General features: G+C 43.6%; 1 protein-coding gene across 5 annotated transcripts; it reads right to left on the bottom strand.

Moving 5' to 3' along the window:
• Positions 1-52051: 52051 nt before the first annotated feature.
• On the bottom strand, positions 52052-527390 carry MAPK10 (mitogen-activated protein kinase 10). 5 transcript variants are annotated; one of them, XM_029599243.1, is made up of 13 exons: positions 527010-527390; positions 281276-281374; positions 252915-253084; positions 217862-217991; positions 207459-207517; positions 182903-183041; positions 182411-182576; positions 180285-180356; positions 107228-107410; positions 85938-86062; positions 68322-68385; positions 59929-60006; positions 52052-52880 (listed from the first exon to the last, which is right to left on the bottom strand). In XM_029599243.1, the coding sequence occupies exons 3-13, from the start codon at positions 253034-253036 to the stop codon at positions 52738-52740; spliced, it is 1281 nt and encodes a 426-aa protein (XP_029455103.1). In that variant the 5' UTR covers positions 253037-253084; positions 281276-281374; positions 527010-527390; the 3' UTR covers positions 52052-52737. The 5 variants fall into 5 exon arrangements, with proteins under 5 accessions (XP_029455103.1, XP_029455085.1, XP_029455119.1 ...); XM_029599225.1 differs by having other exon boundaries at positions 281303-281374; XM_029599259.1 differs by lacking the exon at positions 180285-180356 and adding an exon at positions 145246-145317 and having other exon boundaries at positions 281303-281374.
• Positions 527391-538686: the final 11296 nt, after the last annotated feature.

Genomic DNA, 538686 nt, shown 5'->3' with positions numbered 1-538686 from the left:
AGGGGCTGTGGGAAATTTCACAGGCATATAGCCTTACGGTGAACTCTTTCCTGTGTATGTGTGACTAAGGCCATTACTCTTCTAAAAGTTTGATCAAAAATAGTAGGTGGACTACTGATATCATGGCTAGGACAGGCAAGGCTAAGACAGAACATAGTTTGCAAAATATCTTCATCTCTGGAATCATAATTGTAGTCTGTGATTTCTGCTTTGTCCTGGTCCCCAGACAGTTCAACAGTTTGAGAGTCTTTATAGTCTATAACAGTGGTTCTCAATAGGTGTGTCGGGACACACTGATGTGTTGCGAGGTCCTAGGTGATATGTCACAGGGCCAGCTGGAGGCTGCTTTTTCCTCATCAACCCGGGTGAATTGACTTCTCCTTTATCGGGCCTGACAGGAGGCTTCTTTCACTGCCTTTTCCTCTTTCTGGCCCAATGGGAGGCTGTTTCCTCCTTCACCCAGATCAGAGAGAGACGTTGCCAACTCCTGCTCTTTTGGGCCTGATAGAACAACAACTTTATTTTCCCCTTCTGGGCCTGGAAGTGATGCTTTCTTCACCTGGTAGGGGGTGGGGAAAAGGAGGTTGGAGATGCAGGGCAGGTAGAGACAGAGTGTAGGAGCTGCTGGGTGGGAAAGAGGGGGTCAGATGAGGTTGAGCAAGGAGGGGAAGAAGGGAGGAAGGGGCAAAGTCGAGCAGAGAAGAAATGGAGCACAGGGAAGAAGATGCAGGTGGGAGTTAGGAATGCTGGGCAGGGATATGAGTGTGAGAAGATGATTCAAAAGGAGTAATTGGGAAAAGTGAGGAATGATAGGGGTATGGAGGGAGGAGTTACAGGGTGTAAGATCCATATGTCAGTTTTGGGAATGTGCATTTCTTCTATCGTTCTACTTTGGTTAGTGTAGGAGAAACGTATTTATGTTTCTAGTTCTTCACTTTTGCATTGCATGCTGTATGGCTTTTTGTGGTTTCCATTCTAGTTTTGTCTCCACATTTGTAATTTGTAATTTAGTTTGTATTTCTCTGTATGACTTAGGTGAGGCATTTTACTAGCATGTAGACACTTGTATCAGTCTTATTTGAGGGGTGTGCATTCGTTTTCACCGTATTGGCGATCCGCAACGTATATTACACTATTCGTAGTATTCGTGGGGAAGCGAAACGTATCGCGATTCCCCACGAATACATGAATCTTCCCCGAATTATATGGCCACCTAATTAAAAATTTAAACAAACCACCCCACCCTCCTGAACCCCCCCAAGACTTACCAAATTTCCCTGGTGGTCCAGCGGGGAGTCCGGGAGCCATCCCCTGCACTCACACTCTCAGTGCCGGTTTCATCATGGCACCGATAGCCTTTGTCACAGGGGCTACCGGTGCCATTGGTCAGCCTCTGTCACATGGCCATCGGCGCCATCTTGTGCTCCTACCATGTGACAGGGGCTGACCAATGGCACCGGTAGCCCCTGTGACATAACATGGGCAAAGGCTATCGGCGCCATTTTGAATACTGGCAGCAGATCACCTTTGCCCTCACCATGTCACAGGGGCCAACCATCAGTACCTGTGACATAGTGAGGGCAAAGGCAATCGGCGCCATTTTGAGTACTGGCATCGGACGACCGGCATGCAGGAGGTCGCTTCCGGACCCCCGTTGGAGTTTTGGCAAGTCTTCTGGGGGTCAGGAGGCCCCCCCAAGCTGGCCAAAAGTCCCTGGGAGTCCAACGGGGGACCCGGAGCGACCTCCTGCACTCCGGCCGTCCGATGCCAATACTCAAAATGGCGCCGATAGCCTTTGCCCATACTATGTCACAGGGGCTACCGGTGCCATTGGTCAGCCCCTGTCACATCGTAGGAGCACAAGATGGCGCCGATGACCATGTGACAGGGGCTGACCAATGGTACCGGTAGCCCCTGTGACAAAGGCTATCGGCGCCATGATGAAACAGGTACTGAGGGTGTGAGAGTGCAGGGGATGGCTCCCCGCTGGACCACTAGGGCGTTTTGGTAAGTCTTGGGGGGGTCAGGAGGGTGGGAGGTTGTAGTTAATTTTAATTTTAGCTGGGACACGAATAGAAATCGCCGTATTAACGCATCGGGGTGCCATACGGCCAAATGCAACGTATCTGCTCCCCGACGAATCTGAATCACGAATGCAACGCGTATGGCGTCCCTCTGCACATCTCTATTATTTGTTGTGTTTTCTCAATAGGACATGCATTGGTGGTGCACTGCTGCCTTTTTCAGCTGTAGAATTATTATTGTTTGAGTCCTTGGAGTTAGTGCCTTTATGGTATGGCAGGTTTGCTACACATGTGCTGAGTATATTTTGCAATGCAGCTGGTAGCAGAGAGAGTTTGTGTACCTGTTGTTGAGATGACACCAGAATCAGAATGTTTTTTTTTTTGTATGGTGAGTTGTACGGAGAAATGTCCTAGTTCTGCCCTACACCTATTGCTGGGGATCAGGGGGTTCCTGAGGATGCAGAATATGTTTACATTTAGTTCTGTGATGGTCATGTGTTTAGTGTGTCGCACATGTAAACATCCTCTGCCAGGTGTGTCCCAATAGAAAAAAGATTGAGAACCACTGGTCTAAAAGATATGTCAGGTTTCATGAAAGTTGATTCATGGCCCTGAAACACATCTAGGATCTCTACTTCTGTGAGAATCAGGTCTGGTTCAAGGTAGTATAAGGACACCCCCCCCCCCCCCCCCCACACACACACACACACACACACAGTAACATCACTTTATGCATTAGGTATGGTGACTCAAGAAACATTACTGGGTAAGGAACCTTACTAGTAACATCATGCTTGTTAGAAATAGTGATTGCTTTCAATGGGATGCTAACTAACCAAACATTATTTACAACATCAACCTTGGTTTCAGACAATTCATCATACTTTGTAATGGTAATCTTACATTTTTCTCAGATGTTGTCCAAGGACAAACCACACAGAGTTTGTGTCCCGGTAAGCCTTTAGGAAAGGCTTACCGGGACACAATCAACGTATGTTCTTTGTTTGTTGGCATAGGCCTAAATTAGGAACTAAATATTACTGTGGGTTGTCACTTTGATACACCAGAAGGGCAGGTGTATCTACATGCAGGTCTAAATTGTTTTTCCAAGTGCCTACATTAATTACTTGCTTCAATTGGTAAAGATTCTCAGGTAAAATGAAAGGCAAAATTAAAACATAAGCAACCTCCATATTCTCAACATGCACATACAGAGGTATTGCATTACCCATATGATAAGCAATCTGCATCTGGATAGAACTTCACTATACTTTGGGTAATTTTAGCAAAAGCATCTGTAATGACATCTGGGAGACTAAATAAGTTGGAATCTGTCCTTTCATTAGGTTACTAATGCTGTTATCCAGCTCTCCAAAGAAATCATTAGTGAGCACCTGAATAGACTGGATAAAGGTACAGACTTCGTTTGGCACAGTATTAATGGTGGTAATGTCCTCTTGGTTATATGAGAATGTAAGTTAACCAAGGTGACAGTATTACTTAGCATTTTACCTTGAGAAGTTAACTGTTCTTGTTGGTATCATATCTGTTTAGAGATACTTTTCATATCATTCTGCAGTTCTTTAACAGTGTTCTGCAAGTTTTTCACAGAAACTCCATTCGAAATGGCATGAATGCACCAAAGAAGGAACCCAGGGCATAAAAGATAATGGATCCAGCAATAAGTCTAATAAACCTCTTGGGTCAGTCTAAGTCTTTTCTAATGGGCTGGATCATAATTTTGTCCAATTGGCTCAGAATGTTCTGGGCAGCATACTTCATGTAATCCTTGAACCAAGCTCTAGTTGCAGCAAATGCATGTTAGTGAGATTAAAATGTTTCTGGAACACAAGTTGGGGGTCCAGCAACACGAAGACTTTCTGGGTGACAATCTGGGACTGCGTGATGAGGAAGCCAGGGGTGTCTTGAATCTCGACGCTGGAGGAAGGACCAAGCTCGACCAGCTTGGCAGCTTCTGCCCCTATCACCAGCAGCACTAGGACGATCACCCTCAGGGACTGGCTCTTCATCTGAAAAAGAGTAGAGACCTACTCCTCTGTTTTATTGTTAATGTCAGTGTCACCGAGCACAGCATTTTGATCCACAAATTTATGAAGGTGACAAGGTCTGAGCTGATTTATTTGGACCCATTTAAGGACATCTTCACCAACAGGGGTTGTCTTAATTTGGATAAGATAAGTGACTGGTGAGATATTATCCACAATTACAAAAGGTCCTTTCCAGCTCGGCAAAATTTGTTTCCTTTGGCTTTGTTTTTACTATAATTATAGTACTTGTCTCCAAATGTATACTCTTTAGAAGTAGCTTTTAAATCATAATAGGCCTTTCTACCTCTGATAATGGTCTCCAAATTCTTTTGGGCAAAGGCAAAAGTGTTTTGCAAATGTTCCCACAGATGGGTAACACATTCATGTGCAGTCATAGCATTAGCAAAATTAGCATCCTGCATCGTCTAAAGCAAATGCATAGGAAAGGTCATTACTCTCCCTGTCATCAGCTCAAATGGGGAGAACCCTGTACGGTGTGGCATAGCCCTGATAGCCATTAACACCAGGGGTAATTTGATATCCCAGTCCTTACCTGATGTGGACACATATTTCTTTAGAATGTTGATTATGGTTTTCTGTCTCCTATCTACCTGTCCTGATGATTGTGGGGGATGTGTTATGTGTGTAACCCTTTACTGGGGTGTTTGTGGCTCCACTAGGGCCATAATATCATGTTGGGGCTGCTCTTGCCATCCTTCTCATCCTTCCCGAACTTCCTAGGCAGTGAGTTCTTTCTGTGGGGGGGAGAGGAAAACCTCTGTGCCCAGGTGATGGAGAGTCCCTTCTATGGTGTGGGTGTCTCTAGTGTGGTGTTCTCCTCAAGGACAGACAGGCTAGATCCAGACTGGGTGTTCAAATCGTATTTACTGATTAATTCCAATCACTGTCCCACAAACATTCAACAACTGAAACTGTACAGTTGAACTATTTACACAGGGGCTCTGCTGCTGGTGTCCATCTCCCCAGCTCCTGGGAGGGAACATTCCACTGCCTTATCATCCATGCAACAGCCCAGTAGAGGGAGAATCCTATGGGGAAGCCCCATGCCATGAAAAAATCCTACCTGAGTCTAAAGTTCAGTCTGACTTACACAGTCTGTGTCCTGATCCCTTTGGGGTGGAGATCCGATAGGGAGCCTCCCAAGGGTTGATGGTACAACCTTGATGGACCTCTCAGGGAGAGAGGCCAGATGTTCCAGTTCAGCTCACAGCTCTCTGTCTCCTTCACCAGGTTGTGCAGAGCGGTGGGAAAAAAACCTTCACACAAACAAAAAGGGGGGAAAATCCAAAAGTCTCACGCTGGGTAGTGCTGTCACTGGTCTTGCCTCCTCTATGGGGTAGAGGGGCTGGCTCTCAGATCTCCAGCCCCTGTTCTCAGGATTTGAGGAGGTTGCTCCTTTCCCAAGGCAAAGGGTGTCCCCCAGAATAAGAAACTTATTAAAAGCTACAAAAACGTTCACTCTCTATATAAGAGAGGCAAACCCTCTCAGACAGGGAGTGTACTGAGAAGGGATCTCCTCTAAAGTCAAGAAATATACCAAGCTGGGTTAGTGGTCCCAGCTCAGCAGGGAGTAAGCAAAAAACAGCTCCTTACTCCTCAAACTCCAACTCAGAATGACCACACTCTATAGTTCTCTAACTCTGCCTCATGCCCCTGGGAGAGCCAATCCAGTCAGCTCAGTGGAGAGACTGAAAGAGAATGGAAAATCCCAAGCTGTTACTAGTCCAGATGGTAAGGGACCTAGGGCCCTAGTGACAAAACAAAGGATTACTTTTCACACCCAACAGTTTTCACATATGTTTAATTACCTGTTCAGTAAAATGTGGGCCCTGGCCGAGTCTAATTTCATGGTCAGGCCCCGACTGAACATGTGATTCACGAGTAGGGTGACTGTGGACTCAGCAGTGTTGTTAGGGGCAGGAATACATTCTACAAACTTGGTAAACATGCGTGTCATCATGAGCATGTGTTTGTTACCCTTAGAATCAGAAAACAGGCCCAACCCAGTCTATTTGAATATCAGACCAGGGCATGGTAATGCCTTGCTTCTGTAGTGGTGTTCTATGTGCAGGGGAAGTGGGCTGGAGCCTGCAGCAGGTGAGACAGCCTTTTGTGTATAATTTCACCCTGGCATACGTGAGGTCAATATGCTATTTGTTTCAGTACGTCATAAGTGATCTGGTCACCTCTGTGCCCTGCGCATGGTTCATCATGTACATGCTGTAGCATGATCCCCCTATAGGACTGTGGAACTACCCACTAGGGGAATCCATTCTTACTCGTCCATATCAGTAAATCTTACTGATATGGACGATTTCAGATAGCAAAATTTCAGATAGCAAAAATCTTTTGCTATCTGAAATTGATTTCTGGAAGTATAGAGGAATCACAACTCCTCATATGCTTGACAATCTGCTTCAGTAATGGGATTCACATCAGGAGCTTAAATAAAGGCATAGAACTTTCCCAGCTCAGTGTGCTGTGGCAGTCAAAAAAGTAAACAGAATGTTAGGCATTATTAGGAAGGGAATGGTGTATTAAAAAATGCAATGTACATGTCTTATTTTATGATCTACAATCCCCCCCCCCCCCACCCCCCAGAATGTTTCCCCTTTGTGTGGCTAAACATATATGCGTTGTTCCACAACCTAAAACTCTCTGCAAATTTATAGGGTCATTCATTAAAATGTGTTATGGCATTAACGCATGCAATAAGTACTATGGCACAGAAGAAATGCAAATTTTTGGAAGGGTGGGATTAATTAAAATGAGGGGCAATATCACATTGTTTTAACTACACCTTTTTTCCTGGTGTCAAGCTGTGCGATATGCCTGAAATGGAATTCATGATAAATTTTGCAAATCACATTTTGGCCAATTCTGAGAGAGGGAAAGAGAGAGAGTGAGTGAGAGAGATGTATGAACAGCACAGTACATCTCGGTGAACATTTGAAGCCATTTGGAGTGAGGACAGTCTCACAAAGATGAGATTTCTACTATTTTATCTCAGCCTAGCTTGATGCAAGGTAGGCCGAGATAACATAGGGTGAGACTTTCCTCACTCCAAATAACTTCAAATGTTCGCTGAAATGTACTGTGCTGTTCATATGTGTCAATCTGCCTGTAAAACTGGCCCCTAAACCCTAAACCACCATCAACCCCTCACCTCAAGCTATTAGCTGGCCCTCCTAAAGAGATATAAATAGTTGACTACTATGAGGGCCTTACAAATAGTCTCTCTCTCTCTTTCTCTATCTCTCTCTCCCACCCCCCCTGTGTGAGCTACAAAATAGAAGTGGTGTGGTTGTGAAGTGCTATGTTACTGCGTAGTGTATTAACTCTAAAAATAACCCTAAATATGCCTCTTTCTCTTACTATGAGCATTATGCAGACATGCAATATTATAGCATTTTGATGAATCTAGGGATTAGGGTGAAAAGGTACAGCCACCAATTCTTTTGTTATTTCAAAGTTTAGCAGACCAAAAGGAGGTCCTCTTGATCAGTAGTTTCCAAACCTCTTGTGGGAACCCCCAAGCCAGTCAGTTTTTCAGTATGTCTACAATGAATATGCATGAGATAAATTTGCATGCATGGTTTCCATTGCATGCAAATTTAAGTTATGTGTATTTCTAACAAGCTACCGTAAACCAGGTTCATTCCCCCTCAATCTTATCATATGTTGGAGCCTTAAAATGTGAACCAAGTTGTGTCTAGTTTTGAGTGATGTGTTTTGGGCTGTCAAAAAGTGGGTCTCAAACCTGCAGAGACTGCAAACTGCCACAGCCAAGGTGAAGAATATAAAAATGCATTAAAAGCCAAGTGTGCTCTCCTGTGAATGACAAATGTTCTGCAAGAGCAACATCCAGCACTCACAGTGTTAACAAATTGTGGAAAGGGTTGTACTGTTTAGCCTGCCCAGAGAACAGCACTACATAGCCAGCAGAGGAGGGAGCCAAAGAAATGTTGGGAGATCATTTAAAGAATAAAAGGTGCAATTTGGCTGGCTCTGTCTGTGTGTGTGGGGGGTGGGGATGGGCAGGAGTTGGAGCCAGGAGCCAGGAAGAGAGGAGTGCATCTGGTAGCCTTGCAATCAGTTGTTCTCCTGAAGAGCTAATTATCAAGAGGGAGAGACAGAAGTCTGCGCTGTGAGGAAATAGAGACAGACAGCTGTTTTTGCTTCATACCTGAGCTACAAGTAAAATCACAACAAGGGACAGAGAAGCCAGGAGCTGAGAGACTGAAAGTCTTCCTTTCCAGAGATATCCAGGCCCAGGAGCACATGGCTGGATCACCCTTCTAAGAAACTGAGTTATGTAATCCAAACTTTGCACAGAGCAAAGAAGGAAGAAGGTTTATTTCCTTGCCTTTTGTCATGAATTCAGTATCTCATCTTAACAGCTTCAGCCTGTCAGCCATCAAGCATAAACACTTGCTGGCAAGAACTGGGAAAGAAAAATTGGTGTACCGTGCTATTTCTGTAGGAGACTAAAACCAGGCCTGCTTTCTGTTTATTACTAAATAACCATTTAAGGAAGCTCCCCAGGAGAGAGAGAGACTTTTCATACACTGCAGGGCTCATCTATTTGGTTTGTCAACTAACCAGCTCCACCATCAAGAGGGACTTCTTCATTTTCTTGATTGTTTTTTATTTCCACACAATTTTGTGTTTGGGACAGGTGCACCCTTTACAAACTGGTGACATTGGGGTGGATCTGTTCTAAGAACATAAGAACATAAGAAAATGCCATACTGGGTCAGACCAAGGGTCCATCAAGCCCAGTATCCTGTTTCCAACAGTGGCCAATCCAGGCCATAAGAACCTGGCAAGTACCCAAAAACTAAGTCTATTCCATGTTACCATTGCTAATGGCAGTGGCTATTCTCTAAGTGAACTTAATAGCAGGTAATGGACTTCTCCTCCAAGAACTTATCAAATCCTTTTTTAAACAGCTATACTAACTGCACTAACCACATCCTCTGGCAACAAATTCCAGAGTTTAATTGTGCGTTGAGTAAAAAAGAACTTTCTCCGATTAGTTTTAAATGTGCCCCATGCTAATTTCATGGAGTGCCTCCTAGTCTTTCTATTATCCGAAAGAGTAAATAACCGATTCACATCTACCCGTTCTAGACCTCTCATAATTTTAAACATCTCTATCATATCCCCCCTCAGTCGTCTCTTCTCCAAACTGAAAAGTCCTAACCTCTTTAGTCTTTCCTCATAGGGGAGCAGTTCCATTCCCCTTATCATTTTGGTAGCCCTTCTCTGTACCTTCTCCATCGCAATTATATCTTTTTTGAGACGCAGCGACCAGAATTGTACACAGTATTCAAGGTGCGGTCTCACCATGGAGCGATACAGAGGCATTATGATATTTTCCGGTTTATTCACCATTCTCTTTCTAATAATTCCCAACATTCTGTTTCCTTTTTTGACTGCCGCAGCACACTGAACCGACGATTTCAATTTGTATCCACTATGACGCCTAGATCTCTTTCTTGGGTTGTAGCACCTAATATGGAACCCAACATTGTGTAATTATAGCATGCGTTATTTTTCCCTATATGCATCACCTTGCACTTATCCACATTAAATTTCATCTGCCATTTGGATGCCCAATTTTTCAAATGGCATCCAAATGGCATTCCAAATGTTTCTCCCCCCTTATTGAGTACTCATGGGTAAAGACAATTTTTGAAAGTGGCGTATGTCACTGCTTTTCCCCCCAACCTTTGGGGCGGATTTTCAGAGCCCTGCTCGCCTAAATCCGCCCAAAACCGGGGACGTGTCGGCAGCGGTTTGGGGGCGGGTACGGGGGCGTGGCTACAGCCCGGGGTTGTCTGGGGGCGTGGCCGCGCCCTCCGTGCCCACCCCCAGGTCACGTCCCAGCGCGCAACAGGCCCGCTGGCACGCGGGGATTTACTTCTCCCTCCGGGAGGCGTAAATCCCCGGAGAAAGGTAAGGGGGGGGTGTAGAGAGGGCCGGGCGGGTGGGTTAGGTAGAGGAAGGGAGGGGAAGGTGAGGGGAGGGCGTTAGAGGATTCCCTCCAAGGCCGCTCCGATTTTGGAGCGGCCTTGGAGGGAACGGGGGTAGGCTGCGCGGCTCGGCGCGCGCCGGCTATACAGAATTCATAGCCTTGCGCGTGCCGATCCAGGATTTTAGTGGATACGCGCGGCTCCGCGCGTATCTATTAAATCCAGCGTACTTTTGCTTGCGCCTGATGCGCCAGCAAAAGTACGCCTATTTGCGTTTTTTGAAAATCTACCCCTTTCTGTATTAGTGTTCCTTATCTTTTTTTTTTTTTTTTTAACTCTCCATATGAGTATATTGATTGCCCTGGCTAACCGGCCAATCCCAATGTTATTTCTGTATTGCTTGATTTAAAATAAGAAAACTGCAGGTTTATATTATACTTCACTACTGTACTTTCCCCATTTAATGTTCTGGTTGGATTTACTGTCTACTTATACAATATTAGTAAAAGGGTTGTTTATTGTTTTTATTCTGGTTTGATGATTTTATCTGGTCTGTGGAGCCACAAGTGAGAGGTTGTTTTGGATGGGCACAGAATCATGGTATTGAGGTGATTGGGACTCTGTATCATCCCTCACTCAGGCTATAAATCCAAAGATAAATCATATTAGTGAATATAATTTCTCATGTGGGTATCGATAGTCCAGTTCAAGGGAGGGGTCACATATTCATTGTGGATATCCTGAAAACCCGACTGGCTGGGGTTCATCCAGCACAGGTTTGGGAACCACTAGCCTAGATAATCCTGTGGTTTCCAACCCAAGAGGAAAGGTCTTAGCCATATTTTGGACAAATGTGTAAAACAGATAATCTCTGGAAGAGAAAGTCTTCTTTGGAGTTTTGGTGAGAGCTTGGAAGGGACACTGAACTCTGATTTCCTTCAAAATTCTGAGGTTGCAATTACTCAGAGGCAGACCTCTCTTTCACTTTTTGGGAAGAATAGGAGTAAAAGAAATGTATAATCTAGAAGCAGACAGATTTCCAGAGGGACCTGGAACAAGCCTTTATTAAAACCTACCTGGAATCAAGTCTTCTGAAAGAAGCTGATTGGAGCCTTGTCACAAAATGCATTGGTACCAGAGAGGACAACTGTGATTGACACAGAATATCAAGAGCTTGGGGGAAAACTAGATGGGTGTCTTGGGAGGGTTATTTAATGCACTTTGCAAGTGATGCCCTCCAAGCTGGAAGCCAAAAGACCTAAAAATGCCTGATTGCTTTGTCAAGCACCATTAAGATCTGTTCCCATGTGAAAGTCAAAGATGCTTTCAAGAATGGGATTCTTGGAGTTGATTAAGTCATCACTGGAAATGTATGTGTTTCAAGTCCACCACAGCAAGCCAGGTGGACTTAAAAAATAGCGGAATACCTCAACCCCATCGAACCATTCAGAATTGTACACTGACAGGGAGCACCGAGACACTGAAACTTCCATCTGTAGCTCAATACTTTAATTTGTATTCCAGGTTTTGATAAATTTAAGCAATGGGGACAGTAGGATTCCTCATTCTGGCCATAGGCTCATGCCAAAGGATTGAAACAACAGTGGATTACTTCAGTAGGGCCTACACCACCAAACAGATACTCTTAACTGTTCTTGGGGGTCTTCGAGCAGTGCTTCGGGGTGAGCCCAGAACTAGACCACGTTACTGCAGAACCTTTTCTTCCCCTCCTAGACAGCTTGAGGCAACATCCTGAAACAAATGTAACATCTAATAACATCATAACCTTTTCCAAGGCAGCAATAGTAGTAGATGTCATGGTAGTGCTGCGTGACATTTTCCTATAACAGTAGGAGGTTACTTGCCTACTTTGATGACAGCATTCTGAAAAATCAAATAAGTGAAGTTAAAGGAAGACTTTTAAAGAAAACAATAACTTATTTCAAGAAAGAAAATTATGCAGCCAATTCCATGAAGTCAGCTTGATCTGAGAAAGTAGTGGAAGGGTCAACATGAAGTAGCATCCAAAAAATTAAAACTTACAGAATGACAGAAAAGGACTAGCTAGGGAAGTTATGAAGAAAATTTCAAATCAAATAAAGACAATCTTAACTATAAGACATTGAGAAATAATCAGTTAAGTCAAAGATTTGAGAGGATGATCCTTTATTAACATGAGAAATTTTGAACAGATTACTCTTATATGAAAGTTCTCTCAGATTAGATGGAAATCCTCTGGTGATGCATGTGGCAGTGTTGCATGGCCTTTATGTATGATTCCATTCAGCATACTTATCACCACAGAACAGTCTTTCACCTCCAAGTCACCTGTCCAAATATTGATCAGATTGGTAAGGATGACCAGTTTTTAATTTCTGAAAGCTTTTTAAGTCTGTATAAATGAACTGATGTTCTTCTTCCAGCTGCCACCTCAGTTTCAGTAGCGATTCACAAAAATGAGCATGGAGACTAAAATGTGTGTCATCTGAGAGGTGATTATTGAAGAATAGAGTTGAAGTACATTTGTAGGGCTGTTCAGGGAAGCTGCAGAACTTCTTTCACCATGCATGTTCTACCTACCCTGTGGACAATTTCACTTCCTTTCATGTCAGTTTGGAATCTTCCACAAGCTCTAAAATTGACAGCATAAGGTTAATAATAAGTTTGAATAGCCATATTGGTCCTGGAGAAAACTGGATTCTTTGTAGGTTATAACTTTTATTGAACTAACAAACAATAGTCCAAAGATGCTGGACGTAGAGCATGAGGTTTTGAGGACACATAGGTCTCTTCTTCAGATCTAAGTGGCCTTGAAAGCTCAAGGGATTCTGTTTTGCTGATCTAATAAAAGGTATTATAACCCACAAAGAATCCATTTTAAGTTACACAGGGTCTGTGCAGCACAGCAAAACCATCTGTTCATCTACTTGAGTTTTACTAATAGGTGTTTCAAAACTTCTCATGAAATTTGCCAATAAATCATGCTCAAAGTGTAGAATTTTAATGCATAGGCCTGGTTACAGAATATTGTAAATGTAAAGCACTGTGACACATTACCCGACCTATCTGAACAAAAGAAATCTTAACTTTGTAGTGCATGCCCTAATCACTGTCATATCAATGTCAAGGCAACTTTTTTTCAATTACTATTTTAGGCTATTTATATATTCTGTTACGAATTTCCATGGGTTTCACTGCAAGTGACAGCTAAGTCATGGCCATCTTGAGAAATTATAAACATGTCATCTCCATGACATCTGTGAGGCATAATCATAAACTTTGCATTTATTTTTAGTTTTACTAAATTGTACTCTCATAATGCCCAATTATGAGGATCCTAATTATATAATTACTGCAACACTAGATTCTAAATCCACAGATATAAACGGATGGGTTTCCATAGCATATGCCGGGGCGGGGGGGGGGGGGGGGGGGGAACCCGGTCCTCAAGAGCCACAGACAGGTCTGGTTTTCAGGATATCCACAGAATGAATATGCATGAGATAGATTTGAATGCATTGTCTCCATTGTATATCTCCTGCATATTAGAGAGGTGGGACCCCCAACAATTTTTGGCTCATTTTTGTTTTTGGTCTAGGGGTGGGCCATTTTGGGTCCTCACCCGGATCATTTTTTATTTCATTCTTACATTTCTTTTTTGTTTAAACAAAACCCCAAACCCACCCCAACCCTTCCCATTTACTAAAATAAGGAGCTCACCCACTAGCAGAGTCCCCTCCCGATCCCCCAGGACTTAACAAAAATCCTTGGTAGTCTAGCAGGGGGCCTGGGAGCAACATCCCACTCCGGTGGCTGCCATTAGTCAAAATGGCACTGGCAGCCATTTGCCCCTACTATGTGACAGGGACGACCAAATTTCCACTCCTAATGCATGTTCATTGTGGATATCTTGAAAATCAGACCTGTCTGTGGTTCAGAGGATTGGAGTTGGCCATCCCTGGCATATGCTTTCATTGCAACAAGTAAACCATTGGTCTGTAAACAAGACGTGTTACAAAGAAGTTGCCCCTTAATCCTTCACTGGGAGAAATAGGCATTAGACTTTGACTTTCTTTCTGGAAAGCAATTGAACCACACGTAGGCTTCTTATCTGCTTAACTCCCTTTCTGAGCGACCCAGGATTTTTAGATTAACTGCAGTTCACTAGTAAAGAGGAGTTTGTGACTTCAGAAAAGGGACAGTTGTCTTACTAGGCTCAAACTGGTAAAGATAAATACGGGCTGAGTATGTGCCAGAGATGAAGTTATGCTGCCCATCCAGGCCTCCAAAATTACCAAGATGGCTGTCTATGCATATACAGTCAGGGGATAAAGCTGCTTCGAGAACCTAAGAATGATGCATTCAGGTAAAGTGGCACAGAATACAGGCCGTGTAAGAACCTCTCTTATAATGAACAAAATGCAAGGTCTTAACAAAGCACACAACATTTTACTTCTGATTTCAAAGATTTCCTTTTTATTTTCAACCACATACATATAGTTTTTATTCATACACAGTACTTTTAAAATCTTGAGTGTCTTTTTTTGTTTGTTTTTTAAACATAAATCAGTTCAGAGATTGAAATGCAGTTCTGTACTAATTATATTTCTTTTTTTTTTTTTTTTAAGTCTGGTGCTGTCTGGAGATAGAAATGGAAAAAGAATGCTCATCCTTACAAAGTACTGCCGTAGAGGAATCCGACATGTATCTCATTCTTACACCAGAACAAAATGATTCACAAACAGTACAAAAAAAAAAAAGACCATTCGATCTTATAGAACTCTTATTTTGTACACAAAGATAATTGTATCTAATCTCAGCAGCTGAACCTTTTCCTCCTCTTCTGACACCTCAACAGTCCAATTTTTGAAAGATTACTACGATGGAGGGGGTAAAAGAGGGTGTGGGGTGACAGATCCCCTGTAAACTGGGGATCAGGACCTTGCTTCCATTCAGCCGCAATGACTGCCCAAGGGACATTCACAAATAAGGAAACAGACGTAAAGAGATGTCTTTATTGTAGATGCATAAGCTCCAGTTTAATAGCTGGGTTTTTTTCATGTGTGGAAGTAGGAGGCGGTAAACGTTTTAATGAGGAGGTGGGAGGGGCACCCTTATCGCATGCTGTGTCACCATTTCAAATATTGCTATTCATGGATTGGCTAAGCCCTGTAGTCTAGAAACATGGAGTCTCCTTGCCACCCTGGGAATTGTTTGTCTCCGGCATCCTTATTTGACCCGCATTGTATAGCTGAGACAAAAACGCTAGTAGTCTGTAACAGAAACCTATTTGTGTTATAACAGAATTTGCTGTAGATATTAAAGTGTGCCTCAAGTTATAAAATACATGAGGTCTCGTTTACTAAGACTTTTATTGCCCATTCTGTGCCTATTGGGGAAAAAGGCTTAGTAAATAAGGCCCATTTGGTTGAACTTGTGTTGCTGCTCTACTTTCAAAATACAGATCTTCAATTCACGGGTCAAAATCACATTTTAGCTGCCTCATTAGCATGCAGAGAAATTATAATCGGAAGCCTGGAATATATTCTTTGCTCAGTTACTAACATCATTCCTTCATATCTGTCTTATTAGCTGATAAGATGAGGTCCAGAATGTGCTGTCTGATAATGCAAAAATGATGCATTCTGGTTTTGTTGACTACTGTAGGTGTCTAATCTTAATGCATTCAGTTGGTATACTTAAGAGCAGTGGTTATAGTGTTGTGATTTGGAAGACTCACATGGGTTTCATGTGTTATCTTCATTGTGACTTCAGACAGTTAAATTGATGTCTCTTACACTAATCCTTGAGGCCACCAAATAGGTCTGTTTTTCAGAGAATATGCATGCCATGAATCCATAGACATTTGCTTTGAGTCAGCTTAATTTGGAGGTTTTTGGTTACCCTGAATGTTATGTCCTTATGCACATGCCTGTGCTTTAGTGTGATAGCCCAAAAATCAACTGGGATGCATCATTTCTGGATTATCAGCATTCATACCTCCTTATCTGCTTTGCAAAGTGACATTTATTTTGTATTAATGTGTGGCTGCATTGTGAAAAAATATCCCCTTTCAGGGTTATGACTTTGGTAACACTTTAATTGTCTCATCTTAATACGTTCATTCAGTATACACAAGAGTGGTGATTGTAATGTTGTGATTTGGAAGGATTCACATGGGTGTCATGTGGTCCTTCCAGTGGCATGATTTAATAAATTAGCACCGTTTGCAAGCAAGTATAGCGCACAATGAGTTGTGATCCAATTTTCAGATGAACTTTCTAACTAGGGAAACCAAATGTATGTAAATCATGCATGTGGTGAAATGAATCTTAAGTGCAATAAAATCCTTGACATAGGAAAATCATATTTGCATTCCTCTTAAAGAATTAAAGGGGCATTGTGAAGTTCATGCTAGTAGACAATTTTAAAAATTGTCCATAACTTGGTTATTGGGAGAAAGCAATACTTTTATTGGCAGTTTTAACTATTTTTTCCCCTGCAGTCCTTCTCCAGGAATATCCTAAAAATGCATACTGTGGTGAAGCACACTGTAATTGAGGCTTTGCTTACATTTTTTCTGATTTTTGGCATTGAGTACTGTAAAGCAGGGCATCCCAAACCTGTCCTGAGCACCCCACAGTCGGTCGGGTTTTCAGGATATCCACAATGAATATGCATGCATTGGAGACTCAGCACATGCAAATTTCTCTCATATATATTCATTGTGACTATCCTTGAAAACCTGACTGGCTGTAGTGTCCTCAGGGCAGGTTAGGGAAGCTATGCTAAAAAGGGTTATAATTCTTGTATGCATCCTGTAACATTTTAGTACAAAATAAAGGCCAAGGGGTAAGTTTATGCCTGACACATCAAAAGAGTATTTCAAGCTTTAAAATAAAGTATAAACAAAGTAACTGAGGAAAGCAATGGCAAATTATTTTCCTGCAGGAAAAACACAAGGAAAGTTGGGAAAAGCCTGGCAACAAAGATTCTAGAAAGTTGACAGCAATCAAAAGGATTCAATATTATGTTTGCTAAAGTGGTTCTGATGATGACCCCTGTTATGAAACGGTTATACTTGTGGAAGGACTGAATGCATGGAACTGTGTTTCATGCACAACAATTTATACTGGAGAAGGGTTACTACTTGGAATAAATTATTATACTTCCATATTCTGTCTTGTTTATGATTCCAAAGGGAGATAATGCATTACACAAATCCAGTCTCCTAGCATTTCAGAAGCCACGATGCCCTGGGACGAAAGCCAAGTTTGTGGCCCCTCAATGCCACATGATATACTGTATTGAAAGAGAAGGAGGACAGCACTGAAAACCCTTCAGCCGAGAAAGCACATTTTCAGCTCCCTACATTCAGAACGCTATTTTGTGCTTTTTCACTCTTACATTAAAAATGTTATAGCCACACCTGTTTGTTCTAGATTACATTTCAATCGTAAAATATGTATAGCAAATAAATAGCAGGCTTACAAAAATAATGCTTGGGGGAAGGGGCGAGCCAAAGCAAAAGGGTCCTTAACTCAGACTAGGATGCTACCATGCAGCATATGCCTGATTGTCATTTCGGTGTTTACGCTCATGTCTCTAGCGATAAACAAACTCTGAACATTTGCTGTACCTAATATCATGTATTTGTATAAGTGATGTAAGGCACATTTCACTACCTGGTTCTTATTGCTGGATGGGACCCCCATGATTTGCATTGGAGCTAATAAACACATAAGGGGCCAATTCACTAAAGCCTGCTGTCAGTTTGCATACACAGTGATGCCTTTTAGCTTCACGTTAAACAGTGGGCTAATGATTTAATGTGAATGAAATCGGGCATACACGCTAACGGTTAGCATGCACTCACATGCACATTGTGCAAATAGAGTGATAATGAATTTATGAATGCTTATCAGCCTGGTTACAAGGGGGCATTTAATTTGCAGAGGCCAGCGGGCACCGGTCATTTTAACACTACTTTGGAGATAGTGTTAAATGTTAGCATGCTGGCACTAACCTTTAACATGGTTGCCATGTCCTCGGGTCCACTTCCTCAACCTAAGGATCTTTCACTCTCCCTGAGGTACAACAAAGACTTCCTCTAGGGGGGGGGGGGGGAGGGGGACCCCCACACTTGAATTCCAGTGAAGCCACTCCATGCTTACCCAACCAGGAGTCTGACACCAATGTTAGCCTCTTTGGGTATTACTTGAACACCCCTTACCCCCTTTCAAATTGGTATTTAGCCTTCTGGTTAGTCCCCCTGTCTTTGCCAGTAGAGACCTCCTGCTGCATGGCTGCTGCACATGAAAACCATGATGCCTGGTGAAGAGCTGCCGGGCTGTGCCTTTTGGAATACAGTGATCGTGCCAGCAAGAGAGCAATCCAGTCTCTCCTGTCAGCAGACGCTGGGGAATTTCCAGAATGGCAAGTATTCAAGGCCTCCATTTTGGAGGGATGGGAGTCGTTTAGGTGGCCCCAGAGAGACACCTTTGTGTTGGGATGGAGTAGGAGGGGAGTATTCATTGAGTATTCAGGTTGCATCTAATTACAAATGATTCTGAATGCAATTGCAAATATGGATGTACAACTGTGGTCCAGAGAAGAAATAAAGATTTCTTTAAAAAAAAACAGCAAATTTTAGTACAATTTATCTAACATAGTCTTTTTTCCTGTACCATTAATCCTTTTGCATTTTCATATACTAGAAGAATTAAACAATTTAGCAATACAATATGATCCTCAAAAGAAAGGTCTTGACTTTCCTGAATAATTCTGGCTAAAAGCTCCCAGTGGGATTTTCTACTTTGTCTTTTTTGCTAGCATTGCCTGTCGGTCACAGGTCTAAAGGCTGCCAGCCTAGCCTGCTGACGCAGTGCTTCTGCTCTGCAGGAAATCAGACTTCATTTTTCTATCAACAGCTAGTTGAAAGCACAAAACAGTGAAGACATGCAGTGCTCGAGAGCAGTTTAAATGGCAAGGAAAAGCATTGGCATCTCTCAGTCTTACACTTTATTTCACTGCATAATTTACTAAAGCAGGGGTAATCTGTTGCCTCTGTAATCCACCCAAATTTTGCATTGTGAAGCGGAAAGGGGAAGAAGGCGGTCTACGCATTCATCTACTAATCCTGCTCAATAAAAGGGGAATTTTAAAAGACCAATGTATGCCAAAACCGGAAGATATGCAAATATGTTGGGCCAGCGCACGCAGAGCAGATTTCAAAAAGCTCCCGCGAGCACGCGTATCCCCCACTGCACGCACAAATAAAAAGTCCTGAAAAAAGGGCAGGGTATGGGCGTGGCCTGAGTGGGACATGGGCACTCGTGGAGCTCAACTTCAAATGTGCGCGTCAATGCTAACGCGCACAGGCTCGCGTCGGGGGTCTCCTGCCGCGTAACTTTACTGCTGCCATGGAGGACGTGTAAATAGTAAAATAAAGAAAAATAGATCGGCGGGGTTTTAAAGGGAAACGGGAAGCTAAGAACGGGGGGGGGGGGGGGCGTTGGAAATCCTATCCCTTACCTGGATGAACTGGGATAACTGGAAATGGCTTCAGCGCATGAGTCAACTAATATCCCCCCCCCCCCTCACGCGGTAGAAATGGCATTTGCGTGAATAGGCTCGCGCCCACTTAAAATCGTGAACACAGGTGCACACGGCCAATTTCATAGCACGCACTCATATACGCGCGTATGTTATAAAATGGCCGCGTCCCTGGATGCAGGCCGACGAAAATGTGTGCCCACGCGCCCGCTTAAAAGTTACTGTCTAACGGTGCAGAATTAAGACAGGATCCCCTAATCCCTTGTTCAATTTGATTTTAGCATATGGCACCAGAGAAATGGGTATCCACCTCTAGTCATTTAGAGACACTTTGGTTATATTGTTGTTGTTTTTTTAATTTCCATCTCAAACATTTCTCAGATTTTTAATTCAGAACTTTTCCTAAAAGTAATCTGATTACATAAACCATAGTACTCTGAAAGAGAAATTTTAATTAAACTTTAAAACCGAGAAAAATGTTCCTGTATTTATATGCTCATCTGTTCACTGTTCTGAGTTGAACTTTGTATAGTCTTGTCCTTAATCAGAGTTCCCAGCTCAATTTCGTGCCGTATTAGTACAGGCCTTTTTTTTTTATAGCAGCTGATGCAGTCTGGTGTTTGTTACCAAATCTCACAATGGCATGAACTAAGGAGAGCAAAACTGTCCTGAAGGACTATGAAATCTGGCTAAGACGCAGTGAAGCATCTCCTTCAGTTGATGTGTGTACTATAATAACAGTACCAATCTCATTCAACGGCAGCATTTATCAGTGGCAAAAGTGACTCCAGTTTTCAAAGCTCAGTATCACTCTTATTGCCACAGGGGCTGCTTTGCTGCTCTTCTGTCAGCTTGTACATCTAAATCTAAACACACTGGGACTTGCATGCAAAAACTGTTTTGTTGTGCTCTCTCTCTACATTCTAAGCCAGCAGAATTAAAGAGGTTTCTCCCATATTGTCCTGAGGAGGAACACATGATTAGCACAGCTTGCCCTGAACCCCTGGCATGTCTCTTCATAAGGCGAATTCCAATGTTAAAAATTCTTTCTTTTAGCAAGAAAAATAATTCCCCCTTTTTGCAGTACAAAAACCTGTTGTGAGCAGCATTGTGTCAACTTAACAATGGCAAAATACATGATGGACAGATTTAAGGCTGCAGTGCTCCATATGTATTAGCAACAACGAATAAGGGGCAGAAGAGAGAGAGAAAGAAATGCCATTTAAATGCTTTCTGTTCCTTATCACTTGCCTCCATTTTCATTTATCCTCACTATCTCTGTTTCTTGAAAAGAGCCTTTGCAATGAAAGTGGCCATTTTTCTTCTAGTCTTTTCTCATAGACTATTTTATCAACACTGATACATTACAGTCCTTGTCATCATTAATATACTTTTGAAGTCTGATCATGAAGAACTACAGACAGGTGCAATGTAGGTTTTACTGAAGGCCTGACATGGTGAACAGCTGGCTCCTTATTAAAATCTTTAAGAGTTTGTGTTGAAATTGTCGCTTAACTTGTTCTGACCCTAAGTCCCACCTGCTCAATGGTTTGAAACACAGGATTCTGCAAACATATGGATGGCTCACAATAGAGCCTTTTTAAGTACCTGACTTATTAAAGAACTGAAAATGAGTTAACCTTATCTACCTACTCTTCCGATAAGAGGGGTAATTTATTATGCATTACAAAAAATCTGTAGAACCTTTAGATGGTAGAGCTATTGATAAAAGAACAGTACATCTGTTTACCCAGTGAAAAGCATAGATGATGCTGACACATTATGGGATTCTCTAGTTATTTAATGGTAGGACATGCATCTTTCGCAAATATCAAAATATAAGGTTGCTTTCAGTAGGCGAGGTTACATGAACACCATTTGTTCTCCCAATTACAAGAGCAGCAAAAGCTCGCATGTGACTTGTAAAGAGTTGATAATGTTCTCCTACCAACTTAGCTTATAAGATGAATGTAAAATCAATTTTTAATTGGAAAGCAGGATTAAATTTCACCACAAAATTCCCATTCCCCCTTCCCCCATATGGAACAAATTCTCACAAACCAAGGACAATCATTTTGTTTGACTATATAAAAGCCAGTAAAACAAAATTAAACCATGATGTCACCATCTAAGTCATTGCTTGATCCATTATTTCAGTACAAATAATCAGCTCTAAAGCATCAAACCTCTAAAACTGTATTTATGCAAAAACATCTCCTTTTCCATCAATATTTTTTTTTCTCATCTTAAATCAATTGGATATGAAAAAGCTACAAAAAATTGACTACAAATTCCAATTCCACCAAAAAAGAAATGAAAATACAATGAGATGGTATAACACATCATTCACTATAAAACTGTAAAACCATGTAACTTTCCTTTAACAAAATAACTTTTATTAATTAAATAAAATATTTTGTTTCTAGTTTTTTATATTGTTTTATATTTTTTTTAGCATATTTTTTGTAATTTTTAAAAAAAATCTAATTGTTAAAAGTTTTTTTGTTAAAGTGAGTAATATTTATTTATTTATTTACCTGATTTTTATATTACACATTTTAGCACTTCAAAGGAGATTACACTGAGGTACTGTAGGTATTTCTCTATCCCCAGAGAGCGTACAATCAGGAATGGTAACTTTCAAACTGGGGCACGTGCATATATTTGCATGCATACATCGACCCGCACCCAGGTACATGGTCATTTTATAACAAGGGCGTGCGTGTGGTAGAATAGCCTGGACGCACGCACATATGCGTCAAATTTAAGTGAGCACGTACGTGTGCGCAAGTCCCATGTCTATCACGTACATTGGGGAATTTTAAAAGGGGTGCACACCAATGCCATTCCCAGTTTTACCACTTCATCCCCAGTTCACCCAGTTAAGAGATAGGTCCTTCAAGCTCTCCTGGTTTGATAGCCTCCACTCCCCCCCCAGTTATACCCGACACTTAAAGCCCTATAGATCTGCCTAGTTATCTTTAAATTTTAACTTACACGGCATCCAAAGCAGAAGTAAAGTGATGTGGCAGGGGCCTCAGTGTGCACCAGGTGACATCAGTATTTATGTGCACATCTTTGGTTCACACCCTGAAATGACCACACCCCGCCCAGACCCTTTTTGAAAACGTTTGAGATGTGCATGCTGCAGGAGATATGCGTGCATCTTGGTGGCTTGTGAAATCCACTTAGCGCACATGAGCCCGACTTCTTCACACATCGGGCGTTTAAAAACCACGTCACATTTTGTACCTGAGGCAATGATTTATAGTTTTATATTGATCAATGTATTTATACAATCTCATTGTATTTTGATATAAAATGCTAGTAATACTGAAATTATTTTAGACCACAATATTTTTCAGCACATCAATAAAGATGATACATCTATACTTAAAGTTATATTTAAAAATAAAGACATGGGTGACTTAATAGCCAACAAAAAAATCCCTCAAAACTACATTTATGTAAACTTCCAAGAAGCATTAAATATATTGCTAAATACCAGAAGGTGATGTGATAATAGGAGCCAATAGAAACAAACTGATTGGAAAAATGACAAAAATTCACAATTTGTTGGAGCCTACATATTTTACATTTACATAAGGATGCAAATTCCCAAAATAGCAACAGTAAAAAAGCCCATAAGTGTTTTTTGAACTTTTCTCCTACAAGCAGAAAAAATGAGAGGAGATTGCAGAAGAAGCCTGAAGGTCACAATGAAATGAAAAGATGAGGGATGGGCTAGCAGTGTCTTCCTGAAGCAGTCTCACAAGCTGCTGTGCCCTAGCAATGTTTAATCTATGTTTGTTCAACTATAGACTCAGAGGGTTTCTGATTGGTTTAGCTTAAACTACTAAATCTCTGAATTTTACCATAGATTTTGCATTTAGCAACCAGCAGTTCTTATGGTTTTTTTTAATCACAGTTTTCTATGAACCTAGTTATAATAGCCATGAGAAAGCTGGATTCTTTTCTAATTTCAGATGTTTTTTTATTGAACCAACATGACAATCATCCAAAGGGCGTCTGTCAAGTGGGCTCAACAGACCATGTACATCTTAACAAGTGATTTGCAAGCTTCTGTATTTAAAAAAGTTCACAAACCACAAACTGACAAACCCATGGAAAATCTGCACATTCATCAGATCGATTTGATAAACCTCACGAATGGCAGAGACATTCTGTCAGCGAAATCTGTTATCGATTCATGGTAATTTGAGAGAAAATTAAGCAAAATTTGCCATAGAATTCATCACAATGGGAGATTTGCCTCAGATTTCAGCAAACCTGCTGGAGACGTATTTACTAAAGGTTTTCTCCTATTCTGATCTATGGGAAAAATGTTTATCAAATGAAGCCCTGTATTGGGTCTCCCGGAGATTACTGGTAAAACTCAGATTTTACCAAGAAAACACAGAAAGATCTATGGAGTTTGCTGAGCAGAAACCAGGGTGAAATCCTTCAGTTTCAAGTTCAACTTCAGCATTAGATGTTATGGTTGTGGACCCTTGAGCCGGGACGGGGAATAGCGCTACCACACAGGGATAGCCCGACGTGATTCCCATCGCCGGTAGGTGGAGAAAGTTAGGTCAACCCAGCTGGAGCGTCACATATACCAGCCCTCGTTCCCTGCAGGTTGAGCCCTTGGGTACCGGGGCTGGCAGGACTTAGGTACAGGTTGCCTTGGTGAAGCAGGAGAGATGAGGCGAAGACGTGGTCAGGAGTCCAGGTCAGGGCTGGCAGTGGAGATGCACTACAAGAGTTTGGTTAGAGCAGGGGTCGGGAACCCATGGCTCGCGAGCCAGATATGGCTCTTTTGAGGGCTGCATCTGGCTCGCAGACACGTGTCGCCATACTTCGCGGTTCCCGGCTGACCCAGCTGCTCCCCGGTCTTCCGCCGCCCGGGCTTAAAATGCTGTCAGCCCGGGCGGAACGCGGCAGGACAGCTGGAGTCAGCGGCACCGGCGTGCTCTCTTCTCCTCACCCCCCCCCCCCCCCCGCGGCCCGGAAGAGGAAGTGGAGAGCATCGGGTGCCTGCGCGGGAAGAAGAGACCACACTAGCGTGGTCTCTTCTTCCGCGCAGGCACCCGATGCTCACCACTTCCTCTTCCGGGCCGCGGGGGGGAGGAGAAGAGAGCACGCCGACTGGAGTCATCCGGGTGCCTGCGCGGGAGTCATCGGGTGTCAGCCGGGTGCCAGCGCTGGAGTCATCGGGTGCCTGCGCGGGTCTTCCCGCGCAGGCACCCGATGCGCTCCACTTCCTCTTCCGGGCCGCGGGAAGAAGAGAGCACGCCGGTGCTCTCTTCTTCCCGCGGCCCGGAAGAGGAAGTGGAGAGCATCGGGTGCCTGCGCGGGAAGAAGACTGCAGCGCGGCTCGGAGGAAAATGAAAATCTTCAACCGCGGCCGATGGGACTCCGCCTTCGCCTCCGCGAGGGCTGAAAATGAAGGAGGTTAGCGTTGGGAGGTGGCTGCTGCTGCCGCGAGTTCCCGGGGGGAGAGAGAGAGTGAATGAGCGAGCAAGCATGTGTGTTTGAGATCCTGTGTGTGTGAGTGAGAGATTGCATGTATGTGAATGATTGAGAGCCTGTATATGTGAAAGAGAGTATGTCTGTGATTGAGATCCTGCCTGTGAGAGAGAGAGCATGAATGTAAGTTTACCATTGGGACCCTGTATGTGTAAGTTTGTAATTGAAAACCTGTTTGTTTGAAAGAGTATGTGTGTATGATTGAGATCCTTTGTGTGTGAGAGAGATCATGTGTATGTATGATTAAGAGCCTGTGTGTATAAGTAAGAGAGAGATCATGTGTGTCTGTGTCTGATTGACAGCTGGTTTAGGTGATGGAGCATGTGAGTATGTGATTGAGAGCCTGTGTTTAAATGAGAGAGAGAGACCATGTGTGTCTGTGTGATTGAGAGCTGATTTAGGTGAGGGAGCATGTGAGTATGTGATTGAGAGCCTGTGTTTAAATGAGAGAGAGAGACCATGTGTGTCTGTGTGTGATTGAGAGCTGATTTAGGTGAGGGAGCATGTGAGTATGTGATTGAGAGCCTGTGTGTAAATGAGAGAAAGAGAGGACATGTTTGTAAGCATGTGAATGAGAGTCTGTGTGTGAGAGAAAAAGACAGCATGTATTTATGTGATTGAAAGCCTGTGTGTGTGTAAGCGTGAAAAGATAGACAGCATGTGTGTAAATGTGTAATTAAGAGCCTATATAAGTGAGAGAGAAAAAACATTTGTATATGTGAGTGACTGAGAGCATGTGTGTATAGGTGTGTCATTGAGAGCCAGTGTGAGAGAGAGCGCTGGTATGTGACTGAGAGAGGAGAAAGTTCCAAGCAAACCACCCCACCTCCTGCTAATTCAGAACAATCTCAGGACACCTGGATATCAAACGTTCCCAGGTATGCAGAGCAAAAAAATTTTTGTATCCTTATTATTTTTCATTACTGGATCTTTGTGTCTGCTATTTTGAAATATTTTGTTGGTATCTGGAAATGTTTTATATGAGTTTTTAATTATTGGATATTCCACTCATCAGCTGTTTCGACATGTGTTCTTTTTGTTAGTACAGTTTTACTGCTGATGATTTTATATTTCTTGATTTGTTTTATAAGGATGTATGATGTTTCTTTTTTCCTTTGTTACACTGCATACAGAGACTCTGGCTTGTTGCAGTTTCCAATTCAGTTTTTGTCTGCATGCTTCTTGTTATGCGTTTTGGTCTCTTTATTCTATGTTAGGTGAGGGACAGCACGTGATTCAGGTGAGGTTTTCTGCTGGCGTGTAGTTTCTGTGTAGGACTCTATAGCAGCCTGACTTGGTCCGTTTTCCTAATAGGAGATGTATTGGTGTCTTAAGGCCTGGTGTAATATTTTCAGAGACTTATTGTACTTTAAAAGTGTGATCTTACATAAAATGCACACATTTACTTGTATTTAGTTTTAAACATATTGTATGGCTCTCATGGAATTACATTTTAAAATATGTGGCGTTTATGGCTCTCTCAGCCAAAAAGGTTCCTGACCCCTGGGTTAGAGGATGCGGGGCAGGCAGCAGGCAAGTAGAGATGAAGAAACCAGGCCAGGGGTCGAGACGGGCAGCAGACAACAAAGACAAGAGACAAGCCAAGAGATGGAACCAGGAGATCAAGCCGAGGAGGGATGCAGGAACTGGAGTACGAAGGAAGGAGCGAGGACCGGAGCTGGATCAGGAGCAGGATCAGGAGCTGGATCAGGAACAGGACTTCAGGCAGGAATCAACGCAGCAACTAGCACTCCTAAGAGACAACCTGTTGCTAAGGCAAGCAACAGAGGACTGAGGCTTGGTTTAAATAGCCCTTCCTCTTGACATCATTGGAGAGGGTTGGACCGGAGTTTACCACCCTGGGCCCTTTAAGAGGCAGAGCCTCCCGCATGTGCACGCGTAGGGAAAGCTCCACAGGAAGCAGGGTGGCAGCGTTCAAAGCCGCGTGGCAGGCCACGGTTGGCTGGCCCCAAAGCGGAGGATGCCATGCCAACCGGGAGAAGCGGCAGCTTGTGGCGGAAAAGGTGGGGTTTGCCCGTGGTCCTCCACGGCCAAGACCCACAACATAAGGATTTGTATGATGTATTTTCTTGGGGGTTAATGAGGGTTAGGACCTTGACAACATTTAGGGTTGATTTTAAAATGGTTACGCGCGTAAATCCGGAGGATTGATCAACTTACTGTTTCCTTTTCCAGACCATTAATAAGTTACACAACATTGGTCCCAATACAGATCCCCAAGGCACTCCATTACTTTTATCATTTTCCATTGGGAAAACTGATCATTTAGTAATATTATTTCCTATCTTTTAACTAGTTATCAAACCACAATCATCTCCTATGCCATGACTTTTGAATTTTCTGAGGAGTCTGTCATGAGGAACTATCAAATGTCTTCTGAAAATTCAGGTGCAGTATGTCAACCAGTTTGCCCTTATCCACATGCTTATGTATTCTAACACTAATAGCCACCTGACAAAATAATATTCAGGATGGAGCACATACTGAATATCTAATAACTATAGTTTAGATTTTATTTTTAATTTTCACTTGAAAAAAGAGTTTTTTTCATCATTAAATTGTGACACCATTTTTCATACATTACAGAAGCTCCTCTTTTCTCTTTCATGATTAGTAAGCTAATAACTTTTATCTAATTGATAATTATAATTTATTGGATTCTCATTTTCTCTATCTCATACTAAAAGTGAATAAGTTTCATCTGAAATTTGTTGACAGAAATCAAACTCTTTTGGGGGTAAATTTTCAGTTAACAGGCAATGTATACACATACTTTTTGGCCAACAAAAAGCAACCTAATATGAAAACACCAAGTATTTGTGTGGTTTGTATTTGATGATCAGGTTGTTAGATAGATAAAAAGTGAGAATGCATGTCTTGTCATTTTAAAAGCTATTTTCTAAAGTAAAGTGCACTTACACATGAATCTCCTATGGACAATTCAATGGCCTATATCGTATCAATTTTGAAAAGCCCACTTTCTCGAATAAAATCCAGTTTTACACGTGCAAATGCTTTTTAAAATCAAGCCATTAAAGCACTACAGCTCTTGCAAAATGCAGCTACTCAAGTGTCATCTGATCAGAGCTTGAGCTCACATATTACACCAATATTATATGCTCTACATAGGCTTCCAGTTGAATGGTGGATGAAATATAAAGTGATAGAGGACCAGCAGCCAGGACTGGTCTCGGGGGGGGGGGGGGGGGGGGCGGGTAACCCTCTGGTAACTCCAAAGGCCCTTTCAGATCGCAGGTATGCATGAGCCCCTGTGCCACGATGTGACTGACACAACCCTGGGGCTGGCCATGGTCCATGTAGCTGGCAGGTAAGCGCATCCAGGCACGGGCTAGGCGATGACAAGGATCCACTGAAGACTAGTACCAAGACTGCAGCAGCACCAAGCTGGAACTGAAGACTGAAGTGGAACCAAGCAGGAGATGCAGGACTAGGATCAAGGCTGAAGACCATAGCAGATTGAAAACAAAGGTCCAGGCGAAGACTAGGAACCAGGCAAAGACAGAAGGCAAGGAGTCCAGACAAGACAATGGACCAAGTGAAGACTGAGAACACAGCAAAACAGACCAAGGCTGGACTAAGGCTCCAGAAGAGAAGGCACGGGAACTTCAGAACTCAGAACCAGAACTTGGGAATTCAGAAGACTAAGGAACAGGACTAGGAACTCAGGAGCAGGACTCTGAAGGCTTGGAACAGGACACTGGTCTGAAGGCTGAAAACACTGGAACCTTGGAACAAGGTGAAGACCAAGACACTGAACAGGATGAAGACACAAGGTGCTCTAATAAGACAAAGACTATAGAATGCTGAATGAGATAGAGACCACAGGCGACCTTGCAAAGACAATCCTGGAGAGACAGAAGAGCCTTTTTATAGGGCATCCACTGATGACATCATTGGAGGGCGCAGTGGACTTTCCCACCGTGGGTCTTTTAACTGAAGAAGAGACATGCGTGCAAGCCTAGCAGGTCGACATAGGAGCAACAGCATGGCTGGAGTTGGCAGTGCTCCAGGCAGCAAGCAAGACAGTGGCGGCATCCGTGTAAGAGAGGCTGTGTAGGGACAGAGGCAGCATTGGTGGCGAATCTCTTACCATGGGTTGCGGCAGCAAGACTGAGGTGGTATTGGGTGAATGAGGCCACTTGCAGGCCTTCCTGCAGGAGGTAATGCAACATAAAGTGCTATGATGATACACAAACTTCTTGGGGAATATCTGTTTCCTTGGATGAATGCAATGTTGCATGTTTATAACCCCACCCAGTCCCTTAGAGAGACTTGCTTGATGTAACATCTCCACAGCATGCTCATCTTGTTGAGATGCGGGAGGTTTTTTTCATTGTGGGCCCAGTCCTATGGAATTCCTTCCCTGCGATTCTCCAGTTGTCAGCATGTAGAAAGATGTTTGACAGCTTACTTAAAACTTACATGTTTCAACAAGCTTTTTATCTAAACGTCCTGCTAATTATCTAGGAAAGTCTCCCTTTAGGTATTGTGTCTCCACAGTGTATTTGTATGTTTCTTTAGTATACTGCCACACTGTGTCACCTTGAGTGATTGCTTGGCTTAGATTTTCTACAGGGTACAAGTTTTCTCTATATTGATTGGTTAATGTTTTGAGTGTTTCTGATCTAGCCCTGTTTGCTCTCTCTCTCTCTCTCAATGTGGGGTGGATTTTCAGAGCCCTGCTCGCCTAAATCCGCCCAAAACCGGGCGCATTTAGGCGAGCAGGGCCCTGCGCGCCGGTGAGCCTATTTTACATAGGCCTACCGGCGCGCGCAGAGCCCCGGGACTCGCATAAGTCCCGGGGTTCTCCGAGGGGGGCGTGTCGGGGGCGGGCCCGGTCGTCGCGGCGTTTCGGGGGCGTGTCGGCAGCGTTTTGGGGGCGGGTATGGGGGCGTGACTACGGCCCGGGGCGGTCCGGGGGCGTGGCCGCGCCCTCCGTACCCGCCCCCAGGTCGCGGCCCGGCGCGCAGGAGGCCCGCTCGCGCGCGGGGATTTACTTCTCCCTCCGGGAGGCGTAAATCCCCGGAGAAAGGTAAGGGGGGGGGGTGTAGACAGGGCCGGGCGGGTGGGTTAGGTAGAGGAAGGGAGGGGAAGGTGAGGGGAGGGCGTTAGAGGATTCCCTCCAAGGCCGCTCTGATTTCGGAGCGGCCTTGGAGGGAATGGGGGTAGGCTGCGCGGCTCGGAACGCGCCGGCTATACAAAATCGATAGCCTTGCGCGCGCCGATCCAGGTTTTTAGCAGATACGCGCGGCTCCGCGCGTATCTACTAAAATCCAGCGTACTTTTGTTTGCGCCTGGAGCGCAAACAAAAGTAGGCCTATTCGCGGAGTCTGAAAATCCGCCCCTGTGTCTCTCTCCTCTTCCTCTTCATCCCTTGACCAAAAACAGCCTGGAGCTGCCTTACTTCCTGTGGTGTTTTCAGTTGGAAAAAGGCTCTTGGCAAGCTAACATCTCTTCCTGAATCCTTCTCTTTAAGCTTCTTGAAGCATCACTTTTTTAACCTCTTCCAATAATATCCATAGCTTTATCTATTGAGCTTTCAGAGATTCTCATCACAGCTGTACTCAGTTCTGCTATCTGTGCAGCTATCCTCGACATTCCCAGTGAGTGTTAAAGTGTTCATCATTGAATAAATTTTTGGTATTAAGAACTGAGTTTTCTCTGATATCTGAAGCTGGGAAAAAAGATGTAGCTGACTGTTTAGCAATTCAAGCAAAGACAGATGATTCATGAGAACAGTACAAGGTAGTTATTCAGCAGGGGAGAATATATGGGTTGAGCATTGGTTCAATGTTTTATATGGTCTTGTATTTTTTGTGTATAAATTTTAGGAATGTTTTTATGTAAGCTGCATCAAGCTGCGAATACTTGTGGTAGAGAAATGTTTTAAATAAATAGTGGTAAAGGAGAAAAACAAGAACCACATTGCTAATAGAAGTGTCAGTGTCATGCAATTACTCTGTATAGCTTGTGGAGAAAGAAAAGATCCTCAAGTATTAAATAATGCAATAAGAGATCAATGTGGCAGAAAGATACAGAAATCATTCCAATTGTATTGGGTGCCACAAGTCTGATTAAAAAGAACTTCCAAGCATACCCAGATATATTTCCTACACATATTACATCCTTTGAACTCCAGGAGGGGGCTCAATATGGTAAAATGTAAGTATTAAGAAGAGCATCAACAGTGAATTTGAGAGAGATCATATCCTACATACCCTTAGCTTATGAGTAAGGTTCACTTCTGCCATGGTATGCACAAAGCTAAATGTCCAGCACTGCATTGAGTACATGGGACTAGTAATAATTGGGCACACTGCACCCAACCTGGGAAAAGGAGGAGAAGGGGTCACGCCTGCCTGTGAATGGCTAGAGTGGGGTAAAGCCAGTCATCATTCCAATCCTGGGGCTTCCAGAGCAGCGCAGCTTGCTTCTGGGTTCACCGGCTGCCCAGCATGCCTCGTCATGGTGCTCCTTCTCAGGAGGACCTGGGTCATAGAATATGTGTGCATGCTTATGGGTCCAGCTACATGGTGTGCTGTGCCTGGCGTGCCCCAGCTCCCTGATTCACTAACAAATGGAAGATGGAAGCCAGGCATGACTAACCCTCTTACTAAGACTGTGGCTTGATTGGGCCATTTGAGTGGCTGAGACAGGAGTTGGGGAATGCTGCATAACATGGAACAAAAGATGATGATTGGCCAGACATCTGCCTCTTCCTCTTGCCTACCATACCACTGTACTGCGTTTTCCCATATGTGCTCCCACCTCTTCTAATTGCCATCATTTCTCTGACTGCAAGAAAGGGAGAAAAAAAGGGAAGGGCTTTATTTAAGGGACAAAAATAAAAGCTGCTTCCTGAAGCCTTCTCCCATACAGGCATATTAAAAATAGTCACCTGGAAAACAAGGCAACCATGTCCTTGTGCCCCCCTGGTAAGGCAAGCATGCTAAGCACAGTTTGAGGCTCCCGACAAAGAGGTAGGGCTGTTTTCTGGGTTTCCATACCGTAGCAGGAAATGCAGATAGCTGAAATTCTGGCAGGGGATGGGCAGACGGCTTTCACCTTCCCAGGAAGTGACAATGTGAACAGTAATGTAGAGGCTGGCTATACAGGAATGGAGCAAAGGGTTGCCTGTCCTGCTGTCAATTTATTAACAGACTCCCTCTTCTCATGTGAGGTACAGTGAGCAGCAATCAAATGTGTGCCACCCTCAGGAGGGAGAAATGGGTCATTAGCCCCTCCAGCCCCCACAGGCTTTGGCTTGAAGTCCTTATGTGGCCTGATAGCCTTTATGGCCCCCATGGGTTCTTGTGGCTGCCTTATCAAGCATAGCACCCCAGCGGGGATTAAAACCCCAGAGTTGGCACATAGGGAGTGCCCAGGCTATGGGAGTTTGGAGAAAGAATGGGCAGTGATGTTGAACCCTAGACCCAAATGCCCACACTATGCCAGGCCAAAGATAATTATCACTCCTTGTGGGTCACTCAGGGGCAGGTCCTTATATATTTACTCATCAGCAATCAATTTTCCTCACAGGTCCAATAAGTATCCTGGCAGCATGAACCCCAGGAGAACGAACCAAGAAAAGAGCAGAATCACTCAGACAACTGGACAGCACGGATCGGCCTTGCCTGGTAGCAATTACAGACAGTGATTGGAATAGTATACTTGAGGCAAAGCCTGTAGCAGGGGGTTGACATGAAGAGTCAAGCTGAGAAAGACAAGTGAGGTCATTGTTATAGGAAGTGTTCCCACAGATCAAGGTCCTCAAGCAGAAGGAGCACATCTTCCAATTCCACTGCCTCTAGAGGATCTTCTGTAGTGGGAACAAAGACATTTACTTTGCCAGTAATTTCTGGCCTCCCATTAACAGAGCAGTACTATACGGCTTTGGCAGTGAGTTCCTAGATCCCTGACACAATAAATCAGGCTCAGGAAATATGTAGACATATTCAAGCTACTAGAAAGTCACAAAAAGGAGGGTAGTCAAAACAGGCAAAGTAAACAGCATGAACCACCCAGCACAGTTGGGAAGGTCCCAAGAAATATTAATTCATGAGTCAGGTCATTTCCAATGTTGGCATCTATCCTTGGCAGGGTGGAACCTTCCCAACACTTGGCCATGTGATCCTAGTTAGATACCATTATGAGTGTCCATTCCACTTACAAAGGATTTGCATGGCACAACTATGATGAGCGGTTTAGGGAAAACATGGCAGACACCCCTGGGCACACACGGTGTCAAATAGTGGCTGACACGTGACAGCCAGTCCTACAGAGTCCCAGACTCATGGTCATCCCTTTCAAGATACCACCGACACACTGGCCCAGTGAAAAGCAACTCTGCCATGTCAGACATGCTTCAAATATAGGGATATTTGTACTATATTTCCCTCACACTATGCAGTTTCTCAATGACCCAATAAAGGGGCATGTGGAACAGGTAAAAAGCTTTGCTCGGGTTCCTTTTCCAGTGAGATGGAGCAGTATAGCACCACATTTTGCAGCATATCCTAATAATGAAGGGGAAGATGCACTACTGAAGGGTTTCATTTATGGTTTCAGGATACCATACATGGGGGTCATGGAGCCTACCTCTTGTCTCTAATGCGCTATCTGCCACACAACTAAATAAATAAATAAATAAATAAATAGATAGGTAAATAAATAAATAAATAAATAAAATTTAGCAAATGACATTTGTTGGAAGCTGACCACTGAGCTGAGACTGGAGCTGCATTGTTGGACAGTTCCAATGAAGGCCTTTTGCACAGATGATCCGGCTCTTCCTTTGGCAGTCATCAATAAAGAATAAGCCAAGTATCTGCAGGTTGATTCATGACCTCTCTTACCCAACTAGGGAGTAGTTCAATGGCTTTATCCCTTCTAGGGGACTTTACCCCTTGTGTACAAAACCCCTGTTTTGACAAAGTCATGGTCATTCTCAGATATTGTTGCACAAGTGAACAAATGACAAAAGTGGATATTGAATCAGAATTTTGGTTGTTCCATATGCACCCTGACAGTTTCCCATTCTTGGGCTTTTAATTCAAGAGTGTGTACTACTTTGATGAGTGATTGCTATGCCCATGGGTTGCTCCATCTCATGTGCTTATTTTGAAATGTTCAGTACCTTCCTACATTGGGATTTAGCATGGTACATGAGAAATCCAAGTGCCAGTCATTATCTGGATGATTTCTTGAGTGTAGTTCCAGATAACTCTACAGCTTGTCAAATGCTCTTTCAAGAATTCCAAGCTTTGGCTGGCTATTTTGACATGTAATAGGCAGCTGATAAGTGGAAGGCCCTATTACCAGCTTAACATTTCTGGGTATAGAACTAGACTCATCACTGATAGTCTTGAGGCTTCCCCAAGACAAACTGGACAAGCTGTCCTCCTTAGTTTTGGAGACACACCAGGCTAATATAGTGTCCTTATGACACATACGGTTATCCCCATGGGGAAAGCTTTCATACGCAGTCTGCCTCTGGCAACAGTGGGCGGGAGGCTAAACCTTCAAAAGATTAGGGTAACCACTGACGAATACCTGGCCATGTGTGTGGTTTTTCTAACTTCAATGGGGTAACTATATGGTTTTCACCTCCAGTCACCAATGAGGGCCTCGAGCTATACTTGGATATTTTGAGTGATATTATTATTATTATTTTTCAATATATCACCAGTTACCAGGGCATCCTATTGGTTAACAGATGGAAAACATACATAAACTATACAGTAAGAACATATGAACAAAAGATTTGCCATACTGGGTCACACCAAAGATCCATCAAGCCCAGCATCCTGTTTCAAACAGTGGCCAATCCAGGTCACAAGTACCTGGCCAGATCCCAAAAGGTTGATAGATTCCATGCTGCTTATCACAACAAGAAGCAGTGGATTTTCCCCAAATCCACCTTAATGAAGAAAAATACTGAATTCTAAAAAACATCCTTAGATATGCAGAGTACCACTATGCCAAAGTTGAAGAATTAATTGCATTTGGTGGAAAATAGATATAATGATGTATGATCCTTTCTTGTGGTAACAAAATGCGCTGTGCTTGTAGGTAATTGCAGTCAGGACCTGGGTCATGCTGACCTGCCAACTGGTCCTAATCTAGGACATCTAAAGATGTTTTAGAAACAAATTGATAAATTAAACTGTGATTGGCCAAACAAATATTTTTGCTGAATCATGATTTTGTGGAAATAAATAGTATATAAGTCTGATTGTATGTATTGGATTTTAGAAACATCCACTGAGAATTTGCTTGATGTGAGTTCTTTCTCATATAATATTACATTAATAAATGTGGTTACCTTGCACTGCAAAAGATTTGTATATTTTTATTGTGGAGCAAGTTAGAGGGAATAACTTTATCTCCACAGGAGTATTGAGTTCAGTTCTGGAGACTGTCTCTCAAAAAGGATAGTGACAGGATGGAAGCCATGCCATAGAAAGGCAACCAAAATGGATGACTTATGGGAAAAGACTGGAGGACCTAAATATGTATATTCTCTGGAAGAGAGAATGGTCAGGGGAAATATGATACAAACTTTGAAATACCTAATAGGTATTAATAATGCACAAAAATCAAACCTTTAGGGATGGAAAAAAAAAAGCTGTAGAATTAGGGTTCTTGATATGAAACTCCAAGGGGAACACCTCAGGACCAATGTCAGAAAACATTTCTTCATGAAAAGGGTGGTAAATGCATGGACAAACAAAAACAAAAAATGTTTTCAAATCCCTAATGCCCATCACCCACATGAGCAAACTGAAATTTCCACTAAACCCCTTCCCCCCATAACGTCCCAAATCTTGTCACTCTGGTAAGAATACATTTTGCTTATATGAAAAACAGCTGTGGGTTCTCACACATTATTGATGTCTTTCATATATGATCGAAGATTGAGTAATAATAGAGGATGTATTGTTTTCTGTCACCTTAACTTGTCTACCAGACAGCTATAATACGTTTCTCGTTTTGTGTCTTTCAGACTGATAAGGGAAAGGTCTCCATACTGCCCATGGACCATCAATCACTGCAGGCACTCCCTCTACATTAAAGGGATCTTGTTGACTCCAGAGGGTGACCAGAAAGATACAAACTATTGTGGGTTGGGCTTATTCATTTTCTTTTCTTTTATGGTACAGACATTTTATCCTGCTCCTTTGGGCTTCCAACTCAATCAGAACCTTTGCTACCACCTGGGGACCCTGCCCCCATTTTATATCCACTCCCAACACATCCTGTCCACCCAGAGCAGCAACAGCCCTTAAGCTGGGAAAACCTGCAATAAATTATGAGTCCCAAATCTAGCCATTAGATATCAGACTTTCCCAATGAATATGATCTTTCCCCTTTCCCCTGCCTATCGCCCACCACCCACCGCCCACAGGCTGAGAATCCTGCTTCTGCAACCTCATCAGCAGAAGCGGCAAGCCAGAAACGGAACCCAAGTCCCTCTTTATGGAAGTGGATATCACTGCTACCACGCCACAAGGCCAGGCAGTCTATGTTTACTCATTTTACTTTTTTTTATTCAGGTTTCTTTTATTCAAGCAAGATGGCTTCTGTCAATGGCTACATGTCTTCAGTTTCTGTCTGCATGCTGGTGTACCAAAATCAAACTCCACCATACAACAGGAAGGTCTTAAAAATATAACCAAAAAAAAATCACACCTTCCAAAAACCCACCCAATTATTATCTTTTCTTTATATGTATTTCCTGGTAGAAGTGTATTAAGTTTCAATATATGTTTTATATATATCTTAAAAAATTGCTATGGAAAGGGTTGTGGTTTCATATATAGTCAATTACCTCCCGGTAATGAGACTTCGCAATGTCTTTATAATCATTAACTGCCAAGTTCCTTCCAATGTGCTAATATGAAATATTGCTCAAACCGGTGAATTCTTTTACTAAAAATAGTTCTGTGAAATACTGGAAGAGTTTTAACTGTGCCTTTCAGTATTGAAAATCTTTAATCGTTTCGGTTAGATGGATCAGCGAGACAGTCTGCATCTTTCAGTGAACAGTTCCTACTAAACGACACACCCAAGATTATACCAAAAAAGCACTGAGCGGCCCTTGAAGAGAAGTTCATAAGCGGCTGTTGTAGACAGAACACAAGAAGCGACACTGAAGATCTAACAGCTTAAGAAGAGTAACATCCCTTGAGGAAAGATTAGTTGTCTGAAATGTGGCCTCGTTAGGAGGGCAGCAATGTTTTTTTGGTATAATCTTGGGTGTGTCATTTAGTAGGAATCGTTCACTGAAAGGTGCGGACTGTCTTGCTGATCCGTCTAATCAAACTTAAACGGTTAAATTTTTTTTTTTTTTTTATTTATAAATTTTCAAAAATTACAAACAATAATATTTGAACTTTACATTATTCAAAAGAAGTCTTTTGAATATTTTCCAGGTATTCAGGACATTTTTATATTGAAATTACATAACCTTCATTTTTTCTAAATAAAAAATTACATCCTGATACCAGTTACAATACCAGTGTTTGGGGAACCTAAAGCAACAAAATTAAACATAAATAAAATCTATCCTTCTGGATTCATTATAACAGGAATTTAGGTAGATAATTACTCTTATCTTTCCAACTTGGAACAGGTTTAGACAGTGTTTCCTTCTCTTTGGTTTCTCCGCTCTACCAAATATTTCTCTAAATGAGACGGGTCATAATAAACATATCTTACCCCCTCCACCCGCATGACACATTTACATGGAAATCTTATCATTATTTGTATATCAAAAGTTCTAGCTATTTTAGCCAGAGCAATGAACCTTTTCCTTCTTTCTTGTGTCTCTTTAGAGACATCTGGATATATCCAGATTTTTTCACCCAGGTATAGGGAGGATCTTTTTATCATAAAGGCTTTTAAGACCTTATCTCTGTCCGAAGACATCATAAATTTAACTATAAGGGTTCCCCTCATCTCCACCTGGGTGGTATATGAAGTTTCAATCAGATCTGTTATGTTTAAGGAAACTTCCACTTGCTCTGTGTTAATTTTCTTCTCATTAATAAAATAAGCATTCATGATTTGTGGAAAGTTTTCAGGCGACCATGTAAAGATTTCTGAAAAATAGTTTTTTAATTGTTCTTTAGGCGAAACCATACGACATTTAGGGAAATTGACTATTCTTAAATTTGTATATTTTAAATGATTTTCTATTACTTCTACCTTTTTATTTAAAGCCAATTCCCCCTTAATAATCGAGGATTGTACCTTTTCTATAGAGGAAATATCCTGCTGTACCTTAATCAAAGTTGTCCCATAGTTTTGCACCATGGGACCTAGGTTTACTAATACATTTTGCATTTCATTAATAGTGGTATTTAACTTCATAATATTATTTTGTAACATATTCATGGAGCGCCATAACATTTCCACCGTCACTAATTTTGGAGTACCAGGTAATGCATCAGGGGTTAGAGGTAAGGGAACATCAACACCTTGTACTTGGTTCACGTTATTCCCCAAGGGGGAACTACTTGTCCAACCTTTTGTTGTTATTGAGGCCTTAGGTCTAACCATAGCCTCTCCACAGTCCTGCACCTTTTTAAGAGAAAAACTCTGAGAGTCTTTACCCTGTTCTTGAAGCATTAATGAACCATGGTCCTCCTCGAACAGGCTCAGCTGCTCCATCGGATTCCTTATGGCAGCTGTGCTGGAAACCTCAGTCAAAATGCTAAATCTTGGAGGTGGAGGCATAGTTGGAGCCCTGGGACTTAGACTCACTTCTCCCAGTAGGGGTGGGGTTTGCTCTTCCCCCACTCTTACAACGGGACACTCCGGGGTTGAAAATTCTACCGGAGGAAAAAAGGTTGTCATTGTTGTTTGCAATGGGGAAGGTGCCGTGGGGGTCGAGGCTTCCATTTGCACCTTTCCCTTCCGCTTCGAGTGCGGCATTATAACTTAAATTGTCACTAAATAGTGTCAAAACAAGAAGACAATTTTTTTACTCACTCTTCCTGTTAATAAACATCAATTGAGATGGTAGGTTGTCACGGGCACCGATTCTACTTCCGCTTCAGTGGGGGTTGGCGCCTTCTCGCCTTCGCCGGCCTAAGCCGGTCCAAGCCGCGCACCCCTTTGGAGCGTGCGGCTTAGGCAGCGCGCGCCGACGGCGGCGATGCGCCGTCTGCCCCGGAATTTATGGGCAGACTTCCTCCTCCGAAGTCCTCCAGCTCCGCCCACTCGCAACTGGAGGGGGGGTCAGGGCTCTCTCCGACGGACGCCTCGTGAGTCCTGGCTGTTCCGGGTAGGTCACAAATGGATACAAGAAGGAGCGGGGCCCGTTCCTCACCACACTCTCTCTGGGCTCCCCGGTTGTTATCTCCGTCTGCCCAGGAATTTATGGGCAGACTTCCTCCTCCGAAGTCCTCCAGCTCCGCCCACTCGCAACCGGAGGGGGGGGTCAGGGCTCTCTCCGACGGACGCCTCGTGAGTCCTGGCTGTTCCGGGTAGGTCACAAACGGATACAAGAAGGAGCGGGGCCCGTTCCTCACCACACTCTCTCTGGGCTCCCCGGTTGTTATCTCCGTCTGCCCCGGAATTTATGGGCAGACTTCCTCCTCCGAAGTCCTCCAGTTCCGCCCACTTGCAACCGGAGGGGGGGTCAGGGCTCTCTCCGACGGACACCTCGTGAGTCCTGGCTGTTCCGGGTAGGTCACAAACGGATACAAGAAGGAGCGGGGCCCGTTCCTCACCACACTCTCTCTGGGCTCCCCCCGGTTAAAATTTTTAATAGTGAAAGGCACAGTTAAAACTCTTCCAGCATTTCACAAAACTATTTTTAGTAAAATAATTCACCTGTTTGAGCAATACTTTGCATCAGCACATTGGAAGGAGGTTGGCGGTTAATGATTATAAAGACATTATAAAGTCTCATTACTGGGAGGTTATTGACTATATATGAAACTACAACTCTTTCCATAACAATTTATTAAGATACATACAAAACATATATTAAAACTTAATACATTTCTACCAGGAAATACATATAAAGAAAAAATAATAAGTGGGTGGATTTGTGGAAGGTTTGATTTTTTTTGGCATGCTGGTGTGGCATCTGCTGTTTTTAGCTAATTTTTTTTTGTTGTTGTTGTTGGAGATAACAAAATTTGACCACATATGCACTACATGCCTGTTGCTTCCCTCTGTGCCTGTGTGTATGTGCACAAATACTTGCCCAGATTGTGTATAATGCTAGAGAATATCTATCTATCTATATATAGTTAAACAATTTCAAACTCACACTAGTTGCAAAGTTCAAGGAGGGATACACCAAAGACAGCCATAAAAATGTAAAACATAAAACACTACATATACATACACAAACTGCTCCTTCTATATAAATCTTGGATAATAAAACAGCTGATGGCACAAAAGTGCTAGCCCAATGAATAATCAGTGTAAATTACAGTATGCAAATAGATGGAAAAGCCTGCTTGAACAGCCATGGATTTTGGCTGCTTTCTAAAAGTCTGTGTACATGTTGATGTGCATAACTTTCCAGAAAACTGACCCTGCAACAGAATACTATTTCCCAGGTCTTAGCAAGGAAAGGATGGGAAAGGGATATGATAGAAAAGTGTTAGGTTGTTTAGGCAGGACATAAGGTCTGGTCACACCCTATTATAAAGGTGCGTGCCGCCTTACACTGCTGCTGAGAAAGTGATACCACTTCTTTAAAAATGTTATTTTTTTTTCCCGTAAGAAAATAGAGCCATTCATTTGTGCCGAGCCTAATGTTTTTTTCATATTTCCCTTTCATGGCAGTTGATAGAGTTAAATGGCACAACTGATTTCAGCAGGGTTTGCCATGAGTAACGTTAAGTGACCAAATCTCTTCCATGTGCTAAAATGGGAGCTATGTGTTGCAGCAAGGAATGTTATATAATAGCTCTAGGCAGGAGAGAATACATTCTGGTGTAAAGGGTCCGGAAGGTGAATAAAAACTGCATAAGGTGCATGGGATCAGTAATGTTTGGCGTGCAGGGCATTAATAAAATACTTATGATGTTTCACCCCTTTGCACCCCGATATCTTGTTTGTTACCATGTCAAATATATTTTTGTTCATCTCTTATTCCTCCTGAAGATCCTCTTATAACAGTTGCTATACGGTAAAACCCAAAAAGCCTGAGGTATTTGCCTTCTGAAGGCCAAAAACCATGGGGGTGAATGGAATATAGTCAGAAGCATACCGTGCAGTAATTTATCCGGCTACAGTTAGCTGGATAATTTATTCAAAATAAATTATCCAGCGCGCGCCGGTAGGCCTATGTTCCATAGGCCTACCGGCGCGCGCAGAGCCCCGGGACTCGCGTAAGTCCCGGGGTTTTTTGAGGGGGGCGTGTTGGATCGGCGCGGCGTTTTGGGGGCAGAACGTGGCGTTTTGGGGGCGGGCCCGGGGGCGTGGTTTCGGCCCGGGGCGGTCCAGGGGCGTGGCCGCGCCCTCCGGAACCGCCCCAAGGTCGCGTCTCAGCGCGCTAGCTGCCCGCTGGCGCGCGGGGATTTACTTCTCCCTCCGGGAGGCGTAAATCCCCCGACAAAGGTGGGGGGGGTCTAGATAGGGCCGGGGGGGTGGGTTAGATAGAGGAAGGGAGGGGAAGGTGAGGGGAGGGCGAAAGCGAGTTCCCTCTGAGGCCGCTCCGATTTCAGAGCGGCCTTGGAGGGAATGGCGGCAGGCTGCGCGGCTCGGCGCGCACCAGCTACACGACATCAGCAGCCTTGCGCGCGCTGATCCTGGATTTTAGCTGATATGCGCGGCTATGCGCGTATCTACTAAAATCAAGCGTACTTTTGTTTGCGCCTGGTGCGCCAACAAAAGTATGCGAAGGCGCACTTTCTTAAAATCTACCCCTCGGTCTTTAGTTACTTCAGAGTGTAAATACGCTCAGTGACCTTACTCTGTTCAGTTTCAGATGCTGGTGAAATTATGCGAGCAACACCACATATTAGGATAGAGATAATGAGAGTTATGCAAATTATAATAAAACTGAGAAGGTATTATATGATTTTGAGTGTATGTGGGGAAGGGAAGAGAAAGCAGAGTACAGCTTTAAACCCACATAAGGAGGGTTTATTTAATTCTCCCAGGAAATACTGAGCCTCTAAGCCCCATTTTTAACATAGGGTATTATTTATTTTATTTGCCAAAGTCAACAAATTATTTTCTGCTGGAAATTTTTCTGCCACAAGTGACTGAAGCCCATAAGCATTGGACAGATAGAGGAATGCTAAAAATTACCCATGATTAAAGTGAAATACTGTATATTCTGCATATTAATTGCTAATTTTCACAATCTACTGGCTCAGGTTAGCTCATTAGACTGATTCTCTATTATAATCACCAATCTGATGTAAGTTGAATCACACCAAATGGTTTATTCAATGCAAAAAAAAAAATCACATCCACATAGTTATTCTTCAAGTTTGCTTTTTGACATCTGCCACCCCTAACGATGGCAGATGTTAAACCACAGTCTAGAGGCTCATTATGAATGCGAAAGTAAATTTTATTTGCATTCTAGAATCCATTTAGATGTGATTTATCTCACATTGTATTAATCCTACATTAAATAAACAGCGATAAGCCAGAGGCAAATCTGAGTTTTTACTTCACATTGGGGTAGATTTTAAAACATACGTGTCACGCATATGGACGTGCTGATTTTATAACATGTGCACGCCGGCACATGCATGTTATAAAATCCGTTGGCCGTGCGTATGTGCAGGCGGTGCGCACAAGAGGGGGTTAGGGAACTGGGGAAGGCCCAATTGCGGCGACGCAATTGGGCCTTCCCCAGTTCCCTAACCCCCTGCCTAACTTTCCTTCCCCTCTCCTCCCCACCCCCTAAACCTAACCTACCTTGCCTGAATTTTTTATTTTATCACTTACTGCGCAGAAGTAATTTATGCATTCCAGCCGGCCTCCGTCCCGCCCCATCCTGCCCCCCCCCCCCAGTCCGCCCCTTTCTCAGGGCTCAGCACTTGTGCGCGTATCACCACTTATGCGCGTAGCCGGGGCCCTTTTGAAAATGCGCGCAGCACGCCCAGGTCCCGGCCACGCACGTAAGTGGCGATTTTTACGTGCGTGTCCAATACAAAATTCGGCTGTTTATGGGTAAATTTCCAAAAGCTAGAGATTTAAAACCTGTCCTTAGACAGCTATCGACATTAGTTAAATATCTAATAAATTTTCAAACCCTTCACCCCTCCCCATTCTGTTTCTATAAATCCAACTTTTAATGGCCACCTATGTGGGCAATTTGGAGAAGTGTTTTTCCCTTAATGTCTAGGTGTAATTTTCAGCACATTTCACATCTCAGCAAATTGCTATTTATAGGTCTGTTTTTCAAAGTCATCTATGGGCATAAAATTTGGTTTAATGCCACATACATGACTTATAAAATAGCCCGATGTTCGGTGCACATAAAAGGGGCAGATTTTAAAAGCCCTACGCGCGCCGAGCCTATTTTGCATAGGCCCGGCGATGCGTGCAAGCCCCGGGACGCGCGTATGTCCCGGGGCTTTGTAAAAGGGGTGGCACGGGGCAGGGCGGGGGCAGGACCGAGGCCTCTGGCACAGCGGCTGTGCCAGGGGATCGTGCACCGGCACTTGGCCGGCGCATGCAACCTACAACTGCCCTGAGGCAGGCGCAACTTATGGACTAAAGGTTGGGGGGCCTCGGAGGGAACAGGGAAAGCCATCGGGGCTCCCCTAGGGCTCGGCGTGCACAAGGTGCACATGTGTGCAACCCCTTGCTCGTGCCAACCCCGGATTTTATAACATGCGCACGGCTGCGCGCGTATGTTATAAAATCGGGCATACATTTGTGTGCGCCGGGTTGCGCGCACAAATGTACGTCCGCACGTACCTTTTAAAATCCGGCCCTAAGTGTGCAGCCCCATTTTGCGATTACTTTTATGCACGCCGGGGAAAGGCATCTGGGGAAGCCAAGTTGGGACTTGCGCGCATACGCATTTATTTTGAAAAGTACACAAATAAATTAACCTGCACAACCTGTCTGCTTGATTAACCGAGCAAGGGTGTGCAAGCGCTTCGTGGGCAATACCAGGGCAAACTTATTTATGTAATTCATGTATTTAAAACCATTTATAGACACACACACCACACCCCCACACCCCCCGATGTTCATAAGCATTAACCTCAAAAACATAAAACAAATAACAATAAAATGTAACATGAATAAAACAAAACAAGCAAAATAAGATTGATTCATCGTACTTGATAAATGACATCAAAATCCTTAGACATTAAAATAAAAATAGCAATGATCCTCATGACAGGAAGCTATCAGCTTATAACCAACCCCAGCAAAAGCTTGAGAAAAATACTGAATCTTACATTCTTTCTAAAAGTTACTTTTCTTCAGGAAAAGTACATTTGACAGTATTGGGCCAGCAGTCAAAAACATTCTAGATCTTGACTATCAATTGGCAGCTTTTCAAAGATAGAATAGATAATAGCTGTCAACCACATGAACGACCGAGAACATGATCAGATAACATTGATCTCAAATACACAGGTGTCTCTCCATTTTGAGCTTGAAAATTAACTTGACATTTAAAAATTTTATACACCGAGCAGCAGGCAGCCAGTGCAGCTATTTCAAGTATGGAGTCTCATGATCAGGAAATAAGACAGACAGTGGTGTTTTGAATTAGCTGGAAAACACTTATCAAATAAGTACAAGGAATTGCGATAATCAATAAATACAAGGAATTGCAATAAACAATATGCAATAATCAATGGTGGTGCATTGCTTGCACTACCATTCTAAAATCATTATGAGACAGTGTTGGCTTAATTCTGCACACCACATTCAGTTTGGAAAAAAAAAAAAAGCATCTCTTGCCACTGCTTTAATCTAATCTTTCAATGTTAACCAGGAGTGAAACCTGACCCTCAGATTCCATGCTTGGTCTACCATTTAAAGAGATGCGGTGCCCACCCGGCACTTCAATCACTGGAGCAGAAAGAGTACGACTCACCGATAAAATCTCTGCTTTCTTCAAATTAATTACTAATTTATCTGACAACATCCAGCAGTTTATACTTGAATACATTCCACCATATGCGAAGCAGCTGAAATATACTCAGACTGTACAGGGAAAGACATCTGGTGTTCACATTCAGCCACAATGCAGCTCTGTTAATTAGCCTGTATATTCAGCAGTATACCATTAACTAGCTAATTCTCTGGCTAACTTTAGGACAGGTCTACGGCTCGACCAGAGTTAGCCGGTTAACTTATCCAGCTAAATCAGTTCCTCCCGGAATGCCCTCACCCCGCCTGCCTCTTAGCTGGATAAAAACTTATCCTGATAAATAGTTGTCCAGCTAAGTGGCAGTCGCTGATCCTGGGCAGATAGTCAGTCATCGCCACTTAGCCAGACAAATCAAAATGTATCCAGCTGAGTGGTGCTGAATATCTGCCTCCTGGATATCGTCAGCATAAATTTCATGAGAAATGCCATGGCTTGGTAATAATTTACAAATAGATAACAGATAAATATTAAAAAGCAAGTTGATACTGCTGAGCCCTATAGAACACAACAAACTTCTTATTTCAACAAGTTAAAATCCCTTTTTTTACCTGAAATGAACATCCAGTTAAAAATAACTCAAACCACTGAACAATACAATCACTCAATCCAAAATCCCTTAAACGAATGAGCAACGTCAGATGATGAACCATATCAAAGGTGGAAGATACATCTAAATTACCTGGGAATTTTCAAAGGAAAATTATGCTCATTAAGGGGGTAATTTTCAAAAGGAGTTACGCATATAAATGTAACTACTATTGTAGCAATTTTCAAATGCTATTTACTCACGTAAAGTGCATTTATGTGAGTAAATCCTATGGACAATTCAATGGCATATATTGTAGCAATTTTCAAAAACCCACTTACTCGAGTAAAGTGCATTTACTCGAATAAAGCCCAGTTTTACTCGAGTAAATCCTTTTAAAAATCAGGCCCTTAGTTTTCTTTAAATATTTGGGATATACCTGGTCTGCATCTGTAAGCTGTGTGGAACTGGGTAGAGTATGCATTTACCTTTTACTTAAAGAATTTACTCTAAATGTTCAAAGCGAACTTAAGAGCACAAATTCACTTTGAAAATGTACAGGTAATCGGCCAGGAACACGCATAAACTCACCTGCAGAAAGTTACACCAGGTCTTCAGAGGGTGTAATTTATTATCCGTGTAAGTCCCAAACCTGTCCCAGCTCCACCCCACCTCCCAACACAATGCCTCTTCTCAGCCTACATAAAAATACCAAGTTACACACATACTCTTATGGGCACACGGTCCTGTGCTTTTCTAGAACAGTCATTTATGTGTATAAAATACACAGATGAATTTCATGTGCTAAGATTTTCTTCTTCACCTGCATCAAGGTTTTTCCAGCCAATTTTGACGTATTGCTACACATAAGCACAATTGAGTAGCAATAATTACAAAACAAAGGAGAACTGAGCCCCTGATGCGGCCGATTAGGTGAAGCTCGGCCGGAGTTGGGCATTTCATTTAGTTAATAAAAACTTCTTTCCACGGTACACGGTCTTGCTTTTGTTTTGTTTGCCTTGGCTACGTTGGACCATCTTCCGATTTGTTTTATTGGACCTTAAAATACAGTTTTATGCATGCAAGTGGCTTTGAAGAATCAGGCCCTGTATGTCTAGTCCTGCATCAAGTAATTAAAGCATCTAAGCAGGAAAGTATATTGATTGGAAATGTTCCTAAAGCTTTTTACATTTCTAGCAGTCCCCACTTTAATGTTTGCATTGTTTGATTACATAGGTGTTTAAAGATGCTTGAATTCTTCAAGTGCCTTATTAATTCCCACATAGACTTCACTACTTTCTTTCCATTTCTTAATAATCATGTTTCTTGATTCCAAGTCCTAGGTAGTTTTTACTATTTTTGGTTCTACATCACTACTTCAAACTTTGGCTATGTGGATACAAAGAATCTATAGAAAATCGTTTTACTCTGTTTCAATGAGAAAATAATTGCTTTTAAAACTGCATCATTTCAAAACTGTTAGTTTTTCATGACTAATAATTATTACTTATGTGCAGATTGTCAGTTATTTTGTGATGTTGGTGCGTTAAGTGTTGCTGTCCAATTTCCCAGCACTGTTAAACCAATGGAGATGCAGGTGCCAGTCGCTTCTTAGGACAGGCATTACAGATTTATGCATTCCAACGTGGCTATAGGTACTTTTTTTTTTTAATTTTGGTCTTTCTGCATAGTCCATACTTTAAAAGAATACTTTTGATAACTATGGGTTGAATTATTTTATGTGTTAATACGGACTAGTTGTTCATTTTTTTTAACACAATATATATCCATTTCTTTTGATTGGTCTAATAATTATGCTGTGAGTTGCCTTAAAAAAGAAAGCATCTAAACGAAAGGCCAGGTATGCACAAGTACATTCCAGCAGATGCTGAACACATAAGCTTAACACTTTGATTATTAATATCTTCCAAATGAGGGGAAAGGTGGGATGTTCAGCACCAAGATTAGACATTCAGTGACCTTTGAAAACATTTAGGGCCGGATTTTAAATGCCCTGCGCGCGCCGGCGGCCTATTTTGCATAGGCCGCCGGCGCGCACAGAGCCCCGGGACGCGCATAAGTCCCGGGGCTTTGTAAAAGGGGCATGTCGGGGGCGGGGGTGGAAGGAAAGTTCCCTCCGAGGCCGCTCCGAAATCGGAGCAGCCTCGGAGGGAACAGGCAGCGCGCGTATCTTATAAAATCCAGCATACTTTTGTTCGCGCCTGGTGCGCGAACAAAAGTACGCGCTCGCGTATGTTTTTAAGATCTACCCCTTACCGTGCAGCTTTGGACTCAGATTCTCGGTGGCACAGCTTTGTCTGAGATGAGCCTGGCATTGACGTTATGATTCAAGCCTTCCTGATGGGCACATTATCCCCCGCGTTAAAGAAATCGGAATGGCAACAACAACAACAAACTGGCCATACTGAATGGATGTCAAGAAAGGATGGATCGGTCAGTGTCCTCTCTGGGTGGGTTTCAATTGTCCATCAAATATTGCTGCTGAGTACAGGCCTGAAACAATCTCTTGGCATTTATTTACTGTCACTTTCCAGTGCCCTGAAGTAAAGGCAATCGTTTATTGCTGATGTTGTGTCTAACTGTAAGGAACTAGGATGGCTAAACTGTTTGCTACTTCCCAAGTCTCAACTGGGATTCATCTTTTTCTGGCCAGCCTGTTTTTTTTTGTTTTTTTTTAATTGTCTGCTTAAATGCCTTGTGGCGCGTGAAAAGGGAATTCCTGCCAACAATCAAGAAGTTAGCAAGAAGCCTTTCATAGCTTTTTCCTTTTGCAAAAGGTTTACCTATTCTTCTTCTTGTCAAAAGCAGGGGGAAGAGGGGTGGATCCTGGTGGCTCTGCGGCAGTGCTGCCAGGCCAAGCCCCGGGCTCAATTCCCAGGTCAAGACTCTGCTCCCTGGAGGCCACATTACCAGGGGTTCATGTTACCAGATTCCAAAGAGAGCGGCGGTCTGTGGCCTCTGGCTGAGGATTGTCCCTGCCATGGCTGGGCTATGTATTGGTAGGGAATATGAAAACAGTGGAAAATTAGCCTGTTTAGCTGCAAATGCAGGCTCGTGGCATCAAGCCTTAACAGAGGTGGCATCCAATTGAGCCAGCCAATGTATTAATCTTTATTTCTATGCATTTACGTGGACTAACATGGTAACCTCACTACTTTATCCACTTTGAACTAGAAATTGCCAGACCAAAATTTAAAAAAAGCAGAAGAATAGAGATGGCATTTAAAAATAGCCAATTAAAGAGTGAAAGAACAGCAACAAACAAGGCACTGGAACGTGGCAGCAGACAGTACACATATTGCAACCTAATATTTGTATTTCTATTGACGCTTCTTGCATTACTAAAAATAAATATTTTTTATAAATATCGAATTCTTCCGCTGGTACTGCACTGCATTTGGGTGAGGTTTTTTTGCCTTGAGCCTTGGGCATTTTTTGACATCTGTGTCATAAGGGTAGCTTGCAAACATCCCTCAGAGCAATAAAGACTGAGTGTGCATTGTCCATTCAGACGTTACTAACTACTTTCAAAGTTAGCTTTGAAAATCCTCAGGTAACTTGGCTGAGTGCGTGTACACATCACACAAAAATTGTATCTGCTCTTTGGAGTGCATAACTTGCTTTAAAAAATCAAAAAATATGCACAGAAGTTCCAATTCTGTTCCAGTTCCACTCCCGCAATGCCTCTGCAGACCATCTAAAAGCGTTCACATAACAGAGTCCTGGGCTATTTCAGTTTAGCCAATTATGCAGGTTTTATGCACATATAAAATAGCTCTGAAAATTACTTCCTATATGGCACTTTGCTACTAAACGTATGAAAAATAAGCCTGTCCCCTACCACTGTAGTACTACATTCAAATTTCAAAGGGAAAACTCAGACACTCCCTCACCACGCTAAAGACCATAAGCCACAAAATGACGTACAATACTTATGGTAAAATATTATTTTCCAACAGCTATGCTAATCTTTCTACAATATTATACAAGAGCAAAATCCCAGCCTAATGAAGAGCCCCAAGAAAGCTCAGTGCGATACTGTAATATTTTATCTTATTACACCACATGTGAAAGGTATTAGCTCGTCCTTTCTAAAATAGTGAGGAAATCCCCATCTCTAGCGGGATTCTCTGTGAAATCTGTTATGCCCTGCACTTTTATTTTAAATCACTTCGTGTGCATGTGCCCTTAATTTAGGCCGGAATAAGCCCATATTGCTGAGTATTGCTTTCCATGTGTCATGACCTTAATAGGGAATATTGCTAAATTTGTTGAGCAATAACATAACGTTTAAGCTGTCTTGGCCCTTGCAGTAAATTATATTTCCCATTTCGTGGCCATGGAAAATCATGTGACTGAGAAGGGCCCTATAAATTATTGCTGTCACATTTACTGCTGCACCTGAGCTTTAGAAAACTAGCTCAAATTTCTTTTAAAATATGAAAATACATTCTAATTGAATGCAAATATAAAGCAAAGAAAATTTGAATTTTTGATTGTACATTTCTGTCTGGAAACAGTGACTGCTGTGTAAGGGCAACTATTTGGTTTTTTCGTGCTGAATTATGCAAATACAATAAAATTCATTGTGCAAAAACAATTTGCAGGTATTGATGAACCATACCTCAGTTAGATTTTGTGTTCATGATGCTCGGTATCAGCTTGTGTAGATAAATCACAGATTCTCGAGAGGTGTGTATACATTCTTTTCTAAGAATTTTATTCAGGAAACTTAAAATCAACAAGACAAGTCAAGCCTGTGAAGTACTTGTATGGAACTTGCCCACTTATTCCTGTCTACAAATTTCCATGAGCCAATTACAGATTTGCCTGATTTTTTTTAAATTTGGGTTTGCAAACATTTTTTTTAAGTTCATCCATGTTCAGTGTTGTGCTCATTTTGAGATAATATTGTATTGAATAAAAGTGTTTATTTCCAGTACTCAGCATTTGTTTTTTTATTTAATTTTTTTTCACGTGCTGGACATGGTGCTCCTGCTTGTTAAGGGGAACAAATCATGAGTACAGACAAGATGAAAGTAGTTATGGAGGACCACTACTTCTACAAAGCTGGTGTGGCCTAGTGCCTGAAGGACTGAATTATGAGTCAGGGGTTCCAGAACCTTCTGCAATGAACTCTGTGTGACCCTGAACTCTGCTGCCAAGTCATCCACCCTGGAAGTTCCAAAGTGTATGTCTGAAGTGCTAAAATAGAAAACATTCAGGGATCCACGTTGGCTAAGATCCAGTGTAAGTTCTGAATCATGAGCTCAGGACGGTCCCTTTTTGGTTAAAACTGAGAATCTCTGTAAGGCTGGGGGTGGGGGAGGAAGGTAATTGCCTGCCACTTGACTCCACTGGGGCCACAAAACTGTTTACGGATCTTGGCCAATAGGGAAAATTTAACCTCCCATTAAAAACAATAAAAGTCATTATTATTATGATGTTTTTTTTTTTACAATAAATCTCTGTAACTGAATTAAAAGGAACTCATCTTTTTAGGAACACAAAATACTCATAAACTTATTCATGCTGCCATAAACAGCAAATGCTATGATCCTGGCACCTTTAAGGAAATGTGTTTATCAAACAAACATCTTGCAAACATCGGAAGTGCTGAAAACCTGAAAGATAGCTGGAGTTGGCCCACATTAACCATGCATCATGGATCTCCACTGGAAATGCAGATTCATGGTGAGCCCCGCATTACAAGCACCGTGTTATCTGTAAAGGTGCAAAAAACACTTCAACCTCTAACGCATCTGCTTTCCTTGTCACGATTGGTCCCCCTCGCACATATACTGTAATTAAATCTGAAATCCAAGTACTCATTAGTGGGAAACAACTGATTTGTCTGCAGATGGAAACCTGTCACTCCTCCCTTACTGCAACTGAGACATGAGAAATAGCAGTTCCCGAAATACAACCATGTTGGTTTTTTTTTCTCACTCCTGTCCCTGCCTGGGAAACAATTAATGAAAGAAATTAAAATGACAAACAGGTGTGCTTCATTTTAATTTGATTTTAAATCAGCAAGCCTGCTCTAAAATAGAAATATGCAAAATAAAAAAAAGCTAACATAAAGATCTGAGGTACATTTTTCCTCTGGGGATTTAGTTCAGTTTTTTTTTATGCAAATGACTTTCTAATGATCAGCATAATCCAGGTACTACATTTTCCAGGGTCTGTTAGAGCTGTTGGTTTTGTTTGTTTGGGGGGGGGGTTTTGTTGTTGTTTTTTTTTAGAAAGTTTCCTATAGATATTGACACCTTGATAAATTAATGAACTCAACCATTTATACACTGATATTATATTACAGCTGTATTCATGTCATTCACATAAAATCGGTCCTTTATGTCCGGTATATACAGTATATACTGTACAGTTGTGTATACTGTAAAATACATGTGTCTGTATGTATGCATATATAATGTACATGTGTGTGTATCTCTATCCATCCAACTAAAGAAAAATTGGACAGACAGATATATGTGTGTAAAGAGATGGGATACTATAGATAATAGATAGTTACACACACACTTCGGTGGTTTCTGCACACCTTATCAAGTCATAATGGAAAGAATGGTCGCTGGTTTTTAACAGCCATTAGTTTAAACTCTATGAAAAGAGACTTCTATAATTAATCTTTTGCTTTTTTGTCTTTTTTTTGTTTCCAGCAAGCATCATTGGAAGAAGACCAAAGCAGAGCAAATATTAAGTTAAATATATATTTCAGCCCAGCTGCATTACATAACTCTGTAGGAGAAGCAGGCTGAAAGAGGTTTTAATCTTTTCTTTTTCATTTTCTTTGAAAATTATTATTATTATTATTTTTTAAATCCTATCATCTTCTGAAGAACGATGGGTTTCGCAGGCAGGCGGCTAGTCACCTGCAACAACCGAGGGGTCCTGCAGAAGCTTCCAGGCTGCTGTCGGTGTCAGATGCCAGGGTCTGATCGGTGGACATGGAGGAGATGTCATTGACTGATGAGGATGGAGGGAGACTCTCGCTGCTGTTCACTGCTGCACCTGCGCTAAGAAAATGAACATCAGCGTGATTAAACCCAAGGACCCCTTCATACAGGAAACCAAAACCACAGACGTTTGACTTAAAATGACAGTGGTCATCTAATAGTCTGACTGTAAACAACTGAACAGAATTGTTCTAACTTTCCAGAGCTATCAGCATTTCATTCTGAGGTGATTTGAAGGCATATGGGAGCACAATATGTAATTTATACTGTGGCATTACTGACATAAATAAATATAGGGGCTGCCAGTTGTATCCCTGTCATAAAAGGTATTCTGAATTTCAGATCTATTCTGATCTCTGCCCTATTCAATACAATAAAAATGCAAATCACTGGCATATATGCTAACAAAAACTCAACTAACTCAAATAACTAAATTATTTACTGCTTCAGAATGAGTAGATGCAGACAATAGTCACAACAGAATTGGCAAATAGTCAGAAACTCCCTTAGGTTTACTGCCAGTCCAAATAAGGTACAGAATAACATAGCGCAAAATGAAGTGCATCAATGGACAATACATTATGCATAGGGGAGGGGACACACAACATCAGTATTTACTCGCTTTAACTCACATATTCTGAAAAAAAATTGGAGAAATATTTTTCTTTACTTTTTCAGAGACATAGATATTAAATTACTTTTAAAATAACTCAAATAAAGGAAAAGGTAAAATCTTTGGTGAAAATAAAAGTGGCGACAGCAGGGGTCAGGATGTCTGGCTAACATATCAGAGGATGGTCATGAAACAGTATAAGGAAGGATGAAAGGAAGGAAGAAGTAAAGAAAAATAGGAATTATCTCTGTCTTATGACAGCAGGCTAATATTTAATATAATTGCAAGTCTATTTACATAAAAACATAAGAACATGCCATACTGGGTCAGACCAAGGGTCCATCAAGCCCAGCACCCTGTTTCCAACAGTGGCCAATCCAGGCCATAAGAACCTGGCAAGTACCCAAAAACTAAGTCTATTCCAAGTTACCATAGCTAGTAATAGCAGTGGCTATTTTCTAAGTCAACTTAATAGCAGGTTTGTCAGTTATTAATTTCAAGTGGATTTCCTTTATAAAATGGTTGGGAATGACTAAATATAATGAGGGCATGATACCATTTCTTTGGGTTAAGTTAATGGATGTGAGGTGCCGCCTTGGGTCAGCCATTAGATGGCCCTAGGTCCCTGTTTAGAAACATCTCTGTGAGCCTTCCAATGCTTTCAACCCCTCCCAACCTGTATGGCTGGAATTGGTTGCCTGTGCCTATTTAGTGAAGCCTTTTTAATATTCGGGATGGTCTTTTGAGTTAACTTCAGAGCAGTGAGGATGCAGTTTTTTTCACTCTCTGTGGGTCTTCCCTGCCTCATCAGGAAATCTAGCTTAGAGGAGATTTTTCATTGTGCACTCCCTGCCAGGGGCTCTCCTCATATTTTTTGCAGTGAGATAGATGCTTGCCAGATTCCCTTTGGGAACTTCCGTGAAGGGGCTAAAGACCTGTGAGCCTCATTCTACTCCTTAGGTGAGACAAGTGTGAATGACAGATGCCAGCAATGTGAGATTTTTGAGGGCCAAGATGTATCCTGATTTTTCCAAAAGGGACGGCGGCTTAAACCTTGCACCCTTTGGAGAAGGCTTCCCCAGACACAAAGGACAAGAGGCAGGGGTGGATTGGCCTATTGAGGCTTCGGGCATGCCACTGCAATCAGCACCAAATCACATTTGGTGTTGGTTGCAGCGGCCCATGCCTGCGGAGCCACTGGGTCCAACATCAGCCTCTATCCGCTCTTCTCTGCTTTTAATTTTCAGTGTAGCGGCTACATGGGGACTGCTCCCCTTCTCCTTAACTGAAGACTGAAGCCGCTGGCGGCCGCTAGAGACCAGGCTGGCGGTGCCAAAGACTGAAGCTGCTCAGCTGGGGGACGGTGTGTGTGTGTATGTATTTGAGATCAGGAAGGTGCTTCTGTGTGTGTGTGTGTGTGTGTGTGTATATACATGTATGTGAGAGGGGAAGGGTGTATGTGTGTGTGGTGTGTATGTGAGGGGGAGGGTGCTTCTGTGTTTGTTTGTGAGCATGCTTCTGTCTGTGTGTGTGAGAGAGAGATGGAGCATGTTTCTGGCTGTCTTCGGCTGAGAGAGATAGAGAGAAAGAGAGTGCTTCTGTCTTTGTGTGTGTGTGAGAAAAGGAGATTGCTTCTATCAGGGTGTATGTGGGAGGGTGGGAGGGAGGGAGTAGAAAGTTTGTGCATCCACTCTCTCTTGCTAATGTATGACAATCTTAGGATGACTGAAAATTGAACATTCCCAGGAATGGAGAACATAAGACATTTTTATCTTTATTTTTTGAATTATTCAATGTTAATTGATGTGTCTTCCAAACACCAAAAACATTTCAAAACAGTAAATTAAAAAAAAAAAGTTTTAATTATTGGGTCTTCTATTTGTCAACCATTTTGAAATATTTGTTCATTATTTTAGTATGGTTTTACTATTGTAGTTTATATTTCTTAGTTTTATTTTTTGATGTTTTATGAGGAATGATAATGTTTTTGCTTTTTATATACAGTGTCTGGCTTGTTGTGGTTTCCAGCTCAGTTTTTGTCTGCACATTAATATATATTTTTGGTGACTAGAATACAAAATTCTCAGGTATGGAGAGCGGTGAATTATTTTTATTAGTTGTTTAATGCGTCTGCTGTTTTGAAATATTTTATTGGTGTTTGGCAAATATTTTAAACATTTCCCAATGAGTTTTTATTTATTGGATGTTCTATTTATCAGCTGTTTTGAAATATTTGTTCATTTGTTTAGTATGGTTTTCTAATATATTTTATATTTCTTGATTTTATTGTTTGATGTTTTATGTGGAATGGTTACTGTTTATCCATTGTCACACTGCATACAGAATCTAGCTTGTTGCAGTTTCCAGTTCAGTTTTTCTTTATGGTGTCTTTATTCTGTATTTGATGAGAGCCTTTATCAGACCTAGGTGAGGTAAGCATGAGTCAGATACCCTGTAGGCTGGTTTTGAAAAAATTCCCCAGGGCTGAAATGTTCCTGCAATCCGCCTTTGACAAGGGCTGAAGACCTGTGAGCCCTAAGAGATTTTTGTAGCAAGCAAGTATTCGGATATTGTTTTTGAGGAGGTTTTTTGACCCACCCCTCCCATAAGGGTTCCAGGGCTGGGATAGCCTGTTTCCTGTTTCCTAAGACTTTCCCTGCAGAAGAAGTCACCGACACTAAGACTAAAAAGAAGGATGAAGATATTTGGAGACCTCTCCTGGGATCTCCACCCCATGGGACCAGGACAGGTTGGAAGACTGTGAATAAACTGGAGCCAGGTAGGACTTTTTCGTGTTTGAGGGGTCCCCCTCCAACAGGATTCCCATTTAAAACCTTTGCAATGAAACACATGAAAACGCCTGGGAAAGTCTGTTCTTAATGCATCAGCCTCTAAAGATGAACATAAGGAGAAATTATATGGAACATTCCATACTTTAATTTGAGAGTTCAAGTTTTCAAACGCATTTCTTAAATTTTGCATGTGTGAGAGACTGACTTGCTTTGCTTAGATTTCTCATTCTTTTCCCTGTTTTTATTTTGTTGGGTTTTTTTTTTTTACTTTTAATCGTTTTCATCTGAGTGGAAAAAGTAAAATATCTCACTGAGTAGAAAAACTTCAGCAAGCCATACTTACTAATGGGCCGATACAGTAAAATGTGCGGGAGAGCCGGTGCTCTGAGGCGAGCACCCGCTCTCCCAACACACGCCCAGGCCACTCTCCTGTGTGCGTGATTCTGTATTCGCTAGCGCATCCCTAGCACCTCCTTATTGGCAGAAGCGGCAGCTGTCAGCGGGTTTGACAGCCGACGTTTAATGTTACCGGCGTCGGTTGTCGAACCTGCAGATAGCCACGTTTTTTTCTGCTTTTCTGTACACTTTCCCGGTGCCGGCAGAAGTTAATTTCTGACAGTAAAATGTGCGGCTTAGCTGCACATTTTAATTTCTGGATCGTGTGGGACTAACTAATAGGCTCATCAACATGCATTTGCATGTTGCGGGCGCTATTCGTTTCAGAAGGGGGGAGTGGCCGCGCATTTTCCACGCGCTATTACCCCTTACTGTATAAGGGGTATAAATAGCGCGTGGAAAACGCGTGGCCAAACGGGGGCTAATGGTGCACTCGGCCGAGCGTACCATACTGCATCGGCCTGTAAGTCTTCCCCCACCCCTCCACCTTTTTTGTTGAAGTATCCAATGCTTAATCACCTCGCAGTAGCCGGCAAAATGGGTTTTCTTCTCAGTCCTTATTCTAGAAACTGCTACAGATTCAAAGTACTCGCTAGCAGAATTCCTCAGCTTGGTCATACTTGCAGAACATAGACAGACCATCAAATACAGAATATCTGAATACAAATTACAAATGTGCAGAAAAAAACTGAAATGGAAACCCCCAAGAAGCCAGACTGTACGCATTACAAAACTGAAAAGATAAAAACAAAAATATATTTCCCCCCTACGATTAAGGCAAGCTCCTATTGTCAATGTTGTGGGGAGTGGGTTGTGCTAAGTTGGAGATGCAGAGCTCCTGCCAGTTTTCTTGTGGAGAATAGGAGAGGGGTGTTTTGTTACATAACACTCACCCCCACTACCCACTAAGTTGATGGCCCCAACGTAACACCCCCCCCCCCCACCCACACACACACACACACACACACACACCCTCCCCTTCCCTCTCCCTTTGGTACTTTACTTTCCCAAGTGCAACACCAGTGCCCACAGTCATCACTTTGCCCAGCATTGGTATCCTCCATCGCCTTCTTTCCCCTGTGCACAGCAGTCAGCCTGCCAGCCTCCATAACCCCTCCTTCCCCAGCAAGCCAGCCTCAGCCCACCCTTCAGCCTCAGATGACTCTCCTACCCTCAGCTACCTTCAGCCTCAGGCTCCCCCTCACCAAGCAAGCCAGCCTCCCTTCTCAGAACCCCTCCCCTCCTGCGGGCTGGTCTTTAACTGACCTGCAGGGCAGTTACTCTTGATCTGGTCAGAAAGTGCTCGTGCTGTGATGTGGGTCTCACACTGGTTTTCTGTGAGGGCGCCTGTGTTATGCTGATCTGCTTGTCTCGTGAGACCTGCATGTGGCAGTAGCACTTCCGGGATGGCAGCTCAAAATTTGGTGGCCCGCTCTATACCAACACCTATGATTCACATTATTATATAACAGTGCTGCATACTTCGAATAGCACTATAGAAATGTTAGGTAGTAATAGTATATTCCAAAGGCAGGGCCATTCATGAAATATTGGGGGTGGGGAGTGGGAATTGAGCCACAGGCCCAAACTGCACTGTTTTTTTGTGTCCACCGGTCTGGCTACAGGTAATTTTAGGTGAGTAAATTCAGCAGGACATTTATCCCATTGAATATCCAGGACAAGTAATCTGGCTATCTTTGGCTGGATAGCTTGCCAGCTCACCGGCTTACTGAATATTACCCCTTCTATGTCTTAAAAAGAAGGATACATTGTTTACTACAATTATCATGCTTTTGAAATACAATGTGAATTGATGTGAAATTTTATTTAATGCTTTTTTTTATTTAATGCTTTTATATACCGGTATTAGTATGCAAACATCATACCGGTTTACATTGTAACTGAAAGGTGGAAAATACAATTAACAGGGAGGGGAAAAGGGAGGGAGTAAATACATAGTGCAGTAAGAGAGGAAAGGGAACATCAGCTTTGAGAGGTAAATAAAAGGGGAGGTATTTACAAAGGAGAGAGGTATGAGAAAGGAGAGAGGTATGAGAAATGTGATTCCTGGAAGTGAGCAGCTGCCTTGTTTGATGACTACTGTGAAGCAGAACATAAAAGGCACAATTCACAAACGCTTTTTTCCCCCAAAGACCCAAAATGGGAGAAAAGCCTTCGTGTAGGGGTGGCCAACTCCGGTCCTCGAGAGGCACAAACAGGCCTGGTTTTCACAATATCCACAATGAACATTCATGAGATAGATTTGCATTCATTGCCTCACTTGTAATAATGCACTACACTTCCAGGCCTCCAGGCCTATTAATGACTAAGGGATAAAGGTCAAAAATCCAGAAGTGAAAGCAAACTTTACCAACAGTTCATCCACCCAGGTCACTAACAAATGGAAAGCTCTTTTAGAAACAATGGGGTAGATTTTAAAAGGGTTACGCGCATACGTTATGCATGTAACCCTTTCAAAACCCCCCCTGCGTGCGCCGAGCCTATTTTGCATAGGCTCAGCGGCACGCTCAAGCCCCAGAATGCGCGTAAATCCCGGGGCTTTCCTGGGGGGCGTATCGGGGCATGTTGCGGCGGCACGTCATTCGGGGGCGTTCCGGGGGCATGGCCGAGGCCTCCGAAATTGCTCCCGGACCGGGGAATCGTGCAGCGGTGGCCGGCCAGCGCTGCACGAGTTACGCCTGCCTGGGGCAGGCATAACTTTCGCGATAATGGTAGGGGGGTGTAGACAGGGCTGGGGTGGTGGGTTAGGGAGGGGAAGGGAGGGAAAGGTGGGGGTGGCCGAAGGAAAGTTCCCTCTGAGGTCGCTCCAATTTCGGAGCGGCTTCGGAGGGAACAGGCAGCGTGTGCAGGGCTCGGTGCATGCAAGGTGCACAAATGTGCACCCCCTTGCGTGCGCCGACCCCGTATTTTATAAGATACGTGCGGCTACGCGCGTATCTTATAAAATCCGGCGTACTTTTGTTTGCCCCTGGTGTGCGAACAAAAGTACACGCGGGCGTAGTTTTATAAAATCTACCCCAATATGTATACTATAATATATATATTATATATATTTATATATATCTTTCAAGGTTATCTAAACTGTCCAATGTGTGTGCATGCTCCATCCAGTCTCACCTTGAAGATATATGACTTGCCTTTATAGCTCAGAAGCAAGGGATCAGCAAGTTACTTGCGATTTTACAATAAACTGCTAATCACTTTTCAAAATCATTCAGTTTTACATTTCATTTTTACTTGATGACCACCTGCAAGAGTTGAAGGCTACTTATTAGAAGTACCTGAAGGCGACGGCTGTCCTTTTACTACACCATTTTTAGTTTTTTCTTCAAAATTCATAACTTCCTTGTAGATCAGTTCTGTGAGGGGAAAAAAGAGTAATTAGGAGACCTGCAATGGCCAGCTGGTGCATTGATGAATTAGTGCTTATATTCTCAAAATTGGAAGGAAACTGTCTATGCTCAATTACACAGGGCAATTATACCGTAAACCCAGGCTGTACCTTACCAAGGACTTTAACATCCCTTCTAGCATTAAATGCAATCCTACACCATAGCAGAGAGTGCACCACAGGAGAGGCTACCGGCGGGCAAGAAAGGCCTCTGAGCTGGGGATGCTGATTGTCATGATTGCCACTATGGCCTAGGCATTGCCTGGCATATCAAAACTGGATTATTTTTTTGGTTCACTCTTATTTAGGTAAAAACATCCCCCCCCCCTCATTAAAATCCCCTTTCTCATGTCAAGAAATGGGATGAAGCACTTAAGGAATACATAGGAAATCTCAATCTACTTCAATTTATAGTGGGAATTCTATTATGTTTTCAACTATTTTTTTTTTCTCATTTAGAGTATCCTAACATTTTTAGAGCCAGCCATATTCAATTTAAACTTCAAAATATATAGAATATCAAATCTGTAGTGTCTGCTATTGTAGTTACATTTAACTAATATTCTAAGTTCACCTTTTGTCTATACTGGTATCCTAAGGTAAGACTATAGTACTCTTTAAATTTCCTAAAAATTCATCAGTGAATAGCAATATTGAAACTAATAGAAGACAATGGGCACATCTAGGCAGCCCATTTTCCTTTCCCACTCAGGGGTGGTTCTATAATGAGGCAGGGCGAGGCTGCCGTTTCAGGAGTCAGAATTTTGAAGCGGCAAAAAGTGCCCCTTCAAAATTCTGCCCAGCCCCCACCTCACCCTGCCTCCTCCCCATTGTGCTACCCTCCCGACTCCCCAAGACTCATAAAAACCCCTGGTGGTCCAGCGGGGGGGCCAGACAGACCCTTTCCAAGGGCAAAATAAGAGACTAACAAAATAAAGAAATATAAACATCAATCATAAAAGTAAAACCATACTAATAAAAAGAATAATTATTAAAAAACTAATGAGAACAACATTCAATAATTAAAACCTCATGAAAAATGTTTATAAAATTTCCCAGAATACTAATATAAGATTTCAAAACAGCAGACACGTCAATTAATATCAAATAATAAAACTAATAAGGATTTTAAAAATCTCCCACCGGGGATGTTTCGATTTCCAGCTGCTCTGAGATTACTGTGGATTGGGGGAGCTGTACAAACGTTTTCCTCTCTCACGCATACACACACACTCACAATCTCTCTCACACACACCCAGCTTTCCCCCACCCACACCCACACTCTCACCCACTCATCCACCCATCCACACAGGTAGTCATCCATCCAGATCCACACACTGTCAGTCACACATACACACACTAATCCCCACACAAAGGCTCTCAGATAGCCACACTCAGTCTCTCAAAACCCCACCCCCACACTCACAGCCTTTCTCTCTCACACTCACACACACCCTCTCATCGGCACATATACAGGATCTCACCCATCCACAAACATACACCCAGGCTCTCACCCATTCACAGGCTTTTACCCTTCCCCCATACACAGTCATCCACCCACACCCACACATAGGCAGTCACACATACACCCCCTCCCTCACACACAGCATCTCACCTAGCCACCCAGCCACACACCCACATACTCTTAACTTCCATGTATGCACAGCCTCTCACCCACATATACACAGGAGATCACCCAGGGAGTCATACACACACACACACACACACACACACTCAGGGAGTCACCAATCCACATTTTGTTTCTCAAATGCTCACACCAACCCCAAACACAGATTCTCATCCACACACATTGGGGCAGATTTTCAAAGGGTTACGCACATACGATTTGTGCGTAACCCCCGAAAAGCTGCCCCAAGCTGCCCCTGCGCGTGCCAAGCCTATCTTGCATAGGCTTGGTGGTGTGCGCAAGCCCTGGGACGCACGTATGTCCCGGGGTTTACAAAAAGGGGCGGGCGTGGGCAGTCTGGGGCGGGGGCGTGGCCTGAGCCTCCAGGCACAGCAGCCATTTGCCACTGTGCCCAGGATCGCGAGCCGGCCATCGGCCAGCGTGCGTAAGTTATGCCTGCCCGGAGGCAGGCATAACTTCTTCAACAAAGGTGCGGGGGGGGGGGGGTTCTAGGTAGGGCTGGGGGGTGGGTTAGGTAGGGGAAGGTGCAGGGGGAGGGGGCAGAGGGAACGGAGGCAGGCTGCGTGGCTTGGCGCGTGCAAGTTGCACAATTGTGCACCCTCTTGCGCGTGCCGACCCTGGATTTTATAACATGCGCACGGCTGCACGAACAAATCTGCGCCCGCACGCAGGTTTTAAAGTCTGCCCCATAGGCTCTACCCCAGCCACACATACACACAGGGCCTGGGCCTCTTCTTTAGCTGCAAGAAGGATTGGATCTGCTAGTGGCACTAGGTCCTTCTTCTCCCTTCTGCTGCCTTATAAATATTAGGGATGAGCATTTGTTTAAAATGAAACTGCAAAATGTGTCGAATAAGGTTAATTTGTTTCATTCGAGGGCCCTGAAATGAATTGGAGGCCCGCCAAATAAAACAAATCTTATTAGCTTGTTTCATTTTAAACTGTTTCATGCCTAGTTCTAATCCCGAAACTGGGGCCTCACCTAGGGCATAGGCCCTGGCTGGGGTCTCGGCCCAGACCCAGACCCAATGCTGTGACCTGACACGGAGGCCAAGGCCCAAGCAGGGGCAATGTCCTATGCCCGAGCATGATGCTGGCGTCACGGCCTAGGCCTGAATCCGGGGCCTCGCCAAGGCTCAAAGCAGGGGCTGTGGCCTGGGCCTGAGAGTGACATCTGGGTCTCAGCAGAGGCATTGGCCAATGCCAGGGTCTCAGCAGAGACTCCCAAAATTTAAAAAACAAAAAAAACTTACCTTATCCATCAGGAATCCGATGAAGGCCGAGTCCTGATGCCGGGGCCTATGTCAAGTCCCGACATGAAAGCCAAGTCCTGACACTGGGGTTTCAGCCCAGATCCAGGCTAGACTCCGCGACCTGGCTCAGAGGCCGGGTCCTGACCTTGGGGCCTCAGCCTGAACCCAGACCCGATGCAGTGATCAACCTGGAAGCCCGGCCCTGACACTGGGGCCTTGACCTAGGCTGGGGCCCGGACCCAGGACTGATGCTGTGACCCAGTCCAGAGGCCATGTCCTGATGCTGGGGCCTCGGTCTAGACCAAGGCCCAATGCCACAACCAAACCTGGAGGCTGACTCGTGATGTCCAGACCCAGGCCCAACACCAGGTTCTCAGCCAGGAGGCCGCAACCCGATGCATGGGCCTCAGCCCAGGGTCAGGCCAAGGCCTCGGAGCATCTTCTTTCTTCAGTACTTGCAAGCCAAATGACACCGTCCGCTGGGGTCACACCAGAGTTAATTAACTCCGGTGCATTCACCCCACAGACAGTGCCATTTTGATGTACAATAATGCCATCCTGCGCAACCCTACTGGACAGCATCATTTGGCTTGCATGTGCCAAATAAAGAAGAAGATGACGAAGAGGCTCTGAAGCCTGGGCCTGACCTTGGGTCAAGGCCCAGGAATGAGGATCCAGCCTCCTGGCTGAGGCCCTGGCATCAGGTGGGGATCGAGGCCTATGTTCCTTTGTCGGGACCCGTCTTCCAGGTTGGGTTATGGCATTGGGGCTGGATCTGGGCCCCAGCCTCCGGGTCAGGTCGAGGCATCAGGCCTGTGTCCGGGCCTAGGCCCTGGCATCTCAACCCGGCCTTCCGGTCAGGCCGAAGCCTTGGTCTTCAGTAGGCTTAGGTTGCGGCGACCTACTGCCACCTCAGCCTACGCAAGGCCTAGTCTTCAGCCGGCAGATCCCCACCGGACGGTAAGTGGGGGCGGGGGATCCTGGTCCTGGCATTTTTTCAGGCAGGTGGTTGGGAGGCCTTGTTTTTGTTTTTGGAAGTTTTTTCTTTGTTTGATTCGTTTTTTCTCACAAATGAAAATTAATCAAACAATCCATGAAATGAAATTTGAGAAAAAGAAGCCTCAAGAATACAAACAGAAAATGTAAATAATTTTTTTTCTCCTGCACATCCCTAATAAATATCAAACAATAAAATCAAGAAATATAAAACCACACTCATAAAAAATTTCAAAATAGTTGACAAATACAATAACATTAAATACTTAAAATCTCATAAAATTTAAAAAAAATGTACCAAACAACAAAAAAATGTTGCAAATAAGCAGGTACAAACAATATCACCCAATGATTAAAACTAACAAGAATAAAAAAAAATCACCAATTCTGCATAACTGGGAATTTTTATTTCAAGATGCCCTTAGATTGTTGTGAATTTGCTGGTAGGGTGGAATGGGGGAAGGAGAAAGAATTGTTATGCACAAATTTTCTTCTCTCTCTTTCAAATACACACACTCACACACATACATACTCTTTCTCACACACACACACTCTTAATCATACACACAGGCTCTCCCAATTACATACGCATACATACACTCTCCCACATTCATTTCCTCACTCCCACACAGCCTCTCATTCACTTACACAGAATCACTCTCTCTCTTTCACACACCCTCACTCTCTCACACATGCTCCCTCTCTCTCTCACACATGCTCCCTCTCTCTTTCTCATTCATGTACATGTATCCTCATTCACACACCCTCACTCATACAATCTTGCTCTCTCTCTCACTAACACACGCACTTCCTCTCTCTCACACACAAGCATACTCACATACTAACACATGGGCTCTCTTTCTCTCTCATTCCAGAACTCTTCCTGACTTCTTCTGCTGGGGGAGGATGAGCTCTGCACGCAGCCTTCCCAAACCTTTCTTCTGTCTTGGGCTGCAGGCAAGTTAGGCTCCACCCACAGCCCTGCCTGATATATCTCCTTGAACTGTTGCCCTCCCGGGTCTCCTCATCTTCAGCTGTAGGCAGGATGAGCTCTGCCTGTAGCCCCCTAGGCTGCTTTCTTCATCTTCAGCTGCAGGTGGGATAAGTTCCACCCACAGAATTTTTTGGCCTTGTCATCTTCCTATTTTCTTCATTTGAGTCTGTTTTCTGTTTTTGAACAATGCCCATTTGGCTTTAACCAATTCTCTCCTCACCATTAAACCATGTTGGCAGTTGGTCTTCCTTTGACCTCATTTTATTTGGGCTTTCAAGATAGCATTTTTAAGCAATGTCTGTGTTGTGGAGCGCTAGGAGAACGATCCCACTTCCAGGGAGATGTGTGTCCTTGGGCCACGGCTCGACCCCAGGGGAACCCTGAGGAGGTGCCGCGGTAGGCGTGGCATGCCCGAGCATGGGTTGGACAGGAACGAGGCTGGAGTGAAGACTGGGAAGACTGACCCTCCTCCAGACCTGCACGCTTCGGAAGACCCAAAAACGCAATGTTGGTCTTATGAACAGTCCTCCAACCGTTCCCAGCCCTTTTGGACCTGCCGCAGGGTACGGCACGAAGCGGCAGGCCGGATGGAGGCCAGGGCAGCAAAGACTGGAACATTGAGGTACTGACGAGACTACAGGAACGCGTAGACTCAGGCATAGACGTGGACTCAGGAATGAGGTGCTGGATGCATAGACATGGACTCAGGCACAGACGTGGACTCAGGACGAGGTACTGGATGCACAGAGGTGGACTCAGGCACAGACGTGGACTCAGGACGAGGTACTAGATGTACAGAGGTGGACTCAGGAACGAGGGCTGAAGGAAGACATGGGCACTGTCCCTCAGGGCGCCCTACTCAGGTCACCTGCGGGACTGAGTCGCAGACCACCCTGTCCCATGCGCGCCCTACACAGCCCTGGAAGGCTGGTCGCGGACCACGCTGAGAACGGGAGAGCACAGGGAAGAGGAAGCGGTGGTTTACTGCACTCCTGGCAGTCAAGGCAAGTTGCTGCACTCCTGGCAGCCGAAAGCTGGTGCTGCACTCCTGGCAGCCGAAGGCAAGTTTGCTGCACACTGGCAGCCGAAGGCAAGTTAAAGCATCAGGGTCAGGAACAAACACTAAGACAGACCTCGGGACTGGAACATGGACATCTGGAACAGCAGATAACATCAGGACTGGAACACGGATACTGGATCAAGAGACAGACCTTGGGACTGGAACAGCAAGCGAACATCAGGACTGGAACAGAAGGTGGACATCTGGACAAGACGAGGAGCTCCAACAAGTAACAGGAAACACAGGACCTTGCAGAAGTGTTGGGACACGGACGACTCCTGGAGCGAAGGATCTCAGGAGTGACCAACTCCTTGCGAAGACAAAGTTAGACTGGACGCTGAGCCCTTTTGTAGGGCTGATGAGGACAACGCCCAGGGAGGGGTCAGCAGGGGACCACACCTGGCTGGCCCTAGAAGAGGAGGAGAGAGGCACGCGCCCGCGCCCTAGGAAGCTGGAGAGAAGAGCTGGAAGCTGGTGGCGTCCTCAGCCACGTGGAGGGCCCAAGGAGGCAGCGGAGCAGCCCTGGACTGAAGCTTGGCGAAGGCAGGTCGCTGGAGCGGCTCCCAGCCACGAAGACAGAAGCAGGAAGGCAGGAAGAGACGAAGGGCTGGCTGCAAGAATGGCTCCAAGCCGTGAAGACAGCCCCAGGAAGAGAGGTAAGGCTGCAGGCAGTGTAGAGAGCTGCAGGCACCGGCAGGGACGGCCTCCCTGCCGGGCGAGGACCCGGACTGCAGCACGGGCACCGGCAGGGACACCTTCCCTGCCGGTTGAGGACCCCGGGAAGGCAGAGACACGTCGGGGAGACCAGGAGAGACAGCGGGGGTCCCGACCGCGAGGGAGAGCTCGCGGCAGGTCGGCCCTGCTGCACGGAGCAGAAGGCGGCCGGGGAGGAGCCCTGAGTCTGCGGCAGGGCCGCCGCAACAGCAGCAGCGTCAGCGGCCCGACTGGCCGAACGAGGTAAGAGCCTGCCCGCGCTCCTCGTGGGCAGGATCGCAACAGTCTGCGCCTCATGCAAACTTTTAACTTTTGCAACTGCTCCTTTTAGATTTTTCCTAACTAATTTCCTCATTCTACCATAGTCTCTCTTTTTAAACTTATATGCTAATGCAGTAGTTCTACTTAATGTCCTCCCTCCAGTAATTATGCATATTTTTGGTTAGTTCCAAAAAACAATAAAAAAAGGCTTTAAAAAAAAAGGAGGGACCCCCCCCCCCCCCCCAACCACCACCAGCACTGCCTCTGATTCCACTGCTTTATTCACTATGACAGGGGTGGACAAGTCTGGTCCTCGAGGGCTGCAAACCAGTCGGGTTTTCAGGATACACCTAATGAATATGCATGAAATCGATTTGCATACAACTGAGGCAGTGTGTATGCAGGTCTCTCTCATGCATATTCATTAAGGATATCCTGATAACCCGACTGGTTTGCGGCCCTCGAGGACCGGAATTGCCCACCCCTGCACTATGAGGTAAATAGTAAAACCTTCGCGCGGGTGCACATGTGCATGAGTTTGCCAGCTCATGCAAATGTTGCCTCGCTTGCATAAGTGGGGGGAATTTTATTAGACACGCACACCGACGCAATTATCCCTTTTCTCAGTCATTCTCAGATCACCCCAGTAAAGAAGAGGACTTCCTAAGCCCTCTAGCTAACTTGCACCCCATTAGCCTCGACCCTTAAAACCATGCTGATTACCCTATTTTTGTGTTTCACAACCTACATGCTGTCCATAGCAGAAGTAAAGTTACACAGAGGAGGACCCCAGTGCACGCTTGTGCTCATAAAGACTTACGTGCAGACTTCTTGGTACAGACCTGGCCTGCCCATGTCCCGCCCATTCCCCACCCAGACCACACCCATGCCCCACCCCTTTCTGTGAAAAAAATGTTTGGTGCATGTGCCGGGCAACATGCGTGTGCTTGCACAGTCTTTAAAATCCGCATGGTGTATCTCCCGGCTTTGGCACGCCTGGGGCTTTAAAATTGACCAGATTAGGTTTTGTTATTGCCACTCGGACTGTATCTTCCATAACTGAACTAACGTCCATTTTATTTCTTTGTGCTCCTATTGAACATGTACACTTCCTTATCATCCCCCTTCCTTCAGTGAACAGCACAAAAGCATTCAATTAAGTATCTCTTTGTATATAAATGGGCACGCCCTTCCCAATCCATCTACCTGTTTCAATTACCCCCAAAGATAGTAGGAAAACCATCTTGTTGTCAGTCTCTTATAAAGCTATGCACTGTTGACAAATTTTGACACTTAACCCTTTGCTAACATAATTCTGCCCCAGCCTATCAAAAAAAATGTTCTCATTAAGTATTACCCTTCCATTCTTCAATGGTGTGTTCTCTTTCATCCAGCTGTTTATCATAGATCTGTGGAGGAGGCTGTAAAGCACAAAGCAAAAAGAGGTATCTAGATCAATAATTTTCTATAGTTTCTATAGTTTTCTTTACTCGTATTATAACACAGTTAGTGGAAAGATACATTTTTTTATTCATGTTATTGAAAATGTACTGATTTGTGTGGTAAGCTGAAATGAAACCATTTGGAATCATGACTAGATGTCTACAAATCATAAGTTACAAAAGGATATAACATCTTTATACAGCTGACCCATATACAGTCAGGGTCTGTATATGGGTCAGCTGTCACCAGCACAGTGCAATACAAGTTAGAAAAATCCTAAGACTTCTAAAGTTAATTTCTGTTCCTGCCACAAATTCTTTGCATCATCCTGGCTTAGACACTTTGTGCTTGATTCATGTGAACAGATGAAAAATGTACGAATTAATTTTACTTGGGCGATGGATGCCGGATGCCCCTTGCAATAGTGTTCAGGCTGGTGTTAGGTGCAGTGGTAGTGCTACCATTCGGCTTTGACTGCAAAGGAGACAGCCAGCCAGCAGAAGAGAGAGGCCCCAGCAACATGAGTAGCATTCAGAAGACATGGCCACAAATAAAAAAAGTGAGGTACAGGTCTGAAAGGTTGATGAGAGCTGTCAGAAGAATCAGAGAAAGCAGCAGAGAGAGCACAGAGGATGGTCCAAGGGGACACTGAAAGTCCAGGGTGAACCCAGAAGCACGGTTCAGCCTTGGGAGAGGGGCAACATTAAAATTAGTCCTGCAGAGGACAAAGAAAGCTCAGGTGGTTCCAGGCTAAAGGGGAACTATTTCAAATGGAGCACTAAGTCAGTATTCCAAAGCACTGAGGAGGGCTGAAGATTGCGCAGACAAATTGACTGTTGATGTGTTCAAGAGAAAGATGCAGCATAAAGGAACTGTTCTGAGAGAGTTGTGCAGTAGGAGGAATTAACATTTTCTAAAGTTTTTCTGAAAGAATCATTTTTCAGGAAAAATGTTTTAATCAAGGGAAAACTTATTTAAACCTCGTGATTAGCTACAGGGAACTGTAACAGTTTTGTATGTGTGATGTCAATGAGACTTTGTTTTTGTTCTGGAAATGGAGGTAGCTTTTCAGCTACTGCTCTATCGGGGCATTGTTAGAATTGTGGACCCTTGTGTTGGGGTGAGGTTGATGCAACCCTCAGGGAAGGCCTGTAGGCCTTCACTGCCAACTGGAAGAACAGACGCTTCGCCTGTAGCAACTCTCCCCTCAGTAAGAGCCTTTGGGTTCCGGGAGCTTGTAGATTTTAGGTGTCAGTTTCTGGGACGCAAGCTGAAGAGGAGATCCAGGGATAGGCTGTGGTCGGAAGGAGGCGGCAGGCAGGGATAATGGGAGTCCAGACTGTGGTCAGTGGCAGGCAACAGGCAGGGATAACGAGAGTTCAGACTAAGATCAAGACTGGTAAACTGTCCAAGGAAAGGAAGGTGGGGTGAGATGACGCCAAAGGGATGAAGACAAGTCTGGGCAAGCTGGAGAGATAAAGGCAAGGCTGGACAAGCTGAAGAGATGAAAACAAGGCTGGCTGGAAGGAACAGGAACCAATGCTGGAGCAGCAACTCACACTACCACAAAGGTAGTTGAAATGTTGCTGAGGCAGCATCTGGCAGGGAGAAGGGCCCTTACAAAGGCTGAAGCAGCTGACGTCATCCGAGGGTGCTGCGACAATGTTCCTGCCATGGGCCCTTTACAGGAAGCTATCTGGCGTGCTTGCATCTAAGGACCCAGACCCAGTATGCGACAGCAGAGTCCCTGCCATGCAGAGGAGGCTGGAGTCAGCGGCATTCCAAGCCACGTGAGGAGGCGACATTCCTGGCTCGGCTGTATCGGGTGAGTGAGCCGGCTTGCAGGGGCAGCTCGCGAACCAGAAAACGTAACAGGTATAACCAGTTCCTGTAAAAAAAAAAAAAAAAAAAGAAACCATAAGAAAAAAGGATGTTCAAAGGCCATGGAACTGGGAGCTAAGAAGTTACCTGCATGACTGAATTTAGTTTTTATTTTCTTTGTGAGATTATGAATACATAAGGATGAGAGATTTGAAAATATTGGGGGACAATATTTATTTTAAAGTGAGGGGAAATATGAATAGGTGAAACATTTTAAAATTAATTTTACCCAGGAAGTGGAAGCTAGATGTTCCTTGCAGTGGTATCCAGGCTGACTGCCAAGTTGAATGCCATGTGGTCAGGCTATAGGGGAGATCTGGCAGATCTGGCCACCACAGGGACAGAAAACATGAAGAGAGCAGCTAAGAAGAGAACTGGCAGAGGGGTTGCAGCAAAGGAATTAGCCAACAGCAGTGAAGAGCAGACTCAGAAGTGTTAGGTGAGTTAGGAGCACTACCATTTGGCTATCACTGCTAGGGGCTCAAGTGCAGGTAGGCAGAGGATGGAGATGCGGTAGGAACTCTGCCATTAGGCTCCCACTGCAAAGGAAACAGTTGACTGGCAGAGGGGAAAAATCCCAGAGATGCAAGTGGTGTTCAGGAGGTATGCATGCCACTGACAGGAGAGTGTGGATCAGGCTCCCAGCCCCAAGGGCAGAGTCCATATTCACTAAGGCTTTTCTTCCATCCTATGTTTGTGGAGGTAGACCTTGATGAATCATGACCTTTATCTCCCTCAAGATACATATTGACAGAATTGTCTCCATGTTAATTAGAGCCCTCTCTTTGTGAATCACTGGGTAGGCTCTCAAAAAAGCAAAACAAATTTCAGAAATATAGTTGAGAAATGCATGATGCATGACCCATAAATCACAGATTTCAGCTCATGTTTCTTGAATATCCAAAATATTACTCCAAATGTGAATCATAAGTTCTGACACTTTTGCTAGGATAAACAAAACAAAAGCTATAGTAGTATGTTGGGGATCTCCAAATTTGCCCGCCATCTAAAGAGGGTCAGTGGTCTCAACTATCCTGCCTCTGTGAAGAGTAGATGTGTTTAGAGAGGTGACAGTTTTAATAAAATTCCTGTGCCTATATGAGCACAAGGGGAGTTGAGTGCCTCTTCCACCAGGGAGGTGCTGGCAAGGGTCCTTCCCTCTCTCAGCAGATGGGTGTTTGAGATGAAGTGTTCCTGTCCTATGAAGATGACTGGGGCCCATGGTCATGGTTCCCTGGTCTTCAGGGAAGAAAGAATTTCTGGCGTTCCAGAGAGTGAATTCCCGAGAGGTTGTTTGAAGATATGAAGTAGTCTCAAGAAAAGAGGTTTAAGCTCATATTCCTCATCTGTCCAGAGAAAGAAACAGTACTTGGAGAATTTTGGAAGAATAGAGAGGATTGTCCTTGGTGGGAGTTCAGAGAGAAATTGCCCAGCTGAGGGTAGTCCTGAAGTGTTGCTGATTGACAAAAGGAGTCAGCCAGAGGCTCATCAGTTTTTGAGAAGTGAGAGAAGTTACAAAGAGAGAGAGAGAGAGGAGAGCTGCATCTATATGCATGTACCTGGTTGAAGCCAAGAGAGGAGAATTTCAGTCCCAGATAGCATATCTGCTAAGGATGTAAAAGACGTAGATATTTTTTTCTTTTGTTTTGGACTTTATTTGCTAAACTGATATACTGGACAATAGTGTGCTGCTTGGACTTTGTTTGCCTACCATGAGATACCAATAAAGACATAGGGGCAGATTTTAAATGTTACGCGCGCGGGGTACATTTGTGCGCGCTACCTGGCGTGCACAAATGTACACCTGATTTTATAACATGTGCATGCCAGTGGCTTTCCCTGTTCCATCCAAGGCCGCTCCAAAATCGGAGCGGCCTTGGAGGGAACTTTTTTTTTCAATCCCCCCACCTTTCCCTCCCTTCCCCTATCTAACCCACCCCCTAGCCCTAACTAAATCCCCCCCTACCTTTTTTTCAGGAGCTACGCCTGCCTGAGGCAGACATAACTTGCGCGTGCCGGCCAGCTGCCGGCGCGCCATGCCCCGGCACAGCCCACTGTGCCGGAGCACTCGGGACCGCCCCCGGCCCTGCCCCCGGATTGCTGCCACGCCCCTGGCCCCACCCATTTTTGAAAGCCCCGGACATACGCGCGTCCCGGGGCTTGCGCACACCGCCGAGCCTATGCAAAATAGTCTTGGCGCACGCAGGGGTAGGTTTTCAGGGGTTACGCACATATATTATGCACGTTACCATTTGAAAATCTACCCCACAGTCTGAAAACAGCCTCTGTGTGCAGTGTGGATTTGGGCTGAATGGTGATTGGACTGATGTGCAGAAAAGACCCAGAGAAGAGAGACACACCTGAGGGCCTTGATAAAGAGATCCTTCCATCCCTGCTGTGTGGGAAGGAACCGGGAGGCCTGGGTGCTGCCATGGCCCATGACCCTTCTAATGAGCCTCTACACCTATGTCCAGATCAAGGCAGAGGCTACAAGGGCATGCGTTTCCAAGATCACAACAGTCCCAGAACCAACCTGAACTTCTTACCCTGAATCTGATTGAGTAGTATATCAATCCACCTACCTCGTGCCCTCCATATCTCTACTTTGAGTTCAAATATTTACATTTGACACACAAAAAAATGAATCCTAAAATCACATACCATTATTTATAAAATGCAAACTGTGATTTGTAGATCAATAAATGGAACTGAAAAACACAAATGAATCACAAACTACTCGTTAAGAAATTTGTGGTTCATAAACCAAGGTTGACAGTTTTTCCATCAGTTTATCTCTGGTTTACCCAACTGTAATTGTAAATATCCAGCAAAAAAACAAGTTTACAGAATATTATGAGAAAAGACACTCTATTTTAGGAAATTCCAAATCCGGTTTGAGCTGCCATTATATTTCGGTTTCAAACTTTTAATTTGCATTCCAAAACCAAAACTTGCAGTGCAACCATTAAATCACCCTAAGGCACGTTGGTTCTGCACCCCTCTACGCATTATTCAACAGTTCTTAAAACACAATTTTCCATATTTCCAACCTTATATAACATCTTCTCCCACCCAAAAGATCTTCCTCTCCCAACCCATTCTTAGACAAATATGACAATACATCATAATATGATATAATGTTATACCCACAGCAGTAATAGTTACTTATCACATGGCTTTACTAAATTGGCATAACATACAAAATTAAACTTCGAGCTTTAGGAGATAAAGATTGCAAATATGCATCCCATCTCTTCAAAAAGTCATGCTTCTTCAGAGACCAATCCATTTTTTCTGCACATTTTTACATCACACACATTTGATGCACCAAATTTTTCAACTGAGTCAATGTAAGTGCTTCTGATGTCAACCACCTTCTGCAGAATACATTTTTCCCCAAAAGTAAAACTTTTCTATACCATAGCCTAGTGTTAAAAGCATATCCAGATAGATCATCCCACAAAAATATTGGGATGTCTAATGGGAGACATACTCCAGTGAGGACTAGGATATATCTCTGCATTTGTTTCTAGAATTCTTGTATAGGTATACAAGCCCAAAACTGATGTCCTAGGGTACCCACTCCTTCTCCACACTTTTGACATTTGGCAGAATCCACTATACTTAAGTGACTAGCTTATTTAGGAGATATATAAAAGCGATGTAGGAATTTAAACTGAGTTTCTTTCAAACTAACATTAGCAGTAACAACTCGCATACTCAAAAAGCATTTACTATAGTAAGATGAAAGTAAGCTTTGACCCAAGCTCTTCATTCCAATCCTGCAAGATTTTGTCAAAACCAAGAGCTCTCATTTGCTCCCAAAACATTTTATACCAAAAGGAAATAGTATGACAACTATGCCTCGGAAAACAGTTCCCAAGAGGCGTTGTGTATCCACAAAAGATCAAGTGTTGAAATATAGGGCCTAATTTGTAAGTAGGCATAAAATTGAACATGAGGGTGTTGAAGACTGACTGGCAGTACAGAATATACGAACAATGAACATATTTTATGTAGTATATATCGTAATTCTAAAGGTTTAACCCTGGCCTTTTCTATTCTTGTACGGGTAAAAAAATGTGTGTGTGTGTGTGTAAAAGCAGAATCTCTTAATCTGAGTATTTCGTCTCTAATTTATGCTCTTTGGGCAGTATATTAGAAAAATCACCTTATATTGCCTTCAATGTGATTCTGGCATGCCCATACTCTGTGATGAAACTAGTAGCTGGAACAAGATAAGAAGCATCCCTCCACCATTTCTGTAGGTGTGAATATCTCCAAAGCGATGCACATCCTACACAGGATAAAGGAGGTGGAGAGACTTAAAGGGGGGGGGGGGAGCAACAATGTATTCTGTGGAACAGACCACATGTAAGTTGTCAAAGTGGGATAAAGCTGGGCTTTCCTTGGTGGTGGTGGTAGTTGGGGGTGCTCTATCCCCCCAATCATTTCCACATGCCTTCTCCAATTTCCATCTTCCCCCTCCGTCTCTTCCTCAGCCCCTCATTGGCCTACATGACAGAATAAGAAGAATGCCAGCAGCAGGATAAGAGGATGAGGAGCGAGAATTATGCTTGCTGAAAGTACAAAGGCACAGTGAGTAATCAGGTGACAGGAGAGGTAACATGAGAGAGAGGGGGAGATGGATAGTGATTCCTTGGGAAGTAGAAGGGTGGAGGAGAGAGGAGGGAAATAGCAAGGTTTTGAGAAAATGGGTGAGGGAGGAAGGTGAAAGGGACATGGAGAGATGAGTGACAGAGGAGTTGGGAAGAATGAAAGATGGAGATGGAAGAAATGGAGCAGGAGGTTTTTCTCTACAGCTAAACTGAAAAATGAAGACTCCAGGAGGCAGAAGAGAATACACACACACACACACACACACACTGAAACCAGTATTTAAATCTTGGTGGCTCAACATGAAAAGTGTATCCCTTGTTTAGTGAGCTAGCAGGCTGGAAGATCTGCAAATGAAATTGATGCAAAATATAGGCTTTATGTTTTGGTGCAAATCAGCCATTCATGTTTTCCTATTATAAAATGGAAGAGGGGTGAGTGGGATAGAAAAGGGCAATGAAGGAAGGAAATCATAAAAAGGGGAGGAGAATAGAAGAAATAAGATGAGGGAAAGTGGCGATGGAGGGTGAAGGAGAAGGCAGCATGCTAGAGAGGGGCTGAAAGGATTGCTAGAATTTTAGGGAGAGAAAGTAGAATGATTTTGTGAAAAACCAGTAAAGGAAGAGTGAAGTCATGGGGGAGATCCTCAGGACTCTCACTAAAACTATGGGCGTCCAGGGGATCCAGTTTCTCAAACACAAAATCCAAGCTCAAAGCCCTGTTACCCTCTGCTGCACAAAAGCTGTGCAAAGCATAGTTTCGTTCTTGTATTCTGAAAGTGATTTGAAGGACCTCCCAAATATCAGTGTATGTCACATTTTTGCACTCTTCTGAATCTAGTGAAGTGAAGCCTTTTAGTGCTAGGGTTTTTTTTTTCTTTAGCTAATAGATAAGTTGCTGTTAGGTAATACTAAAAAAGATTTTTGAAGCAACAGTGACATCCAGTGGCCAATTAGGCCAACATGTATTGCCCCTGGGCTCACCAAGATGTTCATGGCTATAGGGCTCAGCAGCTGCAGATTTACCCTTGCAGGAGATTTCTCAGCTTATTGTCTGGGCAAAAGAAAGTTTCCAAAAACGTACAATGTTTCATTATTTAACAAAAGCAATATGAATTACCTATGCTCTTGTGAACTAACAGAAAAACAGGACAGTAAATAGCAGTGTGTGTGTGTGTCAAATTCTATTTTTGGCACACACACTAAAAACAGATTTCACGACATGGTGAAACATTTCCCTGTCATCCCTTTCTCCTTCTCCCGGGCTTTTAGTTTCCTATTACTGTCCTCTCCTCACATATAAATCCCCTCCTCCTCCAACCTTCATCTCCAGGGACCCTCCAGCTCTCCTGACCTCTCTCCTAACCTCTTCCTATAGGCCCCCACTTTCTCTTATCTTGACTTCTGCCTCCTTTCCCACAATTCTCCCGCTACAACCCCTGCCCTTCCTGACCCCCTTCTTTTAACTTTTTTTTCTGCCTCTTTTGTCTCCTCACCCCATTTCCCCATGCCCTCACCCAATCCAATGAGGATCGCGCCTTCCATGATGCAAACTTCGCTGCTATCCCTTTCCCTCCCTCCCTGCCCGTTGTTTAAATCTCAGCCACCAGTGCAGTGAGGAGAGGGCTGTCCTACTGCATCACTGCAAGGCGGCTGCCTGTCTAGAAGCTAATGTCAAACTCATAAAGCAGGGGTAGCTATGTTCTGTCCAGTTTTTAGCAAAATCTGTGGGAATTTCATTGCAACAAACCCGGGGAAAACTGAAACATAGGAACTTGAGGCAAGCTAAAATCGACCCACTTCGTGTTTAATCTTGGATTATTCAGACATCTCTTCAAGTGATGGGAAAGAACGGGAGGAATTTTTAATGTTTGGGTAAGCAGGGGGTTTTTTTTCAAGGTAAAAAAAATATTAATAACTACATGTTGAGGTTTTTTTTCAGTATTACCAGCAAGGAAAAAAACTTTTCAACACAGAAACAAAGGAGGACAATTTTCACATAAGCCTCAATAATTGCAAAGTCCATGGGCTCTTTTGCTGCACAAGAATACTTACAGCTCGTTTTGAAACAGAAATTGTCTACATGCTTAATAGGGATATGAATCGTGTGATCGATCTGATCGTCATGGTTTTTTTTGTTAAAAAATCGTCAAATCGTAAATCGGCGGGAAAACCGGCACACCAAAACAATCCTAAAACCCACCCCGACCCTTTAAAACAAATCCCCCACCCTCCCGAACCCCCCCAAAATGTTTTAAATTACCTGGGGTCCAGTGGGAGGGGGGGTCCCGGCGCGATCTCCCGCTCTCGGGCCATGGCTGCGTTAATAGAAATGGCGCCGGTGGCCCTTTGCCCTTACAGGGCAAAGGTAGTGCTGGCGCCATTTTGGTTCCTGTCACCCGACGTCACGAGTGCAGGAGATCGCTCCCGGACCCCCGCTGGACCCACAGGGACTTTTGGCCAGCTTGGGGGGGGCCTCCTGACCCCCACAAGACTTGCCAAAAGTCCAGCAGGGGTCCGGGAGCGACCTCCTGCACTCGGGCCGTATTGCCAATATTCAAAATGGCAAAGGTAGTGCAGGCCAAAAGTCCCTGGGGGTCCAGCGGGGGTCCGGGAGCGATCTCCTGCACCCGTGACGTCGGGTGACAGGAACCAAAATGGCTCCGGCGCTACCTTTGCCCTGTCATATGGTAAGGGCAAAGGGCCACCGGCGCCATTTCTATTAACGCAGCCGTGGCCCGAGAGCGGGAGATCGCGCCGCCCCCCCCCCCCCCCACTGGACCCCAGGTAATTTAAAACATTTTGGGGGGTTCGGGAGGGTGGGGGATTTGTTTTAAAGGGTCGGGGTGGGTTTTAGGGTTGTTTTGGTGTGCCGGTTTTCCCGCCCTCCCCCCTCCCCTGATTTACGATTTTTTGACGATAAATCGGGGGAATTGCTATTGTATCGCGGCTCTAACGATTTTTGACAATTTAAAATATATCTGACGATTGTTTTAAATCGTCAAAAAACGATTCACATCCCTAATGCTTAGCGCCTACAACTTGTACATGTGCTTGGGGTGGGGGAGAGGGGATAGGGCTGTAAAGCTGCATGCATACTTTTGAAAATCCTATGCATGTGAGCTGTTTTCCCCCTCCGACTGAAACCCCTCCACCCTGGGAATGCCTTTTTAAAAAACTAACTAAAAGTGTACTTACTGTGGGAAGCCATGCAGACTTTTACAAGAACAGAGGAAGGCAATCTTAAGACAGGTCGTTTTGCCCTGGTGAATTGATATTTATGTAGCAACCCCACCCCCAAGGCCAAGAATAGGTGTATGGTGTAAAGACATGATGAAATTCTGTGTTAAACATTTGATTATTCCATCTAGAAGAAGTTCCTGTCAGGGTAATGGTATATTTCTAAGGGGATGGTTCCAGATAAGGAAGTTCAACCAGGGGAAAAAGGGTGTTATAGTTGAAAAGTGATTGACAATTGGTGCTGCCCCTTTTGGGCATGTGTTTAAAGAGGAGTATACAACCCTTTGTTCAGAGTGGGTCTAGATTTCCCTAAGGTAACAGTGTGGAATGGAAAAGTAGCTGGTATCCCCTTCCCAGGGTACACAGCAGGGGAAGAGAGGTTTTCAGGTGGAATGCTTCTCCAAAGCCCTTAGGAAGCCTGAGAGAAGTAAGGAGAGAACTTACGAATGTACTTTGGATTGTCACAAAGTACAGAGAAACTGTAAGAAGGGCCAGCAGGAACTAAAGGAGACCAGTATCTGTTTGGAGTCTCTGAGCAGGGCTGGAAAAATGCAACTATCTATAGAACTTGGAGTAAGTTGTCTGGCAGCCATGCAAGAAGATTTTGTGAATAGGGAACTTTGAAACCAAAAGTAACTATGGGAAGATACTGTTTTGGGCCTGGATAGCGCACTGATTTGAAGAAGATCGGTGGGGAGAAGTGGACTGTAAAAATATTTTCTTGATTGAGAACTGTGGCTATTTTGCTTGCTGCTACGAGTAGTGTTTTGAATCTTCTTGTTTAATCTGCTGAGCCTGGCGCCTAATTAAATTATTTTATTTTTGAAGCACAATCTTTGGTGTGGACTGGGTTTTTTTCTTATGGGGTGTGACCTCAGCCCAGTTTAACATAAAAACATAAGAACATGCCATATTGGGTCAGACCAAGGGTCCATCAAGCCCAGCATCCTGTTTCCATCAGTGGCCAATCCAAGCCATAAGAACCTGGCAAGTACCCAAAAACTAAGTCTATTCCATGTTACCGTTGCTAGTAATAGCAGTGGCTATTTTCTAAGTCAACTTAATTAATAGCAGGTAATGGACTTCTCCAAGAACTTATCCAATCCTTTTTTTAAACACAGTTACACTAACTGCACTAACCACATCCTCTGGCAACAAATACCAGAGTATTTCTCTGTTTAGTTTTAAATGTGCCACATGCTAACTTCATGGAGTGCCCCCTAGTCTTTCTATTATCCGAAAGAGTAAATAACCGATTCTCATCTACCCGTTCTAGACCACTCATGATTTTAAATACCTCTATCATACCCCCTCAGCCGTCTCTTCTCCAAGCTGAAAAGTCCAAACCTCTTTAGTCTTTCCTCATAGGGGAGCTGTTCTATCCCCTTTATCATTTTGGTCACCCTTCTCTGTACCTTCTCCATCGCAACTATATCTTTCTTGAGATGCGGTGACCAGAATTGTACACAGTATTCAAGGTGTGGTCTCACCATGGAGCGATTCAGAGGCATTATGACATTTTCCGTTTTCTTCACCATTCCCTTTCTAATAATTCCCAACATTCTGTTTGCTTTTTTGACTGCCGCAGCACACTGAACCATCAATTTCAATGTGTTATCCAATATAACGCCTAGATCTCTTTCTTGGGCGGTAGCTCCTAATATGGAACCTAACATTGTGTAACTATAGCATGGGTTATTTTTCCCCAATATGCATCACCTTGCACTTAACCACATTAAATTTCATCTGCCATTTGGATGCCCAATTTTCCAGTCTCACAAGTTCTTCCTGCAATTTATCACAATCTGCTTGTGATTTAACTACTCTGAATAATTTTGTATCATCTGCAAATTTGATTACCTCACTCGTCATATTTCTTTCCAGATCATTTATAAATATATTGAAAAGTACGGGTCCCAATACAGATCCCTGAGGCACTCCACTGCCCACTCCATTTAATCCTACTCTCTGTTTCCTGTCTTTTAGCCAGTTTGTAATCCACGAAAGGACATCGCCACCTATCCCATGCCTTTTTACTTCTCTTAGAAGCCTCTCATGAGGAACTTTGTCAAATGCCTTCTGAAAATCCAAATACACTACATCTACCAGTTCACCTTTATCTACATGTTTATTAACTCCTTCAAAAAAGTGAAGTAGATTTGTGAGGCAAGACTTGCCTTGGGTAAAGCCATGCTGACTTTGTTCCATTAAACCATATCTTTCTATATGTTCTGTGATTTTGATATTTAGAACACTTTCCACTATTTTTCCAGGCACTGAAGTCAGGCTAACTGGTCTGTATTTTCCCGGATTGCCCCTGGAACCCTTTTTAAATATTGGTGTTACATTAGCCACCCTCCAGTCTTCAGGAACAATGGATGATTTTAATGATAGGTTACAAATTTTTACTAATAGGTCTGAAATTTCATTTTTGAGTTCCTTCAGAAACCTGGGGTGTATACCATCTGGTCCATGTGATTTACTACTCTTCAGTTTGTCAATCAGGCCTACCACATCTTCTAGGTTCACCGTGATTTGATTCAGTCCATCTGAATCATTACCCATGAAAACCTTCTCTGGTACAGGTATCTCCCCAACATCCTCTTCAGTAAACACCGAAGCAAAGAAATCATTTAATCTTTCCGCGATGGCCTTATCATCTCTAAGTGCCCCTTTAACCCCTCGATCATCTGACGGTCCAACTGACTCTCTCACAGGATTTCTGCTTCAGATATATTTTTAAAAGTTTTTACTGTGAGTTTTTGCCTCTTCGGCCAACTTCTTTTCAAATTCTTTCTTATCCTGTCTTATCAATGTCTTACATTTAACTTTCCAACACTTATGCATTATCCTATTTTCTTCTGTTGGATCCTTCTTCCAATTTTTGAATGAAGATCTTTTGGCTAAAATAGCTTCTTTCACCTCCCCTTTTAACCATGCCGGTAATCGTTTTGCCTTCTTTCCACCTTTCTTAATGTGTGGAATACATCTGGACTGTGATTCTAGGATGGTATTTTTTAACAATGAACACACCTCTTGTCCACTTTTTACGTTTGTAGCTGCTCCTTTCAGCTTTTTTCTCATTTTCTCAAAGTTTCCCTTTTGAAAGTTTAGCACGAGAGCTGTGCTTTTGCATACTGTTCCCCTTCCAGTCATTAATTCAAATGTGTTCATATTATGATCACTATTGCCAAGTAGAGATGTGAATCGGAACCGGAATCAGTTCCGGATTCGTGGACCATTGGGAAATTATTTTTCCCGCGGTCCAATCATTGTTTTTTTTTTTTATTGGCTGCGCCGAGCCGATAACCCAAAAACAAAGCCCGACCCTTTAAAATTAGTTCTTTAGTATCCCCCCCACCCTCTGGATCCCTCCAACCCCCCCGCCCCAAAATTTTTAAGTACCTGCTGGTCCAATGGGGGCCCGGGAGCATTCTCCCGCTCTCGGGCCGTCGGCTGCCAGTAAACAAAATGCCGCCGATGGCCCTTTGCCCTTAGCATGGGCCATCGGCACCAGCCGTCCATTGGTAGGAGCAATGGATGGCTGGCGCCATTTAATGGCGCAGGCCATCCAGTGCTCCTACCATGTGACAGGGGCTGGCCAATGGCACGGATACCCTGTCACATGCTAAGGGCAAAGGGCCATCGGCGCCATTTTGTTTACTGGCAGCCGATGGCCCAAGAGCGAGAGAATGCTCCCGGGACCCCCACTGGACCACCAGGTGCTTAAAAATTTTGGGGGGTTAGGAGGGTGGGGGGATACTAAAGAACAAATTTTAAAGGGTCGAGCTGTGTTTTTGTGTTACTTTTAAGTGCCCTTTCTTCCCACCTCCCCCCCCCCCCCGCATAACGAAAGGAGGACCCACAAAATTAATTGTGGGGTTTCCTATCGCTATTGGGACCCCCCGATATCTGACGAGATTGAAAATATCGTCCGATATTTTCAGTCAGATAAATGATTTACATCCCTATTGCCAAGCAGCCCATAGCCCGGGATAGATTCATTCCCCCATGCTGGTAGCAGTGACGTACCTAAAGTATGTTGCACCTGGAGTGGATACTTCCTTTGGCACTCCCTTCCCCCACAGCAACCCCTGGTTTACTCTCTCTCTGGCTCCTCTGGATCCTCTTACTTGAAACTAGTAAAATCATACTAATAAGAACATTTCCAACGAGCTGATGAATAGAAGCTCATACAAAATTTTAAATTTTTTCTATACAGCAGTAAAATATTCCAAAATGGCAGACAAATCAGACGCTCAATAATTAAAACTAATACGGATGGAAAAATTCCCCACTCTCCATACCTGAAATCTTTTGATTTCCAGCCATCTTGAACTTGTCTTGGATTAGTGGTCAACACAAAATTTCTTCACACACACGCAATGCAGGCGGAATCCCATTCGCGCACACACACATGCACACACACAACCCAGGAGGAGAGAGATGGATGTTTGTGGGGGAAGTAGAGAAGCCCTATATATAGAAGCCCTCCCTTATCAAAACAGCACCAATTGCTAGCACTAAATCCTATCATTGAAAAGGCAACACAACAAATATTACACCAGGCCGTAAAACACCAATGTACCTCCTATCAGGAAAACAGAATAAGCCAGACTGCTATAGATCCCTACACAGAAACTACATGATAGCAGAATACCTCACTTCTGTCACATATGTGGAACACACACAGACCCTCACCAGATACACAATAAAGAGACCACAAAGTATAAACAAAAAATATACAAACAAAAATTGAACCGGAGACCACCACATGCCAGACCCCGTTATGCAGTGCTATAACAGAAAAACTGAATCACCATTCCTCATAAAACAAAAAGTCATGCTCATACATGCTGTCTCACACACACACACACACACACTCAAATCATACAGGCTCTGTCTCTCCCTCTCTCTCACACACACACACATGCTCTCTCATACACATACACTCTCACTCTTTTAAATATGCTCTCTCACGCACAACTCACATGCTTTATTTTATACACAGTCTCATTGTCTCACACCACCTACACTTTCACGTTCTCTCATATGCCCTCTCTCTTATTTGCTTTATTACTCACATACAGTCTCTGACTCACATCAGGCTCTCCCTCTCTTCTTTTATTGTTGACAGAAGCCGTGAGGTTCTGTTTCACTTTTCGGCTGCTAGTGGGATAGGTTATACTAGGGATGACCTTAGAGGGGTGGGGGGCCCAGGGTGAATCAGCCAGAAAGGGGCTCCCTACCCATGACTGAAATACAAGAGAGGTTCCCTTTCTTAAGATTGAGATTATATTCTGCACTCTCCCTAAATGCTCCTTAATGCCTTTTCCCCTTCTCCCAAGTCAACTCATGCAGGATCCCCCATGACCCCCCCCCTCAAATAATCTCTCAGGAGTCTATGCCCCCCCACCAAAATGTGCCACAAAGTCCTTTCCCTTCCAACCAAGATTCTATCAACAAGCACTCTCCCCTCCTCCCAGGCATCAAGACCCCAGGAAACACTTCCTCCTCACTCTAACCCTTCCAGGCACCTTGTGGATGGTGACAGTCCTCTCTTCCCATCTACCACTGATTCCTCTGCACCGTGCGAGAAGATGCAAATAAATAGTACTGCCCCCTTCCTCTGTGCCAGCAGATGCATGCTGATGACGCATCCTGCTGGCGTATAGTAGATGCTGCTTGAGGCTGTTGGAGTCCTTCCTGCAGCGCAAGGAGATGTCTGCTAGGGGATCGCTAAAGCGTGGATTCCAGCCCAATTGCCCCAGTTTACCATTCCTTCACAATGTTCCCTGTAAAGATTAGGTTGCTTATGAGCAAAAACCTTTGCTCATAAGCAAACATTTTAGGTGTCATTACCCTGTGAACACTACTTTTTTTGATGCAAAAAGCCTATCAATTTGATGCTCACAGCAACCTAGTCCTTAGAGGAAACATTGGTAGCAGCATGCACATAAACTTTCTCACTTACACACACACACACACACACACACACACACACACCAACATACTTACATATTCACTCTCATATTCTTTCTCATGCATACATGCTCATTCTCACAAGCACACAGACACACACACTCTCATGCCTCTCATCATTTCCTAGACTCTCTTGCACATGCACACTCACTCAGTTCTCCTCCTCTTCCGCACACTCACTCATCTCAGTAACTGCAAATCCTTCACTGCCAAATGCTTTGAGAACACAAACCCTTGCAAAACAAAAAATAAATAAGATACCTAGCGCATTGCCATACCATACCATAACATACGAGCACTATCTCAGGATTCAAACAGCAGCAGCCTTATCTCTGACAAGGCAGCAATGCAAATATTATAGTTGCCCTAGACCACTAATACACCACCTTCTGGGGTTACCAGAACAAGCCATACTGCTACAAAGCCCTACAGAAAAACTACAAGCCAGCAGAAATACTGCATCTCAGTTACACATGCAGAACACAGACAGACCCTTACCTAATACAGAATAAGGGACTACAAATTAGAAACAGAAACATGCAGACAAAAATAAAATGGAAAACCCAAAAGAACAAAATACAGATATGTAATGCACATTCCCTAAGATAACACATGCCAATCACTAAAAATTCAAAACGTTTTTTTTGTTATCTTCACTGTCTGATCTTATTTTTCTAATTGGTTAGTCTCAGGCATTTTTTTTCCCCATGTTCTCTTTCTTGGTCTTTTCCCAATTCCTTTTACAGGGTTTCTTTTTTTTCTTTCTGTTTCTTCTCTCTCCACCTGTCTTCTTCCCTTCCTCCCTCAAACACACACTGAGGCTCTCATTCTCACACGGTGTCTCTCTCTCACACACACACTAAGGATCTTATTCTCCATGCTGTCTGTCCCACATACACACTCAGGCCCTCATTCTCACACTCTGTCTTTCTCCCACATGCTGTCTCACACATACAACTCTCACTTTCATATGCTGTCTCTCTCTCTCTTTCATAAATGCACACTGGCTCTCACTTTCACATGCTGTCTCTCTCACAATCTCTCTCACACAAACACACATGCTGTCACACATACAAACAGAGGCTCTCACATGCTGTCATAGTACAAAAAGCAGAAGACAGAGCTCTATATAGAGTGACATTCTTCTGTCAGCTGTTTATCAGCTTAGTATTTGATCTAGAACCCAGAAATTCAGAATCAAATCCATCCCTTAGGAAAGCACATAGAGCCCAGGAAAGAATGCAGATGGCTGGAATAGTTAAAAATGTTAAGTAAAAGCAACAATGACTTCCTGTTTGTTGCAAGCCAACATGAGATGTCACAGGATTTTATCTTTAAATAAGCTTTTGCTACAAAAATGTTTGTTCAGAACTTCAGTTCTTTAGGTATGTGAAAACAATTTATTTGAACTGATGCGTTCCCTGTTTACTTGTCTCATGTTTTCCCTTTCTCTTGCCTATTGTTAAAACTTAAATAAGATGCACATCATTGAGCTGGTGCTAGATTGAATTGGTGATGGGGTAAGCTTACTTTCTCCAAGCTCATCTTGGAAGTATGACCTCCCTTTTTCATTTCTAGGTCAGCGTGAACAGTGAGCACACACAGCATACCGCATTGATCAATTTCGATTTAACTTCTTTATAAGCAGCAAAGTCATCATATTCCTAATATCATCGCAATTTTTATGCCATATAAATATTGCAAGTCTTCATTCATCCAAAGTGGCAGCAAATCTGGCTTTATCCTACGGATCACCGGTGTTTAAAAGTTTACATTGAAATAAGAAAAGGAATAAAATGGCGATGCCTTACCGCCTCTACCTCTGAAGGGTCATACCAGACATTAATGTATGAATGCTGTAAGGCTTCGTCCACCGATATCCGCTTTGCTGGGTCAATCACTAACATCTTTGACAAAAGATCCCTGGCTTGACTGGCTAGAACAAGGAAAGCAGAAAAAATATTGGTAGGCAGCTTTTTAAATTAATATCATTAAAGGGGTAGAGAAGTCACCATGACCCGTTTTCAAAGAGGACTTTCCCCCTTTCTGTTCCTATGGAAGAAAATCTTTATAGAATACAGACCCTATTCAAGTTAACCAGTTAGTAAGGTCCAAGACAAACGAATCAACCAGTAAGACTTTATTCTTACGCATGCAGTTTAAATCTAGAAGAAATCCATTTCTACTGATATCTATATCAAATAGGTTTAAAAATGTGACATGCACAATTTTTATGCATACCAAAGCACTTCTTTTTTTTTTTAAACTGAAAATTAAAACTGAATACTGTATTCTATACAAGAGTACAATACATAATCACTTAATAAATTATCCGATTGAACCAGTACTGCCAATCAGATGGGGCTCAATTCATTCCAGCTTGAGACTTAGAAAGTTTTATAGTTAAAATGCATTCACTGTATTGAGCAAATAAAAATAGTCATATCCTATGCATATACATGTAAACATTTCAGAAAAGGGTGATAAAAGTAGTTCTTTATTGGAAATATACATAGGATGATGGTAGTAGGATGTGCTTCCATTTTGTGAATGTTGCCATAATAGATGCTGCCCTTTTTAAGTTGGCTTGCCAGGACACTGTTGTGCCTACGCCGCACGCTATACAAATGCTGGAGTCACGTGCTGCTGTGTTTATTCTACTGCTGATACGGATGATGGCAGCACCACTATTCAGGCATAACAGTTTACTAAAAATATAATCATTGGCCCTGAAATTTCTACAATGCCATTTTTGTAAGTTGCGTATAAAACATTTGTTGCATGATGAAGTTGCAGATACGAAAAGCTGAAAAGATCATACAACAAATGTTTTATAAGCAACTTACAAAAACGGCATTATAGAAATTTCAGAACCAATGATTATATTTTTCTTAAACTGTTATGATTAAATAATCTGAATAAAGTTGGAAATCATCTATGTATATGAAGGTCCTTAAGGATTCTTAATACTGGTACATGGTAGGCATCATAGTGAGAATTCAAGGAGACATCTCATTGTAAGTGTTATGTTTATTGCAACATAGGAACATAGTAAATGATAGCAGATAAAGACCAAAACGGTCCAACCAGCCTGCTCAGCACAGGGGTAACCAGCACCAAACTGCAGTAGTAACTGCAGTTTGGTGCTGGTTACCCCTGTGCCTTTTGTTAAGGGTATAGGACTATATAGGAGAATTTGTTATAAAATTACCCAGGAATTGATTACATGTAAGCCAATTTTGCACACACTTTTATTTGCACAAGAAAGAGGCATTCTAGGGGGCAGAGTTGGGATTTTAAAAAGTTGGCTCATAATTTCACACACTTAAGTTATGCCCTGCAAATAGCAGGTGTAACTTTCCATGGGTGCGTTTGTGCATGAACTCTTGCCTAATTATCAGAGCTAACTTAACGGATAAGTTTGCTTTGAAAACTGGTGTAACTTATATGCATAGTTACCGTATACTTTACCCGCTATGTTATAATGTTATCCCCCTTATATTAAATTAACAATTCTCGGAAATTCAAGGCTATATAGGCAGAAAACGTCTCAGGTGTATAAATCTGCAAAAACTGTGGCAGCAAACAGTGAAAATTAGATGTATCTATATTCGTGAAAACATCTGTGAAAAAATGCCTCGGGGGAAATAATCTTCTCATAATATTTTTTTGGGGCCCTACACTTTTCTTCTTTTCCTTTGGCCTTCCAACTGTATTGGAACCAGGGCTGGGAAATGGTGAGAGAAGCCTTTATTTGATAACCACCCAGGGATTCCCCCCCCCCCTAATTTAAATGCCCTCCTAGCTCACGTAGCCCATTCTTTGTAACGACACTTCTCAGCTGGAGGCCTTGAACCAGGGAGCTCTCCAGATTCCTGCAATCGTGGGCCCTGATTCTGGCCACTAGGTGTAGCTGTATTTGTATTAACTGGGTTTCTCTTCCCACAAGGCCTCTGAATGCTGCCCCCAGTCCTCAGCATCCCCAGCCCTGACTGATTAAGGGAACAGAAGACTTGAATCTGGATATGAGCCGAGGGCCTCCGTAGGGCAGCGCACAACAGCACCAACAATGAGCCACCGGTCTGGCCCCCTTTTTTGCCATAATTGTATAAGACTTTTTGTTTTACAAAACATGTAAAAAAGACAATTTCTCTCCAGGGGAACATATATATGAAGAATTTAATGAAGGAGAGGAAAACAAGACTGGGAAAGAGGAAAGAAAGACAGAAGGGAAAAGAAAGAGAAATGTGGCAAAAGGGACTCTTCATTGAAGTAGCGACTAGTGGATATCCAGTGAAATTACCCCAAGGCTCCTATTCATTTCCCCTCCTCCCCAGAAGATTCCATCACCATGTCCTGTGCATATCCACACCCTGCCCCTCTCCCCAGGTCTGGCTCTAGCTCAAACCCAGCATCTTTATTCTTCCCACCTCTTCTCACTCAAACCAAACACTGATAGCCATCTCCCCACTCCCGAAACCCAAACCCAGCATTCTCATCCCTCCAACCCCCTCTACCCCAAATTCAGCACTCTTACCTCTCTTCTCCCTTTCCTACCCCTCTAGATGTCAGCAGTCACATTCCTCCTTCCTCTGCCCCTCACCCAACTGGAGCCCATTACCATGGTCATCCTGGGGGGAGAGGAGAGCGAATAGGGACAATCACCCCAGGTCCTGCGCCACCAAAATAGTTTTACTCAATACTATAATTTACTTTCACCTTAGGGACATAGTCAACCACAGCAGCATTCTGGGGGCCTATTGTGGTTTGTCCCAGGCCCCATGTCCCTTTGCGATCAGCCCTGCACAGCATTCTCATTCCTCCTCCTGCTTCCCCATTCCAGCACTCTCATCCCTCATCCCTCATCCCTCCCCCCCACCCCCGTTCAACCCCATCAGTTTCATCCCACCTCCCTCCCCAATTTCTGAAGTCTCATCCTCTCCCCCACTTGGTTCACACCAGTTGTCTCATCCATTCCATCCAATCTGAACCCAGCCCTCTCATCCCTCCTCCTCCCCTCCCTGTTCAACCCCAACAGTCTGATCCAGCAGTCATTCCTTCTCCCCCATCCCCCACTTGATCAGAACCCTGAAATCTCAGCTCTCTTCCCTCTCTCCCTCCCCACTCAACCCCAGAAGCCTCATCCTTCCTTCCCCTCCCCCTGATCCACTCTAGCAGTCTCATCCTTCTTTCCCCTTCTCCCACGAGACCTGAACCTAGCACTATCATCCTTTCTGCTCCTTCCTTTCACATGCTGGACCCAGACCACGTGTGCCATGGAATGACAGCCCCCTCAACCCAGACGCTGGCAGTGGAACTAGGTGCCAAACTTGTAAAGTATTCCCAGGAATCTACGTCTAGAGAAATAACTTTCAAGCTAGACACTTACACTCCTCATAGGCCTGCGAGGTGTGAATGCACACTGGCACGTGCATGTACACCCCACCTGTCCCGAACAGACAAACACCATTTACTCACTAACGGCTGGATTTTAAATCCCGGCGCACGTAAATCCCAGGGTTTACGGGCGTGGCTGGGCCTTATGTGCGCCGGGCCAATTTTCAAACAGGCCCGGCCACGAGCGTAAAACCCAGTACGCAAGTAAATGCCGGGGCCTGAAAAGGGGGCGGAGAGGGGGGCAGAGAGGGGTAGTCGGGAGTGTGGGTGTGGGGTTGGAGGCACCGGTACAGTGGCCATTTGTCACTGTGCTGGGGGAGCATACGCCAGCAGTCAGCTGGCGCGAGTAAGTTGCTTCTGCTCCGGAGGAGCAGCAACTTCAAAAACAAAAAAACACCTGAAGGTAGGAAACATTTAGGGGGTGGGGAGGAGAGGGGAAGGGGAAGGGAGGTAGGGTAGGTGGTAGGGAAGTTCCCTCCCAGTCCACTCCTTAATTGGAGAAGACAGGGAGGGAACTAGGGAAGGATGACGATGTGTCGCTGCTAAACTGTGCCCCCACTTACGGGCGCCACCACCGATTTTATAACATGCGTGCACTGGCGTGCGCATATTATAAAATTGTGCGTCCATGTGTGTGCGCTGGGTATGCGCACGTATTTTTTTTAAAAGCTACCCCTAAGCGCATTAAACATATATTTTTAACATGTTTGAACTTCTTAAAACCTTCTGAAATGCTGCAGAACCAATGCATTTGAAACTTTCCACATTTGGTGTGGAAATTATCCAGTTAACGTCTAAGATGAACATCTGTACACATTTTGAGTATTTGCAAAAAACCTGGAAAATGAACATTTTTCCATTTGCATATTCATAGGTGGAAAAATCAACATCAGGATCTAGTCTGCAGGTTCAGTGGAATATACTTGCATTTTTAAATGTAAGCTGATATTTTACTGGAACAAACACAAAATTCATCACACAATCAGCTCTTACCAAAGTCCTACAAAAATAGAATTATTTGAACAACATCAGGTACATCAACCCAGTCTCCAATATGGTCCTTGAGTTTATCTCTTCCTGATTAAAATTCAAGACTTCTGATCCAAAGTGGTTTTTGCTGTTCATTTCAGCCACAGCAAGTATTTTATTTTCTCTATTATTAATTTGTTCCATAAAATCGATTTTTATCCTTGAAAAAGCAATAGAGATTTTTGTTTTATGCCGCTATTTGTATAGATGTGTTTTTCTTTGTTGATTTTTTTTCTTTTCTTTGGAATGTAATAGGAATGCCATGATAGTACATTTAGATACATAGAATAAAGCAGAAAATTGTTATAGTTGATACCTTTTATTTGGACTAACAGTACATTTGTGTATAGTTTTCAAGAATTATACTGTCTTCATCAGGTCAGCAAAAAATGATGATGCTTAGATAGATAATTCAAGATAAAATTTCATAGCCATGGACGTGCATAATCTGGTTATGCATGCATTTTTATGTAAATTAGGGGGATGTGTTCCGGGGATAAGGGGTGCCAGCATTAGAACTTATATGCATATATTTTGATTGTAAAAAGTATGCACATAAATTAACCTACACAAATTATAGCCTCTGAAGAGCAGGTGTAACTTTGTGTAAATTAATCTGTGCATGTACCCGATCAATCTGCAAATTTTCAAAGTAACTTATGTGCATAAGTTCACTTTTAAAATGTAGGTTTAAGAGTGTGCATAACAGTAACAGGTAGGAATGTGCAGAAGGAAAAAATTTGTTTCATTTCGTTTTTCATTTCGCCAGGACCCAAATACATTTCATTAGTTTCATAGGGGGAAAAACCTAGTTTCATTAGTTTTTGGATTCCCATTAAAGTCAATGGGAGAAGTATTTGCAACCTATTTTTAGCTGCAGAATTGGGGTTTTCTTATCAATTCTGATGAAATTTCTGGGGAGCAGTCATCAGAATGAGAAACGAGCTCCAAGGTACCTAGACTGTGGCAAAGTGGCACCAAAGTGGCATGAATAGCCTAAGGCACTGTAAAGGGGCAAAGGGGTACCAGAAGTGGCAAGAGTGCTTTAACAGAGGCACAAAGCAGCAGCGAGAGTGTCAAAAACACAACACAGCTTCAAAAGAGAGCACTGATAACTGAGCGTGTGGTAATTAGGCATGCTGTTTGTGGCAGATTGTCTCAAGTCAGTGTGTGTCCAAGGAAATTGTCTCACAGACAATGCAGGCATCTCACGGTTTAAACCGCAGGACACCGTGGTGCCAGCAGGTTCAAAGCATGACACCCCCAGCCCCAAGCAGCAGAACAGGAGGATTGGCCTGAGGCAATGTACAATCACTGGCCTCCTCCTTTTTTTTTTTTTTTTCACTCAGGCGTTTCCCCCTGCAGACTAAGGATAGGAACTGGCAGCGTGAGCCTTTATTCACAACTACCCAGGGATTTTTCTCCATGTTTATATCCTCTCCAGATTTATGTTAAGTCCATCCATTGTAGTTTCAGTTCTAAGATGGTTCCTTCAGAAACCTGTACTCACAGGCCCTAAATCCAAGCACTAGGTGTTGCAATTGCACAATGAGTATGATTTCCTCTCTTCCCCTCCACCAGGGGCTTTGAACCCTGCCTCTGCAGCATCCCTAGTCCATGGGGATTTGAACTCAGGTCTCTTCACATGACAGTGTGCGGCTACCACTGGCAGTGAGTTGGCTCCCACTCTCTTCCTTAACATTCCAAGTTTGGATTGGCCTTGGATGGGGAAGGGGAGAGATGTGTGGGCTACTGTCACCATTTCTGCTCTGACCAAGCCCCCATGCTTTCCTGTAATTCCACAGCAAGATCCAGATTCTGGGACCCTTGCCTTGGATGCAAAATTGCAAGAGATCGGGGGTCCTGAGTACTGTGTTACAACATCAAAATAGAAGTTTATATTATAAAACCAGAAGTTTGAAAAACACAGAATTAAATACACCCCCCCCCCCCCCGCCACAAGAAAAACAATGTGCACAGTCACCTATGTATTACAGAAGAATTACTTTTTTTTAGCTTCCCATACGAAATAATATGACAAATAACAAGATGTCCATGGAGCCCTGAAGATGTCAACTCGCTTTCAATTATCGATATGCAAGCTTACAAAAACTATCAAATTGTATTTTTTGATGAAATATAGCATAACTTGAAGGACTGATTCCAAGCATTAACCCTTCATATCCTCCACATTTTAAAACCGAATGTGAAAGAAATCAATATTGGAACTAATAACACTGTAGAGGTTGATTTATGACCAACAACACTGAAATGGAAGTTAATTTGTATTCCTATAGACCAGGCACCTCATCATAAAACCAATAGCAATACCATTACAGAAATCAATTTCTCCATAACATTAAATAATAGTTGACATGCAAATCATGCTAAAAAAAATTGTTTTTGCAGTTATACCACTCTTGAAGCCAATTTGTGTAATAATGCTGAAAGAGAAACTGCCTTTTGCTATTAAGATGCAGTGGTAGAGATATGTGGTTAGCTGGGCAGTGTGAGGTACATGAAAATTATATGCTAACTTAAGTTCAAATGACTTGAAAGATAGAATCAAATGCTAATACCTTCAACTTTTTCACCATAAGGGGAAAAAATGCAATGTTGTCTTTCTCTTCCTGCCTTAGCTATAAAAATGAAAATGAAAACCTGGCACGTTGGCTCAGGTTGCTGCACAGTGCACTGTGGTGTGGATGATCTGGGTTTGGTGCTTCCATCCATCTGGGGCAGTGAGGCCTGGGCCTAACACATGGGTCTTTGCTCAGGCAAGAAGAATGAGGGAGAGTAGAAGCCCCTGTTGACCAACAAGTGGCTCTGAGTGAGGGTCTCAGATGAGGTAGACCTCTGAACAGCGAGGATTCCTGGATCTGTCTGGGCATATTGGGAAGCTGAGTTCAAAGGAGAGGGCCATTCAGAGAAAATGACATACTGAATATCTTCTTGCAAGAGAGAGAATATTACCTCATATTAGGACCTTCCATGGTTTCCACAGCAAATTCTCTCCAATTCATTGCAAAATCTACAATTTTTTAGAATTTATTTGGAAATAGTTTAAAAAATATTTTAGAAAATGTTGAGTTATGGCTGTTGTGGCAACCATGGTAAATTGTTGGACTGAGAAGAGCTGCTGAAGAAAGAGCTAAAACACCAAAACCAGAGTTATAAGAGGCAGCTCAGTAAAGATGTTAGCATTAGATTTCTTGTTGGAGCAGAGATAAATAATAGACATGATGGGAGTGTTGCTGTGCAATAGGGATGTGCACAGCCAAAAAATTCATTTATGTTTTTGTTTTTAATTTTTTTAAGGTTTTATGTTTTGGGGTTTTTTTTGTTTTTTTGTTCAGATTCATTTTTGGCAAATAGTGTACACAGTTTGCAAACTATATACACTATTTGCTAGGGGTGTGCATTCGTTTGCAACGTATGGTAATCCGCAACGTTTAATACAACGAATCTTCACCGAATTATTTGGCTGTCTAAAGGAGCGAATTTAAACAAAACCCCCACCCTCCTGATCCCCCCCCCCCCCCCAAGACTTGTCAAAACACCCTGGTGGTCCAGCGGGGGTCCGGGAGCCATCTACTGCACTCACACCGTCGGCTGCCAGTATTCAAAATGGTGCTGATATCCTTTGACCTTACTATGTCACAGGGGCTACTGGTGCCATTGGTCAGCCCCTGTCACATGGTAGAAGCAATGGACGGCTGGCGCCATCTTTTATGAAGAATGGATGTGTTTCTGTTTTCCCATTGTTGCGCTGCATCCAGAGTCTAGTGTCATGGTTTCCAGTTCAGATTTTGTCTGCACATTTTTAATTTTAACCTTATGTACTCTTTATTCTGTTTTTAGTGAGGTGTTGTCTGTGTTCTGTGATCAAACTTGAGGTATTCTGTTAGCAAGTAGTTTCTGTGTGGGGTTCTATAGCAGCTGGACTTGTTCTGTTTTCTAATAGGAGGTGTATTATTGGTGTTTTAGAGCCTGGTATAATATTTATAGTGTTGCCTATTCATAGGAAGGGTAGCTACTACTTAAGTGCTGGTACTTAGTGCTGTTTTGGTATGGGAGGTTTACTATATTCTAATTGTAATTCACTTTACTCCTGGCTTTGGGTACCAAGCCTACACATAATACGCATTATAATAGGTCTAATACCATATAGATTCCAAGTGAATTTTTGCCTTTCAGCAGGGTTTTCTAGTTGACATACAATATGTATATTATCTTTAAATGCGCTGTGTGATACTTTTATCTCAGAAAACTATACTTTGAATATTCTTTTTCATGTAAAATCTATTATTATAAATGCATAGTTTTTACTTGTGTGTTTGGGCTGGGAGGGGAGGTCGGGGTCGGGGTCGGTGCCATGGCTGGGGCTGGCAGGGGGGGGAGGGGGTGCAAGGCAAATGGTTCACCTAAGGGCACCTAATACTCTTGCTCTGGCCCTGTATATTCTTTGCTGAATTAACATAAAAGAGAGAGGTTTCTGCGGATCCAGAGGAATATGCAGAGGAGGGGCGACTTACAGCCATCCAGAGGAGAAGGAGAGAAGGGAGAAAGGAGTTGGGATGGACCCCTACAGGGCCCATGAATATCTACTGGAGATTTGGAACAGAGAAGTAACAATAGTAATGCTCTGATACTAAAAAGGGACAAGATGAGGACACCTGTGAGGAAACTTAAGGAGAAAAAGTACATGAAGAGGTAGGAGATAAATGATTTTGCATTTAAACATACATCTATAAATGGATTTCACTTTTAATACTTCACCAACATTGGGAAGGAAGTATAAAGCTTGCCCTATGTCAATAGGATGGGAGGAACATCAGATGAAAGACTGAGAAATTGCAAATTTATTTAAAGCATTTGTAACATCGAAAAGTGAACTGAACCACCGTAAAGAACATTTTCATCATTTCACACTATGTCAGTAAAAATATTGTTGGAAACCAAAGTCAGCATCCAGTGTGCTTTTTGCTGCGAAGTGATGTTGGCACTTATCGGTGCTGTATACAAAACATTGAACTGGGACTTAATTGAATGCAATGCAAGGGCCTTGAAATTTATCTCCCCCCAAATCAGGGAACCCTGCAGTTTGAGATATTTTCACATTATGAGAAGTTTGCCACCTGAAGCTGTGATCTGAGATATGGCCTCTGGTACCACTATCCGGGTACAACCAGCCCAGAAGTTACACAGATAAGAAGTTTGAACTTACTCTTAGCTTTTGGGGTATAATAGCCTGTGATTGCTCTGAATTATATCCATGCAAACCTTTCGTCAATAATTTCTGTTGTGCTACTTTAGAAATTGTGAAAGTACATCTAACCATCTAAATCACTATCATAATTATATTAATCAATTATATTTTAATGGATAAAACTGTATAAAATCTCTAATTTTAGATAAACTTAGTGAATCCTTTTCTGGTTAAAACAAACTCTGATCAACAAGTTAGAGTAATTAATACATTTATAAATACTGCAATGTGTACTGTTGGAGGTTCTAATAATTACTCTATATTTGTACTGCAGTCATTCCAGACCTCACCGGCCATATTCAAATCCCATCTTTTTGTGGTTGATTTTTAAATCCTGGCACTCCCTAATCATAGCATTTTCATTTTAACCATGCTTACCATAACAAATACATTTCTAGAAGCCTCTTATTTGTCATGTTTATGTGCCTTACCTAAACTGTAAGCTCCAACAAGCAGGGACTACATCTTTATGTGTAGCTGTGCAGTGCTGTTTATGTCTAATAGTACTATAGACATCTAACAGTGGACCCTTGGACCGAGCTGGGGATGAAGAAACCCTGCAAGCCCCAACGTCAGCAGGCAGATCCGCATGAGGCAAAGGCCCAACTGGAGCTTTGCCTTTACCAGCTCACATTTCCCATGGGTTGAGCCTTTGTGGCTTCTGCTGATGGTAGTGAGATCCATCAGGGGGTCGCTGGATCAGAGTGGAGTCAGGCAAATCCAGAAGCAGGCAGAGGACAGTGGCAGGCAGCGTTCAAGAATATCCAGGAGGCATGCTCCTTTGTGCACCCCTTCGTGCACACTGAAGAACCAGATTCTATATGACTGATGCACTCATTGATGTTTAAGGTATCAGAGTTTTTCTTCAACCTAATTAGTCATCATACGTTCTATCATCTACTATTCATACCTGAATCTGACTCAATTCTAGCAGCTTTTTATGGAGCAGAACACATTCGAGATAATGATTCCCATAATATCTGGTCAAGGGAGATTCAGCCCCTTGTAAACAAACAGGATCCAATACTAGACAATGTTGCCGCCGCTTAATTGAAAATAAGCTGAAAACATTGTTACTAGCTGTATCAACACTCTCATTGATATCCTTGAACACTCAAGCCATAAAGAAAAAAATACCAGTTGTTTATGATTTAATTGAATCTAATCAGCTGGACTGCTTTGCTGCCACAGAAATTTGGCTTCTAGAAACAGATATAGTGCTTCTCAAGCAATTATGTCCACCTGGTTATAGTGCCTTCTCTCAACCAATACCAAACAGGAGAGGTGGGGAGGAGCTCCTTGTGATCATTAAAGATGAATTTACACCGAAACAGTTAAAAATTGATCTGATCACACCTTAAGAATAACTAGTTGTATTTTCCACTATTGCCAATTTTTGTGCTGTCTACTGTGTTACGCATCCCGTCTGTGGTAGGCCCGCGTCCAGGCCTACTCACCCCGGGAACCCAGCTGCCAGTCTCAGATCACCCTCTTCTGCCGCTTCCGATACCTCTGCGGGTCCTCCCTGCGCCTGGCGGGCCTCCCCGCATGGGCAGCAGAGAGACACTGCCGTCCTGCCTCCTCTGGGCCCTGGCTTAAGCGCACTCAACTCCTGTCCTTTTAAAGGGGCCATGGCGGGAAAATAGCCCGCGGCCCTGGATGATGACATCACTGGGCCTTAGTATTTAAGGCAGGGCCCAGCCACTTGTTCCCTGCCTCGGCAACAGGTCTCCACGATTGCTCGTGTTCTCGTTGCCCATCGTTCCTGGTTCCTGCTCCTGACTCCGATCCTGGTTCCTGTTCGCTCCTTGGTTTCCTCCTTGTTCGCTTGGACTGATCCTCTGGCTTAGACCCCTGCTTCGTTGACTACGCTTGGACTGATCCTCTGGCTTTGACCCTTGCTCTGCTTCCTGGTACCTCGCTTGCTCAGCCGCCTGCCCCAACTCCAGCTTGCCTTGATCTTGTCTACGGTATCCCTCGGACTTGGCCTTTCAGGCTTCGGCCTACCTCTACCTGGACGCCTCCTGTCTTCCCCTGTTACTGTTAGCATCCGGGTCTCTAGATCCCTGCCTCATCTGGACCGACCCCAGTCCTCTGATACCTCCACTGGTCCCTGGCGAACCCTTGCTTGTCATATACTGGGAGTCATTACACGGAGGCCCACCTAAGACCAGCCAGCCTTGGTACCCAAGGGCTCAACCTGCGGGGAACGAGGGCTGGCATTGGTGAAGCTCCAGTTGGCCTCCGTCTCCTAGTCTACTCCGCCTCCGGACAGTGGGGACATGTAGGGCTTGCCCTAAGGGTAACGTCAACCCCACCTTGGGCCAAGGGTTCACCACCAGCACAACATACTGCTCGGGCCTGCTTAATCAGAATATCTTCCGATTGATTGAAACGCTAAACCCTCTAAAAATGGACATAAAATCCACAATTGTTCTAGATGATTATAGCCAACACATTGATGCATACCTGCATCCAGCCTCTGCAGAAGTTCTCTAAGAAACAATGAGTGAGCTAGGATGGGAACAATTCATTAATAAGCGAACACACAATCATGGCCATGCACAATCTTCTTTTTAGTAACCCTGGATTTCTTTCTCAAACTCCACCATCACTGAAAATCACAAAAATCCCGTGGTCTGATCATAGACTCATTTCAAGCCAATGTTATGTAAAGCCTACCAATCCAGTGGAGTGCATATCACCACAATCCCTTATGGGGAGAGGACACTGTGATTCAGACAAACTTCAGGCACAACTGTTACTCAAATTAGTTCATTTTTTACCATCTGACAGAGAAGAAGCAGTTAACTCATGGAATGAGATTATAATAACAACTATAGATGAGCTAGCCACCACCAAAAAATTTTTTATTAATCGCACCAAAATAGCCCCTGGTTCAAACCAGAATTAAAAGAGATGAAACAAAGGCTACGTTACCTAGAGCAGTGTTGGCAGAAAAATCAAATCCCCGAAAGAAGAGCGGCTTACCACACTTATCTTTAAAATACTCCCATCCACCTGGACAAAATGGTCAGACAGATGATGAAATGCTAAGAGAAATCAGGAAAGCTAACCAATTTGGCAGTGCAGTAATAATGGGAGATTTCAATTACCCCAATATTGATTGGGTAAATGTAACATCAGGACTTGCTAGAGACAAAGTTCCTGGATGAAATAAACGACTGTTTCATGGAGCAATTGGTTCAGAAACCAATGAGAGAGGGAGCTATTTTAGATTTAATTCTTAGTGGAACGCAGGATTTGGTGAGAAAGGTAACGGTGGTGGGACCACTTGGCAATAGTGATCATATCATGATCAAATTTAAACTAATAACTGGAAGGGGACAATAAGTAAATCCACAGCTCTAACACTAAGTTTTCAAAAGGGAAACTTTGATAAAATGAGGAAAATAGAAAAAAACTGAAAGGTGCAGCTGCAAAGGTTAAAAGTGTACAACAGGCGTGGACATTGTTTAAAAATACAATCCTAGAGGCACAGTCCAGAGTATTCCACTCATTAAGATAGGTGGAAGGAAGGCAAATCAATTATCGTCATGGTTAAAAGGTGAGGTGAAAGAGGCTATTTTAGCCAAAAAAAATCCTTCAAAAATTGGAAGAAGGATCCACCTGAAGAAAACAGGAAAAGGCTTAAGCATTGTCAAGTTAAGTGCCTCGATTGAAATGCTATGTTCTTCTGTAATGCACAATTAAAGAAACAGTAGAATTCATTATACCATGAACATTGCTTATTGCAGCAGTTACTACCCCTACTACCCCTAACTAATCAAGCTAGGTATTTCACTTGGATGCAGCTCCATCACTGCTCTCTACATTAATGGTGGGGGTGGAAGGGAAATAGAACCAAGAGTTAAGAGAAAATGATAAGTATGAGAGAAAAAAATGTGTGAAGCTTGCTGGGCAGACTGGATGGGCCATTTGGTCTTCTTCTGCCGTCATTTCTATGTTTCTATGTTTCTATGGTCTGTCCATTAAGGGCCTGATTCATCCAGTTTTTACCCATAGAAACAGAATGGGAGAAAAGCTGCAGTCAGCCAGGCCCTATTGTTGTTCCAGACAGAAATCCTGTTCTTCCTCTTTAATAACTTAGGTGCCAGGAACTTGAAGCACTCGCCATTTTCTTTCACAAACTATAATCATGAGTGCTGGGGATCAGAAGCTCTTATGACTAAAGAAAGGAGGGGGGAAAAAACAGATTTATCTGGAATGCCTTAATTAGACGCATGCTGAGACAGAGAATAAACTCCTTGCTGGACAGAAATAAGGCAGTGATTATTTTTTAGCTGAGAAATTATATCGCAGTATGGATGGAGAATAAAAAAAAAGAGTCAAAGAAAGGGAAGAGGAGAGAGAAAGTGCTACAAGGTTAAAATATTTGCTCTTGGTCTCACAACAATGAGTAACTTAAGAAAATGAGTCATGTGTGATCCTTCCTCCATTTACTAGTTTTACACTGCCAGCCCTTTGCTTCTGGTTGTAACTACACCACTTGCACAATAGGTGCCATCCAAGCGCTTGAATGAATCTGTGTTATGATTCTAATACTCAAACACATTTCTTCAGAATTACAAAAAAAAAAATTATGTTATGTTATACCTGGCTATATTTTGTACCTTTATTCTCCTTGTTTTCCAACTGTTATGTATTCCTTCCCCTTTAAAAAAGCAGCACTCAGCATGCACTAATTGAATCTACTAGGAAATTTGAAGAGCTCCTCCATATCTGCTGCTCCTCCAGTGACTTATAAGTTGGTCAGCAGCAGCACTAACAGATCTTATTTACATGGCACTTATATATCATTCTGAGTCTACTTAAAAAGCAAAACATTACTTATACATACCGAATGCCCATAGCCTCATGCCGCTGGAGAAACCACATAATTAGCTTGTTGCAGCAGCATTGCCAATCTGCTTTCCCATCTCCTAATTCAATGAAAAAGCTCCAGGATGCCTTCCTTCAGTAGCAGCTCTCTCTCTCTCTCTCTCTCTCTCTGCTCCTGCTCCAGCCCCTTCACTCCCTTCCTTAACAGACTGAATGGAATAGGAAGGGGGGAGGTTGAGACTGTAGCAGATGACAGAAGAGGCACTGTGCTCCTATATCTAGAAACTTATCTTTTGTTTCTCCCTCTGTCCCACCTGCTTTTCCTGTCCTGAAGGGAACAGGAAGTAGGGATGTGCATAAGAAAAAAATTAATTTCTTTTCATCCATTTGTTTCATGAGGATCCCAATTAGTTTCTTTAGTTTCAAATTGAAATATATATATATATATATATATATTTTTTTTTTTTTTTTTGTTTATTCGTTTGACTTTTTTTTTTTTTGTTTGCCATTAAAGTAAATGGGGGAATAATTGTGGCCTATTTTGGGCTCCAGAACTGGGGTTTTCTCATCAGTTCTTATGGAACTTGTGGGAAGAAAACATCAGAAGGAGGAAAGAATTCCAGGATGCCTAGACTATGGCAATGGCATCAAAAGTGACATGAATAGCCTAAGGCTCCATAAAGGGTCAAAGGGTTACCAGCATTGGCAGGAGTTCTCCAAGGCATCATCACAGAAGTAAAGAATAAAGCTAGTGTGGGAAAAACACCCCAAGATTCAAAAAGAGGACCTCAGCAACAGTGGCATGAACCCTGGGTAGCAGCATGAGGAAGCAAACTGGCGCTCAAAGTGGTATCAGAATCCTAAGGCACCAAGAAAAGAAAGCAAAGCAGAAAAGGTGGCAGAAAAAACACCGAGGCACCAATAAAGGGTCAAAGCAGCATAAAGAGTGGCATCAAATGACAAAGCACCATGAGAGGTGCAAAGCAGGTCCCCAGAGTGGTAGGAGCTCCTCAAGGTGTAAGGTCTGAGGTCTGGCATCAAGGCAGAGTGGCAGAAAGAAGTCCAAGGTATAAGGTCTGGGCATGGCAGCAAGACTGAATGGCACAAAGGCCCCAAAGTGTAGCATGAGGGGTATGGCAACAAGGCAGAGTGGCATGGAAGATGCCATTTGTTCTGCTGACGTACATCTTCCAATTGGCAGATTCAGCATAAGAAAATGGACATAAGTTTTTTTTTTTATATTCCCTACTTGAACTTGATCTAGTTGCTAGAGGATGGTATTTAGATGTTCTTGTGAAATGGGATTGCCAAATGATACTTTTACTACACTCTGAACATGTAAATTGTTTCTCTAAAATGTGTGTTTTGGTTTTCTGGTAAGTTGTGAAGGTTGCTTCATTTAGAAATTTTTTACCATATTCTGCAGCTAAACTCTGGCCCACTTCCAATTTTGCATGAGTTTTCTCTGCCCTGCTGATATGCTTACCATAGTCAAAACATGTAAATGGTTTCTGTATTGAGTGTGGTTCGGTTTTCTGGTAAGTAATGAAGGTTGCTTCATTTAGAAGGCTTTTCCCATATTCTGTAAGTGAACTCTAGCTGGTTCCATTTCCTGATTTTCTAGTTTTGCATGAGTTCTATCTACCTAATACTTTTATCACACTCAAAACAAGGACATTGTTTCTCTCCTGCATATTTTCTGTTCTGCCTGTATTTCTTCCTTCAGACTGAAGGCTTTTGTTGACAAACCACCACAGTGTAATCAACCAATAAACAAGGTGGGAGAACCAGATTGGGACTGTGGAGAGGTTGAAGAAAAAGAACCTTAGAAGAGGTGTGGTGATACTAGAAACCTATAGTATTTTTTCACATTTTTGTTCTAGGGACAAAACTACCCAGTATAACAAACCAAGAAGAAAGCTAGTGTGGGAAGAACACCCCATGGCTCCAAAAGAGGGTACCAACAATGGTTTCCTACTATGGTAGCTAGCCATGAGACAGCAAGTTTCCTATGTTGGAATTAGGGGCATAACAGGCAGGCAGAGAGTTAACAGTCAGACTCCTGTGATGGTATATTTGGGGCATGGCAGGCACTGGCAGGCAGAGTGGCTGCAAGGCCTCTAAGATATTTCCATTCATCTTGCCACTCACATGGAAAATCTATAAACCAAGCAGAGGGAGACCGCATTTTAAAAATACCAGTTTTTCCATTAACTGAGGCACCAATCTTGAGCAATAAGAGCTCACAAAGACACATTCACTGGGAACACAAGTGGATAGGCAAGAAAGATGGCATTGTGCCAATTTGGCTAGTACTGGCCATATGGTGGACTTGTGTGATAAGCTCTCCTTTGCCTAGGTGGGTCAAGAGTCTTTCTTCTTGCCAGCTGCTTTTGCTCTGGCCTATTCCAGGAAAGATATGTTTTTTGTGGGCAATGGGGCTCTGGCATTTTGTGGTGAGGGAAGAACTGTTAGCTGTCTGGATGCTGCTCCTGCCTGCACTACTCTCTGAAGTGCCACTGTTTCTTTCTGTGCTACTTCCCTCTTCTGCCCATGCCTCTGGCGCTCCTCCTGACAGACAATGGAGACAATGGGACAATGGAGACAATGGGACTCCAGAGCAAGATTCTCTTTCACCACAGCGATCAAATAGTGCAGCAAGCATATACACATTGGGGTAGATTTTAAGACCTGCACGTGGGTGTGCATGTTATAAAATTGGGGGTTGGCAAGTGCAATGGGTGCACGATTGCGCACCTTCCGTGCGCCGAGCCCGTGCTGAGCCGTGCTGCCTTCCCCATTCCCTACCCCCCACCCCACCTTCCCTTCCCTTCCTTCCCCCGCCCTTTCCCCCCTACCTTTTTCTTCTTTTTTTTTTTATTTCAAAACTTACTTCAGCCCTGGGGCTGAAGTAAGTTGCGCGCACCAGCCCCAACTGCCAGCGCGCAATCCACGGCACAGCGGCAAATGGCCGCTGTGCCAGGAGCCTCTAACACTGCCCCCTCCCTGCCCCTTTTTGCAAGCCCCGGGACTTACACATGTCCTGGGGCTTTACATGCGTCGCCGGGCCTTTTGAAAATAGGCCCGAAGCGCATAACCTTTTGAAAATCTGCCCCATTGTTTTCAGTCACAGGTTTCGGCCTCCCTTGCACCTGCTGCTGCAAGGATTCCACAAACTGCAACACCTCTGCTTTCATTCTCAAGTCCTGAAGGAAGCCCACCAACTTTTCCTCCAGACAATTTACCATAGGGATAATATTACCCAAAGTGGTGCTTCTAGATCTCATGCCTTCCACGGCCTCCTTCAAGGGCTTCAGGGTTTCCACCACCTGCTTCATGACTGCCCAATCAAGATACCCCAGGAGGCAATTTACACCTATCCCTGTTTCCTGAAACAGAATCTGAAGGGTTGTCTGCTGATCCACTAAACTCTCCAGAATCAAGTATGTGGAATTCCAGTGTGTGCCAGTATCCAAAAACTAACATTGTTTAGACATCCCCTATTCATCCTATTATCAGAGAGAAGCTGCCCTGCCTTTGCACTTCTATGGAATTGCCCTGCTATTTTTCTGCACTTCTCTAAAAGCTTCTGCCAAGAATTCATTCTCATGGTCCTTGGATTCCAGCCCCAGGACATCCTTCACTACCAGGTGCAGAGTGTATGCAAAACAGTTGATCTCTGAAAGCTCTCATTGTATATTGCCTTTACTATATATGTAATCACACAAAAAAAGCCCAATATAGAGCAAAAAGGAAAAATTCTAAATATAATAGAACACGTATTGCCAAATAATAAAGATTTTTAGAAAATGTATATTATAAACTTATGCAGGACCATCATAGCAACCTTTTTCATCTCTTAGAACATGAACTAGGCTCCATGAATAAACTAACAGGGTTTCATTTAATCATCGGTCCCTACTTTTTTAAAAATGCTTTTCCAAATTTTTAAATAACACCATAAAGTGAAAAAATGAAGAAATCAATTACTTACCATTTTTTTTGAACATTGTAGTCTTGTCAAGCCCTTCTAAGTGACAAAAAAGGGTGGTATGATGGTCCCATATAAGTTTAGAATATACTTTTTCTAAAAATCTTTATTATTTGGCATTATGTGTTCTTTTATATTTACTATATATGTGCCATTATCTTTGACAAAAAAACTTGCATTTAAATTCCTCACTCTCCTGTCCAGCTACCAACCCTCCAGCATACCTCTTATTGTTGATAGAATATTGACTGAGATATGGGGCTCATCCATTGACTGGGTGAGCAGCAAAGCCTACCTGCACCCTGATGTTCTGTCCGCACTAGCAGCCCGATGCATACCAAGCGCGAAAAAACGTGCGTCCAAACTGGGCGCATGTTTTTTCAATGCATGCACATCCCCTTTTCCTGGGCACCCTATGCATACGCAAACGAGTTGCTGGGCTAAAAAGGACATGCTAGGAATAAATCGTGCATCCCTAGTGCATCCATGGCATCGTGCGTCTAGGAGATGTGGCAAATGGACACTCAATTAACAAGAGTCCATTTTCCTAACCCGCACAGAGCCCCAGGTTAGGAAAAAGGACACTCATAAATTGAGCGTCTGTTTCCTAACCTGACCACCGTCAAGATTTTTTTGCTGTATTTTTTTTTTTCATGCAATATTTTTGGCTTTTTTGGGGTGGCTTGGAGCCCTTGAAAACTTAACACCAGCTCCGGGCTGGTGTTAAGTTTTGAATGTTAAAATGTGTGCATCAGGCACATGGTGATTTTTTTGCATTAGGGGTAATAGCTAATAGCCTCATCTACATGGCATTTACATGTGATGAGCGCTATTAGCTATGTGCTGGTTGGGACACACCATTTGGACATGCTAATCCCATTATTGCATGTGGAGTTATTGTAGCACATCCAAAACGCACATTCAACCTCCGTGGCAATCTGTGCACTAGGTTCAGCGCACTATATCACAACGGTCTATACAGCGGCTGCCTGCCCTTGCTTCTGCTAGGTCCTACCAGTATGCCATCAGGGAGAGATAACAGCATGTAGCATTCATGGAGGTCCAGATGTTGCTGGTGAAATGCACGCTACTCCCCTCAGCTTTAGTCAGCAGCACTTGGATGCAAATGTTGCACTGGTTGTATATGTTGGGGAAGACCTTCCTACTAAAGGTGGTCCTGGAGGGGACATGTAATTTGGCACAACCACCTGCAACAGACACTTAAAGCCCACATTCTCCACAATCTAAAACACAGAGCTACTGCCTGCCTTTCTCTTCTGACTGGCACAGACAGACTAAAATGGGAAGCAGCCAAAAGTTGTTTGGGAAAAGTTGAAAACTAAGAACTCTGAGACAGCTCAAAACAGCATCCTCCCAAAACAATGTCCACACTTTGTACAGTATATCTCAGACATGCTCGGTCTTCAAGATCAGCGTCACTGGATCCAGAGAGCAGCAATAGAAATTAGATTAGAAAAATGTTTCACTTCAATATATTGCATCTGTTGTCTCCTTGATAATATGTTCTACCCAGGTCTGACAAGGCAGTGAGTTCATGCATGACTCACTAGGAAGGATTGCCTGTGGCTGGCTACTATACATTACTAACAATTCCTAACTTTATTATATCTGTTGTTCTCCCATTGAATTCTATGGGTCAAAGACTTTAATGGCCCATAAAAATGAATGGGGGATAAAACAAATGGAATGAATAGGATTTATTTAATTTGGGGACTCCTCCATTCATTTCGGGGAAACCTCAAAAGAAACAAATGGGGTCCCATTCATTTCAGGATGCCCATTCATTTTTAATGAATACACATGCCTAACAGAAGGGGAGAGGTGAAATACAGGGAGAAAGCAGTCAGAAGGGTTTGATCAGTCAAAGATCTCTTAAATCACACCAAAGATGATTTTGATGTAATTCTTGGATGGAGTGATGTCCCTTTAGAAGAATTTCATCTTTATAGAAAGGTTCTTGCACCTGCATATGTGGTCAATCATACAGCATCTATAAAGACCTGGGTTTGACTTTGGAAGTCTGCAGCTACTGGTGGAGATGGCATTCATTTAAATTCTTAAAAGCCTTGATGACTGGCTTTTCTGCTGACAAATTTCAAACTTGTGTCAATTCAACCTCCTTTTATATCTATACTGAGTCCAATACATGTGCTCGTATATCTTTCTATGTAATTAACAGCATGACAAACTGTTGATACTGAGACATGTTTAGCATACTGAAGCTAATATACTTGGAAAGACAAAGACGTTCTCAACAAAAATATATAAAGGATGGTTGCACTATTTCAATTCAAGACAACAGTGACATTTCACAGTTAAAAGTTTGCAACATATGTCTTAACTTGATATATTGTTGATTTTTGTACGTTACATTTTTTATTTGCATCTAGTTTAAATATTGTTTAATAACAAACATGAATAGTTTTCAATAAAAATGTACTTTTTTGCATAGAGGCGTGAATCTTTATGCAAAATTATGAAAATTTGCCACACAGTTGCTGCAGAATCTTAAAAAAAATCTACTCCAGGAAACCGGGGGGCGCTGCACATACCTTTGAGTTTGTTATGTTCTGAGTCAGCTGGAAAGAGGGAATCTGGGAAGAGCTTAGGGAAAGTGAGACCAGCATATTTGGGTCGATTTTCAACATAGTTCCGTACTGTGGGTTGTAGTTTCTTCATGAACTCAGGGCAGGGAGTTCCCAGTTGCTCGATCACCTTGTTCCACTGGTCAATATCTGAACAGAGAGTCAGTTAAGGAAAGACTACACACCATCTCTTCATTTTTTTTTTCTATGTTCTTACTTGGTTTTTTTTCTCTTTGAGTAAGTCTAGCATTCAATTTCAGAGGTTATTCTATACATGGAGACATTTTATAGATAAGAAAAAATATATATTTAAGGCAGATCTAAACTGTTTTATAAATGTAGCATAAATCTTCCCATTCACTTATTACAGGGTTTTTTTTCTTGCCTTTTCATTCACTTTATCATTTCTTCAAAATTATGGTAAGAGAATTTTCTTCATTGCGTATCAGCTCATATAGCATTTTCCCACATGAGTAAGACATTTTGAGATTTCACAGGATATCGTATTCTATAGAATGATGAAGTAAAATTGAATATGATTTGTTAGCAGCATCCAATTATGTGTCAAACTCTTTTACTGCACAGTCAATGCATCATAAGTCATAGTGGAAAAGCAAGCAACACTCAGCAGTGAGATTTTGCAAATCATATACATATTTCACTGTCCTACATAGCTGTACTTAAGTTTTAGCTAAGACAATTGTTTACTCTGTAAAAAAAAAATACAATATTTTCTTTCAGTTGTAAAATCTATCTAGTTATCTTTTCTCATGGAGCATTTTACACATTAAAGAATTCTTATGTTATGTTATATTTATATTCCACTTCCTTTAACAGTCCATCCCAAATTGGTTCACAAAAGTGATACATCAAGAAATACCTCATAAAAGTCATGTATCATATAAATAATACATCAAGGATTTTGATACAATTCTCAACTTTCAACCTCAAACTGCACTTGGGGCAACAGTTGTTGTTATTGAATTAATGCCTAGCCCATCATATGGTACTTGCCTATTATATTGTATATCTCACTGAGTCCCACTGCATTCAGACAGAAAAACAAAGCAATTTATGCTCTACCAGTGTGACTGTGAAAACAGAAAATATTGATGTTGCATCTATACCAGGTAGCTCTGGCAAATTTCAGTGTATGTGTGGCTGAGCAGCACAAATCTGAATATTTTACTGAACTCAAAACATGAAGTCACTGTACTTACAATGCTAGCTAGCATGTTACGACATGGGATGCTAATAGGCATCTTACTGAAGTATTCTCTTTCCAAATGAATAAGGGTGAAGGCAGACAATTACAAATGTCCGATAACTACACTGAAATTAAATTTTTCAAGTGAAGAAAAAGTCAGATCAACAAGGGTCTTTGGCATTGCAACAAGAAGTAAATTGTGCAATTGTTTTAATGCCCTTATCTGCCTTCATATTCTGTTTCCATGTTTGATAATTAAATTCATTCTTGCCTTCATACTAAGAAACTACAGATGAGCCAAATGATCAAGATCAGTGATTGTAATCCTCATCCCCACCTCCAGTCTGGATACTTAACTTGAGTAGAATTTGTTGCATCATGACCACTGTTTGTGGTAATACAATAACAAGAAATTCAAGAAAACTGAAAAACTTTTGAAAAGATGGTGCAGTTTGACATTGTCATGAAAACACTGTAGGGAGTGTAGTTCTGACAAATGTTCTCTAGTACTTTGTTTTCTTTAGAAATACAAATATTACATCCAGATTATAATATATTATTATAGGCTGGACTGACAATGCAGTAGAAACTTGCCAAATATGAAAATATTTATATATCCCTTTTTTTTTTTCTTTTTAAGGATTTCTACTCCTTATTTCCTCTGGTGGTCTCTGCCATCCTTACTTCTCCCCAGATAGCCATACACAGCTGATCAGGAACCCTTTTCCCAGCCTGGGGACTGGAGGGATATCCACTCTGAGGGTCACCATCATAGCCTTTCCTAGGGCAATAGCCAATGTAGTGGCAATTGCCTTCCCTCCCTCACCAGGCCTGAGCAGATCATTTCTATAGTGTCCTCCTTTTGAATGTGAGAAAATCAAATCAGAAAAAGTACATTTATATTTGTGGTCATTTTCAATGAAAAATTAATGATTGGTTTTTTTCCATTATTACTGTTCAAAACTTCTTAAACATTTAATAAATAACATATTAGCTGTGGACATAATGCACTTCGACATAAATGCACTTCGACAAAGCATTAACCATAATCAAACAGTACTGTAGCAGAATGTATGTTCAATACTCTAAGTGAAAGCAAAAATCATGAAAAAGTGATACTTCCCAAAGTCTTGCAATTGTATTGCAAAACACTGGTGTGCTTTAATATTTATATCGTAAATCTGTCGCGATGGAAAAAATTGTTTTTATAATTGCTCACAATTTTGTGCTTTGTTATTTTTTTTTTTTTATAGTTCTTAAATGTGTCTCTTTATTGTTTTCTGAGTCAGCTTGGTCACACGTACAACCTCAGCTTAATAACTCACGTTATTTTACATGCAGTAAAAGAGACCAGTATTCTGTGTGTTATAAAACCAACAAAAATGCAATTGGTTTAGTAAACAAGAAAACAGAACAGGACATGCATTCCTTTCAGATTTTCCTTTTGGTACTCAGGATATGTGGCGGATTAATTTTAGGAAGACAGACAGGATAAAACAAACTTAAGAATATGTGAATTACAGTAGCAAAGTCATATACAAACACCACCTGGCTCTTTCAATATACAATACACGATAGGATTATCATACATATTAGCTTACTTGGTCTAGCCATGGTGTCAATAAAAGTAATCATTTCCCAATCCCCACATACATAAACACATTTTTTTTTCAAAATAATTTTTTTACTATTTAAGTCATAACGTAAACCATAAATGAAGTGTTTTTATACATAGTCTCTGAGATGGAAGACATATATACATTTGGTTGGTTTTTTTTACAAAATAATGCCTACTTAATTCCAATTAACATTATAGTGTACATGGAATGTCCATAGGAAGGTAATTTTCATAAGAACTTCTGTGGGCAAAACAGTGCTTTACCCGCAGAAATGGCCCTTTTACAAAACTGCTCATCCACTATGCAGGCAAACTTATGTATATACTGCCTGTTCATGCATACGTTTATCTGGCCAGAGCATAGGCATTCTCGGGGGAGGGGGGAGGCAGAACTAAGGAGGGTATTGGATGGAAGTACAAACCTTTGCATTTTTAAAAGCCTCCAAGCCTGGGCCTTGCATAGAGCCTTGTACAGGGCCTTGACTGAGGTTGCAGCGACCTATGCAAGGCTGAAGCTTTGGCCTGGGTTTAGGCCTCGCCTTCAGAACCCCCCCCCCCCCCCCCCAAACTGTGTGAATGGGGGTCGGGAAGGATTCTGGCCTTATCATTTTTCTGGGTGGGAGGGATAGTGGTGGGCACGGTAGGCCTCGGGAGGTCCTGTTCTTTTTTTTATGTTTTTGTATTGGGGGAGTTTGTTTTTGTTTATTTTGCTTTTTTAAAACAAAATACACATTAAATGAAACAAAATTTGTGTGTGTGTGTGGGGGGGGGGGGGGCAAAGACCCCAAAATGAAACAAAAAGCAAAATATTTACTTCTGCACACCCCTAGCTAGAATGCAATTTATGAGGATGCAAGGCCCAGAGAGAGTGCACCGTAGTAGGGCCTTTGAAAACAAATTATAGTACTGGAGATGAGGATATCATGGTCGAGCGGGACCTCCCAAGTACAGGGCACAAGGCAATTGCACCTCTTCGCAACCCCTAAGGATGGCCTTGAGAATGAATCTTTGAACAGCTAAAATGTCAGTTTTACACTCTGCATCCCATGGAGAATTCCTTCCCCTTGCTTCTGTCAAAATCAGCAAACTCTTTCTTGTGTGCTATATGCTGCACAACATTTGTGTCCAGCACCATCTTCTAGGACTGGAGAAGGCAAATATAAAAGAGGGAGCCAGAGGAACCATGTGATGATGGGGAAGGATAGCTGTAAGTGCAGTTTGCCAGAGAGCTGAGTAGTACAACAATATTTTAACTGAGAGTTTTCTGCTAGGAATGAAGATATGTAGTGTATAAGTGTGTCCTTGGAACACAAGAACTTAAGGCTTGCCATACTGGGTCAGACCAAAGTCCATCAAGACCTCCTGTTTCCAACAGTGGCCAAGCCAGGTCACAAGTACCTGACAGGATCCCAAGGGATAGAGAGATTCCAAGCTGCTTATCCCAAGAATAAACAGTGGCTTTCTGCAATTTTACCTTAATAATGGTTAATGGACTTTTCTTCCAGGAACTTGTCCAAACCTTTTTTAAATGCAGCTACACAAACCACTTTCACCACATCCTCTGGCAACGAATTCTAGAGCTTAATTTTGCGTTGAGTAAAAAATGTTTTCTCTTATTAGTTTTAAATGTATTACCTAGTAATTTCATTGTGTTCCCTGGTCTTTGTACTTTTCGAAAGAGTAAATAATTGATTAACGTTTACTCGTTCAGTTCCACTCGTTATTTTATAGACCTCTATCATATCTCCCCTCAGCCATCTGTTCTCCAAACTGAAGAATCCTAACCTCTTTAGCCTTTCTTCACAGGGGAACTGTTCTATCCCCTTTATCATTTTGGTTGCCCTTCGCTATACCCTTTCTAATTCTGCTATATCTTTTTTGAGGTCGCACCATGGAGCTATACAGAGGCATTATGATATTCTCTGTTTATTCTCCACTCCTTTCCTAATAATCCCTAGCATTCTATTTCTTTTCTTGGCTGCAGCACGCTGAGCAGAAGATTTCAATGTATTTTCAATGATAACACCTAGATCCTTCTACTGAGTGGTGACTCCTAATGTGGAACCTTGCATTGTGAGCTATAATTTGGATTACTCTTCCCTAAGTGCATCACTTTGCACTTGTCCACATTAAATTTAATTACCTTGCCAAATCTCCTAGTTTTGAAATGTCCTCTTGAGTTTCACACAATCCTCATTTGATTTAACAACTTTTGAATAATTTTGTGTCATCAGCAAATTTAATCACCTCACTTGTTGCTTCCAGTTCCAGGTAGTTTATAAATATATTAAACAGGAGGAGTCCCAGAACAGATCCCTGGGCACTCCAGCCGGAAAAGAGACGGCTGATGGGAGATATGATAGAGTCGATAAAATATGAGTGGAATGGAATAAGTAATGTTAATCAGTTGTTTACTCTTTCGAAAAGTACAAAGACCAGGTACACGCAATGAAGTTACTATGTAATAACATTTAAAAATATTAAGAAAAAACATTTTTTTTTACTCAATGCATAATTAAGCTCTGGAATTTGTTGCCAGAGGATGTGGTGAAAGCTATTAGTGTAGCTGCATTTAAAGAAGTTTTGGACAAGTACCTGGAGGAAAAATCCATTAACAATTATTAACGGTAAAGTTACAGAAATTCACTACTTATTCTTGGGATAAGCAACCTGGAATCTATTTACCCCTTGGGATCCTGCCAGGTACTTCTGACTTGGCATGGCCAGTGTTGGAAAACAGGATACTGGGCTTGATGGACCTTTGGCCTGACCCACGATGGCAAGCCTTCGTTCTGTATGTTCCAAGGACAACTTACACACCACACATTTTCATTCCTAGCAGATAACTCTCAGTTAAAATCTTGTGTAACTCAGCTCTCTGGTATAGAGCACTTATAGCGGATCATTTCTCATCCTCACCTGGCTCCTTGGATCCCTCTCTTATTCCTCCACATTTGCCTTCTCCTTACATAAGTGATGGAGGATGATGATGTTGAGAATATCTATTGTTCCTGGCCTAATGGGATAGGGCTTTCTTTTCCTCTGTTGCAGCAAAGGCATCTTACTGCACTGCAGGTTTGAGAGAAAAGAGTACTTTTGCACAGTGTCATTACTTTTAAGGTACCCCTTTGGCCTTGGAGCAAGTAACTGAAAAGTATGATTTGCCATTAGACTTAAGAGTATTTCATCTTCATGGACAGGAGAGCTGTTCATACATTAAGGAGAAAGTAGAGTACTGACATGGGGAAAGGGATTTGGGGGTTTGGATGTGTTTACTTTTCATGTTTGTACCTTCCCAAGCCATTAACAGTTTCATTTTATAGTAATCAGAGGCTTTTCTATGCACGTCTTGCCGCTGCCGTTGCCAGGCCTGGCACAACTGGGTATGCATTGAATGAAAAAGGGAACAGCTAGTATCCAATTATGGTAAACACAAATAACTAACTGTGGAAGCCAGTCATAAGTTACCTCAATATCGATAATTCACTCTTAAAAATTATTCTTTATTAAATCACGTCAACAATTCTATTTCATAACCGAGACAAAGACCTCAGAGCTGGCAAAGGGTCTGAATGACCGCAATGTTTATAAGCCAGTAAGTTCAATCACTGGTCTTTATTGTCTCATTTTCTATTTTTATAAAAACATGGTTATTTCCCATTTCAATTGAAAATAAATTTTATATGTTTTTTTTTTGATTCTGCAGAAAAATTCTGTCTGAAGAGAAGCATTTGCTGTTATGTTGGTATCGCAGCAATATTAATTTTCACATTAACGCTACAATTCAGCCAAGTCTTGATAGCGTTATATTGCAGCATAGATATCACAACAACTTATGTTCTTTTTATATTCTTTTTAACAGCCTATTTATTTCGTAGCTCATTGCTTCGAGATAGAGTATGTTAACAATGTTCAAGTTTCAGGCAATATGTTTGTATATTATATCTGAAACCTTCCCGACATCATGAAAGAAAGAGAGTATTAATCCACCCTGATGAAGCGTCATGAGAAACGTTAACGTTGGCGGGGACAACCACAAACCAACATGGTTACAACAGACAAGACTTGTTGTGAAAAAAAGAAAAATCTGCAACAAGTTTAAGATAAGTACTTTCTTTCATGATGTCAGGAAGGTTTCAGATATAATATACAAACATATTACCTGAAACTCCTCCCATTCGAGAAAAACTTTAAAATTTACATACACATCTCGCGATACATTATTTATCATGGGCGTTAGGGCCCTAATGCCTGCGATAAGGCCCTAATGCAATTTGATGAATGACCTACACAGATTGCTGGAGAGAGCTGTGCTTTTTTTTGATGGACCTGGAACTGAATGAATAGGGGGCGGGGGGGGGAGGGCGGGAATGACTGCAGTAATTGTTCACACAGAGCAGCAAAAAAGCTAGCACCGGCCCTGGCCATTGCTCCCTCTGAAACAGACTGTGCTGTGTTTCACAGCATATGAAAATGAGGCAGTAAGGGTGGCTAAACAGTGGGTAAGCTATTTGGTGTTTGTTCATATTTCAACCAGTCATGCCCTGAGCATGCTCAGTGTCCTTCCTCTACCCTATTCCAAATGTCACTGCCATCAGTAAAGTGACTGCATGTTCCAAAAGGGTTAATAAGGCTTGTGCATATTGTAATGTAGCCAATAAAGCCAGAAAGCGGGGGAAGGCCTAAAACCCTGACTAAAGAAAGTTTATAGTATTTGGAGTTGCTGACAAGTATAGGACTTTCACACTCAGGACACAACTGGCTTTGTTTGTGAAGGCAACAAATAACTTTAATGTGCTGGAAACTGTTTTAAAGTCCCAATCAAGGTTATAATGAGCCCTATCTAGTATTTTTCATATTCGGGGCGGGGGGGGGGGGGGGAAGGTTATTACTTGTACTGTTACTACATTTGGGCCAGGTAAGTTTATACATATGATGATTGGGGTAATCTGTACAGGGCAGGAAGTACTAGCCTTAACAAAGATATGTGAGTAACCCGCACAATGGTGCAGTTACTACCATGAGGAACTTGCAGGGTAGACTGGATGGATCATTTGGTCTTTTTCCACCATTATTCCTATGTTACAGAAATGGAAAGGAAAGGCATTCTTTGTATCTTTTTCCTGTGATTCAGATGATTTTGTTATTGTTTGTATGGTTTTGGGAGGACTCTGGACACTGTGGCTGCTGACCACGCCCACGGGGGAAGTCCCCATGAGAGGGCCACAGGTCAGGCTCAGCTTTAGGACAAACAACACAGATAGATCTTTTATATTAACAGCATTGAGGAGCCACCAGAGGGTGGCAGTAGTGAGCAGAGATGAATTCCGGATGGGCTAGTAGACCCTCAGGCTCTAGAACAGCGATCTCTCAATGGCTGTGCTGTAGTGAAGAGAAAATGAGATAGTGAGTACAATGAAGTATATGCAGGGTTCTGGAATAGAGCCTCGTTGGTTGAGTACTCACACAGTGGTTTCTCTCGGTAGGAAATACAGGAGCTGGAGTTGAGGCAGGCCCTCGAGGAGCGAGTACCTGGTTCCAGGGAACGGCTCTGAGAAAAGTAGATGGTAGCTCACTGATGATGTAGGCAGTGGTATCTTCCAGGCAGAAGTATTGTTCAGGCAGTGAGTCCGGGAACATGGGCCCTCAAGGAGAGCGAGTACCGGTTCCAGACAGCGACCTGAAAGAGAAGAGAGAGGCTCCCAGAGAGCTGGTACCTCAAATAGAGTAAGTCCAATAATGGAGAGGCAGAGTAGCTAGGTACGGAGAACGAATCCCATCCGTAATGAATCCCTTTATCAAGACCTTTATCAAGGCCTTTACCTTGCTATTTCGATTAGCTAGCAGTAGTGTAGGCTATTTGTATCCGGGATGTGTGACGTCATCACAGGGGGACGCCCTGAGGTTCGCGCCAAAGAAAGTATTTGAATTAGGGCCGCGCGGTGTGCGCGCCCTAAAGCAGCTGGACAGCATGGCAGGAGGCAGCCCCCAAGCAGGACCTGGGACGCCGGAGAGGATGGCAGACAGACGCCGCGGCAGCCAAACGTCCATCAACCGCGGGAGGAGTTGCCATAGAGGTAAGGAGGGCAGAGTGGAGACGTCGGGTGGTAACGACCAGTCATAACAGTACCCACCTTTCAAAGGGCGGGCTCCTCTGGCGGGTACCAGGTTTAGGTTTTGAAGGATGCGCGAGATGAAATTGATGGAGCATCTCTTTATCAAGGATGTTAGCCTGAGGCTCCCAAGGGGTTTCTTCGGGGCTGAACCCTCCCAAGAAAGGAGGTATTCAAGTGTTTTTCCTTGTCTTTGGACATCAAGAATCTCTTCGACCTTGAATTCTAGGTCATCTTCTGCAATGATGGCAGGTGGTTCCTGAGTCTTGGAAGAGAATTCACAGAGTATGAGAGATTTCAAGAGTGAAACGTGAAAAGCGTTGTGGATGTTTAGTCCAGGTGGTAACTTCAGACTGTAGGTGATGTTGCCAAGATGTCGGAGGATTGGAAATGGTCCAACGTAGTGAGGAGCAAACTGAGTGGAAGGTAATTTCAGTCTGAAGATGTTTGGTAGATAACCAGACTTTGTCACCGGGTTTGAAGACAGGCGCTTGAGAATGGTGAGTGTCATAGAACTTCTTAGCGCAGTCACTCGCTTTAACTAGCATGTCTTTCGTCTGAGTCCACAGGTTATTGATTTTTAATCAGCAGTAGATTGAGGCTGCTGGGGATGTCACTGAGAGCTTCAGTGGAAGTGGCGGTGTTGGAGAGCGTCTATATACCACTTCAAAAGGTATTGATCCAGTTGATGTTGCTGGAGTGAGAGTTGATGGTGAATTCAACCCAACCCGGTAACAGTTCAGCCCAGTTATTCTGACTGAAACTCACGTAGGCTCGAAATGAACTGTTTTAAGGTTCGATTCATCCATTCTGTTTGGCCATTGATTTGGATGATAGGCTGAAGTGTAGTCTAGAGAGATGTTGAATAACTTGCACAAGACCCTCCAGAATCTTGCCGTGAATTGAGATCCTCGGTCTGAGACAATGTGTCTTGCTAGGCCGTGAAGATGAAAAATGTGCGATATGAGAGCTTCGCAAGCTCCAAGGCTGAAGGTAAGCCAGGCAGCACCACGAAGTGGGCCATCTTGCTGAAGCGTATCAACTGTTACCCAGATGGAATTCATTCCTCCAGAAGGGGGGTAAATAGACTACAAAATCAGTAGCGATATGTGACCAGGGCTGTTTCGGAACTGGCAATGGTTTGCAAGCAATCCCACGGTTGGCCAGAAGCAGGTTTGTGTTTGGCACAGTTGGTACAAGATGCCACGTAGGATAGGGTATCCTTCTTGATAGTAGGCCACCAGTAAAACTTCTGGATCTTGAGCAGGGTACGCTGTTGACCAGGATGGCCAGCCAGCTTGGAATTGTGCACCCAAAAGAGCACTTTCTTCCTGAGGTGTTTAGGCATGATGGTCTTACCAGCAGGCACAGAATGTGTAGTCGCCAAGATGACTTTCTTCGGGTCAATTATGTGCTGAGGTTCTTCAGGCACATCCCCCAAGAGAAAGGAGCATGACAAGGCATCAGCTCTGGTATTTCTGTCTCCGGGGCGATATTTAAGCTCAAAGTCGAACGATTGAAGAATAAGGAACATCTAGTTTGTCTGTGGTTAAGACGTTGCGCATGTTGGAGATACTCTAGATTTTTGTGGTCCATGAATACAGTTATTTGATGTTAAGCGCCTTCGAGCCAAGGCCGCCATTCCTCGAATGCAAGCTTTATTGCCAAGAGCTCTTTATCGCCATTCCTATAGTTCTTCTCTGCCGGGGAGAATGTCGTGAGAAGAAAGAGCAGGGACATAAGGCTTTTAGAGTCTCTAGTCTGGCTCAATACAGCCCCACGCCGACATCTGAAGCGTGGAACTTCTACGATAAAGGGCTTCTGGGGTCAGGAATGCCGCAAGCATGGTTCCATGGAAAAGGATGTCTTTAATTTCTCAAAGATGGAAATAGCCTCCGCAGACCATTTTGAAGCGTTGGCACCCTTGCGGGTCATTGTGGTCAAGGGTACTGTTAAAGGAAGAGTAGTTCTTATAAAGCTTCTATAATAGTTGGTAAACCCCAGGAATCGTCTCAGGGCCTTCAGGCTGGTAGGTTAGGACCACTGTTGATAGCTCTCGAGCTTTTGAGGGTCCATCTGGAAGCCATCTTTAGACACAATATAGCCAAGAAAAGGCACTGAGTCTTTATGAAATTCGCACTTGGAGTGTTTGGCGTAGAGCCGGAGTTCACGGAGTCGGCATAGTACTTGTTTGACATCCTCTAGATGAGTGGGAAAATCCTGGGAAAATATCAGGATATCATCCAGGAATACCATGACACTCTTGTACAGCAGGTCCCGCAGGATGTTGTTCATCATGTTCTGAAATATAGCGGGCCATCTCGAGTGTTGAAGGCTGTTTTCCATTTGTTGCCACTACGAAGGCGAACTAAGTTGTAGGCCCCCTTCAGGTCAAGTTTTGAGAATATTTTGGCCCCCTGAAGCCGGTCAAACAGCTCTGAGATTAAAGGCAGGGGGTAGCAATCTTTAATCGTGATCTTGTTCAGACCTCGGTAATCGATACAAGGATGTAGGGTACCGTCCTTCTTCCCCACAAAGAGGAAGCCTGCGCTGGCTGGAGACTTCGAAGGTCTAATAAACCCCTTCTGTAAATTCTCCTTGATGTATTTGGACATCGCCTTGTTCTCAATTGCTGAGAGTGGATAGACACATCCTTTAGGAGGTTCAGTATTGGGTTTCAGTCTTATGGCACAGTCATAGGACCTATGCGGAGGAAGAATGTCAGCATCTTCTTTGGAAAACACATCACTAAAGGATGCGTATTGGGGCGGCAGTCCCGGCATCACTGGAGTAGTAGGCATGCAGATGACAGGAGCAATTTCCTTAAGGCACTTCCCATGACTACCTGGGCCCCAACGGGAGAGTTCCAAGGATGCCCAGTCAAATTGGGGTTGGTGCGACTGCAACCAGGGTAACCCCAGGATGAAAGGGCGCATGGCCTTCTCTAACACAAAGAAGGGAATTGATTCAATATGGAGAGCTCCGGTACCGAGAGTTACCGGTACAGTTTGGCAAGTCACATCACCCGGTAAGGGCTCTCCATGGATGGAGGATAGGAGTAGTGGAATCTTCAAGGTGACGAGGGGAATCCTCAGATGTTCCACTAGGCGTCGAAGAATAAAGTTGCCTCCTGCCCCTGAATCCACCAGGGCAAGAGTTTGAAACTCAGGCGGTCCGCAGATCAAGGAGACTGGGAGAGAGAGCGAAGGAGAGGGCATAGTAAGGCCTAAGAACAGTCCTCCTGCAGGACTTAAGCCCGTCCATTTCCCGGACGAATTGGGCATGTTGGGACATCGTGACCAGCCTGCCCACAGTACATGCATAGACTATGCCTCTTCCGAAGTCTTCTCTCTTTGGAAGTCAAATGTCTACAACCAAGTTGCATTGGTTCATCTCCACTGGCAGCAGGAATTACTGGAACCAACCGAGGTGCAGGTTTAGCACTAGCCTCTTTCTGACCAGGTCCTCTATTAGGCCGGAGCTCTTTCACCTTATCATGAAGCCGGTGATCGATCCTAGTAGCCAAAGCCACTAGTTCCTCCAGCGAGTCAGGTGTTTCACGAGAGGCCAGCTCATCTTTCAAGTGAGTATCCAGGCCTCTGAAGAAAAGGGTTTTCAGGCATTTGGGGTCCCAGCAGAGTTCTGTAGCAAGAGTCTTAAACTCTATCGCAAAATCAGCCAGTGGTCGGTTGCCTTGCTTCAGGTCCACCAGAGCAAAACCAGCAACGGTCACTCGAGCAGGATCATCAAAAACGGATTTAAATAAGTCCAAACATCCATCTATGTCCTGCAAAATAGGATCCTTGCATTCTCACAGTGTAGAGGCCCAAGACAAGGCCCTTCCATCAAGATAAGATAGAATGTAAGTAGTCTTGGCAAAAGCTGTGGGGAAGTGAGAAGGCTGTAATGCAAAATGCATGCAGCACTGATTTAAAAAGTCCCTGGTCTTCTGAATCTCTCCCGAGAAACGAACTGGAGCAGCCAGCGGTACAGCAGTCTTTAAAGTTACTTCATGTAACTGACCTTCATTGCTGGAATTAGTGCCTTGGGTCTTCTGTGTGTGCAGCTGATGAAACGCTGAAGTGAGTTTCTCCAATGCGTCTTGTTGTTCAGAAATGCGCAGGGTCAGGCCCGGAATGGCCTGCAGGGCATTGAGCTGTGCCGGATCCATGGAGTTAGCAATCTGTTATTGTTTGTATGGTTTTGGGTGGACCCTTGGACACTGTGGCTGCTGACCACGCCCACGGAGGGAAGTCCCGTGAGGGGCCACAGGTCAGGCTCAGCTTTAGGACACACAACACAGATAGATCTTTTATTAACAGTATTGAGGAGCCACCAAAGGTGGCAGCAGTGAGCAGAGATGAAGCCTGGCTGGGCTAGTAGTCTCTCAGGGCTCTGGAACAGTGATCCCTCAATGGCTGTGCTTAGTGATGAGAAACTGAGATACTGAGTACAATGAAGTATATGCAGGGTTCTGGAATAGAGCCTCGTTGGTTGAGTACTCACACAGCGGTTTCTCTCGGTAGGAAACACAGGAGCTGGAGTTGAGTCAGGCCCTCAAGGAGTGAGTACTTGGTTCCAGGAACAGCTCTGAGAGAAGTAGATGGTAACTCACTGATGATGTAGGCAGTGATATCTTCCAGGCAGAAGTAGTGTTCAGGCAGCGAGTCCGGGAACATGGGGCCTCGAGGAGCGAGTACCAGTTCCAGACAGCGACCTGAAAGAGAAGAGAGAGGCCCCCGAGGAGCGGGTACCCCAAATAGAGTAAGTCCAATAATGGAGAGGCAGAGTAGCTAGGTACAGAGAACAAATCCCATCCGTAATGAATCCCTTTACCAAGATCTTTACCAAGGTCTTTACCTTGCTAACTCGATTAGCTAGCAGTAGTGTAGGCTATTTATATCTGGGATGTGTGACGTCATCAAAGGGGGACGCTCCTGAGGTTTGCGCCAAAGAAAGTATTTGAAGCAGGGCCGCGCGGTGCATGTGCCATAAGACAGCTGGACAGCATGGTGGGAGGAAGCGCCCAAGCCGGACCGGGGACGCCGGAGAGGATGGCAGGCAGACGCTGCGGCAGCCAAACGTCCATCAACCGCGGGAGGAGTCACCAGAGGTAAGGAGGGCGGAGTGAAGACGTCGGGCAGCGACAGTCATAACAGATTGAGAGACTTTTTTTGTTTTTGAGGGGAGTTTTCTTGTTGAAAGAATGGTTGATATTCCTTTCTTTGAGTGACATGGATTATCCTTACATACATCTCGAAGTATGTTTTTATATTTGCTGCATAGAACATTCTGTGTATTCTTTTGCAGACCATTAGCAAGGTAAGAGAGACGAAAGAAATGCAAATGGGATTTTACCAAGTAGAAACCATATACTATCAAGAGATCACCTGCAGATAACATTATCACTTTATAATGTGATTTCTTGTTGATTTTAAGAGCCAGTATACATCAGTTCTCTATCCAAGATCTTAAAGGGCAATGTGGGAAAAAAAAAAAAAGAGAGAACAGGTAAAACTATGAAGTGCCCAGTAATCAGGTCAAATCATGTTCACTTTGGAGAAAAACAATCAGCAAGTGTCAACACCATTTTCAGTCAGCAGGGGACAAGGAACCCATTGAACAGCAATGGATCAAAAGACTTTTCCAATTGATTTCTCTGCAGAGTGGTATGTAAAGTCAAATCAGCCACTGCAACTGATACACATATTTGAAAACATAGTTTTCCAGGATCAGCATCAGACAGGGAGACGTCATGGCTTTGTTGAAAAGAAAGCTTTCAAACTTTGGAGATTTTTTGTGGGAAGAATAGCAATATTAAATAAGCAAAAATAGTTAACTAGTACAGTATATTCCCAATAATGATCACTGTTTTCTTCAGAAAATGCCATGCTATTAATGTTTATACTTAAATGAATGATGAAACTTTCAGGCACAATCCAAAATTGTTATTCTTATAGTTCCAAAATACCCTCCTCAGTGACTTCTAATTTAGATTTCGGGCCACCCATAATACAGAGACCCTTCATATTTCTAGCTTTGTTGCAGCTTTGATTCTGGCATCAATTTTCTCATTTTCTTAGACATTTGCTCCACTTTTGTTATGCTAGATCATTCCATTCTGCTTGTTTGCCCTTCTTTCATGTGCATTGTGTCTCTTGTCCATAATTAGTTTCATCTTATCAACATGATCGTTATCAAAGAGTTTCTCTGGGGGTCTTTAAATCTGTTCCCATGTATTACGGATGGGAATACCCAATGGATTTGCACTCTCTCTCTGCTATTCTCTTTAATATCTATTTGTTTTTTATGTCAGGTTTTGTCTCACCTAGACATTGGTTACTAAATATATACAATTAATATTCAGTTTTATTTACCTATTCTACCTTCCAGAACACACTGACCAGAATCACACACTGTCTTGCCAGAATCAACAACTGCCTTTTCCTAGACAAACTGGCTCTTAATCTGAGCAAGACAAATAATTTTTCTAGCTTGATTTCCTACTGCAGACATGCCTCTTACATTAATCTTTGACAGATTCCAATCACTTGTCAGGCCCGAAATTTGGGATAATGTCATATGCTGCACCCTAAATAGTTTGGCTTTCTAAGTAGATTACAACAGCCATTATGCATCATGCATGAAACTTTTAAATATTTTACCTCAATTATTTCAAGTATTTACCAACATTAAAAATTCCTTATCTGTATTAATTTATTTTATATTGATTGCAGTTTATAAATGCACAAGTATAGCATGTAAAAAGCAAACAAACAAGCAGATACAACCAATCATGTAATAATACAAAAATCAATGTATTATTTCATGAATCTTCTTCGCAGAAAGCCAGAAATCATCATAACTGCAAAAAATTTCATTAGTCATCAAAACAGGTACAGAGCAGAGCTAGGACAATTCATATTACAACCAAAAAAAAAAAAATTCAAATTCTGGTGTCACCTCAGCAAAAAAATATCTCTCCATTGCTAAACATTTTGTGAAGTAACACAAACTTCTGCAAAAAAAAGAGCAATCTAGAACCTTGCCATAGCATACAGTCACAGCCCCTACTCTCAGGACTCAAATAATAGTAACCTTCTGAAAAAGCAGCAATGCAAATACTACACCAGGCCCTAGAACAGTGATGGTGAAATACAGTCCTCGACTGCCACAAACAGGCCAGGATATCTACAATGAATATGCATTAGAAAGATTTGCATGCCATCACTGCCCTACAACATTGATGCATCACTTACTGAAAAAACAGATCAAGCTCGACTACTACAGAGAAACTAGATGCTAGCAGAAATACTGCACTTCGGTCACACACAAACAGGCAAAACAGAGACTGACCCTTACCTAATATACTACAAATTAGAAATAGAAAAATGCAGACAAACCATAATAGAAAGCCTGAGAATCTAGACTCTGGAGTACTAAAGAATAGGGGTGTGCATTTGTTTTCGCCGTATTGGCGATCCGCAACGTATATTGCACTATTCGTAGTATTCGTGGGGAAGCGAAACGTATCGTGATTCCCCACGAATACACGAATCTTCGCCGAATTATACGACCACCTAAATAAAAATTTAAACAAACCCCCCACCCTCCTGAACCCCCCCCCCAAGACTTACCAAAACTCCCTGGTGGTCCAGCGGGGGGGGTCCGGGAGCCATCCCCTGCACTCACACCCTCGGTGCCGGTTTCATCATGGCGCCGATAGCCTTTGTCACAGGGGCTACCGGTGCCATTGGTCAGCCCCTGTCACATGGCCATCAGCGCCATCTTGTGCTCCTACCATGTGACAGGGGCTGACCAATGGCACCGGTAGCCCCTGTGACATAATATGGGCAAAGGCTATCGGCGCCATTTTGAGTACTGGCATCGGACGGCCGGAGTGCAGGAGGTCACTCCGGGACCCCTGTTGGACCCCCAGGGACTTTTCGCCAGCTTGGGGGGGCCTCCTGACACCCACAAGACTTGCCAGAAGTCCAGCGGGGGTCCGGGAGCAACCTCCTGCACGCCAGCCGTCCAATGCCAGTACTCAAAATGGTACCGATCGCCTTTGCCCTCACTATGTCACAGGGGCCGACCGTGAGGTCAGGAGTGAGGTCAGGAGGCCCCCCTCCCAAGCTGGCCAAAAGTCCCTGGGGGTCCAACGGGGGTCCCGGAGTGACCTTCTGCACTCCGGCCGTCCGATGCCAGTACTCAAAATGGCACCAATAGCCTTTGTCACAGGGGCTACCGGTGCCATTGGTCAGCCCCTGTCACATGGTAGGAGCACAAGATGGCGCTGATGACCATGTAACAGGGGCTGACCAATGGCACCGGTAGCCCCTGTGACAAAGGCTATCGGCGCCATGATGAAACCAGCACCAAGGGTGTGAGAGTGCAGGGGATGGCTCCCGTACCCCCCGCTGGACCACCAGGGAGTTTTGGTAAGTCTTGGGGGCTCAGGAGGGTGGGGGTTTGTAGTTAATTTTAATTTTAGCTGGGACACGAATAGAAATCGCCATATTAACGCATCGGGGCACCATACAGCTGAATGCAACGTATCTGCTCCCCCCGACGAATCCAAATCACGAATGCAACGTATGGCGTCCCTCTGCACATCCCTACTAAAGAAAGAGCAAAATACAAAAATATAAGAAATGCACAGTCCCAAAGATGACATATTCCAATTACTAAAATCTCAAAATATTTTTTATTACCTTTGTTGCCTGATCTTTGTATTTTTCTAATCAGTTGGTCCCAGTCTCTTTTTTCCCACTTTTTCCTTGTTGGTCATTTTCTAATTCCTTTTTAGGATCTCTCTTCTCATCTGTTTCTTCTCCTACTGTCTTCTTCCCTTCCTCCTCACACACACACACACACACATAACCAAACACATACAATCTCTCACTCTAACATGCTCTACCATACACACATACACACAAGCTTTCACTCTTACATGCTCTACCATAAACGCAAGCTCTCACACTCATATACTCTTCCCCCCACAAACAAGCTCTCTCTCTCTCTTTCTCACACATTCTCTACATACACACAAGCTCTCACTCTAATATACTCTACCCTACACACACACACAAACTCTCACAGGCTCTACCACAAACACAAGATCTCACTCTCACTACATGACTCCCATCCTCACAAACACAGATGCACCCCCAGTTTCACATTTTTATATACACACAGACGCACACCCAGACTCCCATTCTCACCCACAGACAGATACACATTCAGGTTCCTAGTCTCACTCACATACATACATGCCCAGATTCCTATTCTCAATCCCCCACACACACACATCCCCAGGCTCCCATTCTAATCCACACACATCCCCAGGCTCGCATTCTTAACCACACATCCCCCCCACACACACACACTCCTATTCTCACCCCCCCACACACACACACACATACACCCAAGCTCCCATTCTCACCCATACACATGGGTCATTTTCATTAGGCATAGCTAAAGTCCTACTTCCACAGTCGGGGGGATGAGATCCCGCGAAAGCCTTGCTCCTTTGGCCTTTTTCTTCGCTGTCGCGGGGATGGGATCCCGCAATGGCATTACAGTTCCAGTTCTGTTCTTCGCCATCGCAGGGATGGGATCCTGTGATGGCCTTGCTGCTCCGGTGTCAGACAGCCCTGGCTGGGTGGGCCTGAACTCAAAGTGGGTGGGTCATGGTCCAGCCAGGCCCACCTGTGACTTCGCCACTGATTTGCTGGTTCTTCCTCTTTCTATCGAGGCTTTACCATACTGGCCTAAGTCATGAGATCTCACTGTATAATTTTATATTCAGTTGTGTTTTGAAATATGTCAATGTGTTTTTAAAACTTTGATATTGATCTTATGTATTTATTTTTATAACAGCAGAGAATTGTTGATTGAGCGGGATACAAATTTAAAAAATAATAATAAAATCACACTTTTTGTTTAGTCAATATGTTTTATTTAGATTATTATATTTACTGCTCTGCACCATACACATGAGAACAACCCTTTTGTAAGTCTGTCCCTAATATTTGTTTTTCTGGAATTATTTTGCCTTTCCACTCCCAAACTATGATAGCAGTAAATGCTGAAATAAAAGCAAGAGGGGGAAGAAACTTTAAAAGTTTAGCTTAGGACATGCAAGAGGTACTTAAATGGTGAGTGGGTGTACAGATTAGATACTTGCTACTACTAATTTAAAGTCTGGAAACAGCTACATACCAATAGCACTGGTGCTCTCAGTGAAAATGTCGAGATAACACAGTATCCCAAAGCTTACACTTGCACAGCTGAAACAGAATACTAGTACACGGTAATGAAACACTACAGGCAAGCAGAGCAGCAGGATGAGTACTGTCTATAATGAGTGTAATCCCCTCTTCATTTTGTAGACTGAATAAATGGGCCACACAGTTCCCAGGTCTATGTCACCAATGTGCTGGAACTCTTTGCTTCTCTGCCATTCCTGATAATTCGCAGCCACTGGGATGCCGGGGCTCCACTGACAGGGAGGAGGTATAACTTCTGGGGGTCCTTGGTGCTATGTAAAGAATCAAAACACAGTCACTCTCAATCACGCTTCAAAAGTTCAACATCAGAGGGTACTCACATGAGAGTATCCCAGCCAGCGATTTACTGAGTCAACTCACTTTGAGTTTCACAGCCAGCAGTCCAGTAGTAGTGTTCAACAAAAAACAGTTTAATTCAACTTAAAGAAAAGAATCCATGCCAAAATGGAAAAGATCATCCACATAAAAGTAAAATAACCACTCCCAAAGCTGCAGTCTCTTTGTCAAAGTGGCCTTCTATTAATTCTCCTCTTGTCTGAATCAAATGTCCAAGATGCCCTCCCTTGAAAAGTGCAAACATTCTCTTCCCTCGCAATCGTAAGCCAAAGGGGAAAAATTTAAATAGGAAATACCTCCTTGGCTTCAACTCTGGAATCCAAAAAAACTTCTTCCAAGCGAGCAAGCAATGTCCCCGCAGTTAACTGATCAAAGGGGCAAGCACTGAAAAAATCCAGCTCTTCCAGCAAGGGTATATGTGATCCCACTGTTAGGACACTGGTCAACATTCACTCAGATTTGATTGGCGAGCCGTCAGGGCCTACCAGGAGCTCCATTTCAACTCCAAACTCCTCCAAAGGATAGTTTTCCTTTTCTTAAGCTTTTCCCCCCAAGCTCTCTGCAAGAGCTTGCTTTGAGCATGCTCACCCTTTATATATATAGGGCAAGACCTAACCCACAAAAAGGAAGGGTTAGCCATGGGGAGGATACCAAAGATGCAAAATCCCAAAAAATTCAGTGAGGTTTGCGAAGCAACTGTCCCATGAGTTTATAAGCTCAGATGACAGGCCATTTTCTCTTGGCGGACAGAGTGCTGTTGCTGGGTTGAGGATTCTTCTCCACCAACATGAGCAAAACAAAGATGAAAATCCTAAAATGGGAGAAGTTACCATGCTGAAAATAAGAGTGGTGCTATCTTTAAGCCTATACCATTTCTAGAAAGTAGAAATGTGTAAGTACACAGAGATCATGAAGCATATTTCCATAAAAACACAAAATTAAAAAAAAACAAAATTTATACATTTTAACTTGTTTATACACAGTGTTTGTATTATAAGTGTGGGTTCTGAGATTTTTGTTCTTTTGTTGTTGGGTTGATTTTTTTTTTTTGTTGTTAGCAAATCAGAATGTCTATGAATAGCAGTAATTACTTCAAAATACAGACTTTTATGCAAAATCTTCCCAAGCGTAAAACAGGGATCATTTTTATTAAAATATAAAATCAAGTTTCCTCCAATTCTGTCCAAGTGAAGAAATTGCTCCAGTTCTGCACCAGTACTTTTCACATTTAAAATATTCAGATGATTTCATGGATAAATGTGGAACAATTTTTTAACTGAAGGAAACCTTTGATAAATCCCCAACCTTAAAGTACGATATTTTAAGAAAGGGAGAAAAGTGATTGACTAAATTTTCTTTCACCTATTAAGGGCTTCATTGAGAGTTCAGCAAGAAATATTACACAAAACACATTTGGGGTTACTATAACTTATATATTATGAGTTATCCCTGAAGTCTCATCTCCTAATGAATAGTGTATATTTCTAGTAATAGAATAGTTATATTAGAGTCACGTTGAATGCTGTATAGGCAGCATGATTAAACCTTTATTAATCATCTCCATTGCAGCCATCTTAAAGGTTGCTTCTGATAAACATGTAACATTTAAATGTAAATATATGGTGCAGTCAATGAGTGTTGCTGTTTGACGAGAGCTATTCATTTAGATCCAATCCCAGTCTGTTCTTATGGTCAGAGGATACTAGACACCTATTACCATAATATTTTATTCTGCGAGTGAAAAGTTAAAATAAGGAAATCTCAAGGAAATGAGTTTGTGGCAAATCCAAGTTACAGCTGTGGCACACAAAACCAATTTCTAATCTTTTCATTTTTATTCAGAACATTTAAGTGTACATTCCATTTTATTCTTTTAATTACACAAAAAACCATTCAGCTGTGAGCGGGAATCACATATTAAGCCCTAAAGAATCACATGTGACTGCCAACCTCAGGTTTAGCATCACAGATCCGACAATACGCTCTTCCCAGAATCACATGTGGTGAAAGCATAGGTGGGTTACCATGAAAACACAGCACAAAAGAGCATGCCCTTCAGATGGTTAATGGTGTTCCATTCCTCAAAAACAATCTGCACAAACAAGCAGAATATCAATTCAAATCTCTGTAGCAGAACAAAATGGGCAGCACAAACAAAAAGAGGGGAGGGGGGGGGGTGGGAACAATGAAGATGAGATTCTGTGCAAATTCAGAAAACAGCTTTTGGATTTGAAGAACAAGAAATCAATTAAACCGTAACACAAAACAATCAAACAGCCGCTAATGTACTCATTCCCTTGCAGCTCACTCTTATCATACATCACATTTACATGGCAAAGCTATAGGGCATTAGGGCATCAGCTGCACTAAGGGAACAAGCTTTTTACACAGCATTCAGGAATATGATTCAATTAAGTTTACTTCTTGGGGGATTTTGTGTCTATTTATTTATTGATATATCTATTTGTCTATTTAATGTTTATTTATTTATTTTTGCTGCTTGAATACTTGCATCAGATTTCTTGAAACAAAAAATACCAGCCTGATGAAAAGAAAAGTGAAGTTGCTGAGCTAAGCATAAAACAAACAAAAACAAAAAAAAAGCTACAATCTTGTGGCACAGCTCTGGAGCATACAGAAATGCATTATGTATGCATAGCTCCCAGGGAAAAAAAAATACCCATGTAAAATAAGGCAAACACCTGCACAGAATACAGAATGAAATGGATATGATGCCCTACAACAGTCACAAAGCTCTGTTCATTCTCCTGCAGCATGCAATAATTTCATTAGATGAGATCATTAATAACCATATTTAGGAAGATGCATGTTGCAGAATGATATTTGTTCATTCTTAAGGGAATTCTGGCACTTTTGTAGAAATGTGGAAACATTCATTAGGGAAAGATCAAAATATTTCATCAATATATACTCTAATAAAAAAAGGATGCAATAATGCGCAAGCATACAATTGTATTGCTTATTTAATAGGAAACATATTCACACTATTTTTATATGTGTATATACAGTACATATTTCTATATATGTGCAGGATTGTGATTTAATGTCAGTTTCCTTTAACCATTACACTAAACTGTTTTTTTTCTATTGACCTTAAATAATAGAAATGCAGGTGAAATAACTCATTACATCAACAGTGGATTTTGTAGTTTGTGTTATTGACTAGATTGACAGTAAAACTGAAGATCAGATCTGGTTTGAGAGAAAATGTAAAAACTTTGAAATTTGAATAACTGCACATGAAAGTATTGCAGATTATTCTTTATTAATATTTTAACACTAGAGCAGTGTTTCCCAACCAGTGTGCAATGGCACACTGGTGTGCCTTCAGATCTCATCAGGTGTGCCACTGAAAAGTTACCACTGCCTGATGCTCAGATCCAAGCCAGCACCTGGGCTCTGCTCTGTTGTGCTTGGAGGTGGACCCATGCTCTGGAGCAGTGTTAGTGGGCTCTCTGGTCAGACCCAGGAAGCACCTGCCACCAGGAGGCGGAGCACAGTAGGAGACATAGGCTAACTGGAGCTTCACCACTGGAAGCCCGCAGTCCCCCTGGGTGGAGCCCTTGGGGACCCGGACCGCTTGGACTTAGGTGGACCTCGCAGGGTCTCCCAGAAAGGAAGTTCAATGGTGCGCCCACCAGGATCAAGGTTGAGCAGTCGACGTCAAGGCTAGAGGTCTCAGGGACCAGAGAAGGCCAGAACAGTGTCTGTGATGACAAGGCTAGGAGCAAGGCCAGAATCAAGGAAGCAAGGTCAGTAGTAGCAGAGGTCAAGTTCCAAAGGTCAGTCCGAGTGTAGTCAGCCAAAGCAGAGGTCAAGATCCAATGGTCAGTCCAAGAGTAGTCAGCCAAAGTAGAGATCAGGTTCCAGAGGTCAGACATGGTCGAGTAGACAGGCAGGGGTCAGTAGGCAGGCAGTGATCAACGAGACAGGCAGGGGTCAGTAGACAGGCAGCGATCAACGTAGTCAAGAACAGGCAGAGGTCAGTACCAGAGAGTCAGTCCAAGAGGTACTACCTGGGGGAACGTAGGAACAGATGGACGCTGGAACAGAAGGACGCTGGAACAAGACTGGAACAAGACTGGAACAGGCGATGAGACACGGAGGCAAACTAGTACACACATAGTGTCGACCCAATTGCCAAGGCAAGGAAGTGCAGGCAGGCACTTCCTTTAGTAGTACATTCAATCAGGGTGCGCCGTGGAGCTAGGACCCGCCCATGGCCCTTTAAGGGACCGGGTGGTCTGTGCGTGCGCGCCTAGGGGCGGGGCCGACACCACGGAAGACGCCAAGCCCCGCTGTGAGGCCTGGTGCGCTGAGGAAGGCCCAGCGACTGCTGCCGCGGGACACCGAGGCCTGGAGGAGCTTGCAGCTGCTGCCGGGGAGGCCGACCCCAGGACCTGCAGAGGAGTTGGAGAGGTGAGCAGGCCCATGCGAGATGCTATGAGCATGTTGCGTGGATGGGCCGTGCAACATGCTCATAGCATCTCGCACAACAAGAGACACAGGGGTGGCTCTTAAATTTGTTGGAGCTTTCTGAGAATGCGTAATCATGCATGCCTCTTCTTCCTAGTAGCAGCATGAGCTCACAGAGTGTGGTCTTTCATGGGATGCATGCAAGGCATGGATAGCTGGGACCAATTTTGTGCAGCACACAGAACCTCCTCATCTTTCCCATCTTGAGCCTCCTCTGTTGAGTCCTTTCAGTCTCTGTCCTATCCCCAGGTTGAGTGAGATGAGGTGTGTGCGCATGGAGCACTGGATGTGACTTTCTCCAACCCTTGGGAGCAGCAGCAATGAAGGAGTTCCAGCAGCCATATATGGCAGCAAGCGAACGAACTTAACCGGCTGCCAGCACCATACTGACGTCTCTCTTTTCCTGCACTTCTATACAGAGGGAGCTGGCTCGTTATGGTGGGTTCATATGTGTTTCCACCCTTCTTCCCCTTTGTTTTAAATTTTGGGAAGAGAGACTGGTGAGGTTTTCAGTACTTCCCTAGCTCTTATTTTGGCCTTACAAGTCCTCTTTCTATCCTTACTGCTTGCTCCATGGAAGTTGGGGTGCCACTCAACATTTTTGTTAATGTAGGCATGCCTTGGGCTTGAAAAGGTTGAGTACTAATTCAACATAAGCACAGAGCAACCAAAAAAGAACACTAAACTGGTTCCTTGCTGTGGATATTCTGATCCACTGTGAGGAACCAGTTTGGAGTAAAACTTGCCTGCAGGTTGACTCATTCAGGAAACTGTTGGCAGGACCTAGAGAGTAGATGGTGAGACTTGCAAGTATCCGTAACAACAAGGACAACATTAAAGAAATAGGGATGTGAATCGGGCTTCGGACTATTGAAAATATCATCGATATTTTCAAAATCGTCAGTAATCGGGGGCTCCCCCGAAACGATAGGAAAACCCCACGATATTGATTGTGGGGGTTCTCTTATCATTTTGGGGGAGGGCAGGAAAAACGGCACACAAAAATAACCCCTAAACCCACCCTGACCCTTTAAAACTAATCCCTTTGCTTCCCCCACCCTCCCGACCCCCCCCAAAAACATTTTACAGGGACCTGGTGATCCAGTGGGGGTCCTGGGAGCGATCTCCCGCTCTCGGGCCGTCGGCTGCCACTAATCAAAATGGCGCCAATGGCCTTTGCCCTTACCATGTGACAGGGTATCCGTGCCATTGGCTGGCCCCTGTCACATGGAGGGAGCACTGGATGGCCGGTGCCAATGGCACGGATACCCTGTCACATGGTAAGGGCAAAGGCCATCAGCGCCATTTTGATTAGTGGCAGCCGACGGCCCGAGAGTGGGAGATCGCTCCCGGGACCCCCACTGGATCACCAGTTACCTGTAAAATGTTTTTTGGGGGGGGGGGTCGGGAGGGTGGGGGAAGCAAAGGGATTAGTTTTAAAGTGTCAGGGTGGGTTTTTTGTTTATCGGCTCGGGCGCAGCCGATAAACAAAACCGCGATCGGGCCCAATGAAAAAAAACCCACATGTGAATCGGAACCGGAATCCGAACCGATTCTGGTTCCGATTCACATCTCTATAAAGAAATGCTTCTTGAGGTATTTAAGATAGAAGACTCCAGTGGAAGGGAGAATGAAACTAGACAGCAAGATGATAGCAGGACACAGATTACCAATCCTCACTTTGACCCCTCCTTCACTTGAGTTGAAGAAGTGATATACAGCCCTGGAAGTGGAAGTGCAGAAACCATCCAAGAGTGAGAATGAACCAAGACTCAGCAACCTCTGTGTCTAAGAAGTGAAGAGTAGTGATGGTGGCTGACTCTCTTCTGAGAGGCACAGAGGCAATCATCTGCCGACCAGACATGCAATCCCAAGAGGTGTGCTGTCTGCCGGGTATAAGATCTGAGAAATCATGAAGAGATTGTCAAGAATTATCAAGTTCACTGATTATTATCCAGTCAAACTCATCCATGTTGGTATGAATGATACTGCTAAGAATCCCCTGGAACACAGTAAAAGTGACATCATGGTTCTGGGAGAGAGGATGAAGCAGAAAGAACAAAGGTGGTTTGCTCCTCAGTTCTCCCACTCAAGTATAAAGGCAGGGCAGACAAGCTCATATTCTGGGGGTGAATGAATGGTTGTGTACTCGGTATCAATGAGTGTGTTTCAGCTTCCTGGACCATGGGATGTCATTCCAAGGACTGCTGAGCAGAGATGATGTCCACCTATTGAAGCAGTGGTGAAGTACCTTTCTGAACGGACTGACAAGACCACTGAGGAGGTTTAAACTAGGATCATGAAGGAGAGTGAAAAAAGCCCTCAGATAAAAACATTAAACATTTGAACACAAATGGGGAAAAAAGGGTAACATATTGAAAGCTATTTATACTAATATATATATATAATTTAAATAATATTAAAGCACTGCAGGTAGGAAGCACCATGGGTTAATCTGGAAAGAGGAAATGGGGTAAGGAGTAGAGATGTGCATTCATTTATGACGAATTAGGCAATTTCAACAAAATTGCCTAACTCGTCATGGTTCGGCCCCCCGAAACAGATTTCCCCGAACTCCGAGAAAATTTTGTTTTTTGGGTTTGTATGGGGGGAGGGGCACATTTTATTTTTTTAAATAAAAAACTGCCCCAAGCATTAAAATTTAGTATAATTCAAACCCCCCCCCCTACCTATCCGATCCCTCCCCAAGAATTACTAACATCCCTGGTGGTCCAGCGGGGTCCTGCGAGGGATTTCTCCCTCCCTGCAGTCGGGCTGGGGGGGCCTCACCCCCCAAGCTGGCCAAAAGTCCCTGGGGGTCCAGCGGGGGTCCCGGAGCGATCTCCTGCCCTCGGGCCGTCGGCTGCCAGTAATAAAAATGGCACCGATAGCCTTTGCCCACACTATGTCACAGGGGTTACTGGTGCCATTGGTCAGCCCCTGTCACATGGTAGGAGCACAAGATGGCACCGATGGCCATGTGACAGGGGCTGACCAATGGCACCAGTAGCCTCTGTGACATAGTAGATCAGAGGCTATCGGCACCATTTTGAGCGAGGCAGGCCAGACAGCAGGAAGAGAGAAATCCTTTGCGGTACCCTGCTGGACCACCAGGGATGTTAGTAAGTCTTGGGAAGGGATCGGGATGGTGGGGAGGGGTTGTATTTAATGTATTAAGATGAATTTTAATGCTTGGGGTGGTATTTTTTTAACTTCGTTTTCCCGCGCAGTTTTTTCGGCCAGTTTCGTTTTTCCCCATTTAGTTTTTGTTCGTTTTTCCAAAAAACTAACTGAGAAAAAACGAGCTTTACCCTGAAGCGTCCGACTCAAAAAATGACCCGGTAGTAAAAAACGAAGCTCATCTCTAGTAAGGAGGAGGCACTGAGGTAAGGAGGAGGCACTGTGGGTTAAACTGGAAAGAGGGAATAAAATATCCATTAATACTGGTGTGATACAGACTTTCTTCTCAGATTTCAGAAGTGGACAGATTTAATGGAGAATTGCTAAACAAATATTTCTATTCAGTTTTCAATGAGGAAAGGCCAGGAGTAGGACCACAGAAATAGACACAAATAGTGAGGTAAGGTGAATTACTTATCTGATAATTTTCTTTTATTGAAAACTGCTAGACAAGTCCATTACAACAGAGATCCCCCCCCCCCACACACACCTCCACAGCTTGACAGAGCAGAGGACACGCTTCTTTCATGACCTCATTCTGGGCTATAAAGGGGGTATTGTCCCAGTCCAATACCAGTAGCCTGTTGACAAAGCCAGGTGACCACCAGAAATTCCCCCTAAAGCCACTCTCTCATTTTTTTTAAAACAATATCTGCTACCGGGTACTAGGGATGTGCAGAGGGATGCCATACGTTGCATTCGTGATTCGTATTTGTTGGGGGGCAGATACGTTGCATTCGGCAAGGGGCCCCCCCGATACATTCATGCGTTAATTCTTATTCGTTTCCTGGCTAAAATTGAATTAACTACAACCCCCCACCCTCCTGACCCCCCCAGACTTACCAAAAGTCCCTGGTGGTCCAGCGGGGGTCCGGGAGCGACCTCTTGCACTCGGGCCATCGGCTGCCAGTATTCAAAATGGCGCCGATAGCCTTTGCCCTCACTATGTCACAGATGCTGACGTAGCACAAGATGGCACCGGCCATCCATTGCTCCTACCATGTGACAGGGGCTGACCAATGGCACCAGTAGCCCCTGTGACATAGTAAGGTCAAAGGTTACTGTTTGGCATTTGTACTTAGCTTTTTCTATATGAAACAGTAGGGGTGGTTAAGGGGTCTTTTTGATAGTTATTATGCTGAATACCAATTAAGACATGTACATGCCTATTGTCCACAGTTCAGAAACCACACTTGAGCAATGTCTGCAGTTGTCCTTATTGGCCTTGCCCCACCTGAACTTGGTATCTCTCATAAAGGTATCATATTATACTCGTATATATAGCAAAGTTATAAGAACCTTACAGACATGCCACAGAGACAACCAGGCCAACAGCCCAATCGCAGGTGGTTAAACTTTCCTTCTCCTGTGGTAAATAAGCCTGCTCAGCTCCTGTGTTTTTCTTTTCTCTTTCTCTTTATCCCAGCCACATGCATATTTCCAGCTCAAAAATGGCACAGCGGCTACTCACTACCTCCAGAGAGCCACCACCTGCTGATAGCAGGCCCAGCTTCTACTTACTTCTGCTGCTCCTTCACCTGTGAAAGAGAGGGAGAGCGAGGAGCAGGGGTGGAGAGAGAATCTTGCAGGCCCTCTCAATTCATTCTTTTTTTTATGGAGGAGCTGCCAGGCTCATGAGCATTCAGGTACCACTCTCTGGAGGTTCTGCATACCCTAAAAGGTACCTTGACTACCATAGAACTGTGTAGGCTGCAAAGACCCTAAGGGTGCTGATCCCAGCACCTCTCTCTGGAGGTTCCACTGGCCCCTAACAGTACTGGAAAAGGCTTCCCAAAGCTCAGCCAGGGCAGGGCCTGGGGGACTGCTCCCACTGGGAAAATCAATCCCTCAAGGCTGTTGTCCTAGGAGCAATACGGTTTCAACCAGGCCAGGGCTGCACCCTGGGAGCTACGTCCTCTTCATGTGTCCTCTGCTACACGGAGACAGAGACTACTGGTATTGGACTGGGATCACACTCCCTTTATAGTCCAGTGCGCGGTCATGAGGCATGGCCCCTGTCTCCATAAACTGTGGAGGGAGGGAAATCCCTACTGTAATGGACTGTTCTAGCAGACGAAAAGGAAACCTCAAATGATTTTCAGAAGATTGTGTTCATGAGGAGCTAGTTAAACTGTGTCCTGTCAGGTCCATGCAACACCATCAGAAAGAAAACATAGTAACACACAGGAGAAAGGAGGGGATCAATCCTTAGACTGGTTCTTTTCAACATTTTCGTAACTGATATTATGAAAGGGCTACCTTTTTGCGGATAATAGCAAAATCTGTAACAGGGTAGACATCCAGGATGGAAAGCATGAGGAGGGATCTAGCAAAGCAGCTAAGATTTAATACTAAAAAATGCAGTCATGCATTCGGGCTGCAAAACCCCAAATTAGTGTACAGTCTAAGAGGTAAAATTCTTCTAGGCATGAAACAAGCGTGGGATCTGGGGGTGATTGTATTTGATGGTGGGCAAACAGGTGGATAAGCAATGGCAAAAGCCAGAAACATGTTTGGATGCACAGGGAGAGGAATTTTCAGGAGAAAGTTAAAAAGAGGTGATACTGCCCCTGTATAGGCCTCTAGTGAGACTTCATTTGGAATACTGTATAAAGGTCTGGAGACCATACCTTCAAAAGGATATAAACAAGATAGAATCTGTCCAGAGGGTGGCTCCTAAAATGGTCAGTGGTCTACATTATAAAGCATATGGGGACAGACTTAAAGAAGTAAACATGTGCACCATAAGGGGGTTTGGAGGTCCTAACTCTAAACTGAACGGATTGGTGAATGAGTTGGTGAAACTGATCAAGGCATGGATGCGCACCGGATATAAAATTCCCCCACTTGTGTGGCTCATATATGCATGTGCGCAGCTGTACACACCCAGTTGCATATCTAGTTGCATTTAAAATTCACCTCTTACGTAGAACATAAGAACATAAGATATGCCATACTGGGTCAAACCAAGGGTCCATCAAGCCCAGTATCCTGTTTCCAACAGTGGCCAATCCAGGTCACAAGTACCTGGCAAGTACCCAAACATAAGATAGATCACAAGCTATTATTGCTTATTAATTACCATCACGGCAGTTTATGGATTTATCCTCTAGGAACTTATCCAAACCTTTTCGAAACCCAATTACACTAACTGCTGTAACCACATCCTCTGGCAATGAATTCCAGAGCTTAACTATGCACGGAGTGAAAAAGAATTTTCTTAATTCTTAATCAATATATTCTTTTTATCTAATTTCAACAGGGATCTGCTAGTTGTATATTGATCGCTGTATTTTCCTACAGATATGTACAGCTCCAGAAATCAGGTTAATCATAATTTTATAATTTCAGATCTCAACCTGAAAAATAAGTAGAGCCCATGTTGCTGGCTCAGTAGCAGCACTGCCATGTCGAAGATCCCTGGCTCTATTCCTGGGTCAGATCTTGTGTGCCACAGATCAGCTGGGTCTGGGAATGCTGCAAGGGCAATGTTTGAGAAGGAGATTTGGAAACCAACAAAGATGACAGCTGGTAGCCAGATATAAAGTCCGTGACACAGGGTTCCTCAAGCAATAACCAGATGAGGAACAATTGGGTTATTTTGGGAGGGGGGGGGAATAGTGAGGTGTGATGAGGGGATGTCTATTAAAATAGGGGGAAAAAATCCCCAGGTACTTGTGAATAAAAGCTCATGATACCAGGATCCCAGCATTGATTCTAATTGAGCTGGAGGAAGTAGGTAAAAGGAGAAACTATCAGGCCAAAAATAAAGAGTAAAAATCAGAAAAGGAGATAAATAGTCATAAAATATAGCGTGTATAAAAATTGATTAATTTAATATAAAAAGTTCAATCTTTTGTCAAAAAGGAGGAGTGTGACCCTGGTCTGTTTTATCCAAAAAAGGGTCTCAAAATACATATTATTCTGGTGTAACGGGCCCTATGGTCATGTGTTACCACTAAGCCCTGGGCATTTCACAGCTAGTGCAGTACAGGTTAGTGAATGAGGGGAGGAACCAATCTGCACAGCCCCTCCCTTTGAGGGTGTAGGAATGGCCATCCCCTTTGAGAGTTTTTTTTAAGCAGCTGTCTCCTGGGAGCTCTGGGGGCAGTTAAAGGGGGTTCGGAATAGTTTTACTTTAGTTGGGCCTGTTCGAAGATCTACAGCAAACCCTGCCGGAAGTCTGTGAGCTGGGTTAGAGATCTGCCTTACCCTATCCACTCTCTGCTAGGTAAGGGTTGTATCCCAGGATATTTTGGGCTTTTGAAAGACTAAGTTGTAGGAAACCTGGTTAAACCCTGTGCACCTCCTGAGCTCAGGACACCAGGAACCCTGTGCCTGGGGCTGCCCGAGTAAGGGAAGACCTGCTCCTCTATGCCCTCAACGAAGAAGGAGGGAGGCGGTGACCCGATACCAGGACCCTTTATGTGTTTATCTCAATTTTGGGAAGAAGATTTTTGTAAGAAGCTCCGAAAGGACATTTTTAGCTGCCCCTCTGCCTACCCATCGGAAGGACGTCTGGAGCTGTTTGTTCCGACTCCGATCCCTCCCATCAGAGATTCATATAAGGATTTAATAGAGAACTGGAAGATCAACTAACTGTAGGAAATTTGAGAACATGAAGGGTCCCTCGTTGAGGAGTCTTCACCCCCTGCGGAGAGAGAGTTTTGGACTCTCTCTGTGCAGAGGCAGTAATCTTACCTTGTTACCAGTTTGGAAAGGGGTTTTCCTGCCTAAGGATATCCTGGCACACCTGGGGACACCACTTATCCCGGACCTGTAGGGTGGGATTTTCCCTTGCTCTGGTAAACACTTGACTGTGACAAAAAGACATTTTTGGTGCTGAGGATTAAGTTATTGTGCCAATACTTCCTCAGAGTTTTCAACAGTAAAGACTTTGGCTCCAATGTTTTATTTGGGACCGCTTTCCTAATGTGCGCACAGCCGCATCTTTCTATGCCCTGCTGCAATATGTAAATGAGAGGTAGCGTAAAAAAATAGTGCGCTGCGGAAGAATGTGTGTTTTTGATGCTCAAAAGAGGTTATTCGATTGGGCGCACGAGCATCCGTTTTGACCACGCTGGCTTTGGTTATTTTGCTGAGGTGCCGATTTCGCATGCTGCAGTTTATTATTTCAGGCATCTAAATTGTGCAATCATAAGAAATGTGCGCTTCTTTTTGAACCAATCAATATATATTTATTTTTCACCACCGCAAGCAGTAAATTCAAGAGCCGGGAAAATACTAAGGAAGAAGTTGTACTTATCACAACCCAGAGGACCATATTTTGTAATGTTTCTCATGATCCCTTGATTGCGAGTTCACTTTACTCCATCTCCAGGGCTGGAGTTAAATTCCCTGCATTAAAGTGTGCATTGGGTGCCCAGCACTTTCCTGCATCGGGCGGTAATAACTAATGTCCTCATCTACATGGAATTTGTATGCGTTGGGTGATATCAGATTCTCATTTGTTAGGGCACGTGTTTTTGACACACTAATCTCCTTTCTGCATCGGGTGCTAGTCTTGCCCACCCAAAATGCACACCTACACGCATGTAAACTTGTGCGCTAGGCTGGGTGCACTTTATTGCATCAGCCCCATAATGAAAGAAAAGTACCCCTCTTCCAGGGGCAAGAACAAAGGTACAAAGGGTCACATCGAGCACTCTGGGCCTCGGAAGTAACCCCCCCCCCAACTCCCCAACCAGCAAAGGATCCAGGCCTTGGGGAAAAGAGAAACCATGGTATAGCTAGTCGGGGGGGGGGGGGGGGAGGGGAGGCAGCCCCAAAGAGACAAACAATTCTTTTAATGCCCCATCGGGTTGCAGTCCACATCCAGGGATAGGGTTACACCAGCATGGGCAGTGGGAAGACATTTTGGCATATTTATTTATTTATTTATTTATTTATTTATTTATTTAAAACCTTTTATATACCGACATCCGTTTGCACATCGCATCGGTTTACAAGTAACTTAATAACTTTAGGCGAAGCCTTTACATTGAACGGTAACTGTGATATTAAGGAAACAAAAACAACTAAATAAATATGGCTATAATTTACAAGGAGTAGGAAGATGGCTATAATTTACAAGGAGCGAGCACCTCTGGAGGGGGTGCTGCTTAGGTGAATGGGAGGCAAAAGGATATTTACACAAAGTTTAATAAAGATTGAGGATGGCATTATATAATACTATTTGACAAACAATAGGTGGAAAATACATTAGGAGCGGAGGGAAAGGAGGGGGAAAGTAGAGATGAGTAAGAACGATAGGAAGAAAGGTGAGAGGTGAACGGGGGGGGGAGGGACTGAGGATGGATCAGATAACATTCGGAGCGAGGTTCATGTTGGATGGGTAGGCTTGTAGGAACAACCACGTTTTTAGTTTTTTTTTTAATTTAGGGGTAGAGGATTCAGTGCGTAGGTCTGGTGGCATGGAGTTCCAAAGGGTGGGACCGGCTAGAGAAAAGGCTCTGTTCATTGTGGAGGTGAGTTTTGTTGATTTGATAGAGGGGGTACGGAGTGTTCCCTGGTGTACGGAATGAGATGGTCGAGTGGATGTGCGTAGAAGTAAGGGAGGGTTGAGCCAGTCAGAGTTTTCATTATTGATGCTTTTGTGGATGAGTGAGAGTGTCTTGAAAAGGATACGGGATTGTATAGGCAGCCAGTGGAGTTCGATCAGGGTGGGTCGAACTCCACTGGCTGCCCCCCCATAGCTTTAACTCCAACTTTTTGTCGGAGGTTTCAGTGAGTTATAAATCCCCCTTGTGCATGCTCAGAATTCAGAGAGGATGATGGAAAGGGTTGGAGTGGGTGCTGTGAAGAGATGTTTCTGATGGAGGTCTCTGTCTAGGCCCCTCTGGCCTGGAGAAGAAAGAGAAGGAGAGATATGAAGAGGGAAAGCTGGACAGACAGAAGTTGGAATGAGATTTTTGCTGATGGTCTTAGCCTCGTCCTTGTTGTTTTTGTTTTTTTTTTTTATCAGAAGGAAGAGAAGGAGTTTGCTGTGGATTATTACAGAGTGTTTGTGGACTGTTGACAAGTCTGGAAGGAAGGGCTGCCCTCAGTTTCCAGAAGATCTGGGTCACTGATCTTTTTGCCCAAGCTGCAAGTCAGAGGCAAGGGTAAAGAGAAATTTGAGAGTTTTGGACTTAATCTGGGATTTTTCTTAGACCAGTTTGGATACTGAAGTCTATTTTTTAACCTGGGGAGTTTTCTATCTCCTGCCCAGTTTATTCTGGAGTTCCATCCCAGTTACTCTACCCTCCAACAGGAAGTGTTGTTATGCATTGATGGTGGTGCAGCAGGAAGGAGACCAACCATGAGGAACTAAATGGGCAAGGAGACTGTGATTTTCTTAATAATGATATTTTTTATGTTATTTCTCATCATCACTATCATTGCTTTGATCCATATTTTTCAACTACAGTAAACGTTTAATTTTATTTTTCCTCCTTGCTACTAGTAGTTAATGGATCATGAGAGGCGTGACTACTGCTTGCTGGCAATTGGCTTTTTGTGCTTCATTTTACTGTGGTTTTTGTGGTCTCCCCTGCACTTAATTGGCACCTCAGAGTTCCATGCTTTAGAGAAGTGGAGTCTTCCTCAAATATTCCTAGGACCCTGGAAGTGTATCTCCCCCCCCCCCCCAGCCGGACAAACTCCAGTAAACATAGCTCCTGGGATGCAGATAACAACCCTAATGGGGGTATTGCTACAGGAGGAAAATGGATTATTTATTTGAATTTAGCTCATGTCTTTTCATTGGTAACTCAAGGCAATTTTATTCAGGTACTGTAGATGGTTAAGCAAAGCCAAAGTAACCCAAAATGTTACAGAAACATAATTATGGGGAGGATATAGTCAACTTGACTACGTTTTATTAGGATGTTGAGGCGTTTTGCCTTCTGAAAATTAATTATACTGTATAAGGTCAAAGGAAATGCTTGCTTCACAACACTTGAAAAGAAATTCAATAGTATTAAGTACACTATAAAAAATTAAAATAGAAAGTCCAGGAAATGTCAAGAGCAAAATGAACTTTGTGGGCAGAGGCGCCAGATCCTGTTTGCCTACTCAAAATATGAGATGTTAGTACATGCATTTTAAGCTGGCATTTTTTTGGCATGTATAGCGAAGCATGCATTTCAATGACTATAAAACAGAGCCCTTGAATTGTTCTATGAAAGTGAGAATGGGAAGAGGGGAGGTAGCGATAGAAAAAACCCAAATTCAAACATTTAATACTAATAATACAAGTATAGTAATTTTTCTTCATGAGCTAATATAGAAAACTATTGTCCAGAGCAATGAGGGTGCTCCAAGACAGTAGTGCACAGATCAATACAATCTCTGAACTCAAGGGCAAGTCACTCCCCCAGCATGGATACTGCAAAGTGCTGTCTATTTTACATTATTGGTTGAATAAAAGGCTCCGAGAAGATATACTATTTCTTTTAATTCCAGTGCTAACTACATTCTTGCTCAATTAAGGGAAAGAATCTTAGAGTGCTGTAGCATATCACCTAGGATCTCATTTTAAACACTGCACACTCAGAATATGATAATTCAGCTGCATCAGAAAAAAACAGGTTACCATCATCTTAGCTAAATGGTAGGATGCTGCTACTGCACCTACTAAACACAATCCACTTATGGGAAAAGTTGCCTCTTTTAAGTTTTACACAGTACATTCACTGTGCTTGCCATCTACTAGCAGATAACTATTTTTATTTATTTATAAAATGTATACACCATATAATCAGTACAAATGCAATATAAGCGGCTCACAACTTTACGTGCATAGAAAAACATAAAACAAAACATCAACAAAACAAGACAACAAAATCTGCTTGTTACCACCTTCCCCTATCAAGCTGCAGCTGCAATTGATCATTCTCATATCCCGACCCATAATAAGATGGTAAAATAAACTTTTTAGTCATCATCCTAAACCAGGAATAATTAACCTCACTCCTAATAAAATTCAGGAGGGAGTTCCAGACTTGAGGTGCTATTGATGAAAAGGCCCGCTTCCTTCCCTTATCAGATTTGAATTTATGCCCAAGTGAAAACTCTAGTCGAGCCCCTTGAGAAGCTCTAAGGGCACCAATCAGGCTTACGCCATGCCAAATTTGCTGACAAATACCTTGGCCCATCTGCCCTCATACATCAAAAAGTAAGGGACAACAATTTGAATTTAGCCCATTTTGCAACTGGAAGCCAATGCAGCAGATACGCTAACAATGGAAACACCTTTTCCCACCTAGATTTTACACACCATTCTAGCAGCACTATTTTGAACAAGCTGTAGTTTCTTTATCAAAGTATTAGGCAACCCTACTAAAAGGGAGTTACAGTAATACAACACCTCAATGACAAGTGCAAGAACCAGAATTTTAACTGCAGAATCATCCAAGACATATCCTCTTTAATTGAAAACACGACTTATAAAAATATTCAATAAGAAAACTGATTCAAAAGCAACCCCCATGGCTTTTGGCGTTAAATAGGAATTTTAGCATCACACAAAGATTGGTCCAAGAAAACAAACCGGTAGCCGATCCAAGATGGCACTAATTTTGCGAGCTTTTTCCTCTGTTTGCCTTCAATAATCGGTATGTGATACTGATATTCTTAAAGCTCTGCTTTGAAACCTAAAGAACCTCCTCTTGATTGCACCTTGCGTTATTTTAAGCCAATTCATGTGGCTTGTAAGCCCCTGAGGCAGCTCTTTGAGCGAAACTCGGCCAGAATCGGGCAAGCTGCAATAAAATACTTGTTTACACCGATCCATCTACGTGTTTCCTTGCTGTCACACAAAGATTGGCCAACCACATCTTTTTTAAAGATATTCCCAGTGCTCAAAATCTCATTTTTGATTCATTTAACACTAGTTGACTAGATTTTAGCCAACTTGAGATCCTATTCAGATAGATATTTAATTAACAAACCAGTTTCTCCAGGCCTTGATCCACCGGAATCAGTAACTGGATACCATTGGCATATAGATAGCCTCTGACATCCAGTGCCTGAAACAGACTCATCAGTGGTCGCATAAAAGTATTGACCAGTGGTGAAAGACATAAACCCTTGGCACTCCCATCATCACCATAAATATGTTAGAAAGATGTTGAGAACGGACATAAATTATGTACATGGAACATATTAGAAGTTGTCTACCATTGCAAGTGAAAGAAGATACAGCAATAAAACTCAAAAACTTGTCCATCCCACTGTCTACAGCAAAAAAATATGATAAATTTAGTTGGCTTACAAAAGTCAGTATCAGAAAAGGTTTGAGAAAAAACGGTAAAATCATTACTGAATTACATACAGTAGTTCACTTTTCTCAGAGGCTGCAGAACAAAACATGGTTGAAAGTGACTGCAGACATGTTAACACCATTTCAGATACCAGAATGTCATTCTGTTTGTGAGCACTACATGAGAATAGTACGCAATTCAATGAAGCTTTATCTTTTGCTTTTAATCTTTTCATGATTTTGGCTTTGGTAATTTCACTGAGGCTCCCTTATCTTGTGATGGGGTGCACAAACCCAATCACACATGGTAAAGGGTTTTTTTTTGTAATCACATAGCGATGTGCTTGATTTCATACAAATCAAGCCATAAAAATTGAGTGCACTTCTCTGTGAGATTATCTGTGCAGAAGAAAGTCTGAAAGTAGCTGAGACAAAGGAACAGATACTACCAGGTCAATGACTGAAAAGGGAAGGATACAATCAGTGCCAGGAAACAACACAACACCTTTAATCATTTCTCCCATGATGCATCCCACTGACCACATGTCAACTGGAAACAAAAACGAAATGAAAATAAACAAGAACACGACAACAGAAACCAAAAAGAAAACACTTCCCAACCATACCACAGAAAGATACATAAGCTACATTGTAATCACTGCTTTGCCACATTTAGAAGATAAATAAGTTCAAGTTAGATTGCTGGAAGCATGTTTCCAGCGAACACAAAGAAATGAGTCTTGCCAAATATGACGTCTTGTACACGAGCTGTTTATATAACTTAGAAATTCACCGGCACTCATGAGTAAGCAGGAGTATATAAATGTGATTGTACAATTATTAATAAATGATCAAGTTAATCTCCAGTTTTAAAAAGTCTCATTTCCATTCACTCCCCAGGATCATGTAGACTAGCACCTTAAATGTGTACTGGCCTTCATGCTGATTAGGAATGTGCAAGTCTTGTCCCTATTTACCTGTCAAATATAGAAGATTCATGCACATCTTTACCAGCAGAACCGACATCCAGCAAAACAATGACACAAAGCTCAGCCTGCGTGAAAGATATTTACCTCTAATTTATTTTTCCCTGTAGTCTGTGAAATTTGTAGGCATGCAAAAATTGATCAGTAAAGTAGACTGGAATAGTCAGCATCAGATATCACCTGAGCCAGCCCAAATAACATTTCAGCACATTGATGAAATAAAACATAGGCCCAATATTCACAGATACCTGACCACTGGGGCATCTCAGGGAATGTATAGAATTGAGGCTTGTGGGTTCTGTTGTACCAAATTCAGGAGGCAATGTATAAGGAGAGGTTCAGGGTTTGTAGTTCTTGATTTTTCTTTTAAATTTTACCTGGAATTTTGGGCAATGGTGCCTATAGAAAGGAATAGGCGTTCCTGTCCCCCACTTGTCTTAGGGCCACTTATTGGATAAGTGTAAATAACCCATAAGCTTCCCTTGGCAAGATTGCAGCAAGATCTTCATATTACATTGGTTTCTGTTTAATTTATTTAACTGTGTTACTTTTCATTCAATTTCCATTGATTCATTCACGTTTTTTTGTCATATTGTATATGTGTTACTGTTATTATTATTATTTCTAGCCATGATTTCCCATTACTTGGCAAAATGATTGAGCTGCTCATATGAGTGATTTCCACAATCATGCTATATATACACCCACAAACATTTTCCCTGACTGGCAGCACTGGAGCTCTACCAAATTTCTCCTGTGCTATGTGGCTGCCTCCCCAAATGATATATTTATTTCTGCCTCACGCAGGAGAAAATCCACTTCACTGCTGGTGGTAGCTGAGCAGCTCTAGTCAAAGTGTATGGGAACTGTTTTTACTACCTACTTATTTTTTTCCCCTCCCCTTTCCTTTCTCCCCTATATCTGTTCTCGTCCCCATCTCATTTTACTCTGCTGTGCTTTAACTTTCCTTTTTCTCTGTTCTCCTGCCTATTTTCATGAAGCCGCTAACTAAAATGTTCCTCCTACCTTGTGATATCCCTTAAGTTTCCCTCCTTTTTTTCCCCTTTTTTCATCCTCTCTACACCATTTAATTCCCATTACGGTCCCACCAATCCCATCCCTTATCTTTTATATTTCCTTTCACTCCCCTTACAAGTATCATAATCCAGACTGGCATGCACGCCTCCTTCTCTGAACACACACACACACCGAATCCTCTAATCCATTTTCTACTTCTTCCTCATCCTTCTACCTTCCTGCCTTCTCTATTTACCTAACATCCCTCATACACCTTGAGTCCCCTCCTCACTTATTTATTTGAACATACTTGTTGACCACATGCCCAGCAGATCCAGCTGTCTAATGCAGTGCTCAATAATTCAAGTAAAACTATCATAATAAAAGTAAAACAATCATACATTAAAATAACTTGTCCCTCACACACCATTTTACTTCCATATCCCTTTCACCACTTAGTTTCCCCTGCTCATTTCCATCCTTATCTACCCTTTCTTCACTAACATCATATCACTCACTGTTTCTAGTTCTTGCTAATACAATCCCCTCCTTTGCCCCCACTTCACTGCTTTTCTTTTCCTTCTCTCTAGGTGACTCCCTTACTGTCCCTCCCTTCTTCCAATACAGTTCATTACACTCCAGCCTTTCTCCCCATCACAGTTTCCCTCTTGAAGAGTACTCCTCATGCGCACATACAGTCCTCCTAAAGTCCCTATCTTACAATTTATCTCTCATCTCTAACATGCCCTCACTAGCACCCTTGAACAGCCAGTATATTTACTCTGCACAAAAAAATACAATTAAACATATGTTTTCTTTAAAAAATTCCAATATTTTAATTTTATTTTTTTTTTTTTGTGGGTTGGTAAGTGGAATAAGTTGGGTCACCCTGGATGCCAAAGCAGCTGTAAAGGACGAGGGGGGACTTAGTAATATAGTAGATAATAGCAGAAGACCAACTGGTTCATCCAATCTGCTCAATTATTCCTGTTCACACTGCCAAAAATACATCCTAGTTGCCAAACTTAGAGCGTGACTGCAGGATATCACTCTGTATCCAAGACAGCTTGTGTCATATTCTTTCATTGTACTCCAATGGGTTACTGAGCTTGTAAGATTCCTTTTTTAGACTGCATCAAAAAAAATCCTCTCATCCTATTTCCAACCACAAGGACCCACAATAATCCAAATAGCCGCCAACACCAGCCTGGCTTTTACCAGAACATCTAGCCTCTCAGGTCCTTGTGGCCTTTACATACTCCCTAGTAATCCCCACAGGGAGTTTGGGGCATCCTATGTGGATTCTTCTCTTCTGGCTGCTGGAAGAAGAAATGATGGTATTCAACCTGTAAGGAAGAAATATATATTACTATACTACAGCTGTGTTCACTTAGTTTTCTCACTCCCGTGCTTTGAGTTGATTATCTGTACCTATAGTAAAGTCACTCTATTCACATTAACACTAAGAGCCACAGACATGGATTCTGGAAATGGAAAAGAATATGCATACACTCATAAGAGGGGCACAGGCAATATCATATAGTCAAAGTCATGTGCAAGCACAAGGACAAGCATGAGCTGAAATATCAATTGACTCAGATATATGCACAAGCAAGATCTACAAAATATAACTAAGTCAAAATGAGAATGATGTAGCAGAGCTTACCTTATATCCCAGAATGTCTCTAAGCCTGGTCATGGCCATGGATGCCACAAATGTAGATATTTCATGTGCATAAGAGGATTTTTGAACTGGTGCCGATACACACGATGGACAACATATACACACACAAGAGGAGTTCATTACACAGGTAGCATAATCCAATTCATTTCCAAGTGCACACACAGAGATGAATTTTCAAAACATTTCTGAGTGTAAAATTAGCATATATGCGTGTAAGTAGTATGTGCTCTCACATACATGCTGTTCTATAACCAAACATATGCGTGCATTTTTGCTTTTGCGTGCACAAATGCATAAAAAAGGAGTGGTCTGGGGCGGTCTTGGGCAAGGGCAATATTTACATGCCTAAGCTGCTATTTTATAAGAAACGTATGTGAGTACATGCGGTAACTTAGCGCATAGATGGTTCAGTTGTCAATTACTGGTTAGGTGGGAGGTCTAGAAGAACTGACAGGGGGTGAGGCTGAAGAACTGGAAGAGTCTCGATGACCTAGAGAAGGACTGGGGGAGCTGGTGGAGGGAATCATAAATTTCAGTTATGTGCATAAGTTTTAAAATATATCAACCTACACATGTAAATCAGGGTTTGTTTTTTTTAATTTTTTATTTATTGAATTATACATAACTTTAGACAGGAATTAAGCCAAACAAGAATGGGTCATAAACAGATTATAAACAAAAATATATAGGCTAGGATAAACAAAATATCCACCTAATTACTAGGGAATTATTTAACCCGGTACAAAGAAATTTGGGAGATCCAAGGGTTACAAATAACACACTTTTTTAACCATTAGGAAAAAGAGAAAAAGAAATAAAGGGAGACAAAGAATATTATATATATTATATCACCATGACAGAATTAGGAAGCACTGTGCAAATCAAGAAAAAAATGCAGTTGAGATGGCTCAAAGAAAACATATCGAACATTATTCAACTTCAATAGTAAATCAGAGTTTTACACATGCAAAATCGTATGTTTTTCACATGTAAAATATACATGTATTTATCTATAAAACTGGTAAGAAAAGTACACGCTTTCAATATATTGAAATATGCTCTTTCAATGCACTGCAGATATTCAAGTGTAAGCATATATATGTGTATATGTAGGTATTCACATATTTCATAATCTGCACATACTTTATAGGTGCAATTTATAAAATATTGTCATAGATCTCTGCGCAGCCCTATAAGCACATATATGGAATCTCATGGATTTGTTGGAAAGTTACCCTCCCAGTCATGTAAACACTCTAGTCTCAGCTTCTACAGCCCCCACTATCAACATAGGCCATGCCAGAACCAGAATGCATCCCTTCCACTTTCAAAGCAGGAACAAGATCCCCATTGGTCCTTGCTCCATCAGCAAAACAGAAGGCAAACAAAATTCTGTAAATTATTTTACATTTCGTCACTGTAAAATACATTCACTTTCAAATTTCTTCACCTCTTTCTTCTGGCCGAAGTGAACTAACCCCTATTGCATTACCTGATACCTACAGTTAAATATAGTTACAAGAACAAAATTGGTCATACTAAGAGAATGTTAGGAAAATGATCCTCCAAGGAAAGACATGGAACTTTAAAACTGACCCAAAAGCATCAATTGTAAGAAGGATGTAGGATCCAAATGACACTACTGCTTCCTCAGTCATTGCCAGAAAAACTATGGGGGTTATATGTTATAGGTTGAAGAATATCATACATGCCCAAAGGGTGGGCTGATATCAGATGACCCTACACAACCCTTGTCAAATGAAGAATCTTTATAGGTTCTAATACATTTTAAAAAAAACTAAGGAAACTATGTCAAAGTACATGAACTTTCAGGATCATGCAGGATCCTTCTTCAGAAGACAAGTTGTCAAATTAAGCCAATCCAATACACTTCATTTTTTGGCTATGGTTTCTAAGCCCACTGTGTACAATACATAGGAGAGGATAAATAGCATTGGTGCCCTATGACTATAGTGCTCCGTACTATTCTGCAATCCTTGCTTTTTTAAAGAAATATATGCCTTTAAGCCCTTGCTGTTAAGCCTAGAGACCCCTAACATGTAAGAATGTGAAGAGACCGCTATGGGTTGTAACTTTTTTCTATTGTGAGAATTCCACAGGGGGAAGCCAAAATATCAGCATCTGATTTGCTGTGCTCCTGATTTTTTATCATGATGGACAGTCTTCAGCTACTTTCCAGTTCTGAGGTTTCAACCTACTATAAAAGCCACTAGGAATATCCAGCAGAACACCATCTGAGATATTTTCCTGGTCTTCTGGGAGGTTGCATCTGAGTCTCTACATGGAAGACAGAGAGTTGAAAACTCTTATAAGTGTTGTGTAGTAAGTGAGAGGAGAAATAGAGGAGAGAGAAGAGACTGTTCCTTGTGCTCAGGATAGTACGGACTTCAGCCCTTGGAATGTAGAGTCCTTTCACCAAACTGAGATTTGGTGTCCTTGATGGTAGATTCTCTTTTAGTGAATAGACTGGCAAAGGATATATTGCTGTTAGCTTTTAGTATAAGTGAAAGCCTGTGGATTTTGACTTTGTAAATATTACTGCTTCTGTGAATAACACAGGCACGCCTGGGTCTGGGCTGAAGCCCAACATCACGACCAAGCCCAGGCCCAACACTGCAGCCCAGAGGCTTGGTCGTGATGTTGGGCTTCAGCCCAGACCCAGGCCCAGGCCCAATGCTGGGGCCCAACCCAGAGGCTGGATTCCAATGCCTGAGCCTAGTCCAGAGTTCTGGGCCTGAAAGCAGGCCTTGGAGGTCATCTTTCTTTGATATTCTTTCTTCAAATGGTAATGTCACTAGGGTATGTGCCAGAGTTAATTAACTTTGGTGCATTCTTCCCAGCAGAGGGTGCCATTTTGATGTACAGCACATCCTCTCTGAATAGATTATGCCATATGAAGAAGGAAGAAAGAAGACCCTCAAAGAGGACCTCTGAGGCCTAGGTTCCAGACCTGGGCTTGATCCTGGGCCAAGGCCCAGCTATTGTGACCCAGCCTCTAGGCAGGGGCCACAGTGTTGATCGTGGGTCCAGGTTGATGCCCCAGTGTCGGGACCCAACCTCTGGGCCGGGCTGTGGCATTGGGCCTGGGCCAGGACATGGCATTGGATTTGGTGAGTGTGAGAAGCGGTCGGGAAATTTTCCAGGCCTGCCCCTTTGCTTGGGTCTTGACTGAGGTACTGGCATTGAGCCAGGCCTAGGACGAGACCCTGGCATTGCATTCGAGCAAGGCCTGAATTCATGCTTTGGTCTCGGCCTATTCCCTAGGCGAAGCTCTGGCTTCAGGCCTAGGCATGATCGGCAACTTTTTTCTTTTAATCAGTTTTCAAAATGAAATGAAATTCCAATAAACTTTCATCAGAATATAACTCATTCCATTTTGAAAATGACCCAAAACAAAATAGCTAATTTCATTTTATTTCCAATTGTGTTTCTCCCGAATGCCCATCCCAACCACTCAAGAGGATCTACCGTAATTAGCCTGTCTTCCAGAACACTCTCTTTGCCTGACAGAAAATTTGCCCAGAGGCCAAAGTCTACAATCTAACCACTTTCAGTCACAGAAGGACAAATCTTTTTCCTTCCTGCTTGTAAAGGTAGAATATGGCTACCTGACTGTCTGAACTAGAAAAATTTCTGAAAATGTTTTAAGTATGAAGTACTGCCACTGCTGCACAGGAAAGTATATGTTTACCAAGAGGGCATTCCAGGGGATGGGGTTTAGAAATGTGTGCTCATTTACATATTTCATAAACAGAGTATGTGTCTACATCATCAAATGTGTGTATGTTTTTAAACCTACTAATCAAGTTGAGGATGTGAAATTTGACTTCTGTTTTGTCTGCAGTTTTTTTGGGGGGGAAGGCAGCTGAGGAGTAAATGGTGGAGTATGTGAGTGAACTGAAGGAAGGTGCGGGTCAACTAGTGGAGATCTCAGTGAACTGATGCTTGAAAGTATATGTATAAGTATTTTCATAAGCGAGGTACACACATATCTCAGCCAACTTTATAAAATGCCTGTCTTCACACATAATCTGAGGGTTATAATGTGCAAGTTACAATTATTGGCCATGTAAAATATATGCATGTGCTTTTATAAAATAGATATATAAACTATGCAGATTCATGAATTTTAAAAATGTAGTGTACTGAAAGATGCATTTTACTATGTGCACTTTTAGGGCAGGGATATGCAATATACACGGGGCAGTGATATGCGGCAACTCCTGCTTAATAATATATAAGCATAACTTTGAGTGAGTTTTGCACACTCTTGAAAATTACCCTCCAAAAGTCGAAAAGTACATAAAAGTAAAATATAAGTTTTATAAATTAGAATCTGCTGTTGCCAATTTATGTGGTATTAGACCAAGCTTGCAAAATACTTACTGAAGTCCTTGAAGCAGCACCACCCTGGTGAAAAGAACATCATAGCCTAATTTAAATATTGATTGACCTACAATGCAGTAGCATCTGAGGATTGAAAAATGTGCTCTTGAGAGAGTGTAAATCCTGTAGCTGGCACACATTTTGCTGCCCAGTGAGCGTAATTAATTGCTGCCCAATTTAGAGCCATAAATATTAGACCAGATCCTGTATATTTTTGCTGGGTAAACTGTCTACGAATGCCATTACCGTTTGTTTAAATTCAGTAAAGGTTTCTGGATTGTTACCTGCACTGTTGAAAGGAAAATAAATCACTATTTTTCAAGTTGTTAATATCTATTAGCTCAAAAGTTCATGCACTGCCACAGAATAATAGGTCTACTTATAGGATTTTATTCAGTAGTAGATGGTATTTTTAAACAAGATGGCAGTAGCTATTTCTTATCGCTGCCTATGTGCTTTAAAAAAAATTCAGAATACTGTGGTATCTAATTTCTTTTGATGTTTTTTTTTCCTCGAAGATAGGAGCCTTTCCACATATAGATGCTTAAAACAAAGGCCTAAAGGCCAAGAACTGACAGATAATCTGTAATTCATTTATCTCCCTCCCAAAGGGGTACCTGTCCACTATAGTCTCTGAAAATACAGAAATACAGCTCAATACAAAAAATAAAAATAAAAAAATGCAATGAGTCTATGAAAAACTACACAGATGGTGCCTTTTCTCAAGAAAAGCAATCATTTCTTGATTTAAGGCTTGATTTTCAAAAAGATTTCAGAGCGTAAAACTCAGCTTTATGTATGTAAATGGCTTTTGAAAATTCCTGGGGGATTGTGCATGTAAAAAATAAGTACAGAAATGGTTTCATGTGTACTTTTACTTGCACTACAAAAAAGCATTCCGGGGATAGAGTTGAGGGGAAACCATTTAGGTGTGTAGCCCTATGACCACCAGATAGTACAGTAATAATGGGAAAGAGTGAGACTTAGCCTTAATAACTATGGGTACTATGTTTAACATGGGGATTTTTCCAGCAACTTAAGGTCAAATGAAGTGCAAAAGGATGTCCAACGGATGGCCATTTTTATTTTTCATATTTCAATTTTTCAGACACTTTAAAGTGGATTACATTCAACGGTAATATAGGTATTTCCCTATCCCCAGAGGGGTTACAATCTCATGGGCTTATTTGCAGAGGGTCCATATTCAGCTGCGACTAGATAAGTTAGCCGGATACACCTATCCTGCTAACAACCGGGATATTCAGTGGCACAGCAGTGCCTTTCAATGTACCCGGCTATCTTAAAAGTTAGCCGGATTGAATATATCCAGCTAACTTTAGACCTGCCTGCAGCACAGCCAGAGTTAGCTGGTTAGGTTCACCAGCTAACTCCAAACATCGGAGCTAACCGGCTAACTCCGCTCCTCCCTGGAACAACCTACAGCCTGCCCCTGACATATCCAGCTAAATTCTAACCAGATAAAGAGTTATCCGGCCAAGAAAATATCATGGCTAAGCCATTTTACTCCTAAAGGTTTTCTCCCATTCTATGTCTACGGGAAAAGTGTTTAATAAACAGGGCCCCAAGTTTGGAGCTGAGGCAATTGGAGAGTGAACTGACTTCTACAAGCTCACAAGGAATTGCAGTGGGATTTGAACCCTGGTTTGCAACCCCACTGCTCTAACCACTAAGCTATTCCTCCACTCCACTGACAGTGTGGCCCAACCTAGAAATAGGAACAGCTAAAGAGGAGCTATAAAGCATACACTCCCCATGAGGAATTTCAAACTAGAGATGGGAAAAGAGTAAGAGAAATGGAGAATTAGTAGTTGGCTTCTCTCCCAGTGGGACCTGAACTGGAGTCTTGAGATGTTTAGCGAGCCCTTGAAGAATGGAGAAGAAGTAGTTTGCATTAGTACTGGAGTTGGAAAAAGGAAAAAAATGAAGTTGGAGGCCATAGAACCAGAAAGTGAGTTGGAGGGAAGAATTGCCTGTTGGAGCTTCAGCACAGGTTGAAGGAATTACATCTGCCCAAGGGATGGGGTGTTTTGTCTACAGCCAATCCTGGTGGCTGTAAGTAGCTAAAATTTGTCTTCTAAAAGAGACTAAGCTAAATTCTGGATCTGCAGAGGGTCTGGGAATAAAGAAGACGGACTTGGGAGTAGAGACAGGTCACCGGTAGTGTGCGACCTGTATTTTGAATGGAGACTGGTTTTCTGGGGTACTGTGAAAATTCCAAGTATGGACTGTATGCACTGTTTTTTCCCCCCCTGCATTACCATTTTAAGAACTGTGGTTTTGGTGAGTGGGAAAGATTATTTGCTTGTTTTGTTATCGAACTGAACTGAGAACTGTGACTTGCTTTTGCATTTCTGCTACCTGATTATTTTACAGTGGAGCACAAGTATCGATGTGAACAATGTGGTGGGGGCTTTTTTGCAGGTGAACCTGGCCCCAGTCCACAACCTGAGACAATGTGTTCCCCTCCATGATGACCCACAAAGAAGAAGGGGTTAAACATAGATACTTTTTATTTTCAAAAGTGTGTGCATAAATATATGGATATGTGTAAACTGCACAGAGTTCTGCACACGCCTGGATTTTCATGTGTAACTCCATTTGGAAAATTTGGGCTGTATTAAAACTTTGCCCTCCCGTTAGGATTCTGAGATCATCCAGTCTTGGTTTTTTTAGATGCTCCCTCTCCAAGGATAGCCCACCTTGATGAGAAAAGGGAACATGCATTCTTCTCTGCCAGACTCAAATCTCCCACAGGAATTAAGAACCCTCCATGAAAGGAATTTTTTTTAAAAACACTAAAAACACATCTCTTCCAGAAAGCCTTTTTGGAAATAGCCTTAAGGCACAACTTCCTAGCCCTAAGACATTCCATCCTCCCAGCCTCCACTGTAACTTGATCATGGTGATCATTTTATCACGTATTGTCACTTTTGTTTTATGTAATTTTGTTCCTGTTGTTTTCATATATTATTCATGTTTTGTTGTGCCCCACCCTGAACGTATGAAGGGCAGATAACACGTCTTAAAATAAATAACAAATATTTTAAATAAATAAATGTACTTTCTACAGGTGGACTTCAGTAAATTTATCCTCTTATAAAGCCAATTGCACTCAAGATTAGCCAGTTCTCATAAAAATAAACATACTGCTACGCCATGTAAAAATATTAACTAAAATCTTTGAGAACTCCTTGGATGCAATGCATGAAGCTATTGGCACTCTTTGGCCCAACTTACTCAACTCCGGATAAGGGGCTGTGTTATATGCAACAAGGATGAAACTATTCACAAATGGGTTTTCCTATGCTGGATCCCAATGCTTCATTACTTGCAAATTTTGATTTGACTAAATTGTTCTAATGCCTCTCTTCATTTACATGTATTGTAAACTGCCTTGTAACCAGCTTTGGGAAAAGGCACAATACCCAATGTTTACAAATAAATAAAAATATTATTCCTGTTTTTGTTGGTGTTCATTAGAGAGGTCCAACAGAAAAAGAAATGAGATTCCTCTCCCCCTCCCCCCATGTTCCCCATTCAAATGTTGGTGCATCAAGACAAATTAAGGGATTGTGACTGATAAGCCATTGCAATCAATGGATTTCATAGTGTTGATGTGAGCCTAGCATAAAGCCCAGAACACATCATGGACATTCCAGATGCTGACATTGAGAAGTTGAGGGCCTATAGGTTAAAATCTATCAGGCCGACACAGAAAAATGCACGGGAGAGCCGGCGCTCGCCGACTCTCCCGGTGCGCGCACAGGCCAGTCTCCTGGGCGCATGATTCAGGAGGGTGGCCTATGCAAATTAGGGCCCGTGGTAAAAAGAGGCGCTAGGGACACTAGTGCGTCCCTAGACCCTCCTTTTGGACAGGAGCGGCTGTCAGCGGGTTTGACAGCCGACTCTCAATTTTGCCGTGTTCGGTTCTCGAGCCCGCTGACAGCTATGGGTTCGGAAAATGGACGCTGGCATAATTTTTGGGGTCTCCGACTTCCCCGGCTCCGGCTTCACTGCACATTTTGCTTTCTGGATCACGCGGGAATAACTAATAGGGCCGTCAACATGCATTTGCATGTTGTGGGAGCTATTAGTTTCGGGGGGTTGGCCGCGCATTTTCGACGCGCTATTACCCCTTACTAAATAAGGGGTAAAGCTAGCGCATCGAAAACGCGTGGCCAAACCCGGGCTAACAGTGCGCTCCACCGGAGCACACTGTACTATATCGGCCCGTATGTTGGATGAGATTTTACTAATTTTTTAATAACCCCTAGTGTCCAAGTGCAGGCTGATGATAATTTAAGATACCAAACTACAACTATGTCCCTTTGTGCCATCATAGATTTCTTAGGACACAGGTCTTTTGGTTTGATCTGTGCTACCATACTTAGGGTTTGATTCATTAAGGATTTTCTCCCATTCTTTGTTGCTGTGAATAATGTGTAGCAAATCAAGCCCATAGGGAACCAACTACTTGCTGCCCATAACTGGCACACAGAATGCCAATCAGAACTACCAAGGATCCAATCCCAGATCTACCCCTGACAAAGAGTCATTTAGAGTCATTTTACCACCTTATGCATCAGTCTACTATGGTATTTATGGATAATTAATAGTAATATGAATTTAAGATTGCAATTTCATAACTTGGAACTATTTTGAAATGTCTTATCTTGCAAGATAAACTATATGAAGTGACTGCTCACCTTTCTCATTCTACATATACTATTTTGCTACCCTCCTTGAGAGGAAAGCTTGATATTGTTTACTTCTTCTACAAAAGGAAATACTCCTTCCAGTTTTGTAATGAATCCCATGCTATTTTTGCCAGCTCTTTTTTCGCATTGCTCTGAAAGTTAAGGACATAAAAGAAGCCCCAAGGACCATAAAGACATTCAGAATGCCCAAGAAGAGGAACCCAAAATACTATTACTGGGATCTGCTCCTGCTCCCTGATATTCATTGCGCCTTCCTGAGGCCTCTTCCTCATACATATTCACTCCAGTTCATAGCTGGAGGAAGTCTAGTTGGCTGTGTACCTCCCACTGTGTCATAGAGAAAATCATGGGAGTTGGCCTGTGCCACACTGTTTTCTATCTAATTCTATTGGAATGAAATCAGAAACAAGAACATGTTGAAAAAAGTGTCATTTTGAGTTGTTTCTTGCTGCTTCTAAAGAGATATGACCTTTAATTTGACAGTTAAATGTTCCTGAACGTTTTTCTGATTTCTTTAGCTTGTGCTGGTGGAATCCAGTGTAGTTTGTCCATCTTTTTCTATAAGAGACTGATGTCACTCAAGTAACTTTCCATGTCCAAAAAGATTTAATGTGGATCATACATAGGGAAATGAGGTAATTAATTCCACAACTTGGAGTGTTGCAGGCCTCATAATGTGTCTTCTGAGCAATCTCTGCTCCATCTTTGAATTGCAAGTATTTTTATTTGCAATTTGCCATTTGCCTTAGTCTCTTGCCCACAAAATTAATGAATCAACCCCTATATAGACAGCAATTTATATGAATTTATAATGTGTGCTACTTTTGAATATGGTTCTCGCAAATCAAAATAACATATTCTGCATCATTTAAATCATAGGACAGAATACTATAATTAAGATGCAATAAGCCTGATTTTAAAAAAATGTTAACGAATAGCACACAGTGGGCATAAATCCTTTAATAGGTCTAATGAAAATACACTTAAATCAGTTTCAGTTTTATTAAATTGAGTGTATTCTAAAAGCCTGCCATTAATTGCCACATAAAAGCAGAGCTACTACATTGTTATTTCAATGTGTATGTAAATTAGAATTTGCAAATTAGTCTACACTATATTAAGAATGTATGGTGAATATCATTACAGGATTCACTCCCGTTTTCTCTGGAAGAAAAGTAAGTGAAGATAGATTAGCAAACAAACACATGATCTTTCAAATTAAGAATGTTTAATATTGTTTACACTGAACTTGCAGATCATTTCAGAAGAAAAACAGGGAAGAAAGAACTACTGTAAAATATATAATAATAGCATATGGTGACTATCTCAGCAGATTAGAGGGAGAAATATACTATTTAACATGAAGTATCAGGAGTATTTATTTATTTAAAATCTTTTCTATACCGTCGTTTAGTATGGTGACCAATAAAGAGCTTCTGCATGTCCCTTTTAGGGACACATTTCAAGGATGGGCACACTGGTTGGGACTGAGTTCAAATCCTATCTAAAATAGGGAAGAAAAGAAGGGAAAGGATGGAATACGATCCTAATCAAAAGTTGAACTAGGAGAGGTCACAAAATGACTCAAATCTGAGTGTAACCCCAACTCTGGGTGTGGGTTGCTACCTGATGAGGCCATGAAAATATTTGCTGTTCTCATGGGGACAGGAATCTTCCCGGGCTTAGCTTGATCTCTAACTCTTCCTCCTTCCAGGGCCTGGGTTCTTGGTTGAATGGGCGAGGAAGGTGACTCCCAAGGCCCCTGAATGCTAAGGGTGACTCCTGTGTATCCTTTTATTCCTCCCCTGGGCAACCAATGTACGTCTGCCCCACAGTGTGCTGGGTATACCAAAGAAAGACTGGAGTCACTTAGTGTCCAAAGGGAACTTTTACAGATGAAAATGATAAAGCTGGCACAATCTTAATTCACAGCAGCATAATGATTTCTCTTGTTACAATTTCTTCCTCAATCTGTGCGGGAGGTCAAATGCCAGCCAGGGGAAATCCTACCTTCCAGGGCTTGGAAAAATAGGGTCCCTGGGTGGGCATGGTGTCCTTTTGATGGGGAGAACCATCCCTTCCAACTGGCAAGGATATTTTGTTACAGTCTCTGCACAGAGAGATAAACTTCTCTCTCTCCCCAGGGTTTGGAAGCACCAGTTGAGTGACCTCTTGAATAGAAGGCTTTGCCTTTACTCACAGTTACATTCGTCTTGGTTACTCTTTCAGTCTTTTTTCTTTCTTCCAGCAGGATGCTAAATGCTCCTGATAGGAAAGAAGAGCAATCAGAACTTCCAACCTGGATTTTGAAATTAGGTTTATCAAACTCAGGAAATCTCTGGGGTGGCTCACAGTGGGTTACTGACACCCACTTCCTCACTGAGGCTCATGGATGGCAGGTCTTCCATAACCTGCCCAGGCCCAGACCCAGGGTTCCCCATTCCCTGAGCCAGGAGTTGAACAGGATAAAGACAGGCCCCAATACTTAAAGGGTAAAAGTTACAAAAAATGACCCAGAGGGGAATAGCCTAAACCAGCCAAAGAGTGGACTAGACAGGAATCCCCTCCCGAACCTTGCTAGGACCACCAATCAGAACTTGCCTGACTGAGCCCGGCTAGTTCTGTAAAATAACAAAAATCTAAATCCTCCCTACCTTCTGACTCATTACTAAACCCAAAGGACTGGGGAGCTATTACATAGCATTATTAGTGGGATGGTCATGGCAAACCTTGCAGAAGGAGGGGCTACATCTGCATGGACCTCTCAACATCTACCCTATTCTGACTAGCTGACACGGTCACTAAATACCCATGACTTACTGGTAACCTAAGAATTGCCCAGGATACATGAGTCTATCATAGTTCAGTCCCCATCACCATATTTGTCCAGTTCAGACCATTTTGACACAGTTCCTAGTCAAGGATGCACAGATTTTTACAATCTTCAATACACACTTAATACATTTTTAAAAACCCACATTTTATAAACTAAAAGGGAGTTTTGGAAAATTGTGTATAACTATATCTATTAGTGACCTTATATAAATAAGCACAAAAGTAACTAACCAAAATTAATAGAAATAGAGGACTATTAGAGGTCCATATTCAAAAGCCATTTGGTTGGATAATGTAATAGTTATCCATCTAAATGGCTTACCGGCTATATTCAGCCTTTATCCAGCTATATTCAAGCCAGCTAATAAGTTAGGAGGCTAGAATTTAAATTATGTTGTGTCCGTTGGTGCCCGACGCCCTCTCTCCACTCTCATTAACTCTCTGGCGCCTCCCTCTCCGTCCGCGGGAAGACTGCTGCCGTGGCGTCCATTTGCCCAGGACCCTCAGGCGCTCCTGGACTGGCTCGACTCTGCAATCGCCAATTTTCCTGGAGGCCTAGGGGCGCACGCGCAGCCACGATTGAAGTACCGGCATTGGCGCTAACCTCGGGGGCGTCCCCCGAAGATGACTTCACCCACGACGGATATTTAAGGTCTTGGAATTTGCTAACACATTGAGTTAGCAAAGACATGTATTGACAATGGACTTGCTTTGTCTGTCTAAGCTACTCTGCCTCCTCGGACTTACCAGAGGTACTCGCTCCTCGGGGACCTCACTCTCTCGTTTTTTTCAGGTGATAGTCTGGAACCGGTACTCGCTGCTCGAGGGCCCTCATCCCAGACTTACTTCATATGCTCTTCTGCCTGGAAGTCTTCACTACCAACTATCTCAGCTACATCAGTGAGTTACCATCGTTCTCTCTGAGCTTTCCCTGGAACCAGGTACTCGCCCCTCAAGGCCAATACTTTCCATCTCCTGGGCTTCATTGGGACATTGTGTGAGTGTTACATCTGCATACCCAGCCTACTCACTATATCTCAGTCTCTCTTCAGCTCAGCATCCAGGGATCACTGTTCCAGTATCTGAGGGACTACAGCCCAGCCGGGCTTGCCAGCTCACTACTGCCATCTCTGGTGGTTCAGTATACTGCCTATAAGGAACTAGTGTGCGTTTGTCGCCTAACTGAGCCTGACCAGTGGTCCGTCTCGGGATCATTCCCCGGGGGCGTGGTCATCTGCCACTGGTCCAAGGATCCACCCTCAATTCTCATATATAACTACAAATCCCATACAGATTGCTAACTACTATCTGATTTCTCCTCCCATCAGGCATCAGATTCAGAACAGATTGTTAACTCCCTAGCAAATTCCGAAAAGATTGCTAACTCCCTAGCAAATCCAGACAAATTAGGGGCAGTCCAGGGGCACAACTGTGAAGAGATGAATTAGCCAACTATAAAAGGTGGATTTTTAAAGATGTGCAAATTTTATAATGTGCATTATAAAAATCCGTGCTATAAAATCCGCTGCATGCGTCCCACTCAGGTGTGCAGGGGGACATTTTTGTAAAAACTGTGCAGCGACACGAGTAGGCCTATCCCAGTTCCCTCCCAGTCCACTCCAATAAAAGAGCAGATTGGAAGTAACTCCTTTCCCTTAAACCTATCCTTACTCCCTCATCCCCTCTCCTAAACCCCACCTACCTACCCTAATTTCTTTTGTCCCTGAACTTACCTGCTCCACGGAGCAGAAGTAATTTCCATGTGCCCGCCGGCTGCCAGCATGCACTTCCCTGGGACAGCACCTAATGTGATTGTCCTGGCCGACCCCCACCCCACCCCCTACTCCACACAGACCCTGCCCTCAGCCCACCCCTTTTTTTTGTGCAACCTGCGCGTGCTGAGCCCGGTGCGCGCTGCCTGTTCCCTCCGAGGCTGAGGATTGGAAGTAACTCCTTTCCCTTAACCCTATCCTTACTCCCTCATCCCCTCTCCTAAACCCCACCTACCTACCCTAATTTTTTTTGTCCCTGAACGGAGCGGCCTCGGAGGGAACTTTTCTTCCGCCTCCCCTCACCTTCCCCTACCTAACCCACCCACCCCCCGGCCCTATCTAAACCCCCCCTCCACCTTTGTTGCCAAATTTACACCTGCCGAAAGCAGGTGTAAATCTGCGCGTGCCAGCGGGCTGCTGGCGTGCCATCACCCGACCTGGGGGCTGGTCCGGAGGCCTCGACCACGCCCCCGTCCGGCGTCACGCCCCCGACATGCCTCCCGCCCGAAATTTGCGTCTCCCACCCGACAAGCCCCAACATGCCCCCTTTGCAAAGCCCCGGGATTTACGCACATCCCAGGGCTTGCGCGCACCGCCGAGCCTATGCAAAATAGGCTCGGCGCGCGCAGGGGCCTTTTAAGAGGGTTACGAGCATAACTTATGCGCGTAACACTTTTAAAATCTGGCCCACATACTTTATCCACCTATTTTAAAAATATATGCGTACATATATTTTACACATGAAAATAAAGTAGGACTCACCCACATAAGTCCTAATTTACACATATAAGTTGGTGCATTTTATAACATGCACGTGTCAATGATATTACCAGTTTTACCAATTAGTCTACCAGTTCATCCAGTCCATCTGCAGCTTTTTGAGATCCTTCTGGTTCTTCAGCCTGAACTCCCCTCAGGTCATCCAGACCTCCCATCCAGTCAGTACTGCACGATAAACATTTTAATATTACTTATGCCAGAGTATTAGCAGGTGTAAAAATACGTAAGATAAAAAATGTTCACACGTAACTGTCTTAAAAAAAAATTCTTTATTCTGCTTTTACAAAATAAAAATACCCAAAACTAAAGGTCCAGAAACAAATGGATGATTACTTGGTAACTAAAGAAAGAAAAAAGAAAAATCATGCAAATTACAATCAAAAGTAAGTATCCATAATTTGACCACCAATGGGGAGAAAAAAGAGGCAAAAAACAATAGGTAAATGGAGAAATTTACAATATTATTAAGTTAGGATTATTATTTTGTGGTACAGCTTCCCTAAGAGGGATTCTATTTTGCTAGGAGCCCTCTAGTTGTGCAGGCACGAAGAAAACATAATTGACTCCTTTAAATTTAATAGAACATTTACAGAGAAATTGTAAGAGAAAAATGGCTCTCAGAGCTAGGACTCTGTCTAAACTGAAGGAACAACTTTCTCTTTGTTGCGTTTCCTTAGCAACTTCAGAAAAAATTGCAGTTCTTTGCCCCAGAAACATCTCATCTTTTAATCGAAAGAATAACTTGAGTCTCCATTGCCTGTCTGGTTCCATGGCAAAACTAACTAATAATGTGGCCCTCTCCTTAGAGTCCTCTGATTTCTGTTATAAAATACCAGTGAGGTCTAAATATCATGCCTCAGGTTTTCCAGATTTGAAATAGACTGCCCAACTCCTCGCATTGGCAAATAAAATGCCTTAGCCACCAGAGGAACAGACTTTTTTGACACTTTGAATAATTCAATATGGAGTTTTTTTTAGCATCTCAAGAGGTGATATTAAGGGGCTTTTAGGGAAAGTAAGAAAGCAAAGATTTAATCTTCTAGAGTAATTATCTAACTGTTCAAACTTGCGATGGATCTCCTGATTATGTTTAATCAGAGCCAAACTAGACTCATACAAACTCTTAGTTGACTTTTCCACTTGATCTAGTTTCCTATCACTGTCCTAAATATATTAAGAAGGCTCATTAGTTGTATTCATCAATATGTAAACTGAGATCAACATTATATCCATCTTAGAAGTCAAATTCTTCTCTAGTCCTGTAATAGCTGACCAAAATCTTGTTAGGATTTGTAGATATGTGGGCCCCTGGGCTGAGGTGAGAGTTGGAACTGCCCAGAGGGAGGAGCCCTGTGAGCCTCACCATCGGGAGGTGAGGTCTCAGTGACAGACACAGTTATAGAGTCTTTATTGAGAGATAGAGAGACACTACCCAAGGAGCAGGGAGTGCAGGAGAAAGTCTCAGAGTCTGTGCAGTGGGGTATAGCCGGAGGGAATACCTCTGTAGTGAAGAGATGGCAATGGTCTGCAGAGCAGGATACACCGATGAGGTTCCTTGGTAGAGATGATACTGAGGTGGTCCATGGAACAGGATACTCCAGTGAGGGTTCCTTAGTAGAGGTGACACGGTAGTGGCCAGCAGTGCGGGATACACTGATGAGGGTTCCTCACTAGCGATGACATGGTAGTGGCCCGCAGTGCAGGGTACACCAATGAGGGTTCCACACTAGAGATGATACGGTAGTGGTCCACAGTACGGGGCATACCAATGAAAGTTCTTCACTAGAGATGGTTACAGTAAAGGTCCACAGGATGCAGGTTCCAAGAGAAACCCCGGGGAACAGGGTAGATAGCAGTCCAAGGCATTAGGCCCTCCGAGGAGTGGATAGCCAGAGACGAGGAAAGGGCCCTCGAGGAGTGGGTACCCAGAGCGTCTTACGCCAAAGAGTCAGCAACAGGAACGGGAAGTCAATAGTGAGAGAAGTGGATTCAGCAATGAGGGAACTTGTTGCCAAGTCGTCAGTAGGCAGGGTCAGCCGGCTTAAGTATCCTGGTGGAATGACGTCATCCGGAGGGGATGCCCCCAAGGTTCCCGCCATGACGTGTGAGCACACCTAGGAGATTCCAAGGGCAAGATGGCGATTGTCAACATCCGTGCCGTCCAGAGAGGCTGGGAGTGGTAGGCAGGCCGGCAATAGCTGGCGGAGACCACAAGTCTTCCCAACGGAGTCAATGCTGTGTTAAAAGAGATGAGCAAGAGCGGTCACAGCCGTCTGCGACCCTGACTCAAAAGCACAGATGCACTTGGCTTATTTACTATTATTTACTATCAGATTTTCATTTGTTAAGACCTCCCCACTGGGGGCTGAGGGACTTGCAGGATCAACATCCAAAGAGGTCCCAGACCCTGGTCTTAAACTAGCCTCAGCTCCAGCAGGTGTAAAAATCTTAGACTTGGGAGTCAAGGAGACCGAAGTCTCTGCTTGCACAGTAAAAAAATTGCCTAGCTCAAAGGCTCCTTTCCCCGGTACCTTGTTGTTGAACAAGGTTGAAGTCCTCCAAGATGGGTTGTGAAAAGGTAGCAGATACAATTTGGGGGAAAGCAGTTTGATCCCTTCCTCTTCTTACCCATTAATTCAGAGGGTCCAACAAATCTCGAGTGACATTCAATCAGCCAAACTGCTCCCAGAGGCACGGCCCTTTGGCATGTAGTAGTGTACCACCAGAACGCTACTTTTATTGTTGAAGTTGGTACGCAGAAGTGACTTTGGGGGAGGAGCACTGCACACACCACCAAGACAGCCCAGCTGATGGAGCAGGGCTCACCACTTCTCCCCAAATTGCTCTCTCCTATGTAAGTAACTTTTAAAACTGCAACTTACACGTGTAATGGTTGGCCTCATCCGTGAATGCCCTTAGTCTACCCTTTTTCACATGTGTAAATGTGCATATAAAAGTGAACATACGTGCATATTTTGGACTCATAAAATATGGAAAATGTGAGTAGAGGCTATCATATATGTGTATGTGTTAGTTTTTATGCACATACGGGCTAATTTAAAAAACCCAGTGCGTGCAAATTCCGGCAGAAACACACATGGCCGGGCTGAGCGCATGTGCTGAGTGCATTTTCTAAACGGCCTGGCCATGCATATATCTGTCAATAAGCGCAGAAGAGCCAAGGTTTAGAAAAGGGGCAGGCCGGCAGCTGGCCAGGATAGCGTCATTTTGCGCTATCCCAGGGAAGCACACGCTGGTACCTGACCGGCTCGCACAACTTACTTCTGCTCCTTACAGCGCATGTTATAAAATCGCCATGTGCATGTGTGAGCCCTGGGAACCGCGTGCACATGGACGCATACATGCTTCTTTGAAAATCTACCTCATAATGTTTTGAAAATTCATCTTCAAATGATTACAATATGCAAAAAGAGTCAAATATAGAGTAAATATATAGAAAAATATATTTAAAAAATTATAATAATTCTTCAAAGAGTAAAAGATTCCAGCCTGGTAACACAGACTATGCAGCCCTTACTGATCCAATTTAAAAACAGTCTATCTAGGCCCTTTGTCACTATCTTGAAGATGGTCAATATGCAAAAAGAGTCAAATATAGAGTAAATATATAGAAAAATATTTAAAAAAATTATAATAATTCTTCAAAGAGTAAAAGATTCCAGCCTGGTAACACAGACTATGCAGCCCTTACTGATCCAATTTAAAAACAGTCTATCTAGTAGGGATGTGAATCGTTTTTTGACGATTTAAAATATCGTCCGATATATTTTAAATCATCAAAAAATCGTTAGGGCCACGATACAATACCAATTCCCCCGATTTATCGTTAAAAAATCGTAAATCGGGGGAAGGGGGAGGGCAGGAAAACTGGCACACTAAAACCCCCTAAAACCCACCCCCGACCCTTTAAATTAAATCCCCCCACCCTCCCGAACCCCCCCCCCCCAATGCTTTAAATTACCTGGGGATCCGGCGGTGGTCCAGAACGGCGGCGGTCCGGAACGGCCCCCTCAATAGAATCGTGTTGTCTTCAGCCGGCGCCATTTTTCAAAATGGCCACCGCAAAATGGCGGCGGCCACAGACAAAAATGATTCGACGGAGGAGGTCGTTCCGGACCCCCGCTGGACTTTTGGCAAGTCTTGTGGGGGTCAGGAGGCCCCCCCAAGCTGGCCAAAAGTTTCCTGGGAGTCCAGCGGGGTTCCGGGAGCGATTTCTCGCCGCAAATCGTTTTCGTACGGAAAATGGCGCCGGCAGGAGATCGACTGCAGGAGGTCATTCAGCGGGGGTTCCGGACCGCCGCTGAACGACCTCCTGCACTCGATCTCCTGCCGGCGCCATTTTCCGTACGAAAACGATTTGCGGCGAGAAATCTCTCCCGGAACCCCGCTGGACTCCCAGGAAACTTTTAGCCAGCTTGGGGGGGCCTCCTGACACCCACAAGACTTGCCAAAAGTCCAGCGGGGGTCCGGAACGACCTCCTCCGTCGAATCATTTTTGTCTATGGCCGCCATTTTGCGGCGGCCATTTTGAAAAATGGCGCCGGCTGAAGACAACACGATTCTATTGAGGGGGCCGTTCCGGACCGCCGCCGTTCTGGACCACCGCCGGATCCCCAGGTAATTTAAAGCATTGGGGGGGGGGGGTTCGGGAGGGTGGGGGATTTAATTTAAAGGGTCGGGGTGGGTTTTAGGGGGGTTTAGTGTGCCGGCTCACGATTTTAACGATTTTTCACGATAGTTTACACACCCAAACGGCAACAATACGATTCCCTCCCCCTCCCAGCCGAAATCGATCGTTAAGACGATCGAGGACACGATTCACATCTCTACTATCTAGGCCCTTTGTCACTATCTTGAAGATGGTAAAAAAAATGTAACTGAAGTTAATGATCATTTATTATAATGTTTCTCAATTCTTTAAGTAGCAAGAATCCCTGAACTTCAGAAAATTTGGAGAAGTGTCCCCAGTGGGAGGGATGAACCCAATGTCGTGCTTTGCATGCTAGCCAAATTTTTAAATCACAAAAAAAATAGCACTTAAATAATTTAACTTCTGGGTCAAAAGATAAACAACAAAGTAAGGAAAGCAATGTCCCTGGTCATTTATTTCAAAATTCTAGCAAGTAAATTTATGTAGAAAAGTTTTTTATGTTCATAGGACCACTGCTACATCAGCTAATATACCGTATGTATGCTGAATATTAACTGGTTCCACTTTTATATTCTTTTTTACGTTTTTAGAGTATGCAAATAAAATTTATCACGTAAATTTAGCACTCTTGTGGAAACAGCCCTGACTCGGGGCAAGGAAAGCGAGTAAGATACCCAATGCAATAAACAATATCATTACTTAGCTTTGTATATCAAGAATAGAAGCAACTCCAACATGGATCCATTTTTGGAAAAGTGTTTGCTTAAGAGGGATTTAAGTCTTTTAGGGGGTCATTTATCAAAGTGTTTTATGGCATTTTCGCATGCGTTAAGGCATTTCCACATACGAAAAACGCCTTTAACGCATGTGAAAATGACTTATCACATGTGAAAACCACCATAACACATGGTGCGATGCAAATTAGGAAAGGGGAGGAGATTGGGGTGAGATTTCTGGTCAAGTGTGCTGGCTTGCAATTTGCAAAGCCATATCACACAGTTTTAACTCAGGAATTAACTACACCTTTTTCATTTGTGTTAAGCTGTGTGATATGGCTTTATTGCACTTTGCAATGTTTTTGCAAATAGCATTTTTACTATTTTAAGCTGCTGAGGGGTGGAGAGAGTACAAGAGAGGTAGCCTAGCTATAACACCCTTATAGTACGTAGGTATTTATACCTCTATATGAGGCCCACCTACTACCTCGCGGTGAGGTTTAGGTAGTAGTGTAGGGGTTAGGGGCCACTTTGACATTCAGAGTGAGACATACGAACAGAACAGTACACTCTGGTGAAAATATGATGCCCTTTGGAGTGAGGAAACTCACCCAAAGATGAGATTTGTACAATGTTCTCTCAACCTATGTTGATGGACTCTCTACCTGGGTAACATCAAGCTAGGTTGACAGAACAATGTACAAATCTCATCTTTGGGGACATCAAATCTTCTCCAGAGTGTACCGTTGTGTTCATATGTCTCATTCTGCATGTCAAAAGGGCCCCTAACCCATACACTACTACCTAAACCTCACCTCAATGTACTATAAGGGCCCTATAACTAGAGTCTCTCTCTCTCTCTCTCTCCCAGTGGTTGTTGGTAGGAATTGCAACAATTGTGGTACTTACTACAAAGTGTGAAAAAGGTATCACACTCTGCAGTAATACTTATGTGAAGTGCTAAGATAGCCTATTTATCACAAAGTGCACTATTACCATAAAACACACCCCTTTTTTCTATCACACATGATATTTAGTGCATTTTGATAAATCCAGGCCTTAAAGCATTCACACATAGTGGCAGTAGTGAAACAAACGTCATGATTTGACTTTGCTGAGTCTATAGAATTGTCTACCTCCTGGGCAGATTTGACTGTGGCTTCTAAGAAGTTGGTATATGCAGAAATGCATCAAGCTACCATGATTTAGTACATTAAACAGCAAATTATTCCATGAGGTTTGCCTATGCAAAAGGAACCTCTGGTATTTCAAGAAGACCAGGATTTTATTTCCAAATGGATTGCAATCCTAAATAAGTGTACTTTAGACTTGATGCTACTGGTCCTTTAGCTCAGTTCAAGAACCAATTGAAGAAATTTAAAATACTAAAGTTTTGTAGAGATGAGCAAGACTATAAGATTAATCAAGTCTATTTTTGAAGACATAAGAGGGACACCCATCAACGCCCATGAGTTACTTTCGAAGTAAATCAGAAGATTCTCATAGTAGCAGTGATGAAGACAAACAACTCCCAAGTAGTCAACATTTTTTAGCCCACAACTGGGGAAGGGGGGGGGGGGGGAGGGGGACACAACTCCCTTCCCAGACAGCCAGGGAGAGGATATAATTTTCCCTGTTTTCCGGATTGGGGAGGTCCTACTATGTGGACCCAGCACAGTCATCAACAACGGTAATTATTCTAACAGATATTTCTTTATCTATAGATACAATGAATGCTCTGCACAAAGGCCTTTCATTTGTACTGGCTAGCCATGATAATCGTTTTCAGTGTCGTATGGATGTGTATAGATTTTTTAGATCTTTACAGATCCGGCTATATTCTGATCACCAAATGGAAAGTCCCTTAGATACATCAGTTTTATCTCCTAAGTCACACTGAATTCCACCAGGTCCTGTCAACCTGCATATTGTCAAATATATGAATTAGTACTTTGAGATTTAGAATCTCTGGAACAATCTACAAGCAAATATAGAAAGGGGATGGCAAGAGACTGGTCAGTTTCTCAGCATCAGATGCTAGCTGCCTTATCTTCCAATTCAGACATTGTCATAAAGCCTGCTGACAAAGGGGGTGCTATAATGTTGCAAAGTCAAGCTGAATATTTAAGTGAAATTGAGCACCAATTGAATGATTCTATTTATTACAAATCACTCAGTAAAGATCCAACTGTTACATTACAGACATGAATAGTTCAGTTAGTTGAACATGGCGCTCAAATTGGTATTCTCACATTAAGGGAATCTCATGCCTTGAAGGTAGCTAAACCCATTGCCCCTGTATTTTATACAGTCCCTAAAATTCATAAGAATTTAGAACAACCACCAGGTCGCCCGATAGTGTCTGGATGGGGTTCAGTTTTAGAACCTCTTTCCATTTCTTTTGGACCATTTTTTAATGGTTCAGGCAAGATTGTTCCTCCAAGATACATCTCACATATTTTCGCTCTTAGAAGACATTTCTATGTAGCCTGAAGATTGACTGCTAGTTACTCTGGACATCAAGGCCCTTTATACTAATATTCCATAAACAGAGGCATTGGCTTTGATTACTGACATTTTGGATTCCCGTCCCAGACCTCATCGTGTCCCTACCTGCTTTTTGGAACATATGGCCGAATTGGTATTAAATAACAATTAATTTTTGTTTGCCTCACCTTATACCTTCAAATTCAAGGTGTAGCGATAGGGGCCACTGTAGCCCCTGATATTGCTAATTGGTATGTGACACATTTTGAGGAGAAGTTTTTATATGATTTGGCATGGTTTCAATCTATTCTGTTATGGCGGCAATACACAGATGATATTTTTTTCATTGAACATCTAATGCAGCACAGTTGGAAGTATTGCATTTTCCATGAATTATCTTTGTTCAAAGATTTCATTTTTGGATATTACTATCATTAAGGACATCTAATGCAGCACAGTTGGAAGTGTTAAATGTTCCATGAATTATCATTGTTCAAAGATTTCATTTTTGGATATTACTATCATTAAGGACAATGGCAGAATCACAACTACTTTATTTAGGAAGAGTACAGATCATATTCAGTTATCTTATTCAAGCTATCATCCAAAGAGACTAAAGGATAGCCTACCAGTTAGTCAGTTCCTCTGATTAAAACAGACCTGCTCCTCAACCAGGGAATTTAAATTACAGTCTGAAGACATGTTCCAACAGTTCTTACAACATGGTTATCCTAGGTCTCATTAAGGTGTATAAAAGTGCCCTATTTGCCAACCATTCTCTTTTATTATCTTATAAAGCTAAAAACCTTGATTCTCAACTAACTTGTGTGTTACGCTTCACAGACTGTGCCAAAGATGTAGTGAATATTTTGTGATCGCACTGGCAGTTCTTTTATTACATTCAATTTTTACAAATTTTCTGAAAATATCATGTTCTCAAGGCTGCAACATCAGGGCATGGTGTTGCATTCAGATTTTAACGTTTCAAGCTGTGTTCAACCCATGTTATCGCACCAAGGGCATTCTCCCTGTGGCTCTTGCAATATGTGCTCTCTTTCTTTTTCTGGCACTGTATGGGAACACACTAAGGGGGTCATTTTCTATAGCTTTCACACACGATAGCTAGATCAGGACGGAGTTGTCACTGGAAGGGGAGGAGTCGGGGTGGCACCGGGGCGGACGCGGCTAAGACAGCGCTGACAGCGAAAAGTTAAGGACCCTTATCGCCGTCGGTAAGGCGCCCAATAGCACCACCTTTCACGGTGGCGCTATTGGTTTGCGAAAGCCGGCATTGATTGCACCGCGGTGGTGTGATCGCTGCCGGCTTTCGCAGGCCCGCCCCCTGCTCCCCGGTACCGCGCGATTCACTAAGGCCAGTGATTTTAGAAAATCCAGGCCTAAGTCACATCGTAAGATTAAACTTCATTCAAATACCAACTGTTTGTCACAAATAGTAGTTTACCTTATACAGTGCCCTTGCAATCTCATTTATGTGGGTCATACAAAACGGAGCATTAAGGTTAGACTTATTGAACAAAGGAGCTACATTACTACTTCTAAAACCTTAGCTCCCTTGGTTTCTCACTATATTCAATGTTCATATCAGTTTCATGACTTAAAATGGATTGTTTTGTAGCAATTACAACTTCCTCATCGTGGGGGAGATTTACAAGTGTTACTTAATAAAAAAAAGAACAGTTCTGGATTTTTCTTTTGGGTTCTGTAGCCTCACAGGGTCTCAACGAGATCATAAATTGGTATTCTTTAATCTAGCCCATGGCGGCATGAACTGACTTCATGTCCTGTTTCCTTTTTATGCTCACTGGTTTCCTCCATGTTTTACAGAGACTGCTGATACACTGAGCAATTTGAGGACTTAAGACAAGTGAGCACTTTAAAGGACTTAAATCCCCTGAAGCAGACATTTTTCGAAACATGGATCCATGTCGGGAATGCTTCTATTTTTTATATACTAACCTAAGTAATGCTATTTTTTGTAATTGTTCGTTGCATTGGGTATCTTGCTCACTTTCCATGCCTCGAGTCAGGGCTGGTTCCATATGAGCTCTAAACTGAAAGATACATTTTATTTGTATTCTCTGAAAAATGTCAAAAAAATATATAAAAGTGGACCCAGTTAATATTCAGCATACATATAGTATGCTGATGTTGTGGCAATCCTACAAACATAAAAAATGTTTCTACTTAAATATGCTCGCCAGTGTTTTGAAATAAATGATGAGAGACATTACTTTCCTTACTTTATAGCCAAATTTTTAACTATAGTTTTTTGTTGTGTGGAGAAGGGGAGGCCCCAACACAACACCTTCTGCTCTGCCGTCCACAAAAATGGGATTTGCAGCCACAACATAACAACTCCTACTCCCTACATAATCACTCCACTACTCCCTCTTTTGCCCCACCCCAAAACCCTCTCTTCCCACTGCCCAGCATCAGTATTCTCCCAATCCTCGCTTTCCCTCTGCACACTACACCCAGCAGCTTCACCTCTCTATTTTTCAGTCCCTCCACTCCCATACCCCTTGGCTAAGAGGCGGCCACTGAACATTGCTGTATATTCAGCAGCCACCACTTAGCTGGATAAGTCTGATTTATCCAGCTAAGTAGCATTTCAATATCGGGCTCCCCATTAATTGGTTGTACTATCTTTTATTGGTCCAATTTAAGAACCCAAAGATGTTGTGCCACACGAGTTTTGAAGCCACACAGGTCCCTTCATCCAATGTAACTCTACACATCACCTTCTAAAGACTTCTTTTGTTGGCATTCCCACCCTGCTGCGATCTCAAGATGGAAATGCTTCCTTCCTTTTGCCCTGCAATTGCTGAGGCTGACTAGCATGCCACAAAGATCTCTGTGGCAACTAAGGAGTCTTGGGGAACTGAGGCCAAGTGATGCTGCTTTGGGCAGAATAAAAGAAAAATGCTTTAAGTGTTAAATAATCCAAATCAGGGATATATGAGGCAACCAATGAAGTTCTTTTTCATTCTTGTAATTTGTTACTTCCCATGAGTGCTCTGCCAGATCTGATTACCACTTCTATGAGTCTAGGACTTATTGTGACTGATGTTTGCAGGTAGCCTTAATTAAAAGTCTCCCTAAATCTCATACTTTTGCCACTCTCTATCAGATAAAATCCTGTTCTGGAAGAACCATGTCTGTGATGTAACTGGGAGGAGACTGAAGCCCATTGATAAGAGCTTTCCAAATTGTTTAACCAGGGCCTGTTATATAGAACCAGTTAATTAAACACTATAAATGGACAGCATTGTGCACCCTGAATGTGCAGTTTGCTGCACAGTGCCACCAGTGTCTCAGATTCAAGGATGAGCTTATTTGTGGTTAGTGCCACAAAATTCCTGTTTCAGGATTCTTGGTGTACAGAGCAGCTCTCTTCTCTGTAAAGACAATTTGTATTTGATATATATTGTGCTTTTTCAGGCACTTTAAAGCAGAATATATTCAGGTACTGCAGAGGTATTCCCCTGTCTGCAGAGGGCCAGTGTACTAAAGTGTGCTAATGCTTTAATAAGTGTTAATGCTCATTAAATGCACTGCTAGTGTGGTGAGCAGCACTTTTAATGTGAATACATCAGCTTGCAATAGGTTTAAGGTGATATGTATGCTAATGGGATAATGAGATGCAAAACCATGCAAAAAAGCGCATTGTCTATTTGCTCAATGAAGGAGTATGCGTGCAAACTGTCTCACAGGCACATTAACCCAAAACTACACCTCAGAGGAGAATAATTACACTTTTTGCAATACCTCCACTGGCTTCCAATACACTTTAGAATCCTCCACAAGAGTCTCACCATCATCCACAAAACCCTTCATAACCAAAACATCCAGTAGCTGGAGAACTCCCTACACTATCCTCTCATCTAACAGACCCAAGAGAACGGCTTACAAAGGAACCCTCTACACTCCTCCCCTCCAAACTTACCCAGCACATAGCCACTAAAGAACGGGCTCCCCTCCAAACTTACCCGGCACATAGCCACTAAAGAACGGGCCCCCCTCCAAACTTACCCGGCACATAGCCACTAAAGAACGGGCTCCCCTCCAAACTTACCCAGCACATAGCCACTAAAGAACGGGCCCCCCTCCAAACTTACCCAGCACATAGCCACTAAAGAACGGGCCCCCCTCCAAACTTACCCAGCACATAGCCACTAAAGAACGGGCCCCCCTCCAAACTTACCCAGCACATAGCCACTAAAGAACGGGCTCCCCTCCAAACTTACCCAGCACATAGCCACTAAAGAACGGGCTCCCCTCCAAACTTACCCAGCACATAGCCACTAAAGAACGGGCCCCCCTCCAAACTTACCCAGCACATAGCCACTAAAGAACGGGCTCCCCTCCAAACTTACCCAGCACATAGCCACTAAAGAACGGACCCCCCTCCAAACTTACCCAGCACATAGCCACTAAAGAACGGGCCCCCCTCCAAACTTACCCAGCACATAGCCACTAAAGAACGGGCTCCCCTCCAAACTTACCCAGCACATAGCCACTAAAGAACGGGCCCCCCTCCAAACTTACCCAGCACATAGCCACTAAAGAACGGGCCCCCCTCCAAACTTACCCAGCACATAGCCACTAAAGAACGGGCTCCCCTCCAAACTTACCCAGCACATAGCCACTAAAGAACGGGCTCCCCTCCAAACTTACCCAGCACATAGCCACTAAAGAACGGGCTCCCCTCCAAACTTACCCAGCACATAGCCACTAAAGAACGGGCTCCCCTCCAAACTTACCCAGCACATAGCCACTAAAGAACGGGCTCCCCTCCAAACTTACCCAGCACATAGCCACTAAAGAACGGGCTCCCCTCCAAACTTACCCAGCACATAGCCACTAAAGAACGGGCTCCCCTCCAAACTTACCCAGCACATAGCCACTAAAGAACGGGCTCCCCTCCAAACTTACCCAGCACATAGCCACTAAAGAACGGGCTCCCCTCCAAACTTACCCAGCACATAGCCACTAAAGAACGGGCCCCCCTCCAAACTTACCCAGCACATAGCCACTAAAGAACGGGCCCCCCTCCAAACTTACCCAGCACATAGCCACTAAAGAACGGGCTCCCCTCCAAACTTACCCAGCACATAGCCACTAAAGAACGGGCTCCCCTCCAAACTTACCCAGCACATAGCCACTAAAGAACGGGCTCCCCTCCAAACTTACCCGGCACATAGCCACTAAAGAACGGGCTCCCCTCCAAACTTACCCAGCACATAGCCACTAAAGAACGGGCTCCCCTCCAAACTTACCCAGCACATAGCCACTAAAGAACGGGCCCCCCTCCAAACTTACCCAGCACATAGCCACTAAAGAACGGGCTCCCCTCCAAACTTACCCAGCACATAGCCACTAAAGAACGGGCCCCCCTCCAAACTTACCCAGCACATAGCCACTAAAGAACGGGCCCCCCTCCAAACTTACCCAGCACATAGCCACTAAAGAACGGGCTCCCCTCCAAACTTACCCAGCACATAGCCACTAAAGAACGGGCCCTGTCCATTGCTGGACCAACCCTTTGGAATTCTATGCCCCCCTACCTATGCCAAGAACACTGTACCCAAACCTTTAAAAAAAAAACCCCTTAAAACCTGGCTCTTCTCTCAGGCCTTCATTTAATCTCGGCTACATCTTAGCCACCTCCTCCCCTGCAGACTGTATATACTGTAAATAATGGTTATTTTAACGTAAACAAGTGTTAACATTCAATTTTGTTACCATACTTCGCATGCATCTGACTTTGCTACTTCAGCCCTTTCTCCCCTCAGTTCCAGCTCCCTTTCCTTAGCTCCCTCTCTTAACATGCAATTTCTTATTTCCTAAAGTTATTGTAAACTGATGTGATATTCTCTTGAAGGTCGGTATAGAAAAGTCCTAAATAAATAATAGCTGAGCGCAAAATGTGCGTCTGAGATGCACACTTTTTTTTTTTTGCATGCAGACTGACTGAGTAATTTGCATGTGATGAGCGCTACTGCATTCACTCCGCGTCCGACGCGGGTTAAATAGGCGCTAATCCCCTTATTACATTAGGGGTAGATTAGCGCCTATTTAACCTGCGGAGTGCAGGTTGTACAGTGCGCTCGGCTGAGTGCACTGCATTGCATCAGCCCCAATAGTAGCTGTGATATGCATTCAGTACAGCTATATTGCAACACACTGAAAGCAGTAACTATAGGTATGCTGCTCCCACACTGTATGCTTGCATTGCACAAGAGAAGCTAGGGCTCTTTGGCTTTGGATGAATGGCACTGGGAGAAAGTAGTGGTTCACTTTGGCAGCACAGCTGTAAGGCCACTGATAATCTCCCATATCAATACATTTCCCACTTAGCTGCCACACTGCCTCATAAGTATGTATGTCTCTGCCTGTGTGGCACAGTGGCTAAGCTACATAAGAACATTGAGAACATAAGAACATAAGATATGCCATACTGGGTCAGACCAAGGGTCCATCAAGTCCAGTATCCTGTTTCCAGCAGTGGCCAATCCAAGTCACAACAACCTGGCAAGTTCCCAAACATTAGATAAATCACAAACTACCAATGCTTATTAATTACCGTAATAGCAGTTTATGGATTTTTTCTCTAGGAACTTGTTCAAACCTTTTTTAAACCCAGTTACACTAACTGCTGTAACCACATCCTCTGGCAATGAATTCCAGAGCTTAACTACGCACTGAGTAAAAAATAATTTTCTTTGGTTTGTTTTAAATGAGCTACTTGCTAACTTCATGGAGTACCCCCTATTCCTTCTATTATCTGAGAGAGTAAATAACCAATTTACATTAACTTGTTCAACTCCTTTCATGATTTTGTAGACTTCTATCATATCGTCCCTCAGTTGTCTCTTCTCCAAACTGAACAGCCCTAACTTCTTTAGCCTTTCCTCATAGGGCAGCTGTTCCATACCCCTTATCATTTTGGTCATCCTTCTTTTCAGAATTGCATACAGAATTCACCATGGAGCGATACAGAGGCATTATGACATTTTCCATTTTAGTCACCATTCCCTTCCTAATATTTCCCAACATTCTGTTTGCTTTTTTGATCGACACAGCACACTGAGCCGACAATTTCAATGTATTATCCACTATGACACCTAGATCTCTTTCCTGGGTGGTAACAACCAAGATAGAACCTAACATTGAGTAACTACAGCAAAGGCTATTTTTCCTTCTATGCATCACTTTGCACTTGTCCACGTTAAATTTCATCTGCTATTTGGAAGCCCAATCTTCCAGTCTCGCAATGTCCTCCTGCAATTCATCACAATCCGTTTGAGATTTAACTACTCTGAATACTTTTGCGTCATCCACAAATTTGATCACCTCATTCAGTAGAGAAAGTACATGCAGATCTCTCTCATGATTATTCATTGTGGATAGCCTGAAAATGAGGTCTGTTTGTGACTCTTCAGGGTCTGAGTTGGCCATCCATGCACTATTCTATTCCTCTATACCTCTATGCCTCGGGCAGGCGTAACTTGTAAAATAAAGGTGGGGGGGAATTGGTTAGGGCTGGGGGTGAGTTAGATAGGGAAATAAAGGGGAAGGTAGGGAGTCCAGAAGGAAAGTTCCCTCCGAGTCCGGAAGGAAAGTTCCCTCCGAGGCTGCTCTGATTTCAGAGTGGCCTAGGAGGGAACAGAGAATGGCTGCACGCCGACCCTGTATTTTACAACATGCGCGTGGCAGCGCACGCATGTTATAAAATTGGGAGTAGATTTGTTCGTGCCAGGTTGCGCAAACAAATCTGCTCCCGCGTGCACCTTTTAAAATCTACCCCTCTATGTATCAATATTCAAAAGTTGCCTGTTTATCTAAGTTAGCCAGATAGACATATCTGACTAACTTAGATGGGTTATTCAAGAGCATGGCTATGCTACTGAACATCCACAAACAAATCGCTATGTAAATGGATAAATATTATCCATCTAAGTTTAAACCTGCTATTGAGCAGGTCTAACTTAGGTGGATAAGTTATCTGTCTAAGGCTGAAGATCACTACTTAGACAGATAACTTATCAGGCTAAGTAGCGCCACCCCGATCCGTCCATTTCCCACCCCCAAATTGAATGGCTAAAAGATAGCCAGATAAGTCATTTATCCGGCTATTTACCAGCTGAATATCGGGCCCTATGGGGTTTTAGTCATCCGCATGACTTCCTGCTCTGCCATTGCACATGTGCTTTTCCAAGATCTAAAGGAAGCAATTTACAAAATTACTCACAAAAATGTAAAGCCCATGAGTACTTTTACCCATTAATTTTGTATCTCTTTAGAAAAAGAAAGTACGCACATACTTGAAAACTGCCCCAGGAAAAAATAGCTGCAGAGATCTGCACCTGCTTTTTCTGTGGGTAATTTTTCCTTTCAAACAATGTGCATAGATTTGAAAATCTCCCCTGGCCTACCCAAACCCCCAAGTATGCCAACATTTTGCATGCACGTTATTGATCTCCACGTGTAGTTTTAGCCAGATAAGGACTGGGCAATTTTCAGATCGCCATTTTGCCTGGGAAAAATCTGTATTTACCCTGCTAAGTAGTGGGTAAATGGCTTCTGAAAATTGTTCTTCTCAACTATATTGATCAGTTCTATCTTGATGAACACTAAAATAAAAACAAAGAAGTTACTGCCCTTTTAAAAGCCAACTTTGGAATCTGGCATTACAGAGATATCATGTTAAGTTAAATTTACATTTAAAGAAACATGGTTATAAAGAAAGAGGTCATAATAGCTTTTGAAAAAGCATGGTATCAAATCACTAAACCTTAAAAAAATCAAATTATGTAAAATGGCACACAATTAAAAGCAGCGCATTCTGTAACAAAATAGTTGCTTACATGGCTTGCTGATGTCTCGCGACTCCAAATTATAGATGTCAAAGAAACTTCCATTCTCAAAACATTATGGAGGTAATTTTCAAAAGGATTTATGCTCGTAAAACTGGGCTTCATGCGCGTAAATGGGCTTTTGAAAATTGCTACGATATATGCTATTTTATGCGCGTTACTTCTTTGAACATTCACTCCTAAATATAATAAAACAAAATTATTAGGTAGATTTAGGAATTGTACATGTTTGTTTCATGTATTACCTCCATTAAGTCTTCAAAAGATGGGTAAATTTGCAAAACAGAAAGTAATATACCATACAGCTTAATTTAAGCAACAAAATAAAAGAGAACTAGAAGATATAATCCTGGTCAGTTTTCTGTTCAAATTGTTCAATTATTATTTATGAGCTGGTCAGTTCATTTTTACTCATATCCTTGTCCAACTGCTATATTGTTTTTAAAGAAAGCCTGTAATATCTATATATACTATATGAAGAAAAATACCCCAATGAAGCTGTAACAAATGGCACAAGGATACAGTCCCTTCCTGGAAAAAGGATTTTGTGGCGAACCATTTCTCCCATAATGCATCCCACAGACCATATATCCACTAGAGTGGCAAAGATGGGAAAATAAAAATGTAGAGTGAGAAAAAGCAAAGTTAATTATACAATTCATTCTGAAAAGATGGAACAAAGCAAGCCGATCAGAAAAACGCAATACGCTAAATCTCTTCAACAAAATAAAAAAAAACAAAAATAGTGAGCATCAGACATTATAATAAGTACTAAATCTAAAATACATGTAGACTGTTTCATTTATGTAATTTTTCTTTTCAGAATAGATTTATACAATACCTACATGGTATTTGAAAATGTATGTGTCTTAGAGATTCGTCAAATGATTTGAAATTACACCCATACCCAGGTATTCACCTGCAGGTTAATGTTATTGAATTAGGATTACAGATCATGACAACAACAACTTAGGGAATTGGGGGAATAAGGGATAGTCACCTATTCCATCCATGACTTTATGATTTATTTCTTGGAATCTTATTCATATGATACAAACAACCCTACTTTTAAGGTCACTTCCAGATCATCATTTCTGTCCTATCTCTAGAATGTATTACTAGAAAAGGAAGTAAACTGTATCACTGAGCCCAATTCAGGCTCCAAGGACTATCCTGTCCCCTGATAGAAGGGACATTGGCAGATTCAAATTTTTCCTGGATTTGCATCAGCCCACTAGTTTCAATCAGGCCCACAGTGTTGGGTAATAATGTTTTTTAAGGGTTCTAGCATGCTGCAATGATTGCTGACCACTGAGAAAGTCTCAATTTGCTACTGGACTGCATCCATCAGGAAACATATTATTTACGGTTTCCGTTCAACATGGTCATAAGAACTCCCTTCAGCTCACTTATGTAGATATGTAATCAAGCGATCTTCTTAAACATACATAAATCATGAAGACTAGACTACAACATGTGTATGATTATCACTATCCTAAAGACTTGCAGACATCTCATATATGCTTGCTAGACAACTCCATTCTGTGAGTGCCAGATGTGAGGCAGGATTTCAGTACATCAAAGTCAGATAATACCTTAACTTCGTACCTTAAAGGGTGTTCTTAGGACTTCCATGAATACAGCTCATAAAGGGGCAAAAATAACATTTATTTTTTTTTTTTGTTTGCTGCCTTTCTTACTGTGATTTTACAGTCCTCCTCACTAACTAGAAGGCTGATGTACTAACAGGAGAAACAATGTGAGGCCTATTTACTTTTTTGCATGTACTATTTATCTACCGACACTCTTGTGCAAACAAGCCCAGTAGAAAAATAACATGCTCATGGTGGAAATACAACAAACATATATGAAATATCTGAATCCTCATAGCCTCAGATACATAATCAGATTTCTGATTGCTCCAGACAAGAACATGCACTACGGCTTTTCTCCCATCTTATGTCTATGAGAAACATTTTTAGTATACTGCACAGCACCCCATGTGACTGAAAATGGAAAGGATGAATTATTATCCTCTTGAAAGTGCTATGAGACTATGAGCGCTGTCAACCGACATGAAGCCTTTAAGGGAACTTTGAGCCAGTTATCAATCACTGTTGCTAAGCATTTTACAATATGAACTCGTAAATTGTGTACTGACAGAATTAAGTTCATAAGTTCTATAGCATTTATTCAAGGGAGTTTGACTCACAGCATCCCTGCTGGTGTGGGATTAGTTTAGTTTCTTTATACAGAAGATAAGTTAGCAGATAAGGAAATGCTGAGGATAGGATACACACTGGTCTCCTGTTGCTGCTTCAGCCACCTCATGCTGAGGGTACATATTACAGAGTTATTGCTGAACTACATTACCAGCTACACGTGTCAACAGTGCACATTTATACCGCATTTTACAGCTGCCTTGTGTACCACAGCAATTTCTGTTAGTGCAGTAGCAGATGTGCACCTGGATGGTGCATGGTATAAATCCAAGTTACCTTTTCAGTTCAAGTCTTTAGAGTACCCTTCACTATATATATTGTGTGTGAGAGAGAGAAAGAGAAAGAATGTCCTTATTCCATACATCTTTTGATGAAAAACACTCCTGGCTGTTCAAATTCATACTTGCTAAGGAGTCACAGTCCTACCGTTTTCCTTGTATCCCATTCCCAGGATGACTTCTGGTGCTCTGTAATAACGCGTCACTACATAAGGAGTCATCATAAAACTAGTGCCTGCCGTCCTGGCCAGTCCAAAGTCCAAGATCTTCAATGTGCAGTCCGACTTTACCACAATATTACTGGGTTTTAAATCCTGCAGAAAAAAAAAATTAAGTTTAAAAAATGCCCTAACTATGTAGCACATAAAAAAATACTGACATTAATATTCAGAAAAAGCTGCAAGTCTTAGCAAATTCTTTGTCATTGAGTTCTTTTCAAACATGTCCTTGAAAATCCCTGAGGAAACAAGAATTTGAACATTGTAGAAAGCTATGTCTTGGTAAAAATGTTAAAAAAACCAAAACGTAGAGCCTATTATATCAGACCACAGAGTTATAGGTCAAGAGAAATATAAGCCTGTAAACCTTTCCTTCAGGAAAAGTAAATAATGAACAATCCTCAAACCTGGAGTCCCCTTACCCTGTGAATGATTCCAGCAGAATGAAGGTGCTTGATGCCACAAAGCATTTGGTACAGCAAGTAAGACATTCGCTCATGGTCCAGCTCCATTTGAATAACCTGGCACAAGTTGGCATCCATTAACTCCATCACCAGGTAGCTGGAGAAGAAAGAAACAACGCACAGTTATCACCGGCTCCAGAGGAAGCCAGCTAAGTTTGTGTTTATTTTTGTCACCCCTGATGCAGGATTGCCAGAACAACATCTACTGTCGGGGATTTTTTACTTGCACACAAGAAAATGTAACAAACAGCAGTTGATTTGTAACCTTCAGTCACTGGTGGGCGTTCCCCTAAGTTTGACCGGGGTGCATGACTGAGAAGGCCAGGCTGTTTGTGCAAGCCTAATATGTTCTCTCGTTAAGACTTAACATTTTTCTGGCATGCTGGCACCTCTTGATGTTCATAGGGATGGTAATTTTAAAACCGGTGCGCAGGCGCACACTGGCGTGCAGATGTTGGCCCGCGCCCAGACATGCGGCACTTTTATGACTTGTGCACGTGTATGCACGCATGTTATAAAACAGCCTGGCCACGTGCAGATATGTGCCAAATTTTTAGCGGGCATGCAAAGCCCGCTTCTACCGCGCAGGTCGGGGGATTTTAAAAGGAGTGCACCCCACGCCATTGCCAGTTTACAAGTTCGTCCACGGTTCACCCAGTTGATAGCTAAGTCCTCCAACCCCCCCCCCCCCCCCCCGATTTGATAGCCCACACTCCCCCCAGTTACCCCAGACCTTTTAAACCCCTCAGAAATGGCTCGATCCTTTTAAGACTTACACATCATCCCCAACAGCTTTTAAACTAGAACAAAGGGGAAAGCCGACAGTCGCTCAGCAGCGCATGGTTCGGAGAGATGTATCTTTAAAGGATACTAATGATGCATTAGAATTAGGGCATCCCGACAGTGAGGTTCCAATAATTAGAAAAGTAGTCCAAGTGCCTGTAACTAAAAACTCACCTGAGCTAAAAAATTCTAACTTATCCCTATCAATTAAAAAGCAGAATAAAAATACAAACAAAAAACAAACTTTGAAATGTTTGTATGCTAATGCCAGAAGTCTAAGAAGTAAGATGGGAGAATTAGAATGTATAGCAGTAAATGATGACATAGACTTAATTGGCATCTCAGAGACATGGTGGAAAGAGGATAACCAATGGGACAGTGCTATACCGGGGTACAAATTATATCGCAATGACAGAGAGGAGCAGTCGGGAGGAGGTGTGGCGCTTTATGTCCGGGATGGCATAGAGTCCAACAGGATAAACATCCTGCATGAGACTAAATACAAAATTGAATCTTTATGGGTAGAAATCCCTTGTGTATCAGGGAAGACTACAGTGATAGGGGTATACTACCGTCCACCTGGTCAAGATGGTGAGATGGACAGTGAAATGCTAAGAGAAATTAGGGAAGCTAACCAAATTGGTAGTGCAGTAATAATGGGAGACTTCAATTACCCCAATATAGACTGGGTAAATGTATCATCGGGTCACGCTAGAGAGATAACGTTCCTGGATGGAATAAATGATAGCTTTATGGAGCAATTGGTTCAGGAACCGACGAGAGAGGGAGCAATTTTAGATCTAATTCTCAGTGGAGCACAGGACTTGGTGAGAGAGGTAACGGTGGTGGGGCCGCTTGGCAATAGTGATCATAATATGATCAAATTTGATTTAATGACTGGAAAAGGAACAGTGTGCAAATCCAAGGCTCTCATGCTAAACTTTCAAAAGGGAAACTTTGATAAAATGAGAAAAATTGTTAGAAAAAAACTGAAAGGAGCAGCTACAAAAGTAAAAAATGTCCAAGAGGCGTGGTCATTGTTAAAAAATACCATTCTAGAAGCACAGTCCAGATGTATTCCACACATTAAGAAAGGTGGAAAGAAGGCAAAACGATTACCGGCATGGTTAAAAGGGGAGGTGAAAGAAGCTATTTTAGCCAAAAGATCTTCATTCAAAAATTGGAAGAAGGATCCAACAGAAGAAAATAGGATAAAGCATAAACATTGGCAAGTTAAATGTAAGACATTGATAAGACAGGCTAAGAGAGAATTTGAAAAGAAGTTGGCTGTAGAGGCAAAAACTCACAGTAAAAACTTTTTTAAATATATCCAAAGCAGAAAGCCTGTGAGGGAGTCAGTTGGACCGTTAGATGATCGAGGGGTTAAAGGGGCACTTAGAGAAGATAAGGCCATCGCGGAAAGATTAAATGATTTCTTTGCTTCGGTGTTTACTGAAGAGGATGTTGCGGAGGTACCCATAATGGAGAAGGTTTTCATGGGTAATGATTCAGATGGACTGAATCAAATCACGGTGAACCTAGAAGATGTGGTAGGCCTGATTGACAAACTGAAGAGTAGTAAATCACCTGGACCGGATGGTATACACCCCAGAGTTCTGAAGGAACTAAAAAATGAAATTTCAGACCTATTAGTAAAAATTTGTAACTTATCATTAAAATCATCCATTGTACCTGAAGACTGGAGGATAGCAAATGTAACCCCAATATTTAAAAAGGGCTCCAGGGGCGATCCGAGAAACTACAGACCGGTTAGCCTGACTTCAGTGCCAGGAAAAATAGTGGAAAGTGTTCTAAACATCAAAATCACAGAACATATAGAAAGACATGGTTTAATGGAACAAAGTCAGCATGGCTTTACCCAGGGCAAGTCTTGCCTCACAAATCTGCTTCACTTTTTTGAAGGAGTTAATAAACATGTGGATAAAGGTGAACCGGTAGATATAGTATACTTGGATTTTCAGAAGGCGTTTGACAAAGTTCCTCATGAGAGGCTTCTAGGAAAAGTAAAAAGTCATGGGATAGGTGGCGATGTCCTTTCATGGATTGCAAACTGGCTAAAAGACAGGAAACAGAGAGTAGGATTAAATGGGCAATTTTCTCAGTGGAAGGGAGTGGACAGTGGAGTGCCTCAGGGATCTGTATTGGGACCCTTACTGTTCAATATATTTATAAATGATCTGGAAAGAAATACGACGAGTGAGATAATCAAATTTGCAGATGACACAAAATTGTTCAGAGTAGTTAAATCACAAGCAGATTGTGATAAATTGCAGGAAGACCTTGTGAGACTGGAAAATTGGGCATCCAAATGGCAGATGAAATTTAATGTGGATAAGTGCAAGGTGATGCATATAGGGAAAAATAACCCATGCTATAATTACACGATGTTGGGTTCCAGATTACGTGCTACAACCGAAGAAAGAGATCTAGGTGTCATAGTGGATAACACATTGAAATCATCAGTTCAGTGTGCTGCGGCAGTCAAAAAAGCAAACAGAATGTTGGGAATTATTAGAAAAGGAATGATGAATAAAACGGAAAATGTCATAATGCCTCTGTATCGCTCCATGGTGAGACCGCACCTTGAATACTGTGTACAATTCTGGTCGACGCATCTCAAAAAAGATATAATTGCGATGGAGAAGGTACAGAGAAGGGCTACCAAAATGATAAGGGGAATGGAACAACTCCCCTATGAGGAAAGACTAAAGAGGTTAGGACTTTTCAGCTTGGAGAAGAGACGACTGAGGGGGGATATGATAGAGGTGTTTAAAATCATGAGAGGTCTAGAACGGGTAGATGTGAATCGGTTATTTACTCTTTCGGATAGTAGAAAGACTAGGGGACACTCCATGAAGTTAGCATGGGGCACATTTAAAACTAATCGGAGAAAGTTCTTTTTTACTCAACGCACAATTAAACTCTGGAATTTGTTGCCAGAGAATGTGGTTCGTGCAGTTAGTATAGCTGTGTTTAAAAAAAGATTGGATAAGTTCTTGGAGGAGAAGTCCATTACCTGCTATTAAGTTCACTTAGAGAATAGCCACTGCCATTAGCAATGGTTACATGGAATAGACTTAGTTTTTGGGTACTTGCCAGGTTCTTATGGCCTGGATTGGCCACTGTTGGAAACAGGATGCTGGGCTTGATGGACCCTTGGTCTGACCCAGTATGGCATTTTCTTATGTTCTTATGTTCTTAACAGAGGTAAAGTTACGCAGCAGGGAGACCTTGTCGCACGCCGGGGCGCGCGCTTACAATGCGCATCTCTTGGGCAGGACCAAAAAAAAAAAAAAATGCCCTGACCGGACCACGTCCCACCCCTTTTGGAAACTTCTAAGATGTGCGCACTGCACTGTGGCATTTAGGCGAATATCTGGGTGCTTTTTAAAATACGGTCGGCACACGCGAGCCCGACTTCTTCGCGCATCCCCTAACTGATGCACTTGCCGGGCTTTTAAAATTCACCTTTATATGTGGTTGGTACCTTAGGAAACATTTTTGTTACACTATTTCTTATTGTTATCCAAAAGAGGAATGGCGTGTTTAATATGCCTGAATTTTGACTTTCAAAGATTACAAAAACTACAAGTCAAAATATTCCAACAGAGCTTTGACTTTTTAGTTCTAAGGGTACCGCAGAAAACAGGAAAACATCTAATACTAAAAGACTGTGAGCAGTACGGCTTCCAGGAACCTGGGTTCATTGATTAGGACATGTAATCAGGCTAAATGATAGATATAGCGTGACTTTCCTACAGGCTGTGATTGTTAAGTGGAAGAGAAGCCTTGCGGTTAGACCAGCAGGCTCCGAACCAGAAAAGGAAAGGTTCAAATCCTGCTGACACTCCCTGTGACCTGGGGACAGGAAAATGTATACTGTGCCTGCAAGAACCCATCTCAAGCTACAAATGAAATACAAATTCTAGCACTTTTATGATGGAATAGATCATAATCAAAATACTGATGTGACAAAGTCCATTACTCTTTTGTTAGATATATACAGCAAACATGGCTTATTCCATTCTAAACTTGTCTTAAAGTATAAGGTGGTTTATTTTTTATACTTAATTCTCTACTTTTACAGTTAGATAGCTGCATAGTTTTTAGGTTAGAGAAAGACCAAAGGTCTACCAAGCCCATACATTTTATTTATTTTATTTATTTTATTTAGCGTTTTTTATATACCGAGGTATAGCAGAGTTGCCTTCACTCCGGTTTACATTATAACAAACTGTTACATTGAAATTTTGAGATTACAATAAACAGACTGAGAACTGACATATAAAATTAGTCTAAACAAAAACAGGATATACCAAACTTTAGGTATACTGAAAAACAGGGTTCATAGATAATAAGAGATATCTATAGTTAGGAAGTAGGATAAATTGTCCAATCAGCAGACTGATAGTTATGAGATCAAGAGTTTGAGCTGTCAGTAAGAGATTGGCTTAGAAGCCAGGATTTTAGGTCTTTTTTAAAAGATTTAGGGTTTTCTTGATCAGCGAGGTACTGAGGTAGTGAGTTCCATAACTTTGGGCCGATGATGGAGATGGCTCTATTTCTGGTGGAAGAGAGTTTGGCGTGAGAAAGAGATGGAATCACTAGTTGTAGTTTACTAGTTGTTATTATAGTTTAATAGCTTTCCCTATACGGTAATTCAGGGAAATAAGTTAAATTTATCACACTGAAAACAAAAAGATCTGAAAGTGATTTCAGATATGGGGTGAAATAAACACATCAGTTAAGATTAGTCTGACCCATTCTCTATTACTGTTTAGTATCTTAGGTCAGACTTAACTGTTTTAGTCCTGGCCCAGAATATATGAGTTGGCTTCTATTTTCATAGGGGTTGATTTTAAAAAGCCTGCGCTTGCATCCATGTGCGCACGGTTCCCGGCGCACGCACGTTATAAAATACAATTCCCACGTGCACATGCGTGCCAGATTTTAAAATTCATGCACGCATATGGGGGCCGGTTTCCTCTAATGAACACAACGGGGGGGGGGGGGGGGGAATATTAGAAAGAAATGTACTCCAATGCAACAGGGCCTTCCCCAGTTCCCTTCCAGTCGCTCCAGTTCTCTACCCTATCCTTCCTCCCTCTTCCCCTCTCCTCCCCAACCCTACACTAATGCTACCTATTCCCAATTTTTTATTTTTATACTTACTGCTCCTCAGGGGGTCGATTTTAAGAGCTGCGCACACATGGACACGCCGATTTTATAACATGTGTGCACCAGCGCGTAAGGTTATAAAATGCGATAGCCTCGCGCACATGCGCACCGGACTTAAAAATCTGCGTGCGCATGTGTGCGCAGCCACAACTTGAATGCATGGTGGGGGGGGGGGGATTTTAGAATGGAACACTCGGCAACGCGAGTAGGGCTTCCCCAGTTCCCTCCCAGTCCGCTCCAATTAAGGTGCGGACTGGGAGGGAACTTCCCTATCCCCCTATCTAACCTTCCTACCTTTTCCTCTCTCATCCCTGACCCCCTACCTAACTCTTAGATTTTTTTTTATTTTTTGCCCTGCTGCTCCTTTGGAGCAGCAATATATTCCACACGCTAATAGTGTTGTCCTGGCCCGACCCGCTCTTTTGGAGAGGCCCGGCACTTCGACATGTAACGGGGGATTTACGTGCGAGGCCGGGCCCTTCAGAAAATGAGCGCGGCATGCGCAAGGCCTGGTCACGCGTGTAGCCCTTTTAAAATCGGGTCGCGGGAGCAGATATAAACCCCAGCATGTGCTTCCCCGGGACAGCGGCTAATGGCACTGACCCAGTTCACCCCACCCCCCACTCCGCCTCTCCCCACCCAGACCCCGCCCTGGCCCACCCCTTTCTTTAGGCCTGGCACTTCTGAGCTTATCGGTGGTTACGCACATGACCGGGCCCTTTAGAAAATGCACACGGCGAGCGCAGGGCCCGGCCACACGCATAACTGCCAGTATTTGCGCTCGGGCCTCTTAAAATTCGGCAGTCAGATTTTCTTGGTTCTGATTTTGAAACTAGTCAGCTTGGATTTTCAGTGCAAACTGACTCTGATTTCCCCAACTAATCACAAGGATAAGCAAGCAAATTTTTGTGAGGTAAGCAGTCCTGCCATCCTACCTTATACTATTCTGATTTAAAGTGAATGTTCAACCTTATCCCAGTTTAATGAAAAAGCTAAACTGGAAAATCAAAGCTAACTTAAGGATTATGCCTATCTGGTTTGGATTTGATCATTTGCACTGGGAGAGACTTTACTGTGGTGCTTGAAAAATCTTTACCAAGCAGTATCAAAATGATGCAAAATCTTCACTAAAAGGTCTATGATATGAGACTTAAGGTCCTAGATATGTATACCCTAGAAGAAATTTAAATAGAGATAGAGAAATCTCAAGTGACTGTGGGGTCCTCAGGACAGGTTTGGGAAACCCTGACATAGATTTAGGAGTCATGCCAGAAAACATTAATGGATTGCATGGAACAAGAGCCTTTCAAGAGAAGAGGTGAAAGCAAAAGTAAGAACAATATTCAAGGAAGTCTGGAATAAGCATGTGAGGGGTTGCGAAAATCTGCCCCTTAATAGCAGTGTCAGCCTTTACCCTTATATGGCAGCAGTGGCCTCGACAGGTCTGCTGGCCAGAAGAGTGAGTCAGAGGTCTCTTAGACCCTGTCCCTTTGTGTGTCCATAGGTAGGTTGGTGCAGTGCACCATTCCCCACTGCAAGGGGTTATGAGGATGTATTAAAACTCCTGCAGCCCTGAGGCAGGCGGAGTGCAAAGGAATGATATAAGGGCATCCGGTTTTGAGGTCTGGAAAGAGGTGGGCATCTCTTCACAGAGTGGCACCTTTGGGCCTGTGTCCCTCCACAGAAAAAGCCTGGGAAAGGAGATTCTGCCAGAAGAGGATTTCTGGAGAAGAGTGGCAGGTCTGGACCAGGAGAAGCTTCTGAGACCAAAGAAAGAGGATCGCTCAGACCTTACCCTTACTGGATAGTGGGGGGGGGGGGGGGGGGGAGGTTAGGAAAAATACCTCTGTTGTCCCAGAAGAGAGAGTGGTTTTTCAATGGGGAGTTTCTGAAGGGAAAGAAGCTGCCCTGCTTCTGGGAAAATAAATCTTTGTCGGTGCCAAACAAGCAGTTTTCTAAGGGTTGAGTGAAGAGAAAGATATCTGCCATCTTAATAGGTACTGGAGGACTCCTGGGGAAGGAGGGTCTCTACGCGTGAGTGGACTGTCTGGAAGTGTGCTGAGTTTTCTGTAAAGAGGAACTCAAATTATTTTTGTGCTGTAATCCTGGATGATTTCTTTTTTAATTCTCCAGTAAAGATTTTCTGCCAAGTTTTAAATCCCCAGCGCAAGTAAAAAAAAAACAGGAATTGCGGGCATCTTCAAAGGAGCCCAGCCATGCGCGTTGCCCCCATTACATGCCGAAGTGCCGGTCCCAGATAAAGGGACAGGGAGGGGTGGTTGGGGGGGAGGGGTGGGGCTGGAGGCACCGGGTACAGTGGCCATTTGCCGCCGTGCCTGGGAAGCATGCGCCAGCAGGGTGCCGGCACGTGCTACTTGCTACTGCTCCTGTTGAGGAGCAAAAAGTAAATTAAAAAAAAACCAGGGTTAGCTAGGATAGGGATAGGGGGCGGGGAGGAGAGGAGAGGAAAGGGGAAAGGGAAGGGAGGTTAGGGTAGTGGGGTAGGGAAGTTCCCTCCCAGTCCGCTCCTTAAATGCGCATGTGGATTGCAAAATCCAGCGCGCATGTGTGTGTGTGGCCCGCCGATTTTATAACATGCACGCATCGGCGTGTTCGTGTGTACACGCCGGGAAGCCGAAAACATGGACGCACGCACACACCTATGAAAATCTACCCCATTTGTGGGTAGTATTCAATCACTGCTCGGATAACCTTTGGAGGGATATTCAGCGGTGCAGTCGCACTATTGAATATAGTTGGCATTTAAAGATAGCCAGATAACTTTATCCAGCTAACTTTAGGACTGCTGTACGGCACAAGCAGATATCTGGTTAACTTAACTCCTCCCAGAAACACTGGTGGAATGCCCCTATGTTATCCAACTAAATTTTAGCCACATGTGTGTGTGTGAGAGGTACAGAGAAAGTGTATGTATGTGTGTGTCTCTCTCACACAAACACATGCTCCCTCTGTCTTTCACCAAGCATGTATGTGTGTACATGAGAGAGAGGGAGCATATTGTGTGTCTGTCTGCGTGTGTGTGTTTGTGTATCTGCGTGCATGCATGCCCCCAGTCTATAGCAATCTTAGGATGACAGATATGGAGAGCGGGAGAATTTTAAAATTCTTATTAGTTTTAATTATTTTGTTTTATTTGTTGTGTCTGCTGTTTTGAAATATTTTATTGATGCTTAGGAAATTTTAAAATTATATAGGGGGGGGGGGTGCCAAAGTAGTATCCACCCCAGGTGCCAAATACTCTAGGTACGCCTCTGTGGGCAACCACAGTTCGCTTATTTATGCTTCTCTCTCCCAAACCCTGGATGCACCTTTGTGCTCCTCGGGCTGACCAACAGCAGCCCAGTTTGCCCGAAGACAGGGGCAGCCACGTCAGCAACACAAACAGCCAGGAAGGTTATGGGTAGGGAAGACTGCCGACAGCAACCCTTGCCCTTGGTATCATTTTCACAGCAGTGGCCCTTGTGTCCTGCTTGTGAAGGGAAGAGACTTCTTGTTACACACAGTGTGGGGGTGTGTGTGAGATAGCGAGAGATAGTTGGGGCTGGATGTGCTTGAAGTCTGCTTACTGAGCCCTCTGCTTACTGAGAAAAGTTCAAAGAGTTTTCCAGAGAGTATTCTGATATGAAATCACAACCCTGCTGAGCGTAAATCATACCAGAAGAATCAGATGGAGTCTGCAGCAATTACATGCTTTAGTTTTGCTGGCAGTGCTTACAGCAACCATTCTGATTCTAGGGTAGCTGAAAGGAAGCCTGACTAATCCTGAAAGAAAATGGGTTGGAGGTGAATTAATGGAACTAGTGTTCAAACTATCTATCTCAGATTCTGAGTTTGCTTTTAAATGTACTGTTAAATAAATAGAAAAGTCACTGGAAGAATCTAACAGCATGGAAGAGCATTCTGTGATTGAGAAGTACACAGAGTCCTATCCCAGAGGTTAAATAATTAAAATAAATAGATATATTCTGTAACCCTTAGGGTTCACCTAATGATGTTCCCCTGCCAATGTGGGCAATGCAGTCCCTTTTTCTGACCCTCACCTGCCTCATTTCAAGACCTAGCCCTGACCTTCTCAGAACCTCCAGGCCTTCCTGGTCCCCTTTCACAGTACTCACGCCTTGGCAGAAGGCAAGAGTTTTACTTCCTTATGGTTCATGTTCACTTCAATATTAGCGCCACTCAGTATCACTTCGAGCTTTGATCTGCACATGGATCAGAATGTGAAATGGCACTGGGAGGGGAGTGCAGGACCTAAAGGAAAGGACTGGGGAGGGTGGATTTCTTGATATGGGATTAGTGTGCCAGGTGGGGCTTACTAGCCACCCTACCCCCAGAGAACAAACTTTTCCTACGTGTTTCGCAGGTTAGGGGAAAATACGCAGCTGCTTTCAATGCTACTGTGTCCTCAGTGAAACGATCCGCGTCGGGTTTCCAGCTGCAATAAATCATTTGCGAACGGTGCGGTCCTTCATTAGTGTGCACTCTACCACAATAGTCTGCGAGCCAATAATAGTGCAATTCAGTGAATCAGCCCCTAAATCTTCTGAAAACCTGGTGCCATTCAGCATGCTAGTTACAATTGATATGCTTCATTTCTGCAAGCAAAGCAGTTCTTCCGGGCTCATGGAAGGGAAAAATCTCTTAGTAAACTCGGCAAATGAATTACCAAAGCGAATTTCATCAGATTGTCAGTGAATTGGCACTGACTGCAGAATCGGCATCTATCTCTCTTCACTGGTTCCAAAAGTAATCAGAATGGAAGGGATAGAATCTGCAGCCATTATTATGTGCTTCAGATTTCTTGGCAGTATTGGAGTATATCACATGGGATGATGATCTGCTACAGAAATGGATAAGTTAATGATTTTATATGCATTGGAAAAGGTTCAAAAAATGACGTGAGTGGACTATACACTTAGACCATATGATTAAATAGAAGACAATTGAAAACATTATTACCTGGAGTGCCTATGATGATGGCCTGAAGTTGTTTGGCTTCACTAAGGCTATGTTCATTCATTCCCTAAATATCTTTTGATTTAGAAGAGGCTAGCTTTATTTGTCATATCTTTCCTCCTGTGCTGACACTTTCTTCAATTCTGGAACTATGAATATTTGGTAACAGGCAAAACTGGAAGAATGGTCACTACTTACTTTACATGATAAACGATTTCCAGAGCTCTGTTCTAGAGAGAACAGCAGCTTGAGAGTAGAGTAACAGGCAGAGGATCACTGGAGCATGGGAGGCATCTATTAGTCTATGGAAGAAACTGTGGAGCAGTCAGAGGGGCCAAAGAGGAGAAAAAAAAAATGTTTTGTGGTGTTTTTCCTGTCCAGATTGAGAAGTGCAGCTCTCGCCTCTCTGCGACATCTGCCCGACCACTGTTTTGCTTTGTTCCCACAGAGAGACTACTCTCAGGTCATAAACAGACAGCAGAGACCTCTCTCGTTTTATGTACCTCAAAAAGAGGCTATATTATGAGAAGGGAAAATTCATAGTATAAGCTTTTAGAGGACTCTGATTATATGGCAAGAATCAGATGATTGGTGATAAGGCCATGCTACAAAGAACCAAAGAGGTTACTCAAATCTATAAAGAATGGATTGGGATGCTGTCTTGTTTTGAATTCTCTGTCTCTCCTTTTCATTGTTTTCCTCCCTAACTGAAATTTAAAACAATAAACTATTCATACCTGTAGTTATTTACTGGCTCTTGTCAAAACATATCCATCAACAATTCATATCATAGATGGGGGTGTTCACATTGGATTGATAGATAAATGGTAGTCATATACTGTGGAAATTGTGTAATTATTATAAAATGAGTGTGATGTTTCTACGCATCAACTATATGACTGCTAGGGAACAAAAAGCCCTTCAGTTATCTGTTGGGGATACCACCCTCTGCAAGCTTATCTTCTGGAGACTAAAACACTAATTTCTGTCAAGCAATCATCTTTTCCACATTTCCACATTAATTTTTGCATCATTCATGCAAATTTATGATGCAGAATCAGAGCACTGTGTAAGAAGATCATATGGAGGAAAAGAAGGACACTGTCAGAACAAATCGATGCAGGGTTTGCCATATATGAGCTTGAATGAACCCACCTGATGATAAGCTGCAGTGTTTTCTAATGCCTGAAATGTGAGATTTATTTTTATTTTATTTGTTTCAGCATTTATCTGGCACCTACCCAGGGCAACACATAAGACATTTGGTTACAAATAACCACGGGCAGCGGTACAAAGAATGCTGAGTAGGGAAAGGTTTAAATGAAAAAGAATTTTTCTTAAGAAAGTCTTTTCCTTAAGAGAAAAAGCATTAAAATGAGAGCAGGGGCAATAAGATGGGCATGCAGAGAGAGGCAGTGAACATGCGAGAGATTAAAGAAGTACAGTATGAAATTAGAGAAGATAGATAGGCAAGTGTAAGATCATCACTAAATTTATATGCAAAGACAAGAATTTTAATGCAGCAGTGGTATTTTACAGGGAGATGGTGCATAGAGGGTAGGAAGGGAAGCATGAGGACCCTGGAGAAGGACCGTCGCTAGTTAACAAGAAACTGGAGGGGACTGGAGTAGATGTAACTCCATTTACAGTAGAGAATTTATGAGAAGAGCTGGGGAAACTGAAAGTGGACAAAGCCATGGGGCCTGATGAGGTTCATCCCAGGATACTGAGGGAGCTCAGAGATGTGCTGGCGGGTCTGCTGTGTGACCTGTTCAATAGATCCCTAGAAATGGGAGTTGTGCCAAGTGATTGGAGAAGAGTGGTGGTAGTCCCGCTTCACAAGAGTGGGAACAGAGAAGAGGCTGGTAACTACAGACCAGTTAGCCTCACTTCGGTGGTGGGAAAAGTAATGGAGTCATTGTTGAAAGAGAGAATAGTGAACTATCTACAGTCGGGAGAATTGCTGGACCAGAGGCAGCATGGATTCACCAGGGGAAGATCCTGTCAGACAAATATTATTGACTTTTTTGACTGGGTAACCAAGGAATTGGATCAAGGAAGAGCACTCTATGTCATCTACCTGGATTTCAGCAAAGCTTTTGATACAGTCCCGCATAGGAGACTGGTGAATAAAATGAGAAGCTTAGGAGTGAGTGCCGAGGTGGTGGCCTGGATTGCAAACTGGTTGACGGACAGAAGACAATGTGTGATGGTAAATGGAACTCTCTCTGAAGAGAGAGCGGTTTTAAGTGGTGTACCGCAAGGATCGGTGTTGGGACCGGTCCTGTTCATTATCTTTGTGAGTGACATTGCGGACGGGATAGAAGGTAAGGTTTGTCTTTTTGCGGATGGCACTAAGATCTGCAACAGAGTGGACACGCCGGAAGGAGTGGAGAGAATGAGACGGGATTTAAGGAAGCTGGAAGAGTGGTCGAAGATATGGCAGCTGAGATTCAATGCCAGGAAGTGCAGAGTCATACATATGGAGAGTGGAAATCTGAATGAACTGTATTCAATGGGGGGAGAAAGGCTGATGTGCACGGAGCAGGAGAGAGACCTTGGGGTGATAGTGTCTAATGATCTGAAGTCGGCGAAACAATGTGACAAGGCGATAGCTAAAGCCAGAAGAATGCTGGGCTGCATAGAAAGAGGAATATTGAGTAAGAAAAGGGAAGTGATTATACCCTTGTACAGGTCCTTGGTGAGGCCTCACCTGGAGTACTGTGTTCAGTTCTGGAGACCGTATCTCCAAAGAGACAGAGACAAGATGGAGGCGGTCCAGAGAAGGGCGACCAAAAAGGTATAGGGTCTTCATCAAATGACTTATGAGGAGAGATTGAAGAATCTAAATATGTACACCCTGGAGGAAAGGAGAAGCAGAGGTGATATGATACAGACGTTCAGATACTTGAAAGGTTTTAATGATCCAAAGACAATGACAAACCTTTTCCGTTGGAAAAAAATCAACAGAACCAGAGGTCACAATTTGAAGCTCCAGGGAGGAAGACTCAGAACCAATGTCAGGAAGTATTTCTTCATGGAGAGGGTGGTGGATGCCTGGAATGCCCTTCCGGAGGAAGTGGTGAAGACCAGAACTGTGAAGGACTTCAAAGGGGCGTGGGATAAACACTGTGGATCCATAAAGACTAGAGGACGTGAATGAAGAGTGGGTGGCTCGCGGGAATGATGGCTTCTACCTGGAGATAATACCCTTATTCAATAAACATACATACGGTAAATGCAACTCCAACATTGGTCTAAGCTTCAACGGCAAGAGGAAATGTGGAAAAAAGGATTTGCATTCACAAAAAAGCGGGGAGTAGCTTGCTTGTTATGGCGGTTACTACCCCAAACGAAATAAGCCTGATACTTCACTTTCAATGCATATCCAGCAAAGCTCTCTGCTTCAATGGCAGGGGAGGAAGACCGATACTTCACGCATATCCAGCATAGCTCTCTGCTTCAACGGCAGGGGGAATGAAGAAACGTGGATCTATATACAGACAACAACCAACAAGGACTGAATTACATAGTCTGGGTAAACAAATAAGCATGGGTGTAACTTGCTTATTGCGGCGGTTACTACCCCTAACTAATTAAGCTAGATATTTCACTTAGAAGCAGTTCCAACACTGCTCTCTACATTAATGGTGGGGGTGGAAGGGAAATAGAACCAAAAGGTTACTAAGAGCCAAGAGAAACAGATAAGTATGAGAAGAAAAAAAGTGCGAAGCTTGCTGGGCAGACTGGATGGGCCGATTGGGCTTCTTCTGCCATCATTTCTATGTTTCTGTTTCTATGAGAATACTATGAGAATACTATGAGAATACTATGAGAATACTGGGGAAGTTGGAAAGGAAGGCAAGCTGCAGAGATTTGGAGAATCTAGAAGGGATAACATGAAGTATCAAGGAAGACCAGGGAGTAAACATAGAAACATAGAAACATAGAAATGACGGCAGAAGAAGACCAAATGGCCCATCTAGTCTGCCCAGCAAGCTTCACACATATTTTCTCTCATACTTATCTGTTTCTCTTAGCTCTTAGGTCTCTCTCTATTTCCCTTCCACCCCCACCTTTAATGTAGAGAGCAGTGATGGAGCTGCATCCAAGTGAAATATCAAGCTTGATTCGTTAGGGGTAGTAGCCGCTGCAATAAGCAAGCTGCACCCATGCTTATTTGTTTTACCCAGACTATGTTATTAGCCCTTATTGGTTGTTTTTCTTCTCCCCTGCCGTTGAAGCAGGGAGCTATGCTGGATATGCGTGACGTATAAGTCTTCTCCCATGCCGTTGAAGCAGAGAGCCATGCTGGATGTGCATCGAAAGTGAAGTATCAGGCACATTTGGTTTGGGGTAGTAACCGCCGTAACAAGCCAGCTACTCCCCGCTTTGTGAGTGCGAACCCTCTTTTCTTCTCCCCTGCCGTTGAAGCAGAGAGCTCTGCTGGATGTGTGAAGTATCAGTTTTTCTTCTCCCCTGCCATTGAATCAGAGAACTTTGCTGTATATGCTTTGAAAGTGAAGTATCAGGCTTATTTGATTTGGGGTAGTAACCGCCGTAACAAGCCAGCTACTCCCCTCTTTGTGAGTGTGAATCCTTTTTTCCACATTTCCTCTTGCTGTTGAAGCTTAGAGCGATGTTGGAGTCACCGTAAGCCTGTGTATGTTTATTTAATAAGGGTATTGACTCCAGGCAGTAGCCATCATTCTGGCGAGTCACCCACTCTTCATTGGCAGCCTCTTGACTTTATGGATCCACAGTGTTTATCCCACGCCCCTTTGAAGTCCTTCACAGTTCTGGTCTTCACCACATCCTCCGGAAGGGCATTCCAGGCATCCACCACCCTCTCCGTGAAGAAATACTTCCTGACATTGGTTCTGAATCTTCCTCCCTGGAGCTTCAAATCGTGACCCCTGGTTCTGCTGATTTTTTTTCCTTCGGAAAAGGTTTGTCGTTGTCTTTTGATCATTAACACCTTTCAAGTATCTGAAAGTCTGTATCATATCACCTCTGCTCCTCCTTTCCTCCAGGGTGTACATATTTAGATTCTTCAATCTCTCCTCGTACGTCATCCGATGAAGATCCTCCACCTTCCTGGTCGCCCTTCTCTGTACCGCCTCCATCTTGTCTTTGTCTTTTTGAAGGTACGGTCTCCAGAACTGAACACAGTACTCCAGGTGAGGCCTCACCAAGGACCTGTACAAGGGAATAATCACTTCCCTTTTCTTACTCGATATTCCTCTCTCTATGCAGCCCAGCATTCTTCTGGCTTTAGCTATTGCCTTGTCGCATTGTTTCGCTGACTTCAGATCATTAGACACCATCACCCAAGGTCCCTCTCCTGCTCCGTGCACATCAGCCTTTCCCCCCCCATCGAATACAGTTCATTCGGATTTCCACTCCCCATATGCATGACTTTGCACTTCTTGGCATTGAATCTCAGCTGCCATATCTTCGACCACTCTTCCAGTTTCCTTAGATCCCGTCTCATTCTCTCCACTCCTTCCGGCGTGTCCACTCTGTTGCAGATCTTAGTGTCATCCGCAAAAAGACAAACCTTACCTTCTATCCCGTCCGCAATGTCGCTCACAAAGATATTGAACAGGACCGGTCCCAACACCGATCCTTGCGGTACACCACTTAAAACCGCTCTCTCTTCAGAGAAGGTTCCATTTACCATCACCACATTGTCTTCTGTCCGTCAACCAATTTGCAATCCAGGTCACCACCTCGGCACTCACTCCCAAGCTTCTCGTTTTATTCACCAGTCTCCTGTGCGGAACCGTATCAAAAGCTTTGCTGAAATCCAAGTATATGATATCGAGTGCTCTTCCTCTATCCAATTCCTTGGTTACCCAGTCAAAAAAGTCAATCAGATTTGTCTGACAGGATCTTCCTCTGGTGAATCCATGCTGCCTCTGATCCATCAATTCTCCGGACTGTAGATAGTTCACTATTCTCTCTTTCAACAGTGACTCCATTACTTTTCCCACCACTGAAGTGAGGCTAACTGGTCTGTAGTTACCAGCCTCCTCTCTGTTCCCACTCTTGTGAAGAGGGACCACCACCGCTCTTCTCCAAAATAAATAGTGCCAATAGTACAAAGGAGAAGTAGAGTGCATGAAAGATTGGGTGATGGCACCAGAAGAGAGGGAGAAATGAATTTTCAGAATATTGCATAATTGATCGCTGGCTGGAAATTTGGGAGAAAATGAAAGATACCACCCAAAATTCCAAGCTGACACAAAGAGGGGGAGAGGTGAGAGATTAATAGAAAAAAAAGCCTAGCGGAGGATAAATGATGCTGGTATGAATAAGAAGAAAGAGAACTTCAGTTTTGTATACATTTAATATGAAAAAATATTTAAAATTATCCATGAGGCAAAAGAAGAGAAACAAGTAAAAGGACAAACAGACACAGCGGAGAATGGTAAAGAAAAGGAGAGATAGAGCTGGGCATCATCTTCACATCTGTAATAAGTGTAACCACCAGGGAAAATGACAAGAACCAAGACCATGAAGATATCTAGAGGAAAGGAAGGGAGCAAGGAATGAACCCTGAGGAATTACAACAGAAAATGGAGAGGAGAAAACGTTATTGACTGGGAACTAAAAGGGCTGTAAGCATCTAGGAATAAAGCTAATCTACAGCCAATTCAGACACAGCTAGTGATGAATGCATGTTGGCCAATGGTATCAAATAAAAGCAGAGAAGTCCAAGAGAAGATGAATAATGAAGAGCCAGTTAGTGGAGATGTTAGGAGGTGATTAAGTAAATGTAGCAGAATGGATACAAAATAGGCTAACAACTCATATTTTTAAGCCTATGATGAAAAGCAGAACTGCATAAATATGCTTGTAATGATTTCTTCAGATAAATCAATCAGGCATATACAAAAACACAGTATAGATTAAGAGGAAGAAAATAATGATCGACAGTGGGTTGGGTTTTTTTTCCAAGAAGTTATGTCTAAAAATCACTTAGCAGCATGCAGGGATATATTTTTTGTTTCATTTTTGTTTTTATTCAGTGGTTGGGGGTTTTCATTTAATTTAGTTTCTTTCTCTTTTTTTTTTTTTTGCTTTGTTTTACCATTTCAGCACACATGAAATGGTTTTAGCATGCACTAAAAAATGGAAAAACTAAATGAAAGAAATTGTGTTTTTCTTTAGGTTTATTTTCGAAAGAATACAACACGAAATAGCAAATGTTTCTGTGTCATTTTTTCAAATGAAAGTACATCCCTACAAATGACATCATTTCACAATACCCAGAACCTTCAGAGATTATTGCATAGCAATCCTTTTATTTTCAGCAGCCTATCTTTCTATCCTCCAGCACTCTCCCCCACTCTCTTTGACAAAAATCTACTCTGGTTTTATCAGGGTTCATTTTCAAACAGCCCATCATGGGCTACAGTCTGCAGGTAGAAAGTACTTGCAGACATCAGCCTGACTTTTCAAAGCGGATATATGCACATAATATTCACCAGCTGTCCTGGTACGCACAGACACATATGCACAGGATGTTACACCTGCTCCAAAGCTGGTGTGGTTTTCTGCCTCCACATATATGTGCATTGTACTACCAGAAATAAAAAGCATGTGTGCACATGCTTTCCTTGCCTCCTGGAACACCTTCCATGAGGGTGAGGAGAAGGTAGACGCATCATCGAGGTACTTGCATATTTTCCCCCGCCCAACCTTCTGTGTAATTTCTATCGTCGATTTCCACTCATAAACCACGGAGTATGCAAGTGCATCCTTCTGAGAATTACCCCCTAATGCCTTCATGCACAGCCAGCCAAATTGGTATAAGCAAATACAAAAAACTACCACCAAAATACATTCCAAGCATATAAACTATGTGTAAAAAAAATCACTGTGAATGATGTGCTCCTTCAAGGCTAAAATAGTATAATTATATGCAATGAAATACTTGGAAAATAGACCAAATATAATTATATATAATTTACACATACATCCAAAAGATGTTGTTTTTTTTACTTTTCACTGTATTCAATCTCTACTCATAAGAAGAAAATTACATTCTTATTCATCAGCATAAACTTATAGGCTATATACGTTTAATAAATGGAGTATAATACATCAATCCTATTAATTTTACAATACAAAGAACACATCCACTCAAAACATTATTAAGACATTTCATTATAGTGAGAAGATTCAATGAAGCCTGCTAAAACATTTTTAAATCATTATAATATGATACTATAGGGTAATCATGTTTTAAATCTAGAGAAGTTAGGAGATGGTTTTTAGATAGTCACAAATTCGCAATCATGCAATGAATTCCCATAATCTTAGTTTCAAAGGTGGATAAGTGTGAGGAACAAACATATTCAAAGGAAAATTACCCAAGTTAATTGTAGTTTATTCAAACACAATGTGATGCTCTAGTGCAGTGATGGCCAACCTTTTGAGCTCAGTGTGTCAAAATTCATAAAAAAACCGAGCATAACTCGGGTGGTGTGTCACTTCTAGAAAAATCCATAATTGTGATATTTGTAGCTCTAATTAATAACAAGTTATAATTTTAATATATGTACTGTATTTATTAATAAAGCAAAAACAAATAATTCTTTACCTTGCCTGCTTAGTGACTTTTTTGTTGCTGAATTTCGTCGGCTAAATCTTCAATTAAAACACTCTCTCCCCCTCCACCCCCCCTCCCACACAAACTCTTACTCCCCTGGATTTTCTCATACACACTCATGCTCTCACACTCACTGGCTCCCTCACAAACACACACACCCAGGAAGGCTCACACCACTCCCGCTCCATCCTCCAGGCAGGCACCAATTCATTCTCACACACACAGACCCCCAGGCAGGCACCTATGCATTCACACACATACACCCCCAGGCAGAGACCCATTCATTCACATGCACATACTAAAGGCAGACCCCCCTCTCTTTTGCCAGCAACCTCAGAACCTCTCTCATTCCTCTGCTGCCACTGTCACTGCTGCCACATGACTATTGGGGATGTTACTATTCTTGCACATTCCCAAAGATTACATGTGCCAATCACTAAAAATATATATATTTTTTTTAACCTTTGCTGTCTGATCTTAGTTTTCTAATTGATTGGTCACAGGCTTTTTTTTTTTTTCCACCTTCCCTTTCTTATTTTTTCCACCTTCCCTTTTTTTTTTTTTTGCCAATTCCTTTTATATTGTCTTTTTTTCTGTTTCTTTTCTCTCCATCTTCTTCCCTCAAACACACAGTCAGGTTCTCATTCTCACATGCATTTCTCTCTCTCTCACACACACACACAGGCTCTCACTGGCACATGCTCTCTCTCATACAATCATTCATACACACAATCTCTCACTGGCACATGCTGTCTCTCACACACACAGGCTCTCTCTCACTCCCACATGCTGTCTTGCTCAGGCACATGCAGTCTCTGCAAACATTCAGGTCCTCACTCTCACACACAATCTCTCAACTCATCTCATACACGCGCGCGCGCACACAGACCCTCAGCCTGTCTCTCACCTCTGGGCCTCCTCTTCGCGGGTCGCGCAGGATGGGCTCTGCAGCGGCCCTGCTACTGGGCTTCTTCCTCTTCTCGGGCCGCTGCGATTTGAGATTCGCGGCGGCCCGTAAGTGCAAGCGATGCTCCTCTTCTGCACGCACTGATGCTTCACCTCCTTCCTGCCCACGCGGCTCCGGCAACCTTTACTTCCGGGGCCACACAGGCAGGAAGGAGGAGGAGCATCAGCGCGTTCAACACTATCTTTTTCTTTGGGCTGTGGTGAAGTGAGCCTCACCACGGCCCTGCCTGTCGCTGCGCCGCATGCGCCTCCCTGCGCCCTGGGGCATTGGGGGGGGGGGGGCTGGAGGGATACTAAAAAACTAATTTTAAAGGGTTGGCGCAGCCGAAAAAAAAAAAAGGCTCGGCACAGCTGATTAAAAAAAAAATAAAAAATCGATAGTTCCGAAACGCTACGCGTGTCAGCAAAAACGGCTCGGCGTGTCACCTCTGACACGCGTGTCATAGGTTAGCCATCACTGCTCTAGTGCAAACATTTAAAGAAATAATTCCACTTTCATATACCAAGTTCGATAGGATTCTGAACATACACAATAAGGTGTTTTAAATAAAATCCCCCAACATGACCATGTTTTGCCAGACAGCTTCCTCGGCAGGGTGGGGGAATACAGCTGGAACAGGAGACATTTCAAATATACACCGTACAGCAGCTTTCAAAATAGTGTCCCCATAATCTTACCCAAAATGAAAGCTTTTTCAAATGTTCCCAAACTCACAATATTACAATGAATCCCCACAGGGGTCAGAGAAATTAGACATTCATACAATGAATCCCCACGGGCATTTCCAATTGTGCAATTACAGATGTTTCAGAACAAAATAATATGTAATTGTAGAACTCCCTTGTATCCCTACTAGGAACAAGTATAGGTGAAAACCACTTTATGTTCTGGGAGGAAACACAATAACAATGGTTTGGTTGTATAATTCTCCCATGTGGATGAGAGTAAATGGTGTATTCCTCTGCTATATAAGCTTTGACCACCATCTTAGGGTGTGGATTTTTCTGTTTCCTTACTAGGGACAGCATGTTCAGGGCTGTCCCTTGTTTTTCTAATTGATTTAAGTTGTTGATCCTCCATGGAGATTTTCAGTTACTTTTACATATGGGAGTTTTATTCCACCCTCCCTATCTATTCAACTTTCAAGTCTTTGAACCTTAAAAAAGAGAGGTCTCTTCATTGAGAAGGAACCCGTGAATCATCAGTATGCAAAGGAAGGACGGCTTACAACATCCAAAGGATAGAAAGGAGAAAAGAGAGAATGGAGTTGGGATGGACCCCTACCAAGGTCCATGAATATCTACTGGAGATTTGGAGAAGAGGAGTAACTGGAGTATCATTCTGACACTGAAAGTGAGAAGAGGAGTATACTTAGTTACATTCAGCTACTGTGAGGGAACTAAGGAGATCAGAGGAGAAAACTACAAGAGAGGTAGGAGATAAATAACTATGTAAAATAGATAATACTTCAATAACATTGGGATGGAAGCACTAACTTGCCCTATCCCAATGGGATGTGAGAAACATCAGCGTAAGACTGAATCAATTGGCTTTACCATCTAAACCTTAAACAAGACTGTAAAAGTCACAAGTTTATTTAAAGCACGTGTAACATCACAAGTGAACTAAACTGCTGTAAAGAATATTTTTATCATTTCATAACATCTCAGTAAAAATAATGTTGGAAACTAAAGTCAAGTTTCTAGTGTGCTTTGTACTTTAAAGTGACTTGAGCACTCATCTATGCCATATACAAGAACTGTAAACTGGGACTTATGTGTGGCAATGCGAAGAGCCTTGAAAGTTATCTCCCCCCTGCCCTCTGTGCTCAGGGAACCCATGAAGATTATGACACTTTAACAATAAGGGAAGTTAACCACCTGAAAATGGGATTTGAACTATGGCCTCTGGTACCACATTCCTGGATACAACCACCACAGGGATTATATATGTAACCTGACTCTCCTGTCATGCTAACAGTAAGCCCTGAGAAATAGTACTAATGCAGTTAGTGAAAGAAATAATAAGGGGAGGATCCATTCATGTGCAGCCCCTCTCCTTGAGGATGCTGGTTTTTATAGCAGAGCTCCGCCATGGGCTCTGGAAACAATCAAAGGCCTAGCTTAATCATTTTTCTATAAATTTTGCATGAGAGAGAGAGAGAGAGAGAGAGAGAGACACTCTTTATAAGGATTGCTTATTAGTCAATTATTTATACCACTGTAGGAAGGTCAACTAGTAACTCCAGGTGAGGTTTTGGTAGTGGTCTAGGTTTTGGGAGGCAGTTTTACATGCACGGTCAGAAGTATGAACAGCACAGTACACATCAGTGAAGATTTCATGTGATTTGGAATGAGGAAAGGTACGCAAAGATGAGATTTGTACATTGTACTCTCGCCCTAGTTTGATGCACTCTCTACCTAGTTGCTATCAAACTAGGGTGAGAGTACAATGTACAAATCTCATCTTTGCGTACCTTTCCTCATTCCAAATCACATCACATGTTCACTGATGTGTACTGTGCTGTTCGTACTTCTGACTGTGCATGTAAAACTGCCCCCCAAACCCCACACCATCACCAAAACCTCACCTCCAGTTACAAGTTGAACCTCCTACAGTGGTATAAATAGATGACTAATAGGTATGCCACCCCAGAAATGCTCTCTCTCTCCCTCTCCTGTTCTCCTCTGCCCAAAACAGCATTTGTGATATTTCTCACAAATCCTGGTTTAGGCATAACACCAGGAAAAAAGGTGTAGCTATTTCTAACATTTTCCCTCATTTTCAGAAACTCCTTCCCTTTGACTAAATTTTGAAAATTTGCATATGCATCTTGCGATGCGAAAAATAACACCCTAACACGATTTGAAAAATGACCCTGTAAGTTTGCACTTCACGAGGAAGGTTGTAGATTTTGCATCAGTTGTAGTTTTGGCCTCCCTGGGGACTTGGGCTCCATCCTAACTGGGTTCTTTTGGGATGGGTCAAGGTCTCCACTGCTGTACTAAGATCTGGGAGGAAATGTTTTCTGCCCCTTTTCCTACCCACCTGCGGATCTGTTCCAGCTTGTATCCCTCCCCAAAGGGATCTCCACTAAACTAAAAGAAGGAAAAGAACCGTTAACTGTGAGTAGGAACCTATTTACAATTTGGAGGACCCTCATCCAGAGACATCTCGCCCTGGGGAGAGAGGATTTGCTCTCTAGGCAGAGACACGATTTTTGGCCATCTTGGAAGGTGTTTTTTCCCCGACCATCTAAAGGTTGGCCTGCCCACTGGGACCACCGCTTTCCGAATCTACGATGGTGGATGGATCCCTCACCTACTTAAAAGACTCCTGCACAGATAAAGGATTGCAAAAGAGCCAGGAAGACTGTGGTGCTGGAAGCTTATTTACTGTGCCATTATTCAATCCAGGGTTTACAGTAAAGATTTTAATTTCGGACACTCAGCCAGTGGCTCCAGCGAGTTCTATTTGGCATTCGGCACACAGGAAGAAAACTGACCCCTCTCCCAGGGAAAACCAAAAAGGATGTTAGCCACTCCTGCACTGGGACGTGAAAGGAGCCCATCCCCCCCCCCAAGCCAAAGGATCAGCGCCCTGGTGGAAGGGGCACAGAAAAGAGCTAGTCAAGGTACCTACCCCCTTGAATTTACAGATACTTTTTTTGGCCCCACCCACGCAGGACAGGCACACTGGGATGGGGTTGCACATAAATCAAAGTTCAGATTTAGGTTTGTTTCGCTTTTCTTTTAATGCATCACCTCCTGCAGTGATGATTTTTTGCCAGGTCATGCCAGGTCACCAAGCCCAGAACCTTTCTGAGCTTGTCTCCTTTTCCCCACTGGGTAAAAAGGGGTAAGACAGAGGCTTCTGCTGGCCCAGTTCCATGGTATTTTTATTTACAAAATTACCACTGGTCTCCTGCTTTCTCTGATAAATGCTTTAGTTTCCTGTCTGTTACTTACACATCCTGGAACTCCTCCAGAGATTTCTGTGGGGTGAAGACATTTAATAAACTGATAATCTGAAACCAAAAAGAGAAAGTGTATTAACAAAGTGACATTTCAATTTACAGCTCTGCTGTGCGAAACTGAAATTCACGTTTATATTATTCCAAGGCATATGTAAAATCTAGTCTTTTCCTCTGAATTTTAGAGGTACAGAGGAAGTAATATAGTAACTGTGAATCTAGTCTTTTCCTCTGAATTTTAGAGGTACAGAGGACATGATACGAACTTCCGTGAATGCCGGTATAGAAAAACACAAATAAAATAAATAAATAAATAAATAAAGTAATATAGTACATCTGAATAAAAATGGAATATATGATAAACGGCGCATAATTCACCCAAATTCTATTTGGCCTCTGGAAAGAGAATAAAAGAAACCCAAAACCATTGTTGTAAAAGCAGATACTCTGAAGGTATTTGCAAAATACATATATATGCATCACGACCTACAAAACATTACAAAGAACATGAGGAAGCAGCAGCCACCACACATTTTTGTGCCCTTCACTCTGCCCTCAGACATCCCATAAAGACTTATTAAACACAAATGCATACGTGCCTTTTATTTGCTGCTATCAGCACTGAGACACAGATTTATTTACCCCCTGCTTGAGGCTGAAATAGCTGCACAAGGTGTGTAGTCACACCAGGTGCAGCTCCCTTCTGTTCCTACCTACCTATCTATCCTAAGCATGTGTAAAATGCAGTACAGTGCTGGTCTCCATCATCTCTGCCGGGAAGCTATTTCAGGCATCGTCTCATCTTTCTCTTTGAGGCCAATGCAATACAGTGCGCTCAGCCGCACATTAATCGCTCAGATATTAATGCCAGCCTGGAGCAGGCATTAATAGCTGAGTGCATTGAAAAGAAGTACAGAAAAGCAGAAAAAACTGCTTTTCTGTACTTATTTTTTAAAGTAAAAAAAATTAAATTAAATAGCTCGGTAGATCGCTGAGTTATGAAGACCGACGCCGGTAAACTCGGCCTCGGTTTTCATAACCGACCGTCTGCCAGTAATGAAAATGGCCGCCTATAATTGAGCAACCTTACTATTCTGGACTGTGTTTCCTTTCATCTTGTGGGTATTACCCAGGTTCCAGTCTAATAAAGTCTCTTACTCCGGTGTCCGTCTCAGCTGAGGCCACGCCTATCATAGTGAGTCCCCACAGGGCCCCTCCCTGTGGGTGGAGTCAGCTCTCACTTCGATCCAGGGGTCCACAAACCATACCAGATTGTAACAGATTGCTAACTCCATGGACCCGGCTCAGATCTCAGCCCTACTTGGCCCAACATATTGCTGAACAACAGAGGATCTTAGAGACATTGTCTAATGCCTTCAATCAGCTGAATGCCCGACTGGACATTTCTTCCATGTCGGATAAAGATGCTTCATCGCAAGTGGTTCCCATTCGAACTGCAGTGCCTTTACCAGCTCCCACTCACTTCTCAGGAGATCCCCTGTTGTATAGGGGTTTTCTCAACCAGTGCTGCATGCACTTCTCGCTACAGCCTACTTACTTCCCCAATGTACTAGCCAAGACAACTTATATCCTGTCTCTTATAGACAGGAAAGCCCTGGTCTGGGCTTCACCTTTATGGGAACGCAATGATCCAATCCTCAATGACTTTTCAGGTTTTCTTGCTCTCTTCAAGTCAGTATTTGGGCAACCCAGCTCACAAGACTATCGCTGGATCTGCTCTTTTACACCTTCAACAAGGAGCTAAACCACTTCTGGACTATGTTATTGAATTTAAGACCCTGTCTTCAGAACTTCATTGGGACCTGGGGTGCTTACATGCAATTTTCTCTCATTAAGGATTGAATTGGCTGCACGTGATTTGCCAGATTACCCTTGGACTCACTCATTGACCTTGCAGGCAGATTGATCACCGCCTACGTGCACGTTCATCGGAGGTAAAGAGGTAAAGAGCCCCCAGAAATATCCATCAGGGAGTATGCGCTCACAACCATCACCTGCAACCCAGACGCAGCCTTCTATCACTGAAGAAGACGAACCCATGCAATAAGGCCGCAGCCAACTAACTGCCAAGAGAGACGCTACCGTAAGAGATTAGGTCTCTGTATGTACTGTGGACCACCTGGTCATGTGGTTCAATCCTGTCCCATCTGTCCGGGAACATGCAGACCTAGGATCTGTGGGAGGACTCTTCCTAGATCTTACTACACCATCCCCTCCACTGAACTTTCCCAGTCTCAATCATTTCTCGGGACTCATGGAATTTCAGACTCTGGCACTTGATTCCGATGCAGGTGGCAATTTTATACTAAAGAGGCTGGTGGAACATCTTTGGATTCCCATTGTCCCGACACCCAGTCCGCTGCTTTTTCCTGTATACAAGGCGAACCACTACCAGGAGAGGTCTTCCTACACCACACAACCGATATGCCTGCGCACGGGTTCTCTTTCATACCGAGACCATCTCGTTTTTGGTCCTTGACAAAGGTATTCACCCAGTAGTGTTTGGTTCTACCATGGTTACAAGACCATACACCCCAGATTGACTGGAGCACCTGGGAACTATCACAATGGGAGCAGCTTGTCAAGACAGATGCTTGAAGAAGATAAACCTATGCCCTGCATGTTAGCCACTACTTCTCTCCCAGGGTTACCGCCACAATACTCGTCATTTCAAGATGTGTTTTTCAGAGAAAGCAGCTGACGTATTACCACCACATCGGTCCTTCAACTGTGCTATTAATTTAAAGCCTGACTCAGAGCCTCCTAGAGGAAGGTATATTTATTTAGATTTATATTCCGCTTTTCACACTTTTTTCAACGCTTCAAAGTGGATTACATTCAGGTACTGTACATATTTCCTCTATCCCCAGAGGGCTTACAATCTAAGTTTGTACCCTGATACCCACTTTCGCTCTCAGAGACTGAGGCCATGTTGACATATATTCAAGAAAATTTGCAAAAAGGATTTATCCGGCCTTCCAAGTCACCTGCAGGAGCCGGATTCGTTTTTCTTTGGCAAGAAGGATAGAATCCCTTCATCCTTGTATAGACTACAGAGGACTCTAATGAAATTACTATACAAGGACCGATACCCTTTACCTCTGATTTCAGAGTTATTCAACCTAAAAGGGGCATACAATCATTTGGTTCGCATTCATCAACGGGGACAAATGGAAGACGTCCTTTAATACTCATGATGGCCATTTCGAGTACTTGGTCATGCCCTTTGGCCTATATAATGCTCCAGCCATATTCCAAAATATGATGAATGAGATTCTGACGATATATGCTTTACCAATGTGTGGTTGTGTATTTAGATGACATGCTGATTTTTTCCTAAGATCTACAATGTCATCAGGTTAGATGTTACCAGAGTCCTGCAAAGACTACGGGATAACCGTCTTTTACGTCAAGCTTGAAAAGTGTTTGTCTTCCACCAGGCAGTCTGTTCCCTTTTTGGGCTACATGGTGTCCAGTAGAAATTTCCAGATGGATCCACAAAAGACCAAAAGCATACAGGACTGGCCTCAACCCACTGATCTCAAAGCACTCCGCCCGCTTCCTCGGCTTCACCAATTATTATCGCACATTCATTCCTCACTACTCTACCCTAACATGCACCACTTACTCGCCATGACTACGAAGGGAGCCAACCCTTTCGCAGTGGTCTCCAGAATAGCAGCAGTTGCGGCCTTTCAAACCCTCAAGAGGCATTCCTCAAAAAGCTTGCATTTCGTCCACCCGGACCCTCGATGTCCATTATAGTCAAGGTTGATGCCTCCGATGTTGGTGTAGGAACTGTTCTTAACCAGAACAGTGACACCTATAGACTACACTTCTAATCTTTTTTTCCCAGCGTTCTTTCTCCAGCCAAGAGAAATTATGGCCATTGGAGATAAAGAGCTGTTGGCTATCAAGCTAGCATTCGAAGGGTGGCGCCCATGGCTCGAGGGGGCACATCAGATAACTATATACATAGACCACAAAAATGTGGAATATCTGCTCATGCGCAGCGACTCAATCATAGACAAGCTCGATGGTCTTTGTTTCTTAATCGGTTTGACTTTCTAATCAATCCTGACAAAGTGATTTTGGCCGCTACCCATTCCGTTCCAGCTAGGAAGACAGTAGTACCTCAGACCCTGAGAAAGAAACTTCTAAAATGGGCTCATGACTCCCGATTAGCCAGTCATCCTGGGCAGGCCTGTACGCTATCCACCATAGAAAGGTATTATTTGTGGCCTTCAATGAAGGAGGACGTTCGAGCATACGTAGAATCTTGCGCCACCTGTGCAAGACAGAAGCCTCCTGCCAGCCACCCTTGGGGCCTTGTCCAGCCTTTACCAGCTCCAGAGGAACCTTGGATGCACATTGCAACGGACTTTGTTGTTGACCTACCAGTGTCCAGCGGAAACAATACCATATGGGTTACTGTGGACTGTTTCTCAAAAATGGTGCACTTCGTGGCATTACCCGGACTACCATCTGCCCCAGAATTGGCAAAGCTGTTTATAGCATATCTTTCGCCTGCACGGCATGCCAAAGCATATCCTCTCAGATAGAGGTGTACAGTTTACAGCAAAGTTCTGGAGAGCTCTCTGTAAGAAATGTGATATTTCTTTAGACCTGACGTCAGCATACCATCCACAATCAAATGGTCAAAATGAAAGAACGAACCGTAAACTTAAACAGTTCCTCCACTCCTACGTCAACTCCAGACAAAGCGACTGGGCAGAGTTGCTTCCCTGGGCCGAGTTTGCCCTGAATTCGCATCCATCAACCGCTACTGGATCAACACCATTCCAGATAGTGTATGGCCGTAGGCCATTATCTCCGTTACCAATACCCTTGTCAGTTCCATCTCCAGGAGCGCAGGCTTCGGCTGAAGAACTCCATAACCTCTGGGAGCAAACCAAAGGCCTCCTGCAGAAGGCAGGACAACGGGCCAAGAAATGTTATGACGCTCATTACAGAGCAGCACCTCAATTTCAACCAGGTGACAAGGTATGACTCAGTACCAAATTCATCCATCTCAAGCTGCCATCTTTTCGATTCGCTCCACGCTACATTGGGCCTTTCTCCATCCTCCGCCATCTGGGACCTGTAAATTCAGCTTGCAACTACCCACTTCATGAAAAATACACAACACCTTCCACATATCTCTCTTGAAGCCACTCATTCCTCTCCGAGTTTTCAAAGAAGACTCTGGACCCGCAACCTCTTGCTGCTAAAGAGGACATCACGTATCAAGTTGATGACATTTTGGATGTACGCAAACGTGGAAAGCAATGGGAATATCTCATATCCTGGGAAGGATATGGGCTGGAGGAAAATAGTTGGGAGCCTGCTAATAACATCCTTGACAAGAACCTCATCTGACAGTTTCATCTAACTCATCCAAGGAAAGCTGAAACCCCCTGGGAGGGCCCTATGAAGGGGGGTACGGTTTGCCACCCATCGGTCGCAGACGGCTGCAACCTCTTTTGCTCACCTCTCTTTTCCCTGCACCAGCGATTCTCAAGGCCATGAAAGCTTCAGCCTGCAAACGCCACCTTCCTTGGTGTTCCCGGGATGGTATGGGTGATCCCATTCCACCATCTTGAATCAGGGATTACTTAGGGCGCGCGCCAGGCCCTCTCTTATTCACGTCATGGTGGGAACCTCGGGGTATCCCCTCTTCATGAAGTCAACCCGCCAGAAGTATTTAACCCATCCAGCCTAAGCTTCCTACGAGTTAGCAAGGACTTCCTTCCTGCTTATTCCACTCCTTTGGAGATGCTTTGCTAACTTCATGGAATGCCCCCTAGTCCTTCTATTATCTGAAAGTGTAAATAACCGACTCACATCTAATGGTTCAAGACCTCTCATGATCTTAAAGACTCTATCATATCCCTCCCTCAAGCCACATCTTTTCCAAACTGAACACCTCTAACCTCTTCAGCCTTTCCCTCATGGGGGAAGCTGTTCCATCCCCTTTATCATTTTGGTTTGCTCTTCTCTGTACCTTCTCCATCATAACTTTATCTTTTTTGAGATGCAGTGACCAGAATTGTACAACAGTATTCAAGGTGCGGTCTCACCATGGAACGATACAAGGCATTATGACATTTTCCATTTTATTAACCATTCCCTTCCTAATAATTCCTAACATTCTGTTTGCTTTTTTGACTGCCACAACACACTGAGCCGGCAATTTTAAGTATTATCCACAATGATGCCTAGATCTTTCTCCTGGGTGGCTAGTTCCTTGAACTGGTTCCTGTACTGGTTCCTGTACTCTCGGACTGAGAATGCATTAGGTACCTACTCCTCGGGGGCCTTGTCCACGTTTTGGCTAACCACTCCTTGGAGGGCCTTCCTGCCTGGAGAATTCATCTATCTAGATCCTGTCTAGTTCAAGTCTTGTGAGTGTAATTCTCGTTTTACTACCTTCCTGTTGGAACCGCCGGTGTATCCCGAGCCTCGGGCCACTACTGTGCTTATCCCAGCTACCTTATTCTTCCACCTTTGGAGTGAAGTACCATCACCTACATTGCTCTTGCTAACCTCCTGCACCTCTCTGAACTTCAAACTTGCTGATTCTCAGTGTACCACGCACTGCAGGCCACTACCGGATCTACGCTGAGAGGTGTGCCTTCCGGAGAGGAGTTCCCTGGCGTACCACGCTCTGCGGGCCCACTACCAGGATATCATCATTGAGCAACCTTACTACTCTGGACTGTGTTTCCTTTCATCTTGTGGGTATACCGACGTTCCAGTCTAATAAAGTCTCTTACACTGATGTCTGTCTCAGCTGAGGCCATGCCTATCGTAATGAGTCACCACAGGGCCCCTCCCTATGGGTGGAGTCAGCTCTCACTACGATCCAGGGTCCACGATCATACCAGATTGTAACACTGCCGGCCCTGGCAATCCAGAGAAGCGTGACAAAAATGGTGTGGGGTCTGTATTGGAAGACTTATGAAGAGAGGCTGAATGATCTGCACATGTACACTGTGGAAGAAAGGAGGTGCAGGGGAAATAATATACAGACTTTCAGACACCTGAAAGGTTTTAATGATGCACATACTTTGAACCATTTCCACTGGAAAGAAAACAGTAGAACTATGGGTCACAAAATGAAACTCCAGGAAGGAGAACCAATGTCAGGGAATATTTCTTAATGGAAAGGGTGGTGGATGCCTTGATTGCCCTTCCAGAGGAGATGGTGAACACAAAAACACTTAAAGAATTCAAAGGCACATGGGATAAACACTGGATCCCCAAAGGCTGAAGGATGGAAATGAAGAAAGGGGTGCATGGGCATGCTCGGTGGCGGTTATTACACTTAACAATATATATGGGGATTATTACCCTTAACAACAAGCCTTGATGCTTTTGACATAACTGCTCTCTGCTTTAACAGCAAGGAGGGGGGGGGGAGGGAAACTAGATTCAGAGTCAACCAACTCGGGCCTTGAATTTTTACGGTCTGGGGTACTGATACACAGACAATTAGGGGAAAAAAGCAGAGGGCTGCTTCTATGGCCAACTTCAAAAGCAAAGCATATCAAGCAGCATTGTCTGAATTTTCAAGAAGGCTCCTCATCCAGTGAAAATGTTGCTTTGTTAATATATAAGGCATGGGAGTAACTTGCACAGAGTAGCAGTTACTACCATAAGGGCAGACTGGATGGGCCATTTGATCTTTTTCTGCTGTCAATACTATTTTACTATGTTACCTTATTTGGACTACCAACACAAAGTAAATAAAAAAACTCTTCAGTAAACAATTATATTTTTCTTTACCCAGTGCCATTTTTATTTCCTCTTTTTACAACAGATTTCCCACATAGAAAAAGGAAAAATTACAAGCAAGTGTCTATCCATAAGAACATAAGAAATTGCCATGCTGGGTCAGACCAAGGGTCCATCAAGCCCAGCATCCTGTTTCCAACAGAGGCCAAACCACGCCACAAGAACCTGGCAATTACCCATACACTAAGAAGATCCCATGCTACTGATGCCATTAATAGCAGTGGCTATTCCCTAAGTAAACTTGATTAATAGCAGTTAATGGACTTCTCCTCCAAGAACTTATCCAAACCTTTTTTGAACCCAGCTACATTAACTGCACCTACCACATCCTCTGGCAACAAATTCCGGAGCTTAATTGTACATTGAGTGAAAAAGAATTTTCTCCGATTAGTCTTAAATGTGGTACTTGCTAACTTCATGGAATGCCCCCTAGTCCTTCTATTATCTGAAAGTGTAAATAACCGATTCACCTCTAATGGTTCAAGACCTCTCATGATCTTAAAGACCTCTATCATATCCCCCCTCAGCCACCTCTTCTCCAAGCTGAACAGTCCTAACCTCTACAGCCTTTCCTCATAGGGGAGCTGTTCCATTCCCTTTATCATTTTGGTTGCTCTTCTCTGTTCCTTCTCCATCACAACTATATCTTTTTTGAGATGCAGCGACCAGAATTGTACACAGAATTCAAGGTGCGGTCTCACCATGGAGCGATACAGAGGCATTATGACATTTTCCATTTTATTAACCATTCCCTTCCTAATAATTCCTAACATTCTGTTTGCTTTTTTGATTGCCGCAGCACACTGAGCCGACTATTTTAAAGTATTATCCACTATGATGCCTAGATCTTTCTCCAGGGTGGTAGTTCCTAATATGGAACCTAACGTTGTGTAACTACAGCAAGGGTTATTTTTCCCTATGTGCAACACCTTGCACTTGTCCACATTAAACTTCATCTACCATTTGGATGTCCAATCTTCCAGTCTTGCAAGGCCCTAGCGTGACCAAGAAATCTCTGTTTCAAAGGAAAAATGAAAAAGCTAATATACAAGCTAATACATATTATTCAACTCTTAATTATTAAATTTTAAAAAATCTATTGCCTTTATTTTATCAGACACACACTGTAATTATTCCCCTGAGAAGACAGCTGAACCTTGATGAGTGATAGTATCTGGGAACCTTAATAAACAGGCATACAGTCTCTCAGGAGGCTGCCAATTTTCCCAAGAATCCAGAGGTAATGCTATGCTGCTGATGAAGCATTTGTGGGAACAGTAATTAAAGGAAGATCTGAAAGTGGAGCTGTGTATGGCATTCTAGCAAAGGTGTCGCTACAGGATGGCAAGTACCAAAGCCCCCACAAACTTGCCTGCCAATTTTGTACATCGGATTGGGCAAGGATAAACCAAACTCTTGCCCTATTTGATGTTAGATGCATCACTTCCCCACTCGGTCCTCCTCCCAGCTGGATGCAGGATACACTTTTAACCCTACATTATCTCCTCATGCTGCTGGGCTAATCCCCCTTTGAAACTTGCCTCCAGGGCGTTCCATCAAGATCAATCAATTCTGAACGGCATCCATAACAGGAAAAAAGCAAGAGGCTTTACGCATGGAAACCAAAATGGGATTCTTCTTCGGCTCTGACACAGAATCTGCCTCTGGCACTCCCAGCATCTTCAAGGTCTGGGAAATTAGGGCTAGAAGTTCATCTCTATGAAAGAACCATAAACATGGTTCGATAAAGCTCCAAACGAGGAGGAAAACTCCCCATCTTCCAAGCAATCATCATCCATGCCATCCAGATCCCCACCGGGATACCCGTGGTGAACTAATGTATGCCACAGTGTTTAACCATAGAATGGATGAGAGAGGGGCCACTGGCTGAGGGGTCCGACCTGACAGGAGTGGATGAAGTGAAGGACTACGCCTGAACAAAGGCCTGTAAACCTGAAAAAATGTCCTACCCAAGAAAAGCAGCTGACTAAACCCTGAAGGTACTGGAGCGGGGCCCAACTGAACTGCCATCTCTCTCTCTCTTGTGCTTTCTGCTCAGTTGGCATTAGAGCTGGAAACTAGCAGCATGACTTTCGTTTGCAACTACCTAGAGATTTTCTCCCTGTTTTACATCCTCTCCCCATTTACTTTGATACAGTCATTGCGATGACAGTCCTCAGTCAGTCAGAGCCCTGCAATCATGAATTCTGAGTCCAGCCACTAGTTGTCGCCATTGCTCAATGATTATTAATCTCTCCTCCCAGGGGCTTTGAATGCTGCATCTACAGTATCTCCAGCCTTGGCTGGCCTGAGGAGCAGACGGACCTGAGCGGCAAATCAAACTCAGGTCTTCTGCATGGCAGTACACACAGCACTAACACTGAGCCACCAGGCACATCCAATGAAAGCTTTTAGTAAAGGTACGACATACTCAGTGTAAGTTCCAACGGCAATAGTAAATAAATTGAAAGCCAATAATGAGATTAAATAAATGAAATAACACAACTTTCTTACACATTCTTGTGATATTTCCATTGCATTTAAAAATGCAATAAAATAATACATTGAAATAGAACTTACATTTTTATGATTCACACATTTCATGAGGACCAGTTCCCTGTATGCTCTTTTGGCATGTGTTTGGTTCTGAAACGGTCTGCTGAGTTTCTTAATGGCCACATTTCTGTCAAGGATGGCATCATATGCAGCACTGCAATAATTATAAGTAGCACATTCAAATAACTTCCCAAATTCAAGGAACACAATTTATACATTTTGTAACTGTACAGGTAAATCAACTCAATCTTCCTGATTTGATTACATGGTTAAACAAGTCTGTATTACTGAATTACAAAACTAGGGTTTAAGATAACCCAAAATGGGAAAAGTAACTTGTATGGGATGTATTTGGATACAACAGTTCAACATGTTGCACACTTTCTATAGGAAGGAAAACAATCTCATTGAAAAGCAAAGAATGAAAAAAAAAATCAATATTTCTAGCTTACAATTTCCTTTCCTATCATGTGACTGTAGAATGTACATTGCTCATATTGAGGTAGATTTTAAGACCTGCGCCCGGGCGTCCATGTGCATGCACTACCCGGCGCGCACACATGGACGCCCGATTTTATAACATATGTGCACAGGCGCGCCTCGTTATAAAATCGGGGTCAGCGCACGCAAGGGGGTGCACACTAGTGCACCTTGTGTGCGCCGACGCCCGTGGGCTTTATCAGTTCCCTTCCCCCTATACTAACCTTCCCACCCCTTCCCCTAACATTTCCCCCCCCCTAGCCCTACTCTAACCCTCCCCCAAATTCTTATTATACCTCTTGCACCTGCCTGGAGGCAGGTGTGTAGGTTGCGCGCACCGGCAGCCTGCCAGCATGCGATCCTCCGACACAGCAGCAAATGGGCTTTATAAAATAGGCCCGGTTCGTGGAAGGCGATTTATGCGTGTAGAGCTTTTAAAATTTGACCCATTCCATACTGAGAAGGCAGAGTGTATTTATAATAGTGCCCTTCCTTACCAGTTCAGTTTTTGTAGCCAAATTAAAATGAGAAAGGGATTGAGAAGAATGATAGCATGGGAAACTGCTGTATCACTTTCAGGGGAAGATGTCTATAAACCTAAAAACCCTGTTCAACGTCAAAGCTGTTTTACTATGCAGAAAGAGAAAATCCAAAGTTGATCTCCAGTGAGAACACTTACCAAGGGCTTTACTTCTCAAAAACTGCTGATGCTTGTTAATGCACATTGTTAGTCCATAGGCCCCTTAAAGGGACTAACTCTCGGGCCGAGACAGCAAAATGCGCGGGAGAGCCAGCGCTCCGAGGTGAGCACCCGCTCTCCCGACGCGAGCCCAGGCCACTCTCCTGGGCGCGCGATTTTGTATTCAAATGAGGGCCCGCGGTAATAAGGAGGCACTAGGGACACTAGCGCATCCCTAGCGCCTCCTTATTGGCAGAAGCGGCGGCTGTATCTCCATGGCACTCTTGGGTGCCAGTTAGCACTGTTAAGGTTTTGCCATATAGGGTACAGCTGGCTGCCATGTCCGGGCTGTCCTTGGATCCGACCTGAAGAAGAAAGGGATGGCTCACCATTCGGTGTATAGTATAATAGGGGCTGATGAGTAAAGATGGCCGGCGCCATCTTTAAAGATGGCGCCGGCCATCCAGTGCTCCTACCATGTGACAGGGGCCGGCCAATGGCACGGATACCCTGTCACATGGTAAGGCAAAGGGACATCGGCGCCATTTTTTTTTAGAACAGCTGATGCCTGGGAATGGGAAATCTCTCCCCGAGGCCCCCCTGGATCTCTCCTCTCCCCAAGGCCCCCCTGGATCTCTCCCCGAGGCCCCCCGAGGCCCCCCTGGACCACCAGGTAATTTTAAAGGTTTTGGGGGGGTCGGGAGGGTGGGGTCGATTTAAAGGGGCGGGTGGGGTTTTTTTTAGCGGCGTGGGCCTCCCTAAAAAAAAGGGTCGGGAGGGTGTGGGGTCGATTTAAAGGGTCGGGTGGGTTTTTTTTATTGGGCCATCAGCGCCATTTTAATTAGTGGCAGCCAAAATGGCGCCGATGGCCCGAGAGCGGGAGATCGCGCCGGGACCCCCCCCCCCCCTCCCACTGGACCACCAGGTAATTTAACATTTTGGGGGGGTTCGGGAGGGTGGGGGAGGGTAAGGAATTGGTTTTAAAGGGTCGGGGTGGTTTTAGGGGTTGTTTTGGTGTGCCGGTTTTCCCGCCCTCCCCCAAATAATTCCCGTGCCCTATTTAACGATACAATACAAATGCCCCTGATGATAAATCGGGGGCATTTGTATTGTATCGTGCACTCTAACGATTTAGGACGATTTTAAAATTATCTGACGATAATTTTAATCGTTCAAAAACGATTCACATCCCTAGTTGAGGCCTTTTAAGAAGATAGCTCATAAACAACCTAAATCCCATAGAAGTTCAGAAGACAGGGTTTTAAATTCGATCACGTAATCTGGGAGTGGCTTAATCCCTTGTTGGAGGTGTAGGAGTGCTGAACCAGCTATAGACTGGCGTGCGGGGTCATCAAATACAGACTTGAAGACAGTCAGAAAGCCAGGCAAGTCATTCAGGACTGGATCATTGCGTTCCCATAGTAGTGAAGCTCAGGCCAGGGCTTTTCCATCCAACAAGGACAATATATACATCATCTTGGTAACCACAGTAGGAAAGTACAGCGGCTACAAGGAGAAGTGCATACAGCACTGATTTAGAAAGCCCGTACACAACAGGGAGTCTCCTGAGAAACGAGTAGGGGCAGGCAAAGGAACTGTAGTATGCCCAGTAACCACCGGGGGCGATGCATTCTGGTCAAAAGTAGGAGAAGAATTCAGTCTGGCATTCAGCTGATTAAAGGTGGTAGCCAATGTCTCCAAAGTCCTCTGTTGCTCCGAAATCCATTGGGCCAGGCTAGGGATGGCCTGTAAGGCTGAGAGCTGAGCCAGGTCCATGGAGTTATCAATCTGTTATACTTGAACTTGGTTTGAGGGCTCTTGAGTCATGGAGAGAGCTGACTCCACCCACAGGAAGGAAGCCTGTGGGGACTCTCCATGACAGGTGGGGTCTCAGCAGTGAGGGACACTGGAGTCAGAGATATATTTATTATACAGCAAAGAGAAACCTGAGGAGTGGGTTTGTAAACTCAGTCCTTGAGTAGGAAGACCTGAGATGGATTCTCCGATAGTGGTCCGCAGAGCAGGGTAACCCGGGTAATACTTCCTTCTTGGTAGTTCTTGTGCGTGGTAGCTCCAGTAGTGGTCCGCAGTGCGGAGTAGGCCGGAGATAGATGTTGGCAGCAGGCACAAGACAGCGTGGATCCGGGAGACGTCTGTAGAGCAGGGTAACCCAAGGATCCGCACAGCAAGAGAGAAGCAGAGTTGTAAATCAGGTCTAGTACTCACTCCGTAGTGTTGCAGTAAAGATATTGTTGTAGCAGCAGCGGAGACCAGGAGCAGGAAACACTGAGGGGTCGTCCGTAAAGTTAGCGAGAGGTACTCACTAAGCTGGCGAAGGTGAGACTCACAGAGAAGGCTCTCCGAGGAGCAGATAGCCCTGAGTGCAGCAAGGCCCCCGAGGAGCGGGTACCTGAGACCCGCAGTCTGGAACGCAGGAACAGCGAGGTGAAGCGTCTCTGAGAAAAGGAATTGAACAAGATGGAATCCTTGCTAACTCTTTGGTAGGAAGGTCCGGTAGATTTAAGTACATGTAGGCAGTGACGTCATGCGGAGAGGACGCCCCTGAGGTTCCCACCATGACGTGGATAAGATGTAAGAAGCACACGCACCAGATTCAAGATGGTGACCGAGATCGCCCAATCTGTCCCGGGAACGCCAGGGAAGATGGCGTGCAGAGGCTGTGGTGGCCATCTTAGCCAGAATCGGAGCTATAGGGCAAAATGAGGTAAGCAGCAAAGGTCACAGCCATCTGCAACCGGGCGCAACAATCTCAAGTGCCACTTTCGCTCATATGTTATAAGTGTTCTTAACTACTGATCATTCATGCTCACAAATACTCATATTTTACAACTTGTATGTTACCCAAGTAATTCAATACTCTAGTTGTCATTTCGTAGTCATGCAGGTTAAACAGGACATTCATAAGAACTGCATAAGTGCAAGGTATGGATCAAATGGTAGTACAGTATATTTATAATTCTGACTGAAATCCATAGTCTCATCATTATTAAATAGATTTTTTTTAATAATGTTTAAGGAAACGTGAGTCTACTTGCCTTCTAGCTTTTAAATTACTCTGTCATCTTTTCATCTGCACCATCATCAATTAGATTTTATTATAGCTATAGAGCTTAAAAAAATAAAAATATTTATTCTCCCTCTTTCTCTTCCTTCCCTCACTGCGCACTAGTTAAGTGAATTTACAGGACACTGTAAACGCAGATTTCAGTAATTCAATATTTCAAATGAGCCACAAGGGAAGCAGAAAACGTACAGTACGTGATATAGTGGCACCCTTCGGGTGTTGATTGCTCTGAGAGACTACAAAACTGCCAAACAATAATATGTTATACAAATGCCAGAATATAAATGTAAATTATCTCTGTCATGCATACCATAGCCTTGTCAACATGGTAACAAATAGCTTTTAAATACTATACAATAATACAATAAATTCACTTCCCTTATTCTTGTCTGTCATGTATGTTTGTCTTGACTGATTTGCAAGCTCCATGGAAGAGAGACTGCCACTTATGTGTAATCATACAGTTCTGCATATGTCTAGTGGTGCTTTAGAAATGATAAATTAGTAGTTGAAGCTTTAGCCAGGCCCAGATTTAGGCATAGGCAACATAGGCAATTGCCTGGGGTGCCAAGTTTTGAAGACACCAAATACCCTTGCCAAAGAGGAGCCTGTTCCAGTCATCTACTTCAAAGGAGTGCTGGTATGTCACTCTAGGACTCTGGAGAGGGGTAGTAGTAGAGGAACATCACTCAATATCTGATTTCCAGGGCCTTCTATTCCCCCACCCTCCAATTCTGCCTATTAAAGCATGGGCAAGTCAATCTACACTTATGGAGTCTCTATAGAGCAGGTGAGGGATGCAACTGCCCCATGTGTGAAAGCTCAGTGGTCATATTTTATTTCTGGTGGAAAATTCTGTGTAGATAAAGGAAGATCAGTCTGATGCTCTTAGCTTTTAGCATGCCTTCCACAGAGTAATGCAAGGGTTCTGCTTTATAACAAATGGACTGGAAGGCAATAAATTAGTTGTCAGGAACATTCGTTACAGCAGATTTTGACAGCAGTAATATATAGTATACAAGAATCTTTTGGAAAACAATTTTAGTTTGTCAGGAATAAGATTTGTTAAATGGGGTTCTTATATAGAAGAACCACAGTATTATAATATAGTTTGTGCACTGTATGTTTTATAATGTAGATCATATTGTATTGATCATTTGACAGTATAGGGGTATTTAAATGTCCTTCTCTTTTATGTTCTATATTATGTCTTCCATAATTTTTTCTGTATAAATCACACATTTGCAGAATCCATTCTGCTTTTAAAATTTGTTATTTTGAACAAAAACAAAAAATGAACATGTCTAGAATTGCATGTCAACTTTAAAGCCAATCAACAAAGGAGAACGTCTGCTCATCAAAAGTGATTAACACGAACACAGGAGACAGAGAGCAGGAATTTAATTAGTCCAAATCTTCGTTACTGTAAGGTGAAAATTTATTAAACTTCAAAGCGGCTACTCCACAAACTCCAAGAACGCATACAGGTTTTCCATCCGGTCCCCCAACACGGACCGTGTTTCGCCCAGAGCTGCGTCGGGAGGGACTGAGTACAGTGTATTATTCCAAACACTAAAATGAAAACAAATCAATAATAACCAGTCAGAGGCTAGAGGACTATATGGGGCAATTATTAATGCTGTTTTCGCGCCATTTTACAGCCCTTTAATTTGGCATCCCTGTAAGCACTACTTGCTCTCCCTTTAAAACAAGCAGGACCTGAGTGAAGGTATGTGTCTCGGCGTATGCATTAATAATTGCCCCATATAGTCCTCTAGCCTCTGACTGGTTATTATTGATTTGTTTTCATTTTAGTGTTTGGAATAATACACTGTACTCAGTCCCTCCTGACGCAGCTCTGGGCGAAACACGGTCCGTGTCGGGGGACCGGATGGAAAACCTGTATGCGTTCTTGGAGTTTGTGGCATAGCCACTTTGAAGTTTAATAAATTCTCTCCTTACAGTAACGAAGATTTGGACTAATTAAATTCCTGCTCTCTGTCTCCTGTGTTCGTGTTAATCACTTTTGATGAGCAGACGTTCTCCTTTGTTGATTGGCTGGTTACTCCTGTGGGAGGAGGAGTTAGCAATCCGTTACCAGCGGAGTGCATGGAGAGGGCACGCAGCTGTAGAGGAATATAGATAGGTGGATCCTTGGGCCGATGGCAGATGACAGCGCCCCCAGGAGGATATCCTGAGAGGGACCACCGGCTAGTCTTGGGTATGGAGACAGACACAGATGGTTCTTTTATTAGACAGGTTAGTAGAACACCAGAGGTGGCAGTAGTGAACTGATGTGCCCGGTAGGGCTGAAGTCCCTCAGGTACCGGAACAGCAATCCTAGGGTTGCTGAGCTGTAGAGAGACTATAGATGGTGAGTAGACAGAGTATGCTGTGTTCATAGCCAGAACTATATGACATATCTCACATAAGGTCTTAATGAAGCTCAGTAGCTGGAAAGGGTTAGGCCCTCGAGGAGCGAGTACCTGGTTCCAGGGAAAGCTCTGAGAGAGCAAAGGTAACTCACAAATGTCTGTATCTGCAATAGCTTCCAGGCAGTAGAGAATCTTCAGAGTGTCCAGGAACATGGACCCTTAAGGAGCGAGTACCAGTTCCTATCTGCAATCTGAAATAAAGAAAAGAGAGCGAGGTCCCCGAGGAGCGGGTACCCCTGGTAAGTCTGAAGAGGCAGAGTAGCTTGGACAAATCCTTTGTGTAAGGAGTTTCCTTGCTAACTCAAATCATTAGCGAATACTGAGACATTTTATATTGGCAGCGGATGACGTCAGCTCAGGGGACACCCCCGAGGTTCGCGCCCTTGCTGGTACATCAATCGGAGTGTGCGCGTGTGCCCTACATCATCAGGAACATGGCGGATCTGCAGCGTCGAGCCGGTCCGGGGACGTCAGAGGGGAATGGCATGGAGATGCCGTGGCAGCAACTGTCCATCAGGCCCGGAGGGAGTCGCCACAGAGGTAGAGAGGGTGGAGTGAGAGAGTTGAGCAGCGACAGACGCAACAATTGCCTGTGCGCACTAGGATTATCTTGTTCACTAGAAGTTCCTGGAACACCTATATGCCAAACCGAACCGCCCTCAGCTCCAGGAGGTTGACTTGGAGCCTCCTTTCCTGAGGCGACCAGAACCCTTGCGTGTGATGCCCTAGGACTTGCGCTGGTGAAACGTCCCCGAGAACCTGCTAAGGTGGTGAGCGTGACCTGGGTGGGAGCCGCTTGAAATGGGAACCCCCGTAGCAGGTTCTCGGGGACAGTCCACCAGAGAAGAGAACGATGCAGCTCATGGGGCACATTTAAAACTAATCGGGGCACATTTAAAACTAATCGGAGAAAGTTCTTTTTTACTCAACACACAATTAAACTCTCGAATTTGTTGCCAGAGGATGTGGTTAGTGCAGTTAGTATAGCTGTGTTTAAAAAAGGATTGGATAAGTTCTTGGAGGAGAAGTCCATTACCTGCTATTAAGTTCACCTAGAGAATAGCCACGGCCATTAGCAAGGGTAACATGGAATAGATTTAGTGTTTGGGTAATTGCCAGGTTCTTGTGGCCTGGATTGGCCACTGTTGGAAACAGGATGCTGGGCTTGATGGACCCTTGGTCTGACCCAGTATGGCATTTTCTTATGTTCTTATGTCCATGGCCACAATGGGGGCATGTAGGTCCTGGGATGCCTGACACCACTGGGAACATAGTGTCCACTGTGCGCAGCACATGTGTAGCCGAGCAAATGGGATGACATGCACCGTCGGTGCCATATGGCCAAGCAACTGGAGCAAGTGGCAAGCCTAGACCTGGATCCGGCCGAATGTAAGACGTTCAAGAACCGCCAAGATCTCTGCCCTGTCCTGAGGTAGGTAGGTAGGTCTTGTTCTGTTCAGTGAAGGCCTCCTGTTTTCTTGGGGATAAGAAAATATCAGGAGTAGTACCCTGTGCCCTGCTGGCCAGCAGACACCAGTTCAACCATTTGCGTGGAAAGGAGGGCCACGACTTATACCTGAAGTATTTAATCATTCCCTACTCTTCCCCATCATGGAGCCAGTGGAGAGCAGGGTGGAAGTCACTGGAAATGATGCCAGTAACCCTTGCAGACGATGGACAGGACCCAGTGATCCGAGGTGATTGAACTCCAAAGGTCTACCAAGAGTTGAAAACGACCCCCAACTGGGGGCCCAGGGTTCCGCGGCTGCCTCTGGCTCCCTCACCGCCAGTCACAAACTACTAGTGGCAGAGTTTTGAGGTGGAGCTGTGGGTGCCCGAGGGGGCAGAGATCGCATTTGCCTGGGTTTCCCCAATGGCCGCTGAGATCTAGATCTCGCAGTCGAAGGGTAATACCTGTGGGGCCAGAAAAAAAGCCGCTTCAGATTTGATCGAGTGGGCTTTCTAGCAGACTGGGTGCCAGAAATAATAGCCGACAATTGTTGAAGAGTCTCTTGATATTCCTTCATCTGAGCCACAGCATCTTTGATCCAGTCGCCAAACAGATTCTCCCCAGTACAGAGCAGATCTGCTAGACAGTCCTGGACCTATGGGCGCAAGTCAGATGCCCGTAGCCAAGCTATGTACTGGGCCCCAATGTCTGCTGCAGCTGACCTCAAGGCTGTTTCAAACACATCATATGCACACGGACTTCGTGTATGTCACATTCAAGGCCCTGCTGAACCACCCTCTGGAATTCCTCCTGATACTGCTGAGAAAGATGCTCAGTGAACCCATGAGCTTGTTTCCACAAGTTTTGAGAATACTGCCCCATGTAAAGCTGAAAGCATGCTATGTGAGCAATGAGCATGGCACTCTGGAATACCTGCCAACCTAAAGCATCTAGGGCTTTATGCTCATGCCCTGGGTGCATACCCTTTTAGCTTTTTTAAGGGCTGACTCCACCGCCACCGACTGATGTGGGAGTTGGTGGCGGTCAAACCTGGTGGCGGGTTGTACCAGGTGCACTGCGTCCGTCTTTCTGTTGACTAGTGGTATCAAGATCAGATGCTCCCACAAGCGGGTTACCAGGTCTTTGAAAACGTCGAGGATGGGCAACCCCACTACTCCTTTTGGTGCATCCATGGACACCGGCGCCATCTTGTGCTCCTACCATGTGACAGGGGCCGACCAACGGCACCAGTAGCCCCTGTGACATAGTAAGGGCAAAGGCTATCGGCGCCATTTTGAATACCGGCAGCTGACAGCCCGAGTGCAGGAGATCGCTCCAGGAATTCCGCTGGACCACCAGGGACTTTTGCAAGTCTTGGGGAGGGTCAGGAGGGTGGGGTTTTATTTGTTAGTGATACGTTGCATTTGTGGAGGTTCGCCATACGTTTTGGAACCCCACGAATGCAACAAATAGGGACCTATATGTTGCGGATTGCGCATTCATTCAAAACGAATGTACATCCCTAAAATTCACAGCATATATTATATTTACATGTAACCCCAGGGCAGGGCATATCCTTTAAGATGCACCCTGGGGCACATAGGAAGAGAGATGATGGACCCTATTTGATCTCAGTTTCTCTCAGTCTCTCCACAGATAGCATTTACTTCTGAGTTACAGGGGGAAGGCTTAACCTCAAGGCTATTTTACATTAGTCCCAGTACAAGTCGCTTTTCCTCCTCTGATCACAGCACTAAATATAAACACACTCTCTGCATTCAAAGAGCACACTGAGAAACAAAGTGGTTTCCAACTTCTTTACTGATAGTTGATTAGATGACTGAAGAATATTTACAGCACTCAATTCAGAGTTTAAATTAAGTCAAATAATATATTTTCAGAAGAAGATTAATAAATTTGTGACTTCACTCTTCAGTAATGTCTTTTGGTTTATTGGAAGCCAATTTCTTGGAAATCCTTATCCTCTACTCCAATTACTTAGCTTTTGAAGAAACCTTAGTCTTCCTTCAAACTTCCTAATTTATCCCAGCTGCTATCCACTCTGGAGTGATTAGAATTTAGTCCCAATAAGTTATTGGAATATAAGTCCCAATGCTCATTCCTTTCCTGAAATCTTCTTAAATATTTTAGATCCCCTTATGAAGTACCAGAAGGGCACTCTGCTCTCAAATGTAGCACACTGAGTCAGCAGCAAACACAATCCTTGAATAATACTCTCAGCTCCTTCCCACTCACATGGAACAGGAATACCCCTGCAAAATGAAAAATCTTCACTCCTCAGGCTCTCCCTAGGTGAAAGATGCCTCTTCCCAATATAATATAAAGAAATTCTCTGGTACCAAAGACACTCCGCTCCAAATGGAACAAAAATAGTCTTTTTAAAAAAGGGGAAAAACAAACAGGTGGGAAGGGTAGAACAAATGTCCTTACCTCCAAAATAAAGAGATAGCTATTGGAAGAAAAATCCAACTGAAGCTTGAAACTTCATTGCTTCGTGTCACAAACAGATCTAAATCCTGGAGTAGTTATAGCACACAGTCCGAGTCTTCCCTTCCTTTGATTTAACCATATAGATAGACACCTCATAATCCAACATGGGATTAAAAGAGCAAATAACAAGTTCAAGTGGGCCAGGCTGACAAGCTGGACCACAAAAGGGAAAGGCACATAGTCCTTATAGGAGATGGAGACAGAGAGATCCTCCCTTTATGATATCCAAACTAAGATCCAAACTTCTAAGATGGTACCTGGTGGTGATAAACAGCTAGAGCACACCATCTGCAGCTCCCTTGCGGGGGGAGTCAAACCCAAACCTCTCCTTTTACTGAAAAGCTCGGAACCTCCCCAGCTAGTTAGCTCCTTCTGCTAAGGAAACCAGAGGTTCCTTACTTACATTTTAATGTGATACTTGGGCCTATTTCTCAACTGGCATTTATCAACCAAATATCAAGAACAAACACTAGACATAAAAACTGCAGAACTCATATTGAGTGTCTCAGGAAGTTACGGTGGAGCTGGCAGCACTGCAGCAGCTGGCGGTCACTTTCAGTGATTTATTGTCTCTTTCTAACAAATTGGCACCAGTTTGAAGCTCTGGGGAGCAACAGAGAGAGCTGTGGCAGGGGGTGGCAATGCCAGACAGCACCAGCTTATGTTGATCATTTCAGGGACATGAGAGGAATATTACAAGTAAACTCTGACCTACCTCACCTTACATTCACCTAACATCCAAAAAAATATCCCATAACTAGTCTATGGTGTACTTTGGGTATAAATGCTATAAGCAAAAGATAAAGCAGAGTACCCCAGTGCTATTGGTCAATTTGTACACACAATTTTAAATACTACAAATAAACTGCTTAAAGAATATAAAATAATTTAGTACTTCGAGAAATCATATTCCAATACCTATAGGTATATAAAAATAATAAATAAATAAATAAATAAACTGGATTTAAAATGTTTTTCTTTACTTTTTTCTATTTTTCATCTCCTTTCTTTATTCCTTTCTCCCTCAGCTGTTTTCCCTGGTATCTTTCTTTAATCTCATTTCTCGCCATCTTTTTTCTTCAATCGCCTCCCTTCATTATCATTGCTTTACTTCTCTTCCTCATCTATTTCCCATCCTTCCACTTTCCTGCTTCTACCCCAATTGACCTCTCTGAGCCCTCCATCTCTTCTTCACTTCTTCTCAATCATCCGTGTTCCCATCTCTTGATCTTAACCTTCCCCCTCCCATCCCTCCAACTCCCTTTCTTGCTGTCGCCCCCATCTTCTGGAACGTCTTCCCCTTTTTTCTCGTTCCCACGACTCTCCTCTCACTCCTCCTACACACACACACACACACACACACACACACACACCAGCATTACATCTAGCTCACCCAATTCCCCTGCCTTCATTCCCGGTCTGTCTTTCTCCTTCTCCTTGCTCTTATTCTCTCTCCCCATCTGTTAGCCTGTTATTACACCTATTTGTTCTCCCCAGCTCCCATCCCCCTTCTTAGTTCTTCTCATCCCTCAGCTTTCCATTTCCCCAATAATCTTCTCTCTCTCTCTCGTTCTTATGTCAACTGTGGAGAAGCAAGAAAAGAATCATGCCAAGTGTGGGAGTAATTTGACCTAACTGAGGCCACAGGCACCACAGGGTTCAGCTGTCCCTTCTTCCTCCCCCACCCCTGTGCAGTTTTCAGTTCTAATCAGGATATCCATGCAATAGAGGAGGATGTTACAGCAGCCATGGACACAAGAAGCACAGCGCTTCCATTGTCCCTTACTGTGCCTGCTGCCTCTGCTTTAGGTTCCTGCTCCTTTCGTGCTGCATCCCAGCTGTCATCAGACTGGGATGTAGGAGAAAGCGCAGCAGATCGATGCCATGGATCAGCAAGAGCAATGAGCTTTTCTCTTACTGCGGTAGTGGTAAGTGGTTGCCTTTCAGTTTGGGCACCTTTCATTCATATGGCAGCAGTGGTCTCTGGCTGTGCACCCCATGACAGGCTTCGAGGCCTGAGAATAATGGAACATACTACTGTCCCTTTAACCTCACCTTAACCAAGGGCTACAGACGGAAATCCTGGCATTTCCCCAGACCCAGAGGGCACTCCCTCAGTTTTTCACAGATCTGGAGAAAACCCAAAGTAGACCCAATGAACTGGATCTTCCAAATAACAGAAATCCACTCTAAATCTTTCTAAATCCTCTTTGGGTTTATCCAGGGGCAGCACAGGGCAAGCTGAACTGAACATTTTCTGTTTTAGCCACACAACTATTCAAAAGATTTTGAGCCCTGGCCATCCTTATTTGGGTTTTGGAAACATTTGCTGTAGAAAACTATTTGTTGATGTACCCACCGTTTCCCTACTAGGAAATGTATGTCTGAACCGGCACCACATAACATAATATAGACACATCCCGGTAGGTGATGCCTGAGGTTTGGCCGGAGAAATTAAAACTAGAGCACAAGCTCTGGGACTCTCTCTTTGAGGAGGATTCAGAGTTCAAGAAGAGAGCCTCTGAGTCTCAAGGAGGGAGCTCCAGGAGTATCTTATGAGGGCTCTGGAAGAACAGGATTCTTAAAGAGGGGGTGTACTTCCCAAACTCATTGCTCTGCTGAGTTTCAGTCTTCCAGTGTTTGAAAAGCACATGTTCCAGTGTGCCTGCAGCTGGGGAAGTTCTGACACCCAAAAGAAAGTGCAGCAGAAACTTCTCTAGTAGTATATCGCAAAAGATCAGGAAAAGAGAAAGCCTAAAGACTGATCAATCACCTTGACCAGCCTGTTCAAGTCTCTTCATTCTAAGAAGTTAAAGAGCAGGAGAGTCACAAGGACAAATTGGGTACCGAGAGGGAAGTCAAAAAGAGCTAAGAATAATTCCCAAAAGTAGTCTGAAGTGGTGTTTGGCGTCAGGGAGATCCTGCATTTCTTTGTATAGAGTATGACTTTTTAAACTTAGTTTATAGATAGAAATAGGAGGAAATATGTGTTTTGTTAGTTCATCATTATTTAGCAAGCTAAGAACATAAGAATTTGCTATACTAGGTCAGACCGAGGAGGGTCTGACCTAGTATAGCATCTCGTTCCCAACAGTGGCCAATCCAGGTTACAAAGTACCTGGTAAGTACCTAAACATTAAATAGAGCCCATGCTACTAATGGCTATTCCATAAGGAATTCCATAAGTCAACTTGATTAATAGAAGTTTATGGACTTCTCCTCCAAGAACTTATCCAAATATTTTTTGACTACACAGGGACAGTAACTTTCAGATCAGCGAGTGGGTGCACATTGGCATATGTGCACCGGCACATGCACAGGGCCACAGCAATTTTACAATTTGCATGCATGATATAAAATAGCCTGGACATGCGTACAAGTGTGCCTAATTTTAAATAGGTGGGTATTCGGGCACACAAATCCCGCTTCTACCGCGAAAGTTGGGAGGTTTTAAAAGGGGTGCATACCCACACCATTGCCAGTTTTAACAGTTCTTCCACCAATTCGCCCAGTTAAGAGCTAGGGTCTCCAAAGCCCCTGGTTGAATAGCTTACACTTCCCATAGTTACCCCAGACCCTTAAAATCCCTCAGGTATAGCTAGTTTTTTATTTTTTTAAACTTACACCTCGTCTCAAGCAGAAGTAAATTTATGCAGCATGGACCTGGGCATACACCCAGACATGTAAGTATATACGTGAACATCTCTTGGCCATGACCATGCCCCATCCCAAAATGCCCATGCCCTGCTCACACCACATCCCTTTTTGAATCGGAGTGAGATATGCGTGCATGGGAGATATGTGCACATCTAGGCGGCTTTTAAAATATGGTATGCACGTGCTAGCCCAACTTGTGCATGCATCTGCCAATTTTTGGCATGGGCCGGGCTTAGTTAGTTAGTAAGTAGCACATTTAAAAAAAACAACAGGATGGACAGAGGTCTAGGACAGACGATGGTACTGGAACGAGATGAAGACACTTGAAGGAACAAGATGAAGACACTTGAAGAAAAGGTTGGGCGAAAGTACTTGGAGACATGGTAGGCGAAGGTACTTGGAGACAAGGTCAGGCGAGAAAACTAGGCAAGAAGGCAAGACTGAGGCAAGGCTGAAAAGAAGAACATCAGGAACATCGATGAGGACACTTGATGAGTGGAAAGACGACAGCAGAGTTAAAGCTCAGCATGAAGAGGAATCTGGGCAACACTCGAAGCAGCAACCGACCTGGACAGAGCTTCAGTGACCCCTGCATAATCGACGCACCTGACATGACAACCAGAAGAAGATGAAACTTCAGACCCGGGGTGGAAATCGCACCAGAAGATCATCTCGAAGCTGAACAGAGGACGGCAGCCCACTAGGAGTCGAATCAGGACATCAGAGGACAAGGCTTCCCAGGAAAGGAGCCGGAAGGAGTGAACACCTGGAGGCGGAGCATCTGAAGACAAAGACATCAGGATCAACTGAAGGAGGACATCAGGAACAACTGAAGACGAGGACGTCAGGGACAACTGAAGGCGAGGACGTCAGGGGAATCTGAAGGCAAGGCCATCTGAAGACACGGGTATCTGGAGACGAGGACATCTCGAGACGAGGACAAAGGAAGCGACGAGAGACCAGGACATGGAACGAAGAAGCAGACGAAGGATCAGGAACCACAGATGAAGACAAGGGAATTTCCACAAGGAACAGAGTGCCTTGAAGAAGCGAGCATGGCAGTCGGAGCTTCCTGGACAAAGAGCTGGAATAGCAGAGACTCCAGGAGCAGGCAGCTCCTTGCGAAGGCGAAGACAGACAGGCGAAGGGCCCTTTTATAGGGCTGAAGAGGAAATGCCTGGATGACATCATCATGAGGGGCCGCGGGGCTACTCCCACCGCGGGCCTAAGGAGGCAGGACCCTGGAGAGCAGCGTCCCTGCCACAAAGAAGGAGCAGGAGCGGCACTAGGCCGTGAAGCAGGGCCCAGCATCGGAGGCGGCTTCCTGCCACAGGAAAGGAAGCTGGGGGCAGCTCCAAGACGTGCAGGAGGAGCTGGAGTGGTGGCCCTGCCAGCGCAGGAGAGAGGAGACCACCAGTGGCCTCCGGGCCACATGGAACGAGGAGAACAGCCATGTAGGCTGAATAACAGCGGCTCCGATCGCCGCAGAGCACGGGAGACTGCAGCAGAGAGGTGAAAGGCTGCTTGCAGCTAGGCCCATGAGCAGAATCGTAACAGGCATTGTTAGCCCTACCTAGAATATGTCTCTCATGAGTGCTATGGCATTTTTTTCCCTTATTATGTTCTTTTTGCAAGGTTTTTGGAAGGATCCTCCCTAAATTGTAAACTTAGTAGCAGTGGTAGATATAATATTTCTTCTTACTTTTCATGTATTATGTATATTTTCCTTGCCTGCTTGTTTCTTCCCAAGTATATTGCTTGATGTTTATGATTTGTAATTATAAAGATAAAATGTAAAAAAAGATGCACTATAATAATGTTATTGTAATGGTTTCAGGATCAATAGTCCACTTTAATACATAAGTGTAACACTAAGTCTTTTTAGAATAGTTTTGCTTCAGCCATTATGTATGTTTACCGTATTGCTCCCTGACACTAATTTCTTAGGACACGTTACTTTACATCATGAAGATTTAATGACACATTTTCATTTGGCCTCTGACCGTTCAAAGTCATTTGTCTCCAGATTTAGAGTAAGTGTGCACCAGCACTTTTCACACAATCACATGTACTATATGGTGATTTTTGCATTTCAGTCTCTGACACTCTGAATCTTATGAGCAATACTTATTTATAAAAATGTATAAACCACTTCCTCAACCACAGAAGTCACCAAAAGCAGTTTACAACCAAAACACCCACAGAAAACCCTTACAAAACAAACCATCCTTCACCCATCTGTATCAGCAAACATTATGTAAAAACACAAAACAAATTAAATAGAACCTTAACGGCTTACCAAGGGGGAACAGCAACTGAACTCTAAGCATCCCAACAGTTTATTCAATTGGAAAGTGCCCCGCCCCCTTGCACCCCTCTTAAAGATTTAAAGTGATATTCATCCCCCCCCCCCCCCCAAGCTTACGACATAGCTTGGGGGGAGCTTCTTCTCGGGCAGGAGCAATGTCTAGTTGCTTCTGCTCCATTGGTGCCATTTTCCAAAATGGTACTGGCTGATCAGCTAAGCCCATGCACTCCTTTGTTAGTTACAAAGGGCAATGGTTCTTTACAAACCCTACAGCTTTTCATTTTCATTTTTTGGCCCACAAGGGCTGGGGTGAGGTGCCATTAGCACCACTATTTGAAACATTTGCCCCCCCCCCCCCACACACACACACACACACCCTTCCTACATCCATTACTTGACCTGGATGACTTCCGTACAGTTTTACAATCATTGCTCTTTTCCAGCATTTACTATTGCAATTCACTTGTCCTTAGTCTCCCAGGTTATATACTTCGTCCACTCCAAATCATTCAAAATTCAGCAGCAAGAGTTCTCATTGGCTTTCCTCCCTCATGAGCCATAACGCCAGTCATAGAATCTATACATTGGTTACCTATCAACTTACTGTATCCAATACAAGTTAGCGGTCATTATCCATAATCTCTTGTATAATATTAAATCACCTTGGATTACAGCCATTTTGAAAATTGATACCCCAGCAAGAGCCCTGAGATCGGCGAACTAGAGCTTGCTCGATGTTCCCTCCCCAAAATAGAGACCAGGGAATGAGCCTTTTCAATTGTTGGCCCTATATTTTGGAACTCCCTACCTATTGAAGTCAGAACAATTAAAGAGCCCACATTTTTCAAAAAGGCGTTAAAAACACACTTATGTCAGAAAGCCTATGTATCATGATGAGATGTCACCGCTGTTGCATGTCCTAAATTCAAATTCATATATATGCCTCTATGTTAAGGATACCGACTTGTTTTTTAATCTGTCATACCTGTTATATGTATTTTAAATAATGTGTTTTCTACATTATTTAAAAAATGAAGATTGTGTAAAAAATGTAACATATTGATGCAGTGTGAGTGAGGGATCTAAAAGAATGCGGAAGTTGCGAGCAATATTGGAGAGGAGTTTGTTCATGAAGGTCATTTGAGTTGTGATAGATGTTGGGGTAAAGTGAGATAGAAGCATGATTTCCATTTTGAAGATATTTAGAATGAGTTTGTTAGCCATGAGCCAGTAGTGGATGGCAGATAAACAGTCTAATGAATTCTTCTGATTTAGTCCACGAATCTCTGAAGAGAAAGAAAAACTGAATATCGTCAGCATATAGCCTGTCATCTGTTCCAAGGTTAGAGAAAAGTCAACAAAAGGGTTGAGATGGATTTTAAAAAGTGCCGCTGATAGTGCAGAGCCCTGGGGTACACCAGCGTTAAGCGGAAACCAGGATGACGTTTCTGATCCAATCTTGACTTGCTGTGTCTGATTGGTGAAGAACCCCTAAACACGGCGGGTGTGTTTAGGGGATTCTTTAAAAACACTGGAGCCACTAGCAATAGAATGGTTTGCTTATTGGCATGGCCAGGAACATGTGGAACATCTTATGTGAATATGAGCTACAGATGCAAATGAGCTCATCTGCAACCATAGAAAACATTTGCAAAATAACTACAGGGAGTTCTTATTATGAGGGTGGGGGTACGGGGGGGGGGGGGGGGCGACAGGTCACATGGCCATTATAGGACCGCACAGCCCCTTTAAACATGCATGCTGTTTGCATGATGTGGTGCTCCCCCAGGATAGAAGCAAAATAACTAGTCCTCTTTGAGATATAGCTTTTTTTTTTTTTATGCGTGTGAAAGCAGGCCTGCAAAGCTTTTTTGAATGCCCGTTATCACAAAATTAGCCATTAATGAGCTGCTTTGTATAATTTTGCATCACAGCAGCTCATTACTCGGCAATTTCAATAAACTTTCAAACATAGACTACATGTGAACGTTTACTGCCACAAAAGCCACTTCTGCAGCATTTATTTGCAAAAGGGATTTTAATGAAAAATGTATCCCAAAATAACCACACTTTTGCAAATTTTACATATGCATAAATCCATTTTGTGAAAAAATTAGAAGTCAAAGACAATGCTACACAAGTTTTAATAAATTTTCATATATAAGCAGAAGGAAAACAAAGGATAGCAAAATGTTTCATTCCCATTTCCATACTTTGCTTATCCTCGTCTTATCAGCAGCATCGCACATCAAGGAGGAATAGCCCTTCTACAAGCAAAACATCTGCATTTTATTAAACTGAACTCTTTCTTCACTTTTCCCTTCCTAGAATATCATCAACTCTCATGTATATCCTGCTCAATACACAGGTGGGGGTGAGGGATTGTAAAACTTCTAGAATAACAAATGTAACCCGGGCACCTTTCCGGGTTATCATTAAGCACAGGGAATAGAACCATTAGTGCAGTTAGAAAGAGATAATTAGGGAAAGGATCCATTAAATGGCAGCCCTCCCATGGCAGGGCTGTAATGGATGTCCCTGGCAGGAGGTTTTATAGCAGAGCGCCGCAAAGGGCTCTGGGGGTAATCTAATGTCAGAAGTTAGAGAGAGAGACTGGAGTTTTTTCCTAAGTTACTTTTTTGCTTACCTGGAGCATTAGAAACCCTCTAAGACCCTCTAGGGTAGGTTTGGACTACACTGCTGTACTCTCCAACCGAGGTATGTTTCGTTCAGGGACCGAGTTGGGTTTTAGACTTGAGTAAAGGAGCCCTGCTGAAGGCCTGGGCCTTTCCGAGACTCAGGGACTGGGGAACCCCGAATTGAAGACGTCCAGGTTTTAGGGAAGACCTGCCCCTGAAGTGGTGGTGATCCGTTGCAAAGGATATCCAGTGTTATTTGATTTGGGGAACAAAGAAGTTATTTTCAAGACCTGGGAGGAAGTGATTTTCTGCCCCTCTTCTTGCCCATCGGTGGACCTGCAGATTCATACAGGATCCTTCCCACCAGGATCTTCATCCAGAGAAAGGACATCTAACTGTGAGTAAATATATTAGAACTAATGGGAGTTCACCCATCTGGAGTCTCTGACACTCTGGGGAGATAGAGGCATTAGCTCCTTGTGCAAAGACAGATTTTCGCTGTCATCTGGGAAGAGTTTCCCAGCACTAAAGGGGCCCTAACCTAAGGGGACTGCTGCTCTGTCTAAGCCAGGAGGGTCGATGGATTCTCAGCCTTACCAAAGACTTGCACAGACAGAGGCTACAAGAACTGTACACTAAGTGAGAGAAAGAAAGAGAACTTTGGAGCTGGAATCATATTTATTGTGCCACCAAACCAATTTGTTTACAGTAAAGTGTTAATTTTGGACACTAATCCGGTGGTCCTGGTGTTGTCTTTGGGGCACAAGCACACAGTACACAGTGGAAATTCACCTCACCCAGGGAATTCAGCCTAGGAAGTCAGTCACCCCACACTGGGACCTGAGAGGACTCCTTTCTACCCCTAGTTCAAGAATCCACATCCGGGGAGGTGAGGGAGATCAAAGAGCTGGTCAGGGTCCCTGTCCTAAAGAGTATAAAAACTTTACGGCCTCACCCATGCTGGACCTGCACACCGAGGTGGGGTTACACAAACAAAACAATAAAATATTTTCTGATTCTTAAAAAAAAAAAATCTGTGCATACCCCTAATTTTATTATGAAATAGACTACTATCATAATTATAAAAGAGCCTGATGCTGTTTTTGTGTCCTGTCCTGCAGGTCATGCTTTCTCGCTCTTTGCAACTTTTAGGTAATAGGCATTAGGAAGGCACTTTTTAAAATAATTCTTCCAGATATGTTATTGCATCTCACAATCTACTGATTAAAGTACAGTATCAGCAAACGTGATCATAAACCAGGAGTCTCAGTCGCATACATGCACATAAACCATAAAACTCTTCTTTAATAGGCAAGTGGATAGGAAGTCAAATCATATCCTTTCCTTTTATCAGCAGTACTAAAAGGGTCTAGGATTCTTTTCGCATTGTTTCCCTTGAAATCACCTTGAGGACAGTCAAGCCATGATTTTCCTCATTGGCTGACTGACCCTCAACTCATTGTCTATGGGCCACAGCTGCCTGCTCCTGTAAGTTTCATTTCTGTCTAATTTCATATTTGATCTGATGCATCATTCAATAGGGAGGTTAATTTTCAAAGCCATTTTCATGGGGAACATGTTGCTTTACCCATGGAAATGGAATTTGAGAAATTGCCCTCCCTGTATGCAGGGAAAAATGTATGCACCACACTCATAACTTTAGCCACAGTAGGGAGAGGCATTCCTGCAGGCACTTACACACATATTTTTAAATTTTCAAAAGCACTGTATTCACATAATTTTTCTCTAGGTAACTACCCACACAAATTAGCCGGGATAAAAGTGTTTGGGTAGCTTTCCAAGTGAAAAATAAATATGCATGTAATTTATTTTGAAAATCAGTGTAAAAGCCACCAGGGACTTTGCCCCTATGTGGATTTTTACAAAATTACCCTCGATTATCCAAGATTACAGTTAAAATAGTATTAGATGTTCTCAGGCTAAATAGGTTTCCATTAGTCACTTGACTTTTAATGCTTTCCAACGTACGAAATAACAGAAAGAATTACATAAAAAAAGGCTTGATGTCAATCTCTCTGTAGGCACAAGGACTCTCCAAATACAGGAGCAGAAATTCATCAGATTGGGCATGCAGGAGGAAAGTTTTTTATGTGATAATTGTTTTATTATTGTATTTATTTAAAATGTTGTTCCTCGCTTGGGATATCTTGCATTTTGGTCAGTTACAATTTCAACAAACAAATAAATAAATAAATAGCATGTAAATATCTCATATAAGTTTGAAATCCAGAAATATCTGGTCAATATTTTCTGAGAGCCAAGCAAAAAACATAAAATCCCTATTGCTTTTATTGATTTTTTAAATCATATTTAACCAACACTAATAACAAATGTATCAAGTGCTTTACAAACTACAAATTGCTCATATACAATAGACTAATAAGCATAAAATCACAAGAGTACTATAATAAGATAGAATCTAATAAATACAAGCAAATACTAAACACATCAATTAATATTAAAACACCTACCCTACCCCCACTATCCTGCTAGCCTCAACCCCACACACAAACCAACTCATCTCCAAATTCCATTATATAATAAACATCTTTAATAAACATTCATCATAAGGTCCATCACACCAGTATTCCCCATCAAAATATAACATACATATAGTAACCAAGTCCCACAGCAAAATCAATTAAAAGAGTACTGAAATGACTAGGCCTTTATCAGTTTCTAAATGTTGCATAGTCCTCCAATAATCTAACCTCTTGAAGGAGACTATTCCATAGACTTAGGGAACTTGTTAGAAGCTATTAGAGTGTTAGAATGCTAACAGCCACCCCATTCCAAAAGCCTCCTCTCACCCTTCCAGCACTTTAGCACAGGACAGTACAGGCAGACAAAGGCAGGGAGAAATAATTAAAGTAGCTGACTAAAGATGGTACCAAGTGTGCATTCAAAGCCACTTTCCCCAATACTTCCAAAGTCTCACAACACATACACACCATCCTCTCCTACATCCCCCACATACACACACCCATATCATATGCACATGCCCATACAGGCACATGCATCTATCCTCACCTCACACACTCACAACCCCACACAGCTCCATATACACACAAGCACACACACACACACACACACATCCACCTGCTGTACCACACAAACACAAACATATTCACCTACACTTATCCCAACCCTCCACACACACCCCTTATACAAACCCACACATATTTCACCAACACAAGTCGATATCCTCTCTACAAATACACACATGTACTCCCAAACACACAGCTCTAGACACATATCTTCTATATACCCAGTCTCCTTGCACACATATACCTGCCTCACCACACCAATATACATGCCACATACAACTCTCTCACACACACAACTCCACCCATACACAATCCCCCCATTCACATTCCCCTACACATAAACCCGACTCCCATTTACCATACTTTTCAAAACTCCCCACACACATATGCAACCACTACCACCCAGACACACAGGACTACAAATCCCTGCTTTCAATCCACAACATACAACCCTTACCCACCCCCACCCCCACACAATATCCACCCATCCCACCCATCCCTACACAATCAAACCAACCCACACCACCACACATTCATTTACCCAACTTACACACTTACTACACTTCCCATAGCCCCAAACACAAAGACTCTCCACACACACATCTGCACACACCCACACACTTGCCTCCACACCAACACACAGCCATGCACCTCAACAGCTACCTCCTTCATACACAACCCCTCAACATACCCACAGAATTACCCCTATACATACAATCCAGACACCTCCATACATATTTATTTATTTATGTATTTATTTATTTAAAGGATTTTTATATACCGCGGCACGTTACAAAACATCACCTCGGTTCACATTGAACAAAAATTTAGCAACAGGCTTTACAATCAATTCAGTAGGAACAAACATATATCAAAATGGTCAGCGAACAGGGCAAAAGTCCACATATAGTATTATTGAATCCCGTCAAGTCTCTTGGTGGAAAATGTGTATAATTACAATCTATATATGATAAGGTGCATTGGGTTCAAATAACAATGAATAATAATAATAAAATATAAAACTATAAAACTATGTATAACTAGGTACATTCAGTCAGAGGTAGTTAAAGGTGAAGGGGTAGGGCAGAGGGGGGGTGGAGGGCTGCTTAAAGTAGGACGGCTGTTTGCAGATTAAGAGGTCATTATGTGTAAGCTTTTCTGAAGAGCCAAGTTTTTAAGTTTTGTTTGAATTTCTTGTGACATGGCTTCAGGCGCAGATCTGTAGGCATTTTATTCCAAACATTGGTTCCTGCTATGGTAAATGATCTTTCTCTCGTGGAAACATGTTTAATATGTTTGAGTGTGGGTGTCTTGAGTTTGGCTTGGTGTATTGTTCTTGTAGGTCTGTTGGAATTGTGGAACGTAAACTGGTCAGATAACCATTGCATTTCTTCTTTGTAGATGGATTTGTGTATGAGGGTGAGGACTTTGTACGTGATCCTAGATGCTACTGGTAGCCAGTGAAGGTATTGGAGTACCGGAGTAATGTGATCATGGCGATGTGCGTTGGTCAGTATTCGGGCGGCTGCGTTTTGTAGCATCTGTAAGGGTTGTATTGAATTTTTTGGCAGTCCAAGTAGGATCGAATTACAGTAGTCCAGTTTTGACAATATTGTAGCTTGTAAAACTGTTTGGAAGTCGTGCGGGTGTAGGAGAGATTTGATTCTTTTCAGAGTATGGAGTTTAAAGAAGCCATTTTTAACAGTGGCCGCAATGAATTTCTTTAATGTGAACTGGTTGTCTATTATGACACCAAGGCTGCGGACCTGCTGTAAGACGAGAAGGCCAGTTTGTGGGTAGTTGAGGGGGATGTTGCTTTGTGGGGAGATGATGAGGAGTTCTGTTTTGCTAGTATTGATTGCTAGAAAATTTTGGTTGAGAAGATTCTTTATTTCTTCAAGGGCAGTATCCCATATTTTCAGAGCATTGGGTAGAGAGTCCTTAATGGGGATGAGGATCTGCACATCATCTGCGTATATGAAGTGCGGGAATCCAAGTTTTATCAAGAGTCGACATAAGGGGATAAGGTAGATATTAAACAGAGTTGATGAGAGAGAGGATCCTTGAGGTACTCCTTGTTGCAGATTTCTAGGTTGGGATTCGTGGCGGCCAATTTTAACACTGTATTTTCTCTCATTAAGATAGGAATGGAGCCAGCAGAGTGCAGAACCAGTGATTCCAATTTGAGGTAGGTGGGTGATAAGAGTATGGTGGTTGACAGTGTCAAATGCAGATGATATGTCAAGTAGAGCAAGAATGTAAGAGTGACCGGTGTCTAGTGTTTTTAGTATTAACTCTGAGAGGGACAGTAGCAGGGTTTCGGTGCTATGGTTCTTGCGGAATCCATACTGGGATGGAAGTAGCAGTTGATGTTCAATTAGAAATTCTGTGAGTTGTTTGTTTATGATTTTCTCCATTATTTTGGATAGGAAAGGAAGGTTCGAGACTGGGCGATAGTTAGATGGTTCAGTTGGGTCCAAGTCCACTTTTTTGAGAGTCGGTTTTATTATGGCATGTTTGAGTTGAGCGGGTACCAGACCAATAGTGATAGATTTATTGAGAATCTTGGAAATGGGTTTGGCAATCCCCATTTCCCAAAATGGGGATTGCCAAACCCATTGGGAAATGGGTTTGGCAATCCCCATTTCCCAAAACACATACAATTTCCATATACACACCCGATACATGCCCACATCACACACTTACAACTTCATACCTACATACACACGTCCCATACACAACCCTCTCTAGACTCTCCTACATATGCAAACTATAACATATGTACCTGCATATGTGTACACATACATGCATCCAAACACACATGCCCCACATATACATTCAGCCCCTCACCCCAGAGTCACGCCCACTACCTACACTACCCATACCCACAAACATCCACCCACATACACACACCCTCCACCCATATTCCATATGGCCCTCACACCAAATACCTACACTTCACACCTGCACATATTACACTTATATCCACCACACACATGCACCCCATATATAGCTGTCTGCCAAAGTTTAGGCATGACCAATCAAATGTATTATTCCAATGTGTTGTGCCGGAGGTGGACTCAACCCATAGGTAGGGAACCACAGGTCCCCACTGTCGGCAGGTGGAGTGGGCTGATGGACAGAGGCCAGTTGGAGCTTCACCAATACCAGCCCTTGTTCCCCACGGGTTGAGCCTTTGGGTGCCAGGGCTGGCTGGACTTAGGTGGGCCTCTGTATGTAGTTGATGTAGAGATCGGGTTCAGCCCAGAGACAGCAGGTGAGAGATGGTACAGTCTTACACTGGACAAGGTAGTGTCCTGGAGACTCGGACACCAAAAGAATGAAGGCAGACAGGGGGCACCCGAGCAAGAGCAGGCCAAAGCCTGAATTGACCAAGTCCAGGAAGTAAGCTGGAGAGGCGTCGAGGAACAGGCTTGAGTCAGGGCTGGAGGCAATCCGGAGGCAGTGGCAAGCAAGGCTGAGGTCTGATCACGGAGATAGTCAAGCGTAGTCAAACGATGCTGAGGTGTGGGTCTGGAGATAGGGAATAGTGTAGTCAAGCGAAGCAGAGGTCCAGGCTTAGAGAGAGTCAATGGCGTGGTCAGGCGAAGCAGAGGTCCGGCCTTGGAGAGAGTGAATGGTGTGGTCAGACGAAGCAGAGGTTTGGGCTTGTAGAGAGTCGATGGCATGGTCAGGCGAAGCAGAGATCCGGGCTTGGAGAGAGTCGATGGTGTGGTCAGGGAAAGCAAAGTCAAAGTCCGTGTAGGAAATCCGAGGAATGGAGTAAGACAGGAACAAGGAGACTGGAACCAGGAACAAGCGAGGAACAGGAATGCAGGAGAGAGACGAATCTCTAGGAGGCAACGAGTACTCGACCAGCGAGAAGACCTGCTGCAAAGGCAAAGCTAGGGAGCGGAGCCTGCACTTAAATACTAAAGCTCTGCTGACATCATCATCCGGGACCGTGGCTAGGTTCCCGCTGCAGTCCCTACTTAAACATCAGTGATGCACGCGCGCCTAAGGAGGGGCGCTGCGCCAAGTAGCAGCGTCTCTCCGCAGGCCACGTGGAGAGGCCCGACAAGAAGCAATAGACGGGGTGGCTGGACTGGGAATGCTGGGGACTGCAGCTGGGCCGGAGGCACCGGGGGAGGCCCGAAAACGGAGCTGACAGCCCACCGTCAGCGAGGAGAAACCAAGAGCTGGAGTCACTGTAGAAAGGTGAAGGGGCTGTGCCGCGGATGTGCTGTGGATGGTATGCGTAACAGTACCCCCCCTTGGATGTCGGGGTTTGCCCGGATGGGCACGATGAAAGTTCAGAAGGAGGGTTTTGTCCAGGATGTTTCGAGCTGGTTCCCATGAATTTTCTTCGGGTCCATAACCCTCCCAAGAAAGGAGGTATTCCCACTGGCGGCCCCTACAGCGGACGTGGAGGACTTCATGTACCTTGTAGGTTGTATCAGTCTCAGCCACCAATGGAGGTGGTTCAGGAGCCTTTCGGGAAGGCCAGGACAAGACCACTGGTTTTAGTAGAATTATGTGAAACGTATTTGGGTAGATTTTAAAAGGGTTACGCGCATAAGTTATGCGCGTAACCCTTTCAAACACCCCCTGCACGCGCCGAGCCTATTTTGCATAGGCTCGGTGGTGCGCGCAAGCCCCGGGATGCGCGTAAGTCCCGAGGCTTTCCTGGGGGTGTGTCGGGGCGTGTCACGACAGCGCGTCATTCGGGGCGTGGCCGGGGGCGTGGCTCTGGCCCGGGGTGTTTCGGGGGCATGGCCGAGGCCTCCGAAATCGCTCCCGGGCCGGGGAATCGCGCAGCAGCAGCCTGCCAGCGTGGGCAGGCGTAACTTTCGCGATAAAGGTAGGGGGGTTGTAGATAGGGCTGGGGGATGGGTTAGATAGGAGAAGGGAGGGGAAGGTGGGGAGAGGCCGGAGGGAATGGGCAGCGCGCGCAGGGCTCGGCACACGCAAGGGGGTACATTTTAAAACATAGCGCGCGCGTACGTTTGTTCGCACACCAGGCGCGAACAAAAGTATGCCGGATTTTATAAGATATGCACATAGCCACGCGTATCTTATAAAATCCGGGGTTGGCGCGCGCAAGGGGGTGAACATTTGTGCAACTTGCGTGCGCCGAGCCCTGCGCGCGCTGCCCGTTCCCTCCGAGGCCACTCCGAAATCGGAGCGGCCTCGGAGGGAACTTTACTTCCGCCTCCCTCCACCTTCCCCTACCTAACCCACCCCCCTGACCCTATCTAAACTCCCCCCTACCTTTGTCGCAGGCGTAACTTTGCACGCGCCAGGCCAGCTGCCATGCGCCATGTTCCGGTCTGGGGGCTGGTCTGGAGGCCGCGGCCACGCCCCCGGAACAACCCTGGGCCGAAACCATGCCCGCAGCACCGCCCCCGGATGACGCATCGACTGTGTCACGCCTCCGACATGCCCCCGATGACACTCCAACCACGTCACGCCCCCCGACACACCCACTCCAAGAAAGCCCAGGGACTTACGCACGTCCCGGGGCTTTGCGCACGCCGGAAGCCTATGCAATATAGGCTCAGCGCTTATCTTATAAAATCTGGCGTACTTTTGTTTGTGCCTGGTGCGCGAACAAAAGTACGCACGGGCATAGTTTTATAAAATCTACCCCATTATGTATTCCCAGCATAGAAGGCAGCCGAAGCTGGTATGTAACTGGTCCAATGTGTCGGATGACCGTAAAAGGTCCAATATACCTTGGAGCGAATCTTTGAGAGGGTATTTTGAGTTGGATATATTGAGTGCTCAACCAGACTTTCTGGCCAGGGAGGAATTCAGGGGCCGAGCGTCAGTGACTGTCAGTAGTTCTCTTGGCCCGGGAAGTGGCTTGACGTAAACGATGGTTTGTCTGTTTCCATAAAGCCATGAGGGCATCCGCAGTAGCCTGCGCCACAGGGGGAAGTACTGACAATGGTATGAGCAGTGGTGGTTGTGGTTGCTTTCCATAGACGATGGAGAACAGTGATGTGCCTGCGGCTGTGGCGATGTGGGAGTTGTGAGAAAACTCCGCCCAGTGCAGAAGTTCAGACCAATTGTCTTGGTGGTCATTAATGTAAGCGCGCAGGAAGGCCTTTAAAGAGTGAGTCATTCGCTCAGCTTGTCCGTTAGGTTGAGGGTGGTAAGCAGTTGTTAGACTGATGTTAATGCCTAATTTTCGGCAAAGAGCGCGCCAATATCTAGCAACAAATTGTGGACCTCTATCAGAGACAATGTCCTTGGGTAAGCCATGTAATCTGAAGATGTGATGGAAAAATAGGCATGCCAGTTTAGGAGCAGATGGAAGGCCCGTTAGAGGGACGAAATGGGCCATTTTTGAAAATTGGTCTATGGTTACCCATATAACAGTATGGCCCTTAGATGGAGGCCAGTCCACGATGAAATCCATAGACAGGTGGATCCACGGTTCCTCGGGAGCTGGAAGTGGCTGAAGCAGACCCCAATGGTCGACCGACCGGGGGTTTTTGTTGCACACAAGTGTTACAGGATTCAACATATGCTTTAGCATCAGAGACCATAGTGGGTCACCAGAAGAACCGCTGAAGCAGCACCAAGGTTCGTGGTCGCCCTGGGTGACAGCAAACTTAGAATCATGTGCCCACCGGAGGACTCTTTCTCAGAGTCATCGGGGCATGACAGTCTTCCGGTCCCCCGCTGAACGACCTCCTGCAGTCGATCTCCTGCCGGCGCCATTTTCCGTACGGAAAACGATTCGCAGCAGGAGATCGTTTTCCGGACCCCCGCTGGACCCCCAGGGACTTTTGGCCAGCTTGGGGGGGCCTCCTGACCCCCACAAGACTTGCCAAAAGTCCAGCGGGGGTCCGGAACGACCTCCTGCAGTCGAATCGTATTGGTCTATGGCCGCCGCCATTTTGCGCCGCCATTTTGAAAAATGGCGCCGGCTGAAGACAACACGATTCTATTGCAGGAGGCCGTTCTGGACCGCTGCCGTTCCGGACCGCCGCTGGACCCCCAGGTAATTTAAGGCATTGGGGGGGGGGGTTTCGGGAGGGTGGGGGATTTAATTTAAAGGGTCGGGGGTGGGTTTTAGGGGGTTTTAGTGTGCCGGTTTTCCTGCCCTCCCCGTTCCCCCGATTTACGATTTTTTGACGATAAATCGGGGGAATTGGTATTGTATCGTGGCCCTAACGATTTTTGACGATTTAAAATATATCAGACGATATTTTAAATCGTCAAAAAACGATTCACATCCCTACCCTGTACCCCCAGAGCATGAAGTCCTCAGAAGCTGCATAAATATTAAAGAGCAGTGGGGAAAGAAGCAAAGCCTGAGCCACTCTGTATCCCCTCGTATAAATGGGAGACAACTCTTTCTTAAATAACACATGCGTGGACCTATTAGCCAAAAAAGATCCTATCCACTGTAAAGCCAACTCATGGAAACCCAGCATCTGATATCTTTCCAATAAAAGGGAATGATCAGATAGATCAAAAGCAGTTGAACCAGCAGCATTAACAGCACCACTTCCCCTTTATCAATAAAACACATGAAACTAAAAGCAAAATAGTTTCGGTGCTGTGCCCAGCTCAGAAACCTCCCTGACCCGGATCCAATTTCTCCTCTGACTCAAGATAGTGCAACAGTTTGCGTAACCATTTTTTCTACAATTTTTGCCACAAATGGAATAGTGGCAACCAGCCAAAATGTGGTCATGTCCAAAGAATGTTTCTTTATTAAAGATGTTATTATAGGACTACCTAACCTTGGACATATATAACCTTCTTTCAAAGATTCATTGATTATCTGCATAAATAGCCTTAATCCAGATCAGATTCAGCCTTAATTATAATGAAGTAGATATTCAAAATTAAATTAAACAGCTAAGTAAGTTAGCCAGATAAGACCTATCCAGGTAACTTACAAAGGGTATTCAGCAGCACAGTTATGCTGCTGAACATCCCCATAAAAATCACTTATATTGAGCAGGTCTAACTTATCCAGTTAACTTAACTAGATAAGTCCAAATATCAGCACTTATCTGACTAAATTAACAAGATAAGTAGCTTCTCCTCAAAACTCCTATTTCTCACCCACCTCTTAGCTGGATAAGTACTTATTCAGCTAAGCCCTTAGTCAGATAAGTTGTGGTCACCAAATTTGGCCATATATTCATATATAGCCAAATAAGTCCTTACTTATCCGCTTAAGTAGCGCTGCATAGTGACCTCCTTGTGAATAATACATTGTTCTCAACTGCCCCAGAATCTGCTTAAAGTCCAAATCCACCTGATCTAGCTTCCCAAAGGCCTCAAATCCTACCACCTGCTCCTGGACAGCTAGTTCAAAAGTAGTCTTATTCCTCACCTCTAAACTCTTAGCCAATCTCTGATCTTTAATTCTGACCATAACTGTATAATTGTATTAAAAAGAAAGCCAACATAGCTAGGATTATCTGGTATCTCTCCCTTCTATTTCACGCCACCTCCTTGTCCAGGAGTCTGTCCATCACAGCAAACAATTTCCTAGTTCTGGCGCTTGTAAAATTTTATTTTTTACTCAGTGTCATCGAATATTGATTAGCATTTCTCTTCCAATGTCTTTTGCCATCCAGAGTACAAGTTTTAACCCACAGGTGTTTGAACCATAGAACTTGCCTTTTTAAGCAAAGCACATAGCTCCTCTGTAATCCAGCTGGCCCCTTCTATTGGCATTTGTTCCCATGGTATGTTTCTTTCATATGATCGGCATGTCCGACAGGTATTGATGGGTAGATATTGCTGTTATGCATCAACACAGCCTTCAAACTTAAGATTGATGAATCAATAGTCGCCATTCTGTTGGGTCGTGGTCACATCCGAGAGCACAAAACAATCCATCGATGTCATAGCAAAAAGTCAGACTGTCTACTTGGTTGAAATATTTTATCAAATCTTCATCCTTGCAGCCTTTACCCAAGCAGCTCTGCCTGACTCTTTGAAAAAAACCAAATCTCTGACCAGATTGTTCAGCTTTGACTGAGATATTAAATGAGGATCACTGGATGTTGATGGCACAAAGTCAGGATCACCCCCAGCTTCCATCTGCAATGGCTCGCCATCATCGCCTACCTCCTCATCCTCGTCATCAAGTGTCCACACCTCTGGCAGTTTTGAGACAGGAAGACTGTCATCATGTGGCACTGGTCTCTAGGGATGTGAATCGTTTTAGGACGATTAAAATTATCGTCCGATAATTTTAATATCGTCTTAAACCGTTATGGAACACAATACAATAGAGATTCTAACGATTTATCGTTATAAATCGTTAGAATCGTGAGCCGGCACACTAAAACCCCCTAAAACCCACCCCCGACCCTTTAAATTAAATCCCCCACCCCAAATGACTTAAATAACCTGCGGGTGCAGCGGCGGTCCGGAACGGCAGCGGTCCGGAACGGCTCCTGCTACTGAATCTTGTTGTCTTCAGCCGGCGCCATTTTCCAAAATGGCGCCGAAAAATGGCGGCGGCCATAGACGAACACGATTGGACGGCAGGAGGTCCTTCCGGACCCCCGCTGGACTTTTGGCAAGTCTTGTGGGGGTCAGGAGGCCCCCCCCAAGCTGGCCAAAAGTTCCTGGAGGTCCAGCGGGGGTCAGGGAGCGATTTCCCGCCGCGAATCGTTTTCGTACGGAAAATGGCGCCGGCAGGAGATCGACTGCAGGAGGTCGTTCAGCGAGGGTTCCGGCGCCTCGCTGAACGACCTCCTGCAGTCGATCTCCTGCCGGCGCCATTTTCCGTACGAAAACGATTCGCGGCGGGAAATCGCTCCCTGACCCCCGCTGGACCTCCAGGAACTTTTGACCAGCTTGGGGGGGGCCTCCTGACCCCCACAAGACTTGCCAAAAGTCCAGCGGGGGTCCGGAAGGACCTCCTGCCGTCCAATCGTGTTCGTCTATGGCCGCCGCCATTTTTCGGCGCCATTTTGGAAAATGGCGCCGGCTGAAGACAACAAGATTCAGTAGCAGGAGCCCGTTCCGGACCGCTGCCGTTCCGGACCGCCGCTGGACCCGCAGGTTATTTAAGTCATTTGGGGGGGGGGTTCGGGAGGGTGGGGGATTTAATTTAAAGGGTCGGGGGTGGGTTTTAGGGGGTTTTAATGTGCCGGTTTTGCGATTTTACGTTTTTTCAATTTTTTACGATTTTTCACGATATTTTACCCCCCCAAATGGCAACAATACGATTCCCTCCCCCTCCCAGCCGAAATCGATCGTTAAGACGATCGAGGCCACGATTCACATCTCTACTGGTCTCATTGCAGATGCAAGGTTAGGGTACTCAATAAACTTCCTGTTCTTTGATGAGTATCCTGACACATTCATCATGCAGAAGTAACAGTCAGTTATATGATCTTTCTGATCCCTCCATATCATTGGGATGGCAAACGGCATGGATGGTCGCACACCTTTCAGCCAAGCTCGCAGACTACTGGCGCATGTTGCGCAACATATATGAGGAGCCCATGCTCTGTCCTGGTCACCAATTTTGCACCCGAAGTATAACTCACATGCCTTCTTAATGAGTGCAGTCATACTCCTTTTCTGTGCTTTCAGAGTAAACTCACCACAGATGTAACAAAACGTGTCACGGCTATTACAACATTGGCGCAACATTTCATAAAGTATATGAAATTAAATCCACAAGCTTTAAACTCAACAGTTTTAGCAATATTCATTGCTGCTGCTTATATAAGGCTGCGTCCTCATGGAAACAAGTTGGAATCTTGCAGAGTTTCTTGGTGTATTTTTTAAAAAGGTTATTTTCTGTTACAAGTTACGTAGCTTATGGCTGTCAAAAATACAACATGAATTTTAAAAATCATAAAAACTACTGTCTAGCAAGAAAATATATGTACGCGAGATTGTGTTTTAAAATTTCACAATTATTGTAACACAAAATTGGCCGTTTCTCAAAAACCCTACATGATGTACAAATTTCAAAGTAATATCTGTGATCAGCATCAAAAAAGCCTGAAGGAAATAAAAACTTTGTTTACCAGTGATATCGAACGCTAAGGGGCAGATTTTCAAAGACCTACGCATGTAAATCCAGGAGGATTTACGCGCATAGGGGGGTAACACGCACCAGGCCTATTTTCAAAAGGCCCAGCAGCGCGCATAAAGCCCCAGGATGCACGTATGTCCCGGGGCTTTTCTGAATGGGTGGTACGGGGGCAGGGCAGATGGTCTGGGGGCGTGGTGGGGCGGTCCGGGGCATGGCTGGGTGGTCTGGGTGGTCCGAGGGTGGTCCAGGAGATGTGGCCGAGGATTCCGGCACAGCAGCCGGGGGATCACGTGCCGGCACAGCACTCAGCTGGCACGCACAAGTTACGCCTGCCTCTGTCAGGCGTAACTTCTAAAACACAGGTACGGGGGTTTTTTTTGGGCTGGGGCGGGACAAGGAGGGGAAGATGGGGGGGGGGGAGGGAACGGGGAAAGCCAGCTGGTCTCCCGGAGGGCTCAGCGCGCATAAGATGCACTAGTGTGCACCCCCTTGGGCGCGCCGACCCCTGATTTTATAATATGCGCATGGCTGCGCGCATACCGGGTAGCACCAGGTAGCACACACAAATGTACCCCATGCACGTACCTTTTAAAATCTGCCCCTAAGTGTTGGCTGTTGGCTGTACTGGCACTTAGAATTCAGCCTGGAGAGAGGAGGTACCAGCCTGTCCTCTTCCCGCTGTACCTCCAGGCCACGTTTGGGAATTTGCAAATGGGGGTGGGGATTTACAGCAACAGGGCTTTTTTTTTTTAAGGTAGGGGATGAGGCGGGGGAATCAGCTATGCTCTGCCCATGTTACATTTTATTTAATTTCTTGGGGAGCAGGAGGATGTCTGCTTGGCCCTCAGGCTACATTTTATTTTAAATTCATGGGATGGGAGGCAGATCGGCCCATGCTACATTTTTTAATATATCTTGAGGGAAAGAAAGAATTGGGGATCAGGTAGGCTGCTGGCCACCTACCTTTATATTTTCAATATTCAAAAAGCTGGTAAGCAATAAATTTACCTGTATCCAGCTAACTTTAGAGGAGTATATTCAGTAATACTTTTACCCAGATAAAGGTAGCTGAATATTTAGCTAAAGTTATCTGGGTAACTTTTTATCCAGGTAACATCACTCGCCAGCTATCCAAATATTGCCATCTTTCTCAGAAACTGACTGTGTGATGGATTCTCACTGGCCAAAGCACTGGTCGGTGGCATTGGGTGAAAAACAAATTTCTCTCATGTCAAACCTCTAAACCAGAGAATCCTGGTGAACATGTGGGAAATTCATTACATCAAAAGTCTGATTTCTCATTCTGTGTCTACGGAAAAAAGCTTAGTGAACCTCTATGATATATCTCCCTAGAAAATCTGGGAAAATCAGTCCAAAAATGTTAGCTAACACTAATCAGGCTAAAAATACCTGGTTGAACATTAATTTCAAATTGTTCAGACATGGTTCATGTTATATGCTTAAAACACAAAAAGTTTATTGTTGTCAGTTATTGATAAATGTCTCTCTATTGCCATTAGCTACCTCCTCCTATGCAGCAAAAAATAATTACCTATTTAATATAGTGAGATAATATGTGTTGAAAATCACACACTTTTGCATTTTGACTCAGACAGTTGCTGATTTCCCAGCTGTTTTCAAAGTCAGTGGCTAGAAATGTTCACTTTTGTGAAAAAGCAGGCAGAATATCACATTTAAAATAAATCCATAAAGTTTCCGAAACTTACCAAACTATACCCTGAGCCCCAGAGCCAATAGGCTTTAGGTTCTGGTAGCGTTTGAGAACTGTAAAGGTCGAGTCACCCACTTCCACGCTGTAGAACTGGTTGTCAACTTTGCTTTTGCTCATGTTGTAATGTTTGGCAATATATGACACATCCACTTGTTTACCGAATCCCTGTCATGAATACAGAAACAGAAATGCCAACAGCATGATAATAAAATACAGCAAGCATACTGTCCTTCAGAAACTAGCCCTGCTAAAGTTCTGGCATACCTACTATTAACTCTAGAAAGATTCTCAAGGTGTTTTTTAAACCAGAATATTTTGGGACATGTGAATTAATGAGCTTGTATCAGTTTAGTCTTAGAGGACAGCTTGTTCTTTTATTACATAAATTCCCCATATATAAAGCTAAAGTAAATAATTGTGGTTACAATAGTCTGGTACTTCTTACTAACAAAAAGTTATAATTATTGGTTGAACCATTGATCATATAATTAAATAATAAATGTCCCATAGTGATAAACAAGGAATATTTCCCTTTTGAGAGGTCTGACTTGGTATAAAAAAAATCACAATGATATTATAAACAGTAATAATTTTAAAAGGTTTGTTTATTCTTTTTAATTACCTTATACCTACATTTCTTAACAGAAAAATATATATTAGCTGTGCTCCTTATGAGATTTTAAGGGGAGACTTCATGTATATTCCAGTTTTTCTCTTTTGGCTCCTCCCTTTCCATCAGTCTGCCATAGACCTAAGACTGCAGAGAGGGTTAGTGCACCACCTACAAGGGCAGGAAACAGCTCCCTCTGGATGCCTTTCCTGTTACACTGAACTCAACCATTTGGTAGTGTAATTAGAACAGTCACTGCTACTCCCTTCAACTCTAGAAATCAATATTTGGACTATGATAAGAAAATAGTTATTGTTTCCTTCTTAACAGAACACACACTGAACCTTAGGCTGCTTGCCCAGAGGATCATGCATGATACACGGTCCCCGGGAAATGTATACACTTATATATACACATACCTTATCTCAAGTTTGTTTTAATTTTTGCTTTATAAACACTTTATGGTGGGGGTGGCCAATATCTTAAGATTTCTATTTATTAACCTCAGAAGTCCTTGGTTTTATGTTCTATCTGCAGTCAGTTATCTTGGGAAATGTATCAGTTCATTAACCATCATGTTTTGATCTCAACCAATTCATTTAGAGAATGCTTTGGGGATATTAAGACAAAATGCATTTATACAGAAAAATATACATTTGCAAAAAGCAATTAAAAATATTAGTCAGTTACAAACCGGAGAATATGCAAGTGTCACATTCTGGTAAATCTTACAAGCATTAATAGTGTCAATTGCTAGCAGAAACAAGACAGGGTCAAGTCTCAGGTGACTTCCACAATAGCAGGAGCCTCATCATATAAATGAACAGTTGGCATTGAAATAATAATATATGACCTCAGCCCTTTAGCTCTCTCTGACAATCAAATCAAGCTCTCAAGCACCCAGGCAAGAGTTGCAAACATGACCGAGCATCTATATTATTTCTTTGACAGGCTGTCAAGAACATGGAACCTGTCTTTGTCATCAATCAGACTTGTTGCTCTCTGGTCACCTTCTTAGTTGCTAGGCTCTCTGTTGCAATTTCCTACCATTTCTTTTCATGATGATTGTCTATGGCTTCACTAAAAGGTGCTGGTTGGAAGAGTTTGCAAACTGTGATACATCTTCGGCCTAATGCATTGTTGCTTATGTTTGAAGGATTAGCATATACTATAGATATCATTTCTCCTATTGAAGTTCTTCAAACTGTTTATTGCTAATGGAGGGGGTATTTTTCAAACAGCCTGCATGGCAGTTAAGTCTGCATATACCTTGTTTTACCAGACTTTACTAAATATTTTCAAAGCAAACATGTGTGTAAATTCATTTAGAAAATACTCACAGAACTGGCCAGGTGTATACATACATTCACTCACATAAAGTAACACTTTTTCTTTGGAGGGTATAATATATACATAAACACTTACACATAACAGGCTAATTTAAAAAAGAATACGCATGCACCCATAAACACACGCGAGCGGATATACACTGCAATTGTATATCGTGCACACACATACACGTGTATCACCTTAAGAGGTGGCTTGAGTAAACGTCCATTGTGTATTGCCACCAGGGTTTTAGCTGCTTCTATGTGTGTACACTCACACAAGGGAAAAACAGTTTTTTCATATCCTTACTGGAGGGGGGGGGGGGGGGGGGGGGAGAAAGAAAGAGATAGAGAGAATATGACACTATGGGGCGGATTTTCAGAGCCCTGCTCGCCTAAATCCGCCCAAAACCGGGCGGATTTAGGCGAGCAGGGCCCTGCGCGCCGGTGAGCCTATTTTACATAGGCCTACCGGCGCGCGCAGAGTCCCGGGACTCGCGTAAGTCCCGGGGTTCTCCGAGGGGGGTGTGTCGGGGGCGTGTCAGGGGGCGAGCCCGGTCGTCGCGGCGTTTCGGGGGCGTGTCGGCAGCGCTTTGGGGGCGGGTATGGGGAGCGTGGCTACGGCCCGGGGCGGTCCAGGGGCGTGGCCGCGCCCTCCGTACCCGCCCCCAGGTCGCGGCCCGGCGCGCAGGAGGCCCGCTGGCGCGCGGGGATTTACTTCTCCCTCCGGGAGGCGTAAATCCCCGGAGAAAGGTAAGGGGGGGTGTAGACAGGGCCGGGCGGGTGGGTTAGATAGAGGAAGGGAGGGGAAGATGAGGGGAGGGCGTTAGAGGATTCCCTCCAAGGCCGCTCCGATTTCGGAGCAGCCTTGGAGGGAACGGGGGTAGGCAGCGCGGCTCGGCGCGCACCGGCTATACAGAATTCATAGCCTTGCGCGCGCCGATCCAGGATTTTAGTGGATACGCGCGGCTCCGCGCGTATCTACTAAAATCCCGCGTACTTTTGTTTGCGCCTGGAGCGCCAACAAAAGTACGCCAATGCACCTTGTTTGAAAATCTACCCCTATACATCTACCACTGTAAGAGGGGACCTTTCAACTCTGGGTGGGTTTTGGGTAGGGAGGGTGCATTGTTATATAGGTGTGCTACAAACCCCTGTACCATAACCATGGGGGAGGGAATGAAGGACTTGAACAGGTAAATGTAAATCGGTTATTTACTCTCTCAGTCAATAGAAGGACCAGGGGGTACGCCATGAAGTTAGCAAGTTGCTCATTTAAAACAAGTCAGCGAAAATTCTTTTTCACTCAATGCATAATTAAACTCTGGAATTCATTGCCAGAGGATGTGGTTACGGCAGTTAATGCAACTTGGTTTAAAAAAGGTTTTGATAAGGGTCTTGATATGCACACAAGTATGTACACGTGTACTTCGCAGCTTCATAAAATTCACATTGCTCACGCGTGACCCACATACGCGTGTATGGGGCCATTTTTGCACAAGTAACGCTTTTAAAATCTACCTGATATTTTTTAAATCAATAAAGGATGCGCATAAGTGATGACTCATTCTCATCACCCCTCTAGAATGCCTTTTTCTAGTGCTCGTAAAAGTACATATGAAACTGGATTATACGCATACTTTAATGAGCACTGAACCTGGGTCAGTTTCACAACAGCCATTTGCATGCATAAAATGGAGTTTTGTGCACATATATGGCTACCTCATAGTTCTTCCGAAAATATTTATTGCATTATTAACTTCTTCAGAGAAGGAAGAAATCTGATTCCATCTACTGTATTCCATGAAAATTAGTTCAAAATATTTTTCATTTATATACACCAGTACCTCAAACCAAATAAACACTAGAGAGTCACTCAGGTGGGGAAAAGGTAGTAAATATATGTGTGGCGACAGAGTGCACTGCGTTGGAGGAAGACAATTCAATCTAGGGTTGTAAGAAATGTGATTGTGACCCACTCAAATGTGGTTTGTTTTGCCATTCCAAAGATTTGACAAAGTGGCTTCCTTTCTCCTTGAGGGTACAGTGTGAGCAATTTTCCCCAGGCCTATGCACCATCCATTTGCAGGCCAAAGAGGGTTCCCCCTAAACCAGCACACATGCCACTTCTATCTGTAGGCGTTAAGACATTTTGAATGGAACCCAAGGGGAATCTTTCAGTAGATGCACAGTAAACAATCCCCCGATCAGAATCTGCGAACACAGTTTGCTTGGATGATCATAATCATTATACACAAGCTGGAAGGACTAATTTAAGATCTGTCTATATCCAGTGTAGCTAACAAAACAGATCAGAGACCCACAACTTCAAAGCAGATCCCTAAAATAGGTCTTGCTCATTTTTTTATTTATATCAATGTATCTCCAGCCTGTTTTGACCTTTTCTATGTTCATCTAACATACTAAATTTAATTATATAAGAAATGACTGAAAGCCAACAATATACCCTTGTTTTAGAACTCTCACTTGAGCAAGGGGCATACCTTAGTACACTGCTAAGGCCAGGCAAAACTCACTAAAGCACCAATGATTTGTTCAAATAGGGGGAAATCAATAGATTCAAGGCACTTAGGAATCAGATGACAGTCCAGCAAAAAATATCTTTCACATACTGGAATGTAACTCCAGTCAAATAAAATGTACTGAAATAAATGGTAAAGTTTCAGATGTTAAAAAAAAATCTTCTTCCAAAGTCATCGTCAGATCAAAATTATAGAAATGTTTTACGCAAAATTTGAATCATACAAGATAGTGTCCATAAACTCCTTATCCAGTTACGAGACATAAGACACCAGAAGAGTTCCTTTAGACTCCATAATTACAGCTGAAATCTCTAACTCTTGCCTAACAGAAAGGGTTTACTAGGATAAGAAATCTTTGAAACATAAATCGCCTTAGTAATAGAAGGTAAATCTTCAGGAGGAAGATTAAAGCACTCTATTAAATAATTCTTAAATAACTTCAGCACAAATACATTAGAAAAATGTGGAAAATTGATGTCTAATGTTCTTTGAAGGGTCAAATTCTGAAGAGTCTCAATCCTTCTGGAAGTGATAACATAATCCTCAATCACCACTGCTTTAAAAAGCTTCCAACTCTCCAGTTTTCTGAATCAAAGAAAACTTAGAAACCTCAAGAGACTAGACAGTACCTTGTGTTTTCCTAGCTTATGTTGAAGAAACATTAACCTTATGTTCCAAAACAGCTTTGAAGAGATCCTGCCATAGGTCCTGAATAGCTCGCCATACTGAAACCAATGTAATTTTCCCTTCAGGTTTCTTCCTCTCTGCTAACAGTTCAACAAAGCCCTTCATTGGTTACCAATTCACTACAGAATCATGTTCAAGTCCATCACCACCATTTACAAAGTCATCCATCAATACGCCCCGCTCAACTTACAAATTCCTTTCAAAAAACACACCTCCACCAGACCCAATAGGGAGTGTTATAAAGAATCACTCCATGTTCCACATGCAAAAACCTTTCAACATAAATCCCTCAAGGAAAGAGCGCTCTCAACAGCAGGACCAACTTTATGGAACTCCATCCCAGCCGATCTGCTTACTGACTTTCAGGAAAAGGCTGAAAACTTGGCTTTTTAAAAAAGCCAATCTAGACTTCGACTGATCCCTGCTACCGACATCACAAACACTTTGTTAACAATGGGTTCAAATAGAAACCATTCACCAACACCAACACTATGTCATCAATCTCATTCACGATATCAATTCTTCTACACTGGAATTAATTTTGCATCTCTGTAAATAATTTGCTGTCAGTTAATCTTTCTTTTCTTCTCCCTCCTCCGCTCCCAGTTGTGTACTTCCCTGTTTTATTGTAACTGCATTTCTGTTAACCATGACTGTTAACCATAACTACTTGTTATAGTTGCTCGAGTTCTCTGTATATTGCACACCCTGTTAAATGTAAACCGGTTTGATGTGATACCTGTCATGAAAGCCGGTATAGAAAAAAAAAATAGTAAATAAACTAAAGATTGATCAATCTCTACTGATGGGAATACCACTGAAGGAGAAGCAGCAGTAGCTAATAGGGATGTGAATCGTTTTTTGACGATTTAAAATATCGTCCGATATATTTTAAATCGTCAAAAATTGTTAGAGGCGATATACAATAGGAATTCCCCCGATTTATCGTCAAAAATCGTAAATCGGGGGAAGGGGGAGGGGAAGGGGGAGGGCGGGAAAACCGGCACACTAAAACAACCCTAAAACCTACCCCGACTCTTTAAAATAAATCCCCCACCCTCCCGAACCCCTCCCCCCAAATGTCTTAAATTACCTGGGGTCCAGTGGGGGGTCCCGCTGTGATCTTCCACTCTCGGGCCACGGGTGCGTTAATAGAAATGGCGCCGGCGCTACCTTTGCCCTGACAGGGCAAAGGTAGCGCCGGCGCCATTTTGGTTCCTGTTCCCCGACGTCACGAGTGCAGGAGATCGCTCCTGGACCCCCGCTGGACCCCTAGGGACTTTTGGCCAGCTTGGGGGGGCCTCCTGATCCCCACAAGACTTGCCAAAAGTCCAGCGGGGCTCCGGAAGCGACCTTCTGCACTCGAATCGTATTTGCCGTATTGCAAAATGGTGCCGGCCATACGGCCAGCGCATGGCCATACTGCCGTATTGCAAAATGGCAATATTGCTGTCATGCCAAAATTAGATAGATGTCCCATTTGCTTGCCTCTGCTAATAGCCCTGCCACAGTAATTACACCGAGAAAAACGCGGGTCCTCCATCACTTTAAAATGGCTCCAGATCGCAGTTGTCTTTCGTGATCCTCCCTTCTGTATAGCCTTGGGGGTGGATGCTGGCACTGGAGTTGAAGTAGTGGGTGCACCCTGAGAAGCAATGCCAGGGGCCTCAGTCACACTTTGTGCCTGCGCTGACTGTTCTTCCACCTCCTCCTCATCATCAGTTTCATCTCTCCCCTGCTGCACTGAAGTGGAGGCTAAGACAGGACTAACTGATCCTCCTAAAACTTTGCCAGCTATTACTTTTTCCGTTTCTGATGAGAATCCCATAGAAGATGATTCTTCAACTGAATCAGAAGTAAACAGTGCCTGCGCTACATTGTCAGCGCTAAGTCGAGACTGCTGTCCCACTCCTGCTTTTGGGTGTCGACATTTTGTCTTGCATGACTCAGCCTCCCCTTCCCTCACCTCCAAAACTACAGGATCAGAAATAGGTGGTGGCAATGCATCATTTTTAGATTTCATTTTTTTCTGGATGGAACTGCCAGTGCCTGCCCCTCCAAAGAGTTTAGATTGCAACAGATCCCTTTTTAACTTTAATGGGGGACTGGCACTAATGCCTTTTGAAGTGCCTCCTCTGCCAGTCCCAATCACTCGACCACATCTAGCTTTCCCTGACATTATGGATTTAATGTCACTGCATAGTGCCTACTGGCTGCCCACTGGCACAATGCCTTGATATGCACTAATGTAATGTGTGTGCACACACCGAGCTTATAACTACAAAAGAGGCCCACTGGGGATTTGGCTGCACAGACTGTCCCAATAATATACTTGAGTCTGCTAAACTACCCAGTGCCCACTGGCACAGTGCCTTGATATGCACTAGTGTATAATGTGCGTGCATACACCGAGCTTGTAACTACAAAAGAGGCACACTGGGGATTTGGCTGCACACACAGACCACTGCTGTCCCAATATACTTGAGTCTACTAAACTGCCTGCCCACTGGCACTGATGCCCAGTGCACAGAGAGACTGAGTGAGTTCAATTAAAAAAATGCAGTTAACAAAAAAGCTGGAATTGTTGGTACAGCAGGAAAATCGATGAAATATATTTTTCAATGGCAATTCTAGCAAACTAGCTAGAAATTGAATATATCTCTCCCACCCACAACACCCAAATGGTGCTTGCAACCTACCCCAGAGGGTGAATTAAACAAAATGCCACTGCTAGCAGCTTCTCTCCCTGGCACAGAGAGACCTTCTCAGAACAACTAAAAAAAAGTGCTTAAAAAAAAAAACAGGGCTAGCTGTTTCCTATCTAATATCTTTTTCTATCTAAGTAATTAACCTAGCTAGCAACTGAATACAGATTTGAGAACTCAGACTAGGTCTGAGTGCATCCACGTTCCACAGAGACAGACCACCTCCCAGCCTCCCCAGATCACCCCTGCAAAGTAAGTGCATGGCATGCCACTTGCTTAAGTATATATAGTGCTGGGTCATCAGGAAAAGCGTCACTGACCACTGAGCGAGAGTGCGATTGGCTGCATTGCAAAACTTCTTACCGCTGATACTTTGCTTTCTGGTCTCCTTGCCAACCTGTCCGACCCACTCTGACAGGGTTGTGAGGTCACTGATGACTCACAGGAAAGGGCTGGTTTTTGGCTATGGATACACCCAAATGGTGTTCTCCGATTTGAAATGGCTGCGAAGAAAAGCATGCGGCGCCAAAGGTATGGAACGGATGATATGTTATATTCGTGGGGAATCACGATATGTTTCGCAACCCCACGAATACAACGAATAGGGACAATACGTTGTGGATTGCCAATACGTTGCAAACGAATGCACACCCCTAGCAGATTTGAGGAGATATTACAGGGACATTTAGCAGTAGGGGAACATCTGCGCTAGGGCTCTGCAAAGTTTCTCTAGCCCTGGTTTCTTCATTATCCTGCAGCATCGCTGAAGTGTAGGTCATCATCATATTCCCTCTGCCTGCAGCTCTCTCAACGCTTTCATTAGCACCTCCCCTGCTTCTAGCCTTGACACTCCAGGACTGTCCCATTCAATCCATGGGACAAGCAAAGCTGTCAATAGAACTTTTAAACAATGGCATCCTCAGAGGAGAAGATCAGAGGAGTGCACTTGTGTTTTGACATTGCAAGGTAATTCCTCCATAAAACAGAAAATTGGACAGGAACATCACTGAAAACCTCCCTTGAAGAGCATGTGACCTACTGTTAATATTTGGGTGCTCTTAGATATATTGCTAAGTTTCTTGTGAATGAAGATTTACAATATATCTTTTGGAAATCTCAACAATATCTGATTTTCATGACAAACCTGAAGTGCCTTTGGCTTTAGCTCAGCTCTCTGCAGAGCTAAGCTCTGTTTCATATCATGACACAGATTAATTTTCTAGTCTAGGTTGTTTTTCTTTCTTTGGTTTTTTTTTCTTTTTTCTTGACATTGAACTTTCATAACAGCTTGCAACCTTTTGCTCTGGGGGATTGTTTTTTCTTTATTTGTTTTTTTTATTTAATCATAAGGTTAGTAATAATTCTTTCTGCTGCCTCTCCTTTTTTATAATGGATCTGTCTTTAGGAGGTTTAAATGTTGTTTACTGATTTAATTTATAATTCCCTTTTTTTGTGTTATTGGAAACCTCTTGTAATATGTTTTGTGTCAACTTGGATGCTTGATAAATTTAAAAAAGAGAAAGTTTTAAATAATCAAAATTTCGATCCAAAAAACAATCAGCAATGAAGATTCCTGGGTCCCTGCAGCCTCCTTTGCCTCTAAGACTCCCCTAGAAAACAAATGTCAGATCTTCTGTTGCTATTACAGTCTCTCCCTTTGTACCTGCAATCTCTGCAGCTCCTCATTGGAATGGATACACTCCAAAAGGTTGCTCTTACAGATTCCTCAGAAAAGGTTAATATCAGTTACTTCTCCTGGGTCTCCAGACAAGTAGATCCCTCTCTCTGTCCAACTTATTGTCCAACTCTCCTCAGACAGCATGCCAGCACCCAGCTGCCTCTCACTAAAATTTGCCTCTTCCATCTCTCATCAGTGAAAAACAAGAAACTACTGCTTCTCTTAAGTTCCTATTTTATATTATCTTAAAAATCCCTCCCACCTTTGACCCTACAGTAAATTATGGGGGTAATTTGCAGGTTGCTATATGCCCAAGTTATACCAATTTTAAAAATGATATTATGTATGTAAGTTCAATTTGAAAATTATCCCATCAAAACTATAGCCCGGATTTTCAAAGCCCTGTGCATGTAAATTTCGGGGGTTATGCGCATGCTCGCTGCGCACATTTTTAAAACATTCCAGCCACGCACATAACCCCCGATACACGCACAAGTGCTGGGCCTGAAGAAAAGGGCAGGCTAGGGGGCGGGGGGGGGGGGGACAGTGCCATTTTGATGCTGTCCTGGGGAAGCATGCGCCAGCATCCAGCCGGCACACAGAGTACTTCTGCTCCGGAGGAGCAATAAGTATAAAAACAAAAAATGGTTGGGTAGCTAGGGTAGGTTTAGGGTCGGGGAGGAGAGGTGAAAAGGTAGGATGGGTAGCATTAAGGTTAGAGTTAGGGAAGTTCCCTCCCAGTCCACTCCTTAATTGAAGCGGACTGGGAGGGAACTGGTCTAGGCCTGATCACATTGCTGAGCATATTTTTCTAAAATTTTCCCCCTCCCCCCCATGTGCAGAAGAGGCCACTACCCGCACAGGCGCACGTGGACATGAAAATCCAGCTCGCATGTGTGCGTGGGAACTGTATTTTATAACTTGCGCGTGCCGACACACACATGTTATAAAATCAATGCGTCCGTGTGCATGCGCCGAGAACATCTTTAATGGCGCCGGCCATCCAGTGCTCCTACCATGTGACAGGGGCCGGCCAATGGCACGGATTCCCTGTCACATGATAAGGGCCATCGGCGCCATTTTTATTAGTGGCAGCCGATGGCCCGAGAGCAGGAGATCGCTCCCCGCGCCCCCACTGGACCACCAGGTAATTTTAAAAGGTTTTGGGGGGGGTCGGGAGGGTGGGGTGGGTTTTTGTTTTTATCGGGCCATCGGCGCCATTTTTATTAGTGGCAGCCAAAATGGCGCCGATGGCCCGAGAGTGGGAGATCGCGCCGGGACCCCCCCCCCCCGCTGGACCACTACGTAATTTAAAACATTTTGGGGGGGTAAGGGAGGGTAAGGGATTCATTTTAAAGGGTCTGGGTGGGTTTAGGGGTTGTTTTGGTGTGCCAGTTTTCCCGCCCTCCCCCCAAATAACTCCCGTACCCGATTAACGATTTTTAACGATAAATCAGGGGAAGTTGTATTGTATCGCACACTCTAACGATTTTTGACGATTCACATCTCTACTGTATACCACTTCTGCCAGGAAGTCATCGCTGCCTACTACACCAGTGAGTTACCATCGCTCTCTCAGAGCATTCCCTGGAACCAGGTACTCGCTCCTCGAGGGCCTACTTCTTTCCAGCTCCTGGGCTGCTTCTAAGAGACTATTGTGTGAGTGTTACCATCAAGGTTCTGTTCCTGAACTCTGCATACTCTGCCTACTCACTATATTCAGTTTCCCTACAGCTCAGTTATCCAGGATCGCTGTTCCAGTATCTGAGGGACTTCAGCCCAGCCGGGCACTTCCAGCTCACTACTGCCACCTCTGGTGGTTCCATACTATCTAAAAGAACTAGTGTGTGTCTGTCTCCATACTCTGAGCCTGACCGGTGGTCCCTCTTGGGATCTTCCCCCGGAGGCGTGGTCATCTGCCACCAGCCCAAGGATCCAGCCACAACTACCACGAACACTAACACCTCCTAAGTAATTTGATGGAGACCCCCCACCACCACCATTTTTGTCACCCTTCTCTGTCCCTTTTGAGATATGGTCTCCAGAAATGAACACAATACTACTCCAGGTAAAGTTTCACCAAGGACCTGTACAAGGGTATTATCACCTCCTTTTTCTTACTGGTTATTCCTCTCTCTATGCAGCCCAGCATTCTTCTGGCTTTAGCTATTGCTTTTTCATACTGCTTTGCTGCCTTAAGATCAGCAGGTACTATCACCCCAAGGTTCCTCTCTTCCTCTCTCCCTTCACCCACAAGACATACAGCTCTTTTGGATTACCACACCCCAGATGCATGATCCTGCACTTCTTGGCATTCAATCCCAGTTGCCATATCTTTGACCACCATTCAAGCTTCCTTAAATCACGTTTCATTCTCTCTACTCCTTCCGGCATCTATTGCAGATCTTAGTATCATCTGCAAAAAAACAAACTTTACCATCTAGCCTTTCCACAATGTCGCTCACAAAGAAATTAACAGGACTGGTCCCAACACCAATCCTTGCGGCACTCTGCTTACCACCTCTCTCTCTTCAGAGTAGGTTCCATTTACCATCACATATTGTCTTCTATCTGTCAACCAGTTTGTAAGCCAGGCCAAGCTTCTCATTTAATTCACAAGCCTCCTATATGGGACAAGATCAAAAGCTTTGCTGAAATCCAAGTAGATGACATAAAGCGCTCTTCCTCGATCAAATTCCTAAGTTACCCAATCAAAAAATTCAATCAGGTTTGTCTGACAGGACCTTCCCTCTGGTGAATCCATGCTGCCTCTGGTCCAGCAACTTTTCTGACTGTAGATAGTTCACTACTCTTTACTTCAGCAGCATCTCCATTACTTTTCCCACTACCAAGGTGAAGCTAACTGGCCTGTAGTTATTTCTTGTATAGTGTATATCTACCCATCTATGTTTATGTTTATGCTCTTATTATTCATTGTACAGGTTTTCTTTTTGTTGCAATAAAAAGATTTGAACTGAAAAAAAAATCTGTTAAATTAGTGGGAAAACTTAAATTTAAGCTTGCTTAAATTTGATTAGATGTATTTTATGTTAGTTTGTCAATGACCTGCAATAGTGCTAAAATTAGTCAGTTATTTATTTATTTATTTTTTATCGAGTTTTATATACCGTCATTCGGGTTCGCCATCACAACGGTTTACAAAAATAAACCAATTAATTACAAAAAAGTAAATTAATAAAATAAGAGAGAATTGCATGTTATAAATTCCTAATTGATTACTATTTTGAAAATGTTCCTCTTAATAAGGGTGACAATCTTTATATCCAAAAATGTGACTGAGGTTGGTGGGTGAAAGATGGGTGAGGTAGGCGGGAAGTAAACACCAATCCAAGAACCAGATCTCACACCTTCTCAGAATAAGCAACTTTTGCAAACTCTCATAATTACTTTCTCTACATGCAAATACAAACTCAAAATTCAATGTAAATTTAAATGCAATTCAACCTCTCTCTCAATACTTTCCCAACACTCAAATATACACTGAAATTACACAGAGGATTAATTCAAGTTCTCAGACTACTTCCCATCATACAAATATATAAACAAATAACATTTGAACCCTCAAGCAAATTCCTTTGTGAGAATTAAGCACACTTTCCCAGAAAACTAATACTCAAGTCCTGCTTACCCTCCAGCAGACATAGTTTCTGCTTACAATATTCCCTCAGCACTCTCTAGATGGCTCAGTCTTTCTAGACAGGTCTGTGGGTGAAGGAAGAAGTATTAATAGAGCATCTATGGTAGCTTCTCATCCTGCACACCCTAAATATCAGTTTTTGTGCAGTAATAAATATCTTTGTTTGTCTTGAGTGCCTCCAAAAGTCTGCTTTTAAAACATTTGAATACATGCAATTCAGGGTTTTTCTGCAAGTTTAATTTCAGAAATAAAATATATTTTGCACTGTAGTAGCAAGATGTCTCAAACACTCTAAAACTAACTAACCCTTGGATTTGCTGAATGACTATTTCTTGTTACAGTCTTTTTATTTATTTCTGTACTTGACTATAAACACTTTTTATTACTTGCTGCAGATAATTTTGACATGGAAAGTGCTTTATAAATAAACATTATTATAGTTATTACAAATAAAACTGTAAATGATATAATGCATGGGTCCTGAAAAATTACCATTTAAACTTTAAAAATGTTGCTTGCAGTAAACATACTAAATTATAAATATTCTATATTTATAAGCTAGCCTAATCATTAAGACAAATGTCATGTAGAAAAGAAAAAATATGCTGCTAATCTTTACAGCACAGCTGATTCATCCAAATTTGGAATTTAGAAAACATTCTGTCAGGAAGGCATTTATCCACTTTGGGCAATAAAAATATTCATATCTTGTGTTTAAGAAAATGCAGCTTAAGAGTCCCCCTGCATTTTGGAAAACCAAATAAACACCCAATTGCACGGGCTTTTAGGTTAGCCTCTGATCTGATTTATTTAATATGTTAATAGATTCCTTAAAATATTCATGAGCCTCATTATCCCTTCTCAGACATGCAAAGTGAAACTCCTAAGGTCACCAACACCTGGAATACGGTGGAGGAAGCACATTGAATAAGCTCACAGCGTGATGCTAGTGTAAACCAAGAGCAAGGAGCCAAAACTGCTTGCCCATGCTTTTGTCACAATACTGTTTCTTTTAAAGATACTCACAAACACTTAATTGTGCAGGTTGCTTGTATAACTGATATGTCCTGCATGCGCACAGTCATACTAATTGATGATCCAGATGAAGGGGTGTATAATCTCGCTCATGCATATTCATTGTGGGGCAGATTTTAATACCTACGCATGGGCGTAGATTTGTGCACGCAACCCAGCACACACAAATCTACGCCCGATTTTATAACATGCGCACGCATGTTATAAAATCCGGGGTTAGCGTGCGCAAGGGGGTGGACACTTGTGCACACCGAGCCCTAGGGGAGCCCCGATGGCTTTCCCTGTTCCCTCCAAGTCCGCTCCAAAATCGGATCGGCATCGGAGGGAACTTTCCTTCCACCCCCCCCCCCCACCTTCCCCTACCTAACCCACCCCCCAGTCCTACCTAAAAACCCCCCATGCCTTTGTTTTGCAAATTGCACCTGCCTCTGGGCGAGTGTAGGTTGCGCACGCCGGCCCGTCTCTTGTACTGACGTTGAGGTTACCAGTATATTGGTATTTTATGTTATTCACAATTAACTTGCCTTATCTGCCGATACCACTATGTATTTGGCCATTTCAGAGCTTAGCAGTAAAAATACATCAGGCACAATGTGAGGTACCTAATGACCTACACTGAATATAAATTCATGTAAATTAGCTCACTGCCATGCCAACCTATAAAGGCAGCTCACAAAAAAAACAAAACCTTGCTTGCTGCACTACTCTTAGAAAATTGTCTACATCTCAAGAGATGTAGCTAACTCCATCCCCCTGCCCCCCTACCCTGTCTAAGGTGCCTGGTGATGCTGCTGTAAAGAGGCCACAAGGCCCTGTAACATACTCTGCCCCCTTGCCTGTGAAAACTCCCTGGTGGTTCATGTCCTTTCCTTCCCCTCCCACTCTTACTTGGCAGATAAATTTGAAAAAGGTAGCCCCCGCTGAAGCTATTTCTAAACCCCACCCACTTTAAATACAGTCTCCTTCCCACAGCCTCTCCTTCAGGTCTCTACTCCCAGCTTACCCCATCCGCGTGGGGATCTTCAGGGGCAGGAGTGATTCTTTCTGCAAATGCCATTTCTCAAAATGTCAAACCAAACAACCCTAAACCAAAAATGCAGTTAAATTCAAAGGGATGGTCCAAGGAAACAAACCGGTAACCGATCCAATGTGGCGGACAGCAGAAGAATGAAAGGATGGATCGGTTAAAATGGACTTTATTGAAACTTTGCCCAAAGTTTCAATAAAGTCCATTTTAACCGATCCATCCTTTCATTCTTCTGCTGTCCGTTAAATTCAAAGGGTCACACTGTTATCAAACCCACATGAAATCACCTTGCATAAAAGAAGCTTTAATCTAAACTTTAAAATTTCTATTGTAGAGGAATCCCTCTTAACGAGTTATCTCAAAAAATGTTTTAAGAGAGAATGGTGGTAGTTTTGTATGCTATGTTATTGTATAGGTACCATCCAGGTTACCTACATGAATTGGTTATAATCATTAACACACCACCATCCACCCATATATTCAATTTCTTTGTGTGTCTCATAAAAATTGTTAAATATATTGTATTGTTGCCATAAAAAATGTTTACTAATCTCAATGTGTTTCAACACCATGATTACAATTCTTAGTTATAATGCCAAAAACCTATTAGTCACTCATCCATGTAATTAGCTGTTAGTTGATCCCACTTGTTTTTACCGCTCGTGAGTCCCAGTTCTTAGCTGTTCATTGTTTCCATGTACTTAACTAGTTGCTACCACTCTCCCATTACTTAGCTGTTCATTACTTAGCTGCTCCTTATTCCCAACATGGCCAGGTTTCGGATGAAATCCTTCAGCGGGGTGAAAGCAAGCCAAATAAGAGAAAAACTTCTCCAACGCTTCAGCTGTGCAGCACTACCGGTCACAAAACATGGCGGACTGAGCTCACTTACCACGGCGTTCATATTTAAAATGACTACCATGTGACCAGATCAAAAGATTCAATTATACTAATGACCACCAATCAAGTTGATCATTCATACCGCCAGGCTGCTCAGTCTTTAATTTGTGGATCCAATGTTGTTCTCTATAATTAAGGCGTGTTGCAATATCACCAGAATGGAGACTGTTATCAACTTTGTCAATGACAGTCCACATCAATTGTTTGAAAGTGTGTTGATGCTCAATGCAATGAGTTACCATGGGAGCGGAAAGAGTACCAGTATTTAATCTGGAACGATGTTCAATGAACCTTAACTTTACCACTCTTTTGGTGCACCCAACATACAGCTTTGGACAAGGGCAAATTACAACATATTGTTCAGCAGTGCAATCAGTAATGAATTTCCTCCTAACATTGTACCCTGTAACCGGGTCAGTCCAACATTCACCCTCTATAGTATTGTCACACACACTACAGAGCCCACACTTAAAATGCTCCCCCCCCCTTTTTTTTTTTTTTGTTATTACAAGACCCAAACGTCAAACTCACGTGCACCTCCTTATCTTGTATGTTGAAGCCGCGGGTGGTAGCAATCAACGGGGGTTTATTAAAAACATCATACAGTGCTAGGAGATGCTAGTGTTTTTTAATAGAGGACGCTATAGCCGGAGTGGAAGTACTTTGTTGAAGCACGCAGGCTAAGCATGTTTGATCTTTTTTTACTTGGTATTTTAATAATTGCTCATGGTAACTGTATTTAGCTCTTTTGTATGCATGTTTAATAACCTTCGTCAGATAACCACATACCCTGAATCTATCAGTTAACAAAGCAGCCTGTTTTTCAAACTCATCATTGGTGGAACAGATATGCCTGATGTGGAAAAACTGAGAAACTGGTAACCCCCTTTTGAAGGAAAGTGCAGGATGACTATGGTAATTTAATAGATTGTTCCTGTCAGTGGGTCTGCGATTAATCGTTGTAATTTACCTCTGTCCCTGAATTGTAACCAACACGCCCAGATATGCAATTGAAACTCTGTTAACTTGGTATGTAAAACGTAAATGTTTACCAAATCTCCTAAAGCCTCCTCCGATGATTTCCAGATGATAAAAATATCATCAATGTACCAATACCACTGAATGATATGACTCCACCAGACAGAGGAATATATACATTTTTCTTCAAAATCAGCCACATATAAATTGGCTACAGAGGGGGCTAATGCTGTCACTCCTTGTAACCTTGGGCAAGTCACTTTACCCTCCATAGCCTCAGGTACAAACTTAGGGGGTCATTTTCCAACTATATCGCATGCGAAAAGCGACTTTTCGCGTGTGATATCTAAATCAGGGCAGGTTCTGGTCGGCGTCCGCACCGGAAGGGAGGAGTCGGGGCAGCACCGGGGCGGACGTCGCGAAGACATAGCTGATGGTGAAAAGGTAAGGAGCCTTATCGCCATCAGTAACTCTGCCAATAGCACCAACTTTCACGATGGTGCTATTAGGGATGTGAATCGTTTTTTGACGATTTAAAATATCGTCCGATATATTTTAAATCATCAAAAATCATTAGAGGCGATATTTAATAGGAATTCCCCCGATTTATCGTCAAAAATCGTAAATCGGGGGAAGGGGGAGGGGAAGGGGGAGGGCGGGAAAACCGGCACACTAAAACAACCCTAAAACCCACCCCGACCCTTTAAAATAAATCCCCCACCCTCCCGAACTCCCCCAAAATGTCTTAAATTACCTGGGGTCCAGTGGGGGGGTCCCGTTGTGATCTTCCACTCTTGGGCGTCGGGCGCGTTGATAGAAAATGGCCCGGCGCTACCTTTGCCCTGTCATATGACAGGGCAAAGGTAGCGCAGGTGCCATTTTGGTTCCTGTTCCCCGACGTCACGAGCGTAGATCGCTCCCGGACCCCCGCTGGACCCCCAGGGACTTTTGGCCAGCTTGGGGGGGCCTCCTGACCCCCACAAGACTTGCCAAAAGTCCAGCGGGGGTCCGGGAACGACCTCCTGCACTCGAATCGTGTTGCCGTACGGCCGGCGCCATTTTGCTGTACGGCAATATGGCCAGCCATTTTAAGCAAAATGGCGCCGGCCATATTGCCGTACAGCAAAATGGTGCCAAGATACTAAGGGTGGGGCAAAAATGGCACCAAGAGAGTCATGACTAGTCCAAGGCACCAAGAGAGGGGGCAAAGCAGAACCAAACTGAAGCATGAACAACCCAAGGCACCATCAAAGAAGCAAAGCAGAACCAACAAGGAGAAGGACACCCTAAAGACTCCAAAAGAGGGGCAAAGGGCACCAAAACTAGTAGCAGGAAGAACCAATGGCATCAAAAGAAGGGCAAAGAGCACAACAGTGGCATCAATGTCCCAAATCACCCCAAGAAAGGAAAATTATTAAACAGTGACCTAACCCTGAAAAAATCTCTAGAGGAGATCTGTAGTGGTGCTGATGTACAAACTAGCCCTTGGACCTGGATATAGGGCAAAAGACTAATCGAACTGTCTGCATGCAAGGTAGGGTGAAGTCAAAGGAAATCTCTGAAGGAGGTATGCACTGGGTATAGGGCAAAAGCCTAATCATACAGCCTGCAAGCCGGAAGATGGTGAACTTCACTATCCCTGTAAAGGATAGTGAAGTTCTGAGGTGCTCCTGATGTACTTTACCTCATGGCATCACTGAGGGAAGTGGCCCAGGTGTTCAGGTTTGGAGATCGAATTTCCTTTAGCTGTGCCTATATCGAGACCAAAACACCTAAATGGAATAAGACAGCCCAGTGTCCATTCCCTTCCCATCTGGTAGGTAGGAAATGCGATACTTCAATCATACACACACAGGCAAAATAGAGACCGACCCTTACCTAATAAGAAATAAGAGACTACAAATTAGAAACAAAACATGCAGACAAAACCAAAATAGAAAACCTAAGAAACTAGACTCTGAACAGTAGAATACTGAAGAAAGGGAAAAATACAAAAATGTAAGAAATGCACATTCCAAAAGATGCATATTCCAATTGCTAAAATTTCAAAATATGTTTTTTTCCTTTTTTGTCTGATCTTTGTATTTTTCTAATTAGTTGATCCCAGTCTTATCTCCCACCTTTTCCCTTGTCAGTCGTTTCCTAATTCCATTTTAGGGTCTCTTCTCATTCTGTTTCTTATCCTACTGCCTTCTTCCCATCCTCCCTCACACACACACACATGCTCATGCTTTCTTTCACAGACTCCCTCACACACACACAAGCTCTCACTCTCATATGCTCTACCCCCCAAGCTCACACATTCTCCACATACACACCTGCAGTCTCCTGCAGGTCGGCCCAAGGGTCCACATAAACTGAATGTCAGTTTAGTGGACCCTTGGGCCAACCTGCAGGAGACTGGGAACGGTATTCAAAAGTCTCTAGTATACCACAGGCCAGGAGGCAGATGTTCAGGCTGGACATAGAGGTACTCTTCACCCTGGAGGCTGGTACTCCCCATGGAGGAGCCCGTAGGAGCCCAACCACTGGGACTTAGGTGGCTTCACCCTTGGAAGCCGAAGCCCCCCCAGGAGGAGCCCGTAGGGGCCCGGCCGCTGGGACTTAGGCAGTAGTGGATCAGGACTGGGAACTGGAACCAGACTAGGACAGTAGGTCAGTAGTGTAACGGGGCTCGGGTTCTGGAACCAGGCAGGAACTGTAGCAAGACTCGGGTACTGGAACCAGGCAGGAACTGTAGCAGGACTTGGGTACTGGAACCAGGCAGGAACTGTAGCAAGACTCGGGTACTGGAACCAGGCAGGAACTGTAGCAGGACTTGGGTACTGGAACCAGGCAGGAACTGTAGCAAGACTCGGATACTGGAACTAGACAGGAACTGTAGCAAGACTCGGATACTGGAAACAGGCAGGAACTGTAGCAGGTAAACAGGAACCAGGCAGGTACTGTAGCAGGCAGGCAGGAACCAAGCAGGTACTGTAGCAGGCAGGCAGGAACGGAGCAATTAGCAAAGCAGGACGCTCCGGGGCACAGCGCAACAGGGATCCAGTAGGTAAGCCCGTTGCAAGGCAAAGACTGGTTGGCCACGGCCGGCTTATCAAGGCCGCGGTGTCTGACGTCAGGATTTGGTCGGAGTCACCACTGGCGGGAAATGGCCTAGAAAAGTGCCCAAGTGGCGCGCGCGCGCGCCTAGAGACAGAGCATCCATGGAAGGCTTCCCGGCGGCACGGCCCTCGCCAGGACGCCGCCGAACAAGACAGGAACTAGGCCGGTGAAAGCGGGAACAGGTCCAGAAACACGGAGGTAAGGGTCTGGTCGTGGCGCTCGTGGCCAGAACCACAACACACACACAAGCTCTCACTCTCATATACTTTCCCCCCCACTCTCACATTCTCTCCACAACACACAAACAAGCTCTCACTCTATGTTCTACCATATACACACACACATACACACACACACAAGCTCTCACTCTCACATGCTCTACCACAAAAACAAACTCTCATTCCCTGGCTCCCATTCTCACACACATAGATGCACACTCAGCCTCCCAGTCTCACCCCCCCTCTGCACACCCCCCCCCAGACTCCCATTCTAATTCACACATACACCCAGACTCCCATTTTCACCCACACACATACACCAAGGCTCCAATTTTCACACACCCTCTCACACACACCCACCCCTAGGCTCCCATTCTCATCTAAGCAAACACACACCCAGGCTCCCATTCTCACCCACAAACACACACCTAGCCTCCCATTCTCACCCACATACACATATTCAAGCTCCCATTTTCACCTACACACAAATGGGGCCTTTTCATTAGGCACAGCCAAACTGCTACTTCCATTTTCGTAGAGATGGGATCCCACAACAGCCTTGCAGCTCAGGCCCTCCTCTTTGCCATTGTAGAGATGGGATCCTGTGACAGCCTTGCAGCTCCAGCCCTCCTCTTCACATCGCGGGGATTGCATCCCACAAAGGCGTTTCAGCTCCAGACCCTCTCTTTGCCATCATGGGGATGGGATCCCACAACGGCCTTGCAGCTCCGGTCCTCTTCTTTGCCGTCATGGGGTTGGGATCCCGCGATGGCCTTGCAGTTCTGGTGTCAGACAGCCCTGGTTGAGTGAGCCTGAGCCCAAAATGGGTGAGCCATGGCCCACCCAGGGCCACCTGTGGCTACGCCACTGAGTCATGTGTAACTTAATCCTGATATTCAAGGCATTGAGTACACGTCAAAGCAGCAGAAGCACTGGTGTTAAAACTACAAAATACAGGTGCAGTGCAAGGCAGTAAGAAGGGTGCTATCAATACGCTAATGGATGGATTGTAGCGTGATGCAGTGGCATTCAGACCTCAATGGATTGAGAGAAGCACAGAAGGTACATGAAGCATTGGATTATTTTGATAATGGTATCAGAATGATTGTCTTTACCTCTGTCGTTTGGTCAAAACCAAAGTGCAATGTGGGCATTCAGAAGCTTCATTCTGAATGGCTTTATTTTGGTGCTCCATATACCAGATGAGACTAATAGACAGCAAGTAATATAAAGGAATTTGAAAAGAAGGTTGAAAATAGCAGGAAGAGAGGTAAAAACACCTAAAGGCACCAAGAAAGATTCAAAGCAGCAGGAGTAATTTGTAAAGCAAGGGAGCAAAAAGAGTGGCATCAAAACCCCGAAATATGTAGTCAGAGCATGGCAGCATGAACACTCAAAGATATTGTCTGAGGAGCAAGCAGGAAGAAAAGTGGTTTCAAAATCCCACAGCACAGAGTGAGGAGCGGGCAATCAGAAGAGTGGCATCAAAACTGTATTGCAAGGAGCACAGAGTAAGGCAGCAAGCACAGGGGTATCAAAAGCTCAGAGGCATAGAATGAAGGGTAAGACAAAGGCAGGAAGAATAGTGACATCAAAACCCCAAATCATGGAGTGCAGAGTGAGACAGCAACTGCAAGCACAGTAGTAACACCCCCCAAGGCATAGAGTATGAGGTAAGGCAGGCTGAACAGTGGCAACTAAACCCAAAAGCATAAAAAATGATCAAATGTAATCAAAAACAGCGTAATTAACACTCTACAGCACTAAGAGAGGGGGAAAAGCAGTTACAACAGTGGCAAGAGCTCCCCAAGGAACCATGAGGGGGCCAAGGGCAACAGCAACAGTGACATGAACATATCAAGGCACTGTAAGAGGGGTAAAGCAGTATCAACAGTGGCAGGAGTTCCTCAGGGCACCATGAGAAGGGCAGGAGCTGACCTGGCAGTAATAGCGGCAGGACAAGACATCAAGGAGAGACGCAGCATGGGGAGAAGGTTTTTCTTTTGTTCTTTTTTTTTTTTTTTAACAATTTTTGTTTGAGGGCCAAAACACCTCAGAGTAGCCAAGAGTGAGGCAGAGCAGGAGGAGCAGACAGGGCAGCAGGCTGGACAGTGACAGTGGAAGAAAAGAAAGGTGCTGAACCAGGAGACAGGCAGGGCTGGAGATACGGACAAGGAGGCAGAGCTAAGCGTAGCAACTGGCAACAACAGAACAAGGAACTGTTACGCTTGGGCTCCGGTCAGGAGGCGTGAACACCACCCAGCAGGGTGGCTCCAGGTGGAGAGAGACAGGAAGCTAGAAACAGTGTCTGGTTCCAGGCTGGGTCAAGGCAGGCAGCAATAAGCAGTGTCTAGTTCAGGCTGGGTCAGAGCAGGCGGCAAGGAGCAGAGTCTAAGTTCAGGCTGGGTCAGGGCAGGCGGCAATGAGCAGAGTCTAAGTTCAGGCTGGGTCAGGGCAGGCGGCAATGAGCAGAGTCTAAGTTCAGGCTGGGTCAGGGCAGGCGGCAATGAGCAGAGTCTAAGTTCAGGCTGGGTCAGGGCAGGCGGCAATGAGCAGAGTCTAAGTTCAGGCTGGGTCAGGGCACAGTAAGCAGGGCAAGGCAGGTCAGAAGGCCCGTAGGCCACACACACACAGAAGGCCCGTAGGCCACACACCATAAGCGGGGCAAGGCAGGTCAGAAGGCCCGTAGGCCACACACACACAGAAGGCCCGTAGGCCACACACCATAAGCAGAGCAGGGCAGGTCAGAAGGCCCGTAGGCCACACACACACAGAAGGCCCGTAGGCCACACACCGTAAGCAGAGCAAGCAGGTCAGAAGGCCCGTAGGCCAGGTGAGAACAACGAGGAAGGAGGCCCAAAGGCCGCGCAAGGCAAGGCAAGGCAAGGAAAGGCCCGAAGGCCGCGCAGGGCAAGGCAAGGAAAGGACTGAAGGCAGCGCAAGGCTAGAGCAGGGAGCCCAGGTGAGCTCGATGCCGAAGCACCGAGGCAACTGTCAGGCAGGGTTATAAGGACACACCCAGAGCACAGAGTGGACAGATAAGATGGACTGGGCCTGTCCGGAAAGCCAGCACTAGAGGGACCCCTGGTGGTGAGGCGGTTGCACTGCAGCCAAAACTGTAACAGGAACTAAGGGGGCAACAACATGTCGGCAGATTCACCATGGCTGTGCACCCAGAAGAGATGAGTTTATTTTAAGGAAGATGTCTTTTCCACCAATTCTGGTGTCTGCCCTAAACAATGTGGACTCACAATGTCCCCTTCCATTCAGAATATCCATTCACGAGGCATAGAGGTTGTGGGTAAAAAAGGCAATGCTGGCCCATCTTGGACAGACTGCGGCCTTGTATGCCCAGTATGCCAATGGGTTGTGGCCGTGTCCTTGATGGTCTCTGTGAGGCAGTGTGTGAGTACAATTTGTGGAGGAGTCTTCTGTTCCAGTATGGGGTGGGGGAATACTGGTTTCTGCTGCTGAAAGCTGTAGCTGTGTCCTGTGCAGCCCTGGATTTGTCAATAAGCACCCATTATGTTTGTGCCTAGGGTGGGAGAACATTTAATGGGCAGCAGGCTCACTAAGATTTGCTGCCTTCCATCTCTGCAGAATCTCATTTAGCAGTGACAGCCTGGTACCCTGTAAAAGACCCTTACAGGAGGTGGGGGGATGAAAGCACAAAAAGTGCCTAAGGGCAGCAAAATCCTAATTCAATCCCTGTCCTGGTGACAGACAAGCCCCTTCTGCCATGGTCATCCAGGGGTGACAATTAAAGTTGGGGGAGGACGTGGTAGCTGATAAGGTGCTGCTCAAGCTGACTGTACTGTGTGAGGTGCTCAATCTATTTTCTGATGCAACACCACTGACCCTCTGCCTCTGACACTCTTCTTCCTGCACTCTAGCCATCATAATCTTTTTCCAGTGGTCACATAGCATAGTTAGCATGTAAGGATCCAGTTGGGTAGGGGGTTTGAGCCTATTTTCCAGTTGAAACCACAAGGAGTTCATGAACACCACCACCTTTTGTTCAGTCCCTGTTCCTTCCAGAGACTCCCTAATTCCGCTTTCAGGATACTCACTATGGGGATGAACTTGCCCTGAGTGGCTTTTGCTGAACTTAGATAACCCGTGGCATCCTTGCAGGACATCAGGACTTGTTCCCTCTGTGTTATGTATATCCAATCATGATACCCCAGGGTGTGACCCCCACCTATCCCAGTTGCAAGTCATAAAAGTCTGTCTGTTGCTGCACTAACCATTGCAGCATCAAAAAGGTGGGATTCCACCGGGTGTTTACATCCTAAAAAAGCTGGTACAGAGACAATCCTATTAATTCCTGCTTCTTATGGAGCTGCCACCTACCTTTCCTGCTCTGGTGAAAACTCCTTGCTACTTTCCTGCACCTCTCTATCAGTTCCTTCATGACTAAACTGTCACATTCCTTGGCCCCCAGCTCCAGGGATCCCTTATTGACAGGTGCTGCAAGTGTGCAAGGCATCGGATTCCCTCAAAGCCTCAGTCTTTCACTGCTTTTCTCATGTGACTGAAATCAAGTAACAAAGCCCAGCAACAGTGATATCTTTACAGCCTGGTCACCAGCTCTCCATCACCTAAGTATGCAGAACAGCCCAGCTGTACTCTGCTGTTTTGTCTCATCCAGCTATCACCAGTGTGCCATTCCGGACAGGTAGGCATATACGGAAATTTGGCTAATCCAGATGTCTCTGATGAACTGAATGTTTTGCCCTTCCCCCATGGCCAGCTGTGCCTGCATTGGAGGACAGCACTCGGTGTACACGGTGGGGATTACCTGTCTACCGGTTGTTGTCCAGGAGGGTACTTTGTAACTGGGGGCTAAGAGGTGCATCAACCATCCTGCATTCCCCATGATTTGCAGGGGCTGGTGATCCAAGGCAATCATTTTCTTGATGTGCAATGTCACCATGGATGCTGCCTTTCTTTTATCCCAGGGCAGTGAGGTGGAAGTCCAACCCCATCTGTTCCATGGTGACTTGCCACTAACATGGGCTGCCTACCAACTGCCTCACTGAGGGAAAGGATCACGGGTGGGGATTGGTAGAGGAGATAAATTTCCCCTTTTCTGTGGCTTCCCTGCTATTCTTGCTACCACTTTTGAGTGGAAGATGGGGGTTCTCAAACTAGTACCAGCAGCATCCCCTGAAACTAAAAACTAACAGGTGTTTTTGCAAATGATGCTGGATGCCACTGTTTGAAAGATGGCCTTGCAACATAAGGCTTATGCACCAGATCTATAAAGTGCCTCCGCACTTCTGTTGTCTTCCAGGATCCCCTATCCCTCTCTGGATTCCTGTGTGGTGCTGCTGCTGCTAGAGCCGAGACTGGGGTTGAGGGTAGAGGAGGAGAAAAAAGGCAAGAGCATCTTTCACGCTCTAGAAACCTGCTATTTCCAAAAGGTGCTATTTGCCCTTGCAGTATTACTTGCTGAAGTTACTCACTGGATAGCATGCTAGTAATCAGACTGCCCAAATCCTCTTGACCTATTATTTATTTATTTTATTTATTTAAAAGCTTTTCTATACCGTCGCTAAGTTATATACCATCACAACGGTTTACAAATAGGCACATAGACTAAGGTAAGTAAATGTAGGATATCGTACATTCTAACAGGTGCCAATAAAGTTCGGTTACAATTTCATAAATAAAATCATTATTTGAGTAATGTTGGTCATGTCCAGGTGTATTATTGAGTTACTATCGCTTTGAAATATTACTTCTTAAATGTAGGATTGAGTAAATTCATTCTCATCTGCATTACCCTGTAAAGTACAGGGTAATGCAGATGAGAATGAATTTTTTAAAGAGCCATGTTTTTAGATTTTTCTTAAAAGTTTTGAGATTATTCTGTAATCTGAGTTCGGGGGGCATCGTGTTCCATAGTATGGGCCCAGCCAATGATAAAGCCCTTTCTCTCACTTGGGTTAATTTTGCTGACTTTACTGAAGGGATTGTTAGTAGTGCTTTGTTTGCTGAGCGAAGGTTTCTTTGTGGAACGTGTAACTCGTAAGGCTGTGTTTAGAAGATCAACGATGTGCCTTTATTTTTCCTTCAAGAGTGGAGATAGCACATCCAGACTTGGCAGAAATGACAGGCACCTAATGCAGATGCATCACTGATCATTAGTGTGCGTCAAATATGACTGACACACGAACAATCTGTGCTTGATTCCTGAACTGAAAGTTGTAGCCCCTGAGGCAGCCACTTGCATAGTGGCGAAACCTTGGCCAGAGTCGGGCATTTTAGCACGTCTCCACCATAATAAACAATAAAAAGGACATTCGGCATCTATCTTTTTTGTTTACACCACAACGGCTTTCATAGATCACCCTCCCTTCTTGTTTTTTTGGTCCATTGAATGTGCATGAAATTTTTCAAAAGTTTACATTAACTTTTAGATCTCTGAATAGTGGCACCTTCTGCTGACTAAATGTAGCAGAACCAATCACACTGCAACGTAGATTCATATAGTCTTAGTTTAACATTATTAAATTTAAACACCATTCTATACCAGATCTAACCAATAACTTCACTTGGAATGTTGAGTTGCACTGAAGCACAGGCCTCAACACAGGCTATAAGGTTGCTATCAGTACTCACAGACTATTCACCTTTTGAGACACTGTATCCTGTTTTCAGTTTGGTTTTTTTTTTATTTGCCTGGGAATGCCAATGTTAGAACAAAAAAATAAATCACTGATTTTTCTTCTGTGTACCATGTCAGTCAATTTTCCACTGACATCGTTTGTTGAAACACTGGAATTTCCAGGCAAAATAAAATAAAAACTGAAAATGGACATCCCTATGTATCCCCAAAACTAGAGGTTTCGGTAATAGGATTCGTAAGACAACATTACAATACAATGCAATACAATACAATAGACTATTATCCACAAAGGTGAATTTTCAAAAATCTATGCATGTAAACATTAGCATACATGCACGTAAGTAGCCTCAATTAGTGTATTCTGCATTTTGTAAAAGTTTTAAAAAATGTGTATATTTTCACTTTTGCACGTATATATATATATCTGTGCACAAAAAAGGGGCGGTCTAGGGGCATTCCTGGGCGGGGCCAACAGTGATGCACGTAAGTTGCCTTTTTAAAGGACCTGCATGCAGATTTTGCAACTTACTCGCGCATTTTTACACCCACTAATTATTTGATGTACGTGACATTAAACGTGCTTATCGTATAGCACTGACTGGTTGAGAGGACTCCTGTGAGCCGGGGGGGAGTTCAGTCTGAAGAAGCAGGAGAGTCCAGATGGCCTGGAAAAGGACTGGACAAACTGGTGAACTAATTGGTTAAACTGGTAATGTCACTCATGCACAGTTTTAAAATACACTGATGTACATGTGTAAATCCAGACTGACATGAGTAAGTCCTACTTTTTTTTGGCACATAAAATGCATGCACATATATTTTAAAAATAGGTGGGTAAGGTATGTGCATTCAATGCATCGAAATGCATGTATACGCGTGTTGGCCTACATATGTTTGAAAGTTATTCTTCCTGTATTGTCATCCCTTGTGTCTCCGATTGCTCCTCCCAGTGTGGAAAAAGATGTCTCAATATCTTATAGAGCATAACCCACTCCACAGGCTGGGGAAAGGAGGAGGGTAACATTGTACTTAGACCATCCCATAGCAAGGTGTAGGAGATGGAATGGTTGCAAGTGGATTATATTCATACTCTGTAGTCAATCAGCTAGGCTCACAGCTGCTTGCATTCAGTCTCCTCTATAAAAGTAAAAATCAATTTTTTTTACAAAACCTTTCTTGACTTATTTATTTTTATTACAGTTGTGTAAATAAATTCAAAATGGAAATGGAAATACAAGTATATACTGTACCTTGTTTTACCTGTAAGGAACACACACCTGACAAAAGGCAATCTTCACATCCAGAATAGGTTCACTGCAGTAGTACAAGAAATGTCGGTTCATAAATACCTATAACAACAAGAAATTGACCTAATCAAAAATAAGAGATATACCTGGATGCACCATTATACCATCTTGCCCTACCTAAAATGTAGATACAACAAACCAAAGATGAAAACATGCCCATAATAATTCTTGAACAACAACTGTTTGTAGCAGTCATATTCTCAGGCATGTTTTATTGCAAGGTGGGAAAATTCTGCAACATAGTTTTCATAGTTCAGAGGTACATTTGAGTTTTTGATAAATACATTTCCAGACCACTTTTCCAATTTTAGCACAAGCCAGTTTACAACACTATTCAGGTCAGTGGCGTAGCCACGGGTGGGCCTGGGTGGGCAGGTGCCCACCCAACTTAGACCCAGGCCCACCCAACTGGCACCGGAACTGCAAGGCTGTCGCGGGATCCCATCCCCGCGACAGCGAACAAGAGAACCCTCGCCTCGCGCGCCATCACGGCACACGTGGGGAAGCGCTGCTGCGGCCGTATGGCCAACCGGTCTTCCTGTTCGGAGGGGGGGGGGCGGAAGCGCCGCGCGCAGCTTCCGCTTCCTCCCCCCAATGCAGGAAGATCAGCTGCCTCTCCTGCTGCCACCCGTTCTCCTGCTATCTTCGGACCAAACGGCCCGCCGAACTTCCTGTTTGGGGGAGCGGAAGCGCTGCGCACAGCTTCCGCTTTCTCCCCCAGAGCAGGAAGATCAGCTGCCTCTCCTGCTGCCACCGGCCTCCTGCTATCTTCGGGCGTCGGGCCGTATGGTCCGCCGATCTTCCTGCTTGGGGGGGGGAAGGAAGCGGACGTTGTGCGCTGCGCTTCCGCTCCCCCCCCCCGACAGGAAGTTCGGCGGGCAGTACGGCCCGACGCCCGAAGAAGATAGCAGGAGGCCGGTGGCAGCAGGAGAGGCAGCTGATCTTCCTGCTCTGGGGGAGAAAGCGGAAGCTGTGCACGTGCTTGAATGTGTATGTGTGGATGAGAATGGGAGTGTGTGTGGGTGAAAACTGGAGCCTGGGTGTGTATGTGGGTGAGAATGGAAGCTTGAATATGTGGGTGAATGGGAGCTCGAATGTGTGTATGTGTGGTTGAGAATGGGAGCCTGGGTTTGTGGGTGGGTGAGAATGGGAGCTTGAATGTGTGTATATATGGGTGAGAATGAGAGCCTGGGTTTGTGTGGGTGGGTGAGAATGGAAGCTTGAATATGTGGATAAGAATGGGTGGTTGAATGTGTGTATGTGTGGGTGAGAATAGTACCTTAAATGTGTATATGTATGGATGAGAATGGGAGCTTGAATATGTGTGGGTGAGACTGGGAGCATGGGTTTGTGGGTGAGAATGGGAGTCTGGGTTTATGTGTGTGGGTGAGAATGGGTGCCTGGATGTGCGTCTGTGTGTGCATAAGAATATAAGCCTGGGGAGGGGTGAGAAAGTGAGAACTTGAATGTGAGCTTGTGGGGGGGTGGGGGGGGGGAGAGCATATGAGAGTGACAGCTTGAGTGTGTGAGAGGGAGTCTGTGAGAGAAAGCTTGTATGTGTGTGTGTGTGTGTGTGTGGAAGGGAAGAAGACAGTAATAGAAGAAAGACACTGAAAAGGAATTAGGAAATGAGCTATAAGGGAAAAAATGGGAAAAAGAGACCAGGACCAACTGATTAGAAAAATACAAAGATCAGACAACAAAGGTAAAAATATATATCTATATTTTGAGATGTTAGCAATTTAAATATAAGCAACACAACCGCTCTCTCAAAATTTATGGACAGGTAGGAGCAGTGTATAAAATCATAATAATAAGAAGGCTAAAGTACCACAAATCACCGTGAATTATGTTTGTATCATTAAGTAAACCTCATACTTAGGCGTAGATGTGAATGCTATGCTGCATAATTTGGCATTATTTATCAGTAAAAAAACAACTAGTAGACCTGCATGCCTACAGCCCACCCATGTTAACCTTGTGCCCACCCAAAAAATCAATTCTGGCTACGCCACTGATTCAGGTATAATAAGAACCCAATATTTAAATTAGGGGTTCGCGTTAGCAAGGAGGCGCTGGGGTTGCATGCGCGCCCCTAGCACCTCCTTGCTAATGAGAACCCGATCGGTTTTCCTAACTCGGCCGTCTGCCGGTTAGGGAAACCGACACCGGGGGTTCAGGAAACAGACCCTTGTCAGTTGAGCATCCATTTCCTGCACCTGACTATCAAGTGTTTTGGGTTTTTTTTTTAACTTGTTTAAGATTTTCTTCCTACTTAATATCACAACGATATTAAATAGGAGTAAGTACAGAAAAGCAGTTTTTTTCTGCTTTTCTGTACTTGTTTTTGATGCGCTCAGCTATTAACGCCTGCTCCAGGCAGGCGTTAATAGCTGATCGCTAAATGTGCGTCCGAGACGCACATTTTTTTTTTTTTTGCATTGGAGTGAAAGCCTAATAACCTCATTCATATGCATTTGCATGTGATGAGCGCTATTAGATTCACTCCGCATTGGACATGCATTGAATATGCGCTAATCCCCTTATTGCATTGAGGATTGATTAGCGCCTATTCAACCCGCGTCCGACTGTGGGTTATACAGTGCGCTCGGCTGAGCGCACTGTATTGCATTGGCCCCAGTGTGGGTACCTGAGGTAATAGGAGATGAAGTGACATGCCCAAGGTCAATAGGAACATCAGTGTGAGACGTGAGATCTGAACCTTAGTTTTCCTGCTTTGTAGTCCATTCCTCTAACTCAGTGGTTCTCAACCCGATTCTAACCCAGCCAGTCTCTTTTCCAAGATATCCACAATGAATATCCACGAGCTACAGTTACATGCACAGTCTCCATTGTATGCAAATCTCTCTTATGCATATTCATTGTGAACATGTTGGAAACCCAACCAGCTATGTGTGACCCAAGGACAGGGTTGAGAACCATTGCTCTAACCACTAGGCTGTGTTACATTTACATTAGTTAATATGTAAAAATAACTTCCTTTAAAAGAAAAAAAAAAACACATTTTGCAACCAGTCTTGTGTATGTCTGAATAATTGCGCTCATTTTGCTCCTTTTCATTTCTTTCTCTGTTTTTCTTTATCTTTCATCCCATTTTCTTTCTGTTCTCTTCTTAGACATATACCATACCACCTTATCCCTCCACAAGGGGACCCAAAGCGGTTTATTTCATAGAAGATAAAATACATCAATACAGCATAGTATAACTCATACAAAAGAATGGAAATAATCCCAAATACAGCCCTACCAATCCTTCACTCTCACTAGAGAAGGGATGAGGCGCATCACACAACTATAAAATAATCTCTTCAAATTTCATTTCAATATACATAAGCAGTCAACATATAAATAGAAAGCATTATCTTGAAAACAAATAAAACAATTTGCAGCATCACCAAAAATATACTAAGACATTAATCCCACTCTATCACCCTCTCCCAAACTCTACCAGCAAGTCCCAAACTCCTAATCCCTTGCTCGCTGCCGAAGGAGCTCCAGAAAGGACAACCGGTCAGGTTTGCCCCCCTCAGGAGCAATCTGGCTAAGGTGACCACCCTCCCACACACACACACACACATACACAAGTGGGGTGGCCTAAAAAGGTTCCCAAAAAATGATAGCAGCAGGGATGAGATGGGACCATCATCAGAGTAACAAGGCAGAAGGGAAAAGTCAAAGCAAGAGCAGTTGGAATGGAAGGAAAACCTTAGCTGTCAGCAAGGCCGGATCCTCAGCACAAGCAGTGTGGTGGAGCAGCATCCTCCTACTTCCTTGCTTCCTCTCTTCTATTCACCTCTTCTCTCTCTCTCTCTCTGCCTACTAAAAGGTGTTTCACCCCCTCTCAGCTGCCTACATTCCCCCAGTCTATCCTTTTCGTCTTTCCCTCCCTCTAGTTCACCTCTAATTGTTCCTTTCCCTAGTCTTACCCAAAGCCTGTCCAGGCTCTCATCTGTCCTCTTCATCCAGCAGCTCATCCTTCTTTCCTCCTCCTCTCCGTGCACCCACCCAACCTCTCGTCCATCATACTTCTGCCCTCCTTTGCTCTCCTGATATCTCACACTACCTCTCCCAAGGTTTCTCCTCCTCCTCCTGTGCTTCACTGTCCTGCAGACCTTCCCCTCTTACCTCCTCTTTTTTTTCCCCATTATTTATTTATTAGATTTTAACCATTAATACAGGTACATTTAAAGAAAAATACAGATGGGTTATGCAGATTAACACTTCAAATTCTACCATAAAATGGCACAAAAAAAACAAAACAATTTTGACCAAATTGGACTAAACTAATCTGCGACAACTTCCAAATGTAATATTAATGAAATGAAAGACAAATCCTAATTAGAGCGATTCAATTTTGGGAAATATTTCAATAATAAAAAATAATAGGATTAAAGGAGACAGTGTAACTTATCACTTACTTATGCCGTAATCGAGATAACTCTAACCATGGATTCACCACAGATCTTGAATCTAAAAATTTACGTAACTGATCAGGTTCGAAGCATACATTTTACCTCCTCTTTATTCTGCACCGTCTCCACTGTATGCAAATATATCTCATGCATATGCATTGTGGACATCCTGAAAACCAGACCTATTTGCAGCACTTGGGGACCTTTCTGGGGGGGGGGGGGGGTGTTTGCATCTTTTTTGCTGGTCCTTTAAAAGAGAGGCTCTCACCTCAATCCATGGGACACACCCAGACAGTCAGGTTTTCAGGATATCTGTAGTGAATATGTATGAGGTTTGCATAAACTGGAGGCAGTGCATGAAAATCTCTTATGCATATTCATTGCAGATATCCTGAAAACCCGACTGCCTGGGTGTGTCCCACAAATTGGGTTGAGAAATACTGCTTTTAAGGATATAAACACTGGTGCAAGCAGTAGCAAAATAAATATGAATAATATATACAGTATATGAATATAAATTGGAATATAATAATAATAATAATAATAATAATAAAATCTATTTAAAAAATAAAAGCAGAATTCATAGATTGCTAAACCACCACTTTAATTGCACTGCCATTTCCACTCCTTTGAGGTTGACTTGTTTCTCTTTTGTTCTCTCCTTTTAAGGGTGTCACAACCTACTAAAACTCCAAATTGCTTTGATGACAGTTTTCCCTCATGCAGTGTCAGCATTCCTTTTTTTTTCTCCCTTCTCTAGAGAAAAGTAATTTTAGAAAATAATTTTTTTAAACATTTCATTGGAATATATTTTAAAAGCGTATTTTTTTAAGCAAAGCATGTGACGCATTATTGCTCAAAACTTTTAACTTACTATAATTTATGATGAGACAGTGATCTTAGTATAGGTCTCTGCATAACAGGACAGCCTTTAAGCAAAAGTCAGCAGCAGCTTGGAGCTGGGATTTGTAGTCCTACTCTAGCAGGACTACAAATCTCAGGATTCCAGTCACCTAGTTTAAGGAAGGTGGTGCAAAAAAAAAAAAAAGGGGCAGAGGGAGGCTCCCTCAGCTCACTAATAGGCTGCTAGTCCCCATAAAAAGGAACCAGAGAGGAACAGCAAGCAGTGACAGAGGAGAAGGAGGTGGAGAGAAACAGAGAACAGCACCTGACTACCAATGGAGTGTATCGCTGATGAGGAGGAGACAGAACCAGGTGGACATTCCCATTTCTAAACTAAGTCTCTTTTCCAAAAAAGCAGCAGGGGAAACTGTGACTATTTTTAGGGGATTTGGGGAACATGCTTAGGAAGCAGGAGATGGCTAAACTTTGCAGCAATGTTATAGAAGCCACTGTGGAACGTTAGCTCTGATAGAGCACAACTGGTGAGAAACCCAGAGAGGGGCAGCTCTAAAAGGAAAAAAGGACAGAAACAGGGAGGGGAAAAGGGCTTATTCAAACCACAGGAAAACTAAACAAGCCTGTAGCCAATTTCAAGGAGACGAGCTTATGTTCTACTTTAAGCTTAAAGTTATTGGCTAGAAGACAGTTTGGGAGAGAGACAAACTCAGCATCAGAGGCAGCAGAAAGGCTGAGCTGTATACACCCAGATATATTAAGCCAAAGTTATCTTGACTGGTGCTGGAGCAGTTTACATCTGTGTTAATTGGTTAATTTATGCTTTGAAACCCCTGGGAATGCTGAAGCCTTGCTTGTTCAGCTCTGTTCCTATATGCTTTTGGGGAAACTGTGGTATTTAGAAAACCCTGAACATTTAGGGCCAGATTTTAAAACCTTACGAGCGTAGGTGGCCTTACGCACGCTGGGCCTATTTTCAAAGGCTCGGCCACACGCGTAAAGCCCCGGGGCACGTGTAAGTCCCGGGGTCTCAGGAAAGGGGCGTGGCTAGAGGCCCTGGCACAGTGGCTATTTGCTGCTGTGACAGGGGATTGCATGCCGTCAGAGTGCCGGCGCACGCAACCTACGCCTAAACAGGTAAGATATGGATTTGGGGGAGGGTTAGGATAGGACTAGGGGGCGGGAAGGTTAGGGGAAGGGGTAGGAAGGTTAGAATAGGGGGTAGGGAAGTTCCCTCCCAGGCCGCTCCTAAATTGGAGCGGCCTGGGAGGGAACTGGGGAAGGATGCGGGCCACGGCGCATGCAGGTTGCACAAATGTGCACCCCCTTGCACGCGCTGACCCCCGATTTTATAACATGCGCGCATTTATAAAATCGCGTGTCCATGTGTGCGCATCAGGTAGTGCGCATACATGGACGCGCGTGCGCTTGTTTTGAAAATCTACCTCTTAAGTTTGAAACGTGCCCTGTCATTAATTCTGCAATTTGTGCTGCAAGCTATATAAACTGGAAATCCAGGCTGTAAGGTTTACCCTAGTCACTCACTTGGAAACTCTGGCAAGGAATCCTTTTAGTCTGTGCAATCCAGTCCAGGATTAGTAGGACTGTGAGCAGTACATTTCTCTTTATGCTTGAATCTGCTTGGAAACTTAAAGGTTGAACTGTCTTAAGCCTTCCTACATACTTGTTTCAAACTTTTACTGCTATATTTGAGTGTTAGATATTACTGAATAAAAAGAATTTGGGGAATTGAGTTGTGGCTTGGTTTGGAGTCATTACTAAGGACTGGAATGGTACAAGGGTTTTGGAAAAAACTGCTCTCTAACACATGGAAGTGTGTCGCCCCCCCCCCCCCCCCCCCCCCCACTCTAAAACAGGCATTTGTCAAACCGATTCTCAAGAAACCCAACCTTGACTCCACAGATCTCTCCAACTTTAGACCCATCTCTAATCTGCCCTTTCTAACTAAAATCACTGAAAAAATAGTCAACCTCTGTCTTTTTGAATACCTCGACAATCACAAGATTCTCTCCACATCCCAATTTGGCTTTCATAAACACCTTAGTACAGAAACGCTCCTAATATCTTTAACTGATAACACACTTAAAGGAGTGGATAGTGGTCACTCCTATCTCCTGGCTATGCTCGACATTTCATCTGCATTCGATACTATCAACCACAACATTCTCTTGTCTTCTCTCTGATATTGGCATTACAGGAACAGCACTACTTTGGCTAAATCCTACCTGAAACTCAGACACTACAAGGTCATGCTAGGTAACCATGAATCTGATCCCATTAATCTTAACCATGGTGTTCCCCAAGGCTCCTCTTTATCCTCCACACACTTCAATATCTATATGTTACCCCTATCCAACCTCCTCTCAAACACAGGCATCACCCACTACATATACGCGGACGACGTCCAAATCCTCATCCCATTTATTGACTCGTTACATAAAGCCCTACAGACATGGGACAACTGCCTCACCACCATCAACAAACTCCTCACAAAGATGAACCTTGCGCTTAACCCCCACAAAACTGAACTACTTGTCATTTCCCCCAACGCCCATACTTACTCAAACCTCCCTCCCTCCCCAAACCAATTTCCATACATGCTCAAAACCTAGGTGTTACTATCGACAACCAACTATCTTTAAAATCATTCGTCAAATCCACCCTAAAAGAGTGCTACATGTTTTGAAGAAATTAAGACCCCTCTTATATCTCACTGATTTCCACACTGTGCTCCAGACCATCATCTTCTCCAAAATTGATTATTGTAACTCCCTCCTCCTAGGCCTCCCTGCCTCCACCATTAAACCCCTTCAACTCTTACAGAATGCCACAGCTCGAGTCCTAACTAACACACGCAAAAACAACCACATTACTCTCATCCTGAGAGATCTCCATTGCCTACCTATTACCTCAAGAATACAGTACAAAAGCTTATCTCTTATACATAAGTCACTATTTAACGAAAGCAGGCAATGGCTTCACAACTCACTCCAATTCCATTCCTCCAGCAGACCTATGAGAACTGCATGCCAAGGAACCCTCCACATACCTTCCCCTAAGCTAACACAACTCGCCTCCACTAAGAATAGAACATTCTCGATAGCAGGTCCCACAATTTGGAACGCCATGCCCCCTGAACTCCGCATAGAATCATGCACAATGAAATTTTAAAAAAAAACTAAAAACATGGCATTTCCAACAAGCCTTCCGCTAATACACCCTTTCTCTTTCTCTGCATTGAATCCTCTCTAATTGCCCGCCAACACTTCAGTCCAACCTGTACATAGTTTGTTACTTCTCCTATTAACCCCGCTCTCCTAACATACTTATTACTGGTTCCAGCTATTTATTTGTTCCTCCCCTTTGGTTTCCAATCGTTTCATGTAATTATTATTAGAGATGAGATTCGTTTTTTGAGTCAGACGCTTCGGGATAAAGTTCGTTTTTCCTCAGTTTTTTGAAAAAACGAACAAAAACTAAGCGGGGAAAAAACGAAACGATCCCAAAAAACAACGCGGGAAAACGAAGCTCAAAAAAACCCACCCCAAGCATTAAAATTTACTATAATACATTAAATACAACCCCTCCCCCTCCCACCATCCCGATCCCTCCCCAAGACTTACTAACATCCCTGGTGGTCCAGCGGGGTCCCCCGAATAATTTCTCCCTCCGTGCCATCGGGCTGTCGGGCCTGCCTCGCATCAAAATGGCGCCGATAGCCTTTGACCTACTATGTCACAGGGGCTACCGGTGCCATTGGTCAGCACCTGTCACATGGTAGGAGCAATGGATGGCTGGCGCCATCTTGTGCACATCTCTAATTATTATGCCATTTTTTATAGGCGCTTTATTTCTTGTAAACCGATATGATGTGAAAACAGCTATCGGTATATAAAAGCTTTCAAATAAACAAACAAATAAATAAATAAATAAATAACAGTTGCCCCAAAGAGATGAAAGTCCAGTTCCAGGCTTTGTTTTGAATTAAAAACGGGAGATCCCCATGTGGTTGTCAAAGGCACAGTGAAGCTAAAAATACTGAGGTCCATTTTCAGCCACTTTATGGATCAGCTAGTTAGCTGGATACATATATCTGGCTAACTATTGCCGCTACATATATCCAGCTAACTATGGCCTGGATTATCAAAATGCACTAAATATCGCATGCGATAGGAAAAGGGGTGTGTTTTATTGTAATAGGCAGTTTATTGCAATTTGTGCTAATACCTATGCAAAGTGGTATCTTAGTGATAGTGCACTTTCTATCAGGGCCCTCCTACAGTGAGTACGTGAGAGAGAGAGAGACTAGCCCTAATGCCCTCACCCTAGATAGGTATTTATATCTCTATGGGAGGCCCACCTAGTAACTCGAGGTGAGGTTTAGGTATTAGTGTAGGGGTTAGGGGCCACGTTGACATTCAAAGTGAGATGAACGACCAGAACAGTGCTCTCTTGTGAAGATTTGATGACCCTCGGAGTGAGGAAACATCAAGCTAGTTTGAGAGAACATTGCACAAATCTCATCTTTGGGTGAGTTTCCTCACTCCGAGGGTCATCAAATCTTCACAAGAGAGCACTGTTCTGTTCGTACGTCTCACTTTGAATGTCAACGTGGCCCCTAACCCCTACACTAATACCTAAACCTCACCTCAAGTTACTAGGTGGGCCTCCCATAGAGATATAAATACCTGTCTAGTGGGAGGGCATTATGGCTAGGTGCATGCTCTTTCTCTCTCTCTCTATTCCCCCCCAGTGGCTGTAGGAGGGCCCTTTTGCATTGCACCATGCATTATGCTGCTTTCACATGCATTAAAGGTGTTTTTTCATGCAAAAACGCCATAAAGCACTTTGATAAATGACCCCCTATATCCAGCTAACTAGCAGGATATATTCAGCTGAATATACCCGAGTATCTTAAAGTTAGCCAGTTATGTATAACCGGCTAGCTTTAGGACAGCCCTATGGGCCGACCAGAGTTAGCCGCATCAGTTAAGCAGCTAACTCTGAATATCAGAGTTAGTGGCATAACTTATGCGGCTAACTCTGCTCTGCCCAGAAATGCCTCCTGCCCATAGCCAGAATGCCCTCGGCTTATGCTTCTAAATACTAGGCGCGTCCATAAAAAAATATGTAAAAGCAAATCAATTTGAAAATGTAGAAATATGTGGCTATGGAGTCAGCAGAACAAAACAATATCTTTAATGACCATAGTTTGTTTTTTGGGTTTTTTTTATAACAAATGAAGCTCATTGAACTGATGAAAAGCTGGCCATAATTAAAATGAATAGCATTGAAACCTTCAAGGGAAAAAAAAGTGGAGCTGCCGGAAAAAAAAACCTCATTGTACAAGTGGAGATAAACACTGCGAAGTGCTTCTCAGATTTGGCAAAAGAAAAGCAAAAATATATTTTTCTTTTCTAATGCCATCTTGATTTTTGTCATCCTGATGTTTATGCCAAAATTAATTTTCTTAAATACAGAACCAACTGAAGGAAAGAAAAGGAGTGCCACTACCCACAATGTGACCCATGGGGCCTCAGCAGCAGTCCTCCAAGGCCACATGTGGATCTGGTTTTCAGTGTAACGAAGCCACGCAGATTAGAATTGTTCTTAAACTAATTGTATGCAAATACATCTGATGAACATTTAGGGCCAGATTTTCAAAGAGATACGCGTGTACCCCCCGAAAACCTGGCCCAAACTCCCCCTGCGCCGCCGAGCCTATGTTGAGTAGGCTCGGCGGCACGCGCATACGTCCCGGGGCTTTCCTGGGGGGGGGGGGTCGGGGGGCATGTCGCGGCCGGCGCATCATCGGGGGAATTCAGGGGGCATTCTGGGAGACGTGTCGCAGCCTCCAGACCAGCCCCCGGACCGGACCATGACGTGCCGGCGGCCGGCCCAACGCGCGCAAGTTACGCTTGCTTTGAGCAGGCGTAACTTGTACAACAAAGGTGTGGGGGGGGTTTAGATAGGGCCGGGGGGGTGGGTTAGGTAGGGGAAGGGAGGGGAAGGTGGGGGGAGGCGCAGGCTGCCGATTTTGGGTAGCCTGGCGCGCGCCGACCCCGGATTTAAACAGATACGCGCGGCTACGCGCATATCTATTGAAATCCCATGCACTCTTGTTTGCGCCTGGTGCGCGAACAAAAGAACGCGTGTGCGCAAATTTATAAAATCTACCCCTTATTGTTCATATCCCAAAAAACAAACCTGTTTACGGCTCTGGATGACTAGAGGTGAGAACCTTTGCTCTAACTAGTAAAAAAAAAAAAAAGAGTGCTTTTCTATTTGCTTCATACTACTTTTTCTTTTGTGCTGCCACAAAATAAATCCTTTAAGATTCAACAGGACCAAAAGAAAAGGAAGCATGAAGCAGATAGACAAGCACTCATTTTTGTAAATGCTGTTGCAGCTTTTTTGCAAGGAGGGACTGATATACGCTCCGTACATATGATAAAAGCATTTCTGTTTCCATGCCAAGCCGTTTAGACCCTCCCAAAGACACAAGAATGCAACGCAGTCCTTCCCGTTGCACGGGCTGCCCAGACTCGCTCTGCTACACCACCCGGGAAAAAGCTGTTCCAGCTCAGGCAGAGCTGAGATCTGGCACCATGAGCCTTCATTCACAATGAACTGGGGATTCTTTCCCCCGATTTTATATTTTAGTCCAGTCACTGAGGTGATAGTCCTTGGTGGGGGCTCATGCACCAAGGCTGCCTGTAGAGCACAGTAATTATGGGCCCTAAATCTGGCCTCTTATGTAATTATTCTGACATCAAACACTAATTACACACTAATAAAACACTAATAAACACAATTAAAACACTAAAAATTAAATAAAACACTAATAAAGGGGGTCATTTATCAAAATGCGATAAGGCGTTTTCGCATGCGAAAAGCCCTGTTAACGCATGCGAAAACGTGTTTACCACATTCGATCGCACCATATCGTATGGTGCGATGCAAATTCCGAAAATAGGAGGAGTTAGGGGTGGAGAGTGGGCTGGGTTAGCCTGTTTGCGAAGGGCTATTGCACAGCCATAATGCTGATTTTAACTACACCTCTTTCAATCGCATTAGCTGCCGTTACTGTGCGGTAAGGTTTCATTGTCATTTGTGATGTCTTCTGGATGTTCTATTTCAGGTGAATTGATGGGTCCAGAGCCTTGAGGAGAGAGAGAGAGAGAGAGAGAAAGAGCACCTGGCCATAATATCAGGGCCCATAGGGAGGTATTTGTATCCCTATGGTAGGCCCACCTAGTAACTCGAGGTGGGGATTAGGTAAGAGTGTAGGGGGTTAGGGGCCACTTTGACATTCTACGTGACACCTACGAACAGAACAGTGGTCTCTTGTGAAGATTTGCTGGCATTCGGAGTGAGGAAACTCACTCCAAGATGAGATTTGGGCAATGTTCTCTCAACCTAGCTTGATGTAACATCAAGCTACAAATACCTACCTATGGGCCATGATATTATGGCCAGGTGCTCTCTCTCTCTCTCTCTCCCCATCAATTCACCTGAACTGGAAGAAGAAGAATATCCCAGGAAAAGTTGCAAAAAGTAACTGACCAAAATATAAGATCTTAATTTTTCTTATTAAAGGAAAAGTAGTATGTCAACAAAATAATTTTAGAGCAATTCGGAGCTGTTGTAGCGAGAGAGAGTGGCTGAAAAAGGAAACTTGGACAGAAGTGTGCAAGGAGATGTGCCAGAGCAACAAAAAAAAGCAAAAGGAGAAAGAAGCAGAAATAGCCAGAGCATTTGTGGAGGCAGCAAATGAGGACGGTGCAGCGCATGAGACTGAAAATAATATAAGCAGGGGTACGAGTAGGAAGGTACAGTAGTAATTAGGGAGCGCCATAAAAAAAAAAAAAAGACATCAGAATAACTAAGGATCTCCAGATGGGAAGGGCCGGAAGAGTTAGAGCCCATTGGAGGAGGCAATAGGTGACATCCTAGAAAGAAGAATGGCGCAACACATGAGGTTGAAAACAATGCAAGGCAGGCCAGGAAGCAGAATGAAGAGGAAAGACAGGAGAGAAATCAGGAGGAGGAGTTGAGGGTTGAATTAGTGAGATCATGGAAATATATACAGTATGTATGCTGGGGTTTAGGAGAGAGAGAGTGCCTAAGATAAATCTGACACCCCCGAGTAAAATGCATGAGCTGTAAGATCAAGAAGGCCGTAATCTGCATAAAAGGGCCCATCTATGATATCATATAAATAAACTGGAGCCAATATTGTGCAGCAAAAAATCAGTACTGAGCGAGTCCTACCATTAAAGATACAACATCAGAAGCAAAGAAAAATAGCAACCCCTCCTTGGGAAAAAAACTTACAGATTTAAAAATAAACTGATTGCACATGGAGGTGTCACTGGCAGACCAGTACCTCAAAGGGTAAAAGGTAGACAGGTACAACAATAATAAGAAAAATTCAAAATCCCAAGCTGAAATATGCTGCACTAACAGAAGATCTTAAATTCATATGCTCCAATAATAAATTGAAAATAATAGCAGAAGCACAAAAGCTGTGGAAATATCAAGAAAAGGGGGAAAGATAGAAAATATTTAGGCAGAACCTGAACAATTATGTAGGAAACTGGGTAAGAGAGATTTAACCAAACTTGGGGAGTAGAAGAATGGAAGAGGGACTGCATTTCAGTTTGCTTATCCCTGGATTGAGGCGTGCTCTACTTCTTAGTTATTTAGAAAAAAAATGTGAAATTTACATTACAGATCTTTTGGCTCCAGGTCCCAAGATGGATTTCTCAAGGATCAACTTGGCGTGCTTTTGGGAGCTGTTGAAACACATAGGGCTGGATTTTAAAAAGGTTATGCGTGCCAGGCCTATTTGAAAAAGGCCCGGCGACGCGCGTAAAGCCCCAGGACGTGTGTAAGTCCCAGGGCTTGCAAAAAGGGGTGGGTACGGGATGGGGCGGGGATGGTTTGGGGGCGTGGCCAGAGGATCCAGGCACAGCGGCCATTTGCTGCTGTGCTTGGGATCGCACACAGGCACTGGGCCGGCACGTGCAACTTAGTTCAGCCCCAGGGCTGAAGTAAGTTTTGCAATAAAAAACAGAAGTCATCAAAGGTAGGAGGGAAAGGGCGAGGGAGGTAGGGGAAGGGAAGGGAAGGTGGGGTGGGGGTAGGGAATGGGGGAAGGCAGAGTGGCTCGGAGCGGACTCGGCGTGTGCAAGGTGCATAATTGTGCACCCCCTTGCGCGTGCCGACCCCGGATTTTATAACATGCGCGCGCCTGCGTGCACATGTTATAAAATCGGGCGTACTTGTGTGCGTGCCAGGTAGCATGCGCACATGTACGCCTGCACGCTCCTTTTTAAAATCTACCCTATACTGCGCAGAATGCACACAAAGGAGTCAGACATATAATCCATGGCCCTATTTTGAAAAAAATTCCCCAGACTGATATTTTCCTACAGTCCTCCCCTGACTGCGATCAGGCTCAACATTCACTGACTTACAAGTGCAGGTCGTTCCTGACAAGGTATGCTCAAAATTAGCCCATTTGGAAACATTAGCCCCAGGGCAAGCTGTTGGTGCCATTCATGGAACCAGCTGCTAAGAAAGCATGTGTGCAGACGGTTCCCGGTGAGCACAAGGCCTAGGAAAACCCCCACTTATCCCCACCCCAGACACCGCTCCAGCCTTCAGACAGCCCTTACTGGAACTTGCAGAATCCCGAGAGTCACACTCTGTCCAGTTCTGGAAGATGTAATTGAGAAGAATACTGAGAGAGGGATTAGGACAAACAACCCAAGTCTCTTGGAAAATTTCTGAGTTTGTTTGGTATTCATCATTGTTCCTTGCAAGGGGGTGGTGGGATCTCCTTGTTGAGCAGCAAAGAGAAGCAGAGCAGTGCTCCCCATCAGAACAAGGAGTAAACAGCAATAGCAGAATTCAGACCAGTTAAAAAAAACAAAAAACTGCTTGTGCTGCCTCCAAAGCAGCCCTTCTTCAACCTGTCCTTCTGACAAGTGCTTCCTGCTCAGGAACGAAGCTCTACGAGTGTTCTGCCAGTTCTCAAAGGTCCACGGTGTGTGACGTTTATTAGGAGTGTAGCAGTCACACTGCTCATGTGGCCCCCTTGCAGGCCACTAGATTGTATCCTGTGTGTTCAGCTCTAAGGATTTTCCAGCAAGGAACGGTTTGTTTAGAATTTAGGGAGGTGCGAGTCAGGCAGTGATCCGTGAGAGGCCCTTTTCCCATAGGGGACGGGTTTTGTGCTATTAAAAAGGCACAGGATGGAATTTGAAGAAACTTCAGGAGTGGAAGTGAGAGAGAGAGAGAGAGACTGAGGGGAATCCTGTCCAAGCATTCTCAGATGTTGTGTGAAGTTTTGGTGACAGCTGATGAGTCCTACGCTATAGCCTGGCAGACTACAGACCAGTAGTGTGGACTTCTGAGGTTTGCTGGGAGAGCAAAGGGACGTTCCTGCCAGTGTTGAATGGATGCCAGCTAGGAGGATGAAGAACCCAAGGTCTAAGGGGACACCATCCGGCTTGGGGACGTCCACAGACAGAAGGGTGAAGAAGAGTAATGTGAAACTGTGCACTGCTGTGGGTTTGAAGGTGAACAGACAACCCTGATAGGAAACTGAAAAGAGAGCTTTATCCAAAGACCTTGGAATAAGACAAATGAAAATTGTAAATAATCTGTGAAGTACCTTGAATTTAGTTGAGAGACTATTAAAGGATGTTCTTTGTGTTTTTCCTTTACTATTCTGTTTTCTTGCTAATTGTCTGGACTCATAAACAAATCCTTTTTTTCTGTCTTGACACAAACCCTTTTGGTGTGGGCTCATTGATTTTGCTTCTGGTTGGGAGACGTTTCCCCTTGGGCCTTACAACTTTGCTGTCTCTGACTGGTCTGAATCCTAGGTTACAGGGCTGCAGAAAACTCTTCTCCCATCCCTGCAGCCGCTGATGGTGTCCTGCCGGAGGAGTGGGAGGGACGGGGGTTTCACTTGAAATCTAGATCTGTAACTTTGGTTCCTTTCCAGTCAACACCTGGCTTTATCTTCCTTTACTTTTTCAACATGGATAGCTGAAAATGAAGGATTTCAGACAGTCTGTAGGCTGTTGCAATGTTCTGGGCAGAACGAACAGTTTTGTGGTTTTAGAGGATATGTTCACTGCAGAAACTAAGGATTAGATTCACTATTTTAATTTATAAACAGAGCCAACAGGCTTTGGAAATCAACGCTGATCTTTCATCCTACATATTCAAGGCGATTTATTACTCAGTCAAGTGAAACTACCTCCACGACAAAACAGTTCATTTCGAAAGCAGGCAGACTGTTAGCTTAATTTAAAGAGGGCACTTTACTTCTACTGGAGGCATCTGTTATATAGTTGCAGTGGTAAAGCAACCAGTAATGTCATGACCCTATTTCCCACAATGGCGAGCATATAACGATTTCACTACCTCTACTGCTAGAGCTGAAAAATGGATCCCACACTAGCGGCAGGCAAATTAGTACAAGACAGGCTTAAATTCAAAGCTTGCGTCCAACCATGGGAGCTGTTTTATGACTCAGTACTAAAATACCTTGAGTCCCAAAGATAAGAATTCCCAGTTAATTAAATGCAAAAGATTGATTTCATAAACTTCTACTATTACAGGGACAGTTTAATTTAAATTTGAATAAGCAGTTGTAAGAACATAAGGGAAAATATTCTGAAAAATAAGATCGTTATTTTATATTTCTAAATTGACTGTAAAAGTGTTACTCCAGACAAGAAGTGCCATGCAGAAGTTTTAGTATTTTTTGAGAAGTGCGATAACTTTATTAAGTTCAGAGGCTCACTGTAAGGCTTGATGTATTAACCTAGTTCCAATCTTGTAACATCTAGATTGACTCCTGTCCCCAAGGAATGTTTCCATCCCAAGGTATATTTCCATCCCTGTAACATCTTGATGGAATTTCTTTGAACATGCGCGAATGATATGGTTTCTACGAAATCTAATGATCTTTGTTAATGACAGTTGTTTGTCAAGTGAATTTTTTTTAATGTTTTTTTATTATGTATGTTTTTTGTAAATTGCCCAGACCTTGTTTGTGTAGGGTGTTTAATAAATTTTAATAAAATGAAAAAAAAAAATGAAATGAACTAATGGAGCTCATTTTCTGGGCTGCATGTTCATACTCCTGTCAGAAACCCCTTAGACCCCTTGATTATGAACTAAAATTTATTGTGGCTAAGAAACAAAACACACAAACTATTGGTGTGGGGAGGGGAGGGCACATGGACCCACACCATATACAGACATGGAGAGCTCATAATACTCCGCCCTTCCCCCCTTCAGAAGATAGACCCAAACTTTTTTTTAGCAATTTCATATCCAATTTGTTTTTTGGTTTTTTTTTATTACACTTGACCTATGCAAGGAAAAATGCAATAAAAAACATTTTCTGAGATAAATGGCAGTGATAAAGTTGCATTGGGGTAAGTCAGGAACCACAGCAAGACCTATTCTAATACACTTATTCACTGAAATCCAATTCAGACAATTACAGACTTTTACTATACCTTTCTTCTAAAATGTATTACCTTGGCCTTTTATGATTGGTTTTAATGGCACCAATTATAAATAAAGGTTGATGTTTATTATTCTGATTTAAAACAATACTAGTGAAAGAAATTTTGAATACTTTTTTTTTTATATACCAACATTTGATCTCAATTGAGATATCACACTGGTTTACATTTAGGTACTGTAGGTATTTTTCTATCCCCAGAGGGTTTATAACCTAAGCTTGTATCTGAGGTAATGGAGAGTAAAGTGACTTGCCCAAGATCACAAGGAGCAACAGCAGGACTCAAACCCTGGTCTCCTCATTCATAGTCCACTGCTCTACCACTAGGCTAGTCCTCCTCCCTCTATAGCTCTTATATTTTGGCAACCTACAACAGAGATACAGTGGCTGATCCTAGAAAATTCTCATTTAGGTGCAAAACAGAAAAAAATATACTTTTCACCTTATTGTGCCATGTATCTAGCATACAATTCCCAAGTTAGTCTGTCATGTTCCCTCTATTCAAATCCAGCTTAAAAATTCACCTCTATAATACATACATTTCACATAGACTCTTGTCATGTATGTTTCTCTTTACTAGGCTATAAACTCCATAGAACAAAAACTGTGTGTTTACGTGTAACTATTCAGCACTACGTATGCCTACTATTGATTCAGAAATGGTTAGTAGTAGTAGTAGTAGTAGTAGTAGTAGTTACCATAATAAATAGTAGCACAATCATTACTAGATGTGCAACAAAGCTCAGCACTTGCAATTTTGAAGGGTAATTTTCAGTAATCTGCAGAGGGCTAAATTCTGTAGATAGTGTGTAAGCATATAAATCCACTTTGAAAACTTGTAAGAACTGCAGGTAAGTGTGGGGACATTCGTGTGGCACGTTACTCCTTTTCTTGAGCAGTTTAGACATGTGCATTCGTTTAAAACAAATAAGGAAAACATAATAAATAAGGCCGATTTGTTTCATTCAGATGCCCCTAAACGAATTGGGGCCCTCCAAATGAACCCTATTTTCTGTCACTGGAGCAAGTTTGCATGAATGAAAAGAGTTAATGAAGCCTATGCATATTTAATGAGATCAATAACGCAGACAACTATTACAGATTTTTACTATCCCTTACTTCTCAAATATACTACCTTAGCATTTTATGATTGGCCTTAATGGCACCAGTTGCACAAGTTCTGTATAAAAGGTTTATGTTTGTTCTAACTAGTAAGCCCTCTGGGGATAGGGAAATACCTACAGTACCTGAATGTAATCCACTTTGAAGCGCTGAAAAAAAAAGTGCAAAAAGCAGAATAAAAATCTAAATAAAATTAAAAAAAAAAAAAAAAAGTAGTAAAAGCCTGTCCAAGGATGGAGAAATACTGTAAAATGTAGGAAGAACATAATTGAGATGCATGATAGTAGAATCACATCCCTATCCCCTCTTTCCCTTAGCACTCTCTTCCAAAGCCCCTTTCATCCTCTCCCTCTCCCTCTTTCACTTCCTCTCCCCACCTAATTCCCTCACTTATCTTGGTTTCCTTCCCTCATGCATCCCCACAAACCCCTGACTCACCCTGGTTTACTCCCCCTCCCAAACCGCTCACTTGTCCTAGCTCACAACCCTTCCCTCCCACAAGCCCCTCCATTCAGCCAAGTCCTCCCTCCTTTCCTGTCTAGGCCCAACTGTAATGCTTTGAATAACGAGGTTCAAGACGTGCCAATCAGGCCCCGGCAGGAGAGGAGTGAGGACACGCCAGAAGCACTGAAAGGCTTCTGTCCTACTCCTCCTGTTTGGCCAATAGGAGCCAGTGAATGAGGAGGTCCTGGGGGGCTGAGGATAGATTATGTATCCGCTGCCACCAATGTCTCTCTTCCAGGGATGGCAGGCAGGCAGGAGAGGGTTAATGTCACCAATGCCACCAATGTTTCTTTTCCAGAGCAGACTCAGGTTCCATTTAGGGAGAGAGGGGTGGAGCTGGAGAGTACAGGGAGACAAGGGGTGGAGCTCAAGTTGCATACTAGTGAAGAAGGTGCAGGGCAACATTCCTCTGTATTATGTTAGATTTAAAGCAACATTATATGCTCACTAACAGAGTGCAATTTGGGCTCTCAAGGCCAACTTTTTCTAAGAGAGAATAACTTGAATATTTACCTGACCCTCATGAATAGCTACACTCCATAGCCTCTTTTTCTGTCCCAAATTAAGTGAGCCAGTCTCTTACTTTTTGAATTGCGTTATTAGATCCTCCTCCACCACCACCGATTCCAGGAAGGCAGTCTAGGTATCTACCATCTTTTCTGCAAAAATATGTTTCCTGTCATTGTTCCTCAGTCTACCCCTTTGGGTAGAGTGCAGCATGGGCACTCAGTTCCTCAAGAACATTGTCAAAGGCAAGGCTGCTGAGAATATTTTATTTCTGCTGTCTCCAAAATCCTGCCAACTTATGCATATGCCTACTTTGCCTGTCTGCTAAGACTGGCTCTGGTTATTGTCTTTACTGAGTAGTAATCAATAGAAAATGAATGTTCCAGAGCTCTAGTGTATGATGTCTATAATAAGAGCAAAATGAATAAAGTAACAGTGATATGTTTTACTAACGGGTATGCAATCTGATCTTCATCCAGTAAACACTGTAATTGGATGAAAGTCTTCAAGGTCATTTTTACATGTCTCATTTTAAGTTGCATGCACAGATTTGGAAATCATGCACTATGGGAGCCGTGCATAGCATCACCATTTTTCCCTTGCAATAGCATTTTGTTCATGGAATTCAGTGGAAAGGTGATATAATTAATTTTGTTCCCAACGTGGGTTTGTACTAATGTATTTGCACTCACATGCTTTACAATTATGTGATAAAATCATTATTTCTCTTTTGATAGGGGGGAAAAAAACCCAGAAAGCATTTATTACAAAATGGTTGTTTCAAAATGCACTCAAATCAGCTATAAACCGACTTGATTTGATATATATATATCAAGAAAGGCGGTATATAAAAACCCTAAATAAATAAATAAATATATCTTGAAATGTATGATCTTGCAAACTGGGAAAAGCAATGTACAGTATTGTAAAGAAATCTACCTATGGCTCATGTCTTTTAATATAGTAATTTTTCCTTTCTTTTAGGCTGTGGCACCATGACCATTAGCCTTCATTTGCAGCTCACCTAGCCCAGTCGTTACATTGACAGTCCTTGGCTGGTGCCATGCACTGAGAAGCCCTTCAGAACCCTGTGGTCATGGGGCCCTAAATCCAGCCCTTAGGTGTTTCTACTGAATAACTAGGATTCCCATCTCCAGGGGCTATCTCTACAGCATCGCCATCCCCTATCCCTACCCCTATCCCTACCCGGGGAATGGAAAACCTGACCTAGCAAGCAAGCCCAGGTCCTCTGCAAAGCCAACAAACTGGTCCTAATAATCTTTTCCAAGGAGAAGGGGCATTGAAAACCTAAATCACAGTACTGGGAAGGAAACGATATTAGAATAATTCTGTAATTCTTACTGGTATACTTCACTGCTCTGCTCTGCAAACCTTTTCCAATAAATACAACTCTAGCTTCAGATCTATTTTACCCAGATTTACTCAGATAATCAGAAATGGCTCTGATGGCAGATTCACAGGATGTCAGTTCTCTCTCTCTCTGTCAGGTTCTCAACCTCCAGATACTCACAGGTACGGAGCAGGGCTGAAGTGCACTCAGACTGGGCCTAGGACAGGCTGGAGACAGTCAAGAGTCCAGCAGATTGTATACAGGAACCATAGCGGGCTTGAGTAGCAAACTGCAGTGCTGTCCAAGAACTAGAGTCAGGAGCAGTTCACACAAAAGCCAGCTCAGAAGATGGCATCACAGGCCGGAAGCTGGAGTTAGAAATAGATTCACAATAAAGCAGACTTGAACAAGAATCTGGACTTATTGACCAGAAGCTGGAGTCAGCAACAATTTCACAATGAAGCAGGCCTGGAAAAGAAACTTGACTTGCAGACCAGGAAGTGGAATCATGAAGATGTTGCACTTCAAAAGTTAGATTCTGTAGCAAGTCAGGTCAGCCTTTGGGTTGCTGCAAACAACTTCCTGAGTCCCGGCCAATCCCTGATGCCCAGAGTGTAACTCCCAGGGCTCTCTTAGCCAGACGTCTCTCTTCTGCTCAGTTCAGGTACTTGGGCTGGTCTAGAAGTTAGGAGTCCAATCCTGAACCTCAGAGCCAACACCAGTTCAAGCCCTTATTGGGATCTTGTTCAGACATTACCCCCTTCCCAGGAGTGATGCCTGTGGCTTGGCTTATGAGGATATTTCATGTGGAACTCACTTAACTTTGCTGGAGCATTGATGTTCTCCACTGGTTCCCAGGACTGTTCTTCTGGTCCATAACCTTTCAATCTACCAGGTACATCAACTTGTTCTGAATTCTTTTGGAATCCAAGTCAGCATTTACTGTGTACTCAGGTTGATGGTATAGTTAAAGCTTATTGCTTCTCTTGATCGGGCCTGCATTTCAGCTGAATGGACTAGACCCAATGGCTTTGCTCAGGGAACGTTAACATCAGACAAGTCAATAGCACAGTCATAGTCCCAGTGAGGAGGCAGAGGATCAGCATTCCTTTTATTAAACTTGTCCCAGTGTTTCCAGGTTTTTGTTTCGTTGATTTTTTTGCAGATTAGGGACTGAAGCACTTGTAGACTAATGCCTTCTACAGGTCTATTTTCAGGGATTGGGAAACATCGTGATAAGGCCCTAGTCTTGAACCCTTTGAGCTAGAATAGGAAAGGTAGTGGAGGTAGGAGTACACTATTTGGAACAGCTCCTCCACTGAAAATGCTGGAATGGCCAGCCCCTTTCTGTTATAAAAGCAGCCTGCAGTATTTCACAGTGTGGCATTTTAATTAAGAGATAGAGAGAGTAGGAGTGAGTTTGTTCCACTGCTTGGGTACTGGGTGTCACAGCCTGGGCCAATAGTATAGGGAGATATCTCATGTTTACCAATGAAACACCAAATATGAATTATAATAAGCCATGTAGAGGCCAAATTCTGACACGCCCTAAAAGGCACTGACACAGCAAGAAAGAAGAAGGAACTTTGCCCAGGTGAACTGTAAAACCTTGTCTCAGTGGAAAATGAAGAGGCCTTGTCCTGACGCACTGAAGGATTCTGAAGATAACATGGATTAAATAATTAAATAATGAAATTAATGGAACAGTTTTGCACAAGAGAAAGGAATGTATTTTGTTTTTATGAGCAGGCAAGGCAACCTTGGGTGAGGAACAAAAGCAGTTTGTGTAGAGAACTGTCTCCAGCTCAAGGCCTAGCTACTGAACATGGAATGGGGGGAGTATACCAGATAACAGTACATTGACATAATTAGTTTTAGTAAAGGTTTCAGTAATTCTCCACTCCAAATACGGGAGCAATCCCAAAACAAAAGAGGAAAAAAAAAACATTATCAGCCATACATGTATATAAGACACTAATGTATTTTGTATTAAAAGGGGGCAGGCTAGGTAGAACGTCACTGTTAGATGCACTATGCTGCTTCCTAAGAAATACTAATTATATATTCATTTCTTGCATTTTACTAATAAAGAATATTCATAACAAGAGGTTCTGGATTATTGGAGAATGGCCGGCCTTCTGCCCAGGAGCATAGGCTCTGGGAATTAAACTCCCTGTACAAGCAGGTAAGGATTGAACTCCCGGAGTATCGCAGTGCTCCGGTAATTGAACAATACCTTATCAGATGGGCCGGTTTAAGAAACCAGACAGAAGGACAATATGACTAAAGCATAAGCAGGACTTATGGTTCAGCCAAAGCAGAGTGCAGAGGTCATAAAGACCCCCATCCTTGAAAGGAAGGGGGGGGACAGCCTGAGACGGACAAAAACACTCTGACACAGCCTGGCATACAGACATGGCAGTTCTCCCCCCAAGGAATGGAAGGGAGGAAAAGGACCTGCAATGTGGCAGGACCCCTCTCGAGGTAATAGGGAGGGGGAAAAAAGACCTGCGATGCAGCAAAAGACCCTCTTCTCACCACGTGATCATTCATGCACTTATGCATATTTATCAGCTGACAAGTATAAGACAGGGGGGCAAACAAGGAAAGAGGGAAGGCAACCCTAAAACCTAAAGGAGGAGAAAGGCAAACAAAGGATCCCCTGAAAAAGAAAGGGAGAAAGAAAAGGAGGGAGAGTGAGAGCACAAACTCTGGGAGAAAACCTGGAGAGTGAGAACCTGTGCTGAGTGTCTCTGAAAGCAAAAAGGAAGCCAGAAGCAGACCAGTCCTCCTTGCTATTGAGACTGGAGAAGACTAGGTGTGGCCAGGTAATCAGAGAGAGAAGACTCTGGCTCAGGTGCGGAGAGTGACAGGGAGTCATAGACAGTGAAGGGTGAGAACAAACCCAGATAGCTAGCGAGCATTAGGGCCAGACGCTAGTCTCCTTCTAGGACAGCCAGTCTGCTCTGCCAGTACCAAACCCAGGAAGCAAGCCTCTCCCCTGCTCACATTCTCCTGCTCTCCAGACGGAGCCTGCATCAGAAGTGAACAGAAATATCGCCTGAAATCTGGACTCAGGGTGATTAAGTTAGCCCTAAGTATTAACATATTAAGCGGTCTAAGGTTTATGGCATGTTTTGTTACCACCCATGATACAGAACTTTCTTTAGAGAAAATTGGTGCTTAGTGGCCAGGATGATAGAAATAGGATAGAAATATTTTCTAAATGCTATGTCCTGCCAATCTGATAAATAGAAGTCTATTTCTAAGGAGAAAACACATTGTCTTTTCCCTGACTTAGGATCGCAATTAAGGAGGAAGGGCAGCTGGCAGTGTCTTGTAGCAGATAGATCCCTGCACCCCTAAACCTGCTTACAATATCCTTTCTTGCTGCTGGTTTCATATTTTAGTTGGAAACTTTTGGATGTTTTTTCCCTTTTTGAGATTTCCTTCTGGCGAGGGCCCTTGTACCCCTGAATGGAAGATTTCGGGGTATCCACCAGTCAGGTTAGATCAGGGGATTGGGATGATTCCAGTGCTCTCCAGTCCTCACAGAGGGGGCTGGATCAGAGATGAGCCACTGCAAGAGGATTCCTGAAGTTTTTGCCATCTTTATGAAGATTTTTCTTGAGTTCCCAGACAGAAGTTTGTGGACACCTTTCCTTCCTGAAGAAGGGGCATCTGTAGAGAGATGCTGTGTTCCCTGCTACTGGACTTAGCCTAAGTAAAATCCAGCTGTGACAAATGAAGATGAGAACTGTGAATAAAACCTAAAATTCTACTTTGAAGACACCCACCTGGCATTCTCACCCTGGGAGAAAGATCCTTTGGGGAGACCGTACAAAGACTGTTTTGCCCTCACTATTTTTGGAGGGGTTGTTACATTCAAATTAAGGATACCCTGCCCACCTGGAGGCTTTGCTCTTCCCAATCCTGGAAGATGAGACTTTCCCTGCCCAATACTGAGAGACACTTGCACAGATAAACTGGAGAACTGTAAAATTCTTTTCATGCCAAGATCTGATGTGAAAGTGCCATTTATGCTATTTAAGAACTTTCACAGTAAATATTTCATTTGGTCACTCACTCCAAGCCTCCAGTATATTTTGTTGGCACTCACATCTCCTGCAGGTAAAAGAAAACTGCCCCCCCAGGACAAAACCTAATGAGTCACCTCAGCCATTTGGGCCTTAGAGGATTTAGTCCTCCCTCCTATTGTATAAAGAACACTTTCCAGGGCCCCAGACTGCGTTTATAGTGGGAGAAAACTGATAATTGGCCCTGGGATCCTTGAGTGCCCCTGCCCTCTTGGCCCCTAAATTGGAGAGAGGGTTACAATTGCATGATACAAATTCTGAGGGAAATGTTATTTCCCCACTGGGCTAGTCTATTTGAGGATTGTGTTTTCTTAACCAAGAGTTTCCCAGAATAAATGGCAAGTAAGGGGAATGGTTAAGTCCTAATGTTATAAGATCTCAGTGGGATCCATTGGTACAGTTTCTTAGGTCACTGGATCGGTCTTAACCATCAATGGTTTTTATACGTCCTGGGTCTAACTTAGTCCTACGGGGAAGCTGGAGTGTGTCTGTTTTGGCAACGTCCATAAAGTTTGCACTCGCACCTGAATCCACAAGGGCATGCTGTTGGGCTTTCTTGATCTGTGGGGAGGTGAAAATGTAGCTCCAACCTAGATGCAAAATACTCCGCGAGTCTGTGAGGGTCTATGAGGTTGGCGACAGAAGCAAGGGAGAACATAATCTTTTTGCAGCTTGATTCACCCAGGCATCCATTCCCCTGGGAACCAGGGCTTGATGACTCCCTGCAGGTCATTTCTGGGGACAGATTATTATCCCGATTCTCCTCAGTACAGGCTCAAGTTCAGATGTCATTGACATTCCTTTTCCAATTGCTGTCAACTCATAGCCACCTCCATGGGTTCAGAGGTTGGTGTTTCAGGGAGTGCTTGCACCAGAGGGCTTGGATTCAGATAGCATCACTGCTCCCTTCATTATTTCTGTTGCTCATTCAAACGAGTGTCAATTTTAATACAGAGATCAAAGAACACCTTTAATTCTTCAAAAAGATCCAGTCAGTCTAACTCTAATGTCCTCTCTCAACCCCCTCCGGAATTGATACCACTCGACAGCTTCCTACCATGCAGTATCTGCAACCAATTGGCAAAAACGAGAGATATAGCTAATCACAGATCCAGAGCCTTGCTTCAAGCACTGGAGTGCCAACTCAGCGGTGTGGGCATCATCAAAGGTTTGAGCCAAAGGCTAGTGGACAGCTTCCCAGTTCCTCAATATGGAGCTATCACGTTCCAACAAAGGAGAGGCCTAGTTCAATGCTTCCCCAGTAAGTAGGCTAAGCGCCCATCCTACCGTAACACTGTCATTAGGAAACTCTTGAGGATACATCAGGGAATGCATATGGCACGGATTTAATAAAAACTCAGAAATCTTTTGACTTGCCATCAAAGTGCCCCGGTAAGCGCAGGGTGCTCTAGTCCAGCCGTGGCTGTGCCTGGACTATAGGCTGTTGAAATGGAGGCTGCTGTCGGATGGTGTTCTCTGCTTGCAGCTGTGTTACTTGCTGGTGCAAGTCCTGAATTTCTGCAGCCCCCGTAAGATTTTAATTACCTGCGTGGGGTTGGGTCCTTCTATACTCTGTAGCAAGGAAGCACTGGGGTCAGAATAAGATTTACAGCAAAACTGTCAGGTTCTTGCCTTCTGAATACTCAGAAGAAGAAGGGCACTTGGGCTGGGCCTAGGGCAGACTATAGACCAGGGGTCGGGAACCCATGGCTCGCGAGCCAGATATGGCTCTTTTGAGGGCTGCATCTGGCTCGCAGACAGTCGCCACACTTTCCTGCTGACCCAGCTGCTCCCCGGTCCTCCTCCGCCCGGGCTTAAAATGCTGTCAGCCCGGGCGGAACGCGGCAGGACAGCTGGAGTCAGCGGCACTGGCGTGCTCTCTTCGCCCCCCCCCCGCGGCCCGGAAGAGGAAGTGAAGAGTATCGGGTGCCTGCGCGGCAAGAAGAGGCCACGCTAGTGCGCTCGGCATCGGCCCGAAGAAAAGAAGACTGCAGCGCGGCTCGGAGGAAAATGAAGAGGTTCAGCCGCGGCCGATGGGACTCCGCCTCCGCGAGGGCTGAAAATGAAGAGGTTAGCGTTGGGAGGAGGCTGCTGCTGCTGCGAGTTCCCGGGGTGGGCTGGAGAGAGAGTGAATGAGCGAGCAAGCGTGTGTGTTTGCTCGCTCATTCACTCTGTCTCTCCCTCACCCCGGGAACTCGCGGCGGCAGCAGCAGCCTCCTCCCAACGCTAACCTCTTCATTTTCAGCCCTCGCGGAGGCGGAGTCCCATCGGCCGCAGCTGAACCTCTTCATTTTCCTCCGAGCCGCGCTGCAGTCTTCTTTTCTTCGGGCCGATGCCGAGCGCACTAGCGTGGCCTCTTCTTGCCGCGCAGGCACCCGATACTCTTCACTTCCTCTTCCGGGCCGCGAGGGGGGGCCTGTGTGTGTGTGTGTGTGTGAGAGAGTGAGAGATTGCATGTATGTGAATGATTGAGAGCCTGTACATGTGAAAGAGAGTATGTCTGTGATTGAGAGCCTGCCTGTGAGAGAGAGCATGAATGTAAGTTTACCATTGGGAACCTGTATGTGTAAGTTTGTGATTGAAAACCTGTTTGTGTGAAAGAGTATGTGTGTATGATTGAGATCCTTTGTGTGTGAGAGAAATCATGTGTATGTATGATTAAGAGCCTGTGTGTATAAGTAAGAGAGAGATCATGTGTGTCTGTGTGTGATTGAGAGCTGATTTAGGTGAGGGAGCATGTGAGTATGTGATTGAGAGCCTGTGTGTAAATGAGAGAAAGAGAGGACATGTTTGTAAGCATGTGAATGAGTCTGTGTGTGAGAGAAAAAGACAGCATGTATTTATGTGATTGAAAGCCTGTGTGTGTGTGTAAGCGTGAAAAGATAGACAGCATGTGTGTAAATGTGTAATTAAGAGCCTATATAAGTGAGTGAGAAAAAACATGTATATGTGAGTACTGAGAGCATGTGTGTATAGGTGTGTCATTGAGAGCCAGTGTGAGAGAGAGCGCTGGTATGTGACTGAGAGAGGAGAAAGTTCCAAGCAAACCACCCCACCTCCTGCTAATTCAGAACAATCTCAGGACACCTGGATATCAAACGTTCCCAGGTATGCAGAGCAAAAAAATGTTTGTATCCTTATTATTTTTCATTACTGGGTCTTTGTGTCTGCTATTTTGAAATATTTTGTTGGTATCTGGAAATGTTTTATATGTGTTTTTAATTATTGGATATTCCACTCATTAGCTGTTTCGAAATATGTTCTTTTTGTTAGTACAGTTTTACTGCTGATGATTTTATATTTCTTGATTTGTTTTATAAGGATGGGTGATGTTTCTTTTTTCCTTTGTTACACTGCATACAGAGACTCTGGCTTGTTGCAGTTTCCAATTCATTTTTTTCTGTATGCTTCTTGTTATGCGTTTTGGTCTCTTTATTCTATGTTAGGTGAGGGACAGCACGTGATTCAGGTGAGGTTTTCTGCTGGCGTGTAGTTTCTGTGTAGGACTCTATAGCAGCCTGACTTGGTCCGTTTTCCTAATAGGAGATGTATTGGTGTCTTAAGGCCTGGTGTAATATTTTCAGAGACTTATTGTACTTTAAAAGTGTGATCTTACATAAAATGCGCACATTTACTTATATTTAGTGTTAAACATATTGTATGGCTCTCATGGAATTACATTTTAAAATATGTGGCGTTTATGGCTCTCTCAGCCAAAAAGGTTCCTGACCCCTGCTATAGACTGTCAGGAGTCCGGCAGGTTGCACATAGGAACATTAGTGGGTTTGAGTAGCAAGCTGCAGTGCTGCCCAAGAGCTAGAGTCAGGAACAGTTCACATGGAAGCAGACTTAACTCAGAAGCTGGCTTTGCATGTCAGAAACGGATTCACAGTGAAGCAGGCTTGAACAAAACCCTGGACTCACAGGCTGAGAGCTAGAGTCAGCAACAAGATCACAACGAAGCATGCTATTCTCTTTGGTTTCTTTGGAATGAAGCAAGCTTGACAAAGAAGCTTGACTTGCAGGTCAGGAACTGGAATGAAGAATAAGTTGCATTTCCAAAAGTAATAGGTTCTGTTCTGCAGAAAAAGCCAGGTCAGCCTTCAGATTACCGTAAACAGCTTCCTGCTTCCCAGCAACCCCTTTTAGGTGAGCTCCAGCCAATCCCTGTTGCCCAGGAGTGCAGCCTCCAGGGCTCTCTGAGCCCGACTTCTCTCTTACCATTTCTACTTGTTTCAGGTGCTTGGCTGGTCTGAGAGAAAGACTCCAATCCTGAAGGCAACACCAGCTCAACCCCCTGTCAGGGGCTTCTCCTGACACTCTCAAGCAAACAGTGAGAACAAACTTTGTATCTCCTTATGTCACACTTTAAGCAAGTGATAAAGCAAATCTTTTTCTTTAAAGGACATGTAAAATACATTAAATACTATTCATTTGACTGGGATTGTCTGAATGCTTTTGGATTTCACGAAACACAGTGAAAGCTGTTGCATCACTGATTTCCAGTACTACACTTCAAATTCTAAAAGCAAAAACAAATAAAAATAAATAAATAAAATTAGGGAAACTGTCGCAATGGCACGGGGAAGCATAATGGTTGCATACATAAAGGTATTGTGTGATAAGCACTGACTTCTCGTACACGAAGAGCATACTTTCATAATTCTAAGCATATAGGGCCTGATTTCCTAACCCATTTGCATAAAACCCAGTTTTCTGTGCATAAATGGGTGTTACCAAATAGGTCCGGGCTCCGTACACATAATAATACGCACATAACCCAGTGTACTTTTCAGCAAACTGAGCAGAGGCATTCTGAAGAGTGCAACTGGAGAAGAGTTGGATTTATGTGCATATTTAATTTTAAGTATGTACATAAGTTATACGCCCTGCAAACAGCCGGTGTAACTTTGTGCAAAGTAATCTGTGCATGTATTGTGCCAATTACCTGATCATGTTCAAACTTAATTTATGTGCATACGTTTGCTTTGAAAATGTGGGATTAAGTCTGCATGTACAAGTTCCATGCAGAATTGTGCCCTATCCACACTGTTATAAAATTACCCTCCCTAAGCTGCACAGTGTCACAGGAAGGAAAAAAAATGAAACAGTTATTGGGGAAATAGTTTCTCTACATTCTCAATTAATTTCATGACTGGAACATTTTGACAGAAAGTACATCTCTGTATTTTGAAATCCAATTACCCAATTGAACAATCTTTTGCAATAGGGACACCTGGCAGAAAGATTAATCCACATGCAGGAGAATTCCATCTAATATTGAACTTCAATATATAATTTAAGATTTTAGAAATTGTTAAGTAGAATGTTATTAAAGCAGAAAATGTATGTATATGTATCTAATTTATCTTCGGTGCTGGATGCTCAAGTGCACAGACAATCCACAGATCATCCTGTAGCTGGCCAATATCCTGTAAAAATTCCTTGGCAACTTGCCATGGCTCCACCAAAGCCAAAAAGAGTCACTCACAGGCTGCTAGGGCAACCTCCAGAATATCGTGAGAATGATCCAAATTCTTTCCTCTGAGAGAGGGAGAGAGAGATCTGGAGGGAAACTGCAGTGTTCAGGGGGGAGAAGTTGACGTAGAAAAGAATCCCCTTGTGGTACAGTGCATAGATGTCCCACCACCACCGTAAACTCAATACGGCCAAGACAGAACTTATATTTTCCCCCAAACCCATGTCGCCTTTTCCTCCTTTCTCTATTTCCTTTCTCTGTTTCCTTTCTCCAGCTAGCAACTTTGGGTCATCTTTGAGTACTCTCTACACATATCCAAAACATTGATAAAATATGTCATTTCTTTCTCTATAACATCACTAAAATCCATCCCTCCCTTTCTGAACATACTATATCAGAACCCTTATTCACTACTATCACCTCCTGCTTAGACTAATGCTCCTCACAGGTCTCCCAGTGAGCCATCTTTCTCTAATAAAATCTATCCAAAATTCAGCTTCGTGACTTATTCTTCACCAAAGTCGTTACACCCATATAAAAATCCCTTTTTTTGAAGCCACTACATTGCTCCCTATCCATTTCCACATCCAGTTCCAGCTCCTCTTACCTACAAGAGTCTTCGCTCTTCAGCTCCTCACTACGTATCTCTCCCTATGGCCTTCCTCATGAACAGGGCCGGCGGAAGCACTAGGTGAACTAGGCGGTCGCCTAGGGCGCCAGCTTCCCGGGGGCGGCACTGCCCCGGTAAAATTAAGAGAGCCGCTGCCGGCAGCCCGCCCCAAAAGACCCATCTGACCTCCCCCAGCGGTTCGCGTGCTCCCGGTCTCTCCCGCTGCTCTTCCTTCCCTGCTGCCATTGCCGCCGGGCTATCAGCATGTTCAAGCCCAGCGGGAACGGCAGTGGTGCAAAAAAAAAAAAAAAGCTGTGGCATCCGCGACTGCCCTTTTCTTCCTCCCGCCCCCCCTGACCCGGAACAGGAAGTGATGCGCGGGAAGGAGAAAGAGCGGTGCCGCATGAAAAAAATAGCGGCGACAGCAGCATCGGCCCCCGTGCAATTGAAGCAGCCGGTAATCGGGAAAGGAGTCAGCAGCATGAGCCGCCTGCGGCCGATGGGATTCTTCCTTCTTGGCCTGCAGGGGCTGGAGGAGGAGGCTGCTGCAGCTACCATTTGTGCTGGGGGGGGGGGGAGGAAGTGAGTGAGAGAAAGAGAGAGAAGCAGCCAGCCTGCCTGTGTGTGATTGAGAGCCTGTGTGTAAGTGAGAGAATGTATTTGATCGAGAGCATGTGTGTGTGATTGAGAGAAACTGGTCAGAGAGCTGATGTATGTGTATATATGAGAGACAATGAAAGTGACTGCTCAAGGAGATGACTGATGTGTGAGAGTGTGAGACAGTCAGGGATGTGACTGATGTGTGTGTGTGTGTGTGTGTGTGTGTGTGTGTGTGAAAGAGAGAAAAAGCATGGAAGTGAGAACTCTGGGTATGTGAGAAAGCATGGGAGTAAGAAGCCTGGTGTTGTGGGGGTGTATGTGAAAGAAAGCATTGGAGTGAGAAGCCTGATTATGTGAGAGAGAGCATGGGAGTGGGAAGCCTGTGTGTGTGTGCATGTATGAGAGAGAGACTGGTTGGTAAGGTGACGGTGTGACTGGTGTGTATGTGAATGTGAGAGAGAGAGAATGTGATTCTGGGAATGAGAAGCCTGTGCACGTGGAGAGCGAGCATGGAAATGAGAGAGAGACTGGTGTATGTGTGTGTGTGTGTGTGTAACAGAGAGAAAGTGATTATGAGAATGAGAAGTCTGTGCATGTGAAGAGAGTGAGCATGGGAGTGAGAACCTGGGTGTGTGTGAGACACAGCATGGGAGGGAGAAGCCTGTATATGTAAGACAGAACAGGTGACTGGTGTGTGTTTGTGTGTATGTGAGAGAGAGAAAGAAAGTGATTATGGGAATGAGAAGCCTGTGCATGTGAAGAGTGAGCATGGGAGTGAGAAAGCTGGGAGTGTGTGAGATACAGCATGGGAGTGAGAAGCCTGTATATCTGAAAGAGAACATGGGAGTGGGAAGCCTGTGTGTGTGTATGCATGAGAGAGATCAGGTGACTGGTGTGTGTGTTTGTGTATGTGTGTGAGAGAAAGAAAGTGATTATGGGAATGAGAAGCCTATGCATGTGGAGAGAACAAGCATGAGAGTGAGAGACTGGTGAGTGTGTGTGAGAAAGAGAAAGTGATTATGAGAGTGAGAAGCCCATATATGTAAGTGGAACACGGGAGTGGGAAGCCTGTGTGTGTATGGCATGAGAGAAACTGTTCAGGAAGGTGACTGGTGTGTTTGTCAAAGACTGTTTGGGAGATGATTGGTGTGTGAGAGACAGAAACTGGTCATGGGGGCATGACTGGTATGGTGTGTGTGTGAGAGACATGGGCCTTAAGGAAGAGGACCATGAGTATAGAGCTTAGCCTCTACTGCTGCTTCTGGTGTGTACTACAGCCTGCATGGAAGAGGAGTAAGAGAGCTGCTGGAGGGGGTAAGTAAAGATGGCTTTTTAAGTTTATTTTTCTTGATTGACTGCCATTTTAATTATTTAATATTATGTGATGTGTCTGCTTTTTTTGTTTGAGCAACAAGTATAGCTTTGGTTTATGTTTATTTTATTTATTTTTATTTATTTATAAAAGTTTCTATACCGTCGATAAGACAAATCATCTCAATGGTTTACATGGCATAAAAATAGCAAATAAGTGTTCTGTTATAAATACAGACTTCGTTATTTTCATTAATGCACAATGTAAGTTAATTGTGTGTGGAGGCGGGGGGGCAGCATAGCTGATGTTTCGCCTAGGGCGCCTAATACCCTTGCACCGGCCCTGCTCATGAACTTCACTCATCAAGCAAGTCACTCTTATCTGTGCCCTTCTTCTCCACAGCCAGTTCTCAGTTCTGTTCCTTCCACCTGGCCAAACCGTATGCTTGGAATCAACTTCCTGAGCTGGTGAGTCACGGTCCCACTCCGGTTTTATTCAAATCCAATCGAAAAACCCACCTTTTTGAGGCTGTTTTTAAATCTTTACCCCTGTTTATCCCACTCGCAGCATTATCAATTTTTACCATTTTCTTAATAAATGAAATTTCCAGAGCCTCTTTTTTTCCCCTGTATATTGGTCCTGGTTAGATTGTAAACTCCATGTATTATGGACTGTCTGTTATATGTATTTATACTGTGCTGCATGCATCCAGTAGCCGTACAGAAGCGATGAGCAGAAGTAGTAGTAGAAGTAGTAGTGAGAAAAAGGGATTTTCTAAGGCAGAAAACCAGGGTTAGTGTGCACAATCATCCCAGAAACTCTCCCTTAATACCAGCGTGCTAGGGGTGCAACAGCAAAAGAAGTGCCACTGATGATGTGTGCCAGTGTGTGTGTGTGTGTGTAGGGGGGAACCCCTTCTGCAGGTACTAGAAAAGAACTTTATGAGCACTATAAAAGAGTTGCAGTTACTACCATTTAGAGAAAATATGAAAAGAACTGTATAAATTAGTCCTCTTTTGATATTTGAGGGCAATAATGAGCCAACTCAAAGAGTTTCTCTCTGCAAATCCAGCCAGCAAGCATAAAGTGGGCACAAAGCAGGCACAAGGTTATATACCAGAGACTGCATGCCAAAATTTGATTCTGCATAATTTCCCTCCCCCCCCCCGACCTGTCCCTGCCCCTTTTATTAGCTGAATAAAAATAGGTGCACTCATGTGTTCACCCACAGACAGGAGGTTAATCAAAAGGCTTTTATTTATGCAGATATACACATTTACCTGATAAAAAAATCTTTTTGATTATTTTCCTCCCTTTGTGAATAAAAGCAGTGAAGTTGGTAATAGCACATTAGAGTGAGTTGGAAAAGTAAAGAATGATTTGGATCGGGGTTATCCTTGAGGAAGGTGTACTTTGTGTTTTCCCTGTCACCTGAGGTCCTATCATTACTGAGGAATGACTATATAAGGTCTTTGTGATCACTTACTAAATTTATATTGAAATCCACGCTTTAATCCAGAGATGGTATTGCCCTTCTTCTAGTACATTTTTGTATGTAGTAGCCATGGGGTAAGAGGACCTCTAGTTGGCAAGAAGAGGAATGTTTCAAGGAGGTTCCCTGAGAACAACTGAGGCAGTGAAGAGCAGCAGGAGCTTTGTCTCAGGAGAAGGAATGATTCAAACCCCAGAATGCAATGTCTTACGAATGAGTTGACAGAGTAAGCGCACCTTGTGAAAAATCACCAAGATATGGCACCTTTGGAATGTTTTTCGCCTGAATCCAAACATTCTGACAGTCCAGCAATAGTGCTCATCTGGGATCAAGGTGCTGACCCACGACTGTTGCATGGATCCAGGTAACCCAGCTGTTGACTTTAAAGTCTGGGTTGGAAGGAAGTGCTAAGCACTCAGGAGTCAATGCAATATGAGCGCATAGAAAATGGGCGCTCATATTGAGCGTCCGTTTTCCTAACACACATCCATCTGTCTTTCTTGGGCACACAATTCAATATGTTAATGAGGTGCCATGCTAAAAAGGACATGCTAGGGATCAATTGGGAGTCCCTAGTGTGTCCTTGTCATCGGGCGCCAGGAGAGGGCTCAGTTTATGAGTATCCGTTTTCCTAACCTGACTGGCATCAAGAATTTTTTTTCCTAATGCTGCTTTCTGTGGTTCAACCTAGTATCACAATGATATTAAGTAGGAGGAATCACAGAAAAGTAGTATTTTCTGTGTTTGTGGAGGCTTGGCGTATATCAAGACTTAATGCCAGCTCCCGAGCTGGCGTTAATTTTTGCGAGTTAAAACATGCGCGTCAGGCGCATGATAATTTTTTGCATAGGTGTAATAGCTAATAACCTCATCTACATGGCATTTACATGTGATGAGCACCATTAGCTGCATGCTGGTTTGGACGTGCGTCCAACCACTCGTCAAGCTGTGCGCTACGCTGAGCACACTGTATTGCATCAGCCCCTCAGTGCAAGTAAAAGAATCACATTCCTTTAATTTTGACTCTACAAAGCCTTCCAGGTCTGACACTAAAAGCAATTCTAGTTTTCTGTTCACTTGTAAAAAGTGACTTGTTCTGTTCACTTGTAAAAAGTGACTTGTATTGAGAAAGTCCTACCTAATGCTTATGGATGGAAAGTACATAGACTGTGTGATCCATATTCTGGATTTCCAGAAAGCATTTGACAACGTCCTTCATGGGATAGGGGACAGTGAGGTATTGTGGATGGCCAACTGCTTAAAAGAAAAAAAACAGAGTAGGCTAAATAGTTAATTTTCCCAATGGAGAAAGGTGAATAGTGGAGTTCCCCAGGGGTCTGTTCTGGGACCGATGCTTTTTAATATACTTATACATGACCTGGGAATAGGAACAACAAGTGAGGTGATGAAATCTCCCAGTCACAAAATTATTCAAAGTTGCTAAATCACAAGAGAATTGTGAGAAATTGCAAGAGGACATTACAAAGCTGGGACACTGGACATGCAAATGGCAAATGAAATTTAATGTGGATAAGTGCAAAGTGAAGCACTTAGGGAAGAGTAACCCAAATTTCAGCTATATAATGCAAGCTTCCACATTAGAAGTCACCACTCAGGAAAAGGATCTAGGTGTCATCATTGATAATATGTTGAAATCTGATCAGTGTGTAACAGGAGCCAAGAAAGCAATTAGAATGCTAGGGATTATTAGGAAAGGAATGAAGAATGAAACAGAGAATATCATAATGCCTCTCTATCACTCCATCTTGCGACCTCATTTTGAGTATTGTGTGCAGTTCTGGTCACCACATCTCAAGAAAGATATAGCAGAATTAGAAAAGGTACAGAGAAAGGTGACCAAGATGATAAAGGGGATGCAACAATTCCCCTATGAAGAAAAGCTAAAGAGGTTAGGACTTTTCAGCTTAGAGAAGAGATTGCTGAGTGGAGATATAGAGGTCTATAAAATAATGAGTGGTGTGAAACAAGTAAATGTTAATCGGTTGTTCACTCTTTCAAAGAGTACAAAGACTACGGGGACACTTGATGAAATCACTAGGTGATAAATTTAAAACAAATATTTGTTTTACTCGATGCATAATTAAGTGCTGGAATTCATTGCCCGAGGATGTGGTGAAAGCTATCAGTGTAGCTGCATTTAAAAAAGATTTGGACAAGTTCCTAGAGGAAAAGTCTATAAACCATTATTAAGGTGGAGTTGCAGAAATCCACTTCCTATCCCTGGGATAAGCAGCATGGTATCTATCTACCCCTTGAGATCCTTCCAGTGATCTGGATTGGCTACTGTTGGAAACAGGATACTGGGCTTGATGGAGCTTTGGTCTGACCTTTAGCCTGACCCATTATGGCAAGTCTTATGTTATTATGTTCATATTTAGTAAGCTGGTAGGTAGACAAGTTATCTGGCTAAAACATCCCCAGACTGCCCCTGACTTATCAGCTAAGGTATTAGCCAGCTAACAACTTAGCCAGATATCTCAGGGGTGGTCAGACAGGAAATGTAATACTCTGGGGTCCATTTTAAGCCATTGTGTGGCTTGACTAGTGAGCCGAATAAGTTTATCTTGCTAACTAGCAGGGTATATTAAAGATAGCCAGATAACTTTATCTGGCTATATTTAGGACAGGTCTGTGACCCAATCAGAGTTAGTCAAATAAGTTATCCATCTAATGCTGCATATCGGTGTTAGCCAGATAACTTATTTGGATAACTTATCCGGATAATGCCACTCCTCCTCGGAATGCCCCCCACTTATCCAGCTAATTCTAGCTGGATTAGTTATTCAGCTAGAACTTAACCAGATAAGTGGCTGAATATGCTGCTTTTGCCATTTAGATAGATAACTTTTAAGTTATCTATCTAAATGGCTTTTGAATATTGACCTCCGTGGATTTTTCCACCTTACTGCCAGCTTAGCCAGGCAAAACTCTTTGAACATGGACTTCTGTAATTGTTGTTCGATGTCTGTGATGTTGCTTTAGTTTTGGAATTAAATAAACCCCTTGGGATCCTCAAGCCTGTGTGTGGACTATTTTTTTTTCAGTTAGGGGAGGCAACCTCCAATCCGTGTAGGAACCCAGCCCCTCGAGTTTTCAGGATATTCCTAATAAATATGCATTACACAGAGTTGCATGCACACCTCTTCTGCTGTATGGCGATCTATCTCACGTATACGCATACGCATTGGGGATTCACTGAAAATCCAAGCAAATTTGGATCCATGGGGACTGGAGTTTGCCTATGCCTGTTTATAGTGAACATGGAGATCATAGGATTCCCCTCCCCACCCTGCCATCACTAGGCCCTTAGTTGAAACATATGTTTATCTTCTATGGAAAGGAATCCTTGATCCCTGAGCTACCAGGCTGCAGATATATCACAGATGTACATGAACAATGCTGGCAGTTCAATCTGTTTCATCCCACAATATTTAACCTCCATCTCAGGTATCAGGCATGAGCCATGTCCTACTTACTCAATTGTTTTTATGTGACATTTATGATGAAATCACAGCACAAGGTGTTTCCCATAATATAGTGTTATTATGCATAATAAGATGATACCTATGGGAGAGCTGGAAGCTGAAGAAAGATCTTCCAACCTACTGCCCTGTTTCCATGAGACCCCCAACTCATAATGTACTGCACAGGTCATCCAATAAACAACATTTGTGGAGCGCCAACCAAGCTTAGCAATATATCATAATATTTGGATGTGATCTGTAAACAGGCAGATGTATTGACATAATTGACGTACATATGTTTGTTTTTAGAACTTATTTATTAATGAGGGATGGCCGTATGCAATAGTTTCAAATAATTAAAGGAAAAGGTTTTGTTTAATTTTTTGGGTGCTTTGTAAAAGAAAGGGAAGTAGTGGAGGGAGAATAATAATAGCAAGAGAGAAGAATGGAAAGATGTAGATGTAGGGAAGATGTAGAGAGTAACAGAGAGAAGGGAAGAAAGAGATAAGAAACACAAGACAGGGAAAAAAAAAACCAGACCAGAAGTTTCTTTCCAACAGAAAAAATAGTATCAAAAGTATATATGTACAGTATGTGTGAGTGTGGATCCCCATTCTCATTGTTTGTTTTTTCCTCCCCGTCTTCTCTCTTTAGCTTTCTCACCTCCTGCTTATCCTCGCTGTAGCCTACTTCTGACTTTCTCGCTCTAACAACCCCTTCCCTTCAACTGAAGATCTTGAACTACTGGTGACGATGGATATGGCGGAGGGTACAGAAGGGCTAACACATCGGAGGGCAATTCTGTAACATCCTGCCTGAATTATTTGGCAGATACACGTGTGCATTGTGCCAATTTTCATGGCGAACTTACGCACAGAACTCTGCTTTGAATATTGTCTCATCAAATCTACCTGCACATGCTTGCTCACGCATGGCACAGGATGCTTGTACATTTTTTTTCAGGACTATCCTGGGTGAATTTTAAAAAGATTTCAGCATGGAAAATTGGAAGTTGCGTGTATAAGTAGTATGTACGCTCAGAAGCAGCATTTTGTAAAAAAAACCAAAAACCAAAACTGCAGTTTTGAGCATGCATGTGAAAGAAAAAAAAAAGGGGGATGGTTTAAGTGCATTCTGAGGCAGGGTTTGGAAGATTGCGCACAAGTTTCCATTTTGTAAGCGGCAAACGCGCATAACATTACCAAACTTATTCATTCATTCTTACACTGCTGACTGAGTCACAGAACTGACATCGCACTTATCTTTTGTCTGCAGCTTTTGGGGTGGGGGGCCTGGGTTAAGTGGTGGGAGGTCCTGGGTGAACTGGAGTTCCAAGCATGCACACAAGTATTTTCAGAAGTAGAGTGCACACCTGCCTCCATCTATGATTGAAGGTTATTACACGCACATGTTACAATATGTACACGCATAATATATACGGGCATAGTTTATGAAAAAGGTAGAGAAAGCATGTGGCTCCCTGCATTACAAAACTGCACACATTCTGACATGCACACGCATACTTTCAGGACAGAGGTAACCTGGCATTTTATAAACTGTGTAGCTGCAACCGCACAGTTTATAAAATATCACTCTAACTTTAGACCCACAGTTGAAAATTTCCCTCTTTGCATACATATGCTTGAGTTTTCAAAAGTATGCATGTAAGTGCCAGCCCCTCCCCAGCTCCGCCCCCAGGTATGTCTCCGCTCAGTCCAGGTAAACTTACCTGCATACATGGCACACACATGTAAATGTACCCGCATATCAGGCAGGCAGTTTTGCAAAAGGCCATTTCTCCATGTAAAATGCAGTCTTACCTACATCAGTCCCTTTGAAAATTACCCTTCCTGAGGGCAATTTAGAAAAACATTTTTACTGGTAAACAGTGTTTTACCCATAGAAATGGGCTTTTTAAAATTGCCTGCCTCATATGCGGGTAAACTTTTCTGTTTACATGTAAGGTTACCCAGACTGAATGGACGCATCCCTGGGGGCGCAGTTGGGAGGGGTTTGCATTTGCGTGCATATTTTTAGATTTTGAAGAAAGTGTCCACATACATTTTTCACAGGAATTTTTCTCTGATGTTTTAGCAGGTGCAATTGTGTGTGGGGATTTGGCAGGATAATTTTCATAACAGACGTTTGTGTGTAAATGTGCTTTGAAAATTGGTGTCATTTATGCACGAATTTGCCAGCTAACTTACGCGTGATGTTACAAAATGTTCCTCTTAAGGAACTGCTAGACAAAATGTACAGAGAAAGGTAAAAGGAGAAGGGACTGCTGGTACAGGAGTCACTATGATGATTCTGAAGAGAGAATGGAGAAAGGAGGATCCCAGTTCCCATTGTTATCCCTCACATCTTTCCATCTCCTTTGATCCCATTCCTTCCTATCAACACATACTATATGGATTTTTTTTAGGGTAATTCTTTAATGCAGCTTTTAATTAATAGAGCTGAAACTCTCCCAACAATCTATGAAGAGAGATACCTTGCAATAAATATTCTTCTTGCCACAGAGTGTAGTGTTGTAGTGATCTCAGAGAATCCACAAAAATAACTTTGTACAGATTGTACTATTGTATGAAAAATTGTGGCATTATTTAGGGCACTTTTATATTATTCCCAGCTGCTTTCTTTCTATGCATGTATAGATAGATTGATGGAAATATAGATAGAAAGATAGCTGGACTTTACTTCCAGTCTTCCTCCTTCAGTGGTAGAGTTCTCTTCAAACAAAAGGTGAGACAGGAGCTCCATCCCACCTGCAGCCAGAGGCGGCAGGCATTTTTTGTTGCAGTTCTTTCAAAAATATATATATATTTTAAAAGCCCTTAAGCGTTCCTGTAAAATATATCAAGAATTAATTTCCTGGATCAGGGAAGCAGCAAGTGGGAATTTGTTTTTGTCTTTTATTTCCTATTAAGAAAAGCTACAATGGGAAGTAATGGCTCCAAGTATGTTAAAGCCTTTTAATCTGTCAGTGCCTGTGGGAGCTATAAACCCGTCTTCCCTGGCACGTGCGACCAGATCTAGCACCCCTTCCAAAGAAAGACAAAGAGATAGAAAGGTACCCCCTGCACTCACAGCCCCTAGTGGAGGCGTCATAGTCATCATCACTATGGACTACCTTTGAATTTAGAGCCAATGATGCGGGGTTCTGAAAGGAGCCCTGGCGACTGGCTCTCAGCCTCAGCATTGTTGTTGCAATAACCAGACAAGGAACTGTGGGAGGGGGGCAGGAGAGGGGAGATTCTATTAATATAGGGGAGAAAATTCCCCAGATAGTTGCAAATGAAGGCTCAAGGTCCCAGAATCTCAGCGATGGTTCCAGTTGAGATGGAATAAAAATAGAAAGGAGGAATTATTGGGCTTCCCTCCAAAAAAAAAAAAAAAGAGAAAGGCAGTCCCTTCCCCAGACTGTAGGCCACAGGGAAGGAAGAATCATGCTTCCATTTCATAACTAGTTACAGACACTCATGTAACAGGAACCCCACGTTAGCTCCTTACTAGTAGTGTGGCCCTTAACTGGTATGGCCAGAGCGGTCTTAACAGTCATGGTATACCAGTAGTGCAGGTGGCAGTGTGTTAGGAGGACTGACACTCTCCATTGGGAGGGGACTGAGTTTGATAAAACTCCTGCACCCAAGAAATGCAGGGGGCGTTTTGGAGTTGAATCAGGAGAAGCTAGTTCTGCAGCCTGCAGTCTGGGATACCCATCTCTCCAGAGAATAGTGCCAAGAGGTCTAATACCTTCATGAGAGGGGAGGGGGGAATGGTCCAGGAGTGAGGAAAATGAAGTAATTCCTGCCTAGGGAAGGGGCTGTATCCAGGGAATGGATTGGCCAGGCCTGACAGGAAGGAAGGCGTTCCAAGGGAGCGAATGCCCGAAAAAACCAGTGTGCACCAGACAAAAAGACATCTTGGGAGGAGAATACCTCATTCATTCCTGGAAGGATTCGTGGTAAAGTGAATTTCAAGGAAGATTGATTATCAGTGGGAGTTCATGGAGGAAGGAAGCTACCCACTAGAAGAGACATCTTATAAGAGCTCCTGTCTAAAATATTAGTTCAGCCAGAAGTCAGCCAAGTTCAAGAAGCTGGTAAAAGAGAAGAGGATGGTGCTCCTGCAAAACAGGAACTGGGGAAAGAACCAGGGGAGGAAGAGTCCTTGCCCGAGGGAGTAGATCTGTATGGGAGAGGATGATTTTTTTTGGAAAGAGACTGAGTTTGTTTTATATTGATTTTTTTAATGGTGTTGTTGCAGAGTGGTGCACTATTCTCTGGTGTTTCTATACTTTAGATTTGGTGTTATCCATCTTCAGTGCTGTAAATACCCTTGAGCACCAGACTATCTCGGGCACTGTCAAGTGGGTAGCCAGATGGTAAGGCTATTGGGGTTTCCGCTTTTAAAAATGGTATGGAGATAGTTTGCACACCCAAAGTGTCTTCACCAGAAAATAATCAAAATAGAAAAATGATTTCAGAGGCACTTGTATAATTAAATTAAAGGATTTTATTTTGTTGGCAAATGGATACTTTTCTAGGTTCTTCACCTCTAGAAAACAAGTGTAATTATTGAACAAACCAACCTTTCAATAATGGCAATAATTTCAATGAGAAATAACTTACTTCTGGGGCACAAAAAACAATTTTTCAGGTGACTCTCTAATTTTTAACACAGTTTGGAAGAGAAACCGGTTCCTGTACAAAGATTACTTCTTAATGAGAAGTAATGTTGAATTTCAACTTAAATTTAAGAAATCTAATTCTTTGTGTTAACTTGTTATTTCAAGCTCTTTAGGAAGTTCTGGAAATCTCCAGTTAAGTATAAACAACTTTTTTCTTTAACCTGTTTTAACCCAAAGACTTTGACTTCTTGTATGTCCATGTGCGTTGCACAAGTGCAAGTTACCAAAAACCATGTCACAGTTCGTTGATGCACACTTATCTCTGATTGCTGGGTAATAATTTTTGAGAGCACTGCTTGTGAACACTGGGTAGAGAGCGCTGACCCAGGAATGATGTGAAGCTTTGGTGGCTTATAATCAAGGAATAGCTCACGCTGCTTGATGGAGCCCGCTGGACCTGATCTACCACTTTTGACCATGAAGTCTCAGGATACTACGCTATCTCAAACCAAATCAATAATAAAGACTGACTGCCTCACACCGCCAATCTTCCACAGTCTACAGTGTTGCTAGCATGTGTGTCTATAAATGACACTGGAGTTCTGCTAATAGAAAATCCAAAAATAATTATTTCAACCCTGTCTAAGGATGCTTGCTTTGCAAGAACTCACAAAGTGAAGAAAATATTTAATCACACTCTCTCTTAATTACATTCCACACTTATTTGCCAATAAAGACAGAAACAATTTGTAGGACTTCTATATTACAAGTTATTTCAAAGATTTTTTTTCCTCTAAGGAAACAACATAGAGGTACCTATATTTACAGGTCCTGTAATTAAACACTGCAACACCTTTATCTACAGGTGGAGTGTACACAATCTGAAATCTGTAGGACTTAATGAAAACTTTTTCTTTCTGAGGCAGTATGCATTTCAATTAAATCAGCTCAGAATCAGACCATCAATCACCCACTTTTCTCACATCCACTTATCTATCAAAGCTGGCAAAAATACCATAGACCAGGTATAGAAAGTTATCCTTAATTTTAACTAATTTCTTACTTCATTAAAGGATTTGAATTACAATGAGCATACTTTCACACACTGTCACAACAGCTCTGCCTGCCTGCATCTTCTAACACGTAGCGCTCTCTTTAGTTTCCACATGCTTTCTCTCAGACTGCATAGGCTTTCTCTGTAATCTCCAGCAGCCCTGCCCGCAGTTCCAAAACAGCTCTCTCCCTGCCTCAGTCTCAGATTTCCAGCACACAGCCCTGCCTCAGGCTCCAGCCAGCTCTCTCACAGTCTCCATGTGCATTCTAAAAAATCCTCAGAAGAAGAGATCCTTACTCCTCCGAAGTCTCTTCAAGAAATAGTTCTCATCTACTTTAAAAAAAACCTTAACTACCAAGAAACCTTTTAAAAAACATCTTGACTAAGGAACAAAGCTTTCAAAATAATTTTAAGTATGTTCAAAACGTTCTTTAAAGGCAAATTACTTCTCAAATCTTTCTGTGTTTTGCCTCAACCTGGTGTTGTTACACAGACCTAATCGCCCAGCTGCCTTGCCTAAACCCTGGGTTGGGCTGGCATTTCCATGGCATTACCATGGCTTAAACTGGCAGAGGCAGCATTCCCAGCGCTGCTGCTGCTGCATGACACCAACCACACTGAGTGGCATTTATCTATTTTAAAAAAAAACTCATCGCAGCACTTCTGGGCTCTCTCTGGCTGCCAGGAGCTCCCTAGGCTCCCATGGCCTCAGCAACAATTGAGCAGGTATTTATTTTAAGTTTATTTGCCCCTTTTACAAGTGCCAGTAAAAGAACTGTTATTTTTCTGAACAACAATCTTGGAGTCTTGAGTGGCGTTTTTAATGTTGACTGGATTGATGAATGGAGAAGCATCAGTACGAAAAAATCCTAAGGACTTTAAAAAGGAGAACTTCACCCTTGAGTGGGAACCCCTAGGAATTCATGAGGCCTGCTCTAGGCATGAGCCTCCCTGGGAGCCCAGGACCATATCAAGATGGGAGTTACTCTCATTGGAATAGACTTAGTTTTTGGGTACTTGCCAGGTTCTTGTGGCCTGGATTGGCCACTGTTGGAAAAAGGATGCAGGGTTTGATGGACCCTTGATCTGACCCAGTATGGCATGTTCTTATGTTCTTATGGTCTTATGGTCTTCTTTCCCTCTACCACCATCCTGATTTAGATATCCAAACTGCCCTCAGCAGAAAGCTATCTTGCATTTAGAAAAAAAAGAAATCATTTGTTCTGATTCTTTGATCTGCAACATCGTGCCATGTAGTGTGTGGTCTTTCCTTCAAGAGCATAAATCACAGGACAAGACATTATGGGGTCCATATTCAAAGGCATTTAGCCAGTATCTTGTGAGTTATCTAGCTAAATGCTGATTTTTTTTAATATTTGGGGCACATATCTGTCAAACGTTTAGCTAAATATCTCATTATCCAGCTAAAATTTAGTCCAATAAAAAAAAAAAAGGCAGAATTTGGGGGGCATTCCAGGGTGGAGGAAACTAATCTGACTTACTTAGCCAATTTTCAGCTGTATCATGTTAAAATTATCTGGCTGCTTGTGGCACTGATAGCAGTGCCAGAAGTGAATGCCACAAACATTGCTACCAAAATACTATTCTGACAGCAACGCCACTGGCATACGCTTCCAGCATTGCTGTCAGAGCATCACTAAATGCCACTGGGAACGGTCATAGCATACTATAATCCTGGCGACAGGAAGGGGATTTTAGAGATACTGGGAGTGTGGGAGGGATATAACTAGGTTGGGGTGGTGAGGGTGGCAAGAGAGGGAGGGAGGAAGAGGAAGGGGTTTTGAAATGTCATTTTCACCACCCGAGGAGGACGGCAAGTGAGGTCACAACTGGACCCAGAGATTTGCAGGTGTTTATGTTTAATAGAAAGGGACTGATGGGTGGGGGAGTCGGCCCTTTCTCATATATTTGGTGGAAGTCTGGAAATTCAGCTATCAAGCCCACAATGCACTCTTTTTTTTTTTTTTTTTGCTTGCTTAACCAGGTATATTTCTTAACCAGGTATATTTCTTTGAATATAGCCAGTTAAGCCTCAAGTTATCTGGATACACTTACCAGCGATATTCAAAGATAGCCGTTTATATTTAAAAGTTATCCGGCTAAAGCAAATGTGGATCTGCAGTGCCTGCGCTTGCATCTACTTTTTATGAGAAGGAAGTCCTCGAGGGGTGGGGGAGGGGGAGGGATTTAGGCCAGGAGGATACAATAATGCATTTAGTTTTCCACTTTCAAAATTATCCTCTGTGAATCATTTTGGCCGGAAGGAGTACCTGCAGAAAAAAAAGTGGGTGCAGATCTCTGTGGATACTTTTGCCTTGGGCGGTTTTCACAAGGAAAGTGTGTGCAGACTTTGCAGCTCCTCGCACAGTTTTGAAAACTGCCCCATAATATCTCTCCATGACTCATGTTATGTAAGAGTCAGAAGTAACTTCACTTTGAAGTTGAAAAGGCTATGTTCCTTGTAATAGGACCATCTTTAAACTGCAGGACTCAAGAGCAATTTTCCTATATCCATCAATAGCATGAGGAGGCACAGTACATAAATTCTGATTTCCATAAAATGCATCTTTTTTTTTTTTTTAGAGTAATGCTTTTTCGCAGCTTTAAATTTAAAGAGTTGAGGTTTGGCTGTTACTCTCTGAAAAGGATGCCTTATAATAAATATTCTTCCTTCCGCAGACTGTCTAATCATCTCAGTGTATTACCTAAACATCCTTGTAAATGTGTGCAATTGTAAGAAGAAGAGCGACATGAGTTAGTGTGCTTTGGACAGGCACTCAATATTATTCACAGTTACTCTATCACACAGGTTTACTGGGGCTATGTTCTTTACTATTCCAGCAAACAAATCATACCCAACACAGGGCGGAGACAGCGAACAAGCATGCAGGCACATCTGGTTGACCAGCTAACTTACAGTTAAAGGTTTTTGGAGATCCATTAATCTACCCAAATCCTTATCAGAAAGAGGGTGAGTCTATTCTTCCTGGCATTTCCTTAACAACCTTTGCAGGAGCAAACTGAGCCTTGAAAACAACATTTTTTCCGCAAGGCATGGGACTATATTGCTCAATTTTGATAAGGGGGTGGTACTTTATTATTTACATCTTTGCGCACAATATTTAGAAGCCTTAAAAACAGAACAGGGTTAAGCTCGTCCCTGTCTGATAGTGCAGCGCGAGTAGCTATACTGGTCCTAGAGAAAAGTTTTAGTAGGTCATGATACCGTTATCAGGTTGGGACCAGCCACGGCCTCCACCTTCCACTCCAGCTGCAGTGGAGAAAGTAATTTGCCGTGGTTCAACAGAGTTCCAGGTCAGCGACAAAAGTTCCATGACCTGGCAGCACTGCTTTGAAAGGACAACAAGATGTTATAGTGCATGGCCTTTCGAGACCACACAGGTCCCTTCTCATTTGATTATAGGGCTGTAAGAAGGAAGCTGTTATTATTTGGAGGATGTTGCAAGGATGGGAGGCTAAGCAGGCCTTGTGGCTGCTTGGCCAAGGTAATATGGTGCCAGGCTCAGGAGGCAGCTGGCCCTGGGCTCAGGGCAAGTGAAAGGGGGGAGGGGAGGGAGTTAGCAAAGGAAGGGAGCAGTGCTCCCTGTGAATGTTAGGAAAGCCATGGGAGGGGGGAGTGGAGAGGGAAGCCAGGAGGGGGGGGGGGGGGGGGGGGGGGGGGGGAGGGTGGGTGTGTGTGAGGGCTGTGAGCAGGGAACAGTTCATTCGTCCCCTGCCGCTGCTCGAATTCAAATTTAGGGTGCCCATTGGCTGGGAAGGGGGGGGGGGGGATGTTGGTAAACAGGCAAATGCCTGTAGGAGGGGGGGGGGGGTATAAGCAGCAATGGTGTGAATGCTCATTCGTGCCATTTTTTCCTGCTGCTGTGGCTGCTTCCCTCCCGCCCGCCCTTCTGTTTGTTGAATGTAAAATTGGTTAGTTCTGGTCGCAGCGGGGGTGAAGGCGGCTTGCCCGAGCCTTTGGGATGAAATGTTATTATTTCTACGAGTTGACTTGGGCAAGTTATAATTGATGCAGACAGCTGGGTGCAGTTGTCAGAGACGGGACTCCTTGCTGGGAGGTGGCGGGGGCCGGGATAACGAGTTCAATGAATGGAGGAACTTAAAGGCCGGTGGGCTAGTAGTGATCATCTCGCTGGGAGGTGGCGGATGGTCGGTTGAGTTCCTAGATCGGGCACTGAGGGCTCGGGCACCCATGTGGTACAATAAAGCTGCGGCCTGTTGGATTCCAATATCATGTCTGTGTATTTTCTGAAGGAAAGAAAGGAGGGGGATGGGAGTGTGGTTATTGTAAGAGGGCGAGGCGGAAGGGGTGTAAGTCCTGGCTGCCCTTATTATGGAATTCCCATAACATAGATAATCAGGAGGTAGCCAGTGGAGACTATAAAGGAAGTTCTAAAACAAGAGGTAATGGTATGGAAATGTTTCTTTCACAGAAAGGGTGGTGGAATAGCCTCCCAGTAAAAGTGTGAAGGCAAAAACATCAGGCTTCAAGAAAGCAATGAATAGGCACAAAGGATCTGCAGTTGCAGAGAGGAGAAGTCAAATCCAGTAGGGATGTGCAGAGGGAACGCATAAGTTGCATTCGTATTTGTCAGGGGGGCAGATTCGTTGCTTTCAGCAAGGGGGGCCCCCGATACGTTCATGCGTTCATTCTTATTTGTTTCCCAGCTAAAATTTAATTAACTACAACCTCCCCCCCTCCTGACCCCCCCCCCCCCTTCAACCCAAGACTTACCAAAACTCCCTGGTGGTCCAGCGGGGGGTCCGGGACCCATCTACTGCACTCATGCCGTCGGCTGCTGGTATTCAAAATGGCGCTGATAGCCTTTGACTTTACTATGTCACAGGGGCTACCGGTGCCATTGGTCGGCCCCTGTCACATGGTAGGAGCAATGGACGGCCGGCGCCATCTTGTGCTCCTACCATGTGACAGGGGCTGACCAATGGCACCGGTAGCTCCTGTTGCTTCCCCCAAGACTTGCCAAAAGTCCCTGGTGGTCCAGCGGGGTCCAGGAGCGACCTCTTGCACTTTGGCCGTCGCTGCCAGTATTCAAAATGGCGCTGATAACCTTTGCCCTTATTATGTCACAGGAGCTCCCGGTGCCATTGGTCAGCCCCTGTCACATGGTAGGAGCACAAGATGGCGCCGGCCGTCCATTGCGCCTACCATGTGACAGGGGCCGACCAATGGCACCGGTAGCCCCTGTGGCATAGTAAGGTCAAAGGCTATCAGCACCATTTTGAATACCAGCAGCCGACGACGTGAATGCAGTAGATGGGTCCCGGACCCCCCGCTGGACCACCAGGGAGTTTTGGTAAGTCTTGGGGGGGGTCAGGAGGGTGGGGGGTTGTTTAAATTCGCTCCTTTAGACGGCCAAATAATTCGGTGAAGATTTATTGTATTCATGGGGAATCGTGATACGTTTCGCTTCCCCACGAATACAACGAATATGGCCCTATACATTGCGGATTACCAATACATTGCAAATGAATGCACACCCCTAAAATCTAGGGTTCATGCTGTCTGCAGTACATAACAAGAGAGAAAATGGGCAGACCAGATGGGTTGGGGGGGGTCTTAATATCTGCTATCATATTCTATGATTCTCTGTAATACTATAACTCAGTATCTTGTAAAAAGACTTGTTAAAAGACTGACATGGCCTAAGGAGGATTGAACATTAGTTGTCCTGAAACAGATTATTAAAATACTTGTTGGATCTAACAGAGTTCTCATTCTACCCAATTATTTTGTTGGTTTTCTTTTAACAAATTTCCCTTTTACTTCCTGTGGATTGTACACAGATCTTGCTGTTTCTCTACTATGTTGCCTCAATCAGTCACACAGGAAAATCCATATTCCTCTGAGGCCCATCTACATAAGAAGAGACGGCTGAGGGGGGATATGATAGAGGTGTTTAAAATCATGAGAGGTCTAGAACGGGTAGATGTGAATCGGTTATTTACTCTTTCGGATAGTAGAAAGACTAGGGGGCACTCCATGAAGTTAGCATGGGGCACATTTAAAACTAATCAGAGAAAGTTCTTTTTTACTCAACGCACAATTAAACTCTGGAATTTGTTGCCAGAGGATGTGGTTAGTGCAGTTAGTATAGCTGTGTTTAAAAAAGGATTGGATAAATTCTTGGAGGAGAAGTCCATTACCTGCTACTAATTAAGTTGACTTAGAAAATAGCTACTGCTATTACTAGCAACGGTAACATGGAATAGACTTAGTTTTTGGGTACTTGCCAGGTTCTTATGGCCCGGATTGGCCCCTGTTGGAAACAGGACGCTGGACTTGATGGACCCTTGGTCTGACCCAGTATGGCATTTTCTTATGTTCTTATAAAACTGTTTAAAATAAAATCTTAAAATGTAAATAAATAAGGGAACATAAAACATCTTGTTTGTTTTCTGTGTGCATCAAATCAAATAGGAGTTGAATTTTTAGAGGTCAATATTCAGACAGCCGCCTAAGTAATCTGGGCCTAGATTCATCATTTAGCTATGTTTATCGTGCAAATAATACAGGCGATAAAAAAGGGGCATGTGTATTCTAATTGCCAGCCTGCCACATTGCATAGCTACATAACGCATGCCGCTTTATGTCATTAAGTGCCGCACTGCGTCCTCACATGCCACACTGCGGCATCGCGCAGCATGTAATTTTTTTGCTGTTTAAATACTGGCTTCCTGAACGTGCCTCTTTGACGGTGTGTCAGAAGTGTGGTTAGAGGAGATAGGTGTTGATGGGTAGTTGTTGGAGATTTATAGTGGTTACTGATTGCATTGTCTTCTTTGCTGTTGTCCTCTGTTTCCCTTTACCTTTGTGTTTTGTCATCTTTGTTGGAGTACAAGTTTTTTTTTTTAGTCCAGTTTTCTGCCTGTTTTCTTGTGAGGAGGTGAGGAGTGGAGGGGTGGGTATGTGAGTGTGTGTGTGTGTGTGCTCGCGCTGAAGAGGTGTGTGTGTCTGTGTGCACGCTGAGGAGAGGATGGAGTGTAACAGGCATGGAAAGAAAGGAGAGAAGAGATGTGAGGATAGGTGGGGGAGGAGGCAGGAGAGAGAGTGGGAGGGTTTAAAACCCATTGTTCTGCTTTACGCTTGGAAGTTTACTCCATCTTGGATCACCCGACGGCATATTTCCGTTTCATGTATTGGATGCTCATTGCCATCGCTGTGGGCTGGTTTCTTGGGCCCCTGTCCTTCCCGGCGTAGCCCATGTGGTGGGGCATGGTCGGTGTCGGGAGACCGAGACCTTCTTCCAACTGTTCGTGGGTGGAGGTGGAGATGCTGAGTCTGGCGTCTTTTGTCACTTCATTTTTTTGATTGGGCCAGTGTGGGGATCCGTGAATTTTTAGCGTTATACCATTTGTTATTGTGGTTTATACCAATTGTGTATACCACTCATCATCTCCACTTCCCATTGGCAAATTAAATTTAATGTCACAAATGCAAAGGGATGTACTTAGGGAAGAGAAACCCAAATTATAGCTACAAAATGCATGGTTCCACATTAGAAGTCACCACTCTGAAAAAGCATCTGGGTTTCATCATTGAAAATACGTTGAAATGTTCTGCTCAGTGTACAGCAGCAACCAAGAAAGCAAATAGAATGCTAGGGATTATTGGCAAAGGAATGGAGAATAAAACAGAAACTATCATAATGCCTCTGTATTGCTCCATGGTGCGACCTCATCTTGAGTATTATGTGTAGCTCTGGTTACCAGGGTAACATGGCCGAGTGGTCTAAGGTGCTGAATTAAGGTTCCAGTTTCTTTGGGGGCATGGGTTTGAATCCCACTGCTGCCATTGTCAATCTTTTGGGGTAATTGCCAGGTTCTTGTGGCCTGGTTTGGCCTCAGTTGGAAACAGGACGCTGGGCTTGATGGACCCTTGGTCTGACCCAGCATGGCAATTTCTTATGTTCTTAGGTTGAGAGCAGGAGTGCCAGGAGAAGAAGGAGTAGGAGTAGGATTAGGGACAGGGGGAGGAGTAGAGAGAGGCAGGAGGGAAGGGATAAGAGGGCGCAGGAGGGCGCAGGAGGGGGAAGGGGCTAGGCAGGGCAAATTTCGGGGGAGGAGTAGGACAAGCTAGGGATAGACAGAGAGGGGAAGGTAATTGGTAGGGCGGGGGGGGGGGGGGGGGAGAGAGGAAGGGAGAGTAGAGGGGAGTAGGCCGGACAGTGAGGAAAAGGAGGACACCTCTCCAGAAGGGGAAGTGACACTTCCTTCAGGCAGCCAGCCAGCATCACATGCTTGTCTAAGGGCCATAAAGTTCAGCCTGCAGGAGAACAACCTGGTGATTGCAGGAGTCCTGCAGAACTATCCCCTGCTGTTTGGGAAGCCATGACTTCCAAGGCCGCTAAGGGGCTGATATGACGCAAATGGTGAGGTCCATCAGCAGGCGGAGCGGTATGCCCAGCAGCCTATAAGTGCAAATAAATAAATAAATGTAGTAGGGCTTTTGCGCAAAAGTGCTGCAATTTAAAATTGGACGAAAATGTCACCCTGCTTTTTGGACAAAATTATATTTGCAAGATTTTTTTTTTTCATTGAATTATAGTAAAAGCATATAGATCTGAAATTAAATATTTGTTCCAAATAGATTATGTCTTACCTGTATTTTCTAGCTAGGTTTCGAAGTTTATTTATTTATTTTTTAAAATGTATAGCCCGACTGTTTGTGGTCTCTTACCTCCTTCCTGGGGTTTATGAAGTAGAAAGGGGCAGGAGCAATTCCTCAGCTTCTCCTAGAAAGGGGCAGGAGCAATTCCTCAGCTGCTCCTGCCCCTTCTTGTTCCCAGTTTGAAACTGGTGCTGGCCGGTTGTAACAGCCGTATAACAAAGTAGCACCGGCCTCAGGGATGCCACCACCATTTTCAAACTGGGACTAGGAAGGGTCAGAAGCAGCTGGGGAGTGCTCATGCCCCCTTTGCAGACTGCAGGAAGGAGGTAAGATATTTCTGGGGAGGAGGGGGGGTTTATGGGAAAGACCTGGAAGAGTTCATTTTGCTGTTTTGGTAACACTCGGTTGTTGTTTTTTTTTTTTTGGGGGGGGGGTTAGTTGACTTTCTGAAAGTCAACAAATGTAAAAATGAATTTCGGAGGGATTTTTCTTTTTCGTTTTGCTTTTAAATAAAATGCAGGTCTTTTGTCATATTTTTCATTTGGTTTTAAATAAATGCACATCCCTTCATATCATATTAATATCCAGTTCACAGGCAAATGAAATATTTTAATTCGACATCATATTGCATAGGAATAAATACGGCGCGCCTTCATGTGGAAATGCACACGTGTGAGACATTCTTTGATAATAATATAAAAATTACATTACTACTCAGTGCCTGTGTATTTCACTGAAAGGATATTGCAGTTCTGGATATTATACACCTCAAAATATGTATTTATTTATAACTTAGATTTATGAAATAAAATGCCCAATCTAACAAACGTTTTAGGCAATGTACAATATGGTACAGAACATTAATATGTTATGCTGGAGACAATCCGGATGTGGATCCTTGGGCCGACTGGCCCGAGGGAACAGTCGGTAGGCAGAACTCCCACTGGGCAACAGGATCTTCACCTGGAAACCCGAGACTCCTCCAGAGGAGCTGTGGGAGCCCGGGTTGCTAGGACTTAGGAGACTTCGCCCTGGAAGCCCGAGGTCCCCCCAGGAGGAGCCCGTAGGGACCCGGACCGCTGGGACTTAGGTGAGAATGAAGAAACCCAGGAGTGGAATCCGGACCGGAGTCTGGGCAGGCAGCGGGCGAGCAGAAGTCGGGGTCACGAACCGAGGTCAGGGCAGGCTGAAGAAGCAGGGTCAAAACTACGAACCGGAGTCAAGGCAGGAAACAGGCAAGCGGAGTCAGGCAAACCGTGGACAAGGCAGGTAGCAGGCAAGCGGAGTCAGGCAAACCGTGGACAAGGCAGGTAGCAGGCAAGCGGAGTCAGGCAATCCGTGGTCAAGGCAGGTAGCAGGCAAGCGGAGTCAGGCAAACCGTGGACAAGGCAGGTAGCAGGCAAGCGGAGTCAGGCAGAGCGGAGTCAGGCAGGTAACAGGCAAGCGGAGTCAGGCAATCCGTGGTCAAGGCAGGTAGTAGGCAAGCGGAGTCAGGCAAACCGTGGTCAAGGCAGGTAGCAGGCAAGCGGAGTCAGGCAGAGCGGAGTCAGGCAGGTAACAGGCAAGCGGAGTCAGGCAATCCGTGGTCAAGGCAGGTAGCAGGCAATCCAGAACGCAACTTAGAACTACCGGAAGTAGTGAACCTCGTTGCAAGGCAAAGAAGAGAAGGAACTGCAGGGCTTAAATAGCCCTGCAGCGTCTGACGTCAAAGAAGGGAGGAGCCGGGTTTTCCCGCGCTGGTCCCTTTAAAACGGGAGGTCAGCCGCGCGCGCGCGCGCCTGGGGGCGGGGCTGGCCGCGAGAGCACGCCAGCGGCAGCGTGGGAGCCGGCGCATGGCGCCCGAAGACCCTGCAGGCCCGCGGAGGACCGAAACGGCTGGGGGAAGCGGCGGCCGAGGTCCTGAGGCCGCGGAACGCGGCAACTCCCCGGGACCCTGGAAGAAGGTAAGGTCTCGGGCGCCACCGTGGCGACCGAGACCGCAACATTAATATATATGAATAATAAACATGGGCCCCAGGTAAGCACTCATTCTGTGCTTATCAGTTATTTTCAGATCAGCCTGACATTGTTGAGGGTATATAATCATTATGGATCAGCCTGTTGAGGGTATATAATCATTATGGAAGATTTATATTGGTAAGTCTGGAAAAAAATGCATGCTAAACAAGGCAAGGGACAGCAGGAATGTTGAAGAAGATTTTCAGTTTTGGTGTCCTTACAAACACATCCTGTGTTCCTTGTGCTGCTAGACAGCCAGATAACCTTTGATCTGACTTCAGACAACTAGATAGATTCAGTTCTTAACTTCCAAAACATTTATTAGAACAATGAATAAACGTAACACTCACTGCGATGAAATGGAATCAAGAGTAACTGCACAAAATCTCTGAAACTGTAATGAGTTTCTCTGGTGCATTCTAGCTGAATTTATAATGCAGTTGGAACCGGAGATGGTAAGAAGCAATGCATTCCTCAGGGATTGTGATAGAGAAATGCAGAAGATATTGCTGACTTAACTGAGAACTGTTTTCAAACTGCCTAAATTCCCCCAAAAGAACAAACTGTACCAGGATGCCTTGAGTCTAAGGATCTAACTGGAAAGTGAAAACACTCTGAGCAAGGGAATACAAAACAGGTAATGTCCACTCAGGAAGTTCAGAACAATCACATTGCAGCTCTGATGACCTATTAAAGCAAAGGTTATATTGTATACCCTGCAGAGAAATGAAGTCAAACAATTCAACCACAAGACATAGGGTGGCAGTGCAACAAGGAAAATGTATAGTATAAACTGGGAATACAAAACACAGTTGACAAAAAAGTAAGAAAAATATCTCCTTCACATACCAATCAAAATTACATTTTGAACACAAAAGGGTATGTACCATGACCAAATCATGACCAAAAACCTCAGGCTCCTTGCATGCAACCAAAATGCTGACCAAGATCTGGAGCAAACCTGCCGCTTGCATACAGATCAACTCATCCAATTCAAGACCTGGAGAAGGACCATCTCTACACAACAAGAAACTGGAGGGAAGTGGAATAGATGAAAATCCTTTTACAGTAGAAAATGTGTGGGAAGAGCTAAAGAACCTGAAAGTGGACAAAGCCATGGGGCCTGATGGGATTCATCCAAGGATATTGAGGGAGCTCAGAGATGTTCTGGCGGGTCCGCTGTGTAACCTGTTCAATAGATCCCTAGAAACGGGAGTGGTGCCGAGAGACTGGAGAAGAGCGGTGGTGGTCCCGCTTCACAAGAGTGGGAACAGGGAGGAGGCTGGCAACTACAGGCCGGTTAGCCTCACTTCGGTGGTGGGAAAAGTAATGGAGTCTCTGCTGAAAGAGAGAATAGTGAACTATCTACAGTCCGGAGAATTGATGGACCAGAGGCAACATGGATTCACCAGGGGAAGATCCTGTCAGACAAATCTGATTGACTTTTTTGACTGGGTAACCAAGGAATTGGACCAAGGAAGAGCGCTCGATGTCATATACTTGGATTTCAGCAAAGCTTTTGATACGGTTCCGCACAGGAGACTGGTGAATAAAACGAGAAGCTTGGGAGTGAGTGACAAGGTGGTGACCTGGATTGCAAATTGGTTGACGGACAGAAGACAATGTGTGATGGTAAACGGAACCTTCTCTGAAGAGAGAGCGGTTTTAAGTGGTGTACCGCAAGGATCGGTGTTGGGACCGGTCCTGTTCAATATCTTTGTGAGCGACATTGCGGACGGGATAGAAGGTAAGGTTTGTCTTTTTGCGGATGACACTAAGATCTGCAACAGAGTGGACACGCCGGAAGGAGTGGAGAGAATGAGACGGGATCTAAGGAAACTGGAAGAGTGGTCGAAGATATGGCAGCTGAGATTCAATGCCAAGAAGTGCAAAGTCATGCATATGGGGAGCGGAAATCCGAATGAACTGTATTCGATGGGGGGGGAAAGGCTGACGTGCACGGAGCAGGAGAGGGACCTTGGGGTGATAGTGTCTAATGATATGAAGTCTGCGAAACAATGCGACAAGGCGATAGCAAAAGCCAGAAGAATGCTGGGCTGCATAGAGAGAGGAATATCGAGTAAGAAAAGGGAAGTGATTATTCCCTTGTACAGGTCCTTGGTGAGGCCTCACCTGGAGTACTGTGTTCAGTTCTGGAGACCGTATCTACAAAAAGACAAAGACAAGATGGAAGCGGTACAGAGAAGGGCGACCAGGAAGGTGGAGGATCTTCATCGCATGACGTACGAGGAGAGATTGAAGAATCTAAATATGTACACCCTGGAGGAAAGGAGGAGCAGAGGTGATATGATACAGACTTTCAGATACTTGAAAGGTTTTAATGATCCAAAGGCAACGACAAACCTTTACCATAAGAAAAAAATCAGCAGAACCAGGGGTCACGATTTGAAGCTCCAGGGAGGAAGATTCAGAACCAATGTCAGGAAGTATTTCTTCACGGAGAGGGGGGTGGATGCCTGGAATGCCCTTCCGGAGGAAGTGGTGAAGACCAGAACTGTGAAGGACTTCAAAGGGGCGTGGGATAAACACTGTGGATCCATAAAGTCAAGAGGCCGCCAATGAAGAGTGGGTGACTCGCCAGAATGATGGCTACTGCCTGGAGACAATACCCTTATTCAATAAACATACACATGGTTACTGTGACTCCAACATCACTCTAAGCTTCAACAGCAAGAGGAAATGTGGAAAAAAGGATTTGCACTCACAAAGACGGGAGTAGCTGGCTTGTTACGGCGGTTACTACCCCAAACCAAATATCCAAATTACTACCTCCACCTTCCTCTATTCCTGATGCCTTTCAACTAGCTTGATCACTCCATTCTTAGACTTCACTTCAATGCATATCCAGCATAGTTCTCTGCTTCAACAGCAGGGGAAAAGAAAAACTGTTACTTCACACATCCAGCAGAGCTCTCTGCTTAAACGGCAGGGGAGAAGAAAAAAGGATTCACACTCACAAAGCGGGGAGTAGCTGGCTTGTTACGGCGGTTACTACCCCAAACCAAATGTGCCTGATACTTCACTTTCAATGCATATCCAGCATAGCTCTCTGCTTCAACGGCAGGGGAGAAGAAAAAAACTGATACCTCACGCATATCCAGCATAGCTCCCTGCTTCAACGGCAGGGGAGAAGATAAACAACCAATAAGGGCTGTATAACATAATCTGGGTAAAAACAAATAAACATGGGTGTAGCTTGTTTATTGCGGCGGTTACTACCCCTACTACCTCTAACTACTCAAGCTAGATATTTCACTTGGATGCAGCTCCATCACCGCTCTCTACATTAATGGTGGGGGTGGAAGGGAATTAGAACCAAGAGCTAAGAGAAACAGATAAGTATGAGAGAAGAAATGAGGGAAGCTTGCTGGGCAGACTGGATGGGCCATTTGGTCTTCTTCTGCCGTCATTTCTATGTTTCTATGTTTCTATAAGACTGGAAATTAAGTCATGGTGAATACTGTAGCTGTTTGGGAAGAATGTTGAATTTTTAAAAACTATTTAAAGCTGGAGCAAAGAATGCATGGAGGGCCTTATAGAGCACATATTGGGTGATAATTAGCATATAATGAAACATGTTGTGACCAGTCCAGCTCAGAGTTGTCAAATGCATTTGCTGCCTTATTACAAAATGTGGATAAAGGTGAGCCATTCGATACAGTATATTTGGATTTTAAGAAGGCATTTGACAAAGTCCCTCATGAGAGACTCCTCAGGAAATTGGCAGGTCTTGGGATCAGAGGCAGTGTTCTACTGTGGATTGGTAACTGGATAAAAGAAAGGAAACATAAGATAGGACTAAATGGTCAGTTTTCCAAATGCCTCAGAGGTCTGTTTTACGACCTGAGCTATTTGCATAGTCATAATGATCTGGAGAAAGGAGCAATGAGTGAGAACAGCAAATTTGCAGTTAACAAAAAATTGTTTTGAATCGATAAACCAGTGGTATAAAACTTGAATGTTGTCAGCATAGACAAGGCATTGAAATTTGGATTTTCTGATCACACTGATTAGGGCCCTGAAGTAGATGTTGAACGGGGTTTGTGAGAGGATTGATCTCTGTGACACAACATATCACAGGGGGTTTGATAGACAAGAAGTCACCACCCATGACAACCTGTTGTGCTCTTCCTCTTAGAAATGACTGAAACCAATTCATGGCCGATCCCTTGTTACCAATTCCAGTTAATCTGTTCATTAGGATATTATGGCCAATGGTGATGAAAGCGACCGAGAAGTCAAGTAGGATTAAAATAGAGGGCTTTCCTGCATCAGAGAAACTGAGGAAGATCTAGATGGTTCGTTTCAATGCTGTGGTCCTTTCTGAAGCCTAATTAGAAGTTGTCCAAAGAATGCCGTTCCTTCAACAAGGTGGCCAGTAGAGAGGTGTTTGATATGGGCCTATAGTTCTCTAGGTTCTTGGGATCAAGGGAGGGATTTTTGACAAGTAGGCAGTGGTTTTCTTTATGTAAAGGGGTGGGGTTCCCACTAGCAGGCCTCAGAGTAGAAGAGGAGTAATTGAAGAGGTCTGATGCTCCCCTGTGGGAGATGTTATGAGTTTAAGAAAACTCCATGCCCCAGTGATTGAGGATTCTTCTAATTCCCCCTCCCCCCCCCTCCAAGTGAGCTCTTCTTTAAGGTGTCTCTCTCTGGCTAATAGAGGTGCTGGATGGTGTTCTCCAAGAGTTTGCCTATACTGGCTGCTGTCCTGAGAAGGTGGCTATGGAACAAGGCCAGGATGCCTCAGACTTCAGGATTAGGGAGATCTTGGTTTGGGATACAAGAGTGATTTCTGAGATATGCTGAGGATTCAAGAAAGGGTTTCCAAGAAGAGGGGAGTTAAGCCCGATATTCTGTCTGAAAGGGATTTCTTCAATGTTTGGAGAAAGAGGATTGTCCTTTGTGGGAATCAGAGGGAAAACTGCCTAACAGGGGAAAGGTCCCAAGGGTTACTGTCTGAAAAAAAGAATCAGGCAGAGGCTCATCTCCTTTTCTCATCTGGATTTAAGAGATGTGCATCTGGAAGTGCAGGTACCAGGGGAAGTGCCCAAAGAGGGTATTTCCATGCCAGAATATCCACTGCCAGGGGCATGCAGCCTTGCTATTGACAGAGACTGTGCTTTCTATTGGACTTTATTTCTCTGTACTGAATGTGCACTAAACCCTAGTGTGCTCACTGCGATTTTTGTTTCCTGCAATCAAGAATTTCATGTTTTGAACAACAGCTATAGTGTTTAATATGTTCTTTTTACTGGACTGTTTGCAGTGGAGCTCCGGGGAGAAAAGACCCTTAAGAGTCTTTCACCCCTGCACAGGAAGAACCTGAGAACATGGGTGCTGCTGTAGCCCATATCCTCCCACATGAGTCACTGGTGTAACCAGAAGAAGTTGGGGCTGGAGCTACATTTAACATGGCTGGCGTGACACCCTTAGTTAAGGAGCGTTTCACCAGCTGGGTGATCCAGCTGCAGAAGCTGAGTTTGGTACGGTGACTTGTAGTGGGATGAATAAAACTTTGGAAGCCTTGGAAACTGCTAAAGAAAAACAGCAGGGCAGAAAACCTAGGCTTAGTATTGGTGGATGCAGTTAGGAATCCTGAGCAAGAGGGATGGGCATGGACTCCCTATTAAAAACCCAGTGACCAGATAGCAAGGAAAAAGGGATTTGGAGATTTGCTGCTGCTGGATTTTTTTCTTTGTTAGCTGAAACTGCTGGAGGCAAAACTGCTAAAGGTTAATGCTACTTGGGAGTTAAAACTCTTAAGAGTTAAGACTGATGAGAGTTAATCTACTTTAAACTGACTTGCTTTTAGATTTGGAACTGCACTGAGCTAAACTGTGAACTATTTACCTCACTGCTTATGAACAATGTTCTGTATTTTGCCTGCAGCAATCTGCAAGGATTATCTTGGTAGCCACTGGGCATTTAAAAAAAAAAAAAAAAAGCCAAGCCCTGAGCCCTGCTGTATATTAATAGACACCATGCCTCTATAGGAATTGATGGCAATAATACCTGCACTTGCATATGTAGGGTCCCAGTGAGATCCCTATGAAGAAGTATTGACTAGTAGTTAGTTCAGCTCAGTGTAATGAAGCGTCTTTGTCACAGCACCCTCACTTGAGGCTGCTGTACTTGTTCATTCCTGCTTGTATAGAAGCAGGTGACCCTGAATATCTGTGTGGATTATTAGTTTGGCTTTAGAGGGAAGGAGTTTTTCCTGTCATTTCTTTTAAGTTTTCAGAGTAAAGGCCCAAAGCCTTATCTGAGGAATCTTAGAAAATAAGAATAATTTCCAACTTGAGACATCTCTAGTGATTTGATTTCTGCAGTTAATTATTCTGAGTGATTTTTTTTTTTTGTTTGTTTGGAAGGAAGCTTTTGTCCACTTTTCCTGCCCATAGAGAGGAGAGCAAGAGTTGTTTCCTTGGTCATCTTTGTATCCCTCAGCCTAAAGGACTTGTTTTGCCAATCCTGCAACATGAGTGGCGAAGAAGGCAGGGATACCCAGTTGGTATCGTCATCCAGAGGAGACAGAAAGCAATCTGAGCTACCATTCTGAATGCTCAGCTACAGCCAGCAGCTGAAAAAGTGCCTACAAGGTTTCTGAGAGATGGAGAGGAGAAAGTTTGAGAGTTCAAGATCAAGCATGTGAATCCCAGGTATTTGGAAGGGGAATTAAAATGAAAGAATGATGACCCCCAGGGAGGCTTCACATTCTACTCAAAAAAGAAGGGCCCCGAGGGACTACAGACTTATTATTTTGAATTGCTATATGGATATAATCTGAAAGAAACTTTACCAAATGCCATATTTTCATGTTTGAACTATTTGATCAGTAAAATTTATGTTGAACACCATCACAGTGTCCTACTTGTTTGCTGGCACTCACAAAAGGACTATCTAGTTAACACCCAGATCCTAGGTAAGATTTATGTTCCCCCACCACAATGTAGCATCCTCCAACTGTGGAAAATGGCACTTTACTAGCAGCCCCGGTATTGAGTGTATTCCATGACTCACTGAGGAGAGACCCGAGTACGGGAGTTACATACACATGCTAAAAAGAACTTATTATAATTGCAAAACAAACCTCCAATATCTCAATAAACTGTGGAGGAACTGGTTGCTCAGAAGGCCAGCAAGTGTCTAAAATTAAAATAAAAACACACTTTTTCCCATCTATTAAATTTTTATTCTGCATTGTTCCCTCACAGCTATCTCCTCTATAAAGAAAGAATATTCATGTTAGAATCCATATGCCTTCCCAGAATCCTCAGTGGTGGATATTCACCATGCGACAGGGAGCCGTCACTGAACACTCTTACGCGTGTGATATTAGGACCTGGCAAAGAGATGCTTAGAGCGTGTGAGCACATTGATTTTTCTTTCTTTATTTATTTAAGGGTTTTTATATACCGAGGCACATTTGGAACATCACCTCGGTTTACAATAAAACATAATGCAGCAACAGGCTTTACATAAAACACGTAAGAAAATATTATACATGGTAGCAGGAGTAAAACATAAATTCTTGGATTGGGAGGAATACAGGATAAAAACAGAAGAACAGGATAAAACTTAATAACTAAACGACTGCAAGAAGAGCATAAATTCGGAACATCAATGAGGTACAGGCAATGCTGTTAAAAGGAGAAGGGGGGAAATTGATTGGGAGCAGGTATTGTCAGGGAAATTGTCTTGTGTGAGGGCAAAAAGTCAGTGTGACTGGAATCATGGGAGATCATCAGAGGGTGGGGAAAGTTGAGAGTCAGTCAAGAGTATGCCTGTTTGAAAAGCCAGGTTTTGAGGTTTTGTTTGAATTTCCTCGGGCATGATTCCTGGCGTAGACTAGGTGGCATTTTGTTCCATAAGGCTGTTCCTGCAATGATAAAAGAGCGTTCTCTGGTGGAGACAAGTTTAGTTAGTTTGGGTGATGGTGTAAGAAGTTTTGCTTGGTGCTGCATTCTGGTTGGTCTGTTTGGATTGCGGAAGATGAATTGCTCAGAGAACCATTGCATATTATGATTGTGTTTGGATTTGTGTATGAGTGTGAGGAATTTATATATTATCCTGGAGGCAATTGGTAGCCAGTGTAGGAACTGGAGAACAGGTGTAATGTGATCGTGACGATGTGTGTTGGTGAGTATGCGGGTGGCGGCGTTTTGCAACATCTGCAGGGGTTGTATTGAATTTTTTGGGAGGCCTAGGAGGATAGCATTGCAATAGTCAAGCTTTGATAGGATAGTGGCTTGTAGCACTGTGCGAAAGTCGTAGGGGTGTAGGAGGGGTTTGAGTCTTTTTAGAGGATGAAGTTTGAAAAAGCCGTTTTTGATGGTGGAGGAGATGAACTTGAGGAGGGGGTACTGTTAGAATCCAGCTGCCTTCCCAGACTCCTTGCTGGCGAACATTCACCGTGCAGCAGGGAGCTGCCATTGGAAGCTCTGACGTGTGTGATACTAGGACCTAGTGAAGAGATGCTTATGGCGTGCACGTGCATCAATGTGATCAATTCGGCGCATGTTGGCGGGAGAGTCAGGTACCCACCCTGATAATGATGTCACATGCTCAAGACTATTTAGCCTGCCTGGACTTGGATTTGTTGCCCCAGCAAGAAGAACTGCTGCTTCTCCTGTTACAGTCTTCTGTCTTGCTCAAGCCCTCCAGCCTGGTTTCTGCGTTTGGCTTCTGCCTGGTTCCGTCTTCTCGGCCTTCAGATTTGCTTCAGTCTTCACCTGTAGCTCTGCTGCAGTCTTCAGCTCCACTTTAGCCCTCAGCCTTTTCGCAAGCCATCAGCCTTATCTCAAGCCAAAAGCCTTGTTCAAGCCCTCAGTCTTGTCCTTGCCTGACTTCAGCTGCAAGCCTGGTCTTTGTATAGAATTTTGAACCCTGTCAAAGTCTGACCTGTGTCAAGACTCGCTCACCCACCTTTGGCATGGATCTCAGGACTCTACCTAAGAGGCTGCATCATGGCAAGAGGGAATCACACATAAGCAGTTCCCTACAATTCAGAGAATACAAGCTAACAACCTTTCCTTTAATATACCATGCAATTCCCCAACCCCTACACTGTCCTCATGGCCTCACAATCCTCTTCCACAGAGGCCAGGAAGTTAGGAGCACTGAACACTAATTTCACCCGTTTCATATATGGGCTCTCTCACAACATCTACCCTGCCTCTCTAGGATATATGCCTAAGTCCAACTTAACCATCTATCTCTGTATGTGTTTTTCAATGTCTAGTGTGTGCATCTGCAAGTGTTTTTTCATGAGGTGGTATCCTCAGCAAAAGTAAATATATTCAGGGTAGAAGTCTTGACAGGAGAATAACAGTTGCATATTTAGAACAGTAGATATTCAAGAGAACCTGATATTCACTCTCAAGAAGCCAAATCAATCTTTCTTCAGCCTTTGATTAATGGTAGATTATCACTGGTCCAAATATTGCAGTTTGTAAACTTAGAAATTCCTTTTTAGGGCCTGTTCTACTAAAACTTTTTGGAATAATTTTCAAAGACTTATGTGGGGTTTGGGCACTCAGTATACATTCGTATGTAGCCTTTTAGGAGAATTTTAAAAGTTCTGGTGTGCATATCAATTAGGAGATACTCGCTCAAGTCGGGCTGGCACGTGCCAAGTGGATTTTAGCCACCAAGAATATGCATCTCTCCTGCTGTGCACGCAAATGAAAAAGTTCCAAAAAAGGGTGGGGTGTGGGCGTGGTAGTTGAAATCCAGGCGTTCCTGCATTTCAACTTTAAATTAGCACATAACTACTTACGCGTACCTTCAGGCACAGGGGTCCTTTGCCACGTAACTTTACTTCTGCTATGGATGACATGCAAATTGTAAAATAAAGATAAATAGATCAGTGGGGTTTAAAGGATCGGGCCTAACAGGGGAAAAGGAAGGCTATTAAACTAGAGGAGTTTGGAAGACATATTCCTTAACTGGGTAAATTGGTAATGAACCCCAAAAACTGGTAATGGAGTCAGCCCACGTCCCTATTAAAATTCCCCCACTTAAACGGTAGAAGCAAGATTTGCGCACAAAGGCCCACACCCACTTAAAATTGAGCGCACGTGTGCGCAGCCAGGCAAGTGTATAACATTCACATGTACACGTGTGTGTTATTAAGTAGCTATGTCCCTGGGCGTGGGCCAATGAAAACGCGCATGGGTACACCCGGGCTCTGGTATGAAAGTTACCGTCCCTTTGCACTACTGCATAAGCATGCATAAATGAACACCTGGAGATTTATTCTAGTATTTTATACACTGCATAGTGGGAGCTTTGCAGTTTATGAAATACCAGGTACTCATGATCCAAAAGTACGTGTATGTGTTTCAGAATGCACATATATTTCTACTGCAATGAAAGCGCTTACTTTTCCTACCTATTTTATAAACATGCGTGTGTATATTTTAGGTACTTAAAAAAACAGAACATGTATGTGTAAAACCAGGTATTTTATAAGGTATGTGCATATTTGAAATTACGAATGAGCGCATATTTGAAATCACCTCTGCCAGTTCGCACAGTCCATCTCCAGATCACCTAGACCTTCTAGCACTTCATCTTGAACCCCCACCAGGTCACTCAGACCTCCTACCCAAAAACTGCAGACAGCAGACAAATCCGATATCAGTTGCGCTAATTAATTAGCATATGGAAAATGGTGCAAATAAGTTAGATAATTTTTATATGTGAATATCTCTTATATAAACTTATGCAAAAACCTCTTGACCCCTCCCTGGAATGCCCCTAAACCACCCTTTTTTTGCACTGGTAGTGGTAAATGTGCACGCAAAACCAAAAATGCATGTACTTCTGGGGCGGATTTTCAGAGCCCTGCTCGCCTAAATCCGCCCAAAACCGGGCGGATTTAGGCGAGCAGGGCCCTGCGCGCCGGTAAGCCTATTTTACATAGGCCTACCGGCGCGCGCAGAGCCCCGGGACTCGCGTCAGTCCCGGGGTTTTCGGAGGGGGCGTGTCGAGGGGCGGGCCCGAACCGTGCGGCATTTTCGGGGCGTGTCGGGAGCGTTCCGGGGGTGGGCCCGGGGGCGTGGCTACGTCCCGGGGCGGCCCGGGGGCGTGGCCGCGCCCTCCGTACCCGCCCCCAGGTCGCGTCCCGGCGCGCAGGAGGCCCGCTGACGCGCGGGGATTTACGCCTCCCGGAGGGAGGCGTAAATCCCCCGACAAAGGTAAGGGGGGTTTAGACAGGGCCGGGCGGGTGGGTTAGGTAGGGGAAGGGAGGGGGAAGGTGAGGGGAGGGCAAAGGAAAGTTCCCTCCGAGGCCGCTCCGATTTCGGAGCGGCCTCGGAGGGAACGGGGGTAGGCTGCGCGGCTCGGCGCGCGCCGGCTATACAAAATCCATAGTCTTGCGCGCGCCGATCCAGGTTTTTAGCAGATACGCGCGGCTCCGCGCGTATCTACTAAAATCCAGCGTACTTTTGTTTGCGCCTGGAGCGCAAACAAAAGTAGGCTATTCGCGCTCCTTTTAAAATCCGCCCCCTGATGTTTATAATATAGCATGTAAGTGAATACAGGCTACTTAAGTACATATATGCTCATTTTCCATGCATAACCCCTTTGAAAACTTACTCAAAAGGTATCTTCCACAATAATTCAAGCTCAAGTTAGTGTGTGCTATTTACAAAAATGAATAACCCCCAAATTTGGGGTGGTTTCAGCAGCACGATGCATTTGTTTCGGGTTAAACAAACATAGAAACATAGAAATGATGGCAGAAAACGACCAAATGGTCCATCCAGTCTGCCCAGCAAGCTAAAATGAAAATGGGCTTTTTCAATTTGGATTAACCATTCATTTCAAATGAATGCATATCCCTAATTACTATATCTTTACTACTTGGCTGCGAGCAAGTAGTGATAGATCCCTTCATTAGGATCTGTCGTGTACTTCCAAATGACTCACTGTTAGAGACAGAATGCTGGGCTCAATGGACCAAAAGTCTGACCCAGTATGGAACTTCTTATGTTCCTAGGTTTAGCAGCCAAAAGTAAGCAAACCATTAAAATGCAAAATTAATTTAAGCCACCTTTTTTACATTTTAAACAATCACTTTAGAAACAATAGAGTGCATTTCTGTCATTTTATTTACAGCTGCCTCTGTTTGATCTATGTGTCTCTTTATATATGATTTGTAACAGTTGTGTTTTGGCCACCCTCCAAAAATGATATTTACGTTGCCTTTTTGGGAGATTTAGTGATTCATTTTATTTTCTTAGGGTCTACTCTCAATATACCACCAAACATTATCCCCTATCAACTTTAACTGAACAAGAAATAACATTAAAAGGTGTTTCTCATGGGACACATAAAGACAAGAACATTTTATGCCTTTTACATGAGTGAGCATGTGTTTGTGTGTAAAATTGACTTCTGAGCATTGACTGGCCTCTGTTTGGGTCAAAATAAACATGCAGTTTAAAAGTGCATGTACTTGTACCTGCTGTGAAAAATTCATGTACTATCTTTCTGTGGCTTAGAATAGGGGGTTCCAGGGTAGGGAAAGCTTGGGAGTGTGATTCTGCACATATAAATGCCTTTTTCTCTATCATTTTTTTTTAATTCTTACGCTAGTCAAGTTTAATAAATGTTAATGGTCTTTAATGTTAGGGATTTTTTGTTTTGGGCCCACAGTTCTTCCTAAGGACAGCTTTAGTGGATGCCAAGACTCCTTAAGGCATTATAGAATTTATGAAGAAACTAGGATGATAAATAGTATAAAAGGTACATTTTAGATAGAATACATAAATCTTTGCTATCATAATGCCTTACCTACTTTACATTATTAACATTTATGAAAAGCCAATTAAAATATCTTCAGCTTTAGTGTAGCAATGTGCCAGTAATATTTAACATTCCATTGAGTCACATAGAGCTCCACATATAAGTCAAATAAATATACTCCAGAAAAGAAAAAAGATTAATAGTGGAAGAGATAATCTGTTACTGTAAATCATAAACAGATTTGAACAATAAGACCTAAAGGGGAATATAAACTTCAGGGAAGAAGCCTAGACAAACAGACTGCATCATTCTTCCAAATGCATTATGATGTTGACACCACAATGCGTGCGTAAAATGCTGTAGTGGATGGTGCGAATGCAAATTTTTTTTGGGGGGGGCAGGATCGGGGAGGTGTTTTTGGGAAAATTAGAGGACGTATAACACATGCTATCGCACGGTCTTAACGCCAGAAATAACTACACCTTTTTCCCTGGCGTTAAGCTGTTTGATATGCCCGAAATGGCCATAATGCAATTCACGATAAATTTTTGGAATTGCATTTTGACTATTTCTGGGCTAGGGGGGGAAGAGAGAGAGAGAATGAGAGAGAACCTCTGGAGTGGCACACATACTAGTCACCTATTTATACTGCTATAGGAGGACCAGCTAATAACTCGAGGTGAGGTTTTGGTGGTAGTATAGGGTTTTGGGGCTTGATGGACTCTCAAGCTAGGGTGAGAGAACATTGTAGAAATCTCATCTTTTTGTGACTTTCTTCATTCCAAAAGATGTCAAATCTTCACTGAGGTCTATTTTGTGTTATGCGTGCCGGCCACGGCAGACCCGCAGCTCGGCCCTCTCACCTCTCTCAAGTTAATTCAGTGCCTGGCCCTCGTCTCTGGCGGCAATGGGCCACCAACTCCATCCTCGGGCCACCCCTGGTGCTTCCAGCTCAGCTACAGACCCTGGTAATCTGGTTCAGCTACAGCTACTGGTGCTCCGCGTCGGGCCTCTCCACGTGGCCCATGGAGAGATGCTGCTACTCAGCATCGTGCCCCTCCCTAGGTGCGTGCACGCACATCGCTGTGACTTAAGAAGGTCCCGCGGCAGGAACCGAGCCATGGCCCCAGATGATGACGTCAGCAGAGTTCCGGTATTTAAGCCCAGGCTTTGCTTCCTAGCTTTGCCTTTGCAATACATCTCCTCGCTGGTTGAGTACTCGTTCCCTCCTGTGGGATTTTCCTCATTCCTGTGTTCCTGATCCTTGCTGACTCCTGTTCTTGGTTTTCTCGTTCCTGTGTTCCTGCTCTCCAAGCCCAGACCTCTGCTTTGCCTGACTACGTTGTTGACTCTCTCCAAGCCCGGACCTCTGCTTTGCCTGACCACATCGTTGACTCTTTCCAAGCCCGGACCTCTGCTTTGCCTGACCACGTCGTTGACTCTCTCCAGACCCAGACCTCTGCATCGCTTGACTACTCCGTTTCCTCTCTCCAGACCCAGACCTCGGCACTGCCTGATTACGTTTGACTATCTCCTCGCTCAGACCTCAGACTTGCTTGTGACTGCTTCCAGATTGCCACCAGCTCTGACTCAAGCTTGCCTTACGACGCCTCTTCAGTCTACGTCCTGGACTTGGCCTATTCAGGCTTCAGCCTGCTTTTGCTCGGGCACCCTCTATCTGACTGTTCTTTTGGTGCCCGGGACTCTGGGACTCTACCTCGTCCAGTACAGACTGTACCATTCCTTTGTTGCTGTCTCTGAGCTGACCTCGATCCTCCCATCGACGACGACATACGGAGGCCCACCTAAGTCCAGCCGGCCCTAGTCCCCAAAGGCTCAACCCGCAGGGAATGAGGGCTGGTATTGGTGAAGCACCAGCCAGCCTCCGTCCATCAACCCACTTCGCCTGCTGACGGTGGGGACCCGTAGGACCCTTCCTACGGGTTGTGTCAACCCCACCTCGGCCCAAGGGTCCACCCTCCAGCGCAACACTGTGCTATTCGTATGTCTCACACTGCTTGTAAAACTGGCCCCAAAACCCTACACCAGCATGAAAACCTCACCTCGAGTTACTAGCTGGCCCTCCTATAGTGATATAAATAATTCACTACTAGGAAGGTCTTATAAAGAGTCTCTCTCTCTCATGTAAAGGACAGTATGTAAAAAACTTACCACATGTTGCAGTAGACTACTTATAGTAAGAAAGAACATGGTGCAATAATTCTAATATTATCATAACCACACCCCTTTAGCTTATTAGACTCTATAACACGGTAATATCAAGCTAGGGTGAGAGAACATAGCACAAAATGTCATTTTTGTGAGACTTTCCTCAATCCAAATGATGTCAAATCTTCACCAAGGTGTACGGTGCTGTTTGTATGTCTCATGCTACATGTGAAACTGGCCCCTAAAGCACCCCTAACACTTCACCTCAACCTTTTAGGTGGCCCTTCTATAGAGACATAAATACTTAACTACTATGAGAGCCTTGTAGATAGTCTCTCTCTCTCTTTCTCTCCCCCCCCCCCCAAACGTGCCCCTTTTTATCATCACTGCGTTATTAAGACTTTTTGATGAATCTAGGAGAGAGTGTGGATCCTTTATTTCAATTAGAACTTCTAAGGGAAACAGAATTGTTTTCAGTGACAGGTCAAATCAGCTTTTAAATGTATAAAAACTATACTTTATTTTAATTAAAATATCCTAGAATGAGTATCATCTCTCTCTATATAAGTTGTAATATTTCGGTCAGTTATGCTCCAAAAAAACTTATGTGCTGCCTTTTCAGGACTTTTTATGATTGACATTTAAATTCTTAGGGCCTGATTTTAAAATGAATTTACATGTTTAAAATTGGATTTTATATGTGTAAATATACTTTACCCTTGTAAGTTTGCTTTTGTTACAATACAGTATATGCCATTGAATTGTACATAGGATATTCACGTGAAATTGCACTTGATCTATTACTAGTAATCTGTAACCTATCATTAAAATTGTCCATTGAGTGGCCAATATAACCCCAATATTTAAAAAGGACTCTGGGGTGATCTGGGAAACAATAGACCTGTGAGTCGGACTTCAGTGCTGGGAAAAAATCGTGGAAACTATTATTAAGAACAAAATCACAGAACATATAGATAGTCATGATTTAATGGGACACAGTCAGCATGGATTTACCCAAGGGATTTCTTACCTCACAAATCTGATACAATTTTTGGAAGGAGTTAATAAACATGTGGATAAAGGTAAGCCAGTAGATGTAGTGTATTTAGATTTTCAGAAAGCATTTGACAAAGTTCCTCATGAGAGGCTTCTAAGAAATCTAAAAAGTCATGGAATAGGAGGCAATGTACCTTTGTGGATTGCAAAGTGGTTAACAGATAGGAAACACAGAGTAGGATTAACCGTGAAACGTTTTGCGGCCTAATACATCCAAGAATGTTTTATCTCTACCAGGTGGTGTGGAAGAGTGTGGTCCAAGTCTTCTGGATTTCTTTTGTGTAGATTCAACTAATACTGACTGATGGGGCAGTTGTGGTTTTTGGAATCCAGCGATGTGTTGGACCAGATAAGTTGCATCTGTTCTTTTATTCACTGGTTGAACAGTACAAGGATATTCCCAGAGACGATGCTGTAGATCAACCAGTACCTCATGTACTGGGATGGCCATGAATTCCTTTGGAGCATCAACATATTGGAGAACTTCCAATGTTTTTGTGCCTTGTGTCTTCCTCTGTAATAAGATCAAAGGGAATTGTCTCTGACATTTCCCTAATAAAATTGGCAAAGGAGAGGTCTTCTGGGGGAGATTTTCTCCTTTCCTCCGGAGGAGATGGTTCTGACAAAATATCCTCCATGGATGTGTCGGTGCCTACATCTTCCCATGTGTCAGTTGAGATCCTGAAGGATGGAAGAAGGCTGGTGCTGTAGGACATATTGGCATCGATGGATCTTTCGATGGCCTCTATGGATGGCGCGGTGGCACCAATGGAGGTTTTGGAGGCACCGGAGGCATCGATGGAAGACCTGGGCCTCTCGGTCCTGAGAGCCCTGATAGACCAGGCATCGGTTCAGGCATCGGTGAAATGGAACTAGAATCTAAGTCCTCATCGTCTGAAGAGCCGGGAATGGGAATCAAGACTTCAGAGGCTGCACGGGTTGCTTTGGCATCAGTGGCATAGGTTGCGTTGGAAGGGCACTAATGAGTGTATTGAGTCTGGTTAGCAACAGTGCAAATGGCTCCGGCATCGATGTTGGTATGGGGGCCGGCGTCGATGTTGGTATGGTGGCTGTAGGTCTCGGAGAGCTTCAAGCACTGCCTGGTGGATAAAATCATCCAGTTCCTCCCTGAAAGCTGGTGTAGCTATAGGGGGTGGCAGGCTAGGTGTTACTGGCACCACCACAGGATCCTGTGGTGGCTCAGTACCTGGCACCGATGTCAGTGGGGATTGCCTTGGTTGCTCGGGTGGAAAAGGTGTAAACAGCTCCTCTACACATGTCCTCTTCACAAGCGGCATCGAAGCCGATGTGGTGTCGGAACTGGCACCAGGGATAGACTCATGTCGATGCCAGTGTCGATGCTTCTCTCGGTGCTCGGCCCGGTCTTTCCTCAGCGCTGAGGTAGATGATGACGATGCCTTTGACGGAGTCAGTGACAGACGGTCACCACTGCCCTGGTGCTCCCGGCGAGGTTTTATGACCAATTCTTTTCGATGCTCCTGCTGGTGACGATTGGGTGGACATCGATGGAGTCAGTTTAATTTTAAACAGGAGTTCCATCTTGTTGAGGCAAGCTTGCCTACCCTTCAAAGTCATCTGGGCACAACTTGGGCAAGTAGACACGTCGTGTGATGAGCCGAGGCACAGAACACAGACATCATGTGGGTTGGTAATCGACATGGTTCGGGGGCATTCCGGACATTTTCGGAAACCTGTTGCCATAATGGCAGAGATTGAGGCCAAAAAATCGTCAACAGTCTGCGGACACCGAAAAAATGGTGGGAGCGGCACCGACCGGGAAGAGTGATTTTACTCACCAAACAATGGAAAAATATATCCCGATGGGAGATCCCTATGAAGGAATGTTTCTCTGAAGTAAATTTCAGGATTTTTCCATGAGGATATTTGTGTGAGAATTCTCACAGAGCTCCTAACCGTGAGGCAAACTGCAGAACGGAAAAAAAGAGACTGAAGGGAGACCCCTGTGGCTCAAGGGATCATGGCATGCTGGGCATGCGCAGTGTGCCAGTCAAAAGTTCTAGAAACTTTGACAGAAAAGTTTTCCATGATAGGGCTCCGTCCAGTGACGTCACCCACATGTGAGGACTACCATCCTGCTTGTCCTGGGAGAAAAGGAGAGGCCACAGAGCAAGGCAAGGTCTAGCTAGGCCAGAGCGCAGGGAAAGGCCTGAGTAGGCAGCAGGGCAAGGTAAAGATTAGAAGGTCCAGAAGCCACGAGGCAAAGCAAGGAGCAAGAAGGACCGAAGGCCACAAGGAAAGAGTAGGCCTGGTTAGGCCATAAGGCAAGGAGCAAGAAGGCCCAGAGGCCACAAGTCAAGGCAAGGAAACAGCATCTGGGACAAGGAGCCAAAGACAACTCCATGCGAAAGCAAGGAGGGTTTGGCAAGACTGGGTTATGTAGGACTGGAGTTTGGTTATGGTGCAGGCAGAGAGAGGAGAGATCACCTGATTTCAGGAGCCAATGAGAACAGGAGCCAATGAGAACGCTCCCAACACCTGTAAGGTGCTGGGAGCGTTCTGAACAACCAAAAAGCAGAAAGCAGGAGAAACACAGGTTCTTAAGCTGTTTTTTTTTTTCCTTTGGACTGTGGCTACAGCCGTTAGTCTGCAAAAAGTGATGGAGCAGAGAGAGCCAGGGCTGGGAGAAGAGAGCTGAGAGACTGTGGAAAGAGGAACAAAAGCATTCCTAGAGAACCAGATAGACAAATAGATTACAGAGGTCAGAGGACATACAATCCAGGGTCCCTGAGTTGGGGACTGGACTGAATCCCTCTTTGCAGCATGGGAAAAATAAATAGATTAGTAGCTGACAGAGGGTCTGGCATTATGTTAGACATTTCAGTGACTGCTTCTCTGTCTGTCTGCTACAGGCACAGTCCTAATCCTGGAGGGTAGGCTAACTATTTCTGAAATCCAGGCATTCTAATAGAGATTTGACATTTCAGCTGTGGGAGTAGTGCTCTTCTGGTAGCAACATGGTTGAAAAAGAAAATAAAACACCTATAATACCCAAGGGGGAATGAGAAGAATTTAGCCTAAGGTGATTTTTCCCCCTTATTGAAACTTCAGAGGATGTCTAATTGTTTGCAATTTACATCATACAAAGACAGTCTGGGCTCCACCAAGTTTATCTTGTTTTTTTTTTATTTTTAATTGTGCACAAATACAGAGACCCTGTATTCACACAGGTGCAGGAATTTTACTAAAACTGACACCTCCCACTGGGAAGTGCCAAATTTCCCTAAACACATCTAGTCAATTCTAACATCACTACTGGCAACCAGGTCTGTGAAAGCCACAGCTGCCTTATTAGTAAGGAGTAGATTTTATTTATTTATTTATTTATTTATTTATTTATTTAAGATTTTTATATACCGACATTCATCAATGATATCATATCGGTTCACATTGTAACACAAAACGGCGCATGAGGTAGCGCTTTACATCGAACAGAGGTAACAGAGGTAATAGAGGTAACTTTACATCGAACAATAGTAGCGTGTTAACAAGAAAAATAATAATAACTTTACATATAACAAAAGTAACATGTTAACAAGAAAATAATTTAGGGGGGAGATATGGGGAATTGTATTAAATGTTATAAACAAGATTTGCAAGTATATACAATATGTACAGAAATAGGAGAAAACTTAAAATGTAAATTTAGGCAGAAAATGAGATGGGAAGGGGTGAAAGGAAAAAATGAGGGGGGAGTGAAAGGAAGGGAGGGTTGAGAGGGAGAGAGGAGGGGGGAATGGAGAAGTTAGGTGTAGTTAGGAATAGGGGGGAATGGAGAAGTTAGGTGTATGCTTTAGTGAAAAGCCAGGTCTTAAGCTTCCGTTTGAAGGTTTTTAGGCATTCTTCTTGCCGTAGTTCGACTGGCATTGTGTTCCAGAGGGACGGCCCGGCGATCGAGAGTGCACGGGCTCTCGTGGAAGTAAGTTTGTAGAGTTTAGGAGAGGTGATGGGCATAGTGGCGAGATGTGGGTGTCTAGTGGGCTTATTAGATTGGTGGAAGCGGAAAGAATCGTGAAACCAATTCATTTCGGGATTGTATAAGGCCTTGTGGATGAGGGAGAGAGCCTTGTATTGTATGCGGGAAGCTATTGGGAGCCAATGCAGATCTTTTAAAACAGGTGTGATATGGTCATGTCTGCGTGAATTGGTCAAAATCCGGGCTGTTGTGTTTTGCAGTATTTGAATGGGGTGGATGGCGTTGTTAGTAAGGGTCTTATGTAAATTCTGTTTTGCTGATAAGTACCTTGCTAGCAGGATCCATGAAAGTCAGTAGCTCCTTTGCATTGTGATTTTGATGATCCTTCTTGAGGAAACTGTCGAACGAAATATGGTCTATGTTGGAAGGCAGAAACCCATGGAATATATGACATGCATCTGTTGATTCAAGTGTCTTTTTTTTACCATTTTTTTGCAGGGTTTTCTGGTTGGTACCACAGCATTGCATATAAATATAATATATATGCTGTAAATTATATTGTTACCTTAGAACATCCTCTCTCAAGTAACACACATAAAATGCACAATTTTTAATTGAGAGAGGGGGGAGAGAGAGAAGGAGGCTTTGGGAGTGGGGGGCTTTCAAGAGAACAAGAAAAGATGCAGTTGTTGAGGGGAAGGACAATGGGCCAGATAGCTAGAGATGGTAAATGGAATAACTAGATGAGCGGGAGACGGAGGACTGAGAGGGGGCAATACAGGGGAGAGTTGGCGAGGTGTGGGATTGGCACAAAGAACTGGTAGGAGAGAAGCGAGATTAAATCTAGATGAGTGGATAGAGAGTCAGTGATAAAGAAAATGAAGAGAAAGGAAAAGAAACTGGAAAGATCAGTATTGGACAGAGGTGTAGGGAAGGAACTGAAGAAGAGAGGAGGAGAGAGATGAAAATGAAAATGAACAGGAGAGTCTGTAAAGGAGCTAGGAGACAAAGAAGAAGAAAACAGTATAAAGAGATGAGGACCAAAGTGATTAGAAAAATAAAAGTCCAGACAGAAAGGGTAGAAAAAAGCATTTATATTCATTTTAGTGAATGGAAAATGTCAATTTCGGGAATGATATCTTTTATTTTGCACAATACAAGAGGCATTGTATTTCTATTTCTCTGATGTTGCATGGCATGCAGAGTCTGGCGGTTTCCAGTTCGATTTTTGAAAGAAGGCTTATGTTACCAGGATCCCCGTACCGGTTCCAATTGAGCTGGAAGCCCAAAGGAGCAGCAGGAAACTGCTGGGGTAAAATAAACGTGAAAATTTAAAAAAAAACCCTACATTTAACAGAGTCTCCAGCTTGTTGTACTGTATGTTGTGTTCAGAGTGAGGGCACACATTTTCACTTGGTTTTAGGTGCCAAGTGGCCTGGCTATGGCTCTGGGGTGGGGAGCACTCAGCAAGAGAGGTTTTGCTGCTATGGGTTGTGGCAGGGTTGACCATGTCCAAGTGCGCCCAGCAGGTAATTATATGTTTAAAGTTGGTCAGTCAGGTAACACCAAGTAACCAGTCTTCCTGTCCCTATGTTGCATAGGTAGGTGGGAGCTGAGATGAATGGCCTGTCAAGTCTTTGGCTTTCACAATAAGGACTGGCCTGCTCAGCAATCAAAAAAAAATGTTGCATATTTCATAAGTAACTCCTGCTGTTTTACAGATCAGGACATTGTTGCACTGCAGAGAACATTTTATCTGGTAATCAAGGAGCAAATTGCAGGATAACTTGAGGGGCAAGGCATTGATGGCTCTGCGTCCAGGACAGCAAAACATTGTAAAGGGTGTGGGCTTTCTATGGCTAACCCTGCAGCAGCGTGATGCTTATTGAGTGCTAGTGAACTGAAATTCAGCAGGCAAGTAAGAGGTCACTCTACGAGTATTTGAGAAATTAGTTGCTGTATTAGTCTATATTCAGTTATTGAATTGTTGTAGGCAATCGATCTACGCTGCGGTCATATACATCCAATAAAGATCTTCTTTCTTGAATAGTGTTGTGATGTAGAATTCTTTCACAGGTCTTGTTGAAAACGGGAAGGCTGGGGTGAGGAGGCAAGTTGCACCTGACACAATTGTGGAACTACAAGAAGATTCACAACCTGCAAAGATTTTAGTTTCCTCCAGAACCAGCACAACTAGTCCAGCTCTATAAGTCAAGAATTTAAAACATGAACTACCAAAGAAAAAGTCAGATACTTAATCATATTGAAATATGCCCAAAAGTTTTACCATAATAAAGAACGAGAGCGTGCAACATTTATTATCCCAAGACTTCAGAATTATGAAGCAATAAAGCTTTATTAAACAAGATTGTTTTATGATGCCATTTAATTTTGCTGAAATGCCATCAGCATATTATGCTCTAGAATGCATCAGCAATGACTGTGTGAAGAGGGATTCACTCTCTCCTTTACAGCACGCAGTCTCAGGTTAAATTCTATCTGCTACAAAGACAACAACAACCAAAATGGTTGGCATAGCTATAAGACATCCGTAAAACAAACAAATGCCTAATGGCAAATATTGCAAATGGAACTGTTGAATCTCACAGTTGTTTATTTACCAACCTTATAGGTAGATTTTAAAAGTGTTGCTGACTCAAAAACCAGCCATAAACACGCACAAGAAATGCAAATTTTAAGAAGCCGGGAAATACGCTCGCACATACCTGTTTGCGTGTCAAGAATAAGGAGGCAGAAAAGGGGTCGGAGCATGGGCGTTCCACGGTGGGGCCAAGGTTTACATACATAGGGCCGGATTTTCAAAAGGCCTGGTGGCGCGCGTAAAGCCCCGGGATGCGCGCAAGTCCCGGGGCTTGCAAAAAGGGGCAAGGAGGGGGCGGGGAATGGCGGTCCGGGGCGGGTCGGGGTCAGCGGCTCCTGGCACAGCGGCCATTTGCTGCTATGTCAGAGATCGCGCGCTGGCAATTGGCTGGCACGAGCAAAAGGTAAAAAAACAAAAAATTTTGAGGGGGTTAGAGTAGGGCTGGGGGGGGGGGGGAAAGGTTAGGGGAAGGGGTGGGAAGGTCAGGTTAGTGGGAAGGGAAATTCCCTCACAGGCCGCTCTGATTTTGCAAGGCTGAATATGGCAACACACGCCATGTTACTTGCGTAACTTTACTACTGGTCCTGAGAGAGAGTGAGAGTGAGAGAGTCTGTCACTCTATATATCTCCCACTGTAAGAGGGGCACTTTTGGGTAGGTAGGTTTTGCGGGGGGGCGGTATTACTTCGGTCTGCCTAGGGCGCAAGGGTCTGTAGTCCCTTGTAACACTGTGCCCGCCAAAACACATCCTGAGTTGGAAATGCCCCTCTTACAGTGGGAGATATATAGAGCATCATATAGTCTCTCTCTCTCTCTCTCTCTCTCTCTCTAGCTTTCTCTCTATTTTAAATAATATGCGCGTACTCTACAATACAAAATTAAGTGTATTTTTACTTGTGTGCCAATACGTGAGTTTATGGATGCACGCGTGCTCCTTTTAAAATGTACCTCTACCAGCAACAGGGGCAGTGCAATGCAAACATGGTAGTCACTGCATGGCTCAACTTTTGGAAAAATATATAAACATTTTATGATGGCCTACAGCAACGAAGCCAGCCGAAAAAAAAAAAAAAAAGTAATTGTATAACTGTTTATTATTCTGTATGTCCCACAGTCTATAGGTACAAAAAGTCTTGCAATCTCGCAAGAAAACTGCTGACATAACAATAAAATAACTGAAGCATTTAAAAGCCAGTAGGGAGAGGATATAAGGGGCTAATATTCATTGGATTCGCTGCCCATATTCCTCCTGCTGCTCTGATTCATACTAAACTGCATTTTATCAGTAGTAGCAAACGAAAATAATCACTTAGAAAGTCTGCAGGCAATCTAAAGCAAGGGTAAACTGCAGAACCTCTGCAAATTATCACGTAACAGACATCTGTACCAAAAAGCTTTGTGCACAATTTCCATACTGAACAGTAACCAAGTGCTGCATGTTTGTGGACTGTCCCATACAAATCACTCCAATTTGTTAGGAAATACTGTAAGGTACTTGCAACTATTGGCAGTGTGTTGAACTAATGCCCATGATGTGCAGTAAGATCCTCTGTTTTCATAAAATAAGAGAAACAGGCCCTCTAGCTTGTCACTGATGAAGGGCCTGAGTTCACTAAGGTTTGTCTCAATCCTCTATCTCTGGGACAAGATCTTGATGAATCAAGCCCTACTACTTTAATTTCTTATTATAGGCCACTTATTCTAGAGAACATACTAAAATAACTTTGGAAACATCTTTAATGTACTTAAAGGATTCCATTCCAGAAGGACTAAACCAATTTGCTGAGAGGGGGAGGGGGAGAGAACAGAGTGTGCAGTTAGCAGTAGTTGTGGGTTTTAGCGCCCCCATGCGGGAGATCCAGATGGTGTACTACTAGTATTTATAAGCCCTTGCAAACCATCTTGGGGCGTGAATTCTTAGTGTAACCCCAACCCGGGAGGCGGGCTTCCTCCAACGGGATCATAAACTTATTTATAGTTCTTCAGGGCAGGGACACCTGACAAACTCTTCCTTTTGGCTCTTTCCCCAGGGTGTGGATCCCTTTTATGGGGGAAAAGATTTACTTTCAGGGCCCAAGTGCTAGGGGTGACTGACTCCTTAGTGCTGTCCCTGGGAGAGGGGTAACTTTCTTCACTGTGTGTGCTGTGTGCCCAAATAACCACACTGGACTCACTGGGTTAGTGTCCAAATTGAAAAGTCTTTACCGTTCACACACTGATGAATAATGGCACAGTAAACATGATTCCAACACCACAGGCTTTTTCGCTTTCTTTACAGTCCTTTTTCTTCTAACTGTGCAGGAATAACTTACACCAGGGTCAAAAAACTTCTAACCTCCATGGTTTGGATAACTAGAGTTCCCAGGTGGGCAGATATCCCTTGGTTGAGCGGGAGACTCCTTCCAAACTGGCAAAAATGTAGAAATCCCTGCCTCTGCAGAGTCCAAATTTCTCTCTCGCCAGGGGGTGAAGACTCTGGATGGGTGTCCTCAATGATCTTTATAGTTCTTTGCAGATCTTCAAGATCTTTTTAGATTTCTCACAGACTCAGTTTCTCCTCTGAATCCCTGATCGGAGGGATCCCTGGATGCAGGTGACTCACCCTGTTCCAATGATGGAAGGAATGGGAAGCCAAAAAAATAATCTTCCTCCTGGATCATTTAATGTCCTTTTCCCCTTTCAAACAAGACTACCACCGGAATTCATCCTTGCAGCAGGTCACTGTCACCTCTGTCCTCGCTGAAGGTTTGGAGGGCAAGGCCCTAAACTTGCATAGCCCCAGAAACAGGGGAGGTGTCCAGGCTTTCACGAGGCTCCTACCTGCTACCAAAAATCCGAAAACAAACCAGAGGGAATGTCCCAACCAGCTAATGAGTAGACTGGAAGGAAAACCCTCCTGACCCTGGCCAGGATCCCCAGGCTGGATAAACCTGCTTCCTCTGTCTGGACCTGGGAAAAATACACATCGGGTGAAGATCTTTAACTACCTTCTAACTCTCCAAAAATCATAAAGGACTGCTCTCAGACTCTTGGGAGAGAGAGCTGTTATAAAGCCTCTCAGGGGGACAGCGATTCCAGACCCTACAAAAGAAAGGCCTGAATGTGAATGGCTCCTCCTCCCAACCACCAACCTATACTCAGCTTACTATGGGACACCCAGGCTTCAATGGTAGCAGAGCAGACTGGCTGTGGTTACATTGGTTTGATTTTTCCTGAGTTACCCTGATGGGATAGCCCTGTCTGACTTGTCTCCACTTTTGATTATTTTTCAAGGAAAAGGACTCACGGACGGGTCCTTGCTGGCAGAGGCCTGGGTAAAAAAGCTGGAAGCATACTTTTGGTGCAGGCGTTTTTGAGACTCAGGAGGAAGATTTTCCCCCCTTCCTACCTCTTACTTGTTTTCCCTTTCTGACTTAAATTTTTTCTATTGTTTTCACTGAGTGTCTAGGCCCCATGGACTCAGACTCAGTGTCATCTTAAGGAAAAGGTTTCTTTGGCCTAGAAAAAAACATAAGAACATAAGGGCAATTGTGTCATCAAGGAGGAATGGATTCACATCCGTTTCCAGAGAAAAGATATCATTCAAGAATAGTTTAGCTACTGACCCAGGTATGCTACACTTGGGAGGAAAGTACCAACTTGGAACCGCAAGGAGGAGAGCTATGAGAACAGTGAACACTACAGGAGAGGTACGGGAATTAGGACTTTTTTCATTCTGCTAAGAGTGGGACTAAAATTCTAACCATTCTACAATGGAAGAAACTACAAGTCATTTTGGAAACTGGGGAGAAGATTCACACTTTCTTCAATATGATCAATTGGAAAGGTGAAGGAGTTAAATTGGCCTTACTAATTAAAGACATTTGTGGGAAGTAGAAAGTCACAAATGTATTTGAAATTCTGAAACTATATCAATTGGTCTCTAAACATCACAAGAGCTGTAAAGAACCTTTTATTCCATCATGATTATTGCTACTATCTACCTCATCGAGATTCTCTCTACTGTCTACAAGAGACTTAAAGGGTGATTTGAGAAGTAGACAATTGAATTTAAGTTCCCTGCCATAGGGAACACTGGACACTCAGCGATGAATTACACTTTTGGAGAGAGCTGAGCAATCAGGGTCTGAACTAAGATGTGAGCCTTTGGATCCACTAGCTGGGTTTTCCCACCCAGGTTTACACATGCTTGATTCTTTGTTCCAAAAATCAAACCATATCTTTTAGGTAGTGAAAGCACAGCTATTTTTTCTTTCAACAATTTTAGTATTTTGTTTTAGAAGTGAATAAACTAATTCTTCTCATTACTGACTACAAAATTTGACTCCTAATAAATAAACAAATGCTTCCATCAACACCAGATCACTTTGGTCAGATTATTGAGGACTTTTTTTTTTGGCTATGCATAGAGAATTCAAGCAAATGTAATAGAAAACTATCCACCATGGAATGTTACAGCAGTCACCTTGGTCAAGTACTAATACATGCTTGTAAGAATTAAAGGGATTCTTTTTGTTATGAAGGATGAAAGTGGGAAAATGGTCAATTCCTTACGAACAGCTCATGCTACAATTATATTCCTTAATGAGTCAAAACTAAGCAATAGTCCATCTGTTTGTATGCTTAATCTGCACCCAAAATATGTGATTGTCCAGAATCCAATAAACAGATGTCCATTTCATATGTCATAAATCCTGTACAAATGACCCCTTCCTTTCTGCCCCCACCCCTGTGCACATCTGCCACATTACTGCAGACAATACTTGGGAACAGGGATTTGAGTAGATAGGGAGGTGAGCAGGGAAATCAGCAATGGGAGCCTATAATCCCCAGGTGCTTCCTTTGTATTCTCTAGATCAGAAGATATATTTTGCTCAAAGCCATGAGACACTTCATTTCAGATTTATCTACTCAGAGGTTTAATTAAAACTAAGCCACACATGCTCCCTTCTAATTCAGCGAATAGGTCTAGCTATATAATAAGCTCCTTCCTGCTAGCAGTAAGGATAAATCGATTATAAATATTTCTACTGTTCTTATGACATTCACGTAACAGATGCTTTCATATGCAGGAAGCATGTTTTTTTTTTCGTTTTTTTTTTAGGACTACAGGGAAAATCAAGCAGGTGGAGGAAAATGGAAACTCATCTAGATTTCATTGTTTACCGAGGATGTATAACTTTGTATTTGCTTAGGCAAATCTCCAAATATTCTTTCTTTCATAAAATTTCATGCAAAATATTTTACATATATTTGACAAATGTATTCTCAAAAAAAAAAAAAAAAAAAAAAGGTAAAATGCTAAAGACTCATTAGCATTTTTCAAAATGTCTGACAAGCACTTATGAAATTATTTATTCAGGTTGCCATCTAGGGGCATGATGACCGGAGGTATGCATGGAAAACATTTGGATTTGTGTTGCTATGTGTGTATTATTTCATTTGTGTTGCTGGAAGCTTTCTGTCATGTATCTTTGTTTCATTTCTGCACATTTAAAAAAGAAAATTGCTCTGAGGTCCAGGAGGCCTCTCCTTCCCAAGGTTTGTAAAAAAAACAAACAACAACAAAAAAACCCCCAAGACTGAGGATGAAGAACATTGCTAGGAAAGACATGGGCATGATTTGGTTTATACATTGCATGTTTTATCTGAGACACTCCAATATCTGTAGCTTTTTCTTTGTTTTTCATCCTAGCTGGTTTCTTCCTGCTTCTTTGGACATCCAGCTCAGACGGAAGAAGTCCACAATACATTATTTTGTTAGCTGGAGCGGCGTTCCAGTAATTTTCACTGACCACGCTGCTGAAAAACTCTCTGCCCTTCCTTCGGGCCCTGCTTACAGTGCTTAATGGAGAAAAGAGCAGAGGGGTACAGCTGTTGGAAAGGGGGAACCACTTTCCATACCACACTGCCATTAGTGCTCTGGATCTCACTTATCAGCAGAAAAGGGGAGAAATGTGCATGTGCCTGTAAAACGTAGCTAAATTCTGGGCTCCTCTACCATAATCCAAACTGCATGTCAAACTTTATCAGGCATTGTGAAGAAAAGCAGTTTTTTTGCCTTAGATTTGAAAACCTTTTAAGGAGAACATTTTTTCCACCCTTCCTGACTCTTGATTGTTTTCTGGTTTTCTTTTTGTTTTTTCCCCTAAATACCGTAAGGCTCAGGACTCAGTTTTGTTAATATCAGAGAAAGTGGTGTCTCTGATAAAGAGAGAACCCTAGGGCCATCAGCGTCTTCATGGAGGAATGAATCTTTCGTTCCCAGGGAGAAGGTGTAAGGAAAATGAGAGGGTGGCCATGAGCATCTCAATGGGACCTACATGAAGAGAGAAACAGAAATGCACCAACCATGTATGAACTGAAGGACGGAGCAGAATATGGAGTAACTAGACTTAAGGTATGATTTCTTGGGACGTTACATTCTCTCCATAGACTGAGAGACTATCCTATCAGTCATCTAATGGGAGGAAACTTACAAACTACCTCAATACTTGGTTTGGAGAATGACTACATTTGATTAATTGGCATTTACTTCAATAATTGGCTTTAACAACAGAATAAATTTAATGGAAGTGAACGGTCACAAATGTATTGATTTAATTTTAAATTGGACTTGTAATTACCCAGAGCTGTAAAGAACATTTTTATCAATTTCCACTATTCATCAGTAAATGTTAAGTTGGAAACCATATCAGCTTCCAGCATGTTTATTGCTGATGTTTTCACCAAGGAGATCATTGGTGCTGTTTGCCATCGACGTTGATGCTTGATTAAAAACAAATACAATGCGCAGGACCTAAAAGAGTAATCCTCCCCCTGTCAGGGAATTCTGGACCCTCAGAGAAAAGTAACTTCAGGAGATAATTGTGACATCTAAAACTGTGCTTGAGGTGTGGTTCCTGAGGTCACACATAGCTTTTTGTGGTTCACTGCATTAAGTGACCAATTACCAAACGTCGCCAATCACAAGGATATCATGGGAGTGCTAGCACAAAAGAATGGTGGCAAGGCTCCAATTTATGTGCATTGCTATTATACACTGTGGGCCTTATTCAATAAACAATTGGCCAACGGGGCAGAATAAGTGAAAGACCTTTTGGAATAAGTCTCAATATGTGCACTGCTACAAATTTCAAGTAGTACTGTACAAAATATGTGAGACAACAACTTGTAAAAAATGAAAAGTATTTTAAATGTTTGCATCCTCTTACCTGGCTGTTCCATTTTTCTAATCTAACTGAAGAGCAGTTCTTGAAATCAGGTTTTCCACTTGCTATTTATATGGGTCAGAAAGAAATTATGCTATGAAGTACCTGATACAGGAACCCCTCCCTCCTCTTCATCCTAAGGAATTAGTAAGAAATCTGGGAGTTTAACTTAACAAAAGTCTCACCACAGAATCTCACATCTCAAAGGAGTGAGAACCTTATTTGCGTATCTTCGCCAGATCCGCCAACTACAGTACTGCCGAGATCAAACACATACACAAATCATCAGCTGGACTGATTGTAACTCTCTACTAAACAGCATCTCTCACTACAGTATGAAATGCCTCCAACCTTTACAAAATACTGCAGCCAGAATCTTAGTAGGGGCCAAAGCAACAGACCTCATAACCCATAAACTACATAAACCACATTGGTTGATGGTACCCTGTTATAGAGTTCATCAAGGTAGGACGAGAGAACATTGTACAAATCTCATCTTTGTGAGACTTTCCTCACTCCAAATGATGTCAAATCTTCACCAAGGTGTATTGTGCAGTTCGTACGTCTCACTCTGATGTAAAACTGGCCTTTAAACCCTAAACCACCACCAACACCTCACCTCCAGCTATTAGCTAGCCCTCCTATAGAGTTATAAATAGTTGATTATTATGAGCGCCTTATAAATAGTCTCTCTCTCTCTCGGCACTTCATTAGCTGTGGAATAGAAGTATTGTGAGGTGCGAAAACTTTACTGCACCACGTGATACAACCTATGCAAAGCGCTATGTTATCACGCAGTGTGGTAATTCAAAAAATTACCCTAAACATGCCCCTTTCTCTTACCGCATGCGATATTATAGCATTTTGATGAATCTAGGGGATAGTGAACTGTTCAAGATCTAAAGATTCAATGAGTTTTCACAAAAAGGACAGATTAGAAATGGGTCAATAGTTACTTAGTATGTTTGAATCAAGCTTCTGGTTTTTCAGAATAGGTTTTATCTTAGCTTTCTTTATTTCACATGGGAGAGCTCCTTCTGATAATGATAGGTTCTCTAGGGCTATGTCGCATGATATACAGCATTTATCGCTTGATATATGCTGTTTAACATGCATTATAACCCTATTGCGTCTTGATGAATCTCACTATAAGTTTGTACTTGAGGCAACAGTGGGCATCTCTCTTCATGCAGGGAGAATCAGTGTCCAGAAGACTTCCAATTCCCACAGCAGCAGGAAATTTCATGAAATGTTTTTGCATTTTTGTCTGAGGCATAAGCATATCTTATGTGTTAAACTTTGACTTGTAGGTTAGCTTTTGATATGAAATTAGGTTATTAGCCTTTCAGTGCCTTCTAGATACAACTCATGATCTTTCTGAAACCCCCTGCTGATTAATTCCTTTGTATAATGCAGGTTTAATTTGTCCCTGGCTATGTGTTTTTAATACAAGGATTAGAGGATTCTTCAATCCTAGTGAACCATATATGGTTTTAATTCTATTAAGAAAAATATGATGGCGTATTACTTTGACCCAGTCAGTGAAAAAAAAAAGAGGCTAAATAAGATAAGGTTATGGAGTTCATCGACCATGCATTATGTATGACAGTGTATTAGCATCTTGTCAAATGAGTCCATCATCATACAGAGATGACAAATTATATTTCCGAAAAGAGATTTTGCCATGTGCTGTAATAAATTCTCTGTTGCTGAGAATCCCTGGAGGTTTGAGTGATTCAAAGGTAAAAACATAAATTGCAGGTCAGTGTTCTGGGCTCTGTCAGCAATTCCTGAAATATCGGCAAATGCAGACAACCATTCCATACTAAATATAGCCTAGGATGGACTCGTTTCTAGCACTCATTTCTCAGTTCCAATGAGCCCAAAATTCTACTTTAAATATACAGCAAAAATAATCATTTAGGCTCTCAACGTTTCTAAACATTTCTAATTTTCAAACAGCCTTTCCATGCTTAAGTCGACGTGCGGAGATTAATCCTAGTATTTTAATAAACTGTGCGGTGAAAGCTGCACAGTTTAAAAGATATCACATGTGAAAGTATGCACGTGTGTTTTACTGCACACAAATGTTTCCAGTTTAAGAACATATATTCTCTGCCTATTTTAAAAACATACCTGCATATATTTTAGGTGCAAAAAATTATAACATTTAGGTGTAATACCCCTGATTTACACACCGAGGCAGGAATTTCATAAAGTTTTGCAAATACTTGCCTGCATACTTGAAATCACCAGTTAGCTAATACCTCCACCAGTTCACCCAGTCTCACTACATTCTCTAGCACTACCAACAATTCACTTCGACTTCACCTCCAAAAATTGCAGACAAGTCTGATTTTACTAGTGCCAGTCAATTAGCAGGTATAAAAGCGTACAAATAAATTTGGTAATATATACACATCTATTTCTTACAAAATATAGCAACCACCACACGTTCTTCTAAACCCCTCCCTGGAACACCCCTAGAAAGCCCCTTTTTTTACAGTAGTAAAATGTAAGCGCAAAACGGAAAATATGTGTATACTCGCAACACAGAAAATAGCATATATACAAGTACATGCTACTTACATGGGTATATGCTATTTTTAGCTTTGAAACCCCTTTGAAAATGTATTCCATTGTATTTTTTCCATTAAGAAATGTGCCTCCTGGTTTAACTATTATACAGAAATATATTTCTTTGGATGGGCATAAATAAGGATTAAGGCAAAAAATAACGATCAAATAATATAGGGCCCGCAATCCAGAATTTTTTTTAAACCCCATAAATAAGTGTATGCTATCAATCAATATTTAAAATTTTAATTCTAAGTCTCTAGTGCCAAGATAGTATACTGATAAATATTTCATGTATACCCCCTCAAAATACCCCATTTAGCAACATGGATATTCAGTGGCATTCACTACAACTCCTTGGTTTGCATGCAAGATAGAAATCTTAGCGATTGGCTGCTGTTTGCCGTTGCACTTTGATTTTACTTAAAAATCATCCAGCTGCCAGAAACCGCGAGCAAACTACGACTACAGATAAAACCTGCACTCTCAGAAGGGTGTACTTTTTGCTGCTCTCTGCTGTGAAGCTTCTGAGCAATCTATAAGGATGCAAATGGCCAACCACCAAACCCAGTACATTCATATTAATTGACTTCCTTCCTGCTAGGGCAAACTTTATTATGCTCTCTCCACACACTGCAGATTAAATGTAATTGATCACATGTGGAGCAGAATGGAGCCAGGAGCTCAGCTGTATTAGAAAGTGCAGTGAATAACCAAACTGGATTATATGGATTTAAAACCAACATGAGAGCATAAACAGAAATGACTGCACTAAGGGCTAGGAATGGAAGCGCTGTACATTTGAGATTAGCCAGAAGGCAGGTTAAATTATAAGGAGAAAAAAAGGTTAGCATCCACTATCTTCTCATTTACCTTGGAGTGCATTTCAACCTTGTGTATCTGTCAATGTGTACTCACAAGAAAACATGACTAATGCACAATTATTTTGATAATAAAATTGCTCTAAAGTACAGCATCATATTTTGAAAGACATAGTGATTAGATCTGATTATAAATATCTGTCTAATTTTATTATGAATGTCTAAGTTTTTATAATACATTGGGAGCCCAACTTTCAAAACTGTCCACAGTCTATGATGATTACGTTCAACCCTATTCACTTTATTTCCCTCCCAGAACCAGGACTAAGGCTCCAGAAAAATCTCAAACGATAAAATCCAAAACCCTTAAGTAATCAAAAGCACTCTGATACATCTCCCTCCTCAGGTTTTAGACTAGAGAGGTATGGTCTCACATTCTATTCTGTATAGCCAAGGGATGTAAGGCCCAGCAAAACTGGGTTAGGGAAAACATAGCAAAAGCACCTTTTCCAAAAGCTGAAAAAAACCATGCTGTACAGATCTCTAACCCCACCTGTTCTTAAGCAGGCAGGCGACCACCATTGTAGTAACCACACAGAGAGCACTGTACCGACTCCCACACTCCCGACAGATCCTAGAGTCTCTACACAGGGAAATTAATTTCCGGAAAAATCCAGCACAATTTATCAGAATCAGCACTTAATTCTTTCAGTTGAGATAAATGATGAGACTTCCCTAAGGCAGGCTGTTCTTTCTTTTGTTCTCCCCATGATTCTTCCCGAGGGCTCTTAAAAAAAAAAAAGCTAAGTCTTATGCCTAGGAGTAGAATTTTATTATTAGTCCCTCCATTAGAAAAAAAGGACATCTACCAGCTTTTGTACCAGTAGACAACCACACTCGCAGATAGCTACAGCCAAAAGCCAAAGGAACAAGTCCCAGAAAAACAAGGCGAACATTCACTGCGAGGCTCACTGTTCATACCCACCAGATGCCACCTCTTACACCATCACAGCATTAAAGCAAACATTTCCTATTCCCACTCCACTGCATGAACAAACATAGACCATTGTCTTCTATAGGTACAGGTTAAATTATTTTCAGGTAGAGGTCAAGCATGGACCATTTGGGACCATACTAATACCACTATTCATCAATTATGTATCACTACTAGATATAAGAGTGTCTGAAATAAAAGGCATCCTGCTACATATTATATTTTTCTGGCACTAGACGAAAAGGAGAGTTTCAAACATGGATAACAGTTCTTTTCTCAGACAATATTGTTTTTACTCATGATTTCCTTTGGATTAGAGTATTATTGTTGTGGGTCCCGGCCGCAGCAGACCACGGCCGGCCCCACCCATACCTTTCCGCTGCGAGCCGGCGCTCCCCCCTGGTCGGCGTGGTGCTCCCTGCTACAGGGCCGACCGACTGGGGCCTCCCACCCGGCTGGAACGCCACCGCCCTGCTTCCTGCGGAGCTCTCCCTAGGCACGCATGCGTGCGAGAGGCTCCTCTTAAAGGGGCTGCGGCGGGAAACTTCGGCCCAGCCCCGACCGATGACGTCAGGACTGAGGGGTATTTAAACCCTGCCTCAGTCCCCAGTTCTTCGCCTTAGCAACAGGTCGTCTCCTCAGAGTGCTAATTGCTGCGTTCCTTCACTTCCTGATCCAGCTCCTGTTCCAGTTCCTGATCCAGCTCCTATTCCAGTTCCTGATCCAGTTCCTGAGTTTCTTTTCGGCTTGATCTCCTGGTACCGACCCCTGGCTTGCTCCTCGTTTATGCTTGTCTGCTGCCTGTCTCGACCCCTGGCTTGGTTTCCTCGTCTCTACTCGTCTGCTGCCTGCCCCGGATTCTCAGATTGGACTCTCGTTCTGCTTCTCTGTTGCCTGCCCAGACTGCCCGGACTCCTGACCTCATCTTCATCTCTCTGCTCCTGCTTCACCAAGGCAGCCCGCACCTAAGCCCTGCTGGCCCCGGTACCCAAGGGCTCAACCTGCAGGGAACGAGGGCTGGTATAGGTGAAGCTCCAGCCCTCGTTCCCCAATGGGAACCACTGAGGGCCTTCCCTCTGTGCTGGCACCAACACCCGTCCCAGCTCAAGGGTCCACAACTATAACAGTTTGCTAAAGACATGGACCCGGAGGACTTGTCCGGTCTTCAGGCCATCCCTGGCCTGGCTCAATGCTTGCAGCAGCAACAGCAGTGCCTAGATGTTCTGGCAGCCACCGTGGAATGTCTGGCCAATCGCCTGGACCCTCCTACCACACCCGGGATCTCGGCTGCTCCGCCGGTGCCTCCCACGTCTTCTTCTCCACTGTTGCACCTACCAGCTCCGCCCAGATACACTGGTGACCCCAAGCAATGCCGGGGGGTTCTTGAATCATTGCTTCATGAGATTTTCCCTCCAGCCGACTCAGTTCCCCAACTACCAGGTTAAGACCACTTTCATCCTTTCCTTACTGGATGGGAAGGCCCTGGCCTGGGCCTCCCCGTTATGGGAACGAGGGGACAACATCCTGGGAGATCTGTCTTGATTCATCCAGACATTCCGGCAAGTCTTCGATGAGCCAGGACGCCAGTTCAGAGCCGCCTCGGAACTGCTCCATCTCTGCCAGGGTTTTCGTACTCTGGCCGAGTACGCCGTGGAATTTCACACCTTAGCCTCCGAACTGGGCTGGCAGGATGACAGCCTGCGGAGAATCTTCTTAGAGGGTCTGGCTTCCAGAATAAAAGATGAACTGGCAGCTCAGGAGTTGCCTGAGGAGTTGGAAGCGCTCATTGACCTGGCGGGCCGGATTGACCGGCGCCTTCAGCAGCGTATGAAGGAGCTGAGACCTGGATGCCGAATGGTTCCTCTGGCCCCATCATTCTCTCATCTGCTGACCTCCCCAGTTGCCGCCGAGACTCCCCAGGGCCACAGCGAGGAGCCTATAAAGTTAGGCCGAAGCCATATAATACTTGAGGAGAAGCAACGGCGCAGGACTCTTGGACTCTGCCTGTATTGCGGCAAAAACGGTCATTTATTAGCCCAATGTCCAGAGCATCCGGGAAACTCTCAGGCCTAGGTGTCTCGGGGGAGCTGACCCTAGGCTGTATCAACCCTGCTCCCCAGTGTACAGTACCAGTAACCCTCAAATTTCTCTGGGGGATCCCTCACAACTCTGGCCCTTTATCGACTCCAGAACCGGAGGAAATTTCATCCTAGTCGAACTTATCAAGCAGCTACAACTTCCGGTGCTCCCGCGTCAACCTCCGCTTCTGATCTCCTCTATCCACGGGGATCCTCTGCCTGGACGAGTGTTTTCCTGTACAGCCCCTGTGATCCTCCGGACTGGAGTACTCCACGAGGAAGAGATCTTCTTGATTCTCGACAAGGCCGTCCATCCGGTGGTGTTGGGTCTCCCGTGGCTGCGTAAGCACTCTCCTTCCATCAACTGGAAGACTCTCCAGATTGCCACGTGGGGAGCTGAGTGCTTTTCCACTTGCCTTCAGGATCTGCCTCGACCACGGCTTCTGCTTGCTGCCACTACTCTGCCATTACCAGCTCAGCACGCCGAGTACACGGATGTCTTTTCGAAGGAAAAAGCAGAGACGTTACCCGAGGCAATGCCCCCTTTGACTGTGCAATCAATCTTCTTTCTGGACACAGTTCCTCTCAGAGGCTGGGTATACCTGTTGTCTTTTCCGGAAACCCAGGCGATGATCAATACATCAATGAGAACCTAGATCGGGGCTTCATCCAACCATCCAAGTCCCCAGCAGGCGCTGGATTCTTTTTTGTAGCCAAAAAGGATGGCTCATTGAGACCCTGTATTGATTATCGGGGTCTCAACTCCATCACTCTCCGGGACCGCTATCCTCTCCCCCTCATCCCCTGAGCTCCTGGATCACTCCAGGGAGCCAAGATCTTTACAAAACTGGACCTTCGCGGGGCCTACAATTTGGTCCAAATCAAGCCTGGGGACGAATGGAAGACCACCTTTAATATGTATGATGGCCACTACGAGTACCCTAGTGATGCCTTTTCGCTTGTGCAACGTGCCGGGGTCTTCCAAAACCTAATGAATGATGTGTTTCGGGATATGCTCAACAAAGGTGTGATCGGCTACCTTGACAACATCCTGATCTACTCCAAAGACCTGAGTACCCATCATGCTGAAGTTCGCCAAGTCCTTCAGCGTCTAAGAGACAACCATGTATTCGGTAAATTGGCGAAGAGTCGTCTCTTTGAGTGGGAGTCCACTTATTATTTCTCCTATGAAAGTAATGTCTAAACAAAGTATCCTGCCACAGGTTAAATTTCCAATAACTAAACAAAATAATAGTTTCAGGAATGAATGATGTTCTTTTTCTCTTTAATATTATGTACCTTATCCTCCTTGGAGTGGAGGATTATTTATGAAAAACCAAGCCGTTAAGCCCGTTTAAAACGGGTAAATTACATTTAACACAGCACCCTTCTACACTTTTTCTCCCTCACTCCCACTTCCCTCGTTCCACCCTCCCCCTTCCCTCCACTCAGTCTTACTCACCCTCGTCTCCCACTGCCTCCTTCCCCTCACTCTCACCTCCTTCCTTTTCCCTCAGTCACTCCCACCCTCTCTCCCCTTCCCTCAGTCACTCCCCACCCTCTCTTCAATCCCATCCCCTCTCCCTCAGCCCTCCTCCACTCCCTTTTTCTCTGCTCCACAACTTCTTACCCTTCCACTTACTCACATCCCTTGTCTCTCACCTCTCCCTCATTCTCCCTCTCCCCTCACTCTTCCCCCACCCCCCTTACCTCCCTCCCACACACTCACCCACTCCTCCCTCCCTCTCACTCAGTCCCTCCCCCTCCCTCACTATCACTCAGTCCCTCCCCCTCTCACTCAGTCCCTCCCTCCCCCTCCCCTCAGTCCCTCCCTCCCACTCAGTCCCTCCCCCTCACTCAATCCCTCCCTCCCTACTCACTCAGTCCCCTCCCTCCGTCCCTCCCACTCCCCTCCCTCCCCTCTCACTCAGTCTGTCCCTCCCTCTAACTCAGTACCTCCCTCCCTCTCTCTCTCCCTCCCTCCCTCTCTCTCTCTCCTCCCTCCCTCGCTACTGGCCGCCGCTGCCGCCGCCCGCCACCGCCGCTGCCGCTGCCACTCGACGCCGCCATGTTGGTTTTTTTTTTCTGAGACTGACGTCCTTGCCCGCACATGCGCAGTAGAGCTGCTCTCTACTGCGCATTTGCGGCACGTCGGTCAACCTTCGTTTATTAGGTAGGATGCTTCAAGTCCAGGAAATTTCATCACTTAGAAAGTGATTAAGGATAAAAGGTTACATGGCAGTCATGAGCATTTTGCACCAATGAGAATGATATATGATTTGCCTGGGAAAAATATGAATAATTAAGTTACCTTGGTTTGAAAGGTTGTATTGCAATATCATATTGCAATACAATCTTTCAAACCAAGGTAACTTAATATCATATAAGAAGCTTAATAATCAACAGCAGAAGAGCAAAACAAAGTTAACTAGTTAGCTTTAACCAGATAATTTTGTCCCAATAATCAAGCACACTTAATCAAGTAAGTGTGCAGCTGAATATTCAGTTATATCTAACCACATAAAACTTGAAGGCTTAGATATAGGGCAGCTATTTGTGTGGACACAATTTGTACTTACAAATTAGCCAGTTAGCCCTGAGTATAACATGCTAAGGATAGATTTTTAAAAGGTGCGTGTGGGCGTCCATGTGCACTTGCTTCCCGGCGCTCACATATGGACATTGCCGGCGTGCGCATGTTATAAAATCCGTGGGCCATGTTCATATGCGCACCGGATTTTATAATCCGCATCCGCAAGTGGGGGTGACGCATGCAAGGGGGGGCCTAATTTTGTAAAGTACGCATGGTGACGAAATCGAGCCTTCCCCTGTTCCCTCCCAGTCCACTCCAATTTAAGAGCGGACTGAGAGGGAACTTTCCTACCCCCCTACTAAACCCCCTCCTCCTCTCCTCCTCATCCCTAAACCCTACCTTTTTGTTTTTTTGTTCTTTGTTTTCATCTTACTTCAGCTCCTGGGCTGAAGTAATTTACGTGCCCTGGCCAACTGCCGGCGCCCGTTCCCCCGGGACAGCAGCTAATGGCCACTGTCCGGGCTGGCCTCCATCTTGCCCCACCCCACCCAAAATACGTCCCCAGCCTGCCTTCCCCCCTTTTCAGGACCCGGCAATTATGCGCGGATTTTAAATTGCCCTGCGCACGTAAATCCTGCCGGATTGACGCTCAGGGCCCTCACGCACCGACGCGCCTATTTTGCATAGGCCGCCAGCGCACGCAAGTCCCGGGGGCTTTGTAAAAGGGGCATGTCGGGGTGTGTCCTATATGACGCGGCGTTTCGGGGGCGTGGTGCGGAGTTGCGGGGGCAAGCCCGGGGGCTTGGTGCCAGCCCGGGGGCGTGGTCGAGGCCTCCGGACCAGCCCCCGGGTTGGGTGATGGCGCGCCAGCAGCCTGCTGGCGCCGCGCAGATTATGTCTGCTTTTAGCAGGCTTAAATCAGGCAACAAAGGTAAGGGGGGTTTAGATAGGGCCTGGGGGGGGGTTAGGTAGGGGAAGGGAGGGGAAGGTGGGGGGAGTGCTATCTCGCGCGTATCTTATAAAATCCAGTGTACTTTCGTTCGCGCCTGGTGCGCGAGCAAATTTATAAAATCTACCCCATATTGTCACTATGCGCTTGGCCAGGCCCTTTTGAAAATGTGTGCGGCGCACGCAGGGCCCGGCCACTCAAGTGACAATATTTACGCGCATGGCTGATTTAAAATGCAGCCGTAAATTGCTAAATTTATAAAGCCCACCTAGGCACAACACCCAGCCTGAGCCCTTTATTGCCCAGTTAAATCTGTGCATGCAGCAATTTTATGCGTATGAAATTTGGATGGACAGTGGGGAAAATATTTAACTGGTTAGATTTTAAAAGCCAATTTGAGCAGCATAAATTTTGTGACTATCTGCGCCAAAATGCCTTTGTATCATCAAAAGGACATAAGTGTATATTCTTAATCAATATAGTTTATATAAAGCGTATGTGTCTTTCATTTACAAACATGAAAACAGATATCTTATTAATACATAAATCTTTCTTTATTATTATTTAACATGTATTACTTTCGCAAACCAAGTATAAATATAACATCAAAAACATGATAATTGATTTAAAAATTACCTAAAATTCCCCATAGTATTGCACTTATCCCAAAAAACGTGATTTACAACCTGATGTTACAATATAAGTTTAGAATACAGGAATATTGAGATTTTTTTATATATATAACCTATTGTTAATTTAAACTTAAGAGTATCCTCCAACACTTTAAGTGGGAAGTATTTATTAAATTCTCATATGTTTAATTTGCACAATAAATAATCCCCGACAAGGACCTTGTTTCGCACACTAGCTTCTTCAGGGTTATCCTTCACACTGTTATTAATATATCTTGCAATTCTCACGAGGCAGTCTCAATATCCCGTAGTCCCAGATCTTCCAAATACTTTTAACGGTATCCACACCAACAGTCGGGCTTCTCATTAACATCCAATCGTCTCATATATATGAAAAATATCTTCAACCAACTTCTCATTAATTATATGTACAAGAGAATTTTCAAATATGCATCAAACGCAAATGTTAGACTTATCTCCAATATGATGATAACATAATCTGAACTCCGTCAACCAGGACACTTCTCCAGCAGCATATATTTTTATCTATTTCCTCATGCCACCACGACTCAACATTTTCTCATAACACCGTCATTGAGTGCCGCTTCATACCGCCATGGCTCATGGAGGCGTAAATCCATCAACAAAGGTAGGGGGTGGTTTAGATAGGGCCGGGGGGGGGGGTGGGTTAGGTAGAGGAAGGGAGGGGAAGATGAGGGGAGGACGAAAGAGAGTTCCCTCCGAGGCCGCTCCGATTTCGGAGCGGCCTCGGAGGGAACGGAGGCAGGCTGCGCGGCTCGGCGCGCGCCGGCTGCCCAAAATCGGCAGCCTTGCGCGCGCCGATCCTGGATTTTAGCGGCTACGCGCATATCTACTAAAATCCAGCGTACTTTTGTTTGCGACTGGTGCGCCAACAAAAGTACGCGAACGCGCATTGTTTTAAAATCTACCCCATAATTAATGAGAAGTTGGTTGAAGATATTTTTCATATATATGAGACGATTGGATGTTAATGAGAAGCCCGACTGATGGTGTGGATACCGTTAAAAGTATTTGGAAGATCTGGGACTACGGGATATTGAGACTGCCTCGTGAGAATTGCAAGATATATTAATAACAGTGTGAAGGATAACCCCTGAAGAAGCTAGTGTGCGAAACAAGGTTCTTGTCGGGGATTATTTATTGTGCAAATTAAACATATGAGAATTTAATAAATACTTCCCACTTAAAGTGTTGGAGGATACTCTTAAGTTTAATTAACAATAGGTTATATATATAAAAAAAATATCTCAATATTCCTGTATTCTAAACTTATATTTGTAACATCAGGTTATAAATCACGTTTTTTGGGGATAAGTGCAATACTATGGGGAATTTTAGGTAAATGTGTGTATGAGTGAGTGAATGATAGTATATTTTAAGACTGGGATAATTGTTGTTGTTGTAGGACGTGGGGAAATTGGGGGAGTTTAGGTATCCACATACATTAAGAGATATTGTATTTGTAATTTTGTAATTTTTAAATCAATTATCATGTTTTGATGTTATATTTATACTTGGTTTGCGAAAGTAATACATGTTAAATAATAATAAAGAAAGATTTATGTATTAATAAGATATCTGTTTTTATGTTTGTAAATGAATGACACATACGCTTTACATAAACTATATTGATTAAGAATATACACTTATGTCCTTTTGATGATATATGACTATATTAAGTTAAGGACTATTACATTGCCCGTGTATTATTTACCAAAATGCCTTTGGCCATAATACTGACAAACAATTTGACAGTCATCGGTTTAAATATATATTCTTGAACTCTTCTGAAATTGTTATAGTGCACATCTCTGATCCAGAAAGTTCCTTAATACAATGAATTATAATGAGAAGTGTGCAATACCTCTGCCAATCATAGAATTGAAGAAAGGTTTAGCTCTGCTGACTGAGATTACTTCCCATTTATCTGATCAGCTTAAAACAAAGAGGTAATGAATACTGTAACAACACGATGATCTGCAATGCAAATGTTAATAATGCTTAAAGTAAACCTTTGAAAACAGAAACAAATACACATCAGTGTATTCTAATCTATAATCCTAGAGTAGTGTATGAATAATCAGTCTGCATATTTGAGATCTCTGCCCTCATTAATTTCAATCTCCTGCTATTGCTTCTTGGCCAAATATTCAATATCACATATCATGTACACTTCTTACCTGCAGACTTTGTGTTATTTTAGGAGTCTAAAGAAAATTCAGTGTTTGGCTAGGGAGAGACTGACAGATCAGTTGTTTTCTAAATGCCCCGAGGCAGCAGTAATTGTGAAATGCTTGGCCATGTTGGCACTTGTCAAATCAGCTGTTTTTTGTGAGTTGGCACTAGCTAAACCAGCATTTAAAATTAAGTACACATTTGTGGATTTTTGCTGATTTAACATCTTTGGCAATGGTATAATGTGAACATGCAAAAGAAAAAAAAATAGTTTTGGTTCATTCATTTATTTTATTAGTTTCAGTATGAAAAAGAAAACTATTTTTGTATGTGTTTCATTAGTTTATTTGTTGCCATTAAAAGCAATGGGGGAAGCATTGCAGTCTACTCTGAGCTCCAAAATAGTGATTTTCTTATCAAGTCTAATTAAACTGATGGGAATAAATGATGAGAAGGGAGAAAAACTGTAAGGTACTTGGACTGTGGCAAAGTGATACCTAATGTGTCATAAATAGTAGGCTATGGCTTAGCAAAGGGGTACCAGCATTTGCAGGAGGTCTCCAAAGCACCATGAGAGTAGCAAAAAAGCAGCAAAAGGAAGAAAAACAGCCCAAGGTACAAAAAGAGGATGCCAGCAATAATGACATGAACACTTGATGATATCACTAGAGGCAAAGTGACATCAAAAGTGGCATCAATAGCCTAAGGCACCATGAAGAATGAATCAGAAAACATGGCAGGAAAAAATCCCAAGGTACAGACAAAGGGACCAAGAACCAGAAAAAGTGATCAAAAGCATAAGAGAAGTGCACAGCAGCACCCCAGATTGGCAAGAAGACCTCAAGGTGTAAGAGCTGGAGAATAACAAGAAGGTACAGTGGCAGAAAACCCTAAGGTGTAAAGTCTGTGCATGGCAGCAAGGCCGAGCGACACAAGGATCTGAAGGTGTAGGATGAGGGGCATTGCATCAAAGTAGAGTGGCATGGGAGATACCAGCCAATGTTATGAATGTTAGGAACATTTTCGCCGGCAATAGCACAGTGAATAGCACCAGCTTTTATGGTGGCACTATTTGTGTGAAAGTCTGCAGCCGGCGAAATTGCACCACCTCCGTGTGAACGTCTGCGGCCTTTCACAGGCCCTCCCCCTTTTTGCAAGATTCATTCTGCGAAGAATGATGAATCAAGCCCTTAGGCCTGGATTTATCAAAATGCGATAAGTATCGCATGGATAGTAAAGGGGCATGCTTTATGCTAATATACAGTTCATCACAATTTGCACTAATTACTAGGGATGTGAATCATGTGATCGATCGTCTTAAACGATCGATTTTGGCTGAGGGGGGGGGAAAGTCTGATCGTCATGGTTTTTTTGGTTAAAAAATCGTTTTATCGGGGGAGGGGTAGGGCGGGAAAACCGGCACACCAAAACAACCCTAACCCCCCCCCCCCCCGACCCTTTAAAACAAATCCACCACCCTCCCGAACCCCCCAAAATGTTTAAATTACCTGGGGGTCCAGTGGGGGGTCCCGGCGCGATCTCCCGCTCTCAGGCCACGGCTGCGTTATTAGAAATAGCGCCGGTGGCCCTTTGCCCTTACCATGTGACAGGGCAAAAGTAGCGCTGGCGCCATTTTGGTTCCTGGCACCCGACGTCATTCGCTGAAAACACCGCTCTTGGCCCGCCGAATCTCTATTCCTCTCTGCCGTAAGCGGGATAGGCTCCACTCGTGGCCCCAAATGGCTGCTCTTCAGCACCCCCTAATGGTTGGTGCCGTAGGTGACCGCCTAGTTCGCCTAATGGGACTCACCAATCCTGCCCATTGATTTATGTTTATCTATATGGTCAGTAATTTTGTCTTTAAGAATGGTTACTGTTGTAAATCCAGAAGTGGATCCTTGGGCCGACCGTTGATGGAAGACGGTCAGGAGGCAGTTCAGGTCAGCAGGCAGACAGGTAGACTGGCAGGCAGGCAGGTAGACTGGCAGGCAGGCAGGAAGGCTGGCAGGCAAGCAGGTAGACTGGCAGGCAGGCAGGTAGTCTGGCAGGCAGGCAGGTAGACTGGCAGGCAGGCAGGTAGACTGGTAGGCAGGCAGGCAGGCTGGCAGGCAAGCAGCTTTCTTGGTAACTGTGTTGCAAGGCAAGGAAACCTAGGAGACGCCGGGTTTAAATCCCCCCAGTATCTGATGTCACAGAAGGAGGTGACGTCATAGAAGGAGGCGTGTCACAACAGTACCCCCCCCCTCTTACGCCCCCTCCTCAAGGGTCCAGGTTTATTGGGATTGTCATGATGAAACTGGGTTAATAGGGACTTGTCCAGTATATTTCGGGCAGGTTCCCAAGAGTCCTCCTCAGAGCCGCAGCCCTCCCAGGCCAATAGATACTCCCATCGGCGGTTGTGGAAGCGTACGTCCCGTACTTCCCGTACTTGGTAAACAGGATCTTCGTTCGGGGAGGTGGAGATCGCATCCGGCGTGAGCCGATGGAAACGGGAGAATATCACTGGTTTCAACAACTGACACATGAAATACGTTGTGGATGCGCATGGAGGATGGCAGACGAAGTCTATAGGACACCAGACCAATTCGTTCTGCCACCTGGAAAGGGCCGCAGTATCTGGATGCCAACTTACGTGATTGTCCAGCTAAGTGGAGATTCTTGGTACTTAACCATACTTTAGTACCGGGTAGAAGTGTTGGAGCGGCACGTCGGTGGCGGTTTGCACAGCTTTGTGCTTTCTTTGCTGCAGAGGTAAGACGTCGACTGAAGGGCTCTCCAGAGATCGTGAAGTTGGGTAGCCACTGTCTGGGCCGCCGGTGAAAGCGACTATCGATAGGTACCGGGACGGGTGTCCTGAGGTGGCGTCCTGAAGACCGTTTGAAAGGGAGATTGCCCAGTAACCGAGTGAGTGTGGTTATTATAGGCGAATTCAGCCCAGGGAAGGAGGGAGACCCAGTGTCCTTTACTCTGCGAAATGAAGCTTCGGAGAAACGTCTTGAGGAACAGGTTCATCCGCTCGGTTTGCCCGTTAGACTGTGGGGTGAAAGCGGTAGACAAGTTCAGTTGTACCCCAAACATTTTGCAGAGGGCACGCCAATACCGGGCTGTGAATTGGGGTCCCCGATCGGAGGACAATGCTCTGGGAAGGCCGTGGGCCCAGAAGATAATGTTGCGTGAAAAAGAAGTGCTAGCTCTGGTGCAGACGGAAGCTTAGGTAAGTGGTACCAAAATGTACCATCTTAGAAAACCGGTCTACGGTGACCCAGATTACTGTAGTACCCTCGAAGAGGACAAGTCACCACGAAGTCTGTGGCAATGTTGAGTCCATGGTTCTGTGGTATGGTAGAGGTGTAGAAGACCCCAGGGTCGGCTGCCGAGAGGCTTCTGTCGGGCACAATACCGGGCACGAGTCTACGTAAAGTCCGCACATCCTGCCGGGTACTGTCGGGGCCACCAATAATGACGGTTCAATAGATCGATGCGTCCTCCCTCTGCCGGCGTGGCCTCCAATGAGGGAATCGTGGGCCCATTGCAGGAGCTTTCTTCCGGTCTTTGTGTGGAACAACTATTCTGCCCTGTGTAGAGATTGTGGTGCTGGCTAGTTCTATCTTGCTGGTAATGACATGTTGAAGGGGGTTCCTCCTTTTCAATCCATGATAGGGCATTCCGAGAGAGCGCATCCGCCTTCGAACATTCTTAGATGCTGGACGATATTTGAGGGTAAAATCGAAGCGACTAAAGAATAGCGACCATCGTGCTTGCCTTGGGTTGAGTCGTTGAGCTTGGCTGAGGAACTCCAGGTTCTTATGGTCGGTATAGATCGTGATGGGGTGAGCGCTCCCTCCAGCCACTGTCTCCATTCTTTCAAGTGCCAACTTAATTGTCAAGCAGTTCCTTGTCTCCTATAACCGTAATACCTTCGGCTGGCGTAAACCTCCTTGAGAAGTAGGAGCAAGGGCAACAAATGCCCGGAGTCAGAGCTTTGAGACAGTACTGCTGCCCCCACAGCTATATTGGAGGCATAACCTCCACAAAGAAGGGCCTTGACGGATCCGGATGGCGCAGACAAGTGTCCAACAGGAAGGCCTCCTTTAAATCCTTGAAGGCCTTACATGCCTCGGCTGACCAAACGCGCGTGTCGGCCCCCTTTTTGGTCAAGGCGGTCAGAGGTGCGACCAGGGAGTATTGCGGTATAAAGTGCCTGTAGAAATTGGCAAATCCTAAAAAACGCTGCAAAGCCTTCAGGCCTACTGGTTGGGGCCAATTCTTAATGGCGGACACCTTACTTGGATCCATGAGGAATCCCGTAGCTGAAACGATGTACCCAAAAAAGGCAGCGACTCCTGTTCGAAGAGACACTTCTCCAGTTTAGCGTATAGGTGGTGATTACGAAGGATTTGGAGCACTTGCCAAACCTGTTGCCTATGAGAGGTCAAATTCTGTGAGTAGATGAGGACATCATCTAGGTAGACTATCACGCAAGAGTTCAGCAGTTCGCGGAGGACCTCATTCATGAGGTGCTGGAACACCGCAGGAGCGTTACAAACCGAAGGGCATAACCAAGTACTCGTAGTGCCCGTCCCGGGTGTTGAACGCTGTCTTCCACTCGTCCCCGGGACGGATACGCACCAAATTGTACGCCCCCCTTAAGTCCAACTTGGTAAATACTCAGGCTCCCTGGAGTTTATCCAATAATTCTGGAATTAGCGGAAGCGGATAGCGGTTCTTTTTAGTAATGGCATTTAATCCCCGATAGTCTATGCATGGTCTCAAGGACCCATCCTTTTTTGCCACAAAGAAGAATCCCGCCCCTGCGGGTGACGTTGAAGGTCGGATAAAGCCCTTGGCGAGGTTCTCAGCAATGTATTCAGACATTGCTTTGGTTTCAGGTTGTGATAGTGGATACACCCTGCCTCGGGTGGAGTTGCCCCAGACACCAGTTCGATGGCGCAATCGCGAAAGGACGATGTTGGGGCAAAAGTTCTGCTTTTTCCTTAGAAAATACGTCCGTGTAGTCCGCATAATGACTGGGAAGGGTGACGCCGGTGTGAGCCAAGGGAATGTGCTGGACTGGTAGAGACTTGATACAAGATTTGACGCAGTGAGGACTCCATTGGGTAATTTGCAAATCGCTCCATTGGATCACTGGAGAGTGCTGCTGGAGCCAGGGTAGGCCGAGGACCACCGGATGAACTGAGTTCTCCAGAACCAAAAACGAGATCTCCTCAAAATGTAGGATCCCGGTCTGCATGATCAGTGGTGCAGTCTCGGTAGAAATGTGGCCAGGCAGGCAGGTACCTTGTATGGAAGTAATCCGTAAAGGAGGCTCCCGGGATTGTGTGGCCAGGCGGAGCTGATGTACAAGATTGGCAGCGATGAAGTTCCCTCCTGCCCCAGAGTCAATGAATGCCTGAGTCTTGAAAGACCCTCCGGGATATCTGAGGGTTATAGAAACGGTACATAGAGGAGCAGCATTCAAACAACCTAGGAGGCACTCCTCCCTTACTCCTAGGCGGGAGTTTCCGCTCGCTCTTTGCACTGAGCGAGGAAGTGACCTTTGCCCCCGCAGTACAGGCACAAACCCATACTACGGCGGGCCGCCTTTCTTCAGGTGTCAGGGACGCTCTTCCCAGCTGCATGGGCTCCTCGGATGTGGCTTCCGTGGACGTGCTAGCCCCCCGTGGGCCCGGTGGGAATGGGTGAGGAGAGGTTGGAGCCAGCGGAACTAAACGGCGGAGAGGACGCCCCTCTTTGGCCCTCTGCTGAAGGTGGCGATCGATGCGGCCAGCCAGTTCGATGAGAGCATTGAGGTCCTCCGGAAGGTCTCGAGCCGCCAATTCGTCTTTTATCCTTGCAGCAAGTCCCTCTAAGAAGATTCTACGGAGGGCGTCGTCCCGCCATCCGACCTCCAGTGCGAGGGTACGGAACTCCAAAGCATAATCGGCCAGGGGCCGAATTCCCTGCCTGAGTTGGAGCAATTCGGAGGTTGCGGAGGTCTGGCGAGCTGGTTCATCAAAGGCTGTCTTGAAATCAGCTACGAAGACATTCAAGCCTTGCAAACTGTTGTAAATCCAGAAGTGGATCCTTGGGCCGACTGTTGATGGAAGACGGTCAGGAGGCAGTTCAGGTCAGCAGGCAGACAGGTAGACTGGCAGGCAGGCAGGTAGACTGGCAGGCAGGCAGGAAGGCTGGTAGGCAGGCAGGTAGACTGGCAGGCAGGCTGGCAGGCAAGCAGCTTTCTTGGTAACTGTGTTGCAAGGCAAGGAAACCTAGGAGACGCCGGGTTTAAATCCCCCCAGCATCTGATGTCACAGAAGGAGGTGACGTCATAGAAGGAGGCGTGTCACAACAGTTTCTATCATTTTGCCCAGCACAGGCATCAGACACACCGGTCTATAGTTTTACAGATCACATTAGCCATCTTCTAGTCTTCAGGTATCACGGCTGTTTTAAATGAAAGGTTACAGACGACTATAACCTTATAGTTTCTTTGAACTGGGTTGACTTAGCACACCTCAGGGTAAAACTGGATTGCTTCACAAATCTCAGATCTTGTCAACAGAACAGTAAATTATATACATTTAGACGGTAACTTTTAAACCCACGCACGGACGTCCATATGCGCACGGTCCATGTGTGAGCGGACTGGGAGGGATCTTCCTAAATTCCCAAGCTAACCCTACCTCCCTTTTCCCCTATCTGCCCCGACCCCTAAAACCCCGCTAATTAACTTTTTTTTTTTTTTTTTAAAACTTACTTGTTCTCTGGAGCATTAGCAGATTGCGTGCACCAGTCAGCTGCTGGTGCGAGCTTCAATGGAACAGTGACTAATGGCGCTGTCCCAGCCTGCCCACGCCCTGCACAGACCCCGCCCCGGTCCTTCCCTTTTTACCGAACCCATTCTTCTGTGCGTATGGGCAGATACACGCGTGGCCGCGGGCGTTTGAAAATCCCGCGGTGCGTGCACAGCCCGGCCCCTCGCGTATCTGCCCGTTTCGTCGCATGCCGGGTTTTTAAAATCGGACCTTTAGCATGTTATACAGCAGTTTGTCACTTTAGGATTCAATGAGTGACTAGAGGCTTGTAACAACATAAGTAGTCAGTGTGTGCAGAAATTTATGATAATCTGAATAGAAAAATAGTCTTGCATAAATAACTCTCCTTGTCTTTCAGTGCTATACATGAGTCACTGGGGAGTCACTGCACCATAGCATTTGCAATATAATTATTGCTCAAAGTGAGAAGCAACTGCTCAGTACAGAAAAGCAGAGGCAGCCATGCTTTCGGTAATTGGCATACAACTGACTGCCAAAATGAGCTGCCTGAAAAGTCGGGACAGAAAGTTGGTACTGTGAAAAAAAGAACAGCAAAATGTTTTTCTTACAGGTGTATGTATGCGAACAAAATGCTCTTTAGGACTATTGTCCAGTTCATCAATTAAATCTTCATTCTATCCGCTAATAGCCCTCATCCTCGCATACCTTCCTGCCTTCCATCTTCAGTGTTACAAGTATTGAAACATCTCCATAACTATGAGGGGGATCATTTTCAAATACATTTATATGCACAAACGCCGGTTTTATGCATGCACATGGCCTTCTGAAAATTGCCCACAGGGTGCGCATGTGTAAATGTGCAGGCAAAAGCATTTACACATATACGTTTACATGCACTCCAAAGAAGTGTTCCCTGGAGGTGTGGTATTGGGGGTGGGGAAAGAATTTACATTCGTACTTTTGATTTCACGCGAGTGTGACTTTGTGTGTGTATGATAACACCATGAATTTTCAAAGCAGATCCATGCGGATAAATCCACTTTGAAAACTGGCTACGGTTTGCAGGTAAACGGTGCTCACAGACTTTAGCTTCTGCAGCAGGCTCTTTCAAAATGACCCTGATCTTTTAATATCAAAGTTTCATGCAACCTTTTCTAAAAGATGTGTACTGATGTGCACACATGCATTTATTCAACCCTCTAATTACCACTGAAGTCATTTAGGTTCACAGTAAGGCTGCCATTATTACAAGATTTAATTGTGTTTCAGAGGAGGGGATGTTATATAGAACATACAGTATCACTGAAGTAACATTTTTTTGTTAGAAAACCTTACCAAGCTCTCCAAACTCCCGAGAAATGGGGCATTTCCTTTACTGAATACATTTTTCCATTTATGACTACTTTTGTTGAAATTGGGATGCTAAAGTTGTATTATTATTTTGACCTTTATATACTTTATCAAGTCATTTTATTACAAATTATTTATTTATTTGTTTTTATTTCTATGCCGATATTAGTAAGGACATCATATCGGTTTACATCAAAACAGCAAAAAAGGAATGGAAATTACATAAAACAGGGAGGTGGGAAGGGAGAGACAGGAACTGTAAGAACGTAGGTTGGAAGAACATAGGAATCAGGCTACTCTGAAACAAGTGAGTGTCAAGATTAACATTGAGGATAATATTTGTAAATAACAAAAAGAAATATGTACAAGGGTTCAGGATCGGTTTGCATGGAAGGTTCAGGTGTGTTTGCGCGGTTCAAGTGTGTTTGCATGGAGGTGAGAAGGGGAATTATTGATGATAGGCTTGTTTGAAAAGCCAGATTTTCAAGTTTGCTCTGAATTTAGAGGTGCACGTCTCGAGTCTAAGATAGGGGGGTAAGGAATTCCAGAGCGTGGGTCCAGCAATAGATAGGGCTCGTTACCTTGTGCAAGTAAGGTGTGCTTTTTTTAGTGGGGGTACATGGAGGGTTCCATTGTTGGAGGCTCTGGTGGATTTGTTAGATCGTGTAGGGCAGAATGGCTCAACGAGCCAGTTTGAATTGTCTGTATGTATAGCTTTGTGGGTCAGTGTTAGGGTTTTGTATACGATGTGAGAGGGGATAGGAAGCCAGTGCAAGTTCTTGAGGAGGGACGTAATATGGTCGTATTTGCGGGCATTAGAGATGATTCTCGCTACTGCATTCTGCAGCATTTGGAGAGGTTTTATTGTAGAGTAGGGGAGGCCTAGAAAGAGGGAGTTACAGTAGTCCATTTTTGTTGAGAGAGTAGCTTGAATGACGGTGCAAAAATCACTGGCATGAAGTAAGGGTTTCAGTTTCTTCATGACATTTAGTTTAAAGAAAACATCCTTGAGGATCAGATTGATATGTTTTTTAAGGTTCAGTTGTTAGTCTATCTGAACCCCGAGATTTCGTGCATCTGGCTGCCTTATGAAGGTGTTATAAGCGGGGTCATTTGCAATGGCTGGTTTGGGGGGTGATTGTTTGGAGATGAGGAGCAGCTCGGTTTTTGATGCGTTTAGTTCCAAAGAACTTACAATCTGGGAGGGTAATTTTCAAGAGCCCTCTTTGGGCTTAAGCCTGCATTTACTCTGCACCCACAGCCTTTAGGCAGGATTTTCAAAGAAAGTTAATATGCGTAAGTCCGCTTTGAAAATTTCTGGGTGGTACCAGCACACATGTGGACATACACACAGGAAGTTACATGGTCCCAAGCAGGTATCACTTCCTGTGCCTTATCATAAGCAGGGAAAAAGTGTGTGCGAAGCTGGGATTCACGTGTACTTGTTTACCATACAACACCCACCCACCCCCTCGGTTGATTTTCAGAAGATGATTAACATGCATAAACTTTGGTTTAAATCGCCTAAATCTTTTTGTAAATTGTCCCCTGAATGGACATGCGAGACGAGAGCTAAAATGATTTGTCCAAGGTTATGAGAAGCAGCAATAGGAGAAGAGAGATTTGAGCACTCATTTCGTGGTTCCTTAACTTCTTCCTCTAGAGCACCTCCTCATCCTTCAGTCCAGATAAAACATTTTAACCCCCATGTGAGGCCTCAGTGAATCTTTATAGCAGGGAGTCTCTTATTTTTTTCTTTCATTTATTACTGCATGTATAAATCCTCTACACTTATTGTGTGGACTAGATTTCCTGCATATGTTATTGCCTTTCTTCTCTAAATATTTTCATTTGACTTTAATGTGTTATGCACTTTTTTTCCTTTCTGTCAAAATCTTTTGCTTGACACAAGTTGTGAAAATTCGATAAATACAATTAAAAAAATTAAATCCTCTACACTTGCTAATCTTGCTGTCCTCAAACACTTATTAATTATTCCAGATCATCTGTTTCTTTCTCACCGCTTCCTGTTCCTCCTCTCTTGCACCACTACTTATTTGAGTGTCATCTGATAAGATGACTCATTTTTGTTCAGAACTATTTAGTTCCATGTCGTTTATTTGTAACAGCAGATGTGCTCCCTTACCAAGCATTTTCCCTGTTTCCATCTGCTGGGAGACGTTTACATTTTTAGGTCTTCTCCAGGCGTGGGCCATCCCCCCCTTGCTTTGGGATTGGTCAAGCTCCCCTTTATAAATTGGGTTAAGCATGCTCAAATTGTGTTTGGCTGTAGATTTTTGTTTGGAGAGGACTGGGGGGGGGGGGGGGGGGGTTGTGCTGGTGATCCCAGTAAACCTACCACCCGCACCTCAGCCTGCAAAAAGAAATAACAGGGAGAAATCCTATCTTTTGTGCCCTCATGGACCAGGAAGGGTTTTCCCTGACAGGGGAGAAGGAAAGAAGAGAGATTGTTGTCTTACGGCGCGTGGGCTTGTTTTTCCCATGACAATGCCCAACCTAGAAAGGAGCCCTCTTCACAGAAGGAGTGGGACTGAGACTGCCAGTCTATTTACTAGTCCAGAGGGCTGGCAGTGCTGTGAAGTGAGTGGTTGTTAGAAAAGAAATGTACCATATTTTGAGGGGAGGGATTGTTTTGGCCTTCACCTTCCTACAGCATATTTTGAAGCACTATTTTCCCCTTTTCAACCACTAGGAAAAGGACATTGATTCAAGGCTGGAGGTGGATAAAGAGACTGTGATAACCGGGAGTTATTAATGTGTTTTTAAAACGATGATAAATGGTGCCGTTCTTGCATGGATAGCAAGGAATAGCAGTGAAGCAGAGTTTTGTCCTGGAGAAGCAGGAGGTAGTAGAGAGGGAGGGTAAGGAGGAGTGTACAGCAAAATCATAAAGGTAGAGGAGGGAGATAGAAGTCTAGAAGCCCAGGAGAAGACAGGAGGTGGAGGAGATGGGAAAAGGGTATAGGAGGATATGGCAAGGAGGCCCCCCGACCTAAGCTAGTGCAGGAGGAGTTAGGACCAAGTGCCAGTAGTGCTCAGTTCTGCAGATAGGAGAATGACAAGGTCCTGGAACATGTTTAGATAATTACAGCACCTTGTTCAGTAAAGGGAAAGTTGTAGAAGTCCCTGGCTGAGAAGGGAGTACATCGGGAAACTGATAGCAGTGGAAACCTGCAGCTTACAAGTGGTGCCCCGGACCATCCAGAAAAATGGAATACTGATACCAGGACTGCAAGTGTTAGGGAGAAGACAATCAGGCTCTGGTGACACAAAGTAAGGCAGGAGGTCCTTGTCTTTATCAGCACACCTGGGAACTCTGGGGATTTCCCTGGGAGACTCAGGAAACTTGCATTAGTTGCCGGATCTCTGGGGAAACACTAAAAGGCTCCGGGCTTCCTCAGTTTACTCTTCCAGTCACTCCCCCTTCAGCAAACTTGCAGGTAAGGGAGGGTACGCCTGCAGCACACAGGCAGCCTGGGGGGAGAAACTGCAGCTGTGATTTCAGGCCTTGGGACTCAGCAGAGGGTAGAGTAAGGGTGTACAAGTTTGTGAACTGTGACTTATAAGGGGATGGGAGCAAGAAGAGTGCTGGGAGGGGAGAATCTGTGGAGGGGAGAAACAGTGGTGATGGTGGCAGAGATATTGTGGATTAGCAGGGAGATGGTGGAATGGTGAAAGGTTGATGGAATGAGGGTGAAAGGGGGCAGCCTCAGGAATAATCTAAGGAAATACTTCTTTACAGAAAGGGTGATGGATACATGGAACAGCTTCCCCATGGAGGTCATGATGACAAGAACAGTATCTGAATTTAAGAAAGCACAGAGGATCTCTGAGAGGATGGTAAAGATTGTACTGCTGAGCAGCTGGTGTGGATGGGCAGGTTAGATAGGCCGTCATGTCTGTATGATATGCATTATTCCTTCCTCTTACCTTCCCCACCTTCCCGCCCCTGCTAATCAACCGCAATCTCAGGATGACCACGACTCAAAGTTCCCAGGTATGTTTATCAGCTGACTAGACTGGAGGAAAGGCTCTGTGCCATTATGGGACCGGAAGGCATCAATGGGATTTTGGAGAAACAATATACAGACAGCAGATTAGTAGTTTATAATCTCAGAATAAGGTCTAGTGTTCAGGGCTGTACCCATCTCTAAATGTGGTGTATGATCATTATGCTTGCTGGCAAGTGACAGTGGAACATTTCTCTAGGAAGACAGCAGGTGAGAGGAGACTGTTTTTCCCCAAGAGAGGAACAACCTTGAAGCCTAGGCGTGTGCTACCCACCTATACTTGCTTTTTCTTGCTTTAATAGATGCTACTGGTGTCCACAGCACATATACAACTGCAGATAGAGGCAGGACGACACCAATGGAGGAGGTCGAATATTGCCACCATTGGAAATCAAAGGAAGAGGCAGCATGAAGTGAATGTGGCACCAATATTCAGCCTGCCAGCTCTGGAGGAGATAGTTTTGAGCCTGAGTTGCCTGCAGACTTCTGCAATAACTCAGACAGCTAGGTAGGATGTTTTTGCATTTACCGTGAAGGGTCAGGCCATCACACTCTCCCTTCTTGCAGGCCACATTCCACAAAGGGCTCCAGTCTTTGTGAAAGGAGATGCTGTGGCAGAACCTTCAGATGCAGTTTTTGCTGAAGTTAGTAGACAATATGGCAAAGATGGTGAATGATGGGCAGAAATGATGCTTGGAAAAACCGGTAATATCCAACTCTGACTTCACCATGCATCAGAGCTTTGATAGCTAACAACCAGCAAATCCCTTGACTACTACTTCATTGAGTATAGTGGTTAGAAGCAGTGGACTACAAACCAGGAGACCAGGGTTCGAGTCCCACTGTCACTCCTTGTGACCTTGGGCAAGTCACTTTACCCTTCATTGCCTCAGGTACAACAACTTAGATTGTAAGCCCTCTGGGGATAGAGAAATACCTACAGTACCTGAATGTAAACAGATGTGATATCTCGACTGAGATTGAATGTCGGTATATAAAATAATAAATAAAATACACCACCCCCACCCCACAGGAGGTCCACAGACTGGAGGTGAAAGACCTGGAGCTGGGACATTTATTCTATGGAGCAACTTGCTGTATCCATTAGCTGACAAGCCCAAAGAGCATCAACATGCCCGCTTACTAAGAATATAGATAATCAGTATAAAGTACAATAATTGCATGGTTACCCCCGTAACCATATAAATGGACAAGATCCATGTCACCTATCATTTAATTTTATTGGTAAAACATGTAAACCGAAATGTTTATTGTCACTTTGTTACAGATTTTTACCCATCATGAATGTATGTGCCTCCCTGTAAACCGTTGTGATGGTACATGACTAAACGACGATATAGCAAAGGTTTTAAATAAATAAATAAATAAATACTGCTTACATGCTAAAAGATTGTCTTTTACATTTTCTCACTTTCAGTGACTGGCAAGTCACAACAATGAACTGCTGTTCGTGTGTACTTTGTATTGGATAAAAATGATAATCGTGTTACTTTGCCTTATAAATACTCTACCTCACCTGTTTTACTGTTACCTTTTGTTTTCAATATAATAAGCCTAGATTACTGTAATACACTATACACTGGACTGCCTGATTACATTCTTTGCTTTAACAGATCATAAAAAATGCCGCTGCCTAATTGTTATCTGGAGCTATCATACGTGACCATGTAACACCTATACTACAATCAACTTCACTGGTTGCCAATGCGTTATCGATTACAATTCAGATTGGCAGTGTTTTATCCAGAACCTACTGAATAACACTTTCAACCCCTTGGATTAATGCAACCCAAAAAAATTTACAACTCCTTCCAGTACCTTGGAGATCATCCAAAGTTTATTAGAAATTCCATCCCCTAAGGCCGTGCACCTGTCCAAGAAACATGAAAGAGCCGTTTCCTTCCTTCTCGGCTGGTCCCATATTATGAACTCCTGCCAATTTCTGTACGAAATATATGTGGCAGATCTTCCTGGTCTAGCACCAGATGTCACTGTCACTGTAATAGAAACAAACTTTGTAGAGGAGCCATCCATACCCCTCAGTCCTTCCCACTGGAGAGTCTGGATTGGATGCCTGAAAACCATTTAGCCCAGCTATGTTAATACACCATGGGGTTCAGTATGAAGAAGTAACCAAGGAGTAAAGATGTATTTTTTCCACACTCTGCAGCCTCACAGCTTCACCCAAAGGAGTTTATGGTAGAAGTCTCACCTCCCAGTGCATTCCCTGCCTGAGGGTCCTTCTTATAATTTATAGCAGAAGCGTAGCCAGAACTGAGTTTTGGGGTGGACCCAAGGTTAACAAGGATGGGCAGTAAGCATACAGGTCTGAACCCTACTAGTTTGTACTCTTATAAATAATGCCTTAGCATGCATCTTACAAAGGGTTCCTAAGTAATCTACAACAGTACTTATGCAGCATGAGTCAAACATTTTAGAATATTTTAACCCTATTATTTCAAGCACTTATGTACATTAAAAATTCATTAATCTGTATTAATGTATTTTATATTTATTGCAATTAATTAAATAAACAAGAATATCAGGTAAAAAGCAAAGAACACAAAGAGTAGATCCAATCAATTATGTCATAAAACAAATATCAATGTATTCTTTCTCAAATTCTCTTTCCAGAAAGGCAGAGATCATTATAATTACAATAAAATAGCAATAATCATGAGAATGGATGCAGAGCAAAACTACAACAGTTCACATTACAACCCAACATGAAAAAAAGCTATATTAAAATTCTGGGGCCACCTCACCCTGGAGCACCATCTGCAGTGTTGCACAGAGAGGGTTTTGAATGTCTGTCCCGCCCCTCACCTTGCCACATTAACTACTCGCTGCCAATTTCACAGAAGGGAGTGATGCTGACCAGGTAATTGTGGGGAAATTATTTCTATAAAACAAAAATATCCTGTGAAAAACACATCCTGTACTGATACTTGGAAGTAGCAGAATTTTAAGAGATTTTAAATAAAATAAAATAAATGAAATGATGTTATGAGTGGTCTTTTGGAATAGTGTAATATAGCGTTAGTTGGCACTTACAGCTGAAGTAATCCATGATCATCTGACTTCTGACCTGATGTCTACTCAATGTACTTTCCCTCCATCTAGCAGGGGGACAGGTGGTATTCTCCTCAAGGTCTAAATTAATGTAGGCTGCAATGTGATTCCTACGAGCAAGAATCTGCTGTGTGCAGGAGGCAATCACAATTATACTATTTGTTCAGGTGAGCAGTGTTTAAGACAACAACAGAAGAATCTGAAGTACCTTCCAAGTGGGCACTTAGTGATAAAGCCAAGTGGATTTATGAGTCATATTGTACCCTTTCTCTGCTAGACTTGAGGGGAAAGGTACATAGGTGAGGATCCAGGGTTGATATCGATATCCTGCATCATCAAGGAAGAGGGAATAATATGGTCAAGTACAGGAGATTACCCTTAGTCTGTCCCTTCTGGCCATGCTTAGGGGGCAATAATTAAACCCAGTGGGATGTTTGCAAGGCCTCAGGAACAAAACGCCCATAGGTCCACAAGGTTCAAAGCTTGCTTGAGCCACTGTGAGAAACCAGGATGCTTTCTACCCACATACTTTTGCATCTTCTTAAAAATATGCATGGGGCTTTCATCATCAAAGTCTTGTATGGTTATTGCTGTCACACCTCAACACCATCCCCAGCGCTATCCACTTTCGGTGCATGCTGTGATATACCACACTCATTTTAGCCATGTGCATGGGGGGTGGGGGGGCAATAATCAAATCCCATGTTTACACTGGTAAATATGAATATAACTGTTGATTATTGACCGCTTAAATAAGTGTCACAGTGATAGGCAAATGCCCTTGTAATGGGTGGCTCTTGCTGGGCAGGTTTCTTTTGGTGTGTTTTCATGGCTGGAATATGTGGACATATCCCTGGAAGGTGAATGAAATGCAGTTTGTGCAGGTTCAAAGTTGGACTGAACGAGAAGTGCTGACTCAACAGCCAGTCGCTGTTGTATTAGGCCTCCACAAATTGGGTACAATGATGCAAAAGAAAGGAATCATGGGCACAACCTTGGTTGCTGGCAACACAATCAAAATTTCATGTGCACGTCCCACTCCACCTGCCACATTCAGGGAGTGATGGTGCCTTCTGTTACAAAAGTTCCTTCCCTTTCACAAGGTGGCACCAGTGCAATCTGTCTGCGATCAATAGCATCCATTCTATTAGCCATGGAAATGCATCACCCAGCTGAGAGAACCAACAGGAACTGCTGAATTTATCATGTCACAAAGTGAATTAGTACAACTTAACATGGTGGAACCAATTCATTTGGGGGCCAATATTCAAAGCTGAACATCTATGTAAGTTAGCCGGATAAGACTTATCTGGCTAACTTGCACGGGATGCTGCTGACTATCCCCATCAAAATCGCCACTTAGCCAGATAAGTGTTATCTGACAAAGTTTAAAACCTGGTATTGAGCAGGGTCGAACTTATCCAGTTAACTTAACTGGATAAGTCTGAATATCACTAGTTATGCAGCCAAGTTAACCTGATAAGCTGTGCCAGCTCAATCCGTCCACTGCCCACTCACAACTTATCCAGCAATCTACTTAGGCAGAGAAGTGACTTATCCTGCTAAGTACCATTTGAATATCGGTTCTCTTGTGTTTGATTCTGAAGGTGATTGGTTGGTTACACCAGGGCTTTATATATTTAGGATGGCTACAGAAGTACAAGGGATGTGACACTTATTCCACTTTTTCCATGTTTTTATTTTACTTACTTTGGTTTCTAAAGAATTCTGAAAAAAATATTTTTCACTTGCCAGTTGTAGAGTAAGATGTATATATATATATATATATATATAATATATATATATATATTATATATATATATATAATATATATATATATAGATATATATATATATATATATATATATATATATATATATATACAAACACCGTTTTGATGAATTTTATTCCAGGTAATAATGCAAAAAAGGGAACATTTTGTAAAGGGGTGTAATCTTTTATAGCCACTGCATTGCTGCTAGAACAGGGGAAAAGCTACTGGAGGAAGGAAAAAAAAAGAATGAGGCAGCTAAAAGAGAAATATTGGCATGGGGTAGAAATATCAGCGAAAAGGGTAATGGAGAGGGGGGACGAAACCACAGGGATGGTGGAAAGGACTGAAGAGAGCTAAGAGGATAGGAAAACGGTAGAGAGAAAACTGCAGGAAGAAAAGGGGTCCCAATGTGGATTCTGACCCTCAGAACATGACAGTGATAGCACAGCGTGTATCCCAACGTCCTCTGGGCTCCTTCCCTCCCTCTCTGTACCCTCCATACACCCTCTCTCTCATTCCACCCTCTAGCCTTGCTATTACTATTGTCACTCCTACCTCTTTCTATTTTTCGCATTCTTCTCCCCTTCTCGCCCTCTTTCCCGTGTAACCCTTGCACCTCTTCCTTCCTTGCCTTGCTGCATCCAGAGTACCAAGAGAATCTTCAGATTATGAGCGGAAGTGATCATGACTCTTCTGACCTGCCCCTACTCGTGTTACCTCCACCTAATGGGATCCACATTGATTGCCTAGAACAGGCCTGTGTGGACAAAATATTACATTTTGTCTCCCCAGAGAGTGTTATTCAGAAAGATTTTTTTTCCCAAACTGGAAAAAATTATTATTGAAAATGGCCTATAGGTCCAGATTTAAAAATCATGTAAAAGTAAGATTTAAAAAAAAAAAAAAAAAGTAACAACAACAAAAAAAACCCTTGCAAGTCAGTTTCTTTGCACAATTTTTAAATTTCACATTTTTTTTTTTTTTGCCTGAGACTCGAACTTCTAACTTGTAACATCTATAATGGAAAAAGGTCTACAGGGGGATAGAGGGTAGGGTAAGGACCTGTACAAAGAGCCCTTGGCCCTTTTTTCCCCGAGTTCTACAGTGTATTTTGCACAAGATTGGTTTACATAACGTTATCTGTGGAATTTTGTTTCTTTCATACCTTTCAAGAAATAAAAAGTCTCAAGTTATTTCAAAATGATGCAAGCAAACTGACCTACACTCTTTGGCTTGATGTTGCCACACCTTAAACTTGGCTCTCAGAGTGTTATTAGTTAAATCAGCCAAAGTTAGGGCCATCAGAGTCCAGGCCTAGGGCCCTCACATTTATAGGTGCCTCAGCCAGATTTACCCTTCCTCCTCCTCACTTTGCCACCGCTGCTGTTGCTGCCATCTCCACTGCCCCAGAACAGCCGATTTCTTCTATTCCCTGGCACCACTCCTCTATTGTTTTCAGAAGACTTTGAAAACAGCAGGGATGTCCGGTCATCGCAGGACTCATTCCCTCTGAGAGGCACATGGTGCAGAGGAATGGACGTAATCCTTCTTCTGGGGCCAGGGGTGGCAGGAACCTGAGCAATGGGGAGGGTAATGTGGGGAAAAGGAGGGGGCTGAAGCCACCAGCACTGCTGTCCCTGCTGGTAGGGAGAGAGGCAGGAGGGAGGCCCCACATGGGGAGTACAGGGACTGCAGGATTGCGTGGGAAAGCAGGGGGGGGGGCGAGGTAAAGTGGAGCCTGGGATATTGCATGGTGGGGGGAAGACACTAGGGGAGGGGAAAAGCAGGCATTCAGGGTGTAAGTGCGGTGGGTGTGGGAGAACTGTAACTCTGGGATTGAAGAGGACAAATTGGGAGTGTGAAATTTATTTATTTATTTATTTATTTATTTATTTAAATCTTTTTCTATACCATCGTTAAGGTGGGTACCGTCACAATGGTTTACAGTAAGGCACAAAAGTAATGCTATTAAAATCTATCAGTTTACACAGGTGCCATAAGGTTAGGTAACATAGTTTTTAATCAATGTTAGTTGTTAAATGAGTGTGAACACTATTATGTCCAGGTCAATTCTATAGCAGTTTTGAGTTCAGGACTCATTCTATAAATGTAACTTATCCTTAGTGATGAATTCTATTAAAACATACACCCTTAGTGATTCCTGTTTGTGTGGGTGTTTCGTATCTTGCACTTCCCTGCTTTTGAACCTTGCATTTCCCTGGATTCTATTCTCCCTTCTCTTTCTGAAAGGCTCGTTTAAATAGCCAAGTTTTAGATTTTTTCTGAATGTTTGTTTCTCTTTGTAGTCTTTAATTCCAAGGGCATGGAGTCCATAGTATGGGTCCCGCTAAGGATAATGCCCTTTCTCTTACCTGGGTTAGTCTTGCTGTTTTGACTGATGGAATAGTTAGAAGTGCTTTGTTGGCTGATCTTAGATTTCTGTTGGGTATGTGTACGCGGAGGGCTGTGTTAAGCCAGTCTGTGTTTTTGTTGTGTATTAATTTGTGTATGGTGCATAGTGTTTTGTACTGTATTCTTTGTTCAATGGATAGCCAGTGCAACTCAGCCAGTGTTTCCGTAATGTGGTCTCTTTTCCTTTTTCCAGTTAATACTCTTGCAGCCGTGTTCTGCAATATTTGTAGTGGTCTTATGGAGGTGTATGGTAAACCTAGTAGAAGGGTGTTGCAATAATCAGTGCTTGCAAATATTAGCGCTTGTAGTACTGATCGAAAGTTGGCGGTTGTTATAAGTGGTTTAAGTTTTCTGAGGACCATGAGTTTGGCGTATCCTTCCTTACTTTTATGGATATATGTTGTTTTAAGCTTAGTTCTGTGTCGATTATTACTCCTAGATTCCGTACTTTCTCTGCCACTATAATTTGTTTGTTGTTATTGAGTGTGATTGGGTTGTGTGAGATCTCCATGTTTTTTTTTCTTTCAAAATGAAGGAATTCTGTCTTCTCTATATTAATTACTAGCTCCATTAGATTTAATAGTTGTTTGATAATGTCTAGATACATGTTTGCTATGTTTAGTGTTTTTCTCAATTGTATCATCAATGGGGTAATATGAATTGAATATCGTCTGCGTATATGTAGTGAGTGAGAGGCCCTGGGTGGGATAGGAGAGAACAGGTATTGGGAGAAGGGGGAACTAGTGATTAAATGGGCAAGTGAAAACTTAGAGCAGGCAATGAGCAGAATGAGGCTAGGGCAGGGAGGAAAAAAGCTGGAACGGGGGAAGGAGAAGAATGGGCCCCGTGCCTGCCAAAGCTCAGATCTCTGAGAAAATTGGGATTTTGGTTCCCCTGGTTGCTGCACTCCTCCTTAAATCTCCTGTAGGACCCCCTCTTTACTCTTCAGATCTCGGGGGGGGGGGGGTAACCCCTCCACCCATGGTACTACCAGAGCTAAAAGCCCAGCACCCTCTCTCATTGCTCCTCCATCTCATCAACATCAGAGGAGGTCCCTCAAAACCTTCCAGCCTTAAGGCCCCAAAACAGGTTAAGATGTCACTGTAGATAAATTAACAATTTATTACATTTGTAAAAGATCAGTCTGGGTAGCCTGCCACAGCAAACTGGAAGGGAATTCAGAATCATACAGATCATCTCAAGACTGATTTCCAAATAAAGATTAGAAGATGGATGTCACTGCATTCCCTGGTGCACATTGCACAATGGTCTCACAAATTACTTTGTGTAAAATCACATATGTTGATTGTGCAGTAGGAATAATAAATTATTGCTATTACCAGACCTTGAAGAACTCACTGTATACATTGCTTCAGTTCGAGCTTCTGTCCATCTTGCTGTTTACCAACTGCCACTTAGTTATTCTGAGTCAGCCATTTAATAAACTAACCATAAAACAAATCCCCTAACATTAGCAGTATCAGCATGTCTGAATTTTGCACTGGGTGGAAAACCTTAGCAAAATACAAATGCATTATGTAACAACCATTTCTAGTAATGAACCTGCTGATCATGTTTAAAAAAATGTATTTATTTATTTATTTATTTTTCTATACCGATATTAGTGGGAACATCATATCGGTTTACATCAAAAACATATAGAATGAAAAGTACATTGAACAGGGTAATGGGGATGGAGAAATAGGAACTGTTAGATTGTAGGTATGAAAAGGTACTTAGGAATGGGGCTACTCGAAAACAACTGAGAGCCAATAGAATTAACAATTAACATTAAGTATAATAATATGTGACCAAAACTATATACAAGGGTTCAGGGTGTGGTTTGCAGGAGTGGGGGATATTATTGCTGATAGGCTTGTTTGAAAAGTTAAAAAAAAATGCATTTATGGGATTCAAATGTTTTGATATGTGACTTTCAAATCAAAGCACTTGCACAGAAGGAATCTGTTTTTCGGCCCAGACTGCACCGGCTGTATGATCACAAGGTATTTCTTTCAATAACTTTGAACAGAGCTTTTCATTAGAAGCTGACATCACTAGTTATGTAGAGGGTAATTTTCGAAGCCATTTACCTCACTAAAATGACCTGACTGTAAGCCGCCATCTTGAAATGCCAGCTAAAAGCACACACTGTTAGTTTCCACTGCACGCGTCCTTTCAGCTGCATTCTAAGAAGGCGCCTCCATGGATGAGTTTAGGTTAGAGGTGGGGGGGGGGGAGAATAACAGAACACTTACACGGGACTTCCTGAAGTACCTGCGCCGCTTAACCTCGCCGCACAACTGCCTGCACAAACAGCAGGCACTGAGTACCCGGAGACTTAACCTATAGAAACATAGAAACATAGAAATGACGGCAGAAGAAGATCCGAATGGCCCATCCAGTCTGCCCAGCAAGCCTCACACATTTTTTCTCTCATTCTTATCTGTTTCTCTTAGCTCCTTGTTCTATTCCCCTTCCCCCCCCACCATTAATGTAGAGAGCAGTGATGGAGCTGCATCCAAGTGAAATATCTAGCTTGATTAGTTAGGGGTAGTAGGGCAGTAACCGCCGCGATAAGCAAGCTACACCCATGCTTATTTATTTTACCTAGACTATGTTGTACAGCCCTTGTTGGGTTTTTTTTTCTTCTCCCCTGCCGTTGAAGCAGAGAGCCATGCTGGATATGCATTGAAAGTGAAGTATCAGGCACATTTGGTTTGGGGTAGTAACCGCCGTAACAAGCCAGCTACTCCCCGCTTTTTGAGTGCGAACCCTTTTTCTTCTCCCTTGCCGTTGTAGCAGAGAGCTCTGCTGGATGTGTGAAGTATCAGTTATTCTTCTCCCCTGTCATTGAAGCAGAGAGCTATGCTGTATATGCATTGAAAGTGAAGTATCAGGCATATTTGGTTTGGGGTAGTAACCGCCGTAACAAGCCAGCTACTCCCCTCTTTGTGAGTGCAAATCCTTTTTTCCATTACCTCTTGCTGTTGAAGCTTAGAGCAATGTAGGAGTCACAGTAAGCATGTGTATGTTTATTTAATAAGGGTATTGTGTCAATAGCCATCATTCTGGCGAGTCACCCACTCTTCATTGGCGGCCTCTTGACTTTATGGATCCGCAGTGTTTATCCCACGCCCCTTTGAAGTCTTTCACAGTTCTGGTCTTCACCACTTCCTCCGGAAGGGCATTCCAGGCATCCACCACCCTCTCCGTGAAGAAATACTCCTGACATTGGTTCTGAATCTTCCTCCCTGGAGCCTCAAATCGTGACCCCTGGTTCTGCTCATTATTTTCCTACGGAAGAGGTTTGTCGTTGTTTTTGGATCATTAAAACCTTTCAAGTATCTGAAAGTCTGTATCATATCACCTCTGCTCCTCCTTTCCCTCCAGGGTTGTACATATTTAGATTCTTCAATCTCTCCTCGTACGTCATCCGATGAAGATCCTCCACCTTCCTGGTCGCCCCTTCTCTGTACCGCTTCCATCTTGTCTTTGTCTTTTTGTAGATACGGTCTCCAGAACTGAACACAGTACTCCAGGTGAGGCCTCACCAAGGACCTGTACAAGGGAATAATCACTTCCCTTTTCTTACTCGATATTCCTCTCTCTATGCAGCCCAGCATTCTTCTGGCTTTTGCTATCGCCTTGTCACATTGTTTCGCTGTCTTCACATCATTAGACACTATCACCCCAAGGTCCCTCTCCTGCTCCGTGCACATCAGCCTTTCCCCCCCATCGAGTACAGTTCATTTGGATTTCCACTCCCCATATGCATGACTTTGCACTTCTTGGCATTGAATCTCAGCTGCCATATCTTCGACCACTCTTCCAGTTTCCTTAGATCCCGTCTCATTCTCTCCCCTCCTTCCGGCGTGTCCACTCTGTTGCAGATCTTAGTGTCATCCGCAAAAAGACAAACCTTACCTTCTATCCCGTCCGCAATGTCGCTCACAAAGATATTGAACAGGACCGGTCCCAACACCGATCCTTGCGGTACACCACTTAAAAACCGCTCTCTCTTCAGAGAAGGCTCCATTTACCATCACACATTGTCTTCTGTCCGTCAACCAATTTGCAATCCAGGTCACCACCTCGGCACTCACTCCCAAGCTTCTCGTTTTATTCACCAGTCTCCTGTGCGGAACCGTATCAAAAGCTTTGCTGAAATCCAAGTAGATGACATCTAGTGCTCTTCCTTGATCCAATTCCTTGGTTACCCAGTCAAAAAAGTCAATCAAATTTGTCTGACAGGATCTTCCCCTGGTGAATCCATGCTGCCTCTGGTCCATCAATTCTCCAGACTGTAGATAGTTCACTATTCTCTCTTTCAGCAGTGACTCCATTACTTTTCCCACCACTGAAGTGAGGCTAACCGGTCTGTAGTTGCCTGCCTCTTCCCTGTTCCCACTCTTGTGAAGCGGGACCACCACCGCTCTTCTCCAATCAAACATGCATGCTGCTCTGCCTCTGCTTATTTCCAAAGGGAAACAATGTGGCTTGCTTCCCTTTCTAAAACCGCTTCAGTGTATGAAAGATAAAATGGACGGCAAAATCTGCACATGATGGAGGCTGTTGAAAATTGACCCTGTGATATGGCTCTGGCTGCTGAAATGAAATGGAGAAAAGATGTTGGAGAAATACAGCTGGTTTGTGCCACACTTAGCTGCATTCAAACCACTGGCATAGAAATTTAATTATTCAATTATTCCCAAGTGCAATGCAATAACCTAATGCCTACACATATTTTTTTTCCCTCAGAGTGAATGCATTAACATTTTCCTTCTTCTTAATAATATATCAAGGCCCCTTTCGAGTCTATAAATGTAAACCAAAAAATGCTACCTTTTGCATAATAATTACTGAATGTTCCAGCACTTTTTCTATAAGCCCATTCATCTGCCTTTACACTGGGATTTTAGTTGAGCCAACCTCTCCAGTTCTGCAAGGATTGCAAACTTTGTTTAAAACTTATAGTAAATTAATTTGGTTTTTGCAGAAGGGAAGATATTTGGTTCCTAATTCTGTTTATTTATTAAGAAAATCAAGGTGTGAATAAAGGGAGAGAATATATATAACATACTCCCAGTGCTGCTCAGAGTGGGCACTGTAAACACTGTGTTTGTATGCTTGATGAGGTCTCTCTTTTCAGAACAATTAAAATGCAATACCTTCCTTAGTGCTCTCTTAAGCTAGCCCATTTCTCTCTCATCATCCTTATCAGAAATTGAAATATAGTAGAAAGGGATTGGTACCCCCTTTTTGCACTTATTTTCTAGCACCACTCTTGCCAATTTTCCCAGCTACCACCACGTGTGGAGTGGAAGAGTGGTTACAATACAATGGACTGTGAATCACGTGAGGCAAGGTTCAAATCTCACTTCTCCTTCTGATGTTCCTTGTGACCCTGGGCCATTCACTTTGACCTCCATTGCCTCAAGTACAACTGAGGTTGAAAAAGTGACGTACCTGAAATGTAAGTCACTTTGAGACTGAAAAGGTGAATAATTAAATCCATCTGCCAGAGAGCCAGATGAAGATCAAAAGCCTCAGTTTCTAAGGGGTTGAACCTCACTCTGCCTCTGCTAGCTTGTTCCCCAGCAACTGTGGCTGGCAATAGAGAGACACAAAACATGGATGTTATTTATGGTTTAGCACTGCAGTGGACACTAAGACTCAGTGAAACAGGGCTCGCTGTGAACAGTGGGTAAAAAACATCCTAGCACCAGGCAATCCACATTCAAAAGAAACACAATGGGGGTAATTTTCAAAAGGGATTTACATGCATAGAAGTAGCAATTTTCATATGCTCTCTTATGCACATAAAACTCAGTGTGGCCCCTGCTACTTATTTTTATCCCAATTTTTCTAACTTAGGGTTTTTGCAATTTTGAGGTCCTCTCCTTGACTTTATTTATTTATTTATTTATTTTGTTAATTAAAAAGTAACATTCCACATAATCTCACAATGTTCAACACGAATTGCAATATACATTCATAATCATTGTAAATAATCATAACAGTGTCTCAGGGATATAATTTTGCCCCTGGTCAGATGTCTTTCCTCTGTGGAGTCTACCCTAGAAGACTGATCAGGGTCTCTCTGCTCCCCTGGTGGATTGACCTAGGAATTGGAGAAGTGAAGAGCAGTGGGAGTAGTGAGAGGAGGGGAACTTTGAGAAGATTTTTGAGAAGTAGTTATTGCTATCCTGTGGACCAGGTCCTGAATAGAAGGGCAATCCCTCATCTCTGGATGGACTGAATCTTGGGGTTCTTCCCTCTTCGTGCCCAGGTAACAGCAGGGCACTAAGAGGGATCAGGATTGTGAAAAGAGTTTTTTTGGAAACAGCTATTCCTGAACAAGAGGGGTTTTTGAGAGTTAGCCTCAGTTTTATGATTGTTAATCAGGGCATTCATCCCACCTTCTGTGAGGAAGGGATAGTGGAGACTGTGAAGACTGGGCCAGATGGAGAAAAGAGTGGCTCGGAGATGCACCATGGATAAAGAAACCACTGCTTTTCTTGTGATGATTTGAATTTTGCTATTCAGGATTTTTGCCATTCTGTCTTGGATCATCTTATTTAACTTAAAGCAAAGTCTTTCATTTTAACACCATCTCTGGTTTCCATCCTTTATTTCAAAAGTGCATCGCCTTTCCATGCAGATCAGCCACTGTGAGTAGACTCTGACCCGTACATTTCAGCATTGGACTGAATGTGTTCTCCCATTTCTGTGTGTAAACCTCCTCCCTGCCAGAGGAATGCTGACACCCCAGCGACTATGTAATTTTTTCCATAGCACCCCATATTCGGCCCCCCAGTAAACTGGCAGTCTTCTACACCAGTTTTAAACATGTAAATCCTTTTGAAAATTACACCCAATATATTCATTATCAATTCTAGTTTTACAGTCTGTGTTACGAACGCGCCCTGCGGGCCCTGAGGAGAGACACAGAGGCGTGATCATCTGCTCCTGGGAGAGAGTGAGCCCTTGACCCATGGGGCCACTCAGGGAGGAGCCTCAAGGCACACCCCAAGGGAGGTAAGTGTGTGCAGGCAAGGCAAGTACACAGAAGCTGGGATGAATCGGGGTCAGCCCCCCACTGAGCCAACACGCACCGGTGAAGTCAGACGGAGGCAGAGGGCTGGAAATGAAGAGACAAGGAACTGGAACAGGAGGCTCAGGATCCTAGAACGAGAGAAAAGTCAGAGTATATAGCGAAGATGAGGACTCCTGGTACTTGGATGAGATGAGACTCTGGAGACTTGGACGAGACGAGACCCTTTGGAACTGGGAAGGCACTTTCCCTCAGGGCGCCCTACACAGCCCAACATGGACTGGACACGGACCACCCTGTCCCGCTGCGTGCCCTACACAACCTGAGAGGCTAGTCGCAGACCACGCGGGGAGCAGAACAAGCATAGGACAGAGAGAAGGATGCGAACAGCACTTGAGAGAGATCCAGCTGGAAGGGGGACTCCAGTCAGCGAAGACGGACACCGAATGAGAAAGATTTACTCCCACGAAGGATGGCTAGAGATGAAGTCCAGTGGATCGCAAGGCGGCTTGCGGATTCTTCAGTATCGAGATGAGAACATAAGAACATAAGAACATAAGAAAATGCCATACTGGGTCAGACCAAGGGTCCATCAAGCCCAGCATCCTGTTTCCAACAGTGGCCAATCCAGGCCATAAGAACTGGCAAGTACCCAAAAACTAAGTCTATTCCATGTTACCATTGCCAGTGGCAGTGGCTATTCTCTAAGTGAACTTAATAGCAGGTAATGGACTTCTCCTCCAAGAACTTATCCAATCCTTTTTTAAACACAGCTATACTAACTGCACTAACCACATCCTCTGGCAACAAATTCCAGAGTTTAATTGTGTGTTGAGTAAAAAAGAACTTTCTCCGATTAGTTTTAAATGTGCCCCATGCTAACTTCATGGAGTGCCCCCTAGTCTTTCTACTATCCGAAAGAGTAAATAACCGATTCACATCTACCCGTTCTAGACCTCTCATGATTTTAAATATCTCTATCATATCCCCCCTCAGCCGTCTCTTCTCCAAGCTGAAAAGTCCTAACCTCTTTAGTCTTTCCTCATAGGGGAGTTGTTCCATTCCCCTTATCATTTTGGTAGCCCTTCTCTGTAACGAAGAAGATCGGTACACAAGAGAATGGTACCTCTGAAGGAAAGGGCATCTGGACATCTGGACGCCTGGATATTTGGACTTCTGAATGAGTGGACATCTGGACATCTGGGCATTGGACGAGAGGACATCAGGATGAGTGGGCATCCGGACATCAGAACAGGTAGACAAGCGGACATCTAGATGAGAGGACATCTGGACATCAGGACGAGGAGACGTCTGAACAACTGGATACAGACGAGGAACTCCAGGGCTTCAGGAAAGGAAGCCAAGGACTGGAACATACCACGAGGAAGATCTGATGAGGGACGAGACCCGGAACATCGTACGGAGACATCGGAACCTGAAGAAAATGAAGTCATCTGGACAGGAGCAGGAGTTGGACTCCTTGGAAGCTGAAGAAAGTCCAAGGGAGATGTAACTTGATTCAAAGGCCTTGAGGATCTGAAGCAGGGCCTTTATATAGGGCAGGACCAGGAAGTGCCCTGAAGACGTCATCTATGAGGCCGGGGAATACTTCCTGTCTCTGGCCCTTTAAACAGTGAGGAGAGGCGCATGCCCACGCCTAGAGGGACCCCGGAGGCTGAAGGGTGGCGCCAAGGCCTGTGGCGGTCTCCAGCCTCATGGAGAAGGAGAAAGCAGGCAGGAGGCGGCTCCTGCCACGAACAGGAGCTACGACAATGGCACTCGGGCCGCGGAGGAAGAGGGAATCTCGGTGGGGACTTCCCCGCTACAGGTGTTAGCGGCGCAGCTGCAGCCATGCAGGAGAAGAGTGGCAGCAGCGATGGCAAGGCCACGAAGATGAAGGGAAGCACGGCTTGGCAGCGGTCAGCTCCACAATGAAGAGCGGCAGCATTGGCCGGGGCAGGAGAAAGGTGACAGCCTGTCCGCAGGATGGGAGTTCTACGGGCAGGATCATAATAGTCTGAAAACAAACCATCAGCATCTATCAGTGTATAGATCAAATACAAATGACTTATATTCCTCCAACGTTGACTGTTCCCCAACCCCAAAATGCTCTAAACATACCTAAATGGTGGTTCCATCTCATGATTATTCAAATCATCTATGTGAGGCAATGAAACAGATAACTTCAAAATGAGATTAAAAACAGACAAAAAGTTAGATGGATGCTCATTTTAAGGTGAATTTTAAAAGCATTATGCACACAAAAATTAACCTATAAGCCCATAAGAAGCCATTATGCATTTATTGTGTATTTTTAAAAAGTCGCAAATGAGAGCATATATTTATTGTCATGCACACGTATACGTGTGTAAAAAAGGGGAGGTCTAGGGGTGTTCTGGTGTGAAGCCAACACGTGCATATATAAATTGCTTTTTCAAAAAACATGTACCTGCATGCATTTTCAGATTTACTCACATTTCATTTTTACACCTGCTAAGTACCTGCCATAAGAAATAAACGTGTTTGTGGTGTACTATTGGCCGAGTGAGAGATCTGGGTAAACTGAAGAAGCAGGAGGGTCTCAATGACCTGGAGAAGGACTGGGTAAAATAGTGGATTAATTGGTAAAATTGGTAATTTCTTTAACACATGCATATTTATATAATTGGCCAAGATATGCTACAAATTGGGCCTTACATGAGTAAATTCTCATTAACTTTTGTGTGTAAATTATATGCACATATATGTTTAAAATAGTTGACTAAACTATGTGCATTGAAATATGTGGTTTCAATGCATAGTGGGTCTGATTTTAAAAAGCATTTACATGCGTAAAACTGGGTTTTACGCATGTAAATGCACTTTACTCGAGTAAATGGGCTTTTGAAAATTGCTACAATATATGCCATTGAATTGTCCATAGGATTTATTCGCATAAGTGCCTTTACGTGAGTAAATGGCTTTTGAAAATTGCTACAATAGTAGTTAAATTTATGCACGTAACTCCTTTGAAAATTACCCCCTTTATATATTAACACGCAGATCAAAATACACATCCATGTTGCACAGCAAATATATTAGAGATGTGAATCGGAACCGGAATCGGTTCGGATTCCGGTTCCGATTCACATTTGGGTTTTTTTTCCATCGGGCCCGATCGCGGTTTCGTTTATCGGCTGCGTCCGAGCCAATAAACAAAAAACCCACCCCGACCCTTAAAACTAATCCCTTTGCTTCCCCCACCCTCCCGACTCCCCCAAAAACATTTTACAGGTGGTCCAGTGGGGATCCCAGGAGCGATCTCCCGCTCTCGGGCCGTCGGCTGCCACTAATAAAAATGGCGCCGATGGCCTTTGCCCTTGCCATGTGACAGGGTATCCGTGCCATTGGCCGGCCCCTGTCACATGGTAAGAGCCCTGAATGGCCCGCGCCATTTTTAAAGATAGGTGGGATTAGGGGTTATTTTTGTATGCCGTTTTTCCCGCCCTCCCCCAAAACGATAAGAGAAACCCCACGAACAATATCGTGGGGTTTTCCTATCGTTTCGGGGGAGCCCCCGATTTCTGACGATTTTGAAAATATCGTTTGATATTTTCAATCGTCCGAAGCCCGATTCACATCCCTAAAACATATACATATTTTATAATATTATAAAATACTATAGTAAAATCATGCGTGCCCACATATATGGGTATATGGGTGCACGCACAAATGTTTCAAACTTGTTTTCCCTATGTTCTGGTTCCATTTTGTTTTTCCTTTTTTTGGATTTCTATGGGCAAGCAGAAGGGGAATACTAGAGCTTACTCCTCACTTGACCCTCTTTTGGTTAGCAAGATGACTTGATGCACTGTAGTGGTGTTGGCAGCAGCGGTAGTTGCATTGTCACTCTCCCAGAGACGGTATATCGCGTCTTCACTGCATCTTATGGGAAGGACACTTATTATTACTAGCACAAAAGGGAGTGCTGGTGTCAGGGTCACCACCAGGCATAGGGTGCATGCCCTGATTCTATTTTCCATTGACCCAAATGCTACTTTCTTCACACCAGCCCAGAAACCCTTGCACCACTAAAGCTTTTCTCTTGCAAACACAGAATGGAACTCAGTCAATATGAAACTGGGCAAACTGAGGGGGATATGATAGAAGTCTTTAAGATCATGAGAGATCTTTAAGATCATGAGAGGTCTTGAACGAGTAGATGTGAATCGGTTATTTACACTTTCGAATAATAGGACTAGAGGGCATTCCATGAAGTTAGCAAGTAGCACATTTAAGACTAATCGGAGAAAATTTTTTCACTCAATGCACAATAAAGCTCTGGAATTTGTTGCCAGTGGATGTGGTTAGTGCAGTTAGTGTAGCTGGGTTCAAAAAAGGTTTGGATAAGTTATTGGAGGAGAAGTCCATTAACGGCTATTAATCAATTTTACTTAGGGAATAGCCACTGCTATTAATTGCATCAGTAGCATGGGATCTTCTTAGTGTTTGGGTAATTACCAGGTTCTTGTGGTCTGGTTTGGCCTCTGTTGGAAACAGGATGCTGGGCTTGATGGACCCTTGTTCTGACCCAGCATGGCAATTTCTTATGTTCTTAGATGGTTCCTATGGTCCTTATATGCCTATATTCTGTGTTTCTATGAATTGGATCTTATATGTATGAAATGATGTGTTTGCTAAGAGGCACTACCTCCTCTTGGGATAAGAGGGTAAAAATCCATCTTTAATTCAATCCACTTTTCCAGAAACTGCCCAAAGTAAGCTATAACAAACATACCTAGGGTAGGTTAAAAACAAATAAATATTGAATTAACCAGAGTGTGGTTATAATAAAAACAGATTATCATTAAAAACAACCAATTACATTAAAATTAAGGGGTAAATTTTAAAACCCACGCATGTGCATCCAAGTGAGCGCAGTTCCCAGCGTGCGCACATGGATGCAGTGATTTTATAACATGCACGTGTCGGCGTGTGCATGTTATAAAATATGATACCTGTGCACATATGCGCGTCCAATTTTTATATCCAATTAAGGAGCGAACTGGGAGGGAACTTCCCTATCCCCCTTCTCCTCTCCTCCTCGATCATTAAAACCCCTTTTCCTACTTTTTTTTTTTTTTATTTTGGAACTTCATCTGAATAGATGAAGTAAGTTCTGCGCGCCGGTCGGCTGAAGGCACGCGCTTCCCAGGGACAAGGCCTAATGGCCGCTGCCCCGGTCGGCCCCCGACCCCGACCCTCTGGCCCGCCCCTTTCAAGGAGCCTGGCACTTCTTGATTTTTGTGTGGCCGGGCAGTTTTTGAAATGCCCTCGACACATGCATGGCCTGGCAACGCACGTATTCCCCGGTTTTTGTGCGTGCTGGGATTTTAAAATTTGGGCTTAAATCATATGAAAACAGATGCAGGATGACAGAACAAAAAAAAATCATAATATACTGTAATTATATATAATAGCATTAGAACAATAAACATATATTAAAAAATCAATAAAATAGAAACAGCCAAATTACCTACAACATGTTAAAAAACCAGTAAACCAGTGAATATATCAAAATACCTGTAAAACAATATATTATAAACACCATCTCTTAATTAAGAAACTGAATAAACAGACAGGTTGTTAACATTTCTGTAGCCCTACTCTGGGTTATTTGACTGGTTATAGAAAGGGGATCATTATAGGGGAAATATGTTATAATATTAGACCTGTCACTAGGCACACTGCAGGTTCTATGGGATTTGGGGGAAACAAAATAGTTCCAAGGTCTTCTGTTCCAATAATTGGTAATATTCTTAAAGACCGAAGAATCTTTCACCATCTAACAGACCTTGGATTCCCTCTGGATATGCGCTGAACCGCCCTGCTCTCACACAGATTTAAAAAAAATAAACTCAAAGAATATATTTCAACACAACTTTACTGAATGGATATAATGAACTTCCAAAGAGCAGAAACATACTTCGCATATATACAGGCAAAGGAATATTAAACCAACAATTTGAATGTCTCTGTTTATAAACTCGAAATTCTTTGTATTAAGATAACTAAAAATGCATTAAATAAATTCCCGCAAAATAGAATAGCTGTAGTTCAGGTAAAAACAACATGAAAGAGCTCTAGTGGGTGCACGTTCCTTTTCCTTTAGATAACTCAGAGTGTCTGACGTAAACGTTGGTATCTTATTTCTTCAGCACAACTAATACACAGGCTTCTGTGGGGAAACCCATGGTTTTTCAGTCTTTGGAGAAATGAAGTCTTGAAACTCTTGGTTCTAAAATACCTTTCAGGTGCAGGGCAGCTCAACCCTGTGTTTCCTTTATGAGAACAAACCATTCAATCTGCTGCTGAACACTCCGGATCTCACTTCCCATTAGCATCCGTCCCGCAGACAAAGGAAATCCACAGATGGTATGATTTCAGTAATTTAATTCAAGCTCTTAAGTTTCAAGATCTTATATCATTTCTCCAATTGCCCAACTGCTAGAAAAGTAGATGCACATTCATTTGTCCTCTGCCTCCTTGCAACTCTCTCTAGCTTTCTCTAATTTTCTGTCCCCTTCCTCCAGAGGTTTGAACACAGTCTTACTCCTCCTCAGAAACCAATGTGATCCTGACTGGATGAGAATCGTTACAAAGTTGTCTTACTTGCTACTGGGATTGGATAAAGATCCACACAGATTGCACCATAATGAATGGATCCCAACCAGGCAACTGTCCCACTGGGGATTAACTTTATATGTGCTGGATAAAGTCATAGTCCACTCCTTCCAATCTTTGGGTCCCATGAAGGTTGGAAAGGGCCAGAGCACACAACAGCCACATATAAATAGGTGTGGGGTCTACGTTATATTTGAAAATTAAATAACTATTTCCCAACAACTTCCCTTGACAGCAAATTCCAAAGTATCTTTAGAAGAAAAAATCCAATTGGCTTATCCAGTCTTCCCAGTTATTCTTGTCCACATTACTAAGGATATATGTTATGGGAGTCTCTGTTTAGTGGACCCTTGGGCCTACCTGCTGGAGACTGGAAAAGATGGTCAAAGTCTCTGAAGAATAGCAGGCCGAGAGGCAGATGTTCAGGCAGGATGTAGATGCTCTTCACCCTGGAAGCTGGTACTCCCCCGGGAGGAGCCCGTAGGAGCCCAACCACTGGGACTTAGGTGGCTTCACCCTTGGAAGCCGAAGCCCCCCCGGGAGGAGCCCATAGGTGCCCGGCCGCTGGGACTTAGGCGGGTTGTGGATCAGGACAGGTAACTGGAACCAGACTAGGACAGTAGCAATACTGTCACTGGGCTCGGGTTCTGGAACCAGGCAGGAACTGTAGCAAGACTCGGGTACTGGAACCAGGCAGGAACTGTAGCAGGATTCGGGTACTGGACCCAAGCAGGTACTGTAGCAGGCAGGCTGGAACCAAGCAGGTACTGTAGCAAGCAAGCAGGAACCAAGCAGGTACTGTAGCAGGTAGGCAGGAACCAAGCAGGTACTGTAGCAGGCAGGCAGGAACCAGGCAGGCACTGTAGCAGGAACGGAGCGACGAAACCAAACAAGTCACTCCAGGGCACAGCGCAACAGGAAACCAGGAGGCTAACCCGTTGAAAGGCAAAGACTGGATGGCCACGGCCGGCTTATCAAGGCCGCGGCGTCTGACGTCAGGAGTTGGGCGTAGTCACCACTGGCGGGAAATGGCCTAGAAAAGCGCCCAAGTGGTGCGCACGCCTAGGAACCAGGCGTCCATGGGAGACCTCGCAGCTGCGCAGCCCCAGCGGGGACGCCACCAAACAGGCCGCAAACCAGGCCTCAGGAAGCGGGAGCAGGTCCGGGAGCTTGGAGGTAAGAGCCTGGCCGCGGTGCTCGCGGCCAGAACCGCAACAATATATCCCAGATGGTAGCTGTACAGTTTGACTTTTTATAAGATATCTTTCTTTATCCAAGACTGTTTTTGTCATCTTCCTCCTTCATACCCCACCATTTTGGGTAGATGAGCATATAAGATCCCCTACTTAGGATCCAGTCTCTTGGGTCATTGTGGCTTTTCCAAATCATATCATGCAATCAGAAACTTGCCACATCAACTTATTCAGTTCCTGGGGAGTTCTGAAGTGACACCGGATTTAGAAAATGTGGAGGATCAGACTGTATGTAAGGTGACTTTATTGATTTCTTTTGAATTAATCCCTGATGGTTTGATTTTTAATAATTGTCCTGCAGAAACGTAATGCTTTTGAGGACATAAGATTAGGATATTTCCTGATATTACTTATACCACTCACTCGGGAAGGAAGCCTTACAACTAAGTACACAGTTTATATTGAAATATTCATATAAATGTTTGATTAAATAGAAAGGAAAGCTTGAATTCTCTTCCAGACCATCTGGCTATTTGGCTCGAGTAAATCCACGAAGTCTGAATTGGAAAAGTTTGTTTATTGTTTCTAGCAGTATTAGCTTATTGGATATTTGAATATGATTTGTAGATTATTTACTTTCCCCACAGTTTCTTTTCTCTTTAGTTCATTTTCCAGAAATAGCTCTTTTTCTCTTTGTTTAGCTTATATTTTTATGATATGGGATTGCTGGATTGCCTCTATATTGATTTTCTAAAGTAATAAAAGAATATGGCCATTTTTTTCTTTGATCTTTTAAGAACATGAAAACATATGAAATTGCCATGCTGGGTCAGACCAAGGGTCCATCAAGCCCAGTATCCTGTTTCCAACACAGGCCAAACCAGGCCACAATAACCTGGCAAGTACCCAAACACCAAAAAGATCCCATGCTACTGATGCAATTAATAGCAGTGGCTATTCCCTAAGTAAACTTGATTAATAGCAGTTAATGGACTTCTCCTCCAAAAAATTATCCAAACCTTTTTTGAACCCAGCTATACTAACTGCATTAACCACATCCACTGGCAACAAATTCCAGAGCTTAATTGTGCGTTGAGTGAAAAAGAATTTTCTTCCGATTAGTCTTAAATGTGCTACTTGCTAACTTCATGGAGTGCCCTCAGTCCTTCTATTATCCGAAAGTGTAAATAACTGATTCACATCTACTCGTTCAAGACCTCTCATGATTTTAAAGACCAACATATCCCCCCTCAACCGTCTCTTCTCCAAGCTGAACAGCCCTAACCTCTTCAGCCTTTCCTTATAGGGGAGCTGTTCCATTCCCTTTATCATTTTGGTTGCCCTTCTCTGTACCTTCTCCATCGCAACTATATCTTTTTGAGATGCAGCAACCAGAATTGTACACATTATTCAAGGTGTGGTCTCACCATGGAGCGATGCAGAGGCATTATGACATTTTCCATTTTATTCACCATTCCCTTTCTAATAATTCCCAACATTCTGTTTGCTTTTTTGACTGCTGCAGCACACTGAACCGACAATTTCAAAGTATTATCCACTATGATGCCTAGATCTTTTTCCTGGGCGGTAATTCCTAATATGGAACCTAACATCGTGTAATTACAGCAAGGGTTGTTTTTTCCTATATGCAATACCTTGCACTTGTCCACATTAAATTTCGTCTGCCATTTGGATGCCCAATCTTCCAGTCTCGCAAGGTCCTCCTGTAATGTATCACAATCTGCTTGTGATTTAACTACTCTGAATAATTTTGTATCATCCACAAATTTGATATCCTCACTTGTATTCCTTTTCAGATCATTTATAAATATATTGAAAAGCATGGGTCCCAGTACAGATCCCTGAGGCACTCTACTGCCCACACCCCTACCCTGAGAAGGTTGTCCATTTAATCCTGCTCTCTGTTTCCTGTCTTTTAACCAGTTTGTAATCCACGAAAGGATATCGCCTCCTATCCCATGACTTTTTAGTTTTCTTAGATGCCTCTCATGAGGGACTTTGTCAAACGCCTTCTGAAAAGCCAAATACACTCCATTTACCGGTTCACCTTTATCCACATGTTTATTAACCCCTTTAAAAAAATGAAGCAGATTTGTTAGGCAAGGCCTCCCTTGGGTAAATCCATGTTGACTGTGTTCCATTAAGCCATGTCTTTCTACATGCTCTATGATTTTGATCTTTAGAATAGTTTGCAAAACTTTCCATTATTTTTCCCGGCACTGAAGTCAGGCTCACTGGTCTATAGTTTCCCGGATCGCTCCTGGAGCCCTTTTTAAATATTGGGGTTACATTGGCCACCCTCAAGTCTTCAGGTACAATGGATGATTTTAATGATAGGTTACAAATTTTAACTAATAAATCATAAATTTCATTTTTTTAGTTCCTTCAGTACCCTAGGATGCATATCATCCGGTCCAGGTGTGGGAGGATCTTTTCTTGTTTCTTCTCTAATTCTTTTGTTATTCTTTCCAAAATTGTTTGGAATGATATATGGAACATTTTTATAAAGTAATAATAATAAAAAAATATATATATATATAAGTTAAAAAATAGAGCAAAGAAAGGAATTAATTTGATCAGTAAGTAAAAAAATGAATAAACAGCATCAGATCCATAACCCTGCTCAGCACCCACAAGCAATACAGTGGTCTGAGTAGGGCCCCATTTCATTAAGAACCACCATGCATTAGGGGGATATTAATTAAATCTAAAATGTCAGTTTTAAAAAGAATTTGCTGCCAGCAGGGAGGTGCACATTGAAACCTAGTGACACCATGTTTATCTGGTCCTGCACTCTCCACATCCAAGCTCTTTGGTTCAATCACCCCACTAATTTCACGTTCCTGTTCGATTGCCATAGTATTAGAACTAGAATTACTATTAAAGGAGGTTTTCAGTTCTGGAAAAAAGCTCAGACTAAACATATCGATTTCAAAGCAAATGAAACATGTGGGGCAAACTTTACATCATTCTTGAGAACTCCCAATTAAGAGGCCTTACATTTTCTAGTGGCGGGTTATAATAAATCAAGTTTTCTGGAATATCTGTCACCTTTTCCCTCTCCTCCCTTTCACCTTCTGGTCTTCTTTGAATACCTCCACTGTCTGGATAAAAAAAAGAGAATTTTCTGTTTTATCATCGTGTTTCTCTTCCTGAAGAGGCAGCCCTAGCTTGATCCACTTCTTTAACTCTGACCTTCCTACGTTTTGGCTGTCTCATACTTTGAGACAGGAGTACCTAGCCCCTTCCTTACAGGTATTCCTATACAATCTTATATTTTTCTTTCTTGAATGCCTTTAGTTCTTCCCTGCATTTATCAGTTAGCACAGTAGCCTTTTCTTACAATTCCTTGATTGCTTCTGTAAGGATTTCTCTCTATAATATCTAATTCACTGTATAAAATAGCCCTTCTTGGTTTTGGTCAATTCATTGTCTGCCTCTTCATTTACTAACAATATAAGGTCTATAGAGCATAGATTTAATACACACTGCACCACTTTTTCACAAACAGCTGCATTATTCCTGCCAATAATAGTTGGCTAGTTCCTGATGGAGAACCCCCCCATGAGTGCACTTAATTTTGTAATAGTCACCAGGGAGCAAACCATGCCACAGCCAATCAATCTCTTTCCTTTCAATTTCTCCAACTCTTTAACAAAATCCTGTAGCTTATCTGCTTTGAAAGTGCCACAGTAAGTAGATTTAAACAATTCTGCCTGCATCTGACTCAGTAAAAGACAAACACCCAGCTAAGGCATCAGTAAATTCTTCCACCTATGATCCCTCAAAGAAGAAGAGAAGCCAAAAGTCATAGAAAAATATCTTAAGCAGCAAAAAAACAAACTTAACTTCTAGTAGCCAAATGTTTGACCATATTTCAAGATGGGCTTCTTTTTGGAGAGCCAATGGACCTGTCATAAAAGGAAAGTGCACATTCGTATTGATGTGTCTGATTGGCAGGTAGTAACTGCTGCCCCATGCAGGTTACCCCCATGCACACTTTTCATTTCCAACCTATAACTTTTAGGGATCCACAGTATTTATCCCATGCCCTCAATACATTTAGTGTTTTCATCCTCACCACCTTATCCAGAAGGGCATTCCAGCCATCCACCACCCTTTCCATGAAGAGATAATTCCTGACGTTGGTTCTGAGTCATCGCTGCTGGAGTTTCTTTTCATGACCCCTATTTCTACTGTTTCTTTTCCAATGGAAAAGGTTGGAATTTTGCACATCATTAAAACCTTTCAGGTATCTGTATCATATCTCCCCTGCACCTCCTCTCTTCCAGGGTATACATATTCAGATCCTTCAGCCTCCTCTTTTTTTATGTCATGTCAAATAAAAACCTGTTTTTACTCAACGGCAACATTAACGTGGATGCTGTTGACAAAGACAAGCTTAATGGCTTCACCAGATCTAAATATTCATCATTGTACTGATATCCCTGCCATTTCTAGATAACTTTTGGGACCCACTATCAGTGAAATATGAATGCAAATTGTGGTTCTTTTGCTGTAATTCTCCCTATATACAGACTATTATATTGCTATTGGGTGCCAGATAGATCGTGGACAATGTGCAGATATTTATTGTATAAGATGAAGATGGCAAGTTCCCTGGGTCGTTTTTCCAAGTATGTACCACGAGAGTTAAGCAATGGTTGGCACAGAATTGTTTAGTGCTGAATCTCACAAAAACGAAATTGTTGTGGGTGGGATCACCAACACTACTCCCAGAGGTCTCTCCAATAATTGTAGAGAATATTGATCTTCCTATTCTTACTGAGATAAGAAACCTGGGAGTGATTTTGGATTCTCAACTCACTCTGCAATGCCATTGTTCATAGAGTTGCTCAATCCTCCTTTTACAAGTTGAAATTAATAAAGCCACTTAAGCAAGTCCTACCGATAGATATGTTTAGAACTGCACTTCAGGCCTCGATGCTAGGCCTGAAGTTCTCTTTTTGTAGAATTATCTAATAAACTGTTACATGTAATGGAATTGATTCAGCATACAGCCGCACATATTTTAATGGGCTTGCGCCGGAGTGATCACATTCAACTTGTATTAAGGGAAATGCATTGATTACCAGTACGATTAAGATCAAGATTCAAGCTTATCACCATAGTACATAAGTTGTTGATGTCAAGTGAGAGATGTGTTTTATAGCAGAGGCTGGATATCTAGCCCGACAAGTAGTTATCCATCTAAATGGCGGCTGCTGAATGTGGTGGAATATTCAGGTGCTGCCACTTAACCGGATAAATCAGAGGGCATGGAGATGGGGATTTGGCCACAATTTGCTTTAGTACAGGAAGGTGAGGGGGGGGGATCAGGTGCTCAGCCCACTACCTTTTATTTCATTTTGGGGCGGGAGAGGGGGGAGATCGGGTGCTTGTCCTGTTACATTTTATTTTGAGGATGGCAGGGATGTGGGATCCAAGGAGCACGATCCACTACACTTTTTTTTTTTTTTTTTTTTTTTAAAATAATAAGTTACCTGGTGAACAGCAAAAATGACCCAACTAATTAATAGGATTATGCATCAAAATGTATTATGGTGTTAACGCATGCACACCAGCGAAAAATATAGCAACACATAGTACAAATGCAAATTTTTGAGTTTGGGCGGGTTTTAGTTAAATTAGGGGCAATATTGCACTGTATGATAGAATAGGGGATATGAGAGAGAGAGAGAGAGTGAGAGGGGGAACACCTCTGGGCCTTACAGTGTACAACTATTTATATCTCTTTAGAAGGGCCATTTAATAGGTCAAGGTGAGGTGTTGGTAGTGGTTTAGGGTTTAGTGGTTAGTTTTGCATGTAGAGTGAGACCGTAAACCACCACCAACACCTCACCTCGACCAATTAGATGACCCTCCTATAGAGATATAAATACTATATATTATACTATATACTGTTATAGTATATACTATACTATAACAGCCTTGTAGATAGTCTCTCTCTCTAAAAAAAAAAAAAACAGGGATTATTGTAGCGTCTGCTAAGTTCACCACACCACACAAAACTACCAATGCAAAGTGGTAAGTTAGTGCTTGGTGTGGTAATTCTAAAATTTCCCTAAATACGCCCCTCTTTCTTAACACAGGCATTTACACATTTGATGAATCTAGGGGTTAGTAGCATGGGATCTATTTAATGTTTGGGTACTTGTGACTTGGATTGGCCACTACTGGAAATAGGATAGTGGGCTTGATGGATGCTTGGTCTGACCCAGAATGGCATATTTTATGTTATGTTCATATGTACCAAAAAAGCAAATGTTGCTTACCTGTAACAGGTGTTCTCACAGGACAGCAGGATGTTAGTCCTCACATATGGGTGACAACACAAGATGGAGCCCAATCACGGAACACATTTGTCAAAGTTTCCAGAACTTTGACTGGCCCCTACTGGGCATGCCCAGCATGGCATTAACCCTGCAGCCAGCAGGGGTCCCCCTTCAGTCTTGTTTGAAAGCTACAGGCAGTGCCGAAAAATAAAATAAGAAAATGTTACAAACCCAACACCGTGGGGCAGTGGGCAGGTTTCGTGAGGACTAACATCCTGCTGTCCTGTGAGAACACCTGTTACAGGTAAGCAACATTTGCTTCTTCACAGGACAAGCAGGATGGTAGTCTTCACATATGGGTGAGTACCGAGCTGAGGATGTCCGAACATGCACCAAATGTACCCAAGATGTGCAATAGGCACAAATATTGGGGAGGAGTTTGGTAGAGGGCATCCTGAACCCTAACGGGCAGGCAGAAGGGTGTTGGTACGTCACGTTGTAAACAGGTTACAAAGGACAGACTGGCCGAAGATGGAATCTTGTCTTCCGGCTTTGTCCAAGCAATAGTGGGCTGCAAATGTATGGAGAGAATGCCAGGTGGCAGCCCTGAAAATGTCAGGCACCGGCACCGATCGTAGGTGTGCTACTGAAGTTGCCATGGCCCTCACAGAGTGTGCTTTAACACGGTCTTGAAATGGAATGCCCGCTTGCTGATAGCAAAAGGATATGCAGTCCGTCAACCAGGAGGAGAGAGTCTGCTTACCCACAGGCTTCCCTAACTTGTTAGGATGGAAAGAGACAAACAATTGAGTGCTTTCCCTGTCGGCAGCTACAGAATGCTACAGCCCATTTACAGTCAAGGGTATGCAGAGTCTGTTCTCCTGGATTGGAATGAGGCCTGGGAAAAAAGGTAGGTAGTATGATGGATTGATTTAGAGGAAAATCCGAAACTACCTTGATTAAAATTTAGGGTGAGTGCGGAGTACTGCCCGGTCCTGCAGAAGTTTAGTGTAAGACGGATAGGTAACTAAGGCCTGTAATTCACTAACTCTGTGAGCTGAAGTGATTGCCAGAAGGAAAATCACTATCCATGTGAGACAGCGAAGATCACAGGAGTGAAGAGGCTCAAATGGTGGTTTCATGAGCCGAACCAAAACCAGGTTGAGGTCCCAAGAAGGGGCCGAAGGACGCAGTGGAGGCTTGAGGTGAAGCAAGCATTTCAGAAAACGTGTTACAAGGGGTTGTACTGATATAGGAACATTCCCGACACCTTTATGGAAGGCGGCTACCGTACTGACATGCATTCTGATGGAAGAAGTTTTTAGACCTGACTCTGATAAGTGCCAGAGATAGTCCAAAAACTTCATGATTGGACAGATAAAGGAGTCAAGGGACTGAGAAGAGCACCATGACATAAACCTATTCCATTTATAAAAGTAAGATTTTCTCGTGGAAGGCTTCTGTGAATCAATCAAGACATGGGAAACTGGTTTAGAAAGGTTAAATGGCTGAAGGATTAACCTTTCAACATCCATGCCATCAGGGACAAGGCGTGAAGGTTGGTGTGGCGGAGGCACCCATCGATTTGAGTGATCAGAAGCGGGTCCTTTCCCAAGGGAATGTGCCTGCGAATGGAGAGATCCTGAAGTATTGGAAACCACGCTTGGCGTGGCCAGTGAGGTGCGATCAGGATCATGGTTCCCTTGTCCTGACGTAACTTCACGAGAGTCTTCGAGAGAAGAGGAAGTGGAGGGAATGCATAGAGTAGACCGGTTGCCTATGAGAGGGAGAATGCGTCTCTGGGCTGAGAGTGTTTGCTGCGAATGAGAGAGCAGAAGTTCTCTACTTTGCGGTTTTGAGGAGACGCAAAGAGGTCTATTTGAGGATATCCCCATTGTTGGAAGATGGAGTTCGCTACTGAGGGGTTGAGAGGCCACTCGTGCGGTTGAAAGATGCAACTCAGGTTGTCTGCCAACACATTGTCCACTCCCGGCAAGTAGGTGGCCCTGAGGTACATCAAATGGAAGAGAGCTTCCGCCCATACCTGTGCAGCTTCCTGACACAGAAGGAAGGAGCCCGTGCCTCCCTGTTTGTTGATGTACCACATGGCCATCTGGTTGTCCGTCTGGATCAGGATAACTTGATTTGAGAGGCAATCCTGAAATGCCCTGAGAGCATATCTGATTGCTCGAAGCTCCAGGAAATGTATATGGTGTTTGGCTTCCTCTGGAGACCAAGATCCTTGTGTCTGCAGATTGGCCACATGGCCTCCCCATCCGAGGTTGGAAGCATCGGTGGTGAGAATTAATTGAGGGTCTGCAGCCTGAAAGGACAAACCGTGGAGGAGATTGATCTGATTTTTTCATCAGGCTAGAGACTGACGGAGTGAGTCGGTTACATGGACAATGGTCAACAGGGGCTGAATGCTTTGAGTCCATTGAGACCTTAGAGTCCACTGCATGACTCTCATGGCCAAACGGGCCATTGGTGTGACCTGAACTGAGGACGCCATGTGTCCCAGGAGAATGAGAAAGTGGCGTGCAGTCATGGAGTGCTGAGACTGCAGCTGGTACACAAGAGACACGAGAGTGAGAGCTCGCTGTCGAGGCAGAAAAGCCTTTGCCTGCAAAGTGTCCAAGTCTGCCCCAATGAACGACAAGGTTTGAGATGGGACTAAGTAGGATTTGTCGTAGTTGACGAGAAATCCTAATGAAATTAGAGTGTGAAAGGTTAGATTGAGGGACAACAGAGCAGCTTGCTAAGAAAGAGCCCTGATTAACCAGTCGTCTAGATAGGGGTAGACGTGAACACCTTGGGTCCTGAGGAAGGCTGCAACTACTACGAGGCATTTTGTGAAGACTCATGGTGCAGACACTAGGCCGAATGGAAGCACTCGGTATTGATAGTGTTTGGTGCCTACTAGGTATTTGCGATGAGATGGAGTTATCGCAATATGAGTGTATGCGTCCTGGAGGTCCAGAGAGCAGAGCCAGTCTCCTCTTTGTAGAAGAGGAAGAAGCAAGCCTAAGGTTACCTTCTTGAACTTCTCTCGCTGGAGGTACTTGTTGAGGGCCCGTAGGTCCAGAATAGGACGAACGCCTCCCGATTTTTGGGGGATTAGAAAGCACCGGGAATAGAATCCTGGGCCATGCTGAAAGTAGGGTACGGGTTCTATTGCCTTGGACTGGAGAAGGAGGTAGACCTCTTGATCCAGAAGGATGGAGTGATCAGATGTTTTCCATGTCGGTAGAGGTGGGGAGTCCGGTGACACGGAGAGAAAGTTCAGATGGTAACCCTAAGCAATTATCGCCAGTACCCATTGGTCTGAGGTGATTGAGAGCCATATGTTGTGGAAGTAGCACAATCGACCTCCCACTGGTATGTGAGGTAATGGAAGCTGGCTGCTGCTCTCTTTGTAGAAGTCAAAAACCTGAAGCGGGACCTGGTTGAGGAGCTGCTTGCGGTTTTTGTTTCTGTGTCTGATGAGACTGGGCTTTTTGAAAAGGTCTCGTGGAACGGGATCTGGTTGGTGGTGGGTAGGACTTCTTCGAGTGGAAGAATGATTTCTTAGAGTCCTTTCGGAAGGGCTGTTTAGAAGAGTAGTCAGAAGGCTCCGAAGGAATCGAAGGAATAATTGGAGGCACCGATGAAGGCCTGGAGCAAGCAGCCCCGGCCCCAGAAGAGAAGGAGGCAGAGGCATAGCCGGAGGGACCACCATTAAAGGCGGAGTCATGGCTCCCGATACCCTGTCGGGTGAGGGTTGCCTCGGTGACCTGGTCACCAAAAAGGTCGGTGCCTTTTCTGGACAGGGTTTCTTCGACGGTGGCTCACATGATGGCGAGGTCGATGATTTTGCTCCCTCGATGGTCCGAGACTTTCGATGTCGATGTTTGTCTCTACGATCCCCTCAGTCCTGAGGGGGAGTAGAGGGTGTCAAAGGCCGAGATGTCGTCGATGCCGTCGAAGTTGATGGAGCCGGTTCTGACGATGTCTATGCAATGGACGGAGTCGGGGTTTGAGCACGGAAGAGAAGTTCCATTTTCTCCATTCTGGCCTTGCGACCTTTTGGTGTCATTAGGGCACATTTGGTGCAGGTAAGACATCGTGCTCTTGCCCAAGACACATTACACAGACTTTGTGTGGGTCTGTGATGGACATGGTGAGATTACAGTCCGGGCACCGACGGAACCCCGACACCATGGCCATGGAAAAAATTGAGCCGCGGTATGGTCGACGGCCAGTAGCCGCGAGGGCCAAACTCGATGGTAATCGACAGAAAAAAGGGTAAAAACTTACCAGAGTACCGCAACTTAGAAAAGTTAAAGGAAGGACCCCTGTGGGACAAATTAACTTTTAGTAATTCCGTGAGGAAAATTCCTGTCAGGAATCTCTTCAAAGCTCCTTAACCGCGAGACTACTGCTGCGCGGAAAAAAGAAGACTGAAGGGGGATCCCTACTGGCTGCAGGGTTAGTGCCATGCTGGGCATGCCCAGTAGGGGCCAGTCAAAGTTCTGGAAACTTTGACAAAAGTGTTCCGTGATTGGGCTCCATCCTGTGATGTCACCTATATGTGAGGACTACCATCCTGCTTGTCCTGTGAGAATGCAATATATACTTTTAAGATGCTGTAATGCTGGAGCAACAAAATTAAGGATTAGGTGGGTCTGTCTCACTGTTCTGGCTTTCTCAAAGCTTTTGCCTTCTCCCCTCCTGTCTTCTCTCCAGCTTTTGCTCTCTCGTTGTCTATGTTTTTCTCATAGCTTTCTCTCTTTTCCTTCCTATGTGTCTCACTGTGTTTCTCTCCCTTAGACTGAGGGATCTCCTAGCTGGCTGACTCTCTCTCTCTCTCACTCTCCCCCAGACTGGGAATATCTCATTAGTCTCTTAGTTCATTGGAGTTCCCACTAGTTTCTCTCTTTCTCAGGCTGGCAGGGGCTCTCCTAGCAGTCTCGTTCAACCTGGCAAGGTGGTCTCCTGCTCTGTGTGGAACTAAAGACTTTTTTTTTTTAATGAAATCACAGAAGCAGGCTCGAGTATAAGATCTAGAAATGGAGCTCCTGCCCAGGCTGATCCCAGAGCACAGCCTGCTACTGTACAGTATCCCAGCTATTAGAAGAGGAGACAGTCTTGCTGCTGACAGAGAGCAGGGACAGTATCAAGCCAGTACCTCCTTAAGGGTGTTGTCCTCTAGCTCTGAGCAGGGGAAACTATAGGGATGTGAATCGTTTTAGGACGATTAAAATTATCGTCCGATAATTTTAATATTGTCTTAAACCGTTATGGAACACAATACAATACAGATTCTAATGATTTATCGTTATAAATCGTTAGAATCGTGAGCCGGCACACTAAAACCCCCTAAAACCCACCCCCGACCCTTTAAATTAAATCCCCCACCCTCCCGAACCCCCCCCAAATAACTTAAATAACCTGCGGGTCCAGCGGCGGCCCGGAACGGCAGCGGTCCGGAACGGGCTCCTGCTCCTGCATCTTGTCGTCTTCGGCCGGCGCCATTTTCCAAAATGGCGCCGAAAATGGCGGCGGCCATAGACGAAAAAGATTGGACGGCAGGAGGTCCTTCCGGACCCCCGCTGGACTTTTGGCAAGTCTCGTGGGGGTCAGGAGGCCCCCCACAAGCTGGCCAAAAGTTCCTGGAGGTCCAGCGGGGGTCAGGGAGCGATTTCCCGCCGCGAATCGTTTTCGTACGGAAAATGGCGCCGGCAGGAGATCGACTGCAGGAGGTCGTTCAGCGAGGGTTCCAGCGCCTCGCTGAACGACCTCCTGCAGTCGATCTCCTGCCGGCGCCATTTTCCGTACGAAAACGATTCGCGGCGGGAAATCGCTCCCTGACCCCCGCTGGACCTCCAGGAACTTTTGGCCAGCTTGTGGGGGGCCTCCTGACCCCCACGAGACTTGCCAAAAGTCCAGCGGGGGTCCGGAAGGACCTCCTGCCGTCCAATCTTTTTCGTCTATGGCCGCCGCCATTTTTCGGCGCCATTTTGGAAAATGGCGCCGGCCGAAGACGACAAGATGCAGGAGCAGGAGCCCGTTCCGGACCGCTGCCGTTCCGGACCGCCGCTGGACCCGCAGGTTATTTAAGTTATTTGGGGGTGGGGGATTTAATTTAAAGGGTCGGGGGTGGGTTTTAGGGGGTTTTAATGTGCCGGTTTTTCGATTTTTCGATTTTTCGATTTTTTTAACGATTTTCACGATTTTTCACGATATTTTACCCCCCCAAACGGCAACAATACGATTCCCTCCCCCTCCCAGCCGAAATCGATCGTTAAGACGATCGAGGACACGGAAACTATAGGGATGTGAATCGTTTTAGGACGATTAAAATTATCGTCCGATAATTTTATTGTCTTAAACCGTTATGGAACACAATACAATACAGATTCTAATGATTTATCGTTATAAATCGTTAGAATCGTGAGCCGGCACACTAAAACCCCCTAAAACCCACCCCCGACCCTTTAAATTAAATCCCCACCCTCCCGAACCCCCCCCAAATAACTTAAATAACCTGCGGGTCCAGCGGCGGTCCGGAACGGCAGCGGTCCGGAACGGGCTCCCTCCTGCATCTTGTCGTCTTCGGCCGGCGCCATTTTCCAAAATGGCGCCGAAAATGGCGGCGGCCATAGACGAAAAAGATTGGACGGCAGGAGGTCCTTCCGGACCCCCGCTGGACTTTTGGCAAGTCTCGTGGGGGTCAGGAGGCCCCCCACAAGCTGGCCAAAAGTTCCTGGAGGTCCAGCGGGGGTCAGGGAGCGATTTCCCGCCGCGAATCGTTTTCGTACGGAAAATGGCGCCGGCAGGAGATCGACTGCAGGAGGTCGTTCAGCGAGGGTTCCAGCGCCTCGCTGAACGACCTCCTGCAGTCGATCTCCTGCCGGCGCCATTTTCCGTACGAAAACGATTCGCGGCGGGAAATCGCTCCCTGACCCCCGCTGGACCTCCAGGAACTTTTGGCCAGCTTGTGGGGGGCCTCCTGACCCCCACGAGACTTGCCAAAAGTCCAGCGGGGGTCCGGAAGGACCTCCTGCCGTCCAATCTTTTTCGTCTATGGCCGCCGCCATTTTTCGGCGCCATTTTGGAAAATGGCGCCGGCCGAAGACGACAAGATGCAGGAGCAGGAGCCCGTTCCGGACCGCTGCCGTTCCGGACCGCCGCTGGACCCGCAGGTTATTTAAGTTATTTGGGGGTGGGGGATTTAATTTAAAGGGTCGGGGGTGGGTTTTAGGGGGTTTTAATGTGCCGGTTTTTCGATTTTTCGATTTTTCGATTTTTTAACGATTTTCACGATTTTTCACGATATTTTACCCCCCCAAACGGCAACAATACGATTCCCTCCCCCTCCCAGCCGAAATCGATCGTTAAGACGATCGAGGACACGATTCACATCCCTAGAAACTAATTCTAAAAGTGTCACTGTCAGATGCAGACAACTGCCCATCCTGCCTCAGATCCTCATGAATAAAAATCACTGACTAGTAATACTGCTATGAAAGTCCATGCTGGAGTAGTATTAGGGTAGAAGTTGATAAGGAAACAGAAGTCAACTTCAAATCCTCTATATACCAGGTAGATCATCCTGAGAAAAATAGAGTTCTGCAGTAACAGTTTTGTAGATGTTGATTTCTACATCAGAGTTCTGTTCTCCAATGTACTTTCAATAACCTCTAAGGCTTCATCTTGGGGAATGCTTGGGTATAAGAAAACGACATCTAAAGTCACCAAAATTAAATCGAAAGTGGGAAAATGTAAATCCTTTATGATTGCTATAAAAAAATGAATTTAGATCCCAGGCGTCTTCAACCCATAATAAATCGCTTATTGACTGTAGCATTGGATAATGGATATTTAACAATTAAGGAATTCAATTTTCTTAACAATAAACTTCCCCGAAATGCTTACATTAAATGCATTCCCTAAGATGAAACCGTGGAGGTTACTGAAAGTGCATAAAGAATCACAAAAGATAAGTCTGAGCATTTACTCTTGTTAAAAATTTGTGAAGAAAAACATACATTTGGAAGAACATGATTTATAAGTATTCACAATTCATTATTTTTTATTTTTATATCACATCAAAAATCTTCAAGATTTGGAGCGAGACATATAAGACTAGTGATCAGAAAGGTAGCACTACAAGTGCAGTTAATGCACCGTTCTAAATGAAGTCTTTGCTCTATTATAAATGTTACAAATGTTTTATTAGTTTGCACATTTCAATGGAAAAATTTTTAATCTGGTTTATTTACTCAATTTAGTTAATACCAGATTTCCTCCCAGTATTTTTGAGGTAACAGAAGCTGGTGCTGGTGCTGGTGCTGCTGCTGTTGAATCTTTGTGAAGTACTACAATTTTTCTGTTTGTTTCCTTGTAAAAGTAGGGGTGAGGGGAAGTGAGGGGTTTTCATAAGTATTGTTACTGGCTTTGGACTTTGTCTTGTTTGACTTTCATGTGGTATGCATGGGAAATAACCATCATGCCGTATGTTTCTGTATTATGCCAGTTTCTGTTTTATGCATGCAAAAGTCTTCAATACAATGTATATATATATATATATCAGTGGCGTAGCCAGAATTGATTTTTTGGGTGGGCACAAGGTTAACATGGGTGGGCTGTAGGCATGCAGGTCTACTAGTTGTTTTTTTACTGATAAATAATGCCAAATTATGCAGCATAGCATTCACATCTATGCCTAAGTATGAGGTTTACTTAATGATACAAACATAATTCACGGTGATTTGTGGTACTTTAGCCTTCTTATTATTACGATTTTATACACGGCTCCTACCTGTCCATAAATTTTGAAAGAGCGGTTGTGTTGCTTATATTTAAATTGCTAACATCTCAAAATATAGATATATATTTTTACCTTTGTTGTCTGATCTTTGTATTTTTCTAATCAGTTGGTCCTGGTCTCTTTTTCCCATTTTTTCCCTTATAGCTCATTTCCTAATTCCTTTTCAGTGTCTTTCTTCTATTACTGTCTTCTTCCCTTCCACACACACACACACACACACACATACACGCTTTCTCTCACAGACTCCCTCTCACACACTCAAGCTGTCACTCTCATATGCTCTCCCCCCCCCCCCCCAAGCTCACATTCAAGTTCTCACTTTCTCACCCCTCCCCAGGCTTATATTCTTATGCACACACAGACGCACATCCAGGCACCCATTCTCACCCACACACATAAACCCAGACTCCCATTCTCACCCACAAACCCATGCTCCCAGTCTCACCCACACATATTCAAGCTCCCATTCTCATCCATACATATACACATTTAAGGTACTATTCTCACCCACACATACACACATTCAAGCACCCATTCTTATCCACATATTCAAGCTTCCATTCTCACCCACCCACACAAACCCAGGCTCTCATTCTCACCCATATATACACACATTCAAGCTCCCATTCTCACCCACCCACAAACCCAGGCTCCCATTCTCAACCACACATACACACATTCGAGCTCCCATTCACCCACATATTCAAGCTTCCATTCTCACCCACATACACACCCAGGCTCCAGTTTTCACCCACACACACTCCCATTCTCATCCACACATACACATTCAAGCACGTGCACAGCTTCCGCTTTCTCCCCCAAAGCAGGAAGATCAGCTGCCTCTCCTGCTGCCACCGGCCTCCTGCTATCTTCGGGCGTCGGGCCGTACTGCCCGCCGAACTTCCTGTCGGGGGGGGAGGGAGCGGAAGCGCAGCGCACAACGTCCGCTTCCTCCCTCCCCCACCCCCCCAAGCAGGAAGATCGGCGGGCAGTACGGCCCGACGCCCGAAGATAGCAGGAGGCCGGTGGCAACAGGAGAGGCAGCTGATCTTCCTGCTTTGGGGGAGAAAGCGGAAGCTGTGCGCGGCGCTTCCGCTCCCCCAAATAGGAAGTTCGGCGGGCCGTTTGGTCCGAAGATAGCAGGAGAACGGGTGGCAGCAGGAGAGGCAGCTGATCTTCCTGCATTGGGGGGAGGAAGCGGAAGCTGCACGCGGCGCTTCCGCTCCCCCCCCCCTCAACAGGAAGACCAGTTGGCCATACGGCCGCAGCAGCGCTTCCCCATGTGTGCCGTGATGGCGCGCGAGGCGTGGGTTCTCTTGTTTGCTGTCGCGGGGATGGGATCCCGTGACAGCCTTGCAGTTCCGGTGCCAGTTGGGTGGGCCTGGGTCTAAGTTGGGTGGGCACCTGCCCACCCAGGCCCACCCGTGGCTACGCCACTGATATATATATATATATAGTACTTCTCTGAATCAAAAAGAAAATTAAACAATTAAAGTCAGTAAAGGCCACAATTAAAAATTATTCAGAACCTGGCATCATGCCCTATGGGGTAAGTTACTAATATAAGGTAACCACATATCCAAAGTTTGTTTTTTCTTAAGTGGGGAAGTTTGTCTGCCAGACATCTCTTCCACAATGCAGATATGATGGTGAGACAGCTTGTCTCCAAATATGCAGAATGACATTCTTTGCTAAATGAAATATTTTGGCTATCCACCACTTTTGAGAAGGTGTGCCTGCTGAACAGGAAGTAAAGACCCTGAACAAAGCAGCATTAACTTTGAAACAGGTGAACACCAAGGAGGACATTCACCACCCTCTCTGTAAAGAAATATTTCCTAAGATTACTCCTCGTTCTAGAGCCTCCTTTCTGCTAACACAAACTTTCTTTTTCTTTAGCCATGCACTTTCAAAACTGTAATTTCTGGAAAGAAACAAGCTTTTGTTAGACACTAGCACAACCCACCACAGACAAACATCACTTTTCTGTGGGAAGCAACAGGACACACAGTAGGAGTCTCAGAGGCAACATCATTACACTTTATCTTAAATACTGCCTACAACCAATTTTACATAAACAATAGAATCACTATTTTGACATGGGGGCTATAATTTGGTCCTTTTATAATCTTTAAGAACATAAGAATTGCCATGCTAGTTCAGATCAAGGTTCATCAAGCCCATCATCCTGTCTCTGACCGTGGCCTATCCAGGTCACAAGTACCTGGCAAATCTCATAAAATAAATCTAATTCCTATTACTCACTCCCAAGGATAGCAACAGCTTTCTTTAGTCTACTTGGCTAATAATGTATTATGGACTTTTCCTCCAGTACCTTGTTGAAACCTCATTTAAACCCTGCTATGCTAGTTACCTTGATCACGTCCTCTGGCAAGATATTCCACAGTTTGACAGTGTGCGGAGTGAAAAAATGCTTTCTACAATTTGTTTTGAATCTGATAGTTGTTAGTTTCATGGAGTGTCCTCTTGTTTTAGAATTATTTGAAAAGGTAAATAACTATCCTTTATTTACCGTTCCACCCCACTCATGATTTTATAAACTACTATCATGTCCCTTCTCAGCCATCTCTTTTTCAAGAGGAGAGATGTTCAATCCCTTTTATCATTTTTGTTGCCTTCCTCTGAACCTTTTCTAGTTCCACCAAGTCTTTAAGATGGGGGGAGACCAGAACTGCACACAGTACTCATGCAGGCCGATGTAATATCGACTCGTGTAAAGTGGGCACTCATGATTGAGCGCCTGCTCTCCTAACACGCTCCCAGCCATCTCTCCTGGGCACACGATGCATTATTTAAATGAGGGGTCAAGCTAAAAAGGCCACGCTAGGGATAAATTGTGCTTCCCTAGCACGTCCATGGCATCGTGTGCCCAGGAGAAGTGACTGTGCGCCAGTTAGGAAAATGGATGCTCAATTAATGGGTTTCTATTTCCCTAACCTGACCGCTGTCAAAAAAAATTTTTCATGCTACTTCCTGTATTTTGGGCTTTTTTGTGGCTTTGTGTGTGGGGGGGTTTAGATGGCTCAAAGCGTGTAAGACCATGCCAGCTCTGGGGTTGGCGTTATGTTTTCTGTGTTAAAATGTGCGCATCAGGCGCATGGTGATTTTTGCATTGGAGATAATAGCTAATTGCCTCATCTACATGCATTTACATGTGAGGAGCGCTATTAGCTATGTTCTGGTTGGGATGTACGTTTTGGATGCTTAATCCCTTTATTTCATTGGATGTTAGCCTAGCACATCCAAAACACACGTCCAAGAGCTCGTTAGCCTGTGTGATAGGCTCAGCACTCAATATAGCATCGGCTTGAAGATGTAATCATACCATGGCTCGATACAGAGTTATGATATTTTCCGTTTTATTCTCCATTCCTTTTTGGATCATTCCTAACATTCTATTTGTTTTTTTGACCACCGCCACACACCGAGCTAAAAATGTCGGTGTATTGTCTGCAAAGGCTCCAAGATCCTTTTCCTGGATAGTGACTCCCAATACAGAATTCATGTACCTGCAGTTGGATTTACTTTTCCTTATGTGTATCACTTTATTTATTTATTTATTTAGTTAGTTAGTTAGTTAAGAACTTTTAATATACCGATGTTCGTGAAACACATCACACCGGTTTACAATTAACTCAAGGCAGGAGGAATTACAATGAACGAGGTGCCTTCCCACATTAAATTTCATCTGTCTTTCAGCTGCCCAATCTCCTAGTCTCACAAGGTCCTTGCAATACACTGCTGTTTTAGGAATTTTAACAATTGCTTCATCTGTGATCACCTTACTCATCGTTCCTTTTCCAGATCATTTCTACATTTGGAAAAAACTGACCATTTAGTTTATGGCCTTTTAACCAGTTACCAATTCACAACAGAACACTGCTTCCTACTAGAGATGTGAATCGTTTTTTGTGTTTGTGTCGTTCTTCGTTTTTCGGCCGCCACTGAAAATGCCGTTTTTTTGCGGTTCGAGTTTTTTTTCGCGAAAAATCATTTTTTGAGTTAGTGCAGTGCACGCTAACTCCCCATTAGTGCGCGCTAACTCCCATTAGTGCGCACTAACTCCCCGTTAGTGCAAACTAACAAAAACCGTTAGTGCGCACTAATCCAAAAAATGAATTTTCGTGAAAAAATTGGAAAATCCCGATCAGTTTTCGGGGTCCCTGAAACATGTCGAATTGGACAATTTCGTTGAAATTGTCCAATTCGGAAAAAATGAATGCACATCTCTACTTCCTATCCCATGATTTAGTAATTTCCTGAGAAGTCTCTCTTGGGGGACTTTGTCAAATACCTCCTGCAAATACAAGTACAGCATACCAATCCACTCACCTTTATCTATATGTTTATTTATACTTTAAAAAAATTCTAAAAGATTGGTAAGATAAGACTTCCCCTTGCTAAAACCATGTTGACTCTTCCCCATTATGCCAGTCTATCTATATGGCCAGTGATTTTGTTTTTAAAAATGGCTTCTACCATTTTGCCCAGCACCAACATCAGGCTCACTGGTCTGCAGATTACCAGATCACCTCTGGAGCCCTTTTTAAAAATCAGCATCACATTGGCCACCTTCCAGTCTTCAAGAATTGTGGCTGTTTTAAATGACAGGTTACAGATTAATAGCAACAAGTTAGCATTTTAGCATCAATGCCTAAACAAAGAGTGCAAAATATCACAGGCATGAGAAAGGGGAAGCTTTGTCTTTTGATTTGTTGTTAACAATATATCATTACATACAAATGGTAATTAAAAAAAAAAAAAACAAGAATGATAGAAATGAGTATACATCCTTTCACCAGAATAGTAGATATACTGATCATCTTGATTCTATTTTTCATAGACTATGATGACACCAAACAAGAAAGGTCACCAGCTGAGAATCCTGAAATCATGGTAAACATTAGTGTGGTTGAGAAAATGATACTTTTTATTTTCATAAATCAATATACATCTCCTTTTCACCATCACCTCCTAGCCTATTTCAATTGTCACTTCCACTTCCTGGCTAGCAGGATTTACAACGCCCAACTCAAAGATGCACTCCTCATCCCCACAGCCATTGCAGGAGGAAGGGAAGCAACTGCAGTGGTGGGGTTATACTTATGTGGCCTGTATTTCCCCATCATGGAAATTAGATAAACAGAAAGTCCTGTGTAAGCGTCTTCTTGGTGTCTGAATCTTTAAATCGTGTTTGACTTGGAAAGGAGCCATGAACAATCCTTCCAGGTGGTATACATAAACATTATGGTGACTATTCTGCAGCATCAGCAAGTCCAACATATGGTTAGCATGTGATGAAATGGATTTTAGTTGTGCATGAAACCCATTATGAACATGCGGTTTTAAGGCATGCATTACATTAGGATGTAAAGGAACTTCAACGCCTGCAGTGAATCAGGATCATGTGGCCTTCATGGAGAAAAAGGAATTGTCGGCACACATGCACTAGGTGGCAGATGGATCAAACTCTTGACTTACTAACCCAGGGAACGAGCAGCCATATTACATCTAAGCCACCGAGATGACTTGCTGGGGGAAGGTGGTTCTGACTTTAATACACTACAAAGAGGATCATGCAAGAGGTACAGTATTTCTTTAGAGCTCTTCCTTGGAGTCTTCCCTCCTTTTAGAACCACATCCTTCCCCCGGGCTACATCTTCCTGGGCATGTTGCTCAGAGTCCTGAGAGTTTTAGCAGAGACACAGAAGCTCCTGGGTCACTGGAAGGGCAGGCTTCCTCGTCCCACTCTCACACTATTCCCATAAAAGACTTTTTTCCCTTCACCCTCTAGGTTCCGACTGCCTTCTGCTTCCCTTTTTCTACTACTTGTCAGAAGGAAGAGAGACTCCTGTGCATTTTTTTTTCTCCCGTCACTCTTCATACGCCTTTACTACATAGCTGCATAATGAAAGCACACATGAGGACTAAATAGGGGTCATTTCCCTTCATCCCTGGTGGTTTGTCATTACCCACTGGCCTTGCCTCTTTCTCCGAAAAGTGAAACCTTGAAGACTGTTTTCAGGTATTTGCACTGGTGTAATGCCCTGCATGTAAACTTTGCTGAGCTGATCCTATAGGAAGTATCCAACTTCTGCCCTTGCAATGGTTAGAGCTATGAGACGTTGTGTTCCCAGTCTTTGAATTTGTTTAGACATTATTACTTTTTGTATAGCACATACCAGAACGTATGAAGCTCTTTTCAGAGATACACAATATACCGTATTTCTTGTTATATCTCACTCAGAGTTCTGACAGGTAAATGGGGCAAGAAAAATAAAAAATAAAATAAATAGAAAATTATTTGATTTATATTCTGCTTTTTAACAAAGTTCTGAATAAATAATGGACAGTCCCTACTCCTTGGAGTTTACAATTTAGTCAAGATAGACAGAATACACAATGATAAAACAAATCAGAAGCATTGCATTATATAACAGCAAGCCCATGACTAAGGTAGGTGGGATTAGAATATTTAAGGCAGGTGTGCTTAAACTGAGGAGGGACAACTTTTAATTGAGTGTCATCAGATGTGATGTTTGGGGTCTTCGAAATGTTTTAAGGAGAGTTCTCTTTATGAAAGTTGAATCTAATCAGCTTTTTCTGGGATAGTATGAAGTAGGATGGAATATCACAAGACCTGGTACCCACCCCCACACCCCCCCCCCCCCCAAAAAAAATCACCAGTCAAGAAATTACATACAGATACAAGGAAATCCTACTCCATTGAACTCGCAGTCTAAGGGATCAATTCATCCAATTTGAGGTAAAACAAAACCATGTTGAATAGCTATTGGGGCAGGCTGGCCATGTTATTCAAAGCTTGAGTGGAGTTTACAAAAGAGACCTCCTAGCTGTCAGCTGGTCAACGATGAGCCTAAAATGAAGCCTCTGGGTCTTCCAAGGCTCTGAGCTATGCCATGGAGAATGTTCCTCTCCCCCTTCACTTCCCATATGAACCAGCTGCACTCGCCCGCTCTCAAATCCACCCCCTCTTGGCACAGTGCGCTACCTTCCAACTGCTGGCACCACACACAAGTAGTTTCAAAACCCGCAGGCTGGCTGGGCTCTATTGCTTGTGGTGCTGGCATCCGAGAAGGAGTGCTGTGCTGGCTGGGAGAATTTCTCATGCCACGTGTGTCAGAAGCTGCCAAACCCTGCTGTATACTAATCATTTACACTTCTTGGACTCAGTCTGTCAATGAGTGTCTTCCCCGACAGGGAGGAGATGAGTGAGAGACCTGGAAGTCTTCATCTCCTACCATAGGAAGCACTGGGACAGAAAGAGGCAGGATAAGCTTGCACTGCCCTAACTCCTCCTTAAAAGGAGAAGGCAGGAGGGAGGGTGATCCAGTCAGCCTATCACGAATCTCTGGCAGGAGGTTTACAGGCAAAATAAATATGCATGAGATATATTTGCATACAATGAAGGCAGTACATGCAAATATACCTCGTGCATGTTCATGGTGGATGTCCTGAAAATCAGACCTGTTTGTGGCACTGCAGGACTAGAGTTGCTTAACCCTATTCTACTGTATTTGAGATAGAGAGGGACTTCACATGATGGAAGGAGGAAGAGAAGGAGGCAATATTAAGAGGGAAATAACACATTTGAGAAAAGAAAAGCGAGACGGGATCTATTTAGAGGATGAGGTAAGAGAAGGGAGAGAGAAGAAAGGAATAAAGAGGATAATTTTCAAAGTCATTTAACTAGGTGAAGTGGATGTCATTCCGGTTAAAACTACACAAAGGGCTCCATAAGTGCCTGCACGTTTAGTCAAATATGAGGGAGGGGAGAAGAGGCTGTTCCTGGAGCTGTGTTTAGGGCAAGGTTGAAAAGATATACTTGGATTTTCAAATCTATGTGCATTGTTTTCCAGTAAAAATCTGCAGCAGCAAAAGCAAGTGCAAAGTCTGTGGGTTCTTGGTACCCATGGGGCAATTTTCCAAAAGGAAAGTATACATTAAATAAATTAAATACAGATTCTCAAGACCATCATACCTGTGGAGTTTGTATCTAGGTGAGCTACCTGAAAGTTTCTCCCAAAATCTATTAGAAAAGTTAAATGGACTAAGGAAATAAATAATGGCAAAAACCCATTATCCAGAGAGCGAAAAGGTGGAAATCTTTCTTTTTTTTTTTAAAGAAGAATCTTTAAAAATCTTTAGCACGCCTTCTATCCTCTATCTCCTGAAAAGGTGAAGAACTCAGCTTTTATAAAAGATAAATGAACACATGAATGTTTATAGAAGGTGAGTAAATGCACAGTAACATTGTTTGTTGACTTACCCTGGGATTCATCATTCCACTATAAATATAGCGAAATGATGGCCCGCGGGGAAAAAAGGGGTGGGGGGGGAGAAAGCATGCAGCCGGCCGCATCGCGGTGGTGCATTTTCACATGCGCAGTTGCGGCCGCACCACATGCTATCGCCCCCATAGTGCCACGGGAAAAGTTTTTTTATTTCCCGCGGTGCTGCCGGCGATAATGTGGAAAACATTATTGCCCACAGCACTGCCGGGCCATAACCCCAGCCAAGCCTTGCCCACACTCCACCCCTTCCCGATTCAAATTGTACCACAGAGATGCACCGAGATGCAGCCTTATCACATACGATAAGGCCCTAACGCACGCGATAACGGCACATCTCAGTTTAAAGAATGCCCCTGTTGGTAAGGCACTACTGCTCACAAAGTAAAGTTCACCCATGTCTGAGAACTCAAACTGCACGCAGTCGCGCAGTCTGGAAAGAGACTATTTCAGTCAAAATGCTGCAGTTAGAACAATGTTTGGATTATGATGGGGAGAGAGTCTTTGGACTTTTATGAATAATGTCCATTGGTTACCAGTTCTACAGCAAATACAGTTTAAGCTGCTCACTTTGGTTCCATCCTCTCAAATGCTTTTATTGGTTCCATCGTTGCATGATCATCATCTTTATATTACCAGATCTAAAGCTTTTCCTATTGCTGCCCTGTCATTCTGGAATGCTTTGCCTTCAGAGTTGTGACAAGAAGAGGACTATTTAACGTTCTGTAAGTGTGTAAAAGCAGGATGCATTAATATTAAGTACAGTTTAGGGGCATTTTGACCTGTGCATTATAAGGTAGATTTTAAAAGTGCTGTGCACACCCATAAATGCGCGTATCTCACCATGCAGAAAAATATGCACTATTTTATACCCTACATGCATGGGTTATAAAACACTCTCCATATGCACAAGTCTGGAGCTATACACACATCACTTTGCTACTTCTTAGGTGCAGGAGTCTGGAGAATATTGGAGAGAGAGCCTCTTTATGAGACTCAGTCTGATTCTCTGTATATGGACCACTGATTCAGGGTGAGTTTTTGGGAGGTGGGTGGGGTCAGGGGGGTGGGGTTACAGACACATTCAGAAGTATCCATGGTAAAATTGACCTCATTAAAGAATTTTTGACCTTATAAATGATAAAAAGGAGTTGATTTGTACAATGCAGCTAGCAATGGTCCATATATAGAGTATCAGACTGAGCCCTATAAAGAGTCTCCCCCCCCCCCCCTCCCATGTTCTCCTGCACCTAAGAAGGAGCAGTAGCAAAGGAAAATTAGAGGCTGCATGTGTTAGTGCTGGCTCTGCCTCTTGAATGCCCATGCCCTGCCCCTTTTCAGCCAAGCGTACATCAATGTACCCGTGCCCTTCCTTCCTGGCTATTTAAAATTCACGTAGTTCCCGCTTAAGGCATTTACACACGTAAATGGCCGTTTTTGCACTCGCAAGGCTTTTAAAATCTAACTTCTAATGTTTATAATTTTGTGTATTGATTGTAATTTATTATTTTTATTTATTTTATTGTTTAATATTTCAATATGTAGTGTTTGTGTGTATATCTTGAGATTGGGGAGATAAGCTGGCTTGGAGGCAGAGTGCCAATCTTTATTCAGGGAGAATTAAAGCAGCAAAAAGGGCCAATTATGAGAACAGGATTGAGTCAGCGGAGAATAGAATTAAAGCTCTATCCTCTATCACCCAGGAGATGATAGGAAGAAATTGCATACCAAGGGTGGTCATCACAGATAGTTTGGCCTGTGAATGTTTTTTGCAGTAGCTTAAGGGATGACCTTTTGGGTGAGGGACAATTAGAGTTGGAGGGTGATTTGGTGGTAGGATGGAAAGAATGATTTATGGTCGAGGGAAGGATGAGTTCTTTTGAGGAGGTGGGATATATGGAGCTTCATGGAATCCTACAGAGCTGCAATCCAACCACATGTAGTCTGGACCCTGTCTGTCATATTTGATAAAAGATCTTCTGGAAGTCCTGTTGGGAAGGTTACAATTGTGAATCACCCTTTAAATGAAGGGGTTTTTCCATTATTCCTGAAGATGACAATTATCCACCCTTTATTTTAAAAAGTGGGTTTGGATAAGGAATTGTGTGGGAATTATTGTCTCTTCTTAGCTAAAGTTTTGGAAACAGTTGTCACAGGACAACTGATGAGATATGTGGAGGAAAATAATGACTTGGATGAGAGCCAGTCAGCTTTTCATGTGGGATATAGTACAGAGACAGCACTGATTGCAGTAAAGGATTTAATCTGCCAAAACATGGATAGGGGTGAGGCAATAGGGTTAGTGCTGATAGACCTGTCCAGTGCCTTTGATTTAGTGGATCATGGGATTCTGGTAGAAAGATGTGTAGATTTGGGGTTATATGGCCAGGTTTTGGGGTCGATAACCTCTTTTTTGCAAGAAAGATTGATAGAAGTACATGTGAATGTTAATAGTTCAGAACCTTACAATATGGGTTGTGGCGTGCCACAGAGGTCTCCTTTGTCCCCTCTTCTTTTTAAATATTTTTTTACAGCCCTTAGGATGAGTGATTCGGGAGTTAGGATTTAAGGGTTATATCTATGCTGATGACATCCAATTAGTTTGTCCATTGGGGAGGGAACCTGGGTCAGCGTTGAGTAAAATGCAGGAAGGGTTGAAGTTTTTGGGTGATTAGATGAGGGAAAATAGGTTCGTGTTGAATGAGAGCAAGACGGAATGGATGGTTTATAGTGTGGTTGAGCTGGAAAGAGTTTTAAGGTTGAGGGTGGGGGAGGAATATCATGCTCCTATTTCAAAGGTTAGGAATTTGGGGGTTCAAAATGATACTAAGTTTTCTTTTGAACCTCACATCTCCCTGATGGTGAGAAGATTTTTTTTAAAAATTGAGACAGCTGAAGAAAACTACAAGTGGGCTGAGTACTGAGGCTTTTCTAACTATTGTACAAGTGTTAGTCACTCCATTGTTTGACTATTGTAATGGAATTTTGTTGGGGGTAACTACAAGGAATTTACACCGATTACAGATCATGCAGAATATGACAGCTAGGCTGATGTTTCGATGCCTGAGACAAAATAGTGCAACTCCTTTACTAGCAAAATTCCATTGGTTGCCCATTAGGGAAAGGATTATATTTAAGGTTATGACACTGATATACAATATAAAATTTGCCAAGGGTGCTGGTGGTCTTTCTGCCCAAGTACAGAGAAACCTGACAAAATAAAATTTACATTCAGTAGAGGGTCCATTATATGTCGTACTGAACGTGAAGCAGGTGAAAAGGGAGGGTTTTCAAAGGAAGATGTTTTCAGTGTGTGTGTGGGCCAAAAATCTGGAATTAATTACCTTTAAATATTAGGTTGGAGACAAATTACGTGGCGTTTAAAAAAAACAAAAAACTTGAAACAGCCATGCCTTCACTTAACAGTTAGTACTGGCAAGGGTTTTTATGGTAAGATGTTTATTGTTTTAAATAATGTGTATTGTTTTATTTACTTTTTTATATTATGTGTTGTAAACCACCTTGGTCAGTTTGCTGTATGTGCGGTATAGAAAAATTGAGAAATAAATAAATATGTTTCATATTATGTATATGAAGTTGTTATCCATGTTGAACATGGATTCACAAAAATATAAAAATAAATTCAGGAAAATTAGCCTGAAATGTTGTTTCTAAAATAAAATAAGAAAGTCCTGTCTGAATGTTTTATCCCCCTGCAATTTCAAGAGGAAAATAACTTGCACAACATAAAATTGTATTAGTCTTGTACCATAATTGTGTTTTGAATTATGTTAGTGTATTCCCCTTTTGACAATGCCATACAAATAAACTGTCAACTTAACTAATGTGTATTGAATAACTAGTATAGGATGATATTAGCTACACAACCAAGATGAATGATTTTTCAGCTGTAAAAATGAGTTTTGTACACCAGGCTTAAATAACATAATTGGACAGTTGATCCTTTTCCCTCTCTTGTTTTGGTTATTTAAATAACATAATGGCACATATAACGTGATCTCAATAAGATCAGCCTGTAGCTTATTAGAAGTACGGAGACCTGAGCCCTTAATATTCAAAGTGCTTTTCATTTTCTATGCGTTACTATTGATGATAACTTGTTTTCAACTTTCATATTGTTTTTCTTATTTCTCACTGCATGGCCGAACAAGTGTTTTTCTTCTTCTTAAGAAAGATTTATTTATTCTTTCCTTACTGCAGAGTTTTTCATGGATGCAAAATCTGATTTATTATTTACGATGCATTTCCTGCTGGGGTAAAGGTTAGAACATCATTTTTAGCTTGGGTTGCCTTGTACTGTTTATTGAATAACTATAGAGGTTCTGTAACTATCCTGTTTAATAGTTTCTAATGAAGAAAGGTCCTTGTTTTTTGTGCTCATTTCTTTCCTATATAACATAGGGGGGATAACTTTACAAGAATTGTACACGAGCCCATATTCACGTGCACAAGGACTCGCGCACTTAGGCGCATGAATTTTATATTGGGGCGGATTTTAAAAGGCCTGCGCACGTAAATCCCGGGGTTTGCGCGCGCGGCCGGGCCTCTTCAAAGGGGCGGGCCAGGGGCAGGGCAGGATGGAGGCCGGCCGGGACAGTGGCCATTAGCCACAGTCCCGGGGAAACGTGTGGCTGAAGCTGGCTGATGCACGTAAATTACATCTGCTCCCGAGTAGCAGCAAGTAATAAAACAAAAAAAAAAGATCAGGCAAGGTACCGCTCCTTAATTGGAGCGGACTGGGAGGGGACTGGGAAAGCCCGGATTGTGTCACTTCGTGGAAATTGCAAATGTTCACCTTCCCCCTTTCGCGCATGGATCATAAAATCCGGTGCACATGTGCGCGCAGCCACCCGATTTTTATAACATGCGTGCGCCGGCGCACACATTATAAAATCGGCGTGTCCATATGAGCATACCAGGTACCGCACACACATGGATTCACGCGCGCATGTTATAAAATCTAACTCATTGTGCGCATGCAAGAGTGTACACAATATAAATAGCTGTAACTTTTATGTGCACATTCTGTGTGCATTTGCACGTGATTTATTTGCACATAAGCCATACACATATACACTTCCGAGACACACAACTTCCAGTTCTTCTGGGATGGGCTCATTCCATGATGCCACCACTAGTGAGGCAGTCCAACTAAACCACCAGGGTCGGTGTCCTCCTGGCATTCCTGGTGGTGGAGCACTAGAGGGTGCTGTTCCGGTCCGAAAAGTGCAGCGGTACCTCCATGAGAACAAGAAGCTCTGTTAAGGCCTGCAGCGGAAATTTAATCACTGAGCATCATACCCACTTGGGGTAAGTAGATAGTGGGTAATAGGGGTGGGGGCAGGTTAGGGTGTGCATGGAGGATCAAATGGGGGCCCCAATTTAGCCTACAAGTAAATAGGTAGGTGTGGATACAGCAACAGATGTACATTGCATTAACAGCATGATCAATGTGCATGTGTTGCTAATGTAATATAGTGAAAGAGGTAAATCGAGGAAGTAAGAAGCAGGGAAAGGATACTGGGAATGGAGAGTAAGAGGCAGGGGGAGGATGCTGGAGAAGGGAGTTAAGAAGACAGAGACAGAGGGAAACCTTCCCTGTTGCTCACTTGTAGGGAAAGCTTGTGCACACCCTCGCCCCTGGTAATCTATGCCATGGACTGGGGGAGGAGTACCACTGACAGTTTTCACCCAGGGTGCCATTTGCCCTAGAGGCCCTGATCATGAGAAGGCCATCTGTGAGATTTCCACAGAGTCTGTCAATGTCCTGTTTCCATCACCTGCCACACTATTGGCCTATCACTCAGCAAGACCTAGTCCCTGCCCTGACCTTTAACAAATCCTCATGAAAACATACATTGACCATGGCATTTGTCTGGGCCATGGGCATTGGGTAGCACTTTCATAAAGCATTACTTGGAAGGCACCCTCAGCCTAGCTGGAAATTCTGCAGGCTATTCAAATCCACTCCTAAAGTTGTTAGCACTTATACCCCCTATCCTAGAAATATTCATACATTATTTGCTGCATCATGGCCCTTTACCACAATCCAACCCTAACTATCCTGACACAGAGTCTTCCCCCGAGCTCATATCATAAGAAAAGCACCATCTATTTATTTATTTATTTATTTTGTTTATTTAGCGTTTTTCTATACCGGCATTCATGATTAGAATCACATCATGCCGGTTTACATTTAACAGGGGGTGTAAATTAAAATAAATAACTGAACAGAACTGAAAAACTGTAACAAGTGCAATGAAAAACTCTGAAGTTACAATAAAACAGGATGCTAAAACTGGGTGGAGGAAAGTCTAAAGGAACTTAACAGAAAGAGCCATTATTTACAGTATTCTAAGAATGTCTGATTGTGGTAACAATCTAGTAAAATACTGCTAAACGGAAGCTTCTGTTTTTCAAGTAACCATTATATGGCCTTGCCACCACCAATATGGCATGGGTGTTGCATATCTAGGAGCATTTCCCTTTGCCTATACCTCTCCTGGAAAAGGAATGCCCTCTGTATGATTGTGCACATGACAATCCGGATCACATGAGCACACAATGACACACATTTGGAGTTATCTTCAAAGATGACAACTCCTCATCATCATTAGAGGAGGAGGAGAATGCAGAAGAGGATGATGACGACAAGAACAAAGTCCCAGCCCCTCCGGAAACTCCTGCAGGCATCACCACCACTGGGGAACAGCAGCAGGTCAGAGAGATCCCCTCCACCACTAGTAGGAGACCCAGTGGTGGCAATCCAGCACCTCACCTTACACATGGGAGGTCCCAGGCCAGTGGCACCTGCCTTCCCTCTCCCCATCCCAGTAGGGGCAGCCAGAATCTTTCCACAGGACCTGGCAGCCCAGGCCCCAGTGTGCCCGATTGTAGTTCCCTTCTGCTGAGGTTTTCATGCCAGGCTCAATATCCATATCCTGCATTACCCAAGAAATGCAGTTATTACAGAGATGAAAGAAATAAGGTTTAACAAATAAAAACAAAAATCATATCAGATGCCGTTTATCAGATTCATTTCTTGACTAGCTTTTGAGAGCTAATTCATTCTCTTCCTGATGTCATTCTATTCTGACATGAAGAAGAAATTATTAGCTCCCAAAAGCTAGTCAATAAATATATCGTTAGTCCAATAAAAAGACATCACCATATATATATATATATATATTTTTTTTTTTTTTAATGTGTTAAATTTTATTTTTGTGCATCCAAGTGGACCAACACAGCAACCCCACTCCTTTATTATAGAGATTATTAAGGCTGCAGGGTTTCCTGGGTTTTTCTGAGACGTGTTAGATACGTGACAGTATCAAAAGTCCCTGGCATGTACAAGAGAGTGTACAGGTGACATGAAGGCAATGTGAGAATAAGAGCACTCATGCACCAGCAATCTATCTATATAGTCACTTCCCTCAAAGGGCTGGAAAGAGACAGATACAATATATGAAATCATGGCAGATCCTGGGCTACTTGGCCACTACATTTGAATGAATATGTTGGTGTCACAAACCACCTGCACATATTCAGGGAATACTAGTGCTTTGGTTACATTGCTTCCCTGTCACTGGGAGATGTGGTCAGTTGACCATTTCATATTAGGTAGCCCACTGATATCATGAAAAGTCCATTCTGAGGTCCTGCCAATGTAGCCTCTAATTAGAAAAGGTGATATCATTCCCATTGTCTGTTTCTGCCTTGTAGCATCTAGCAAAGGGGTGGCCAACTACAATCCTTGAGAGCCACAAACAGGCCAGGTTTACAGGATATCCACAATGAATATACATCAGACAGATCTGCAAGCACTGCCTCCAATGTATGCAGATCTCAAGCATATTCACTGTGGATATCCTGAATACCTGGCCTGTTTGAGGCTCTCAAGGACTGGATATGGCTACCCCTAATCTAACGTCAACATCTAGAAAAATGGTTTGACCCATTTCACCAACTACTCTCGATCCACAATACTCTGAAGACCCAGAAGCCAGAAAATGTAAAGAGCTGAGGAGTTTCACAAGGCAGGTAAGGCATGACACCTGCTTGTCAGAAGATTAAGTTCTCTCCTCTAGGGATGTGCAAGGGGAACATTTTTGTTTCGATTTGTTTTTTGTTTTGGAGTTTTTTGTTTGGGGTTTAAGCTCGTTTAATGTTTCAGTTTGGTTTATTTGCCAAACCAAAGCAAACACTAAATACCCTCTAAAACAAAAACAAAAAAGATAGAATCAAAACATGGCCTCTACGGCCATCATCACTGGTAGCCCCTTTCCTCCCCACTGCCTCAGGACCTGGTACCTCCCTATGTCCCTCTGCTCCCCCCACCCCCAGCAACCACCAAGAACCCAGAGCTGAGGCCAGGGCCTCCCTGGATCCTTCCACCTCTCACAAATAAGCCAGGGCTGGGGCCTCCCCAGTCCCCTCTTACCCCCCCCCCCCCCTCCATGGAGGTCTTCTGTGCAGACAAAAATCAGGAGCAGTCCCTAAATCTCTCCTGCCTCATTGGCTTCCCTTTAAAAATGAACCTGGTTAGTCCTTTTTTTATATGCATTGTCAGCGGCATTAGAAAAGGTACAGAGAAGGGCAACAGAAATGGTAAAGGGGTTAGAACAGCTCCTTTCTCCTAAACAGGTTAGGGCTCTTCAACATGGAGAAGAGTTATTGTTCGACACCTGTGAGCCAGCTCATACCTAACTGCATCACTAGGTGACATATACAAAGTATTTGTCAATAAAGATTCGGCCCATTCTTGTTCAGACATTGTTTTATCAACGGATTTGTCTCTAAACCTATTAGATGTTGCACATGCAAGCTGAGTTCTTTTATTCCAAGCAAAATGTCTTCTTAGATAGCAGAACATCTACCATTTTCATTTGATCATCAGTTGTTTGTCTAAAGTCACTCCCTGCAGGGAATTCATCTTATGTTTAAAATATGAGGTGAACGCTGTGTTTATGGTTTTACATTAGCTTGTCATATTCAAATTGAACTGAGACCGTTCCTCTGCTCTTATCTTCTTGATGAGCTAACCATGCCATCTATGATCCATTTTTATCTCCCAAAGCGTACACAACTCCAATTTACTTCTAAGATTATGACAATCACCCATCAGAACCAAGACAGTGTTCATCCTTACAACATTTTCTAATTTAAGTTCTTTTTGCTTGTAATGTCCCTCATTTTTTTCTTAAATTGTTTCTTTATTTTTGAAGTGTAGGCAATAGTATTTATTACCTATAATAATGGCTTTAAAAGCCTCCCTCAGTGAGATTGCACTTGCACTGAACCCACATTGAGATTAAAAAAAAAAAAAATTGTCTATCTGCAATTTAATGTATCAGATAAATTCACTCTTTCATTAAATAGCTCAAAAGCCTCCCAAGTAATGGGGTTTCTACTATGAATGTTATATTTCATTCTCAATATTAAAGGAGAATGATCAGGGCATACCTTTTCTATATTATCCAGTTTTAGGATTGTAATAAACCAGTAGTCTAATTAATATATCTACATAGTTCCACCCACAGCTGTGCAGAGAAAAATATAAAGGATTTGATACTGAGGGATCTAAATTTCTTTTTAAATCTTTATAAATGTGCAGTCCTTTCTTTGAATTTTATTCCATGGTCCAGCTAAAAAAAAAAATCTTTGAGTTTTATAGTAAATTATGTTGTCCAGCTGTTCTCTATGTTTTAATCTCTCTGAAACTGAGGGGGCCTAATTGCTAAGTTGCAATAACTCAGCAACACACATTAAATGCAAATGTTGGTGTTAACTGCCTTAGAAAAGCTTTATGGTGCCATACTGGCAAAAGTTCACATGAGCATTGCCAATATCACAAAAAATGCGAGGAAACTATTCAAGAGCTGCCTCACATGCAAATGCAGGAAAGCAGCTCAGTAATATTAACATGGCATAAAGAGGACTGAAATAAAGTTTGTGATCCATGTTAATCCTTAGAAAGTTAACTGCACCATATGAGGTATAGCTAACGTTCTCCCAAGATCTTCGGCAGGCAAATGCACCTGCCTGTACTCTCAGGGCTACCCCCAAGATGCATAGCCCCGGATTAGTCCCCTGGCACCAAATCCCCTTCTCAAAGAAGAGCTCCCCCTCGCTTAATAGCTCCTGCCCCACTGACACCAAAACTCCAAATGGTGCCAGCTGATCTCTGGCTTCCTCTTGTCTCACCTTAGCTCTGTTCAGGAGATGGGGGTAATGGAGTTATGCCATTGTGGAGGAGGAGCATTGGGAGGGGCCTTCTCTTTCGGCAAGGGGGATTTGGTGCTATGGAGGTCCAACTTGGTACCACCTGCCCCATTAAATTTTGCAGCTCCCCTGTGTTCCCAAGACTGGAAATGCAGAGATTTTATCATTATGGGTTACATCTGCACGTTCCCTAACTAAAGGAACACAGGATTTACTAAACTGTGGTACTCACATACTGCAGTTGAGTACATCCTGCAGAAAATAGCTAATGCTAAAATAGCTTGTTTAAAGAAAGCTTAGTAAATAGGCCCCTGAAGCAGTTACAAATTACAGTGCATGAAGGGGAACCAAGAGGAAATGGCTTCATTGGAACCTTGTGTGTGTCTTTTAATTATGCTTTACATGACATTGGATATTTGAAATAAGCTTGCTACTAGGTTTGGTACAAAGGCTGAAGATCTTTTCCCTTCCACAGCTTTAAGTAAACCAATAAAGATAACATTTCAAAGACTTAGGCACCTTGTACAAGAGAGTTAACCTAAAACATACCCAAGTGGATTTTTAGATACCAGAAATTACATGTATAAGTTTGGCCGCATAGAAGACAGACATTATAGAAAATTCACTCCATAATGCTGAGATTGTTTCTCCTCAAGCAGTTCTCTACATCCTTATTTTTAGACAAAACTATGTGCACTGTTTCTTCCCCTAACCAAATTCTCCCCTCAGTAATGCCTTAAAACAGAATGGGTAAAATTATGTGTGCATTTACTTTACTAACTTATATTGAGGATGGGCAATAATTGACATGCCCATTTTTGTATGGGTAAAATGCTGTTTTATCTGTGGAAATTATTGACCTTCCCTTTGTCTATTATTTGTTCTAGTTCACTTTTCCAAAAACTTCATTTTCATTCAGAGCAGAGAACAGATGACTCAGATACGTCAACATAACTCATAGACTTCACTACCCTATGTCTTCAGGATCACTTTTACCCATGGACAAGAGGGGCAACTGCCCCAGGCTCTGAATTGCAGGGGGCCCAATGCATGAGCACACAGTTTCTGCCCTGTGACCCGACTAGCCAGAGCCTGTGCTTCCTGTTCCAACCCCTCTCCTTCCAGGCAGAATGCAATAAACAGGAGGGTAAGGATGAGCCTGGAGCAGACAGAGCACAGATTCAAAGGACTGTATTAGCAGGACAATTTTTTTACTTGTTTGCCAATGTAATACATAAAACAAACGGGGAAGCATTTACAAAATAGTGATAACAGAACAGAGCAAAGAAGAGCCACTCTGCTCCCTAATCAAGCCCCTACCATCCTCTTGTTCCCCTCCTTTCTGCAGGGAACAAGAAAGTGGAAGGGAGTGAGGTTGGAGTGGACAGCAGAACAAGAAATAATTTAATTTTTGCGTGCATATTTCTTTTTATAATGAGTGAGAAAAAGCAAGGAGAATGTTGGTATATAACACCCTTTTCCCCTCTCCCTGCTAATTCATGACAATCTCAAATTATCTGGAAATCAAAATTTCCCAGGTATGGACAGTTTGGACATTTTTTTCTCCTTATTAGTTTTAATTATTGAGTGTTATTTGATGTATCACCGGTCTTGAAATGTTATTGACATTTGGAAAAGTTTCATATGAGCTTTTAATTATTAGAAGCTCTAGTCATCAGATTTTTTTAATATTTATAATTTTTATTAGTATGGTTTTACTATTATGATTTATATTTCATAATTTTGTTTGATGTTTTATGAGACATGGTGATGTTTCTGCTTTTCCATATTTACACTGCCTACAGATTCTGGCTTGTTGAGGTTTCCAGTTTCGTTTTTCGCTGCTTGTTTCTATTTACACTTTATGGTCTCTCTATTCAGTATTTGATGAGGGTCTGTCTATGTTTTGCATGTGTGAACAAGGTGAGATGTTCTGCTAGTTTGTAGTTTCTATGTAGGGATCTGTAACAGCTTAGCTTGCTCTTTTTTCCTAACAGGAGGTGTATTGGTGTTTTAGGACCTGCTGCAATATTTTCAGTGTTGTCTTTGCATAGGTAGAGTTGTTACTGTTTGAGTGCTGGTAGTTAATGCTGTTTTGATATGGGAGATTTATTATATTGCAATTGTAATTCAATTTACTCATGACTTTGAGGGCCAAGCCTATACCTATCATGCGTTACCATAGCCCTAATACCATATGGGTCCTAAGTGCCTTTTTTTTTTTTTCACCTTTTTTGCAGGGTTTTCTGGTTGACAGCACAGCAGTGCATGTAAATTTATTATACATGTGATATTTTACCTCAGAATGTCCTTTTTTCATGTAAAATCTGCTATTATAAATGCAAAATATTTAATTGTGTGTGGGGAGAGGGTGACTGGAGAGGGGGTGACACCTGGTAGTTGGAAAGGGGACCCATGATTGCAGGATTCTGAAGAGAGCCCTGGTGCATGGCCCCCACCCCAGGACTGACGCGGCAGTAACCGGAGTAAATATAAGTTGGAAGGGGATAAGGGGAAAAAAAAGATTCCTGATAGTTGTGAATGAAGACTCATGGCGCCAGGATCTCTGTACTGGTTCTAACTGAGCTGGAAGACCAAAGGAACAGGAGGAAACTGCTGGGTCAAAACAGAGAAAAACCAAAGCCCCCTACATCTAACAGAGTGTCTCCCAGCTCGTGGTGTTGTATGTTATGTTCAGGGCGAGCGCGCACTTTTTCACTTGGCCATAGCTGCCGAATGGCCTGGCTACAGCTCTTCTGAATATGCTGTACAGTATAACAAGATTCTGAAATTTCAAGGAAACGCCATTAAAAATTGCGTAGGACCTAGTTGTGTTAGGGCTTAGTTCTCATTTAGTTGTGGAACAGAGCTGAGAGCCCAACAACAACTCAGTAAGAAAGAGAAAATAAAAACCATGAGAGAACAGTCTGTCACTTGTATCTTTGCGCTTGCTTTGCAGGGTGATTAGGGAAGCTGGATTACTTTCTCTACATAACAAGTGAGAGGGTGCCCCATCAACATCTGACTTGCTATCTGCCAATTAAGCACATTTTCCCATTCACGTCTGGCAACTATCTGGGCAATTGTACATCCACTCAGCCTTATGAAAAGCTCATAACCATATTCTATCTACTTGCCTGACTAACAAGTGCACTGGGAGGGAAATTCAGTAGAGAGAGAACAGTAGACAGAAAATTTGAACAACATTTTCTTCTCATTGATTTCCTTTCCAATAAATCTATTATATTTTGATTGGGCACAGAAATGGCATGAACCAGAATAGCTGGGGCATATCATTACTGGCCCACTGTGAGGAGCAGACACATAAATTATGCAATGCATTATACTGGGGAGGAAGGAAACATTTTCATTTATTGACCACCTGTTTTTTGCTGTTTTTTTTTCTCCTCCAGAGTCTTGTTATAAATTGCCAAGATTTTGCAGCTATAATTTTTGGTTTAAGAATGCTCATTTGCGAGACTGAAATAATGTCATTTTAGGAACTCTACTGCAAATAGTTTGAGAGGACAAAATTACCTTTGAATGTCAATAAACCAAAAAGAAAAGATAACTGGGCTTCCAGGCATTGCTGAGGTAAAAAAAAAAAAAACCCATCAAAGAATGTTAGCATATTCAGAATGACAAACGTAAATGTGGTCAACTAATTATATGGGAGGAAATTCCTAGGCGAGGAATCTCCCAATTTTATAAAGCAGTGCTTGCATGCTAAATGGAACGAGACCCTCCTCTTAAAACAATGAATCAATGAAATAGGGACCTACAATTAGACTTGAGTGCTCAGCAGTGGAAAACCATATGGAAGACAGCACATTGGATATTGATGTGTAGTCAGAGAGTAGAGCTATTAGCTAATGGTTAAACTACTTCATAGAACATATTGGTACCCGGCCTATTAGACTAAGTTTTCGGCTGGAGCTTCTAATCTATGCTGGAGGGAGTGTGGACAGTCGGGTACTTGCCTGTCTGTATAGTGGGAGTGTCCTAGGGCGGGGGAGTTCTGGAACCAGATTCAGAGGGAGATAAGCTGGATTGTGAGTGTGGAGACCGGCATGTCACCATCACTCTATTTATTGGGGAAATGGGGAGATCACAATCTTAGCACGGCAAAGCAGACTCTGGTAGATTATTTTATTCATGCAGGCAGGTATGCAATAGCTACTTTATGGAAATCTTCCCCTATGCTAACTTGCTGATGAAGACAGGTCCACGACATAGCTCTGGTGGAAACGTTACATATATACTGCACAGGCAGTCAGCTATATATGATAAGATCTGGGTGCCTTTCTGGACATACTGGGCAGAACTGTAACGCATAATGTGGGATTGGAAAATGAAGTTATGTATGCTGGACTGTTGGATGGGAGTGCCTATTTCATGAGTATAGTTGGATGTTTGAAATTTAAGAAGGCCATTCATGGCACTGTAATGTATATTATACAGGGTGGCCCATGGAAAAGTAGCCTGCCTCCAATGCACTGGTATTGGAGGCAGGCTACTTTTCCATGGGCCACCCTGTACTTTGTGTATGAAATGATATTGTGTTGTTTTTGTAATGGAGTTGAATCTGGGATGCGAAACTGTATCTCACATGATACTGATGGTTATGGCTTTGTTTATGGTAGTTTTGCAAAAATCAAAATAAATAGTTAAAAAAAATTAAATGTTGTCAAGTCATTATATAGGATCTATCCATCCTCATATGCAATGTCTCATCAACAGGCCTGTAAAGAAAAGCTACCCTTATTGGCCATATTATCAAATGGGTATAGGATTCATTGGGCATGAAAAATGAATTATTCACTCATCCATAGAGCCTCACATCAGTGTAGAGACATATTTATGGGGGTGTAAGAGAAAGACTGTGTGTCCTACATCTGCTCAGGAAATGAAAGGGGTACAGGGCTGGAAATACTGTGTGTGGAAATTGTGCAACTGCTCGGGATGGCACACCCAGGGGTTGGCGGCATTGGAGAGTTGTAGACAAAAGAAGGAGCACTGCAGAATGCTGGTATCCCTCTTTTTTCAGTGTGTGTGTGTGAAAAAGAGAGAAAATGGTAGCCTGTCTAGGTGGGTGTGAGTGTGAATGGGAGCCTGCCTGGATGTGTATGTGTGTGTAAATAGAAGCCTGCTTGAGGGAGAGATGTGAATGGAAGCCTGCCTGAGTATGTGTGTGAGAGAGCCTATATATATATGTATATGAGAGCATGTGGATGGGAGCCTGTATATATGTGTGATAGTGGCTGCCTGCATGTGTATATATGTATGAGAGTAGAGTCTGCATGAATATGAAAGCCTGTGTGTTTGTGTGGGAATATGAAGCTGTGTGTGAGAGAGCATGTAAAAGTGAAAGCTTGTGTGTTTCAGAGGTGAGGAATGTGAACCTGCATGTTAGAGACAGCATGTCAGAGTGAGAGCCTATGTGTGAGAGAGTGGCAGCCTGCATGTGAGAGCGAGATCCTGTGTGTGAGAGAATGGAAGCATGCATGTGAGAATGAGCATGTGAGAGTCTGTGTGTTTGTGTGTGTGAGAGCAAGTAAGAGTGAGCCTGTGTGTATCTGGGGGGGGGGGGGAATGTGAGCCTGCACATGAGAGACAGCATGTGAGTGAAAGCCTGTGTGTGTGTTTGTATGTGTGTACATATGGGAATGGGAGCCAACATGAGACAGCCTGTGAAAATGAGAGTGAAAGCCAATATGTGGTTATGAGAATAGGAGCCTGTGTGTATGAGTATGTGAGCCTGCATGTGAGAAAGCTTGTGTGTGAGGGCACATGTGAGAGAGCCTGTGTATATGAAGGAGGAAAGAAAGAAGACAGGAGGAGAGAGAAGAAACAAAAGTAAAAAATGTCCAAGAGGCGTGGTCATTGTTAAAAAATACCATTCTAGAAGCACAGTCCAGATGTATTCCACACATTAAGAAAGGTGGAAAGAAGGCAAAACCATTACCGGCATGGTTAAAAGGGGAGGTGAAAGAAGCTATTTTAGCCAAAAGATCTTCATTCAAAAATTGGAAGAAGGATCCAACAGAAGAAAATAGGATAAAGCATAAACATTGGCAAATTAAATGTAAGACATTGATAAGACAGGCTAAGAGAGAATTTGAAAAGAAGTTGGCTGTAGAGGCAAAAACTCACAGTAAAAACTTTTTTAAATATATCCGAAGCAGAAAGCCTGTGAGGGAGTCAGTTGGACCGTTAGATGATCGAGGGGTTAAAGGGGCACTTAGAGAAGATAAGGCCATCGTGGAAAGATTAAATGATTTCTTTGCTTCGGTGTTTACTGAAGAGGATGTTGGGGAGGTACCCGTAATGGAGAAGGTTTTCATGGGTAATGATTCAGATGGACTGAATCAAATCACGGTGAACCTAGAAGATGTGGTAGGCCTGATTGACAAACTGAAGAGTAGTAAATCACCTGGACCGGATGGTATACACCCCAGAGTTCTGAAGGAACTAAAAAATGAAATTTCAGACCTATTAGTAAAAATTTGTAACTTATCATTAAAATCATCCATTGTACCTGAAGACTGGAGGATAGCAAATGTAACCCCAATATTTAAAAAGGGCTCCAGGGGCGATCCGGGAAACTACAGACCGGTTAGCCTGACTTCAGTGCCAGGAAAAATAGTGGAAAGTGTTCTAAACATCAAAATCACAGAACATATAGAAAGACATGGTTTAATGGAACAAAGTCAGCATGGCTTTACCCAGGGCAAGTCTTGCCTCACAAATCTGCTTCACTTTTTTGAAGGAGTTAATAAACATGTGGATAAAGGTGAACCGGTAGATATAGTATACTTGGATTTTCAGAAGGCGTTTGACAAAGTTCCTCATGAGAGGCTTCTAGGAAAAGTAAAAAGTCATGGGATAGGTGGCGATGTCCTTTCGTGGATTGCAAACTGGCTAAAAGACAGGAAACAGAGAGTAGGATTAAATGGGCAATTTTCTCAGTGGAAGGGAGTGGACAGTGGAGTGCCTCAGGGATCTGTATTGGGACCCTTACTGTTCAATATATTTATAAATGATCTGGAAAGAAATACGACGAGTGAGATAATCAAATTTGCAGATGACACAAAATTGTGCAGAGTAGTTAAATCACAAGCAGATTGTGATAAATTGCAGGAAGACCTTGTGAGACTGGAAAATTGGGCATCCAAATGGCAGATGAAATTTAATGTGGATAAGTGCAAGGTGATGCATATAGGGAAAAATAACCCATGCTATAATTACACGATGTTGGGTTCCATATTAGGTGCTACAACCCAAGAAAGAGATCTAGGTGTCATAGTGGATAACACATTGAAATCGTCGGTTCAGTGTGCTGCGGCAGTCAAAAAAGCAAACAGAATGTTGGGAATTATTAGAAAAGGAATGATGAATAAAACGGAAAATGTCATAATGCCTCTGTATCGCTCCATGGTGAGACCGCACCTTGAATACTGTGTACAATTCTGGTCGCCGCATCTCAAAAAAGATATAATTGCGATGGAGAAGGTACAGAGAAGGGCTACCAAAATGATAAGGGGAATGGAACAACTCCCCTATGAGGAAAGACTAAAGAGGTTAGGACTTTTCAGCTTGGAGAAGAGACGACTGAGGGGGGATATGATAGAGGTGTTTAAAATCATGAGAGGTCTAGAACGGGTAGGTGTGAATCGGTTATTTACTCTTTCGGATAGTAGAAGGACTAGGGGACACTCCATGAAGTTAGCATGGGGCACATTTAAAACTAATCGGAGAAAGTTCTTTTTTACTCAACGCACAATTAAACTCTGGAATTTGTTGCCAGAGAATGTGGTTCGTGCAGTTAGTATAGCTGTGTTTAAAAAAGGATTGGATAAGTTCTTGGAGGAGAAGTCCATTACCTGCTATTAAGTTCACTTAGAGAATAGCCACTGCCATTAGCAATGGTTACATGGAATAGACTTAGTTTTTGGGTACTTGCCAGGTTCTTATGGCCTGGATTGGCCACTGTTGGAAACAGGATGCTGGGCTTGATGGACCCTTGGTCTGACCCAGTATGGCATTTTCTTATGTTCTTAAAGATTAAAAGAGACTCTAAAAAGGAATAAGGAAAAGACAGACAAGAGGAAAAAAAGACTGGGACCAACTGATTAGAAAAATAAGATCAGAGAACAAAGATAAAAAAAATTGTCTTTCAGCAATTGGAATATGCCATCTTTGGGAATGTGCATTTCTTAAATATTTGTATTTTGCTTTTTCTTCAGGATTCAGACTTCAGAGTCTTTTTCTCTGGCTTTCCATTTCAATTTTGTTTGCATATTTCGATTTCTACTTTTACCCCAAAATTCTGTGGTACTGTGGAGCATAGAATTTGCATGGAAATCGCCTCCTGCACAGACTTTCTATTTTCTGCGTAGAATTTGGAGCAGGCCCTGGTGTGCCATGAGTGAAACCCATCCCGCTTGCAGCCACGAAGGTGCAAGTCCCAGCAGATGCAAACAGAGCCCATTCCACTCACTGTGAAGATTGTGCAAGTCTCGAGTGGAGTCCTTTATGGCTCACGGCAAAGACGATGCAGGTCCCGGTGGCCATGAGCGAAGCCCATACCGCTCATGGTGAAAATGAAGGCCTTGCTCATGGCAAAAATAAAGCAGGTCCTGGTGTGAGTGTGTAGAGGCATGTGTGTGTGAAAGAGAGAGGGAGTCTGAGGCTGTGTGTAGAGGTTTGTGTTAGACAGAGCATGTGTGAAGGTGCATGGGTGAGTGTGCCAAGGAAAGGAAGCCTATGAGATGAGATTGTGAAGGAGTGTATGTGTGTGAGAGACTGGGAGCTGGTGTGTGAACAGCGGATTGTGTATATGTGAAGGAGTGAAGTGAATGTGTGTGTTTGTGTGAGAGAGAGAAAGAGAAAGAGACAGCCTGTGTGAAGGGATGTGTGAGAGAGGGAACCTGTGTGTAGGGGTGTGTGTGTAGGAGATAGAGGGAGTCAGTATGCAGGGGTGTGTGAGAGAGAGAGAGAAAGGGAGCCTGTGTGACGGTGTGTGTGTACAAGAAAGAGAGAGCCTGTGTGAGGGTGTGTGTGTACAAGTGAGAGAGATGTAGCCTGAAAGAGGAGATATGTGTGCGAGAGACAGAGTCTGTATGAGTTGGTGCATGTGTACGAGAGAGAGAAGGAGCCTTTGTGTGCATGTTTGAGAGAGGGACAGAGGGAGCCTGTGTGAAGGGTTAGTACTGAGATAGGAGACAAACTTACAAGCCGATACAGTAAAAATTGCGGGAGAGCAGACGAGCACCCACTCTCCCGGCGTGCGCATAGGCCACTCTCCTGTGAGCACGATTCAAAAAAAAATATTCAAATTAGGGCCCGTGGTAAAAAGAGGCGCTAGGGACACTAGTGCGTCCCTAGTGCCTCTTTTTGGACAGGAGTGGCAGCTGTCAGCGAGTTTGACAGCAGACGCTCAATTTTGCCGGCGTCTGTTCTTAAACCCGCTGACAGCCACGAGTTCGGAAATCGGACGCCGGCAAAATAGAGCATCCAGTTTTCAACCCACGAACCGCGGGCCGATTTTAAATTTTTTATTTTTTTTTATTTTTGATTATTTTTAACTTTTGGGACCTCCGACTTAATATCGTTTTTACTGCTTTTCTGTGCACTTTCCTGGTGCCGAGAGAAATTAACGCCAGCCTTTGGGTAGGCGCTAATTTCTGAAAGTAAAATGTGCGGCTTGGCTGCACATTTTACTTTCTGTATTGCGCGGGAATAACTAATAGGCCCATCAACATGCATTTGCATGTTGCGGGCGCTATTAGTTTCGGGGGGTTGGCTATTACCTCTTATTCAGTAAGGGGTAATAGCGCGTCGAAAATGCGCGTCCCAACGTGGGTTAACTGTATTGTACTGGCCTGTAGGAGTGGAGATAGAGTGTAAGGGGTTGAGTCAACGATGGGGAGGAGAAATATAGTGGAGAGTGGAGAAGTTGGGGGCCTGAGAAAGCAAAGTGAAAGAAGACCGGCAAATTCTGCTCAAAATATTTAAAACTCTATAGTTTTAAATAAAAACTTTTCTGTATTGCATTTTAAATTACTTAAAGACTGTCATGTATATTGTGTTTTGACCAATATAAAGTATGCAGGATTTTGTAGTTTTAAATTTTTGTATGCAGAATTTTAAAGTTTTTTGTGCAGAATTCCCCCAGGAATATAATTTGTAGTCTTATTCTATATTAGATAAGAGACTGTGATGCACATGTGTGACAGAGGTGCAGTATTTTGACTAGCATGTAGTTTCTCTGTAAGGGTTTGTAGCAGTCTGGCTTGTTCTTTGCCCGATAGGTGGTATATTAGTGTACTAGAGCCTGGTGCAATGTTTGCCTTGTTGCCTTTTCATAGATAAGTTTGCTGCTATTTGAGTCCTGAGTGTTATTGCTGTTATGGTATTGCAAGATCCTAAGTGTCTTTTGTAGGGGTTTGTGCATCCAAATGGCAGATGAAATATGTGGAGAAGTGCATGATGATGCATATAGGGAAAAATAACTCATGCTGTAGCTACACGATGTTAAGTTCCATACTAGGAGCTACCATCCAGGAAAAAACTAGGTGTCATAGTGGATAATACATTGAATTAATCGGCTCAGTGTGCTGTGGCGATCAAAGAAGCAAACAGAATGTTAGGAATTATTAGAAAGGGAATGGTGAATAAAACAGAAAATGGCATAATGACTCTATCACTCCATGGTGAGACTACACTTTGAGTACTGTGCACAATTCTTGGTGCCACATCTAAAAAAAGATATAGTTGCACTGGAGATGGTAAAAAGCAGGGTGACCAAAATGATAAAGGTGATGGAACGGCTTCCCTATGAGGAAAGGCTAAAGAGGTTAGGGCTGTTCAGCATGGGTAAGAAATGGCTGAGGGGGGGATATGATAGAGGTGTTTAAAATCATGAGAGGTCTAGAATGGGTAAATGAATTGGTTATTTACACTTTGGGATAATATTTATTTACATTTATTTATTTACATCTTTTTATATACAGACTTTCCTCGACAGATATCAAGTCGGTTAACAATTCAAAAAATAAATCACAATACAATCATAATAAAACAATCATAAAACTCTAAATCTAATACAATAAAATAAATCTAAAATTAAGACTAAAATACATTGAAACTATAACTCCAATACAATAAAATACAACCTGATAAGCTAATAAAATTAATAACTACAACCTAGGCTTAGGACTATCATGGATATTGAAAATGAAAATAACACTAACATACCATGAATTAGCGCATACCAAGCGCTCCTACCATCTAATCCCTTTCTCAGCTCTTAAAAGCTCCCTCCCCTTCTTACTCCCCCAGACTATCAATAGCCCGCAATTTATTGAATACAAGGCTAAACTACTAAAATTTATGACTTCGTGGTCTGGGAAATAATCAGCCGCTGGTTCCAGATGGATCATTGAACGCTTGTTCAAATAACCAGGTTTTTATAATAGAAGGACTTGGGGGTACTCCATGAAATTAGCATATAGCACATTTAAAACAAATCAGAGAAAAATTTCACTCAATGCACAATTAAGCTCTGGAGTTTGTTACCAGAGGATGTGATTAGGGCAGTTAGTGTAGCTGGGTTTAGGTTTGGATAAGTCATTGGAGGAGAAGTCAATTAATGCTATTAATAAAACTGACTTAGGAAATTGCCACTGCTATTACTGGCATTAGTAGCTTGAGATCTATTTAATATTTGGGTACATGCCAGGTACTTGTGACTTGGGTTGGCCACTGTTGGAAACAGGATGCTGGGCTTGATGGACCCTTGGTCTGACCCAGTATGGCAACTTATGTTCTTGTGTTACTTCACAAAGTTTGGCAGTGGAGGGAGTTTGTTTTGTACCACTGAAGTGACACCAGAATTTGAATTTATTTTTTTTTCATGTCCTAGTTTTGTTCTACACCCACTGCAAATCTTATGTTCTTATGATTATTTCTGTTTTATTGTCGTTATATTCTCTGCATTGTTGGAATGAGGATTCATAAAACACCACATTTATTTTATTACATGATTGGATGTGATATTTCTATTAAATGTTCTGAGAGAGGGGGACATGGGGACAGGGCACCCATGTTATTTGTTTTAGTGTATGTTATTGGAATTGGAGAGGGGTAGCATTTTAACTGAATTGGGGGGTGGCAAGGGATCTTTTCATGCTTTTCAATATACAGAATGTTGGCAAGTAGTATGTAAAAGGGATCAACGTTCATCCATATCTCAGTAGGCACAATGGGGATGAAGTAATAAAATCCACACTAACATCGGAGTTAAATTTTATAAGAGTTTTATTTAACGTGTGCATTAAAAAACAAAGGTCCCCCACAGGATGCAGTAAGCCAATGGGATGCAAATCGAGCTGGAGTAAAAGCATGCAAAATGAAAAAAGTGCATTAAAATGTGAGTTAATCTGAACAATTTTCACTACAGCAAAAAGTGCTTTAAAGCAGGAATAAGGAGTTAAGTGCTTGAAGTTGGAAGGAGTGTGACCAAAATGATCTTGCATGCAAGACTGGCAATGGGATCTCAACCTATGCAATATCTTGCATACAAGGCCATTTGGGCCAAGCATGCCAAGTGAAATCAAAGGGTAAGTTTTCTCTGGAGGGCACCTTCAGCCAAACAGCAAGTGCAGTGCATCCCTAATGAGTGTAATTGCCCATTCTAGAGAGCTTAATCTTTGCTCTCACTTGACATTCCTTGCCCAAATGGCCTTGCATGCGAGATTGGCACTAGGCATTCCAATTTGGGCACAACCTTGCATGCACGGTCATTTTGGTCACACTACTTCCAATTTCAAGCACCTCCCTCCTTACTCTTAATTCAAAGCACTTTAACATACAGTATGGAGCTTCAGGTTAACTCCTGGGTCATAGAAAGAGTAAAAGTTAACTCACATTTCTGATGGCCATGATATTCTATTGCTGTTTCTACCACACTGGTCGCAGCAAGAGAATAACTCTGGCCACCAAAAGTGAGCTTTACTCCACCACCTCAGACCAAAGAAGGAGTTACATTCTTGCATAAACTCTTGGAATTGCACCTACAACTGTACAAAACAATCTCTTGGGAAGGCCCCTTCAGCTGAATAGTGTGCACTCTGGTGTTGTGCCCGCTCCAGAGCACTTATAGATTGTTTAGCTGTAGTTTCCAGCTTGGAGAACTCAGATAGGAAATTTAAGTCCTTCCTACATCTGAGGTGAAGGGGTCACACTGGGCACAATAGACAACGCTGGCCACCCAAAATGGGTGTGAAGGGGAGGAAACTCGCATTTCTGGTGGCCAAAGCTATTCTATTGTTGTGCCCAGGCTAGTAGAAGCAGTTAAACACTACCACCATGGGCACAGCAATAGCATATAGCATGGCATCCAGAAATGTGAGTTAAGTTTTCCTCCTGCTATGACCCAGGAGTTAAACTCCCAGCATTAAGAACTTAGGGGTGGATTTTCAAAAGCCCGCGCGCGCCAGCGCGCCTATTTTGCATAGGCTGCCGGCGCGCGTAAAGCCCCGGGACGCGCGTAAGTCCCGGAGCTTCCTGTCGGGGGCGTGTCGGGGGGCGTGTCGGGATGACGCGGCGTTTAGGGGCGAGGCGCGGCGTTTCGGGGGCGGCAACGTGGGCGTGGTTTCAGCCCAGGGGTGTGGCCGCGGCCTCTGGAACAGCCCCCGGGACCGGACCACGGAGCGGGGCAGCCGGCCGACACGCGCAAAGTTACGCCTGCTAAAAGCAGGCGTAACTTTGCTAAAAGCAGGCGTAACTTTGCCGACAAAGGTAAGGGGGGGGTTTAGATAGGGCCGGGGGTTGGGTTAGGTAGGGGAAGGGAGGGGAAGGTGGGGGGAGGGCGAAAAAAAGTTCCCTCCGAGGCCGCTCCGAAATCGGAGCGGCCTCGGAGGGAACAGGCAGTGCGCGCTGGGCTCAGCGCATGCAGGTTGCACAAATGTGCACCCCCTTGCGCGCGCCGACCCCGGATTTTATAAGATATGCGCGGCTACGCGCATATCTTATAACATCCAGCGTACTTTTGTTCGCACCTGCTGTGCGAACAAAAATACGCGCTCGCGCAAGTTTTTAAAATCTGCCCCATATGCTTTAAGCTGTCTGCCCTTTAATGCACCTCCCTGTATGGCTGAAGTATAGCTAATGCCTTGTTACAAGGGATTTGAATGAACCCACGATAATTCTAATGCTTGTTTTCACTCCTGGTTTATTGCACATTTTTTTAGGAGTAAAAACTCCTGTCAGATATTCCAGAAAAATGTGCACTACAACAGCATGCCTTATTACATTTGCCCCAATTGTCGTACAGAAAGAAAATGTGAACATGGATGAGTCTGAAAACCAGACACTTCTGATTAGTGTTTTCATAGAGCCAAGCCACCAAAAAGAAAGCCATTTCTTTTCCATGGGAAACAAATGCTTTTGGAGCTGTTATAATGCTGACCAGTGCTCCATTCGAAATGCCCCCTCCCCCGTCCAGCATTTTGCCACAGAGCAGCACAGGCAGAAAAAAATATAGAAAAGGAAAATAACTGTCAGAAAAAGACATTTCCACCCCCCACACTGCCCTTCAATATACAGTCGTCCCCCCCCCCGTACACACCCCCAACTACCCCCCACACCTCACACACCCTTATATATACCCACCTCACACATACCCACCGGCTCCCAGTGCACCCACACTCACCTACATTGCGCAACAGAAATACATGTGAAATAAATGATGCAAGTTGTAAATTCCGACCCCCACACCCTCAAACAAACCACACAATCTTGCCCCAATCACAACCCACAAACCCAGTGTACTCCACCCCCCCCCCAAAAAAAAAGCCACCCCACACAACTCTTGTATATACAACCCTGCCACACATTATCTCCCCAGAGATACCCCCATACATACACACAAACCTACCTACACACAAAATCCAACCCCCAACCCGCACCCTGATATCACACATCCATTTATATTCCTCCACATGACACATCCAATTTACACACAACCCCCAAGCGTCCACACACACAACCACCCACAAGCACGCATACACACTCGTAACTGTATCTGTTACCTATCTCACAGCTATACCTCCAAAACAAACACAGCCCACAACCCCATACACACACAAACCCTCCACTACATCCCTATCATGCAGACCACCCCTACCCACTTAAAAACACACCAAGCATCCATCCCCCAGATAACCACACATACACAACGCACAGCCCTATACCCCTCACAGACGCACCCCCACATCCCCAAATACATCCCCACCCCTCACCGATCTCGGCACAAATACATCCTCTCTTATAGCCCCTCATATGCCTACAGTCTTAGTTCTCCCAAAATACGAACCCCACCACACCCCCCACCCACACACACCCAAGGATGCTGGAAAGCTTTCCAAAAACCACATCTCTGCATGCTTTTCCTGCTTGCTTCACATGTATTTGGAGGGGAAGGCCAAGGGCATGATTCCGCCCACCAGTATTAATATCCTGGCTTACTGGACCAGCGCTCTAGCAGTTTACTACTAGCCCCAACAGAAGCAAAATATCAGGTGCTAAAATTGTGCTTTAAATTTAGCTTCAGCTCTGGGGGCTTTTGCACACAGTGCGCTAATGACTAATAAGGTCATTAGCATGTTATCTACATGTTTAGCATCATCATCATGATTGTTTATGTCATGCTTTTCCTTCAAAAGAGCTCAAAGCATGTGACAAGAGTTCAAAAATGAAGAGCACATGGAGGAATTTCCAAAGAATTTCTATGCATAAAGTCTGGTTTTGTGTGGGTCAATGGCCGATCTAAAATTGACCTGGGCTCGGTGTGCCAAAGGGCCATTCTGGCATTTCTGTGCATATTTTCTGATTTTAAACAGTTTGGGCACAAGTGTACACACCTAGGTTGCCCCCATGAAGAGGAGCTGTAACCTTAATGTGAGCAAATGTGTGCACATACCCAGCCAATTGCATGAGGATTTTCAACGAGAACTAATACAAGTAAGTTTGCTTTGAAAATACTTGGTATGGTCTGTGTGTATATTGTACAATGCACCTGCAGACTTTACTGCTAGGTAGGCTGTTTGAAAGTTACCCTTTTGAAGTACAGAATAATCGCATAAATAGAGTCTGCATGAAAGGCAGGCACACACTGCATATGTAGAAGCACGGTTTCACTTTAAGTGCAATTAGAGCAGATTATGCCGGCACGTTAACATAATGGGGCCGATGCAATATCATGCGCGCAAAAACCGTGCGTCCAACTTGGATGCACGTTTTTTGAATGCCCGCACATCCCCTCTTGGGCACTCGATCTCATATTTTAATGAGCTGGCAGGCTAAAAGGGACACCACGGGTTAGGAAAATGAAAGCTCGTAAACTGAGAGTCCATTTTCCTAACCTGACCGCTATCACGTTTTTTTTTTTGTTGTTACAGCTTTCTGTGGTTCCTCCTGCTTAGTATCGCAACAATATTAAGTAGGAGAAACCACGGAAAAAAACGTTTTTGCTCTTCTCAGCATGGCTCAGGGTTCCTCAACACCAGCTCTGGGCTGGTGTTAATTTTTGAGCACTAAAATGTGTGCGGACGCACTTTTTTTTTTTTTTTTTTTTTAAATCAGGGGTAATAGCTAATAGCCTCATCAATTTGGCATTTGCATGTGATGAGTGCTATTAGTTACGTGCCGGTATGGGCACGCATTTTGGATGCGCTAATCCCAATATTACATTGGGTGTATGTCTAGCGCGTCTAAAACTTGTGTCCAACCTGGCATTTAGCGGTGCGCTGAACTCAGCACCCGGGATTGCATCGGCCCCAGTGTTTCAGCATATTAGCGAAACAATGTGTTTTTTTCTAAGTCAGGGCCTTATAGAAAGCATGATAAGGATAACATGTAGGCTAATGGGGGTAAGCACGCGTGTTAATTCTAACATGTCTTCTTACATCTGTCCCTACATTTTCTGCAATGTATTAAAAGGACAAAAATAAATAGCTGCAGACGTTCAGCAGAGCAGGAAACCCACCACACCTGAACCTTTTTCTATTTCTTTTGCAAACAAAACTAAAGCTAATGCAAGCCTGCCCCAATAAACTACTTCAGCAAAATGTAATGTACTGTATTGTAAGTTATCAGTACTTTTAGACCTTGCAAGCAAAGCTAACCGCCAGCCTGTAGTATTTTCTCTGCCTCTCCCCTGATAGCTGAGCTGTAATATGATGCCATTTAAAGATCTTTGGGCTCGCAGAATTGGAAACACCGCAGCAGAAATGTTCTCTGCATGAGAAATGAGGATGAGCACTTTAAAAGCTAGCAGTAGCACACACAGGTGGACCAGCGAGTCTCTTTTAGAGAAGCTAGCATGAAACACTAGATGGCACTATCGCACAGCTCTGGTAACTTTTCTACCAGCAGCACAGCTGTCTGGGGGGAAACTATCATGCTGCTGCCACAGTCAGTATGGGCAGCAGTATGGGCTGCTGAGAGGTGGTTATTTTATCATAAGCTGGGCAAGAGGGACACAAGGGAGGAGAAAGGAGACTAAAACTGCACAATAGAGGGAATGGCCAAGGTCAGAGGGAGAAAGAGTGGGTGCAAAGGACAGAGGGGGAAAAGGATAAAGGATACAGAGGAGGAGAGCGAGAAGCAAGGGTGAGGAAGGAGAGAAGGGCAAAAGGGGAAAAAGGAAAAGTGGGAGAAGGATAGACAGAGGGGAGGAATGAGTAAAGAACAAAGATACAAGCTTCCCATGATCATACACTCCTCAATCCACAATTTACACTCCCCATGGTTCTCAACAATAAAAATTGCCTCTTCAGCTCCTGCCCAGGCAGATACTGTATACTGTAGGGGTGTGCATTCGTTTGCAACGTATTGGTAATCTGCAACGTATAGGGCCATATTCCTTGTATTCGTGGGGAAGCGAAACGTATCGCGATTCCCCACGAATACAACGAATCTTCACCGAATTATTCGACCGTCTAAAGGAGCAAATTTAAACAAACCCCCCACCCTCCTGCCCCCCCTCCCAAGACTTACCAAAACTCCCTGGTGGTCCAGCGGGGGGTCCAGGAGCAATCTCCTGCACTCACGCCGTCGGCTGCCGGTATTCAAAATGGCGCCGATAGCTGAGCATACTATGCCACAGGGGCTACCGGTGCCATTGGTCGGCCCCTGTCACATGGTAGGAGCAATGGACGGCTGGCGCCATTTTGAATACCGGCAGCCGACGGCGTGAGTGCAGGAGATTGCTCCTGGACCCCCCGCTGGACCAGCAGGGAGTTTTGGTAAGTCTTGGGGGGGGGTCAGGAGGGTAGGGGTTGTAGTTAATTAAATTTTAGCTGTGAAACGAATAAGAATGAACGCATGAACGTATCGGGGGGGGCCCCCTTTGCCGAATTCAATGTATCTACCCCCCGACGAATACGAATCCCGAATGCAATGTATACGGTCCCTCTGCACATCCCTAGCATACTGTGCTCTGTGGACTTGCTTTTCAAGCTGAACTGGAAACTGGAAGAGCACCAAGATAGCCAGCATAACTGAAGCTTTTACAAGCTCTTCTGTTTGGTGACGATGGCCACAGCCCTGTTCCCGCTGTATCATGCGCTTAGACTCTAGTTGTAGCCCAATGGAAACACTTCACCATAAAAAAAAAATAGTTTACTTTGGATGGCAGTAAATTTCATTTGCTTTCACCGTGCTTGCTGTAGGTAAGAAGGCACTGCTAAACTTTAAGGGACCAATTCTCAAATTGCCCCATTGGCACAAAATCTCCACGTACTTTTTACCCATGGCCATTACACAAATTTCCAAGGGCAAGGTGGGAGAGGACTTTCAGTTTGAACATTGTCACGTGTAGGAAATTTGTGCGGTGCCTTGTACCTAATTTTTGTGCTGGAACAGTAGATGTGAAGATCTAAAAATGCAGATCTTTTCCTTTCCCGGTCTTAATGTCCCCCTCCCCCCAGGCCTCCTCTCTATGTGGCTAAAAACAATATGTGTTGTGCATCGGCCGCGTTGAGGCTAGACAATTTTCGGACAGCCAGTTCAGACGAGGAAGACCAAGGGCATGTTTTTCAGTGAAAGGCAGAAGGTATCACATGCACTATTCTAGCTTTTCTTTCAGCACTACACTGAAAACGTTCCCCGGAGATTTAAACCTCATTCTAGAAATGTAAAGTTCCCGTAAGCACCTCTGAAAGTATGGAAAATTTCTCAGTTGTCTGTAAATATAGAAATATGTTCCTTGACTTCTTTGTTAAGATCCATTTTTATTGAATCAGAGCAGTTGTTTAGCACATCCATAAATATAACATGGTTCAAAACACTGTTTGCATGTGTACTAAGAACCGAAAAGGAAACAAAGTCATAGCCTTCTCTTTTCTCTCTAAGAGTGGAAAGATGTCATAATAAACTATTGGTGAATTGATTTGTGATAGAGGGCTGAGTTATGGGTGCTAAGGTATAGCCATAACTCTGAATTTCCTGGCTTTTTGGCATTTTTCTTAGACACAATGAGGTCCATATTCAAACGATTTATGCAGGTATAAATTGCCTTTTGCACGCATACATCTGGCCCTTTAGAAATAGTCCTCATATGTGCACATGACTTTGTCCACACAAGCTTTTTGCATGGGCAAAAGGGGGAGGGGGGAGGGTTGCTGAAGGTGTTACGATGACAGGATAACATGGATAGCTGGATAGCAACACATCAGTCCACACAAGTAGCTGGCCTAAGGTATCTGGATAACAAGCAGCTGTATTTTCAAAGTAGTTTATGCGTGTAAAACCCTGTTTTATGCCCTGAAATGGTGCTTTGAAAATCAAGGGCAGGGGGAGCATGTAATACTATACACAAAACTCCAGTTTGTGCATACTTTTGCCCGCAAAGGAAGAGGCGTTCCGGGGAGAGTGGAGCCAGGGTGGGGAATGCATTTGCACGCATGCTTTCAATGTCAAAAGTAGGCATGCAAATGCCCATGCAGAAAGTTACACCAGCTCAGAAGCAGGTGCAACTTTGTGTTTATGTGTATATGCCCGTCCTGAGACAACCAGCAAATTTTTAAAGGAGATTTATGCATATAGGTCTACTTTGAAAATGTAACCTGTTGCCTCAGGTACAAAAATTAAGATTGTAAACCCTGTGGGGACAGGGAAATACCTATAGCACCTGAATATAATCTGCTCTGATGTACACATTGAAGTGCCAAAAAGTAGAATATAAAAATCTAAATAAATAGGTAAATGAAATAAATAAATAAAATTACCCTCTTCATCCAGTTAGTCAGCAGTTCACTTATCTGAATTAGTTCCACTGTCTATCCAGATAAAGGTAACCGGATAAAGTTACAATTGTCTTACCCACTCAGTGGGTTTTTTAATATAGGGCTCTTAGAGCTCTAAGGCCTTGGAGCCCAATATTCAGTGGGTATCACTGTAAACCGCCTAGATGGGCATACACATGCCTTATTTGTGCGGTATATAAAAATGTTTTAAATAAATAAATAAATAGAAGGTACACAAAGTTAACCGGACAAGTTTGTCCGTTTAAATTTGTCAGGATATTTAGCTGCATTTGTCTGGGTACAAATGTGGCTAAATATTCTGAAAAATCTGAGTAGATAAGTTGATCCTCGCCAGAATTATCCCTGCTGTTTTCATGGAGCAACTTGTCTGCTCACATTTAGCCATATAGCACTCAATATGCTGCTATCCAGATAAATCTGACAGCCTGCTCTTGCCACACCCCTACCTCTGCCCCCTTTAGGCCCAATTTTAAAAGGGCAGCGCGTGTAAAAACCGGGGGTAACACGCGGGGCCGGGCCTTGCCCGCGCCACGCACAGTTTAGAACAGGCCTGGCCACACGCATAACCCCCACTGTCCCGGGGGAGTGCGTGCTGGCAGCCAGTCAGTGTGCGGTGTTTACTTCTGCTCCAGAGGAGCAGCAAGTATGTAAATTTAGAAAAAGGGAATAGGTAGGGTTGGTTTGGGGGTCGGGGAGGAGAGGGGGAAAAGGGAGGAAGGGTAGATAGGGTAAATAGGGTAGGAAGGGCTAAAGGAAAGTTCCCTCCTTAATTGGAGCAGACTGGGAGGGAACTGGGCAAATGCCTGATCGTGTCGCTTTCGAAAATTCCTCCCCCTGCACCCGTGAGTCACGGGCCACTCACGCATGCACGGCGCGGATATCGCATTTTATAACATGCATGCGCCAATGCACATATGTTATAAAATGTTCGCGTCCACGTGCCAGCACCAGGAACAATACGTACATGGACGCGCGTGCACTCATTTTAAAATCTCTTTGTGTTTGGGTAATTTTGTCAACACAAAGTTGCTGTGTGGATAAAGTTATTCAAACAAAAGCGGGGGAAGGTTTTAAAGGGGAAGATTTCTCTGGACAAAAGCCAATTGTACCCATATAAATCTAAATATTGACCTCTAAGAAGTCCCTATTCAGCCGGCCATGTCTAGACAAAGTTACCCAGTCAAATGTTTCCAGTTCACCTTATCCAATATAAAACCCAAATCTGTGCCGACTGAATACTCAGTCTGAAGTTACCTATGCAAAGTCATCTGGGTAACTTTAGGACTGCAATTTATCTGCTCAGAATTACCTGGATACCTTTGTCTAGATAGCCCCGAACATCTTTTAAATATCCTCTGAAACAGTTACATTGCTTGGTTCCATAGGACAACATGGGAAAAAAAAGACATTTAAAGAAATGCCTTGCTAAATATACAGTATAAAAAACCCCACGCTGCAATAGTTTTATCAAAATTCAATCAGCATGTGTGAAAATATTACAAAACATCTATTCTCCTTTATCTAATCAGCTAGCAAAGCAGACTTTCCCTTACACAAACCATTCAATATGAAATCCCTGCGCTGTTTTTCTGGCCTGAAATCTCACAACAGCATGAACATATCACAACAAAACAAGGATAAGGAGAGTGAGAAAATGAGCCATATCTGCCCCACAGCAGTCCATCCAGGATATCCATAGTAGTTCTACCTTAATACAGGGGGTACGCCTTTATATATGCAACTCCAGCTGTGACCCTGTGACCTTGTCCAGTACATCCATCACTGACATTCGGAAAGAGACCAATAAGACAGGAAGCCCTGCTCACTAATACCTATTTCAGCAAAGTATAGGAATACTGCATATTATCATACATGTAGTCAAGCATGATACTGACCAAGAAATTGGTATATCTAAATACAGAAGAGTGAGTGCTGCCACTCAATCTTCAGCCCCTTTCAAAAAGCCTGATGGTCCTTGTGAGAAAAAAAAGCACACAATATCTTTCAGCTGTGGCAAGTGTACAAAATCAGATGAACATCTTTGTATTTCCACCCTCTCAGTGGTTCTCCACATCGTATTGGGTGTTGCGTAACATTTGCTCTCTCCCATTGCAGAAGTCTGATAGAAAAACGCAATCTACCATTTTAATCAGCAAAACGGAATTAAACATAAATGGCTGGGGTGCCCACCATTAGCTTGTAAAACGGCTGTAAAATGAGCAGAACAGGTTTTTTCTGCTTCTAGCTGGAATTTTCAGTACGTTTTTGGCCTTTTTGACACAATTTTAGCAGTCGACTGTCACCAAATTCCATATAACTCGGCAGTCTTGCCCATGTCCTCTGGACCCAGTTTTCATTTTGACTTAATTTTTTTCACAGTCCACTTTTTCATAATAAAATGTTGCTCCAGCATTGTGCGTCTCACAAAATGCAATATAATTAATACAGTCAATCTGATGATGTTTTTCACTATCATACATTATGTCCATAAAGAATAAATGTAAGTAATGTGAAAGGTACTGTTAAATTCCAAATTGAATGGATTACAAAATGGTACCAAAATTATATTAGTGGGATAATTCAGTGGGGTGCTAGGGAGAGGGCAGGCAAAGGTTATGCAACACCCAGAATAAACTTCAGGAATGATGTGCTGATGTTCATTATCTTACTGAGAACCCTCCCATCTCCACCTATCCCTTTAGAGGGTTAAAAAATGATTTTAATATTTTTATTTAAACATTTTCCCAGTCAGACTTTTGTTTTTTTTAAATTATTACCTTTTACATAGAAACATAGAAACATAGAAGTGACGGCAGAAGAAGACCAACGGCCCATCCAGTCTGCCCAGCAAGCTACGCAGTTTATCCATTTTTTCCCCCCCCTTTTTTTCTCCCTCCTTTCTTATAGGTCTAATGGGGGTGTGAGGATAATTGCTTGGTGTGAATGCAAGAGTATGGTTGAATGTGTACAGTATGGATAGAGGTAGCATATGTATGTAAGGGAGGATATAGGATATAATAATGATAGGGAAGTACATGAGTGGTTAGTGAATGTTAGGTTGTGCAGTAGGTAGAATCTGCTACACAACTTGAAAAACAATGCATGCTATCATTTAGAACAGAGAAAATGGTATTGTGTAATTAAAAGCATAAAAAAAAAGCTGATGAAATGTTATCATTGGGAACTCTCGTGACACTTTTCACACATTCTATGCGAAAGGAAAAGCAAAAAGCAAAAGAACAGAAAATGGCACAGCCCAAGTCCATTGGTAGAAGGAAAGGAAAATTCACAAATTCTCTCCTATAGAATATAATTGGTGCTTTGTGCCAAAAAAAGAGTTTGAGATAGATGTACTCCTTTCCTATTGAGAAATAGTTCAGGCTGGAGACCTCTGGGAAGTAAATAAAAGTTGCATAAGCATATGGGTGCATAACCCTTTGTGGGCCAGGTCAGGGGCACAGCAAAAGGCATCAATGGAGCATCAACGGTGGCTTTCCCTCCTGGAAATCATTTTTCAAGCAGCACTAAATGCATCTTCAACAGATCCCTTTATCAACTAAGCAATATCTACCACTGTTTAGCTGAGGGAGAATGAAAAGCATGGGGGAAAGAATCAATCTCTATGTGTCTCCACTGTGATATGGTATCAAGCCCAAGCCGCATGCTGGTGATACTGTATTACTATAAGCATTCACATATTGATGTTCTTAAAGTTATGGATATGTATCAGTTGTTCCATGGTGATACTTTATTATGAACAGTGGTGTTAATTTATGTCCATTTCCACCACAACACTATCATTGCACCTCTCTTTATGGAAGGCAAGGGCTTCAAATAACCCTGGCTTCCCCAGCTGAGGACATTGAATTCTCTTGGCTTCACGTCAACCTTTCAACTTTTCCAATCTTAATAGAAAATCAAGGTAAATTCACTGACATTCCAAGAAACACTATCAGTATTTGTGTGTGTCAATAGTGATATGTCTATGATAATGTGCAGTGATGTACACATTCATATCTAACTCCATGGAGCAGGACAGCACTTTGTGCACACTGATCTCCACAGCTGTACCATGCCTGAACATGCCAAGTCTCAAAATGCTATCAGTAGTGTGCCTGAAGTTAGCATGTAGCACATTTAAAACTAGTCTGAGAAAGTTCTCTCTCACTCAATGCACAATTAAACTCTGGAATTTGTTGCCAGAGGATGTGGTTAGTGCAGTTAGTATAGCTGTGTTTAAAAAAGGATTGGATAAGTTCTTGGAGGAGAAGTCCATTACCTGCCATTAATCAAGTTGACTTAGAAAATAGCCACTGCTATTACTAGCATCAGTAGCGTGGAATAGACTTAGTTTTTGGGTACTTGCCAGGTTCTTATGGCCTGGATTGGCCACTGTTAGATACAGGATACGGGGCTTGATGGACCATTGGTCTGACCTAGTATGGCATATTCTTATGAGCATGCTAATGTCTCAAAAGGCTATGGAATTTTAGTTTTAATTTTCGTGTAAACATGCAGATAATTGATTTTTAAACCACAATTTTCTAATTACAAACTTAAAAATTACCAAAGGCATAACTTCAAACAGATAATTTGGTTTTAAAATTATAAGGTCAATTTTCGAAGGACTTAAGTACCTGAGAGTTACATGCCTAAATTGACCCTTTTGAGAAATCTCTAGGGTTGAGCTCCTAAATGTAGACTCCTAGTTCCTTTAAGGCAGGGGTGGGCAGTTCCGGTCCTCAAGGGCCACAAAACCAGTCTGGTTTTAAAGTATGCGCAGGCCTTTGTCCAACTCCCTTCTAGTCTGCTCCAATTAAGAAGTGGGCTGGGAGGGAACTTCCATAACCCGCTAACTACCCTTCCTCCCTTTTCCCCCTCTCCACTCTGACCCCTAAACCCCATCTAACTACTCCAATTTTAATTTTAAAACTTATCTGTTCCTTAATCTCGCAAAGAAGATTACAGCATGAATAAATCTTACAAACAGTACCGACAGGTGTGAAGTCACATCAGGTTCTTATCTAATACATCTCATTACTACCACAGAATAAATAAAGGACAGTACTGGAACCAATGGGAAACATTAGAACAATTTTGATAATGGCCACTGTCCCAGTCAGCCTCCCCCCACACCCCCCCCAGCCTTCCCCTTTCAAGGAGCCCGGCACTTCGGTGCGTATTGGGAGATATGCACGTGGCCGGGTTGTTTTTAAAATGCGCTTGGCGCACACAAGACTCAGCCACGCGCATATCCCCCATTTGTTGCATACGCTGGGCTTTGAAAATTTGGCCTTAAGCTTCTAAATTTAGGGCCCCAAAATTGGATGGATACGAGAGTGGCATTAGGACAGAAAAAATATTAGGGTGATTTTCAGAGCTAGGCACCTAAGTTAGGGTTCTAAATCTAGACAAAGGAATAGCAGGCCTACATTTAGGCCCCTAGGGTTTAAATATAGGTGAATTTTCAGTTTAAAATGTAGGGACCTATGTTTCACTGAAAAAAGGTGCCTAAATTTAGGGGCTCAGCCTTCTTTGAATATGAGCCACAAAGTGAATATTCAGTTAGACATCTCTCATCTACCTTAAAAGCTACTGAACCTTTTCTCTCTGAAATATTTTCACCAAGTTTCAGTTTAAAAAAAAAAAAATTGACATGGTATGTGAAAATCAGAACAGTCTTTACACCCTATAAAACTAAAGCGATCTCTTCTCTATGATGAATGTAAAGCTCCTAACTCAGGAGGCTCACAATTAATAATGGTGCCTCTAGGGCTTAATTTGTAGACCAAAAGGAAGTAGAACTGTGGAATGGGGAAGGGAGGGAGGAGAAGTGGAAAGAAAGACGGAGCAAGGCCAGGTATGACCTCTGCAACGGGACAAGGACAGGGACAGGGCTGCTTTGAACTTTCTCTCACCCCCTATTTTTCACATTCTTTTCCTCCTTATCCCAGTGAACCTTCAACCCGAGTCCCCACCAGTGCTCAGCCTTCACCTGATGAGGACTGATGGGTAAAGGAAGGCTGTGGTTGAGCATTGCTTCTTGGCCATCCTTAGCCTCCTCAACTGTTCTGGGAAATTACACAAAAAATCAAGGCCATGTGCTCGCCCCTTTCTCAGGGTGAAACAACTCCAACACCCTTTGCTCTGCTTCCTACAAGGGGCTGGGGGAGCCAGACGTTATCCATGCTGCTTACCGGCTTTGCTCAGTTTCCTCATGAGAGCCAGTATTGATTTACACTGCCAGCTGTAGACCTGCTGATTTGGATCCTGAGAAAAAAAAGAAAATGGCAAAATGCTTTTCTGGGTTCTTCCACCAGAAATTAAGCCCCCAAGTAACAGACACAAAAGGGGCACAAGTCTGAAAGCTGTGAGCAGCAGTGCCATTCATCAAGGCCAAGACTGAAGACTTGGCAATTGGCCCTTGCTGCTCACAAGCTTCAAACTTGTGCTAATTCAACCCCTTCTTCTCGCCCTTGATTACCCCCTCCCTTCCTGTTCCCTTCAGAGCAGGAGAAGAGGAGAAACAGGGAGAAGAGGGTCTGGGTTCGGGAGCAGCGTGACTGTTCTATGTGTGTGTGATCCAGGTTTATGCATGCTCCTCCTCTTCCCTGCAGGCTGCCTGGATGGGAGAGTCCGCAGCAGAACACCCCCGCCACTCTGCCGCTTAAGTCTAAACAGAAGTGCCAGGACTGCATTCTGGGCTATCCGCCCCCCCCCCCCCAAAAAAAATAAATTAAGCCTTGAGTGGTTCCCCCATTCCTGCCACTAGCTTCATGTAATGGCTGCCAGAACAGGGGGCCCAGGGCATAAGGGGAGGGGGGACTGCTGCCTGACCGTCAAAGGACTGGAGGTGGCCATTTTGCATTCTCTCCTCCACCCAATGGGCCTCTTTGGCAGCCTACCACATCGCCCTGCCTTTCCCACACGCTGACCACTGGCTTTTCTTTGTCTGAGCTGACCAGGATTTCTTTCAGCAAGTGGTCACCACTACACTACCCTGCCTGGGCTGGCTGCTAGGCTTCCAATTCCTTCCATGAAGGGAAGACATCCCTCATCGTTCAGATGGGCCTCAGACAGCTGAAACTGAAATGAGCAGCCCAGCAAGGGGTTCGAGAGACTAGCAAAGAAACCAGACAGCAGACCGAGGCATCAAACGGAATCGGCCAGCGACCCGTGAGCTTGTACCAATAGTGGCGAAGGCCATGTGTCTTTTGCCCTTTAAAAAGGAACTTTCAATCTGCTTTTCACCTTAGCATTCTTCGGAGCTTTATGACTAAGTGAATTAGTGCCCACCTCTAAATATGACAGTGGATATAAGAGCATGATTTTCCACACTATAACAATGAACAGAAAAGTTATGATATCACTCAGAAAGAAGGGAAGTGGGTACACCTTATTGTGATCAAAGGTTTAAACAATTTCATGAGACATCATTTGAAGGGACATCTGGCAATATCTGAGGGGTCATTGGAAGAGATATTTGGCAGGATGTACCTATTAGTCTGTAGGATTCTTACTCCAAAAGACAAAATATCAGTTTTCAAACTAGCCTTGGAAGTTTACAACAAATTCCTTCATTATAGGGGCACAAAAATCTTTCATACCTGGTCCATCAGCAACACAGAAAAAATATGGAGTACTGGAATTTCTCATATTTTCAGGACTGTATGAATATGTCCTAGGTATATTAGGATATGATAGAAGATAAAGAAGTATAGGGGAATAGGAGGGACAATGGAGGAAAAAGGAGATCAGGCATGGACCCCGTTAACAAGATGAAGGGGGTGTCAGTAGAATCCCATCCCACATTTACTGGGCTAAGAAGAGGGCACTCATGATGCATGGTAGAGAGATCTGAATCCAGCATCAAAAGGTGTTCATGTTCAGCGGATGTTCACATAAAGAAATGCCTTGAAACCAGGTAATTCTGGCCATCTTTCTGGGTTTGTTTTTTTTTTGTTTTTTTATTAAAGCCATTGTTACCCCATGATTTAGATGTGCTTCTACCATAATTTGTAAATAAAGATACATCCCCTATTTTCCACTAACCCTCTAATTGTACAAGTATATATGTTGGGAAGTCAGGTAACAAGGTTAAGAATGGGTCAGTGATGTAAGGGCTGCCCATTAATCCCTCTATAGCAAGCAAATCTTGTTGCTTATTCAGTTGCTTAATAATTTTTATAGCAGTCAAATTCCACTAGAACCACTTGCCTTTCCGACAAACATGTTGACTTGTGAGCAAAACTCAGTAAATATTCATTTTGTTGATCTCCTTATTATAGGACAAATAGTATGTTAGCTTGTTGGCAAGGTGTTGAATGTGTTGATAGTACTGCCTGTACATAAAAAACAATAAATTCTGCTTTTACTGTCTTATCCAAGAATGCCTAGAAATTCACTCAGAAATTCACTCAGAGGGTAAATACTTTTTATTGCACTTTCATTGTTCCAGCACTATTTCTTGAAAATGTAAACAAAATCAAGAAAGGCTCATTTTATTCTTTTTTTAGGCAAAGTCTTTGATTGTTTGAAGACTATACATCTATGCTGATCTACCTACGTCTATACTGTCAGCAGTTCCAAATACTGAATTCAGCTCACCAAGATTCTTTTGATCTCTGCAGGGTGAAGGGTAGGAAATATTCACCTTCCACCAAATAGCAACAATCATAAAATGCGATACTGATGTGATAGCAAACAGGGAAAAGATTTGTCTTATTTATATATGTATTTACACTTGTTTATTGCTGTATCTGTTGTATTTGTGGACCCTTTGGCCGGCTGAGAGCAGATGGATCCATGGAGGGGAGACCCTCTGATGGTACTCTTAGCCGGGAGGCGGTGCAGGACCAGGAGACCAGACTGGAGCTCCACCTTTATCAGCCCTCGTTCCCCGCAGGTTGAGGTCTTGGGTGCCGGCAGGACTTAGGCGAAAGTCTCCTGGCAGAGAGAGTCCAGTAGGGGGGTCCGAGTCGAGGCTGGCAGAGATCCAGAAGAACAGAGACAGTCCAGGAGTCGAGGCGGGCAGCAGTGGTGCAACACAGTAAACCAGGCCAGAAGTCGGGGCAGACTGAAGACAAGCAGAATCAGGATACCAAGCCGGGGTCAAAGCCGAGGAGACAACCGAAGACAAGAGCTGGAAGAGGAGCGGGATCACGGGAGCAGGAACACTGGAACAAGCAGGAACACAGGAGCAGAGGCAGGACCAAGCAGGAACACAGGAACTGGAACAAGCAGGAACGCAGGAACATAGGAACAAGCAACTAGCTACTCTCACGAGCTGACCTGTTGCCAAGGCAAGGAAGGGAAGCAGGAAGTGGGCTTATATAAACCTGTGATTATGTCATTGTTAGGGGCCAGGCCGAGGTTTCCCGCTGCGGCCCCTTTAAATCTGGAGCTAGGCCGCGCATGCACGCCTAGGAAGGAGGAGTCCAGGAAGCAGCCGGTGGCGTCTCCCTCGTGTCAGAGCCGCGGGAGAGGACGGAGACCTCTCCCGCGATCTGCGGTTGCAGCGGTCTGCGACTGGGTCCCCGGAGACCGGGGACCCAGTCGCAGACCGCTGCAACCGGGATTCACAACAGTATCTTGTCAACCAGCTGATGAGGATTTACAACAATATTTTTCAAAACAGTACATTTGCAACAAAAACATAAGAATCCTCAATGTCATTACAATTCAATATACCCAGCTTTCCCTCACTCTGCATAATAACCCCCTTCCCATATTCCCCACATCCCAACATTAACAATATTCTGTACGGCAGTCCACACAGCAAAGAACGCTTCAGCTTTCATTTCAGATAACCCTCAGAGAAAAAAAAATCTCTTGAATAACTAGGTTCTCACCCTTCCTAGAAGATAGGTAATTTTTGAGCCTTAACCTGAAAAAAAAAATGTTTGAAGGGCACAGGAGCAGAACCCATCATAAATGCTCCATTAACACCCTCCAATCAGCCCACAAATATCTAATCACCCAAACAGATATGCACTTCCAGAAATCCTCAGACCCAAATATATTTGCTTCTGCTAAAGACTAATGTATGTCTGGGCTGGAGCACTGGTGCACTAAACGCCCGTTATATCTTTTCAGAGAGAATGGACATGTTAAAAAGTGGTTCAGTATTTGAAATAATGCCCTTACACTTTTAACAATCTTCCCATTAATTCTGTCTAAGATTTCCTTGGCAAAAGTCGCTTTTATAGGGTCAATGCCACTTTCACCACCAGGTATGACCATGCTTGCCATTTTAAAATGATTTGGGCCCACTTTCACATATGCATTACCCTATACAACATTCACAAAATGTATCATCATAATAAAAGTCTTTTTTTTTTTCTTCACAACTTTACTGTTTCTCTCACTGATTGTCATATCCCACAAACTTGCCCTCCCTACACTTTCTACAAATGGGATAATGCTTTCTTATATGTACACTTTCCATCTTTTCTATCATATAGCCCAGATCCATGGCACAATGGATCCCCAGGGATATAGGGGAGATCAGAAAACACAGACTCTACAGATATACAACAGTGGAATATTAGAAAGCCTAAATCCCTCACACTGACTATTTCAAGCACATAATCCTACATGCAATCTAATATGCACACATAGACCACGGTCAGCCCTCCATCACAAATCATCAACTTACAATTTATCACTTGCATCTTTTCTGTCATACACAGCACTTCTGAACATGTGGCTTACATAAAGTAAAAATACAGGGGCGGATTTTCAGAGCCCTGCTCGCCTAAATCCGCCCAAAACCGGGCGGATTTAGGCGAGCAGGGCCCTGCGCGCCGGGAAGCCTATTTTACATAGACCTACCGGCGCGCGCAGAGCCCCGGGACTCGCGTAAGTCCCGGGGTTCTCCGAGGGGGGGGTGTCGGGGGTGGGCCCGGTCGTCGCGGCGTTTCGGGGGCGTGTCGTCAGCGTTTTGGGGGTGGGTACGGGGGCGTGGCTATGGCCCGGGGCGGTCCGGGGGCATGGCCGCGCCCTCCGTACCCGCCCCCAGGTCGCGGCCCGGCGCGCAAGAGGCCCGCTGGCACGCGGGGATTTACGCCTCCCTCTGGGAGGCGTAAATCCACCGACAAAGGTAAGGGGGGGGTTTAGACAGGGCCGGGCGGGTGGGTTAGGTAGGGGAAGGGAGGGGAAGGTGAGGGGAGGGCAAAGGAAAGTTCCCTCCAAGGCCGCTCCGATTTCGGAGCGGCCTTCGGAGGGAACGGGGGTAGGCTGCGCGGCTCGGCGCGCGCCGGCTATACGAAATCGATAGCCTTGCGCGCCTGGAGCGCCTGGAGCGCAAACAAAAGTAGGCTATTCGCGCTCCTTTTAAAATCCGCCCCACAGAGAACAGATGTATCATGAAAGAAATGTAAATTTTAAAAGCCCCTCAAATGTTTTACCACAGGTTCTTCTTTCAGATCATAGGGTGATTTATGTGTGTTCATAGTATTTGTCCAGTTTGCATTGGGTTTCTCTTGTGTTGTCTCAAGGTTGTAGAGCGTTGGCTATGGATGGCTGTGTTGTATGAAGTTAATAAGCATCCCTTTTCCTTTGTGCATCCCCCTCTCCCTGTTGTGCTAGCTTGCTTTGTATAGTTTTGAGCTGTCAAGGCATTTTATCCTTGAAGGGTGGCAGGGAGACTGACACTTTAGAGTGCTAAAGAGCAGGAATGTGCTTGGAAAACACTTGCTCCTGCTGATAACCAAGATGAACTGAATAAAGAGGATGAAACATTTTGTATCTTTTAAATTCTGTATACAGGTGAGCCTTTCCCATATTCCTGAAAACCATGTTCTTTAATGATATTCTAATTATAACAGTGCCCTTTTCACCAGGATTGAAAGTTATATTCTTTAATTTTTATTTTTTTCCCCATGGTTTATTATGATGTTGGGCTGAATAAGTTGATTTTAAATTCAGTCAGAGTAGGAAATGTAGTGACTGAAGTGTATGGCCAAGTTCTTTTGGCTCCTGCCCTTCCTTCATGGTGACATAAGTAGTAGAGATGTGAATCGTGTCCTCGATCGTCTTAACGATCGATTTCGGCTGGGAGGGGGAGGGAATCGTATCGTCACCGTTTGGGTGTTTAGAGTATCGTGAAAATCATTAAAATTGTGAACCGGCACACTAAAACCCCCTAAAACCCACCCCCGACCCTTTAAATTAAATCCCCCACCCTCCCGAACCCCCCCCCCAAATGCCTTAAATTACCTGGGGGTCCAGCGGCGGTCCGTAGCTAAATCGGGGGAAGGGGGAGGGCAGGAAAACTGGCACACTAAAACACCCTAAAACCCACCCCCGACCCTTTAAATTAAATCCCCCACCCTCCCGAACCCCCCCCAAATGCCTTAAATTACCTGGGGGTCCAGCGGCGGTCCGGAACGGTCTCCTGCAATTGAATCGTGTTGTCTTCAGCCGGCACCATTCTGCACCGCCATTTTACAAAATGGCGGCGCAAAATGGCGGCGGCCATAGACCAACACGATTCGACTGCAGGAGGTCGTTCCGGACCCCCGCTGGACTTTTGGCAAGTCTTGTGGGGGTCAGGAGGCCCCCCCAAGCTGGCCAAAAGTCCCTGGGGGTCCAGCGGGGGTCCGGGAGCGATTTCCTGCCGCGAATCGTTTTCCGTACGGAAAATGGCGCCGGCAGGAGATCGACTGCAGGAGGTCGTTCAGCGGGGGTTCCGGACCCCGGGGTCCGGAACCCCCGCTGAACGACCATACGGAAAATGGGGGTCCGGCCATACGCGTATGGCCGGCGCCATTTTCCGTACGGAAAACGATTCGCGGCAGGAGATCGCTCCCGGACCCCCGCTGGACCCCCAGGGACTTTTGGCCAGCTTGGGGGGCCTCCTGACCCCCACAAGACTTGCCAAAAGTCCAGAGGGGGTCCGGAACGACCTCCTGCAGTCGAATCGTGTTGGTCTATGGCCGCCGCCATTTTGCGCCACCATTTTGCAAAATGGTGGCGCAGAATGGCGCCGGCTGAAGACAACACGATTCAATTGCAGGAGGCCGTTCCGGACCGCCGCTGGACCCCCAGGTAATTTAAGGCATTTGGGGGGGGTTCGGGAGGGTGGGGGATTTAATTTAAAGGGTCGGGGGTGGGTTTTAGGGGGTTTTAGTGTGCTGGTTTTCCTGCCCTCCCCCTTCCCCCGATTTACGATTTTTTGACGATAAATCGGGGGAATTGGTATTGTATCGTGGCCCTAACGATTTTTGACGATTTAAAATATATCGGACGATATTTTAAATCATCAAAAAATGATTCACATCCCTAATTAGAGATGTGAATCGTGTGATCGATCGTCTTAACGGTCGATTTTGGCTGGGGGGTGGAGGGAATCTGATCGTCGCAGTTTTTGTTTTGTTTTTTTTTTAAATCTTTTAAATCGTAAATCGGGGGAGGGCGGGAAAACCGGCACACTAAAACAACCCTAAAACCCACCCTGACCCTTTAAAATAAATCCCCCACCCTCCCGAACCCCCCAAAATGTTTTAAATTACCTGGGGTCCAGTGGGGGGGTCCCGGTGTGATCTTCCACTCTCGGGCCACGGCTGCGTTAATAGAAATGGCGCCGGCGCTTCCTTTGCCCTGTCATATGAAAGGGCCAAGGTAGAGCCGGCGCCATTTTGGTTCCTGTCCCCCGACGTCACGCGCGCAGGAGATCGCTCCCGGACCCCCGCTGGACCCCCAGGGACTTTTGGCCAGCTTGGGGGGCCTCCTGACCCCCACAAGACTTGCCAAAAGTCCAGCGGGGGTCCGGGAGCGACCTCTTGCACTCGTTGCCGTATTGCAAAATGGCGCCGGCCGTATGGCCGTATTGCCGTATTGCAAAATGGCGCCATACGGCCATACGGCCGGCACCATTTTGCAATATGGCCATACGGCCGGCGCCATTTTGCAATACGGCAACAAGTGCAAGAGGTCGCTCCCGGACCCCCGCTGGACTTTTGGCAAGTCTTGTGGGGGTCAGGAGGCCCTCCCAAGCTGGCCAAAAGTCCCTGGGGGTCCGGGAGCGATCTCCTGCGCGCGTGACATCGGAGGACAGGACCCAAAATGGCGCCGGCGCCATTTCTATTAATGCAGCCGTGGCCCGAGAGTGGAAGATCACACCGGGACACCCCCCCCCCCACTGGACCCCAGGTAATTTAAAACATTTTGGGGGGGTTCGGGAGGGTGGGGGATTTATTTTAAAGGGTAAGGGTGGGTTTTAGGGTTGTTTTAGTGTGCCGGTTTTCCCGCCCTCCCCCTTCCCTTCCCCCGATTTACGATTTTTGACGATAAATCGGGGGAATTCCTATTGTATTGTTCCTCTAACGATTTTTTACGATTTAAAATATATTGGACGATATTTTAAATCGTCAAAAAACGATTCACATCCCTAATCTTTGTAGCTGGTACACACCTATGGAACTCTACCCTGGCGTGCTTACGAAATGCATCCTGTGCCAAGCCCATTAAGAAGATGCTTAAAACCAATCTGTTCTCATTGGCCTTTAACTCCAGCTCTCAGGATCCAGTACAATGCATAGCCCCGTTTGAATTGCTGTATATTTTGTTATTGTTATTTTTAGCCTATTCTAATGTCGCTCATGTTTTAATTATGCATGTTACTTTGTAATCCACCTTGCATTTACAGCAGAGAGTGGGCTACAAATATTTTATGTAAATAAATAAAATAAGTTGTGCAACTATGGATTGCTGGAACGACCATTACAGCTTTATATTCCTCATCTGTCACTGTCAGCCAGAGTCTCTGTCTCACTTTTCCTTACACCATGCTGACCTGCTGCAATTCTTTACATTTGATGTGGACACAGGATGCCAAATATCAGTTTTATAATCATACAGACAATTTGTAGGTTGTGATATAATGCACTGAACATTTGGGAAGGATACAAAGCACTTTACCCATGTAAATCTGCCGTCTGAAAGCTGCCCTTCCTCACTGTGGCTATATGTTTGCACAAAGCAGGGTATTTTTTAGCCGCACTGAGAAGAGGTCTTCCCAGGGCTGGCTGCATTGTGCACAAACTGCATTTTCGCCTCCATAATCCATGCATGCAACAGGTCAAAACCAGGATTGAATTATCCTGTTCCCTGTGACATGGTGCAATTCATTGCATTGCACTGCACATTTATCAAAACCTACCCAAAAGGAGTTAATAATATGGTTTCCAAGTTACCAGCAGAGAGTTCCTATAAAGAGAACTTTGTAATTAGACATACTAAGCATCACTAGTCTATCTGCAGTGTACCTATAATGCAGTTACTGCAAGAATTAAATGATGCATCTTACAGTTCAATCCATGCATGTACCTTAAGAGACCAACTGTCTGCGATACTGCTTGAGTGCATACATTGGTAAGATTTATGCTATTATATAAACTGTGCTAGGAATTGCACAGTTGCAAAATACCATGTATTTCTGGCACATATATTTGGAATGCAAGAACACTCATACTTTCTCTACCCATTAAATGAAAATACATGTGTACATTTTATACATGTAATTGTAATATTTAAACATAATAACCCAGAACTAAATGCAGAAGCAGTAAGGATGTGCAGCAGGGACGGATACGTTCGATTCAGTATTCGTATTCGTCGGGACCCAAGTCCGTTACATCCGTTTTCGGGGGACCCCGATTCGTCCATTAGTTACGTATGGTATTCGTTTCCCATTAAAGTTAAAATAAAACCCATCCCAACTCTATAAATTTAATTAACTACAACCCCCACCCTCCTGACCCCCCCCCCCCCCCCAAGTCTTGCCAAAAGTCCCTAGTGGTCCAGCGGGAGTCCTGGAGTGATCTCCTGCACTCGGGCCGTCGGCTGCCGGTATTCAAAATGGCGCCGATAGCCTTTGCTCTTACTATGTCACAGGGGCTACCGGTGCCATTGGTCGGCCCCTGTCACATGGTAGAAGCAATGGATGGCCGGCGCCATCTTGTGAGAGGTGGTATCTTATAACTTAAGCATAACCAGATATCTCAAACACATATCACAATATCACAGCATTAATTCTCGGCAACACTACCTATGATAAAATAGCAACTAGGGGTAAAAGGAAGAGAAGATAGTTATGGGGACAGGATGTGCAGAATTTTCAGTGACAACCCCCCCCCCCCCAATATTACCTGCTGCCTCTCCTTAAAGTAAGAAATGCCCCAAAACATAGCTAGAAATTTTATTGGAACTTTTTATGGCCTGGAGTAATTAATATAGTTCAACACTGAGATCATAAGCCTGAGAGTCAGGGTCGAATGTAATTATGTTGACCTAGCATCTCAAAATATTTGCTTTACAGTCACATGGCTGCAGCAAATTTTCTGGTGCACTACCAACTTTAGTAGTCACCCTACGTTCCTGGCGCAACCCCTACTGAACTCTTTGGAAATCAGCCCCACAGAGACTCATATTAGCTAGATACTTTTTAAAATTGCCATGTCTCGGCCAGCAGGCGTTACAAAACATTTGTATGGACTTTGAAAAAATGCAAATAGAAATGTACAAGTAACTGTACTTTCTATAGCAAGTCTACAGTACTATGTACTAAGAATTTTTCCAATAGACTGAAATGGGAAAAACCCTTTAGTACATCAAATCCTTATTGAGAATTTCAGAATGTCTGATTCCTGTTGTGATTTCCAGTAAATGGAGTGCAAAAACCATTAAGTGAACTAATAAGCAAGTGATCCCAGTGCTCCATAGAGACCCAGATGGAGTTCTATAAAGTGCAGTGAATAATTTCAGTGTCATTTCGATGCTGAAACACATTCAAATCGCTTGCTGCACTTTATGGAGCATTCATGCTCTGGGGCACATATACTTTAGTGCACTTCATTGTTTCTTTACACCTTCATTTGTTAATATGTGAATATTGAAAAAAAATGTGATTGCAGAAGAATCTAAATAAGTTGCTCCTGAAACCCTGCTGTAATTCTTACCAGATAAGGAAAATCCAGGGAAAACAGGAGGAATTGAGATCACTGTTGATGTTGGCCGGAGTTTGTTCAGGAGTGGCCAACTTTGGTCCTCAAGAGCCAGAAACCGATCTGCTTTTCAGGATTTCCACAGTAAATATGCATAAGATGTTATGTTATGTTATGTTTTTATTGTAAACCGGTGTGATTTGTATTTTATACAGGAATGTCGGTATATAAAAGTTAAAAATAAATAAATAAATAAATAAAAAGTTGTTTGCACTTCCTCCACTGTATGCAAATTTCATGCATATTCATTGTGGATATCCTGACAACCAGCTTTTGAGGACTGGAGTTAGCCAACCCTATAGTAGATGCTTTGAACTTGAACATATTCTAGAAGATATATGAACACAGAAGAAACTGTCTCTTCTATCCTCCCCCCCCCCCCCCCCCCCACTCCCTCTCTAAACACACACTTACTAGTCTGTACTCCTCCCAGTGCCGGTGCAAGAGGGTCCAGCCGCCCTAGGCAATGAGGTCATCGCCGCATTTCTCTCCAAACCCACCCCATATTGCACAAAACTTACCTCCAAATCTCCGAAAAGCTCAATCTCTCCCACGCCTGCCTCTCCAAATTCCTTCCTTTTCAAAAATTCCGCCCTCGCGTCATGCGCCCCACAAGCAACCGCCTAGTCCGCCTAATGGTCCCACTGGCCCTGACTCCTCCAAATCCCCAAATGGCTGCATAGAAGACGTCTGCCTAATCACGGAGCCCATCCTTTCCTAAATTTGTTGCATTTAAGTGGCAGGATAAAATTTGCTATCCAGAGAGTATCCCATATACCAAATGAAGATGTTAGCTGATATAACTATACTTTAGCTACTGAGCTGAATTATAGAGCTTGCTTACTTTCAGGCCGATACAGTAAGGATGCGTAAGAAACAGTACGGCAGTGCCGGGCGCACCCTCGTTTGCCGCGTGCACAGTTTGGATCACATACCGCTCGATACAGTATTCAAATGAGACGCAAATGCAAGCCAGGTCCAAAGGGCGTCCATGAAGCGGTAGGCGTGCGCAATCCATTTTACTGTATAGAGCGGTATACAGCCACCTATACAGTATCCTGAGTGCACTGGTACCTGTCATTTCTCCAATCCATAAAAAATCTCCTCTCTTCCATCCACCTAGCTCTCAACACTACTAAAACTGAAATCATGCTCATCTCACCCCTTAACCACTCGATCCTTCCCCCTCTTTCACAGTTCCAATTTGCACAACAAGTCCGTGATCTGGGTATCATTCTCGATGGGCATTTCACACTGAAGAAATTTATCAACAACATACTAAAAGATGGCTTCTTTAAACTCCATACACTAAAAAAACTAAAACCCTTACTACACCCCCCCGATTTCCAAACAGTGCTCCAAACCACCATCTTCGCCAAAACCGACTACTGCAACTCCCTTCTCCTCGGCCTTCCTAACAACGCCATTCACCCCATTCAAATTTTACAAAACACAACAGCCCGAATCTTGACCAACTTACGCAGACACGACCATATTACACCTGTTCTAAAAGATCTACATTGGCTCCCAATAGCTTCCCGTATACAATATAAGACTCTCTCTCTCATCCACAAGGCTTTATACAATCCTGAAATGAACTGGTTTAATGAATCCTTCCGCTTACACCAGTCTAATAAGCCTACTAGACACGCACATCTCGCAACTATGCCCATCCCTTCCCCTAAACTCTACAAACTAACATCTACCAGAGCCCGTGCAATATCGATAGCTGGGCCGACCCTTTGGAACACAATGCCAGTTGAACTACGGCAAGAGGAATGCCTCAAATCGTTCAAGCGGAAACTCAAGACCTGGCTCTTCACCAAGGCATACACCTAATTTCTCCCTTCCTCTCCACTGCCCACCCTTCCTCTCCTCTGCCCCCCTCCTCTGGCCCTCTATCCCCTCACTTCACCCTTCTCCTACCTTTTTCTCCCCCCCCCCCTCACCTCTTACACTTTTTCTCCCCCCCTCACCTCGTTCCCTTCCCTCTGCTCGCCACTCCCCCCTCTCCTCCTAGCACCCCTAAACTGCTTATCTCTTAGTGTCTTCCTTCTGTACATATGTATATATTTACAAACCTCGTTGATTATTTAATGCAAATTTCCCCTTGTTATTCACACCCTCATTTATTCATTTGTTAACTTGTTTTATTTGTTCAATGTAAAGCGCCATGCCTGGCGTTTGTTTGTGTTACACTGTAAACCGATGTGATATCCTGGATGAATGTCGGTATATAAGAATTTTAAATAAATAAATAAATAAATAAAATTTCAAATGTCATTCCACCAGGAACGTGGATGGTTCTCCTACAGACCCCGCTGCCTTGAGCGCCGGCGGCAGCAAGCCCCAGCAGCAGCAGCAGAAGGGCGTCCATGGGTGCCGGTCTCCTGTGCGGGCGCGCTGACAGCTCCGGAGCAGCCCCAGTCCTCTCTCCCCTCCTCCCAAGGCGCGCACCGTGGCTCCCCTGCCTCCCGGGGGCAGCCGGCGGCGAGAGCGGCTTCAGCAGCCTGGGGCGGATCGGGTGCTCCCCATGCGAGGTGGCTTCCAGCAGCCCCCGCCGGCGAAGGTGCATGAACGCACGCCGTGACCTGAGCGCCCGGCTGGACGTCCGAGGTCCGGCCGGGCGCAGCCAGGGCAGGTGAGCGGGGGCTGGGGGAAAGTTTGCCCGTGAAATTTCATCTCTCTCTTGCCCGTCCGAAGGAGGCGGAAATCGGAGCTGCGCACACAGGTGCTTTGTTGCGCTCCCTGCCGCCGATCTCCGGCTGCTGGGGCTTGCCTGACACTTGACAAGCTGTCAATCCCCGATGCCCGAGCGTAATATGGAAATGATTTTCGCCCTGTGCCTTGCTTTATTTTTTGTAATAATTTTTCCCCCTTGTGCGAGAAGCATTTTTTTCTGTGGATTGGGTTGGTTTGGGACTGGGGCGGCTAAGTTCACCACACTAACACCAGTGTCAGGTTAGGCGGTAAATTTGCAGGTTAAAGACGCAGAAAAATAGCTGGTTAAAAAGGCAATAATCTGGGCGCACGTTACTATATCAGAGGGAATAGCTAATCTGATTATTAACATATCATATACATGCCGCGGGTGGAAAGGGATACGCGTCGATTTCAAGAAGCGGTAAGGACGCATAAAACTGGATACTGAATCACGGTTTAGACATACGCGTCCAAATTGTGCGTACAAAGCCAATACAGTAAAGCGGCCGCTCTTTACTGTATTGGCCTGTTTGTCATCTTTTGTTTAAAAGTGCTGAACATTAAGAATTCTCCATGTCCGGGGGGCGCTCTCGAGCAGCGCACAAGATGGCCGCCCACAACTAAAGCTCCGTGCACCCTCGCTCCCTATCTGCTAATTTAGACGGCTCCAACCAATTTTTTTTTCTGGCGGAACGGTGTACCTCTTACGGCTGAACCATGGCTACGGCTAAATCGGGGAAAATTGAGGCGGCCTTCGCCTCCGCGGCGGGTACGAAGCGCCAGAAGCAAGATCCTCCGACGCCAGACAAGGCCAACCCTTCAAAGCATATGGCATCGGCGGACTTAGTACTCGCGGAATTAAAGCAGCTTAAAGATATGCTTCAATTAAATATTGAAACTACTACTGCGGTACGAGCTGACCTGCAAACTCTGTCCGCTCGTATGGACGGTTTTCAGGCACGGCTGGATGATACCGAAGCGCAAGTATCATCTTTGCTCCTTTCTTCTGCGTCACTCCCCGGGCTCACCAAAGACATGGCGCAGCTTCGGAGCGATATTGAAGATCTTTCCAACAGAAATCGCCGTAATAATGTACGGATCTTGGGGATTCCAGAGGGGCAGGAAGGTACTGATATTATTGCTTTTTTGGAAACTTTGATTCCGGCTTGTTTGCAAATAAATTTCGAACATCCTCTGGAGCTGGAACGCGCACATCGCATTCCTTCTCGACCCCTGAGGAATTCTAAATATCCTAGACCTGTTATTTTTAAGGTCTTGAGGTATCCCCAAGTCCTCCAAATATTCAATGCGGCCCGAAGCAAAGCTCCTGTGACCTATCAAGGGTCCACCATTCTCTTTATTCCGGACCTCGCTAAAACTACTGCGAACAGACGCAAGATGTTATTAAGCATGAGGCCACGTTTACAAGCGGTGGGAGCTCGGTACGGGCTTCTCTATCCGGCTCAAATGCGGGTTACCCATAATAACCGAACTCAGATATTTCGGGACCCTCAGGATTTGGAAGTTTTTTTATCCTCATGTGATGCTGCCGCGTCTATGGTAACCTGAAGGACTCTAAATGTATTTTCTTTTTGCTATTTGACTCTCCAGGGGTTGGAAGGTTTACTCCATGAGTTTTGGAGCCGTACCTGTTCATTTGTTTACCTGCTACTTTGGGAGCGAGGGTTGTGGGCTGTTTTTTTTGGCCTGCCTTGAGGCTCAAACTACACTTTTCAGGCGACAGTGTGCTTTAACACTGTCCCCAATTGCGTTGTTTTTTTGGTCCCCTTTTCAGTAGATATGGGACACTGTTTTTTTTTGCTTTTATTCTTTGTCTCTGTACTTTTCTCAGTGCCTTTCTCTCTTCAGAGGATGCTTCATATCTTTCTTACCATGGCTTTTTTTACTTACACACGTGGGAATGAACTTGAGGACCAACCAGGATTATTTTGTTATCCTCATCTATAATGGCGACTATCATATCTTCATTCAAACTAGTTTCTCTAAATGTCAACGGTTTCTCCCATCCCATCAAGCGGAAGAAGATTCTCACTTACCTACAATCGATCAAAACGGACATTGCTCTACTCCAAGAGACCCATCTAACGGCTGTGGAGTCCCTCAAACTCAAGCAACAATGGGTAGGACAAGTTTACTATAGCCCTGCTGTCAAGAAAAAAAGGGGTACCGCTATTCTTCTCCATAAGAATCTTACTGCCTTGGTTACTGATCACTTAGCTGACCCGGACGGTAGATGGAACCTCATCCATCTTACTATACAAGACGAGAAGTTTGTTCTCCTTAACATTTATGCACCTAATGCGGATAATCCGGAATTTTTTCAGGATGTTTTCGTTAACTTATTGCAGTCTGCAACTATTCCATGCATCATTGGTGGAGATTTTAACCAACCATTGGATCCCGTACTGGACAAAAAATCGGAAGTGAGACCTTCTGTTTCTAAGGCTACTAGGATCTTACAACATCTTATCTCTGCTTATGGTCTTGTGGAGCCCTGGCGTTTGCTTAACCCTACTGGAAGAGATTTCACCTTTTTTTCATCGCCTCACTCTTCATATTCACGCATTGACCTCTTTCTACTCAACAGGTCTCTCATGCCTCGTGTCCTGGATGCTATCATCTATCCTATTCTTGTCTCTGACCATGCGGCTATTTCCTTAACCTGCGATTTACTTTATCCAAAAACGGTTCATAAACAATGGCGGTTTAACCCCGTCCTTCTGGAGGATCCTGAATTCAAGCCCCTTATGGAACAGCAGATACAGGAATATTTTCATCTTAATTCCACCGCAGATGTCTCCGCTGCTACCTTATGGGAAGCATCTAAGGCAACGATCCGTGGGGAAATCATCAGTTTCTCTATCAGGCGTGCTAAACGGCTAAAAGCAGAATTACATTCTCTTCAGCAACAAGCTGCATTTTTGGAATCAGAACATATTAAACATTCTACTCCTGCTTCACTTGCGGCTTTAATTCAAGCTCGTTATAAATATAATCGTTTGCTCAGTTCTCAAGTTCATCTACATTTTTCTCATTCCAGAGCGCAGTACTATGCCGGCAATAATAAATGTGGCCACTTATTGGCTTCTTATCTTAAGAAGAGAACAGAAGCTAAACGCATCACCAATATCTTGTCTTCTTCTAACAAGCCATTGACTCAGGACTCTGATATTTTACAAGCTTTCAGCGATTTTTATGCTAATCTGTATCAATCTGAAGTCTCCCCGACGGATGGAATGTTTACCGCTTTTTTCTCTGGACTTAGTCACTCGATCTTGTCCCAATCGCAGATGGAACAATTGGATTCTCCTCTTACTACCACTGAGATTGAATCTGCTATTAATTCCTTAGCTCAGAAAAAGGCGCCTGGTCCGGATGGCTTCACTGCAGACTTTTACCGCTCCTTCCAGAAGATTCTTATTCCACATTTACACCGTTACTTTTCTACTTTTTTATTCGATGACTCCTCTGCTCCCTCTTTCTCACAAGCATGTGTGGTGGTACTCCCAAAGCCAGGTAGAGATGATGCCAATATAGCAAATTATCGACCTATTTCTTTACTGAATACCGATTACAAAATTTTTACCAAGATCCTGGCCACTAGGTTATCTAAAGTCATGGGTATATTAGTGGATCCGGATCAATCTGGTTTTATTAGAGATCGTCTGATTTCTAATAACACTAGGCTTTTTTTTCATGTACAGCATACAGCTTTTTCCTCTTCCACACCGGCGGTGGCGGTCTCATTAGATGCCGAAAAGGCCTTTGACCGCGTAGAGTGGCCCTTTTTATTTGCTGCTCTACGATGGTATGGCATAGGTCCTGTTTTTTTGAATTGGATCAAGTATTTATATACCGCACCGAAGGCTTATCTATACATTAATCAACAATTAACCCCAACATTTTCTCTTCATAGAGGTACGCGACAGGGTTGCCCCCTGTCGCCCTTACTTTTCAACCTGGCTTTGGAACCTCTTCTTATGAGTATTAGGCAATCTGACACGATTAAAGGTATTTTGTTGGGCTCTGTTGAATTTAAGCTATCAGCATATGCTGATGATGTGTTGTTATTTTTACGGGATCCGGAGAGTTCACTCCCATGCCTCTTTGATCTAATCTCTGTTTATTCTTCTTTATCGGGGTATAAAATTAACTGGCATAAGACCGAATTGTTGCCGCTTAATTACTCGGCTTCTATTTTAAATTATGCTACCCTACCTGTGCATACGAAGTCTACGAAACTTAAATATTTAGGGATCTTTTTTTTTATGGATCCACAGGAGACGCTCCTACATAGTGAGACGTATGTTCTCCGCTCCCTTAAGGATCTCATAGCACGCTGGTCTCCACTACATCTCACTTGGTGGGGTAGGTTAGATACAATTAAGATGATCTTGGCTCCTAAAATTACGTATACTTTAAATATGATTCCAGTATTTTTTTCGCCTGAATTTTATAAACAGATAGATAGAATATTAACCCACTTTTTATGGCATGGCAAAGCCCCGCGTATAGCACTAATTAAACTTAAGAGAGTCAGGGACCAAGGTGGAGTGAATTTTCCGGATTTCTATTCTTATCATCTAGCTTTTATGTTGCAGCAAGGCTCTTACTACTTCCCGTATGAGAAGGAAAGAGGTACTCCTCGCTGGTTACTTATTGAACAAGATCTCTTAGCTCCTTTGCCTTTATTTTGTTTCCCCAGCATGACCCTTACTAAGAACCATTTGGCTAATCCTATATTGAGATCCTTACACAGGGCCTTTTTGGAACTTGATGCCACACGTCCAGCAACCTCCAGGGGATGGAAACTGTCTCATCTGGCCCCTTTATGGAGCAATCCGCTTTTGACAATTGATGCTAAACCCCTTAACTGGTATATTTGGCAACAGTGTGATATCTGGCTCATCTCTGATGTGGTTCGAGATGGTAAAGTACTATCTTTTTCTGCTTTACGTGACAAATTTGGGATTCCATCTACGCAACAGTTTACATACCGTCAACTACATGCAGCTTTACAGGGTGTCATTTTGCGCTCTGGTTGGTCTGATCTTCCATCTTATTGGGAGGATTTCTATTGCCTTTATGGTGATCAGGGTCATTTAGCATCTCGCATTTATAAGTCTATCATACGTCTATCTTTTATGGCAAAGGACTCTTTGCGATTGACCTGGTCCTCTGACCTGGATGTAGACATAACTCCCTCTATGTGGCATTATGTTTGGTCCATCTCCAATCGTGTTTCGCTCTCCTCCAGTTTGACACAATCCTCTTTTTTTACCCTTCATAGGGCCAACTGGACCCCATGGAAACTTTTTAGGGCTGGTCTTTTAGACTCCCACAAATGTTGGACTTGTGCTTCTCTTAACGCTGCACTGTCGCATATGCTATTTAATTGTCCTTTTGTTCACACGTTTTGGCAACAAATTTGGGAGAAGATCTCTTCTATATTAGCCTTGGAGATCCCTATTTCTTACTCCATTGTAGTATTGAGGGGAGCCCATCCTTCACTCAATCTACCGCTACCTCATCGGAAACTTTTGGATTTTCTGTTACTCATCGGCCTTCATAACATTTTGTCAAACTGGAAACGTAGCGATTTGTTATCTGAACCATTATGGTGGAACACTGTTTGCTTATATACCAAATATGAACGTGCCATGGCTCTCAAGTATGGTAGACTCGGTAAATGGTCCCAAGTGTGGAAACCGCTTGACATCTACATTACTACTCTTTAAAAATCCTTTGTATTTTGCTCATGTGTGTACCTCAATTTCTTTCCATATCCGTATTACACTACCTCTGCCATGTGGATAATGTTTCTAGTGTCTCTTTTCTTCTTTTTCTTTTTCCTTTCTTTTCCCTTTTCTTGGTAGTCCATGGCGATCAATGGATTATACAGTGGTTTAATTTTTTTTTATTTGCCGCCAATTATTTATAAGATGTAGTAATCCTACTTGTTTACAATTGGCTATGTGTATCATGTATTGTCATTGTACTACCTGAAAATTCAATAAAAATGTTTAAACTAAAAAAAGAATTCTCCATGTCCTGTAATTCTAGGATTATAAATTTAGGATGCAATAATCAAACTAGTGGAAATTTTGCTTTGATTATTGCCCCCCATAAATATCAACAGATCTGCGTACGATTTCTCTGTGGGTAATTTTTCCTTTATAGGAATCTACAAGAATTGTTGCGTTAGCTGGCCATCTTCCCACCCCCCAGGAATGCCTTCCAACAATGTGAGCACTGAGGGCAGACGAGTTTCATAGCTCCAATTTCCACAGGCAAAATGTTTTTATACCCACAGAAATGGCTTTAATTGCTGCCCTCTTACTGACAAACATGGCAGATTTCCCTCTCAGCCCATAGTTGTATGGTTTGGATAGATCAGTTGACATCTCTGATCTGGAGCACTCTATAAGTAATTTATACCATATTTAGAAAATGAAGTTCTGCTGCAACAGCTGTATCCATGCACCTTGGGACATTCTACTTTTCCCTGATTTTCTAAGACCTTAATCTAACCTTTGAATGTGATTACATAAACCCCACCCACCAGTACAAATTCCTGATTACAGGTAAGACTAGAGATTTAAAAGCGAAAACCTTTGACTTGTTGCTACTCATCATACCCAGGGAACTCAGTCAAAATAGTTTGGCATGAAAATGATCAAAAATCTATTGTAAAACTTGAAATAAAAAGACTTTTCTATGTGCTATTTATAGTAATCTTCATATATAAAGTCCAGAAATAAGTTATAACAAAGTGTCCTATATTATAGCTGTACACTTGCCTACTTTCCCAATAGTTTACATTTATCATTCTAACTCTTCAAAAAATAACATCCAGAAAAGAAACTGCCCGAATACAACTCAGTACCTGGGTTTAAGGTTCGTCCACCACCAAGGTGCATAATGTGCACCACATTATAGTTTTATCATTGATCTTTTAAGGACTTGACATCTCTAAGTTGACTCAGCTCTGAACACTATTTAATTTGCTTCTTTTATTTGTGTGTTATTTTATTACTGTAGTATAAATGTGGAGCTCTTTCTATTTACTGTTTATTAACAATCGATGTACCCAATAAACATGCTATCACCATCCTGGTGGGAATTGGTAGATATAACATAGCTAACCACTGGGTTAGACCTGTGCTTAGTAGAAGCACAAATCCTAGAGTACTTCTGTATCCAACTAGAACAAAATCTCTTTTATTGATGAGGCATAATGCCCCTTGCAGCTTAAGCTTCTTATATTAATGTCCGTTCTACAAAAAAATAAATGCCCACTGACCACTTCCTAGGCATCCAAAACAACTTTGTCCTGCAGGCTATACATACGATCATCAACCCAGGAAAGCACAAAAAGGGTAGTGGGTGATCTTAATACATAGGCACAATCTACAATTATGGCGACACTTTATATTCTTGGCTGTTTTCCACCATGCGATTTCCCTTCCATATTTCACTTCGATGGAGCGAGGAATCCATTTGTAGCACAAGTTAAGAGTCTAGGAGGTAGAATTTTGTCTCTACAGTCCCATGTTAAATATGTTATAAAAGTGGCCTTTTTCAATTAAGCAATGATTTTCTCTGGTTTGGATTACTGCAATTTGCTATATATAGGGTAACTATCTAATGTTCATCCAGCATTACAACTTGTACAGCATTCCGCCACTTGTATCTTTAATGGCTCAGGCGGAGGACTTGAATTACCCTTATTATTCATGATGTCCATTGGTTGCCGATACAATAGTGAATCAAATTTAAAGTTGCAATGCTGAGTCTTAAATTTTAACCATGGATCTATGCAATGTTGCAGTTATACACTTCAAGAGCGTTTTGTTCCACTCAATCTGGCCTTTTAAATGTGTCCTTTTTGAAATTGGCGCATCTTGCTGAAATCCATTACAATGCTTTTTCCATATTAGGCCCATATTTATTTAAAAAATATATACCATTTATCAAAACTTTCAAAGTGGTTTACAAAAGCACAATCAAAAAAAGCATAAGACCAAAAAACAAATACATCACAATTTCCAAAAATATTAAAACCCACAGACTTTAACTTGTATATAGATTTTCAGAAATCATCCTAAGATCTAACTATTTCAGAAAGCTTAGGATTGTGATCAGGGGCCCTGATTCTCAGCTTCTCAACCCAACATAAGCACTGGATATTTACCCACTTCCCAGTTGACTCGTGAATTCTACTCTGAGCAAAGGACAGCATTTTAGCTACAGTATGTTAGCTTTGCATTTATTGCTTGGATATTATATATGTTTAGTTTGTTCCCCACCTTGAACAATGAAAAGTGCAGGCTATATATTTAATAAATAATTAAATATTAACCTCCTCCAATTTTGATGGGCTAGCAGTTCAACTTGGGAATTCAGCTCTTTGTCTTATTCATTATTCTCCTGGCAGTGATCATGAAACATTTTTGGCCCTTACCGAATCAATTGCCAAACTTTGGCTAAAATAGGAGAGTTTGATAATACAGGGCAATTTCAGTATTCATGATGATGATTCATCCTCAAGCCTAGCACACAAGTTTTTGGATACCATGTCCACATTTAGTTTATGGTTTGTTACAATACATTGAAGCTTCCATTCATGAGGCCAAACATATGTCAAATGTATTATTCATTGCCAGGACCCTTCATGTCAACTGTATTGGTGAGCTCACTGTGGAGCAGCTAGGTTAATCAGATCACTTTCAGGCCGATACGGAGCGCACTGTTAGCCTGCTCTTGGATGCGTGTTTTCCCTTACCCCTTATTCAGTAAGGGGCGGAAAACGCGCGTCCAACCCGCGGCACCTAATAGCGCACTCAACATGCAAATGCATGTTGATGGCCCTATTAGGTATTCCCCGCGATACAGAAAGCAAAATGTGCAGCCAAGCCGCACATTTTACTTTCAGAAATTAGCGCCTACCCAAAGGTAGGCGCTAATTTCTGCCAGCACCGGGAAAGTGCACAGAAAAGCAGTAAAAACTGCTTTTCTGTGCACCCTCCGACTTAATATCATGGCGATATTAAGTTGGAGGTCCCGAAGGGTAAAAAAAAGTAAAGAAAAAAAAATGTTAAATGGGCCGGTGGCTGTCGGGCCGAAAACCGGATGCTCAATTTTGCCGGCGTCTGGTTTCCGAGCCCGTGGCTGTCAGCGGGCTCGAGAACCGACGCCGGCAAAATTGAGCGTCTGCTTTCAAACCTCCTGACAGCCGCCGCTCCGGGCTAAAAGGAGGCGCTAGGGACGTGCTAGTGTCCCTAGCTCCTCCTTTTGCCTGTTTCTACCGCACCACCTAATTTGCATACTGTATTGCGTGCACCGGCGAGTGGCCGGTGCGTGCACCGGGAGAGCGGGTGTTCGTCCGCTCTCCCGCGGACTTTACTGAATCGGCCTGATTATGATACAATTTAAGCTCTCCTTGATTTCCTTGTCTGTCTCCCCGCTGTGCTGTGGTACTGGGAGATCATTGAAAGGTCCAATAGATTTAACATTTGAGATGCACTGGGGAAGGATACAAGAAAACCTGAGCCCAACCAATGTCTCAACCTTTGGGAAGTCACAACCTTGAAACATTCTAAACCTAATAAATCTTCTCGATGTATACACAGGAACTAATAGTGAAAAAAAGATATATGCGCTGAATAGAGTGCTGATGGCACAAAACTAAGGATACAGAAGCTAAAGCAGAGGGGAATTTTGAAAAAGCTTTTACATGCTTAAAACTGGGTTTTATACAGGTAAATGTACTGTACCCATGTAAATGGGCTTTTGAAAATTGCTATACTATATGCCATTGAATTGTCCATAGGTTTTACATGTGTAAGTGCAATTTATGCACATACATGGTTTTTGAAAATTGCTATGATAATGTTATATTTACACACGTTAAGTCCTTTGAAAATTACCGCACCTCCTCTGAGTTTAAGGCCACTATGCATTCTTATTAGATTCTCTTTAATGTTATTAGCAGACAAGCCTAGTAGTACTGATCTGAGCCTGAAACTGCCAACTTCATTGAAAAGGCTGCATGCAAAGATTAAGCCAGCTAGGACTGAAGCTTTATCCCCAGATGTGCCTTCGCCCTCCGAGAAATGGTGTGAATTTCATGAAGTCTCCCCTGATATCTCTCACCTTTTCTCTCAGTTAAATATTACCACACGCTCACTTGATATTGACACATTCTGGATTGTCCATAGTTTAAAGCACACACTTTGAGGGCCTGTCAAAATTCATAATAAATCCTTTGCAGAAGGTATATGCCCTGAAATTCTAAACACAGTCATTGATTCTAAAGTACTGTATATATAAAAAAAAGAAGTGAAAATTACATAGGCAATATGAAAGTCCCTGAGGAAGCAATCATCACAATACAAAAGAATGTTGGATTGTGAGGGGAACTGATCTTTGTTTTTTTGTTAGCAATAATGAGGTCCATATTAAGTCAGCCAGAGAGGGGGAAAGCTGCCTGTTAAGTATACCTAAATATTTAGTTGGACATACCCGGGTAAGTGTTCCACAAAATATACCCAGCTGAAGATACCGGGGTAAATTTAGGACAGCAATTCAACTGACCAGACTTACCTGGCTATGTTTATCCAGGTAGTGTTGAATATTGGCACTAGCCAGATAAATTATAGCCACAGTCCCAGAATGCATTTCCCCACCACCACCCTGCCTGTTTTTATCCCGTTAAACCTTTGCCAGGTAATGACTTACCTGGATAAATGTATCTGTTTAAAGGAAGGCGATCTATAAAAGCCGTCAGGATGAAAAAAAGGGATAGATGCCAAAAGTCTTATAAAATTCCTTTATTGAAGTGGAGACACAAGGGTAGCCTTGTGTCTCCACTTCACTCCACTCCACTTTATTGAAGTGGAGACACAAGGGTAGCCTTGTGTCTCCACTTCAATAAAGGAATTTTATAAGACTTTTGGCATCTATCCCTTTTTTTCATCCTAAATGTATCTGTTTGGCAGGGAGGGGAAATTTAAAACTTCAGGTTTGCGAACATAACTCGAAAAGTTAAACAAAAAAATCCTTTAAATATCAACCTCAAACTCAATTTATGGGAGCGTTTGCCTGATTCAATTTTTTGCTCTTTCTGGTAGTTTGGTTACCAGTTCAGAAGGCACCATCCCATGAAGTGGATTGTTTTATTGACAGCTCTCCTTTGTGGGGGGGGTTTGGGGGGGTTTTTTTTGGTATGTCTCCTTCTTACCAGTGCACTCTTAAGGGAACTGTAATTTATTTCAGGCATACATTGCCTCGATTTTCAACTTTGGTTCCCCATTTACAATTGGGTGATTAACTAGATTTAGCATAGCAGTAGGCATGTGATGTTATTTTATAATCTCAAAGTTATCAATGTGGTAAACAGCAGGGGTTTATCTAAATTGGGGATACATGGGTTCTGATTAAAGAACTAGCACCACATCAAATCATAGTGAAAATTCAGCATCAGCAATTCATGCTTATAGTGAAAATTCCATGAAATCAAAAACAAGATATCACCTCTATTAAATCATGTATATATTTTCTAACACCTTCAAAAGGGAAAAATATCTCTCAACACTTCATTGAAAAAAATTTGGAGAGCCAAGTTTTCATCCAGAAAAAGTTTTGGGAAAGAAGAGGAAGGTTTCATACAATCTCATATCACCGCATCCAGCGGTGTATAACAATTTTAATCATAAACCGACCTCCTCCAACCCGTGAATTATTTTTCTATTTTTTAACGTGATTGAATTTTATGGTGAATAATGTGAATTAAAACTCTTTTTGAAATTATATATACCCAAATTGGGTTTTTGTTTCAAATCGTCTTCACAAGACGCCGAACAGTTCACAAAAATGCCGAAACCGGAAACTTCCCTGCCACTTATCTGTATATCTTCCTATATCAAGTCCATGTCGATGTCCCAACAGGGCCTTGTTTCAAATTGTTGATTCTTCGTCAGGGGACAGATGTTCCAATTTGGTGTTTGGTGATGCTCGGCGTTTCCTCTCTCCTTAAACCGCCATCGAAATGGTCGCCAGAGAAAATCTTCTCCAGCACCCTAACAACTCTTCTCCTCAGAGCATGTGTATTGCATGCACAACCTAGGTTGTTTTTTTATTCCAAATAAATTTTAAAATTTCCTAATTACGAAGGTAAGTGCTACATGAGAGAACACTGGAATTATGGAAAAATAGATAGTAAAAATTATAAGAAGATTGTTGCTCTTAAATGTGTTAACATGCTCAGAGAGGGAGTACAGTTGTCCAGGACAGAGGTAATTCTACTAGTCACAGGAGGTTCAGTTCAACTTGCATTGCTCAAGAATGCTTATCAATGGATGCCTGAAGAAACAGTGCTGGGGTTAAGTGGTAAAAGGTTTGTCTTTTTTTGCAGATAAGTTCTGCAACAGAACAGACATTATGGTGGTCAAATGCTTGGCAGCTGCTACTCTAGGCAAACAAAATTAAAATCATTTGCTTGGGTTGCAGAAATTCAAGAGAACAGTGCCCGATGAGGGGGATGAGATACTGATGTGTACCAAATTAGAGAGAAATCTCAGGGTGATCATACCTGGTGATCTCAAGGCAGGGCCAGAGCAATGCTAGGGTGCAGATGGAAAGGCAGGATCAGTAGAAAAAAGGATGAGATAATGCATACAGATAAGGCCTCATCTGTGCTGGAGGAGCAATAGCAATAGGCTTATCCTATAGATCAGACAGCAAGGGGTTAACATTCCCCCAGCTGTGTCACTTGACCCTGTATGGGAGATGGTGGGACACTCAAGGTTACCTAGATAGGCTGCAATCTGTATCAGTCATTCTTTCTTTGCCCAAGTCCGCTGCTCCTTCCTCCTCGCTACTGTGTCTAGTCATACCAGAACAACTCTCATGAAGAACCATTTAACCATGCACACAGTGTTCATTGTTTTTCTATCCCACTATCCATTCCCTCAGAGATCTATCCCACTATCCATTCCCTCAGAGATCCACTTTGTTTATCCTATGCTTTCTTGAATTCAGATACTGTTTTTCTCTCCATCATGTCCACTGAGAGGCCATTCCATGCATCCACCACCCTCTCTAAAAAGATGTATTTCCTAAGAGTCTACCCTGTTTCACCCTCTTCCCAAACTCCTCGTTCTAGAGCCTCCTTTCCATTGAAAGAGGCTAGTCTCCTATTTATGGAAACCTTTGAGAGATTTAAATTATCATATCTCTCCTATCTTGCCCGTCCTCTAGGGTATACATGTCTGTCCACATATGCTTTAGAATGAAGACCACTGACCATTTTAGTATTAGTAGTAGTAGTAGCAGCCATTCTCTGGACCAGCGCTTCTCAAACGGTGTGTCGCGACACACTAGTGTGTCGCCAAACACCGCCAGGTGTGTCGCGTCTCCTGGTGTCCCACTACCCCGTTCTATTTTCCTTTTGCCTTTTTCCAGCTCACGCGGGCCAATTGGAAGCCTCCTTTCTTCCTACCCCCATTACACAATGGGAAGCCTCCTTCATTCTGCCTGCCCCCGCGCAGGCCAATCGGAAGCCTCCTCCCTACCAGTGGGAGTAGGAAGAAGGGAGGAAGCCTTTGATTGGCCGGTGAGGCAGGCATCAGAATCCCCGGGGGTGGGGTGGGAGGAATAGAAGTTTTGAACTCTGACGAAGCAAGATCGCGCAGTGAAGAGGAAACCCGACCCCCGACGAAGCAAAGCCGCCATGGGAGCCCATTCCCATGGCGGCGAAGTGGAGACCTGACCCCGACAAAGCAAGGCCGCCACAGCCTGTGCCGGCAAAGAGGAAACCCGACCGAGGCCACCACGGGAGCCCATTCCCGCGGTGGCGAAAAAAGAAGGCCCGCCGGAGTAAAGCCGCGGCGGAACTGGAGCCCATCCCTGCAGCAAAGGAAGAAGATTTTGGTGAGAGCTGGTGCATCTGTGTGTGAATGAGTGCCTGGGTGAGAGCCGGTGCGTCTGTGTGTGTGAATGAGTGCCTGGGTGAGAGCCGGTGCGTCTGTGTGTGTGAATGAGTGCCTGGCTGAGAGCCGGTGCGTCTGTGTGTGTGAATGAGTGCCTGGGTGAGAGCCGGTGCATCTGTGTGTGAATGAGTGCCTGGGTGAGAGCCGGTGCATCTGTGTGTGTGAATGAGTGCCTGGGTGACAGCCGGTGCGTCTGTGTGTGTGAATGAGTGCCTGGGTGAGAGCCGGTGCGTCTGTGTGTGTGAATGAGTGCCTGGCTGAGAGCCGGTGCGTCTGTGTGTGTGAATGAGTGCCTGGCTGAGAGCCGGTGCGTCTGTGTGTGTGAATGAGTGCCTGGCTGAGAGCCGGTGCGTCTGTGTGTGTGAATGAGTGCCTGGCTGAGAGCTGGTGTGTGTGTGGGTGTGAATGGGTGCCTGGGTGAGAGCTGGTGTGTGTGTGGGTGTGAATGGGTGCTTGGGTGAGAGCTGTTGTGTGTGTGGGTGTGAATGGGTGCTTGGGTGAGAGCTGGTGCATGTGGGTGTGAATGGGTGCTTGGGTGAGAGCTTGTGCATTTGGGTATGAATGGATGTATGGGTGAGAGTTTGTGTGGGTGGGTGTGAATGGATGCCTGGGTGAGAGCTTGTGTGGGTGGGTGTGAATGGATGCCTGGGTGAGAGCTTGTGTGGGCGGGTGTGAATGGATGCCTGGGTGAGAGCTTGTGTGGGTGGGTGTGAATGGGTGCCTGGGTGAGAGCTTGTATGTGTGGGGTGTGAATGGGTGCCTGGGTGAGAGCTTGTATGTGTGGGTGTGAATGGGTGCTTGGGTGAGAGCTTGTGTCTGTGGGTGTGAATGGGTGTGAGGGGGAGAGCTGGTGTGAATGGAAGCCTGGGTGAGAGCTTGTGGGTGTGAATGGTTGCCTGGGTGAGAGCTGATGTGTGTGGGTGTGAATGGGTGCTTGGGTGAGAGCTGGTGTGGGTGGGTGTGAATGGGTGCTTGGTTGAGAGCTGATGTGGGTGGGTGTGAAAGGATGCCTCGGTGAGAGCTTGTGGGTGTGAATGGGTGCTTGGGTGAGAGCTTGTGCATTTGGGTGTGAATGGATGCCTGGGTGAAAGCTTGTGTGGGTGGGTGTGAATGGGTGCCTGGGTGAGAGCTTGTGGGTGTGGGTGTGAATAGAAGCCTGGGTGAGAACTTGTGTGTGTGGGTGTGAATGGGTGCTTGGGTGAGAGCTTGTGGGGGTGTGAATGGAAGCCTGGGTGAGAGCTTGTGTCTGTGGGTGTGAATGGGTGCCAGGATGAGAGCTGGTGTGGGTGGGTGTGAATGGGTGCTTGGGTGAGAGCTGGTGTGGGTGGGTGTGAATGAATGCCTGGTTGAGAGCTTGTGTGGGTGCGTGTGAATGGGTGCTTGGGTGAGAGCTTGTGGATGTGAATGGGTGCTTGGGTGAGAGCTTGTGTCTGTGGGTGTGAATGGATGCATGGGTGAGAGCTGGTGTGAATGGGTGCTTGGGTGAGAGCTTGTGGGTGTGAATGGAAGCCTAGGTGAGAGCTTGCGTGTGTGGGTGTGAATAGATGCCTGGGTGAGAGCTTGTGTCTGTGGGTGTGAATGAATGCCTGGGTGAGAGCTTGTGTGTGTGGGTGTGAATGAATGCATGGGTGAGAGCTTGTGTGTGTGGGTGTGAATGAATGCCTGGGTGACAGCTTGTGTGTGTGGGTGTGAATGAATGCATGGGTGAGAGCTTGTGTCTGTGGGTGTGAATGGATGCATGGGTGAGAGCTTGTGTCTGTGGGTGTGAATGGAAGCCTGGGTAAGAGCTTGTGTGTCTGAGGGTATGAATTGGTGCCTGGGTGAGAGCTGGTGTGAATGGGTGTGAGAGCAGTTGTGTGTGATTGAGAGCTTGTATATAAGAGACCATGAGTGTGATTAAGAGAGAAAACTGGTCAGGGTGGTGATGTGTTTCTGTGTGAGAGAGAGAGACTGGTCAGGAAGATGACTGGTGTGAGAGAGAGACTGAGACTGGTCGTGGGGTCTAATTGGGAGGGGGGGGGGTGTGACTGGTTGTGGGCGCTAAGGAAGACGACTGTGAGGACAGAGCTTCAGCAGCGAGTTGTACAGGGTAATGCCCTAGATCTGCTCTGTACTCATTGCTGGGGGTTGAGGGGATTCCTGTGGATGCAGAGTGCATGTTTACATTTAGCCCCGTGATGGTCACATGTTCAGTGTGTCACGCATGTGAGAACCATCTGTCAGGTGTGTCCTGGCCAAAAAAAGGTTGAGAACCACTGCTCTGGACTGACTCCATTCTGTTTATATTCTTTTGAAGGTGCGGTCTACAGAATTGTAGACAATATTCCAAATGAGGTCTCACCAGGGACCTATCCAGGGGCAATATCACCTCCCTTTTTCTACTGACTATTCCATTCTCTATGCAGCCAAGCATCTTTTTGGCTTTTGCTGTCACTTTACCCACCTGTATGGAAACCTAAAGGTCGTCAGATACAATCATCCGCAGATCCTGCTCTTCTTTCGTGCTTAGAAGAATTTCACCCCTAGTACTTTACTTCTCCCTTTTTTTTTCTTGCAACATAAATGCACATTTGCATTTTTAGCATTAAATCTTAGCTGCCAGACCCTAGTCCTTTTTTTAGCTTCTCCAGATGCCTCCTCATGTTTTCCACACCTTCCTCGTTGTCCACCTTGTTACAGATTTTGGTATCATCAGTAAAAAGACAAATCATTCCTAACAATCTTTCTGCAATGTCACTCACGAAAATGTTGAAAAGAACCAGTCCAAGAACCGATCCCTGAGGCACACTGATAGTATGGTCCCTTTTCTCAGATTGAACTCCATTTATCTTATTTATTTAGATGTTTTATATACTGTTGTTCCATAAGTACATCACAACTACCCTTTTTTTGCCTCCTACTCAACCAGTTTCTAACTCAGTCACTCTAGGGCCTATACCAAGGGTTCTCAATTATTTGTAAGTCACCTATGTGGAACCATGTCAAAGGTCTTATTGAATCCACAGACACTACATCTAGTGCTCTCCCTTGATCCAACTCTCTGGTTACCGAATCAAAGAAATTGATCATATTCATCTGACAAGATTGACCTCTGGTAAAACCATGCTGCCTCAGACCTTGCAATCCATTGTATTCCAAAAACTGCGCTATCCTCTATTTTAGAGGCAATTCCATTAATTTTCTGACCACAGATATCAGACTAACTGGCCTGTAATTCCCAGCCTCCTCCTTACTTCCACTGTTATGAGTGGGAACAACATATGCTCATCTCCAGTCCTCCAGAACTACTCCCAACTCTAAAGAAGCATTGAAAAGCTCACCCAGTGCAGCTGCCAGAACTTCTTTAAGTTCCCTTAGTACCTTTGGACGTATCCCATTCAGCCCCAATTGCCTTATCTAATTTAACTTTAGAAAGCTCCTCACAAACTAATTTTTCTGAAAATTAGTTGAGGCTTACCTCGCTTCCAGTCTTATTTGTGTTCATTTTATGTGGTCTTTCTCCTGACCCTGCCACAGTGAACACCAAAAAAAATATTTGTTAAGCAATTTCACTTTTTCCTTATTCTCTACATATTCCCCCCTTCACCTCTGTGTCTCACAATGCCACGCTCACACTCCCTTCTATCACTATCATATCTAAAAAAGAAAAAAAAAAGTCTTGTCCCCCCATTTTACTGTATTTGCTAATTTTTCTTTCATTTGAATTTTTGCATTTCTGAATTTTGCATTTCTGACTACTTTCTCAGCCTCTCTGAGCTTTCCCAGATATTGTTGCCTCTCTTCTTTCTATGATCTCTTGTAGTTTATGAATGCTAATTTTTTCTCCTTTGGTCATAAATTCAAAGAAGTTTGTTTGTTGGTATACTCTTCCACAGCTACCTTAGATCCCATAACTTGTTGGATTCAAGATTCACCACTATCTTTTCTGTTATTAGTGACCCCATTCATTTACCCACCACTGAAGTAGAACTAGCTGGCCTACAGTTACAAGCCTCCTCCCTATTTCCACTTTTATGAAGAGGGATATCACCTGCTCTTATCCAGTTTTCTGGGATCACTTCTGTCTCTACAGAGTGGCTGAATACAACTGTCAGTGTTGCTGCTAGAATCTCTTTGAACTCTCTTAATATCCTATCATATATCTCATTTGATCCCACTACCTTATCCACATGTGTTAGTCTCAAGAAAATCATCTCTTTTCTAAAAAGAGTAATATCTACCCTTCTACCATATGCTCACCTGTCAACTTTCAATGGTCCTTCTCCACTCCATTATTCAAATATATTTGTTCACTATCTCTTTTCCTTTTTTGATGATGGGGTCCAGAGGTTCCTCCTTGTCCCTTGGACATCAGACTCAATCAGAACCAGAACTGGAATCAGACGCCATGAGCCTTCATTGACAACTACCAGAGATCAAATAGGCATGCAGTATTGCAACAGGAAAGCAAAATGGACAGACTAGATGGGACTCTAAGGTCTTTCTACATTCGTGTGCCCCTGCCATTCTAGATCCAGCCACGAGGAAGAGTTGTCTCAGATCAGAGCTTTATAAAATATTCAAAATTTCTTATTTAGAAAACGTGTCACTTATATACCATCTTCCTTTCATACATATGAACCCAAAACGGTTTCCATCTATAACCCCCTCTCCCCCTTGGACAGGGCATAAAATGTGAGTGGATATGATGCCAGTTTGGGAGCATGCCAGTCTCTCAGTGGGGTTCAATAATAAATGGGTCAAACAGATGGTGTAATGGACCCCAGTCCAGAGACAAGGGCCAGCTTCCTGAACTGGACAGGTACTAAACTACTTAGATCTCCCGATTAAGAGCCCCTCTGACTGCTCTAGCAATGATGTTCCCCAGAATCTCCCAAATGTAGATAAAATAGGAACTCACTCAAAGATATATTCAAACAACCAACTTTTATTTTTTGGAGTTACCAGTAGTGAGAGTTTGCAAGCGTTTTGTAAATGAATTGATTAAATCAGTATTTTATAGGTTTCCACAGCCAGGCTGCAGCAGCATCAGTTTGCAAAAACAACTTATTCTTCCTCAAACTTTTAATATTACAAACTATTTTTTTTACAGAATGCATAGATTAAATTTCCCAGCTACTTCTCCCCTTTCTACTCAATGAATTCCTCTCACAGAAGACCACTTTTACCTTGGCTTCCATTTAATTTCAGAATATTATTCTCATGCCCACAAATACATTTCTTTTACCACCTTGAATTCTTCCAGTATACTCTCTAAAGAACTAAACAATACTTCTCAAGGACTTGACAGGGTTCCCAAGATTTCCCAATTCAAGCCTCTGTGGATCTCCTCACTTTCAGGTCTTCCATGATGGTGGGACCCAATGGTACTCCTTCTTCCTCAAATGATCCAGGTTAGGCCCCCTGGTTGTTTCCCCACGAGAATACATCTCTCATCTACGGGCCTTTACCCTTGAGGGGGAAAGCCACTACAGGTCCTTTCCTTTGGGGAAATGTGTCCTGCGTACCCACACTCCCAGTGGGTTCCTCCTAATTCCTCCAGTCCTCCCGCCAAACTTCAAACCTAGGATTATTTAGTTCAATAAACTACCCCTAGAGGATCTTTTTAATCCTCTTAAAGGAGACATACCAATTAAAGTTCAGCTACCACTTCTCCGACAGTCTCCCTAAGTTCACATGAATAGTGCAATTTTACCATACATGATGCCATCTACTGGCAATTCAATGGAACTACCCCATCAGTAGTTTTCCACAATACATACATAAACAATTATCAAAACCATTTATAAAGCCTCAGTGGAGAGCAAGAGATCTCTACCCTACCCAAAGCCCTTTCCAAGCAATTTCTCAGTGATGCAGGGCTCCTGTTAGGAGACCTGTCACACATCAAAGATTAAAAAAAAACCAATCAATATATAGCAAGCCCCTAATATACAGAATAATTCCATCCCCTACACTTATCAGGGACTAGATCAACCTGTATTTACAAACATACACACTAGACAATCTCACTCCCAAAAACTAACAACCATAAAATCCCTTCCAACTCACTCAATATGAAACACAGGTCTTTGTTTCTGCTACATGCCACAGGTTCTCATGTAGTCTTATCGCACTGAAAAAACTGGCATTGCTTCCTCCGCCATTGAGAATAAAAGCATATGTCTGAAAAGAAAAATGCTTGTAGAAACAATTATATTTGGGATGCAGAGTTCTGTATGAAATCTAACAAATTGTACTTATTTTTATTATATGCTATGTACTACAGAGCTTTTAGAATTTATGATTGATGGCATAATATTCCCCTTGCAATTATTCGTCACATTAACTTGTAACTTCAGCAAGAAGAACATAAAAGGCAGAGTGTACCCAATGCCGATGGGGAAAAAAAATCCTTCTGTGGAAGGGGATGAGGAAAGTGAGTATTAAAAATAGTAATCTCTGTGAAACTAAGTTTTGAATGTTGACTGTCATAAGCTGTTGAAGTGAAAAATGATTTTAAGTACGGATTCTTGTCAGTGCATTTGTAACTGTTTTGCACAATATGTACCTCCATATGTACAAATAAACTGTTTTAAAAAAATAAGAATAATTTCACCTCCTCACAGCACTTTCAGAGATTTAAAAAAATGTCTGCAACATATGGTATACCAGGTTATCAAAATGAAGATGTAAACCTTTACCCTGTTTCAATAAAAACATGAAGGACTTTGGCCTGGATTCTCTAAGGTCGCTGACCTTAGAGAATCCGGCAGTACAGGGAGGTGAAGCGGGGGGGAGGGCCTGCAAAAGCCGGCAGCGATCGCACCTCCGCGGTGCAATCGCTGCCGGCTGTCGCACCCAACAGCGCCATCGTAAAAGGTGGTGCTATTGGGCGCGCTACTGGCAGCGAAAAGGGTTCTTACCTTTTCGCAACCAGCGATCTTTCTGCCGCGTCCGCCCTGACGACGCCCCGACTCCTCCTCTTCCGGGGCCAACTCCGCCCCGAGCTAGCTATCGCACACGAAAAGGGACCTTTCTCGTTCGATACGCTACGAAAATGACCCCCTTTGTCAATGAAAGAATATTGATGATCAGCTTAACTGGCATTGGACAAAAGTGTCATACAAATACAATCTAATAGTAAAATACAAAAATACCTGGAGAATTTGCTTTTCCCACATCTGCAATCCTTCGTACAAACCCTCCCCCCTCGGTTTGTGAATTCACTCCAGAATCCAAATATTAGTGATACAAACACACACACACTCCACACACACACGCACACATACACGTGGTGAAAGCGCTGGCCCAGTGGCTCAGCGGCGAGTGTGGCACGCTACTGTGTGGAAGATCTGGGTTTGATGCCCGGGCCAGGCTTCTGCTCACCAGGCTGGTCAAGGCTGAGGATGCTGTGGAAGCAGCATTAAGGGTCCCTGGGAAGAGGAAGTCTCAGACATTACTCAGTGGAGACACCTCCTGGCCAGATTTGGAGTTTGGAGGTACCGGGTTCCGGAGGGAGCTGTGGCCTGTGCTTCTTGACCAAGATCTGTCTCTGCAAAGGCTGTGCTAGGGGGAAATCCCCTGCACAGCTATAAATGAAAGCTTATGGTGCCATATGGCAAGAGAGGCTAGCTGTGATTGAGCAGATGCATTTTCTGAAAGAGATTCCCAAGAGAAGCAAAGGAAAGAAAGAGAGTCAACTCAAGTAGCGGTTACTGTGGCTCTATGTGCCTCTGATTCGGGTTTACCTATCACAAATGGAGGAGTTTGGCTATGAATAGTGCTGTGTGTATTCTTAATTCACAAACAAATCAAACAGAAAAAAATCAGCAGATAGATACCAACTGGGCACCAGGAGTTTGTGGTTGTCTAATGCAAAATGGTTATGAAAACAAATAGCATTATATAAATTACACTGACACAGATGAGTTATACATTATAAAATATAAGGGAAAAATCCATGAAAATTTTCAGAAGTGGGTTATAAAAAAAAAAAAAGTCTCATCTTCTCTGTCTCTCTCTGCTCCTGAGGCTCAGGAATGAAATCCTCTGGCACTACACTCACTTTCTCTTCCCCAGAACTTTTCTTCTGCCAATATTTACTGGTACCAGCACTTTTTTCTCCCTGCATCATCCTGGGAAATGACAAGAAGGGATTAACTACATAAAGGAGCTGAGTAGTTCTCTCTGCTCTGGCCTGGTCTCCTCTAGCTGGACCGCCTCTCCTCCTGTTCCCTGCAGCTGCCTGGGAGAAGAGCGGCTGGAGCAGGAAGCAGAGGGCAGCTCTCTGCTGAATGAGATTTGGAGCACTGATCAATAGATTTAGGGCAATGAGGGCAGTGTTTCCACACCACAGGATGAGCACAGAGGTCTAATGCCACAACTCTACGGGTCAGTGCTCCAAATCTCACTCAAGAGAGAACAGATCTCTGCTCCCTAAACCAACCCTTCTCCTCGTGTCATTTCCTCTCCCCCATCACATTTTGCCTTTTGCCTTGGGAGAGGAGGAGGGGAGTGGCTGGAATGGTTACAGCAGCAGATACTCAGCTCTCTCTGCTCCTGGGACTCAGAATTTAGGCACCTGTTACGCCCGTCAGTCGCAGACAGCTGCGACCACTTCTGCTCACCTCTTTCTTCACTTCCCTAACTCCATGGGGTAGATTGGCAGTATCCGCTAGCTACCTACGACCTGCCTACTGCTTCCAGGCCTCCCGGGTTGGCACAGATGCCACCGACTGCCATCTTGCCATCTAATCTCTCTAGGCGCACGCGCGCACACACACAGGCCAGTCTTATCTATGTCATGGCGGGAACCTCGGGGGCGGCCCTTCCAGATGACGCAGGACTCTTAAAATTTGGGCATATTTGTGAGCATAAGAAAGTGTGGGGGAGAGCATGTGGGGGACAGAGTCAGCATATATATGTGTGTGTGTGTGTGTGTGTGTGTGTATGATCATGTGGGAGAAAGTGTGCGTATGTGTCTGTGTGATGAGAGACAATGCATGTGTATGAAAGCATGTGTGTGGGAGAGCATGTGGAAGAAAGGGGGTGTTTGTATGAGAGCATGTGTGTGAGATCATTTGAGGGAGAAAGAGTGTGTGTTTGTGTGTGTGATCATGTGGGGGAAAAAGTGCATTGTCTGTGATTATGTGCACAGCATGTGTGTGGGATAGCATGTGGAGGCGAGAGAGAGCATGTGAGTTTGAAAGCATCTGTGTGGGACAGCATGTGGGAAAGAGAGAGAGTGGGTATGTGTGTGTGTGTGTGTGAGTGAGTGAATGTGGGGAAGAGAAGGAGTGAGTGTATGAACATGTGTGAGTAAGAGAGTGTGTATGCGTTGTAGAGTGTATATGTAAGAGAGAGAGAGAGAGAGAGAGAGAGGACACAAATTGTGCATCGCCACCACCCTCCACACACTAATCCACTACAAGCTCAGACTGGAAATCAAAAGTTCCAAGGTTTGAAGAGTGAGGGATTTTTATCCTTATTTTCAATTATTGGGTAATATTCAATGTGTCTGCTATTTTGAAATATTTTATTGGTGTTTGTAAAGCTTTCAAAATTTGTGAGTTTTATTGGATTTTATTTTAATTGTAAGCTGTTTAGAAATATTTTATTGGTATCATTTTACTATTAATAATTTATATTTCTTAATTGTATTGTTTATTTTCTAAGGAATGGTGATGTTTTTGGTTTTCTATTGTTGCACCATATACATAGTCTGGCTTGCTGCAATTTTCAGACCAGTTTTTGTCTGCATATTTCTATTTATACTTTATGGTCTCTTCATTATGTACTTGTTGAGGGTCTGTCTGTGTTCTGCATGTATGACTGAGGTGAGCATGTAGTTTATATGTAGGGATCTATAGCAGCCTGGCTTGTTCTGTTTTTCTGATAAAATGTTTATTGGTGTTCTTTAGTCTGGTGTAATATTTGCAGTGTGCCTTTTTACCTCAGAATGTCCTTTTCATGTAAAATCTATTGTTATAAATGCATAATTTTAAACTGTCGATGGGGACGTCAATGGGGGCGGGAGGTACCAGGCTGTAAGCTTCACCTAGGGTGCCTAATACTCTTGCATCGGCCCTGCTTTTGGTACAGACCCCATACCATTTTCATTGCCCTTTTCTGGACTAATTGTATTGTCCAATCCACTCTCTACCACCAACCCTCTCTTTCTCTGAACAGTCAATGCACTTGCTACTACCACATAGTACAATCAAGCTCAGCATGCACGCTCTACTACCACATATCTCCATTACATGCTTTCTACACATCATAGGCTTTTACTACAACATATATATATATATTATATATATATATATACACACACAGACCAATGTGATACTGAAACGTTAAAAACGTGCATCAAAACTGGACACACTTTATTTTTTTAACATGCTCACAATCACCTGTCCTGGATGCTCGATGCAATAGGCAAATGAGCCGCTGCGCTAAAAAGGACATGCTAGGGATAGATTGTGTGTCCCTAGTGTGTCCATGACATCGGGTGCTCAGGAGAAGTGGCTGTGCACGGGTTAGGGAAAACAGACACTCAATTACAAGTATCCATCTTCGTACCTGACCACCGTCAAAGTTATTTTTTTATATATATTTTTTTTTATGTTATTCCTTTTTTTGGTTTCTCCGACTTAATATTGCCACAACATTAAGTTAGATGAACTGCTGAAAAGCAGTATTTTCTGCTTTCTGTTAACTTTTGGGGCTTCTCAAGACTTAACGCCAACTCCGGGACTGGCGTTAATTTTTTAGGGTAAAATGTGCGCATCAGGCGCACATTTATTTTTTTACATAAGGAGGTAATAGCTAATAGCCTCATCAACATGCCATTTACATGTGATGTGCGCTATTAGCTATGCCCTGGTTTCAATGTGCATTTTGGATGCGCTAAACCCCTTATGCATAAGGGTTACGTGCGCGTGCCAAAACGCATGTCCAGCCACGAGTTAACCTGGGCATTAGCCTGAGCGCACCGTATTGCATCAGCCTGATAGAAAGAGAGAGACAGAGAGAGAAAGAGAGATTTATCTTTATTTTATATATATTTTTCAATCAAATATAACATTTAAGTTTTAATCTTTTTACTGAAAGAGTAACAAGTACAACAGTACTTAGTATTATAAATTTGATGGTAGGCATGGCAGATGCATTTAAAGCACATCACGGGCCCGCATTATATTAAATCTCAGGCCATTTAGTGCAACATTAATAGATGACCTATTTATCCACCCTTCCCTGTCTCCCCCCAAAAAATACTTTTTACAAACTCTTGTTTTAATTCTAGAATTCAGTTTGTAAATTTCTGCTGAGCAGCAGCCTCCACTATAACTGCAGAATACTCTGTGGTTTTTCTTCCAGCTATGGCCTATTTAGTAAATATTTTATTATAGATTATAGACTAATTAAAGAAAGTCAAGGCACCGTCATGTGATCATACATTGAAATCCTACAGGAGGCAAGGCTGAATAGCTCCTATTGCTGTAAATGTGGGAAAATATCTGTTCAGTGTACACTTTTGAAAACCTACTACGTTAAGGTGCGCATGTTAGAAGTACTTCTGTACAACTGCACTTCCTTTTTTTTTTTTTTTTGCTGCAGGCTGCAAAATGGGGGCAAAACAATGTGCATAGTTTTGAAAATCAAATCTGCGTGCACGCTTTCCCTCCCCCGACCTAAGCATGCCCCCACCCAACCCAGCAACAACTTCTTGTAATGGAAAGTTCTTTTAGCCAAGCTAAATTCGGCAGTATGCAGACAGATCTTCTTATCAGGGTAAACAGCGTTAAAATTGTCCCTTCTCCATCTATTCTGAGGTAATGACCAATGGCAAGGTAAGACTTAAGAAAACATGTTGTTATTACTCTGCTCGTGGGCCTAGCCACAAGCAGCCTCTCACCTTTGCCAGCCAGCTCCCCGATGCCGTCCGCCATGCTTCCATGCAGCCCGGAGGCCGCCGCTGCTCACCGCCGCTGTCCGCGGCCTGGAACTGCCACCGCTGCACTCTCCCTTGCGGCCAGGGGACTGCCAACACTGCCCTCTTCGCGGCCTGGAGCCGTCGCCATCATCATGCCTACGTGGCAGGAGCCGCCGACGTCTCTCTTTCTTCCCGTGGCCAGGAGGCCGCAGACGCCATTCCTTGCGGCCTGAAGGCCGCCCTGAAGCCCTCAGTCTTCACGGCAGGGAGCCACTGATGTCAGCACCGTTATTGCAGCAGGGAGTGCTGCCATCGTTGCTCCTCTTCTGCGGCCGGGAAGCCACCCTGGAGCTCCTCTTCGCGACCTGGAGGCCGCCAACATTCTCCCTGTTCTAGCACTGGTAGAACCACCATCTTCAGTCCTCTTTTTACGGCAGGAGCCACCTCCGACACCTCAAGCCTGTTCCTTCCTCACAACATGGCTGCTGTCCCTGGTCCTGCCTCCTTAGGCTCGGGGCCGCGCCTCCTCTCAAGATTTAAAGGGCCAGTCCTCCTGGCTCCGCCTCATGATGTCATCCTGGGTGTTCCTCTTCAGCCCTATAAAAGGGCTCAGCCTTCACTTCCTCTTCGCCTTCGCAAGGAGTCAGTCATGGAGTCGGAACTGCTCCTGGATCCTCGTTCCACGCTCTTTGGTCCAGGAGTTCCTGACGTCCAGCACCGCTTAAGGCACTCTATCTTCGTGGGAATTCCCTTGTCTTCCTCTGTGGTTCCTGATCCTTCTTCTACATCTTCGTTCCATGTTTGGTCTCTCGCCGGATCTTAAGTCCTTGTCTTCAGATGTCTTCGTCGTACGACCCTCCTGATGTCTTTACCTTCAGATCTTCCTGAAGTCCTCGCCTTCCAATGTCCTGTCCTTCCTGAAGTCCATCATCCTATTGTTCTGCCTCTCGGAGCCTCCTCAATGCTCTTGGTTGGGTGACCTGGGGGTACGAAGTCCAGATGTCCATGTGTCTCAGATGTCTTGTTCTCCAATTCACTCGACACCTTCTGGATGCTCTTGATTGAGTGTCATTGGGGTTGAAGTTCAGATGTCCTGACATTCCAGACGTCTTGTTGTCAAGTTGTCTTCATCTTCAAACTCCTTTGACGTCTTCGTCTTCAGTTCTTTCGCTGCTAAGCATTCAGACCCTTTTGGCTCCTTTGTCAAGGAAGCCTTCAGACTGTTTAGCTCCCTCTTCAGGGTAGCCTTCCTCTCAGATGTCTTGGTTCTGGATTTTACCTCCTAGTGGCCCGTCCTCTTTTCAACTTCGGGATGACCTTCAGATGTGTCTTCCACGCTGGGTCTGAAGCCGTCACTTCTTCAGGTTGGCCTGCGTCGATCACGCCGGGTTCCCGAAGCTCAGTCCAGGATGGATGCTGCTATGAGTCATAGCCAGATTCCTTCATACTGTGTTTTAACTCTTCTGTCATCTTTTCACTCAGCAAGTGTTTTCATCAGTGTTCCTGATGTTCTTCTCTTCAGCCTTGCCTCATCCTTATCCAGTATCGTCTGTCCTCAACTTCAAGTATCGTCTGATCATCGTCTTCAGTCTTCAAGTCTCGTCTTGTTCCCGTTCCATCATCTGCCCTTGACCTTTGTCCATCCTGGCGCATTTGCTGTTCCCGTACGGCAGGTCAGAAGGGCTATCAAGTGGCCGGAGAGCTACCCCAGAGACCAGCATTGCATTGTTGGGTCTCTACTGATGCGTCAGGTTCGGGGAGGTCCGAGTCCCTGGTCTTCTGCCTGTCCACCTATGCTTGGACACGTCTCACCTGCCTCGGTGCTTCCATGGAGCTCATCTCTGCAGTCGCGTCGTGGTCCAAGGGCACACCACTCTCCCCGGAAGTGGGGTCGCTCCCTAGCGCTCCCGTAACACATGATGATCTTATATTGCTCTGTGCCCCCCACAGAAGCTACAGCTTACATAAATGGTAAAAAAAAAAATGTATTGAAAACTGACTTTCTGTTGCAAAAGCAAAATTGCCCAATTATTTTTATCCCCAGGCATTTTTTTTGTGCAATAACATTCTCCACTGTGTGCAGTTAAGGACTTCAGCATCTTTCCTGATGCTGAAGGGGCTCAGTCCCCTGCCTTCCTGACTTACAATACAAGTGAAGCAAGAAGCAATGTGTTTAAAATCCATGCACTCTCCCCCTGTCATGTGTGATTGCCTATTAAGGGCTTTCTTTATAAAGGCTTTACTCCCATTGTGTGACCATGAGAAAATATTTTCATTAATCAGTTTGTATGGTGGTTCTGAACGTATAGCTGCCATGTTTATGGGGAAATGATCTTAAATTCATTGGATGCTGCTGTGTGTTTAAAACAGATCTCAGGCTTATGAAGGTTAAAATATAATCAGCAAATATACAATGAAACAGAACTACAGTTTCTAGCTTTCAAAATAAATGTGCCTATTTTCCAAAGAAACATTTCCAGCAGGCTTTGATCTCAAGAAATTGGGACCTGGGAAGATCCTGAGTGCCTTCAGGATCTTCCCAGGTCCTGAAGGCACTCAGTTTTGAACCACAATGCCCGAAGGGAATAAATACCCTGAAAACACTTTGGAGGTAATTTTCAAAAGGTTTACATTTATTTATTTATTTATTTTTAATTTTTATATACCGGAATTCCTGTATGCAATACAAATCAGTCCGGTTTACAAGTAATGAAAAGGTTGCCCTGGTCTGGTAGATTAGACTGGGGTTTTTTACATAGAACATAGAACAATAACAATCAACTATTGAACATTATTGCAAGGAACAGTGAAAGTAACAATAGTATTTAACAAACATATAATATTATTATAACATTATTCGTGTTCACATTTTACAAGGAACTTTGGTAGCGTAAATAGTCTGCAAGTAATCGGTTAAATAATATAATATGAAAAGGATGACTTAAATAAATGGATATTGTGAATAATCAAGTCCGTGTATGAAATTGAGTGTCAATGTGTTTGTGACACCTTGCAATGGTTGGATCTGAAAGACAGGAGGAGGTGCCTAGTTTCACTCTGGGAGTTGGAATGCTTGCCTGAAGAGCCAGGTTTTTAACCTTTTTTTGAACTCTGGTAGATTGGGTTCGAGTCTTATGTCTGGTGGGAGCGCATTCCATTGATGTGGTCCCGCAGTGGATAGTGCTCTTTTTCTTAACGTTGATTTGGCGGGAACTGCGACTAATGTGCCTTTGTAGGCACTTCTGATGGGTCTGGCCGATGATTGTAGGCGAAGTTGGGTTTGTAGAGATATAGGTGCGACGTTATGAATTGTTTTATGGATAATGGTTAAGGTTTTATATATGATTCTCTGTTTGATGGGTAGCCAGTGGAGGTAGCTTTAAACGAGCTTTTCAAAATTGTTACTTTTAGGTGCATTAACTCCTTTGAAATTTCACCGAATTTTCAAAACGCTTTATGCGCATGAACGGACTTTATACTGTAAATGGACATTTGAAAATTGCTATGATATAGGCTACTTTTACACCTATGACCCCTTGAAAATTCACTCCTTAGTGGCATCTGTTATTAAATACTTGCTGAATTATAATCCAAGTCTAGGAGTTATTACTAAAGACCAGCAAAAGAGATTTTGACTTTCAAGGCAGGATTCTGACATCTAGCTACTGTGTAGCATGCAGGCACAGAATTACAACCTTATCCAGGTCAAACCAAAGAGGCAAATCCAGTCCTGGTTTTGCCACATTACATGCATGGAGAAGTATTTATAATTTACATTTCTATGCTACCTGAGTACACCTCTAGGCATTCCTACAATACATAAAACAAATATAAAACTATACAATAGCACAATAATAAAACATTGCACAATTACATTAGTCCTACTTTTTTTTAGAGAAATCATTGCTACTACTCTTTCTGTAGCACTACTAGATGTACGCAGCACGATACAGCAATGACAAAGCCACAGGAAGGTCTGGGTGGGCATTGGAGTGATGGACAGTGGAGTGCTGGGCAGTGGAGTGGCAGACAAAGAAAGAAGCCCACGAGGCTGCCAGTGGACCCCATCCCACCAGAAGCTGAGAAGTGGAGCACCCCCCTCCCCCAGGCGGTCAAAGAAAAGAGAGAAGCACACGAGGAAAGAACCCATTCTCCTGCTGCTTCACTTGTGACGGCCCTGTGGCATTCAAAACACGTGTGGCTAGCAGGTGGCCTATGCTGATCTCACAATGCACGAGATCAGAATAGAGGAAGAGCTTGTGTGAGTGTGAGTGTGTGTGTGTGTGTGTGTGTGTGTGTGTGGGAGCCTACATGTGAGAGGGGGAGCGCGCGCGCGTGTGTGTGTGTGTGTGTGTTTGTGGGGGAATGTGAACCTGCATGCGAGAAAGAATATAAGAATAACAGCCTGTATGTGTGTCTGTGGGAGGGAATGAAAGCCTGTGTTTGAGAGACAGCATGCGAGAGCAGGAGTCTGTATGTGTAGAAATGGAAGCCTGCGTGTGAGAGAGAGCATGTGAGAGTGAGAGCGAGAGCCTGTGTGAGAACGTGTTTGTGGGAATATGAGTCTGTGTGTAAGAGAGCTTGTGAAAGTGACAACCTGTATATGGGGGAGGGGAAGGGGAGCTCGTATGTGGGAGAGAGCATGTGAGAGGGGAAGCCTGTATAAATGGAAATGGGAGCCTGCATGTGAGAGTGAGAGCATGAGTCTGTGTGCATGTGTTTGTAGGAAAGGGAACCTGCAAGTAAAAAAGTGTGAAAGTGAGAGCCTGCGTGTGTGTGTGTGTGTGTGAGTGTGAGTGTGAGTGTGAGTGTGTGTGTGTGTGTGTGAGAGAGAGAGAGAGAAAGAGTGGGAGCCTGTGGAATAGATTTAATACCCGGCGCACACACATGGACATGCGATTTTATAACATGCACACGCAGGCGAGCGCATGTTATAAAATCGGGGGTTGGCGCTCGCTGCCTTCCCCCATTCCCTACCCACCCCACCCCACCTTCCCTTCCCTTACCTTCCCCGCCCTTTCCCCCTACCTTTTTCTTCTTTTTTCTTTTGTTTTAAAACTTACTTCAGCCCTGGGGTTGAAGTAAGTTGGGCGTGCCGGACAACTGCCGGCGCGTGATCCCCAGCACAGCAGCAAATGGCCACTGTGCCAGGCACCTCTGACCCCACCCCTCTCCTTTTTGCAAGCCCCGGGACTTACATGCATCCTGGGCCTTTTTAAAATAGGCCCGGCGCGCGTAATCTTTTAAAAATCTGCCCGTGTGTGAGAGAGTATATGAGAGTGGGAACCTGTATGTGGGAGTGGGAGCCTGGGTGAGAGAGAGTGTGTGTGTGGGAGAAGGAGCCTGTGTTTATTGAGTGAGAGCATGCAAGATTGGGAGCCTGGGTGAAAGAAAACTTATATGTGTAAGAGAGTACATGTGAGAGAGAGCCTGTGTGCATGTATGAAAGAGGAAGGAAGGAAGACAAGGGGAGATAGAAGAAGCAGAAAGAATGAAAGAGACCCTGAAAAGTAATTAGGAAAAGACAGACAAGAGGATAAAAGGGATTGGTATCAACCGATTAGAAAAATAAGATCCGACAATGTTGCAAATCTTAAGTTCTTATAATTATTATGACTATTGTTGTTTTATTGTAGTTATGATATTCCCTGCATTTTTAGAAAGAGAATTAATAAAAGACTGCATTGATATTTGTTTTATTATGTGAACCATCCGACCATTACAGCTGCTGCAAAATGCCACGGCACGACTCTTGTCCAATACCAATACCAATAAGTCTCCCCCATTCTGATGAAGCTACATTGGTTACCAGTTCAGTTTCGTATTCAATATAAATGTTTAACTTTAATTCATAAAGCCATATATGGGAATAATATCGAATGGTTAAATGCCTCATTACGTATCCACGTTCCATCCCGGAACTTGAGATCACTTGGCCAAGCTTTTTGACAATTCCATCACCAAAATTAGCCCATCTTGGTTCAGTGAGGGAGAGGTCACTGTCGCTGGCGGGACCAAAGTTGTGGAATTCATTGCCTGTTGAAATTCGCACACAGGCAAACATGAATAGCTTTAAGAAACAGATAAAAACCTGGCTATTCGAGCAGGCTTTTATACAAGTCAATTAGTATCTATATTATCTTAATTTAGGTTTTAACATTTTTTTCTTTTATTTAGTTTAGTTTATGAATGTGACATGAATTATTTAACATATGTTTTATTAGTAATATTTGTTAAGTGATTTATTTTATTTAATGTAGGAGTAATTTTATTAAGTAGTATTTTTACTGTTAATGTTTGATATATTCAGAACCATGGAGTATAAATATTTTATTAGGTTAGGCAAAATTATGCCAGATGTAAAATGGTAGGTTTATTATAATTGTTTCTTTTATGTTGAATTTTGCTACAGCATATTCTGTCATTGTAAACCGACATGAAATTAATTTGAATGTCGGTATATAAATCTGATTAAATAAATAAATAAATGTGATTGGATCTGATGTTTTCATTACATGTTTGTTTACTTTTTACATGATTATTTATATTTATAAACTGCAATAAATCTAAAATATATTAATACAGATTAATAAGGTATTTTTAATGTTGGTAAGTGCTTGAAATAATTTAATTAAAATATTTTAAAGCATCACTCATGATGCATGATGGCTCTTGCCCACTTATGTTAACCTTGGACCTCTTCCAAAAAAATAAATTCAAGTCTGGCTACGCCACTGCTGTACAGATGCACATAAGAGACAATCCCTGCTCTGTGGAGCTTAGAATCTAAGCAAGACAACATATAAGACAAATAAGATGCTAAATCATAACTCAAAAGGCAAAACCAGGACAGAATCAGCTTCTTTAGGTTGGCATGAATAAGAAGGCAACCCTAGACACAGAATGACTCAAATGACTCAAATAAATACATCATGGGGTATTTCTGTCCAGGTTCAGGCAGCTACTTTGGGTCCAGTACTCAATGGAATGTGCAGCCTGATGCAAAAGGTAACTGTAGTAGAGCCACTAAGCAATAGTGATCATAATTCAATCAAATATGCCATAATCACTTGAGGGTGAATATTAAGTAAAATTACTGTGGTAGCAAAGAACTTTAAAAAGGGAGATTATGACAGAATGAGGAAATTAGTTAAAAAAAAAAGATTAAAATCTGCAAGTGGACATTGTTTAAAAATACTATTTTGGAAGCCCAGATAAAATGTATTCCATGCATTAAGAAAGAATTAAGGAAGAACAAAAGACTGCCAGCATGGTGAGGTAAAGGAGGTAGCTAAATCTAAAAGGGCATTGTTCAAAAAATGGAAAGCAGACCCAAATGATGAAAATAGGCAAGAGCTGGCAATATATATGTAAAACAGTGGTAAGAAAGGCCAAGAGAGAATATTAGGCAAAATCTAATAATGAAAACTTTTTTTTTTTAAGTACATTCAAAGCAAAAAGTCTCTGATGGCATCAGTTGGACAGCTAGATGAAGGAGCAGCAAAAGGTGTGATTAGGGATGACAAGGAAATAGCAGAAAAACTAAACAAGAAATCGAGCCATTTCTATCGCTGGCCCATATTTATGAAACTCACTACCACAAAAACTGAGCTCACAAAGTAACACTAAAACCTTTAAAAAAGAGCTCAAAACATGGATATTTAGCCAAACTTTCAAAGATGGTATCGGTTAAGTTCACAGAACACGTCACTGATCCCTCCGAACTTATTTTATCGAATTTATGTAACTATGAGACGTACCCTTACCTCCCCTATTTGATAACTCTTCCCCTTAAACTATGACTCCTGTCTCCACAAACAAGACTATTTTCGATAATTATCACTTTTTACAATACTACATTCCCTCTCTATCTCACTGACCAATCTGTCTGACCCTGTTCAAAATGCCACGAGTTATTGCAACCAGTTGTCCTTTTCATCTGACTCACTTACTACTTATGTTATAGTTTTAAATGTTAAACTGTTAAATGTTAAACTGTTAAATGTTAAACTGTTTCAATGTTAAATTTTCACTGTCAAATGTATTTGGTTGTTGTACATGTAAACCGGGGTGAAGGCACTCAGCCATACCTCGGTATAGAAAAACCCTTAATTAATTAAATAAATAAATAAATAAATAAATAAATAAATAGATTTTCTGCCTCGGTCTTTACCGAGGAGGATGTTGGGAACATATCCATGCCTAAAATATTCTTTAATGGCGGAGATTCAAAGCAACTACAACAAATATCTGTGACAATAGAGGATTTAATTTATCAATCTGACAAACTAAAGAGTAACAAATCAACAGACATCCACCCCAGAGTTCCAAAAGAACTAAAATATGTAACTGCTAACAAGTTACTAGTAATCTGTAACCTATCATTTAAAACAGTGACGATACCTTAAGACTGAAAGAAGGCTAATATGACGCCAGTTTCTAAAAAGGCTCCAGGGTGATCCAGGAAACTTGAGATCAGTAGGCCTGATGTCAGTGCTGTGAAAAATAGTAGAAGTAATTCTTAAAAGTGAAATCGCTAGCCATGTAGACATGGCTTAAAGGGGAGAGTCAACATGGTTTTAGCAAAGGGAAGTCTTGCCTTACCAGCCTTTTAGATATTTTTGAAGCTGTAAAAAACATGCAGATAAAGGTGAGCCAGTTGATATGGTGTATCTGGATTTTCATTAGGCATTTTACAAAAACCCCCATAAGAGAATCCACAGGAAATTACAAAGTCATAGGATAGGAGGCAGTGTCCTATTTTGGATTGGTAACTGGTTAAAAAACAAGAAATATAGGGTAGAACTAAATGATCAGTTTTCCAACTGGAGAAAGATCATTAGTGTAGTACCACATGGATTAGCACTGGGACCTATGCTATTTAACATCTTCATAAATGATCTGGAAAAGGGAATGACGAGTGAAATGATCAGATGTGCAGGAGACACAAAATTCTTCAAAGTTATTAAAACAGCAGCAGATTGTGAGGTATTGCAGAAGGCCCTTGTGAGACTAGGAGACTGAGCAACTAATGGTAGATGAATTTTAATGTGGAAAAGGCAAAGTGATGCACATAGGGAAAACTAATCCCAAACACAGGCCCACAATGCAAGACACTGTATTAGGAGTCATGCCCCAGGAAAAGGACCTTGGAGTCCTTGCAGACAATACGTCAAAATCCTCAGCTCAGTGTGCGATGGAGATCAAAAAAGCAAATAGAATGTTAGGAACGATCCAAAAGGAATGGAGAATAAAATAAAAAATATCATATTGCCTCTTTATTGAGCCATTGTGCGACCGCATGTTGAGTAAGAACATGCCATACTGGGTCAGACCAAGGGTCCATCAAGCCCAGCATCCTGTTTCCAACAGAGGCCAAACCAGGCCATAAGAACCTGGCAAGTACCCAAAATCTAAGTCTATTCCATGCAACCGTTGCTGGTAATAGCAGTGGCTATTTTCTAAGTCAACTCAATTAATAGCAGGTAATGGACTTCTCCTCCAAGATCTTATCCAATCCTTTTTTAAACACAGCTATACTAACTGAACTAACCACATCCTCTGGCAACAAATTCCAGAGTTTAATTGTGCATTGAGTGAAAAAGAACTTTCTCCGTTTAGTTTTAAATGTGCCACATGCTAACTTCATGGAATGCCCCCTAGTCTTTCTATTATCCGAAAGAGTAAAAAAATGATTCACATCTACCCGTTCTAGACCTCTCATGATTTTAAACACCTCTATCTTATCCCCCCTCAGCCGTCTCTTCTCCAAGCTGAAAAGTCCTAACCTCTTTAGTCTTTCCTCATAGGGGAGCTGTTCCATTCCCCTTATCATTTTGGTAGCCCTTCTCTGTACCTTCTCCATCGCAATTATATCTACTGTGTGTAGTTCTAGTGTTCCAGTCTCAAGAAAGGATAGCAGAACTTGAAAAGGTGCAGAGGACGGCAACCATAATGACAAAGAGAATGGAACATCTCTTCTGTGATAAGAGGCCATGCACACTAGGGCTCTTCAGCTTGGAAAAGAGATGGCTGAGAGGGACATGATAAAAGTTTATGAAATCAGTGGGGTGAAATGCATAAATACTAAAACAAGGGGACACTTCATAAACAGCCAACAGATTTAAAACAAATTGTAGAAAGCTCTTTTTCACTCAATGCACAATTAAGCTGGGGAATTTGTTGCCACAGGATGGGGTCAAGCCGACTTGACTACTGGGATGAGGTCTGGACAAGTTCCTGGAGGAAAATTTAATAACACATTATTAGACTAAAGAAAACTATTGCTATCCCCGAGTGTGAGTGAGAGGAATTAGATATATTTTCTGGGATCTGCCAGGTACTTGTGACTTGCATTGGCCACTGTCGGAAACAGGGTGTTTTGGCTCAATGGAGTTCGGTCCGACCCAGCATGCTATTTCTTATGTTCTTATTTTATACACTGTTCCAATGTATTTTAGTAGATGTAGTTATGATTTTATACTGTAATGAAGGGCTGAAAACAGCAGAATGGCTTGGAAAAGGAAACAGAAACACAACCCAGCTAGCATCAGACAAAAATATCCTAATATACCTTTGAGCTATCTAGTTAGATCATCATGGACTAAGAGTTTGTATGGTTGCTCTAATCCTATAGATTCTATGTTTACAGGGAAACAGTCCTAAATTCTTTGACTGGTGCTGTGTATTTACAACATATTTTAGGATTAGGAAGGTTAATATCTTACTCTGGACTCCAAGAAATCTGATGTATGGTATTTGCAAGCAAAATACAGGAAAGAAACTGTCACCCTTTGCTAAAATACAGATAAATCTAAAAATGCTAAGGATGTATGAATGGTACATCTGGATAGCTTGTAACCAAAATTACAAGCATGTCATATTATAAGTATTATTTTATAAATACAGAAACATTCACCCCTAAAAACAGGTTCTCACTAGTGCACCTCTTCAGAAAAAGAATCTAGTGTTAAAAACATTGAAACTCCTAATTACAGTGACCTTTGAAAAACTGTCCACTGATACGTATATCCTAAAGGGAACGAGAGAGGGAAGGAGGACATGACAGAGGTATTCTCCATGTTCATATTTGCAAAACCTGATAATTTCTTTGAGAAGCTTTGCTGCTCAAAGGACATGGTTTACACTTGGGCAACCAATGCTCTTCTGTCACCAAAAGAGAAAAGCTGGATCTGGCTGAAAGAAACCCAGTGTGGGATCACCCCAGCTCACGATATGTCTCAGCTGGGCTAGGAGAGTGTTCAACAGGGGGTCAGCTTCACGCCTGGGTTGCCATGTGTCGGTATTTAAATCAGGCCTCCCTGATACAAGCTCCTAATGCTACAGGTCTAAACCAAGGAGAAAGAAAGAGGTGTAATGTGCCATCCTTGAAAGCATTTCTATGTGGCAGATGGAAAAAAAAATGAACACCCCCCTCACACACACACACACACACACACACACACACACACACAAATGCTTTTTCTTTTCTTTAATTCCCTCTATTGCTTTTGGCTCCTCTCATAACAGCAATAACAAAAGAAAATGTGTAATTTCCAGGCCGCCATGAATGGGAAACGTCCCTTTGCTCTCTGACAATATCCAGTGCCATTCCAGACTTCATGCTGTCCTAAGCCTGTTTTTCCCAGAAGTCCCTGGCCCCTAAACGTACCGCTATGGGAAACCAAGCTGCAAGCGCTCGCAGCAGACACAGCATTATTTTTATTAGTTCCCAAGACATCCTTTTCCCCCGCTTGCAAGGGATTCAAAGTTGCAAAACAACAGGCTGGCGATCTAGGAGGAAAGATTAGCTTGGAAGAAGAAACATACCTGGGGGAGGAAAGAGGAAGGATTCTGGCTCATCCGAGCAGTGCTTTCATTCTGCTCCCCACTGCCTGAGCGATGCAGCAATGCAACAAAAGTAGCCAGAACAGCCACAAAAAAAAAAACAAAAAACCGAGTGCCCACTGTTGTGTCTCTGCATGGGGGGAGTAAAGGAGGAGGGATGGGAGGTGAGGGAAAGGTGACTCTTGCAAACGCCTCAACAATAACCTTTGATTCCAGTTCTAGCATTCATTAGTAGATTTAGATTTATTGTATTTATATGCCACCTATCCAATCCTGACACTTCAGGTTGGGTAAAATCCCTGTTCAGATATGCTGTGGATTCTTCCTACCATGATTTGAAAATTAACAATTATCATATTGGTCCCAAAAAACTGGCAACCTTTTTGTCTTTGCCTTCATTGTTTGTTTCTTAGGTGGATGGGTGTAGTGTTCCTGGCATCCACAAAGAATATATATATATATATATATATATATTTATTTTTTTTTTAACGCAAGACAGCTCTCAGGCACCGTAGTAGGTGACTGACATAAACAGAAAGTAACACGCCTCCAGAATCTGCAAGTCATGTTTCTTTCCAGTAATGGACCCTATACCATAAACCTATTAAACAACAGGGGCTGTAGACAGTGACAATAAAAGCAAAACACATTGCACCCCTCTGGGAAAGCAAACCAGCAACAAATCTGTAAGAACAAACACAAACACACAGCTGTCAGAAATCCTATTGTTATTACAGTTCCCTTATTTTTCATGGTGAGTGAAACATTTTTTTTTTGTTCCTCCTTTCAGAAATGGCTCCAGCATCCTTCAATACCAGACTAAGCACAGGACCTGCACATACTTTGAAAGAGACGGATGCACTGTAGCCATCAAGGAGACTAAAGCACACACTTTAATAGCTCTCTTCTGTCAGCTACTTTTGCTTTCCCCAGGGTGAAAAGCAGTTGCTATCAGAGGAGAAGGTACTTACTGCTGCTCTGCGAGGCAGTAAGTGCAGTTAGTGACATGAATATTGGAGAGCCAGCTGGACTGCTACCTACTGCACACTGCAGCCACACAATCAAAGGGCAAAGGTTCACATAATCATCACAATTTTAATATTTTTGTCAGCAAATTTGCTCTTATGTGGCATACAAATTACAAAGAAATCCACTATACAACCGACTAGCATAAATGTCAATGCCACTACTTCAATTACATTTTTTTTAAACTGTAATTATTTGTGGCCTTTCAAGAGCACAGCCATATTCCACAACCAGCTAAAAATCTGCTCTCATCTCCGCTACCTTTGTTTCATATACAGAATGCATCCTGCACTGTGCAGTTCATTTTCCTTTCATGCAGATCTTTGTTAATTATGGGTGCAATTAGCTCCATCCAGCAGGCCCTTTTATCTAAGCCACAGTCAGCAAATCAGAGGGGTAGGACTGCATGAAGTGAGCCTATGCAGCAAAAGGACCTAGGGGGTGGGGGCAAGGGGGGAAGGGCTGACAGACATGAAGCTCTAGAATACCCACCAACCATGATATTCCAATTCCAGAACTCATGCCGCTGGTTGGGGGGAAAAAACAGCATGAAGGCTTTTGATTGCCGGTACAAATGTTAATTTTCATGCTGCATTTCTAGAAGCATAAATCTACCATCACAAATTACAGTCCTTCTGACTGCTGCAATACCTGCGCCTCAGGATCTGATTGGTGATTTCCCGAGAAGCATATACTAGTTTTCCTTCATTACCCTGTTAGCAACCTCACCCCATCAGAAAGGTTTCAGCACACAATGAACATGCAGCTAGCCCACTCTCCCTTGTAAAAAGACAGAAATTCCTATACAGGGGACAGCCCTGCAATACAGTGTCTGCCTGGCACCTTGTTGGTAAAACCAGCTAAAATACATTTTTGCTCCTATTTAACTAATGATTCCCTATCTTCAGCCATCTCTGCTTCTTACAATAGGGTGAAGACACCACTGGAAAGGCCAGTGTTTTGTGGGTTTCCAAGCATTGGTGCTATTTTTAATAAAGGGGGAAAAGGCTCAATAAGTACTCTGTAGTTAAATGAAAGAAAAGCAATAGTTGTGATCATTAAAGAAGATAGGAACTATTTGGAGGGGGTGGGAGGCACAGAGCACAGCAGCAATGTTTACCTGCAGCAGTTGGATCAGCATTGCCACAAATCCTCTACTCTAAAGCCCGGCCCCGGTCGACAAGCACCCATCACCCAATCAGCACAAAAAAAAAAAAATAAAAATAAAAACCCATGAAGAATAGAGTCCAACACCTTCCTCTGTTCCAAGCCAGCCTCATCCGATCGCATGGCCAAACCCGAAAGGCACTGCCCTAAATCCTTCTCTCCTTTCCCTTTAAATCAGTCCAGCACCAGAGCCATCGCCCCAGAAACCCAGCAAAGTCAGGTTACTTGGAGGGATTTTAACGTCAGCAGCGCTCACCTACCATTCCGTGCCTGCCAGACCCGAGTCCCCCTCGGCAGCCGCCTTCCTGCCGAGCTGCGCCTCTTTGCTTGGGTGCCGTTCTGTCACCGCATTCCCGGCAGCGATTGGGCGGAAAGAAAAGGCTACAGTGAACGGGTGCCTTCCAGGGGAGTCCACTGACAAGGAAAGGGACAACAAAAAAAAAAAAAAGAAAGAAAGAAAGAAAGCGAGAAAACGGTGAGGGCGTGGAGAATAAAGGTAGGGAGAGCTTGGTATCTCAAGATGAAGAACCAAAAGAGAGAGAGAGAGAGAGGTGGAAGGGAGGGCGGGCTGCTGAATCCCCCGCGCTCAGCGCCCGGTGACCATTCTGCACCGGGATGATGCTGCTGCTGCTGCTGCTGCCGCCGCCTGTACCATTGTGCAACCTGCCAGAGGAGACACGCGCGCACAGCCGAGAGGGAGGGAGGGAGCCTGGGGACCAGGGTCGCCATGGCAACCGGATGGAGCGCGCCTGACGTCAGAGCGTGGGGAGGTCTCGCGGGGTGGGCCGGAGGGAGCGGCTCCGTGCGGCGCAGGTGCGGGCTGCCGCCTGCTGAGAGAGCCGCCCGTCCCCCCCCCTCAACGGAGACGGAGCCCCGGCCACATCTGCGGCAGCCCCGCGGGAGGCTCGGGGCGGGGATAAAGGGCTTGTTAGATAGTACCCAGCGACACTAATGATCAATTATAGAGGGGAGTGGAGGCATCATGCGGATTGGACCTATTGCGTTTGGTCTTTAGTACAAACAAAAGTAGACAATCACCATAAAAAAAAAATCATTGGCAATTCATTCATTCATCTCACAACAATGCCATGAACTTATATGCCCTGAAAAACACACACACACATATACACGCACACATACAGCCCAGTATGTAATTTTACAATTTTCTACACCTCGATAAAATATTTCAGATCAGCAGACACATCAAATAACACCCAATAATTAAAACTAATAACGATTTTTAAAATCCCTCACTCTCCATATCTATCATCCTGAGATTGTCATGGGGGGAGGTGCGCACATACACAGTGTTTCTCTCTCTCAGGCACACACACACACACATGCAAAAACTGAAGTGGAAGCTGCAACAAGCCAGGCTCTGAATGCATTGCAACAATGGAAAAGCAGAAACATTACTATTCCTCAAAACAATACAATCAAGAAATATAAATCAATCAGAATTATAAAACTATTCTACAAAATATATATATATATTTCAAAACAACTGATGAATAGAATAAAATCCAATAATCAAAAACTCCTGAACAAAATTTTAAAAAAATCTCCTAAACATCAATAAAATATTTAAAAACATTAGACATTAACTAACACCAGATTAATTAAATCAATAAACATTTAAAAAAATTGCTCACTCTCCATACCTGGCTACTTTTGACTTCAGGTCAAAATAAGATTATTGTGGATTACTGGGAGGGAAGGGAAATGCACAAACTTTCCCTTCTCTCATATACACACACAAAACACTCCCTCTTCTCAAACTCATAGCTCCTTCTCTCGCACTCACACATGCTCCCATATAAGCATGCTCTCTCTTATTTCATGATTAGACTGAATGAAACAGGAGAATGCCTTTTTTATGTGCAGGGTCCTGAGTTATGGAATGTATTGCCTTTTGATATCAAGGGAGAGAGCTCTGCAAAAATTTAGAGAACTAGTAAAGAGCTTTTTTATAAAACAAGCATTTAAATAGTGAGGTCTTTCGAGGTTTGCCAGGCACAGTAAAGTTTGGACAATAGAACATACTAAATGGGAGAGTCAGATTTTTTTTATTAACTGTTATGGCATTTTTAGCCACTGTTTTTATGAGCCAAAGTGTTATTATTATTTATTATTTATTTGCTTTTGCATACCGACATTTGTTGGGGTACATCACATCGGTTTACATGTTGGCGTGGAGAAATAGTAGGACAAGCGTGTCTTACTATTTTACATGGAGGAGGCAAATCAACAGTTAGTACAATTATATATATTTATATATATATATTAGTTATGTTAAATGTTACTGTTTTAAGAATTTATGTATTATTATGTATGTTTTTAATATAAACTGTAAACTGCTTAGAAAGTATAATAAGCGATCTATACATTTTTAAATAAATAAACATGCTCCTCTCTCAGGCACATATGCTTAAACAAACACACTCGCTCCCTCTCTCTCAGGCATACATACTTACATGCACATGATCCTTCTCTCAGAAACACATGCTTACACACACACACATGCTTCCTCTCTTTCAGGCACACATGCTTACACAAACACACATGTTCCCTCTCTCTCAGACACACATGCTTATACACACACACACACACATGCTTCCTCTCAGGCACACATGCTTACACAAACACACATGCTCCCTCTCTCTCAGACACACATGCTTACACACACATTCATACACATGGCTGCTCCCTCTCTCTCAGGCACACAGGCTTATACACAAACACATATACACACTCATACACATGCTTCTTCTCTTTCAGGCACACAAGATTACACATACACACACATGTTCCTTCTCTCTCAGACACACATGCATATACACACAAACATGTTCCCTCTTTGTCAGACATGCATGCTTATATATTGTTGCGACTATCGCTGCTCAACGTCCTCACTCCGCCCTCTTTACCTCTGTGGTGACTCCCTCCGGTTTTGATGGACGGCTGGCTGCCACGGCGTCTCCATGCCGTCTCCCTCCGGCGTCCCCGGACCGGCTCGACGTTGCAGTTCCACCATGTTGCCTGAAGACCTAGGGCGCGCGAGCGCTCTGATTGAAGTACCAGTAAGAGCGTGAACCTCAGAGGCATCCCTCTGAGATGACGTCATCCGCTTCCAATATTTAAAGGTCTCTATTTCACTGTCTAACTGAGTTAGCAAGGGGATTGCTTCGGCTACACCTCCCAAGCTACTCTGCCTCCTCGGACTTACCAAAGGTACCCGCTCCTCGGGGGCCTCGCCCTTTTTCTTTACTTTCAGATTACAGACAGGAACCGGTACTAGCTCCTCGAGGGCCCATGTTCCTGGACACTGAAGATTCTCTACTGCTTGGAAGCTATTGCTGCTATAAACAATTGTGAGTTACCATCACTCTCTCAGAGCTTTCCCTGGAACCAGGTACTCGCTCCTCGAGGGCCTAAACCTTTCCAGCTCCTGAGCTTACTTGAGACCTTATGTGAGTTTTGTCATCTAGTTCTGTTCATGAACTCTGCCTACTCTGCCTACTCACTTTCTACAGTTTCTCAACAGCTCAGCCATCCTGAATCACTGTTCCAGTACCTGAGGGACTACAACCCTGCCGGGCATATCAGCTCACTACTGCCAGCTCTGGTGGTTTCTAATAACCTGTTTAATAAAAGAACTAATGAGTGTCTGTCTCCATACTCAAGCCTAGCCGGTGGTCCCTCTTGGGATATCCTCCCGGGGGCGTGGTCATCTGCCACCGACCCAGGGATCCACCCACAACTATATCAGATTCATTACAGATTGCTACTCCTTAGCAAGATGATATCTGAGACACTACAAGATTGCTGACTCCTCCTTCTTTAGGAGCCATTAATAACAGATTGCTACTCCGCAGTCTAACAGCAGATTTATTATAGATTGCTAACTCCAGTAGATCCCGCTTAAACTATGGGATGTTGCTAACTCCAGTGGATCCGGCTTAAACTATGGGATGTTAACTCCAGTGGATCCTGCTTAAATTATGGGATGTTGTTAACTCCATGGATCCGGCACATCTCTCTGCCTTGCAGGCTATACCAGGCCTGGCCCAACGCATCTCAGAGCAGCAAGAAACTTTGGAGAAACTTACTGCAGCATTTCATCAACTACACACACAGAAGATACAAGGTACAGCTTCTAACCAAGAAGGTCGGTTACAGGAGGTAACTTTAAAGACTGCTGTACCACTGGCGGCTCCTATCCACTTTTCCAGAAAAATCCAGAAGACCCGGGGCTTTACAGCCAACTTTATTACCCATGGCTCTTTCGAAGACCATCTACATCCTGTCATACTTGGATGGAAGAGCCCTGTCATGGGCATCTACCTTGTGGGAACACAAGGACCCTATTTTGCAGGACATAGAAGGATTTTTGGACTTGTTTAAATCTGTCTTTGATGACCATGCTCGTATTTCTGTTGCCGGTTTTGCTTTGGTGGATTTGAAGGAAGGCATCAGATCACTGGCTGAATTTGCCATAGAATTCAAGACTCTTGCAGCGGAACTTCACTGGGACCCCAAATGTCTCAAGACTCTCTTCTGCAGAGGCCTGGATACCCGCGTAAAGGACGAGCTGGTCGCTCACCAGACACCTGACTTGCTGGATGAATTAATAGCCTTGGCCACTCGGATTGATCACCAGCTCTGAGACAAGGTTAAGGAACTCCGGCCTAAGGTGTTACTTGGGTTGAAACAGGCTTGTACTACCACTGTACCTCGGATGGTTCCAGTAACATCTGCTGCTGATAAAGATGAACCGATTCAACTTGGTCATGGACACTTGACCTCCAAGGAGAGAAGATTTCTGAAGAAACACAGCTTGTGCATGTATGTGGTCAGCCTGGCCATGATGTCTCTACATGCCCGGTTTTGTCGGGAAACGGACGGATTTAAGTCCTGCAGGAGGACTGTTCTTAGGCCTTACCGTGTCCTCTCCTCTGCTCTCTCTACCAGTCTTCTTGACCTACAGACCAGTCATGGTTCAGAATCCTGCCCTGGTGGACTCAGGGGCAGGAGGCAACTTCATTCTTAGATGTTTAGTGGAATACTTGAGGATCCCTCTCATCAAAATAAAAGATCCACTACTGTTGTCCTCCATTCATGGGGAGCCCTTCCCGGGCAACGTGACTTGCGAAACCGTACCAGTTACGCTTCGCACTGGAGTGCTCCATACGGAAACAATCTCTTTCTTTGTACTGGAAAAGGCTATGCACCCTATTGTCCTGGGGTTACCCTGGCTACAGATGCACCAACCCCAATTTGACTGGGCATCCCTGGATCTCTCACGATAGGGCCCAGAGTGTCATGGGAGGTGCCTTAAGGAGATCTTGCCTTTCATATGCATGCCTACAACTCCAGCAAGGACGGGACTGCCGCCCCAAGATGCATCCTTTGGATAAGTATTCTCCGAAGAGGCGGTCGGTGTACTTCCTCCACATGGGGCTTGTGATGGTGCCCTGGGTCTGAGAATCAATACGGTGCCACCAGAAGGATGAGTGTATCCTTCCTCAGTTCTCACTGAGGAAGCAATGTGGGACGATGTACCTGACAAACCACAGCATATAATTGACCCGAAGAAAATCCTTTTGGCATCCACCCAGATAGTGCCCGCTGGGAAGACTATCGTTCCAAAGAATCTTAGGAAAAGGTGCTATTTTGGGCGCACGATACAAAGCTAGCTGGCCACCCTGGCCAATGCAGAACCCTGCTCAAAATACAGGAGCTGTATTGGTGGCCTACCATCAAAAAGGATACCTATTCCTATGTAGCATCCTGCACCAATTGTGCGAAGAACAAACCTGCTTCTGGACAACCGTGGGGTCAGATGCAATCTCTGCCAGTTCCGGATCGGCCCTGATCACACATTGCCAATGACTTTGTAGTTGACTTACCTACTTAAGAAACATAAGAAAATGCCATACTGGGTCAGACCAAGGGTCCATCAAGCCCAGCATCCTGTTTCCAACAGTGGCCAATCTAGGCCATAAGAACCTGGCAAGTACCTAAAAACTAACTCTATTCCATGTTACCATTGCTAATGGCAGTGGCTATTCTCTAAGTGAACTTAAAAGCAGGTAATGGACTTCTCCAAGAACTTATCCAATCCTTTTTTAAACACAGCTATACTAACTGCACTAACCACATCCTCTGGCAACAAATTCCAGAGTTTAATTGTGCGATGAGTACAAAAAAACTTTCTCTGATTAGTTTTAAATGTGCCCCATGCTAACTTCATGGAGTGCCCCTAGTCTTTCTACTATCTGAAAGAGTAAATAACCGATTCACATCTACCCATTCTAGACCTCTCATGATTTTAAACATCTCTATCATATCCCCCCTCAGCCGTCTCTTCTCCAAGCTGAAAAGTCCTAACCTCTTTAGTCTTTCCTCATAGGGGAGCTGTTCCATTCCCTTATCATTTTGGTAGCCCTTCTCTGTACCTTCTCCATCACAATTATATCTTTTTTGAGATGCGACGACCAGAATTGTACACAGTATTCAAGGTGCGGTCTCACCATGGAGCGATACAGAGGTATTATGATATTTTCCGTTTCATTCATCATTCCCTTTCTAATAATTCCCAACATTCTGTTTGCTTTTTTGACTGACACAGCACACTGAACCGACGATTTCAATGTGTTATCCACTATTTATTTATTTATTTATTTTATTTAGCATTCGTTTATATACCGAGGTATAGCAGACATTGCCTTCATTCCGGTTTACATTATAACAAACCAGTTACATTTAAATCCATAACAGTATAACAGTAAAAAATTGAATCAGAACAATAACTTAGTAGTGGTCAGTAAATACGTTGAATATTAGAAATATGACTGTATAAAAATCTTGTAGGGGGACGGTTAATACCGTAACAAAAGCGAGAAGGTTTCTGTGGGTCAGAGCGGTCATTGTAGGAGGGGGATTGTTCTCGTAGAAAAGAACGCGCAGAGGATGAAATCAAAGATTTATGTTCTGCTGTCATTGGGTGAGCATCCATTGCAGGACTGTGATAGTAGCCAGGCTTTAAGTTCTTTTTTAAAAGATTTAACGTTTACTTGCGAATTGAGGTGATGAGGTAATGAGTTCCATAATTTTGGGCCGATGATGGCGATGGCTCTATTTCTTGTGGAGGATAATTTGGCTTGTGGTAGTGAAGGAACATCCAGCTGAATTTTATAAGTTGACCTTGTTGTACGTGATGATTTATGTAAATGTATAATATTGTCCAGGGCAGTGTAATCTACTTTATGAATTGTCTTGTGTAGGATTGTGAGGATTTTGTACTCTATTCTTTTTTCAACTGATAACCAATGTAAATTGTAGAGTACTGGGGATATGTGGTCAGATTTTCTTTTTCCAGTCAGAATTCTGGCAGCTGCATTTTGGAGTAACTGCAGTGGTCTTAAGGTTGATTTAGGAAGGCCAATTAGAAGGGAGTTGCAGTAGTCCAAACTGGAGAAGATGAGGGTTTGAAGAACGGTTCTGAAGTCCTGGGGGTGAAGCAATGGTTTTAGGTGTTTGAGAATTTGAATTTTGTGGACGCCTTCTCTTGTTCTTGTTGTGATGTGTTTTTTGTAATTTAACTCATTATCTAGCCAAATCGCAAGGTCTTTGACGTTGTCTTTAAGATGAATTTGAATGTTGTCAAATTGGAAGGGTGGAGTGGATGTTGTATCAGAGATTTTTCTTCTTATTAAAATACATTCTGTTTTGCTCATATTTAAGCATAATCTTAGGTTATTTAGCAATTTTCGTATTGCATCGAGGTGTGAAGCTGCTTTAGACATTGCATCTTCTAAAGACAAAGTTATAGGAATGAGCAGTTGAATGTCATCAGCATACATGTAGAAAGTGATGTTAAGGCTTGAAAGGAGTTGACATAAAGGTAGAAGGTAGATCTAGGCACTATGATGCCTAGATCTCTTTCTTGGGTTGTAGCACCTAATATGGAACCTAACATTGTGTAATTATAGCATGGGTTATTTTTCCCTATATGCATCACCTTGCACTTATCCACATTAAATTTCATCTGCCATTTGGATGCCCAATTTTCCAGCCTGACAAGGTCTTCCTGCAATTTATCACAATCTGCTTGTGATTTAACTACTCTGAACAATTTTGTGTCATCTGCAAATTTGATTACCTCACTTGTCGTATTTCTTTCCGGATCATTTATAAATATATTGAAAAGTAAGGGTCCCAATACAGAGGAATGAACATCATTTGGGTGATGGTGGATCGATTTAGCAAGATAGCACACTTCGTGCACTCCCTGGCATACCTTCAGCCTTGGAGCTTGCAAAACTCTTTACAACACACATATTCCACCTCCATGGCTTACCTTCGCACATCGTCTCTGACCATGGGTCTCAATTCACGGCACGATTTTGGAGGGCCTTGTGCAAGCTGTTCGACATTACTCTGGATTACACTTCAGCCTATCATCCGCAGTCGAATGACCAGACGGAACGGATGAATCGTACAATGAAGCAATTTATACGAGCCTATGTTACTTCTCGACAGAACAACTGGACCGAATTGCTTCCATGGGCTGAATTCGCCATCAACTCTCATCCAGCAACTTCTACTGGGAAGTCACCATTTGCAGTAGTGTATGGACGTTCTCCTACACCGCCACTTCCACTGAAGCTCTCAGTGACATCTCCAGCAGCTTAATCCACTGCTGATAATATCCATAAACTGTGGATTCAGATTAAAGATATGCTAATCAAAACGAGTGACCGTGCTAAGAAGTACTACAACGCGCACCATGCGCAAGCTCCAGTCTTCAAGCCAGGAGATAAGGTCTGGTTGTCTACCAAGCACCTAAGACTCAAACTACCCTCCTCTCGGTTTGCTCCTCGCTACGTGGTACCATTCCAAGTCCTTCAACGTATTGGCCAGGTCACCTATCGTCTGAAGCTACCACCTGGACTAAACATCCACAACGCCTTTCACGTTTCACTCTTGAAACCACTCATACTCAGTGAATTTTCTTCCAAATCTCAAGATCCATCTGTTATCAGTGCAGAGGACGACTTAGAATACAAAGTTGAAGAGGTTTTGGATGTTCGTAAAATAGGCGAGACTTTTGAATACCTTATAAAATGAGAAGGTTTCGACCCCGAAGAAAACTCTTGGGAGCCTCAGACAAATATCTTGGACAAAGAGATGCTTCATCAGTTCCACCTCGCGCATCCTTCTAAACCTAAGCCTGGTACCCAAAGAGGAGATCGCCCTTTGAAGGGGGTACTGTTGCAACCATCGCTGCTCGACGTCCTTACTCCGCCCTCTTTACCTCTGTGGTGACTCCCTCCGGGTCTGATGGACGGCTGGCTGCCGCGGCGTCTCCATGCCGTCTCCCTCTGGCGTCCCCAGACCGGCTCGACGTTGCAGTTCCACCATGTTGCCTGAAAACCTAGGGTGTGCACACACGTGCGCTCTGATTGAAGTACCAGCAAGAGCGCGAACCTCAGGGGCGTCCCCCTGAGATGACGTCATCCGTTTCCAATATTTAAAGGTCTTTATTTCACTATCTAACTGAGATAGCAAGGGGATTGCTCCGGCTACACCTCCCAAGCTACTCTGCCTCCTTGGACTTACCAGAGGTACCCACTCCTCGGGGGCCTCGCTCTTTTTCTTTACTTTCAGATTACAGATAGGAACCGGGACTTATTCCTCGAGGGCCCATGTTCCTGGACACTCTGAAGATTCTCTTCTGCTTGGAAGCTATCACTGCTACAAACAATTGTGAGTTACCATCGCTCTCTCAGAGCTTTCCCTGGAACCAGGTACTTGCTCCTCGAGGGCCTAAACCTTTCCAGCTCCTGAGCTTCCTTGAGACCTTATGTGAGTTTTGTCCTCTAGTTCTGTTCATCTATTTAATCAGAACTGCCAGTCATCTCCCGTTTCCATTTCTCTGTCCCAATAAAAAACTCTGTAATTGTGAAGTTCTGTAAGGTGTTCTGGACTAGGGTGCCAAAAATTACTAAATAAATAATTAAATATGAATTTCCCAGCAAGAATTTAAAATGTTACTTCTCTTGCACTATTCTTGACATTCTTTAACCTGCTTCTTTACAATTTCTCTGAAACCCTATGTTAACTTGAGTTGGAAAAGAGCCACAAATTTACTAACATTGAATAGGATCTGATTGATTGATGCGCAACCTATAATGCTGTTTCTGATATTATAGCCAGTACAGGCTCTATAAGTCTTGCAAATATGAGGTCATTTATGAATCCCTTTCTAATAGGTCTTTATCCATTGTGTTCCAGGGAATTGTTGAGTGGTTACTTAACAAATTTTAAACATAATGATATGATATTTACATTGATAATGGTTTAATGCACTTAAATGTTCTTTTAAAAATTACCCAGAGGGAGGGGGAGGAATCAAGATGGCAGTGTGACACCAGGCAGCATCCGTTTCTCTCTGCTTCTTCTTATTTTTTTCCTTCACATGTTTTTCTTATTTGGTTACAAGATGCCTTCCAAATGTAAAAGCAAAATATGAGTTTTAGCTGAAATGACTTTGATGCTATTGATTCAGCAGAGATTGGATGGTTTCCTGGAGGGTAGCCCAGGCTGTTTTGAAACGGTCTCTATTGCCATGTCTGGTGCAGGAGAACTTGATCCAGCTGGAAAGGAGGTTTCTCCCATCCAGACTCACAGGCCAATACAGTACAGTGCGCTCTGGTGGAGTGCACTGTTAACCCGCGTTTGGACTCGCGTTTTTGACGCGCTAGTTTTACCCCATGTTCATGGCCCTATTAGTTATTCCTGCGTGATTCAGTAAGTAAAACGTGCAGCCAAGCCAAACATTTTACTTTAAGAAATTAGCGCCTACCCAAAGGTAGGCATTAATTTCTGCCTGCACCTGCACCTATCATGGCGATATTAAGTCGAAGGTCCCAAAATTTAAAAATAATAAAAAATGTAAAAAAAAAAAAATTTAAATCAGCCCGTGGCTCATGGGTTGAAAACCGGACGCTCAGTTTTGCCAGCGTCCAGTTTCCGAACCCGTGGCTGTCAGCGGGTTTGAGAACCAACACCGGCAAAATTGAGCGTCGGCTGTCAAACTCGCTGACAGCCGCCGCTTTTGTCAAAAAAGAGGCGCTAGGGTCGTGCTAGTGTCCCTAGCGCCTCTTTTTACCGCGGGCCCTCATTTGAATACTAAATCACACGCACAGGAGAGCAGGCGCTTGCCCGCTCTCCCGCGACTTTTACTGAATCGGCCTGTCAGTGCTGCTGATTTCCCGAGGTGTGATAACACTGGAAGACTGGCTAAGGGAAGTGAGGATAGTGTTGCCAGGGGCAGTGCCGGCTTTAAGATTTTGGTTCCCATAGGCAGCGTTCTGCCAACACATGACCCTAAAGCAAGCAGAAGCAAGTTCATCTTTGGCCTGGATAGTTGATGCTTTCAAACTTTGGCACCCGAGGCAATTGCCTGAGTTTCCTAGACCTAAATCCAAGCCTGGCCAGGAGAGCAAGAGCCTCAGTGACTGAGGGGAGATCTGGAAGTTTGATGCCTGCAGTTTACTAGAGAGGAGACTGTTTTGTAGAGCTACTGCTTCAGTTTCAATGAAGCTCATCTATGCAAGTTTCCACCTCCTCTTGTGAAACCCTCTATTGTTAGACTGGATACTATCTGAGCTGAGTTAATGAGATTAGATTCTTCCATAAACCTTTCTTCAAAGGATACTTCCATTCTGTTGAGTCTAAAAACACTGGCTGGAAAACAAGAAGCTGATTCTAAAGTTGAAACTATGAGTGCCTCTTTGGTGCAGGATAAGTAGCTTATCCATAGGCAAATGGAGCAGCTAGGAAATCAAGTTAGACAATTGAACTTGTATTAATTTTCCATTGGAAACTCTTAAAATATATTATATTGACATTCTATACAGGCTAAAACTG

This window comes from Rhinatrema bivittatum, chromosome 1 (genome assembly GCF_901001135.1).
Source record: "Rhinatrema bivittatum chromosome 1, aRhiBiv1.1, whole genome shotgun sequence".
NCBI lineage: Eukaryota > Metazoa > Chordata > Amphibia > Gymnophiona > Rhinatrematidae > Rhinatrema > Rhinatrema bivittatum.
This window is presented reverse-complemented; position numbering and strand designations above follow the sequence as displayed.

Coding starts and splice junctions, on each gene's coding strand:
- MAPK10 (XM_029599225.1), bottom strand. Junction 183,042..207,458: donor CTGGAGGAGTTCCAGGATGT/GTAAGTAACAGA, acceptor TTTCTTCTCCAG/CTACCTGGTGATGGAGTTAA. Junction 180,357..182,410: donor AATGGGATACAAGGAAAACG/GTAGGACTGTGA, acceptor TTGCCACTCTAG/TGGATATATGGTCTGTGGGA.